The sequence below is a fragment of the Jaculus jaculus genome, chromosome 9 (genome assembly GCF_020740685.1).
Source record: "Jaculus jaculus isolate mJacJac1 chromosome 9, mJacJac1.mat.Y.cur, whole genome shotgun sequence".
NCBI classification, from domain to species: domain Eukaryota; kingdom Metazoa; phylum Chordata; class Mammalia; order Rodentia; family Dipodidae; genus Jaculus; species Jaculus jaculus.
The window spans coordinates 133,074,780-133,651,495 of NC_059110.1; the positions used below are offsets into that span (position 1 = coordinate 133,074,780).

Below are 576,716 nucleotides of genomic sequence, written 5' to 3' on the forward strand. Positions count from 1 at the left end.
AGGCTGACCTAGAATTCACTATGTAGAAATAAAAAATAAACTAAGATCAAAAAGAACAAGCTAAAAAAAAAAAAAAAAAAGAACAAGCTAGGGTTGGAGAGATGGCTTAGTGGTTAAGGTACTTGCCTGCCAAGCCTAAGGACCCCCCTAATTTTAAAGCTAGAGGGGGACCACTGGTGTGCTGAGAGACACAACAGGGTTCCATCATGTTCAAGTTCTTTTGGAGGGACTGAAAACATCAGGAGTTAGGAGTTATGAAGTGACCCGCTTAATTTCAGCTTCCAAAAAGAATATTTTTACAACCCACGTCTCCGAGGGAGCAGACTGAAACAAAAAAAGAAAGAAAGAAAGAAAAACTAAACTAGAGAAAGCACAAAACATCTACGGCCATACCACCCTGAAGGCACCCTATCTCATCGGATCTCAGAATCTAAACAGGGTTTGGCCTGCTTAGTACCTGCATGGGAGAAAGCACCCTGCGTTGAAAGTTTGTAGTCACGAGTCCCTGGCCAAAGGAGTATAAAAAGAGGAAAACAGGGGCTGGAGAGATGGCTTAGTGGTTAACGCATTTGTCTTCCAAGCCAAAGGATCCAGGTTCGATTCCCCAGGACCCATGTAAGTTAAATGCACAAGGTGGCACATGCATCTGGAGTTTGTTTACAGTGGCTGAAGGCCCTGGCGTGCCCATTCTCTCTCTCTCCTCTCTCTCTGAAATAAATAAAATAAAATTTTTTTAATTCAATTTTTAAAAAAGAGAGAGAACAGCCTGGGCATGGTGGTGCATGCCTTTAATCCCAGCACTTGGTAGGCAGAGGTAGGAGGATCCACAAATTCAAGGCCACCCTGAGACTACGTACTGAGTTCCAGACCAGCCTGGCTAGAGTGAAACCCTACCTCAAAAAAAAAAAAAAAAAAAGGCTGGAGAGATGGCTTAGCGGTTAAGTGCTTGCCTGTGAAGCCAAAGGACCCCGGTTCGAGGCTCAATTCCCCAGGACCCACGTTACCCAGATGCACCAGGGGGCGCACGCGTCTGGAGTTTGTTTGCAGTGGCTGGAAGCCCTGGGGTGTCCATTCTCTCTCTCTCTCTCTGCCTCTTTCTCTCTCTGTCTGTCACTCTCAAATAAATAAATAAAATAAACAAAAAAAATTAAAAAAAAAAAAGCCGGGCATGGTGGCGCACGCCTTTAATCCCAGCACTCAAGAGGCAGAGGTAGGAGGATTGCCATGAGTTCGAGGCCACCCTGAGACTCCATAGTGAATTCCAGGTCAGCCTGGGCTGGAGTAAGACCCTATCTGGAAAAACCAAAAAAAATAAATAAATAAAGAAAGAAAGAAAGAAAGAAAGAAAGAAAAGAAAAGACCAGTGGCACTGTAGAATAGATTCCTAAATATTCCTAAATTGAGTGTGATGTGGTTTGAGGGCAACAGCAAGGCAAATGTGCTTACTTGGAGAGAAGCTGGGCCTGGGGGCGGGAGGTGGAATTTGTCGGTAGAGCACTTGTCTAGGTTGGATCCCTAACACAGAAAAAAATTAATAATAAAAATAAAACAGGGCTGGAGAGATGGCTTAGCGGTTAAGCGCTTGCCTGTGAAGCCTAAGGACCCCGGTTTGAGGCTCGGTTCCCCAGGTCCCACGTTAGCCAGATGCACAAGGGGGCGCACGCGTCTGGAGTTCGTTTGCAGAGGCTGGAAGCCCTGGCGTGCCCATTCTCTCTCTCTCCCTCTATCTGTCTTTCTCTCTGTGTCTGTCGCTCTCAAATAAATAAATTTTAAAAATAAATAAATAAATAAATAAAACAGCCAGGCACAATGGTGCACACTTTTAGTCCCAGCACTCAGGAGGCTGAGATAGGATTGTAGCAAGTTTGAGGCTAGCCTGGGACTACAGAGTGAGTTCAAGGTAAGCCTAGACTACAGTGAGACTCTGCCTCTAAAATAAATAAATAATAAATGAATACATAGAACCACATTGGTTGTGTAGATGCAAGCTGACAGTATGTTAGAATTTGACATTATCGTTTTTGCAACTCAATTCAGTTTTTTTGTTTGTTTTTTTTTTTTTGAGGTAGGGTCTCACTCTAACCCAGGCTAACCTAGTCTCAGGGTGGTCTCGAACTTATGGCAATCCTACCTCTGCCTCCCAAGTGCTGGGATTAAAGGCGTGTGCCACCATGCCCGGTTTAACTCAGTTTTGTAAATAGACTGATCACAAGCGTAAACTCATGTAAAATAGATTATTTATTAATCTGACATGATTCAGGCATAAGTGTTCACTGCAAAGTTGTCTGGCAGACACTGAAGCAAAATGTAGCTAAAGAAAATGTGCTGATCTCGCCTTCCTGAGGTGCATAGAAATGAATTGTCGGTTTCCTTCAAAAGAAAAGCCCTTTTGGTCACTGCAAGCTTTGTGTCCCCCCAGAATCAGAGTCTTCCAACTCAGGACACAACCAGATAAACACTAATAACTTAATGTCCTTGAGGCCCAGATTATAGATGTCAGCAGATCCCATTCTCACACATGCTTTTTCAAGCCAAGTGGAATAAAATGAATTAGGTTTAGGCTTTCTCAGTTAAAACCACATCTTCAACATACCTTCTTGAGATTACATCCGAGTCACCCAGATCCAGTGTGAGGTGTTCCCGAAACTCTTCTGTGGCAGGAATGTTGTGAATGGCTTGAAACCTACACCCTGAAATGTAGAGGCAATGGGTAGAACTGGGTGGCTTCCAGCGTCTCCCGGAGCCAGAGTCTAACGACAGCTCTTGAGCAGCACCTTGTTTGTAGATTCAGAAACTGTACTAGGGCCAAAGCACGTACTCAGTGGTAGAGTGCCACTAAAACACACACACACACACACACACACACACACACACACACACACACAATTCTGGCTAGGCACAATGGCACATCCTTGTAATCCCAGCACTTGAGAGGCAGAGGCAGGAGGATCAACACACATTTGAGACCACACTGGTCTATATAGTGAGTTTCAGGCCAGTCAGGGATGGAGAGTACCTGTCTCAAAATAAAAAGTTGGGGGGGGGTGACAGGTTGGTGGCACATGCCATTCATCCCAGCACTTGGGAGACAGAGGTAGGAGGAGGATCACTGTGAGTTCAAGACCAGCCTGGAACTACACAGTGAGTTCCAGGTCAGCCTGAGCAAGAGTGAGATCTTACCTCAAAAAAACAAAACAAAATTTAAAAACCCGGGGGAGGGGCCAGACTGAGGATGTAGCTCAACTATAGAGAGCTTGCTTGGCACACATGAAGCCCTGCTAATGATAGAAGGCAGAATTCAGAGATTAATCTCCTGAGTATGTATGCCAACTTTTTATTTTATTTATTTATTCATTTCTTTAATCACATGCATATGAGTGCACGTGTATGTATGGGCACACCAGGGTCCCCTGCTGCTACAAAAGAACACCAAGCACATGCGCCCCTTTTGCATCTGCCCTTATGTGGGTGCTGGGGAATCAAACCCAGATCAGCAGACATTGCAAGCAAGTGCCTTTAACTGCTGAGCCATCTCCCCAATCCCCGACTTTGACTTGAATTCTCTTTCTATAAGAAAACTGTGTGGGTGCCACGCATGTAATCCCAGCACTCATAAAGTTGAGGCATCCAGGCGTGGTGACGCACGCCTTTAATCCCAGCATTCAAGAGGCAAAGGTAGGAGGATCGCCTTGAGTCCAAAGCCACCCTGAGACTACATAATGAATTCCAGGTCAGCCTGGGCTAGAGCGAGACCCTCCCTCGAAAAACTAAAACAACAAACAAACAAACAAACCCAACACCAGAAAGTGAGAGAGCAATAGATGAAGACCCTGGCCTTCGCCCCTGGCCGCAGCACATGTGCTCATTAGGCGTGTAGCTCCACATACACACGTGCATATAACACGCACACAAAGAAAAAAAGCCACATGGGGAAACAAATTACCAGCCAGGTTCTTGATAATAGAATCCAAAGCACAGGGGTTTCTGCTGCAATTGGAATACTTTACAGAATTGGCTTCTCCTAGCCTCGTCCATTTACCTGCGTAATAGCCATGTGTTCCAGTCACCCGAACAATGGATGGTATCTGGGTGTATCTTTCTGCTTAGCAAATATTTACTAAGCATGTTATTATGTGTCGGAATTTCCCAAGGGATAGAAATGTCTGTGTTCTTCATGAACATGAATCACACCTGATCCTGTGCTAATGAGGTGATTCTCCAGGGTCCCCTGATGGCTTCAGAATGAAGATGTGTCATCAGAAGACCATGATGTGACCTGAGAACTCGGTCTGGGTCCAGTCCCACAATCTTTAAGGAGAAGGAAGCTGGAGATTGAGTTCAGTCATATGCTGAGAAGTCATCAGTCACTCCTTTTTGATTTATTTAATTTTGGTTTTTTGAGGTAGGGTCTCACTCTAGCCCAGGCTGACCTAGAATTCACTATGTAGTCTCAGGCTGGTCTTGGACTCACAATAACCCTCCTACCCTGGTTTCTTTAGTGCTGGGATTAAAGGCATATGCCACCATGCTCCTGTTTTTATTTTTGAGAAACAGGGTCTTATGTACCCCAAACTGGCCTAGAACTCATTATGTAAACAAGGATGGGGCTGGAGAGATGGTTTAGTGGTTAAGGTTCTTACCTGCAAAGCCAAAGGACCCAGGTTCGAATCCCAAAGACCCGTGTAAGCCAGATGGACAGGTGCCCTATGCATCTCTCTCTCTCTCTCAAAATAAGTAAATAAATAAATAAATAAATAAATAAATAAATAAATAAATAAAAACCAAGGGGCTGGAGAGATGGCTTAAGGGTTAAGGTGCTGGCCTATGAAGCCTAAGGACCGTTTGACTCACCACATGCACAAAGGTGACACAAGCGCAAGGTCGCACATGCCCACTAGGTGGCGCAATTGTCTGGCATTCGATTGCAATGGCTGAGGCCCGGGAGCTCCAATTCGCTCGCTCTCTTTCTGGCTGTCACTCTTGCTCACTGTCTAAAAATAAGAAAAATAGCTGGGCGTGGTGGCGCACGCCTTTAATCACAGCACTGGAGAGACAGAGGTAGGAGGATCGCCGTGAGTTCGAGGCCACCCTGAGACTCCATCGTGAATTCCAGGTCAGTCTGGGCTACAGTGAGACCCTACCTTAAAAAAAAAAACATCATATATGTGTGTGTGTGTGTGTGTGTGTGTGTGTGTGTGTGTGTGTGTATGAAGAAAAGTAAAATAAAGAATGATTTTTAACTTTTCTTTCCTGAGTGCTAGGATTAAAGGCACATGCCACCACGCCCGGCCCTCTTTTTTTTTTTTTTTTTTTTGCTTCTATATGTGCATGCATATGTGTACATGTGTTCATATGTGTGTGGGCACATGTGCTACCCACATTGCGCTATTAATTGGAGAGACCTATGAGGGCCCCAAAACAAAACAGGCTTCTGTCACTTGATTACCCACCTGAGGTAAAAGGTAAGACCCTATGGCTGAAGACACCATAGGCTGCCAACACAGAGCATGGAGAGACCTGGCTGGGACCAGAAGAGAGCCAGTCCCCAGCAGCCCGTCTAGTGCTGGAAAGCGCTACTTGAGCTACTGGGGAAAGTGGCCAACGAAGGGGGGAGCGAGCAGGGGTCTAAGCGCCTCAGAAGCAGCCAGCCTGCAAGAAGAGCCCACCAGCGCAGTGGTGGCCCTCAGCCTTGGCCGTAACCAATGGCCAAGAGACCCGCTCAGTGGAAAGGAACCCCGATCTAGAACTGGGAACCAGGTCAGAATCCTATGGAGACAAAGATGATGCTCTCCAATGTCAAGCTTCCACTAGTCTTTGGCTAAAAGAAGGGCTATGTCCATCAAACTCTCCCTAAATTAATAACACGTATTGAATTTAACCTACGCAGATTTCACTCCCCATTGGAGAATCTGCTTTTCTTTTTCAGACAGTAGCGAGACTGAGGAGATAAATCACCCCTCACACTTCGGCCAAGGCCCAGGCGAAACCACAGAGGAACTGGGGAGAAGAGCGTGAGCTTATTAAGCCTGACAGCCAGCACCAGGGTGAAGGAGACAGACACTGAGGAGACTCAACACTTCCCAAAGCAGAGATCCAGAGGCTCCTAAGAGCTCACCACTGAAGTCGATTTAAAACACACCCACCACGGCTCAGGGAATTATGCCCAGGAGGGGCAGAAAGATTGTAGGAGTCACAGGTTGGGTTGTCATGCCCAGAGGCACTGCCTCCCCCCAATGACTGTCTGCTGCTCCCACAATGCATAACCCACAACCCCATGGGAATAACAGCAACCCTACTGAGGAGGGTCCCCAGAGGAATGGGGGCAGGGAGGAAGGAAAAGATGGTACACCAACATATGATTATTCATACTAAGTATGTCCCTTAAAAAAAAAAAAAAGCCAGGCATGGTGGTGCACACCTTTAATCTCAGCACTTGGGAGGCAGAAGTAGAAGGATCACTATAAGTTCGAGGCCACCCTGAGACTACAGAGTGAATTCCAGTTCAACCTGGGATAGAGAAAGACCCTACCTCAAAAAAAGAAAAAAATTTAAAAATTTCTAGTTTCAGGCTGGAGAGATGGTTTAGCCATTAAGGCACTTGCCTGTGAAGACTAAAGACTCAGGTTCAATTCCTCAGTACCCAGGTAAGCCAGATGGGCAAGGTGACACATGTGTCTGGAGTTCCTTTGCAGTGGCTGGAGGCCTTGGCATGCCCATTTTCTCTCTCTATTTGCCTCTTTCTCTTTTTCTCTCTCCAATAAATAAATAAATAAAGCCTCCTACCTCTGCCTCCCGAGTGCTGGGATTAAATGCATGTGCCACTATGCCTGGCAATAAAATAATATATATATATTTTAAATCTCTAGTCTTGCTGGGCATGGTGGTTCACACCTTTAGTCCCAGCACTCGGGAGTCAGAGGTAGGTGATCGCTGTGAGTTTGAGGCCAGCCTGGGACTACAGAGTGAGTGCCAGGTCAGCCTGGGCTAGAATGAGATCCTAACCTCAAAAAAAAAAAACCAAAAAAAACAAAAACAAAACAAAAAAACAACCTCTAGTCTCTTAAGCTCAAGGAAGCTTTCCCATGGGTGACCAAATTGGATAGCCGGTACTTAGAGAAAGCTTTTGCATTAACCTTTCACTGGTCCCCATCAGGAAGTTAAAAGTACCTGGCATCTCTGGCTAGTGATTTGCTCAGTTGGCAGAATGCTTGCTTAGAGTGCACAAAACTCTAGCCCCACAAAACCAGGCATGGTAGCACACACTATAGTGCCAATATTTGGCAGGTAGAAGGGAGGATCAGAAGTTCAAGGCTAGTCCCAGCTATATGAAATCCTCATTCAAAAAAAAAAAAAGAAAAAGAAAAAGAAAGAAAAAAGAAGAAAGTAAGGAAGGGAGAAAGAAAGAAAGAGAGAAAGAAAAAGAAAGAAGCCAAGCATGGTGGCACACACCTTTAATCCCAGCACTCGGGAGGCAGAGGTAGGAGGATCACTGTGAGTTCAAGGCCACCCTGAGACTACATAGTGAATTCCAGGTCAGCCTGGGCTAGAGTGAGACCTTACCTCGAAAAAAAAAAAAACAAAAACCAAACAGGGCTGGAGAGATGGCTTAGTGATTTTAGGCACTTACTTACAAAGCCTCATGGCCTGGGTTTTGATTCCCTAGTACTCGGGTAAAGCCAGATACACAAAGTGGTGTATGCATCTGGAGTTCATGTGCAGTAGCAGAGCCCCTACATTACCTCTCTCCTTGCAAATAATAAATAAAAGAAGTTAAAAAACAACATGAGGCCGGGCATGATGGTGCACATCTTTAATCCCAGCACTCAGGAGGCAGAGGTAGGAGGACTGCTGTGAGTTCGAGGCCACCCTGAGTCTACATAATGATTTCCAGGTCAGCCTGGGCTAGAGTGAGACCTTACCTCAAAAAACAAACAAAAACAAACAAAGAAACAAAAACCCCAAGAAATCTAACTATGAGTCAGTGGCCTTTTTTGTTTGTTTTTCGAGGTAGGGTGTCACTCTCGCCCAGGCCGACCTGGAACTCAGAACAGTACTTTTTACAAGCTCTGCACATAGGTGTGTTCATCACTCAAGGAAGGTCTCCTAATTCTGTGATAACTCACCTCTCTTCTCCCTTCAAGGCCCAAGGCACAGAGTCACTGAGGCATTTTACTGTTAGCTTTTACAACGTCCTGTTCTGGGCCACCCTCGCCCCCAGAGGCACCTGAAGGTCCCTAGTGATGGTGCTAAACCTGCAGTCACCAAAGCCTCAAAGACAGACGGCTGCATGATGCTGCACCCTAAGCGCAGCAGTGCTCTCCAGCCTTCAATCCCGGCACTCGGGAGACAGAGGTAGGAGGACTGAGGAGAGTTCGAGGCCACCCTGAGACTACATAGTGAATTCCAGGTCAGCCTGGGCTACAGCAACACCCTACCACAAAAAAACAAACAAACAAAAAACAACAAAGAAATTTTCTTCAAATAACCTTTGCTGAACCAGAATGTAGATAACAAGCAACCAGAGAAGATTTTGAAAAAAAAATTATTTTTTTGAGAGAGAGAGAGAGAGGCAGATAGAGTGAGAATGGGCAATCCAGAGCCTCTAGCCACTGCAAATGAATTCCTGAAGCATGTGCCACCTTGTACATCTGGCTTTACGTGGGTACTGGGGAATCAAACCTAGGTCTTTTGGCTTTTCATGCAAACACCTTAACTGCTAAGCCATCTTTTCAGTGCACATTTTTTTTAAGTTTGGATTTATCAGGGAGAGAGAGAATGAGCGCACCAGGGCCTCTAGCCACTGCAAATAAACTCCAGACACATGCACCACCACCATGTGCATCTGCCTTACGTGAGTACTGAAGAATCAAACCTGGATCCTTTGGCTTTGCAGGCAAGCGCCTTAACCACTAAGCCGTCTCTCCAGCCCAAGAGGACAGTTTTTGCTTAGCTATGCATCCCTCTTGGCCCCAGTCTCAGTTTTTCTGTAAACCTGAAGCTCTGGCTGGAGAGATGGCTCAGTAGTCAAAAACAGGTGATTACAAAGCCTGATGCCCCAGGCTTTGATTTCCCTGGTACCCATGTAAAGCCAGATGTGCAAAGTGTTGCACGTATCTGGAGTTCATTTGCAGCAAGAAGAGGCCCTGGGGAACATCCATTGTCCCCACACTCTCCTCTCTAAGGTCCAGGCTGGCCTCAGATTTGCTATGTAGCCAAGGCTGGTCTTGAACTCCTGATCCTCCTGCCCCTACCTCCTGAATGCTGGTATTACAAGCACACAATACCAAGACCATTGATCCCCCCCCCCCCCGATACTAGGTAGGGGCTGAACTCAGTGTGTTGAGTGCAGTAGAGGCAAACATTCTATGGCTGACCCCTAGATTTTAAAGGTTGGTTGAATTTACGGGTGTGGAACATGCGCTCCAATATGATCCTGCTGTTGGTGGATGGCTGATTATGTATGTAACATCTCCCAGCATCCTTTAGCTGGCCTCTACTTGGTCTCCACTTGTTTCTATCTAGCAGGTATAATTTATTGATGTTGCACTTAAGATAATGTAGTGAGGCTCTGGGGAAATGGCTCAGGGGTTAAAAGCATTTCCTTCCAAAGCCTGCCTGCCCAAGTTCAATTCCCCAGCCACCCACATAAAGCCAGACAGACAGTTGTTTATAGTGGCAAGAAACCCTGCCATGCATGAGCCTTGAAAACCACCCCTAAAATATTACCTGTAACTCATATGTACATTTTTGTATTGCCATTCATTATTCCCTAAACAATAGAGAGCACAGGATTTACATTATAGGCATTATAGTTGGTATCTCAAGTAATCTGGAAATTATTTCAAGTACATGATAAAATTTGTGTAGATCACATACAAATAATTTACCACTTCAGCCACTTGAGTAGTTACACATTGGGTATCTGAGGGTGTCCTGGAACTAACACCCTGTGGTGCTTTAAATCAGATGTCCTTCATAAACCCATGGGCTTTGAATGCTTTGTCTCCAGCTGATGGCAACTTGGGAGGTGGAACCTTGCTGAGATGAGTGTTGTTGGGGGTGAGCTTTGGGGTGGTACAGCCAGCTGCCCCTTGCCAGACCTGAGCTCACTCTCTTGCTGCTGGTTTCCGCCTGCTGTGGCAGAGGTGATGCCCAGCCTCTGCCCATGCCAAGCTTTCCCTGCCCCCATGAAGCCCGCTATAGAGGCTGTGAGCCAGAATAAGTCCTTTCCTCCCTTCAGCTGTTTTTTTGTTTTATTTTGTTGTTGTTGTTTTTCGAGGTAGGGTCTGGCTGTAGCCCAGGCTGACCTGGAATTCACTATGCAGTCTCAGGATGGCCTTGAATTCATGGCAATCCTCCTACCTCTGCCTCCCAAGTGCTGGAATTAAAGGTGTGCGCCACCACGCCCGGCTTTAAAATAAATTTTAAAAAATAAATTTAAAAGAAACCTCACTCTATAGCCAAGGATGACAAACTTCTGATCAACCTGTATTCACAGCCCAAGTGCTAGAATTACAGGAATGTAACTCTATACCTGGTAAATTTTAACGTTATAAAAAATTTTTTTTGAACTAGGCATGGTGGCACACGCCTTTAATCCCAGCATTCAGGAGGCAGCGGTAGGAGATCACTGTGAGTTCAAGGCCACCCTGAGACTACAAAGTGAATTCCAGGTCAGCCTGGGCTACAGTGAGACCCTACCTCAGGAAAAAAAAAAAAAAGAGGTGGGCAGAGGGCAGAGGGCAGGCTGAGGAGATGATTCAGCAGTTGGCCCTAGGTTCATTTATTCAGACACCTACATAAAGCCATACCCCAAAATTGGCATGACCATTCTCTCTCTCTCTTTCTGCCTCTTTCTCTCTTAAATAAATAAATAAAATACTTTTAAAAAGGAATATAGGGTCTGGGGAGATGGGTTAGTGGTTAAGCACTTGCCTGTGAAGCCTAAGGACCCAGGTTCAATTCTTCAGGTCCCATGTAAGCCAGATGCACAAAGTAGTACATGTGTCTGGAGTTCATTTGCAGTGGCTAGAGGCCCAGGCACGTACTGGTGCACCCATTTTCTCTCTCTCTCTCTCACTTTCTCTCTGTCTCAAATAAAAATATGTTAAAAATTTAAAAATAATAAAAATTAAACTATAAAGAGCAGGTGTGGTGGCGCACACCTTTAATTCCAGCACTCAGGAGGCAGAGGTAGAAGGATCACTGTGAGTTCGAGTTCACCCTGAGACTGCGTAGTGAATTACAGGTCAGTCTGAGCTAATGTGAGACCCTATTTCAAAAAAAAAACCAAACAAACAAAAATAAATAAATATTATTTTTATAATAAATAATAATATAATTAAAAAGATCACAATATGACTTAGTGGTAGGATTGCTTCCCTAGAATGCACAAAGCCCTTGGGGTTCATCCTCAGAACCAGAACCGTGAAAGCAAACAAACAGCAATAAAGATGATTAAAACCGAAACCTGTGTTTATCAAAATTTAAAGATTAGTAACTGAAGGGATTACAGATATGTATCACCACATCTGGCTTGTCTCTTTTTAGTAATCCTTTTATTTTTTTTTCTTCTTTGGGTTTTCAAGGCAGGATCTCACTCTAGCTCAGGCTGACCTGGATTCACTATGTAGTCTCAGACTGGCCTAGAATTCAGAGTGACCCTCCTACCTCTGCCTCCCGAGTACTGGGATTAAAGGTGTACACTACCATGCCTGGCTTCTAGTAATCCTTTTTGAGATCTTTATCCTTACCTAAAGTTAACCACCTTCTACTACATCACCCTGAGGGGTAGATCTTCAGCATTAATTTGGGAGGTAAATTCAGTGTTCGCTTTTTTTGTTATTAATTTTGCAGTATGGGCAGTCCTGGATGACCTGGTGGGCAGCTTCAGCTCCCAGCCTCACCGTCATGACAAAGGTTCCTGGCTTCAATATTTGTCTCTTGGTCACCAGGACCTCAGGACCCAGTGGGTTCCCGGTTTCCACCAAGGAATGCAAAGTTTTCTTCTAGTGGTTTACTTCTTAGTTATTAGAGACTTGCCACTGAGGTCTATTACTGCATACAAGCAGCTGACATAATAAATGTTCTCCTGCGGGTCATGGTGGTGCACACCTTTAATCCCAGCATTTGGAAGGCCGGGGTAAGAGGATCCTCATGAGTTCGAGGCCACCCTGAGACTACATTCCAGGTCAGCCTGGGCTAGAGCGAGACGCTACTTCGAAAAGAAAAATAATGATGATGATAATGATAATATATGTTCTCTATTTCGCGCTTTTCTGCAGGACCAGTCATCTAGGAGCGGTTGAGGAGGGGCCACGCCCACCTCTATCTTCTGTGTTCCTGGGTCGGGACATTTTGGATGGTCTTAGACCAGCTTTTAGCAGAAGCCCTTCAGGCAAGGGAGGCAAATTCAGACTGGAAGCATTAGGTGTGTCTCTGCAGAGACGGGCTCTGCTCACACACGGCAGTTTTGTCATTATAAATAAGAGGGCGACCCTCGCCTTGGGGAGGCGCCCTCTGCTGGCATTCCCGAGACACGCGCCTCTCCTGCGTGGATTCCTCACTGGGCAGCTCTTTTTGCCTTTGGTTTGAAGAGTTTCATTGAAGGTGAAATTTGTGATTTGATTCTCACTCCTTTTGGGGGGAGGGACCCCAAAAAAGACGTAGGGTCTCACTCTAGCCCAGGCTGGCCTTGAATTCACAGCTATTCTTCTTTGGCCTCTCCTATGCTGGGATTCCAGCTAAACCATATATATTTTTTCTTTCTTCTTTCTTCCTTCTTTCTTTCTTTCTTTCTTTCTTTCTTTCTTTCTTTCTTTCTTTCTTTCTTTCTTTCTTTCTTTCTTTCTTTCTTTCTCTTTCTTTCTTTCTTTCTTTCTTTCTTTTTCTTTCTTTCTTTCTTTCTTTCTTTCTTTCTTTCTTTCTTTCTTTCTTTCCTTCTTCCTTCCTTCCTTCCTTCCTTCCTTCCTTCCTTCCTTCCTTCCTTCCTTCCTTCCTTCCTTCCTTCCTTCCTTCCTTCCTTCCTTCCTTCCTTCCTTCCTTCCTTCCTTCCTTTCTCTCTCTCTCTCTCTCTCTGTCTCTTTCTTTCCTTTCTTTCTTTTGAGGTAGGGTTTCACTCTAGCTCAGGTTGACCTAGAATTCACTGCCTACCCCTGCCTCCTGAGTGCTGGAATTAAAGGCCTGCACCACCACACCCAGCTAAAGTATTATTTACAATTTTTACTTATTTATTTGAGAGAGGTAGGAGAAAGAGAGAGAGAGGAAGAGACAGAGAAAATGGGCACACTAGGGCCCCCCCAGCCACTGCCAACGAACTCCAGACACTTGCACCACCTTGTGCATCTGGCTTATGTGGGTACTGGGGAATCAAATTTGGGTCCTTAGGCTTCACAGGCAAGTGCCTTAACCACTAAGCCATCTCTCCAGCCCCTAAAGTATTATTTTAAATGCTAATATTTTAGCCGGGTGTATTGGTGCATGCCTGTAATCATAGCATTTGAGAACTGCAGGCAGGAAAGTCAGGAATTTGAGGTCATTTTCAGGAAAAAAAAAAGCCTAACAAAAGCAACTTAAGGAAGAAACAGTTTATTCTGACTCACAGTTTGGTGTATTTTCTTACATTCTTAACTAAATTTTGAAAAGCTGGACTAATAAAATACAAATCCATTCATATGTGTCAAAGCCAGGTGTGGTGGCTCATTCCTGTAACTCCAGCACTTGGGCGGTAGGAGAAGGAGGATCACCATGAGTTCAAGGTCACCCTGAGGCTAAATAGTGAGTTCCAGGTCAGCTTGGGCTACAGTGAAACCCTACCTCAACCCCCCACCAAAGAAAAAAAAACATAGGGCTGGAGAGATGGCTTAGTATTTAAGGTGCTTGCCTGCAAAGCCTAAGGACCCATGTTCAACTCTCCACGTCCCACAATAAAAGCCAGACGCACAGGTTGACACATGTGTGCAAGATGGCATATGTGTCTGTAGCCCGATTTCAGTGGCTGGAGGCCCCGGCGTGCCAATTCTCTCTCTCTCTCTTGCTTTCTCTCTCATTAAAAAAATACAAAAACAAGCCAGGTGTGGTGGCACAAGCCTTTAATCCCAGCACTCAGGAGGCAGAGATAGGAGAATCACTGTGAGTTCGAGGCCACCCTGAGACTACATAGTGAATTCCAGGTCAACCTGACTAGAGGGAGGCCCTACTTCAAAAAACAAAACAAAAAAAGGGGGGGCTGGAGAGATGGCTTAGTAGTTAAGGCACTTGCCTGCAAAGCAAAAGGAGCCAGGTTCAATTCCCCAGGACTCACATAAGACAGATGCAGAAGGTGGCACATGCATCTGTAGCTTGTTTGCAGTGGCTGGATGCCTTGGTGTGCCCACTCTTTCTCTCTCTCCCTCCCTCTTTCTCTCTCAAATAAATAAGTAAAAATAAAATATTAAAAAACTACAAAAACAAACAGAAAAAAAATTTAATTCCAAAATGAGCAGTGCAAACTGACTGATACTATTAGCAGTGAGGTGGTTGCAGGACCAGGGCTGTAGCTCCACCGCTGAGCAGATAGTTAGCATGCCAGAGGCCCTGGGTACAATTCCTAGCACCAGCCAAAAAGAAAAAAAATAAAAAAGAGAGAGAGAGACACATATTACATTGAAGCCAGGCTTGGTGGCATATGCATTTAATCCCCGTACTCAGAAAGCGAAGGTAGTGGTGATGCCAGCCAGGGCTACATGAGACTCTGTTTCAAACAACAACAGGAAAATGTGAAGTCACTGGTCACCTACAAGAGAGGAGGTGCTGGTGCCAACTGGAGAGAGAGAAGAAGAGGGTCTTCTGCAGTGATTGACAGCCTTCTGTCTCCCTCCCTCCCTCCGTTCCTCTTTTCCTCCCTTCCTTCCTTCCATTCTTTCTTTCTTTCTTTTTTTTTTTTTTTTGAGGTAGGATCTTGCGCTAGCCCAGGTTGACCTGGAATTCACTATGTAGTCTCAGGGTGGCCTCGAATGCCGCCATGCCTGGTCCCTTCCTTTCTTTTAAAGGTTTTATTTTTATTTATTTATTTAATCTTTTTTTCCAGGTAGGGTCTTGCTCTAGTTTAGGCTGACCTGGAATTCACTCTGTAGTCTCAGGGTGGCCTTGAACTCACGGTGATCCTCCTACCTCTGCTGGGGGAGTGCTGGGATTAAAGGCTTGCACCACCACGCCCAGCTATATTTTTAAATTATTTATTTACAAGGAGAAAGAGAGAATGGGAATGTTCCAGGCCCTTTTGCCTCTGTAAACAAACTCCAGATGCATGTGCCACTTTGTGCATCTGGCTTAATGTGGGTACTGGCGAATTGAATCCAGGCTGGTAGGCTTTGCAAGCAAGCAGCTTTACCCACTGAGCAATTTCTCCAGCAGAGGTAAGAGAATTGCCAAGAGTTTGAGGCCACCCTGAGACTACAGAGTAAATTCCAGGTCAGCCTGGACTAGAGTAAGACCTTACCTCAAAAAAAAAAAAAAAAAAGCAAAATTTATCTATAGCCTATACCAGCCTATAGTTAAAAATGAATCATGGGCTACAGGGATGGCTTAGCGGTTAAGGCATTTGCCTGCAAAACTGAAGGACCCAGGTTCAATTCTCCAGGACCCACGTTAGCACAAGGGGGCACATGTGTCTGGAATTTGTTTGCAGTGGCTGAAAGCCCTGGTGCACCCATTCTCTCCCCCTCTCTCTCTCTCTTTTTTTTTTTTCTCTCTCTCTCTCCCCTTCTTTCTCTGTCAAATAAATAAATAAATAAAATTGAAAAAAAAAAAAAAAAGAATCATGGAGCCAGGCACGGTTCAACTCTCTAGGACCCACGTTAGCCAGATGCACAAGGGGGCGCATGCATCTGGAGTTCATTTGCAGTGGCTGGAGGCCCTGGTGTGCCCATTCTCTGTCTCTTTCTTTCCTTCTGCCTCTTTTGCTCTCTCAAATAAATAAATAAAATATATTTTTTTTATTTTTTTAAACTTTTTTTTTTTGTTCAGTTTTTATTTATTTGAGAGCGACAGATATAGAGAGAAAGACAGATGGAGTGAGAGAGAGAGAATGAGCGCGCCAGGGCTTCCAGCCTCTGCAAACGAACTCCAGACGCGTGCGCCCCCTTGTGCATCTGGCTAACATGGGACCTGGGGAACTGAGCCTCGAACCGGGGTCCTTAGGCTTCACAGGCAAGCGCTTAACCGCTAAGCCATCTCTCCAGCCCAATAAAATATATTTTAAAAAATAAAATATTGCAAAAATAATAAAAATGAATCATAAGGACAGGTAAAGCGGCACATGTCTTTAATCCCAACAGTCGGGAAGCAGAGGTAGGTGGATTGCCAAGGGTTCAAGGCCACCTTGAGACTACATAGTGAATTCCAGGCCAGCCTAGGCTAGAGTGAGACCCTACCTTGAAAAACCAAAATAAATAAATAAATAAAGGCCAGCTGAGGAGCTGATAAGGGAGAATACAAATGCGACCCGCTGGGCAGCTCTGGTAGGCTCTGGCACCCAGCACACCTCCCATCCCCCAACCGTCAGGGCTGGGCATGTCCAGAGAGCTCCGAGGTGGGCACTCAGCATGGGTGAGCCTGGAAGCCATCCCAAAAGCTATCAGGACCTCCTTATACAAAGCCAGATACGAAGGCCTGCCCTGGAAGCTCTGATCTCTCTCCGCGTCAGGAAAGGTTATGCATTACATTAGAATGCTACAGTCTTGGCTGGTTTTGCCTTTCTCAGATATGCTGCATTTTGGTGTTGACTATCTTTTTTGCCTTTGATGTTTCCTGATTTTTAGGGCCTTTGTCTTTTTCTTCTGTCACGATTGGGGGCAGGGACTGACTGAGACTAGAAATCTCAGCCTCCCAGTTGACAGGATTAGGGGTGCGGGGCTACCCACGCCCTCGGGACTTTGGCTTTACTAGATCATCTGTTTAGTTTAATCCCCGTGCTTGTGTAAAGACTCTGTGCTGGTTTTGATTGAATGTCTGTATTGCTCAGTTGAATTTTAGAATTTGCCAGTTTCACCCAGTTTACTGCAATACTTTAATAGCAGGCAAATTCGACATCTAGGGTCACTTCTGCTGCTTCTCTTGGAGTTTAAGGAATACCTGGCACCTTAAACTCCTACACTGAAGATATATAGAGTCAATTTACAACACTAAGAACACTGCAGATAATTAGAAAATCCAAGCCCTAAATTAACTCAAGATGCAAAAATCTTTACATTATAATACAAGAAACACAAAAAATCAAGACAATACAATACCACCAAAAATTATAAATCCATCAGAAATGACCTCCAGTGAGACTGCTTTAGAGGAAATGCCTGACAAAGATTTTTTATAAAAAGATTATTTTTATGTTCAAAGAAATCAAAGGAATCAAAGAAGAAAACCAACTCCTGAAGGAATCCCAAGAAAACACAGGAAACCAACTCAATGAAATAAATAGATCAATACAAAACATGAGTAAGGAAACAGAAATAATGAAAAAATACCAATCAGAAATACTAGAAATGAAAACCAGTTCATCAAATAGAAAACTCTGTAGAGCCAGGCATGGTGACACACCTTTACACTCCGTACTAGGGAGGCAGCGGTAGGAGAATCACCATGAATTTGAGGCCACCCTGAGAGTACAGAGTGAATTCCAGGTCAGCCTGAACTCTATGAGGTGGTGGTGGTGGGGGGAACAAAACACAAAAGAAAACTCTGTAGAAAGTCTCAAGGCAGATCTAATACAGGCCAGCAAAGAGAAATACAAACTAATAGGAAGGCATGAATGGGAATTTCAAGACATTCGGGGCTCTATGAAGAGATCAAACGTAAGAACTCAGGGCTAACTGGTAAGCCATCCAGCTGGCCCCATATCAGGTATTCTCAACAAAATCATAGAAGAAAACTTTCCCCAAATAGAGAAAGTGATGCCGGTACAGATACAGGAAACCTATAGAACGCCAAACAGACAAAGTCAGGAAAGAACTTCTCACTGTCATATTATAATTACATCACAACACATACAACCAGCCAGGCACGGTAGCGCACGCCTTTAATCCCAGCACTCGGGAGGCAGAGAGGTAGGAGGATTGCCGTGAGTTCAAGGCCACCCTGAGACTACATAATGAGTTCCAGGTCAGCCTGGGCTAGAGTGAAACCCTACCTCAGGGGAAAAAAAAAAAAAAAAAAGACTTGCCTTAAGCCACTCCTGTCAGATTGGCCACCATCATGAAAACAAATGACCATAAATGCTGGCGAGGATGAGGAAAAAGAGGATCCCTTCTACACTGTTGGTGGGAATGCAATCTGGTCGAGCCATTGTGGAAATCAGTGTGGAGATTCTTGAGACAGCTAAAAATAGATTTACCATATCACCCAGCTATAGCACTCCTAGGCATATATCCTAAGAGCTTGTCTCAGTACCTTAGAGATAGTTACTCAACCATGTTTATTGCCATTCTATTCACAATAGCTGGGAAATGGAACCAGGCTAGATGTCCCTCAACTGATGAGTGGATAATGAAGATGTGGCACATTTACACAATGGAGTTCTACTCAGTGGTAAAGAAAAATGAATTATGAAATTTGCAGGAAAATGGATCTGGATAGGATTATACTTAGTGAGGTAACCCAGGCCCAGAAAGCCAAACATCACATGTTCTCTCATATGTGGATCCTAGCTACAAATAATTGGACTTCTATGTAAGTAGGAATAAAACTCAGTAGCAGAGACCAGTAAGCTAGAAAGGGGATATAAAGGGAATAGAAAGGGAGAGAGGGGGGATTTAATAAAATGGCATTGTATATATGTAAGTAGAAGAACAGATTAATGGTGATGAAAAGGCCTAAGTGAGGTCAGTGGAAGAGATTGAGTAAAGGAAAGGTGGAGGGAAGGCTAATCAAAATCTAAGAGGATATAAATAAGTCATATGAAAACCTACTTTTTTGGACAATGGAACACACAGAAGCCATAGATTATTACTAGAAAATTTTCAATGCCAGGAGTGGGATGCCTTCCAGTGAGTTGTTGACCAGGGAGGTCCCTGATGCCCCCAAAACGTTATAGGCCATTGCCGAGGCTCTTGGTTTCCTACCAGGAATAGATGGTAAGACCCTATTCCTGAAGACTCCACATACTTGGGCTGCAAGGCCACTGAGAAATCCTGCTCGAATTGAGCTGTAACCTTCTCCATGTAGACCAGCTGACAGAAATCTGGAAGAAGCCATTCTGCATGCAGTTCAATGGGAGAGAGAGAAATCACCAGCAAAGATACTCCACAGTGGACACTGCAAGCCTTATATTTTGCCAGCCAGGCCAAATGAGCCAACAGGTGCAATAGTGGCACATCTGTTATGGGGGAAGCCAAACACCCTCTAATTTGAGTGGAGGCTCACTCCATGGGAAGGAATACATTGTTGATACTGAAAACTTAAAACGGGTAGTCATGAGCCCTAGGGTGTAACATCTGCTGGTGTCTGGCTAAATGTATATACTATGCTCATCAAACTGCCTGTAAGCACGTCTCTTAATGTTCATACCTATGTAAATAATGCTACTCTTTCTCTTTTTAGATGGCAATGACCTTGGGCTGACTCAGAAGGCACCATGGTGCCGAGAAGAAGTGACAGAGGAGTGCTCCGTACTGCAATATCTCTATCACACCTTCCAAGGCCCAGGGTCCATTGCAGAAGTGGTGGTGGAAAGAATGTAAGAGCCAAAGGAAGGGTAGGACTCCTTACAACATACTCTCGCAGACACAAAATGCCTTGGACATTCATGACCTTGCTGTGCCTGAGACCACCTATGCAAGACCATCATAATAGGTGGAAAAGATGATGATGTTAAAATAAGCCAGGCATGGTGACACACGCCTTTGATCCCAGCACTCGGGAGGCAAAGGGAGGAGGATCGCCTTGAGTTAGAGGCCACCTTGAGACTACATAGTGAATTCCAGGTCAGCCTGGACTAGAGTGAAACCCTACCTCTAAAAAAAAAAAAAGATGATGACATTAAAATAAAAGAGAGACTGATTGAGGGGGGAAGGAATGTGATGGAGAGCGGAGTTTCAAAGGGGCAAGTGGGGGGAGGGAGGGAATTATCATGGGTTATTGTCTACAATCATGAAAGTTATCAATAAAAAATAAATTAATTAAAAAAGCCGGGCGTGGCGGCACACACCTTCAATCCCAGCCCTTGGGAGGCAGAGGTAGGAGGATTACCATGAGTTCAAGGCCACCCTGAGACTACATAATGAATTCCAGGTCAGCCTGGGCTAGAGTGAGACCCTACCTCAAAAAAAAAAAAAAAAAGAAGGTGATGAGCTTTCCAGGAATGAGGACGTGTAGAATGTTTTGAGCCTGGGCAAGATGGCTTAGCTGTTAAGGCATTTGCCTGCAAAGCATAAGGACCCAGGTTCGATTCCCCAGCACCCCTGTGCTACCACATAAGCCAGACGTACGTGGTGGCACAGGCATGTGCAGTTTGTTTGCAGTGGCTGAATGCCCTGGCATGCCCATTCTGTCTCTCTCTCAACAGGTCCCCCATGCCCATTCCAGGAAGGATCTCTATGCACCAGCCAGAGGCCACAGGGAATGGATCCAGAGTGAAGGCCTGGAAATGGAGCAGGGGGAGGAATGGTGTGGACGGCGGAGGAGGAGATGAGCATGCACTTGGCATTGAATAATCTCAAGCTGGGGTATTCGGCAGGCACTCAATCAAAGTTGCCGAGTGAGCCATGGTGTAGGAACTGAGAAACATCTGCCCCCGAGGAACTGAGGGAGCAGGGAGGGTGCGGAGCGGCAGGGAGCGCTGCGGCGGTCAAGGGACGAGCCCTGCTCTTCCGCAGAGGAATAGTGGACGCAGGTGGCCAGGGAGACAGCTTCCTCACACGCTGTCTGCCAGCGAGTGACCAGCTGGAAAGAGACATCGTAGCTCCATTTTAATTTTTCCCCGAGGTAGGAATTCACTGTAGTCTCAGGATGGCCTTGAATTCACAGCAATCCTCCTACCTCTGCCTCCAGAGAGCTGGAACTAAAGGCGCACGCAACCACCCCAGGCTTCATTTTATTTATTCTTTTAACAATCTACTGCAAACAAAGACCTATGTGGTCAGCAGCTCCCATGTCTGAGATTTCAGGAACCTATGTGGAAATTATCTTCTTCTTCTCCTGCTCCTGCTCCTGCTCCTCCTCCTCCTCCTCCTCCTCCTCCTCCTTCTTTTTATTTAGTGTGTGTGTGTGAGAGAGAGTGTGTGTTTCAAGACAGGGTCTCGTGTAGCCCAGATTGGTTTTGAACTCATTACACAATCTTTTTGTAATGCTTATTATCTTTATTAACATGTTTCATGTGGATACTTCATGGGTTGGTACCCTCTTTTTCACTATATAACCTTGAACTTCCAATCTTTCTGCTTCTACCTGCTCTTTGGTCTTTTTTTTTTTTTTTTTTTGAGGTAGGGTTTCACTCTATCTCAGGCTGACCTGGAATTCACTATGTAGTCTCAGGTTGACCTTGACATCATGGCGATCCTCCTACCTCTGCCTCCTGAGTGCTGGGATCAAAGGCGTGTACCACCATGCCAGGCTTTCTTTGGACTTTTTATTTGCTAAAACTTTCTGGTTTAAAGTCAGCAGTACATGACATACATGTATGAAAATGTCATGATGAAACCTATTATCATGTAATTAACATATGCTAATAAAAAAGAAAACAAAAAGATTTGTTTAGACTTAAGAATAGCACACCCTGTATGATTCCAGCACTCAGGAAGCTAAGGTATAACAATAGTGAGTTCAAGGTCAGCCTGGTCTACAGGTGAGGTCCAGTTTAGCCTGGGCTAGACTGAGACCTTGCCTCAAAAAAATAAATAAAATTGGGCTGGAAAGATGGCTTAGTCATTAAGACATTTGCCTGCAAAGCCAAAAGACCCAGGTATGATTCCCCAGGACCCATGGAGAGGCTGTGGCATGCCCATTTTCCCTCTCTTTCTCAAATAAATAAATAAATAATAAAATTTTTAAATTCAGTAGTACATCTTTTTTTTTTTTTTTTTTTTGAGGTAGGGTCTAAGCTCAGACTGACCTGGAATTCGCTACGTTGTAGTCTCAGGGTAGCCTTGAGCTCAAGGTGATTCTCCTACCTCTGCCTCCTGAGTGCTGGGATTAAAGATGTGTACCACCATGCCCAGCCTTAATGCCCTTCCCCCTTTATTAAATGTTTTATTTATTTATTTGAGAGAGGAGAGAATGGGCACACCAGGGCCTCCAGCCACTGCAAATGAACTCCAGACGCATGTGCCACCTTGTGCATCTGATTTATGTGGGTACTGGGGAATTGAAACTTGGTCCTTAGGCATTGCAGGCAAGTGCCTTAACCACTAAGCCCAGTCCTTAATGCCTATTTATTTATTTATTTATTTATTTGAGAGCGATAGACACAGAGAGAAAGACAGATAGAGGAAGAGAGAGAGAATGGGCGCGCCAGGGCTTCCAGCCACTGCAATCGAACTCCAGACTCGTGCGCCCCCTTGTGCATCTGGCTAACGTGGGACCTGGGGAACCGAGCCTCGAACCGGGGTCCTTAGGCTTCACAGGCAAGCGCTTAACCGCTCCAACCCCTTAATGCCTGTGGTGGTTTGATTCAGGTGTTCCCCATAAACTTAGGTGTTCTGAATGCTAGCTCCCCAGCTGATGGATATTTGGGAATTAACGCCTCCTGGAGGGAGTGTATTGTTGGGGGCGGGCTTATGGGCTTTATAGCCAGTTTCCCCATGCCAGTGTTTGGCACACCCTCCTGTTGCTGTAGTCCACCTTATGTTGGCCAGGGGGTGATGTCCACCCTCTGCTCATGCCATTGTTTTTCCCTGCCATCATGGAGCTTCCCCTCAAGCCTATAAGCCAAAATAAATCTCTTTTTCCCAGAAGTTGCTCTTGGTTAGGTGATTTCTAACAGCAATGCGAACCAGACTGTAACAATGCCTCTTTTAAAATATTTCATATTTATTTATTTATTTGACAGAGAAAGGGGGGGGAGAGAGAGAGAGAGAGAGAGGGAGAGAGAAAGAGAGAATGGGCACACCAGGCCCTCCAGCCACTGCAAATGAACTCCAGACATGTGCGCCCCCTTGTGCAGCTGGCTTACGTGGGTCCTGGAGAATCGAACCGGGATCCTTTGGCTTTGCAGGCAAATGCCTCAACTGCTAAGCCATCCCTCCATCCCTTTTTAAAGGTTATTTTTTAAAGAAAATTCTTTGGTTTTTCAAGGTAGGGGCTCACTCTGGCCCAGGCTGACCTGGAATTCACTATGTAGTCTCAGGGTGGCCTCAAACTCACGGAGATCCTCCTACATCTGCCTACTGAATGCTGGGATTAAAGGTGTGTACCACCACACCGGCTCTAAGGTAAAATATTTTATATACATACACACACACATATGGGAAGAGAGAGAGAGAGAATGGGTATGTCAGAGCTCCCTGCCACTGCAAAGAAACTGCAGACTCATGCACCACTTTGTGCACCTGGCTCTATTTCAGTACTGTGGAATGGAATCCAGGCCATCACACAACAAAATGCTTTTAATTTAGTGCCAAGCTATCTCCCCAGCCCCTTGCCCAATTTTACTTTTAGAATAATTTCAAACTTATACAAAAGTTGCAAAATCAGTGCACAAAACTCCCGTACATCCTAGCCCAGTTTCCCTAGCTTTACCATCACACCTTCTGTGGTCTTTAGTCAAGATTAAGGAGCCCTTCTCATACTTCACTAGTCACTAACTTTCACTCTCTGTTCACACTCCAGGAGCTTTCCCTTCGATGATTCTTATGTTTCAGAGTCAACTCCAAAGCCAGGAGTGGTGGCACACACCTGCAATCCTAACACATGAGACATAGAGGCTCAGGATCAGATATGACAGGCCAGCCTGAGCTACAGGAGAACATGTCTCAAAAAATAAATAACATAAAATAAAATAAAACAATGAGGATGGTTCAGTGGTTAAAGGCACATGCTAGCAAAGTCTGATGGCCCAGGTTCAGTTCTCCAGTGCCCACATAAAGCCAACACGCATCTGGAGTTCATTTGCAGTTGCAAGAGGCCCTGGTGTACCAGGTCTCTCTCTTCTTGCAAATAAATGAAAACATTAAATAAAATATAACAACATCAAGCCGGGCATGGTGGCGCACAACTTTAGTCCCAGCACTTGGGAGGCAGAGGTAGGAGGATTGCCATGAGTTTGAGGCCACCCTGAGAAAACAGTGAATTCCAGGTCAACCTGGGCTAAAAACATAACATCAAAACTGAAACCAGACTGAATCCAGGTTGACACATTGTCTTTAATGTTCAACAGGCACTAACTTGCTGACCCTCCTGTTGTACAAGTTTGCAACAGTAGTTTAAAATTTCAGGGCAGCCCTTCGAGCTGGTCTTAAAAAGTGGTAGTGGTGGTGGTGTTTTGTTTAGAGGTGGATCTCACTCTAGCCCAACCTGACCTGGAATTCACCTTATAGTCCTGCCTGTCTTGACCTCCAGGCAACCCACCTACCTCAGCTTCCGGAGTGCTGGGATTAAAGGTGTTAGCCACCATGCCCAGTTTAAAAACTGGAACTCTATTTCACTAATTTGTAGATCACACACACGAGGATGTGCTGTTATTCATAATACCCTGAGGATGGAACCCTTAGTTTGTTTATTATGTTTGTATTTGTATTTTATTTATTTATTTTTCTTCCAGTTAGGGTCTTGCTCTAGCCTAGGCTGACTTGGAATTCACTATGTAGTCTCAGGGTGGCCTCGAACTCTCGGCCATCCTCCTACCTCTGCCTTCTGGGCAGTGCTGGGATTAAAGGTGTGCCCTACCACTCCGAGCTTTTTTTTTTGGGGGGGGGGTTGTTTTTAGTTGAAGTTCTTTGAAAAAGAGCTGACCAACGTTTGGGGTAAACCTAACCTTTATCTGCAAACCCTTGGTATTTTTAAAACTTTCCGATAAGACTCTTTATTTGTAACAGAACTGGTCGTGGGGTCGCTGCAAAGAAAGGAAATAGCTTTACAAGGTCCATCGTCACTTTTTTCCCCACCAAAATTAACCGCGGTACGACCCAGATGGGACTCGAACCCACAATCCCCAGCTCCGGAGGCTGATGCCTTATCCATTAGGCCACTGGGTCACCACAGGAGCCGGCTTCTCACTCGGTCTTCTTACGTGATGCAATCGCCGCAGACCCGCCCCTCGCGCCGCGGCGCCCAATGGGGCGGCGCGTCAGTCCCAGTAGCCCGGCGTGCGCTTGCGCACTCCTCCCCCGCCGGCTCCGGCTGCCGCTCGAGCCTCCAGGGCGCCTGCGCCGTAGTCGCGGTTCCGCCGGCTCTGCGGCCCTGGAGAGGTGCCTGCGGGGACGCGTGTGCTGCGGGGGGTGTCTAGCTCCTTCCGAAGGTCCTCAAGTTTGGGGGGTCGCTGGGCTCCGCGGGGGAGCTGGAAGCAAAATGCCAGTGCCTGCGGATCTCTTTCCCCGTTTTCGTTCACCTCCCCGGGCGCTTCCACGGAGGATGGGACCCTCCCCGCGCGCCCGCAAGCTCCCCGGGCCTCTAGGCTTCGCCCTCCGGTCTTCCGCGCTTTGACCCGACAGCCAGTCACTCCTCTTTGCTGGGGGTTATTGGAAGATTCGAGGGTGAACAGACTTTTCCAGCCCCTCGAAGCTTGGCAACATGCACTTCCCTAGGGAGCTAAGACTGCGGGGTCTCTCATAAATAATGGAAGAGCAGCTTTACTTTCCATCCTAAAGCTGGGTCTTGGATAAGAATTGGGGGATCTGAGGGAGTTTCGCTAGTGTGTGTAAAGAGGTTGCCATGGTAGAGTATAAAAATACACAACTTCGGGTTTTTGCATGGGCATGGGGTTCCTGGTATGTAGGTATGTATGTATGTGTAGTTTTCGATTTTGTTTGGCATATATATGCGCCAAACAAAATCAAAAGTGATGATAATTCTACCTGTGGAGTCAACCAAATTTTAGTGTATGCCTTTCCCATCTGGAGTGTAGAATGCGTCATTCCTACTACCTGGAGCCTGGGAGCCTGGAGGCATCTGGAAAATGCTTTACTTTGAAAACCAAGTTATCCTGTGGCTGATAGTGACAGAAGCAGTATCAGTGAAATTTAAATTTACTGATATTATCAGAAGTGGATAAAACTAACCCTTGGCAAGCTGAGGCAGTAGTCGGCTTGCAGCCCTTAGGCTTCACCTCCACGCAGCGGAAACAGCTAGCTTCGCTTAACACCTTTGCATTGCTGGGTGTGGCGGTACCAACACACCTGTAATCCAGCACTTGTGAGGCAGAAGTAGGGGATCGCTGTGAGTCTAAGGCCAGCCTGAGACTACAAAGTAAGTTCCAGGTCAGCCTATGCGTGTGTGTGTGTGTGTGTGTGTGTGTTTAATGATTTAAGGAGTAAGGACTACAGGGCCGAGCTGGGGCTATGTCAGTGGATAGAGCGCTTCTCTGGAATGTATGAAATCCTGGCTTCAGTCCCCGGCATTGTACAGAACCTGGTGTGGCACACACCTGCAATTCTAGCACTGAGAAGGTAGAGGGAGGAGTGTCAGAAGGTCAAAGCCTGAAATACATGAGACTTTGTCTAAAAAATTTTAGTAAACCAACAAATACAAATAAGTAGATTTAAACTGAGCGTGGTGGTTCACACCTGTAATATCAGCAGTCAGAGCTGAGGCAGGAGGAGTGCTATCAGAGGTGGAAGCTAACGTGGGCTTGGCTACAGAGTGATATCCTCTTCCAATAATCATTTGAATTATCAATAATAATTTTCAAAAAAGGTTTAAAAGAGACATCAGGGTCTGATTCTCTCTGTCTTCCTCTCTCCGTTTTTTTTTTGTTTTGTTTTGTTTTTTTTGTGTGTGTGTGTGTGTGTGTGTGTATCTTGTTTCTTGAGTCAAGGTCTTTTTTTTTCGAATTTTTATTAACAACTTCCATGATCATAAAAAATATCCCATGGTAATACCCTCCCTCCCACCACTTTCCCCTTTGAAACTCCATTCTCCATCATATCCCCTCCCCATCTCAATCAGGCTCTCTTTTATTTTGATGTCATCATTTTTTCCTCTTCTTTTTTTATTTTATTTTATTTTTTATTTATTCGAAAGTGACAGAGAGATAAAGGGAGAGAGAGAGAATGAATGAATGAATGAATGAATATGGGCACACCAGGGCTTCCAGCTACTGCAAAGGAACTCCAGACACGTGCGCCCCCTTGTAAATCTGGCTAAAGTGGGTCCTGGGGAATTGAGGCTTGAACCGGGGTCCTTAGGCTTCACAGGCAAGCGCTTAACCACTAAGACATCTCTCCAGCCTTTTCTTCTTATGATGGTCTTGTGTAGGTAGTGTCAGGCACTGTGCGGTCATGGATGTCCAGGCCATTTTGTGTCTGGGGGGAGCACGTTGTAAGGAGTCCTACCCTTCCTTTGCCTCTTTTACATTCTTTCCACCACGTCTTCCACAATGGGCCCTGAGCCTTGGAAGCTGTGATAGAGATATTACAGTACTGAGCACTCCTGTCACTTCTTTCCAGCACCAGGATGCCTTCTGAATCATCCCAAGGTCATTGCCATCTGAAAAGAGAAGATTCTCTGCCCAAAGTGAGAGTAGCATTAATATAAGGGTATGAACATTAAGAGAAGTGCTTACTGGGCAGTTTGATAAGCACACTATATACATTTAGTCAACCATCAGCAGATGTTACACCCCTAGGGCTCATGACTACCCCTGTTTTAAGTTTTCATTATCAGGGATGTATTCTGTAGCAGAAAGATTCAGGTTCGCTGAGATAAACTTCCAGATGAAGTTTACAGATCCAGGGGAAGTTCCATAATAGCAGAAGAAGCTGGCCTGCCTTCACAGGACCAAGCAGAGAGAGAGAAGTACAAGCCAAAAGCCAAAAGCTACAGCACACTTCAGGCGCTCCAGCTAGGCACACTTTGTGTATCTTTAGATTGAAATCTGAAACCTACCACCACACCTAAAGATCCACACAGTGATACTGCCTCCAGCCAGGTGGCTGCTGATGCAAACTACAAACAAACAACTGAATCTATGAGGGGCCATCAATTCTATTCAAACCACCACATATTCCCCCCCCATGGAGCGGGCCACAAGTCCAATTAGAGGGCAGTTGGTTTCCACCATGACAGATGTGCCACTATTGCACCCATTGGCTCATTTGGCCTGGCTCCAGATATAAGGCTTGCAGTGTCCACTGTTGAGTATCTTCACTTGTGATTTCTCTTTCTCCCATTGAACTACATGTAGAATGGCTTCTTCCAGCTTTCTGTCAGCTGGTCTACATGGAGGAGGTTATCAGCTCAGTTCCAGCAGGACTTCTCAGTGGCCTTGCAGCCCAAGTATGTGGAGTCTTCAGCAGTAGGGTCTTACTATCTATTCCTGGTGAGAAACCAAGGGTCTTGGCAATGGCCTATAATGTTTTGGGGGCATCAGGGATCTTCCTGGCCAACAACTCACTGGAAGGTATCCCATCCCTGGCACTGAGAATTTTCTAGCAACAATCTATGGCTCCTGTGTGTTCCATTGTCCAAAAAAGTAGGTTTCCATATGATTTATTTATATCCTGTTAGACTTTGATTCGCCCTCCCTCCACCTTTCTTTTATTGAGTCAAGATCTTATACCATGCTGGCTTCAAACTTGCTATGTGGCACATGGACGATCTTGAAGTCCTGATTCTGTTGCTTCTACCTCATGGAGCGCTCAGATTATTATTTCTTTTTTGAACATTTTAAATTTATTTGTGTGTATCTGTGTGTGGGCCTTTGTGGAGGTCAGAGCACAACGTCCAGAGGTCCCTGTGCTCCACCTGCTTTAAGACAGGGTCTTTTGCCACTGGAAATAAACTTTCATATTGCAAACAAACATTGGACTAGCTGACTCATGAGTCCATTGGGGGGTCACAGATGCTTGGGCCACTTTGCATCTGGCTTTACATAGGTGTAGGGAATTAAACCCAGGCCAGGAGCCATCAGGCTTTGTGAGCAAGTATGTTTAACCACTGAGCCATGACCTCTGCCCCAGTCCCAGGATTATAATTTCTCTCTTGGTTATGTTTGTTGAGTTGCTGCTCCATTCTCTGGCTCTTTCCTCACAGGGGCATGTTTACAACAGCTCTGGGCTTTGCATTCCAAGTAATCAGAATTCCAAGTGTAGCATAAATGTCTCTCTCTCTCCTACTAGTCTAAGAATTCCTTAGCCACCTTCTTATTAACGTCTGCTGAGTCATGGGCTCGGGGTGAACCAGTCACGGTGACCTGGGGAGGATTATCCTGCTTGGTTTAGTTTGCTTAGAATCCTCTGATGACGAGGGGCAGGGCCAATCTCACCCAGTCACGTGGCAGGTTTCCCCTAGCACTGGTTCCCACAGGAGACTTTAAGAGCAAGCGACTGCAGAGCCGCACAGCAGTGTAAACAATGTCCATTACGCCACTCACCCAGACAAGCTTGTTTTCCATGTTTGGAAATCACTATAGGTTCACGTCAAGTGATCTGCCCTTTCAGAAAAACGGTGTATCAGAGGGCTGGGGATGTAGTTTTATTATAGAGTTATCTGCCTGGCACGTATGAATCCTGCGGTTCAATTTCAGCATCACATAAAACCAGACCTGTAAGGCCGGGCGTGGTGGCTCATGCCTTTAATCCCAGTACTTGGGAGGCAGAGGTAAGAGGATTGCCGTGAGTTCAAGGCCAGCCACTCTGAGACTACGTAGTGAATTTCAGGTCAGCCTGGGCTAGAGCGAGACCCTACCTCGGAAAACCAAAGGAAAAACAGGCCTGTGGCTCACATATGTCTCTCCAGTGGGTGGGTGATAATTAGGTCACTACCTAATTGCATTCCGTGGACTGCTACCTCCTGTATTAGAATTTGGGTGAAGTCACCCCACCTTTCACTCCAGCTCTGCCTTTGACCTAAACATTTGTTGTGGAGGCAGAAGTAGGAGGATTGCTATGATTTCAAGGCCACCCTGATACTACATAGGGAATTCCAGGTCAGCCTGGGCAAGAGGGAGACCCTATCTCGATAAACAAAGCAAAGTAAAACAAAACAAAAAAAGCCAGATATGGAAAGCGAAGTATGTATCTATAACTCATTTGCAGCATCAAGAGGCCCTGGCACACCCATATTCTCATTACCTTCCTCCCTTCCTCTCTCCCTTCTTCCCTTCCTCCTCTTTCCTCTCTCAAATAAATAAAAATATTTGAAAAAATTTCAGACAGAATCTGAATTGATGCTGTGGAATGAGCGTTTATGTCCTCCTTAATTCCTGGGGAGATGACACAGTGGTTAAAGATGCTTGCTTGCAAAGTTGGCTGACTCAGTGTTCCATGTAAAGCCAGAAGCAAAAGTGACATGGGCTGGAGAGATGGTGTAGCAGCTAAGGCACTTGCCTGTGAAGCCAAAGGACCCAGGTTCAATTCTCCAGGACCCACATAAGCCATATGCACAAAGTGGTTCATGCATCTGGAGTTTGTTTACAGTGGCTGAAAGCCTTGGCACACCCATTTGTTCTCTCTGTGTCTCTCTCTTGCTTCCTCTTTCCATCTCTCTCAGTAAACTAAAATAAAAACATTAGAATTTTAAAAAGGAAAAAAAGGTGACACTTGCCTCTGGCTTAGTTTGGAGCAGCAGTTAGAGACCCTGGCATGTATGTGTGTGTGCACATACACATAACATTGAAAAATAATAAGATAAGTTTCTGTACTACCAGTCTGTGGTACTTTGTTATGGCAAGCCAAGCCAATTAATGATGATGGACTAATATATTCACACTTTTGGTCACAAATAGCAGGATCATTATTTTAGTCCGAACCTTGGAAAGTAGGCATGGTGGCTCATGCTGGAATCCCAGCACTCAGAGGCTGAGGCTAGAGAACTGCCACAAGGCCAGTCAGGGAGACAGAGTGAGACTTGATCTCTAAAAACAAAAGTGGGGACTGGGGAGATGGTTAAGCAGATAAAAGGCACTTGTTTGCAAAGCCTAAAAGGCCTGGTTCAAATTCCCAGTAACCACATAAAGCCAAACACACAAAGTAGTGCATGTGTCTGAAGCTTGTTTGCAGTGGCAGGAAGCCCTGGCATGCCCACTCATTCTCATTCTCTCTCTCTTTCTTAAACGAACAAATTTGTTTTTGGTTTTTCGAGGTAGGGTCTTATTTTAGCCTAGACTGACCTGGTATTCACTCTGTAGTCTTAGGGTGGCCTCAAATGGTGGTCCTTCTACTTCTCCCTCCCAAGTGCTGTGGCTAAAGGCATGTGCCACCATGCGTAGTACCAGCCTTTTGTTTTGCTTATTTTTACTTATTTATTTGAGAGTGACAGACAGAGAAAGAGGCAGAGAGACACACACACACACACACACACACACACAGAGAGAGAGAGAGAGAGAGAGAGAGAGAGAGAGAGAGAGAGAGAGAGAGAATGGGCGCACCAGAGCCTCCAGCCGTTGCAAATGAACTCCAGACGCGTGTGTCCCCTTGTGCATCTGGCTAACGTGGGTCCTGAGGAATTGAGCCTTGAACCGGGTCCTTAGGCTTCTCAGGCAAGCGCTTAACCACTAAACCATCTCTCCAGCCTCAATTTATTTATTTATTTATTTTTTTAAAGATAGGTTCTCACTCTAGCCCAGGCTGACCTGAAATTCACTATGTAGTCTTAGGCTGGCAAGGGCTGAGGATATAGCTCAGTTGGGATAGTGCTTGCCTCACATGCACAGAACCCTAGGTTTGATCCCCAGCTTCCCATAAATCAGGCATGGTGCAAGGCTATAATTCCAGTACTCAAAAGCAGGAGGGTCAGAAGTTCAAGGTAATCCTTGGCTTCATACTGAATTCTAGGTCAGTTTGAGGTAATGCGACCCTATCACAAAAGACTCCCCAAAACCCAAATAAGAAACAACAACAAAAAAGAGATAATTCTATTTAAAGAGTCCAAGCTGAGCATGGTGGATGATGTGTTTAAAGATTTTATTTTTGTTTATTTATTTGAAACAGAGAGGGAGAGAGAGAGAGACAGAAAGCGAGTGAGAATAGGCATACCAGGGCCTCTAGCCACTGCAAACAAACTCTAGATGCCTGCGCCACCATGTGCATCTGGCTTACGTGGGAAGACCTGAAGAACTAAACCTGTGTCCTTGGGTTTCACAGGCATGTGCCTTAACCACTAAGCCACCTCTCCAGCCCAGATGTTTGTTTAATATCAGTAACTAGTTGGGCGTTGTGTCACATGCTTTAATCCCAGCACTTGGAAGGCAGAGGCAGGAAGATTGCCGTGAGTTCAAGGCCACCCTGAGACTACATAGTGAATTACAGGTTAGCCTGGAGCAGAGTGAGACCCTACCTAGAAAACCACTTCTTCGACCCCCAAAATATCAGCAAATGGGGAGGCTGAGATAGTAGCATGGCCATAAATATGAGGACAGCCTGTGCTAAAGATTGAGTGCCAAGTCAGCCTGGGCTAGAGTGAGATTCTACCTGGCCAGGCTCAGTGGGTTAGGTGTTTGCTTGCGAAGCCTAACAGCCTGGGTTCGATTCCCTCGTACCCATGTGCTTTTGAGCTCTGATGATGGTCTGACTGGCTACCTCACAAGATGGCAGAAGTGCAGGGTTTTGTTGTTGTTGTTGTTTTAAGGTAGTGTTTCACTTGAGCCCAGGCTGACCTGGAATTCACTATGTAATCTCAGCGTGGCCTTGAACTCATGGCTATCCTCCCTACCTCTGCCTCCCAAGTGCTGGGATTAAAGGCATGTGCCACCACGCCTGGCTCAGAAGCGCATTTGATAGGGGGTGGCCACATGGGAAGACCACAAGCAATAGACAGCCAGGGCCAGGTTTGCTCTAATACATCACTGTCTCAGAAACTAGCCAGGGTCCCATGTGAATTAGATTACCCCTTCTGAGCACAGGCCTCTTGGGGCTTCATTACCTGCCATTAGGTCTACCTCTTTAAGATTCAACCACCCGTGGACATTGCCACATTGAGGGCTAAGCTTCTAGCCCCTAACCTCTGGGTAGCACATTCAAATCATAGCAACCACAGAACGGACCTTTGTGTCCGGCAAATAGAATGCACTGATTGGGTTAGGACAGAAAATGCCCTTCCTGCATTCCTATCTAAACAGGAGCAGGACAGCCTCAGCTACAAAGTGAATTTGAGGCCAGCCTGGGCTACATGAGACCTTGTCTCAAACAAAACCAAAAAACAAACAAGCAAACAAACAAACATACTACCAAGGCTGAGTGGTGGAAGTATAGTTAGTTGCTCCAGACGGCACCGAGTCTTTCTCGGAAACCTTTCACGTACACTTCAGCTCGTTTTCAGGCACAAGCACAGAATACTAGAACGGAATTTCCCGCCCGGGTCTGAATCCTGTCTCCACCATTTGTTGTCTCTGTTAGCCTGGGATAACTTACTTAAGCACTCATGACTCCATCTAAATCTGGGACACAGAGCCACCTCACAGTGACAATTAAATGTATTAATATACGTATAACAATTAGAACACTTTGGGGAACACAGCACTCACTGTTTATAAGAACAACAACAACAACAAAAATTGAATTTAACAAGGCAAATAAAATGCATTGAATCCACTAAGTGCAACTTTCAGAGATACAACTGCAACTTTGACAGAGTGGGTAGAGCTCTCCAGATTTTTCTACAAATTCCTTCCAATTTCTGGGACTCATATCTCTGCTCCGAAGCCTGGGCTACGATTTCCAACCAGTAAACAAAAAAGCATGGGCTTTCCAGCAGGATGGATTTAGGTCATGCGGCTGCTCCCGGAACATTCACAGGAGCCAAGAAAATGCCAGGCAGTGATTGGTTTAGCAATGAATTCCTTCCACATTCTTTCACCCAGGGGGGTGGGGTCCTGTGGCCTGGGAGAGTAACCTCCTGGGAACACCTTTGGCTCCAATACAGCGAGCCTGCGTGAAAGCCTGCAAGAATGGACAAAGTTCGCTGCCTGAATTGACTTGGAGTACAAAATAAACCAACACACCTTTGCCAACTCGCTCTTTTGTGGGACACACACACACACACACACACACACACGCACATAAATGATGAAAGAATGGCTCAGTACTGTGATGCTTATAACCGTCTAGGATGTTTTTAAAATATTTTGTTTGAGAGAGACAGTCAGACAGATGGAGAGAGAGAGAGAGAGAGAGAGAGAGAGAGAGAGAGAATGGGCGCACCAGGGCCTCCAGCCATTGTAAACGAACTCCAGATGCGTGCACCATCTTGTGCATCTGGCTAACGTGGGTCCTGGGGAATCAAATCTAGGTCCTTTGGCTTTGCAGGCAAGTGCCTTAACCACTAAGACATCTCTCCAGCCCTAGGATGTTTTAAAATAAAAACTACACAACAAAACATGAAGATGGACTATGCATGAAAGTTTAGTGATTTTTTTTCTTAATTTGATGATTTGTTGTGTGTTATATAAGAGGATGCATTATTTATTTTATTTTATTTTTTAATTTTTCGAGGTAGGGTCTCACTCTAGCCCAGGCTGACCTGGAATTCACTATGTAGTCTCAGAGGGGCCTTGAACTCATGGCTGTCCTCCTACCTCTGCCTCATGGAGTACTGGGATTAAAGGTGTGTGCCACCAGGCCCTGCTCTAAATTTTTTTTTTTTTTCTGCCTTGAAAAACCAAAAAAAAAGGAAGAAATAGGCATAAAAGCACCCCCCTTTAAACCATATTTGTAAGTTCTATGAATCCTTTCATGTTGCAGAAAACATGAAACAAGACAAAGGACCAAACAATGCCTAAAAATCTGGCACACAACCTGGAGGCAGGGTAGCAGCAGGTTCAAAACCAATCTGAGTTCTAGGATAGCTGGGCTACAGTGTGAGACTGTTAAAAACAAAAAGAAGGAGGAGGAGGAGGAGGAGGAGGAGGAGAAGCAGCAGCAGTAGTAGTAAAGGGAATGAGGGAGGGAGAGGGAGATGGGTCTGGGCAGTTGGCTCAGTGGAAAAAGCAATTTCTGTGAAAGCATGAGGACCTATGTTTGAATCCCCAGCACCCATGTAAAAGCTGTGCCTTGACACTTATTGGTTAGCTAGATTGTTGAGGTCCAGATTCACTGAGAGACAGTCTCAAAAAATAAGAATCTAGGGCTGGAGAGATGGCTTAGCGATTAAGCACTTGCCTATGAAGCCAAAGGACCCCAGTTCGAGGCTCGATTCCCCAGGACCCATGTAAACCAGATGCACAAGGGGGTGCATGCATCTGGAGCTCCTTTGCAGTGGCTGGAGGCACTGGCCCGCACATTCTCTATCTATCTGCGTCTTTCTCTCTCTGTCTGCTGCTCTCAAATAAGTCAATAAAAAATAAAATAAAATAAAATAAAATAAAAAAGAACCTAGGTAAAGAGCAGTCTTGCAAAGAGGAGCAGAGACCAGGGAATTTCATGGGGCTGGAAAAACCAACAATAAGCTCTAGTATCAGTAAGAGACTCCCGCTCAAATAAGAACAGGGAGAAGAGTTAGGGTTAGGTGTGTATATACCACACACAACATAGACACACACACTCCTATATTACAGACACACAAGCAAAAAAGAAAAAAAAATAAGGCGGAGAGAGAGCAATATAGGAAGATGGCCACTGTCTATCTCTGGCCTCCTTATGCATGTGCCCACATATGTACGTACAGACATACATGCAAAAAAAAAAAAAAAAAGCTCAGTAAAAACAAATCTCTCGCTTTTTCTCTCTCTGTTTGCAAATAAAATTTTGAAATATATTTTATTTATTTATTTGAGAGAGACAGCAAAAGAAGTAGAGAGAGCGAGCGAATGGGCCCGCCAGGGTCTCCAGCCACTGCAGACAAACTCCAGATGCATGCGCCTCTTTGTGCAACTGGCTGACGGTCCTGGGGAATTGAATGGGGGTCCTTTGGCTTTGCAAGCAACACCTTAACCACTAAGCAATCTTCTCCAGCGCCCCCATATGTATATATATATACATATGTATATATGTATATATACATATATATATATGCATATATATATATATGATTACTCAGTAACGTGTGTGCCTTGGAAGTGTAAGGATTTGATCTGAGTTTCAACCAAGAACACATGTTAAAATTCCTGGGGTGGTGACCCAAATGCTGGTGGGGTGGAGACAGGAGGATTCCTGGAGCTCGCTGGCATGCAGTTTAGGTTACTAATCAATTAATAAATTGGTGACCCTCAGGCCAAGGAAACTCTCTAAAGGTGAACGGTGCTCCTGAGGGTGACAGAAGTCACCCCGATCTTCCTTACCCCTCCCTCCTACAGTGACTGTTCCGTCCCTGCTAAGTCGTTTGTGGAATCTATCACGAAAGAATGCCTGCCAACATACTTGAGCGACTTTAAAAAGAAAACGAAGACGATTTAGGAACCATCTTGTGGTACCCCAGCGGAGACCCCTCCCGCCCCCCCTTTTGGAGACGCCCAGCCGTCCACTCTGCGCTGGCCAGGCGGATCCGGGACGCGCCCCTTCGCGCTGCATGCCGGGATCTGGAGTCGCCCTACTGCGGCCCGCAAAGCGCCCTGAAATCCTCCGGCCGCTCCCTCATCTCGCGATGTTACACCCCCCCTTTTTTTTTCTTTAAGAGGCTCTGCGACCCCCCCCCATCCCCGCCTAACGTGTTTTTCAAACCGACCAATGGGCACGCAGCTTGGGCTCGAACCAGCCAATGGGAATGCGGCGTCACCGGGAAATTTAAATCGCGCCGGCCGGCTGCACGAGGCAGTGTCCTGTGGGCCGAGCGAGGTTCGCTGGACGCTTCGAGGGCAGCCGATCCGCAAGCCTGCGAGCCCCGCGCCGCCGCCTGGGCCCGTCGTGTAGGTAAACGAACTCAGGCCTCGAACCGAGCGGGGGAGCGCCGCGCCGCGCCGCGGAGGACCGGAGGCAGGCCCCGGGGACACGCCTTGGGCCTGGCCATGGACTCGCCTAGACCGAGCGGCCTTGGGTTGGCGGGGCGGGCGGCGGCGGGGGGTGCGTGTGGGGGGAACGGTCGTTGACCAAAGCCGCTTAGTTTCGCAATGCGGGGGTCAGGGCTCCGGGGCGCCCGGGCGCTGGCACTGGCCGCGAGGGGAGCGGCGGCGCCGCGGCCTAGAGAGACACCCAGGGAGGGCGAGTGTCCACTGAGAGCCCCGGTGACCCTGGGGGCCTCTTCCCCGTCCTCCCGCCCACGGGGGTCCCCGCCGCTGGACAGGGCAAGGACGGGGGACTTTGGCTGGAGGTTGAAGGTGACATTTAAAAGAGACCGGTTCTCCAACGCTCAGGCCCCGAGCTGGCTGTGGTCAGTGTCGTGGACGAACGTAACGGCACTAAGGAGAGCAGATAGTGCGCGGGTGGGGGGGGGGGGTTGGCCATTTGTCACCGACCGGACACCGACGCTTAACATGCACGGAAGCCAAGCGAGCACAGTTGTTGTCATCCCAATGAACTGGCTGGACGCGAAAACGATGTGTGATTCTGCAAGTGCAGCCACACTGACAGGGATTGTTCCCGAAGGCTTCCCATCATCTCATGGACCAACATTTTTATGTCATGGGCAGATGTGGAGAATGTACTTATTTGGACCATTTAACAAGAGAAAAGTAGGGAGAGCTTCCAGAGGATCTGAATGTATAGACCCAAGGCCAGGACATAGATTTTTTTTTTTTTTAATCTGCAAAGTAGCTTGGGTTCTCCTATTTGCTGTTCCATTAACTATAAATGGACTCTAGAACACTGAGGCCGGTCTAATAAGGTGGTGGCTAGAGGTTTATGGTTATGGAGCACTTAAAAAGTGCCTGGTTTGAGATATCTTGTATTCATAAAGTATGCATAGGATTTTGAAGGTGTATGAGGAAAGTGTGAAATAACATTTTTTTTATATTCATAACATGTTGAAATCATAACATATTAGGTGTGTTGGGTTAAAGTGTAAGTTAAAATTAATTTCATCAGGCATGATAGTACACACCTTTAATCCAAGCACTAAGGAGGCAGAGGTAGGAGGGTCATTGTGAGTTCAAGGCTACCCTGACACTACATAATGAATTCCAGGTCAGCCTAGACTAGGATGAGACCCTATTTTGAAAAAAAAAAATTAATTTCACTTGGGGTTTTTTTTTGCCTTTTTTAGAATATGCTTACTGGAAAATTTTAAATTATATAGTTTTAATGTTTCCAGTGGACAGTTCTTTTCCAAGAAGTCCTGGCCATTTAGAGGGACGGAACAGTTATCTCTTGTCTAAAACTATATCCATAGTGCTGAAAATTTGAAGTTTCTTCTTTCGGATGGCGATAGATTCAATATAGAGTTGATAATTCTATTCTCTTTTTATTAAAAGTGACATTTTTGCCTCTCTCCTTGTCTTCTAGCTTTCTCCCTTTGTCTTGTAACCATGTCCACCAACGAGAATGCTAATTCACCAGCTGCCAGGCTTAACAGATTCAAGAACAAGGGAAAAGACAGCACAGTAAGTACCCTCTGTTGCTTTCCAGTGGCATTTTTAAATGAGAAAGGGTGACAACTTGGAGAGATTTATAGGGTGTGTGTGTGTGTGTGTGTGTGTGTGTGTGTGTGTACTGAAGACTGAACCCTGGGCCGCACTTGTATTAGGCAGGTACTTCTGTCACTGAGCTATATGTTCTGGTCAAGGAATAAAAAAAAAAAAAAAAAGAGCTGGGTGTGGGGAATCTCTGTAAGTTCAAGGCCAGCCTGAGACTACATAGTGAATTCCAGGTCAGCCTGGGCTAGAGTGAGACCCTACCTCTCAAAGTCCCCCTGTTCCCCCCCCAGAAAAACAAGATTTACTTGGCAGCAAAAATTGATGTGATAATTGACATGTGGCCTTTTATCTAGGAAATGAGGCGGCGCAGAATCGAAGTTAATGTTGAACTGAGGAAAGCTAAGAAAGATGACCAGATGCTAAAAAGGAGAAATGTAAGCTCGTTTCCTGATGATGCTACTTCTCCACTACAGGAAAACCGTAACAATCAGGTAAATATATTTTAGTTTATAAATTAACATAAACCTCAAAAATAGGGATATTTCTTAGAAATTTAATGCCATGTACCTTCATGTGTGTCTGGCTTATGTGGGTTCCTAGTCATGGTTTTGTCTATAAATTCTGCAAAGATCTTTTTTCCTGTTTAGTCAAAAAAATTTAAAAATTGTGTGTGTGTGTGTGTGTTTGTGTGTGTGTGTGCGTGCGCACGTGCAAGCCAGGGTTCTTGCCACTGCAAACAAATGCATGCGCCAGTTTTTGCATTGGCTTTACGTGGGTGCTGGGGCTTTGCATGCAGCAGGCTTCAACCATTGAGCCATTTCCCACAGTCAGAATTTTTTTTAAAAACTTAAAAAAAATTTTCTTAAGTTATATTAAATTTATTTATTTCAGAGAGAGTGAAATATAGGGAGACAGAGAGAGAATGGGTGTACCAGGGCCTCCAGCCACTGCATATGAACTCCAGATGCATGCGTCCCCTTGTGCATCTGGCTTAGGTAGGTTCTGGGGAATTGAACCTGGGTCTTTTGGCTTTGCAGGCAAGTGCCTTAACCACTAAGCCATTTCTCCAGCCTCAACTTTTTTTTTAATTTAATTTTATTTGAGAGAGCAAGAGGGGGGAAAAGGCAGACACACAGAGAGAATGGGCACATCAGGGCCTCTAGCCACTGCAAACGAACATTAGAAGCATGTGCCACCTTGTGCATCTGGCTTAGGTGAGTCCTGGAGAATCGAACTGAAGTCCTTTGGCTTTGCAGGCAAATGCCTTAACCTTAACCACTAAGCCATCTCTCCAGTCTCCTGAAATTTTGATTTGTTTTCTTCCCTATCAACCCACTATCATCTACTGAAGCCCATTCCAAGTCCTTTTACTTATTTCTTTGAGAGAGAGAAGCATGTAGAAAGAATGGGCACCCCAGGGCATCTAGCCACTGCAAATGAACTACAGACTCATGCACCACCTTGTGCATCTGGCTTAAATGGGTCCTGGGGAATTAAGCATGGGTCCTTATGCTTTGAAGCTGTAAGGCTTTATGGCAAGCACCTTATCTTTTTTTTCTTTTCAAGGTGGGGTCTCACCCTAGCCCAGGCTATCCTGGAATTCTCTCTGTAGTCTCCGTGGCCTCAAACCCATGGTGATCTTCCTACCTCTGCCTCCTATGTGCTGGGATTAAAGGTGTGCATCATCATGCCCGGCTTGTTTTTTTTCCAAGATAATATTTTACTCTAGACCATGCTGACCTGGGACTCACTCTGTAGTCCCAGACTGGCCTTGAACTCACAGCAGTTCTCCCTCCTCTGCCTTCTTAGTGCTGGGATTAAACTCCAGGCCCATGCACCACCTTGGGCACCTCTCCAGCCCTTTTTTTTTTGGGGGGGGTTGTTTTTTCTTGAGGGTAGCCTTGAAATCATGGTGATCTTCCTACCTCTGCCTCCTGGGTGCTATGTTTAAAGGCATGCATCACCATGCACAGCTTCTTTTTTTCTTATTAAAAAAAATGTTTTAGGGCTGGATAGATGGCTTAGTGGTTAAGGTGCTTGTCTGCAAAGCCAAAGTACCCAGTTACAATTTTCCAGTACCCATGTAAGCCAAATGCACAAAGAGGCACATATGCCTGGAGTTCGTTTAGCGTCTGGAGGCCCTGGTATGCCCTTTCATTTTCTCTTCTTTGTCTCTCTCAAATAAATAAAAATAAAAATATTTTTAAAAAAGATATTGAAGAAATATTTTATTCCTTTCTTTTAGAGAGAGAGAAAGAGAGGGAGGTAGGCAGGTAAAGAGAGAGAAAGGGAGAGAGAGAGAATGGGCACACCAGGGCCTCCAGCTACTGCAAATGAACCCCACAAGCATGTGCCACCTTGTGCATCTGGCTTACATATGTATATGTATTGGAGAATTGAACCTTGGTCTTTAGGCCTTGCAGGCAAGCACCTTAACTGCTAAGCTATCTCTCCAGCCTCCTGCCACTTTTTTTCTTTATTGACCTTTTTGGTTTGTTTGTTTGTTTTGTTTTTTGAGGTAGGGTCTCACCTAGGCTGACCTAGAATTCACTGTGTAGTCTGAGGCTGACCTCAAACTCATAGTGATCCTCCTACCTCTGCCTTCAGAATGCTGGGATTAAAAATGTGTGCCACATTTATTTATTTGAGAGAGGGAGAATAGGGCACGCTGGGGCCTCTAGCCACTGCAAACAAACTGCATATGCATGCACCACCTCTTGTTCAATATGGGCAATGGGGAATTGGACCCAGGTCTTTAGGCTTTGCAAGCAAATGCCTTAACTCTGAGCTATCTCTCCAGCCCACATATTTGATCATAATCCCCTCCTATTTATTTCTTTCTTCCTTCCCCTTCCCTCGTCCTCCTTTCATTGAATCTCTTCTTCCCAAGTAGTAATACTATTAGTACTTTAATGCTTTTTGTTTTTTGAGGTAGGGTCTCACTCTAGCCCAGGCTGACCTGAAATTCACTATGTAGTCTCAGGTTAGCCTCGAACTCATGGTGATCCTCCTACCTCTGCCTCCCGAATGCTGGGATTAAAGGCATGTGCCCAGCTTTGAAACTTTAAAATATAAATATAAATATATATATATATATATATATATATAATTTATTTACTTATTTAGAGAGAGAGACAAGGTCATCCAGCCACTGCAAATGAACCTCTAGATGCATGCACCCCCTTGTGCATCTGGCTTTTGTGGGTCCTGGGGAATCGAACCTGGGTCCTTTGGCTTTGCAGGCAAATGCCTTAACCGGTAAGCCATCTCTCCAGCCCTTTGATGCTTTCTGCCTCCCTCTTCTATCATCTGTCACAATGTTGATGGGAACAACATTGTGCTGGTAACAACAGCTGCTGTTAGGTCATGAATGTAGTGTTCCAGAATATTCCTCCCCATTTTATTGCTCATAAATTTGCTGCACATCTTTCACAGTATTCCCTAAGCCTTGGAGGATGTGATAGAGATGTTTCATGTAGTGCATTTTTTATTTTGAGATAGTGTCTTGCTAAGTTGCCCAGGCTGGCCTTGAAATCTCTCTATAGCTGACACTGGTCTTGAAGTTGAAATCCTCTTGTTTCAGCCTCCAGGTATCTGTGATTCTGCTATCTCCCCACCACTTTGGTTTCTTTTATTATTAATATTATTTTTGTACCACCATACCCAGTCTTCTATATGCTATTTTCCTAATATTTTTTCAAAAGTACAATTGTGTCCTGTATAGCAATGTTTCTATCAGCTACAGACTGAAAATTGAGTATATCTCAATATTATAGTAGATATGGAATATATGGCTACAGAAGAGGCAGGAGGGAAGGAGGAACCCATAACAAAATCCACAGTAAAAAGGGTTCAACAAATGCTTTATTGACTTAAGCTCCTTAAGAGCCAGGCATGGTGGCACATGCATGCCTCTAATCCCAGCACTCATGAGGCAGAGATAGGAGGATCTCTTTGAGTTCGAGGCTACACTGAGACTATGTAATAAATTCCAGGTCAGCCTGGGCTATAGTGAGACCCTACCTCAAAAAACCAAAACCAAACAAACAAAAAAAAGCTAAGTGTGGTGGCACATGCCTCTAATCACAGCACTTGGAAGGCAGAGGTAGGAGGATCTCCTTGAGTTCAAGGCTACCCTGAGACTACATAGTGAATTCCAGGTCAGTCTGGACCAGAATGAAATCCTACCTCGGAAAACCAAAAAGAAAAAAAAAGAAGATTAAGAGTACAAGTGAGTGATTAATGGGGGAATAACCTTAAATCTGCCCTAAATCATTCTTTCTTGGGCTGGGTATCATTGCTCAGTGGTTCAAGGTTTTTGCTTGCAAAACCTGACTGGCAGGGTTTAATTCTCTATCTACATCTGATGTTTATTCACAATGGCAAGACACTGACACAAGTTATTTATTTATTTATTTTGGTTTTTCAAGGTAGGGTTTCACTCTAGTCCAGACTGACCTGGAATTTACTATGTAGTCTCAGGGTAGCCTCGAACTCACAGTGATCCTCCTACTTCTGCCTCCTGAGTACTGGGATTAAAGGTGTGCGCCACCACGCCTTTCCCTACGTATCTTTCTTGATTTCTTTCTCCCTTCTTTCCTTCCCTTCCTCTTCCTCTCTCCCTCCCCACCTCTTAGAACTCACTCTGTAGGCCATATTGACCTTGAACTCACTACATGTCCTCCTACCTTAACCTTTTAAGTGTTGAGATTATATGCATGGACCATCATGTCTAGCTAAGTCATTCTTGAAATTGTTTATTTTTATTGGCAAAATGCTTAGGTACTACATAACTTGAGAATCTAGTGAATCACGATACAAAGTTTGAGAACAAACAGAATTAAATGTAACACTGGTCTCTTAATAACAAACAAGAAGCCTGAAAAATGTTTTGACAATGGCAATAATGAATTGTGTTATTTGTATTTAGTCTTTAAGAAATGATAATTTGTAAAATACTACTTTTCTTTTAGGGAACTGTGAATTGGACTGTTGATGACATTGTTAAAGGCATAAATTGTAGCAATTTGGAAAGCCAGCTTCAAGCTACTCAAGCTGCTCGGTAAGTCTTGTGGGTTTGAGCCAGATACCCAGGCAGCTGGTCCTTTTAGATTTTTTTTTATTTATTTGCAAGCACAGGGCCGGGGGGATGGGCATTGCAAATGAGCTTCAGATGCATGTGCCACTGTATATCTGGTTTTATGTGCATACTAGGGACTCAAACCCAGGTTGTTAGGCTTTGCAGGCAAGTGCTTTAACTGCTGAGCCATCTCTCTATCCTTTTAGGTTGATTTTTTTTTTTTTCTCTAAGGCAGGGTCTTGCTCTAGCCTAGGCTGACCTGGAGTTGATTATGTAGTCTCAGGTTGGCCTCAAACTCACAGCCATCCACCTCTGTCCTGAGATTAAAGGCATGTGCTACCATGCCTGGCTCATAATTGTCTATTTTTAAATATTTTTATCTAAAAAGAGAGAATGGGCTGTGCCAGGACCTCTAGCCACTGCAGATGAAATCCAGTGCCTGCGCACCTCGTTGTGCTCCTGGCTTTACATGGGGGCTGGGGACTGCTCCTGGGCTGCCAGGCTTTGCAAGCAAGTGCTTTTAACCACTGAGCCACCTCCCCAGCCCTATAACTGTCAAAATATGCACTGATGGTGTCAACAACTGTTAACCTTTTATTTTCTTTTTTTGAGTTAGGGTCTCACTCTAGCTCAGACTGACCTGGATGTCACTCTGTAGTCCTAGGCTGGCCTTGAATTTATAGTGATCCTCCTACCTCTGCCTCTCAAGTATTGGGATTAAAGGTTTGCACCAGTGCATCTGGCCTTGTTAATCTTTTAAAAAGTTGCATGTGTGTGTGTGTATGGGCACATCAGAGCTTCTTTCCACTTTAAAGGAACTCTAGACGCACCACTTTTAAAAAAAATATTTTCTTTTTATTTATTTATTTGGCAGTGAAAGGAGAGAGAGAGAGAGAGAGCCTGGCGTGGTGTGCATGCCTTTAATCCCAGCACTTGGCAGGCAGAGGTAGAAGGATTGCTGTGAGTTTGAGGTCACCTTCAGAATATAGGATGAATTCAAGATCAGCCTGGGCTAGAGTGAGACCCTACCTCAAAAAACCAAAAAAAAAAAAGAAAAAGAAAAAAGAAAAGAAAGACACAGAGAGAATGGGCATGCCACTGCAGACAAACTCCAGATACATGTGCTCCTTGGGCAGCTGGCTAACACGTATCCTGGGGAATTGAACCTGGGTCCTTGGGCTTTGCAGGCAAACACCTTAACCACTGAGCCATTCCTCTAGCCCCACATTTTTTTTTTTTATTTGCTTCCAGCGTAAGTAAGTGGGTTGGGAATTGAACCTTGGGCCTATAGGTTTTGCAAACAAGTATCTTTAACTGCTGAGCCATCTTTTAAGCCCCTTTTTGATATACTTAAAATAACACAAAGTTTTTCTTGTTAAAATGGCATTTCAAGTCACTGTCAAGGAAGGAAGACATGTTAATGAGATACGTCTATTTGGAATGGCATATCCATTTATAAAGCAAGTGTGTTTTTGGCCTTCTTTTTTTGTTTTGGTTTTTCAAGGTAGAGTCTCATTCTAGCTCAGACTGACATGGAATTCACTATGCAGTCTCAGGGTAACCTTGAACTCTCAGTGATCCTCCTATGTCTGCCTCCCAAGTGCTGGGATTAAAGGCGTGCGCCACCATGCCCGGGCTATATATTTTTTGAGGGTGGGGGTCAGAGAGAGAGAGAGAGAATAGGCATACCAGGGCCTTTAGCCCCTGCAAGCAATTCTAGATGCATGCACCACCTTGTGCATCTGGCTTTCATGGGTCCTTGGGAAGTGAACCTGGATCCTTCAGCTTTGCAGGCAAATGCCTTAGCTACTAGCCATCTGTCTAGCCCATGTAGTAAGTTTTTGTAGGATTCAGAGTGGAGTGCAATTTATATCACAGGGAAGAAGCATCATTAACTGTACCATGTAGTATTTATGTTCCAGAGTACCTTAGCATTTGGTGCTTTACTAAAAAAGCTCAACATGACGGCATACATATGTAATTCCAAGTACCTGTAAGACCGGAGGCTGGGGGATTCTGCAATTAATACCAGTTATACAGTGAGGCCTTGTTTAAGAAAATTTCAACTGGGGCTGGAGAGATTGCCCAGAGATTAAGATGCTAGCCTATAAGACCTAATGACTCTGGTTCCATTCTCTAGTACCAGTGTAAAGCCAGGTACACAAAGTGGCACATGCATCTAGAGTTTGTCTGCAGCAACTTAAGGCCCTGGCACACCCATCCTCTGTGTCTGTCTGTCTTCTGTCTGTCTCTCTCCTTGCAAATAAATTAAAAGAAATATTTTTAAAAATTTGGGACGGGTGTGGTGGCACACACCTTTAATCCCAGCACTTGGGGGGCACAGGTAGGAGGATTGCCATGAGTTCAATTCCCCAGGACCCAGATGCACAAGGAGGCGCATGTGTCTGGAGTTGGTTTACAGTGGCTGGAGGCCCTGGTGCACCCATTCTCTTTATCTCTCTCTTTCTGCCTCTTTCTGTCTAGCTCTCTCAAAAAAATATAAATAACTAAACAAAAATAAGTAAAAATTATTTAAAGCCCTTTAAAAAATTTTTTGGGCTGGAGAGATTAATTAGTGGTTAAGGGTGCTTGCCTGAAAAGCCATAGGACCTTGGTTTGATTCCCCAGGACCCATGTAAGCCAGATGCACAAGGTGGCACATGCGTCTGGAGTTCATTTGCAGAGAGAGAATGGCACGCCCATTCTCTCTCTCTCTTTCTGTCCATCTCTCTGCCTCTTTCTCTCAAATAAATAAATAATTAAAATTAATTATTATTACTGTTTTTTTTACTGACATGTAGCACAGTGGTAGAGTGTTCGTTTTGTTAGTGTGAGGCCCTGGGTTTGACGTCCATTACCAAAGGAAAAAAAAGTCAAAAAAATTGTCTGAAGTTCTAAACTGTTGGCTATGTAATCCAACTACTTTTGAGGCTGAGGCAGGAGGATTGCTGGCAGTTTGAGGGCAGCCTGGGCTATAGAGTGAAACTGTCAAAAATAAACTAGATGCTAAGGAGCTTGCTTGCAAAGCCTGCCAGCCCAGGTTCAGGTCCCTAGCACCCACATGATGCACAGATTGACACATCTGTGTATGGTTTGTTTGCAGGAGCAAGAGGCCTGTGTCCTCAAATAAATTAATAAAAGAAATCAACCAAAATAAAATAAGGTTCTACTTCTGAATTCTATTTCAAATGAATTTTCATAGAAATTCTCTCTTTTTTTTAAAAATAGTTTTATTTATTTATTTGAGAGAGAGATAGAGAGAGAATGGGCATGTGCCGGGTCTCCAGCCACTGCAAATCAACTCCAGACAAATGATGTGCCACATTGTGCATCTGGCTTACATGGGTCCTGGGGAATCGAACCTAGGTCCTTTGGCTTTGCAGCCAAGTGCCGTAGCCACTAAGCCACCTCCCCAGCCCATAGAAATGTCTTGTAATCAACTTATGTTTTTCTTTTTGTTTTCCCTTAGGAAACTGCTTTCTAGAGAAAAACAACCCCCTATAGACAACATCATCCGGGCTGGTTTGATTCCAAAATTTGTGTCCTTCTTGGGCAGAACTGATTGTAGTCCCATTCAGTTTGAATCTGCTTGGGCACTCACTAACATTGCATCTGGAACATCAGAACAGACCAAGGCTGTGGTGGATGGCGGTGCTATCTCAGCATTCATTTCTCTGTTGGCATCCCCCCATGCTCACATCAGTGAGCAAGCTGTATGGGCTTTAGGAAACATTGCAGGTACTTGTACCTAATGTTCTCCCCTCCCCCCCCCCCAAGTGCTGAGGACTGAACCCAGGGCCTTGTGCTTGCTTGGCAAGTGCTCTTCCACTGAGCTAAATCTCCAGCCCCCCAGTATTCTTTTGACTGAATGTATCTAATGATGAGATTGGAGCAGGGCCTCTTTGAGAGCAGTAGTAACTTTTGTGGCAAGGTTTGAGCTTGATTTATGCCCTTACTAAGGGATGAAAGAGGATCTAGCCAGGAATGGTGCCACACACATTTAATTCCAGCACCACAGGATGCTAAGGTATGAGAATGCCATGAGTTGGAGGCCACCCTGAGACTTACATAGTGAATTCCAGGTCACCCTGGTCCAGAATGAGACCCTACCTTGAAAAGCCAATCTAAGTTAGAGAATTTTTTTTAAGCAGTCCTACAGAGGTAGGACAGAGTCCCCCTGCTGAGTACTGAGATTAAAGGTATGTGCCACCACGCCAGGCTAGAGAATTTTTTTTAATTTTATCTAATTGAAATAGAGAGATTGGCAGATAGAACAGAGAGAGAGAAAGGAAAGAATGGGCACAACAGGGCCTTCAGCAAACAAACTCCAAATGCATGTGCCACCTTATGCATCTGGCTTACGTGGGTCCTGGAGAATCAAACCTGGGTCCTTTGGCTTTTCAGGCAAGCACCTTAACTGCTAAGCCATCTCTCCAGCCCTATTTAGAGGACTTCTAGTGGTGCATTCACTGAACATTGATACTGGATAAATGGATGTGATTAATCTTGCTTTTTGTTTCAGGTGATGGCTCAGCTTTCCGAGACTTAGTTATCAAATATGGTGCAGTTGACCCACTGTTGGCTCTTCTTGCGGTTCCTGATCTGTCATCCTTAGCAGTAAGTAAAGTTAGTCAGTGTTTGGCTCTAATTTCCCCCATCTCCTCAAACACAGGCCTTCTAATTTATTCTTTCTTTCCCCAGTGTGGTTACTTACGTAATCTTACCTGGACACTTTCCAACCTCTGTCGCAATAAGAATCCCGCTCCGCCCTTAGACGCTGTTGGGCAGATTCTTCCCGCTCTAGTTCGGCTGCTCCACCATGACGATCCCGAAGTCTTAGCTGATTCCTGCTGGGCTATTTCCTACCTGACCGATGGTCCAAATGAGCGCATTGAGATGGTTGTGAAGACAGGAGTTGTGCCCCAACTTGTGAAGCTTCTAGGAGCTTCTGAATTGACAATAGTGGTAAGTTGTTAAGCCTTATTTTATTAGTGAGTGTAAGAGTACAAGGAGCATTGTCAGTTGATGATGTTTGTTTGTTTGTTTGGTTTGGTTTTTCGAGGTAGGGTCTCACTATAGCTCAGGCTGACCTGGAATTCACTGTGGAGTCTCAGGGTGGCCTTGAACTCACAGCAATCCTCCTACCTCTGCCTCCCGAGTGCTGGGATTAAGGGCATGCGCCACCATGCCCCGCTGATAATGTTGAAATCTGCCGATTTCAAGTCATTTCAAAGGTTCCCACGCCCCTCCTCTGCAGTTCCATTGTCTCAAGTTTTTGAGTAATACTGGAAAAAATAAAATAAAACATAACCATTACTGTTTTTTTCCTTTTAGACTCCTGCACTGAGAGCCATAGGGAATATTGTCACTGGAACAGATGAACAGACTCAGATTGTGATAGATGCAGGAGCACTTGCCATCTTTCCTAGCCTGTTGACCAACCCCAAAACTAACATTCAGAAAGAAGCTACATGGACAATGTCAAACATCACAGCCGGCCGGCAGGACCAGATTCAGCAAGTTGTGAATCATGGATTAGTTCCCTTTCTTGTCAGTGTTCTCTCTAAGGTAATGACATTCTAGGATTCAAAATGGGACTTGTTTGAAATGTTGGTTTTTTTCCTAACTTAATTTAATTCGATTTTTTAAAAAAATATATATATATATTTATTTATTTGAGAGAGAATGGGCATGCCAGAGCCTCCAGTCACTGCAAACAAACTCCAGATGTGTGTGCCTCTTGTGCATCTGGCTTATGTGGGTCCTGGAGAGTCAAACCAGGATCTTTTGGCTTTGCAGGCAAACGTCTTAACTGCTAAGCCATCTCTCCAGCCCTGATTTTGATTTATTTATTTGAGAGAAAGTGCAGATAGAGTGAATGGGTACACCAGGACTGCTTCAAACAAACTCCAGATGAATGTGTCACCTTGTGCATTGGCTTATGTGGGTCCTGGGGAATTGAACCTAGGTCCTTTAGCTTTACAGGGCAGCACCTTAACTGCTAAGCTATCTCTCTAGCACAAATGTTGATTTTCTTTTTTTTTTTTCTGGTTTTATGAGATAGGGTCCCCCTAGCCCAGGCTGACTAGAATTCACTATTCACTATGTAATCTCAGCCTTGAATGATCCTCCTACCTCTGCCTTCCAAGTGCTGGGATTAAAAGCCTGTGCCAAGCTGGGCATGGTGGTGCACGCCTTTAATCCCAGCACTCGGGAGGCAGAGGTTGGAGGATTGCCATAAGTTCGAGGCCACCCTGAGACTCCATAGTGAATTCCAGGTCAGCCTGGGCTAGAGTGAGACCCTACCTCAAAAAACCAAAAAAAAAAAAAGCCTGTGCCACCCTGCCTGGTGATTTAAAAATTTTTTTTTTTAATTTATTAGAGAAAGAGAATGGATATGCCAGGGCCTGTAGCCACTTCAAATGAACTCTAGGTGTATGTTACATGGGTACTGGGAAATGAGACCTGTGTCCTTAGGCTTCCCAGGGAAGTGCTAAGCCATCTCTCCAGCTGAAATCTTAGGATTAAACTATTTATGGACAAGCTTTGCTTTATAAGATACTTACAAAACGTTTTATTTGGGCTGGAGAGATGGCTTAGTGGTTAAGCACTTACCTGTGAAGCCTAAGGACCCCAGTTTGAGGCTCAATTCCCCAGGACCCACGTTAGCCAGATGCACAAGGGGGCGCACGCGTCTGGAGTTCATATGCAGTGGCTGGAAGCCCTGGCACACCCATTCTCTCTCTCTCTGCCTCTTTCTCTCTCTGTCTGTTGCGCTCAAATAAATAAATAAAATAAACAAAAATAAATTTAAAAAATGTTTTATTTTTATTTATTTGAAAAAGAAAGAGGCAGAGAGAGGGAGAGAAAGAAAAAGGGCATCAGGGCCTCCAGCCACTTCAAATGAACTCCAGATGCGTGCCCCACCTTGGGCATCTGGCTTATGTAGGTCCTGGGGAATTGAGCCTTTGTCCTTTGGTTTTTGCAGGCAAGCACCTTAACCTCTAAGCCATCTTTCCATCCCATAAAATTCTTAAGAACTGCATTGTTGTATACTACTTAGACTCCTTTGCTAAATATTACGGTTGCTTACATAATTTCCCTGGATACTTGGAAACTTGTCCCAGTAAGAATCCTGCTCCCCACTTAGATGCTAGAAACTAGGCTTAAGGTTAGTCTTTTTTTTTTTTTTTTTTTTTTTTTTTGTCACTGTTTTTGTGAAATAGTACCTTTGGGATCTTTTATGACTTATGAAGTAAAACCCTTTTCTTAATGTTTATCAGGCAGACTTTAAGACTCAAAAAGAAGCTGTATGGGCGGTAACCAACTACACAAGTGGAGGGTCAGTTGAACAGATAGTGTACCTAGTTCACTGTGGCATCATAGAACCGCTGATGAGCCTCTTAAGTGCAAAAGATACCAAAATTGTTCTGGTTATTTTGGATGCTATTTCAAATATCTTTCAGGTAAGTCCTAACAAAGTTGTGTCTATTTGACTTTGATGATCACCAGCTGTTTAGTCTGGGGAGAGGACAGGTAGATATAGGTACTAATGGCCTGTGTGGGGTTATACTGACTTTGTTTTAAAAGAGATAGTTCTATGTTGTACAGGCTGGTCTCAAACTTCTTGGTTCAAATGATCCTCCTTCCTCAGCCCCTTGACTAGCTGGGACTATAGGTAACACTTCACCCAGCTGCACTCCACACGAGGAAAGATTATGGGATTATGGTAGACCTAAAAGATAAGTGGTAGGAGCTGAGTTTGGTGGCTCATGCTTTTAATCTGAGCCCTCTGCAGGCAGAGGCAGGAGGATCATGGTGAGTTCAAGGTCAGCCTGGGCTAGAGTGAGACCCTACCTTGAAAAAAAAGTGGGTGATGTTTCCTGAATTGAAGTCAAGTCCTTAAGTGGAGATTATGTCTGTTAACCTTTTCTTAAAAATCGTTTTTATTATTTATTTACTTATTTCAGAGAGAGAGAAAGAGGCAGAGAGAAAGGGAGAATTGGCAGACCAGGACCTCTAGCCATTGCAAATGAACTCCAAATGCACGTGCCACCTTGTGCATTTGGCTTACATGGGTTCTTTGGCTTTGCAGGCAGGAGCCTTACTCACTAAACATCTCTCCAGCCCAGTTACCTTTGATTTCCCAATTTAATACTGAAATTTGGGGAAATTAATTTCAAATGACTTAGTTGCCTAATTGTTCTCTCCGTTTTATCTTTAAATGATGCAAGTGCAAGTGCTGCATCTGTATCTGGCACTTTGTCATGTGGCGGCAGGAGACCCTTTCATGAAGTTCTAGACTTTTTGTTTCTCAAGGTAGGGGATTGCTCTAGCCCAAGCTAAATGGGAATTCATTCTCTTGTCCCAGGTTGGCCTTAAACTCACAGCCATCCTGAATGCTGGGATTAAATGCATGTGCCACTACAACCAGTATTGTAGACTTTTGATTTTGGAGTGTTTTTGCATTTAAAGTTGAGTCTAAGCTGTGTGTGATATATACTAACCCGTACTATGATGCAGACCAGCCTGCGCTGGAGACTGATAGACTGACTCTCTCAAAGGCTGAATTGAGTCCAGACTAAGGAACTCGTGCTTTTAGCCCTGTATGTAAATAACTTGTCAGCGCGTGGCCAGGTTTCCTGTTCACCTTTACCTAAGCTGCCCAAGTTGTTAAACACAAATCCAGAGGCTGGGTGTGGTGGCACATGCCTTTAATTCCAGCTCTCAGGAGACAATGGTAGGAGGATCTCAGTGTGTTCAAGGCCACCCTGAGACTGCATAGTAAATTCCAGGTCAGCCTGGGCTAGAGTGAGACACTACCTTGAAAACAAATCCAAAATATAACAAAATTGAACCTGAAAAGAATATGCCTTAGGAGACTGAGGCAAATAGGATCATTGCAATTTGAAGGTGGACTGCAATAGTGAGTTTCCAGATTAGTTGTAGCTGTACAGTGAGACCCTGTATAAAAGTAACACAAAGTAAAGGTTCTTTAAATAAAATAAAACAATAGCAAAGCAACTTGTAGGAACCGGTGTTTATGTCTTATACCTAATAACAACCATTGGTATTATTTTCTTTATTAAAACAGAACAGAGTATAGGGCAGTAAACTTGAATTGTTTTTTAGGCTGCTGAGAAACTAGGTGAAACAGAGAAACTTAGTATAATGATTGAAGAATGTGGAGGTTTGGACAAAATTGAAGCTCTGCAGAACCATGAAAATGAATCTGTATACAAAGCCTCATTAAGCTTGATTGAGAAGTACTTCTCAGTAGAGGTAAGTAATGGGTGGTAATATTAGCATCTTGGCACATAAAGTCAAACCTCTATGGCTCTTAATATATACATCTTTGAAAATTATCCCATACTCTTTTAAGTGTTTATTTATTATTTATTTATTTTAAAAATATTTTTATTTTTATTCATTTATTTGACAGAAAAAGAGGGTGGGGAGAGAGAATGAGCACGACAGGGCCCCCTTGTGCATCTGGCTAACGTGGGTCCTGGAGAATTGAACCAAGGTCCTTTGGCTTTGCAGGCAAATGCCTTAACCACTAAGCCATCCCTCCAGCCTATTAACTATTTATTTATTTATTTGCAAATAGAAGGAGAGAGACAGAGAGAGAATAGGCACACTAGGGCCTCTTGCTGCTGCAAATGAATTCCAGATACATGCACTACTTTGTGCATCTGGCTTCATGTGTGTACTGGCCAATCAAACTTGGGCTGTCAGGCTTTGCAAGCAAGTGCCTTAACTGCTGAGTCATCTCTCTAGCCCAGCCCTACCCATATACTTTTTTTCAAATTTTTATTAACAACTTCCATGATTATAAAAAAATATCCCATGGTAATGCCCTCCTTCCCCCCCACATTCCCTTTTGAAACAAACAAAAAAACCATTTTACTTTTTTTTTGAGGTAGAGTTTCACTCTGGTCCAGACTGATCTGGAATTCACTATAGAGTCTCAGGTTGATCCTCCTACCTCTTACTCCCTAATGCTGGAATTAAAGGTGTGCGCCACCATGCCCAGCTTTACTTTGTTTTTATAAAACACTTTTTTCTTTATGGGGGGCGCCGAGAGTAAGTATGGGTTTTCTAGGGAGGGCTACATGGGCTACTTTGTGCAAGCATCTTTAACTGCTGAGCCATCTCCCCATTTTTCACTGGTTTACTTTTTTTTTTTTTTTTTGGTTTTTCATGGTAGGGTTTCACTTTAGCCCAGGCTGACCTGGATTCACTCTGTAGTCTCAGGGTGGCCTCGAACTCATGGTGATCCTCCTACCTCTGCCTCCCAAGTGCTGGGATTAAAGGAGTGTGCCACCAAGTCCAGCTCCGTCTTGGCTATAGAAGACCAGGCTCAACTTTACTTTCAGTTCAGTGGTAGCATGCCTTAACCCGGTCACAGTTGGCCAAGTTTCTGTAGGCCTGTCTTTTTTCCTGTCCTATGTTAAGCACTAAGATAAAGATGGAATAATAAAGGCCTTAAGAATAAATGTAGGTTTTTATTTTTATTTTATTTCTCCATTTAGGGGGAGGGTAGATAGGGAATGGGCACATCAGGGCCTCCAGCCACTGCAGATGAATTCCAGATGCATGTGCCACCTTGTGCATCTGGCTTACATGGATACTGAAGACTCAAACCTTGGTCCGTAGGCTTTGCAGGCAAGTGCCTTAACTGCTAAGCCATCTCTCCAGCCCCTTAATGCAGATTTTTATACAGGATTCTGTTAGAAATGTGTTGTGTTGTTGGTCATAAATATGTTTATGTATTTCTCAATATTTTCAGGAAGAGGAAGATCAAAATGTTGTGCCAGAAACTACCTCTGAAGGCTACACCTTCCAGGTTCAGGATGGAGTGCCTGGGACCTTTAACTTCTAGGTGTACAGTTGAGGTGTTGTGGTGTACTATGTTCAGTGTCAATGTCTTACTGTTTCTCTACTAAGAACTCTTTTTAAATGTGGTTTGTTATTGTAGCACTTTTTACAACAAAACTATACTTGAACAGTTCTAAACTGTACATACTGTATGAAGCCTGTTCCCTGAGTTTCCTATTTCTATGTGGAGTTTCCTATCTTGCAGTGTCCTGTAAATAAAGATTAAGTTCCACTCTTTTCTTACTTCACCATGCCTGTGCTGCTTTCTGACTTGGGGCTGTGAATGCTGTGAATGAAGGGTGGGTGGCTAAGCAGACTGAAAAGAAGAACCCGAGGTGGTCCTGGTGGCAGACATTCTAGAAAATGAATTCATTCCTCCAAAACTTGATGTACAACCCAGCTGTATCACATGGGAAGTTTCTTGTGGAAGTTGCTGTTGAAAGTTCCCAGGAGCGCCTGTGCGGATGAGTTCTCACCTAGTTCTCAGAAATACACAGCAGTGTGTGTGGGAAAATGAGCTGACTCACGGTGACATCTCCATGGGGAATCTGGTGGCTTTGCCTTCCTCTTTCCTTAGCAGCTGTGGTGATGCAAATGGAACCTGACTAAAAGTGTGTGCGTGACCTTTAAGGCGTTTGTACTCAGTAAAGTGACACTTTTTGAAGTCATTGTCATGCAGGAGTTACAAATCCCTTCTCTTAGTACAAGTGTGGGATATCATAACCCCTGTTCATCAATGTGCACATTAATATAGTTTGCCTTTGGGAGAGGTTCCTTCCGTGGAATATGCTTATGTGTGTGGTACGGAGCTGAAGAACACGGGCTAGTACCTGTTCAAAGCACTTCCCACAGGCAAGTTCCTTAATGGGGCATCAACCTGTGACATGTGGTCTGCCTAAGAGCATTTGGAGTCCTGAGTCACTTGGAGCTTTTGCTGTGCAAAGGCTTCCATGAAGGGGAGGGAGAAGTGATTAAAAAAAAACAACAAAAACAGCTGTGCACACTGTTCTCTTCCCACCTACTTCTCAGCTCCTCTTTCTTGTTTCAACTTGAATCCCTTCTTAGGTGCTGGGTCCTTAAGTCTTCAACTGGAGAAAATACTGTAGATTAAGTAAACCTTGATAATACTAGCTTTCACTGTAAGATACAGGGAGCTTAATGGCTTCAGAGGGACCAATGTAGCAGACATGTTGATAAGGTGTAAGGTCTGGATTTGTTACAGGCGTGTCTCCATGATGAGGTAATAGACAGAGATAGCGAATATCTAAAAATACATTTCATATTTAAGATAAAATTCTCACCCTGCTATTTTCCTCAATTAGAAATCCACAGAGGCATTTGGATGTTTTCACTTAATTTGTGGGCCAAATTTTATATTTCAGAGAAAGATTTTTCATAGTAACTTGATTTTATAGAGACATTAACTAAAGTTAATCTGGTTTACAGATTAAGTTAATGTCTCAATTGCTAATTTTTTTTTCCTAGCCCCAGGTTAGCCTCAAATTCACAGCAATTCTTCTACCTCTGCCTCCCAAGTACTGGGATTAAAGGCGCTCTAGCCCAGGCTGACCTGGAATTCACTATGTAGTGTCAAGGTGGCCTTGAACTCATGGCTATCCTCCTACTTCTGCCTCCCGAGTTCTGGGGTTAAAGGTGTACACCACCACACCTAGCCCTAAATTCTATTTTTAAAACCATTTTTATTTTTATTTATTTGAAAGCAAGAGAGAGAGGCACTTAAACAGAATGAGTGGGCACGCCAGGGCCTCCAGTCACTGCAAAGGAACTCCTTGCACCTCCCGTGCACCTGGCTTATGTGGGTACAGGGGAATCGAACCTGGCAAATGCCTTAACTACTAAGCCATCTCTTCAGCCAGAATTCTAATATTTAAAAGAAATTTTCCAGACTGAGGAACCAGCAGCTCAGTTGGTATATTGCTTGTCTAGCATGCATGAAGCCCTGGGTTCTGATGCCCAGCACCACATAAAACTGGCATGGTGGCTGGGCGTGGTAATGTACCCTTTAGTACCAGCACTTGAGAGACAGAGGTAGGAGGATCACTGTGAATTTGAGACCACATAGTGAATTTCAGGTCAGCCTTGAAAATCATAAAAAAAAAAAAGGCATGTTAGTCTATGCCTATAATCCCAGACTCAAAAAATGGAGGCAGGGGCTGGAGAGATGGCTTAGCAGTTAAGCGCTTGCCTGTGAAGCCTAAGGACCCCGGTTCAAGGCTCGGTTCCCCAGGTCCCACGTTAGCCAGATGCACAAGGGGGCGCACACGTCTGGAGTTTGTTTGCAGTGGCTGGAAGCCCTGGCACGTCCATTCTCTCTCCCTCTATCTGTCTTTCTCTCTGTGTCTGTCGCTCTCAAATAAATTTTAAAAAAATGGAGGCAGGAGTATCATAAATTCAATTTCTTGGGAGGCAGAAGGAGAAGGATCATCATGAGTTTGAAGCCACCCTGACACTACATAGTGAATTCAAGGTCAGCCTGGGTTGGAGTGGCACCCTACCTCAAAAAACAAAAACAAAAACAAGTAAATTCCAAAGCCATGTTCTCCAGAGTAGTATGCTCCTCTCCAGACCACCAATAGCTATAAGATAAACTCTAGTTCTTGGGTTTTGTTTGTATGGGTAATTGAAAACATTGTGAACTGGAGGACTCAAGTTCATAGGCCATTAAGGGGAGTGTAGCTGGCTGGCTACTCACCTCCCTCCGCCCTCTCTGGTGCTTGCCAAAACCCGGCTGACTGATTTTGGAAAGCCCTTGGAACATGTCATTAGTGGTGCTTTCTTTTTAAATTAGGCTGTTGACCTAATTTGTGATGAACAAAACCTGTCCAAATCATGCAGTACACTCCTTTCCTATCCTCCCAAGGGAAAGTGGTAGTGAAAAGTGTTCTAGCAACATTGCTGATTTAACACGTTTTATAACCTCAACTCATAAAGATGATAAAAAACACCCAAGCTATCAAGTAGGGTGTTTTTTTTTTTTGAGGGCAGGAGTGCAATTTAATTTTGAGTATTTGTATGCTAAAGGCATGCTGTTGGCATATCTTAAAAGCATAATTCTGGTGTGTCCAAATGCCTGGCTCCTCCTAAATATTTGGGACAGTTTCATAATACTGTGTAGGACTTACATGCATTTGTTAAAATATATTTTTAATTTTTTTCCAAAGTCTCTACAAAAGTATATATATATATGTGTGTATATATATATATATATATATATATATATATATATATATATATACACATATATAAATTATTTTAAGAGAGGAAGAAAGGAGCTGGGAATGGGGGTACACGCCTTTCTTTAATCCCAGCATTTAGGAGGCAGAGTAAGTGGATTACTATGAGTCTGAGGCCACCCTGAGACTACATAGTGAGTTCCAGGTCAGCCTGGGCTCAAATCACTAAGCCATCTCTCCAGCCCCAAAGTCTATTTAAGTTGATTATGCATTTCTTCCTTCAAGCATTCATGGTCCTAGACGTCTTCCCCCATACTAGACTTGGGAGGTGCTGTGGTGCCATGGGGCGGCCCAGTGTTTAGGAGTCAGCTCTGCCTGTGTTCAAGTTATGGCCCTTCCATAGGGCAGCTAAAGTCATACCGTTCTGGAATGGAGGCCCTTTGTAAGTTATCTACCTTGGGCATTTTGTCATAGTGACAGTTGGCATTCATTCTAATAGCATGCTTAGACACTGAAACTCTGTCCTGCCTGTGGACCCAGAAAGGTAACAGGAATTGGTCTCCTTTCCCTGCTGGCCTTGGGTACGGGGGTAGTGAAAAGGGTGTCTGACTCCTCACCCTTGCACTGACAGCCCCAGTCCCTTAGAGGCAGCTGTACCCTGCCTGAGAGTTATTCAGGCTGCACTCTTGGCAGAAGGAACCATTCTTACTCAGGTAGGGGCGTGGGGAGCCAGCCTGGCTTTGCAGGCAAAGCAAGTCTGTCATTCTCTTCAGGAATTGCCTCCTTTGCTGAGCTGCATGCTGCTGTGGTAATCACACGTGCTCTTCCCCAGAAAGTTTGCTAGTCAAAGCCAGGTGGCTCTGTCTGTGACCTCCGCTGACACAGATTTTTGTTGGGGGATTGACACTTGGCTTGCTAGGTCATGATGCTTGCTGACCCTCCACTAGGGGATTTATAGGCAGGCCATGGAGAACTTATCTCTGAAGTGGGATAAGGCCAAGCAGTTTCCTTTTGTTGTGTTCTAGAATTTTGTCTAAAACATGAGCATGACTAGATAAGTAGCAAGCTATAATTGACATTACTAAATAATCCAGTAAAGAAACTTCTGAACTGGAGAGATGGCTCAGCGGTTAAGGCACTTGCCTGCAAAGCCTAAGGACCAGGGTTCTGTCCTCCAGTACCCATGAAAAGCCAGATGCACAGGGTGGCGTATGTATATGGAGTTCATTTACAGTGACGAGGTCCTAGTGTGCACATTCTCTTTCTCTCACATCAATAAGTTAAAAAAAGTTCTTAATCCTCTCTCTTTCTGTTTCTCCCTATGTTTATATATTTGTGTATCTGTAAAATAAGTACATAAAAATATTTTAAAATATATATATATATACACATAATTTTGTTTCTAAAAAATATTTTATTTATTATTTGAGAGAGAGAAAGAAGCAGAGAGAGAGGGAGAGAGAGAGTGGGTGTACTAGGGCCTCCAGCCACTGCAAATGCACTCCGGATGCATGTGTCCCCTTGTGCATCTGGCTTACGTGGGTCCTAGAAAATCGAACTAGGATCCTCTGGCTTGGAAAGCAAATGCCTTAACTGCTAAACAATCCCCAGCCCATACATTTTTTTCCTTTTAAATATATTTTATTTATTTATTTATTAGATAGAAAGAGGTAGAGAGAGAGAGAGAGAGAGGGAGGGAGAAAATGGGCATGCCAGGGCCTCCAGCCACTGCAAATGAACTCCAGATGCATGTGCCCCCTTGTGCATCTGGCTTACATGGGTCCTGGAGCATCAAACCGGGTTCCTTTGGCTTTGCAGGCAAACACCTTAACCACTAAGCTGTCTCTCCAGATCCCATACTTTTTTTTAATTAATATTTTGTTTATTTATTTATTTATTTATTTGAGAGAGAGAGGAAGAGGCAGATAGAAATGGGCATGCCAAACTGCAAACAAGCTCCAGACAATGTGCCACCTTGTGCATCTGGCTTATGTGAGTCCTGGGGAATTGAACCTATGTTCTTAGGCTTCATGGGCAAGCACCTTGACCACTTAGCCATCTCTCCAGCCCTTTCTTTTTTTTTTTTTTTTTGAGGTAGGGTCTCACTTTAGCCCAGGCTGACCTGGAATTCACTATGTAGTTTCAGGGTGGCCTCAAACTCATGATTCTCCTACCTCTGGCTCCAGAGTACTAGGATTAAAGGTGTGTGCCACCATGCCCAGCAAATTTTTTTTTTTTAAGGTATGGTTTCACTCTAGCCCAGGCTGACCTGGAATTCACTATGTAATCTCAGAGTGGCCTCGAACTCACAGTGGTCCTTCTACCTCTGCCTCCCAAGTGCTAGGATTAAAGGCATAGACTTCCATGAACAGCTCTGGTGACATATATGTATGTGTGTGTGTATATATATATATATATATATATATACACGTTTTTTTTTTTTTTTTTTTTTTTGGTTTTTCGAGGTAGGGTCTCACTCTAGCTCAGGCTGAACTGGAATTCACTATGGAGTCTTAGGGTGGCCTCGAACTCATGGCGATCCTCCTACCTCTGCCTCTCAAGTGCTGGGATTAAAGGCATGCGCCACCATGTCTGGCTTATATATTCTTTTTATTTTAATTTATTTATTTGCAAGGAGAGAGAGAGAGAAGAGAGACAGAGAGAGAGAGAATGGGTACACCATGGCTTCTAGCCTCTGCAAATGAACTCTGGATGCATTGTACCCATTGTGCATCTGGCTTATGTGGGTCCTGGGGAATCGAACTGGTGTCCTTTGGCTTCACAGGCAAACGCCTTAACTGCTAAGCCAGTTCTCCAGCCCTTATATATTCTTTATATGAGTATATAAAGATAATTCTTCCATACATACACACACACACACACACACACACACACACACACACGAATTCCAGACATGTTCTCTAGGACTGAGCCTGATAACCACGTGACCCGTGATGGCTCCCCACCTCCCACGTGACAGCGCCTGTCCCTTTCAGGTAGATTCTGTAGTAGAGTTCATAGTTCTTGTTGCAGAGGGATTCTTTGGGGCCCATTTCCTGGAGATACTGTGGAGAATGCTAGCAGGTTTCTAACATACTTCAGCTGTTCAGGAAATACTTGAAATAATTTCCTGCTCTAGAGAATAGGAGGAGGGCCGGCAAGTTGGAAAGCATTTCTCTTTCTGTACGGTCTGAAAGGCAGCTCACAAGGGCCCTTCGCTGTTCACCCAGGCACTCCTGCGGCCCTTTGCTGGCCCGAGCGGCCCTTTCATGTGGGAGTGTTTCTTTTTTAAGAATGTGGCGAGAATCCTAGTAACTCGGACTTCCCATCACATCCTGGCCTGGGCTTCCTGAGGAACCTTACAAATCGGAGCTAATTAAGCCTGGAAAGTCCCACGAGACTCCTCCCGGCTGCTATTGAAATGCAGCCAGCTCGGAGGTGGACTGGCCGCCCTGCGCAGCCACAGTTCACACAGGGAGAGGAAGGGAAGCGGGGGCCTAATGCCACTGAAACCGCAAGGGACAGAAGCAAGTTAGACAGCCCGTAATTAATAGCCTCCTCCGTCTGCTTTAGTCTACTGCAGGGGCTCAGATATGCGGAGTTTTAACCAAGTCAACTTAGACCTTTGGACAATAAATAAGTGAATAATAATAGACCAGTGTAAGATTTCAGTTTTCCCTAAAGTGGTGGTTCTTAAGGTGGATTTTGATGACCCTCCTCCACTTCCAGGGGGTGCATTTCATAGTACCGAGACGTTTTTGGTTGTCACAACCCTGGAAGCACCATGTAACTACAACTAAATATTCTAATGTCTCTCACTCTGTAGCCCTTGATGGCCTGGAACTCATGGCGATTCTCCGGTCGCATCCTCCTGAGTGCTGCAATTAGAGGCACGAAGTCTCAGGCTAGCTCGGTGTGAGCTCATGCCACCCTGTGCTACATAGTGAGACCTTGTCTCAAACAACAACAAAAAGCACCTAAAAAAAAAAAGGTCCAAAGGTGTCCAGTGTTGTCTTGTGTCCCCTCTCTTCACCCCAAACCTTTTTCTTTTAAATTCATTTGCATGTGGGTGGAGGTGGAGGGTATATCATGGTCTCTTGTACCTGCAAACCAATGAGATGTTTGTGCCACATTTTACATCTGGGCCTCCATGTGTACTGAGGGCTTGAACTATAGGCTGCAGGTTTTGCAAGCAAGTGACCTTTAACCACTGAGCAATCTTCACTGCCCCCATCTTTTTTTTGGGGGGGGGTTCTAGGTAGAGTCTCGCTGTAGCCCAGGCTGACCTGGAATTCACTATGTAGTCTCAGGCTGGCCTCGAATTCTCTGCAATCTTCCTACCTCTGCCTCCAGAGTGCTGGGATTAGAGGCATGCGCCACCACGCCGGGCTTGTTACTGCTTTTAATTTATTTGCAAGCAGAGAAAAGACACACATACACACACACACAAAACACAGAACTCTAGATGCACACATCACTTTATGCATCTGGCTTACATGCATACCAGCTATCAGGTTTTGTCAGCAAGCACCTTTAACCACTGAACCATTTCTCCAGCCTTAGGTTGGGGATTTTTATGTGAGGTCTGTGTATGGGCAAGCTGGTTTAGCCAGTCTATTTTATTTATTTTTATTTTTTATTTTCGAGGTAAAGTCTCACTCTAGCCCAGGCTGACCTGGAATTCACTATGGAGTCTCAGGGTTAGCCAGTCTATTTCCTTGATGTCAGGTGTCTGGAGTCAGGGTTTCTGGAAAAGGGCAATCTTCTCAGAAATCTTTTTTTTTTTTTTTAATATTTTATCTTGGGCTTGGAAGATGGCTTATTGGGTAAAGCGCTTGCCTACAAAGCTAAAGAACCCAGGTTCAACTCCCTAGGACCCATGTAAGCCAGATGCACAAGGGGGCACACACATCTGGAGTTCATTTGCAATAGCTGGAGGCCTTGGCATGACCATTCTCTCTCTGTCTCTACCTGCCTACTTCTGTATCTCTCTCTCTCAAATAAATAAATAAAATATTTTAATAATATTTAATAAAAATATTTTAATTAATTTATTTATTAGAGAGGAAGAGAGAACAGGCATACCACGGCCTCTGCCATTACAAACCAACTCCAGACACATGTACCACCTTGTGCATCTTGCTTACGTGGGTTCTGGGGAATAGAAACTGGGTCCTTAGGCTTCATAGGCAAGTGCCTTAACTACTAAGCCATCTCTCCAGCCCTTCTCAGTAATCTTAATTTGCTAGGAGGGCCTTTCTCAGAAAGGAGTGGAAGGACTCCTTAAGGGGACAGACAGAAGGAAAAGCCAGACCCTTCTGACATTCCTGACCTGTAGTAAAGTGTAATGACCTAGATTTTCTCCTACAGGTCCAAGAACAATTCACACATTTAGTCAAAAGAGAAGGCTAGGGCTGGAGAGATGGCTTAGTGGTTAAGGCATTTGCCTGCACAGCCAAAGGACCACAGTTCGATTCCTCAGGACCCACGAAAGCCAGCGGCACAAAGGGGCGCATGCTTCTGGAGCTCGTCTGCAGCACTTGCAGTGGAGGGGAGGCCCTGGCAAGTCCTTCTCTCTTTACCTCTTTCTCAAGTAAGTAAGTAAATAAATAAAAAATTTAAAAAAGAAGACTTTAAAAATAAGAGAAGGGGCTGGAGAGAAGGCTTAGCGGTTAAGCGCTTGCCTGTGAAGCCTAAGGACCCCGGTTCGAGGCTCGGTTCCCCAGGTCCCACGTTAGCCAGATGCACAAGGGGGCGCACGCGTCTGGAGTTCGTTTGCAGAGGCTGGAAGCCCTGGCGCGCCCATTCTCTCTCTCTCCCTCTACCTGTCTTTCTCTCTGTGTCTGTCGCTCTCAAATAAATAAATAAAAAATTAACAAAAATTAAAAATAAGAGAAGGCTAGTCACTTGGGGTACTGTCACCCCTAAACTAAATTTCAATCTCCTATGCTACAACATCTAGTGAACCTTAAGTTCAATCCCCAATCTCCATCTTAAAAGGGGAAATTCCCAACATTGATACGGGGCAGGGTTATAGTGTGTGGGTATGGTCTGTAGGGGCGTCATTGTGGGGCTCCGTCTTGACCACTTCTTTGCTGGTAAGTTACTTAAACTCTTTGTACCTCAGTTACCTCAGCTGTAAATGTGGAAAACACTCCTCACCTCTCGAGGTGCTTGTGAGTGCTTGGTGCTTCCTCCGAGTACAGGATCAGTGCAGCCCGGCACACCAGAAGTGCTCAGTTAGCTGTCTGGCTGTTGAGGTGGGCTTTGCCTTCCTGGATTTCTCAGCAACCTGCATACTTGACTTCAGTCTTAACTCAGAGGGGAGTATGTTTAGAAAAGTAAAAAGAAACACAGTCTCTTTGTCCATTAAAAATTTTTTTGTTTTTGAGGTAGGGTCTCACTCTAGCTCAGGCTGACCTGGAATTCACTATGTAGTCTCAGACTGGCCTCAAATTTACAGCGATCCTCCTACCTCTGCCTCCCGAGTGCTGGGATGAAAGGCATGCACCATCACACCCGTCTTTGGAAAACTTACTTTCTTATTTATTTATGAGAGTATGAGGGTATCAGGGCCTCCTGCCACTACTGGAAACACGGACTCTAGATACACGCACCACTTTGTGCATCTGGCTTTACGTAGTTGCTGGGAAACCAAATTCCAGTGGTCAGGCTGTGAGAGCAAACACCTTTAACTGCTCAGCCATCTCTCCAGTTCAAGACTGAAAACTTTTGCCTTAAACTTTTAGTAGGGCAAGCATATTCATCCGACTCCCATTTGAAACATTTATGAAGAACAGTAATTTTGGGCTGGAGGGATGGCTTAGCGGTTAAGGCATTTGCCTGCAAAGCCAAAGGACCCAGGTTCAACTCTCCACGTAAGCCAGATGCACAAGGGGGCACATGCATCTGAAGTTCATTTGCAGTGGCTGGAGGCCCTGGTGTGCCCATTCTGTCTCTTTCTCTCTGTCTCCCTGCCTGTTTCTGTATCTCTCTCTTTCTCTCAAATAAATAAAAATAAAATATTAAAAAAAGAACCATAATTTTTCTAAAACTTAAGATGTACCCTACACCTATATTCCAAGTATCAAAAGGAACCCCCACCCCCACACTGGACCATATATGGACCGATTCCACTCCTAACTCAACCCTGTTCTACCCAGTGGCTTCCGTGGTACATGATGGTATACAGGGAAGGGATTATTTCCATTTGACATAGGGAGGAGAGAAAAAAATTTTCCCTATTGTAATGGTCTCAAGACAGAGAAAGTGGAAATTACTGGTAAAAGAAAGCATAACCACCCCACAAAGTCTGACTGCTGTCCTCACAACTCATAACCCACGACTCCTTGGTGAATACCAGCATTTCCACTAAGGGGGGGGGGCAGTGGAATGGGGGCAGGGAGAAGGGGAATGATGGTACCAACATTGGATGTATCCATACAAAGTTTCAACTTAAAAAAAAAAAAAAACAAGATGGGCTGGAGAGATGGCTTAGCGGTTAAGTGCTTGCCTGTGAAGCATAAGGACCCCGGTTCGAGGCTCGGTTCCCCAGGTCCCACGTTAGCCAGAGGCACAAGGGGGCGCACGCGTCTGGAGTTCGTTTGCAGAGGCTGGAAGCCCTGGCGCGCCCATTCTCTCTCTCTCCCTCTATCTGTCTTTCTCTCTGTGTCTGTTGCTCTCAAATAAATAAATAAATAAATAAACAAAAAAACAAGAAAGCAAAATTAACAGGTTTTTTTCCCCCTTTATGTTGGGCCAGTGTTTTACAGAGCCCGGGGTTTGCTATGAAAGCAAGCAATGCTGGAGGGTGGGGATGCTGAGCAGATGTTCCAGGTTAGGAAGGAGTTTGTGGAAACAGCAGCTCAGTGGAAACCAGGAAATCCGCCACAGGGAGGCGGCAGAGCTCAGGGCTTCAGAGCCCCGCTGGCATCAGATTGGAGTTTCAATCCAGGCTGAGACACCTAAAACTGTGTGACCTCCAGCAAGCTTCTTAACTGCTCTGCGCTTAACTTTCCAACCTGCAATTTAAAATTTTTCCTAATGAGGTTCTAAGTGTGAGATACTCAGCTCCACAAGTAAGCTCCCAACTAGTGTTACTTTAAAAATAACTTTAAGAAAATGAAGACGGGCATGGTGGTGCATGCCTTTAATCCCAGCACTCTGGAGGCAGAGGTAGGTAGATTGCCAAGAATTCGAGGCCACCCTGAGACTACAAAGTTAATTCCAGGTTGGTCTGGGCCAGAGTGAGACCCTACATTTAAAAAAAAAAAAAAATGAGGCTGGAGAGATGGCTTATTGGTTAAGGCACCTAGGCACCTGTCTGCAAAGCGTAAGAATCCAGGTTTGATTCCCCAGTACCCATCTAAAATGGTGCATGCATCTGGAGAACATTTGCAGTGGCTGGAGACCCTGGTGTGCTCATTTTCTCTCTATCTGCCTCTTTCTCTAACTCTCAAATAAGTAAATATTAAAAAATAAATTTAAAAAGCTCTTTAAGCTGGGCGTGGTGGTGCACACCTTTAATCTAGCACTCGGGAGCAGAGGTAAGAGGATCACCGTGAGTTCAAGGCCGCCCTGAGACTCCATAGTGAATTCCAGGTCAGCCTGGGCTAGAGTGAGACCCTGCCTTGAAAAACAAAAACAAAACAAAACAAAACAAAAACTCTTTAAAAGAAAATGAGTTCAAAGGGGCAACTGTGTCAATATGAGAGGACAGCAAGAGAGAGAGAGAGAGAGACAGAGAACACATAGCAATTACAGAATATATAAATGTAGATTTTGTTTTGTTTTGTTTTTTGGCATAGGGTTTCACTATAGCCCAGGTTGACCTGGAATTCACTATGGAGTCTCAGGGTCACCTCAAAATCTCAACAATCCTCCTCCCTTTGCCTCCCAAGTACTGGGATTAAAGGCCTGGCCCACCACACCTGGCTTATTTTTTTTGTTCTGAGGTAGGGTCTCACTCTAGCCCAGGCTGACATGGAGCTCACTCTGTAGCCCAGGTTAGCCTTGAACTCACAGTGATCTTCCTACCTCAGCTTCTGAGTAATGGGATTAAAATTATGAGCCACCACACCAAACATTAAATGTAGATTTAAAAACATTATGTAGTTTTTATTCATTTGCATGTGTGTGTGTGGGGGTGGGGAGGCTAGCATCGCTTGCTGCTGCAAATGAATGCCCACCTGCCTTTACATGGATGGTTGTTTTACTTGGGATGGTTGGGGAATTGAGCCTGGGACAGTAGGCTTTGCAAGCAAGTTTCTTTATCCTCTGAGCCATCTTCCAGCTCCTAAATGTAGATTTTTGAAAATTTTCATTTTTGCTGACAACTCCCATAGTTGTAGACAATAACCCATAGTAATTCCCTCCATTCCCCCCACGTCCCCCTTTGTAATGCCACTCTCCATCATACCCCTCCCCCTCTCAATCAGTCTCTTTTAGTTTGATGTCATCATCTTTTCCTGCTATTATGATGGTCTTGTGTATGTAGTGTTAGGCACTGTGAGGTCATGGATATCCAGGCCATTTTGTGTCTGGAGGAGCACGTTGTAAGGAGTCCTAACCTTCCTTTGGCTCTTACATTCTTTCTGCCACCTCTCCCGCATTAGACCCTGAGCCTTGGAAGGTGTGATAGAGATATTGTAGTGATGAGCACTCCTTTGTCACTTCTCAGCACCATGGTGCTTTCTGAGTCAACCCAAGGTCACTGCCATCTGAAAAGAGAAGCTTGAGTATCTCCACTGGTGATTTCTCTCTCCCATTGAACTGCATGCAGCGTAGCCTTTTCCAGCTTCCTGTCAGCTGGTCTACACGGAGAAGTTTCACTCAGCTCCAGCAGAATTCTTTTTTTTTTCTTTTTTTTTTTTGAGGTAGGGTCTCACTCTAGCCCAGGCTGACCTGGAATTCACTATGGAGTCTCAGGGTGGCCTCGAACTCATGGCAATCCTCCTACCTCTGCCTCCCGAGTGCTGGGATTAAAGGCGCGCGCCACCACGCCCGGCTCCAGCAGGATTCTTCAGTGCCCGGGCAGCGCAAGTAAGTCTTCAGCAATAGGGTCTTACCCTCTATTCCTGGTGGGAAACCAAGAATCTTGGCAATACCAGTGATCTCCCTAGTCAACAACTCACTGGACAGTATCCCATCCCTGGCACTGAAAATTTTCTAATAATGTATGGCTTTTGGGTGCTTCATTGTCCACAAACATAGTTTTCCATATGACTTATTTATACCCTCTTAGATTTTGATTAGCCCTCCCTCCACCTTTCTTTACTCAGTCTCTTCCCCTGACCTCACTTAGGCCTTTTTAGCCACATAAATCTGTCTCCTACTTACATATATACAATACCATCCTATTAAGTCCCCCTCCTTCCCTTTCTATTCCCTTCATATCTCCTTTCTAGTGTACTGGCTTCTGCTACTGAGTTTTATTCCTACTCACACACAAGTCCAATCACTAAATGTAGATTTAATTTAAGAGTATAGTATTTTTCAGGCTGTGAAAACTGATTTAACATCCCCTGTATCCCAAACCTCTAACAGCCTTTCCCTAACCTTGCCTCTAGTTACATCCCATTCTGACCATAAAGCAGATTTCACAGCTGCTATGGAGAGCTAGCTCCAAGCCCTCCACAATTTGTCTTGTAGCCTTTCTTTCTTTCCTTCTTCTTCCTTTCCTTCCTTCCAAGTTTTCTTTTTAATTAAATTAAATTAATTAATTAGTTAATTAATTTGAGAGACAGAAGGGGAGAGAGAGAGAGAGACAGACAGACAGACAGACAGACAGACAGACAGACTATATGGGCACTCCAGGGCCTCTAACCACTGCAAACAAACTCCAGATGCATACGCCACCTTGTGCATCTGGCTTATGTGGGTACTGGGGATTTGAACCTGAGTCCTTGGGCTTCTCAGGCAAGTGCCTTAACCACTAAGCAGTTTCTCCAGCCCTCCTTTTAAAAAATATTTTATTTGAAAGAGAGAATGGGTGTGCCAGGGCCTTTAGCCATTGCATAGGAACTCCAGATGCATGCACCACTATGTGCATCTGGTTTACATGGGATCTGGAGAATGGAATCCGGATCCTTAGGCTTCACAGGCAAGCACCTTAACTGCTAAGCCATCTCTCCAGTCCACTGTAGCTCTTTCTTGACATGCAAAGAGTGAATGACTTGTTCCATTCTACTGAGTGTGGCAAGCTGTCCCAGCCTGTGTGTGATGGCGGCAGGTGGATGGCTAGCAGTGGGGATGTGGAAAGTTATGATGCCAACTGTCCATTGTGCCTTGAATGCAAAATGCGGGCTGGAGAGATGGCTTAGCGGTTAAGTGCTTGCCTGTGAAGCCTAAGGACCCAGGTTCGAGGCTTGACTCCTCAGGACCCACGTTAGCCAGATGCACAAGGGGCACACGCATCTGGAATTCATTTGCAGTGACTGAAGGCCCTGACATGCCCATTCTCTCTCCCTCTCTCTATCTGCCTCTTTGTCTGTAGCTCTCAAACAAATAAATAAAAATATTAAAAAAATAAAATGAATGCAAAATGCCCTCCACAGACTCATGTGTTTGAACACTTGATGTCCAGCGGGGTGTGGAACCCTTAGGAGGTGGGGCCTTGTTGCCCCAAGGCCGTGAGGCACTGGGGCCTGGCTGTGGGGTTGGAAAGCTCTGCTCACTTTCCTGTGTCTTCCCTGCTTCCTGCTGGGATGGGGTGAGACCAGCTGACCTCCTGCTGCTGTGCCATCCCCACCACGACGGAAGGAACGCCCTCAAAATGGAAGCCGAAGCGAGCCCTTCCTTAAGCCGGTTCTCATCAGGCATTTTGTTCCAGCCGCCAGCAAAGCAGCTCACACATCAGTGCTCAGTCACTGAGCCGGGTATGGTGGCCCATACCTGCGATTCCAGCACTCGAAAGGTGGAGGCAAAGGATCAGAAATTCAAGGTCTTCTTTGTCTACATGATGAGTTCAAGGCCAGTCTGGGTTACACGAGACCCTGGCACAAACAGACATCAGTATATGATGGAATAGTGCTATTTCATCGTTATATATTCATTTTATTTTATTGAAATAGTGTTTTGCTATGTAGTCCACTCTGGCCTCAAACTCTCAATCCTCCTGCTTTGGACTCCCCAGTGCTGAGATTGCAAGTGTGTACTCTCAGGCTCTGCAAACCTGGAACTCGTCTCAGGCTGGCCTCGAACTCATGGCAATCCTCCTACCTCGCCTCCTGAGCGCTGGAATTAAAGGCTTGCGCCACCACACCCAGCTCAATCTTTTATCTTTTTTTATTTTTAAAATTATTTATTTATATTTTGAAAGAGAGAAAGAGAGAGAGAAAGAGTGGGCACAGTAGCAGGACCTCTAGCCACTGCAAATGAATTGCAGACGCATGTGCCACCTTGTGCATCTGGCTTATGTAGGTCCTGGGGAATTGAACCTGAGTCCTTTGGCTTTATAGACAAGCACCTTAACCACTAAGCCATCCCTTGAGCCCCTTTTATTCTTTTTTTTTTTTTTTTTTTAAATTCAAGGTTTCAAAGAGCATAAAGTGTATACTTTCAGTTTTGTGTGTTGGTTACACAGGTTTCCAGATTTGAGGAGCTAGTTAGCACCTTGTTGTTGGTTAAATGGGTGTCTGCAGATGATGAGGGCTCGATATCATTTTTTTAAAAATAGCTACCTATTTTTTTTTGTTTTTATTTTTATTTATGTGAGAGCAACAGAGAGAGAGAGAGAAAGAGGCAGACAGAAAGAGAGAGAATGGGTGCACCAGGGCCTCCAGAAACTGCAAACGAACTCCAGACGCATGCGCCCCCTTGTGCATCTGGCTAACGTGGGTCCTGGAGAATCGAGCCTCGAACCGGGGTCCTTAGGCTTCACAGGCAAGCACTTAACCGCTAAGCCATCTCTCCAGCCCCATTTTCCTTTTTAAGTTTAATTTTTTTTTATTTTAGAGAGAAAGAGAGAGCCAGAGAGCCAAAGAGAGAATTCGGGCTCCAGGGTCTCAGCCACTGCAATCAAACTCTAGATGCTTGCGCCACCTAGTGGACACGTGCGATCTTGTGCTTGCCTCACCTTTGTGCATCTGGCTTATGTGAGATCTGGAGAGTTGAACATGGGTCCTTAGTCTTCACTGGCATGTGCCTTAACCACTAAACTATCTCTCCAGCCCTAATTTTCTTTTTTATTGAGGCAGTGTCTCACTCTAGTCTAAGCTGGCTTGAAACTCATGGAGATCCTTCTACCTCAGCCTCCCAAGTGTGGGCATTAAAGACATGAGCCCCACCAAGCCTGAGTTTTGTATTGTTTCTGAGACAGTGTTACCATGAAGCCCAAGTTAGCTTTGCATTTAAGATCATCCTGCTTCAGCCTCCCAAGTGCTAGGGTAGTAGATGCAGCCCACCCTCTTGCTCATATTTCTACTTTGTGAGAGGAGGTGGGAAAGCCAACGAGAGGCCTCATCCTCTGTAGTCCTAGGAAGTTAGAGGACCTGGGGGCCTAGCAATATGAGAGCTTGAGGTAAGGAGGATCGCCATGAGTTCAAGGCCACTCTGGGACTATGGAGGGAGTTCCAGGTCAGCCTGGGCTAGAATAAGACCCTGCCTTAAAAAATTCTTTGTTTTAATTTTCTTAAAAAAAAAAAATAGGGCTGGAGAGATGGCTTAGCGGTTAAGCGCTTGCCTGTGAAGCCTAAGGACCCCGGTTTGAGGCTCAGTTCCCCAGGTCCCACATTAGCCAGATGCACAAGGGGGTGCACGCATCTGGAGTTCATTTGCAGTGGCTGGAAGCCCTGGCGCACCCATTCTCTCTCTCTCCCTCTATCTGTCTTTCTCTCTGTGTCTGTCGCTGTCAAATAAATAAATAAAGAATGAACAACAAAAAAACTTAAAAAAAAAAATAGCCGGGCGTGGTGGCGCATGCCTTTAATCCCAGCACTTGGAAGGCAGAGGTAGGAGGATCGTCATGAGTTCAAGGCCACCCTGAGACTACAGAGTTAATTTCAGGTCAGCCTGGACCAGAGTGATATATATATATATATATATATATATATATATATTTTTTTTTTTTTAAGGTAGGGTTTCACTCTAGTAGGCTGACCTGGAATTCACATGCAGTCTCAGGTTGGTGGCCATCCTCCTACCTCATGCGTGTGCCACTTTGTATATCTGTCTTTAAGTGGGTACTGAGGAAATGAACCCAGGCCATCAGATTTTGTAAGCAAGTGCCATTAATCACTCAGCCATCTCTCCAGTTCCTACGTTTCTAAAACTTTTTCTGTTTGTCTTATGTTTTTATTCTTGTGTAACATTTGTAGAGAAAGCAAGAGAGAGAGAGAGAGAGAGAGAGAGAGACTAACAGACAGAGAATTGGAGGGCCAAGGCCTCAGGCATGACAATCACACTCCAGATGCTTGCGCCACCTAGTGGACATGTGCTACCTTGTACTTGCCTCACTTTTGTGCATCTGGCTTATGTGGGATCTGGAGAGTTGAATCTAGGTCCTTAGCCTTCGCAGGCAAGCACCTTAACTGCTAAGCCATTTTTCCAGCCCTATTTTTCTAAAACTTTTAGCTTTTTTTTTGTTTTGTTTATTTTTATTTATTTATTTGAGAGTGACAGACAGAGAAAGAGGCAGAGAGAGAGAGAATGGGTGCACCAGGGCTTCCAGCTGCTGCAGACGAATTCCAGATGCGTGCGCCCTTGTGTGCATCTGGCTAACGTGGGTCCTGGGGAATCAAGCCTCGAACTGGGGTCCTTCACAGGCAAGTGCTTAACCGCTAAGCCATCTCTCCAGCCCAGCTTTTTTTTTTTTTTTTTTGAGACAGAGTCTCTGTAGTCCAGGCTGTCCTAACCTCACTCTGTAGACTAGGATGGCCTTGAACTCATAATGAATGGCTTGTCTCAGTGTGCCATGTGCTGGGATTATAGGAGTGAGCCACCATGCCCAGGTCTTTCCTAAAACCTTGACTAGCCAGTAGAACAGATAGGACTGCTACCCAAATCTCCAGCTGGAGCAGCAGACATGACCAAGAACTCTCTGATGTCATAGCCATGGCTTGGGTTCAGTCACCCATGGGTCTTTGAAGAAGGAATTGTTGTTTTCCCTTTACCACTGGGGAAATGGGCTCAGAGACATTGAGATAAATGCCTAAGATTCCATAGCAAGCGGCCACCCTGAGGGACCCAGGGAGGCACACTGGGCGGACACGGCGGCACTGGGCGTGTGCTCAACCCCGGCCCTCTGCAGGCCTGAAGTGAGTCATCGGCAAGTCGAAGAACTGGCCTCTCTGGACGCCACTCAGGAAGCTGTTTTGTACATTAGGCAGAGCTGGGCCCAGATAATGTGGTTCTAAGCAAAGAAGGCGGCCTCCTTCCAACTGCGTCCCCTTTGCAAGCCGTTGGGAACCGGCCAGGCCTGGTGACCCATGGAAGAGGTGACGCCGTGCCCTGGTGTCCGAGCTGCATGGCTTGGCCAAGTCTATGGGGCTTTTTCCAGCTGAGAAACCCATTTGTTTTTACCCTTCAATGTGAACCAGATGTGGGGCACCTCGCTCTGCAGGAGGCCTGGCCCTCAGTGCCTGGCTAGGGGCTCATGGCAAGCAGTCGTGGGCGGGCTAGCCTCTTGCCCCGTCTCTCAGCCTGCCTCACCCCTACATTCAGTCCTTACTGGCACCCCTGCATCTTCCTCCCCATCCCCCCATGCTTGATGGGAAGCAGGAAATGACACTGGACAAATCTCTAAAGTCCATATGTCCTGGAGTCTGTCTAGGAATTTTGTAGGCCTCTAGCTTGTTCTGTGTGTCATGTCCTTCCTTTGAAAAAATTTTTAAAAAAGGAATGGCTCCAAAGCAGAACAAGGGTGATCCTTCACCTCCAACGATCCCCACCCCGTGATCACAGGCAAGTAACTTATGTATGGCCGCACAGCCCTGTGGATGCATGGGCTGTAAACCCATTGCTTTCACTGTGTACTTTCGTGCTTAAATTATTCCCGATTTGGCCAATGGGATCCTGTTCAAGCTAGTCACTGAGCCTTTTTGCCATGACCCCTCACCATTCCTGGAGCTTTTAAGTACAAGCTGTTCCCGCCTCATCTGTCCTTTTCCTGTCCCTGCCTGGACTCAGCTAGTTCTCTTAGGACCACTGGTTGTTTTTGGTGAAAAATGGTATTTGGAAGTCATGATCTAGTTGCTAAGTGTGCTCAGCGCTGCAGGGGTGAGTCTGTTCTCTCCATTCTTAGTGCACAGAGCTGGAGCATGGAGGTGTGGACACACTTATATGCACACCATCATCCACACCTGTGTTCCTTTAACACACACACACAAACACACACACACATATTGTATATATTGTTTTTCGAGGTAGGGTCTTGTTCTAGGTCAGGCTGACCTGGAATTCACTATGTAGTCTCAGGCTGGCCTGGAACTCACAGCAATCCTTCTACCTCAGCTTCCCGAGTGTTGGGATTAAAGGTATGTGTCTCCATGCCTGGCTCAAATAATGTTTTTATTTATTATTTATTTATTTGCAAGGAGAGAGAGAGAGAGAAAGAGACAATGGCATGCTAGGGCCTCCTGTCATTACAATGAAACTCCAGATGTATGTGCCACCATGTGCACCCAGCTTTATGTGGGTATTGGGGAACTGAACCCCAGCAATTAGGCTTTTCAAGCAAGACTCTTAACTATTGAGCCATCTCTTCAGCCCATTATGCATATTTTTATTTTAACTATATATATTTTATTTATTTATTTGAGAGAGAGAAAGAGGCAGAGAGAGAGAGAGAGAAAGAGAAAGAGAGAGAGGGAGAGAGAGAATGGGCATGCCAGGGCCTCCAGCCAGTGCAAATGAACTCCAGATGCATGTGCCCTCTGTGCATCTGGCTTACTTGGGTCCTAGAGAGTCGAACCAGGATCCTTTGGCTTTGCAGGAAAATGCCTTAACTGCTAAGCCATCTCTCCAGCCCCTATTTTAACTATTTATATTTGTGTGTGTGTATGTGATGGGAGCATCAGGGTCTCTTGCTGTTGCAAATGAATGCTGTCTGGCTTTATATGGATGCTAGAGAATTGAACCTGGGCTGTAGGCTTTGCAAGCATGCATCTTTAATTGCTAAGTCATCTCCCCAACTCCCCCATCTTCATTGTATTTTAAACTGGGGGAGGGCGATCTGGGTGTTGCTATCATGCTAGCAATTCTCAGAAGGCTGAGGAAGAAAGCTTACTGTGAGTTTGACACCAGCCTGGTCTACATAACAAATTCCAAGTCAGTCAGGGCTATATGGTATGACCCTGTCTAAGAAAAAAAAGCAGAGGAGGGAGGGCAGAGGGAAGAAGGAAGGACTGTAGGAGCTGTGTGCAGTGGTGCAGGCCTCTAATCCTGATCCCTCAGGAGCCTAAAGCAAGAAGACTGTAAATTCAAGGCCAGCCTGGGCAATTTAGCAAGACCCCATCTGGAAAAAAATTTGTGGAGGAGCATGGGCTAAACCATGAGTGGCAGCTCAGCGCTAAAGTACAGAATTGGAATTTACAAGGTCTTGAGCTCAAGTCCTTGTATGAAAAATGTAAGGTAAAAATTTAGCATCATAATCATTTTTATTATTATTATTATTTTTAGCAAGAGTGAGATCGAGAGAGAGAAAGAGAATTGGCACACCAGAGCCTCAGCCACTGTAATCAAAGTTCAAACGTCAGATGCTTGCGCCACCTAGTGGCATGTGTGACCTTGTGCTTGCCTCACCTTTGTGCATCCGGCTTACATGGGACCTGGAGAGTTGAACATGGGGCCTTAGGTTTCGTAGGCAAGCACCTTAAATGCTAAGCCATCTCCCCAGATCTATTTTATTTAATTAATTAATTAATTAATTTTTTTTTTGAGGTAGGGTCTTGCTCTAGCCCAGGCTGACCTGAAATTTACTACAAAATCTCAGGGTGGCCTCGAACTCGTGGCGATCCTCCTATCTCTGCCTTCCGAGTGTTGGGATTAAAGGCATGCACCACCACGTCCGGATATTTTATTTTAAAAAAATATTTATTTAGGGGCTGGAGAGATGGCTTAGCAGTTAAGCACTTGCCTATGAAGCCTAAGTACCCCAGTTTGAGGCTTGATTTCACAAGTACCCACGTTAGCCAGATGCACAAGGTGGCGCACGCATCTGGAGTGTTTTTTGCAGTGGCTGGAGGCCCTGGTGCACTAGTTCTCCCTTTCTCTCTCTCTGCCTCTTTCTCTCTCTGTCAGTTGTTCTCAATAAATAAATAAAAATAAACAAAAAAAAATATTTATTTAAAGCCAGGCCTGGTGGCGCACGCCTTTAATCCCAGCACTCGGGAGGCAGAGGTAGGAGGATTGCCGTGGGTTCAAGGCCACCCTGAGACACATAGTGAATTCCAGGTCAGCCTGAGCTAGACTGGTGAGCCATCTCTACAACCCCTTATTATTTTTATTTATTTATTTATTTGGTTTTGGTTTTTCGAGGTAGGGTTTCACTCTAGTCCAGACTGAGCTAGAATTCAATATATAGTCTCAGGGTAACCTCAAACTCATGGCAATCTCCTGCTTCTGTCTCCAGAGTACTGGGATTAAAGGCATGTGCCACCATGACTGGTTTATTTTTATTTTTTAATTTAAATTAAAAAATTTTATTGACAACTTCCATAATTATAGACAATAAACCAGAGTAATTCCTTCCCCCTACACTTTCTCCTTCCCAACTCCACTCTCCATCATATCCCCTCCCCACTCAATCTTTCTTTTATTATGTCAATTTTTCAAAAAGATTTATTTATTTATTAATTTCGGTTTTTGGTCTCACTGTAGCCCAGGATGACCTGGAATTCACTATTTAGTCTCAGGGTGGCCTCAAACTCAGAGTAATCCTCCTACCTCTGCCTCCTGAATGCTGGGACTAAAGCGTGCACCGCTATGCCTGACTTAGTTTTAATTAACATTTTTATTTATTTATTTATTTGCAAGGGGGAGAGAGAGAGAGAATGGGTGTGCCAGGGCCTATGGCCACTGCAAACGAACTCTAGATGCACGCACCATTTTGTGTGCCACCATACCTGGCTTGGTATTGTTATTATTTTTTTGCCCTCCTCCATCATCCCTGACAACATGATGCTGCCCCAGGAATGTGCAGTCCAGATGCAGGTAACCACAACCGCCGTGACGTCATGAGTGCACCAAGCACCTCATGTCCTAGAGATAGTGCTCCAAAGCACTCTCCCCATTTAAATTTTTTTTTAAAATATACTTATTTGACAGAGAAAGAGAGAGAATGGGCCACCAAGGCCTCCAGCCACTGCAAACAAACTCCAGACGCATGTGCCACCTTGTGCATCTGGCTTATGTGGGTCCTGGGGAATCGAACCTGAGTCTGTAGGTTTTGCAGGCAAGCGCCTTAACTGCTAAGCCATCCCTTCAGCTCTCTCCAAATCTTTTGGTGCTTACGTCCTTTTGGACACTTCTGCAGTGTTTCTGAAGGGCGTGGTCTTACGTGCTGAGCATTCAACTGTCGTTTCAGTCATTTCCTTGTTTTTGTTTTTTTTGGTCATTTCCTTTTGATTTGAGGTAGGGTCTCAGTCTAGCCCACACTGATTGGAATTCACTATGTAGTCTCAGAGTAGCCTTGAACTCACGGCAATACCGTCTACCTCCTACCTCCCGAGTGCTGGGATTAAAGGTGTACACCACCACTCCAGGCTCTGCTATCATTTCTTAGCATATTGATGAATTTTGACTCTCCTCAATAATCCCTATCACTGAGAATAGTGGTGAATGCCTTTAATCCCAGCACTTGGGAAGCAGAAGTAGCATGATCGCTGTGAGTTCAAGGCCTCCCTGAGACTACAGAGTGAATTCTAAATCAGCCTGGCTAGAGCGAGGAGCAAGACCCAACCTTAAAAAACAAAACAACAACAAAAAATTCACTGTCATCTGCCAAAAGAAGCTTCACTGAATGTTGCAGTCAGGTTCGCATTGCTGGCAGAAATCACCCAACCAAGAACAGCTTGTGGGAAAAAGGGGTTAATTTGGCTTACAGGCTCAAACGAGAAGCTCCATGATGGCAGGAGAAAACGATGGCATGAGCAGAGGGTGGACATCACCCCCTGGCCAACATCAGGTGGACAATAGCAACAGTCTCCAACAGTGTGCCAAACACTAGCAAGGGGAAACTGGCTATAACACCCATAAGCCTGCCCCTGACAACACACTCCCTCCAGGAGGCTTTAATTCCCAAATCTCCATCAGCTGGGAACCCACCATTCAGAACCCTGAGTTTATGAGGGACACCTGAATTGAACTCCTGCCCTGACTAAAGGTGAAAGCAGAGCTAATGTAATGTCTGGGCATAAACATCAATATTTAGAGGGCAATTTGATGGACACAACATATCCATTTACCCAAACAACACTAGTAGCTTCCCCCCTAGACTATGACCTTGCCAGCTATACTCTTTTGGTCAGGTTTTCAGTATCAGGCATAAATTCCCTCCCATAGAGTAGGCCTCAAATCTAAGCAGAGAACAGCTGGTTACTCCATAATAGACAAGCCACTTTTGTACGAGTGGGCTCATCTTGCCTGGCTGGTTGGTTGTGTGGATTGTACTCTGCCACTGAGCTACCCCTGTCTCTCCTTCCTTTCTTCCCTCCTTTCTTCCCATCCTTGTTCCCTCCCTCCCTTCCTTCTGTCTTTATCATCTGTCTATCCGTCTGTCCGTCTGTCTATCCATCTAGCATCTATCTATCTGTATCTACCTATCATCTACCCACCTACGAGTTCATACTGAGAGACCCAAGTCCTACACCACACTACAAGGTTCAGGGTAAGCTTATCTCCTTACCTGTGACTCTCTTTGACAATAATGCCTTCATCTTGCTCTTGGGCTCAGGCAAGCCACATTCTATGCATTCTTTTTTTTTTTTTTTTTAAGTTGTTTTGAGGTAGGCCCAATAAACTGGCTTTTTTTTTTTTTTTTTAAATGGGAGAGAGAGAGAGAGAGAGAATGAGAATTGTTTCCTACCTCCGGCCACTGCAATCGAACTCCAGACATGTGCGCCCTCTTGTGTGCATGTGTGACATTGCATGCTTGTGTCACTGTGTGTCTGGCTCACGTGAGACCTGGAGAGTTGAACATGAGTCCTTAGGCTTTGTAGGCAAGCGCCTTAACTGCTACGCCATCTCTTCAGCTCAATTTTTCTTTTCAAGGTAGAGTCTCACTCTTGATCAGGCAGGCCTGGAACTCACTTTGTAGCCCCAGACTTACCTCCTGTCCTTATACTATTGGAAGGGTGTGTAATATCAATGTTTTAGCTCACATTTAATGAAAGAGAATGTGGATTCCAGAACTTCTGTCTGCCTGAGGCCACACAGCCAGCAAGTGGTAGAGGGAGGGTTTGAACATGGGCTGTTCTGAGCACTGAGCACGTTTGTTCAGCTGGAGACAGACAACTAGCTAGCAAAGGAGATGACGAAAGGCTGTGGTGTGGAAATCAAGGATGGAAGGTGGGGGGGCCTTTGCTCCAGATGAGGTGCTTTAACCATGGATGCTGCACCAGCCCTGGCCTCTTCCCCAGGGCCTGCCAGCCTCATTTTAAACTCCCATGGTTCCCTTTACATACTTCTGGTAAAACCATCTTTTATCCATTAGATGGGATTGTCTCATTTTGGTACCTCTAGCTCCTGCATGACATAATCTGATCATTTAAGAAGCAATGCAATAGCCGGGCATGGTGGCGCACGCCTTTAATCCCAGCATTTGGGAGACAGAGGTAGGAGGATCGCTGTGAGTTCAAGGCCACCCTGAGACTACACAGTGAAGTTCAGGTCAGCCTGGGTTTGGGTGAGACCCTACCTCAAAAAAACAAAAACAAAAAAAATAAATTAATTAAAGAAGGTAATGCAGAGGGCTGTTGAGATAGCTGGCTTACTGGTTAAGGCGCTTGTCTGTGGAGCCCAAGAACCCAGGTTCCGTTCCCCAGAACCCGATGCACATGGTAGTGCATGCTTCTGGAGTTTTTTTTTTTTTTAATTATATATATATATTTTGGTCTTTTGATGTAGTGTCTTACTCTAACTCATACTGACCTGGAATTCACTATGTAGTCTCAGGGTGGCCTTAACTCACAGCGATCCTTCTGCCTCTGCCTCCCGAGTGCTGGGATTAAAGGTGTGTGCCACCACGTCTGGCACCCTTTCTTTTTCTATCTGCCTCTCTCTTTCTAATAAATAAAAATTTAAGAAGGGATGCATTTTTCATAAGCTATAATAAGAACCCTATAAGTTATAACCAAACCAGTCAATTTCCATAAGGCCAACCCTGCCCCCCTTGTCCCCAGCCTTCAGAGCTCCTGCCTACTCTGGGCCTTGCCCAGTGCCATGCCCCTGAGGGGACCCTCCAACGGACATTGGCTAACAGATGCCGCAGACCCTGTTGTCTCTTGTTTGCCGTGGACCTCTTGCCTAGCAGTTGACAGCATTTGCAGCTCTAGGGCATCCTGAACTTTCAAAGTCTCAGTTCCAAGCATGTCTTCTGGGCAGTGTTCAACCAGCATGTGTGTTTAATTTGACCTTCACTTAATTAAAAAAAAAACTGTAAAATTAGTTTACAACATGAAAAAGTTAGGAGCTCCTCGTAAATGTCTGGGTCTTGGCTTCTCTTGAAATATCAGATGTGGCAGTAGGTAGCCTGCCTTCCCGGGGGACGGGGGGCACGTGGCTCGAGCTGACTGGCGGCTGGCCCCTTAGCTGCAACACCCTGTGCTCATTTCAGTCCTTGTTATTGTCTGGCTTCTTTAGTCGTCTGAGTCCACGGTTCTTTCATTAGGTTCTTTTGTTTTGCTTTGTTTCTGTTTTATTCTTTGTTTTTCAAGGTAAGGTCCCACTCTAGCCCAGGCTGACCTGGAATTCACTTTGTAGTCTCAGGCCTTCGAACTCACAGCAATCCTCCTACCTCTGCCTCTATGCCTCCAGAGTGCTGGGATTAAAGGTGTGCGCCACCACACCTGGCTTCATTAGGTTCTTGAAGTATATTTATTTACTTAGCAAACGTTGGCTGAGCCACTTTCCAGGCCAAGTTCTACTCCAGGGTTTCAGAACAGCCACACATATGTAGGTGAACCTCGAAGATGCTTGGCTGGCTAAAAAAGTTTTATTTTTCTTTATTTATTTGAGAGAGAGAGAGAGAGAGAGAGAGAGAGAGAGACATAGGCAGGGAGACAAAGAGAGAGAGAATGGGTGCACCAGGGCCTCCAGCTGCTGCAAACTCCAGATGGATGTGCCCCTTGTGCATCTGACTTACGTGGGTCCTGGGGAATTGAACCTGGGTCCTTTGGCTTTGCAGACAAGTGCCTTAACCACTAAGCTATTTCTCCAGCCCCTAAAATTTGTTATGAATGTACATTTTCATTTCAGTGGCATAAGTACCTAGGAGTGCTGTTATGGAATCTTATGGTGATTGTATGTGAACTCTACAAGAAACTGTCAAAAGGTTTTCTAGGACAGCTGTCCTACCGGTGGCACATGCCTGTAACTCGAGGGCCTGGCTGGTTGAGACAGGAGGCTCAGAAGTTCAAGGTCAGCCAGGCATGGTGGTGAGTGAGTACTTTTAGTCCCAGCACCCAGGAGGCAGAGGTAGGAGGACCGCTGTGAGTTCGAGGCCAGTCTGAGACTACATATAGTAAATTCCAGGTCAGCTTGGACTACAGCAAGACCCTACCCTGAAAAATCAAAAACAAAAAGAACAAAGTTCAAGGTCATCCTCAGCTATATAATGAATTGGAGGCCAGCCTGAGCTACATGAGATCCTAGACCCTGTTGCAAAAGCAAAAGACAAAGAAACAAAAAAGGGCTGGTGAGATGGCTTAGTGGTTAGGGCACATGCCTGTGAAGCCCAAGGACCCAGGTTTGAGTCTCCAGGTCCTACGTACGCCAGATGCACATGGTGGTGCATGCGTCTAGAGTTTGTTTGCGTTGGCTAGAGGCCCTAGTGTGCCCAGTCTCACTCTCTCTCTCTCTGTCTCTAATAAATAAATAAAAATAAATCTTTAAAAAAAAAACAGGAAAGAAAAGAAAGAGAACAGCTGTACCATTTTGCATTCTTGCCATTTTTATTATTTGACTATACCAGTGAAGTCAGTTGACTTTGCAATGAGTTGCTATTTCAAACACTGACCTTACAGGGACTCCCCACCTCCCCCTGCCCTGGCCACCCCACCTGGGTTTTATACACTGTTGTCTTGACATTCCCACGCAGAACCCGAGCACGGTGCTTCAGGTTGAGAGATCGGAAATAACAAACCTAGCTACCCCCAGTTTTCAGGTTGGCATCAGGTCTTGCCAGGCCTTTGAATCAGCTGAGTGCAGGGAAGCGTCACCAGGAGGCTCAGGCTGCCCGGCCCGGCAGGAAGCGTGGGATGACGCTCACCCCGGCTCTGGCTCCTGCAGCCAGCTGGGGCCTGAGGCTTCCAGACCGGCCCCAAGTGCACCGTCAGGAAATTGCCAGAGCTCTTTAAACCGCTCCACCCCTGAAAAGAAATTCCTAAATGAGATAGCTCCGAGCTCCTTTTGAGAACCAGCATCTGATCACCAGGAGGAACGTCAGACGGCTGTGCGCGTCCTTCAGGTGTCGTACACTCGTGTGCCAGTGGCTGTGATGGGGTGTCTTTCTAGAGACCACTGTGGGGTGGTTGACTGATGATGGGGACCTCCTTTCTACTTTCCCTGCACCCCTCCTCCACAAGCTCATATGTTGTTGGATAGCCGATTCCTCCCACTTGCAATATTCCCTCCTGAAGGGAGGAGGGAGACTCAGGAGGTCTAGTCTGGGAGAGCTGAGTCTTAAAAGGTCACATGACCACTCCCCAAGGCAGTCAATAACTGCGGTGAGGCAGACTCTGACCAGTGTCCTGTGAGCTGTCCTCCCAGAAAAACAACTGTTGCCATCCAGAAGCAGCTGATACCACTCACGAGAGACTCCTGAAATTGGGCCTGTTGGGCATGCACAAGGTCCTGGGCATGGGGAAAGTTGGCAGACCCTCACCTGGGAGCTCAGCCCCCTGTGCCAGCTGTGTGCAGGAAGGCATGAGCGAGAAGTGTCTAGAAGGCAGAGGACGAGAGCCAGCGCGCTCCATCTAAGCAACAACGGCACATCATCATCTGCGCTGGAGAGAGACTTTTCAATGTTACTCCGTAGCCCAGAGCTCACAGCCATCCACCTGCCTCAGCCTCCTGAGTGCTGAGATTCTAGGTGTGAGCTACCACGACTGGCTTGGGTTTTGGTAGTTCTGGAATTGAACCCAGGGCTTCACATGCTGCACAAGCATTCTACACTAAGCTACAATTCCAACCTACAAAAACTACTTTTTTCACCTTGTCTTTGGTTAGCCTCGAACTCCTGATCCTCCTGCCTCTGCCTGTTCAGCAATTTCCTACTAGCACACACCACCACAACTTGTAAACCTGTGCTTATTACTATTATTATTATTATTTAGTAAATGGCCCAGGCTGGCCCCAAACTTGCCATCTCAAACTTGCTGCCTTTGCCTCTGAGTCTTGGCATTATAGGGGTGCACCCTCACACCTCTTCAATTATTATTAGCTAATACTACAGTTTGTTTCCCTCTGAGACATGGTGTTTGAACTATGTTATTAAGGATGATGAACTTCTGATCCTCCTACCTTCACTTCCCGAGTGCTGAAATTATGGGTGTGAATCACTGTCTTTATTTATTTATTTATTTTTTTTAAAAAAATGTTATTAACAACTTCCATGGTTATAAAAAATATCCCATGGTAATACCCTCCCTCCTCCGACTTTCCCCTTTGAAACTGCATTCTCCATCATATCCCCTCCCCTTCTCAATCAGTCTCTCTTTTGTTTTGATGTCATGATCTTTTCCTCCTCTTATGATGGTCTTGTGTAGGGAGTGTCAGGCACTGTGAGGTCATGGATATCCAGGCCATTTGGTTTCTGGGGGGAGCGCGTTGTAAGGAGTCCTACCCTTCCTTTGGTTCTTACATCCTTTCCACCACCTCTTCCTCATTAGACCCTGAGCCTTGGAAGGTGTGATAGAGATATTGCAGTGCTGAGCACTCCTGTCACTTCTTTCCAACACCATGATGCCTTCTGAGTCATCTCAAGGTCACTGTCATCTGAAAAGAGAAGATTGTCTACCAAAAGTGAGAGTAGCGTTAATATATGGGTATGAACATTAAGAAAAGTGCTTACTGGGCAGTTTGATAAACATAGTATATACATTTAGCCAGACAGCAGCAGACATTAGACCCCTAGGACTCATGACTACCCTTGTTTTAAGTTTTTAGTATCAGGGATGTATTCCCTCCCATGGAGTGGGCCTCCAGTCCAATTAGAGGGCAGTTGGTTTCTGACATGATGGACATGCCAGTATTGCACCCATTGGCTCATTTGGCCTGGCTGGCCAGATATAAGGCTTGCAATGTCCACTGTTGAGTATCTTCACTGGTGTTTTCTCTTTCTCCCATTGAACTGCATTCAGAATGGCTTCTTCCAGCTTCCTGTCAGCTGGTGTACATGGTTATAAGCTCAGTTCCAGCAGGATTTCCCAGTGGCCTTTCAGCCCAAGTATGTGAGTCTTCAGCAATATGTCTTTTTTAACTTTATTTTTATTTGAGAGAGAGAGAATGGGTGTGACAGGGCCTTCAGCCACTGCAAACCAACTCCATATGCATGTGCCCCCTTGTGCATCTGGCTTACGTGGGTCCTGGAGAGTCAAACCAGGACCCTTTGGCTTTGCAGGCAAACGCCTCAACCGCTAAGCCATCTTTCCAGCCCACTATGTTTTATTTATGTGGTGCTAGGAATGGAACCCAGGACCTTGTACATGCTAAGCAAGCACTCTACCAAGTGAGCTACATCCCCAGCCCTAACATAATTTTTAAAAATTAAGTTTATTTTGTTTTTATTTTTTTGTTTTTCAAGGTAGGGGTTCACTCTAACCCAGGCTGACCTGGAATTTACTATGTAGTCTCAGGGTGGCCTTGAACTCACAGCAACCTTCCAACCTCTGCCTACTGAGTGCTGGGATTAAAGGCATGAACCGCCATGCCAGGCAAAAAATTTATTTATTATTATTTGCAAGCAGGGGGGAAAAAGAGAGATTGAGAATGTGAGAATGGGCATTCCAGGGCCTCTTGCCACTGCAAACAAACTTCAGATGCATGTGCCCTTTTGTACATCTGGCTTTATGTGAGTACTGGGGATTTGACCCTGGGTCATCAGGCTTGCAAGCAAGCACCTTAACCACTAAGCAATCTCTTCAACCCAAATTACTTATTTATTTTTGTCTTTTGGGTTTTTGAGGTAGGGTTTTGTTCTAGCCCACGCTGACCTGGAATTCACTATGTAGTCTCAGGCTGGCCTTGAACTTCCAGCAATCCTCCTACCTCTGCCTCCGGAATGCTGGGATTAACGGCATGTGCCACCACGTCCAGTTCTAGCCCGCCCCAATATTTAAAAAAACATATTGCATTCTGATGTTGGATAAATACATTAGACAGCACAGTGGTATAAATCTTTATTGTATTATATAATCTCACATGGGTCCCCAATATGCCCTATTGCATAAACAAATTAACTTCTTATATTAGGATTTCCCAAGAGTAGGAGCTATAAAGTCACAGCTATCACATCACTTTCTGATATGGTTTGGATGTCAGATGTTCCCCATGGACTCACGGATTAAGGGCCTGGGCTGGTGCCACAGTGTTCATTCAGACCGGGGCCTACAGAGGAGATCGGAACACGAGGTCTCTGACCCCATCAGCGGATCAGCACACCGCTGAGCTCATGGCTTCCTGACATATTCACAGGTGGAGCCCCACTGGACGAAGGAGGTCACTGTGCCTTTAAAGGCCTCTTGCTCTCTCCTCTTCCTAGCTGTCAGAAGGTGAGCGAGCAACTTTCTTCTTTCAGTCCTTTCTGCACACAGCAGCCCCAGAAATAACAGAACCAGTGACCGTGGATTGATCTCTCTGAAACTATAAGCCAAAATAAACCTTTCTTCCTTTAAGATGATTTTTTTCAGTTGTTTTGTCATAGTGGCAGAAAGCTGACTGAGTTTTCACAGGTCCCCAAGTCGTTAATCTAGGACTGGAAGCCAAGTGATCTAGGGGCCGGTTCCGTACCTTGCCTCTCATTCTAACCTAAAGTTGTCTGTGTGGGAGCCACCAAGCCATATGCAGCTATGAGCACTATGAGAGGTGGATGGTCCAAGTTGAAATGTGCGTAAGTGCAAATTTCACTTTGGATTTTGATGACTTGGTACAAAAAGAATAATGAATATAGGCTATTTCATTAATGATTATAACATTTATGTGGCTGGGTATGGTAGCTCACACCTAGAATCCCAACACTCCGGAGGCTGAGGCAGGCATATTGCCATGAGTTCAAGGCCAGCTTGGTTTACATAGTGAATTCAAGACAGCTTGGGCTACAGAGTGAGACCCTGTCTCAGAAAAGAATAAAAGGGCTGGGTGTGGTGGCACATGCCTTTAATCCCAGCACTTGGGAGGCAGAGGTAGGAGGATCGCTGTGTGTTCAAGGCCACCCTGAGACTACATAGTGAATTCCAGGTCAGCCTGGGCTAGAATGAGACCCTACCTCGAAAAACCAAAATCAACCAACCAACCAACCAACCAACCAAACAAACAAACAAAAAACCCAAAGAGCATTCACATGACAAAATAACATTTTAGATTTTTTGGGTTAAGTAAACTATTGTATTAAAAAATAAATCTTGGAGACAGGCGTGGTGGTGCACACCTTTAATCCCAGCGCTTGGAAGGCAGAGGTAGGAGGATCGCCATGAGTTCAAGGCCACTCTGAGACTACATAGTGAATTCCAGGTCAGCCTGGGCTAGAGTGAAACCTTACCTCAAAAAAAAAAAAAAAAAATCTTGGGCTGGAGAGATGACTTAGAGGTTAAGACATTTGCCTACAAAGCCTAAGGACCCAGGTTTGATTCCCCAGCACCCATGTAAACCAGATGCACAAGGGGATGCATGCATCTGGAGCTCATCTGCAGTGGCTGGAGGCCCTGGTGCATCCATTTTCTCCCTATCTCCCTGACTCTTTCTCTCTCTCTCAAATAAATAAATAAAATATGAAATAAGTAAATAAATCTCATCTGCACCGTTTAAAAGTGTGAACACCAGACCTGAGGAGATAGCTCAGTCAGTAAAGTACTTGCCTTGTAAGCATGAGAACTTGATTTTGATCCCCAGAACCTCAGATAAAAAAAGGAGGAGGCTGGGCATGGTGGTGCACACCTTTAATCCTAGCACTCGGGAGGCAGAGGTAGGAGGATCACTGTGAGTTCAAGGCCACCCTAAGACTAGAGTGAATTCTAGGCCAGCCTGGAATAGAGTGAGACCTTACCTCAAAAAAAAAAAAAAAAAAAAAGAAAAAGAAAAAGAAAAAGAAAAAAGAAAAAAAAAAGGAGGGCCTGGAGAGATGTCTCAGTGGCTAAAATTATTTACTTGCAAAGTCTGACAACTCAGGTTCATTTCCCCAGTACCCATGTAAAACCAAAGGCACAAAATGGCACATGTGTTAGCGTTCATTCTGGCATGTCCATTGGACCCCCCACCTCCTCAAAATAAATTGAAAAACAAAAGGATAAAAGGTTGGGCATGATCGTTCATGCTCGTAATCTCAGGGCTGGAGAGGTGGAGACAGGCGGGTCCCTGAGACTCATTGACCAGCGAGTCTAATGTAACTGACAAGCTCTAGGCCAATGACAATGAGAGACCCTATCTAAAAAAGGTGGACAGTACCCAAGGAATGACATTTGCGGTTGCCTTCTGACCTCAGCACACATATGCAAATATACGTATAGACAATGGCACACACATGTGAACCAGCACCTGCACACACAAAAACACAGGACTACAAAAAACATAAAGTTACAATGTGTCTCACATGGCATTTCTGTTGGACTGTTCTAGACCATACTGTAGGCTTTTTATTTATATTTATTTATTTACTTTGAGTTAGAGTCTCTAGCTCAGGCTGACTTGGAATTCACTCTGCAGTCTCAGGGTGGCCTCGAACTCATGGTGATCCTCTTACCTCTGCCTCCCGAGTGCTGGGATTAAAGGCATGTGCCACCATGCCCTACTCACTATTAACAATGCTGTGAAAGGCATTCCCCCTCCCCCCCCCACCGCCCCGCCGGTATCTTCTTTAGAGAAGGCATCCATTTGGATCCCTCCCCATCACCTATTTTTTGTTGTTTTCTTTCAAGGTAGGGTCTCGCTCTAGCCCAGGCTGACCTGGAATTCACTATGTAGCCTCAGGCTGGCCTTGAACTCACAGTGGTCCTCTTACCTCTGCCTCCTTAGTGCTGGGATTAAAGGCTTATGCCACCACATCTGGCCCTTTTCTCCATTTATTTATTTATTTATTTATTTATTTTTAATTTTTTTTTTTTTTTTTTTGGTTTTTCGAGGTAGGGTCTCACTCTGGCTCAGGCTGACCTTCCATTTATTTATTTTATTTTTATTTTTTATATTTTTATGACACACAGAGAGAGATAATTGGTGTGCCAGGGCCCCTAGCCATTGCAATTGAACTCCCGATGTGTGTGAAACCTTGTGTGCACATGTTACCTTGTGTGTCTGCCTTATGTGGGTTCTGGGGAGTCAAACCTGGGTCTTTAGATTTTGTAGGCAAGTTCCCTAACTGCTAAGCCATCTCTCCAGCCCCTTTTTATTTTACTTTTTTTTTTTTTTTTTTTTCTGAGGTAGGGCCTCACTCTAGCCCAGGCTGACCAGATACTTACTCTGTAGCCTCATGCTGGCCTCCAACTCAACCTTTTTTTTTTTTTTGAGGTAGGGTCTTACTCTAATCCAGGCTGACCTAGAATTCACTATGTAGTCTCAGGGTAGTCTCAAACTTGGGTGATCATTCTACCTCTGCCTCCCAAGTGCTTGGACTAAAGGCATGCACCACCATGCCCAGCTTTGACAGTTTTATTATTATTATTTATTTGAGAGAAAGAAAAAAAGAAAGAGAGAGAGAGAGAGAGAATGGGCACACAGGGCACATGTGTGACATTTCGCACTTGCATCACTGTGTGTCTGGCTTATGTGGGACTGAGTGGAACATGAGCTCTTAGGCTTTGCAAGCAAGTGCCTTAACCACTTCCCGATTCCATTGTTTTTTTTTTTTTTTTTTTTTTTTTTGGTTTTTTTGAGGTAGAGTCTCACTCTTGCCCAAGCTGACCTGGAATTCTGGAATTCACTGTGTAGTCTCAGGCTGGCCTTGAGTTCCTAGCAACCTTCCTTCTTCTGCCTCCAAGTACTGTGATGAAAGTTGTTCACCACCACGCCCGGCTTAATGATTTCATCTTTTGACTGTTAATCACAGTGCTGCGATGAGGAAGGGTGTTCAAATACCTGTTTACGTCCCTTCCTTCAATCATTCTGGGCTTGTCTAAGTGTGACATTGCTGGAACACATGGTAATTCTGTGCCTTACTTTTTGGGAACCACAGACTATTTTCCACAGTGCCAGCACAACTTACGTGCCTACCGGCATCGCACATGTTTCAAATGAGCAGTTATCTTGTGAAACATCTTTATTCTAAGTTCCAAGCGAATGCACACCCATTACAACAAACCCAGGCTGCGCAGAAGAAACAAGCACTTAAAAATTAGTTTGTGGTAACTCCACTGAGTGTTGGCTGGCTTTTCATCTGGTCTTTTTTTCAAATTTATTTATTTGAGAGAAAGAGGTAGATAGAGAGAATAGCTGCACCTGGGCTTCTAGCTGCTGTAAACAAACTCCAGACACATGCACAACCTTGTGCATCTGGCTTATGCCAGTCCTGGGGAATTGAACCTGGGTCCTTTGGCTTTGCGGACAAGCACCTTAACTGTTAAGTCACCTCTGCAGCTCTCTATCAGAGCCTTTTCTGTTCTTGTATCTGGACGGTTAGGTCTCCCTGTCTCCATCCTGCTCTCTTCTTCTGCTCCATCCTCTGCAGAGTCACACTGGGTCTCCTAATACAAAGCAGAACGTATCACCTCTCGTGCTTAGAGCATTCCACGGACCTGCCATTTTTCCTTGTATTAATGCCAAGTCTAGAAAGTAGGCTTGGCTGGCTCCCGGCCTCTTTCCTGGCTATATCTTCTCCCTCCCTTTCAGTTGGTAGAATGGTTGCCTATAACACATGAAGCCCTGAGTTCCATCCCCACCACTTCTTAAACAAGCAATGTGGCACACGTCTGTAATCCTACCATTTGGAAGGTAGAAGGAGGATCTGGAGTTCAAGGTCATCATTAGCTGCCAGCCTGGGCTACATGAATGAGGTAGTTTGAATGTATGGCCCCACAGACTCAGGTGTTGTGTTAAAAATTGAGTTTGCAGCTTCAGCCCCTAGCAGGTGGTCTCCTGCGACAGGAGGATGTGTCACTGGGGGTGGATCTGAATTCCAGCCCAAAGGTATTCACAGACATCTGAGCTCTGGCGGGGCTCCTACTGCTGCTTTTGGCATTTGCTGGCTGCTCGCACACATGGAAGCAGCTTCTTCCACCATTGATGGAACCTCGCCTGGATCTGTAAGCTCGAAGGAAACCTTCTTCCCCTGCACTGTGTCTGGTTTGGATGTTCATCCCAGCAACTTGAAGCTGTCGATGACAATGAGACTGCCTTAAAACAAAGGAACATAACAGTAGGGGCTGAGGAGATGGCTCAGCAGCTAAAGACCTTTGCTTGCAAGCCTGCTGACCTGAATCCGATTCTTCTCAGTGTCCACATATAGCCAGACACAAAGTGGCACATATGTTTGTAATCCCAATGCATCTATGTCAATGGCAGGCTGAGCCAGGAGAATCTAGAAGCTCACAAGCAGCAGGGCCAAAACACCAAGAGATCCTGTCTCTACAGAGTGTGGAAAGGGAAGAGAGTTTTTCTCTGATGTCTGCATATATGATGTGGCATGTATACCTCTGCATCCCAAGTGCTGGGATTAAAGGCGTGTACCCCCACACCTGGCCTCCTATGCATGTTTTTATATACAATTTATTTTTTGGGGGCTGGAGAGATGGCTTTGTGATTAAGGTGCTTCCCTATGAAGCCTAAGGTCCCAGGTTCAGTGCCTTTGTACCCACATTAGCCAGATGCACAAGAGGGCACATGTGTCTGGAGTTCATATGAAGTGGCTGGAGGCCCTGGCGCACCAGTGTTTTCTTTCTCTATCTGACTCTCTCTCTCTCAAATGAACAAATAAATAAAATATTTAAAATATTTTATTTTTAAAATTTATTTGTGTGTGTGTGTGTGTGTGTGTGTGTGTGTGTGTGTGCATGCGCGCGCGTGCCTTTGCTGGCATACCAGGGCCTCTTGCAGCTGCAAACACCAGATACTTGTATCACTACTTTTGGCATCTGGCTTATGTGGGTGGCTTGGGTATTGAACCCAGGCCAGGAAACTTTGCAAGCTAACACCTTCAACTACCAAGCCATCTTCCCAGCCCCCTACAAACATTTTAGACATTTGAAATATGACCATTCAGGTTTGCTTGTTACATGAACATAAACGACTATTCCTGGAGGAAACAACACATTTTGCAACATAAGGCTGTCGGTCTTATAAGTACCTTTAAGGTTATGATGAAGGTGTAGAAAATGATTGGGACAACACTTTAAACCACCAAGCTTACTCCAGAGTTCATGTGTGTCCTTGTTTGCCTGGTTAAAGGATGAAGGGGTCAAGCCTTGATGACTACACTGCAGCCCATAAAACAGTTTCTGACGCGAGACTCCTGCTCATTTGTCCAAGGTCTCCGTGGGAGGCCCGGCGGCTGCGCTGCTTTCTCTCTTCTTCCCGCGAGGGGTGATGGGGGGGGGGGGAGGGCAGGCTGGGGATGAACAGGGCAGGCTACAAACACCAATGTAGGACCTGCTCTTTTGTAAATTAAGATATAATCCATGCACCATAATACCCCTTTTAAAGCAGTGTACGTACAATTCAGCACTTTTAGTAAATTTAGTTATGCAGTTACCACCATTATCTCATTTCTATTTCATCACTGCAAAAGGAAGTCTGTATGCATTAGCAGTCACTCCCCACTTAGCCTCTCCTCCAGCCATAGGCAACTTTCTCTAACTGGAGATTTGACTTTTCTGGACATTTCATATATCTATATGGAATTATGCAACACATGATCCTGTGTCTGCTTTATTTCACTTAATGTGATTTAAACATATTCACTCGTGTGCGTATGTGATCGTGTGAGAGCCCGTCCACCTCACTTGAGGCAGTGTCTCTCACTTTGGAGTCTCTGCACTGCTGTTCTTGGCTGCACTGGCCACACGATTCTGAGCTTCCAGGAGATTCTTACCTCTGCCTCCCTTCACCAGTGCTGGGATTACAGAAATCTGCCAAAACTTCTGGCTTTTTATGTGAGGATCTGGGTCTTGAATTCAGGTACTCCAGTTTGAGTGGTGAGTCCTTTATTCACTGAGCCACCTCTCCAGCCCCTGATTTTTTCACACCCGTCCCGAGGTAGGGTTTCACTCCAGTCCAGGCTGACCTGATCTGTAGTACCTGGCTGGCCTCCAACTCACAGTGACTCTTCTATCTCTGAGTCCCAAGTGCTGGGATTAAGGGTGTACACCACCACAGACCATTATTATTATTATTTTCGTTTTGTTTTTTCAAGGTAGGATCTTGCTCTAGCCCAGGCTGACCTGGAATTCACTATGTAGTCTCAGGCTGGCCTCAAACTCTTGGGCGATTCTCCTTCCTCTGCCTCCCGAGTGCTGGCATTAAATGTATGTGCCACCACGCCCAGCAAGTTTTTTTTTTTTTTTAAACAAAACATATTTATTTCTGTATGTGTGTGTGTTGATGTATGAGTGCAGGCATGTACATGACACAGCACATGTGAAGGTCAGAGGACAACTTTTGGGTGTTGGTCCTTCTCTTTCACCTTGTATGAGGCAGAGCATCTTATTCTTTTTTTAAAATTATTTGAAGCCTGGAGAGATGGCTCAGCAGTTAAGGTGCTTGACTGCAAAGCTAAGGACCTGGGTTTGACTCCCTAGCACCCATATAAAAACCAGATGCACATGGTGGCACATGCATCGGGAGTTTGTTTACAGTGACTAGAGACCCTGGTGCATACATTCTCTCTGCCTCTTTCTCTCTCATTAAATATAAATAAATATAAAAACATTTAAAAATATTTATTTGATAGAGAGAGTGGGAGGTAGAGATGGAAAAAGACAGAAAGAGAGAGAGAGAGATCGAGAGAGAGAGAGAGAGAGAAAGAGAGAGAGAGTTTGGGCACACCAGGGACTCTAGTTGCTGCAAATAAATTCTCAATGCATGTGTGCCACTTTGTGTTATATGGGTACAAGCAGAGAGAGAGAAACTACCACCAGCCAGCAAACACCAAAAAGCAGCCAGCACGAGCCAGGCATGAACCAGGCATAAGCAGGGAGGGCCCACAGAGCTCAAACCTCTCTGTATATCTTTAGTCTAGAATCCAGATCCGCCCCCAAACATACCTTACTAGGTCCACCTCCAGAGACACCTCCCTCCGCCAGGCCACTGGAGATCCAAATTACAGGCTTTAATAAATCACTTGACTCTATGAGGGATACACATTCAAACGACCATACCATCATACCTTTAGACTGGAAGGAGGAGAGGGGCTCTCCCTGGGATCTAGGCAGAAGGCTCTTGGAGAGGGTCCCTTGGCAGGACAGATGGTTAAGGAAAAGGAAATTAGTCTTCTTCTTTTTTTTGCATGTGTATGTGTGTGCTGTGTATGCATATGTGTTCATATGCACGTGTGTGGGCTTATGTGCTGTGTAGATGTACATACATGTGTGTGTATATGTGTAGAGGCCAGAGATCAATGTTGGGTATCTTCCTCAGCCAGTCTCTACCCAGTTATTATTGGCATGTGTATATATGTGTGGTGTGCATAAGTGTGTGTATACATGTTTGTGTATGTGGGACACATATGTATGTGTGGTTGCATGTGTATGTAGAGGGTGTGTAGAGGCCAGAGGTTGATGTCAGATGTCTTTCTTTCTTTAATATTTTATTGATTTATTAGAGAGTGAGAGAAGAGGGAGGGAGAGTGGTAAAGAATGGACACACCAGGACCTCTAATCGCTGCAAATAAACTCCAGACACATGCACCACCTTGTGTATCTGGCTTTTTTTGGGTACTGGAAAACTGAACCTCAGTCGTTAAGCTTTGCAGGCAAGCGTTGTACCAGGCAGGTGTGGTGCAAAGGGTCTACTACTAATGACACCTTTAATCCCAGCATATGGGAGGCACAGGTAGAAGAATCACCATAAGTTTGAGGCCACCCTGAGACTACATAGTGAATTCTAGGTCAGCCTGACTACAGTGAGACCCTACCTCAAAAATAATAATAATAATAATAATGTGTCCACTACTACCCCTGGCAAGAATGACCTCTTCTATCTCTACCTTCTACTTCCTACTTTAATTTTTTTTTTCTAGTTCCATGCTTTCTAGTTTTTTTTTTTTTTGAGACATGTAGCCCAGGCTGGGTTTGAACTCATAACCTTCCTGCCTCAGTCTCCCAGGTGCTAGGAATCCAGTGTGTGCAATTATAGTTGCTTTCTAATTTTCAAGGAGACAACCACAGATATTGGCAGCTATTTATTATTTTAGTTTTTGGTAGGGTCCTGTTCTGGCCCAGGCTGTCAATGAACTCATTCAGTAGTTTAGGCTGTGTCCTCAAACTCATGGCAATCCTTTAATCTCAGCCTCCTAGGTGCTGGGATTAAAGGGATGAATCACCACACTTTTTTTTTTGGATAGGGTCTCATGTAGCCCAGACTGGCTTTGAACTTACTATGTAGCTAAAGATGACCTTGAATTTCTGATATTCCTGCATTCACCATTTACTGAGGGCTGGGATTACAGGCATGAGGTGCCATGATTGGTTTATGCAGCTGCTGGTGACTGAACCCAGGGTTGTCCATGCAGGGCAGCCACTTCACCAACTTAGTCATCTCCCCAGCTGCTACGGGCAGCCTTTTAAAGACATGAGGTTGGTTGGGTAGACAGCTCAGCTGTTAAGGCATGTGCCCATGAAGCCTAAGGACCCAGGTTCAATTCCCCAGGAACCACATAAGCCAGATGCACAAAGTGGCACATGCGTCTGGAGTTTGCAGTAGCTGGAGGCCCTAGCATGCCCATTCTCTCTCAAATAAATAAAAATAAATTTTAGCTGGGCGTGATGGCGTTCGTCTTTAATCCCAGCCCTTGGGAGGCAGAGGTAGGAGGACTGCCATGAGTTCAAGGCCACCCTGAGACTACATAGTGAATTCTAGGTCAAGTTGGGCTACAGTGAGACCCTACTTCGAAAAATGAACCTCTCACAAAAAATAAATTTTAAAAAGAGATAAATTAAAAAAAAATCTTAACTCTTATTTATTATTTATTTTTTGAGGATGGAATTCACTTTGGAGGCCCCAGATGGCCATCAACTCACAAGGATCCTCCTACCTGTGCCTCAGTAGTGTTGGGATTGGAGGCGTGTGCCACCACACCTGACTAGTTTATGATTTTTTAATTTTCATTTTTAAAAATTTATTTACAAGGAGGTGGGGTGTGGGGAAGAGAGCAAGCAAGAATGGGAATGCCAGGCCTCCAGCCACTGCAAATGAACTCCAAATGCATGCACCACTTTGTGCATTTGTCTTTATGTGGGCACTGGGGAATTGTACCGGGGTCGTTAGGCTTTGTAAGCAAGTGTGTTTAACTGCTTTATAAGCATATTTCACCACTGAGCCATCTCTTCAGCACCAACATAGAGTTACACAGTTTATTTTTATTTTTATTTTTTTATTATTATTTATTTATTTGAGAGTGACAGACACAGAGAGAAAGACAGATAGAGGGAGAGAGAGAGAATGGGCGCGCCAGGGCTTCCAGCCTCTGCAAACGAACTCCAGACGCGTGCGCCCCCTTGTGCATCTGGCTAACGTGGGACCTGGGGAATCGAGCCTCGAACTGGGGTCCTTAGGCTTCACAGGTAAGCGCTTAACCGCTAAGCCATCTCTCCAGCCCTTATTTTTATTTTTAATAGAAGTCTGGGATACAAAATTCTGGCTTCCAAAAAGACAGACAAATGCCCTGCCTTATGCTCACCCCAAACCAGACTCACACAGAGTAACCAATCCGTCGTCTAACTCATCATCCTATCAGATGCCTCCACAAACACTCAAAAGTAACCAATCCAATCCACCTCGATTTGATACTTAATTTACATCCTCAAGGGCATAAACCCTCCCCTGGCCAACTGACTGGCACACTACCCCTTTTGGACTTCGTCATGGAGGCGCTTTTCTGCCAAACTTGCTCTTCTGCCGTGTCTGCCCATGCCAGTCTTCCGGGGTCTTAGAAACTCAAGACCCACTGGCTTGGAGGGTTGGGGAGGTCTTTGTGAGTGAGCGTCTACAGGTGCAGCCCTCAAGCGGAACTCCTCCAGGACCGAGACAGGCTGCACCGCCAGGAGGCCGAAGGACAGCGGAGGAGCGCGCAGAGATACCTGTGGGCCGGACCGCGAAGGTTGTCTTGCAACGTGCGGAAGTGCCTGGAGCTTCGCCACCAAAAGCAGCGCTTCAGAGATGGAAGCTTCTGCTCCGTCCGTGGCCGGCGAACACCTAGTGCAACCCTCAAGGGCGGCCATGCCTGAAAAGCAGCGCTCCGACCTCCAGGGCAGCGGCAGCCCCGGGCCTGGCAGCCAGCGTGAGGAGGCGCAGCCTCGTCCCGGCCCACGCCTGCCCAGAGGGCGCCGAGGGCACGCGGCCGCGCCCGGCCCGCGCCGCGCCCCGCGGCCTCCAGGGGGCGCCACGCCTCCGCGCGCGCCGCAGCCGCCATGTTGCCCCGGGGCTGGGCCGCGCCGCAGACGCCGCGGGCTTTCTGCGCGCCGTCCTGCGTCCTCCGGGCCTGCCCTCCGCCCAGGCCCCGGCATGCCCGGCCCTGGTCTTCGCAGCAGCGCGCCCGCATGCCGACCTCGTGCCCGCGCCCCTCCTCCTCGCCGACGCCGGCCCACGCTTCCGGGCCGAGACCTTCGCGGCCGCGCGGCCGGGCCTTGCCTGCGTCTGGGCCGCCGAGCAGGCCGTGGCGGCCGCGGAGGCCGAAGGAGCTCCTCCGCGCGGTCAGGCCTCCGCAGCAGCACGTCCAGGTCCAGCCTGCATCGTGGCGGCCGACGGGGCCGCGGAGGCCGGAGCAGAAGAGCCAGTTCTTCACGGTCAGGTCTCCGCGGCAGGACGTCCAGGTCCAGCCAGCATCTTGGTGGCCGACGGGGCCGCGGTGGCCGAAGAGCCAGTTCTTCCCGGTCGGGTCACGGTCACGGCAGCAGAACGCCCAGGTTCGGCCAGCATGTCGGTGTCCGCGGGGCCGCCTCTCCCGGGCCTAGTCTTCGAGGCCGCCGCGCGCCAGGGCGCGGGCCTGTTCCGCGGAGCACGGCCGCCTCCGCAGCAGGCAGAGGTCGCCGCCGGGCGGGCAGAAGAGCCGGCGCTTCAGTTCCTGATCGTCTCAGCAATGCATGGGGGTCAGGCCTGCGCCTCGCAAGCAGAGGAGCCGCCCGTGGGGGTCGGGGTCGCCGAGGTGGCCGACGAGCCACGTCTTCAGAACCTGGTCTTCACGGCGGAGGATGCGGCCTTGACCTCGGTGGCCGAGCGGGACGTGGTCGCGGAGGACGTGGCCGGGCAGGCCGTGGTCGTGGCGGTGGCCGAGCAGGCCGTGGAGGTGGCAGAAGAGCCACTTCTTTAGGGCGTGGACTTAGCAGCAGCACATCTGGGTCCAGCCTCGACCTCTGTGGTCCAGTGGACCCTGGTCGTCATGAAGGTCGCTTGGGCCGTGGTCGTGGAGGCCGGCGAGCCACTTTAGGGCCTGGACTTCGCAGCAGCGCCTCTGAGTCCAGCCTCGACCTCTGTGGTCCAGTGGACCCTGGTCGCCGTGAAGGTCGCTTGGGCCGTGGCCGTGGAGGCCGGCGAGCCACTTTAGGGCCTGGACTTCGCAGCAGCGCCTCTGAGTCCAGCCTGGACCTCTGTGGTCCAGTGGACCCTGGTCGTCATGAAGGTCGCTTGGGCCGTGGTCGTGGAGGCCGGCGAGCCACTTTAGGGCCTGGACTTCGCAGCAGCGCCTCTGAGTCCAGCCTGGACCTCTGTGGTCCAGTGGACCCTGGTCGCCGTGAAGGTCGCTTGGGCCGTGGTCGTGGAGGCCGGCGAGCCACTTTAGGGCCTGGACTTCGCAGCAGCGCATCTGAGTCCAGCCTGGACCTCTGTGGTCCAGTGGACCCTGGTCGTCGTGAAGGACGCGCGGGCCGTGGCCGTGGAGGCCGGCGAGCCACTTCCTTAGGGCCTGGCCGTGGTCCAGCAGGCCGCGGGCCCCGTGCTGGTCGAGCGGGCCGTGGTCGCGAAGGCCGACGTGCCACTTCTTTAGGCCCTCGTCTTCGTCGTGGCGGCAGCACGTCCGCGTCCAGCCTTGATCTTAGTGGTCCAGTGGGCCGTGGTCGTCGCGGCGGTCGGGCAGGCCATGGTTTTCTCCGCGGTGGTCGAGCAGGCCGTGGTCGTCTCCGAGGAGGCCGGCGGCGGCGGGTCACTTTTTCAGGACCTCATCTTCGTGGCAGTGCCTCCGGGCCTAGCTCTGATCCCCGGCGCCGCCCTACGCCAGCCGACCGTTATCCCCGCAGATGGGCCAGTCGCCGGGGTTCGGATCGCCAGGGCGCATGCTCCGATGTCAGCCCCTCTGCATCCGGGTCCGGCCCTGCCACAGGCGGCAGGAGCCGCTCTACGCTGCCAAGATCCGACCTCTTCGGGGGCCACCACCCGCCTGGGTCAACGGGAGACAATCCATCTGACCCCACGGCTGCCTTTCGAAAGCGTGTCTTTCGGAGGAGAAGCTCCAGCTCTCCTGAGCCTGATGTCAGAAGCCTGCCTTCCCAGCCTGTGTGGCATGCGGTCAGGATGCGCGCCTCCTCTCCCTCACCTCCTGGGGTAGACTCTTCCCCTTAGCTAGGCAGGGAGGTGAAAACTCTTACTCTTCACCCTCTGCTGCTTCCTCATCCCCCCCCCCCATCCCATAATGTCTTAAACTCCTGTTTCTCTAATGAAGTTAGTTAGTCTCCACTCCCAGCTCGTTTCTGAGGGCTCCCTCCAGGACAGCAGGAGGAAACAGGGATGCCCTTACATCCTTTTTGTGTGAGCATCCACCTAGGCTCCCAAAAGGAGACAGCATCAACCCACTATTTTAATGGTGTTCCCAGTACTCAGTATCCTGAACAGTTTTGTTGAAGCCCATTGCCCCCCTTCCTGGCCCCACTGCCAAGCACTTTCTGCTGCTGGCCTTTGATCCCAAACATTCTCCTTTTGCCCCCCGCCCCCCGAGTTGAGAGTTCTGTTTTTGCAAGTTGTTTTTATGTAATTAAACGTTTTAATAAAACTCATTTTGTCTAAAAAAAAGAAGTGGTTTTGGCTGGAGCTAATGCTGTGTGAACTATTCAGTGATGGGTCAGCTACTTGCTTAATTCTTTTGTAGGAGGCATTGTTTATTTGAGGGCCTCATGTAGCTCAGGCTGGCCTCTAATTTGCAATGTAGGAGAGAGTAACATTGAACTCCTGATCCTCCTACCTATATTTTTCAAGTGCTAGGATTACAGGTATGTACTGCAAAACTGGGATACTATTTATCATACATATTTTAATTTTTATTGGCTTTGATAAGCATAGGAAATAAACCATATCTATGTTTTAACATTTATTTGCAGTCAGAGACAGAGAGAAGAGAAACAGACACAGAATGGGTGTGCCAGGGCCTCCAGCCACTGCAAATGAACTCCAGAAACATGCACCACCATGTGTATCTGGTTTACATGGGTTTTGGGGAACTGAACCTTTGTCCTTAGGCTTTGCAGGCAAGTGCCTTAAATTATCTCTCCAGCCCTATTTTTTTCAGATAGGATCTTATTTTGTAGCCCAGGCTGTCCTGGAACTCCCTATGTCACCCAGGCTTGCCTTTTGCTCATGTAATCCTCTTGCCTCAGCCTCCCAAGTGCTAGGATTACAAATGAGAGCCACTACAATTGGCTTCTCCCCCTATTCTTTCCTTCTTCCTTTCTCATTTTCTTTATTTGACACAGAAAGAGGTAGAGAGAGAGAGGAAAAAAAAATAGGCACAGCCAGGGCCTCCAGCCACTGCAAACTCCAGATACGTTGGTGGGTCCTGGAGAATCAAACCAAGGTCCCTTGGTTTTGTAGGCAAATTCTGTAGGGAGGGAGAGAATGGGCACACCAGGGCCTTCAGCTGCTGGAAATGGATTCCAGATGCATGTAGCACTCTGTGCATCTGGCTTTACGTGGGTACTGGGGAATCAAACCCGGCTCATTAGGCTTTGCAGGCAAGCACCTTAACTGACGAGCCTTCTCTCCAGCCCAGTGCTGACTTCTTTTTTAGGGCCTTAGTGGTGTCTTTACTTAGATCCACACAGGGAAGGAGGCAAGATCCATGTGAGCTGGTCCATGCCTAGATTCTGTCCCAGCTGTGAGGGCCACTTAGTGTTCTGGGCCTATTGAGGAAACACTGGGTTGCCTGGCTACCACATTATTGAAAGCCTCTTTGCCATGAATGTTCTTGGTTGGACATATTTGTGGGACACGAATGCCTTCACACTGTGGGCCCATTCCAAAGGATCCATCCACGTATCACTGGCAGAATCTCCTTGTTACTGATTGTCTAATCTTGTTCTTTTCAAACTCCTGATGGGTCAGACAATCTATTTGCCACATAACTGTGGATCATTGATCTATATTCCAAGCCATCTTTTTTTAAAAATATATTTTTTTAAACTTTTTATTTATTTATTTGAGAGAGAGAGGCAGACTGAGAGAGAGAGTGAGAAAAAGAGAATGGGTGCTCCAGGGCTTCCAGCCACTGCAAATGAACTCCAGATGCAGGTGCCACCTCGTGCATCTTCCTTCTGTGGGTACTGGCAAGTGTGCTTACTTGCTGTACAAGTGTGAGGCCCGATCCTCAGAACACGGATGAAAAAACCAAGCATGGCTGTGCTCACCTGTAACGCCAGCACTAAGTGGGACACAGGCAGGATTGCTGGGGTTCCCTGGTCAGCCAGTCTAACTGAAAACGGAGAGCTCTAGGTTCAGCAAGACAGAGATGCTATCTCAGGGAAATAAGGCAGAAGAGCAGTAGAGGAGGGTACTTGGCATCTTCCTCTGGCCTCTGCCTGTGTGTGCGTGGACACACACACACACACACACACACACTTAAAAAGAAGAAAGATGGCTTGGCCTCTCGCCAGGCTGTCATTCTGCTAGGGCATGTCAGTGCTTCATGGGGCCACTCTGTAGGCCTGAGACACCCCTGGCTGCACTGGTGTGTTGTGTTGTGAGGCCTGGTGTATCGTAAATTTCTCAGGTTTGAAATATTCCCTTCTGGAGGGAGGCTCAGGAGACTCAGGAGGTCAGGAAGTCCGCGGACCTCATGCTTAGAAGACCAAAGCTCCACTCCCCAAGTTCACAGGAGCGGTAAACAGCTGAGGAGGGCGGACTCTGACCAGCGCTGTGGAGTAAATTTCTCCGAATTGAAACATTTCTTCCTGGGGGTTTGGGGAGAGGCTCAGGAGACTCAGGAAGTGGACAATTCTGGGAAAGCTGAAATTTAAAAGTTATAAGACCCGCTCCCTGAGGTTGTACAAGGGTAAACAACTGTTCAGGGGATGTCTTAGGCCAAACTGTCCGTAGTATGATGCAGAGAGAGACAGCTTCTGTGAGTCGCCATCTAGGTTGGGATGGGCTTTTTTTTAAATATTAAAATTTTTTTTATTCCTTTTTTGTCTATTTTTATTTATTTGAGAGCAAGAGAGAGAGAGAGAGAATGGATGCGCCAGGGCCTTGAGCCACTGCAAACGAACTCCAGACGTGTGCGCCCCCTCGTGCATCTGGCTAACATGGGTCCCCGGGGAATAGAGCCTTGACCGGGGTCCTGAGGCTTCACAGGCAAGCGCTTAACCGCTAAGCCATCTCTCCAGACCCCCCTTTTTTTTGAGGTAGGGTCTCACTCTGGCCCAGGCTGACCTGGAATTCACTCTGTAGTCTCAGGGTGGCCTTGAACTCACAGCAACACTCCTACCTCTGCCACCCGAGTGCTGGGATTAAAGGCGTGCACCACCACGCCCAGCTTCCTCACCCTCCTCTATAAGTAACCCCAATGAATTCACTGGCTCACCAAAACTGGTTTTGGTGCAATTGTGTTTTGGCCTATCATCTGTGCCCTATCTGGGGTGAGTAGATGTGTGCTTCTGTCTCCCTGGGGAAAATATTTTACGTGACAGGCCCAATGGCAGGGCTCCCTGCCTAGCAGTCTGAACTATGACAAATTTTTCCCGAACTCTGCTCCTCAGCAGCTCCCTGAGTAGCACGCCCATACATGACATGGTTAGCTTCAGAACTCAGGGATTTACAGGGTTGTACACTTTTCTTTTGGGTGGGCAGTGCTAGGTTTTTTTTTTTTTGTCTCATTTTAATTTAATTTGTTAGAGAAAGAGAGAGAGAAAGAGACAGAAAGAATGGGTGCATCAGGGCCTCCAGCCACTGCAAACAAACTCCAGATGCATGCGCTACCTTGTGCATCTGACTTACATGGGTACTGGGGAATTGAACCTGGGTCCTTAGGCTTCGCAGGCAAATTCCTTAACCACTGTCTCTCCAGCCCCTGATTTGTCGCATTTTAGAAGGTATGTTCTCAGGTACCCTAGACTGATAAGACTCTGAAATGTCAAAACATGGCAGGGTTTGGACATCTGCTTACCTTCTAGAACATGAGGCATCTAAGGTGCTTATTACTTACAGCCCATCAGTGTAATAGCCAGGCCTGGTGTTCTGTGGGTTCCTCAGAGGATCAGAGTCTGAACTAGATGGTGACGGGGAAGGGGTCATTGGCAGATTCCTAAGACAAAACTGCAGATAGTGTGCGCATTGCCTGCTTGTTCTGATTTTCTTTACTGACAGGCATGAGGCAGCAAGTGCAAGCCGGGTATGGTGGCGCATGCCATTAATCCCAGCACTTGGGAGGCAGAGGTAGGATCGCTGTGAGTTCAAGGCCACCCTGAGACTACATAGTGAATTTCAGGTCAGCCTGGGCTAGAGTGAGAACCTACCTCATCAAAAAAAAAAAAAAAAAAAAGTGGTTTTCTGATGTGTAGGTATATGTTAGTTTTGCAGAAATTCTCTGGGAAGATCTCTCCAATGCCAGTATGAGTGAAAGTAGAGTTTATTTACCCAGGGGCCAAAGAGCTTGACATAGCTGTCCAAAGAAGCTGTAGTCCTGAGCTGAGAGGTTTTATTTTCATAGCTGAGGGGAGGGGTAAGTGAACAAACAAGACGCGGCAATTTGCATATCAGTCATTTCTGTAGTCAGGCCACACTAACAATGAACTCCAGTTTACTTTGTTTTAGCCTGAACTGTCTTTCCTTCTTCTTGTCCCACTGGGCCCTTTCTGGACAGTTACTTTTTGGGGATTTTTCCATCTGCTGACAAAGGTAAGTTGAGCTCCTCAGCAATTAACTCTTAGAGTAACTCAGTGAATCAGTTCAACTTTTAGCTTCTTTTCTACCACATTAGTGCCACAATTGCAGCTAAGGTTGGCATAGCCATTACCTGACTGAGTCTGTAGCACTCAGCTGACACTGTCTATAGCCATCCTGGCTTTCTGTCTTTCATACAGGCAAACCTTATAGTCGGAGGTGGCATGCCTGTCCCTGCATCTTTCAGGCTTGATGGTAGAACTTACTAGTTTCCCTGTGTGAGTTTGGTGCTGTTTTGGTTTGTTTCATTTTTTTTTTTTTAAGGCAGAATCTCACACTATAGTCCAGGCTAGACTTGAGCTTGTAATTTTCCTGCTATAACCACCATACCCAGCTGGTTTGCTATCGTGCTGGACAATGAAGTGGGGGGATATTCTATAGGTCTGCTCAGCCATTTTATCTTATTTTAATTAATTTATTTTTTTTATCGACAATTTCCCTGATTGTAAACAATATCCCATGGTAATTCCCTCCCTCCCCCCACTTTCCCCTTGAAACTCCCCTCTCAGCATTTTTTTTCCTTTGGTTTTTCTTTTCTTTTCTTTCTTTCTTTTTTTTTTTGGTTTTTCGAGGTAGGGTCTCACTTTAGCTCAGGCTGACCTAGAGTTCTCTATGTAGTCTCAGGATGACCCCGAACTCACGGTGATCCTCCTACCTCTGCCTCCCAAGTGCTGGGATTAAAGGCATGCAGCCACCATGCCCAGCTGTTTTTTGTTTTTTTCGAGGTAGGGTCTAACTCTAACCCAGGCTGACCTGGAATTCACTATGTAGTCTCAGGATGGCCTTGAACTCAACGGTGATCCTCCTACCTCTGCCTCCTGAGTTCTGGGATTAAAGGCATGCACCACCATGCCTGGCTTTCCTTTGGTTTTTCAAGGTAGGGTCTCACTGTAGCTTATGCTGACCTGGCATTTGCTCTGCATTCTGAGTGGCCTCAAAATCATGGCTATCCTCCTACCTCTGCCTCCTGAGTGCTGGGATTAAAGGCATGTGCCACCACGCCTGGCTCAATCATTTTTTTTTTAATGTTTTATTTATTTATTTATTTGAGAGAGAGAAAGAGGGAGAGAATGGGCACGCCAAGGTCTCTAGCCACTGCAAAAGAACTCCAGAAGCATGTGCCACCTTGTGCGGCTGGGTTTACATGAATGCTGGGGAATTGAACCTGGGCCCTGTGGCTTTGCAGGCAAGTACCTTAGCCACTAGGTCATCTTTCCAATCCTATCAACTATTCTTTATTTTATTTATTTATTTATTGGTTTTTCAAGGTAGGGTCTCACTCTAGCTCAGGCTGACCTGGAATTCACTATGTAGTCTCAGGGAGGCCTTGAACTCACGGTGATCCTCCTACATCTGCCTCCTAAGTGCTGGGATAAAGGCATGCGCCACCACATCCAGCTCTATCAGCTATTCTTGACATTATCCTCTTTGCATGATCAGAACACCATGGGGGGATTCTGTTCCTTGATAAGGTTTAATGTTCTATGGCTGCAGTCATAAATTGCCTCAAACTTACTGGCATCAAGTAACACATTTATACTGGGCATTGAGGTACATTCCTGTAATCCTAGCACTCCAGAGGCAGAAGCAGGAGGATTACTGCAAGTTTGAGGCCAGCCTGGTAAACACAGTGAGTTCTACACTAGCCAGGGATACATGGAGAAACCCTGTTTTGTTTTTTTTTAAAGGGAGCCTGGAGAGATGGCTTGGCATTTAAGGCCCTTGTCTTCAAAGCCTGCCAGTACAGGTTCAATTCCCCAGTAGCCACGTAAAGCCAGATGCACAAGGTGACACATGTATCTGGAGTTTGTAGTGGTTGGAGGCCCTGGTACTCCATATTCAATCAACCCCCCCCCCTCTCACACACACACTGTCCCTCTCAAATAATCAAATAAAACTATTTTTTAAAAATTTTTATTAGCATTTTCCATGATTATAAAAAAATATCCCATGGAAATAAAGCTATTTTTAAAATGAGGTGGAGAGAGCTGGAGAAATGGCTTTGCAGTTAAGGCACTTGCCTGCAAAGTCGAAGGACCCAGGTTTGATTCCCTAGTATCCATATAAAGCCAGATGTGCAAGGTGGTCCATGCATCTGTACAGTGGCTAAAGGCCCTGGTATACCCATTCTCTCTCTTTCTCTGCTTCTTTATTTCTCTCTCTCACTCAAATAAATAAATAAATAAAATAAAAGTTTTTAAAAGTTTATTTTTATTTTTTTAAATTTTTATTAGCATTTTCCATGATTATAAAAAAATATCCCATGGTAATTCCCTCCCTACCTCCCCATATTTTCCCTTTGAAATTCCATTCTCCATCATATTAGTTTTTTTTTTAAGTTGGCTAGGGAGGGCTGGAGAGATGGCTTAGCGGTTAAGGCTCATGCCTGTGAAGTCTAAGGACCCTCGTTCAATTCTCCAGGTCCCATGGAAGCCAGATGCACATGGTGGCAAGTGAGTCTGGAGTTCGTTTGAGCGGCTAGAGGCCCTGGTATGCCCATTCTCTCTGTAGATGGTTTAGCGGTTAAAAGCACTTGCTTACAAAGCCTGTTGGCCCAGGGTTCAAACTCCCTAGAACCCACGTCATGGCCATATACAAAGTGTTGCATGCATATGTTACCCCAGTGCCTACAGCAGTGGATGGCGGAACCCAGAGAACCTGAAGCTCGCTTCAAGGTGCAGCCAGTCAGACGTGCTTCTGTAGTCTGACAGTCCGTTTATAGCAACAAGAGATCCTGTATCAAAGCAAATGGAGCACAGTCACCTCAAACACCTCAGAGTTGTCTGACCTCACATGCACTCAGTGGTTCATGTGACACACACACACACACACACACATTAAAGGTGGCTTACACCTTTAATCCAAGTGTTCAGGAGACTGAGGTAGAGACCACCATGAGTTTGAGACCAGCCTGGGCTACCAACTGAGTTTTAGGTCAGCTCAGACTAACATGAGACTGCCTCATAAAACAAATAATAAAATAATAATAATAATAATAATAATAAAACCATGTCAGGCATGCTAATGCACACACCTTTAATTCCAGCACTCAGGAGGCAGAGGTCAGAAGATCACCGTGAGTTTGAAGCAAAACAAAAACAACAACCAAAAAAAACTAAAAAATAACACACACACACTTATCTTACAGCTAATGAGGTCAGGAATTAAAGTTGATTTCACTGGGCTATCAAAGCATCACAGCACAGACTCTAGGAGAGAGCATTTTTGTTTTTCTTTATTTTATTTTTTATCAGAGCGAGAGAAAGAGAGAGTATTAGTGCTTCAGGGCCCTGAAATTGACTGTGTACGCCATCTTGAGCTTGCGCGCTTGCATTACCTTGTGCATCTGGCTTATGTGGGACCTGGACAGCCGAACATGAGTCCTTAGGCTTTGCAGGAAAGCACCTTAACCACTAAGCCATCTCTCCAGCCATGAGAGCATTTTCTTCTCCAACTAGGGTCTGCTCATGTTTCTTGACCCATTGCCCCTTCTGCTCAAAGCCGGACATGGCTACTTGGCGGACACTGCTCTTGCCCATTGCAGGACACAGGCGAGCATATTGGACTAGTGACCCAGCGTTCTTTCTCTATTTTAAGGTAATCTGATTAGCAAATTTAATGCAATCTGAAACCTTAATTCCTCTTTTCCACGTGACCTAGTCACAGGTTCTGGAGATTAGGGATACGGGCGTCCTGTGGGGGTGCGTAAGAGGTCGAGACCATTCTACCCACCACACTGAGTGTGTGTCTTCCCCACGAGCATTCAGGGACCAGGGAAATGACCACAGGAGATTTGAATTGTCCAAGATTGCATTTGCAGGCTGGAAAGACGCCCTAGTGGTTAAGGTTCTTGCCTACAAAACCTAAGGACCCGGGTTTGATTTCCCAGTACCCACATAAAGCCAAATGCAGTGGCATATGCATTGGTGTTCATTCATAGCAGCTGGAGGCCTTGGCAGGCCCATTTTCTATCTCTGCTTGCAAAACAATTAATACATATTTTTTTTTAAAAAAAGATTCCATTTGCACGTGCTCTTCATAAACTCAATCTCTGATGAGCTGCTACAGTGATGGTTTGAGTGTCAGGAAACATCACTTCAGAGGGTATCTAAGACCCGCCAACAAGGTCTGGGGATTTAGTTTCTCTGGGCATAGCTACTGAGGTCTGAGTCCCTCCCTGGAGGGTTGGGGGAAAGATTTTGAGTGTAGACCTATGACTATACTGCAAATCCCTCCTGGGAGGGCCTCAGCACCCTATCAAGTCCACGGAACTTGGGCTTCACAGTGGTTAGGCCTGGGAGCTGCAGAGAATACACAAGTCCCTGTTTTGGTAACCCAAGTTAGATTTCTGTCCAGCAGAGTTGGAATTTTCCACCTTAAATATTAAGCCTCATTAGACTCTTAGACTGCTCATTGACTCCTTTCCTAGGTTTCTGTGAATGAGAAAACCTGATGAGGCTGGACAGATGGCTTAGCGATTAAGACGCTTGCCTGCAAAGCCTAAGGACCCAGGTTCAACTCTCTAGTAGCCATGTAAGTGGCGCAGGCATCTGGAGTTTGTTTGCAGTGGCTAGAGGCCCTGGCACACCCATTCTCCCTCTTTTGTCTTCTCCTCTCTCTCTCTACTTCTGTCATATAAATAAATAAAAATACATTTTTTTAAAAAACAAAAAAAAGGGCTGGAGAGATGGCTTAGCGGTTAAGCGCTTGCCTGTGAAGCCTAAGGACCCCGGTTCGAGGCTCGGTGCCCCAGGTCCCACGTTAGCCAGATGCACAAGGGGGCGCACGCGTCTGGAGTTCGTTTGCAGAGGCTGGAAGCCCTGGCGCGCCCATTCTTTCTCTCTCCCTCTATCTGTCTTTCTCTCTGTGTCTGTCGCTCTCAAATAAAAAAAAAAAAAAAGAAAAAAAAAAAAGGGCCAGGTGTGGTGGTTCACACCTTTAATCCCAGCACTCGGGAGGCAGAGGTAGGAGGATCAACAAGAGTTCACAGCCACCCTGAGATTATATAGTGAATTCCACATCAGCCTGGTCTAGAGTGAGACTCTACCTTGAAAAACCAAAGGGGGAAAAATAAATAAAGAAAACTTGATGATCACGCTTCCATTCCCCCCATCCCAAGTACTAGGGATGGAACCCAGGGCCCTGTGTATGTTAGGCAAGCATTTTACCACTGTGCCCACACCACATATCCAGCCTCCTATCGTTTATTAATTGTGCCATTGTTGTCTGACAGGCACTTACCTGGCCTCCTCCCTTTTGGGATTTGAATATTCTCATTGAAACTGATGACCTTGGGCTGGAGAGATGGCTTAAGGATTAAGGTATTTGCCTGCAAAGCTAAGGGACCCAGGTTCATTCCCCCAGGACCCACGAAAGCCAGATGCACAAGGGGCACATGCATCTGGAATTCATTTGCAGTGGCTAGAGGCCCTGGCGTGCCAACTTTTTGTCTTTCTTCTCTCTCCCTCTCTCTCTGCTTGCAAATAAATAAATTTAAAAGTATTAAAAAAAAAAACTAGCCAGGCATGGTGGTACACATCTTTAATCCCTGCACTAGGGAGGCAGGGGTAGGAGGATAGCCACGAGTTCGAGGCCACCCCGAGACTACATAGTGAATTCCAGGTCAGCCTAAGCCAGAGTAAAACGCTACCTTGAAAAAACAAACAACCAAAAAAAAAAAAAAAAAAAAAAAAAAAAACACCACATTATGATGATTTAGCTACATCTGTGTTTATATAAAATGACTGTCATCTCACATAATTTCCTGAAATTAAAAAATTTCTGTTGAAGATGATAGAAATCTTTTTCTCTTTGGATACTTGGAACTGGATCTTTGTAAATTAGTCATAATTTGTCAACTCCAGATGCATGTGTCTCCTTGTGCATCTGGCTAACATGGATCCTGGGGAACTGAGCCTGGGTCTTTTGGCTTTGCAGGCAAATGTCTTAACTGCTAAGCCATCCCTCAGACCTCACTTTGTTTTTTAATTATTTATTTGAGAGAGAGAGAGAGAGGGAGAGAGAATGGGCACACCAGGGCCTCCAGACACTGAAAATGAATGCCAGATGCATGTGCCACTTTGTGCATCTGGCTTATGTGGCTCCTCGGAAATTGAACCTGGGTACAGGGGAAACAAACCTGGGTCCTTAGGCTTCACAGGTAAGCACCTTAATCTCTAGGCATCTCTCCAGCCTGTTTTTTTTTTTTTCTTTCATTTCTTTGTTTGTTTTTATTTTTGAGAATGGGCACACCAGGACTTCTTGTCATTGCAAACGAAACTCCAGACACTTGTGCCACTTTGTGCATTTGGCTTTATGTGGGTACTGGGGACTCAAATCCAGGTTGTCAGGCTTTGCAAGCAAGCATCTTAACTGCTGAGCTATCTCTCCAGCCCCTGTTTTTTTTATGAGGGGGGGGGGGATTGGCAGGACCTCCAGCCACTGCAATCAAACTCCAGATGCGTGCGCCCCCTTGTGTGCATGTGCGACACTGTGCTTGTGTCACTGCATTTGACTTAATGTGGGATCTGGAGAGTCGAATATAAGCCCTTAGGCTTTGCAGGCAAGCGCCTTAACTGCTAAGCCGTCTCTCCAGCCCCTGTTTTTCACTTTCTGATTTGCTTCTGCCTTAAGTGGGAACTCATGTGACCGTGATGTGTTGAATGCACAGCTGCCTTCAGGAGACCATCAGGCTTCATGGTCAACATATTATCCACCTTTTATCCCTCTTCCCAGCCCTGTAGGACATCCTTTCCCATTCTCTCCTCTGGGGTCGGTGGCTTCAGGGACATTCTTCCCACAGGCTATTGTGACTAAATCAAACTTCTGCTACCTGTCAGGTCAGCTCCCTCATTCTCTACCTTCCCTCTTGCCCCCAGAAGGTGCAAGATGAGGATCTGGCACCCTGAGCCACTGAGTCAGTCAGGACTGTCCCAGACCTTCCATAGGTCAGATCATGGAGGAAGGCCATCCACTCCTTTCCGTGTTTCTCTGGGATCTTGCCCCTACGATTTGCAGTACATGTTATAATATTTCTTTGGGGAATGTGTGGAAAAAAGAAAGAAAGAAAGAAAAAAACAGGAGTTCAGATGCCACTTATCCCATGAGAGAGCTGAGGCTCCAACTCGAAGCCCCTCTTTGGGCAGCGAGGAGCCAGGCTTCCTGTGCCGGGGTACCCGAGGCTGGCTTCTCAAGCCGTGTTCCTCAGGCTTGGGCTCCACTCTGGCTGTGAAAACCCCAGACCACCTCGCCCCACCCTGAGAACTCGACCTCTTGCATAGCCACATAAAGGTAACCAGCGTCTGGTGGCTTATGGGACAGACTTGTCAGGGACTTCCTGTCTTTGATGCATGCCATTCCTGTGAGCTGGGCTGGGCCTCTGAAGATGAGAGGACCCTTTAGACTTCCTGAATGTCTCAACATTTAGACGCTTGGGGTTTGTGGTTAGAGGCACTGGTATGAACATTGTGTTCTATAAAGTGTGCCCTCCGGGTCCCAAAAAGCTAACAGGCAGAGCCAAAGTGACCAAGAGAGTCTGAAAGGCTCTTGACCCTCTTGAGCTTAACAGAGAGTGAAAGAAGGGCCAATGGACATGGGAGTGGGAGAAGAACTGCCTGAGTGGGGCACAGTGGCCTCAGGTCTCTTCTTGCCCTCCAAGTACCCTGGAGCACCCCTCAGATGTCATCAGAGACTTCTCCAGCACTCACTGTTGCTGAGGGCCAAACAGATGCATTGTTTTCTAGTGCCCTTCTCATTCACAGATGAACCTAAGGCTCAGTGAGGTTTAAATGACTGCCCCTAAAGCACATAGAGGGAGGATTAGAACTCAGAGCTGGGCATGGTGATGCGCACCTTTAATGCTAGCACTCAGCAGGCAGAGGTAGGAGGTTTGCTCGAGTTCCAGGCCAGGCTGGGATTACAGAGTGGTCAGCCTGGGTGAGAATGAGACCCTACGTTGAAAGGAAAAACAAAACAAAACAAAACTCAGTGCTGGTTAGCTACAGAGCCAAATCCTTTCTGCTTCATCAGCCTGCCTCCCCACTTTACTGCAAAGACCAGAGACAGGGGACAAACTCACTCACTTTCGAAAAAATCTTTAACTTTTTAGTGTTGAGACAGGGCGTCACATGGCTCAAGTTGGCTTCAAACTCCATATGTAGCCAAGTCAGGCCTTGAACTCTTTAAAAAAAAAAAAATTAGCCAGGCTTGGTGGCACACACCTTTAATCCCAGCACTCAGGAGGCAGAAGTAGGATTGCTGTGAGTTTGAGGCCTCCCTGAGACTACGTAGTGAATTCTAGGTCAGCCTGAACTAGAGTGAGACCCTACCTCGAAAACCCAAAAATAATAAATTATAATAATAATAAACATTTTATATATATTTATTTATTTGAGAGAGAGAGACAGATAGAGACAGAGACAGGCACACCACGGCCTCCAGCCATTGCAAATGTACTCTAGGTGTATGCGTCACCTTGTGCACCTGGCTCATGCGAGTACTGGGGAATCAAACCTGGGTCCTTTGGCTTTGCAGGCAAATGCCTTAACCACTAAGCCATCTCTCCAGCCCAAAGGCCTTGAACACTTGATCCTCATGACTCCACCTCCCAAGTGGTCAGAGTACAGGCATGCACCACCATACCTGGTTAGACCTATTGGTTAAAGTTTAAAAATAGGGCTGGAGAGATGGCTCAGTGGTTACAGGTGCTGACTGGAAAAGCTTGGAGGTCCCAGGTTCAATTCCCCAGTACCACATAAAACCACAAAATGCACAGAGTTGCACATGCATCTGGAGTTTGCAGTGGCATGAGGCCCTGACGTGCTTTCTTTCTTTCTCTCAAGTAAGTACTTTTTTTTTTGAGGTAGGATCTTGCTCTAGCCCAGGCTGACCTGGAATTCACTATGTAGTCTCAAGATGGCCTCAAACTCATGGTGATCCTTGTACCTCTGCCTCCCGAGTGCTGGGATTAATGGTGTGTGCCACCAGGCCCGGCTTAAATATTTTTAACTTAGTGTGTGTGTGTGGGGGGGTGTATATGTATGTGCATGTGTGTACACAATCACACAGCAGGGTCTCTTGCCACTGCAAATGAAATGCCAGATGCTTGAGCTGTTTTTTAGGTGCAGCTTTTATGTGAGCATCAGGGAATTGAACCTGGGCTAGCAGGCTTTGCAAGCAAGCACTTTTGACCGCTGAACAATCTCCTCAGCCCCCTCTCCTACTTTACCTTTCTGGCTGTCACACAGACGTGGGGCTCTGGGACATAAGATGAACCAGCTTGTGCTAGCTATGAGAAAGGAGCTCAAGTGGCGAGCTGGTTGGTTGTCCTGGGTCTGCTCAGCAGAGCCCAGAGAAGAGTGGATACCTATGTCAGGGACCAGGGGTTTCAATGGCCATGCCTACCTCTAAGCCACTTCCATTACAGAAGACCTCTGAGGTTTTTAAAGATTTATTTATTTGAGAGAAAGAGGGGCAGATAGAGAGAGAGGGCACGCCAGGGCCTCTAGTCACTGCAAATGAACTCCAGACATATGTGCCACCTTGTGCATCTGGCTTATGTGAGTACTGGGGAATCGAACCTGAGTATTTAGGCTTTGCAGGCAAGCACCTTAACTGCTAAGCCATCTATTTCTCCAGACCCCCCTTAGTTTCTTGTTTTTTGAGGTAGGGTCTCACTTTAGCCCAGGCTGACCTGGAATTCACTGTGTATTCTCACGGTGGCCTCGAACTCATGGCGATCCTCCTACCTTTGCCTCCTGATTGCTGGGATTAAAGGCATGCATCATCATGCCCAGTTCCCCTTTAGTTTCTTAATTTACAGGAAGATCACAGAATGTGTAGAGAGAGGTAAAATGATACACTGAAAAGATACCCCCATTCAATTGTTTATGAAAACAAAAAAGCAGCTGTGGGATAGTTTGTAGTTATTAATGTACAAGTCCTGTTCCATAAATAAAGAAGTTTGAGCTGTAGGCAGGAGTGACACCTCCTGCTATCTTTAAACTCTTATCAAAGAACAAGTTAGATGCTTGTGTTGGTTTCCAGAGAGGAATTAAAAATCACTGCTGCTTTTATTAGTATAATTTGAAGCCTCGTAATAACACTCTAAGCTTTGAGCTACCCACTGAGTTTCGTCATAAGCAGAAAACCCAGAGCTTGTCTGTAGATCACTGCGGTTTTGAAGAGTGGTTTTTCTGCTCTTCTGGAAATGAATTGATGTCTCTGCCTGTTTCCACCTGAGTGCTGCTTCTGGCCCTTTCCTTATACAACAAAGTTGTTTTTCATCACAGGTTTCCTGGTTCATATTTTATGAACTTATTGTTCTTTGGACAACAAGCTGAGCTCAAATTTTAGAACTCAACAAGTAGAACTACTTTCTTTCTCTTTGAGCTGCAAAAATAAGACTTCAGGCCACAGGCTCTGTGGTCTTGGGGTTGGACCACTTCAATAAGGCTGGAAGAATTCCTGTGCCAGGACACCTGAGGGTGAGATCCTAGGGTCATTTAATGGAACCAAACTTGCTTTTTTCCTATTTTCCTTGGTTTTGTTTTGTTTTGTGGCATGGTCTCACAATAGTCCACATTGACCTGGAACTTACTATTTAGTCCAGGATGGTCTTGAACTCATAGTGATCCTCCTACCTCAGCCACTTCAGTGCTAGGGTTAAAGATGTGAGCCACTCCACCTGGCTTCTATGCCCACTTACAAAACTATTTTATTGTTATTTATTTATTTGAAAGAGAGAGAGAGAGAGCACTCTAGGGCCTCCATTTACTCCAAACAAACCCCACATGCATGGGCCACCTTGTGCATCTGGCTTATGTGAGTCCTGGGGAATTGAACTTAGGTCCTTAGGCTTCACAGGCAAGTGCCTTAACCACTGGGCCATCTCTCCAGCTCTCTTTGCCACTTTTGGGAAGATTCAGAAAACAGGTCTCCAGCTGAGCATGGCGGCAGGTGCCTGTCATGCCAGCCCTCAGGACGCTGAAGCCGGAGGATGTGAAGTTTGAGCCTAGGCCACATAGTAAAACCCCACGGCAGAAAGCAAAACCAACAGAAACAGGTTTCCTAAGAGACCTTCAGGCAATGGCTTTCTAGGCTGTCTATTTCTGACCTTAAATGAAGGAAGACAAGGTTGCTGAGGTGACTTGCCTCAAAGTCACTCCCTCGGACAGCACCCACAGATCTTAATGTCAGGTGTCTTCTTGTGTGTGTGTTGGGGGGGCTCTCATTTCTTGGAGCTGTGGGACACAGCACCAATGCCAGCTGCCTTGCCACAGATCCACGCCCCACCCTGAAAGATGCCAGCACAGCGGCGGGTCAGTGGTACCACCCACCTCCCCCTTCAGCATCCAGTCATCCCAGTGGGAACACTCCCCCTCCCAGGAGGGAGCACCTGCTCCCCCCCTCCCACTTAAGGCTGCAGATTCTGGGCCGCCCGGAATGAGTCACGGCTGCCCATGGAACGGATTTTACTCATCCCTCAGGAATGGACTCCTGGAAGGCTCCAGAGTGACTGGCTTCAAGTGTTCTGTCTCTGGCACGGGGCGTTTTATCCCCGCTCCATGTCTGCAGTCACTTCCTCTCTGGACACTCACTTCCCGTTTCTGGGAGCACAGCCTGGGAACAGACGGGCGGAGACGTCCTTCCTCTCATTTCTCGTGCCTCATCCCATCTTCCTCCCCAGCCAGAGATACCCATCAGCCATCTCCGCTTTTCCCAGCTCCCTGCACGCTAGCAAGGGAGAGCGGAAGGAACCTACTTCCACGGGCAAGCCTGCATGTCACAGGTGCTCAGAAGACACCATGGCCGGATTACCTCCAGCTTTCCCACCTGCAGGGAAGCGGAAGATCGAGGGCCATCATCCACTCATGCACTTGGTTAATAAATATTTATTGAGCACCTACTGTGTGCCAGTGTTTTAGATGCTGGCCTGTGGCGGTAAACAAAAAACATAGACATCGATGTCCTCATAGCTGCTGTGTTCCAATGGGAGGGACAGCTGATGAAAAGATAGCCCTATAAAACAGCACAGCACACAAGACAGCGAGAGAACAAAGCTGGGAAAGCAAATGTGAGCCTTACATCTGAGGGAAGTGTGAATTATTAAACAAGCCGGCTGGGGAAGTCCTTGCTGGGAAAGGGAATTGTGAACAAACATTTGGAGGAGGCAAAGGAGGGCGCTGTCAGTTAGCTGGGGGTTGGAGATGTCAGGGTGAAGGGAAGAGTAAGTGCCACGTTCCTGGGGTTGGGACGGGCATGTGTAAGGCAGGTTGATGAACAGGAGAAAGGGCGGTGTGGCTGGAACAGTGTGGGCGGGGTGGGGAAACACAGGAGTCAAAGTCACAAAAGTTCAAAGGAGCGGTGTCTTCCATGGACTTTGATTTTTCACTCTGCACGATACAGGAAGCCACCGGGTTTTAATAAAGAAGGATATGTTTATATCTGGACAGGATGTCTTGGAAAGCTGTTGTGAGAGTCGTCTGAAGAGGGTGAGGGTAGGACGTGGAGGCAGGGAGACCATCCTCTGGTAGGGGACCGTAGAAGTCTAGACGACAGATAATGGTGGCTTGCGTAGGTGCTTTCAGCTGGGAGTGATGGGCAGTGGATTGGAGGGGGGGTCACAAGATCTTCCGAGAGTCTGTGTTTGGTGTGTGAATATACAAGGAGACAAAGATAGCACCAATATTTTGACAGACGTGGCGGAACATGTTTATAATCCCAGCACGTGGGAGGCTGAGGAAGGAGGATTACAAATTTGAGGCCATCCTGACCTAATAGTGAGCTCAAGGGGCTAACTTGGGCTACATAGTAGGAATCCTGTCTCAAAAAAAAAAAAAAAAATCAAATACAAGTTTTAAAAAGAGAGTTGGAAGACAGGCATGGTGGCACATGCCTTTAATCCCAGCACTTGGGAGGCAAAGGTAGGATGATCACCACGAGTTCAAAGCCACCCTGAGACTATGTAGTGCATTCCAGGTCAGCCTGGACTAGAGTGAGGTCCTAGCTCGAAAAACAACGAAACAGAACAAAACAAAACAAAAAGAAAAAGAAAGAAAGCCCTGTGGATTGTATAGCTCGATGGTAGAGCATTTACCTAGCATGTGTGAGGCCCTAGGTTTAACTGCCAATACTACCAAAAGTAAACAACAACAAAAACATTACAAACCAGCAGCCAGTGTTCTGTGACTATACCAAATATCTGAGGTTGGAGACTTAGGAAGAAAAGAGGTTTGTTTAGTTCACTGTTTTTATAGGTTGAAAATCCAAGATTATGTAACCTTATTAGTTGAGGGTCTGGTAAGGGCCTGGCACTGGGTCTGGTGTGAGGAGATAACGCTTGGCAAGAGGGTAGGGCCACTAGCAACCTCCTTAGACTAGTTTCCATCTCTCTTTCTTTTTTGTTCCTTCTTCCTTCTTTCCTTTCTAAAATTTTTATTGATTGATGTGTGTGTGTGTGTTTATGTAAACCCGAGTGCCGGCCATGTTTATGTGCATGGCTGGGGCTGCAGGCGCTGCACCTTTAATGTCTGTGCCTCTCCCCAGACTTCCTTTTTCTTTCATCTTCCACTGCTAGGAATCGAACTCAGAGTCTTGAGCATGCTAAGGCAAGTGCTCTATCACCAAAGTACACCCCTAGCCCCCACTTCCACCTCTTTAAAAACTTTGTTTTCAAGGTAGGGTCTCACTCTAGACCAGGCTGACCTGTAATTCACTCTGTAGTCTCAGGGTGGCCTTGAACTCATGGCGATCCTCCTACCTCTGCCTCCTGAGTGCTGGGATTAAAGGCATACGCCACCATGCCTGGCAAAAACATTTTTATTTATTTATTTAAGACAGAGAGAACAAGGCAGACAGAGAGAGAAAGTCCGCATGGGCACACCAGGACCTCCTGCCACTGTAAACGAACTCCATATGTATTTACCACTTTGTGCACCTGGCTTTACGTGGATACTGGGAATCAAACCAGGGGAATCGGGTGTAGCAAGCAAGTGCCTTTAATTGCTGAGACATCTCTCCAGCTCAATGTTTAAAAATTTTTTTTTCTTAGTTTTTATGTATATATTTGGCAGAGAGAAAGAGGGCGGAGAGAGAGAGAAAGCGAGAGAGGGAGAATGGGCGTGCCAGCGCCTCCAGCCACTGCAAACGAACTCCAGACACATGCATCACCTTGTGCATCTGGCTAACGTGGGTCCTGGGGAATCGAACCTGGGTCCTTTGGCTTTGTAGGCAAATGCCTTAACTGCTAAACCATCCCTCCAGCCTGCAACTTCCACCTTTTAAAGCTCCTACAACCTCTAACATTGCTATACTGGGGATGAAGCTTCTAACATGTAAACCTTGGGGCACACACTCATGCTGTATAGAAACCATAACACACTGCTCAGCCAAGATCATGGTGCCGCTAATTCAGTATTTGTTTGTGGAAGGCTGCTCTCTGCTTCACAGACGGTGCATCCTCACTGCATTCTCATGTGCTGTAAGGACCGTAATTATTATTATTTTGTTTTATCGAGGTAAGGTCTCACTTTAGCTCAGGCTGACCTGGAATTCACTGCATAGTCTCAGGGTGGCCTTGGACACACGGCGATCTTCCTACCTCTGCCTCCTGAGTGCTGGGGTTAAAGGCGTGCGCCACCACACCCCGCTCAGGACCTTTATTTTTTCCCAAGTACTTATCATCATGTTACATATTATAGTTTATCTGTTCATCTCTCTCTCTCTCTCTCTGTATGTAGATGTAATAGCATGTGTGCTGTGGTGTATGCATGTGTGTGCTGAGGTGGGCTCTCTCTCTATCCACGTGTGTGTGGAGGCAAGAGGAGAATGTTGGGTATCCTCCTCTATTCCTGCATCGGGGTGTTCTCTCTGAACCCAGAGCTGCTGTGTTCACAAGCTCCAAGGATTTTCTGGTCTCTGGTCTCTGTTCTCTACAGGGCTGGGGTTACAGGAATGTGTGGCCATGCCCAGCTGTTTATGTCAGTGCTGGGGAATTGAACTCAGGGTAAGCTAGGCCGTCTATAGCCCTCGTGCTTATGTGGCCTTCTTACCTGCTAATCCATCTCGCCAGCCACCCTGCTCAGCTCTTTATTATCTATCTTGCCTACTGGAATCTAAACTCCATTAGAACAGTGATTTTGTTTTTCCTCACAATTGAAACCCAGTGCCTGATTCGGAGCCTGCCACATGGTAGGCGCTCAGTAAATAGTTCCTGGATGAATGAATTAAAGGTATAGTAGCAAGTAAGGCAGATGTGGTTCCTGTTGTCATGGGAAAAAGAATACTTGAGTCTTTCTTTTTTTCAAGGTAGGGTCTCACTCTAGTCCGGGCTGTTCTGGAATTCCCTAAGTAGTCTCAGGGTGACCTCGAACTTTCGGTGACCCTCCTACCTCTGCCTCCTGAGCGCTGGGATTAAAGGCGTGCGTCACAATGGCCTGGTGCAGCTGTCTTTTCTTGTCTTGGGGTACGATTTGGTTGTTCTCGGTTCTCGGTGCCTTCTGATTGCAACCCTGGAGCTCTGTCGTGGTTACCACTTTGCCATCTTGCCCAGAAGTCTCTGTTTTTCTTTTGGCATGTGTGGGTAATATGTGTGGCCCTGTGTGTGTGTGTGTGTGTGTGTGTGTGTTGCGTGTGCACACACATGTGCACAGGCCAGAGGCACACGTCCAGTGTCCTCCTCCTGTCCCTCTTTCACGTTCTTTCTTTGAAACAGAGTCTCTCAGCCGGGCGCGGCGGCGCATGCCCTTAATCCCAGCCCTCGGGAGGCAGAGGTAGGAGGATCGCCATGAGTTCGAGGCCACCCTGAGACTACAGAGTGAACTCCAGGTCAGCCTGGGCTAGAGTGAGACCCTACCTCGAAAAACAAAACACAGAAGAAAAAGAAAAAAGAAATGGAGTCTCACTGAACTTGGAGCTGCTGTTTTTGGTTAGACTAGCTGACCAGAGCGGCCAGAGGTTCTGTAGTCCCCTCCAACCCCTCGTCCCATCCCCCTACCCGCCCCTCCCCGCCCGGGACTGGGGTTAGAGGTAAGCATGGCTGCGCCTGACTTTCCCCCCATGATTGCTAAGGATCAAACTCAGGCCTTTTCAGGCCCTGTCAGGCCCCTCAAGCTTGGGAGTGGTCTTACCTGCTAAAATATCTCCCCAGATCCCTAGATGTTATTTATTTACTTATTTTGTGTCTCATAGGGTCCTAGACAGGGACTGACCTATGTAGAATGAATTTCCGTGAATAATTATTGTGGTCTTCAAAGCTACATTTCTGGACTTAGGAATTCATTTTCTCAAAGAAGAATGAACACAAATGATCAAATGGATATTTTTAGCCCCATCTGATTTCCTAGCCTTAAAAAAAAAAAAAAAGACTTTTAGTTAAGCCCACCACCAAATCCTTAAATACCAGGCGATGGCCAATAGTCAAAGAATGTATTACAAAGCAAAGAAGAATACTAAAATATTTTGGAAGTCAAAAATACTTAAATCACATGTATCATGGCACACTGTCAAATATGTTGAGTTTATATATGCAAAAACAGAGCTGAAGCAGGGTATGGTGGTACATGGCCTTTAATCCCAGCACTTGGGAGGCACAGGTAGGAGGACTGCCGAGAGTTTGAGGCCACCCTGAGACTACATAGTGAATTTCAGGTCAGCCTGGGCTAGAGTGAGACCCTACTTCGAAAACCAACCAAACAAACAGAAACAGAGCTGAGGAATTAGCTCAGTGGTTAAAGGTACTTGCTTGCAAAGCTTACTTACCCAAGTTCAATTCCCGGCCTACCCATGTAAAGCTGGATGAGCACTGGCTTGCAGCAGCAAGGGACCCTAGTGCATGTGCTTACACATGCATAAATAAACAGAAATAAAAATATACAAGATTGAACAAGCTAGGGATGGTGGTACAGGCATGTAATACCAGTATTTCAGAGGTGGAGACAGGAGGATCAGGAGTTCAAACTCAACTACCTAGTCAGTTTGAAACCAACTTGTGCTACATGAGCCCCTAACTCAAAAGAGAGAGAGAGAGAGAGAGAGAGAGAGCAAGAAAGAAAGGGCCGAGAGATGGCTTATGGCTAAGATGCTTGCCGGTGAAACCTAAGGACCCAGGTTTGATTCTCCAGAACCCACACAAGCCAGGTGCGCAAGGTGGCACATGCATCTAGAGTTCATTTGCAGTGGCTGGAAGCCCTGACATGCACATTCTCTCTCTCTCTCTGTCATAAATATATAAAAATAAAAATTATTAAAGAAAGAAGCAAAGGTTGGGGACTGGGAAGATTGCTCAGTAGTTAAGGCGCTTGCTTACACAGTCTGCCACTCAGGGCCCAACCTCCAAGCCACCCGTGTACGCTGGACACGGGAAGTGGTGCGGATGTCTGATGTTCATTTGCAGTGGAGGAGGCCCTGGCACACCCCCACACACATGTGCACACGTGCACTTGCGCATAAACATGCAAAAGAAAAGTCAAGCAAACCTCCAATGAGAACATCGTGTGTGTGTGTCCATTCCTCCTACGTCATTGTTCTTGCCAACACTACCAGTTTATTGCAAATCATCAAATTAACCACATTTCTCCATCTTGGCAAGCCCTTTGTATTCAAGCAGAAGCTGTGAGGTATCTGAGCTTCTTTGTGAAAGAAAGGCTGGACTCGCCTTTTTTCTTGTTTTTGTTTTTTTTTTTTTTTCTTTCTTCCTGAGATAGGGTTTCACTGTAGCCCAGGCTGACCTGGAATTCACTATGTAGTCTCAGGGTGGCCTGGAACTCTCAGCAATCCTCCTACCTCTGCCTCCCAAGTGCTGAGATTAAAGGCGTGCGCCACCACGCCCTGCTCCTCGACTTGTCTTTGTAGGTAGGAGCAAGATAGGGTGAGGAGGGACTCTACATGAGCACTTGAGACAGGGGAGACAAGCTTCCTGAGATGGGGACCCAAGAGGGCACGTCACTAGCTCTAGGGGAAATAGCTTCCCACAGGTGCCAGGCTGAGAGGCTCAAGCCCACTTGTGTGATTAGAGTTGGTCATCCCTGCTGTGTGTGGGGGTGTGTGTGTGTGTGTGTGGGTGCGCACACCAGGCTCTCTTGCCACTGCAAATGAATGCCAGACACTAGTTCCACTCTTTTTGTCCAACTTATGTGGCTGGATGGGGAATTGAACCAGGGCTGGCAGACTTTGCAAGCCAACTCCTTTAACTGCTAAGCTTCCCAGCCTCTGTTTTGTTGTGTGTGCTCCTGGAGTTGAGCTTAGGGACTCTTGCAGGCTAGGCAAGCGCCCTAACACTGAGCTACACCCCAGCTCTCTATTCCACTGTGACAGGAACGGGAGCATTTGATCCAAGCCTGTCCGACGCTGCACCTGCAGCGGCCCAGCTGGCACCCGGGTGCCTGACAAGATCTCGGGACTGAAGAGCTTCTTGGTAACCCTCCTCCTCTGGCCCACTGGGTCTTTTATTCCACCAGCTAGCATACCTTTCCAAACAGTAATTACCTCTCCCGCAGCTCCAAGCTGGAGATATTCAACACAGTGTCCCTTGTTCAATTGAAAGAAAAGAAGCAAGGATGGTTCTGGGTGTCTCTGCCTGAGGACACACACAGTGAGTCAGTCATGACTTACAGAAGAAGAAGAGTCTGCAGTCCTGTCCACGAGTGACAGCCCTCGCTTTAATCACCACTCCACCCAGGCTTTCTGGTCTTTTCCTTCTCAGTCCTGTGGTGTCTATTACCATTCCTCCATCAGCTCACTCTCTCCCAAAAAAACATACTGGAATTTTCCAACCATGAGATCCTTTTCTTCCTTTTTTTTTTTTTTCTTTTTTTGGTATTTGTGGGTTTACAATATTTTTATTTCTTTACTATCATTTTTATGAATTCTCTGGAGGTAAAAGAGAAACACACACAGGGACACAATGCCTTGATTAAAAAGTGAAAGTTTGACAATTATGCTGATGTCATCACTTCACAGAAGAGTTAGGGGGAAAAAAGGTGGGAGGAATAACTCATCCCACATTCCAGCAAAATCACTCTCATCCTTCTCGGGTATTGCTCATGGGATTCTTTTCTGTGCATGTTTGCAGAATGTGATCATAACCTTGGTTTGCATGAAGTTCATATCCCTCCTATTTCACTTGGCAATTACACTGAGAGCATTTCCCCCATGTTTTGACATTCTCTCTCTCTCTCTCTTTGAGGTAGGGTCTTGCTTCATCCCAGGCTGACCTGGAATTCACCATGTAGTCTCAGGCTGACCTCCTCCTACTTCTGCCTCCTGAGTGCTGGCATTAAAGGTGTGCTCCACCATGCCTGGCCATATTCTCTTCTTTGAAATATTCCTGTGTTTTTTTTTGTTTTGTTTTTTTTGGTTTTTTTTTTTGATGTAAGTTTTCACTCTAGTCCAGGCTGACCTGGAATTCAATATGTAGTCTCAGGGTGGCCTCGAACTCATGGCTATTCTCCTACCTCTGCCTCCCAAGTGCTGGGATTAACGGCATGCACCACCATGCCCAGCTTTTTTTTTTTTTTTTTTTTTACTTGAAAAGGTTTTTTTTTTTGTTCATTTTTATTTATTTATTTGAGAGTGAGAGAGAGAAAAAGAGAGAGAATGGGCGCGCCAGGGCTTCCAGCCACTGCAAACGAACTCCAGACATGTGTGCCCCCTTTGTACATCTGGCTAATGTGGGTCCTGGGGAATCGAGCCTTGAACCGGGGTCCTTAGGCTTCACAGACAAGTGCTTAACCACTACGCCATCTCTCCAGCCCCCCCTTTTTTTGAGGTACGATCCAAGCTGACCTAGATCTCTCTGTACTCACAGGCTTGTCTTCCTATTGCTGCCCCCCAAGTACACTACCACGTCTAGCAACATATTCTTTACGATCACGCCTTTAAGGGTCGTATACTATTGTATCAAGGGAAATGAAAAGAATATCTTGAGCCAGAGTCCTATGGTTGGTCTCTCATTAAAGATCCAAGGTGTTCCTGGCATATATTCAAGGTATGGTTCCCAGTGAATGCAGGAGAAAAAGGGATGGAAAAGGATAGTATAGATTAGTGGAAGATATGCATAATTTTAAAACATAGTGCGGGGGGGGGGACTGATAAGATGGCCCAGTGGGTGAGCGCTTGCCATGCAAGCATGAGAGCCTGGTTTGCCCTGGGTTTGACTGCCCAGCGCCTACATAACGAGCTGGGCGAGCTCCTGCACCAGCATAACCCCAGTCCTGTGGGGAGTGGAGACTGGAGAATCTCTGGGGCTCACTGGTCAGCCAGTCTGACTGAAAATGGAAGCTCCAGGGTCATTGAGAGACTCTGTCTCCCGGAAACACGTGAGTAAGCAGATGAGGACCCCCAGCATTCTCCTCTGCCCTCCACACATGCGTGCGCTAGATGTGCACATCTGCACAGACACATACACATGCCACACACACACACACACACACTATACATGCTATCAGCACACACCCCCATGCCCATTCAAAAAATAGTTTGGGGAAACAAACATAACAATCTGGGGAAAAAACTTGGATCCATATCTTTTGGATAAATTCCAAATATACCAACTATTAGATGTCAAAAAAAATTTTTTAAGCTATAAAAATCCTTGAAACATTCAATGGAGAACATTTTATTATTTAAAAAATGGAAATTTCATCCAAGTATGTAACTAAGTCCAGAATCCATAAAATAAAAATGGATAAATATGGTTATATGAAAATATTATTTCCTCATCATTGAAACCACTATAAGTGTAGTCAAAAGTCAAACTGGGAAATATATTTTCAATCATGAATACAGAAAGGACTCATTTCCCTAATAAGAATTTCTACAAATTGGTAAGGAACCAAGCCAATAACTTAATGGAAAAACAGGCAGACTACATACAGACCTTTCCCAGAAAAGGAAACACAAACCATTGTTAAACAGCTGAAATATACTCACCCTCTTTCATAATAAGGGAAATTCAAATGAAAACTCCTGGCCAGTATTAGTCATTATAGTTCAGATTGGCAAAGATCAAAAAGGCAATTTAAGCTCAGGTATGGTGGCACTTGCCTGTAACCCCAGCACTCAAGAGGCAGAAATAAGGAGGGTTGCCACATGTTTGAGGTCAGACTGATTTACATATGAGTTCCAGGCCAATCAAGACTGCATAGTGAGACTCTGTCTCAAAAAACAAAGACCATTAAGCTCCATGGTTAAGAGTCTGGATTGGTGGCCAGTGGACCTATCTAGGTTTGAATACAAGACCCATTCCCTATGACTTAAGTGAATCGCTGTGTGATATCTAACCAAACTTAAACATGTGCACATTTAACTCAGTTTTTGCCTGTTATGGATATATATTGCATTCTTTTTTTTTTTTTAATTTTTTGGTTCATTTTTTATTTATTTATTTGAGAGCGACAGACATAGAGAGAAAGACACATAGAGGGAGAGAGAGAGAATGGGCGCGCCAGGGCTTCCAGCCACTGCAAACGAACTCCAGACGCGTGTGCCCCCTTGTGCATCTGGCTAACGTGGGACCTGGGGAACCGAGCCTCGAACCAGGGTCCTTAGGCTTCACAGGCAAGCGCTTAACCGCTAAGCCATCTCTCCAGCCCTATATATTGCATTCTTGATGAATTGGCAAAGGATTGTTAAAAAAAAACCCTGTGAGAGGGCTCTAGGGATGGCTTAGCGATTAAGGCATTTGCCTGTGAAGCTTAAGGACCCTGGTTCAATTCCCTAGGACCCACTTAAGCCACATGCACAAGGGGCACACGCGTTCTAGAGTTTGTTTACAGTGGCCCATTCTCTCTTTCTCTCTGTCTGCCTCCTCTTCTCTCTCTCTCAAATAAATAAATAAATAATTTTATGTATTGCTGGGCATACTGAGTGGTCTATGCATTTAATCCCAGCATTTGGAAGGCAAGGTAGGAGGATCACCGTGAGTTCAAGGCTGGCCTGAGACTACATAGTGAATTCCAGGTCAGCCTGGGCTAGGGCAAGACCCTACCTCAAAACAAAACAAAACAAACAAACAAAAAAAAAAAAACAATGGGCTGGAGGGATGGCTTAGCAGTTAAGGCATTTGCCTGCAAAGCCAAAGGATCCAGGTTTGATTCCCCAGGACCCACGTTAGCCAGATGCACAAGGGTGCACGCATCTGGAGTTCTTTTGCAGTGGCTGGAGGCCCTGGTGCACCCATTCTCTCTCTCTCTCCCTTTCTTTGTCAAATAAATAAATAAATAAAATAAAATAAAACAAAAACGAACAACAAAAAGATTATATATTATCAGCTTCCTTATAGTAATACTGGCCAGTCCTTAACAAGGGGCTGGGGCAGAACTGGGAAGTTGCCTTTTCTCTGTACATCCCTTTCAGTTTTAATCTTTTTTTTTTTTTGTGGTAGGGTCTCACTCTCATCCCAGGCTGACATGGAATTCATCATGTAGTCTCAGGGTAGCCTTGAACTCACAGTGATCCTCCTATCTCTGCCTCCCAAATGCTGGAGTTAAAGGTACATGCCACCAGGTCCAGCTCACATTTTAAAGTTTTTGAGTGAAATTTATTGCCTATCCATAGGAAAGTATATGTTTTACATATTATGTCTGAGACAGAGTCTCATGTACTTTCAGAGTGGCCTCAAACTCAACACGTAAATATGGAGCCAAGAATGCCCTGGATTCTGATCATCTAGACTTCATCTCCCAAATGCTGGGGTTACAGCTGCTCACCACCACACCTGGCTTCATGTGGCGCAGGGTATTTGTGGTATAGGGTTTTGTGCGTGTTAGGCAAGCACTCCACCAACTGAGCTACATTCCTAGACTTCAGCGATATACATTTAAAAAAATTAAAAGTATGGGCTGGAGAGATGGCTTAGTGGTCAAGGTGCTTGCATATAAGGCATAAGGACCCAAGTTCAATTCCCCAGTGCCCATGTAAGCCAGATGCACAAGATGGTGCATGCATCTGGAATTTGTTTGCAGTGACTAGAGGCCCTGGAATGCCCATTCTCTCTCAAAAAAAATAAATATTTTACGGGCTGGAGAGATAGCTTAGCGGTTAAGCGCTTGCCTGTGAAGCCTAAGGACCCCGGTTCGAGGCTCGGTTCCCCAGGTCCCACGTTAGCCAGATGCACAAGGGGGCGCACGCGTCTGGAGTTTGTTTGCAGAGGCTGGAAGCCCTGGCGCGCCCATTCTCTCTCTCTCCCTCTATCTGTCTTTCTCTCTGTGTCTGTCACTCTCAAATAAATAAATTAAAAAAAAAAATATTTTAGAAAAATATTTTTATTTATTTGACAGAGAGAAAGGGAGAAAGAGAGAGAGAGAGAGAGAGAGAGCAAGTGAGTGAGAATGGGTGCACCAGGGCCTCCAGCCACTGCAAACTAACTCCAGATGCATGCGCCACCTGTGCATCTGGCCAACGTGGGTCCTGGGGAATTGAACCTGGGTTCTTTGGCTTTGCAGGCAAACGCCTTAACTGCTAAGCCATCCCTCCAGCCTAAATAAATAAAATATTAAAAAGTAAAATGAGCCCAATTTGGGTCTCTAGGTGGGCTTTACCCTGCTTCTGCCTTCTAATGGGCAGGAGCTCTCTGTATTCTCCCTTCCTTCTCTTAAATTCTAACTATAATGTAATAAAACCTGTACACTTTAAAAATTTAAAATTAGAAGCTTCTAGCTCCTTTCTTTTTCTTTTTCTTTTTAAATATTTTATGGGCTGGAGAGATGCTTTAGAGGTGAAGGTGTTTGCCTGAAAAGTCAAAGGACCCAGGTTCAATTCTCCAGGACCCACATAAGCCAGATCCACAAGGTGGCACATGTGTCTGGAGTTCGTTTGCAATGGCATGCCGGGTGTGGTGGTGCACGCCTTTAATCCCAGCACTTGGGAGGCAGAGGTAGGAGTATTGCCATGAGTTCAAGGCTACCCTGAGACTGCATAGTAAATTCCAGGTCAGCCCGAGCTAGAGTGAAACCCTACCTCGAAAAACAAAAAACAAAACATAACAAAAAAAGCAATGGCTAGAGACCCTGGTATGTCCATTCTCTCTCTACCTGCCTCTTCCTCTCTCTGTCTCTCAAATCAGTAAATAAAATTTAAAAATATTTTATTTATTTAGTTTGCAAGGGAGAGAGAGAGAGAATCAGGGCCTCTAACCACTGCACACAAACTCCAGGTGCATGTACCACTTTGTGCATCTGGCTTTACATAGGTACTAGGGAACTCAACCTGGGACATTAGGCTTTGTAGGCAAGCACCTTAACTGCTGAGGCATCTCTCCAGCCCACCCTGCCACCTCCCTTTTTGAGGTTTTTTTTTTTTTTTTTTTTTTGGTTTTTCGAGGTAGGGTCTCTCTCTAGCCCAGGCTGACCTGGAATTCACTATGTAGTTTCAGGCTGGCCTTGAAATCTCGGCAACCCACCTACCTCTGCCTCCCAAGTGCTGGGATTAATGGCATGTGCCACCACGTCTGGCGCCCCTTTTTAAAAAATATTTTATTTATTTGTGAGAGGGGAGAGAGAGAAAGAACCAGATAGCGAGAGAATGGATGCACGAGGGCCTCTAGCCACTGCAAAGGAACTCCAGACGCATGTGCCACCTTGTGCTTCTGGTTTACGTGGGTCCTGGGGAATCGAACCTGGGTCCTTTGGCTTTGTGGCAGGTGCCTTAAACACTAAGCCATCTCTCCAGCTCAGCCCTTTCTTTATCTTGACAGGATCTCATTCTGTAGCCCAGGCTGGTTTCAGATTTGCAGCCATCTTCCTCCCTTAGCCTCCCATGTACCATGGGGCTGGACTGATCTTCAGAAAGCCCAAGTCTGGGGCTACGTTAGGAGTAGGTGGGCATGGCTAGAAAAGCCGCTCTGTGAGGTTTTGTGCGGCAGCGGCTCAGTGGCCGGCTCGTTACTGAGAGTAGCTGAGGGCTGGGGTATCAGGGAGGACGAGCCTTAGAATTCTTTAGACCTGCCCTCCTGGTACAATGAGCAGGGATGGCCAGCCTGAGCCCAGGTGCCTAACAGCCTCCTTCCAACATGACCTCGTGGGAGAATCACCCAGCAACTGTCGCCCAGATGGGTCCCATTGGAGACTGCCTGCTTCTCCCTTTGGAAAAAGCTCTTGGGAGAAAAGAAAGACAGTGAGGCATCCTCCAGAGTCATTTAAATAGTCTGGAAGCTGGCACTTGCTTTCATGCCTTTTACTGGAGAAGCAGGAGAATTCGGTTATGCTTAGATAAGGCGCTTTCTGCTTAATGATTTCATACATTGTATGTTATTTATTTATTTGAGTCGGATTCTGAGAAATGGAATGAGGGAGGTTTAAACAATGTATGGGAGTTGGCTAGCAGGGAAGCCATTACTATTGTTTGAGTAAACGCTCATCAGATTGCCCTCAGAATATTTTTTTAACTTATTTGTAATGAGAGAGAGAGAGAGAGAGAGAGAGAGAGAGAGAGAGAGCATGAGAGCGAGTGTGGGCACGGGACCTCTTGCCACTGCAAACAAACTCCAGATGCATGTGCCAGTCTGTGCATCTGGCTTTATGCATGTTCTGGGAGGTGGAACCAGGCCTGTAGGTTTTGCAAGTGAGAACCTTTAACCACTGGCCATCTCCCCAGCCCCCCTCTAAATATTTACATTTTGTTTATACCCAGAGATTCAGTACTGCTCTCACCTTTGGTCAAAGAAGTTCCTTTTTGCAGATGGTGGTGACTGCTGGGGAGACTCAAAACTCCTCAAAGTGCTGAGGACAGTTTTGTGACTGTTGAATGCTCAGTGCTAAACGAGACATCTCTGAACGGGCAGAAGGAATGTAAGGAGCAGAGGATGGGGAAGAGCACCTTGGAACATTATCTTGGCACATGAAGTAACTGTTACCTCCAGGCCTCGTGGGGGCTGCCGTTACCTCCAGAGCTGCGTATATGGGAGCTCATGAGCATTTTGACATCGACAGTGGAGAAGGGCCTAGTTGGAAAGAAGAAAGGTAGGAGGATCACCATGAGTTCAAGGCCACCCTGAGACTACATAGTGAATTCCAGGTTAGCTTGGGCTACAGTGAAATCCTACCTTGAACACCCTCCCCCCCAAAAAAGAAAGTGTTCAGTGGAAAAGGGGTGGTGAAGGGGACGAACGAGGATAATGGGAAGAGATTATGATCAAATTATATTATGTTCATGTATGAAAATTGTCAACAAAAAGTTTAAAAAGGGCTGGAGAGATGGCTTAGCGGTTAAGCGCTTGCCTGTGAAGCCTAAGGACCCAGTTCGAGACTGGATTCCCCAGGATCCATGTAAGCCAGATGCACAAGGTGGTGCATGCATCTGGAGTTTGTTTGCAGTGGCTGGAGGCCCTGGTGCACCCATTCTCTCTCTCCCTCTCTCTCTCTCCCCCTCTTTATCTCTTTATCACTCTCAAATAAATAAATAAAAATAAACAAAATTTTTTTTTTTTTAAGTTTAAAAAGTAGCTGGGCATGGTGGCACACGTCATGGGAGGCAGAGGTAGAAAGATCGCTTGTGAGTTCAAGGCCACCCTGAGACCACATAGTGAATTCCAGCTCAGCCTGGTCTAGAGTGAGACCCTACCTCAAAAAACTCAAAAAAATAAATAAATAAATTTATGTATTTTCCTTTGTAATTAATTTTCTTGTCTTATTAGGGCTTTCTTTTTTTAAAAAAAAATTATTTATTTATTTGACAGAGAGAAAGAGAGAGAATGGTGCACCAGGTCCTCCAGCCATTGCAAATGAACTCCAGACATGTGCCACCTTGTGCATCTGGCTTTTGTGGGTCCTGGACAATCGGATCTGGATCCTTTGGCTTTTTAGGCAAGTGCCTTAACTGCTAAGCCATCCCTCCAGCCCCCTTATTAAGGTTTTCTGAATGAAATCATAGAGACAAAATCAATATAGTGTCAGCAATGAGTTTGAATTGGTAAATAACTGGGGCTGATTCTTTTTGTTTGTTTCTTGAAATAGGGCCTCGCTTTAGCACAGGCTGACCTGGAATTTACTATGTAGTTTCAGGCTGGTCTCAAACTCATATTGATCTTCCTACCTCTGTCTCCTGAGTGCTGGGAATTAAGGCATGCACCACCATACCAGGCTAGAGCTGATCCTTTAAAATACTAACATAATTTCATGATATAATTAAGGAAAAACTCTACATATCATAAGAAGAGGAAAATAATATCAGAGAGAGACCTGATTAAACCAAGCTCAGTCACATGTACTTGTGGTCTCAGCTACTGGCAAGGATTAGGAAGGAGGATTCTTGAGCCCAGGCATTTAAGGTCAACCTAGGCAACATAGTGAGACCCTCATAATTCAATTATTTATTTTTATTTTTAAATTATGTATTTATTTATCTATTTTTGTTTGTTTGAGGTAAGGTCTCACTCTAGCTCAGGCTTGCTTACCTGGAATTCACTATGTAGTATAAGGGTAGCTTTAAACTGATGGCGATCCTCCTACCTCTGCCTCCTGAGTGCTGGGATTAAAGGCGTGCACCAGCACGCTGGGCTTCAATTATTTATTTTTAAATGTTATTTATTTATTTTCATGTCTGTGGGTGTGTGAAAGGATATGTTTTGAGTCTCCTCTTTCATTTGCATATGCGTGTGTTGGGGGTTGGGCAGCGGCAGCATGCCAGGTTCTCTCCCTTTGCAAATGAATGCCTGTCCAGTTTTACACGGGCAGCTGGAGAATTGAACCCAGGCCAGCAAGCTTCGTAATTAAGTGCCATTAATTTCTGAGCCATCTTCCCAGCTTCTCAAAAGTAAGTAAGTGGGCTGGAGAGATGGCTTAGCGGTTAAGCGCTTGCCTGTGAAGCCTAAGGACCCCGGTTTGAGGCTCGGTTCCCTAGGACCCACGTTAGCCAGATGCACAGGGGGTGCACACGTCTGGAGTTCGTTTGCAGTGGCTGGAGGCCCTGGCATGCCCATTCTCTCTCTCTTCCTCTATCTGTCTTTCTCCCTGTGTCTGTCACTCTCAAATAAATAAATAAAAAATGAACAAAAAATATTTTTTAAAAAAGTAAGTAAGTAAATAAATAAACAGCATGTAAAGTAAATTCTATTCTAGTAAATTGCAGGTAAACTATAGAAGTGGAAAATCCCTGGAGAAGTGGAAAATTTGCTTGGAAAAATCTAAATAACCAAAGTTGATTCATGAAAAAATAGCAGATCAGAATAAGCAAACACATGTGGACAAAACTGAATATGTCATTCAAAAAAATCTCTGTCCAGAGAAATTTTCAGTCTGTACCATGAGTTTTCAGACACAAAAAGGCTGGTAGTGAGCTGGAGAGATGGCTTAGTGGTTAGGGCACTTGCCCAAGGAGCCTAAACACCCAGGTTCGACTCCCCAGAACCCAGGTAAGTCAGACACACAAGGTGAGGCATGCACACACATCTGAAGCTCGACTGCAGTGACTAGAGGCCCTGGCACATCAATGCTCTCCCTCTCTCTCTGTCATAGAACATAAAAATAAAAGAAAAAAAATTTAAAGGCTGTTAGCTATACAGTGAGACCCTAAAGGCTCTTTAATTATAGCCGGGCGTGGTGGCACATGCCTTTAATCCCAGCACTTGGGAGGCAGAAGTAGGAGGATTGCTATGAGTTTGAGGCCAGCCTGAGACTACATAGTGAATTCCAAGTTAGCTTGGGCTAGAGTGAGACCCTACATAAAAAAACAAACAAACAAACACAAATTATAGATGTATATTAGTGAAAAACTAGAAACAAATGTAAATCAATTTCAGGATGGATAAAAATCATGTATATTTACAGAATAAAACACAATGTAGCTACTAGTTCATGGTCATATACTACTAATATAAAACAGTCTCTTAATAAGTGAACAATCTGGCAAATAGACAGAGGCTCACCAATAGGCACACCGAGCCCTCTGGCTACTGTAAAAAAACTCCAGATGCATGCGACACCCAGTACCCAGCTTTACATGGATACTGGGGACTTGAACCCTGGTCACTAGGCCTTGCAGGTAAGTGCCTTAACTATTGAGCAATCTCTTCAGCCCCTAATTAAAAAAAAAATGATTTACCCTAATTTGTTTTTGAGGTAAGATCTCACTCTAGCCCATCTCTAGCCCAAACTGACCTGGAACTCATTCTGTAGCCCTAGGCTGGCCTCGAACTCATGGCAATAGTCCTACCTAAACCTCCCTAGTGCTAGGAGTAAAAGCGTCTGTCACCACCCCAGCTCTGATTTTTAGAATTTTCTAAATTGTACATGTTTTACTTTATAACCCCCAAAATTACTTAAAATACATAAATGTACATAACATATGGAAACAAGGAAATATATCAAAATAACAAGAATGATAATTATTGGGTGGTAGAAAATAATTTCTAAAATACTTTCTGTGACAGCATTTTTTTCATATTTTATAATTAGTGATTATTACTTTATAATAAACATTTTAAAAACATGACCACAGGCCGCTGTGGTGGCTTATGCCTTTAATCCCAGCACTCGGGAGGCAGAGGTAAGAGGATCTTTGTGAGTTTGAGGCCAGTCTGCCTGAGCTAGAGTGAGACCCTGCCTTGAAAAAAAACAAAAACAAAAACAAAAGATGATCAGTCTCTATGGGCTAGATAACACTTGATATTTTTCACTATTATTTTAAAGTGAATATTAAGTACAAAAGCTAACTCCCACATTGTACACATTATTTCATAATTGTTTCCCTTTAAAATATTATCAAAGGGGGTTGAAGAGATGACTCATCAGTTAAAGGCAATTGTTTGCAAAGCCTGCTGGGCTGGGTTCAATTCCCCAGCCACCCACATAAGCTGGGCAGAAAAAAATTGCACATCTGATGTTCGTTTGCAGCAGCAAGAGGTCATAGTGCACACTACACTTATACACATGTAAGTAAAAAAATAAAAATTAGGCTGGGCTTGGTGGTACATGACTTTAATCCCAGAACACAGGATGCTGCGGTAGGGGTATTGCTGTGATTTTGAGGTCACCCTGAGACTACATAGTGAATTCCAGGTCAGCCTGAGCTAGAGTGAGACCCAATTTCAAAAAACCAATACATACGTACATATATATATATATGTATGTATGTATGTATGTATGTATGTATGTATGTAATCTATGAAAGAGACAGACAGAGAGAGTGAGTATGGGCATGCTAGGGCCTCCCAACATTGCAAACAAACTGTAGACATATGCGCCACTTTGTGCATCTGGTTTTATGTGGGTACTAGGGAATTGATTCTGGGCTATCAAGCTTTGCAAGCAATAGCCTTTAGCCACTGAGCCATCTCTTCAGTTTCTTTCTTTCTTTCTTTCTTTCTTTCTTTCTTTCTTTCTTTCTTTCTTTCTTTCTTTCTTTCTTTCTCTCTCTCTCTATCTCTCTCTCTCTCTGTCTCTTTCTGTCTTCTTCCCTCCCTCTTTCTTTCTCTCTCTCTCCTTCCTTCTTTCTTTCTTTCTCTCTCTAATTTCTTTCTTTCTTTCTTTCTTTCTTTCTTTCTTTCTTTCTTTCTTTCTTTCTTTCTTTCTCTCTCTTTCTCTCTCTTTCCTTCTTTCTTTCTCTCTCTCTCTCTCCTTTCTTCTTTCTTTCTTTCTCTCTCTCCTTTCTTTCTTTCTGACAGGGCTTCATGTAGCCCAGGCTGGCCTTGAACTCTCTGTGTGTAGCTAAAGAGGACCTTCAAGCCTGAGTTCCCAATCTCCTGGCCGCCACCAGGACACGCCACCACTCTGGGCTGTTTCCAAGTTTTCATTCTCAGCTTCTCCAAACACTCCTCATGGCGCATGGCTTGAAGTTTCTCAGCATTTTGATTCTTCTCCCATTGTCCCTTTTACATGATAGCACCCAGAACTGAAAGTGTTGTGTGTAGCCTGTGCTGATGGCTGGCTTGCAAGCAGAGGGGACTCTCGCGTCCCCTTTCTCCATGGAATTCCACTGTGACTCCAGCAAGGAGCCCATGCCACTGGGATGACTCAGACTTCAGCCCATTGTCAACTGAAAGCCTGAAGTCATTTCCACAGCGCTACCGACCATGTTGACTCATGTGTCCTTCAGCTTCTACTGGAGCCGTTGACTCTTCCAGCCAAGTAACCCGAGGGCCCGCTGCTAAGCTTGCTTTCTCACTTGATTTGCCAGGAGGCTTTCCTCGGCTTACAAAGAGGGGCTGTGACCACAGGGAAGAGAGGATTTTGAGTTAGGGAATTCTTCACTACTGGGTCCTGGAGGAAGGTGTCAGTGGCATTTACAAGTTATATATTTAAATATTTTGTTTTTATTTATTTATTAGAGAGAGAGAGAGGGAGAGAGAGAGAATGAGCACACCAGGGCCTCCAGCCACTGCAAACTCCAGATGCATGTGCCACCATGTGCATCTGGTGGCTGACCTGGAATTCACTATGTTGTTTCAGGATGGCCTTGAAATCAAGATGATCCTCCTTCCTCTACCTCCCGAGTACTGCGATTAAAGGTATGGGCCACCATGCCTGGCACAAATTATATTTTTTATCTGCTTCATTTAGGAATCCTGCCATTGACAATCAGGCATTTCTCTTCTTTTTTTATTTTTGTTTATAAGGAAAGAGGGGGGCCCCTATCCCAGATATCTAACCTAGAGCCTTGTGCACATTAGGCAAGTGCTCCCCAGTGAGCTACCCTGCAGCCCCAGTGTATGTTCTTGACTTCCTCGTATTACCAGATGATGATGATGATGATGGTGATGATGATGATGATGATGTGTGTATGTGTGGTCTGAGTGCATGTATGAATGTTCCTGTGTGTGTGGACGCATTTTTGTGTGTGGGTGCACAAGGGTAGGCCATTGGGTGACATACTTAATTGCTTTCATTTCTTTTAAAAAATATGCTAGATGTGGTGGCATAAACCTTTAATCCCAGCACTCAGGGGGCAGAGGTAAGGAGGATCATTGTGAGTTCAAGGCCACTCTGAGACAACATAGTGAATTCCAGTTCAGTCTGGGCTAGAGTAAGACCCTATCTTGAAAAACCAAATATATATATTAGAGAAGAACTGGGCATGGTGGCGCACGCCTTTAATCCCAGCACTCGGGAGGCAGACATAGGAGGATCACTGAGAGTTTGAGGCCACCCTGAGACTACAGAGTGAATTCCAGGTCAGCCTGAGCTAGAGTGAGACCACTTGTCATCCGGCTTTACATGAGTGCTGGGGAATTGAGCCTTAGCCAACAGGTTTTGCAAGCAAGTGCTTTTGACCACTGATCCATCTCCTCAACAGACTATGGTGGACTTTTCTATACTCATGCCTCTCTCCCAAAAGAAGCTAAGATAATTGGAGAAATGCCTCACTTCAGGGTATTCTGCCCTTGGAGTAGGCAGAGTCACTTTGGTTTACCCAGAAGCATGGGGCGCCTGCACAACTCTGCAGGAGAGGAATTCCCTCTACATTCCTGACTGACTGCATAGCTTTGCATGGCTTTGGTCCTATGGAAAATGATGTTAGAGAACACTGGGTGAACTAACTCTGTATGTTTTCACATTGTGAAGGTTTACTCTGTAAGAATATTATTTCACCTGTATTTAGAGAAAGTTACTTGTTTTGGCAACCTTTTTTGTTATGAGAATTCATGTGTGCCAGATTCCAAGTTCAGCAATGCTGTGGGACGAGGTGTCACACTGTGTGAGTTCATACCTCTGCTCTGTACACTTCTGAATGGCTTACAAGATGAAAGGCAACTTACTTGTGCTCATTCCCTTTCCTTGGTCATCAGCTCCAGGCAGTACTAAATAGTGAAATACAGTCAAAGATTTTAAACTGTGAATGGTAGAAGTGATGGAGTTTAGATGAGGTGAGGAAAAAAAAAAAGATCTTCCAGTCTCCCAATCTCAGAAGCCTTGGACTACTGTATAAATATATATATATATTGGTTTTTCAAGGTAAGGATTCACTGTAGCTCAGGCTAACCTGGAATTCACTCTGTAGTCTCAGGATTGCCTCAAACTCAGGGTGATCCTCCTACCTCTGCCCCCCACGTGCTGGGATTAAAGGCGTGCACCACCACACCCAGCTCACAACATTTTACAATTTCTGTATATTGGGCTGCATATAAAGCCAGATGCACAAAGTAGAGCATGCATCTGGAGTTCCTTTGCAGTGGCTAAAGGTCCTGGCACACCCGTTCTCTCCCTCTCTCTCTCACACACACATAAATATCTCTCCCTGCTTGCAAATATATAAATTTCAAAAAATTCTATTTATTTTATGTATTCACTCATGCACACACATGCATGCACATGCACATGTGTAGGTGTGTGTGTATGTATGGACATGCTAGGGCCTTTTGCCCCTGCAGACACCCATTAGACACTTGTACCACTTTTTGTATCTGGCTTGGGCAGCTTGGGCATTGAATCAGAACTAGCAGGCATTGAAAGCAAGTGCCTTTAACCACCAAGCCATCTTCCCAGCCCCCACGATGTTTTAATAATTTTATAAGAATTTTTATGTTAAAGGGAAACTCTCTTAGTCCCTGTAAAGATGTCACAAGTCATTCTGAAGGATATTATAAAAGACACAAGCTTGATGATAATCAAGAAGGAATTCCATTCACCTGAAGTTTATGGGGTTTGGCACAATGAATCTTTGTTGAGTGAATGTATACCTAAGATTTATTTGGCACAGTATGGCTCTGGTTGATTGCCGTATGGAGTATGTTTTGAGGCAGGACACAAATAGAATGGGTGGAACTCTGTCTTTGGGTTTAAATATTTGTTTTTCAGATACTCTCCTCTGGTGACCAGCCTCAATCTGTTGACCATGGTGCTGTTTTTGTAACTCTCTGTGCTGAACCCATGGCCTACTTCTTGGCCTCATCTGTCAGCTTTGGCTACGAGTCCTTGTCCTCAAGAAGCCTAGGTGATGTCAACCATATAATAGGCCAACCGACTGTGTGTAGCCTCTTGAACTGCAAATATATGGGAACGGGGAGTTTCATGTGACACTGATGTGTTAGAGCATCAGTCTCTCTGGAGGGAGAAGAGAATATCCCGCTCCAACTCAGTCCTACTTACTTATTTATTTACAAGGAGAGAGAGAGAGGAGAGAATGAGCACACTAGGTCTTCATGCCACTGCAGATGAACTCCAGATGCATGTGCCACCTTGTTGCATCTGGCTGTATGTAGGTACTGAGGAATTGAACTCCAGTCATTTGGCTTTGCAGGCAAGTGCCTTAACACTGAGCCATCTCTCCAACTTTCAGTCCTATTTTATTTTATTTTTAAAAATTGGTTCCTAGAAGCTGGGCGTGGTGGCGCACGCCTTTAATCCCAGCACTCGGGAGGCAGAGGTAGGAGGATCACCGTGAGTTCGAGGCCACCCTGAGACTCCATAGAGAATTCCAGGTCAGCCTGAGCTAAAGTGAGACCCTACCTCGAAAAACAAAACCAAGCAAAAATTGGTTCCCAGAGTGGCCTCTGTGTGGCCCTTGCATGGAAGCCCCAGTGGGCGCCCTGGTGGCCCCCAGGTTTGATTACTGAAGGGTTGGAAGTTGTGACGTTACATAGAAAGAGGCACAGTGGGTAAGTGGAGGAAAGATGTCTCTTCTATAATTGAGAACCTGGCCAAAGGACAAGAGATACTAGTCGGATCTAGCCTTGGTGGATGGCTTATGCTTCATGCCGCAGCTGTACAGCCAGAAAAGGCCATGGCTCATGTGGACGTATCTACAGCTGCAGATGCATAGGGACAAAGTTTCATCGGCTGCCTCTTGAGGTACAAAAGGAAATAGAGATGAAAGGAGTGTGGCCCGTGCCCTCAAAATATAATGAAGAGGGATATTATAACATTGAGAACAGTTTCATTAAGGAAGCAGAGCATCACTGCTTATTACACAGCCCCATTCCTGTGACCTGCCCTTTAAGGTTGCTCCATGGCTTGAAGGATGACGTCGTCCCTTGGCACACCTCCCTACAGGTTGCTGACCGAGTAATCAGCACAGATGTAGATGTTATCCTCTGGAAAGATAGTGAGCACCGAATGAAGGAAAAAGCAGACATACAACTTCTCATTTATACTACTGATGACTTCATTGATAAACCTCCAACTCTAGTTGACTAGAATACATTTTCGATTGGTATATGTGTTAATGTATGCAGAAGATTGACAGAGGGATAGCACATCAAAGACCCTGTGACTTCAGGTTTTTCTCCTCTCCCACTTGTATTTTGTAAATATAAGATAAGTATTTAATGATGTGTTTGCACAAATAATACAAATTATGACAAAAGTAAAAAAAAATTAGTTGGAGAGAGAAAGAGAGAAAAAAAGGCAGAGAGAGAGAGAGAGAGAGAGAGAGAGAGAGAGAGAGAGGGAGCGCATAGGTGTGCCAGGGCCTTCAGTTGCTGCAAAATCCAGATGTGTGCGCCCCCTTGTGCACATGTGCAACATTGCACACTTGCATCACTGTGCGTCTGGCTATGCTGGACCTGGAGATTCAAACATGAGCTCTTAGGCTGTGCAGGGAAGTGCCTTAACTGCTAAGCCATCTCTCCAGCTCTATTTTTTGTTTTGTGAGGTAGCATCTCACTCTGGCCCAGGCTGACCTGGAATTCCCTATGTGGTCTCAGGCTGGCCTTGAACTCATGGTGATCCTCCTACCTCTGCCTCCCAAGTGCTGGGATCAAAGGTGTGTTCCACCACACCTGACCTCAGTCCTATTTCATTTTATTTTTTATTTATTTGAGAGAGAAAGAGAAAGAGAGAGAGAGAGAGAGAGAGAATGGATGTGACATGGCCTGTAGCCACTGCAAAGGAACTCTAGACACATGCACCACCTGTGCATCTGGATTTACGTAGGTACTAGAGAATTGAGCCTGGGTCGTTAGGCTTTGCAGACAAGTGCCTAACCCCTGGGTCATCTCTCCAGCCCCTCAGTCCCATTTTAAAAGGATATTCTTGGGGTTAAGAGATGGCTCAGTGGTTAACAGCACTTTCAGTGCAAGCAAGCAGACCTGAGGAGGCCTGAGAGACCACTTGAGTTCCATCTCCAGGACCCATATAGATATGGTGATGGGAATCTGTCATCCTAATCCCAGAGGGGAGCAGAGACCTGAGAATCAATTGAGTTCATGAAAAAAGAGGGCAAGTTCTGGGATCAGTAAGAGACTCCAGCTCAGATAACCAGTAGAAGAGTGGAGCAGGCCACTCAACGTTTTCTCTGGCTGCCATAGGTAAGGGCACCTTGCCACAGTCAAGTGCATGGGGTGCTGCATAGAATACACACATGCATATAACACACTACACACACACACACACACACACACACACAAGCAAAAAAAAAAAAAAAAAAAAAAAAGATAAAAGTCTTACTTGGGCCTGGAGAGATAAGTCAGTCAGTAAAGTGCTTGCCTTGCAAGCGTGAAAACCTGCGTTCCAGCCCCCAGAACCCATGTAAAACAAAAACCAAACAAAACAAAACCAAAAACCCAACAGGTGGGCATTGTGGTGTACACTTGTGATTCCAGCTCTGGGGAAGTGAAGATAGGCAGATGCCTGGACCAGCCACTTCAGCCCACTTGGCAAGTTCGAGGCCAGTGGTGGATTCTGTCTCAAAATGGCAGATGGAGGGTGGGAGCTTGCTGTGAGCTTCCTGACCAGCAGGATAAGAACGACCAGCAAACAAAGATCCTTCTCGATCACACTTTATTGGAGAGCCTCTTGGTTAACAGAAAAGTTGATGGCGAGGGGCCGGGGCGCAGGAGTGTAGCTGCTTTTATAGGGTGTAATACTACTAGGCACCTACGGATTGGCCGCCACCTGCTCCCCCATCACCCAGGGCCACGGGATAGGCCCAGGATGCATTACATCATGTGCACGCGCAGCATCAAGCAAGACTGTCGCCAGGATATGACCAAGTAGGGGGTTGTTCGTCACCACTCTCAGCAGGAAGTCAGCACCATCTTGTAATGGCGTCTGTAGCCGCTCCCTGCAGGGGCTGGGAGATGGTCAGTGGCTAAAGGCACGTGCTTGCAAAAGCCTGCTGGTGCAGGTAAGGGCCCGAGCTCAAGTACCCAGGACCCACACAAAGCCCCATGCACAAAGTACTGCATGTGTCTGGATTGTGTTTGCATCTGCAAGAGGCCCCTGTTCCCCCACTACATTCTCTCTCTCCCCTGGAATATAAATAAACATTTAAGAAAAAATGGTAGACAGTACCTAAGCAGCACTCAAGGTTGTCCCCTGGCCTCTGCAAACATGTGCACACGTATTGGCGTGCGTGTGCGTGTGCGTGCACGCGCACACACACATACACACACACACTAGTGTTCCTAGATTCTAGGCATGTGTCAAGAGGTCACCTGCACTTTTACTATCCTCTCCATACTTTGCTCAGCCTCCATGTGAATAAGCCTGGGCTGGCCTGTTGGAGAATTAAGGGCCTTGTGAAACCAAAGACAAGCTTTCCCAGTTGAGGCCCATATGCATTAACTGTTCTCATCGCTGTCACCAAATATCTGACAAGAAATAAGTTAAGGGAAGTAGGGTTTATTTTGGTTCACAGTTTGCGGGGATACATCCATCATGGAAGGGAAGACGTAGTGCCAGGAAAAAGAGGCAGCTGCATTGCATCCACAGTCAGCTAGGAGAGAGAGAGAGAGAGAGAGAGAGAGAGAGAGAGAGAGAGAGAGAGAGAGATGAATTCTGGTGCTCAGCATTCTCTCTCCTTTCTATTCAGTCCGAGATCCCAGCCAGTGAATGGTGCCACCCCCAAGATAGGTTTTCCCACTCAGAAAGCCTAGTCTAGAAAATCCCTCACAGGCATGCCCAGAGATTTCTCTTCTAGGGGATTCTAAATCCTGTCAAGTTGACCATCACAAGGTCCTCGTAGGCCAGGCAGTCCCCATTTGAACTTCCAGCTGACCAGAGACAGGAGTGAGTCTAGCTGAGATTGCAAACCCAGCCCAAGTCACTGACCTATCTAATTGTGAGCTCAATAAATGGCTGTGGCTTTACTCACAGAATTACGAGGATGTTTGCCATACAGCAAAGCTAAGGGGTGCACCTGCCAGAGAGACCTGGTCATATTTGATTGGCTCAGGTTTACTTGATGCCACCCGTGCTTCCCTGACCACCTTCGCTTCTCTGTGAGACATAGTATGTCAGTGTAACGTCGGAGGCCATGGGCACTGCAGGCGCAGAACTGACCCTGGATCCGATCTCTTCCACTTACTACTTTTGCGACTTTAGGCTAGTCACCTTCCACTCTGAACTTAATCTTCTCACCCATAAAATAAAAAATAAAAAAAAATACTAATGTCACCTCATAATAGCACTTGAAAGAACCTGTTCCATATCTGCTCCACATGTGCCCCATACTTCCTTCTTAACAGATCCCCAATTTCACTCAGGTGTTCACACATCTATAGGGTCTAGTTCAGGAAATGGTTTCTCAGCGGCACTAGCCTGCAAAGCCTAACGACCAGGTTCGATTCCCCAGCATCCATAAAGAACCAGATGCACAAAGTGGTGCTTGCATCTAGAGTTCATTTGCAGTGGCGAGAGGCCCTAACACACCCATTCTCTCTTTCATTCTCTCTCTCTCTCTCTGTCTTTCTCTGCTTGCAAGTAATTATTTTTTATATAAAAAGGAGAAATTCCATTCTTTATTCTGATACTTACAGGTGAGCACATCCAATTTATGCTGGCATGGAGTTAGTCGCTTTGGATAAAGATTTCTTCATTTCTTAGAAGGCAGGAGCTGGGAAGATAGTTCTGTCAGTCAAGGGCTTGCCACATGGGGTGAGAACTTCAGTTTGCATCTCCAGCACCCACGTAAAAAGCTGGGTATGGCAACATGCACTTGTGATCCCAGCATAGGGGTGGCAGGGGTGGGCAGAAACAAGAGGATCCTTGGGGCTGGGTATATAGCTTGTCGAGCCAAACGGGTGAGCTCCAGGTTCAGAAAAATGATATTGAGGGTGATTGAGGAAAATCCTCAGTTTTGCTCTGGTCTCCACATACACACACACACACACACACACACACACACACACACACACAGAGCGAGAGAGAGGGGGGGGGAGAAAGAGAGAAAGAAAGAAAGAAAGAAAGAAAGAAAGAAAGAAAGAAAGAAAGAAAGAAAGAAAGAAAGAAGGAGGAGGAGAAAGAAGAAGAAGATGTCAGCAGAGAAGTGCTTCTTCTGAAGATAATTCAGTGTGGATGTGGGGCTTGAAACCTGTGGTCTTGGAAGGAGTTATTTGAGGGCAAAACTAAACCCCCGAGGGAGGCAGAGGCACGAGGGAGGAAGGACCTGGACCCTTGAACACATCACTAAGCCATGGAACTGACCCTGTCTTCAATTTGTTTGTTGCCTGAGATGAGTTGCTAACCTCAGTTATGTCTTCTTTTCCTTGTCTATGCAGATATCTTAAACAGCCTGCCCCTTAACACAGCACCCGGCACACAGGAAGTGCTCAGTAAATGAGCTCTTCCTATAATTAGATTGAATTCTTTCCCTTAACTATGACAATCATTTCACAGGTCTTGGAAAAAAATGATCTACAAAAAAAGATTTAGGGCTGGAGAGAGGGCTTAGCGGTTAAGCGCTTGCCTGTGAAGCCTAAGGACCCCGGTTTGAGGCTCGGTTCCCCAGGTCCCACGTTAGCCAGATACACAAGGGGGCACACGCGTCTGGAGTTCGTTTGCAGAGGCTGGAAGCCCTGGCGCGCCCATTCTCTCTCTCTCCCTCTATCTGTCTTTCTCTCTGTGTCTGTCGCTCTCAAATAAATAAATAAATAAAATTAAAAAAAAAAGATTTACTAAATCTTACTGATTGCCTCAGGTTTGGTATTTTTCTTTTTCTTTTTCTTCTCAAGGTAGGGTCTTGCTGTAGCCCCGGCTGACCTGGAATTCACTATGTAGTCTTCTCAGAGTGGCCTCAAACTCACAGTGATACTCTTACCTCTGTCTCCCTAGTGCTAGGATTAAAGGCATGTGCCACCACACCTAGCCTGGTATTTTTCCTTCTTTTAAAAAAAATTTTTGTTTCTTTTTATTTATTTGAGAGCCATAGACAGAGAAAGAAAGAGGCAGATAGACAGAGAGAGAATGGGCATGCCAGGGCTTCCAGCCACTGCAAACAAACTCCAGATGCATGCGCCCCTTTGTGCATCTGGGGACTTGGGTCCTGGGGAATTGAGCCTTCATGGGTTCTGGGGAATCGAGCCTTGAACCAGGTCTAACTTAGGCTTCACAGGCAAGCACTTAACAGCTAAACCATCTCTCCAGCCCCTAATATTTTTCTATTTTACTTATAGCTGTAGTCCTGGTGCAAGATTTGGCAAGATGCCCAGCGAGTCAAATTTCGTCCACAGCTTGCTTTTGTAAATAAAGTTTTATTAGCATACAGCCCCACATATTTGTATGGCTGCTTTTGCATTAAGACACGAAAGCTGAGTAGTTATAATGATGATGCTCATGGCTCCAACTGTCGCGACCACCTCGACCAGCAAGAATGACGCGACCTGAGAGCTCTTCTTTAAGCAGTTTATTCAGGAACCTTGAACAATCTTCTGACCCCGGGGAGAGCCGACCCACAAGCTAAGTAGTCCTGCGCTAGCCAACCCTAGTGAGCCACGTGGCCCATGCAGATAGGTCCACGATGAAGGAAGCAGAATTAGTTAAGCAGCCTCAGCCAAATAAGGACTTGTTTATCCCAGAGAGCGCTCGCTGTCGGGCTAGCGGAAGGCGGAAGCCGATGCCATCTTTAGGGCGCGGCACATCGCAGCTCTCCACATCCAACAACTTACTTATTACTTGTAATTCATTTATTATCTGGTCTTTTACAGGAAAAATTTGTCAACCAGTTCTGGAGCCTTTGCAGTGATGAATCCCCTGAGACCTAGTTAACAATTCATATGTCAATTTCCACCATGTAGAGATGGTTTCACTGGATGTAGCAATGAGGACTCTTGTGGGAAAGTGACTAAAAACTTACCCAAACCAAGGAGTGGTTTAAGAATGACCAGATGGTTTCCCACCAGGAATAGATGGTAAGACCCTATTGCTGAAGATTCCATATACTTGGGCTGCAAGGCCACTGAGAAATCCTGCTGGATCTGAGTTGATAACCTCCTCCATGTAGACCAGCTGACAGGAAGCTGGAAGAAGCCATTCTGCATGCAGTTCAATGGGAGAAAGAGAAATCACCGGTGAAGATAATCAACAGTGGACATTACAAGACTTATATTTGGCCATCCAGGCCAAATGAGCCAATGGGTGCAATAGTGGCAGGTCTGTCATGGTGGAAACCATCTGCCCTCCAATTGGACTGGAGGCCCACTCCATGGGAGGGACTACATCCCTGATACTGAAAACTTAAGACAGGGGTAGTCATGAGCCCTAGGGGTGTAACGTCTGCTGTTGTCTGGCTAAATATATATACTATGTTTATCAAACTGCCCAGTAAGCACTTCTCTTAATGTTCACACAGTTATGTTAATGCAATTCTCACTTTTGGTAGAGAATTTTCTCGTTTCAGATGGCAGTGACCTTGGGACAACTCAGAAGGTATCATGGTGATGGAAAGAAATGACTGCAGTGCTCAGCACTGCAATATCTCTATCACACCTTCCAAGGCTTAGGGTCTAATGTGGAACAGGTAGCAGAAAGAATTTAAGAGACAAAGGAAGGGCAGGACTCCATACAACATGCTCCCTCCAGACACAAAATGGCCTGGATATCCATGGCCTCACAGTGCCTGATACTACCTGTATAAGACATCATAAGAGGAGGAAAAGATCAAGACATCAAAAGTAAAAGAGAGACTGATTGAGATGGGGAGGGGGTATGATGGAGAATGGAGTTTCAAAGGGAAAGTGGGGGAGGGAGGGTATTACCATGGGGTATTTTTTATAATCATGGAAGTTGTTAATAAATTTTTTTTAATTTAAAAAATAAACAAATAAAAAGAATGATCAGATGGGGCTGGAAAGATAGATGGCTTAGTTGTTAAAGTGCTTGCCTGCAAAGCTTGACTCAGGTTCGATTCCCCAGATCCCATGTAAGTCAGGTGAATATAGCGACTGACACATGCATTTGGAGTTTGTTTGCAGTGACTAGAGGCCCTGATGTGCTCCTTCTCTCTTTCATAAAGAAAGAAATAAATATAAAAAAATAAAATAATAAATTTTAAAAAGAATGACCAGATATAAGACTCAATACCAGGTTTCACCCTCTCCATTTCCTAAACCCTCTTCCTTCATGTTGACTCCCATCTCACTTGGCGTCTGTCATGGAGGACCACAATATGGCCCAACAATGTCTGTCCTGCCAGTTTGTATCTGATAGGGAAGAGATAAATCTTTGTTTCAATTGGAGAAACACTTTGATTGACTTTAGCATCACTCTGGGGGCTAGAGAGATGGCTCAGTGGTTAAAGGTGCTTGCTTGCAAAGCCTGATGGCCCAGATTCAAATCCTTAGTATCCCCAAAAGCCAGATGCATAGAGTGGTGCACGTGTCTGGAACTTCTTTGCAGTGGCAGGAGATCCTGGCATGTCTATACTCAAACTCTCTCTGTGTCTGCCTGTTTCTCTCTTAAATAAATCAATAAATAAAATAGAAAAAAAATTTAAAAGTCACTCTAGAAAGCAATAAATAATTCTGTTTTTGATCTTTCAAGGTAGGGTCTCACTCTAACCCTGGCTGACCTGGAATTCACTATGTAGTCTCAGGGTGGCCTCGAACTCACAGCAATCCTACCTCTGCCTCTCTAGTGCTGGGATGAAAGGCATGTACCACCACACCTGGCTTTCTTTTTGTCTTTTGTCCTTTGCATGTTACGTTTTCTTTTCTTATTTTTTTTGAGATAGGATCTTGCTCTAACCCAGGCTGACCTGGAATTCACTATGTAATCTCAAGCTGGCCTTGAACTCATGGCTATCCTCCTACCTCTGCCTCCTGAGTGCTGGGATGAAAGGTGTGTGCCACCATGTCCTGCTATTTGCTTTGTTTTTGAGGCAAGGTCTCATTAGCCCAGGCTGGCCTCCAATTTACTGAGTAGCCAAGGATGGCCTTAAACTCTTGATCCTCTTGCCTTTACCTCCCCAGCACTAGAATTATAGTAGTGTGCTAACAAACTCAGCCCTTGTATAGTACATAGAAAAGATAGAACAAATGCACCTTTCATCGACTGTCCTCGTCATTTATCTGTTCTCCTCCACTAAACTACTGACTCTAACGACAGTGCTGAGCATTTGATAATCTTAGCAAATGCCATTTGGAATTCATGAATGTGGAAGTATATTTATGTAATGATAGGAATTGGGTTTGTTCCTCACACACATTTTTGTTTTCTTTTTAAAATCTTATATATTTGTATTACAAATGCATTCCTTTTTGTCACTAAATAAATTAAACATGAAAACCTGTAGAGAAAGTATGTATGCCAAATTCATGATGGTTTTTCCTCCAGGGAAAGAAGGAGGGAGGAGAATTTTCATGTTTTTTTAAATATAAAAACATCTGAAGAAAAAAAAATAAAGTCTTTGGGAACATGATTTTCTGTGGTTGCATAATAGTTTATCATGCGACTATACCAATTATTTTTAAACCAATCTCCTTTTGTACATCTAAATTGCTTTCAATTTGTTGTTCTTGTAAATAGTATTGGAATGAATAGCCTTGCATATGTCTCTGCATACCTCTGATTATTTCCTTTGACTTCGATTTTAGGAATTGAATTACAGGGTATAACATGTGTTTTGATACCTATTTGTACATTCCTTTTTGGTAACGTTAAAACCAATTCAGTGGGTAGGATTTTAAACCCACAATAACAAGTTACAAAAAAAGAAAAGTGAAATAAAATTAAAAAAAAAGAATGGCTAGTGAGACCTTAAAAGACAATTACTGAAAAATTCTAGTCAGGCGTGGTGGTGCATGCAGTGCTCAAGAGACTAAGGAGGGAGGATCACTGTGAGTTCAAAACCAGCCTGGGCTATAGTGACACCCTGCTGGGAAAAAAAAAAAAAAAAAAAGGGAAAAAGGAAAAAGAAAGAAAAGAAAAAAATCTAAATTGGACATGTAATCCCAGCACTTAGGAGGCTGAGGCAAAAGGATGACCTCAAGTTCAAGGCTAGCCTGGACTACATTGTGAGAGCTTGTCTCAAAAAGATAGAATAAAGAAGAGAAGAGAAAAGAAAGAAAAAGAAGGGCTGGGAAGCCCAGGTGGTAGTTCATGCCTTTAATCCCAGTACTGGGGAGGAAGAGGTAGGAGGATCGCTATGAGTTGGAAGCCAGTACATAGTGAATTCCAGGTCAGCTTTGGATAGACCAAGACTCCACCTCAACAATCTGAAAGAAGAGGGGAGAGGAGGAGGAGAAGAGGAAGGAGAAAAAAGAAAGGCTGGACAGATGGCTTAGCGGTTAAAGCACTTACTTGTAAAGCCTGATGACCTGAGTTCCCCAGTACCTGTGTAAAGTTCGATGCATGAAACGGTGCATGGACCTGGAATTTGTTTGTGGCAGAATGAGTGTGCCAGGGCCTCTTGCCACTGCTCACAAACTTCATTTGTGTGTATGTTTTCTTTTTTTTTGTTTTTCACGGTAAGGGCTCACTCTCATACAAGATGACCTGAAATTCACTATGTAGTCTGAAGCTGGCCTTGAAGTCATGGCGATCCTCCTACCTCTGCCTCCCGATTTCTGGGATTAAAGGCGTGCACCACCATGCCTGGCTCTAATCTAGCATTTTAAAGGTGTTACCTTAAAGACCTAATAGCAAAGTGATGCATTCCAATCATTGCCTTTACTGCTGTGATCAGAAATATTGACATTATGGAGCTGGAGAGATGGCTTAGTGGTTAAGGCACTTTCCTGGAAAGCCTAAGACCCAGGTTTGACTTTTCAGATCCCATGTAAGCCAGCTGCACAAGGTGATGCAAGTGCACCAGGTCGCACATGCTCACAAGGTGGCACACGTGTTGTCTGGAGTTCGATGATAGTGACTGGAGGCCCTGGTGTGCCAATTTTATCTCTCTCTCCTCTCTTAAATAAAAAAAGGTTAGTCTGTTGGGCTTGCCTCAAAAAAAAAAAAAAACATCATAGCTTAGTGGTTAAAATGCTTGCCTGCAAAGCCAAAGGACCATGGTTTGATTCTCCTTACCCACGTAAGCCAGATGCACAAGGTGGCACATGTGTCTGGAGTTGGTTTGCAGTGGTTGGAGGCCCTGGTACACCCATTCTCTCTCTCTCTCTCTCTCTGCCTCTTTCTCTCTCTCTCTCTCAAATAAATAAACATAAAATCTTTTAGAAATATAGACATTATATGAAGCATATAACTGAGGTTTTTTTTGTATTGTATTGTTTTGTTTTTTGAGACCAAGTCTCACAGTGTAGCACAGGCTGGCCTGGAACTCACCATCCTCCTGTCTCAGCCTACCAAGTATTGGTATTATATATATGTGTCATGACACTTGACTATCATTGTTATTTTAATTTTTAAAAAAATTTTATTTATTTGAAAGTGACAGACAGAAAGGGATATATACATATATATTATATATATGCCTCTTTCTCTCAAATAAATAAATTAATTAAAAAAATTAAAAAGTAGGGCTGGAGAGATGGCTTAGCGGTTAAGCGCTTGCCTGTGAAGCCTAAGGACCCCGGTTCGAGGCTCGGTTCCCCAGGTCCCACGTTAGCCAGATGCACAAGGGGGTGCACGCATCTGGAGTTCGTTTGCAGAGGCTGGAAGCCCTGGCGCGCCCATTCTCTCTCTCCCTCTATCTGTCTTTCTCTCTGTGTCTGTCGCTCTCAAATAAATAAATTAAAAATTAAAAAAAAAAAAAAAGTAAGCCAGGCATGGTGGCACATGCCTTTAATCCCAGCACTTGGGAGGCAGAGGTAGGAGGATTGCCATGAGTTCAAGGGCACCGTGCTACTACATGGTGAATTCCATCCCGGTCAGCCTGGGTCAGAGTGAGACCCTACCTGGATAAACAAAACAAAAAAAACCCAAAAATAAATAAATAAATAATAAATAAAAAGGTAACTAGAGCTGGGCATGGTGGCACATGCCTTTAATCCCAGCACTCGGGAAAACAAAAAACAAAAGAGAGAGAGAGAAAGCGAGAAATACTTTATTTGAGTTTGTGTATGGGGGGAGGGCATAAAATGGGCATTTTTGCCTTTTGCCACTGTAAACAAACTCCAGGCACATGCGCCATTTTGTGGATCTAGCACTACATGGGTATTGGGGAATTGAACTTGGGCTGGCAAGCTTTTCAAGCAAGTGCCTTCAGCCACCCAGCCATCTCCCCAGCTCTCTCATGTTATTAAGTACGTTCACCATGTTGGGTTGGGCCAAATTCAATTGCACGTGGCCTGTGGGCCCCAGGTTGGATGTGCCTCAAAGGGAGGTGAAAGTAAATGCGCTCTAGTGCTTATCCCATTCAATCACCTACAATTAACCAAAATGAAAACTCTAAGAAATACATGAACGGGCGCATTCACATGAAAACATCATTTCTCCATCTATCAAATACCCAACTCCATTAAATAAAGAGACTCACATTAGACAAGACAGACAGACTGGGAGGCAGGTGTCTGAAGGTCAGCCGAGAAACTGACCAGGACTAGACGATGGGAATCTGAAAGACGAGAGGCCGTAGGTAGAGCAGAGAAGGAGGAAATGGAGCAGAAGAGGCAGGCAAGGGCGAGGTCATGCCAGGAATGCCACTTCAAGCTGTTTGGACCTGATCCAAAAGGCAAGAGCAGCCATTGAGGGATTTTAGGCAATATTTTCACACTGACCCATGGGCTTACGAGTCATGTTGATCTCATTCTGGCCCGTATCCTCTACATTACCCATAAAGACCGCATCGTACAAATATTTCCACATCTCCTCCCATCCCGCCCTTGGAGAGTCCTGTTGTAGCTACTACACTTTGTGCTTTGAAGATGATTGGAAGTGACTTGCTCTTGAGCCTGCTTAAGTTGCTCAGTTGTCCAAATTAGTCGCCGTGAAGCGACGCCTCGCTCTCTTTCCCCGGGGGCTGAGGCTGCTACCTCATTCCGAAAAGATGTGGTGCTTCGCGGTATCAGCTTACAGCAAAACATGCACAGATAACTTTTCAAACATTTCATTGTAATACTTCCATGCTTAAATCACCAAATTGGCTTTGGAAAATATGCAATCTCTTCAAATTACATTCTTTTAACTCAGAATTTGCAGGATAACAGGCTCGTTTGTATACTTTAGGCGTTTGAAAATGGGTACATAAGATGGCATGAGTGACATGATTTTCCATTTTGTAAAAAAAAAAAAAAGAGCACAGGGTTGTTATTGCAATGAATAATGACAGTCAGCTGTGCAAATGTGCCTTGTCACCTGTATTGTATTTGACAAGGTATAGGAGGGACTTAGAGCTTGGGGTTGCTTCCCAGGGCTTCTATGACAAACTATCCCAAATCATATGGCTTAGAACAACAGAAATTTATTTTCCTCCCACAGTTCTCTGTTTTGTTTCCTCGGTACTTGGGATTGAACCCAGGGCCTTGGGTGTGCTAGAAAACTCTGCAATTCTGAATTGTGCTGTAAATGCAAAACCCAGGTGCTCCATCTGAGGCTCTGGGTAGAATCTTTCTTTGTTCATTCTTAGCTTCTGGTGATGGCCAGGGAATTCTTGGTGTTCCTTCCTTCCTGCTGTGGCACTCCGACCTGTGTCTCTGTCACCAGATGCCATTTTCCCTGGAGTTTCTGTCTTTACATGGGATTTTCCACTCAAAGCAACAACAAAATAACCCCCCCCCCCACTTCACACACATACACCATATTGAATTAGGACCCATTTTAATGGCTTCACCTTAACTTGATGTCATCTGCAAAGAGCTTGGGGCTGGAGAGATGGCTCAGCAGTTAAACACATTTGCTTGTAAAACCTGCAGGTCAGAGTTCATCTCTCCCACCAACTGACATATGGATCTAGAGTTCATTTGCAGCATCAAGAGACCCTGGTGTGCCCATACATTTGTACACATGTGCACATAAATAAATTAAAATCTTAAGGTTGTATGCACAGGCACCAAGGATTTCAACATGTCTTTTTTTTTTTTTTTTTTTTTGACACAGGGTCTCACTCTAGTCCAGGCTGACCTGGCACTCACTCTATAGCTCAGGTTGGCTTCCTACCTTAGCCTCCTGAGTGCTGGGATTAAAGGCATGAGCCACCACACCCGGGTAACATATTATTTTGAGGAGCACAATTCTACCCACAGCAGAGGTCTAGCTCACCTCTCTTGGACACATGATGTTGCAGTAGAAGATCTGTCACGTTTTAAGACTCAGGCCAAAGGCAGGAGAGTTAGGTTAAGGCAAAACCAGGAAGCTGTGAGGTTGGTAGAGGATCCTGGCATCGTATTTGTATGCTCTGAGGTGAGATGGTTACTGCTAACTGACTTGGCTATAGAAACTGGCTGGAAAGCTAGGTGAGTAAGACAAGGTCTTCTAAAGTAAGAATGATAGAGGCTAAGTCAAAAGCTGGGCAGAATCTATCTTGGACAGATGTTTATTCTGGAGGAATAGGGTCAGTACTCCTACGTCACCACTCTTAATAGACACATTATGCAAGCCACACTTGTCATTTCAAAGTTTCTGTTGAAAGAAAGAAATGGATGAGGTTAACTTGAATCTTATCTCACCATATCCAAACTATTATTATTTCAACATGTCCTAATATAAAAATATTTAATAAGGGATGGAGGGATGACTTAGCAGTTAAAGCACTTGTCTGCGAAGCTGAAGGACCCTGGTTTTTTGTTTTTTTTTTTATTAATTAATTAATTAATTAATTAATTTGAGAGCGACAGACACAGAGAGAAAGACAGATAGAGGGGGAGAGAGAGAGAATGGGCGCGCCAGGGCTTCCAGCCTCTGCAAACGAACTCCAGACGCGTGCGCCCCCTTGTGCATCTGGCTAACGTGGGACCTGGGGAACCAAGCCTCGAACCGGGGTCCTTAGGCTTCACAGGCAAGCGCTTAACCGCTAAGCCATCTCTCTAGCCCAGGACCCTGGTTTGATTCCCCAGTACCCTTGTAAGCCAGATACACAAGGTGGAACCTGCATCTCATTCTCTCTCTCTTGAATAAATAAATGCATAAAATATTTAAAAAATTAATAAGATATCTTGCTTTACTTCCTATACTAAGTCCTCAAAATCCAATGTATATTTTACACTTGCAGTAGCATATCACAAGCCAAATAGAGACTGGGGAGGTAGCTCAGTTGGTAGAGCGCTTGCTTTGCGTGTCTGAGGCCATGAATTCAATCCCACAATACTACAACAACGAAGTATCAGATAAAAATAACAGAAAGGCTGAAGTGCACAATAGCCCTGAGTATTAGACTGCTGGAGATTCTGGAAGTGCTGCCTTGGGTGGGAGGAGCTAAGCCACAGGCTGGGTTTTATCTGAGGCTCCAGATCTGGGGAAGGACACGGGCGGGATGTGAAGACAGTTAAAGGTCTTCAGTGCTGGGCCTGGTTGCATACACCTGTAATCCCCATAGTGAGGAGGCAGAGATCGGAGGATCCCCGGAGCAGACCAGCCAGTGTGGTGAAATGAGTGAGCTGCATGGTAATGAGAGAGCCTGTCTCAAAAAAGAGGTGGACAGTGGACCTGAGGACAGCGTCTCAATGTTGTTCTCTGACCTCCACAGGACCATATCCATGTTCACATATACCTGCACACCCATGTGCCCATACAAGTGTGCATATACACAAACCACATATTCACAAACATGTACACACACACACACCATACAGACCCAGACACATGCAAACAAAACAAAATAAAATCAAGGTCTTTGGGATTTCAGATGCTGATGCTGGAGCATTGTAAGTTCAAAGGCCACTGTGGGCTACATAGTAAGATCCTTTCTCAAAATAAAATAAAATAAAATAAAATAAAATAAAATAAAATAAAATAAAATAAAATAAAATAAAATAAAATAAAATAAAGCCAGGTATGGTAGCTTACGTCTTTAATTTCAACACTGGAGTGGCTGAGGTAGGAGGATTGCCATGAGTTTGAGGCCAGCTTGGGCTATAGAGTGAGTTCTAGATCAGCTTTGGCTAGAGTGAGACCCTGCTCCCAAAAAAACAAAACAAAAATAATAATAAAATAGGGGCTGGAGAGATGGCTCATAAGGAAAAGGCACTTGCTTGCAAATCCTTATGAGCCAGGATTGATTCCTCAATTCCCAGGTAAAGCCAGATGCATAAAGTGGCATCTGCATCCGGAGTTCTTTAAAGTGGCAGGAAGCCCTGATGCACCCATCTTCCTTCCCTCCTTTCCTCCCTTCCTCTCTCTCTCTCTCTCTCTCTCTCTCTCTCATTCTCTGTCTGCTTGCAAATAAATAAATGAAAATATATAAATAATAATAACAATAAAAGAAAATAGTCTTCAGGAAGAGCACAGGACAGGTTTGAAGAGGTTCCAAGCACAGAGAAAGCGAATGCAAAGACCAGAGAGCTGCCCCTAAGCTTGCTGAAGCATGGAGCAGTCGCCCCACCGTGGGGTCCCTTGGAGAGAAAATGTAAGATGAACACCTGGTCTGGATGCTGGGGGGCATGTGGGCTTCACTCTCTTTTCTCCTTCTTGAATTTGCAATCCTGTCTTCTCAGCTTGTCTCTGTGTGCTGTGCAGCCACTTTCTACAGTCTTCTTTCCTCTTTTGTCTCTCTGATAGACCTATGGTCTTAAAATGGCTTCCCCGGCTGGCAACCCTGTGATCCCTCAACTCAATTTGCGCAGTCTCTCAATCTCGCATTCCAGGAAGAGAAAAATCTCGATCGGATTAGTTAGCCATTCAACTTTGGCTCAATTACCCCAAGGGCACACTCACCTACTATGAACATGGCCGGCCAGGTTCTCTCTGCTCTGGGGCAAGCCACTGGTTCGCAAGGTGTGTTCTCTGCACTAGCAGGATTAGAAATGAGAATTCATGGCTTCAATCCAGTGGACTAAATTCATAACTCTAGGTGGAGCCTGGGATATTGCGCTAGAGCTATAAACTGGAGCAGATTTGCTCAGAATGTGATGTGTGGAGGGGCTGGCTGCCAATTAGCATACCAAGATAGGGGGTAAGAGGTATAGGAAGGAGATGTGACTTCAGCTGCCATCTTGGGGACCATATCTTTCTGTAGTGTGTGTGTGTGTTTGTTAGAAGTGGCCAAAGAAAACATCACAGAATGTGCTGACCCTAAACTCTGGCAGAACAGAGACAGATGTCCATGAGGGCTCCTATGAACCCAACTTTGAGAAGTGGGGACAGGCAGAACAAAGGAGGGAAGGAGGTAGAAAAGGAGGTCAGGCTGACAACAGCAACCACCTGCCTACAAGCTGTTTTATCAGTTATCAGTTGATTTAGAGGGAACTAGACAATTTTTTTTTTCAAGGTAGGGTCTCACTCTAGCCCAGGCTGATCTCGAATTTACTATGTAGTCTCAGGGCGGCCTTAAACTCACAATGATCCATCTACTTCTGTCTCCCGAGAGCTGGGATTACAGCGTGCACTAGCATGCCTGGCTTCATAGACCTAATTTAAAAATATATATATATTTGGGCTGGAGAGATGGCTTAGTGGTTAAGTGCTTGCCTGTGAAGCCTAAGGACCTAGTTCGAGGCTCGATTCCCCAGGACCCACGTTAGCCAGATGCACAAGGGGGTGCACGTGTCTGGAGTTCATTTGCAGTGGCTGGAAGCCCTGGCGCGCCCATTCTCTCTCTGTCTCTCTCTCTGCCTCTCTCTCTCTCTCCCTCTGTCACTCTCAAATAAATAAATAAATAAATGAACCAAAAAAATTAAAAAAAAATTATTTGAGAGGAAGAGAGAGAGAGAGAGAGAGAGAGAGAGAGAGAGAGAGAGAGAGAGAGAGAATGGGTGCACCAGGGCATCTAACCATTGCAAATGAACTCCACACACATGTACTACCATAGTAAGCATCTGGTTCACGTGAGTACTAGGGAGTTGAACCTGGGTCCTTCGGCTTCACAGGCAAGCACCTTAACCACTAAGCCATCTCTGTAGGACCCTTCCTCCTTTTTTTTTTTTTTGTTTGTTTTTCAAGGTAGAGTCTTACTATGTAGTCTCAGGATAGCCTACAACTCATGGTGATCCTCCTACCCCTGCCTCCCAAGTGCTGGGATTAAAGGCGTGCACCACTACGCCCACGTAAACCTGGCTTTTCTGGTACTCACTGTGTAGCCCAGGCTGTCCTTGAACTTGAGGCAATACTCTTAAGAGATTTAGCCTTTCTAGTGGTGGGGTGCACACCACCATGCCCAGTGATGACTTAGTTACATTAAGTTAAATTCACAAAATTTAAAAAATGAAAATAGTTAACCTTTAAATGGTGGTATAAACTGAGTGCCTGAGGTTTGCCTCTTCCATAACATATAAACTGTATTACATTTGAAACTTACACTGTAAAAATAGCTTTGCAGAAGTACCAATATTAACATAACCTTACTTCAGACATATATTTTTATTACTGGAGACAACACTTCCATGTAAAATATATTAATGGCCAGAGCAGAAGAAATATCAACTACAGATGGTAAACATTTTCTTGCAAAGTCAGATCAGTTTCAATATTAGCCTCAGAAAACAGAATCGTGTTTTAAATATTCCTATAACAGTGTGGAGATTTTCACCAATGGTCTAGGATAGTATCCTAAAGACTATCACTTTAGCCCAGTGTGGTGCTACACACCTTTAATCCCAGCACTTGGGAGGCAGAGGTAGGAGGATTACTATGAGTTCAAGGCCAGCCTGGGACTATAGAATGTACCACTTTAAGTGATTAGTAAAATATGTCAATTAGAAAGTGTAAATCCTTTGGATAAAAATGCTACCTAGGGTGCATCTCTCCAGTGGTTAAAAGAAAAATGTTATCTAGGGGCTGGGGAGATGGCTCAGCATTTAAAGGCATTTCCTTGCAAAGCCTGCCGGCTTGAGTTTGATTCACCAGCACCCAGTCAAATGAAAAAAGGGACACAAGCATCTGGTGTTTGCAGTTAAAAAAAAATTTTTTTTTTAAAGGTAGGTTTTCACTCTAGCTCAGGCTGATCTGGAATTCACTATATAGTCTCAAGGTGGCCCTGAACTCATGGCTATCCTATCACTGCCTCCCAAGTGCTGGGATTAAAGGCATGTACCACCATGCCCAGCAAAAATTTTTAAAAATATTTTTATTTTTATTTATTTATTTGAGAGGGAGAAGAGAGAGAGAGAGAGAGAGAGAGAGGGAGAGAGAGAGAGAGAATGGGCACACCAGGGTCTGTAGCCACTGCAAATGAATTCCAAATGTGTCATCTAGTGCATCTGGTTTATGTGGGTACTGGGGAATAGAACCTGAACCTGGATCTTTAGGCTTCATAGGCAAGTGTCTTAACAGCTAAGCCATCTTTCCAGCCCTTTTTTAAATTAAAAAATATTTCATTTATTCATTTGAGAGAGAGAGAATGATCACACCAGGGTCTGTAGCCATTGCAAACAAATTCCAGATGCATGTGCCACCTTGTACATCTGGATTATGTGGGTACTGGAAAATCAAACCTGGGTCCTTAGGCTTGCAGGCAAGTGCCTTAACTGCTAAGCCATCTCTCCAGCCCTGTTTGCAGTTTTAAGGGATGCTGGCATGTGCACAGATATGTATAAATAAGTAAATAAATAAATAAATATTTTTTTAAATGCATTGCTGTTGCAGCAGGTTTTTTTTTTTTTTTTTGAGGCAGTTCTTACTCTGAACTCACTTTGTAGCCCAAGCTGGCTTTGACTTCACAGATATCCTTTTCCGTCAGCTCCCTGAGTGCTGAGGTTATATGTGTGAGCCACCACATCTGGCTGTAAAAGCATTGTTCTCTGGAAGGTTCTATTAGGTGATATTTAATGGCAAAAGACTGGCTTTTTTGCTAGGAAATAGGTGGTGTTAGTAAACTTGAGACAAATGCCTGAAACAATGATTGCATAAAAGGTGCACAATACAATTCTCCAGAGAGCAAATTAGAAGTCATAAGGGAATAAAATGGCTTTGAAAAAGCTGTCTGCAATTCCCAGACCCACCAGAGGTATGTACAGGAGCAATCATGTTCAAAGTGGGTTTTCACTTCAGGAAGAAAGCAAAGGACGCTTTCCTAAGAATTGTTATTCTTCCTTCCAGCCCCCTTAAAAATATGTCTAAACTTGTTGCCACGATGAAGCAACATGGCACATCTAATGCTGAAATTTAAGACAATGAAAGCTGAGCTTCTCTTCGGAGAGCAACTTAAGAGCAGTGCAGCTGCGCTCAAAGTGTGGCGTCGTGCTGAATAGAAATTGCATCACCTGAGACGCTGTTAGAAAAGCAGGTGCCAGCTGGGCATGACAGCTCATGTCTGCAATCTAGCACTCAGGAGGCTGAGGCAGGAGGATTGCCAGCCTGGGATACTAGTGAGTTCCAGGACAGCAAGTGCACGCGCACACACACAGAGAACAAACAAAAAATAACGCCAATCAACGAACCAAACAAGCAAAACCAATGAGGTCTGGGGATACACAGCTCAAAGGTTAGACTGCCTGCCTAGCAAATAAGGGCCCGAGTTCCATCTCCACCACCACCACCACCACCACCACAGAAAAAAAGAAGGAAACCAAATCCCAGGGTACCACCCTAGACAGATCCAACCAGCCCCTCTGAAGTTGGACATAGCGCTCCAGGAGATTCTAATGCAAACTGAAGAATCAGCACCAGTGGGCTAGTAATTTTCTACAAACACTGCAGGAAACTTTGATTCATTAGGTCTAGGATAGAGTTAAGAACTGGTATTTTCAATGCCAGATGACTTATGGAAACATTGGTTAAAAAGCCCCACTAAGCTGGGCGTGGTGGCGCACGCCTTTAATCCCAGCACTCCGGAGGCAGAGGTAGGAGGATCACAATGAGTTTGAGGCCACCCTGAGACTATGTAGTGAATTCCAGGTCAGCCTGGACCAGAGTGAGACCCTCCCTCAAACAAACAAACAAACAAACAAAAAAGCTCCACTAATTAAATTCAATTTAAGTTAATGAATCTTCCCTTCTTACTCTTCCTTCCTTCTAAAAAGTTGCTTCTACTAACTACACTGATCTTTATTACTTCTCAATCTCAATAATAACCTGTTATTGGGCTTGGTACTCATGCACATTGAAGAAACTTAAAAAAAAAACCTCAAAAACTAAAAACAAAAATGAGGGGCAGCTGGGTGTGGTGGTGCACACCTTTAATTCCAGCACTTGGGAGACAGAGGTAGGAGGATTGCTGTGAGTTTGAGGCTATCCAGAGACTACATAGTGAATTCCAGGTCAGCCTGGGTCAGAGTGAAACCCTACATTTAAAAAAAAATGGGGAGATGGAGAGATTGCTCAGTAGTTAAGGCACTTACCTGCAAAGCCTAATGACCAGGGTTCAATTCCCCAGTACCCACATAAAGTCAGATGCACAGTGGTGCATCTATCTGGAGTTTGTTTGCAGTGGCTGGAGGCCCTGGCATGTCCGTTCTCTCCGTCTGTCTCTTCTCTCTCTGCTTGCAAATTTTATATATATATATATATATATATATATATATATATATATATATATTTTTTTTTTGAGGCAGGGGTCTTGCTCTAGCCCAAGCTTGCTAGAATTAGAATTCACAATGTAGTCTCAGGTTGGCCTTGAACTCATGGTGATCCTTCTACCTCTGCCTCTTGAGTGCTGGGGTTAAAGGTGTGCATCAACATGCTCCTCAAAAATAAAAAGAATTTTTATATTTTATTTTCATTTGTTTGAGAGAGACAGAGAGATAGAGATACATACATAGATAGAGAGAACGGGCACACACAGTGGCCTCCAGCCACTGCAAATGAACTCCAGATGCATGTATCACCTTGTGCATCTGGCTTATGTGGGTCCTGGGGAATCAAACCTGGGTCCTTTGGTTTTGCAGGCAAGCATCCTTAACCTCTACGCTATTTCTGCAGCTCAACAATTTTTTTTAAATATGGGACTGGAGAGATGGCTCAGCAGTTAAGGCATTTGTAGTTAAGGGCACTTGCTTGCAAAACCTGCTGGCTTGCAGGCTGGAGAGATGGCTCAGCAGTTAAGGCATTTGCCTGCAAAGCCAAAGGATGCCGGTTCAATTCTCCAGAACCCACGTAAGCCAGATACACAAGGGGGTGCATGCATCTGGAGTTCCTTTGCAGTGGCTGGAGGCCCTGGCACACCCATTCTCTCTCTCTCTCTACCTCTTTATCTCTCTCAAATAAATAATAAAATAAATAAAATGTATTTTAAAAAACAACCTGTTGGCTTGGTTCAATTCTCCAGTACCCATCTCTAGTCTGAACTGATTACCTGATAACCTGTTGACAGTGGCGAAGGAAGAGCTGCGTCCAAAATAACTTTCCTACTAGTACTATTCCTTTTTATTTGGTCAGCTTTTTTTTTTTTTTTTTTGAGGTAGGGTCTCACTCTAGCCCAGGCTGACCTGGAATTCACTATGTAGTCTCAGGTGGCCTTGAACTCACAGCGATCTTCCTACCTCTGCTTCCCCAGTGCTGGGATTAAAGGCGTGTGCCACCACACCTGGCTTTTTAAAAATATACATATATAATTTTTGTTTATTTCTTTGCAAGCAGAGATAGAGAGATACAGAGACAGACAGAAAGAGAATGGGCATGCCAGGGCCTCCAGCCACTGCAAACGAACTCCAGATGCATGTGCCCCTTGTGCATCTGGCTTACATGAGTCCTGGGTAATTAAACCTGGGTCTTTTGGCTTCTCAGGTAAATTCCTTAACCGTTAAGCCATCTCTCCAGTCCCTGGCCATCTTACTTAAAAGGTCTCTCACTAGAGACCTTTTAAAAGGAATAAAGTTAATATCAAATAATATTTAACATTTGTAAGGAAAAACCAACAACAGAGAATCTGTGTACCTAGCTTTTAGTTTTAAATTTATTTTATTTATTTATTTGCAATGAGAGAGAGAGAGAATGTGTGCACCAGGGCCTCATACCACTACAAACAAACTCCAGATACATGTGCTGCTTTATGCATCTGGCTTTATGTGGGTACCAGAGAACTGAACCTAGGCCAGCACGCTTTGCACAGAGAGAGAGGGAAAACAGCAGACACAGAGAAAGTATGGGTGTGGCAGGACCTCCAGCAACTATCAACAAACTCCAGATGCATGCACCACTTAGTGCATCTAGCTTTTCGTGGGTACTGGGGAACTGAACTCCAGTGGTTAGACTTTGTAGGCAAGTGCCTTAACTGCCAAACCATCAATCCAGGTCCTCCGCCAGTTTAAAAAATTATTCTAGCCCAGGTTGACCTGGAATTCATAATGTAGATCAGGCTGACCTTGAGCTCATAGAGATCCTCCTACCTCTGCCTCCCAGGTGCTGGGATTAAAGGTGTGGGCCACCACCCGGTCCCCCAAAGGATTTTTATTAGGACCGGTGAATGTAGTTCAGTGGTAGCATGCTTATCTACCATGTGCCAGGCCCTGGTTTTGAGCCTCATCATTATTCCGTTTGTTATTTACCAACTTGGAAAAAAAAATATGCAATACTTATTTGTCAAGTATAAGGCTGGGATGGAGAAGTGGCCAAGCCGTTAAGGCACTTGCCCACAAAGTCTACAGACTCAAGTTCCATTCCCTAGCACTCACGTAAAGCCCCGTGTACTAAGTGGCTTTATGAATTTAGAGTCCATTTGTAGTCACTTGACGCCCTGGCATGCTCATTCTGTCCCTCTTCTATCTCCCTCTGCTTAGAAATAAATAAAAATATTTAAAAAGAGGACTGGAGAGATTGCTTAGCAGCTAAAGCACTTTCCTGCAAAGTCAAAGGACCTCCGTTCGATTCCCCAGGACCCATGTAAGCCAGATGCACAAGGTAGCGCAGGTGTCTGGAGTTCGTTTGCAGCGGCTGGAGGCCTGGTGCGCCCATTCTCCCTCTCTCTCTCTCTCAAATAAGTAAAAATAAAAAATTTTTAAAAATCCAAAGGCTAAATCCTACTTGTTTTATTTCCTTTTCTATTTTTTTCCCTCCTGAGATAAGGAAACACAGTATTGCATGAAAAGCTTCTTACACAGTGCCCACCAAGGTTTATCTTGTTCACAAATCTTTGGCGGTCTTTGTATCATCTCCCTATCCGCGCACTACGGCCCGGATCAAGAACCCGAGCAGCAGGTAACCCGATACACCAGGTGAGTCCCGGGTGGAGGTAGCGACTCCCATACCAGCAGCTAAGCACTCCCGGGGATTTGTCATACACTGGGCATGACAATACTCTGTCTCTTCCCTAGACCTTTACGGTTCCCGGGTCTAACTTGGCTCTCCCCAGCCTCTCAGAGCCCACCCCTTGCACGCAGCGGGCTTCTCTCTGGATCAACGCAGACCGCTGGGCACAGGGACTCTCTCGGTGGGCTCGGAGATCACTAAGACCCTCTAGGCGCCAACCGAGGCGCCGCCGCCGCTGCGTGACTTTGCCGGCTCGCTCCTGCAGTTCAACCGAGGCCCTGGGCGCCCATACCCAGCCGGGCCATTGCCCTCTCCCCCAGTGCAGCGGCCCGGGCACGCGGCGCGCGCTCGCCGGTCTCACCCAGGCCCCGCCCCCAGCGCCCGGGCCCCGCCCCCAGCGCTCAGGCCCCGCCCCTCCGCTGGCCCCGCCCCCGCCTCCTCCCCGCCCCTCCCCCGAAGCCGACGAGTGGCGGTGGCGGCGGCGGCCTCAAGACCCGAGTCCCTCAGACTAGAGGGCGGGTGGAAGAGGAAGCGGCCCAGCCTCGAGTCCTGCTCCGGACGCGCCGGGTGCCCCCCCCCAGCCCCCGCCTCAGCCGTCTGAGCGCCGTCGGTTCCTGGGGTCCGCGTCCTCCCGGCTTCCAGAGCAGCGAGAGGAAGAAGCAGCCGAGGCGGCCGCGAGGAGGAGGCGGCGGCGGCGGCCGAGGCGGTGGGCGCGGGCGGAGGCGGCGCGGCCGGCCGCGGCTGCCGCTTTGTTGTACGGCCGGGGCCGGAGACGAAGAAGAAGGAGAAGTGGGAGGAGGAGGAGGTGGAGGAGGGGGGAGCTCAGCGTCCCGTTCCCTTGTACGGCTCATGGCGACGACGCTCGGCACATCCGGGACCCTCCGGCCTTGGCGGCGGCCGCAGCGCCGGCTGCTCGGGCCTCAACCCCGGCCGCTGTGGTGACTCGGCCGCGCCTCGCCGTCGTCGTCCCCGCCCTGCCCGCCCGCCGGCCCGGAGCCCCGCCGCAGCCGCCGCCGCCGCCGTCGCCGCCTCCGCCTCCTCCGCCTCCTCCTCCCCAGCCGCCGGGGACATGTCTAACCCCGGAGGCCGGAGGAACGGGCCCGTCAAGCTGCGCCTGACAGGTGAGGGGGGCACGGACGGGTGGCCTGCGGCCCTGGGGACGGGCGCGGGGGTCTCGATCCGTGGGTGCGTGGCGGGGGGTCGAGGCGTGGGAAGGCCTAGTCCAGGAGTCCCTGGAGAAACCGCTCACACAGGGTTGGGAAGTCAAGTCATGGGTGGCCTGTGCGGGTCATCTCTGCAGGGCAGGGGCACCCCGGTAGGCACGGGTGGGTGGATGTGAGTTGGGGTGTGTGTGTGGGGGGGGAGCTGCTGCCCAGGTGGGGTCGTGAATCCGGTTGCGGACTGCGCGCAGTAAACACTCCTTAAAGATGGAGTGCTTAACGGGAGAGAGAGTGTGTGTGTGTTTTCCTGGATTGTTAACTTGGATACCCACTTATGCCCCGTGTCACACCTTTCTTCTCTGCCACCGGCCCCTGTGCCACACACCTTCACGACGAACGTGTGCGGGAGGGATGGAGACAACTGTGGTTGGCTTTTCCGGTGTGTCTGCCTGTCTGATCCCACGACTCGGGCTTATTGTACACCCTTGTGTTTGGGAAGTGTTTGATTGTAGGGTGGCATGTTTTTTGGGTTGTTTCTTGTAGGCCGCAGGACTCAGTTGGCTCACGTCTTAAGCCTGGCTTTTTAAGAGACTTTTTTTTTTTCTTTCCTTTTTTGCGTACATTTCTAAGTATGTGCTCATGCGGAACTTTCAAGCAAACTTTTTCTCTCATTCTCTCTACCCTTCTCCCTTCCCATTTCTTTAGTGGAAAAAGAATGTCCCAAAGGGGTTTGCTAGACAGAAGAGTACTCTTACAAAGTGTTTGTGTCCAGGTGCATGAAATCTTTAACATGACAGGTACTATTTGCTTAGGGTGCCTTTTTTGCTGTTCTTAATGGACATGTCACCTTCATTTTAAGGAAAGATTGTATGTCGTTTGAAAAGCATAATTGAAATCTGTCATTATAGCATTTTTTTCATTTACCATTAATAAATTGTCCACATTTATATTCAGATACATGGTAAGACGACTTTCCTTAGAGGATGTGTGTGTGTGTGTGTGTGTGTGTGTGTGTGTGTGTGTATGTTTGTAGCAGTGAAAGAATAAACTGTAATTATGTTTGCCCACACTAGACTGAAATTTATGTGGACTAATTTTGTACTTGAATACTTGTGTGCTAAATCCCAGTCTACTGACTGTATTTTCTAGATAAAAACTTGCAGTGACTTTGGAATTTGAGTCTTTAACTTGAATGTATGTTGGCTACAGTTTAAAAAATACATTATGCTTCCATAACAGTTTTGCTTTCCCTAGTTTCCCTAGGGAAAGGACTTACTAGCTGAGTTTTTGTTGATAGAAAACCTAAATTGCTTATCATTTCTCTCTTTCTGCCTTTCAGTGTCCTTGTTTTAGGGGAGTCGATGGAAGAATTTTTGAGGGATCTTTGTTGCTCTAGTTTGTTTTTTGCTGTTCTTCTCTGCAGGTGGTTCTGTGTTGTTGATTATGGAAAGAACCTATGATTGTAGGTGTGCAAAAACCATTAGACATAGGCTGATGCCATTTATTTCCATCTAGGATATAAACGTAGAGGAAAGGATAGAGAAAACAGATTTTGATTTTCTGCAGATGAAATGTTCTGAGGTTTTGAATGTGATTCAGTATATCTCAGAGTATCTGTCTGGTTTCTTTACTGCATCAGAAGCATTATAAAAATTCACTAGTGAAGCTTATTTGGCGGAAAGATTGTACTTTTTGGGAGAGCATAGTGGGAATATTGGGTTAAATTTATAAATATTTGTATACTTAGTATTTTCTGAAAAAAATTTAAATTCCTGAATCCTCTTAATTTTGAAAACAGTTTGAAATATTCCATTTCTTAAAACCATTGGGAATTTGCCTCTAAATAGTTTCTCAGAATTTGACAAATACTAAAAACATCGTCCTCTCCCTTTGGTCACATATGGCAGAATCTCTTCTGTTTTTCCAGAAAAGTTAACTTACATTTTAAATTTTTGCTCATTTACAAATTAGATGGTATAGATTTTAACAAATAGATCTTAAGAGCTGGATTCAATTAGCAGCTTTTTAGGACATAAACATTAAAGGGTTAGATGGAAAAGATTGTTTTGACTGACTGGATAAATGACAGGGCTGTGTTTGATGTGTGTCCAGGAATTGGTCTGGAGCTGGTGCCCAACTTCTTACTCCATCTTGAGAAGCCAAATAAAATATTTAACCTAGGCCTCGTTTTGTTTTTTAAAAAAGTTGGTTCTTTGTTAAGACCTTAAGAAATGTTTGGCATACCTTTAGACTAAGTGTTTAACAGTTCATGTAGATCTGAGTTCCCTAATAGAGGAACAAAGACACTTAAAAAAGGCACATCCTACAGTGAACTTTTGCTTGATTTATAGTATGCTTGGGCTGTAAGATGTTTTAAAATTATTTTTCTTTGCTTAAAGTTATTACGATACTAGTATTTTAAATTCATAGAGTGCCAGGAAGCAGAGGTAGGAGGGTCACTTTGAGTTTGAGGCCACCCTCAGACTACATAGTGAATTCCAGGTCAGTCTGGGCTAGAGTAAGACCCTACCTCAAAAAAGAAAACAACAACAACAACAAAAAATGTATTGAGTGCCTTTAATTCCAATGTACCTTATGATCTGTTATTACCCAGTTATATCCTCAATGTGAAATTGTCCATTTGCTGAACAGTATTAACAGTTTTTGCGTAGTCAGTCTCATTCTGTCTCCAGTCTGTCTTTCTCCTTCTCCCATGAGTTCTCAGCACACAATCGGTATTAGAGTTTTCCACATACTCCTAAAATTACAATCAGTCAGTGAACTGTGGTACTGTTGATATAAGATGGTAGGACCAGCTTAATCCCTACCTTGAGATTCCTTGGACCATTTGTTAAAATCTGGTATGTTTTATCAAGCATATTTTATTCCTTGTGACACATTAATATTTGATCATTAAAATGGGCTACTATATAGTAATTATATCAATTTCAACCAATATATCTAGGGTAGATTGGTTATAAGATAACTTAAATGTTATCGATCTAATAGAGGCTTCTTAGGACAGTAGGAAAAAAGTTTAGACTGAAAGTACTTTTTTTTTTTTTTTAAAGGTTTTTTTTTTGTATTTATTTATTTATTTATTTATTTGAGAGCGACAGACACAGAGAGAAAGACAGATAGAGGGAGAGAGAGAATGGGCGTGCCAGGGCTTCCAGCCTCTGCAAACGAACTCCAGACGCGTACGCCCCCCTTGTGCATCTGGCTAACGTGGGACCTGGAGAACCAAGCCTCGAACCGGGGTCCCATCTCTCCAGCCCTGAAAGTACTTTTTATTTAACTTTTTTTTTTTTTTTTTGGTCTGTAGAGGTAGGGTGAAGCCCAGGCTGACCTGGAATTCACTATGTAGTCTCAGGGTGGCTTTGAACTCAAGGTGATCCTCCTACCTTTGCCTTTTGAGTGCTGGGATTAAAGTCTACCATGCCTGGTTATTATTATTATTTAAGGCAGAGTCTCACTGTAGGTCATACTGATGTGGAACTCTGTAGCGCAGTTTGGCCTCAAACTCGTGGAAATCCTCTTACCTCAGTCTCCTGTAGAATCACTGTTTTAGGCCACCCTGAGACTACATAGTGAATTCCAGGTTAACATGGGCTACAGTGAAACCCTACCTCGAAAAGCCAAAAACAAACAAGCAAACAAAAAAAGGTTTTTGGGGCCTGGAGAGTTGGCTTAGTGATTAAGGTATGTGCCTGTGAAGTCTTAAGTACCCCGGTTCGATTCCCCAGTACCCATGTAAGCCATATGAATCTACAGTGCATTTGCAGTGGTTAAAGGCTCTGGGACACTCATTCTTTATCTGCTTCTCTCTCAAATAAATAAATAAAATATTATTGAATGGCTTTTCAGGGTTGGACAGATTGCTTAGTGGTTAAGGTGCTTGCCTGCAAAGCCTAGCGACCTGAGTTTGATTCCTCAGTTCCCACATAAAAGCCAGATGCACAGGGTAGCATATGTCTCTGGAGTTTGAGTCAGTTGCCTGGAAGCCCTGGTGAGCCCATTCTTTCTGTCTCTCTCTTTGCAAATAAATAAATACTTAAGAAAACTTTTTTTTTTTTTTTTGGTGGAGGGTAGGGAGATAGGTTGGCACTTGCTTGCAAAGCCTGATGGCCCAGGTTCGAATCCCCAGTGCTCACATAAAGCCACACACACGCATCTAAAGTGACACATGCATCTAAAGTTCATTTGCAGGGACAGGAGGCCCTGGTGTGCTCATATTCTCTTTCAACTACTAAGCCATCTGTCTAGCCCACATACTCTCTCTAATAAATAAATCAGTATTTATATTTATTTGTTTTTTAAATCCTTATTTGTTTATTCATTCATTTATTTATTTGAGAGTGACAGACAGAGAGAAAGAGGCAGAGAGAGAGAGAGAATGGGTGCGCCAGGGCCTCCGCCACTGCAGATGAACTCTAATAGATGCATGCACCTCTTTGTGCATCTGGTTAACGTGGGTCCTGGAAAATTGAGCCTCGAACCAGGGTTCTTAGGCTTCACAGGCAAGTGCTTAACCACCAAGCCATCTCTCTAGCCCACTATTTATTTAATATTTTTTAAAGTATATTTAATTTTTAGCCAGGCGTCGTGGCACAGACCTTTAATCCCACCACTTGGGAGGCAGAGGTGGGAGGATCACTGTGAGTTTGAGGCCACCCTGAGACTACATAGTGAATTCCATTCCAGGTCAGCCTGGACTAGAGTGAAATCCTCCTTCAAAAAATGAAAAAAACATAAAGGGAAGAGAAAGGAATGGAGGAGGATATTTAATAGGTTGATATTGTATATATGTAAGTACAATGATTGTAATGGGGAGGTAATATGATGGAGAATGTAATTTCAAAGGGGAAAGTGTGGGGGTGGGGAGGGAGGGAATTACCATGGGATATATATATATATATTTTTATAATCATGGAAAAGGTTAATAAAAATTTAAAAATTAAAAAAAATTAAAAAAATAAGGTGTGTGTGCACCCATGTGTATATGTATATTATTTATTTATTTGACAGAAAGAGAGAATGGGCACACCAGGGCCTCTAGCCACTGCAAACAAACTCCAACTCATGCGCCACCTTATGTATCTGGCTTACGTGGGTTTTGGGAAATCAAACTGGGTCCTTTGGCTTTGCAGGCAAGCGCCTGAACTGCTAAGCCATCCCATATATATATATATATATATATATATATATATATATATATATTTCTTTTTTTTTTTTTTTAGGTAGAGTCTCACAAAAATGTTTTTTTAGAGCCAGGTGTGGTGGGCCACACCTTTAATCCCAGCACTCTTGAGGCAGAGGTAGGAGGCTCTCCTGCCTGGAACCAGAGTGCCAGGTCAGCCTGGGCTAGAGTGAAATTCTGTCTTGAAAAAAAAAAAATTGACTTATCTGTGTATTTATTTATTTATTTTTTGTTTTTTCGTGGTAGGGTCTCACTCTGGTCCAGGCTGACCTGGAATTAACTCTGTAGTCTCAGGGTGGCCTTGAACTCACTGCGATTCTCCTACCTTTGCCTCCCGAGTGCTGGGATTAAAGGCGTGCGCCACCATGCCCGGCCTGTGTATTTATTTTAAAATATCCTTATTGTTTTTGAAAATCAAAGGCTGGTGAAAGTAGTTTAGTGTAATTTTAAATTTTAAATTTTAAATTCTTAAGTAAGGAGAAATAATGAACTACTTATGCAAAAGTTTTTTTTTTTTGGTAAATTTAGTGGCTTTGTATGTAGTTTCTCATTAATATTTAAAATCCTTAACCTAGTCTATAATGTAAAGAAAATTAATTTTGTAATCTCACTTTAAATAGACTGGTATCTTTTTTCCTTATTTTTTTCCTTAGAGGCAGGATCTTTCTTATGTATACCAGGCTGGCCTTGAATTCACTGTGTAGTTGAGGGTTACCTGGAACTTTTGATCCTCCTGCCTCTGTCTTTTCTGTGCTGGGATTACATGTTTGAGCTACCACACTTAGTTTATGCATTGATGGAGATTGAGCCTAGGGTTTTGTGCACTGTTCCAGCTGACCTACATCCCGAAGTTTATGCTGGAATCTTAATATTGTTTCGCTGCATGTTTTATTGATTCAGAGCTTTAAAAATGACAACTTAATTGCATCGTGTAGGTTTCCAAGCATGAATGTTCCTGTATACCATAATGACTTCTTTAGGGTATTGCTGATTTGAATGTAACTGACCGTTTTCTTTTCTTGGTTTCTGAGGAGAAAAACCAACATGGCTTAGTTCCTTCCTTTTCTCTTAAGCTCTTTCCTCTACTCGAGCCCTCTTCAGAAAGGCAGTAGAAATTAGAAAGTTCCTAGGTTTTTCATGTAGCTTGGTTTTCTTTTTCCTTGGGTTTTTCGAGGTAGGGTCTCACTCTAACCCAGGCTGACCTGGAACTCACCACGTAGTCTTGGGCTGGCCTCGAACTCACAGAAATCCTCTTATCTCTGCCTCCCGAGTGCTGGGATTAAAGGCATATACCACCATTCCTGGCTAGTTTATTTTCTTGGTGAGTAAAGTATGTGTTTAAAAAAAATATTTATTTGTATTTTTATTTATTTGAAGAGACAGAGATGAGGCAGGTAGAGAGAATGGGTGTTAGGGCCTCCAGCCACTGTAAACAAACTCCAGACACATGTGCTACCTTCTGCATTTGGCTTATGTGGGTACTAGGGAATTGAACATGAGTCTTTTGGCTTTGCAGGCAAGTGCCTTAACCGCTAAGCCTTCTCTCCAGCTTAAGTATGTATGTTTTAATCATGGCTTCTATTTTTTCCTGTTGAACTATATTACAACATACTAATATTTCATTTAGCATGCATTTTAGCATATTTATCATATAAGTCAATTTGCTTATCTTCTTTTGAGATGGTCTCATGTAGTTGAGCTAACCTTGTCCTTGCTATGCAGCTGCTGATGAACGTGTACAACTATCCCATGCATAACTCAATTTTCAAGGTAAAGAAAGGTCATACTTAAGATCCATAAATTTTTATTTTAACTGTTTTTAACGAGAGTCTCTTATTTTTACTTATTTATTTGAGAGGGAGAGAGAGAAAGAGAGTGAGAATGGACATTCCAGGGCCTCTAGCCACTGCAAACGAACTCTAGACACATGTGCCATTTAAGTATTTTATTTTATTTATTTACTTGAAAGAGGAAGAGAGAGAGAAACAGAGGAAGAGGCAGATAGGAGGAGAGAATGGGCACACCAGGGCTTTCAGCCACTGCAGTGATCAACGTTTTTTTTGGTGAGATAGTCTCCTTCTATAGGGCAGGCTGTAGCAGCCTTCCTGCCTTTATCTCCCAAGTGCTGGCATTACGTGTGTGCCACCATTCCTGGCTGTTTTACGTGTTTCTGTGACTGACAGGCATTACCTATGACAATGTCTAGTTCACATCTATTATCATTCTTTATTCTCATAGTAACTATAAAGTAGGAGGTTAAGTACATGTCAGATTTAAGTTACCTGTCTAGAAAGTCCTTTACAAACTTAGAATTTGTGTGGAAAAATCAAATATAATGCATTCATTTGGAATTGTTTTTACCCCTTGCAATCCTAGCTCACTTTTTGTTTTGTGGTAGGATTTTGTTTATTTTTATTTATTATTTGAAAGCAACAGACACAGAGAGAAAGAAGCATATAGATAGAGAATGGCCATGCTAGGGCCTTCAGCCACTGCAAACAAAGTCCAGATGCATGAGCCCCCTTGTGCATCTGGCTTACATGGGACCTGGGAAATTGAGCCTTGAACTGGGGTCCTTAGGCTTCACAGGCAAGCACTTAACTGCTAAGGCATCTCTTCAGCCCTGAGGTAGGATTTTGCTGTAGTCCAGGCTGACCTGGAATTCACTATGTAGTCACAGGTTGGACTCAAACTCACAGCGATCCTCCACCAGACTCTTGACTCCCGAGTGCTGGGATTAAAAGTGTGGGCCACCACGCCTGGCTCCTAGCTCATTTATTTTTATTTTTTATTAGCATTTTCCATGATTATAAAAAAAATCCCATGGTAATTCCCTCTCTACCCCCTCATTTCTTAAATATATATATTTTTAATTTATTTATTTGCAAGCAGAGAGCAAGAGAAAGAAGAGTGACAGAAAGAGAATGGGCATGCCAGGGCCTCTGGCCACTGCAAACGAACTCCAGATGCATGTGCCCCTTGTACATCTGGCTTATATGGGTCCTGGGGAGTCAAACCTGGGTCCTTTGGCTTCACAGGCAAACACCTTAACTGCCATCTCTCCAGCCCTCCTAGCTCACTTTTTCAAAAATTATTTTGTTTTGTGTGTGTCTGTGTATACATGTGGAGGCCAGAGGTTGATGTTTGGTGTTTTCTTTGATTTTCTCCTTTTTTTTTTTTTTTTTTTTACTGAGGCAGGCAGGATCTCTCACTGATCTGGCTAGTCTAGCTAGCCGGCTTGATCCATTGCCATCTCCTAAACACTGGATTACAGGAAGGCTGCCATGCCAGCCCAGCATTTAAATGGGTGCTGGGGATCTGAAACTCAGGTCCTCACACTTGGATAGCAAGCATTTTATCCACTGAACCATCTCCCCTCCCCTAGCTCACATTTAAAGTTCAAAGATGGCCATTGTCCCTGGCCTGAATTGATCTTTCCTCTGACTTATTTAAGATTCCCTTTCTCTAGAATCAGCCATGACATTGAAGGGCACTTACTAGTTCCTATGCTGTACTTACCATGAGGACAGGATGTATATGTCAGCATAGATGGGAAGCTTTTTGGCATTTTATTAAATGAATGGTGGGCAGCTCTAGGTAGTTCTTTATTATTCTATTTATGTTGGTTATGGCTACTTCATTGGGCACGAGTGGCAAGAGATGGGGACCAAACCACTTGCTATAGTTTGCCCAGAAGTTTGATTCTTTCTTTCTTTCTTTCTTTAACAGCGAAGGGAACTGTTGAAGTTCTTGAAGTTCAGTCACATTTGCTATTTAAGATAGTCTAGGGACAGTATGGAGGATTGACAAAAATTGGAACTGTAAAGACTGGGTTTAGGATAACAAAATTTAATAGCTTCTAGTTTTAGGTTTCTTTTTATTATTTATTTATTTGAGAGAGAGAAACAGAGAGAAGGGAGAGAGAGACTGAGAATGGGTGTGCCAGGGCCTCTAGCAAATGAATTTCAGACGCATATGCCTCCTTGTGCATCTGGCTTACATGGGTTCTGGGGAATCAAACTTGGGTCCTTTGGCTTTGCAGGCAAGTGCCTTAACTGCTAAGCCATCTTTCCATCTCTCTTTTTGTTATACTAATGTTTATTTCCAAATTTTGTTATAAATAATAGCTTCTTTACGTGGATAACTTTTATTTTGGAAACAATCTTAAATAGCCCAGGCTGGCCTTGAACTCATTATGTAGTCAAGGATGCCCTTGAACCTCTATCCTCCTGCCTCCATCTCCTAAGTGCTAGGATCACAGGTGTGTACCATTGTATCCAGTTTTTATGCAATTCTAGGAATTGAGTTTAGGGCTTTGTGCATGCTAATCAAGTACATTACCAACTGAGCTGCATCCTCACTTCATAATTTTTATTTTTTAAAAAATTACTGTTTTCCTAGAATATTTCTGTAGAAATTGTAGAAGTACTGAGTGTGGCATAGTCATACATGCCTGTAATCCCAGACTTGGGAGGCTAAGTCAGGAGGAACTTAAGTTTGAGGCCAGTTAGACTATAGGAAGATACTCTGTCCCCCACACCAAAAAAGTATCCATGCTTCTGTGATTCTTTTAAAAAATATTTTATTTATTTATTTATTTATTTTGAGAGACAGAGAGAGAGGGGGAGAGAGAAAGAAAAAGAAAAAGGCAAAGGGAGAGAGAGAATGGGCATGCTAGGGCCTCACCACTGCAGATTAGCTCCAGACACATGTGCCATTTTGTGCATCTGGCTTTTCTATGTGGATACTGGGGAATCGAACCTGGGTCATTAGGCTTTACAGGGAGCACCTTAACTGCTGAGCCATCTCTCCAGTACTGTTTGTTTTTTTTTTTTCCCCTGAGGTACGATCTTGCTCTTGTCCAGGCCAACCTTGAATTCACTATGTTGTCTCAGAGTGGCCTCAAATTCACAGCGATCTTCCTCTGTCTCCCAAGTTCTGGGATTAAAAGCATGTGCCACCATGCCTGGCTTGTTGCGTTTTACCTTTTTATCTAATTTTTTCAGTAGTACCATTTTGCATATCCACCACCAGTGGATGGTTGCAGTTGTTCCTTGTCCTAATTAATATTTGATATTGTCAGTCTTGGATGTTTGACGTTTTGTAAGTTGGTTTGTACACATATTTTATTGTACTTTTTGTGTTTGTGATGTGACGCCCCGTATGCTTGCCTGCCGCGTTGGAGTGAGGGAGAGTTGTGACTTGCACCCATCTTGTTTTGAGCAGGAGTTTCTTTGCTTGCAGGGCTCCCACAATTCTCAGGTCGCTGCTACTCTGTGTAATTGCAGTTGTAGGTGTGTGTGGCCATGCCCAGTTATTACATGGGAACTGGAGATTCCAACTCTGTAAGGCTCCTCAGGCCCTCATGCTTGTGCAGAAAGTGCGCTTGACCATTGAGCTATCTCCAGCCTGTCATTGTACTTTAATTTTAACTACTTTAATGTCCTATAGCATGCATGCATACATACATACATACGTATTAAGTAGATAGAATGAGAATGGGTGTGCCAGGGCATCCAGCCACCGCATACAAAGTCCAGATGCATGTGCCACCTTGTGCATCGGGCTTTATGTGGGTACTGGGGAATTGAACTTGGGTCCTTTGGTTTTGCCAGCAAGTGCCTTAACTAAGCCATTTCTCCACCCTTTTTAAAAGTTTTTTAAAACCATAAATATTAATTATACACAAGTTTCATTATGACATTTTCATATATGTATATAATATACTTTGATCTTATTCACTTTTTTTTACCCTCTCTTGTCTCTCTCTCCTGCTGACCTCCTTTTACTGAGTAGTCCCTCTTCTAGTGGTTTTTCTTATTTTGGTGAACAAATGAGTTTGATTAGTGTTACCTACAAGAGCTTGGGCAACTTACTGTTGGCTATGCCACTGAAGAAAATGTCTTTCTCCCCCAGCAACCATTATGTGCCTATAAATCTTCAGGGAGGGGCGGGGCCTTGTGAACCTCCCTTCTTCATACAGAATGTTCATTGGGCCCACTCTTGTGCAGGCAATCACAGCTGCTGAGAGTTCAAGAGTGCAATGGTCATGCCATGCCCAGACAACATCATTCAACAACACTCCACCATTTCCTCCTGCTGTCTCCTTGCTGTGTCTGTCTGTCTCTGTCTTTGTCTTCCTGCTTTACTTGCCTACCAACTAGAGACTGACTAACCTAGGGCCCTGTGCATGCTAGGCAAGTGCTCTACCACTGGAGCTATAATCCTAGCCCTTGGTCTTTCTTTGTTACAGGGTCTCAGTATTTTTTTTCTTTTACCATAGAAAACACATGTCATTTATTATTACATGGGCTTAAAAATCAATACAAATCAATTTTATTCACTTCTTGAATACACACTATGAGAAATTTCTACCAAAGAACAGCATATCTAGCAGGCAATACCATAAGGACTTACACTTTTACATTTTCATTTTTAGAATACACAGGGGGTGACTGAAAAGAAACATTGCATAATTGCAGGGTCTCAGTATTTAACTTGAGCTCTCCTTAAATTCACTGTGTAGCTTAGGCTGGACCTGAATTTATGAACTCATCCCTGCTTTTCTCTTCAATGTCCTTCTTTGAGTTGTAAGTTTTAGAGTTTTTAATATATATTTTGCTGGGCTTGGTGGCATACGCCTTTTATCCCAACACTCGGGAAGCAGAGGTAGGAGGATCACTGTGAGTTCAAGGCCACCCTGAGACTACATAGTGAATTCCAGGTTAGCCTGGACTCAAGTGAGACCCTACCTTGAAAAACAAAACAAAACAAATAAACAAATATATATTTTTTTTTCAATTTTTTTTTTTTTTTGGTTTTTTTTGAGGTAGGGTCTCACTCTAGCCCAGGATGATCTGGAATTCACTATGTAGTCTCAGGGTGGCCTCGAACTCACGGTGATCCTCCTACCTCTGCCTCCCAAGTGCTGGGATTAAAGGCGTGCGCCACCACGCCCAGCTTCAAATTTTTATTAACAACTTCCATGAGTATAAAAATATACCATGGTAATACCCTCCCTCTCCCCACTTTCCCCTTTAAACTCCATTCTCCATCATATTCCCTCCCCATCTCAATCAGTCTCTCTTTTATTTTGATGTCATGATCTTTTCCTCCTCTTATGATGGTCTTGTGTAGGTAGTGTCAGGCACTGTGAAGTCATGGATATCCAGGCCATTTTGTGTCTGGGGGGAGCACATTTAAAAGGAGTCCTTTTCCTTCCTTTGGCTCTTACATTCTTTCTGCCACCTCTTCTGCATTATACCCTGAGCCTTGGAAGGTGTGATAGATATATTACAGTACTGAACACTCCTGTCACTTCTTTCCAGCACCATGATACCTTCTGAGTCATTCCAAATTCACTGCCATCTGTCTGTCTGTCTATCTATCTATCTATCTATCTATCTCCAAGGAGAGAGATGAGAGAGAGAAAAAATGGGTATGCCAGGGCTTCCAGCCACTGCAAATGAATTCCAGATGCATGCACCACTTTGTGCATCTGGCTTTATGTGAATTGAATTGAAACTGGGTTGTTAGGCTTTGCAGGCAAGGGCCTTAACTGCTGAGCCATCTCTCCAGCTCTAAGTTAATGAGTTTTGAGAATTTTTTTCTCCTAGTCTGTGTGTTTCCTCCATGAGGTCTCAAAAGAAATTGTGAATGCTTATCAGTTTTCATTTATGTTGATGCTTTTTATGCTCTAGGAAATCTTTTTATAACTCATAGTTCTAAATATTTCCATTGTTGTTTTTTTCTGTTATTTTAAGCATTACATTTAGATCTATGATTGGTTTCAAGTTTATTTTTAAAACGTAATGTGAGAAATAAGTGTTGAGTTTTTTAAGAAAATAAGGATACCCAATTTTCCCAAGTACTGTCTGTTGAAAATACTGTTTTAACACCTTGTTTGAAAAAAATTTATATATGCAGTCTGGTTCTGGACTGCATTCTGTTTTCTTTATAATTTTGTTAGTTATAATACCACATTACCAGCCAGGGATGCTAATGCATGCCTGTTAATCTCAGTACTTGGGAAGTGGAGGAAGGAGGATCAGGGGTTCAAGGTCCATTCTCCACTACATAGCAATTTTGAGGTTAGACTCAGCAAAACAACACATTGTCATATGAGACCATGCCTCAAAAGTAGTAATAATAATATTACATTGTCTCGATTACAGTAGCTTTAAAAAATAAATCTTCTGGTTTTACCCATTAACAAAAAGCTTGAGGGTTTGGGTATATAGCTCAGTGGTAGAATACTTGTCCCATATGAGTAATGGCCTATGTTCAAATCTCCAGCACTGCTTCATTAAATAACAAAATATGATAGGAACAGTTTTTTAAAAATATTTTTTATTTATTTATGAGGAGAAGGAGAGAGTATGAATGTGCTCACCAGGGCCTCTTGCCAATGCATATGAATTCCATATTCATGCACTATTTTATGTATCGATCCTATGTGGGCAATTGAATTCCAACCAGCAGGCTTTGCAAGCAAGTGCCTTTAACCACTGAGCAGCCTTCCTAGCCTCAATAGGAACAGTTTAACAAATACACCAGTGCCTTTGATTTAGCATCTTATAGTTAGCTAACACATATTTACTGTTTTGATCTATGCCAGGATTGATAATTTCTACTATGTAGTATCATGATTGGAGATATTTAAAAAACAAAAATAGGGGTTAAGAGATGACTCAGCAATTAAAGATGGTTGCAAAGCCTGATGGTCGGGGTTCATTTCCCCCGTACCCACATAAAGCCAGATGTACAAAGTGGTACATTTGTCTGGAAGTTGTGTGGAGTGGTGAGAGGCCCTGGCATGCCCATACTCTGTCTCACCCTCCTCTCAAGTAAGTAAAATTAAAAAAAAAATCAAGGGCTGGAGAGATGGCTTAGCAGTTGAGGCACTTGCCTGTAATTGCCAGAATCAATTCTCCAGAATCCATGTAAGCCACATGCACAAGGTGGCACATGTATCTGGAGTTCATTTATAGCGGCTGGAGGCCTTGGTGTGCCTGTTCTGTCTCTGTCTACCTCTTTCTCTCTTTCAAAACTAAATAAAAATAAAATATTTTTTGGTTTTTTTTTTTTTAATTTTTTGAGGTAGGGTCTCACTCTAGCCTAGGCTGACCTGAAATTCACTATTTAGTCTCAGGGTGGCCTCGAACTCATGGCAGTCCTCCTACCTCTGCCTTCCGAGTGCTGGGATTAAAGGCGTGCGCCACCACACCCTGCAAAAAATAAAATATTTTTTTAAAAAATCAAGATAACCCTAGATTGCACCCATAATTTTTCTTTTCAATATGCTTATTGTAGGCCTTTTTTTTTTTTCAAGGTAGGGTCTCATATTAGCCCAGGCTGACCTGGCACTCACTCTGTAGTCCCTGGCTAGCCTTGAATTCATAGCGATTCTCTTACTTCTGCTTCCCAAGTGCTGGAGTTAAAGCCATTCTTGGCTGCTTATCTCTTTATATAAGAGAAAAGAAAGGAAGAAAATTATATAACAATCTCAATTATATTAAAATCTAGGCTGTATGTGTTTGGTGTGTGTCCATGCTCGTGTAGGTACATGTATGTGCATATGCATGTGGAGGCCAGAGGACAAACTCGGTGTTATCCTCAGGAATGTTGCCTATTTCTTTTGACATAGGGTCTCTCATTGCTGGCCAGCCAGCAATCCCCAAGGATCCTTGTCTCTCTGCCTTCTCAGTGCTGGGATTATAGGCATGCCCACCACACCCAGCAGTTTTTCATGGGTTCTAGGATTAAATTTAGGCCTTCATGCTTTTAAGACTGACTGAGCTATTTCCCTAACCCCTAAACAAGACTATCACTGTGTGAATGCATGTTTGTATATGTGTGTGTGTGGGTGCGTAGGTGGATGTGCTTATGTATGCATATGCATGCATATGCATATGAAGGGGAGAGATCAACATATGATGTCTACCTTAATTGCCCTACACCGTACTATTTTTTTTTTTGAGGCAAGCCTAATAGACTTCCTTTTTTTAATGCGAGAATAAGAGAGTGAGAGAGAGAGAATTGGCACGCCAGGACCTCCAGCCACTGAAATCTAACTGCAGATGCATGCACCCAATTGTGTGTATGTGCAACATTCCATGCTTGTGTTCCTGTGTCTCTTGCTTATGTGGGGCCTGGAGAGTCGAACATGAATGCTTTGGCTTTGCAGGCAAGCGCCGTAACTGCTAAGTTATCTCTCCAGCCCCACCATATTTTTTGAGTCATAGTCTTTCACTGAATCTGGAACTCACTGATTCGGCTGGATTAGCTAGACAGCAAGCTTCAGAGATTCTCATCTCCACCTTTCCAGCACTGAAATTACGTGTGTGTGCTTCCATGACCAGCTTTTATGTGAGTGCTTGGGATCCCAACTCCTGTTCTCATCCTTGGGTGACAAGCATTTTACCTACTGAGCCATGTCTGTAGTCCTAAGCTGGTTATTTAGACTACATTGTTGGCAGATGTCTTAGCAGAAATCTAGTCTGTAGATTGTATTTTTTTTATGATACAGTGTGTATGAACTTGTGTGTACAGATGAGTGTGCCTAGTGCACAGGCATGGAGAAACCACAGTAGAACATCAGATACCCTCCTCTGTCACACTTTCACTTTGTTTCCTTGAAAGAGTCTGTGAACCTGGAGCTGCTGTTTTCAGTCAGGCCAGCTGACCAGGGAGTCCTAGCCATTCTCCTGAGTCTACCTCTCTCACAATCAGCGTTACAGGTGTGTGTGGCCATGCCCAGCTTTTCACATAGGTCCTGAGGATAGAACTCAGGTTCTCATGCTTTCATAGCAAGTGCTTTTGCCCACTGAGCTATCTCCCCTACCCCTTAATATAAATATATTAAACACCTTGAAATATGAGTGCATCATAAAGTGCTCATGTAATGAGTAAAGTGTGACTAGCTACTTTGTTAAAATTATAAAATTATCTAAAAGTAATGCAGCAAACATATAAACAATCAGCTATACTTCTCTGTTTCTTCCCTTTCAAAATTTTGGCAAGAAGAAGAACTTTGGAAAATAGTTTAGATGGCTCATGATTTGGGGATGGAGGCTGCAGCTGTGGAACATGTTTGGATCAGGACTTTATGACTTGGTAAATTTCTCTGTAGCATGTGGTCACTCTCAAACACTCTTGTCAGTAGATGGAGCTATTTCTGCTGAGGTAGGTAGATGTCAAACATAGGCCTATAAAACTGAAACTTAAAGTCAAAATAAGTATATTTGGAATAAATGGAACTGAAGGATTAGAAAGGAGACTTCAGCTTAGTTTAAGTCTTGTCATCAATTCTTTTTTTAATATTATTTTTTGTTCATTATTTATTTATTTATTTGAGAGCGACAGACACAGAGAGAAAGACAGAGGGAGAGAGAGAATGGGTGCGCCAGGGCTTCCAGCCACTGCAGATGAACTCCAGACACGTGCGCCCCCTTGTGCATCTGGCTAACGTGGGACCTGGGGAACCGAGCCTCGAACCAGGGTTCTTAGGCTTCACAGGCGAGCACTTAACCGCTAAGCCATCTCTCCAGCCCTTGTCATCAATTCTTTTAAATGCTACATGTTGTAGGAATGGAGATAAAAATTCTTTCATCATATTAGAATTGCAAGCAGTTAGTTAACTAGTTCTATTTTTGTTTCTGTGTGATATTATTAGATTGTCCTTTAAATGTAATTTTCTTATAGTGAAGGAGAAAATATTGATTGAATTGGGAATTTGGTAAAGGAAGAATGGAAAAATCTTTTTAAGTATAAGAAACAATATGGCATTTGATACAGTCAGGCTAATGTCTCTAATACCTGATACGTAGTATATGAGCAATAAATATTTGTGAATTAAAGATGGATGAGATTGAAAAAGGCTTTCATACTTTTTGGGACTTCAACTGAAACCAACAGTAGGATCTGTCTGTGGTGATGTCATTTATTGATTTAGCTAACATATCAGTAATTTTGACAGCATTAAGCTATAAAGATATAAAACTATTTTGGCTTGATTGCTAGAACTCTTACCATGCTCTGCAAGTTTTGCTCCTTAACAAAATACAAATCTAGCTGATATTCTCTGGAAACACATCTGTGTAGTGTTCACCTAAGAAAATTCACTTCATAAGTTGTCTGTCAAAGATGGGAAGATAATAATAGTCTGTATTTTAGAGCTCTGTGGTTTTAAAGTAGTCTCATTATTTCATTTAATTATTGTTCACATCTTGTTTTATAGGTAATCTGAACCAGTAAAAGTGGACATTCTCTGCTATGTAGTAGTGAAAAAAAAATGTTAAATCTTATGAAGGGAATACTAATAGATATAAAAAATTGAACTTGACTTATTTTGCACAGGGTGTGGGGGGGGGGGCACACATGTGCCATAGCAGGCGTGTAGATGCCAGAGGACAACCTTGAGGTTATCTGTGCTGCACCTTGTGAAACAGGGACTCTTGCTGTAGCAACCAAAGTTTTGGATTACATCTGGCTTTATGTGGGTTCTGGGGAATTAAGCCCAGGTCAGCAAGGTCTTTAACCACTGAGCCATCTCCCCAAGCCCCATGTTTTTATTTTTATTTACTTTTGAGAGAGGGAGAGAGAGAGAAAGAGAGCGAGAAAGAGAGAAAATAATTGGTATACCAGGGCCTCAGCCACTCTAATTGAACTCCAGATGCTTGTGCCACCTAGTGGGCATGTGCAGCCTTGTGTATGCCTCACCTTTGTGTGTATCTGGAGAGTCGAACATGGGTCCTTAGTCTTCGCATTTGGACTTATGCTATGAAGAAAAACTAGACAATTTTTTAAAAAATTGCATGTACTCTATAAAGATTTGTAGCATTGCTATATGAAAAGTTACTCAAATTTGGATCTCCTCTTCCAATAATTTTGTTATCTCATGGCTTTTGTGGGTCAGAAGTTTGGGAAGAGGATCATTTGAGCTATCTTGGTTCATTATCAATTAATTTACTCTGATTAAGACTTGGAACTGGAATAGTTAAGGGCTGGCCAGGTATTTCTGTCTTGTTAGATTATGTCCAAGTTTCCATATGGTCTTCACAGACTCAGTTACATTGTCAGGCATTCAGGGCAGTTGCACTGGCAACAAGGCTATGCAGAGGCACCAGCAGGAAGTGTACAGGGAACAAGATGAAAGTTGCATTTTCTTTCCTGACTTAGCCTAGAAAGTTCTTGTTTCATTCTATTGGTCATAAGCTAGTTAAAAAACTTTTAAGAGTTCAAGGGGAGCAAATGTTGACTCCTATCTTTGCACTTTTTCTGCACATGGACTCTGCATCAATAAAACATTTATTTTTAAAAAATATTCTATTTATTTATCTATTTATTTTTGAAAGAGAGAGAGAAAGAGGCAATAGAGAAAGAAAAAATGGGTACACCAGGGCCTCTAGCCACTGCAAACTAACTCAACGTGCATGTACCATCTTGTGCATCTGGCTTATGTAGGTACTGGGGAGCTGAACCTGAGTCTTTGGGCTTTGCAGGCAAGTGCCTTAATTGCTAAGCTAGGTAGGGTCTCACTCTAGCCCAGGCTGACCTGGAATTCACTTTGTAGTCTTAGGGTGGCTTGAACTCTTGGCAATACTCCTACCTGCGCCTTCCGAGTGCTGGGATTAAAGGTGTGTGCCGCCATACCCAGCCTAAAATAAATATAAATGTAAAAATATATATATATATATATATATTATACATATGCATTAAGGTGCTTGCCTTTAATGGCTTGTTTGACTCTTCAGATCCCGCATAAGTCAGATGCACAAGTTGACCCAAGTGCACAAGGTTGCACATGCATACAAGGTGGCACACATGTCTGGAGTTTGATTACGGTGGCTGGAGGTTCTGGTGTGTTAGTTTTCTCTCTCTCTCTCTCTCCTGCCTCCGTCCCTTCCTCCCTTTTGCTTTCACATTTTTTTAAAAAAAGGCCAATCTGTTGGCTTGGTGCCCCCCCCAAAGGAAATAATTGCCTTAAGATTGCTGAGAGTTAAGAGGCTAACCAGGGTACAGAGTGAGACCTTGCCTCAAAAAACAAACACACACAAAATTGGGAGGCAGAGGTAGGAGGATTGCTGTGAGTTCGAGGCCATCCTGAGACTACAGAGTGAATTACAAGTCAGCCTGGGCTATAGCAAGACCCTACCAGAAAAAATGGGGGGGGGGGCTGGAGAGATAGTTCAGCAGTTAAGGCACTTATTTGCAAAACCTAACAACCCTACTTCCATTCCCCAGTACCCACATAAGCCAGAAGCACAAGGTGGTGCATTCATCTGGAGTTTATTTGCAGTGGCTAGAGGCCCTGGCACGCCCATTCTCTATCTTCTTTCTCTCTCAAATAGATAAAATATTTAAAATATATTTATTTAAGAGAGAGAGGCAGACAGAGACAGAAAGAGGTTAGAGAGTGTAACTATGGGCACATCAGCACAACAGGACCTCTTACCACTGCAGATGAACTCCAGACACATGCACTATTTTGTGTATGTGGCTTTATGGGTACTGGGGAATCAAACCTGGGCCATCAGACTTTGCAAGTAGCCCTCCTTTTTTTAGATGGGGGTCTTGCTGCTAGATAGGCCAGTTTAGCTGGTCTACAAGCTTCCAAATTCTCCTGGCTCCACCTGCCATTGCTCTAGGCTGGTTAGGATTACAGACACCTGTAGCAAAGTGCACTTAGCTACACGTGGGTGCTGGGGAATCAAATTTGGGCCAGGAGGCATGCAAACACCTCTAACCACTGAACAATCTCCCTAACTTTCAGATCTTGGATTTTACAACTTGTCCTTGAATGCATTTTGTAGTCATAGTCTTATTAGTGTAGACTGGGTATATATTACAAATTCACAAACTTTAATTTTGGACACTAAATTTAAGGTTTACTTTTTTTTTTTTTGAGGTAGGGTCTCACTGTGGCCCGGGCTGACCTGGAATTCACTATGGAATCTCAGGGTGGCCTCGAACTCACAGCGATCCTTCTACCTCTGCCTCCCAGTGCTGGGATTAAAGGTGTGCACCACCACGCCTGGCTCTACTATGTTTTTTTTTTTTTAATGACATATTCCTGAGTAACTATTATGTTTAAATGTTATGTTTTGTCTCTTAGGCTGAAACCTACTTGGGAACAGGGACTTATTTTTCTAACGTTTTATCAAGTAATTTGTATCAATAATATTAAGAGGGATTCAGGGCTTATTTATTACATGATGAAACCTGAATTTAAGAGCTTGGTGGTGATGGTGGCACCTGTTGGTAATTCTAGTACTTCTGAGATAGAGCACTTTCAGGAGTTCAAGATTATTCTCAGGCCAGGCGTGGTGGTGCACGCCTTTAATCCCAGCACTTGGGAGGCAGAGGTAGGAGGATCGCTGTGAGTTCGAGGCCACCCTGAGACTCCATAGTGAATTCCAGGTCAGCCTGGGCTAGAGTGAGACCCTACTTCGATAAAAACAAACAAAAGATTATTCTCTGATATATTAGTGAGCTCAAGGCCAGTCTTGGCTGTGTGAGACATGTCAAAAAACCATAACAAACCAGCAAATTAAAACCACCCCAAAACTCCAATTTTGATTCCATTTGGATGGATATGTGTTGGTGATTGGTCCCAGGACCTTAATACCAAAATGCAGATACTAAATACATGGATGCACAGAGCCTCATATAAAATGGTGTAGCAGTTACCTATAATCTACACATATCTTTCCATATGTTGTAGATCATCATTTTACTACATAATACAATGTAAATGCTATGTAAAAGGTTGCTATTGAATTGTTTGGAGAATACTGATGAGAACAACAACAATAACAACAAAAAACTGCTTGGTTGAGTCCATGGTTATAGGACTTGCCAAGATGGAAGGCTGATTGTATTTAAAGGCTAAAATTATTTTTAAAAATATGCATTTCAGAAAATTTGAAAATTACTTCGGGTTGGGGAGATTGCTCAGTGGTCTTAAAATGCACTTGCTTGCAAAGCCAGCTGACCCAAGTTCAATTCTCCAGCACCCACTTAAGGCCAGTTGCAAAGTAGTCCATGTATTTTTGATCAGAAATGGAAGATGTGGATCCAGGAGAATCTGAAGCTCACAGGCCAATTAGACTGGCCTATCCAGTGGCAAAACAAGAGAGACCCTGTATCTAAAAGAAAGAGAGGGGCTTGGGGAGATGGCTCAACAGTAAAGGTACTTGCTTATAAAGCCTGATGGCCCAGGTTTAATTCCTCAAACCCATGAAAAGCCAGATGCATGCACAAAGGGTGGCATTTATTTGTGGCAGCAAGAGGCCCTGTTGTGCCTGTACTCTCTCTGTGTCTCTTAAGTTTAAAAAAAAAAAATATGTGTGTGTGTGTGTGTGTGTGTGTGTGTGTGTGTGTGTGTATATATATATATATATATATATATATATATTTGGTTTGTCAAGGTAGGGACATCTTGAGGTAGCACAGGCTAGCCTGGAATTCAATCTAGTCTCAGGCTGGTCTCCAACTCACAGCTATCCTTTTGCCTTTGCCTCCCAAGTGCTGGGATTAAAGGCATGTACCACCATGCCTGGCTAAACATAATTATTAAAAAAAAAAAAAGCTGGGCATGGTGGTACATGCTTTTAATCCCAGCACTCGGGAGACAGAGGTAGGAGGATCGTCGTGAGTTCGAGGCCACCCTGAGAATTCCAGATTAGCCTGGGCTACAGTGAAACCCTACCTTAAAAAAATTACTGTTAAGTACTAAAAATATTATTAACTAGAGAATGTCTTACATTTTGGAATATATTGATTTTTTAAAAAAATAGTCCATGGCCCAGAAATATGCTTTAATAAGGAAATTACTCCGTGTTAAAAATACATTATATTGATCTGTAGTCATGGAACATTTCTTTTTTGCCTTTTTATCTACTTGAAACTTTTTAACTTTGTTATACAATAGGAGTGGAGAGTTCCGGGTTGTCCTGGGCTAGTGTGTTGTTTGTTGTAAACTATGAAGAAAAAGATTTACTTGTCCTGTTAGTGATTAATTTGAAATGATTAAAAAACAAGTTCTCACCTAGTTTTTATGTCTTTTATATGTAATTTTAAAAGCTTTTGAACAATTGGATAAGTTAAATGTAGGATCACAGCTCATTTAGCCTGTAGAAAAAACTATATAGTGAAAGGTTAATTTCTGCCATTTCCCTACTTAGTATGGCCTCCACAAATATACAATTTCTTCTCCTACATTGTACATTGCTGGCTGCTTAAGTAGAGGATGCTTCTGGAGTTTGTCTGCCTATCCATTCCTTCTGCTGCTGCTCGCTAGCTTTCACCCTACTTTTTCCTTTTGGGAGCCTCTCGTGTTCTGTTCTTAGCCTAAGCAATGCTAGTGAGCCTGCTGTTACTTCTAGATTCAAAAGTGTTTAATTCACAAGTGAGAGAGAAGAGGCATGAGCAAAATGAAAAGATATAAGATGTAAAATTATGTGTGGTGGAGAGAAGGAAAGGGACCCCTGAGGTCAGATTGTATAGTGACTTTTTTTTTTTTTTTTTTTTTGGTTTTTCGGGGTAGGGTCTCACTCTGGTCCAGGCTGACCTGGAATTCACTATGTAGTCTCAGAGTGGCCTCGAACTCTCGGCGATCCTCCTACCTCTGCCTCCCAAGTGCTGGGATTAAAGGTGTGCGCCACCACACCCGGCTTTGTATAGTGACTTTTAAATGATAGGCTGAGAGGTGTCTGGACTTTACCCACTAGGTAGTCAGGAGTTTATAGAATATTTTACTCAAGGGCAGAACCTTGAATTTATAATTGAGTTTCCATTCTTCCCAGCCTAATTAGTTGTCAAGGTCTACTATTTCATTTTTTCCTTTTTAAAAAAATTAATTTATTTATTTGAGAGAAGGCACACCAGGGCCTCTAGCCACTGCAAATGAACTCTAGACACATGTGAAACCTTGTATATCTGGTTTACATGGGTACTGGGGAATCAAACTTGGGTCCCTAGGCTTCCCAAGCAAGTGCCTTAAGTGCTAAGCCATCTCTCCAGTCCATTTCCTCTTTTTTCTTTTTTTTTAAATATTTATTTGCAAGCAGAGAAAGATAGAAGAGAGACAGAGAATTGGTGTGCCAGGGCCTCCAGACGTTGTAAACAAACTCCAGATGCATGTGCTACCTTGTGCATTTGGCTTTACGTTGGTGCTGGGGAATCAAACCGGGGTCGTTAGGCTTTGTAGGTGAGTGCCTTAACCACTAAGCCATCTCTCAAGCTCAAGGCCTATTATTTCTTGTTTGAAATTTTTCTTGACACATTTTTTCCTTTGCAGTCTTGCTCATTCAACTACCATAACTCAGTCTTTTGTCAGGTTGTTGTAATTAAGAAGCACATAGTTTTTTCTTCTTGGAGTCTTTTCTCATGCAGCTCATTCTGAACATCACTGCAAAGCTATTTTACCTAGAGCATTACTTTGATCATTCCCTTTCCCTGTTTAGAGACTGTTAGTAGTCTTCTGTTGTGGACATGATCAGATCCAGGCTCCTTAGTTTGTCATTCACTGCATTCCAAAAATTAACCCCAGTTTGCTTCGTAAACTGTACTGTCTTTTCTTTATTTAATCTAGGTTCTAGCAACTTTAGAGTGTTCCTTTTCGCCATCTCATAGATTTTGTCTTTTCCATCTTTTTTTTTTTTTTTTTTTTTTTTTGTGGTAGGGTCTTACTCTAGCCCAGGCAGACCTGGAATTCACTATGTAGTTGTAGTAAGGTGGTGTTGAATTTACCATGATCCTTCTACCTTTGCCTCCCAAATGCTGGGATTAGAGCCATGTGACACCACGCCTGGCCTTTCTATCTTTTTGTTTGTTTGTTTTGTTTTCCGAGGTAGGGTCTTAGTGTAGCTCAGGCTGACTTGTCATTCATTCTATGTAGTCTCAGGGTAGCCTCAAACTCACGGTGATCCTCCTACCTCTCCCTCCCTAGTGCTGGGATTAAAGGTGTGTGCCAACACACCCAGCTTTTCCGTCTTTTCTTAAAAAATGTTTGTTTATTTGAGGGGCAGGGGAAAAAAAGGGAGAAAGAGGGAGGGGGGGAGGGAGGGGGGAGAGAATGGCCACATCAGGGCTTCCTGCCACTGCCAATGAATTCAAGATGCATGTGCCACCTTGTGCATCTGGCTTACATGGGTACTAAGGAATTGAACCTCAGGCTTTGCAGGCAAATGCCTTAACTGCTAAGCCATCTCTCCAGCCCCCTTTCCCTCTTTTAATACTCTTTTTTTTTTTAAATGTATTTATTGGAGAGAGAGAGGGGCAGGCAGATAGAGAATGGTCATGCCGGGGCCTTCAGTCTCCGCAGACAAACTGAAGGCAATTGTGTCACCTTGTGCATCTGGCTTATGTGGGTCCTGAGGAATTGAACCTGGGTCCTTGGGCTTTGCAGGCAAGTGTTTTAACTGCTAAGCCATCTCTCCAGTCCCTTTTCCATCTTTTAATATTCTTTCTGTTCTTCCTTCTGGGTTGTTGTTTTTCTAACTTTATCTCTACTGGTTGAACTATCATTAGCATTCAGTTAAAATTCTAACTGCCCTGTACAGTTTCTTCAGATCATTTAGAAGTGAATTTAAGCTCTTTCCTTTGAAAGCTGAGAAAAAAAAATCTTTGTACTTAAGTCACTTGTCACATAATGCTTCTTATTGTGTTCCAGTGCCTTGGTAGATGACATAGCTTAGTGTTTTATTTACACACTGACGTCGTATCTTTATGTCCTTGGTAAATACTTGTTTTATCAATTGAGCATTCTTGTTTTGAACCTTTTGTGCTGATTAGTAGTGTTTTGGTAAATCAATTTATTATTAATTATTTCTTAGTCATAGATTTCTAGACAAACTATAAAATCCTCAAGAATAGGAAATATGACAAATACATTCACACACACAGAGTTCTAAAACCACTCCAGAATGTATATATAATGCTTAGTTTTTAATTTTAAAAATTTTTTTGCATGTGTGTGGTTTGTATACATGGATGCATAGGTATTTGTATATGTGTGGGTATACATGTACATGTATTTGCATGAGGAGGCCCGTGGTTGATGTTAGGTATCTCCCTCAGTGGCTTTCCCACCTTATTTTGACAATGTTTCTCATTAAACCCAGGGCTCACCAATTTGGCTAGCCAAGCCAGTTTGTCCTATCTCTGCCTTCCAAGTGTCAAGACTACAGATATGTACTACCATACCCTGTATTCAGATGGTTGCTGGGGATCTGAACTCAGGTCCTGTTCAGCAAGTGCTTTTGTTGATTGAGTTCTTTCCCAGCCCCGTGTTGTTGTTTATAGTGTTAAGATGCTCCTGTCTAACATTAAATATTTTGACTTAGAACTTTTTTTTGAGGCTGAGTCTCAGTCTAGCCTAATTAGGTTGACCCAACTCACTATATCTCAGGCTGGCCTTAAGTTTATCCCTTATTTATTATTATTGTTATTATTATTAATATTTTGGTTCATAAGGTCCCACTGTAGTCAGGCTGACCTAGAATTCACTCTGTATTCTCAGGGTGGCTTTGAACTTACGGTGATCCTACTGTCTCTGCCTCCCAAGTGCTGGGAGTAAAGGTGTGTGTCATCATACCAGTGGTTTCTTTAAGAGGGTGAAAAAAAATTTACAAGCTATTTCTTAGAGTTCTCAAAATATACACACACACATATTTTTGCCTTGATCCCCTAACCCTGCAGGGTCTCATATATCCCAGATTAACCTTCAACTTCCTTTGTAGCTGGGGATGGCTTTTTGATTCATCTGCTTCCCTCTCCTGAGTGTGCTGAAATTCTTGTGAGTGCTAGGGTTTACAGGCATGTACACCACATCTGGCTTATGGGTGCTGGGACTCCAGCCTGGGGCTTCATGTGTGGTGGGCAAGCACTATACCAACTGACTTGTTTCTCCAGCCCCAAAGACACGTATTTGTATGAAAAAGGAGTAAAAATAGGCCATTTCTAGAGCTTTAGGTTATATTATAATGAAACATTCAAGTAGGTTTTTTGTGTTTGTTTTGGTACAAACATACAGTATATTATCCCCTCCTACCTTTATGGTACTGGGGATTGGTTTTGGGATCTTGAACATGTTAAGTAATTACCCTAACTCTGAGATATAGCTCCAGCATTTTTTTGTTTTATGTTTATTTATTTATTTGAAAGTGACAGAGAAAGAGGCAGGTGGGGGGAGGGAGAGAATGAGCATGCCAGGGCCTCCAGCCACTGCAAACGAACTCCAGACGCATGCACCCCTTTGTGCATCTGGCTAATGTGGGTCCTGGAAAATCGAGCCTCGAACCGGGGTCCTTAGGCTTCACAGGCAAGCACTTAACCGCTAAGCCATCTTTCCAGCCCTGTATCTTTTTTCTTTTTAATTGTGAGACAGTGCCTTGAACTTGTGATGCTTCTGCCTCAGCCTTCCCTGTAGCTGAGATTGTAGGCCTCTAACATCCTTTCTTTCTTTCTTTCTTTTTTTTTTTAATCAATTTGTGTTTATATTTTGTGAGGAGAGAGAAAATATATGTGCCAGTGTGTCTTGCCAATGCATGTGCCACCTGTGCATCTGGCTTTACATGGGTTCTGGAGAATCAAATCCAGGCTGGTAGTCTTTACAAGCAAGGACCTTTAACAGCTAAGCCATCTCCCTACCCAATTCTTTTAAAATTTTTTAGGTTTTAATATGTTGCCCAGGCTGGACCTGTCTAAGCTGCTGGGCTCAAACAGTCTTGTCTCAGCCTCCTCAGTAGTCCAGCTTAATATGAGGACTTTGTATTGTTTAAAACTCGATCTTTTTTGTTGTTGTTGTTGTTCATTGACTGTGTTCTTAAGATAACACTGAATAAAGTAAGTAATTTAGTTTTGAGATTTGTTTGTTGTTTTAGGCCTATGACTGAGGCATCAGAATTGCTGGGCCAGTTTTTTTTTTTTTTTTTTTTTAAGTAGGGTCTCATTCTATCCCAGGCTGACCTGAAATTTACTATGTAGTCTTAGAGTAGCCTTGAACTCACACAATCCTCCTACCTCTGCCTCTCAAGTGCTGGGATAAAAGGTGTGTGCCACCACACCTGGCACGGACCAGAATTTTGCTGGTATATACTGCCTCTAATTGAAGTTGTGAGATCGCCCATGTTACGCGAAATAACCCAAAGAAGGGAGTAATCTGAATTTGAGCTTGTACCAAAGCAAATGTGATACATTTAATGGGTTTTCTTATATGGTAAATATTTGCTAAATATTGCTATTATTTTTGTCCAGGTAAAATTTTACCTGGAATTTTGAAAAATTTAGGAGTAGGTCTGAAGAAGCTATTGAGTTGTTTTTTTTTTTTTCTGCTTGCTTTTTATACTTTACAAAAGCTGAGGTGGTTGTTTCTGCTGTCATTCCCTCTTTCCTTTTTTGACCTAGGGTCTAATGTACCCCAGAAGGCTTAAACTGTCTAATAGAAGATGGCCTTGAACTCCTGATCCTCCTGCCTCTGCCTCCAGAGTACTGAGATTATAGGTACCACTATACTGGGCTTTCCTGTTTGTTTTTAAGGGATCTTGATCAGTTCCTAGTACTTGAGTATAGAGGAATTTGTCACTAGATTTTCCAATTATTATTCTGATAATAAATACTGTGTATTAATGTGTAAATACCACAGATTGATGGATCTGTCTATCTATCTTTATAAATCTTTGTGTTTTCTCTCTTCCCTCCTTTTCCTCCTTTCTTCCTTGTGCTAGAAGTTGAACCCAATGTTTCTTCAAGTGTTGTGTCTATTACTTTCCATATGTTAAGAAATTCTTTACCGAAACTATCTCATTTAACCTTCAAAACAAAATTTTGAGGGCTGGAGAGATAGATAGCTTCATAGTTAAGACGCTTGATTGCAAAGCCTAAGGACCCAGATTCAATTCCCCAGTACCCATGTAAGCCAGATGCACATAGTGGCATATGTGTCTAGAGTTAGTTTGCTAGACGCTTTGCTGTACCCATTCTCTCCTTCCCTCCCTCTCTCTAATACATAAGTAAAAATATAAAAAAAATTTAGAAACTGGGCATGGTGGTGCACACCTTTAGTCCTAGCACTCGGGAAGCATAAGTAGGAGGATCACCTTGAGTTCGAGGGCACCCAGAGACTCCATAGTGAATTCCAGGTCAGCCTGAGGTAGAGTGAGACCCTACCTCGAAAAACAAAATAAAGTTTAGAAGTACGTGAGTACAAATATTATCTTCTAGCATCAGAAAACATCTCAAAAGAAAATGAAACCATATCAGAGAGGTTGAGTAATTTGGCCAAAGGTCTCAAAGCTAGCTAAGTGTTATAGGAGTTGGAATTTGAACCCAAACTTATTTTTACTCCTGTCTGTAAGCCTTATATTAGACTGTCTTCCTAAATTGTTTATAAGGTCTCTTTATTTACAAGGTCTCTTGATACACAGGTCTGGAGACCTTGAATGGTGGTTTTTCTTCTTTGTTATTTTCTGGAGGTAGGGTCTCACTCTAGTTCAGGCTGATCTGGAATTTACTATGTAGTCTCAGGCTAGCCTTGAACTCACAGTGATACCCCTACCTCTGCCTCCTGAGTGCTGGGATTAAAGACTTGCACCACCACACAAAGCCTTGGCTTTTCTTTTTCAAAATAAAACTTTTTTAAAATTTATTTTTGTTTTTTCAAGAGGGTCTCTAGCTCAGGCTGATCCAGAATTCACTATACAGTCTCAGGGTGGCCTTGAACTCACGGTGATCCTTCTCCTACCTTTGCCTCCTGAGTGCTGGGATTAAAGGCATGCACTACCATGCCTGACTTACTTGCTTGCTTATTTATTTATTTATTTATTTATTTATTTATTTATTTATTTGAGAGAGAGAGGGAAAGAGGCAGATAGAGATTTGGCACCAGCCAGTGCAAACAAACTCCATACATATGCATCTCCTTGTGCATTTGGGTTGTGTGAGCACTGAGGAATTGAACCTGGATCCTTAGGCTTTGCAGGCAAGCACCTTAACCACTATGCCATCTCTCCAGCCCTTTTTTCCTCTTCTAAGTAGTTTAAGTAGTTACCTTTTGGCTTACTTTTCCTTTCAGCTTAAAAGTTAGATAACGTGTTTGTAACTTCGTTTAGGAGCAAGTTTTAGGTTAAGTAGACTGTGTGTATTTTGAGGTCCCCCCCCCCAATGTGTCTTTTCTCACAGCTGCATGAGTATGAGTTCATTGATGGTCATTTAATTTACTTGCCACACATTCCCTGGGAGAGTTAAAGTTAGGACTAGGGTGGGACATAGTCAATTATTAACCATGTGGTATAGGTTACACAAGACAATTTGGCCAATCTAGTTTCAGATAGTTTAGCTTCAGACATCTGAGCTAATGGAGACATTTGTAATGAATGTATCAACAATTGAAACTTATGTAGATTAAAAACTTTCTCTCTCCTTCCTTCCCCTCTCCCTCCGTCCCTCCTCCTTTCTTTTTTTTTTTTAATATTTTTATTTATTTATTTGAGAATGACAGAAAGAGAATAGAATGAGGCAGATAGAGAGAGAGAATGGGCGTGCCAGGGCCTCCAGCCACTGCAAACGAACTCCATATGCATGCGCCCCCTTGTGCGTCTGGCTAATGTGGGTCTTGGGGAATTGGGCCGTGAACCAGGGTCCTTTGGCTTCACAGGTAAGTGCTCAACCTGAGCCATCTCTCCGGCCCCCTTCCTTTCTTTCTTCCTTCCTTCCTTCTGTCCGTCCGTCTTTCTTTCCTTCCTTACGTCCGTCTGTCCTCCTTCCTGCTCAGAATAACCTTGGAGTGATGGAGTAGCTAATAATGAGATGCAACATGTGTAGGTGAGGTGCTAATCCTTTCTAACCATGAATTTCCTTCTGTAGAGTAGTAATAATAATACTGGGGCTTTAATGATCTGATCTGTATACAGTGCTTAGCACAGTGCTTGAGAAGTTATTCAAGCCAGGCGTGGTGGTGCACACCTTTAATCCCAGCATAGGCAGAGGTAGGATTGCCTTGGGTTTGAGGCCACCCCCAGACTACATAGTAAATTCCAGGTCAGCCTGGGCTAGAGCAAGACACTATCTTAAAAACAAGACAAAACAAAAAGAGAGAGAGAGAAGTTGTTTAATCAATGAAAGTTATTATGTGGACATATACTCATTGTGTCCAATACAGTATGAGCATAAGGGCAGAAGTAGAATACTATTTGGAAAGGAGATGGTTAAGTCAATTTTTTGTTCTGAACGTAGATTATAGAAGCTGGTTTGGTTTTCAAAGGTCAGTTAAAGTATGCTCCTCATAGTCAAGATTAGTTAGTTCCCTTATCTGGAACTTTGTCCTATCAAGTACTCTTTTCTGCTTTCATAAACGTGTCTCTCAGTTTCAGAGTCCTGCTGTAGCTCCTTTCATTTGATTCTTGCATTTCTTCTTGCAAAAAGTAATTTGCTTTCATGTTTGTCTGTTTTTACTTTTCATTTATCTACCAGCTCAGGCTGTCTCTTCTGAAACTGCTCTTGGTGTGAGGACTTTGATTCTCTAAGTGATAAAACTACCAGAAGCTTTCCAGGTTTATGTCTTTACCTCACATTTCCTTTGGCTAGCAGGTGCTTTTCAGAGACCATGAGGAACTAGTTGAGTCAGGCGTGGTGGTGTATTGCTTTATTCCTAGCACTTGGGAGGCAGAGGTAGGAGGATGTTGCAGTCAGGTTTGCATTGCTGGTAGAAATCACCCAACCAACAGCAGCTTGTGGGAAAAAGAGGTTTATTTTGGCCTACAGATTCAAGAGGAAGCTTATGATGGCAGGAGAAAATGATGGCATGAGCAGAGGGTGGACATCATCCCCTGGCCACCATAAGGTGGACAATAGCAACAGGAGAGTGTGCCAAACACTGGCAAGGGGAAACTGGCTATAACACCCATAAGCCTGTCCCCAACAATACACTCCCTCCAGGAAGCATTAATTCCCCAATCTCTAGATGGGAACCTAGCATTCAGAACACCTAAGTTTATGGGGGATACCTGAATCAAACCACCACATTCCGCCCCTGGCCCCTATAAGCTGATTACTATCCATGATGTAAAATGCAATGCATTCAGTCCAACTTTAAAAGTCCCCATTTTTTTTAATCAATCCCAATGATTTTCATATATCCCCATAGTCCAAGATCTTTTAACTTAGCCATAATACCAAATAAAAAAAATTCTCCCAAAGCCCATAATGGCACAGAATAAACATTCTCACTGCAAAAGATGGCACTGGGCATAGCAAAGAAATATTCAAGCAATACATGATTTAAACAGGGCACACACCAAACTCTGTAGCTCCAAGTCCAACAACTCTAGCCACTAATTCTAACCAGCAACAGGTCTCTGGAATTCCAATTCTGCCCCTCCAGCTAGGCTACTCACCTCACAGTCCTGGAAAACTTCATTGGGGCTGGCAGCTTTCCTTAGCAGCCATCTTCTGGTCCCGGCATCTCCACTGGGTCTCCACTGCAATTCATCCTCATGGCCACATTGGGTCTCCATGCAGGAATCCAGCAAACCTGATTCACACTGTCCATGGCCATTTCCAAAACACAAGACCGTGTTGCAAATTCAATGACCCTCTCTTTCCTGCATTTCTTATCCTCCACCATACCAAGTAGAGTGCCAGTTTATTAATGCAGGGGGGAATAAAGCAGACTTTGAAGAACAGGACACTCCTTGAGCACTCAGGCCCCTTCAAAAGAGTCTGCATTCTTCCTGTTGCAGGTGAGCTGGCCCAGTCTCAAAGTTTGTAATCTCTCAAACAATTTGCAGGTGAATGGGCAGCAGTTTAGGCCCAAAGATTGCACTTTTTCTGTGCCATATCCCTCTGCTCACACCAGTTCATTTCTATGCAAAGCAACCCTGCACAACTTCTCAGGACACGGGCATAACAACAAGCTTCCCATACAAACTGCTAGCCCAGTCCAAGCAAAGCTCTTTCTCACCCTTCTAAGCCAAACCTCACAGTCCATAGTTCTTACTGCATTCAGGTCTTGTAGCTCTGACCAGAATAGTCAAATCAAGCTGTACTTACAGCACTGCAAGGCATCTTAGGTCAAGGTTTCAAAACCTTCCACATTCCTCTTGAAAATCAGCTCCAGAAGGCCAGAGCCACAGAGTCAGATATCTAGCTGCAATCTCACTCCTCGGTACCACTTTACTGTTGCAGTGCGGTTCGCATTGCTAATAGAAATCACCCAATCAACAGCAGCTTGTGGGAAAAAGAGGTGTATTTTGGCTTACAGGCTTGAGGGGAAGCTCAGGATGGCAGGGGGAAATGATGGCATGAGCAGAGGGTAGACATCACCCCCTGACCACCATAAGGTGGACAATAGCAACAGGAGAGTGTGCCACACACTGGCATGGGGAAACTGACTGTAACTCCCATAAGCCCGCCCCCAACAATACACTCCCTCCAGGAGGCCTTAATTCCCAATCTCCATCAGCTGGGAACCTAGCATTCAGAACACCTAAATTTATGGGGGACACCTGAATCAAACCACCACAGAGGATAGCCTTGAAGTCAAGGCTGGCCTGAGACTACATAGTGAATTCCAGGTCAGCATGGGGGAGAGCGAGCCCCTACCTGGAAAAACCAACTGAAAAAAAAAAAACAAAAAAACTAGTTAAGTAAGCTACACCTTCAAGGAGCTTGTAAGAACAACTTGCTCTTAGCAGTTCAGCTGATGAGAGGAAAACTCTAAGGAGTTCTTAGAATATCCTTTTTTTTTTCTTTTGGCTTTAGAGGTAGGGTCTCACTGTAGCTCATTACTCTGAGAACAGTGTCCCACCTCTCCCCTGCTGCCTGCCCCCTCCCATGCTAGAAATTGGATAAGAACAGTTTAAGAAAATCTTTTTGTGTTAGATTTGTTCAACTCTGAATGGACTGTCGTTTGTATCTTGCCCCCTACCATAGTTTTCTCAGAGGCTTTAAATATAAATTTGTTACTGTTTTTGGAGGTAGAGTCTCACTCTAGTCTAGGTTGACCTCGAACTCAGCAGTCCTCCTACCTCAGCCTGAGATTAAAGATGTGCACTACCATGCCTAGCTTAAATATAAATTTCTAGGTGAAAATACAGTTTTCTCCCTTGACTGCTCATATCCAACCTGTTGCACCAGTTTGGGTGTGGTGGCAGGAACTAATTTGTGTTTTGGCAGATAAGCTCTGCACACCGAAAAGGTGTTTAGTTTAAGCAGGGTCATATATTTTTAGATATTCCCAATTGGTTAATAATCTCTCAGAGAAAATTATTTTCTACTTGATGCAGACATGAGGACTTTGGAAGCCTGTTATTTAAAAACAAAGCAAAATGACTTCTAGGATTTTTGCTGACCACTTCATCTGCATTAGCTTTATAGCTAACTTTTTAGAGGGGAAACAGATTGTTTCTTCTGTTCATTTCAGTATCTAGTTTGTCATTCATTGTCTTCTTGTAAAACCACTTTGTTCACTGAGGTCAAATTTACAGCTAATCTTCACAGGCTTCATAGGAAAGGAACATTTCTGGGTTTAAACTATAAGTATAATACGAGCAGTTTCAGGTTTCTTAGTTTACTGTTTAAAATATGAAATAGCTCCTTCTAAGTACTTAAAAAAATGTTTTTTTTTTTTTTTTTTTTGAGGCAGGGTTTTACGCTAGCCCAGTTTGACTATGTAGCCCAAGCTGGCCTGAAACTCATGGTGATCTTCCTTTCTCAGCCTCCCCAGAACTGGGATTAAAGGGATGCACCTCCACACTTGGCCCAGATAATGAAACAAAGGTTTCTTGTTATAAAGGGAACCTTGTTATAAGTGGCTGCAATTTGGTTCTGCATGTATTCCATATTTATCTGGATCTACCTAATGTATAACATTTAATCTGGCAATAGTTTTTACAGATCATGTTCCAACTTAGTATATTAGAAATTAGTTAGAGCAGAGTCACACTGTAGGTTTTTTTTTTGTTGTTGTTGGTTTTTTGAGGTAGGATTTCACTGTAGCTCAGGCTGACCTGGAATTAACTATGTAGTGTCAGGGTGGCCTCAAACTCATGGCGATACTCCTACCTCTGCCTCCCAAGTGCTGGGATTAAAGGTGTGTGTCACCACACCCGGCTTAATTTTTCCTTTCTTTGAGATATGGTCTCATTGTAGCCCAGGCTGACCTGGAACTTACTCTGTACTGGAGTTCCAGGCTGGCCTCAACTCTCAGTGATCTCATCTCTGCCTTCCAATTACTGGGATTAAAGGCCTGCTCAACCACTCCCAGCTCCAGGATTTTATTTAAATCTAACTTTGAGAATACATTTACTCAAGGAAAAGACATCTGTTCTCTGTGTTTCTCCACAAGAAAACTGTATGGCTCTGAACCAGAATAAAAAGAAACGTATTTATGAAACCAGACAGACACTAATAAAATCAGCAGAATCACCACTAGAAGGCATCAAAAACTTGGCAAATGCCTGTGAAGCCTGAGGACCCCAGTTCAAGGCTCGATTCCCCAGGACCCACATTAGCCAGATGCATAAGGGGGCGCACGCGTCTGGAGTTCGTTTGCAGTGGCTGGAGGCCCTGGCGCGCCCATTCTCTCTCTCTCTGTCTATTTGCCTCTCTCTCTCTCTCTCTCTTTCTGTCAATCTCAAATAAATAAATAAAAATGAACAAAAGAAAATTAAAAAAAAAAAAAAAAAACTTGGCAAAACCAAAACTCAGTGTTCAGTGGTCCATGGTCTTCACTGGGTTGTTTATGATTTCTCGGAGATCTTTAGAAATGTTAAAGTGGAAAAGTGGTTAGAGGCCAATTTGTGCACTAAGAGAAAAAGCTTTATTATCAAGCACAGATATTTCAGCATAGATTCTAAGCAGGTGCTCAGGGATGGAGAAACAAAGTTATGTCCTTTACAGCCAAAAGATCATGAGATTTATTTTATAATAGATAAGCCAAATCTTTGAGTGTTTTTGATTGGCTGGTGACACCTGGATTTATGATTTATTGTTGGTAAGAACAGTCCTGGCTGTAGATGATGTGCAAGCGTGCATGTGATATGAAATATGACATTTAGCTATCTCTGTTTTTATGTGGTAAGTAAGTATGAGTTAGGACTAGGTCACCTAGTCAGATCTGCACTGTGTCAGCAGCTAGCTGGCCAATCTATGTTTATCAGAGTATGTACTAGTTGTTTAGCTATGAGGATGTGTTTGTTGAAGAGGCCTGGGTATAATTCTGTAGCTCTAGAGGTACACTCCTCCACCCCCTTCCTTCAGAAGGAAATAAGACACATGCTAATGTTTGTAAACCATGAATTTAAGGTGATAAAGTAAATATAATCTAGTAAATATGAGGTCTCTATATATAGGCATATATATGTATCTATGTAGGTATATATATAGCCTAGGCATATGTATAATCTACACAAAGGTTAATTTGTTAATGTCATTATATAAAATAGATATCACTATTGAATGCAAAATCTGTATTTAAAAGCAATTTCTTTCTTTTTTTTTTGAGGGTCTCATGTATCTCAGGCTGGTTTCAAACTTGTTATGTAGTCAAGGATGACCTTGAACTTCTGGTCCTCCATCTCTTGAGCTCTAGGATTTATAAGAGTGTACTACCACACCATTTTTTTTTGGCAATTTTTTTTATGAGAGAGAGAGAATATGAATGAATTGGAATGCGGGTCTCTAGCCACTGCAGTTGAATTCCAGTTGTGTGTGTTACCATGTGCACATATGTGACCTTGCACGCTTGTGTCACCTTGTATGTCTCATGTGGGACCTGGGTCCTTAGGCCTTATAGGCAAGTACCTTAACTGCCAAGCCATCTCTCTGGCCCCACCACACCAATTTTATATGGTGCTGGGGATGGAACTCAAGATTTGTGTATGCTAGGCAAGCACTCTACCAGCTGAGTCACACCCCAACCCCTGAAGTAACATTCTTAGGTGTGAAACTTTGTATGGTGCTTCTATTTTGAGCAATAATAATTAAAACACATATATACAAAAGTTACGTCCAGGTTTTCCATAGACTTGAATTTATTTATTTTGAGGCAAGTCCACTAGGCTGCCTTTATTTAAAATTTTTTTGGTTCATTTTTTATTTATTTATTTGAAAGTGACAGATACAGAGATAAAGGCAGATAGGAGAGAGAGAGAGAGAGAGAGAGAGAATGGGCATGCCAGGGCCTCCAGCCACTGCAAATGAACTCCAGACATGTGTGTCCCCTTGTGCATCTGGTTAATGTGGGTCTTAAGGAATTGAGCCTCAAACTGAGGCCCTTAGGCTCCACAGGCAAGCACTTAACCGCTAAGCCATCTCTCCAGCCCTAGGCTGCCTTTGTTTCTGAGAGAGAGAGAGAGAATTGGTGTGCCAGGGCCTCCAGCCACTGCAGTCAAACTCCAGACATGTGTGCTCCCCCTTGTGTGCACATGGGATCTTGCATGCTTGCATCACTGTGGGGCTGGCTTATGTGGGACCTGAAGAATCGAACATGAGTCCTTAAGTTTCACAAGCAAATGCCTTAGCAGCTAAGCCATTTCTCCACCCTAGACTTAAATTTTTAAAAAATTATTATAATATTTTTTTTTGAGGTAGGGTCTCGCTCTAGCTCAGGCTGACCTGGGATCCATTATGCAGTTTCAGGGTGGCCTTGAACTCATGGTGATCCTCCTATCTCTCTCTCCTGAGTGCTGGGATGAAAGCATGTGCCACCAAGCCCGGTCTAAAAAATTATTTTAAAGACAGACAGAGATAGAGACAGAAAGATAGAATGGACATGCCAGGGCCTCTAACTGCTGCAAATGAACTCCAGATGCATGTGCCACTTTGTGCATGGGCACCGGGGAGTTGATCTTGAGTCGTTTGGCTTTGCAGGCAAGGGCCTTAACTGCTAAGTCATCTCTTCAGCCCCATAGACTTAAATTTTATCTTCACTTCGTATTGGGAGTTGAAGGGAAAGGTTGGTTTTTGAAATAGAAAGGTCTGAGCTTCTGTTGTGTTCTAATGATCAGGAATGGTGCACATGAGTAGACTTTTTAAAAACACTGGGCCATCTTTGCTGGAATTCATCTAGAAATGTAATACTTCAATATTGTTTTACACCAGCATATAAGTTCAAAGAACATGCAGAGGAGTTTATTTTGTTAAAAACAAGTCTTTGTAACCTTTGAGGTACAGAAACAGTATTATAAAATCTTTTCTTTTAATGAAGCAAGAGAAAAAGAAATGTCTGATTCTTTTTTTCTTCCCCTCTCTTACTCTTCCCCTCTCTTACTCTTTTCCCCCTCCCTTATTCTTTTTCCCCTCCCTTGTTTTCAAGCAGTCTCATTTCAGTCAACAGTGTAGTTGGAATGCAACTCCAATCTGGAGGAGGAAGATTTTTGGCAAGGAAATACTGAGCAATTGGGAACTTTATTCAGATTAAGCATAGACAACCATTCATTATGAGTACAACTCCATAATAACAACAGAGCATTCTGCTGCTGTAGCTGGACATTATTCTGGCATGGTGTGTTGTTGCATATATGTAACTCCTCTCCAATTAGGAAGTGAAATGCTTAGTCAGGTGTGGTGGCACACGCCTTTAATCTCAGCACATGGGAGGTAGAGGTAGGAGGATTGCCAAGAGTTCAAGGCCACCCTGAGATTACATAGTGAATTCCAGGTCAGCTTGGGCTAGAGTGAGACCCTACTTCAGAAAACAAAGCAAAACAAAACAAAAGAAATGCTTGATTTAACAGAAAGTATTGATATTTATTTCCATCTATTTTTGTGTGAATGTTTCTCTCCAGTTAGTGCCTCAAATGAAATACACTAAATGGCTTTCTTTTTTGCAAAATTTAAAAACTTTTTTTTTTTTTTTCTTCCAAGGTAGGGTTTCACTCTAGCTCAGGCTGACCTGGAATTCACTATGTAGTCTCAGAGTGGCCTTGAACTCATGGCAGTCCTCTTACCTCTGCCTCCCTAGTGCTGAGATTAAAGGTATGCTTAACCACATCCAGCATTTTTTTTTTCTTTGTTTTTCGAGGTAAGGTCTCACTCTAGCCCTGGCTGACTTGGAATTCACTATGAGTCTCAGGGTGGCCTCGAACTCATAGTAGTCCTCCTACCTCTGCCTCCCGAGTGCTAGGATCAAAGGTGTGTGTTACCATGCCTAGCTAAAAACATTTCTTGAAAAAAACAACAAAAAGTATTTGTGGTTAACTGTGGTAGCATACATCTATAATCCCAGCACTCAGGAGTTTAAGGCAGGAATTTAAGGGCATCATGGACTATAAAGACTGCCCCTCTGGAAGATGTTTATGACATTACATTTGAATTATACCTGACTTGTGAACTCTGAGGGCAAAGGGCCTTGTCTTATCTTTATATCTGCAGAACTCACCATAGCACTTGATACAAAGTGGGTACTCAGGAAATGCAGGATGAATGAGATATGAATTGCTCCATTCTCATTAAGAATCTTGAGATTACTATACAGATGTTCCTATAAAGAGTCATTATCAGTATGTTAATTATATTAGCTAATTTTCTCATGTCACAAGAATGCCTAACAATTTAAATAGAGGAAGAATTCAGCCAGGTGTGGTGGAACACACCTTTAATCCCAGCACTTGGGAGGCATAGGTAGGAGGATTACTGTGACTGTGACTACAGAGTGAGTTCCAGGTCAGCCTGGGCTACAATGAGACCCTACCTTAAAAGAGACAGAGAGAGAAAGTAGGAGGAAGGGAGCAAGCAAGGTTAAAGGTTTTAATTTGGATTTGTATGTGTTATATGTATGCTGATGGAATCAAGTTTATATTTCAGCTGTGGCCTGAGGTTTCATTTCATTTACTATCTTAAGTAGAAAATTATTTCATCCTTCAAATAGATAAGACAACCTGAATTAATGTATCTTCCCCTTACCTTCCCAATGGGAGATGGGAATTGGGGCCTGATTAAAATATCAGATTTATAGACTCTTCTTGCATACAGCTGATACTAGGGGTCCTTGTTGAAAGGTCAGTCATTGATCCTCAGCTGTCTTGTTTCCTCAAGTGCATTGAGAGTTTATGATGATATTTAATACCTTATCTAATTAGGGTTTAATTATCCATTACTGTTTTTTTGGTGTTTTAAAATGAAGCAACACAGTGTTACTATTTTATTTTAATGCTTCCTATGTTTTTGTTTCCTTTACAGTACTCTGTGCAAAAAACTTGGTGAAAAAGGATTTTTTCCGTAAGTATATTGATTTTAATATAAATCTTGTATATCCTGTGTATTATTTTTAGATGACATTTTCAGAATTGTCTGGTTTAGGGACTCAGAAATATACTATGTTATTTTACAAATGCTTTGTTTCAGAGCCATTTGGCCTCTTTTTTTTTTTTTTTTTTTTAGGAGATTTTATGCCTTTTAGCTTTAGCCCCTTCCTCTTTATCCACTCCTCCAACCTACTTAAGTGAGTGCTTGTTTCTGTAGGTGCATAAATGCAGATGTCTAGATTTCTAGAAAAGGTTTAAGAAAAATATCTCATCTTTTTTTTTTCCTTTTTGAAAATTTTATGGGAAAAATTATCCATGTGTTCAGGATTCATTGGAAGGTAGAAAAGTCATTAGTCTTCTTGGAATTTCCAGAGTTGTAGGAAAGAAACTTCTTCCAAACTCCAAAGCAAATGCTTGGTTACCATATCTGCAGTCTGCCAATTGGATGTGATTTTTATTATTATTTTTCCTTCAGGAAAGGTCTTGCTGTGTTGCTTAAGTTGGCCTCAAACTTTGTAGCCCATGTTGGCCTGGAACTTGAAATTTCCCTGCCATTGCCTTCTGGATAATGGGATTATAGGCATGAACCGCCATTGCCCAGCAGTTGTGGAATTCTTTTAATAAACATTTATTTATTTGAGAAAGCAAGAGAAAGAGGTAGGCTGAAAGAGAGAATGGACAAGCCAGGGCTTCTAGCCACTGCAAACAAACTCCAGACATATGTGCCACCTTGTGCATCTGACTTATGTGGATACTGGGGAATCAAACCTGGGTCCTTAGGTTTTGCAGGCAAGCGCCTTAACTGCTTGCTCCGGAATTTTTTATGACATTATTTTGGATTATGTTCTGTAAGGGGATTGGAGAATAATTTTCTTATGTGTTAAAAATCTTAACCTGGAAACTCTACTTCAAAAACAAAACAAAAAAATCTTAACCTGGGACTGGAGAGCTGGATTAACAGTTAAAGTGCTTGCCTGTGAAGCCTTAAGTTTGACTCCCCAGAACCTACATAAGCCAAGATGCACATGGTGGTGCATGCATCTGGAGTTCATCTGCAGTGGCTAGAGGCTCTGTCACACCCATTCTTTGTCTTTAGTAACTAACTAACTAAATTCTTTCTTTCTTTTTTTTTTTTTTTGGTTTTTCGAGGTGGGGGTCTCACTCTAGCCCAGGCTGACCTGGAATTCACTATGTAGTCTCAGGGTGGCCTTGAACTCATGTGATCCTCCTAACTCCTCCCGAGTGCCAGGATTAAAGGTGTGCACCAGCATGCCAGCTTAAATAAATAAATTCTTTAACCTGGAGATGAGGAAATGGCCCAGGTAGTAAAGTGCTGTCATGCAAGTATGAAGAACTGAATTTGGATCCTCAGCACTCACATAAGAGCCAGGTGTGGTGGCATGTGTTCCCAATTCCACTTCTGGGGAGGTCCACAAATGCACCTGTACACACGTGCACATGTGCCCACTTGTATACTCCTATGCATGCACACCACACATATGTACATGTACAGAAAAATCATTTCAACCTTGTAGTCTCTGTGCCCTTCTCCCCCTCTTTCACTGTATTCATTTTTTGTTGCTTTGAGACAGTCTCATGTAGCCTAAGGTGGACTCAAACTCATTATGTAGCCCAGGCTGACCATGAACTCTTGTTCCTCTTGCCACCCCTTCCCAAGTGCTGGGATTACTGTATGCACCACTGTGCCTAGATCACCTTGTAGTTTCATTGTTTACACTAACTTAAAATTATAATTTCTAATAAAAACTCAGAGACCAAAATAAAAAGATTCATTAGATTTTAATATTGATTAAGTTCTGCCACCCATCAAAAACATGCTGTGGGGCTGGAGAGATGACTTAGCGGTTATGGCGCTACTCTCCAGATCCCATGTTAGCCAGATGGACAAAGGTGAGGCAAGTGCAAGGTTGCACATGCCCACTAGGTGGCGCAAGCATCTGGAGTTGATTGCTGTGTCTGAGGCACTAGTGGGCCAATTGTTTCTGTCTCTCTAAAAAAAAAAAATAAAGATTAAAAAAATGCTATATTCACTGTATAATGTAACATTGGTTGATTTTCAGGGAATTAATTAAAATGTATAATAAGCCCTTGATGTATTTTAAAATCATGCTTAATTAATTCTGTTAACTTGCCATCATTTTAATGTAGAGTCTAAGATTTAAGAGTAACATCATTTATAAAAAACTACATAGTTATAAGTTAGTGTGATATTTTTGTGTCTGTATGGAAAAATTTTAAATAAGAGATAATTGGAATAGAGGAAGAAAGTTGGAAGAAGTCTTCAGTTTGTACCACGTACCTTCACACTAGGGGCAAGCCTTATGGCCATAGAACTTCTCAGTTTTCCACGAGGATGCCAATTTATAGTCCGTTTTAGGCATTGCTCAACTACTTGCCATTTTCTTGTTGCTAGTGACCTAAAGGCTAAGTCATACACATCTTAAAAAAAAACATTTTTATTGACAAGTTGCATCAATATAGACAATATCCATGATCATAATCCTCTCCCACCATTCTACTTTTCTCCCTTTCAAAATTCCCCCTCCATTAAACCCTTTTTTTTTGGGGGGGGGTTTCCAAGGTAGGTTCTCACCTGGATTTCTATGTAGTCTCAGGGTGGCCTTTAACTCCAGGCAGTCCTTCTGTTTCTGCCTCACCAGTGTTGGGATTAAAGACTTGTGTCACTGTGCTTGAATTTCTTTTTTTTTTTTTTTTTTTTTGTCCCCCAACTAGACTGTCTTTTATTTTAATCTTACCATTTCTTTTTCCTCCTATTACGCAGGTCTTGTATAGCTAGCACCAATCACTATGAGGTCATGAATACCAAGGCCACTAGGTATCTGGAAGACAGTATTGTAAGCAGTATTCCATGTCTTTTGGCTCTTACATTCTTTCTGCCACCTTCTCTGCAATGGTCCCTGCCCTGGTTCTTGGAAGGTGTGGTAGAAATGTCTCAGAGCTGAACATTACTGATTAAGACTGTTGACTGCTTCTCATTTCCTTGTATATGTGTGTGTGGTGTGCATGTGTTGTATGTATGTTCATATGTGTGTGGGTGTATGTATGCATGGATATACAGGTTGACTTTAGGTGTTCTACCTGATTGCTGTCCACCCTTTTTTTTTTTTTTTTTTTTTGAGACAGTGACTCTAACTGAACCTAGAGGTCGCCAATTGGGCTAGACAAGCTAGCCATCAAGCCCCAAGGATCTTTTTCTGTCTATCTCCCCAGCACTGGGAACACAAGTATACCTGTTATGTTTGGCATTTTACATGGGTGCTGGGAAACTGATCATACGCCCTCAGGGTTGTGCTGTAAGGGCTTTACTCACTGACTCCTCTTCATAATCTCTTCTCCCTTTTAAAAATCCTTTTAAAAATCAAGGTTGATCTAATACAGGTTTTATCTTAATGGATCTGCAAAGTGGCAGACACTTTGTGGTGGAGACAAGGAAAGCAAGAAGCACTTAGAAGAAGATAATATTCAGTTTTCTTTCCCAACCTTCTTTTTTTTTGGTGGGGGGGTATATGTGGTAGGTGATGTGGTGTGTATGTGGCATATCACATATGTGTACAAATGAGTGTATATGGAGACCAGAGGAGAATATTGGGTGTCCTTCCCTTATTGCTCATCTGTTCATTTCCTTAAAACTGGGGTCTTGTAGCTGGGCATGGCAGCACACATCTTAAATCCCAGCACTTGGGAGGCAGAGGTAGGAGGATCACCATGAGTTCAAGGCCAGCCTGAGATTACATAGTGAATTCCAGGTCAGCCTGAGCTATAGTGAGACCCTGCTTTGAAAAAATAAAAATAAAATAACTGGGGTCTCATGCTGAGGAGAAATAATAGTGTGTTCGGCACTGAAATATCTCTATCACACCTTCCAAAGCTCAGGGTCCATTGCGGAAGAGGGGATGGGAAGAATGCAAGAGCCAAAAGAAGGGTAGAACTGCTTACAATGCAGTCTTCCAGACACAGAATGGCCTTGTTATCCATAATCTCACTATGCCTGGAACTGCCTACACAGGACCTTCACAATAGGAAGAAAAGATGATGACATCAGAATAAAAGGGAGACTAAATTAAGAGGGGAAGGGATATGATGGAGAGTGGATTTATGAAGGAGAAAGTGAGAGAGGAGAGAGAATTATCATTGTTGTCTATAATTATGGAAATTGTCAATAAAGTTTTTTTTTTTTAAAGAAACTGGGATCTTGGTGCTAAAGGGATGGCTTAGTGGTTAAGGCACTTGCCTGAGAAGCCTAAGAACCCAAGTTCAACTCCCTAGAACCCATGTAAGCCAGATGTACAAAGTGATACATGTGCACAAATTGTGTCTGGAGTTGGATTGCAGTGGCTAGAGGCCCTGGCATGCCAATTCTTTCTCTCTCATAAAACAAAGCAAAATAAACAATAAACAATAACAACAACAACAACAAGAATAACATGGGTCTTGTTCAACCCAGAGGTGCTGTTGGTCAGTGAGCTCCAGCAAGTCTGTCTTGGCCCCTTCCCCAGGCTGGGGATACAGTTGTGTGTTGTCATGCCTAGCTTTTTATGTGGGTTCTGGGGAGTCAAACTCAGCGATCTCCAAGCCCAAGAGGTCCATATGATTGGCAGTTGTCTTACTTGCTGAACCATCTGTCCTGGTCCCAGTTTTTTAAGCTTAATTTGTATCTGTTTTCAAGTTTGTTGACCTTTAAAAACTAGTTATTTCCCCCTTTCCTTAAGATTTCAGGGGCTGGAGAGATGGCTTTGCAGTTAAGGCATTTGCCTGAAAAGCCAAAAGATCGCAGTTCCATTCTCTGGGACCCACGTAAGCCAGCTGCACAAGGGGCACATGTATCTGGAGTTCATTTGCAGTGGCTGGAGGCCCTAGTGCACCCATTCTCTCTCTTTGCTTCTTTCTCTCTCTCAAATAAATAAATAAATAAAAATTTCTATAGGAGGGCTGGAGGCATGGCTTAGTGATTAAGGTGCTTGCCTGGTTAAGTTCCCTAGGACCCATGTAAGCCAGATGCACAAAGTGGCACATGTGTCTGGAGTTCATTTGCAGTGGCTGGAGGCCCTGGTGCACCCATTCTCTCTCTCTGCTTCTTTCTCTCTCTCAAATAAATAAATAAATAAAAATTTCTATAGGAGGGCTGGAGACATGGCTTAGTGATCAAGGTGCTTGCCTGGTTCAGTTCACCAGGACCCATGTAAGCCAGATGGCACAAAGTGGCACATGTGTCTGGAGTTCATTTGCAGTGGCTAGAGGCCCTGGCATGCCCATTCTCTTATCTGCCTGTCTTTCTCTCTCTCTCATAAATAAATAAATACAAATTTCAGCAGGAAAAATTTCAATCATGAAACAAAAAGAATTGTAAGGTGAACACCAACCATGTAGATTGTATACTTAGTTTTATCAACCTACCTAACCATTTATTCATTGTTTGTGTTTTCTTTACATTGGGATCCTTCCTTTCTGGTTTTTTTTTTTTTTTTTTTCTTCAAGGTAGGGTCTCACTCTAGCCCAGGCTGACCTGGAATTCACTATGCATTCTGGGGATGGCCTCAAACTCTCAACGATCCTCCTACCTCTGCTTCCTGAGTGCTGGGATTAAAAGTGTTTAGCCAGGCATGGTAGTGCATGCCTTTAATCCCAGCACTGGGGAAGCAGAGGTAGGAGGATAGTTGAGAGTTTGAGGCCATCTCCAGAATGCATAGTGAATTCCAGGTCAGTGTGGGCTAGAGTGAGATCCTACCTCAAAAATAAATAAATAAATAATAAAAGAGTGTACACCACCATACCTGGCATATTTTCTCTTTATTTTCCAATTTTTTTTATTAACAACTTCCATGATTATAAACAATATCCCATGGTAGTGCCCTCCCTCCCTCACTTTCCCCTTTGAAACTCCATTTTCCATCATATCCCCTTCCCCTCTCAATCAGTCTCTCTTTTATTTTGATGTCATGGTCTTTTCCTCCCATTATGATGGTCTTGTACAGGTAGTGTCAGGCACTGTGAGGTCATGGATATCCAGCCATTTTGTGTCTGGAGGGAGCATGTTGTAAGGAGTCTACCCTTCCTTTGACTCTTACATTCTTTCTGCCACCTCTTCCATAATAGACCCTGAGCCTTGGAAGGTGTGGTAGAGATATTGCAGTGCTGAGCACTCCTGTCACTTCTTTCCAGCACCATGATGCTTTCTGAGTCATTCCACGGTCACTGTCATCTGAAAAGAGAAGATTCTCTGCCCAAAGTGAGAGTAGCATTAATATAAGGGTGTGGACATTAAAAGAAGTGCTTACTGGGCAGGTGTGATAAGCATAATATATACATTTAGCCAGACAGCAGCAGATGTTAATACCCCTAGGGCTCATGACTACCCCTGTTTTAAGTTTTCAGTATCAGGGATGTATTCCCTCCCATGGAGCGGGCCTCTAGTCCAATTAGAGGGCACTTGGTTTCCACCATGACAGACATACCACTATTGCACCCATTGGCTCATTTGGCCTGGTTGTCCAAATATAGGGCTTGCAGTGTCCACTGTTGAATTTTTTCACTGGTGTTTTCTCTCTCTCCCATTAACTGCATGCAGAATGGCTTCTCCCAGCTTTCTGTCAGCTGGTCTACATGGAGGAGGTTATCAGCTCAGTTCCAGCAGGATTTCTCAGTGACCTTGCAGCCCAAATGTATGGAGTCTTCAGCAGTAGGGTCTTACCATCTATTCTTGGTGGGAAACCAAGGGCCTTGGCAATGACCTATAATGTTTTTGAGGGCATCAGAGATCTCCCTCGCCAACAACTCACTAGAAGGTATCCCATCCCTGGCACTCAAAATTTTCTAGCAACAATCTACAGCTCCTGAGTGTTCAATTGTCCAAAAAAGTAGGTTTCCATATGATTTATATATATCCTCTTAGATTTTGATTAGCCCTCCCTCCATCTTTACTTTACTCAATCTCTTCCCCTGACCTCACTTGGGCCTTTTCACCCCCATTAATCTATTTTTCTGCTTATATGTATACAATACTGTCCTATTAAGTACCCCCTTCCCTTACTTTCTCTTCCCTTTATATCTCTTTCCTAGCTTACTGTCCTTTGCTACTGAATTTTCTTCCTACTCACAAAAAAGTCCAGTCATCTGTAGCTGGGATCCACATATGAGAGAGAACACTTACGGAGCCAGGCATTGTGGCTCCCAGCACTCGAGAGGCAGAGGTAGTAGGATCACCATGAGTTTGAGGCCACCCTGAGACTACATAGTCAATTCCAGGTCAGCCTAGGCTGGAGTGAGACCCTATCTTGAACCTCCCCCCCTCCAAAAAAAAAAAAAAAAAAGAGTGTGCGCCACCACGTCTGGCATATTTTTCTTTCTTTAATGCTACCTTTTCTTTTTTTCCAGGCAGGGTATTGCTTTAGCCCTGGCTGACTTATAATTCACTGTGTAGTCTCAGGCTGGCCTCAAGCTTATAGCAATCCTCCTGCCTCTGCCTCCTGAGTGCTGGGATTAAGGGCATGCACCACCACACTGGGCAATGCTATCTTTATTTATTTATTTATTTGATTATGTCATTTGGGTGTAGGTGGCTGTTGTAGTTATATTACTTTCATGTTGCTGGGACAAAACAGTTGATCAAAAGGACTGGGGCTGGAGAGATGGCCTAGCAGTTAAGGCACTTGCCTGCAAAGTCAAAGAACCCAGTTTCAATTTCCCAGTACCCATGTAAGCCAAATGCACAAGGTGGTACATGTGTCTGAACTTCATTTGCAGTGGCTGATGGCCCTGGCATGCCCAATCTGTCTCTCTGCCTTTCTTTCTCTTTCTCCAAAACACACACACACACACACACACACACACACCATTCTGTCTCTCTGCCTTTCTATTTCTCCAAAACACACATACACACACACACACACACACACCCCACACCCCACCCCTGATAGGAGGAAAGGGATTATTTTGGCTTGCATTCTTAAGAGGAAGCTTCAGGATGGCTGGAAAAGATGGTAGGGCATAGGCTGGACATCACATCTTGCCACAGCAGGTGGAAAACAGTAGCAAGAAAGTAAACTGAACTCTTGCAAGGGAAAGGTGGGCTATGACATCATCAAAGCCCACCTCAAGCAAAATATTTCCTCCAGCAAGGCTCTACCTCCTAAATTGCCACCAGTTGGGAGCCAGTTATTCAGAATACATGAGTTTAAGCCCAGTGTGATGGTGCACACCTTTAATTCTAGCTCTCTGGAGGCAGAGGTAGGAGGATCCCTGTGAGTTCCAGGCCAGCCTGGGACTACAGAGTGAGTTCTAGGTCAGCGTGGCCTAGTGAGAGAGCCTACTTCAAATACCAAAACAAAAATTAAATAAATAAAAAAAAAAAACAAAATCTGTGAGTTTTTGGGTGGACATATGATTCAACCACTACTGTGGCTCATATCTATAATCCCAGCATTTGGGAGGCAGAGACATGAAGCCAGTTTGGGGCACAGAGTGAGTGCTAGACCAGCTTGAGCTATAGGGTAAGACCCTGTCTCCTACCCCCGCCCCCAGAAGTGGTGGGAGGCAGAGGAAAGACTTGGTGCTCGGTTGCAAAGTCTGTTACCCTGGATTTGGTTTCCATGCCACCCTCAGAAAGCTGGACAGGCTTTTTTTTTTTCCAACAGCAAGAGACCCTGGAGCACCCATACACACAGGCAAATAAATAAAATTAAAACAATTATAGGGCTGGAAAGATGGTTTAGTTGTTAAGTACTTGCCTGTGAAACCTGAGGGCCCAGATTCGATTCCAGTACCCACGTAAGCCAGATGCATAAGGTAGTACATGTGTATGGAGTTCATTTGCAGTGGTTGAAAGCTTAGGTGTGTCCATTCTCTCTCTCAAGTATATAAAAAATTATGTGTAAGTTAATGTATTCAGTATTTTGTTTGCATCAGAGAGAGAGCATGGATGAAAAGGAGAATATATAAATATGAGCGAGAGAATACACCAGGACCTCTTGCCGCTGCAAACGAACTCCAGATGCACCTGTTTTGTGCACCTGTATTAATTAATTAATTAATTAATTTATTTATTTATTTATTTATGTTTTCAAGGTAGGATCTTGCTCTAGCCAGGCTGACCTGGAATTCATGTGTAGTGTCAGGGTGGCCTTGAACTCATGTAGGCAATCCTCCTATCTCTGCCTCCCAAGTACTGGGATTAAAGGTGTGCACCACCATACCTGGCTTCTGTTTATTTTATTTTATTTATTTGAGAGAGAGAGATGTCAGGGCCTTCAGCAGCTGCAGACCAACTCTACAGATGCATGCACCATTTTGTGCGTCTGGCTTACCATAGGTCCTGGGGAATTGGACCTGGGTCCTTTGGCCTTGCAGGCAAGTGCCCTAACTGCTAAGCCATCTCTCCAGCCCCTATGTACCTGGCTTTATGTCAGTGGTGGGGAATTGAAACTGGGTGGTCAGAATTTGCAAGCAAGTGCCTTTCACTGCTGAGCCATCTTTCTAGCTCATAGTATTTTTTTTCCCCTAAGGGATGCTTTCACTGTAGCCCAGGCTGACTTGAAACTCACTTTGTAGTCCTAGGCTGGCCTCAAACTCAGAATGCTCCTCCTATCTCTGCCTCTCAAGTGTTGGATTAAAGGCATGTACCCCTATGCCCAACAAGCCCCTATATATATTTTTTTGATTTTTCGAGGTAGGGTCTCACTCTAGCCTAGGCTGACCTGGAATTCACTATGGAGTCTCAGGGTGGCCTCGAACTCACGGTGATCCTCCTACCTCTACCTCCCACGTGCAGGGATTAAAGGCACGCACCACCATGCCTGCTTAAGCCGCAGTTTTTTTTATTTAAAGTATTATATAGTTCAAATTGGTGACTGAGAACCAAGATGTGTTTGTTGGATATTAACTCCATTCAGTCAAAAATAAAGCTTTGGAAAGGAACTCAGTTGGATGTGGGAAGATGGCTCAGTCATTAAGGATGCTTGCTTGCAAAGCCTGCCAGCCAGGTTCAGTTCCCCTGCCAGCATGTAAGCCAGATACAGAAAATGGAAAGTAACTCAGTTTTAAGTTTTCATCTCATTTTGCAGCTCACCAAGTATGCTTGTTTGGCCAGAGGTTCTTGTGTGTTGGCTGTACTGTGTGACTCAGACATGATGGAGAGAAATGAGAATTTTTGCACATCTGGATACACAGTAGCTACTTTCTATTTACCACTAGAGGTCTCACTGGCTTCAGAAAACTTGGCTTCTTTTGACCACATTAGATTAATTTGGCCCTCAAGTTAATTTTTTGTAGATTAATAGCACAATCAGGTTAAGTTGAAACATAGATATTTTTATGTGTTAAGATATAAATTTTATGATTTGTTTTGTTGTATTGCTTAACAGATAAAAAAGGAGACTGAGACTCAGACTTTCCTACTTATTTTTAGAAACTGTATTTAGAAGTTTGCATGGAACATTTTATTTATGTATTTCTTTATATATTTTTTTGAGGTAGGGTCTCATTCTAGCCCAGGCTGACCAGAAATTCACTATGTAGTCTCAGGGTGGCCTCGAACTCATGGCTATCCTCCTACCTCTGCCTCCCATGTGCTGGGATTAAAGGTGTGTGCCACCATGCCCAGTTTATTTTTTTTAATCCTTAATTTTTTAGTTAATACCAAAAGGGAAAGCTAAAGCTATTAGTTTGTTGATTTTGCATTTATACATTTGTTTATTTACAGAGTATGATCAGGAAAACAAGTTAGCATGTATTCTTTCTAGGATAAATATAGTTATTATTACTGAAGGAAGAAGTAAAAATATCCTCTATTGCAACATATTTACAAATATTCAAAAATAATATTATTTGATAGATTAGATATCCCAAACCAAGGTTTGTTTTGTGTGTGTGAATGTGGGGTTGTTTGAATTTCTAAGTAGGGTTTCAGTCTAGTTCAGGCTGACCTGGAATGTAGTCTTAGGGTGGCCTTGAACTCACAGTGATCCTTCTACCTCTACCTCTGAATGTTGGAATTAAAGGCATGTGCCACCACACTTGGTTTAGATGCAGAGTTTTAAAAAAATATATTTTTAATTTTATTTATTTGAGAGAAAGGAAGGGAAAGAATGGGTATGCCAGGGCCTCCAGTTATTGCTGACGAATTCTATACATATATGCCACCTTGTGTATTTGGCTTATGTGGGTACTGGGGAATTAAACCTGAGTCCTTAGGCTTCACAGGCAAGCACTTCAACTGCTAAGCCATCTCTCCAGTCCCAGATGCATTTTTTTAAGAGATAGAGAGAGGGAGGGGGGAGAGAGAATTGGCATGCCAGGGCCTCAGCTACTGAAGTTGAACTCCAGACACTTGCACCACCTAGTGGGCATGTGCAACCTTGCACTTGTCCAACCTTTGTGCATCCGGCCAATGTGGGATCTGGAGAGTAGAACATGGGTTCCTAGGCTTCACAGGCAGGCGTCTTAACTGCTAAGTTATCTCTGTAGCCCATGGATGCAAAATTTTTATATTCATCTGTTCATACCAGAATTTTGTTCTGGTACTAAAAATTATTATTTTTTCTCAATTAAAAAAAATTTTTTGTTCATTTTTATTTATTTATTTGAGAGTGACCAGAGAGGGAAAGAGGGAGGGGGGTTGGGGGAAGGAGAGAGAGAATGGGCATGCCAGGGCTTCCAGCCACTGCAAACAAACTCCAAACGCGTACTTCCCCTTGTGCATCTGGCTAATGTGGGTCCTGGGGAATCAAGCCTCGAACTGGGGTCCTTAGGCTTCGTAGGCAAGCGCTTAGCTGCTAAGCCATCTCTCCAGCCCTTTTTCTCAATTTTTATTAGCATTTTCCATGATTATAAAAAGTATCCCATGGTAATACCCTTCCCCCCTACTTTCCCCTTTGAAATTCCATTCTTCATCATATCCCCTCCCCATCTCAATCAATTTCTCTTTTATTTTGATGTCATGGTCTTTTCCTCCTGATGATCTTGTGTAGGTAGTGTCAAGCACTGTGAGGTCATGGATATCGAGGTCATTTTATGTCTGGAGGGAGCACGTTGTATGGAGTCCTACCCTTACTTTGGCTCTTACATTCTTTCTGCCACCTCTTCCGCATTAGACCCTGAGCCTTGAAAGGTGTGATCGAGATGTTACTCAGTACTCCAGTCACTTCTTTCCAGCACTATGATACCTTCTGAGTCATCCCAAGGTCACTGCCATCTGAAAAGAGAAGATTCTCTACCCAAAGTGAGAGTAGCATTAATATAAGGGTATAAATATTAAGAGAAGTGCTTACTGGGCAGTTTGATAAGCATAGTATATACACTTATCCAGACATCAGCAGATATTACACCCCTGGGGCTCATGACTATCCCTGTTTTAAGTTTTCAGTATCAGGGATGTGTTTCCCCCCGATGGAGCAGGCCTCCAGTCCAATTGGAGGGCAGTTGGTTTCCACCATGACAGACGTGCTGCTATTGTACCCGTTGGCTCATTTGGGCTAGCTGGCCAATTATAAGGCTTGCAGTGTCCACTGCTGAGTATCTTCACTAGTGGTATCTCTTTCTCCTGCTGAACTGTATGCAAAATGGCTTCTTCCAGTTTTCTCTCAGCTGGTCCACATGGAGGAGGTTATCAGCTCAGTTCCAGCAGGATTTCTCAGTGGCCTTGCTGCCCAAGTATGTGGAGTTTTCAGCAATAGGGTCTTCATCTGTTCTTGGTGGCAAACCAAGGGCCTCGGCAATGGCCTATAATGTTTTAGGGGCATCAGAGACCTCCCTGGCCAAAAACTCACTGGAGGTATCCCATCCCTGGCAATGAAAATTTTCTAACAATGATCTATGGCTCCTGAGTGTTCCATTGTCCAAAACCAGAGGATTTCATATGATTTATTTGCATCCTCTTAGATTTTGATTAGCTCTCCCTCCACCTTTCCTTTACTCGATCTCTTCTCCTGACCTCACCTTGGGCCTTTTCACCCCCATTAATCTATTCTTTTACTTACATATATACAATTATTAAATTATTAAAAATTATTTATTTGAGGGCTGGAGGATCCAGCCAAGGGATCCCAGTTCGAATCTTCAGGACCCACATAAGCCCGATGTACAAGAGGGCTCATGCATCTGGAATTAGTATGCAGGGGCTGGAGACCCTGGTGTGCCCATTCTCATTCTCTCTCTCTCTCTCTGCCTCTTTCTCTCTCTTAAATAAATAAAATATATTTAAATTTTTTTTCATTTGAGAAAGAAAGAACAAGAAAGAGCAAATAAGCGCATGGACCTGGCAAGGCCTCTTGCCAATGCGAATGAACTCCAGATGCATACCCATCACTTTGTGCATCTGGCTTTATGTGGGTCTTGGGGAATCAAACCCAATCCTGCAGGCTTTGCAAGTAAGTGCCTTTAACTGATGAGCCATCTCCTGAGCCCCCTATTTATTTACTTTTTTTTTTTGTGGTAGGGTCTTGTTCTAGCCCAGGCTGACCTGGAATTCACTATGTAGTCTCAGGCTGGTCTCAAACTCACAGTGATCCTTCTTACTCAGCCTCCTGAGTTATGAGATTAAAGGTGTGTACCACCATGCCTAGCTCCTTATTTTTAATTTATGTGTTTGAGAGAAAGAGTGCGACAGAGACAGACACTGTGTGTGCGCGGGGGCGGGGGGGTTTCAGTGTATGGGAGCACCAGGGCCTCAAATATTGGGGGTCAAACCCTAGACACATGAGCCTTTGGGGAACATTCTAGATCCAAACTGTAACATGCAGCCTAGTGGTTGAGAGCCAGCCTGTGCATGCATGGGGTTCAAAAACTAAATTTGAGACTTTGGCCTGCTATTTATCATTGTGTGCCATTTGTGCCTCAATTTGTTTTATTAGTAAAATAAGGATAGTAGCAGTATTCTATCTCATAGGGTAAATTGTGAAGATTTGGGATAAAGCATTTAGACTAGCCATTGGTTTGTGTTTGCTGTTTTCATCATGCAGCCAAACATGTATGCTATTTAAAAAACTATATATTTTTTTGAGAGGGAGAAGGGGGGTGTTGCACCCGGGCCTTTAGCTAGTTGCTGCAAATGAACTCTATGCACCCCCCCTTGTGCATCTGGCTTGCGTGGGTCCTGGGGAATTGAACCTGCGTTCTTTGGCTTTGCAGGCAGGCGCCTTAACCGCTAAGCAATCTCTCCAGCCCATGTATGCTATTTTTATCTCTCCCTATTAAGTTGTTTTGTAAGAGAATTGCATTTTTTAAATGAATCTTACTGTTTGTAGTAGTTTTTTAGTAAAATTTGTTAGTTAATTTGAGTTCTCTGTAGCTCACATTCCTGTATGAAAACCAATATTTAATGAGCTCTTTAAATGAGCTATTGAGTCATTTGGATAGAGAGGCATGAGTGTTTTAAGCATGCACCTTCCCAGAGTTAAGGAGCTGGATAGAATCATTAAAAACTTCTACATAATGAGGTAATCTTTAAACTTTGGTTGTTTAAACTGAGAATGCTTTGGACCAGGCCCAAGAAAAAAGATAGTTTTGGTATTTTTATATGGAAGTGACTTTTAATATTTGATTTAAAGTTGGTCTTTTTTTGTTTTTTTGAGGTAGGGTTTCACTGTATTCTAAGGTTGGCCTTCTAACTCACTGTGATCCTCCTACCTTTGCCTCCGAGTGCTGGGATTAAAGGTGTGTGCCACCATACCTGGCTTTGGCCATTTTTTATTAATGCTGAATGTTAAACTTTTCAAAAAAAAGAGTAGGGAAAATTTGTAGTAAAATGGTAATCTTTTTAGGTAATTATCGTGCATTTTACATGTCGACACATTTTTTAATTTAAAAACTTCACCTTTTTTTCACAGGACTTCCTGATCCATTTGCTAAGGTGGTGGTTGATGGATCTGGGCAATGCCATTCTACAGATACTGTGAAGAATACACTAGATCCAAAGTGGAATCAGCATTATGACCTGTAGGTTTAAATGATTGATTTGAATGAAGCACAAAATTGTTATTTGATACAATCTCTGAAAAGAATCATGAAAAATGGTCTGAGTTTTGTATGTCGTATATTTGGTCTCTCTTTTTTTCTCTCTTTCTCTTCTCATCTCTCATTTTTCCCTCCTTCCCTTTCTTCCCCTCCTTCCTTCTTTCCTTCTTTTCTCACAGTACTGGGGATTGATCCTAGGACCTCAATTATGCTAGGTAAGTGCTCTACCACTGAGTGATATCCCCAGTTTTATTTTTAACTATAGTTATTTTGTTGAAAGAGGGTCTCACTGAGTTGCCCAGGCTGGCCTTGAACTTTTGTTGCCCAGGCAGGCCTTGAACTTGTGATCCTTCTGCCTCAGCCTTTTAAATAACAGGAATTACAGGCCTACACTACCAGGCTCAGATTTATAATTTAATTTGATATTTATGGAAGGGGAACAAATCCCAGTGGAAAGGTACTTTGGATGGTTGATACTTGGTTTTGAAAGATTTTTTTTTTTTTTTTTTGAGTTTTTTCAAGATAGGGTGTTGCTGTAGCTCAGGCTGTCCTGGAATTCACTATGAAACCTCAGGGTGACCTCAAACTCACAGTGATCCTCCTATCTCTGCCTCCAAGTACTGGGATTAAAGGCATGTGCCACCACGCTTGAGGGGGAAAGAGAGAGAGAGAAAGGAGAGAGAGAATTGGCACACCAGGGTCCCAGCCACTGCAGTCAAACTCCCGACGCTTGCACCACCTAGTGGGCATGTGTGACCTTGCGCTTGTCTCACCTTTGTGTGTCTGGCTTATATGGGATCTGGAGAGTTGAATATGGGTCTTTAGGCTTTGCAGACAAGCACCTTAATTGCTAAGCCATCTCTCTAACCTGAATGATAGATATTCTTAAAAGGTTTTTTCAGATAAAAATGAAACTGTCACTGTATAGAGCACCCTCCCCTTTCAATAAAATAAAGTTATTCCACTTGGGAGGTAGAGGTAAAGGGTCACCACAAGTGCAAGGCCACCTTGAGACTACATAGTGAAATCTAGGCCAACCTAGGACCCCACTTTGAAAAGCCAAAAAACAAAAAGAAAGGAAAAAAAGAAAAAATAATAGTAATAATAAAAGAAGAAAGATACTCAGTTTAGGCCAATTATAACTCTAGGAATCACAATTGCTTCTATATATAGAGAGATAGCTTCATACTTTAAATTATATTGATTGATGTCCTGGGACATTGTTCTACCACTGAGGTAATATCCCAGACTGTTTTTTTTTTTAATTTTTTTCCAAGGTAGGGTCTCACTCTAGGCTTACCTGAAACTCTGTAGCCTCTCAAGTGCTAAGATTTTTCAATATTTTGAGTCAAGGTCTCACCAAGTTGTCTAGGCCAGTTTTGAACTTGTGATCTTCCAACCTCAGCTTCTACAATAGCTGGGATTATAGACATGCACTATCAAGCCCTGCTTTAAATTATGTTTTTTCCTTTTATTTTTTTTAAAAATTTACTTGAGAGAGAGAGAGACAGACACACAGAGGGAGAGAGGCAGAGAGAATGGGTGCTCCAAGGCCTTCAGCCACTGCAAACAAACTAAATGCAGGCACCAACTTATGCATCTGGCTTATGTGGGTCCTGGGGACTTGAACCTGGGTCCTTTGTCTTTGCAGGCAAGCACTTTAACCACTTAGCCATCTCTTCAGACCTTAAATTATATTTTAGTCAGTAGTTTATGAACCTTTTTAAAAAGGTAAATAGTGCCTTAAGGTTAAGGAACCCTGCCTCATTCTTATTCTTGATTCCTATTCTCAAGGTACTGCATTAATAAATTTACCTATTTAATTGGTATTTTCTTCTGTTTCTAGGTATTTCATAGCATCTCATTTTTTTGTTTGTAATTTTATGTACGTAAGAATAGTCTACCTTAAAGAAACAGGGTATCCCTGGGGAAGCTAGTCAGCTAGACTAGTTGAATCAGTGAGCTCTGGGCTCAATGGATAGATCCTATTTATAGTATTTTTAAAGTGCTCAGCACTGCAATATCTCTATCACATCTTCCAGGGCTCAGGGTCTAATGCGGAAGAGGTGACAGAAAGAATGTAAGAGCCAAAGGAAGGGTAGGACTCCTTACAATGTGCTCCTCCAGACACAAAATGGCCTGGATATCCATGACCTCACAGTGCCTGATACTGCCTATACAAGACTATCATATTAGGAGGAAAAGATGATGACATCAAAATGAAAGAGAGACTGACTGAGAGGAGGAGCAGATATGATGGAGAGTGGAGTTTCAAAGGGGAAAGTGGGGGGAGGGAGGGAATTACCATGGGATATTGGGTATAATCATGGAAGTTGTCAATAAAAAAATGAAACAAAAAATAAAAGGTGGAGAGCAAAAAAAAGAAAAAAAAGAATAGTCTACCTTAAGATGGATGTGGTTTTGCACACCTCTAATTCCAGCCCTTGGCTGGCAGAGATAGGAAGGATCACCATGAGTTCAAGGCCTCCCAGAGACTACACAGAGTGAGTTCCAGGTCAACCTAGGCTAGAGTGCGAGCCTACCTTTCAAAACAAAACAAAAATCCGCCTCAGAAGTAATTGATCTTTGAAAGCTTGTATCTCTCATCCCCACTGCCAGAATACTTGATGTCCATTCCTTCCTCCTAGCCCTCTAATATAGTTACATGAAAACTCTTGGTTATTATTCTATGTTTGTGAAAACGTTTGTCTTTGAAGTTTATAACGATCTTTGCTAGTTTTTTTTTCAGTTTATTTCTTTAATTACTTCCTAAGCTTTTCCATGGAACTAAATGTCCAATCATGTCAAGTATCCCACTTTTAAAAAATATACTTATTTGTAGCCGGGCGTGGTGGCGCACGCCTTTAATCCCAGCACTTGGGAGGCAGAGGTAGGAGGATCGCCATGAGTTCAAGGCCACCCTGAGACTACAGAGTTAATTCCAGGTCAGCCTGGACCAGAGTGAGACCTTACCTCAAAAAACCAAAAAAAAAAAAAAAAAAAAAAACTTATTTGCTAGGCGTGGTGGCACACACCTTTAATCCCAGCAGTTGGGAGGCAGAGGTAGGAGATTGCCATGAGTTCAAGGCCATCATGAGACTACATAGTGAATTCCAAGTCAGCCTGGACTAGAGCCAAACCCTACCTTGAAAAAACCACCTTGAAGCTGGGCATGGTGGCGCATGTCTTTAATCCCAGCACTCGGGAGGCAGAGGTAGGAGGATTATGGTGAGTTCAAGGCCACCCTGAGACTACGTAGTGAATTCCAGGTCAGCCTGGGCTCGAATGAAACCCTACCTTGGAAAACCAAAAAAAAAGGAAAAAACACCTTGTGCATCTGGCTTACGTGGGTCCTGGAGAATTGAACCTGGGTCCTTAGGCTTCTTAAGCAAGTGCCTTCAACTGCTGAGGCATCTCTACAGCCCTTCCTTTTTTTTTCTAAGTCCAGTGACTTTTCCTCTTCTTATTAATCATGTTTTCATGATGTCTGTCTGTCTTCATCATTTTGAAAAGTAGTATAAAGGTGGAAAACAAAATAGCCAGGCATGGTGGTGCATGCCTTTAATCCTAGCACTAGGGAGGCAGAGGTTGGAGGATTGCCGTGAGTTCAGGGCCACCCTAAGACTACATAGTGAATTCCAGGTCAGCCTGGGCTAGAGGGAGACACTACCTTGAAAAACCAAAAAAAGAAAAAAAAGATGGGAAAATTTTTTTTTGAAGTGAAGTGTGGCAGTCCATGCCTATAATGCATGTACTCAAGAGGCTGAGGAGGATCACTGCAAGTTCACATCCAGCCTTGGCTACACTGTGAAACATCATTTAAAAACAAAAACAGTGCTGGAGAGATGGCCTTAGTGGTTAGGGTGCTTGCTGGCAAAGGACCCAGGTTTGATTTCCCAGGACCCACCTAAGCCAGATGCACAAGGTGGTACATGCATCTGGAGTTTTGCAGAGGCTGAAGGCCCTGGTACACCCATTCTTTCTCTCTCTCTTTGCCTGCATCTCTCTCAAATAAATAAAAATAAAAACAAAAACAGAGCTGGAGAGTTGCTTAGTGTTTAAGGTGCTCATCTGTAAAGCCAAAGGACCCAAGTTCAATTCCTCAGAACCCATGTAAGCTAAATGCAGAAGGTAGTGCATGCATCTGTGTTTGCAGTGGCTAGAGGCCTTGGTATGCTCATTCTCTCCTCCCCCCAATCAAATAAATAAAAGTAAAATATATTAAAAAACAAAAACAGGGCTGGAGAGATGGCTTAGCGGTTAAGTGCTTGCCTGTGAAGCCTAAGGACCCCGGTTCAAGGCTCGATTCCCCAGGTCCCACGTTAGCCAGATGCACGAGGGGGCGCACACGTCTGGAGTTCGTTTGCAGTGGCTAGAAGCCCTGGCGCACCCATTCTCTCTCTCTCCCTCTATCTGTCTTTCTCTCTGTGTCTGTTGCTCTCAAATAAATAAATAAAAAATTTTAAAAAAACCAACTTTTTGAGATTTTATTTAAAGTATATCTTGTCTTATTTGAGAGTTTAAGTATAGACTTTCTCCTGAAATTTTGAATACTTCACTATCTTTCATGTCTAGATGAACATCAGTTAAAAAATAAAATGTGCAGCCACAAATAAGAGCTCACCAATAACTTAAACTTTTCTAGCACCTGCATTTAAAAAAAATAAAAAGGAGGGCTGGAGAGATGGCTCAGCACTTAAGAGCACTTCCTTTGTAAGTATGAGGGCCCAAGTAGGTCTAAGAGACTCCTCAGGATCTACATAAACAGCTGGTGTGACCATGTGTGTCTATAACCCCCAGTCCTATAGGGGAGCAGAGACCTGAGAATCATTGGGGCTTGTGAAAATATGGCAAGCTCCTGGATCAGTAAGAGCTCTGGCTCAAATAGGAATAGGTGGGCCAGCTGCAGTGGTACATGCCTCTAATCCCAGCAGTTAGGAGGGCTATGGTGGGAGGATCACTGTGAGTTCAAGACCAGCCTGGACTAGAGTGGGTTCCAGGTCAGTGTGAGCTAGAGTGAGACCCTACCTTGAAAAACCAAACCCAACCAAACAGCCAGCCAACCAACCAAACAAACAAAAAGGTGGAAGAGTGATGGAAGTGTCCCACTTACATTCTGCTCCAGCTACAGCAGGCAAGTGCAGTGGCATGCGTCATGAATACATACGTGTGTGTGTCCACACACTACATTACACACACACAAAACAAAAAGTTAAAAGTATTCCATAAAATTATGTGTATTTTATTTAATCTAGTATATTAAAATATTTCAGTATATTAATATAAATTTTTTAAAAAATATGGAACACTTCATGAAGTTGCACATCATTCTTACACAGGGGCCATGCTAATCTTCTCTGTATCATTCCAGTCTTAGTGTACGTGCTGCCCAAGCAAGCACCAGTGTAACACTTATCTGTTTTGAAATATGCTAGTTTTTTGTTTGTTTGTTTGTTTCATTTTTATTTATTCGAGAGAGACAGAGAGAGAGAGAGAGAGAGAGAGAATGGGCACACCAGGGCTTCCAGCCACTGCAAACGAACTCCAGATGCGTGCGCCCCCTTGTGCATCTGGCTAATGTGGGTCCTGGGGAGTTGAGCCTCGAACTGGGGTCCTTAGGCTTCACAGGCAAGCGCTTAACTGCTAAGCCATCTCTCCAGCCCGCTAATTTTTTTTTTTTTTTGAGATCGTGTTTCTGTAGCACAAACTGGCCTCAAACTTGAGATTCCCCTTCTTTAGCCTCTGAGTACTGGGATTATAGGTATGAGCTATCAGTGTTTGCAGTTAAATGTTGATTTTGTACTTGCCTAGGACTGGTCACATTGGAAATAACTCAATAATCCCATGTGGCTGGTGGCTGCCATTTTGTACAATATAAGTATAGAGTATTGATGACATCCTAATTTTGGTACTTCATGATTTTTATTTTCCACAAAGCAGATTTCATTGCATTTTCTCTTCCTGTCTTGCTAGTATTTGTTATTCTTGCACATGTATTTGTGTACATGAGTACAGGTGTGCATGTGGAGGTCAGGAAACCTTTGGGTATTGGTCATTCATTTCCACCCTGAGACAGGTGTCTTTGTTGTTCTGTACTTGCTAGTTCTGGGGATTCTCCTGTCTGTTTCTTATCTCATTGTAGGAGTGCCGAGATTATAGACATGCTAGTATGTCCAGCTTTGCATGAGTTCTGGGAATCATCACTTAGGTCAGCCCTTTACCCACAGAGCCATCTCCCCAGCCCTGCCACTTTATTTTTTTCTTTTTTTGGTTTTTCGAGGTAGGGTTTCACTCTAGCCCAGGCTGACCAGTAATGCACTATGGAGTCTCAGGGTGGCCTCGAACTCACGGCAATCCTACCTCTGCCTCCGAGTGCTGGGATTAAAGGCATGCGCCACCATGCCTGGCTAGTTTTTTCTTTTTAAACTATAGACATCCGGTGAGTGTGAATTGGCATGTCATTGTGGTTTTGATTTACATTTCCCTAAGACTCATGATGTGCTTAATTCATAGTGAATATTAGCTGGCTAACTAGAGAATTTTCTTTTGCTTGATTCTAAGGGACTGAATTTGAGGGAAAAGGTCAGGGAAGCACTTTGAATCATTCGCAAAAGCTTTGCATTTAATTTGGTTAGATCTGTGAAGTCTATCAATTATATTTTAGCCAGAAATCTTGATTGTATATCTAATATTTTTGTCTAATGATAATATATTCTTCTATAGGGGTATCCCTCATCTGAACTAACATGGTTTATATATAACCCATATATTTATTAGTGAAGTTGAGTTTTTTTTCTTTATTTATTAGAGGCAGATGCGGGGGTCGGTGAGAGAGGGAGAGAATGGGCACGCCAGGGCCTCTAGTCACTACAAACGAACTCCAGGCACATGTGCCACCATGTGCATATGGCTTATGTAGGACCTGAAGAATTGGACCTGGATTTTTAGGCTTCCCAGGCAAGTGCCTTAACTGCTAAACCATCTCTCCAGTCGGGTATGTGTGTGTGGGGGTGTGTTTGTTTGTTTGTTTTAAGGCAGGGTCTCACTAGCCCAGGATGACCTGCAATTAGCTATGTAGTCTCAGGGTGGTGGTGAACTCTCAGCAGTCTTCTTGCCTCTGCCTCCCAAGTACTAGGGTTAAAGGTATGCACCACCACACCCAGCTTGAGGGTTAAACAGAACCAAGTAGCTCCTTCTATTTAGCTTGCAAACTTGGTGTGAGTAGTATGTTCCTGTGCTGCCATGGCTAAAGCAAGACAATTGCACATTCTTAGCCAGACTGGAAAACAGTGAGACTCTTAAAAAGAGTGTATTTGGGCTGGAGAGATGGCTTAGCGGTTAAGCACTTGTCTGTGAAGCCTAAGGACCCTGGTTCGAGGCTCGGTTCCCCAGGTCCCACATTAGCCAGATGCACAAGGGGGCGCACACGTCTGGAGTTCATTTGCAGAGGCTGGAAGCCCTGGTGCGCCCATTTTCTCTCTCTCCCTCTATCTGTCTTTCTCTCTGTGTCTGTCGCTCTCAAATAAATAAATAAAAAATTTTTTTAAAAAGAGTGTATTTAATTCAGGATTTAAAAAATCAGGCTAAAAATACTAGGGCTGAAGAGAAGATCAATAGTTAAGGTGCTTGCCTTTAATGTCTAAGGAAGGACCCAAGTTTGGTTCCCCAGTACTCACTTAAAGCCAGATGCACAAGGTGGCACATTCGTTTGCAGTGGCTGGAGGTCCTAGTGCATCCATTCTCTCCCTCTCCCTCCCCTCCCTCTTTCTCTCTCTCTCTTGGTTTCCAAGGTAGGGTCTCACTCTAGCTCAGGCTGACCTGGAATTCACTATGTGGTCTCAGGATGTTCTCAAACTCACTGCAATTCTCCTACTTCTGCCTCCTGAGTGCTGGTATTAAAGATAATATGTCACCATGCCTGGCTCCATTCTCTCTCTTTATCTGCCTCTTTCTCTCTCACAAATAAATACCTTAAAATAGTCATTTTTTCCTTCTTATATATGGCTATGTGTGTTACATTCATAAAGTTTCCTTAAAATGATAACAGATGCCTATCTTAGTGTCAGAAATGGTAAAATTTCTGATTAGTTTCTGGTCCAGAATGTTTATTGTATGTACACTTAAGTAATTAAAATTAATATTTTTACAGTAATTCATAAATTATTTCCAAGAGTTCTTATAGTTAGCAAATACTTATTATAATTTAGAGTTTTCCAATCTTTTCATATCATACTGTATATAAAAGATATGGTATACATTGAACAGATAGAAGTCCTTAAGCCAGTGTTTGGTGCTCTGAGGTCTTAGAGTTGGTATTTTAGAATATCTACAAGCCAGGCCTACTAGTTGGGAAGCTGATTTAAATTATTTATTTATTTAGTTATATGCGAGAGGGAGAGAGAAAGAATGTAAATGAACTCCAGACACATGTGCCACTTTGTGCATTTGACTTATGTGGGTTCTTGGGAATTGAATCTGGGTACTTATGCTTCACAGGGGAGTGCCTTAACTGCTAAGCCATCTCTCCAGCCCTGATTTTTTTTTTAAAGTTTGCCTTGTGCTGTTTTAGCTGTTTTGATACTTGATTCTGGTTCTGGAATTTTGACATAGCACACAGTAGTTACAGATCAAGATAAATCCAGTATATCTATTTGAAAATTGGTTCACATATACTGAATAATAGTTTAGACAATCTCATTTGTAAACAACAAGCCAAATACAAGTTAGTTTAATTTTTGATGGCTTACACCTGTAATCCAAGTACTTGGGAAACAGAAACAGGAGGTCTTATGTTTAAGGCCAGCCTCATCTACATAGTGAGACTTTGTCTCAAAAAATAAATAAAAACAGGACTTGGAATGAAGTAGCTCAGTTGGTATAATGCTTGCCTAGCATGCATGAAGCTCTGGGTTCTATTCCCAGCACTGCATAAGCCCAGTCATGGTTACTATATGCCCAAATTTCCAACATTTTGGAGGTGGAGGTAGGAGGATCAGAAGTTCAGGGTCATTTCTGGCAACATAGTGAGTTTCAAGCCAGCCTGTGCTACATAATACCCTGTTTAGAAAGCATCAATTGGGCTGGAGAGATGTGCTTGCCTGCAAAGCCTAATGACCTAGGTTCAATTCCCCAGTACCTATGTAAAGCAGATGTACAAAATGAGGTGTGGATCTGGAGTTCTTTTGCAGCAGCTTGAGGCCCAGATGAGCCCATTATCTCTCTCTGCTTGCATATACATAAATAAATAATAAATAAATTTATTTTTTAAAAAGCATCAGTCAATTAAAACATGCAAAATAGCAAAAATGGAAAAACTACCTTATTTTTAAAAGGTGAGTGTATTAATTGCATAATGGAGAACTCAGAGGTGAGCATTCTTTTGACATAGCTGGATCTAGGGGCTTAAATGTAATGAGTCTTCCATTTTTTTTTTTTTTAAGTTTTAGCCTTCATTTCAGTGTGTTAGGCTTTCCCCTCCCTCGCCTTTCTAATTTTTTTTCTTATACTAAGTGCCTTTCTAATTTTTTTCTTATACTAAGTGACTTTCCCTAATGTTTCTGTTTTATTGAATGATAGTTTAAGATCAAGGTTGCCAGACCAAAAATCTGACCTCTTAGAAACTTGGAAACCAAGTTAGATTTTACTGATAGGATTTGTTATGAATATGTTTTTGCATGAGTTGATGCCATGTTAATAATTGGCTGTGGTGGAGCTTTTACATACTTGCAGGCATATGCACAGAAAGTACAGTAACGCTTTTCCCTGCTCTGCTTGTCTGCAGGCAGTGAAGTGAAACCTACAAGAGTCCTGCTCGCTCAAGGCCTGCATATAGGAAAGAAGCAAGGGAAAAGCGTTACAAACAGCTTTTGTTCTGCAGCATTTAAAAATAAAACAGGTAGGTCAGATTTTTGGTCTGTCAGCCTTGACAATTCCCCTTGAAAATGAACTAAGTCTTCTCTGAGGTTATCATTGAAATATGTTTAAAATATGACTGATAAAAGTTCTTTTAGGATATTTATTCTTATAAGCGTCCATTATAAAATGCCTTGGTGTTATTAGATAGTAGTTACTAAAATTGTAGTAGGTTTTCTTTGTTGTGCTAGGGGTCAAACTCTGGGACTTGTACATGCTAGGTAAGTGCTCTGCCACTGAGTTACATCTCAAAGCTCCTAAAATAGCTTTTTTTTTTTTTTTTAAACTATTAAAAGTGCCCTGCCTGAGAATGGCAGGAATGATATAATAAACTTTATTTTATATGTATTTTAAGACTTAAAAAAATTCAGTTCAGTACTTTGGGTTGATTATATTCAAAACATATTTTGTCTGTTCCAGCCAAACTCTGAAATATAGTGGTGACTTTAGAATATTAAAAAGAATAGAAGAAAAGTTCATATTATTTATAACTACCAATTAGTCATATAGCCATTTTATTTTTAAGGTACATTGGAAAGTCTGATTCGGTTACGATCAGTGTATGGAATCATAAGAAGATCCATAAAAAACAAGGTGCTGGATTTCTTGGTTGTGTTCGTCTTCTTTCCAATGCCATCAATCGCCTCAAAGACACTGGTTGTGAGTAGATACTTGCTTTTTAAATTTAAAAGAAAAGGAATATATTTACACACACACATACACATGTATATGAAAAATGAAACATTTTAAGTATGTGATCATAGAGCTAAATCAGAGCTTATGCTTAGTTTCCAGTGGATTTTTAAGTATTAACAAGTGGTTGATATCCAGTAGGGTAGGAAGAAGGTATCAAAGTATATGCCTTAAACTTCTCAGAAGTCGTCTCTGGTTTTGGTGGAATTCTGTGGTGGAAGTGAACTTTTATTGAGGTGATTGGAGTGATTAAGGTAACAGTTAAAGGAGAATTATTAGTAGATGAGAATGGCAATGTATAAAATGATTAGGACAAAACTAGAAGTTGAGGAAAAAATAAAACATGATTTGGAGTATAAGATAGTAGTATTACCTACTTAACTACAGTTCAATTTATCACCAATCTGCATATTTAGAAAATAGACTAAAATCAAGACTAGACGTGATTTCTATAATGGGCTGGTGAATTTACTTAACATATATATAGCTTATGTAAAGTAATGGAGTCCTTTGAGGCAGGGGATTCCCTTTCCATTGAACATTAACAGAAACATCTTTTTCAGCAGATTTGTTGCTACAGAATTCGTTTTATATAAGATAAAAAATGTCATTAGTCATGAGATTTTAGCCCAAATGCCTATGCTAATAAAGAAGCTTGCATAGATTTTATCTAAGGAAATTAATTTTATTTTTTTTTAATTTTGAATTTTCGAGGTAGGGCCTTGCTCTAGCCCAGGCTAACCTGGAATTCATTATGTAATCTCAGGGTGACCTCAAACTCAGGGCAATCCTCTTACCTCTGCCTCCCGAGTGCTGAGATTAAAGGCGTGCACCACCATGCCTGGCTGGAAATTAATTTTAAAAACCATGATAAGGTGGTGTATACCTTTAATCCCAGCACTTGGGAGGCAGAAGTAGGAGGATCTCATGAATTCTAGGCTAGTTTGAGACTACAAAGTAAATTCCAGGTCAGCCTGGTCTAGAGTGAGACCCTATCTTAAAAAACAAATAAATTAAAAAATCATGATAAATTTGGCTTTGAATGGTGGGTATGTATGTATGTATGGTTCCCCCTTCCCCCCCAAGGTAGTATCTTACTCTAGCCAAGGCTGGCCCAAAATTGACTATGTAGTGTCAGGGTGGCCTTGAACTTATGTTGATCTCCTATGTCTACCTTCCTAGTGCTGGGTTTAAAGGCATGTGCCCCTATGCATAAATGTAGACATACTAAGAAAAGGGGGCTGGGAATGGTGGTGCATACCTTTAATCCCACGGCACTTGGGAAGCTGAGGTAGTAGGATTGCTGTGAGTTCAAGGCTAGCCTGAGGCTACATGGTGAATTTCAGGTCAGCCTGGGCTAGAGATCCTACCCCTCTCCCCCCCGCAAAAATAAAAAGAGGGATTGGGGATTTGAGTTAGAAGTTCTGAGGCAGAATCTGGGAGAGACTCAGATTCTGAATTAACATGGTAAGGAATAGTTGGAGCAAAATGTTAGATTGGAGAAGGTCCAACAGGCAGACTTCAGATTTACAGTTCAAATGTTTGCCATTATCCCGAGTTTACCCAACATACTTTCACTTGGCAATGTGAAGGTGAAAAAGGTATAGATCCTTGTCCTCTGAGGAAGCAAGACCAGCAGCCTCTTGTTATAGGGAGCATGTCACATTGGAATAGGATTGAACTGGAGTGGGAAGAGAATGCTTTGCAGAAGTTAACTCTGTAGTCATCTCAATAGTATCCATTTATTTTGCAAAGGGAAAAATATTTGTAATTTTGGCAGGTAAGCTAGGGGCTATAGTTTAGGGACATAATTTTTTCTGTCTGTTGTTTTTGAGTATTTTATTAACTTATTTGAACTTTTTGATAAGTAGTAATATTAGTCAAATAGTTATTGAGCAGCTGATAACAGTGTTCTACCCGCTGATATAGAGACTACAAAGACCAAGATATGGTCTCCTTTTATCAGTTCATGATCATTTAAGGTAGCATACAGCTATAAAAGAATTCAGTTATCTATGTGCTACAGTCAATATAAATCCAACATGCTAGACATTATGTAACCTAGAGGGCCAGCCCACTATTATGTTTATTTTATAGATGAAGTACATAAGAGAATAAGTAAGTTGACCCTAAATAATTAGTTCAAGCCCAGAGCTTTAGTGGTTTGGTTGTTTTTTGAGGTAGGGTCTCACTCTAGCCCAGGTTGGCCTCAAACTCACTGTAATTCTCTTACCTCTGCCTTCCAAGTGCTGGGATTAAAGTTGTACACCACTGTACCCAACTCAGCTTTTAGTTGGTTTTTTGGGGGGGGGGTTCCTTCCCCCCCTTCGGTTTTTCAAGGTAGTGTCTTGCTCTATCCAGACTGACTTGGATTTCACCCATGGTGATCCTCCGTTCTGCCTCTTGAGTGCTCGGATTAAGACTTATTTGTATGGGCCCTTTGGAATGATTAGGTTAAAAAGAAATGACAGCTATTGTTTATTGAAGACTTCTGTGCCATGCATTACGCTCAGAATTTTTTTTTAAGTTTTGTTTAATTTATTATTATTTTTTAATATAAAAAGGTGGCACACATAGACTCTCTTTCTTTTGCCCCAATCTGCTGAGGGTCTTTGGTGGGGTTACTCATTATGCTCAGAGTTTTATGAAATTAATTTGATTTAATATTGGGCTGGGTAATGGCTCAGTAGTTAAAAGTACTTGCTTATAAAGCCTGCTGGCCTGGGTTCAATTCCCCAGTACCATGTAAAGCCAGACACACAAAGTGGCACATACGTCTGGAGTTCATTTGCAGTGGCAATAGTTACTGGTGTGCCCATGTTCTCTCCCTTTCTCCCTCTCTTCTAGCAAATCAAAACAAAACAAAACAAAAAATATATATAGGGGGGAAGGGAGAGAGAATTGGCATGCCAGGGCCTCAGCCACTGAAATTAAACTCCAGAATGCTTGTGCCACCTAGTGGACATGTGCCACCTTGTGCTTGCCTCACCTTTGTGCATCTAACGTGGGATCTGGATAGTAGAACATGGATCCTTAGGCTTCACAAGCAAGTGCCTAAATCACTAAGCCATCTCTCCAGCCCTAAAAGAGAAATGGCTCAGTGGCCTGCAAAGCCTAGTGATCTGGGTTCTATTCCCTAGTACTCCATAAAGCCAGATGTACAAAGTGGCTTATGCATCTGGAGTTCATTCACAGCAGCTAGAGGCCCTGGTGTAGCCATTCTGTCTCTGCTTATAATAAACAAACAAATAAATAGCTAGCTAGGTATGGTGGCCCACGCCTTTAATCCCAGCACTCAGGAGGCAGAAGGTAGAAGGATTGCCGTGAGGTCAAGGCCACCCTGAGATTACATAGTGAATTCCAGGTCAGCCTGAGCTAGAGTGAGACCCTACCTCAGAAAACCAAAAAATAAAAAATAAAATAAAATTATAAAAAAATAAATATTTTAAAAATATTTTTAAGCATTTGCTTTAATCCTTGTAAAGGTTCTGTTATGTGTGAAAAAACCAGATCTCAGATATAAATTTCTTAAGACTAGCCACTTTTGTGAGGTAAGCCAGGACTCAGCTGAAAGCTTTGGAGAGAAAAACTGCCTATTGGCAATGGAATACAGCATGCCTAATGATTTTTTTTTAATTTTTAAATTTTTATTAACATTTTCCATGATTATAAAAAAAATCCCATGGTAATTCCCTCCCTCCCCACCCCCACACTTTCCCCTTTGAAATTCTGTTCTCCATCATATTCCTAATAATTTTTTAATTCAAACTTAGTAAAACTTAAATATTTATGTTAACTGTATGCTTAGCTAGAAGATTTTCAACATTTTTTTATAATCAAAATGATTACTTTGGCCAAGAAACAAAGAAAAAAGAAGAAAACAAAAAAATGATTACTTTGGGGGCTGGAGGGATAAGCTCAGTGGTTAAAGGCACTTGTTTGCAAAGCCCGATGGCCTGGGTTCAGTTTTCATGGGTTCAGTTTCCCAGGATCTATCTAAAGCCAGATGCAGAAAGTGGAGCATGCATCTGAAATTTGTTTGCCCCATAGGAGGCCCTGGCAAACCCATACTTACTCTCTTTCTCTTGTCTCTCTCTCAATTTTTTTTTTTTTTTTTTTTTTGAGGTAGGGTCTTGCTCTCTAGCTCAGGCTGACCTGGAATTCACTATGTAGTCTCAGGCTGGCCTTTAACTCAGAATGATCCTCCTATTTCTGCCTCATGAGTGCTGGGATTAAAGATGTGCACCACCACGTCTGGCTGAAAATATTAAAAAAAAAAAAAAAAAAAAAAAGAAAAGATTACTCTTTTAGCTGGGTGTAGTGGCACACACCTTTAATCCCAGGACTGGGGAGGCAGAGGTAGGAGGATCACCATGAGTTTGAGGCCAACCTGGGCTAGATTCAAACCCTACCTCAAAAAACAAAACAAGGGCTAGAGAGGTGGCTTAGTGGTTAGGTGCTTGCTTGTGAAGCCTAAGGACCCCAGTTCAAGGCCCAATTCCCCAGTACCCATATAAGCCAGATACAAAAGGTGGCACATGTATCTGCAGTTCGTTTTCAGTGGCTGGAGGCCCTGGTGCACCCATCCTTTCTCTCTTCCTCTATCTGTTGTTCTCAAATAAATAAATAAAATAAATTTTAAAAAACAAAACATAAAAAATTGATTACTTAAAAAAATAAGTTAGGAAACTGTTGTTATCTATAGATACTAGAATTTATGATGCCAGCTAATTTTTAAATTTTATTTTTATGTGATATAGATCAGAGGTTGGATCTGTGTAAACTGGGGCCAAATGACAATGATACAGTTCGAGGACAGATAGTAGGTAAGTGTAGAATTGAAAATTATTTGAATCTTGGCTTTATTCAGATTGCCTTAAGGTCTAAATATCTTTTATATCAGAATTGTATTGACATGAATTACATGGGAATCATGTAAAATGCTACAATGAGTCCAGACTAACTTAATTTAAAAATTCTTTTTATGTAAAAAGCAAAAAAAAAGGTAGCCTGTAGTATTGTAAAAGCTGTTGGTCCTTCAGGAAGGAATTGTTTCAAAGTATTCAGATGTAGTAGAGCACTGAGATAGACCTTGCAAATGATATTAAAGTTTTGTGAAAGCAGTTCTTAAACTAGTTTTCAAACTCAGTGATTTGGGCTGGGGGTGTAATTCAGTTGGTAGAATGTTTATCTAGCATGCACAAGCCCTGGGTCTGATCCCTGGCACCATATAAATTGGTTATGGTGGTGCTCACTTGTGATCTTAGTGCATGAGAGGAGAATCACAAGTTCACACTCCTCCTTGGCTATATGAGTTCAAGGCCAGCCTGTAATACATGACACTCTGACTCCAAAAAAAAAAGCTTAATGTTTTGTTTAATGTTTAATGCTTTACAATTTTAAAAGTATCTGTGCCAATTGAAAACAAAATGGAATAAGTAGTGATAGGGTAATATTACTTGAAAAAAAAAAAGGAGAGATTAATACTCCTAAGGCACTCAGTGGAAATGGCCCAATAGGTTATCTTGAATTGACCTAGAAGGAAGAGCTTGGTAATTAATTTGCTGAGACTTTTAAAGAACTGATGGACTGAAATTTGATCAAGATACACAGTATGGAAAGACTCTAAGTTAGCTCCGTGTGTGCGTGTGTGTGTGTGTGTGTGTGTGTGTGTGTGTGTGTGTGTGTATGTTTTGTTGGGTGATAGGTATACACCTTATTATGCATGTGTGTGCAGAGACCAAAAAAGAACCATCAGGTGCCCTCTTCTATCATTCACCTGTGTTTCTTGAGACTTAGTCTCTCTCTGAACCCAGAGCTGCTATTTTAGTCAGACTGAATGACCAGTGAGCCCTAGTGATTCACCTATTTCCATTCCTCACAGGTCTGGAGCCATAGGTGGTCGTAGCCACCCCCAGCTGTTTACATGGGATGATCTGGTGATCAAATTCAGGAAGAATTAGACCCACTTAGGCTCTTATGCTTATGTAACAAGTGCTCTTACCTGTGGAGCCATTGTTCCCAGCCTAAGGGGGCAGTTACTTAAAAGAGAGAAATGAAGTTAGAATCTTACTCCTTTGTAGTTGAACAGAGTTTATAACTAAAATGATTTGATTATAACTCATATCAGAGAAGTTTTAGTTCCCAAAGATTCTTGAAGGGCTTTTTTTATAAGGCAGTGAAATGGATCCATAGTCGGGAAAGTGCCAGAATAATCACATAATACCCTGTGGCAGCTCTCCCAGGGAAGTGACTACAAAACAAGATTACTGAGCATTCCAGTTCTTGGATTGAGAAATGGGATTGTTATAAATCATGGCATAAAAACCTTTTTCATGTAATTTTTACTTTATTTGATTTGGTATGTTATGTAATGCTAGCCAGTTAATGTTTAGGAGTAACAAAATAGTTTTAGTAGCTGTATATTTGCATTTATAATTGCAAGCCCAGTTCACTCACTTTGCTGTTCCAGCACTCAGAAGCATAAGGCCAGACTAGATATGAGATCCTGTCTTAATCTTGCCCCTGCCCCCAGTAGCAGATTTTCCTTTGAGAGACATTAGAAATATACTTATTGGAATATACTACATATAAAACAATGTTTTACTTTAATTTTGTGTGCATATACATTTAATTTAAAGCTTTTATGTGAATCTGGTATTAGTAATAGGACCATTAACAAGAAAGAGGTAGGCTGGCTTCCAAACATCCTGCAGTCCTGTCATTCTGAAATAGTAAGTCTAGTTCATGGAGAATTAGACCACTACAAATAGTCACACATGCAAATATATATTAATAGTTTTATTGTTTGCTTATTTTTATGACAGGGTCTCATGTAGCTTGGATTGGCTTTGCATTGCTATGTAGCTGAAAATAACTTGAACTTTTCATCCTATTTCCTCTGCCTCCCAAGTGCTGGGATTATAAGTGTATACCATCACTACTGATTTATGGGGTGCTGGGGATCAAACCTAGGGCATTGTGCATGCTAGGCAAGTATTCTACCAACTGAGCTATATCTCTAGCCTTGTTTTTTTTTTTTAAATTTTATATTTTTGGTTTTTTGAGGTAGGGTCTCACTCTAGCCCAGGCTGACCTGGAATTCACTATGGAGTCTCAGGGTGGCCTTGAACTCACGGTGATCCTCCTATCTCTGCCTCCCGAGTGCTGGGATTAAAGGTGTGCGCCACCACGCCCAGCGTGCTTTTGCTTTTTTAAGTTATTTATTTATGAGAGAGAGAGAAAGAGGAATGGGGGTTAGAGAGAGAGAGTGAATGAATGAGAAAGGGTGCACCAGGGTCTCTAGCCACTGCAAACTAACTCAAGATGCATGTGCCACCTTGTGTATCTGGTTTTATGTGAGTACTGGAAAATCAAACCTGGGTTCTTAGGTTTTTCAGGCAAGCACCTTAACCATTGAACCATCTCTTCAGCCCCCTAGTCCTGGTGTGTTTGTGTGTGTGTTTATTTTTTATTGACAACTTTCATAATTGTAAACAATATCCCATGGTAATTCCCTCCCTCCCCCTACTTTCCCCTTTGAAACTCCACTGTCCATCCTATCACCTCCCCCACTCAATCATTCTCTCTTATTTTGATGTCATGATCTTTTCTTCCTATTATGATGGCCTTGTGTAAGTAGTGTCAGGTATTGTAAGATCATACAATGTCTGGAGGAGCACGTTGTAAGGATTTCTATCTTTCCTTTGGCTCTTACATTCTTTCTCCCACCTCTTCCACAATGGACCTTGAACCTTGGAAGATGTAATAGAGATATTTCAATTCTGAGCACTCCTCTGTCACTTCTTCTCAGCACCATGGTGCCTTCTGAGTCATCCCAAGGTCACTGCCATCTGGAAAGAGAAGCTTCTCTAACCAAAAGTGAGAGTAGCACTAATATATGGGTATGAACATTAAGAGAAGTGTTTACTGGGCAGTTTGATGAGCATATTATATCCATTTAGCCAGACAGCAGCAGATATCACACCCCTAGGGCTCATGACTACCTCTTTTGTAGGTTTTCAGTATCAGGGATGTATTCCCTCCCATGGAGCAGGCCTCCAGTCCAATTAGAGAGCAGTTGGGGTCCCTCAAAATAGACATGCCACTATTGCACTCGTTGGCTCTTTTGGCCTGGCTGGCCAAATTTAAGGCTTGTGGTGTCCACTGTTAAGTGTCTCTACTGGTGATTTTTCTCTCTCCCATTGAACTGCATGCATAGTGGCTTTTTCCAGCTTTCTGTCAGCTGATCTACATAAAGGAGGTTTTCAGCTCAGCTCCAGCAGGATTTCTCAGTGACTTTGCAGGCCAAGTATGTGGAGTCTTTAGCAATAGGGTCTTGCCATCTAATCCTGCTGGTAAACCAAGGGTCTTGTCAATGGCCTGTGATGTTTTGGGGGTATCAGGAATCTCCCTGGCCAATAACTCACAGAAAGGTATCCCAGCCCTGGCTCTGAAAACTTTCTAGTAACAATCTATGGCTCCTGAGTGTTCCATTGTCCAAAAAAGTAAGTTTCCACATGACTTATTAATATCCTCTTAGATTTTGATTAGCTCTCCCTCCATCTTTCCTTTACTCAATCTCTTTCCCTGACCTCACTTAGGTCTTTTCATTCCCATTAGTCTGTTCTACTTGCATATATACAATACCATCCTATTAAGTCCCCCCACTTCCTTCCTATTCCCTTTATGTCTCCTTTCTAGCTTACTGGCCTCTGCTACTGAGTTTTATTCCTACTCACATAGGAGTCCAATCATTTGTAGCTAGGATCCACATATGAAAGAGAATATGATGTTTGGCTTTCTGGGCCTGGGTTTCCTCACTTAGTATAAATATTTCCAGATCCATCCATTTTCCTGTTTAAAAAAATTTTTTTTTGGTGTTTTGAGACAGAGTCTTACTCTGTATCTTAGGTCAGTCTGGAACTCAATATGTAGCCCAGGCTAGCCTTGAATTCAAGGCAATCCTGCTGCCTTAGCCTCTTGAGCACTGAGAATACAGTTGTGAACTACTGTGCCTGGCTAATGATATCTTTTGAAAATCGAGACAATATGCTAGAAAGCTCACTTGAAAAATAAGTTTTTAGAGCTGGGCATGGTGATGCACATCTCTAATCCCAGCATGTAGGAGGCTGAGGTAGGAGTGATATACTCCTGTGATTATAGTGTTGAGGAGGAAGAGGGAGGAACATCTTAAGTACAGTTTCCAACAAACAAAAAGATTGGCATGGTGGTCCATGGCTATAATCCCAGCATTTGGGAGGTAAAAGCAAAAGGATCAGGATTTCAAGACCAGCCTAGGCTTTATAGTTTGAGGCCAGCCTGCAATATATTAAACCCTTTCTTAGAAACAGCAAAATTTTTAGGTGTTCTTTTATACCACATTCTGGATATATAAGTAAATTGAATCTACCTCAGTGTTGTTATAATTAAAAGTATTGAAAAATGATCATGTTTCTGCTGTTTTAAGCATTTTAGGTATTTTTTTCTTCTGTTTTAAAACTAGTAGTTTTCCTAAAACATTTTTTACATAAACTGAGGTGGTCTATCATAGTAGTCCTTCCTTTAAATGAAACCATATAAAGAATAACTGCTGAAATTTTTAATTTTTGAAAATGATAGCTGAGTGTGGTTGCTTATGTCTATTATTCCAGCACTGGACAGGCAAAGACAGGGTTGCCATGAGTTCTAGGCCAATATGGGCAAATAGTTCAAAGCCAGCCTGGATATATGATGAGTTCCTTTCTCAAAAATACCTAAATCAAGCCGGCACTCGGGAGGCAGAAGTAGGAGGATCACCATGAGTTTGAGGCCACCCTGAGACACATAGTGAATTCCAGGTCAGCCTGGGCTAGAGTGAGACCCTACCTCGAAAAACAAAAAACAACAACAAAAAACCTAAATCACCACAAACTCAAAAAAAATTAAAATATTAATTTTTATTTATTTGTGTGTGTGAGGAGAGAATGGGTGCGCCAGGACCTTCAGCCGCTGCAAACGAACTCTATACACATATGCCACGTTGTGCATGTGACTTAATTGGATCCTGGGGAATCAGACCTGCATCTTTTGGCTTTGCAGGAAAATGTCTTAACTGTTAAGCCATATTTCCAGCCCTCAAAAATTTAAAAAGCAGAAATTTGACATCTTTTTGAGTTGAAGTCTGAGGTACCATATTTTGTGTAATGACATTAGTTTGAAAGAAGTTATTGTACCATCATGTTTGTCTGTACCTATTCTGTTTTTGGAGAAAGTTGCCAAAAACAGAATTAAGGATTACTAGAACAAAGAAGGATTTAGGGATATCATGTAACTTCTTCATAGTCAGTTTGGGATTATTTTAAAAACATTAAGTGTGTTAGGTGTTATAGTGCTAAGATAGTTGCTGGAGCCTTTTGTAGAGTCCTGTTTCCAACTGCTTAGTGAAAGCTTTATGCTACACTAGATGGTGACATGCTATTAAAACTCAAGGTTTGCCCTGTTGCCAGAACATGCTGTGTTTTCTTTCTTCCTTTTTTTTTTTCTTGCTTATTTTATTTATTTATTTGAGAGTGACAGAGAGAGAAAGAGGCAGAGAAAGAATTGATGCATCAGGGCCTCCAGCCACTGCACATGAACTCCAGATGCATGTACCCCCTTGTGCATCTGGCTTACATGGGTCCTGAGGAATTGATTCTCAAACCAGGGTCCTCAGGCTTCATAGGCAAACACTTAACCACTAAGCCATCTCTTTAGCCCTCTTTATTTCTTTTTTGTTTTTTCATTTTTTTTTAAATTTATTTGAGAGCAACAGACAGAGAAAGAGGCAGAGAGAGAGAGAGAGAATGGGTGCTTCAGGGCCTCCAGCCACTGCAAATGAACTCCAGACGCGTGTGTCGCCTTGTGCATCTGGCTATCGTAGGTCCTGGGGAATGGAGCCTGGAACCGGTGTCCTTAGGCTTCACAGGCAGGCACTTAATCACTAAGCCATCTCTCCAGCTTCCTTCTTTCTTTTTATTAAAGATGGTCAGATTATCAAAAATTAAGTGCAAATTAATGTTTCAAACTCCTTTTTACATGAACGTATGATTAATGTGCTATGCTTCTTTGTGTGTGTTATACATATGTTCATGTTTGTACGTGTTGTTGGTGTGTGTGCATGTGTGTGTGTGTGCGCGCATGCGTGTGTGCATGTATGTATGAAGACCAGAAGTTAATATCAGGCATCTTTATCTATTGATCTTCACTGTATTTATTGAGACAGGGTCTCTTACTTAAAACCTGGAGGTCGCTAATTTGGCTAGTCTAGCTAGCTAGCGTGACTTGGGGATCTCCTTTCTCCACCTCCTAGTGCTGAGATTACAGGCTGGCCCATGTGCTGGGAACTCAACTAGGGTTATCACACTTTGCAAAGCAAATACTTTGCCAATTGTACCATCTCTCCAGCCCCCTGTTATGTCTCTTGAACCCAATAATGAGTGACCTCACACTGTCCCATTATGATGGTAAAAAAGGAATTAGACTCTCATCCATGAATATGACAAAATATAGAAAACTTTGATTCTAATATTGCTTCTAGAAAAAAAAAATTCTATGGTGAAAGAAATTACAGATTTTAGTAGAAACCAAAGAATTTGTTCTAAACTCTTTGTTTGTGTTGACATGCTGGGGATTGAACCTAGAGCCTCATATATGTTAAGCTTTAGCACTGAGCAACATCTTTAGTCCAATCATTCTAAAGTATTAAAATAATCTAAGCCAGATGTTGTCTAAAGCTGGATGTTTTTTTTCATTATTACCTTGATTTTTATGAGACAAGTTCTCAATATGTATAGGCTGACCTTAAACTCCCTATATAGAGTAGGCTGACTTCAAACTTAGAGTAATCTTCTTGCCTCAGCCTCCTGAGTGCTGGGATTATAGGCATGCCACCACTCTTAATTTAAGATGGATATTTTAGTTTGACATAACTAGAAAGCCCTGTTACAGTCTTAATAATGTTTTTGTTGTTTAATAGTAAGTCTTCAGTCCAGAGACCGAATAGGCACAGGAGGACAAGTTGTGGACTGCAGTCGTTTGTTTGATAATGATTTACCAGATGGGTAAGCTAACATTCTCATGGCTAAAACCATCAGAGAAATGTCGATAAAATATTCTTTAGATGGTAAGAAATAAGTTGGTATTTATTATGAATGTTAGAAATTTGCCAAGATCAATTGCAAACTGTAGTTTTTCCTTTTGTTTGGAAAATTAGAAGGATCTTGTTTTAACAATAAATTTATAAAATGAATCTGTTAAATTTTAACTATTTTAACATTTGACAAGGAAGCAAATGCAATTTCTTTCCAAATGTAACTGTGCTGTAAAAGTTGAAGAAGAATATATATGAAGATAAAGATTTTTTGCTTAATTTAATTATCTAAAACAGGGTGTACAAGTACTGAATTTGAAACATTTCTCTGTTTTTAGAGGTAAGGGAAAGAAATTTAGGGTCAAAGTAATGATAACACTGAGTATGTATGTATCAAAAGCTGTTACTATCACTTTATGTACCTTATAACATTTAATTCTTACAACATCTCAGAAAACAGTATATAATATAGGACCCTGTGTTTTTTTTTTTCAGTTGGATAAGTTATGAAATTTATTTTACCTTTTAATAGCCAGAACATAACAATTTTCACTTTTTGGAAAAACATCTTACCAGAAAGACAAGAGTGCACTAATAAACAGAAATACATTTCTTGGTCCTACTGTGCTCTTCCTGCAAAGCCCAAAGACCCAGGTTCTATTCCCTAATACCTACATAGAACCAGATACACAAAGTGGCATGTGCATCTGAAGTTTGTTTGTGGTGGCTAAAGGCCCTGGTATGCCCATTTATATAACTTCTCTATCTCTCTCATTTTGCTTGTGACTAAATAATTTTTTTTTGTTTTTGTTTTTGTTTTTGTTTTTGTTTTTGTTTTTTGAGGTAGGGTCTCACTCTAGCACAGGCTGAGCTGGAATTCACTATGGAATCTCAGGGTGACCTCGAACTCACAGTGATCCTCCTACCTCTGCCTCCCGAGTGCTGGGATTAAAGGCATGCACCACCATGCCCAGCTTCTTAAATAAAAATTTTAACAAGTATTTATATTTTTTCTAGTAAAATTATGGGAGACTTTATTTTTAGGGTATTTGGATTCTGATTGTTTTTCTTCTACTTATTTGCTTGAAAACCTTGAGTAATTTTATGGCTAATGTATTTTTAAAAATATTTTATTTTTATTAATTTATTAGAGAGGGAGAGGTAGAGAATGGGCATGCCAGGGCCTCTAGCCACTGCAAAGGAGCTCCATACATGTGTACCACCATGTGCATCTGTTTTACATGGGCTCGGGGAAATTGAACCTGGGTCCTTAGGTTTCATAGGCAAGCACCTGAACCACTAAGCAATCTCTCCAGCTCATTAATGTATTTTTAATAGACATTTCCCACAAAATTATAAAGAAATCAAAATAAATTTGAATGTTATTAAAATTTAGAGTTTGAGCCTGGTATAGTGATGCACGCCTTTAATCCCAGCACTTGGGGGAAATAGAGGCAGGATCACCATGAGTTCTAGTCCAGCCTTGGACTACATTGTTGAGTTCCAGGTCAGTCTGGGCTACAGTGAGACTATACCTCAAAATGAACAAACAAAGAAATTCTAGAGCTTGGCTAATGGAAAATATTTATCATACCTCAGGATAAATATTTTAATTTTTTGTTTATTTTTATTTAAATATTTGAGAGTGACAGAAAGAGGCAGATAGAGAGAGAGAGAATGGGCGTGCCAGGGCCTCCAGCCACTGCAAAGAACTCCAGACACATGCGCCACCTTGTGCATCTGGTTTATTGGTCCTGGGAAATCGAGCCTTAAGCCAGGGTCCTTAGGCTTCACAGGCAAGCACTTAATCACTAAGCCATCTCTCCAGTCTTCAGGATAAATATTTTAGAATCTCAGAATTCCATATAATACATGGCGAAAGTCTAAAGTTAGTTGACAAAACAAACCTTATTTGTGACCTTGATCTTTCAGTTTAGCCTTTCAGATCGAAGCCAGAATAAATATTTCTGGTGTAGTGATTGCATTGAAATCATTCCAGGTCTCAGCTTCCTTCTTATGCCCATTAATACCTTATTTCTCAATCTTTTTATTCAAGCTGGGAAGAAAGGCGAACTGCCTCTGGAAGAATCCAGTATCTAAACCACATAACAAGAACGACTCAGTGGGAACGCCCAACACGGTAAAAACACACATCTTTCCTATAGTCTCTTTATGTTTCAGCATTACTGAATTTTTGCCATCTGTCTGTACTGCTATAAACCATTGGGTTTTGGAGCAGAATGTGTTATTTTTTAAATAATTGAATTTTAATTAGATTTTATTACAAGATAATATTTAAATATTCTTTAAAAAGTAGTCATTTATGGGCTGGGGAGATGGCTCAGTGTTAAGGCATTTGCCTGCAAAGCCAAAGCATCCTGGCTCAACGCTCTAGGACCCGCATAAACCAGATGCACAAGGGGACACATGCATCTGGAGTTCCTTTGCAGTGGCTGGAGGCCCTGGTGTGCCCATTCTGTCTCTGTCTCTCTCTCTCTCCCCCTCTCCCTCTGCCTCTTTCTCTCTCTCAAACAAACAAATAAATTTAAAAATAAATTCACAAAGACTGTTTTCACTGTTACTATAGCTTTTCTTTCCATTCAAAAAAAATTTTTTTTTATGTATTTTTATTTATTTGAGAGTAACAGAGAGACAAAAAGAGGCAGTTAGAGAGAGAGAGAGAATGGGCATGCCAGGGCATCCAGCTTCTGCAAACGAACTCCAGATGCATGCGCCCCTTTGAGCATCTGGCTAATGTGGGTCCTGGGGAATCAAGCCTTGAACCGGGGTCCTTAGGCTTCACAGGCAAGCGCTTAACCACTAAGCCATCTCTCTAGCCCTTTCTTTCCATTTTTTAAAATGCTGAATTTGAAATTAAATTTCTAGCATTACTAAACTACCAAGCAATTTACTTAACTTCTATCTTAGCATAAATGAATGTCACTTGTATAAGTGTTTAAATGAAACATATTACTTGTATAAGGGTTTAAATGAAGCCTATTTCACTCTAATTCATTAGTTGACAAAATTTAATTTCCACGTATGTATTACTATAGATGTTAAATTGAAGATGAGTCCTTGGGCCCACATGGTGGATCACATATATAATCTCATCGCTCAGGGCTTCGGAAGGAGAATTGATTGTTAGAGGAGTTTGATAGTGAATTCCAAGCCAGCCTGGACAATAGTGTGAGACCCTGTTTGAAAAAGTGAGAAGCAAATGAACTCTGGGACTGGAGATGTAACTCTTACCTAGCTTACGTGATATCCTGGGTTCATTCCCTGTTACTACCAAAAAAGAAAAAAAGAACATGAACTCTTTCTCCTCCTCAGCCTTTTTCTTTGTGGTGGTGGTGGGTATGGGTGTGTGTGGCGTGAGGTGTATGCACATGTCCTGACACCCCATGTGCACGCATACTGGTGCCTGAGTGGATGTCAGGTGTCCTCTTCTGTTGCTGCTGTGCTCTGTTTCCTTAAGGGAGTTTTCACCAAACTGGAGCTGCCAGTTTTGATCAGACTGGGGGACGAGTGAGCCCCAGTGATTCCCCTGTCACTGCTCTCTTCAGAGCTGGGGTTACAGGCATGTGTGGTTACACCTGGCTTTTCATATGTGTGCTGGGGATTGAACTCAAGTCCTCATGCATTGCATGGCAAGGCTTTTACCCACTGAGCCATCTCCTCAGCCTGAAAATGAATTCTTTTTTTTTTTTTTTAATTTGAGAGTGACAGACACAGAGAGAAAGACAGATAGAGGGAGAGAGAGAGAATGGGCGCGCCAGGGCTTCCAGCCTCTGCAAATGAACTCCAGACATGTGCGCCCCCTTGTGCATCTGGCTAACGTGGGACCTGGTGAACCGAGCCTCGAACCGGGGTCCTTAGGCTTCATAGGCAAGCGCTCAACTGCAAAGCCATCTCTCCAGCCCTGAAAATGAATTCTTGATTAATCTTGTGTTTTGGAAGACCTTTCATAGGCTAGAAACTCCTGGAAGAGACAAAATACACTCTTTATTTGTTCAACAAACATGTATCTAGCTACTTTCACATATATGTTAAGTACTTGGTGGTGGGAATATTTGTGTTAGGCAGTAGGCTAGGTAGACTTTTTCCATTTCTCTTTCTCTCTGGAATATTACTAACATAGTAATATTCAAGTGGAGGACTATGGACAAAAACATGGGTGCAAATAAATAAGAAAAATGGTCAGAGATAATCTCTGTGCTAAAGACTAATGATAATGCTGAAGATAATTGCTGTGCTAAGGCTGTGCAGGTGCTTCTTAACGACTGGTTATTTCCAAAAAAAGCACTATAAGTTGAAAATATTCTAAGTCAAAATATTTAATATGCTTAGTCTAAATACAGCTTAGCAATAGTGTATACTGTAAAGTAGCTGTCGCTTACTCATGATCATGAGGCTGACTGGGAGCTATAGGTTGCTGCCCAGCATTTCAAGAATCACTTGCTAGCCCAGGAAAAGACAATAATTTGAAATGGAGTTTCTGCTGATCTACAATGCCTAGCACTGCAGTAATATAATCTGCATAATTATAAAGGCAAGAAATTGTAAGTTCCACAGATCATGGAGGCTCACACCTGTAATCTCAGGACTTGGAAGGGAGGCAGAAGGATTGTCTCAAGTTTGAGGTTAGCCTGGGCTACTTAGTGATACCTGGTCCTAGAAACAAAAACAAAAAAAAGTTGGGGAGCATCTCTGTTGTCAAAATGATGGGATAACTTCTTTACATTAGAAGAAGGGTCTTTTATGTGGTAGTGTTCATAAATAAACAATAATGTTTTGAAAGACAATAACAACAACAAAAAACGAGCCTAGGGAGAGTGGGAAACATCAGTATTCCAGGTGGTAGGAGGTGAGATGATTTCAAAGAGCAGGAGGATTTCAGTGTGGCAGAACGTGGTGGGAGGGAGAATGTAGAAAACCAGGTCCACGAGGTAGGCAGTATCAAGGTCAAATTACGCTTTGTAAGCAGCCTGGGCAGCAGTGTCAGACCCTGTCCCAATAAATGAAAAGAAAAAAGAAAGAAATGAAATGAACCCTTGGACTTTGTGTTGATTTTATATCAAATACAATTTAAATTAATATAAATTTAAAGGCATAATTGACATGCTTATTACTTGAGTTTCTTTGGTCTATAGAGATTTCAGGCTTGCTTTTTACATAGTTCTTTTTTTTTTTATTTATTTTATTTTATTTTTTTTATTTTTCGAGGTAGGGTCTCTCTCTAGCCCAGGCTGACCTAGAATTCACTATGGAGTCTCAGGGTGGCCTAGAACTCACGGCAGTCCTCCTACCTCTGCCTCCCGAGTGCTAGGATTAAAGGCATGTGCCACCATGCCCGGCTTTTTTTTTTTTTTTTTTTTTTAAGAGGTAGGGTCTCACTCTAGCCCAGGCTGATCTGGACTTCACTATGTAGCTTCAGGGTGGCCTCGAACTCATGGTGTTCCTCCTACCTCTGCCTCCCAAGTATTGGGATTAAAGACGTGCGCCACCATGCCCGGCTGTACATAGTTCTTGAAGTCATGTTTTAGTCATTCTGTTTTTCTTATATGTAATTGTTACTTTAGTATATGTATGTATATGTGTGTGTGTATGTATGTATGTATATATATATACACACACACATACATGTATATATATTGTCTAGAAAATTCTACTTTTGATAACTTCTTTCCTTGTTATTTTCAATAGACCAGCTTCTGAATATTCAAGTCCTGGCAGACCTCTTAGCTGCTTTGTTGATGAGAACACCCCAATTTGTGGAACAAATGGTGCAACATGTGGACAGTCTTCAGATCCCAGACTAGCAGAAAGAAGAGTCAGGTCACAACGACATAGAAATTACATGAGCAGGACCCATTTACATACTCCTCCAGACCTGCCAGAAGGCTATGGTATGACAACTACCAGACCCCACTCTCCCCCAAAAAGACCAAAAACAAAAAATCCCTGTTGTTTATATATTTCAGCTTGCTTTTAAGATTGCTAGAACGTCAACATTTATTTTGGTTATTTTGTGTGTGTGTGTGTGTGTGTGTGTGTGTGTTTTGAGATGGTCTTAGGTAACCCAGGCAGGTCTTGAACTCCTGATCCTCCTGCTGTTCTCTCCAAGTGTTAGGATTTACAGGTATGTGCTTTAGAAAATTAGTGATTAGGGTGGGTTTAGGGATTTAGTTAGTGGTGAATGCTTGCTCAGCATGCTCAAGTCCCTAACACTGCATCAAAAAAAGCAACAAGTTATTAATCCAAGTTTAAGGATTCTGCATGAAAATAAAAATAAAAAATAAAAGCAAATGTAAATTCTCCCCAACTTTGCAAAGTCTTTGAAGTAGTTAGGAGACTACTTATTTCACCAATAGTTTTGAACTTGGGCTATTCTTTATAAGACCTCAGCGCTTGTCTTCATAATGAAATGTGTTACTCGTCACAGATACTGTGAGAAGCACATGGAATAAGACTGTTTTACTACTAGATATTATTAGCAAGGTTTAAGCTAGACCTTCAAAGTGATTTGAAAGGTTTATCATGGTATTTATTATATGTGCATTGTATATAATTATTTTAGTGATCAGATTATGATTTAGCCAGGCGTGGTGGTGCACGCCTTTAATCCCAGCACTCAAGGGAGAGGTAGGAGGATCACTATGAGTTCGAGGCCACCCTGAGACTACATAGTGAATTCCAGGTCAGCCTGGACTAGAGTGAAACCCTACCTTGAAAAAACCAACCAAACAAACAAACCAGGTTATGATAATTTAGCTATATCTGTTTGTATAAAGTGAATATCATCTCACATAATTTCCTAAAATTAAAGAATTTCTGTTGAAGATGATAGAAATCTTTTTCTACTTGGATACTTGGAACTGGAACTTTGTGAATTAATCATAGTTTGTGAATTCTTGCATATTATGAACTTGAGTGTCCACTCCACTTGCTTAAAGCCGACCAAGTTTCTTGCCCTTTTAGCACTAAAGATAAGATACTTTGGGTTGATGGTGACTTCTAATGAGCAACATTGAGAATTGCCTTTTCTAAGTTTGTGTATTTTCAGGGTAGGGTCTCAGTCTAGCCCAGGCTGACCTGGAATTCACTATGTAGTCTCAGGATTACCTTAAACTCAGCGATCCTCCTACCTCTGTCTCCTGTGTGCTGGGATTAAAGGCATATGCTACCAGAGGGCTACTACCCCTGGTCTGTATTTTATTTTTGCTTTAGAATATTTTTTAAATTATTCTATAAAATTGCATGATCTAATTCTGTTTTTAATATTTTAATTATATTTTAGAAAAAAATCTAGTAATTGCCTCATAAATTGGCTTACCAAGCATAGTGACTATAATGTGGGAAACAGAGTTGGCTTTGTCAGGTTATTCCAAATTTGCTGTTTATTTAGGCTCTGAATCTCTATTTTATGTTTTGTAAAATGAGGGGAATAATTATAACAACTATGTAGGTTTATTGTAAGAAATAAATGATACAATCTCCTGCGAGCTATATGGTAGAGTGACTGGCATAGGAATCAAGATTAGTGAAATTAGGGCTGCTGTTATTAGTGCTTACACTTTAGAACAAAAATATTTCTTACCATTTCTGTTGGAGATGATAAGGCAAGCCCTTTGGAGTAAGGGTGGATATACTTTTACAGTATTTGTGTGATGTAGACCATTTTTGTAAAACTAGGACATAAGAATAAAATAGATCCCGCGACTGAAATTATAATTGTTAGCAACAATGATTTTGTTGTTATTTGTTTTCCCCCTAGTGATGGGATTGAATTCAGGGCCTGTTATATGTTAGATAAGTGCTTTGTCAGTGAGCTGCATCCCTAGCCCCTACAGCTGTCCCCTAAAACTAATTTTAAACATTTTTATACTGATAGTTTTTTTAAGTTTAAAGTTTTGTCTGTTGACTTTGATTTATAAATAAACTCAGTTTATACTAATTTTAGATATAGTATTGAAATTTCTCGTTACATTTTGTTAAAACTGGTTTTGATGCTTAAGAAAACTCAACCTAAAAAGTAATACTGAAGAACCCTTTCACAGATTTTTCTCTTCACTCTGGTTTCTCTAGTTTCTTCACAAAGACTCATTTCACTTTTGCCATATTTCTCATTAGTGTGCACTGTTCCTTCCAATGTGAATGGTTTTTCATTCTTACCTGTTTATGATTATATAGTGTGCTTTAAAAAATTTTTTTTGTTTTCTTTTTAGAGTCTCATCTATATAGCCTATATTGGGTTGGAATTTGACATATATCCCAGGCTAACCTTGAACTTGAGACCCTACTGTTTTTGCTTCCTGAGTACTGGGACAACAGGTGTGCATCAACATGCCTGGAGCCCAAGTATACTTGAGAATGACCTCTGTCAGGAAAAGAGGAAATAAGTTTTGATATAAAATAAGCAAAAAGATTGGGGAGATGGCTCAGTGGTTAAAGGCACTTACTTAAAATTGGTATAATAGGGGTGGAGAGATGGCTCAGCAATTAAGGCACTTGCCTGCAATGTCTAATGACGTGAGTTCAATTCTCCAGTGCTTTGTAAACATGTAAAGCCAGATGCACAAGATGGTGCATATATCTGGAGTTTCTTTGCAGTGGCTAGAAGGCCTGTTATGTCTATTCATTCTCTCTCTCTCCCTCCTTGCAAATAAATAAATAAAATATGTATTTTTAAATTGACATATAGGACTGGAGAGATGGCTTAGCAGTTAAGGCGCTTGCTTGCATGTGAAGCCTAAAGACCCAGGTTTGATTCCCTGGTACTCACGTAAGCCAGATGCACAAGGTGATGCATGTGTCTGGAGTTTCTTTGCAGTGGCTAGAGACCCTAGTATGCCCATATTCTCTCTGTCTGTCTCTCTCTCTCAAAATACATTTTAAAAATAGACATATAACATGGTATATTTTTTATAATCATGGAAAATGCTAATAAAATTTTTTTAAAAAAATAGACATATAAAATTCATTAGCATTGGGTATGGTGGCTGGTACATGCCTTCAATCCCACCACTTGGGAGGCTGAGGTAGGATCAAGTTCAAGACCAGTCTGGGCTACAGAGTGAATTCCAGGTCAGCCTGGGCTAGAGTGAGACTCTTCTTCAAAAAATAAAATCATTAGCCTTCAAGCTCTTCAAATGTTTTCAAAAGCCTACATGGAATGTCCCCAAGGTGGCCAGCTTCTTCCTTTGAGTCTTCCGTTAGACTGGCCTATAATCCTCATCACCATTTATAAATTGATTCTAGGAGTCTGAACAAATCTGTGAGGTTTCCAAAGGAAGGGTAGGACTCCTTACAATATGCTCCTTCAGACACAAAATGGCCTGGATATCCATGACCTCACAGCACCTGACACTACCTATCATAATAGGAAAAGATGATGACATCAAAATAAAAAAGAGACTGGCCGGGCGTGGTGGTGCACACCTTTAATCCCAGCACTCGGGAAGCAGAGGTAGGAGGATTGCCATGAGTTCAAGGCCACCCTGAGATGACAGAGTTAATTCCAGGTCATCCTGGACCAGAGTGAGACCCTACCTCGAAAAAAAAAAAAGAGAGAGAGACTGGTTGAGAGGGGACAGAGGTATAATGGAAAGTGGAGTTGTAAAGGGGAAAGTGGCAAAGGGAGGGAATTACCATGGGTTACTGTCTACAATTATGAAAGTTGTCAATTAAAAAAGTTAAATTTAAAAAATCTATGAGGTTATTCTTGTAATAAAATGGACTAGCATTTGGGAGGTGTCCTCTGTTAGCGTATATCCTCGTGTAATTCTATTTGAGCATAAAAAACTGAATATGGCTGGGTGTGGTGGCACACGCCTTTAATCCCAGCACTTGGGAGGCAGAGGTAGGAGCATCGCTGCTTGATGCCACCCTGAGGCTACATAATTAATTCCAGGTCAGTCTGGACCAGAGTGAGACCTTACCTTGAAAACAAAAAACAAACAAAAAAAAAAGAAACAACAAAAAAAAAATCCAACCAACCAAACAAACAAACAGAAAAACCCTGAATATGTTTTTACTAGTTTTCTTTATTTTACAGAACAGAGGACAACACAACAGGGTCAAGTGTATTTCTTACATACACAGACTGGTGTGAGCACATGGCATGATCCAAGAGTGCCTAGGTAAGACATTTAAGTACTCTTCATACCACTAATATCCATTTTACCTGGGTTTTCTTTGATTTTTAAAATTAGGGGCTGGAGAGATGGCTTAGCAGTTAAGGTGTTTGACTGCAAAGCCTAAGGACCCAGGTTTGATTCCCCAAGACCCATGTAAGCCAGATGCACAAGGTGGCATATGTGTCTGGAGTTCATTTGCAGTGGCTGAAAGCTCTGGTGCGCCCATTCTCTCTCTCTCTTTCTCAAATAAATTAATTAATTAATTAAAAAAAATTAACTTCCAAAAATAGCTCACAAAGAAATTTGGCTCTTTTCTGATGATCTTTTCAGTTTGTATTTAGTAGAACATTCCAGATACTTCACTGTAGTCATATCCTAGTTCTCTGCCACTCTCCAGCTTCTTCTTTGTTTTTTCACCTCCCCTTAAAAAAGTGTGAGGCAGGGCTGGGGTCAGTGTTTAAAGGCACTTGCTTGCCAAACCTGCCTGCCTGGGTTGAGTTCCCCAATACCAGTGAAAAGCCAGACACAAAAAGTAGCATATATATCTGGCATTTGTTTGTACTGGCAAGAGGTCCTGGTATGCTGATACACAAATAAATAATTGTTTTTAATATGGAGCAAAGTATGAGTCTCTAGGAGTTTGAAAAGTAACCTTAGAAAAAACTTACAAAGCATACCTTTCAGGGCTGGAGAGATGGCTCAGCTGTTACAGGCACTTATTTACAAAGACAGATGGTCTAGGTTCAATTCCCCAGTACCCACAAAAAGTCAGATACACAAACTGGTTTGTGTACCTGGATTCATTTGCAGTGGTAGGGAGTCCTGCATGCCCATAATCATTTTCTCTTTGGCTGTCTCTTTCTCTGCCTGTCTCCCTTACTCAAATAAAAATACTTTAAAAAACATACTCTTTAGCCAGGTGTGGTAATGCACGCCTTTAATCCCAGCACTTGAGAGGCAGAGGTAGGAGGATCACTGTGAGTTTGAGGCCAGCCTAAGAATACATAGTGAATTCCAAGTCAGCCTGGGCTAGAGCAAGACCTTACCTTGGAAAACCAAAAATATAAAAATAAAAATAAAAAGAAACCTTTACATAAAGATAATAGAGTAGTAGTAGAGGGGCTGGATAGATGGCTCAGTGGTTAAAGTGCTTGCCTGCAAAGCCTGAGGACCCTGGTTCAATTTCCCAATACCCATGTAAAGCACAAGGTGGCACATGCATCTGGAGTTTGATTGCAGTGGCTAGAGGCCCTGGATGGCCCATTTTGTCACTCTGCCTATTTCTTTCTCTCTCAGAAATATAAATTAGGGGCAGGAGAGATGGCTTAGTGGTCAAGCACCTGCCTGTGAAGCCTAAGGACCCTGGTTCAAGGCTCGATTACCCAGGACCTACGTAAGCCAGATGCACACTGTGACACGTGCATCTGGAGTTCGTTTGCAGTGGCTGGAGGCCCTGGCATGCTCATTCTCTCTCTCTCTTTCTTTCTGCCTCTTTGTCTGTTTGTTGCTCTCAAATAAATAAATAAAAATAAACAAAAAAATTTTAATATATAAATTAAGCCTGGCGTGGTGGTGCATGCCTTTAATCCCAGCACTCGGAAGGCAGAGGTAGGAGGATTGCTGTGAGTTCAAGGCCACCTGAGAGTACAGAGCAAATTCAAGGTCAGCCTGGGCTAGAGTGAGACCCTACCTCAAAAAAACAAACAAAGAAAAAGTAGTAGAAAGCTGGGCATGGTGGTGTACACTTATAATCCCAGTACTTAGGAGGCTGAGGTAAGAGGATTGCTATGAGTTCATGGTTAGTCTGATGCTACAGAGTAAATTCCAAGTCAGCCTTAGCTAGAGTGAAACTCTACCTCAAAACACACACACACACGATGGGGAAAACAAAAATAAAAAAGGATAGGGGCTGGAGAGATGGCTTAGTGGTTAAGGTGCCTGCCTGTGAGGCCTAAGGACCCAGTTTGATTCCCTAGTACCCACATAAGCCAGATACACAAGGGGGGGGGGTTGCCTGTGTCTGGTGTTCATTTGTAGTGGCTGGAGGCCCTAGTGCAGCCATTCTGCCTGCCTGCCTCCCTCCCTCCCTCCCTCTCTCTCTTAAATAAATAAAATGCATATATATATATTTAAAAGGACAGTAAAAGACAGGCATTTTTGCACACAAGCTGTAATCTCAGCACTTGGGAAACTAAGATATAGGACTGGACATTTGAAGCCAGCCTGGGTAACATAGTGAAACCTCTCAGAAAGCCATCCCACAAAAAACAAGTGGAATGATACACAAATCAATTTAGCAATTATCTTTTGCTTTTTTGACCTGGGGTCCTGCTGATTTGCTTTTAAAAAATTTTTAATTTAACTTTTAATTTTTTTTTAGAGAATTGGCATGCTAGGGCCTCAGCCACTGCAGTTGAACTCTAGATGCTTGTACCACCTCTTGGGGCCTGTGTGACCTTACCTTTGCCTCACCTTCATGCATCTGGCTTATGTGGGATCTGGAGAGTCAAACATGGGTCCTTGGACTTTGTAGGCAAGCACCTTTACTGCTAAGCCATCCCTCTAGCCCTGTTTTGCTTTTGCTTAGGCTAGTTCTAAGTTATTTGCTTCAAGTGATTCTCCTACCTCAGCGTTAAGAATACCAACTCCATATAGCAATTTAACATAACTTTTGATAATTTAAGTATCAAATATTGAGCCTTTCAAACATTACTTATTTTGAATTAGTTTCTAATGAAAAGACACATAGTGCCAATTAGTCTAGCTGGGGCTTGAATTCCAAATAACTCTGTGCTGTATATACACATTTGTAGGATGATAATGTTTTTTTAAATTTTGTTTGTTTATTTTTTTATTTGAGAGCAACAGAGAGAAGGAGGCGGGGGGGGGGGGGGAGAGCGCGCCAGAGCCTCCATCCTCTGTAAACAAACTCCAGATGCGTGAGCCCTCTTGTGCATCTGGCTAATGTGGGTCCTGGGAAATCGAGACTTGAACCGGGGTCCTTAGGCATGCACAGGCAAGCGCCTAACCGCTAAGCTCTTCAGCCCTAGCATGAGAATGTTTATATGTGAAACACCACTTTGCCTCAAAACAAGCAGACCACTTGTTTTGGGTAAAGAGATCTTCCTAAAGCTTAGACTCAGACCTCTATGATGTAACTGAATCATACACATATGTGAAGGAGCTGGGGAAGTGACTCAGTTGGTAATGTGCTTGCAATGCAAGCATGAGGACCGGAGATCAGATTCTCAGCACTCATACAAAAGCTTAGTACGTCAGCACATTCTTGTAATCCCAGCAGTGGAAAATGGAGACAGGTAGAATCCAAGGGCCTCATTGGCTAGCTAGTGTAGTTGAGTTGGTAAGCTTTAGGTGCATTGACAGCCTGTCTCAGAGAAAAAAAAAAAGGGATTGGGGGCTGAGGTGCTTGCTTGGGAAGCCTGATGGCCTGGGTTTTTTTCCCAGAACCCCACGTAAAGCCAGATGCACAAATTGGTGCATATGCCTGGAGTCCATGTGTGGTGGCAAAGGGCTCTGTTGAGCTCGCTTGTGTTCTCTCTCCCTCACTTACTCATACACAGACACACAGCCCCCCAACTCTCTAATAAATAAAAATATTTATAAAATATAATGACTGAGGAAGATCCCTGACATCAACCTCTGGTCTACACACACACACACATCCACCCACCACATAAAAACATGCAAAAAAAAAGCCTCACCCAGGGCTGGAGAGATGGCTTAGCAGTTAAGCGCTTGCCTGTGAAGCCTAAGGACCCTGGTTTGAGGCTTGTTTCTCCAGGACCCACATTAGCCAGATGCGCAAGGGGGCGCATGCGTCTGGAGTTAGTTTGCAGTGGCTGGAAGCCCTGGCGTGCCCATTCTCAATCTCACTCTCTCTATCTGCCTCTCTCTTTCTCTCTCACTCTCAAATAAATAAATAAAAATTAAAAAAAAACCTCACCGAAATATGACTTACCTGATCTTGTGATGCTTTGATACTATATTTATTTATAAAAAGAAAAAAAAACTATTCCAATAAAAACATTTTACTTTTAGAAAAAAAAAAAAAAAAAAGAAAGAAAAAAAAAAAAAAAAACATTTTACTTTTAAATGTGCTAACATTAAGTACTGTATCAGTGTTGACAGTTCTGTGGTTGACAATGTGTTTAAGAAGTAGTGGAGGTGGAGAGATGACTTGGAGGTTAAGGTGCTTGCCTGCAAAGCCAGAGGACCCAGGTTCAATTCCCCAGGACCCACATAAGCTTGATGTACATGGTGGCACATGAATCTGGAATTCATTTGCAGTGGCTAGAGGCCTTGATGTACCCATTCCCTCCCCCCTCCCTCTGCCTCATTTCCTCAAATAAATAAATGAATAAAAATTTTTTTATTTTTAAAGTAGTAGTGGAGGGCTGGAGAGATGGCTTAGTGGAAAGGCACTTGCCTGCAAAGCCAAAGGACCTGGGTTCTACTTCCCAGGACCCACATAAGACCAGTTGCACAAGGTGGCGATGGATCTGGAGTTTGTTTGTAGTGGCTAGAGGCCCTGGTATACCCATATTTTTTCCCTCTTACTATCTCTCTTAAAAAACAAATTAATAAAATATTAACCAGACATCTAAAAACAAACAAACAAATAAAACAAAACCCAAAAAACAAAAAACATAAAACCCTTTAGAGCCAGGAGTGGTGATGCACGCCTTTAATTCTAGCACTCAGGAGGCAGAGGTAGGATTGCTGTGAGTTTGAGGCCTCCCTGAGAATTTATAATGAATTCCAAGTCAGCCTGGGCTAGAATGAGACCCTACCTAAAAAAACCAAAACAATACCACCAAAACCCCCTTTTGAAGATACCCAGTCTATCTACTGGATAGCTTTAAAGATGTCAAGTTCAAAGAAGTACACTGGATTTCTTTAAAGATCTTGTATATCTAGTATATCCAGCTCAGCTTTTCAATATCTAATATACTCAGATATCCATTAAACCATTTCATAATGGTTTGCATTTTTATTCAGTTGTTACTTATTGTATATTTATTATAGTCCTGAAATACAAAAATTTGTATTACTTTTTTTTTTGAGGTAGGGTCAGGCTGACCTGGAATTTACTGTGTCGTCTCAGGGTGGCCTCAAACTCACAGCAGTCTTCCTATCTGCCTCCTGAGTGCTGGGATTAAAGGCATGCACCACCACTCCTGGCTTTGTATTACTTTTTTTGTGGTGCTGGTCATAGAACCCATTCATGGCATTTCACATACTAAGCAAGCACTGTATCACTGAACTATATTCATAACTTTTATTTTTATTTTTAAATTTATTTATTTGAGAAGGAGGAGTGAGAGAGAGAGTATGGGTACACTAAGACCTCTTACCATTGCAAATGAACTCCAGACACATGTATCACTTTGTGCATCTGGCCTTACTTTGGTACTGTGGAATTGAACCCAGGTTGTCAGACTTTGCAAGCAGTGCCTTTAATCACGGAGGAGCCATCTCCCCAACCTTCAGGTTGGTATTTCTTTCTTTCTTTTTTCCTGTCCTTTCTTTCTTTTTGAGGTAGAGAGGCAGAGTCTTCCTCTAGCCCAGGCTGACCTTAAACTCACAGTGATCCTACCTCAGCCCCCAAATGCTGGGACTAAAGGTATGCACCACCATGCCCAGCGCTCAGGTCCCTTCCTTCCTTCCTTCCTTCCTTCCTTCCTTCCTTCCTTCCTTCCTTCCTTCCTTTCTTTCCCCCCCCCCTCTCTTTCTTTCTTTCTTTCTTTCTTTCTTTCTTTCTTTCTTTCTTTCTTTCTTTCTTTCTTTCTTTCTTTCTTTCTTTCTTTCTTTCTTTCTTTTTTTGTTTTTCGAGGTAGGGTCTCACTCTGGTCCAGGCTGACCTGGAATTCACTATGTAGCCTCAGGGTGGCCTTGAATTCACGGCAATCCTCCTACCTCTGCCTCCTGAGTGCTGGGATTAAAGGCGTGCGCCACCACGCCAGGCTCAGGTCTTTTTAAATTTGAGAGTTCCTAGAGCTTTTTCTTTTCTTCTTTTGTGGCTAAATGGATTTTTACATAGTATATGGGCTGTTTTTTTAAGTTCTAGTTGTTATGTAGCACAAGTCTTTGGGAACACCTATAAGCAGAAGTGAAAGTCACTATTTCAGTAAGTCTGTGAGAGCTAGAAATGACCTGAGCATATGGCACATCTCTGCATGCAGCCTCAATGTGGTCACTGAAGGCAGTGACCTTACTGTCCTGTTGGATGGCAATAGCACCTTGGACACTTTGGAATCTTCACCATAGAATATTTTATTATAACAGTGTAAAAGATAAAATTTGTATTACTGTTGCTTTTATGAGCAAACAGCCTCTATATCGTTTCCTGTCCCCACCTTTGTGACATGTAGCATGCATCTTAAATTACATGGCTAAGTATGAGGAAGGATTCGTTGAGAGGCCTGGACGTCCCCAACGATCAGGAAAGCCAGCCCCTATTAGGCTAAAAAGGGAGCAATGCATAGGACAAAATATTGGGGGAGGGCCAAGAAACTTCCATGCCCCCTCTGAGGTATATAACTCTCCTTCCCCAGTCAGCCACAGCTTAAGACTTTATGTCATTATATCATTAAAACAGCTTAAAACTTTATGTCATTATATCATTCCTTAAAAAGTCCTGTAAATCTTTGTCTGCATAATACTGTAAAAGTATTATAAGTGTGTGTCATATAATAGTGGTTTTTGGTCCATTAAAAATACTTCATTTTTATTGCTAGGTGTGGTGGTACACACCTGTAATTGCAGTACTCAGGAGACAGAGTTAGGAGGATCACTATGAATTCAAGGCCAGCTAACCTTGTACTACAGAGTGAGTTCTAGGTCAGAGCCTGGGCTAGAGTGAGATCCTACCTCAAAAAACTTTTAGTTTTTTATTTTATTGCCACTGTAAGGCTTATGTCCTAAGGATTCTTATTCATCTCACTCAACTTCTTCACTTACTAACTTTACAAAGTTCAAATCATGGTAGTTCTTTGAAAAATATGCTGTGATTATTTTCAGGGCCATACTTTCAATGTTTTCAGGTTTGCTTTGTTGGAATGCCTAAAATTGTTCATGAAGTGCATGTTTATTTACACAGACTTTCCAATGTAGTAAAGAAAGAAAAAAATTGAAGAGAAATTTTAGAAACATTTAATTCCTTCTGTCACTGGCACTTGTAAAACAATATTTTCTGTCAAACAAATATTGAAGTATAGTTTATGTTGGCAAATGTTGTGATTGCTTTTATATTAATCCAAAATCTGTATCACATTAAAGCCCAGAACAGTAAATTATGTAGACTATGTGATAAGTTCTTCTTAGCCATTTATGGATTGGGTTTTGAATGTGCGAGTTTGCTAAACCATTGGGAATAAAAGACTCCAGCTGAACATCTCAAGTTTCTGAAACAATACATTTTCTCAGACTTCATGGAATTGTTCTATGTCATTTACACTTGCTTGGCTCAGCAGGCCCAGCAATGAGGTATTTTTTATTTTATTATTTGTTTTTGCAGGGATCTTAGCAACATCAATTGTGAAGAGCTTGGTCCTTTGCCTCCTGGATGGGAGATCCGTAATACCGCAACAGGCAGAGTTTATTTCGTTGACCATAACAACAGAACAACACAATTCACAGATCCTCGGCTCTCTGCTAACTTGCATTTAGTTTTAAAGTAAGTTTTGGAAACAGTATTTGTTATAATGTCAGTCTAATCAGGTGGAAACTGATAGGTGCTTTTTATAATAAATGTGAAGAAATAACTGCTTTCTTCAATTTATGTTTCTTTTGAATTGGAAGGCTCAGTATGTATCTCAGGCTGACTTCAACCTCTCTATGTAGCCTAGGCTGGCCTCAAATTCATGATCCTCCTGCCTCTACCTCTTGAGTTTTTTTTTGTTGTTGTTGTTTTGTTTTGGTTTTTAGAGGTAGGGTCTCGCTCTAGCTCAGGCTGACCTGGAATTCACTTTGTAGTCTCAGGGTGGCCTTGAACTCGCAGCAATTCTCCTACCTCTGCCTCCTGAGTACTGGGATTAAAGGTGTGTGCAACCACACCCGGCTCTACCTCTTGACTTTTGAGATGACACATGTTAGCTACCATGCCTGGTTATAATTTTATTTTTGTTTTTGACAAAGCCTCAGGTCTCACTCTGCAGCCCAAGCTTTCTTAAACTCACTATATAGACCAAGCTGGCCTTGAACTTGCAGCTTTCCTGCTGCCTCAGCTTCCCAAGTACTGTATAGTATAGGCATGGGCCACCATGTCCAGCTATAATTCACCTTTATTGAACACATTTTATGTAAATGTATGACATTTTCCTGTGACATAGGACTATCATTATGCTTAAGTAGGAATCAGTCCTAAAATGATAGGAAAAGGGTATACACTAAAGAACACCAAACATGAGGGCTATTTGCAGAGGCCCTAGAGTAATTCAGAAGTTGAAGATGAATAGGCTAATTTTGTGTTATTTCATCACATCCAATATTGGTGGCTAGTATGTCATTAACACTTTTGTGCAAGGTGTTGTTTGAACCGTGTAGGTATTAGCAGTTTTGTCCTAAGGAAAAATACTCTGTGAAATAGTTACACTATTATTTATTTTATTTTTTGGGGGAGGGAGGTAGTTAAACTATTTTTACAGGTGAAGAGACAAAAGCACAGAGGCTGGAGGAAACTGAAGCAGAGGTTGACTTTCTGTAGGATTCCTGGCATGGATTCATGCCTGCACACCCTGGCTCTAGTCTGCCTGAATCACTACATCAAGCATTGTTTTTAAATTACTTGTATCCTCCCTTTCCCTCTTCTTTCCTCCCCTCTTCTGTCCTCTCTTCTCCCCTTCCTTCCCTTTCTCTCTTCTCTTCTCCCTTTCCTTCTTCCCCTTTTCCCTTTCTCTTCCTGTTGTATTTGTAATCTGTTTGCCTCTATCTCCCTGGTAGTAATAGGATTGTAGTCACATGCCACTATGCTGGCCTCTTCACCTGCAATATTACAGACATTCCCAGTAGAAAGTTTTTGTTTGGAAATAAAGTATTATTTTGCTTCTCTTAAATATCCTTGACTTGTAAGTTACTGTGTTACGAAAACTCAACCAGAGCTTGGTGTGGTGCATACCTGTAATGCCAGTGATTGGGAGGCTGTGATAGAAAGATCTAGAAAGCATGGACTACATACATACTGAGACACTGTGTCAAAATAAGAAAAAAATTAAGCATTTGTGTATCTGTTGTTACTAGGACAAAGTTTTGGAAATCTGTCAGTGTTAGTAAAGTCTTTAACCTGGCATATCTTCCCTGAAGATTGTTACATGATGAAACAAAATATATGAAGTGATAGTTGTTTTTTCTAATATGTGTGTGTGTGTGTATACACATGCATACATACATACATACATACATACATACATATATATATACACACACACACACACACACACACACACACACACACCATGAAATCTAACTCATATGAAAGTAAAGTCAGCACATTGAAGTATAAGAAACAAATATTAGGGTCTGGAGACATGGCTTAGCTGTTAAGGTGCTTGCCTGCAAAGCCTAATGACCTGAGTTCAGTTCCTCAGTACCCACGTAAAGCCAGATGCACAAAGTAGCACATGTGTTTGGAGTTGATTTGCAGTGGTTGGAGGCCCTTGCATGTCCATTTATATTCATTTATTCATCCATCCATTCTCTTCCTCTCCTTGAAAATAAATGAATAAAAATATAAAAAGCTTTTAAAAAGAAACAAATATTAATCATTTACATATTTATGATATGTTAAATAGAAGTCTTCTTTTCAGCTAGTGCTTTAATTTTCAAGATTTTAAACTTAGGGATATGTGGATTTTTTGTTTTTATTTATTTATTTATTTGAAAGCGATGGACAGAGAGAGAGAGGGAGAGAGAATAGGTGCGTCAGGGCCTCCAGCCACTGCAAACGAACTCCAGACACGTGCACCCCCTTGTGCATCTGGCTAATGTGGGTCCTGGAGAATCAAGCCTCGAACTGGGGTCCTTAAGCTTCACAGGCAAGCACTTAACCACTAAGCCATCTCTCCAGCCCTAGGGATACGTTTTAAATTGTTTTTATTACATGTATGCCTCTGAGTGGTCAAATATAAGCTCAGTGTCTCTCACATGATAGGCATGTAATCACTGTGCTATATTCCCAACTCTTTCTGTAGCAGAGGATAACCTTGAACTGGTCTTCCTGCCTTCACTTCAATGCTGAGGAACACACAACCATATTTAGTCCCAGGTCTTTTTTGTATGTGCTTATTTTGAGATAGGATCTCACTAACTTGCCCAGGCGTGGTTGTACTTTGGATTCTCCTGCCTCAGATTCCTGAATATCTGGCCTGCATAACCAGGCCTAACCAAATGCAAATACCTTATTTAGTAGATCTCCTATGGTGTCTGTCTATATGACTCTTTGTTTTGGGATAGGATCACATGTAGTGCTCAGGCTAGCCTGGAACTCAGTATGTAGCTGAGGAGGACAACCTTGAACTCTTGATCCTCTTTTCTTCACCTCCCAAGTGCCAGGATTACATTTGTTTGCCTCTGTACTTGGCTTGTAACACAGTTTTTATTCCTCTGTGGAATAAAAAAAAGTTGTGGGGAAGACAAAAAAATATTATTGGAGTAAAGACTTTTGTTATCAGACTGATTATAAATCAGTGAAATAAGTTTCACCATTAGTGTGAATTTTAGGAAACACGATATATGGATTACATTATCATATAGCCTTCACAAACATTTCTAGTGTAATTTGATTCCCCTTCCCTCCACCCATTTAAGCATTTAGGAAATGAGAAAACTGCAATTATGATTGCAATTTAAATCTTAAAGAGACTGATTCTTTTGAGCCAGAAAAAAAATGATGGGCAAGTTATGTTTTAGAGAAGAGTCTTATATACAAACTAAAATTTGGGAATTATGTTTTTGAGAGGAAACAACAATAGAAGTTGCCCCTAGAAGTACATAGAAGACCTATTATATTTAATATGTACATGTACACGAAGGCATCTTGTTTGTTATAAATCCTTACGGTAAAGATGTTTTAATCTCCCTCTGTTCCTAACCTCTTAAATCCTTCCTTCAATACTGTTGTTCTAAAAGTATGTTTTCAGTGTTCTGAAGGAAATTGTATAGTTCCTGTGAGGCCTCAACATATACTCTGAAAATTTTTGGGATATGTTATTAAACCATTGTGAAATGTCATTAGGGTTCAATAAATAACTTGGCCAAGTAAACATGTCCTAAGAAATGACTTTTAGTCAGTTTTTTTTTTCATTTCCCTTGATTGAAAAACATATTTTATAATCTTCTTAACTTATTGACAACATTATTAGTTATTAAAATAACTGACCTGGGCTAAGCCTAAGGACCCAGGTTTGATTCCCCAGTATCTACATAAACCAGGAGCACATGTTGGTGCATACATCTGGAGTTCGTGTGCAGTGACTAGAGGACCTGGCACACCCATTCTCTCTTTTTCTCCAGTAAATAAAAATAAATGTAAAAAAAAAAACTGACCTTAACTGTGATTATTGTGCCCTGAGTACTGGCTAAAAACTATCACCTGCCATCTGCACTTAAGTCCTATGCTGTCTGCTCTCCGTCAGTCAAAAAAAAAAGAGTGGCAATTCCTTCAAGGCCACCCTGAGACTACATAGTGAAATCTAATTTCAGCCTGGGTTAGAGTGAAGCCGTACTTTGAGCCCCCCCCCCCAAAAGTGATAGTTCCATAATGTAGTGGTTATCATGTCTGCTTTGCACACAGAAGGTCCTGGGTTTCAGCCCCAGTGGAACCATGTGTGGGAAAATATTCCTAAAGCCAGGCATGGTAGCATATGCTTTTAATCCTGGCACTTGGGAGGTAGAGGTAGGAGGATCGCTGTGAGTTCCAGGCCAGCTTGAGACTACTCAGTGAATTCCAGGTCAGCCTGGGCTAGAATGAGACCCTACTTCCAAAAAAGAGAGAAAAGAAAAGAGAAAAAAAGTGCCTCAGTTACATAATTTGCCCAGTGATACATAATAAATCCTCGGGCCAGGGCAGAGGGTCTCTCCCCTTCCTATTTTCATCCTTTTAAACACTAATTGTGTCCCTTTCTTTGCATGGCATTGCAGAAATTCTATCTTACACCCTAAAGTAGGCTTAAAAAGAAAAAGATGGCTATGGGTAAGAGTTTTGCAATTTGTCTTTTCTCCACTTGTCAGGTTCACTTATTTTAAGGAAATGATTTGATTGCTTAATAAGGTCTCTGGACATTGTCAGAGACCTTAAACGGATAGCAGATTGGCACTCCCTCTGTTTCCTGGCCAGCGCTGACATCACCCCTTATATAACTCTCCCTTAAACCCTAGCATAGCTTAAAAGACATGCTGTTTTGCTGGGTAGTGAATTTTTCCCCCCAGAAGTTATAATTTCAAGATAGTTGATGGCTAAATCCATACCAGGTTTTTCACTATTTCAGGTTTTTTTTTGTACTGTTGGGCTCCACCCCTCCCCTCGGGGGTGTGGGGTGTGGTTAGGGTCTTACACATAGCTTAGGCTGGCTTCAAACTTGCTTTGTAGTCGAGGATAATATTGAACTTTGGATCCTCCTGTCTCTAACCTCCCTTAATGTGCCACCACACATCTGGCTATGCAATGTTGGGTATCAAAGTGTTTCAGCTTTCTCCTTTATCTTTAAACCTTCTTGTCCATTTTCAGGTCTTAAGCGGTCTTTCACACAAGGCTTTGTGAATGAGCTTGATGTCTCCTAGATTAAAAAATACATAGCTTTATTTAAATACATTTTACCTACAATAAGCTAAATGTTCAGGGTTTTGTATTATGTGTGGTATATGTGCATACATGTGTGCCTGTGCACACATGGAAACCCAAGAAGAATACTGGGTATCCTTCCTTTATCATTCATTTACTTACCTCCTTGAGACCAAGTCTCTTGCTTTCTGAATGCAGCGCTGTGGTTTCCCCAAGCCCCAGCGCCTCTCTCAGATCTCTTTACCCTACGGGTACAGTGTTAGATTCATGCATGACCACACCCAGCTGTTTATATGGATGCTGGGGAATCAGTCTCAGGCAATCTCAGGCCTCCTCAGGCTCTCATGCTTGCTGCAAGTGTTCTTATCTGCTAAGCCATCTTCCAAGCCCTCTGTTTAAGTTTCTGTTTTTTTTTTTTTTTTTCTTTCCTAAGGTAGGGTTTCACTCTAGCTCAGGCTGACCTAGAACTTACTATGTAGTCTCATACTCAAACTTGTGGTGATTCTCCTACCTCTGCCTCTTGAGCAGTGGGCATGTGCCATCACTCCCAGCTTCTGTTTAAGTTTTGACATAGACACATCACTACAATGATGAAAGTGTATATCTATTTCATGTAATATCTGTACTGTGCCAAAGTATCTTCATGCCCTTTGTAAATTTCCCCTTTTTCCTCTTCTGTAACTTTCATCCTGTATTGGTTTGGTTGGTTGGTTTTAAGGCTGTTGCAAAATATTACTAAGGTGGTCAGCCACAAATACTGATTCTCGTGCTTCTGTCTTTTTTTTTTTTTTTTTTTTTTTGGTTTGGTTTTTCGAGGTAGGGTCTCACTCTGGCTCAGTCTGACCTAGAATTTACTACATAGTCTCAGGGTGGCCTCAAACTCACTGCGATTCTCCTACCTCTGCCTCCTGAGGGCTGGGATTAAAGGCATGTGCCGCCACGCCCACCTGATTATCATGTTTCTGGAAGCTAGAAATCCAGAGTGAGTGTGTCAGCTGTATTCGTTATTGCTGGAAGCTCTGAGGGAACATCTGTTCCTTGACCCACTGGTAGCTTCTAATAGTTTCTGGAAACCATGCTATTCCTTGGCTTGCAGACATGTCACTCCAGTTTTTGTGGTTTTTTTTCTTTTTTTCTTTTTGTTTTTTCACTCTAGTCCAGGCTGACCTGGAATTCACTATGGAGTCTCAGGGTGGCCAAGAATTCCCAGCGATCCTCCTACCTCTGCCTCCCAAATGCTGGGATTAAAGATGTGAACCACCATGCTCAGCTTCACTCTAATCTTTATCTTCTGTCATCTCAACCTTCTTTCATTTGTCTGTGTCCAAATTTCCTCCTCTTTTCAGGATTTAGAGCTATATACCATGACGTCCTCTTACCTTGCTAGGCAAGCACTCTTCTGTTAATCTATAGCTCCCTGAATATGTTTCTTCAGAAATAATTCTATGTAGTTATTTATGGAATATGTTTATTTACGTGATTTTTTGTTTTGATTATGTGTGCATAAAACACTTTCATTATAATGTTTGGAAGAATAGTTAATACTGACTGTACATTTTCAGCAGTATTGTATTTTGTCTGTGTGGTCATGTGTTTTAAGCATAAAATTGGCCTGAAACCTAATAATCAGTACATGTGAAGTAGATTTGAATGATCTGTGAGAACAAAGTCCTCCTTTCTCCTTTCCCTGCTTCTCTCCTCCCCACTCTTGGTCTCCTTTGGAGACAAGTCTTGTAGGGCTGCAGAGATGGTTCAGAGGTTAAGGCACTTGCCTGCAAAGCCTAATGACATGGGTTCATTTCCCCAGTACCTACATAAAGCCAGATGCACAAAGTAGTGCATGCATCTGGAGTTTGTTTGCAGTGGCTAGAGGCCCTGGCGTGCCCATTCTCATTTTCTTGGTCTATCTTCTCTCAATCTCTCTGCTTACAAATAAATAAAGAAAAAAAATATATTTGGTTTTTTGAGGTAGGGTTTCACTCTAGCTCAGGCTGACCTGGAATTCACTATGTAGTCTCAGGGTGGCTTTGAACTCATGGCGATCCTCCTACCTCAGCCTCCCCAGTGCTGGGATTAAAGGCATGCACCACCACGCCCGGCCAGAAAAAATATTAAAAAAAAAAAAGAATCCTGTTATATAACTCAAACTGTCTTTAAACCTGTGGTAATTCTCCTGCCTCAGGCTTCTAAGTGCTAGGATTTAAAGTATGGGCCACCATGTCAAGTTCTGGAAGCAATTTTCATGTATTTTTATCATGTGTTTTACTATTGTCCTTTACCTTTTGGTTAAGGATATTGTCTGTTTTGTGTAAAATTAATTTTAAATTAGCTGTCTTGCTCAATAACTGCATAGACACCAGTAACAAATTTTTTGTATGTTTTGTATTATTTAATGTTGAAAGAAAGAAAGAAAAAGAGTATGTGTGCAGCAGGGCATCTTGCACGGCAAATGAACTCCAAACATATGTGCCACTATGTGTCTGGCATTAAGTGGGCTCCAGAGAATTGAACCCAGGCCGGCAGACTTTACAAGCAAGTTGCCTTTAACTATTTAGCTGTCTTCCCAACCCTATCTATCTTTTAATTAGAATTATTTATTTGATTATATCATAAGGGTCTTTATAAAGTTTAGCTAAAATATAGTGTTTTATTCCAGAAGAATAATAAATTTTAATATATTAAATACATTCAGTAGAAGATTGTAGTGAACCATATATATGTGGGTAGAAGTCACTTTGGCACTATAGTGTGAATGTGCTCAGTCCACTAAAATGTCCATGTAAAATAGTTAAAGTGGTAAATTGTACTTTTACTACTCACAAAAATAATCATTTTATAAAGCACTTACACTTGCTGGTGAAGTGCTTATTTTTTTGTGTCAGTAACTTACATGTGATCTCCCACATTCTTCGGTGATACAGGTGTAGGAGGGAAGGGTTTCTGCTAAGCTGCCAGTTTGCAATTTTGTTTTGTTCTTCCAGAAAGATGGACACTAAATAACAAGGAATGTTGGGCATCTGCAAAATGTTAAAGTAGATGATGGAATGATGTACAAGAAATGGAAATGATATAGAACAATTGTTGGGCTGGAGGGATGGCTTAGTGGTTAAGGTACTTGCCTGCAAAGCCAAAGGACCCAGGTTCGATTCCCCAGAACCCATGTAAGCCAGATGCTCAAAGGGATTCATGCATCTGGAATTTGTTTGTAGTAGCTGGAGGCCCTAGCACATCCATTTTTTCTCTCTCTCCTTATTTTTCTCTCTCAAGTAAGTAAAGAAAAATAAAACATTAACAAAATTGTTCTTAGCAGCCAGGTGTGGTGACAAATGCGTTTAATCTCAGCATTTGAGAGGCAGAGAGAGATAGAAGGATCACCGTGAGTTCGAGGCCACCCTGGGACTACATAATGAATTCCAGGTTAGCCTGGGCTAGAGTGAAACCCTACCTTGGAAATCAAAAATACAAAAACGAACAAAAAAATTTGTTCTTAGCATTTGTATAAACTAAAGTTGTATTTATATCATTCTATCAGGCTAAAAGTTTGCCCTAATAAGCCTTGGAAGATTATAGGTTTGTTTTATAGTCTGATGTTGTTTTAAATGTGAAATTGGCATGTTTTTGTGTAAAATGCTTTTATAATACTTCTGTTTACTTCAAAGTTTCATATAACTTTTCTGTTAACTTTCAGTCGGCAGAACCAATTGAAAGACCAGCAACAACAGCAAGTGGTGGCATTGTGCCCTGACGACACAGAGTGTCTGACAGTGCCAAGGTACAAGCGAGACCTGGTTCAGAAACTAAAAATCTTGAGGCAAGAGCTTTCCCAACAACAGCCTCAGGCAGGCCACTGTCGCATTGAGGTTTCTAGAGAAGAAATTTTTGAGGTAAATATACAAGTCTTACTTTAAAATAGGAGAAATTGTTTTACCTTCTTTTATAAGAATACTTTGCAACCCAATATGGGGTTTTTATATAAGAAAAGTAAAATGGATTAAGCCAGTTTTTTTTTTTTTTTTAAGACATATTCCTAGGTGTGGGGGTGAATGCCTGTAATCCCAGTACTCTGGAGGTAGATCAAGATTTCAACACCAGCTTCAACAACTATATAGCAAGTTCAAGGCCATCTTGGGTTGCATGAACCCTGTCTCACCCCCAAACGATATAAAGTTACCTATATAATCAACATCACATTAATGATTTTACTTACATTCTTACAGACTTTGCTTTCTTTTTTCTTTTTGTTTTTTTGAGGTAGGGTCTCACTCTAGCCCAGGCTGACCTAGAATTCACTATGTGTCTCAGGGTGGCCTCAAACTCACTGCGCTCCTCTTTTCTCTGCCTCCCAAGCACTGGGATTAAAGGCAGTCTCAGGCTGGCCTTGCTTGTAATGATTCTCCTACCTCTGCCTCCCTAGTGCTGGGATTAAAGGTGGGTGCCACCATGCCTGGCTTCACATTTACTTTCTACTGGTGCTGTGGCCTAAAATTAGGTCAACCAACTTATAAAAATTAACTACTTACAAGTTTTGATTTTAATGTTAGTGGAACCATTAGTATAGTTTATAGAAATAAAATACAAAGTTTTCACCTAGTATGTTTTTCATATTTATTAAATGCATTACTTTCAATAGAAGTAAGCCTGATTTATTTCAATTTTAAAAGTTACATGAAGTTTAAAACTTAGAGAATTTATCCATTGATTTGATATACATATTTCACCTTAACTTAATTTTGTGATTATGAGAGGGAAAATTTAAATAATAGGCTAAAAGTGCCTGATAATAAAGGTATATTAATATTAATTTTTCAGGAATCATATCGACAGGTCATGAAAATGAGACCAAAAGATCTCTGGAAGCGATTAATGATAAAATTTCGTGGAGAAGAAGGCCTTGACTATGGAGGGGTTGCCAGGTAAAGACTTGTCAATGGATCTTTATTTAAAAGATACTTCCGGGCTGGAGAGATGGCTTAGCGGTTAAGCGCTTGCCTGTGAAGCCTAAGGACCCCGGTTCGAGGCTCGGTTTCCCAGGTCCCACGTTAGCCAGATGCACAAGGGGGCACACGCGTCTGGAGTTCGTTTTCAGAGGCTGGAAGCCTTGGCACGCCCATTCTCTCTCTCTCCCTCTATCTGTCTTTCTCTCTGTGTCTGTCTCTCTCAAATAAATAAATAAAAAATTTAAAAGATACTTCCTATGATAACTTTCTCATGAACATTTATTTTCTAGTATAAAATTCTCTAATATTTGTAATACAGAGGAAATCCTGATGGATATATTCATGATTAGATTAGGATAGGACTTCTACCAAGAAAGTATTTAATGGATCATCTAAGTCCAGTGAGCCTTTCTTTGAAAACTAGACAACACAGCCCTTCATGGACTATTGGTACGGCTTGCCAGACTCGTAGTTTTACTTCTGTTTGGCACTTGTTATTTCTTTTTTATGTTGTCAGGAATAAACTTGAGATTTTATTGATATATTGTCTTAAAATGAATAGTTTCCTTTGCCATTTTTTATAGATTATTTGTGTCTTTTTATCTATCTATCTATCTATCTATCTATCTATCTATCTATCTATCTATCTATCTATCTGAGAGAGAGAGGATGGGTGTGCCAGGGCCTCTAGCCACTGTAAATGAACTACAGACACATGTGCCACCTTGTTCATCTGGCTTTATGTGGGTACTGGAGAACTGAATCTTGGTCTTTAGTCTTCACAGCATCTTGACTGCTAAGCCATCTCTCCAGCCCTCATGGATTTTTTTTTGGGGGGGTAGGCCAAGTTTGGTCTGGAACTCACTCTGTAGTCCCATGTTGGCCTTGAACTCAACAGTGATTCTCCTGTCTCTGCCTCCCGAATGCTGGGATTACAGATGTGTGTCAGCATGCCTGGCTTGTCATGTTTTTTAACTTTACTAAACAGGCATGTTTTGCATGTTCATATGTGTATACATGTATGTCTCATGACGGTCCTTAGACTGCTTCAATACAGAAGGTATACTGCTCTGCCATATGTGTGTGTGTGTGTGTGTGTGTGTGTGTGTGTGTGTGTATGTGTATGTATATAATTAGTTCTGATAATATATACTATCTGATTTTTCAGGTGTGAAAATTTACTTTTATATAAATGTAGGAGAAACATAACTCTGAATTGAAATATTCTGAAGAGTGTACAAGAGTTCTGCTTCCCCTATTTTAATTCCAATTTAAATTAAACTAGGTTTTCATTAAGTTTCATAATTGTTAGCATTACTGTATTTGCCTGCAGACTTTCTATTAATCTTTTACCTAAACATGGACAGGTTTAGATTTTTTAACTTAATTAAGAGAGAGAGAATATGAATATGAACAAGAATATGAGAGCTCTACATGGATACACCACCTTGTGTGTCTGGCTTTACTTGGGTGCTGACTGGGGAATTGAATCTGAACTAACAGACTTTGTTAGCAAGTGCCTTTAACCACTGAGTCATCTCACTAGCCCTAGATTTTTTTTTTTTTTCCCCTGGGGCACGGTTTCACTGTAGGCTAGGCTAATCTGGAGCTCACTCTGTAACTCGAGGCTAGCCTTGAACTCATGGCTGTCCTTCTGCCTCAGCCTCCTGAGTTAGTTAATCCATAATGTCAAAGCATATCATTTAAATAATTTTTCATAGTTGATATTTGAAAAGTGAGATGAGAACTATAGCTCTTAAGTCTTAGATTAGTGATTTTATTTTCATTTTTTTCTAAACTGAATAACAAGTTAGCTTTTTTTTTCTTTTAGTTTTTTTTTAAATTATTTATTTATTTATTTGAGAGCGACAGACACAGAAAGACAGATAGAGGGAGAGAGAGAGAATGGGCGCGCCAGGGCTTCCAGCCTCTGCAAACGAACTCCAGACGTGTGAGCCCCCTTTGTGCATCTGGCTAACGTGGGACCTGGGGAACCGAGCCTCGAACCGGGGTTCTTAGGCTTCACAGGCAAGTGCTTAACCGCTAAGCCATCTCTCCAGCCCCATCTTTTAGTTTTTTTGAGGTAGGTTCTCACTCTAGCCCAGGCTGACCTGGATCTAGTTCCAGGCTGGCCTTGAACCTCATAGCAATCTTCCTACCTCTGCTTCCATCTGCCACCATGCCCAGCCACAAGTTAGCTTTTGTTTTTTGTTTTTTGTTTTTGTTTTTCAAGGTAGGGTCTCACACTAGGTCAGGCTGACCTGAAATTCACTATGTAGTCTCAGGCTAGCCTTGAACTCATGGCAATCCTCCTACCTCTGCCACCCAAGTGCTGGGATTAAAGGCATATGCCACCATGCCTGGCTCCACAAGTTAGTTTTTTTTTAAATATATATATATATACTTATTTATTATTTGAAAGCAGAGATTGAGTGAGAGAGGGAGAGAAAGAGAGAAAATGGGTGCAATGGGGCTTCTTGTCAACGTAAATGAGCTTCAGATGCATGTACCATGTTGTGCATCTGGCTTTACCTGGTTTCTGGAGAAATGAATTTAGGCCCTCAGGCTTTGCAAGCACATGCCTTTAACTGCTGAGCCATGCCATCTCTGTAGCCCCTAGTTAGCTTTTATACTATGAAAATATAAGGAATTTAGTAAGTTGGTAATGGTAGCGCTATTTATTGTGAAGTTTTAAAAAAATTGATATGCCTTTGAAACCAAGAAGCAGCGAAGGCCCTAGCATGCCCATTCTATCAGCCTCTTCCTTTCTCTTTTTTACTCTCTCTCTCAAACAAATAGAAAACTTAAGAAAAGGCGCTGGAGAGATGGCTTAGTGGTTAAGCATTTGCCTGTAAAGCCTAAGGACCCCTGTTCAAAGCTTGATTTTCCAGGACCCACGTTAGCTAGATGCACAAGGGGGTGCATGCGTCTGGAGTTTGTTTGCAGTGGCTGGAGGCCCCGGGGCACCCATTCTCTCTCTTTCTGCCTCTTTCTTTCTCTGTCTGTCACCCTCAAATAAATAAATAAAAATAAAAATAAAGTAAAAAAAAAAAAGGCAGGGGGAATATGGAGCTGGGCCTGGTGGCATAGGTTACTAGGGTGGCTAAGGCAGAAGGAATAAAGGTCAGGGCTTGCCTGAGCTACAGAGTGAGTTTAAGGCTAGCCTTGTCAATTTAGCAAGACCCTGTCTCCCCCAAAATAAAAAGTATAAAGAGAGCTGAGGGCTGGGCGTAGTGGCACACGCCTTTAATCCCAGCACTCAGGAGGCAGAGGTAGGAGGATTGCTGTGAGTTTGAGGTCACCCTGAGACTGCATAGTGACTTCCAGGTCAGCCTGAGCTAGAGTGAGACCCTACCTTGGAAAAAAAAAGAGAGAGAGCTGAGGATATAGCTCAGTAGTAGAGTACTTGCCTAGCATGAAGCCCTAAAGAATTTGGGTTCAGTCCCTAGTATCACCAAAAAAAAAAAAAAAAAAAAAAGCAAAACCTGGGCCTGGTATAGTGGCACATGACTTTATTAAACCCAGTACTTGGGAGGCTAAGGTAGGAGGATCACTGTGAGTTCAAGGCCAATCTGAGATTACATATGAATTTCATGTTGGCCTGGGCTACAGCGAGACCGTATCTCAAAAAAACAAAAGAAAAGAAAAAAATTCCTTTGAAACATATCAGCATAATTCAGGCTGGCCTTTGTGTCCATATTTATACCAAATGCCATGGGATCTCAGACTGTGTGTCATGATACAGGCTTTATACAGTAAAAAATGATGAAATGGGTAATGAAACTACTAAAATAATACAGCAACAAAACATTTCACCATCCAGAAGAGGAAATGAATGCTGATTTATGTATATATGTGCTAATATAAATCTGTATCATGTATTAAAATGTATTTGGCATTTAAAATAACATCTCATGACTGGCTGAACTGTTAGATAATACTTTTATAATCTGATTGTAAAGGGTAATAAAATTTATTTGAACATGGTAGGGTTTTTTTTAACCAATGTGACTGTCTGTCTGTCTGTCTGTCTATCTATCTATCTATCTATCTATCTATCTATCTATCTATCTCTACAGTTTAGTGCTGTATTTTCCTTTAACTTTTAAAAATTCTTTGCTGTAGAGCCTGTCATACCTTAATAGAAATGCATTGACTAACAAAAAATTCCTTATCATATCTTATTTTCTAGGGAATGGTTGTACCTTTTGTCACATGAAATGTTGAATCCATACTATGGCCTTTTCCAGTATTCAAGAGATGACATCTACACGTTGCAGATCAATCCTGATTCTGCAGTTAATCCGGTATGCGTTGTAGTGATGATATGAATTAAAGTGGGACCTGTAATGCTTTTTATCTTTATTATTTTTTACTTTTGGGTTTTTGAGATAGGATCTCACTCTAGCCCAGTCTGGCCTTGAACTCAAGATGATCCTCCTACCTTTGCCTTTTGTTTTGTTTTTGCTTTTTGAGGTAGGGTTCCGCTCGCTCTAGCCCAGACTGACTTGGAATTCACTATGTAGTCTCAGGGTAGCCTTAAACTCATGACAATCCTCCTACCTCTGCCTCCCAAATTCTAGGATTAAAGGTCTGTGTCACCACACTCAGCTACCTCTGCCTTTTTAGTTTTAAATGCCAATTCAGTTTATTACAAAGGAATTAATTAACCCAGTCTTCTTTTCTTCCTACCCTTTGACTCAGCAATTCTGCTTACAGAAAATTCTCTCAAGCAGATAAACATGGATATATGCAATAATTAGGTGCCAGAATGTTTATTATGTATGATAGTCTAAGTTGGAAGCAACATAGTTGTTCACAAAAGCGGGAGTATGACATGACACAGAACAACATAAATAAATGGTAGTTATTCTCAAGCTAGGTATAATGGTTCATGTGTATGATCCCACCACTTAGGAGGCAGGATGATTGAGAATTCCAGGCAAGCCTCAGTTTCATAGTGAGACAAAGAAAAAAGCATAGATTCTGAAAGTAGAAAGACATGGAATTGGTCTGGAGAGATGGCTCAGTGGTTAAAGACACTTGCTTATAAAGCCTGACAGTCTGCATTCAATTTCCTAGTACCCATATAAAGCCAGATGCACAAATTATGCATTCGTCTGGCGCTCATTTACAGTTGGAAAAGGCCCTAGTGTGCCCATTCTCATTTCTTCCTTCCCTCCTCTCTCCCCTTCCCTTTCTCCTTGTAAGTACATTTTTAAAAAGATTTTTTTTAAAGACATAGGGACTGGAGAGATTTCTTAGCAGTTAAGGTGCTTGCCTGCAAAGCCAAAAGATCCAGGTTCGATTCCCCAGGATCCACGTAAACCAGATGCACAAGAGTTTGTTGGCAGAAGCTGGAGGCCCTGACATGCCTATTCTCTCTGTCTCTCAGAAAATAAATGAATAAATAAATAAATAAGTAAAAATATTTTTTAAAAAGGCATGGCATTGCCAGACTTAGTGGCTCATGCCTGAATCCTCAGCACTTGTGAGGTTAAAGCAGAAGGATTACCACAGGTTTGAGGCCAATGTGGTTTACATAGTGAGTTTTAGAGCAGCCCTATCTCAAAAATGAGGGGATGGTAAAGGTGGGGAGATGGCTTAGTGAGTAAGAGTACTTGTTGTGCACACATGAGGACATGAGTTCATTTCACAGCACCCATGTAATTAAGAGCTGGGTGTGATCATGCATGCATCACACCAGTGTTGAGGGGCATGGAGTCTGGCTAATCTCTGGAGCTCATTGGTCAGCTATTCTGACTGAAAAATGGCAGCTACAGTTCAGTGAGACTGTCTCTCAAGGAAATAAGGCAGAAGAGTAGTAGAGAAAGATAGCCAATTTTCATTCTTCTCTGGCCTCCATACATGCGTGCACATGGCATGTGCATACATACATACACACAAAGGACATGGAATCATATCTTTACATCACTTATCTTCAAGCTTATTGACTTAAGCCTCAGTTATTTTATTGCTAATGAAGAAAGAGTTTCCACCATATTACCCAAGTTTAAAGACAACCTACAGGTAGAAAACCTAGAGTTAGTGAAAACATCCACATGGTAGATCTGGGGTATAAGGAAAATAAGCATGTGGTAGATTCAGAAACCAGAGAAAAATCATGCATATACTCAAAGTGATAAGTTCCCCCAAACTATAAAAGCAGAGGCAAGCAGAATAGTTCCTGCAGACCAAGAAATAGTTTTATGCTCCCCCAGCCAGGCTGGATGAGGGGGAAGTCAGGCTCATATGTTTCTCTGGCCAAGTGAAGAGGCAGACCTGAGCTGCAGAGCCAGAAAAACAGAGGTTGGAGTCTGTGACGGGAAGAAGACAGCAGCCTTTATAGGCAAAGGGTTGGTTTGTAGAGAAGGAGGCAGATCCTAGAGCCAGCTCGTTTGGGCTTCTGTCCAAGTAGTGCTCTAGACTGTGGATAGCAGGATGCACAGTAGATCAGTCTCAGTCAGAAATGAGTTCCATTTTTGCCAAGAGTTCCGTTCCTGTGCCAGGGCGAGCTGTCATGTAGGATGGCATCTCCTGGTTCTCTCTTTGGGCCTCAATCTCTAATAAACTACCTAAAAGAAGCCATTGTTCTCCTGTCTTCCTTCATATACATAAATAAATGTGATAATACTCATGAAAAGAAAGAAAATTTTAATGTTGCTTTAATATCTGTTTTTTTTTTATTTTAAAGCTTTCTAAGTAGTTTCTAACTTATTTATATATATATTTTTTCAATTTCAGGAACATTTGTCCTATTTCCACTTTGTTGGACGAATAATGGGAATGGCTGTATTTCATGGACATTATATTGATGGTGGCTTCACCTTGCCTTTTTATAAACAGTTGCTTGGAAAGTCAATTACTTTGGATGACATGGAGTTAGTAGATCCAGACCTTCATAACAGCTTGGTGTGGATACTGTACGTATTAAATCTTGTATCTATTTATTATTATAGTTAGAATCTGAACCTTTCTAAAACATACAGACTGGCAGTGGTGACACATGCCTGGCATCCCTGCACATGAGGCTGAGGCAAAAGGATTGTGAGGTCAAGGCCAGCTTTCCCTGTCTCACAAACAAACAAAACAACAATAGAAAAATAACTATGGATCCAGGTGTGGTGGCGCACGCCTTTAATCCCAGCACTTGGGAGGCAGAGGTAGGAGAACTGCTGTGAGTTATAGTGAGTTATAGGTTAGCCTGGGCTAGGGTGAGACCCTATTTAAAACAGATGTACTTTAAAAAAAATTAAATATACACAATAAAATCTTAAGTGTGCTTTTGTGATAGGACTGTTTAAGTTAGCAAGTGTTGTCATTATTTTTGGTGCTGGGGATTGACATTAGGGCTTCACACATACTAGACCAAGAGCTCTACCACTGAGTTATGTCCATACTCCCACAATAGTACTTTGTTTTGTGGGTTTTTTCTTTTTTGTTGTTGTTGTTTTGTTTTTTTGTTTTTCGAGGTAGGGTCTCACTGTAGCTCAGGCTGACCTGGAACTCACTATGTAGTCTCAGTGTGGCCTCGAACTCTCAGTGATCCACCTACCTCTGAATCCTGAGTGCTGGGATTAAAGGTGTGTGCCACTATGCCTGGCTTTTTTGTGATTTTTTGAGGTAGGGTCTGTCTCTAGACAAGGCTAACCTGGAATTCATTATGTAGTCTCAGGGTGGCCTTGAACTCTCAGTGATCCTCCTACCTCTGCCTCCCAGGTGCTGGGACTAAAGGGCATGTGCCACCATATCTGGTTCAATATTACTTCTAAGAGGAAAAAAAATCTAGTACAGATTGAGTATCTCTTATCTGTAATCCTTGAGATTTTGACTTTTTTAGATTTTGGAATATTTGCATGCATTTGGTACTTCGGTGATAGAGACCCAATTCTAAACACGAAATTCATTTCTATATACACACGACCTGAAGGGAGTTCAGTGCAGTGGTTTTGGGGCACCTTTGTTTTGATCTATGACATGAGGTCAGGTGTGGCATTGCCTCTGTGTGGTGTCATTCCAGCATTGAAAAGGTTTTGGATTTTGGAGCATTTTGGATTTCAGATATTCAGATTAAGAGTGTTTAACCTGCCAATCATGGTGACTCATCACGCCTTTAATCCCAGCACTTGGGAGGCAGAGGTAGGAGGATTGCAGTGAGTTCAAGACCACCCTGAAACTAGAGTGAATTCCAGGTCAGCCTGGGCTACAGTGAGACCCTGCCATAAGAAAAACAAAAAATAAAATAAAAGAATGTTTAACCTGTATATTCTGTTTTAATTTAAAAGTATGATATGTAAAAAAGTACAATATGTAAAAAGTATGAGTAATGTTTTCAGTATGATAACAAATTCTCTTTTAGTTCATATTTGTCAGAATAACAAATTCCTGTTGACATTGCTTATGAATGAGGCAGTGATTATGAGAAACACATTTTAGAAAGTAAGAATAACTCATCTGTATAGAATGGCAATACCTAGTTATACATCACTTTCTCACTGGGGAGATCAGGTGCTTAGTCACTTTGAGGATGCTCAGATTCAGTAGGGCCTTGTATCTGAATGCCAAATATAACTGAAATTTTCCTGTTTTGTGGTTCTAGCAAAGTCCATCTTTATTCTTATTATTCAGGAAGTGAAATGTTACCTGTGTTTATGAGGAGGATTTGACTGTGTATTTGTTGTGTCATAAAACTACCATAGCTAGTTTGCTGAGCATGGTGGCACACCTTTAATCCCAGCACTTGGAAAGCAGAGGTAGGAGGATCACTGTGAGCTCATTGCCAGCCTGACACTACAGAGTGAGTTCAAGTCAGCCTGGGCTAGAGTGAGAACCTACCTAAGGAAGAAAAATAAATAATAACCAAACCTACTGTAGCTATATCTGCTTAACAAATCTACCTGTACTGCATGTGATTTGGATTTCCCAGTTATGTTTGTTTTTCTGTTTCTCGTCTAGTGAGAATGATATTACAGGTGTTTTGGACCATACCTTTTGTGTTGAGCATAATGCATATGGAGAAATTATTCAGCATGAACTTAAACCAAATGGCAAAAGTATTCCTGTTACTGAAGAAAATAAGAAAGAGTATGTCAGGTAAACACATCTACATTTTCAGAGTTGAGAATTTTAAAAAGTGTTCTAGAATACTGGTATAGAAAAACATTGAAGTGTGTAGGCTTTCATAGAATTTAGTTTATCATTGCTGGGCGTGGTGGCACATGCCTTTAATCCCAGTACTCGGGAGGATCGCCATGAGTTTGAGGCCACCCTGAGACTCCATAGTGAATTCCAGGTCAGCCTGGGCTAGAGTGAGACCCTATCTCGAAAAACCAAAAACTAAAACAAAAAAAACTATCATTGTTTGATTATCTTTCATAATTTTAGAGACCAGTTATTTGGACAGAGAATAATGCATATGTGACCTCAGCTAGGATGCCTCAGGTGACTGAGAGCTGGCTAGAATGGTGCTCATCTGAGCTCATTGGGGCTTCATTCTCTCTGGGCTTCTTGGTTCTTCCTATGTGTGTCAAAAATGTCTCCCTCTCCATTGCCTGTCTCTCCCAGCAAGGTAGTTAGACTTCTTATGGAGTGGCTGTCTTCCCAGTGCACAAATGAGCATGATGCTAGGGTGTTTTTTTTTTTTTTTTTTTGGGTAAGGCAGTGTCATGTAGTCCAGGTTGGCCTTGAACTCACTATATAGAAAAGGATAGTCTTGAATTCCCTGTCTCCCAAGTGCTGGGATTATAGGTGTGTGCCACCATGCCTAGCTTGTGCCATGTCTTTTAAGGTCTAGGCTTGGTTCTGAACAAAATGGAATTTGCCCACTTTCAGCAGTGTGTGACTTCCCAGCATCCATTGTGGCCTCATCAGTTCCTGTATACTTTACCAGTGTAGTAATAGCCCCTGACTATTTGTACATGAGGTAAACAGTGATAGCAGCTGTACAGTTGGGCTGCCCCTTCCAACTAGCAAACAACAGTGAGGTCTCGGAAGGGATATGTTAAGTAACTTATTTTTATTTATTTTTTTTATTTATTTTTGATTTTTCAAGGTAGGGTCTCACTGTGGTCCAGGCTGACCTGGAATTAACTATGTAGTCTCAGGGTGGCCTCTAACTCATGGCGATCCCCCTGCCCCTGCCTCCTGAGTGCTGGGATTAAAGGTGTGCAACACCATGCCCAGCAGTAACTTATTTTAGAGAGCTATTTCTCCAAGGTTGGAAAAGGAAATATTGATAACAAATTTGACATATAAGTATTTGAGAAAGGTTTTCCTGGTGAGATCTAAATTCCAGTCAAAGCAGAAGTAAAAAGCTGGGGGTGGGGAATTGCATGTGGTAATCCCAGCTCTCAGGAGACTGAGGCAGGAGCATCTCAAATTCAAGGCCAGCCTGGACTTTATAGTGAGACCTTGTCTCAAAACAAAACCCTACACGTTATACAAAATACGTAGTTTGACATATTCTCATTAGTAAATTAAATGTCTTCTAAGCCTCCAAGGCACAATGGATATTTACATAAATAGTGCTTACTATTGGCTTTTACTATTTATTCTCATTTTAGACATGAAGATGCTCTTGTCCCCTCCTCCCCCTTTAGTTCTGATCCTGTCCCCATGTTTAAACAAAACACTCAGCACATTCTGATGATACCTTGAAATAAAGCCCCTAAAATGCTTCTTTTTGAGAAAAAATGCTTCTGAGCTAACATCCCCAGCCCTCTTTTTTTTAATGTACAATTTTATTTCTGACAACGTTTGTCCTTACAGACAATAAACTGATAATTCCCTCCCCCACTTTCCCTTCACAACTCCACTCTCCATTATATCCTCTCCTTCTCTGTGTTAGTCTCTCTTTATTTTGATGCCATTGTCTTTTTCTCCTACTATGAGGGTCTTGTGAAGGTGTTAACAGGCATTGTGAGATTGTGAATATTAAGACCAATTTCTGTCTGGAGAGGTGCATTGTAAGGAGTTGTACCCATCCTTTGGCTCTTACATTCTTTCCTTCACCTCTTCACAGTGGACCCTGAGCCTTGGAGGGTGTGATAGAAATGTTTCAGTGCTGGACACTTCTCCATCACTTCTCAGCACTTTTACCTTTTGGGTCATCCCAGTGGTCATTGCCATCTGAAAAGAGAAGCTTCTCTAACCAAAAGTGAGAGTAGCATTAATATATGAACATGAACATTAAATGTAGTGCTTATTGGGCAGTTTGGTGAGCATAATATATGCATTTAACCAGACAGGAGCAGGCTTTATACCCCTAAGGCTCATGACTTCTCCTGCCATAGGCTTTTGATTAGGTTTTCAGTACCAGGCATGTATTCCCTCCTATAGAGCAGGCCTCCAGTCCAATTAGAGAGTTGGTTTCGCCCAGAGCAGACATGCCACTATTGCACGCACTCGGTCATTTGACCTGGCTTGGCCAACTTGAGCCTTCCAGTGTCCACTGTTTTCACCACTGATGACTTCTTGTCTCTTAGGGCTGCATGCAGTACAGCCTTTTCCAGCTTTCAGTCAGCTGGTCTACAGAGAGGAGGTTTTCAGCCCAGCCCCACCTTGATTTCCCTAGCCCTCTACTTAAAATGTTTTATTTATTTATTTATGTGGGGGGAGGATAGCAGACTAACCAGGGCCTGTACCCACTGCAAATGAACTAGACGTGTGTGCCACCATATGTATCTGGCTTACATGGGTTCTAAAGAATTGAACCTGGGTCCTTAGGCTTCAGAAGCAAGTGCCTTAACCACTAAGCAATCTCTCCAGCCCCTCTTCCCCCAGCCCTCTTTTTACTACTTTAAACATTGAAACACAGGATTTTTCTTACCAAGTTGCTCAGGCAGCCCTTGAACCTGTGATTTTCCTATGTTGGCCTCCCTAGTAATTTGGAATCTAGGCTTGTACTACCAGGCCTGGTTTGAGAGTTTTTCATTGATAACTGCTAGTAGAAGGTTACTGCTTTAAAAATATATATTTCATTCATTTATTTATTTGAGAGATAGAGAAAGAGGCAGATTGAGAAGAGAGAAGAGGTGCACCAAAGCCTCTCGCCACTGCAAACAAACTCCAGATATGTGTGCATCTGGCATTATGTGGGTACTAGGGAATCGAACTTGGGTCCTTAGGGTTTGCAAGCAAGTGCCTTAACCACTAAGTAATCTCTCCAGTCCCAAGGTTACCACTTTTTATGTACATTATATTGTCTTTGAGTTTTTGATCCCTTTCCCCATTAATGAGTTTTAAACTTTTTTCTAACATTAGACTAAATTTGTTTTCTTTGTTTCGCTCTGTGCCTTCTCCCTTCTCTCTACTCTCTTGGGAAACAGAGATTTTATCCAGAGCCTTAGGTATGCTGGGCTCTACAGCTGGGCTATTAGACTAAATTTTTGATGATAGATGCTTGTAAAGTACAATATTGCTAAAGTACAGACTTATATAAATTACCAAATCTGAATATATATGATTGTATGAAGCTCCTGCCCAATGTTACAGACTTTATGTGAACTGGAGATTTCTACGAGGCATTGAAGCTCAATTCCTGGCTCTGCAGAAAGGATTTAACGAAGTAATTCCACAACATCTGCTGAAGACCTTTGATGAGAAGGAACTAGAGGTCAGTGTATTGTTACATTATCTCTAGTGCAACAAGGAAAGACTGGGTATTATTTTGAGGAAAGTTGCATTTCTAATGCTTCTGAAGCTTTATGGTTCCATGCCAAGAGAATTCTTATAGGATAAAACTTGTGTTTTGGAATTTTGTTAGTAAGCTATCTTATATTGTGACACTGTTTTAAACAAAATATATTTAAGCCAGGAATGGTGGCACATGCCTTTAATCCCAGAAATTGGGAGGGAGAGGTAGGAGCACTGCCATGAGTTTGAGGCCATTCTGAGATGTCAAAGTGAATTCCAGGTCAGTCTGGGCTAGAGTGAGACCCTACCTTGAAAAAACAAAATGCAAAAAAAAAATTGTTTTTAAATTTAGTTGAGTGAGAGGGTATATCAGGGCCTCTTGCCATTGCAAATAAACTCCAGACCATGTGCCCTGTTGCAGTCAGATTCACATTGCTGGTAGAAATCACCCAACCAAGAGAAGCTTGTGGGGAAAAGAGGTGTATTTTGGCTTATAGGCTTGAGAGGAAGCTTCATGATGGCAGGGAAAATGATGGCATGACCTGAGAGGGTGGACATCATCCCCTGACCCACATAAGGGGGGCAACAGGAACAAGAGAGTGTGCCAAATACTGGCAAGGGGACACTCATAAGGCCGCCCCCACCAATACATTCCCTTCAGGAGGCATTAATTCCCAAATCTCCATCATCTGGGGACACAGCATTCAGAACACCTAAGTTTATGTGGCACACCTAAATCAAATCACTACATTCTGCCCCTGGCCCCCATAAACTGATAACTATACATGATGCAAAATGCAATGCATTCATCCAACTTTAGAAGTCCCCATAATTTTTTTTTTTTTTTATCAATTCCAGTGATGTTCATACATCTCCATAGTCCAAGGTCTTTTAACTAAGCCATAGTACCAGAATAATCCCCCCCAAAAACCCATAATGGCACAGAATAAACATTTACACTGCAAAAGATGGCATTGGGCATGGCAAAGAAACATTCAGTCAATACAAGATTTACAACAACCAGGGCAAACATCAAACTCTGTAGCTTTAAGTCCAACAACTCTAACCAGTGACAAATCTCCAAGTCCAATAGTTCTAACCAGTAACAAGTCTCTGTAGTTCCAATTCTGCCCCTCTAGCTAGGGTACTCACAGTCCTGGAAAACTTCATCAGGACCAGCAGCTTTCCTTAGCAGCTGTCTCATAGTCCTAGCATCTCCACTGGGTCTCCACTGCAATACATGGTTTATTCTCATGGTCCCATGGGGTCTCCATGCAGGCAACCAGCAAATCTGCTTCACAGTGCCTGCCCATGGCCATTTCCAAAACACAAGACCATGTTGCAGACTCAGTGACCCTCTCTTTCTGCATTTCTTATCCTCCACAATACCAGGTAGGGTGCCAATTTGTTAATCCAGGGGGGAATAAAGCAGACTTTGAAGAACAGGACACTCCTTGAGCACTCAGGCCCCTTCAAAAGATTGTACATTCATCCTGTTGCCCCAACACAGGTCAGCTGGCCCAATCTCAAAGGTTGTAATATCTCACAATTGCAGTTGAACAGGCAGCAGTCCACCCAAAGATTTTTTTCTTCTGTGCCATATCCCTCTGTTCATACTAGTTTATTTCTATGCAAAGCAACCCTGCACAACTTCTAAGGACACAGACATAACAGCAAGTTTCTCACACAAACTACCAGCCCAGTCCAGGCAAAAGTTCTTTCTCACCCTCATAAGCCAAACCTCACAGTCCATAGTTCTTACTGCATTCAGGTCGTGCAGCTCTGACCAGAATAGTCAATCAGTAAAAAGATTATTAGCACTGCAAGGCATCTCTTAAGCCAAATTTTCAAAACCTTCCACATTCCTCTTGAAAATCAGCTCCAAAAGGCCAAAGCCACACAGTCAGGTATCTAGCAGCAATCCCACTCCTGGTACCACTTTACTGTTGCAGTCAGGTTCACTGGTAGAAATCACCCAACCAAGAACAGCTTGTGGGGAAAAAAGAGGTTTAGTTTTGCTTACAGGCTTGAGGGGAAGCTCCATGATGACAGGGAAAACGATGGCATGATCAGAGGGTGGACATCACCCCCTGACCCACATAAAGTGGACAACAGGAACAGAAGAGTGTGCCGGACACTGGCTATAACACTCATAAGCCCACCCCACCAATATATTCCCTCCAGGAGGTGTTAATTCCCAAATCTCCATCAGCTGGGAACCTAGCATTCAGAACACCTAAGTTTATGGGGGACACCTGACTCAAACCACCACATGCCCCTTTATGCATATGTACTGGTATGGGTATTGGGGAGTCAAACGCAGGCAGACTTTGCAGGCAAGCATCTTTAACCACTTAACCATCTCTCCAACCTCTGCCTACCTTCTTATCCATTGTGATTTTTAAATTTTATTTATTTATTTGTTTATTTTTTGATGTAAGGTTTCACTCAAGCCCAGACTGACCTGGAATTCACTGTGTAGTCTCAGAGTGGCCTTGAACTCACTGTGATCCTCCTACCTCAACCTCCTGAGTGCTGGGATTAAAGGCATGTACCACCATGCTTGGCTCCATTGTGACATTCTTCCTTTATATGTCCTTTTCTGTCCTTTCAACAGATTTCATGTCATGTGTACATTCTGCCAATTTTTTTCTGTCCCTGATTTAGTGATTATTGTTTCAGTATTCAATAAGACCTCATTAATTTATCTCTACCATATTGACATTCATTTGGATAAAAAGATTAGTCTCAGTTGGATTTGCACTAAGTTTTTTAGAAAACATTTGGTAGACAAAAATCATAGAAGCAGTTAAATACTTAGGATAAAATATACAATATTTCACCATCTTGGACCTTTGGAAACATCCACATCATAATAATAAGCAGCTGTATTCAGCAGTCAACATTTTTGTTTCTGTTTAAAGCTGGTCTTTGGGGCTGAAGAGCTGGCTTAGTGGTTAAGGCATTTGCTTGCAAAGCCAAAGGACCCAGGTTTTATTCCCCAGGACCCACTTAAGCCAGATACACAAGGTGGCACATGCATCTGGACTTGGTGTGCAGTGGCTGAAGGTCCTGGTGCGCCAGTTCTCTCTCAAATATATAAAATAAAATTTTAAAGCTGATTCTTAATACACTCCAGGTTTGTTTTTCTAATTAGCACCTTTAGCAAATGCATCTGATTTTCTGTTAAACTACTTTGAAAAATGTAGTGGTTTGTTGAGTGTGGTAGTACATACCTGCAGTCTAGCACTCAGGAGGCTGAGGCACAAGGATCACAAATTCAGGCCAACTACAACTACTAGGCCATATAGGAAACCATTCTACCAAAGGTACTAAATGTATCTGGTGGCTAGGAAATAGCACAAGTATTTGAACTCTACAAATAATTTTAAAACATATTCATTGATATATGTCCTTTTTTTTTTCTCGAGGTACGGTTTCACTCTAGCCCAGGCTTTACTTAGAGTAGTCTCAGGGTGGCCTCGAACTCATGGCAATCCCCTCACCTCTGCTTCCCATGTGCTGGGATCAGAGGTGTGTGTTGCAGCACCTGGCATCCTTTTCTTACTAATCTTGCAATCAACCTTTTAGCAGTCAAATCTAAAAAGATTTATTTGACTCAGTACTATCTACATTTTTTTTGCCATTGAATTATTCATAATGAGATGGCCAGGAGAGCTGGGTGTGGTGGTGTATCCCTTTAATCCCAGCATTCCGGAGGCAGATATAGGAGTAGTAGTGAGACTATAGAGTGAGTTCCAGATCAGCTAGAGTGAGACCCTGCCTCTTGAGAGCCCAGTGTGGTAGCACGCCTTTAATTCCAGCACTTGGGAGGCATAGGGAGGAGGACTGCGGTGAGTTTGCAGCCAGCCTGAAACTACAGAAAGAGTTCCAGGACAGCCTGAGCTAGAGTAAGATCCAACCTTGAAAAAAAGACAAAAATAAATGAATAAATAAAATTTCTTGATTGTAGGACCTGTTGTATAAATTTTGAAAGGTTTTCCAGATGAGAACTCACTGTAAATCTACTTCTGTGTTTCTGAGGATCTAGCTCAGTGGTTGAGTGCTTGCCTAACTGGTGAGGCCCTAAGGTTCTGTCAGGGATGCCAGGGAAACAAAGAAGAGTAATGTCAAGCTTTGTGTTGAGAAATTGGAGGCATGGTTATAGTTTCCACTGGCTTACCACTTATGCAATATTTTAACAGCTCATTATTTGTGGACTTGGCAAGATAGATGTCGGTGACTGGAAGGTAAATACCCGGTTAAAACACTGTACACCAGACAGCAATGTGGTCAAGTGGTTCTGGAAAGCTGTGGAGTTTTTTGATGAAGAACGACGAGCACGATTACTTCAGTTTGTGACAGGATCATCTAGAGTGCCTCTCCAGGGCTTCAAGGCACTGCAAGGTAAAATACCTGGGGACATGTGTAGACATGGGGCGTCAGATCTTGCAGGGGTCAGGATAGGGTGACAGTGCTTAGTTAATATTGACATTTTACAAACCATGTGCTTCTAAACAGAATCTTTTCATTCTGTTTTTTGTTATCTATAACTCACACATGATACCTTCTCCTTCTTCTTTCTTGTCTCCTTCTTCCCAAGAGGCTTTTCTGAAGGGTTCTCTGTGATTGCAGTGAGTGCCGCATGTGAGACTGGATTCTAGTGGTGGCGGTTTGTCTTGCGTCCTGTTGCACATTACCGTAGGGGAAGCTGTCCACTTCATGCTCACACCTCAGCCTGGCATAACCTTTACCCACCTGGGATGCCTCTCCCCTGCACTTGTTTATTTCTTTTAATAGAACGAGGCAGCATGAGCTGTGGAAGCCATCTGTTTGTGAGAGCACTTTATCGCATGTTTTCAGACCATTGGTGTACAGCCATTTTCCATTTTTAAGAACTATTTTGTATGTAATCAGCTCTTTTGATTTTTGGATGAGTTGGTTGGTAATATTACTAATGATTGTGGGGCTTCACTGGTGGTAGTTCTTTTCCCTCATAAGCTCTTAATTTTCAAAGGTACTGCTGATGAGGGAGGATACACAAAGTAAGACTGGTACATAGTTCATTAGTCACCCACAGCATGCATGCAAGTCCATGGGCAAAGCCTAACTTAGAGTTGTGCTTCCCTTCCCTATTGGGAGAGCTTGAGGTTGTCTGTCTCTTCCATGCATTTTGTATGGGTTCTGTGTCGGTTGAAATGCATCTTACAAACTGCTAATCTTTGCTCAGTTCAGTTTGAGTTGTGGAATCTCAATTTGTATTAGGTAATCCTCTTTTTAATTAACATTCAAAATGTAAGTTTTAGGTATAGTGTACAAATATAATTCCAGGTTTTGAGAGGCAGAGGCAGGAGGATCATGAGTAAAGGTCAGCCCATGCTACGCAGCAAAACCCTGTCTGCAAAATAAAAAGAACAAAGCAAAACAAATGTGTATTTTATTTTGCATTTGCCCAGTTATTTTTCTTCTCACTCTTTTTTTAGGATATTTATCTTTTATAAAAGACAAATTGGAGCTGGGTGTAGTGGCGCACGCCTTTAATCCCAGCTCTTGGGAGGCAGAGGTAGGAGGATTGCCGTGAGTTCCAGGCCACCCTGAGACTACATAGTGAATTCCAGGTCAGCCTGGGCTAGAGTGAGACCCTACCTCCAGAAAAAAAGAAAAAAAAGGTGAAAGGACTTCAATTATGACCTTATTCTCAAATTGTAATGCTAACATATTAGGGCGCTAGTCCAAGATCAATTCCAACTTTCCAGACTTAGATTCTTTTCCTCTGCTCTGAGATAGCATGTGTGGATCTACAGTGTTTTTCTACTCCTAGATCCTGTGGTTTATGTAGCAGTTTTATTCTGAGGTTTTGGAGATGGCCCGTGTACCTATGGTGATTTGACCCACATTTCCTTTTGTGGCAGGTGCTGCAGGCCCACGGCTCTTCACCATACACCAGATTGATGCCTGCACCAACAACTTGCCAAAGGCCCACACTTGGTGAGTTATTTGTAGCTTTTCCTCTGTTGGTATAGGCAAATGTTAGCTGTAAACAGACTTGACTTTGTGTTTGTTGTTCCTGCAGTAAATAGACCTTTAAAAGAAATTACAAATAAATCTTAAGTGATTTAGAAGTTAGCATAATTGAAAAATTAGTAAAAACTACTCCCAAGGGGTAAATGCTACTTTAGAGAAATACCACCTTTTACTTTTGTGTGTGATACAAAGAGTGATGTGGCTGTATAAATATATACTAGGTCAGTTTACTTGTGTTAAACAACTCTAAAGTCTGGTTTGCTTATTCACAGCTTCAACCGAATTGACATTCCGCCCTATGAAAGCTATGAAAAGCTCTATGAAAAGCTGCTAACAGCCATTGAAGAAACATGTGGATTTGCTGTGGAATGATGAACTTCAGAGAACTTACCTAGAACTCTATTTATACCCCTGACGGACAGACAGCCTCCTTTCAGCAGCTGCAAAGAATGCTGAAATGAGGACCCCTCCCCCTTTTAGGACACTGAGGGGAAAAGACAATTTTGAAATTCCTTTTCAAGGAAAAAAAAGGTCTTTATGCTTTGCCATGAGGACACATTCAGCTGCTATTTAAAAATTAATATCTTGAACCTAAAGAATGCTGACTTTTCCTGCATTTCCAGAGTAGGCAGTATTCTACACTTAAAGACTACTATTTTTATATAAGGTAATCTATTCAAATTGCTTCAGATTCAAGTCTCTTGTTTATCAAGACAGCTCCAGCAGGCGGTACAAGTCACATTTCATTTTAATTGAATACATGATTTTGAACATCTCCTGTACTTAACTCTTTGTAAAATGTAAATAAAGTTATTTTGAATTATCCCACCTTTGTAAACAATTGGCTTTATAAAAGAATCATTCTGTCTGAGAAATTAAGCAATTTGCATGTGTAGTTGTTTTCTACAACAGAGCATTATATATTTTGCATTATGTGTTTCAACCTAGCTTAAGTGGGTTGTTTTTTATATTTTTGAAACACAAATTTCCTGGAAATACAGCTATATAACTTTGGTTATCAAATTCCTAATGCAGCCATTTAAATTCATTTGCTATATGAAGATGTGTTCAGGGGCTCCTGTTTCTCAGAAGACTTTTTTTTTTTAAAAAAAAAAAACCTAATGTTTTTATCTTGAATCAATACAATCAGGTATTTTGGATTTACTTTTCATTTTAAATTGAAATACTGCATTTTTATAGCTTCTCAGAGCATGTGATGTGATGTGACTTTTATTCTTTATTGGGTCAATTTGTTCTTTAATATATGTACTATTTCTATAAACCAAAGTCTCTAGTAAGTGCACCTAATTTATGTTTTAACGGCAGTGTAAAGTCTATATCAAGAAAACCATCCTGAAGCTTTGTTTAGCTGGTTATAACTTTTAACTTAGCTAAAATTATGAAAAAGGAGAAATTTTTCCTTAACGTTTATTTAGGAAATGTGGGATGGAGAGATGGCTCAGAGTTAAGGCACTTGCCTGCAAAGTCTATAGACCCAGGTTCAATTCCCCAGTATCCATGTAAGCCAGATGCACAAGGTGCCACATGCATCTGGAGTTCTTTGCAGTGGCTAGAGGCCGTGGCATGCCCATTCTCTCTCTCCTCATATAAATAAATAAAAACAAAATATTTTTTAAAAGATGATTTAGCAAATGTAACAAACCCTGCTTTTACCTTACAAGATGAACTGGAGGTAGTACTGGGAATGGTGGGTAGGGAATATAACTTTTTTTTCTTTTTGGTTTTCAAGGTAGGGTCTTCCTTTAGCCCAGGCTGACCTGCAATTCACCATGCAGTCTCAGGGTAGTCTTGAACTCTCAGCAATCCTCCTACCTCTGCCTCCTGAGTGCTGGGATTAAAGGCGTGCACCACCATGCTGGCTTTGGGAATGTGATTATTGATAAAAAGTCAGGTGTGGTGATGCATACCTATAATGCCAGCACATGGGAGGCTGAGGAGCACAATTCAAGGTTGCGCTGGGTAACATTTCCCCCCTCCCCCAAAAAGAGTCTTAAGATAACTAGAAGGAAGAGTGACTCTAGTATACACATCACCTTAAGACTGGAGTGGTACTTTTGGAAGTAAAGGGATCCCTGTTGCCTCAATGCACCTGATTCCTAAATGTTCAGACTGAGCTTTCAAAGTGTATGCAAGTCTCGTAATCTGAAGATGAGAGTACGAATATCAAAAATCATGGGTGGAATTTAAAACATACATGAGTGTGAAATAAGACAAGCACATTTTGATGGGATTAGCACATAGGCCCTTTGTGTTCTGTTTCATGTGATGGAATGGGTTTCTCTCTGTTCTTAAAGCCAAAGGGCTCCCTTTGAGATGTGTGAGGAGTAGTGGTCTGAGGAGAGGTGGACAGAAAGGGAGAGAAGGCCTAGTTGTTATTTGAGCAGGCATCTCTAACGCCTGTTCCTCTGCCTCAAAGCATGCACGCATGTATGCACGCACGTGTGTGTGTGTGTGTGTGCGCTCGCGCACGTGTTTTTCTAAGTGAGCATTCATGGGGTGGAGTTGAGTAAGGTCATGAGTAGGATACAAGTGGAAACTTCGCTGCTTAAAAAAAAGTTTAGAACTACTTTAGTAGTTTCTGAGTATTATTTGACAACAATTGAGCTAGTCACAGTTCTAACTATACAGCGGTGATGTGCTTATGGGACCTTTTTCTTCCCAAACATTTTGTGTTTTTCTTACTTCATTCTTAGTACCAAACATTTTGAAATGTGCAGAAATAGTTCTGTACTCTTTGATTATCAGCAATCTTCAGCTTTCAGGAATTCATCTTGTGTTGAGGGTCAGTCTCTTCTACTAAAGCACTAGTGCAGTTGGTAATTGTGTCTACTCATGAAATCTTTCAGGAAAGTAAGTACATGATGAACTCTCTATAGAAACTAATTAAGCCAGGCATGGGGGGCACACCCCTGTGATCCCAGCCTTTGAGAGTCAGGCAGGAAGATCAAGCCTGGGCTACATATGACCCTGTCTCAAGAAAAATAAAAAGAAATTGTAACTGACAGAGATGTAGTGATAATGAAATGGCTACTGTCGGTTGTAATGAACAGTGTAAAACAGGCAGACAGCATCACTTTTTGAGTGCCTTTTAACTTTATAATGACTTCATAGAGCTTTAAAATAAATTTCCCTACCTAACAGTCTATGGTATCACCAGCATGACGTGAAAGCATGATGGAGATTTTACTTTTAAAATTATTACCTGATTACTTCTAATTGGGCTAAGCAAACCCCACAGTGTCAGGACATGAACTTGGACTAGCACCTCGACTTGAATGTGAATATTTATATTTATTATCACATGTTCCTTCTGACTAGGTTTTTTTTTTTTTATCCTTACTCTAGTTGTGTTAGTTCAGATACGGGGTGCCACCTTTCCGTACTATTCCCTTTCCATCATGAATGCTTCATCATGACCTGGGGTCACTTTGCAAGCTCATATGCAGTGCATAGGTGAGTTCTGACTCAGAAGGCCTGATTTCTTGATGTTAAGTTTTAAATAGTGCTGTGCATAGTGTGTGTACATGTTGTTTTGCACATAGTTTGTTGCCCTGCAGGGGTTTGTTTTTACCAAGTTTTTTTTTTCCCCTTACATTTACAGTCCAGAGCACACAATTCTCTCCTCCTAAGTAACAATGTAACTTGCTTTCTTTTGTAACACTAAATCTGCTTTGAGCTTCCGGTGCACTGGACTGACCGCGCTGGTGGGAGTGAGAGATGCTTGCAGCCACCTTTGCAGTTTGGTTGAGCAGCTCCTGCCCTTCAGCCGCAGCTCACTGTCAGCGGTGCAGCGGCGGTGTTTACCATGCTCCATGCTAGGGTGGTGACCGCACCGAATGCTGAGTTGTCTTATCTCTAGATGTAACTAGTTCACTTTATGTAATATTCTTCCTGCTATCAAACTGACTTTTAAAAAGTTTTATCATTGTCATTGTATTTGTATTTATTGCAGAATGTTTTAGCTTTGATATTCTTTGTATTTTCTCTCATTTGTTACATGAGCTTTACCCATAATGTCTGTATAAATGGTTTTGAAAATTCACTCTGTATGGATGTGCCCGTGCCGATGGAGAGCAATAAATGAATGCTGTTTGCACTGTCACAGCATTAAAGTGTTAGAGAATATTCAGTTATTTTTTTTGGGGGGGGGGAGTGGATGGGAGACATGTTTGGCTTTAAAAAATTTTTTTTTAATGTTTGTTTACTTGAGAAGGAGGGAAGGAAAGAGAGAGAGAATGGGTGTGCCAGGGTTCCAGCCGCTGCACAAACTCCAGACGCATGTGCCACCTTGTGCATCTGGCTTATGTGGGTCCTGGGGAATCGAACCTGGGTCCTTTGGCTTTGCAGGAAAGCGCCTTAGCTGTTAAGTCATCTCTCCAGCCCACGTTTGGCTTTTTAAAGGGTGATAGCACAAGCCCTAAAATGAGAATACATGCCTTCCTTACAGAGCTTCCGGAGAGCTCAGCACCCATCTGTCTCCAGGTAGAGCAGGAAGGTGAGCACTTCTCCTGTCGTGGCAGCTGAGCTCCCAGTGGATGCTGGGTCTGAAGCGGCAGGATTTCTGAGGCTGGTCCGTGGTGAGTGGGGGCAGTGTGATGTGCTCTGAAGCCAGTCTGTAGCCAGATTTGTTCCACCTGGAGGCAGACCTGTGGTAAGGGGCCTTACTTTGCTAGCCTGCCTTGATATTGAGCAATAAAGTCCTCAAAATGAGAAGAAACCATCTATATTTTTCCTAGAAGCCATGGGAAATTTCCTCTTCTGTAAATGGATGAAAGCACAGCTAAATGCATAGATGGAGAAGAGATTGCATGTGGTTCATTTTTGCACACAGAATGTGGTCTGAGTCTACACAGCACATCTGGAAATGCAGTGTGTAAATACCAGAGGTGTGTTACATCCAGTTCAAAGATAGTGTGTAGCTATTTCCGCCCAATCCCTCCTAGAGGGAAGAGGGAGACTCACACACATTCAGGGCTCATGGGGCCCTATTTAAGTAAACAATTACTGGTGGAGAGAAGACTCCTTTGGAACTGCCTGCAAGCTTTCATGAGTTTGAAATTAGCATGCTGGAGTGGGCTTTTGGGTAAAGCAGCTGCCCTTGAGTCACCTGTGCTCCTGTAAGCAGCCCTAGCAAACACTGCTTCACCAAAACTAGACTTGGAATTGCTTCTTTGTTGGTGATACCCTGTGTGGGGTGAAGAAATGTTTGTTCATGTCTCCTCAGGAGAAGTGATGCAACAGGTATGTATGCTGTATTTGCTAGTGTTCTTTGTCTCCCATTGCTGTGTTTTTATGGTTTTATTTAAAACATGTAACATTTTAGTACTTTAGTTTTGGGGCTGGAGAGATGGCTTAGCAGTTAAAAGGACTTGCTTGCAAAACTTGATGGCCCTGGTTCAAATCCCCAATATCCACATAAAGGCAGATGCACAAAGTGGCACATGCATCTGGAATTAATTTGCAGTGGCAGGAGGCCCTGGCGTGCCTATACTCTCTTTCTACCTCTTTCTCTGTCTCTTTCAATAACTAAAATACATTTTTGAAGGAGGCTGGTTATGGTGGTGACATGCCTTTAATCCCAGCACTTGGGAGGCAGAGGTAGGATTGCAAGAGATGGTAATGGGGAAAGATAAAAATATTGGGGCTGCAGTGATGGCTTAGCAGTTGAGGTGCTTGTCTGCAGAGACAAAGGACCCGGTTCGATTCTCCAGCACCCATGTAAAGCCAGATGCACAAGGTGGCGTGTGTGTCTGGAGTTTGTTTTCAGTGGCTGTTGGAGGCCCTGGCATTCCCATTCTTCCCCCCCCCCCCCCGCCCCTCTCTCTCTCTCTCTCTCTCTCTCTCTCTCTCTCTCTCTCAAATAATTTATTTATTTATTTTTTTGATTTTTGAGGTAGGGTCTCACTCTAGCCCAGGCTGACCTGGAATTAACTATGTAGTTTCAGGGTGGCCTTGAACTCACTGTGATCCTCCTACCTCTGCCTCCCTAGTGCTGGGATTAAAGGCGTGCGCCACCATGCCCGGCTCTCAAATAATTTTTTAAAAAGTTTTGATAGTACAGTAGCCTATAAATCAAACAAAAACTTGATTTATTTGGAAGTTTGCCTGCTGTCAGGTAACCTGAAGTTTGTCCCTGTGTTATTTATAATGAAGGGTCACCATGTTACATTTATTTGTGCTCCCCCCCGCCCATTTTTCGAGGTAGGGTCTCACTCTAGCCCATGCTGACCTGGAATTCACTAGTCTCAGGGTGGATTTGAACTCATAGCTATCTTCCTACCTCTGCCTCCCGAGTGCTGGGATTAAAGGCGTGTGCCACCATGCCCGGCTAATTTTTGTTGTTCTATCCCAGATACAGAATAACAGGTCAAGAGCCTAGTGGAAGCAATTACACAGAAGAAAGGTTGTCTTTTTATGCTAACACAGCAAACTAGACAAACTAGAGTTTAATTAAGATTTATTTAAAAGGTATTTGCCCTGCCAGGCATGGTGGTACAAACCTGTAATTCCAACACGTGGGAGCCTAAGGCCGGAGGATTGAGTTTGAGGCCTATATAGCAAGAAAGTCCTGTTAATCCTCTCTGTTCATTGAGTATTTACTAGAATCTTTCTTCACTGACTCTGACTAGCTTTTAGGCAACAGCTTCAGGGGACTATTAGCTTTTCTTTTTTCTCTCAGGCTCTTGCTATATAGCCCTGACTATCCCAGAATTTGCTGTGGACACCTGGCTGACCTAGAACTTGGAATGATTCCCATCTCTATTCTAAATGCTAGGATGACAGACATGCACCACCATGCCTAGCTTCTGATGGCCACTGGGAAGCTGAATTTACAAGCTGTGTAACAGTAACACACTATTATTGTAGCATAGAGGAGGTGGAGGCAAGAGAATTGTGTGTTCCAGGCCAGCTTAGCTACATACCAAGATCCTGTCTCAAAACAAGGCGTGGTGGCACCTTTAATCCCAGCACTTGAGAGGTAGAGGCCACCATGAAACTACATACCATTGTGAATTTGAGGTCTCCCTGGGCTAGAGTAAGAACCTACCTCAAAACAAAACAGAACAAACAAAAACCTCAAAAACAAAAAGAAAATGGAACTTTCCAACTAATGCTAGCCTATGACTCAGTAAAGGCCAAATTCAAACTATAGATAGGGTTGGAGAGATGTTTTGTGATTAAGGCATTGGCCAGTGAAGCCAAAGGATCCAGGTTTGATTCCCCAGGACCCATATAAACCAGATGGGGGCTGGAGAGATGGCTTAGCGGTTAAACGCTTGCCTGTGAAGCCTAAGGACCTCGGTTCGAGGCTCGGTTCCCCAGGTCCCACGTTAGCCAGATGCACAAGGGGGCGCACGCCTCTGGAGTTCGTTTGCAGAGGCTGGAAGCCCTGGCGCGCCCATTCTCTCTCCCTCTATCTGTCTTTCTCTCTGTGTCTGTCGCTCTCAAATAAATAAATTTTTTAAAAAAAAGTATTTTTTTTTTTTTTTAAACCAGATGGACAAGGTGGCGCATGTGTCAGGAGTTCATTTACGGTGGCTGAAGGCCCTGGTGCACTCATTGTCTCTCCCTCCCCCTCTCAAAATAAAATACACCTGGGCCAGAGTGAGACTACCTCAGAAAAAAAATTTTTTTAAAGATTAAAAACAAAACTATAGACATTCCAGATTGGATTGGCGTATTGCAAAGAAGGCAGATATGGTGGGAGCATGATTTAAACACCTTAGCCTGGCAGGCTGGCACACGCCTTTAATTCCAGCACTTGGGAGGCAGAGGTAATTGGATAACTGTGAGTTGGAGGTCAGCCTGGACTAGAGTGAGACTCTACCTTGAAAATACAAAAACAAAACCAAAAACACCTTAAAAGGTCTCCAAATCCCACGTGGCTGATAAAAAATGGTTTTGCTCCAAGAACCAGGCAATCCTTGCCTGATGTCCCAACTGCCAGCTGCCATTCCAAGAAAGCAGCCCTTGAGACCAGCACAGTTGATAGTTACCGCCTGTTCTGTAAGACAGAGTCTGCCTCTTCTTGCTTCCCGGGGCTCTCATCACTCCTAAGCTCCTTCTGGTACCACTCAATGCATACCCTCACAGGAGCTGCTCTTTTCTCCCACCTGTGCCCTATGCCCCTCCCTGGCTTTGATCAGAAAGAAAAGTCCTCTTTCAAAGGGGAAAGTACAGGGGGGGGTGGGAGGATATTACCATGGGATATTTTTTACAATCATGGAAAATGTTAATAAATATTGTGAAAAGAAAAAAAAAAAAAAAAGAAAAGTCCTCGAACCCTCAACCTCTCTGAAGCTTTCCTCCAGCTCTTGGCCTTCCCTGAAATGTCTTCAGTGTAATGCTATCCTCTATGCCAGAGACGAAACTCGGCATACTCTTATTTTAATAAAACCCATGATGCCTCCTTCCTGTCATCACTAGTGTTGCTGTGACATGTACACCCTATGGTTTCACACCCTTTGTCTCTCTTTGCTGCTGTCTACCACACCATGGAAACCATAAATGTCTCTTCTTCGTCTTCTAACCACGTAGAGGGAGACATGCACACATATTGATTGCGTAACCAAAGCCTATCTCTGCCCACATTTCTGAATTAGAGATTTCCTCTTTCTTTTTTTTTTTTTGTTGTTGTTGTTTTCCAAGGTAGGGTCTCAGTCTAGCTCAGGCTGACCTGGAATTCATTATGTCACTATAGAGTCTCAGGGTGGCCTCGAACTCATGGCAGTCCTTCTAATCTCTGCCTCCCAAGTGCTGGGATTAAAGGAGTGCGCCACTACGCCTGGCTTCTTTTTCTTTCTTTCTTTCTTTTTTTTTTTTAAATATTTTTGTTCATTTATTATTTATTTATTTGAGAGTGACAGACACAGAGAGAAAGACAGATAGAGGGAGAGAGAGAATGGGCGCGCCAGGGCTTCCAGCCACACTGCAAACGAACTCCAGACGCGTGTGCCCCCTTGTGCATATGGCTAACATGGGACCTGGGGAACCGAGCCTTGAACCGGGGTCCTTAGGCTTCACAGGCAAAGCGCTTAACTCTGCTAAGCCATCTCTCCAGCCCTCTTTTTTTTTTTTTGACCTTGAGTAATTTTTTTTTAATTGTCCTTGTAATAGGGATCAAATCCAGTCCCTCATATGCACTAGGTAAGCAGTGTATCATGGGCTGAAGTCCACACTCTTTTGCAGGGAACCCATGGCCTCCTTTGCTAGTCATGCCCTCTTTCCCTTTGCTTCTTCCTGTGCAATGCATCAGGCAAAGTGAACCTTGTGCACTTTCCTCAGTGACTAAATTGCCCTTTCATTTCTAAGCTTCTCTATCTGTGGCGCTTCCTCTTTTGTCAACCCTGGAGTTTTTCTTTTTTTTAAAAAAAAATTTTTGCTTATTTGCAAGCAGAGACTATCGGCATGCCAGGGCCTCTTGCCACTGCAAATGAACTCCAGACACTTGTGCAACTTTACATGGGTACTGGGGAATTGAACCCACGCCAGCAGGCTTTTAAAGCAGGTGCCTTAACAGCTGAGCCATCTCTCCAGCCCACCCTAAACCTTTCTAAGGAACCAGTATCTGCACATCTAGGCACCAGAGAGCCAAAATTGTCCATATGAACTCAGTCATCCATGGTGTGGTGACTGCACCTCCTCTGGACAGAAAGAGGGTGATGCTGGGGAGTAAGGATGAGAAGAAATGGAAGTCAGCTCTCGTTGTGGCATACAAGGCCTCCAGGTACACTGCTCTTGAAAACCCAAAGCAAGAGCCATTGGCTTTATTTATCCACAGTGGGCAGGACTTAGCTGGATGTTGTCCCCTGGCCCTAGATGTTTTCTTTAATACATCCTTTTGATGTTGACTTCCTCAATGGGCTTCAGGAGCTGGCTGGTCAATCAAGACTTGTTACTTGACCCAGGAATATCTCTATTGCTTTATGAAGGTTAAAGGTAATGTTTTTTTTTTTTTTTTTTGGTTTTTCGGGGTAGGGTCTCACACTGGCCCAAGCTGACACTATGTAGTCTCAGAGTGGCCTCAAACTCAGTAATCCTCCTACCTCTGCCTCCCGAGTGCTGGGATTACCACGCCTAGCTGAGAAATATTTTATAGATTTCTAATTAAAATAAACTCCTGCTTCCTTAAGAAATATTACCCTCTGCCAGGTGTGGAGGCATGCACCTTTAATCCCAGCACTCAGGCAGAGGTAGGAGGCTTGACATGAATTCAAGGTCACCCTGAGACTACATAGACCTAGAGTGAGACCCTACCGTGAAAAACCAAAAAAAAAAATAAAGTTTCTCAGGGCTAGAGAGATGGGTTAGCAGTTAAGCCGCTTGCCTGCAAAGCCTAAGGACCCAGGTTCTGCTCCCCAGAACCCACATTAGCCAGATGCACAAGGTCACACGTGCTCAAGATGGTGCACACATCTGGAATTCAGTTGCAGTGGCTAGAGGTCCTGGCATGCCAATATGCCAGTTCTCTTTCTCCCTCCATTTCTTTTTTTGTTTTGTTTTGTTTTATTTATTTATTTGAGAGTGACAGACAGAGAGAGAGGGAGGGAGGGAGGGAGAGAATGGGTGTGCCAGGGCTTCCAGCCACAGCAAACGAGCTCTAGATGCATGTGCCCCCTTGTGCATCTGGCTAACGTGGGTCCTGGGGAACCGAGCCTCGAACCAGGGTCCTTAGGCTTCACAGGCAAGCGCTTAACTGCTAAGCCATCTCTCCAGCCCTCTCCCTCCATTTCTTATTTAAAAAAAAAAAAGTTTCCTTGCCTGGCTTGGTGATGCATATCTTTAATCCCAGCACAAATAAATGTAACATGGTGACCCTTCATTATAAATAACACAGGGACAAACTTCAGGTTACCTGACAGCAGGCAAACTTCCAAATAAATCAAGTTTTTGTTTGATTTATAGGCTACTGTACTATCAAAACTTTTTAAAAAATTATTTGAGAGCCGGGCATGGTGGCGCACGCCTTTAATCCCAGCACTAGGGAGGCAGAGGTAGGAGGATCGCAGTGAGTTCAAGGCCACCCTGAGACTACATAGTTAATTCCAGGTCAGCCTGGGCTAGAGCTAACTAAAAAAAAAAAAAAAAAAAGTTGTTTGTTTTTTTTTTAAATCAACATAAGCAAAAAAACAGTCCATGTTAAAACTCTTCTGTGATCCTTATCTAAAGCTGCTGCTCTGTGGCTTTTGGACCATCAGCTTCCCAGACAGAGGCGGGCGCTGGGAGCAGAGCAGAGACCAAGGGTCCTGGTGTCCTAGGCTGTCAGAGCAGGCAGAGCACGTGTTCTCTGGGCTGAGGGCTGGTGTGCATGTGTGCGTGCGTGCACAGCATATGAAAGAGCAGCTGTCCAGGTCTTGACAAAGAACTAGCTGACAGAGATCTATATAGTGTTAAGAAAGGGGAAGGGCTCAGCCAGGGCCCATCACTGTTCCCTTACCTCCCAGCCCTGCCATAGAGTGTTAGCTAGAAGTGAGCCTCCTATTGAGAGAGGGAAGCCCTGTGCTAGGAGTTCCCATAAAAATATTTTAAAAAGATTCACTCCAGTAAACTCTGGCCCTCCTTTAAGTCTTATTTTGTATTGCGTGTTCATTTTGTGTCCTCAGCCACCACAAGACAGTGGCAGCAGGGTTTGATTCCCCGGTACCCACATAAAACCAGATGCACAAAGTGGCACATGATCTTGAGTACATTTGCAGTGGCAAGAGGCCCTGGCATGCCCATTCTCTCTCTCCCTCTCTCTGCTTGTAAATAAATAAATAAAGCATTAGGCCAGGTGTGGTGGCACATGCCTTTAATCCCAGTACTTGGGAGGCTGAGGTAGGAGGATCGCTGTGAGTTTGAGGCCAGCCTGAGACTCCATAGTGACTCCCAGGTCAGTCTGGGCTACAGCAAGACTCTACATCAATCCCCACCACCACCAAAAAAAAATACATATATAATGACTTGCTAATTGCTTGGGCTTTACCACCTCTTCTGGCTTTCTCATGAACAGAATCTTTTTTTTTTTCAAATAAAACATTTTAAAGCTCTTTCACTTTTATTACAAATGTTAGCAATGAAAAGTGTCATTGAGTCTATTTGCTGTACGATAGCTATTTCCGAGCGGGCGGCATACATTTGCTGTGAGACAGTCATCATTTTAGCGTGCGGGGTAATGGGAGCTCACGGAAGAAGGCGAGCTGGCGGGGCAGATGCTGGTGCAGCCCAACGCACAGGAGTGCGGCCGGGGCTCCTGGGGGAAAGGTGGGACAGTCACCTGGCCAGACTCAAGGGAAGGACCAAGGAGCACTCAGCTAGGAAGGGCACCTCGTGCCTAGAGAAGAGCACGTGGAGAGCCGTGCCCAGACACGTAAGCAAACACAATCTGCCCTTCAGAAGGAACGCTGGGAAAAAGCAACTCACAAACGTTTTCGCTGAAATCCTGAAAAGCTTTTCCAGGACCAGAGTCACAAATGGGAGAGAGGTCGTTTCTGATGCGTCCAGGGCTCCCGCTACCCTGCTAGTGCTCTTCGACATCAGACACAAACCAAATAGAAACACACTGGCAAACGGATTTTCCCAGCAATCCTTTCAGCGCTACCACAGTTGGCTACTGGTGGCATTCGGATGCAAGGGCTTCACTCGTGCCAACCAAGACAAGCCCAGACTGAGGCTGTGACTCAGGGACCTGGCAGCCACTCCCGGCAGTGAGCCGCCGCTTCCCGATGGGGCTGGAGGGACCCATTTAGATCTTCGAGCAGGACCTCTTCATACTATCTCTTTCCTTCTCTTAGACGAATAAAGTCTCTCTAAACTTTTGGTTAATTATGGAGAGATGGCTTAGTGGTTAAGACATTCACCTGCAAAGCCTAAGGACCCAGGATCGATTCCTTAGGACCCATGCAAGCCAGATGTACAAGGCACATGCATCTGTCATGTGCAGTGGCTGGAGGCTCTGGCCTGCCTATTTTCTCTATCTACCTCTTTCTCTCTCCAACAAGTATTTTGTTTTCTTTTTTTTTGGTTTGATTTTTCCAGGTAGGGTCTCACTCTAGCCCAAGCTGACCTGGAATTCACTATGTAGTCTCAAGGTAGCCTGAACTCACAGCAATCCTCCTACCTCTACCTTCTGAGTGTTAGGATTAAAGGCATGCACCACCACACCCAGCTAAATAAAATATCTTCGAAAAAGGAAAGGCTTGTTAATTACTTTGGCACAAGTTGTGCTTTTACTCCCTTTTCCCAGGTTTAGGTCATAAAAAGCAGTCAGCTTTAAGAAAAGTTTTTATTTAAAAAATTAAAAGTTTTAGAATGAATACATAGATAAGGCATTTTAAAAACATTATTCTGGTTTAGACTGTTTACTGGCTCAGTTCTAGCTCTGTCCTTTTAAAGGCCTCTAGAAATGTCCCCTATGAAGTCTGACCTCTTGGATTTTTACTGTACTGAAAGGAAGCCAGCTGCAGCCGAGCTTTGAAGCGCTCGGCTTCCAGTTCCCGGAAGAACGCATCGTCGTCATTCTGTGTTATCAGGCGCTGCAGGTGCTGAATCTCCTCCTCCATCTTTGATCTCAGCTCCCGCTTCACCCTATGCAGTGTCTAAAAGAGAAGTCATGTGTCCTGTGATTCACAGCATTTTCCAGATCCCCATCTACTTTTACCTCCTTCCACCAGTGAGCTTATCTGGCTTCTCCAATGGGTTTTAAATTATTTATTATTTATTTATTTCATAGAGAGAATGGGCACTCCAGGGCCTTTAGCCACTACAAACGAATTCCAGATGCATGTGCCAACTTGTGCATCTGGTGTACGTACGTGGGTATTGGGGAATCGAACCTTGGTCCTTAGGCTTTGCAGGCAAGTGTCTTAACCACTAAGCCATCTCTCCGGCCTCTCTACTGGTTTTAATAATATAGCAGCAGTTCTTACTTAATGAGACCTGCCTGAACAGGTAAAGTTCAACTCATAAGATATCTTGGATCATAGATAGATTTTCTTAGCATCTTCTCCCTGCTGTTATACAGTTGTTTTCTATTTCCTGAAAATGTAAATAATTCTACTCTGTTAATTATTACCTGGGCCTGGGATTTCTCTCTGGCTTTAAGTTCCTGACGTTCCTGGGATATAGCTTCAGCCAGCAATGAAAACTGTTTATAGGGAAGAATAAAACAAATCTTATATATCAAATGCTTCTTGTCAAAATGCAATAATTCTTACACTTACTGTTCATAGTTTTAATTTTCTACATTAATGACAATAGGGGAATACACAATGTACACTATGGCCAAGCACCAGCTTATTTCATCTTAAGTTTCAGTTTTAGAAATGGGGTCACCATAACTGGTATCATCAAAGTTTTGAGCTAATGTACAGATTCACTGGCAATGAACTGAGCCAACTCATGCGCTAAGTGATCAGGATCAAGCCCTGAAAAGTGACAAGTGACAGCAGACCCACCTGGTCTTTATAATAGTTCTCCATCGAGTCAAGTTCATTCTGGTGCTGTTTTTTTTCTTCATCTCGCTTTTCTTTGGCATAGTTTCTTAGCTCTCGTAATCTCTGTTTCTGAATTTGTAAACCTTCTTCAAACAGTTTCTTAAATATCTGTCAGTTATTAAATCATAAAGAGAAATTTATGCTGTACTTGTTAGTGAGGAATTAAACATTCTGCTTTAACTAGAGTTGTATACTGATTTACTTCACAAGATTTAAAATAACAGCTTTACTCTGCTACTACAGAAAATTAACTTTGCAACTGGGCATGGTGGTGCACGCCTTTAATCCCAGCACTCGGGAAGAGGAGGATTGCCATGAGTTCGAGGCTACCCTGAGACTACATAGTGAATTCCAGGTCAGCCTGAGCTAGAGTGAAACCCTACCTTGAAAAACAAAAAAGAAAGAAACAAACAAATTAACCTTACAATGTTACGCATCAGTAGGTTTTAGTATATTCAGAATCATATTACCATTATTACTACTTGTAGAATATCTCCATCACCCACCAAAAGACACCCCTTCAATCCATAGTTATTCACCTTCTCCTCAACATTTAGCCCCTGGAACCACTAATCTACTTCCTTTTTCTGTGGAATTGCCTATTTTGTACCTTTTAACTTAGCTTTGAAGTTTAAGCTGCATTACAGTAGTATTAGTATGTCATTCCTTCTTATTGCCAAATAATATACTATATCCATTCACTAGCATATATATGTATATGGGCCATTCCCCCTCCTTTTTTTTTTTTCTTTTTGAAGTAGGGCCTCACTCTAGCCCAGGCTGACCTGGAATTCACTATGGAGTCTCAGGGTGGCCTCAAACTCACAGCAATCCTCTTACCTCTGCCTCCCAAGTGCTGGGATTAAAGGCATGTGCCACCATGCTCATGAAATAATTTTTTAAAAGGGGGAAAATGAACCTACCTCGAAAAACAAAAACAAAAACAATTATTTCATAGGCTGGAGAGATGGCTTAGCAGTTAAGCGCTTGCCTGTAAAGCCTAAGGACCCAGGTTCAAGGCTTAATTCCCCAGGACCCACGTAAACCAGATGCATAAGGGGGCACATGCATCTGGAGTTTGTTTGCAGTGGCTAGAGGCCCTGGTGTGCCCATTCTCTCTATATATATCTGCCTCTTTCTCTGTCACTCTCAAATAAATAAAAATAAACAAAAAAAATATTTTAATTATTTATTTATTTATTTATTTATTTATTAGAGAAAGAGGCAGATAGAGAATGGGTTCTCTAGGGCCTCCAGCCACTACAGAAGTTCCAGATGCATGCACTACCTTTTGCATCTGGCTTATGTGTTCTGGGGAACTGAACCTGGGTCCGTAGGCCTTGCAGGCAAGTGAATTAACCGCTAAGCCATCCCTCCAGTCCCTCTCCCCTGCTGGCCATTAGTTTGCTATAGAACCTTTGTGTATGGGTTATTAGAGGGATCTACACGAGTGAAATTATTGGCATTTTGGTAACCATTTGAGGAAATACTAGACTGTTTTCCAAAACAATTACAATTTACAACCCCACCAACCCTATATGACGGTTCCAATTTCACTTCTTTGCCAGCCTTTTGTTTTGTTTTGTTTTTTGATACAGTAGGGTCTCACTGTAGCCCAGGCTGACCTAGAATTCACTATGTAGTCACAGGGTGTTTGCCAACTCTATTTTAGCTATCTTTGTAGGTGCAAGTGGTAAGTTTGTATTTCCTTACTAATATTGTACAGCATCCTCTTGTGAACCACAAAGATTCTTTCTGCTTTCAGGAAAGTTACCAACTGTCCTCCCTTCATAAGAACAATTTTTTAAAAAACATATTTGAGGGAGAAGAGAGGCAGATGGAGAGGGAGAGAGAATGGATGTGTCAGGGCCTTCAGCTGCTGCGAACAAACTCCAGATGCATGTGCCATCTTGTGCATCTGGCTTATGAGGGTCTTGGGGAATCAAACCTGGGTCCCTTAGGCTTTGCAGGCAAGTGCCTTAACCGCTAAGCCATCTCTCCAGCCCAAGAAAGAATTCTTGATAAGCTATTGCTGACAGCCATTCATTGCCTATATTACCTTGGGCAAAGTTCCTTAACCTCCCAAAGCCTTAGCAGTATTTACTCCAATTAACTATAATACACCATTACCACAGAACTGAAACTATGCATAGTTCGGGATCTCCAAAAACTGATTAGCATGAGCTAGCCAATCTATGAAAACCGCTCACTGCACGGCTGTGCTATACAGTTTTTCCTTTATGTGGATGATTTTCTTTCTTTTTTTTTTTTTTAATTTTTCAAGGAAGGGTCTCACTCTAGCCCAGGCTGACCTGAAACTCACAGCAATTCTCCTGCTTCTGTCTCCCAATTGGTGGGATTGAAGGCATGCACCACCATGCCCATCATTTATGTGGACTCTTGCAGCATATGATCATACTTTTTTTTTTTGAGAGAAGGAAAGAGGGAGGGAAAGAGAGAATGGGTGCGCCAGGGCTTCTAGCCACTGCAAATGAACTCCAGATGCATGTGTCACCTAATGGATCTGGCTTATGTGGGTACTGGGGAATTGAACCAAGGTCCTTTGGCTTTGCAAGCAAGTGCCTTAACCGCTAAGCCATATCTCCAGCCCCATGTGATCATACTTTAATTCTTGTCATGTACAGTGTGCTCCCAAACCCCTGTGGCTTTTAGAGGGGTTGTGTATGTGCAGGAAGTCAGGAAATGAAGACAAAGGCTGTGAAGACTTAGGGAAGCTGAGTAATAAAATGAAGCTTCCGTATAGATTCTCATGGTCTGCATGTAGGATGTGCATTTGGATTCCAGATCCAAACTGCAGTAAGCCAGATAAAGTGGTCTTGAAATTTAACAGACAAAATTCACTTTAACAGAGAGCAAGATAGAAAGACCATACATACCATTTCTTCCCGGGTTCTCATTCTCATCATTTTTGCATGCAACTGAACTCTGTAATCATCATAATATTTTCGGGCACGAACAGTTTGGTGATGATTTTCTTTTATCTTTGATTGGGTTAACCGCTGTCTATGAATGCGTTCCTTGAAGTCTTGCTAGGAAAGATGAAGGGAAAGAGGGGGGCAAAGCTTGTTCATTTCCAGCTCCTCAATTCCATCATGATGTCTTTAAGCAGTCAGCAACCATGAAGGGTTAGTGACCTACTGCCTGGACATACTGGGAAAGACTGTCAGTGCCAGAGGCCCCTCAGCCTTTGCTACCTCACTGTCTCAATCTGAAGAGCACTGACAGACCCCCACCATAGAGAACAGATAGGACCCTGAGAACTCCAGACCCAAGGGTCTCCTCTCCCCTTCCTTTAGGGGTCACTAACTTATACCTGATGTCAGCATAAGAGGAGTGGAAGATGACACTAAGAATTTCAAGCAGTGCTTGAGCTATCAAGAGTATTTAACTGGGATGGAGAGTTGGCTTAGTGATTAAGGTGCTTTCTGGCAAAGCCAAAGGTCCCAGGTTCAATTCCCCAATACCCACAAAAGCCAGATACACAAGGTGGCACATATGTCTGGAGTTGGCCTGTAGCAGCTAAAGGCCATGGCATGCCCATTTTCTCTCTCAAATAAAATCTATTTATTTGATAAATAAATAACATATATTTTTTAAAAAAGAGTACTAGCCAGGTGTGGTGGCACACACCTTTAATCCCAGCACTTGGGAGGCAGAGGTAAGAGGATCCCTGTGAGTTTGAAGCCACCATGAGACTACATAGTGAATTCCAGATCAGCCTGGGCTAGAGCGAGATCCTACCTTGAAAAACCAAACCAAGCAAAAACCTTAATTAGACCAAAACTAAGGAAAACCAGTATCTGCTGAAACTAAAGAAAGGAGGTCGTGTACATACTGTGGCTCACGCCTATACTCCTAACAGTAGGAAAGCTGAGGTAGGAGATCACTGCAAATTCAAGGCCAGGCTCCCACAAAGCCTCCAGCTCAGGGTGGTTTTCTTTTTTCTCTCCATAGTAAAGTACCACATGCAAGGTCTGGAGATGGCTTTTGGTATTGTTCAGAATTACAGTTTTCATGGTTTATCTACTCCATACCCAACCATGGTTTTTTATTTATTTATTTGTTTGTTTTTTAGTTTTTTGAGGTAGGGTTTCGCTCTAGTGCAGGCTGACCTGGAAGTCACTATGTACTCTCAGGGTGGCATTGAACTCATGTGATCCTCCTACTTCTGCCTCCCAAGTGCTGCGATAAATGTTTGTTTTGGTTTCTGAGACAGAGGCTCATGTATCCCAGGCTGGATCAGGATCATGTGTAGCCAGTGATGGGCTTAAACTTTTGGTAAGCTTCTGCCAATCCACCGCTCCCTTAAGTCAAGACTGAACTTTTGTCTTTTCTCTTCACTACACAGTAGGGACAATGTTGTGTTGATTGTCAATCCATATCATAACGGAAGCTGGCATACTACTTCAGCTCTGCTTGGGACCTGTGAGAACGGGAATAGGCAAAAAGCACAACTACCTGGTAGCTAGAAAGGACTGTGGGGGTAGAGAGAGAAATGGGTTAAAAATCTCAACTGTGGGGCTGGAGAGATGGCTTAGCGGTTAAGCGCTTGCCCGTGAAGCCTAAGGACCCCGGCTCAAGGCTCGGTTCCCCAGGTCCCACGTTAGCCAGATGCACAAGGGGGCGCACGCGTCTGGAGTTCGTTTGCAGAGGCTGGAAGCCCTGGCGCGCCCATTCTCTCTCTCCCTCTATCTGTCTTTCTCTCTGTGTCTGTCGCTCTCAAATAAATAAATAAAAATTAAAAAAAAAATCTCAACTGTGGGCTGGGGAAATGGCTTTGTAGTTAAGGCGCTTGTGTACAAAGCCAAAGGACCTAGGTTTGATTCCCTAGGACCCATGTAAGCCAGGTACACATGGTGGCACATGCATCTGGGGTTTGTTTGCAGCAGGTGGAGGCTGGCGTGCCTATTCACTGTCTCTCTCTTGCAAATAAGTAAATAAATTTTTTAAAAGTCCAGACTGTGGGGGCTGGAGATGGCTTAGTGGCTAAGGCTCTTGCCTGTGAAGCCTAAGGATCCAGGTTCAATTCCCCAGTACCCACATGAACCATATACACAAGGTGGTACATGCGTTCTGGAGCACCCATTGTCTCTTCCTCTCCCCCTCTGTCCTCCCTCTCTCAAATAAATAAAATATTTTAAAAAAAAAATTCTCGTCAGGCGAGGTGGCACACGTCTTTAATCCCAGCACTCAGGAGGCAGAGGTAGGAGGATTGCTGTGAATTCAAGGCCACCCTGAGACTACATAGTGGATTCCAGGTCAGCCTGGGCTAGGGTGAGACCCTACCTCAAAAAAACAAAACAACAACAACTACAAAATCTCAACTGTGCCCTTGGCTTATGAGAGCCAAAGCAAGTTACTTAATACTGAAAGCCTCTGGTTTTTCATTTCATAGAAATATCTCTAAGTTCAGTAAAGATAAACTGAAGCTGGGCAGAGTACATGGGACTTTGCCACCATCAATTTTGGTTAGTGCTAGGAGCTTCTATAGGCAAATAAAGTTAACGTGCCTAGCTGGTAGATAGAGGCTATGAAGCGAACTTCTAAGTTCAAATTGCAGTGCCGGTGGTCTTGACATACCAGTCTCTTGTTATGTTCGTATTCTTTCTTGACAAGGGCAGTAAGGAGGTCATGCCTTCTCAGAGCTTCCTCTATCTTGAAAAGGGACACAAGGAAAGTAGGTTACTAATGCTGCGCAGGGGTCATGCTCTCCCCACTTCTGGCTTATATTCTTGGGCTTCAAAGTGACAGTAACTTACTTCATCCTGGAGTTTTTTCTTGGATCGGTTTTCTCTAGATGCATCTTTTTTGAGCTGTTCAATCTGGGCAATTTGCTGTTTCCACATTTTGGTTAGCGTTGGTCCAGAAACATAGAGAAATGGAAACTGCTCCAGCATAAGGGGCAGGAGACTGTGTTCATTAACTTCCACTGCAAGGAAACACAAGATGTTTTATTCTAACCAGTCTGCTACTAAGAACCCTCCCCCCACCTGCCTGGCGGCCCAGCATGTCTGAGTGCTGCGGTGCTGGTGCTGAAAGGAAGCTTTCCAACTACAGTTGTTATTTTTGATTCCTTCCTTGATCACAGCAAGCCAAGCTCCTGGTGAAGAGAAGCAGGTGACTTCTGACTGGATGGTCCTAGGAAGTACAACCTAATGACTTAGCTGCCTCAGTACCTGTGGGTAGATGCCTCATGTGTAAGCAGAACATGCCTCAGCCCTCTCAGCAGGCATGTGCTTAGAAGAAAAAGACCTTTACTGGGCTATAGCTGGAAGCCTGGCATTTCATATGATGTTGTTTCCTGGCAACAAGGTCCTAACGCTTATGAGCACCATCAGTATGCACAGGTCATCTGCTGGCCTTGGTGCCTCATTTCTTTCTAACTTCCCAGAAATACACAAGCAAGACGACCAGCCAGTGAACACGGAGCAGCTCAAGCTGGAGCAGCAGGGCCTGCTTTGGTGTCCACACATGGTCTCTCTAGGGTACTTTGTCATTTAAGAGTTTGGCTTTCTTTTCAGAAAACCAGCCATCTGGCAGTGATAGAAGGAGCTTCCTGCAGCTAATGGCGGATGTCAGGTTCTCAGTGTCGTGTCTTGGGATGCAGCACACATTTTCAAAGGCCGCCAGGATTCCATAAATTGCAATCTTGTGGTTCTTACTTGGAGCTGCTCTACTTGACTTTGGGAAGCCACCTTTTGGACCTTGAGTTGTCATTTTTCTGGAGTAAATCTTCCATGGCTGACTATGTTTTGGAGCTCTTTTAGGAACAGCTTCTTTTTGTATTTTTTCCTTAGAAGCAGATACGAAACAGGACAGAAATAAGGCAGAAGTCTAACAATTTTTTTATACAATCATCTCAAACATTACATACTGACAAAAATAGCTAGCTGATCCTTAGCCAAAGCACCTTACTTACAATTTCTACAATATGGTTAAAGTTCACTTCAGTTAAGGTATCATCTAGCCTCTGGCATCCCCTGGACTTTGGAAAAGCACTGGCTCTTTTTCAAGTTTTAGTAAGCACAGTCCCACCCTAAATAAAACCAGTTATTATTATTATTTTTGGGTGGGGGGTTGAAGGTAGGGTCTTGCTGTAGTCCAGACTGACCTGGAATTCACTATGTAGTCTCAGGGTAGCCTTGAACTCATGGTGGTCCTCCTACCTTTGCCTCCCAAGTGCTGGGATTAAAGGTGTGAGCCACTACAACCAGCTTCACTGTTATGTTTTGATGTACCTGAAAGATTTTTCCATGCAGATTAAAAAAATGATCAGTTATGCAGTACGTTTGCCAGGCAATTGCATGGTGTACGTAGTTGTGACCATACTGCACTTGGTAACTGTTTTGTGAATTAGTATTTCAGCATAAGCATTTCTCCCATGCTTTCATTTGTTTGGGTAACCATCCTTGGAAAAGGCACTCAAATCTTATGCTTTTGGGTTTCTCACAGTTAGGTATAAAACACCTGAGACTCTTTGTTAACCTAAATTATATTTTGTCCCCTTGTGAACTGCTAAGCAAAAGACCCTTGAGGAGCCTGGAGGGATGGCTTAGCAATTAAGGTAGCTTGCCTACAAAGTCAAAGGACCCAGGTTCAATTCTCCAGGACCCATGTAAGTCAGATGCACAAGGTGACATAGGCATTTGGAGTTCATTTGCAGTGGCTGGAGGCCCTGGGGTGCCCATTCTCTCTCTCAAATTAAAAAAAAAAACAACTGCTGGGCCTGTTAGTTCACGCCTTTAGTCCCAGCACTTGGGAGGCAAAGGTAGGAGGATTACCGTGAGTTCAAGGCCACCTTGAGACTACATAGTGAATTCCAGGTCAGCCTGAGCTAGAATGAGATCCTACCTGGAAAAACAAAAACAAAGCAACACAACAAAAATTTCTTGAAGGCTAATGAACACTTTTAGGCAGAAAGAAAAACACTAATTTTCTTTGGTACCATCTCTTGCTGAGCAACTTGACTATGTTAAGAATAAGCAAAAATCCTATCTCATGAAAAGAAGTCCTGCCTTTTCCTTAACAGCTCTTTTCTTCTTTTGAAAAGACACCACTGCATTTTCCACTATCTGATCAAATGGCATTTATTACAGTAGAGACTTTTACCCACTATTTCCTCCTCCTCATCATGTATCTCCTGAAGTCCAATATTCTCTTGAACTTTATTTTTTCTTAGTTCTCTTTCAAATGCTTCAGTTAATGTCTAGAAGGAGAAAGGTCATATGTTACAATTGTCAAAAGCATAGCAGGGCTGGAGAGATGGCTCAGCAGTTAAGATGTCTACTTGTGAAGCCAAATGACCCAAGTTCAATTCCCCAGGACTCATGAAAGCCAGAAACACAAGATGGCACATGTGTCTGGAGTTCGTTTGCAGTGGCTCAAGACCCTGGAGTGCCCATTCTCTCTCTCAAATAAATAAAATAAATTTTTTAAAAAGGCATATGCAAATATGAGCGAAGAGGAAAAAAGTCACCTGGAACCCTATCATTCCTAAAATGGCAAGTTTATTCACTTTTAAGTTTTTTTTAAGTTCCTTCGAACTTCAGTTTTCACCGTTATAAAAACCACCATAGGCTGTGTGTGGTGCTGCATGCCTTTAATCTCAGCACTTGAGAGGCAGAGGTAGGAGATCACTATAAGTTTGAGGCCACCCTGATACTACATAGCAAATTCCAGGTCACCCTGGGCTAGAGTGAGAGCCTACCTTGAAACACCCATATATATAAAACCTACTATAGAAAATAACTAAGTTCTAAATTCACGCCTTTCCATGTCAGAAAGTCTACCTTGACGACCAGGCCAGTCCTTCTGTTGGACCCCAACCACCACCTCTACCGAGCACGCTCTCCTCTCCCATAGCTCCAGTGGCCCTTTCATCCCTTCAATCCACCTTTATTCCCTTATCTCTGAAAGTCTGTTTGAAAGTTCTAACCCACACTGACCTCCTCTGTCTAAATCCACTAAATACTGGCTAAACTGTTTTCTTGATAATTTCATTACTATATCTTTATATTCCCTAATGGAGTCATAAGGTATATCATATAACTCTCAACTATTCATTGAACTGAGGCCTATTAAATGCTCTGTAGACCATGATCAATGACATGCATTCTCTCTGTAGCATCTGACTGAGGGAAGTGGTATCACCTGCTGCCCAACAGTAATAAAGAGATGAGAAACTACCTCTGCTTGAAACTTGCGGGTATCTGCTCCTTTTGCTTTGTGCTGCCTCTTTTTTTCTAACTGTTTGTGTTTGTTTCCTCGAGATGGAGACAGTGAATGGGACCTGTAAGGTGACTTTCTGTACATGGAAAGTCCTGTAACACAGAAAAAACATTTACTGTTAGCTCCTAATAGTCAGAAACCAGATAGTCGGTTCTTACTAAACCAAAGAAAATAGAATGACTCTTTTTTTTTTAAATTTTTTTATTTATTTATTTGAGAGCGACAGACACAGAGAAAGACAGATAGAGGGAGAGAGAGAGAATGGGCGCGCCAGGGCTTCCAGCCTCTGCAAACGAACTCCAGACGCGTGCGCCCCCTTGCGCATCTGGCTAACGTGGGATCTGGGGAACTGAGCCTCGAACCGGGGTCCTTAGGCTTCACAGGCAAGCACTTAACCGCTAAGCCATCTCTCCAGCCCTAGAATGACTCTTAATGTGCATTCTACATGTACTCTCTCCTGTAACATGTATGTTTATGTGTAGTCATACCAAGTAAATCAACAAATGCACACAAATGTGCACTAGTAAAGCAAGTACTTAGGGTTGAGAATAGGTGACTGTTGAGTGTTCAGCAATAAATGAGACATCTTTAACCTCCATGCCTCAGGGAACATTGCATAACAAGGAACAAAAAGAATGTAAGAGGGCTGAAGAGATGGCTTAATGGTTAAGCGCTTGCCTGTGAAGCCTGAAGACCCCGGTTCGAGGCTTGATTCCCCAGGACCCTTGTTAGCCAGATGCACAAAGGGGGTGCACGCATCTGGAGTTTGTTTGCAGTGGCTGGAGGCCCTGGCATGCCCATCCTCTCTCTCTCTCTCTGCCTGTCTCTTTCTCTCTGTTGCTCTCAAATAAATAAAAACTTTCTGCCATTACCTGCAAAAGATCTGCCCAATACTTGGTCCATCAACATTCTACATAGAAGATAAAAGAAGGGGTTCAGTGCAAGGAGGATGGGAAGGGGGAGCATAAGACAATAAGAGGGGATTATCAATATCCATTACGTACATGGATGAAAGTTGTTAATTAAAAGGGTTTATTTAGGGATGGAAAGATGGCTTAGCAATCAAGGCACTTGTCTGCAAAGCCTAAGAACCTATGTTGGACTCCCCAGATCCCACGTAAGCCAGACACAGGGCAAGGTTATGCATACTCGCAAGGTGGCACACACGGCTGGAGTTCCACTGCAGTGGCTGGAGGGCCTGACACACCAATTCTCTCTCTCTCTCATAAAAATAAAGGGTTTTATTTATTTATTTTATTTTTTGGTTTTTCATGGTAGGATCTTGCTCTAGTCCTGGCTGACCTAGAATTCCTTATGTATGTAGCCTCAAACTCATGGTGATCCTCCTACCTCTGTCTCCCCAGTGCTGGGATTAAAGGTGTGGAACACCACTCTTGGCAAGTTTTGTTTTGTTTAACAAAACAGACAAAAACAAATATTTAAGTTGTATATTCAACTTTGGATTGAATTCAACATATACAATGCATGTGGTCCATAAGGTTCTATGGAAAGCACCCTAGGTAACAGGAGAATACAGAGAAGGAGAAAAATAAATATCTAGGTCCTCAGGAAGGGAAGTAAGTATATCCACACAGCTTATAAATACTTAGACAGCAACATGCTTATAAGCAAGAAATAATGTGGCAGGCTGGAGAGATGACTAGCAGTTAAGGGACTTGCTTGTGAAGCCTAAGAACTTATGTTCAAATCTCCAGGTCCCACATAGCTAGATGCAGTGACACAAGTGTGCAATGCTGCACATGCACACAAGGGGGCACAAGGTTCTATAGTTTGTTGTCTGCAGACTGAAGGTCCTGGCACACCCATTCTCTCTCTCCCTCTGCCTCTTTCTTGATTGCTCAAAATAAAAATAATAAGCCACGGGCTGGAGAGATGGCTTAGTGGTTAAGCGCTTGCCTGTGAAGCCTAAGGACCCCGGTTCGAGGCTCGGTTCCCCAGGTCCCACGTTAGCCAGATGCACAAGGGGGCGCACACATCTGGAGTTCGTTTGCAGAGACTGGAAGCCCTGGTGTGCCCATTCTCTCTCTCTCCCTCTGTCTGTCTTTCTCTCTGTGTCTGTCGCTCTCAAATAAATAAATAAATAAATTTTCAAATAATAATAATAATAATAATATTAATAATAGTAATAATAATAATAAGCCAGGCATAGTGGCACACGCCTTTAATCCCAGCACTAGGGAGGCAGCAGTAGGAGGATTGCCGTGAGGTCAAGGCCACCCTAAGACTACACAGTGAATTCCAGGTCAGCCTGGGCTAAAGTAAGAGACTACCTCAAAACTCAAAAATAATAATAATAATGATAACATTTTCTTTAAAAAAAGTAGTAATGTGGCTAAACATTGCCTACGTAGCCCTAATTCTTAATGGGTAGTAATATATATTTTCATATTAATAGAGCATACTGTTTAAATTTAGTTACACAGCAGCTATAAAATAAATGATTTTGATCAACAAAAACAGATTTCCAAAGTTATATTAACAGAATAAGGCAAGTTGCAGAATATATATATTTATGTGTTATATTTAAACATAGAGAACTAACTACGTAGTTTCATGGAGGCCTCTCTGGGGAAGTACCTGGTCGTAGCTTCTTGGGCCCGTAGTCCATGATGCTGTCACTATGCTGAGACAGTGCCTCCTCCTTTCCACTGGCCATGTCTTCATTTCCAGTACCATCATCTTTATGGAGAGTCCTATCTTGTATTCGATCACCCAGGGCGCATTTTAACATCTATTGAAAAAAATTTTTTCAACATTTTTCATTGATTTCAAAAGAACATATATTGGTAAAAAAGCAAACCTTTTAAAGTTTTGGGGTTTTTTTGGCAGTCACTAATAAGTGTTTTTAGCTACTTATACATGTTTAGCTTTCAATTACTTAATTTTTTTTTGAGATGAGATCTCACTGTGTAGACCAGGCTGACCTGCCTCAGCCTCCTGAGTACTTAGATTACAGACAGATACCCATCCTTTTGCTTAACAGTTAAAGAGTGGGTCTCAAGAGCCAGGCATGCATGGCGGCACACACACATATGATCCCAGAACTCAGGAGGCAGAGAGGAGGACTGCAGCAAGTTCAAGGCTAACCGCGTTTACATAGCAAGTTCCAGGCCATTCAGAGCTACAGGCCTGCGGTCTCAAAAGAACAAAAACAACACAAACAGTTGCTGGAGCGATGGCTAAGTGGTTAAGGCATTTTCCTGCAAAGCCTACAGACCCAGTTTCACTTCCCCAGTAACCAAATAAAGCCAGATGCACAAGGTGGTGCACATGGCTAGTTTGTCTGCAGTGGCTAGAGGCAGGAAGATCGCCTTGAGTTTGAAGCCAGCCTGACACTAGATAGTGAATTTCAGGTTAGCCTGGGCTAGGGTGAGACCCTACCTCAAAAAAATGAAAAACAAAATAGCTATGTTAAATGATTCAGCCTCCATTAGAATTTATTAAAATTTAGATAAATCTCAGCCATATTTGGTTATATCATAAAAGAATAAGACTTCTGGAACATTTTCACAGGAACCAGGACACTAAGTCTCCAATCCCTAAGCTTAGCTTTCATCTTCCACTGGGAGATCTCTTACTTCCATCCACTAAAGCACCCACCAAGCATAGCAATCTCAACAGAGGTTAAAAACAAGACTTGCCCAGTCTAGTTCAGAGAGCCGCTGAGAGAGTTTCTCTGACACTGCATGCAGTTCTTCTTCTGTTAACCCCTTTCTTGCCTTCTGGGGAAAAGATGAATCCCATGAGGCAGCTGCAGCTCTGTTTTCATTTCTGTAATAAAAGAGGCCATGTGACATGGAAGTATCCAGGTCTGAATTACTTATTTTAAAATGACATAGCCCACACTTCAATGAATATTTCATACTAGTTTCTAAATTTGCAAAGCATACTCTTTACTTTTCAAATCCCTTTGCAGGTAACTATAAATACTGAAGCCTATGGCAACATTACCTCTTTCCTTTGGGAAGCTTTCTTGCCCTAGGGCTTTGAGCCTGAGCTGGACAGGTTTCCTCTTCACCATCTTCAGACCACTTGGAAGTTACGGTAACTGTATTATCTGGTTCCTATTAACAAGAGGGGGAAGAAAAGTTGAAGGGACCTGAACAGATGGCTCAGGGGTTAAGTAAGGCCCTTGCCTGCAAAGCCAAACCACCTGGGTTTGATCCCCCAAGTAGCCACATAAAGTCAGATGCACAAAGTGGCACATGCATCTGGAGCTCATTTGCAGTGGCTGGAGGCCCTGGCATGCCCATTCTCCCTCTCTCTCTACTTGCAAAAATATGTTTTTTAAAAGAAGCTGATTTGAAAAAGCCACAACAGGCTGGGGAAATGACTCAGCAATTAAACGTGCTTGCTTGCAAATCCTGCCAATCTGAGTTCAGTTCCTCAGTACCTACATAAATCCAGGTGCACAAAGAAGCAGATGTATCTGGGGCTCACTTTCAAGGGCAAGAAGCCCTTTTATGCCCATATTCTCTCCTTGAAAATAGTAAAATAAAATTTTCAACATAATGAAAAGCCACAAAGACAATATACAGAACCCCTGTAGGGTAGGAGCAGGAGAACCTGGGGACACAGGCCCTTCAACCTCCATGGTGCTTGTTCATTTGAGATCAGGTCTTACACTCGCACCAAGGCTGCTCTTGAACTGCAAGCTCAAGCAATCCTTCCACCCCAGCCTCTCAAGCATTGAGACCACAAGCTTGTGCCACCATGCCTAAATCCATATTTGTTTTTAAGTGCATTTATCAAAATATCAAATGAACACCTAATATCAAAGGATGAAAGGAATGTCTACTGCCCTGTACTCAAGAGAAAAAGGGTGGCTCAGTGTGCAATGCTAATATAAAGGTAGGTTAGAGGTCTTAACCTTGAAATTCAGGAGCTATGATTACATAAGCATTATTATTTTTTTTTAATTTTTATTTATTTATTTGAGAGTGACAGACACAGAGAGAAAGACAGATAGAGGGAGAGAGAGAATGGGCACGCCAGGGCTTCCAGCCACTACAAACGAACTCCAGACGCATGCGCCCCTTGTGCATCTGGCTAACGTGGGACCTGGGGAACCGAGCCTCAAACCGGGGTCCTTAGGCTTCACAGGCAAGTGCTTAACCACCAAGCCATCTCTCCAGCCCTACATAAGCATTATTTTATATGGTCAATAAAATGATTAGATTCCAAGTGGAAAGTATTCATGTTGTTGTCTCTCATATTAAGAATCCTACAGGAGGGCTGGAGAGATGGCTTAGCGGTTAAGCGCTCGCCTATGAAGCCTATGGACCCCGGTTCGAGGCTCAGTTCCCCAGGTCCCACGTTAGCCAGATGCACAAGGGGGCGCACGCGTCTGGAGTTCGTTTGTAGTGGCTGGAAGCCCTGGCGCGCCCATTCTCTCTCTCCCTCTATCTGTCTTTCTCTCTGCGTCTGTTGCTCTCAAATAAATAAATAAAAAATGAACAAAAAAATATTAAAAAAAAATCCTACAGGAAAGGTAGAGGGAGGGCTAATCAAAATCTAAGAGGATATAAATAAATCATATGGAATCCTGTTTTCAGACAATGGAATACTCAGGAGTCAAAGATTGTTGTTAGAAAATTTTCAGTGCCAGGGATGGGATACCTCCAGTGAGTTCTTGGCTAGGGAGGACCCTGATGGCCCCAAAACATTATAGGCCGTTGCCGAGGCCCTTGGATTCCGACCAGAAATCGATGGTAAGACCCTATTGCTGAAAATTCCACATACTTGGGCTGCAAGGCCACTGAAAAATCCTGCTGGAAATGAGCCGATAACCTCCTCCATGTAGAGCAGCTGACAGAAAGCTGGAAGAAGCCATTCTATATTCTACATGTAGTTCAATGGGAGAAAGAGATACCACCAGTGGATACTACAAGCCTTATAATTGGCCAGCCAGCCCAAATGAGCCAACAGGTGCAATAGTGGCATGTCTGTCATGGTGGAAACCAACTACCCTCCAATTGGACTGGAGGCCTGCTCCATGGGGGGAATACATTCCTAATCCTGAAAACTTAAAACAAGGGTAGTCATGAGCCCTAGGGGTATAACACCTGCTGATGTCTGAAAAAATGTATATACTATGCATATCAAATTGCCCAGTAAGCACTTCTCTTAATATTTATACCCTCATATTAATGCTACTCTCACTTTGGGTAAAGAATCTTGTCTTTTCAGATGGCAGTGACCTTGGGATGACTCAGAAGGTATCATAGTACTGGAAAGAAATGACTGGAGTACTGAGTAACACCTCGATCACACCTTCCAAGGCTAAGGGTCTAATGCAGAGGAGGTGGTGGAAAGAATGTAAGAGCCAAAGGAAGGGTAGGACTCCTTACAACATGCTCCTCCAGACACAAAATGGCCTAGATATCCATAACCTCACCTATGCTAGACCATCATAAGAGGAGGAAAAAATCATGACATCAAAATAAAATAAAATAAATAAAATAAAATAAATAAAATAAAATAAAAGAGACTGATTGAGATGGGGAGGGGATATGATGGAGAATGGAATTTCAAAGGGGAAAGTGTGTGGGGGGAGGGTATTACCATGGAATATTTTTAATAATCATGGAAAATGGTAATAAAAATTGAGAAAAATTAAAAAAGAATCCTACAGGGCCAAGCTTGGTGGCACACACCTTTTATCTTAGCACTCGGGAGGCAGACATAGGAGGATCACCATGAGTTCAAGACCACCCCGAAATTACACAGTGAATTGCAGGTCAGCCTGAGCTAGGAGATCTCAAAAAGCCAAAAGAATCCTGTAGGGGGCCTGGTATGGTGGTGGCGGCACATGTCTTTAATCCCAGTACTCAAGAGGCTGAGGTGGGAGGATCACTCTGAGTTCAAGGCCATTCTGAGTATATATACTGAATTCCAGGTCAGCCTGGGCTAGAGCAAGACACTACCTCCAAAAACCAAAAATGAATCTTACAGGGGACTGAGTATGAGAGCTCAGATAAAGCATTTACCCACAAGCATGGGGACTGAGTGTGATATATAGCTAGGTATTGTGGCACGTGACTAGTGGCAGGGAGGCAGAAACAGGCAGAGCCCTGGGGCTCAGTGGCCAGTTAATCTGGCCTAATTAATGAGCTCCTGACCAATGAGAAATCCTACCTCAAAAAGAGGTGAACAGCAGACCTGAGGAATCACACTTGAGGTATCCTTTGGCCTCCACACATGCATGTGCACATACACAAACATGCATGGACACATTTTTAAAAAGAAGCCAACAGGAAGTATCCAAATTGAAACACTTAAGCCAAGACCTCCCAAAATATAAACTCTTAGCATTTAATAATAACTAATTTCTTAAACTTGGAGGAAACCTTTAGAATAGTTCTTTCTTTCTTTCTTTCTTTTTTTTAGAGGAAGGGTCCCACAGTCCAGGCTGGCCTGGAACTCACTATGTAGCCTAGGTTGGCTTGGAACTCACAATCCTCCATTCTAAACCTCTCAAGTGCACCACCTCACCAGGCTAGAAAATATTTCTTGTGGTAAAGCAACATCCATTTGGCATTTAATGATATTTTCCATTTCAATTCGGTATCTTTTTCTTCTATTACATTTGAGACTTTAAAAAAAAACATTTTATTATTTATTTATTTGACAGAGAAAGAGGAACAGTTTAACTTTTTTAAAAAGTTTTATTTATTTGACAGAGAAAGAGGGAGAGAGAGAGAGAGAGAATGGGCACACCAAGGCCTCTAGCCACTGCAAACAAACTCCAGACATGTGTGCCCCCTTGTGCATGTGGCTAATGTGGGTAATGGGGAATCGAACTTGGGTCCTTTGGCTTTGCAGGCAAACGCCTTAACCCTTAAGGCATCCCTCCAGCCCACATTTGATCCTTTTTAATAAATAATAAACATGATTGCATTAAAAAAAACTTGTTTTAAAATGTATCCAGCTCAATGAATTATTTCAAAATGAATAGCTCTACTCACCACCACCACCCAGGTGTAGAGACAATATAATTACCACAACTCAGAATCCCTCAACAACATCCCCATAAGACTCTGCCAAAGGATTCTCTCTCTTCTTCCTTCCTTCCTTTCTCCTTTTTTCTTTTTCTTGTGAGGCAGGGCGTCACTCTAACCTAGGATGACCTCAAACTCACAGCCATCCACCTTCATACCCCCACCTCCAAGGTGGGCCCTGCTCTATCCCAGGCTGACCTGAAATTCACTATGTAGTCTCAAGCTAGCCTCAAACTCACAGCAATCCTCTGCCTCCCAAGTGCAGGGAGGCATTAAAGGCCTGGCCATTGTGGCTTTTTTAAAGCTTAATCTATTATGTATTCTCCTTCATTAATTTTTAAAAAATACTTTATTTTTGTGTATTTATGGGTGCACCAGGGCCTCTAGTCACTGCAAATGAACTCCAGACACATGTGCCACCTTGTGCATCTGGCTTACGTGGGTCCTGGAAAATCGAACCAAAGTCCTTTGGTTTTGCAGGCAAATACCTAAACCACTAAGACATCTTTCCAGCTCACCTTCACTAATTTTTTTTAGTGCTTCTATGAATTTGGGTTTTCTATGAGTCTCATATTCTGAGCTTCAACACCTTTCCCCAGCTGACTGATTTTTAGACAGGCTCTCATGGAATCCAAGGCTGGCCTCAAGTGTCGTGTAGCTGAGAATGATCTTTCACTTCTGATTCTATTGTCTCTGCTTCCTGAGGCTGGGATTACAGGTAAATCCAGATAAGCTTTGCCACTTACCACAGAAAGCGTTGTGTGCTCTCTAGTAGAATTCAGAGCAGAAGAGTAGTGGCTTGAACGTAGGTATTCTTTTCCTATGGGGTAAGGTGCTCGAGGCGCTGAAGGTTGGTAGGGTGGATGTAAAGGAATAGCTGCTCGGATAGGCTCACCTAGTTTTCTAGCACTTGTAACCAGACTCACAGAAGGGGTTTCTGCTGGGTGAGAAATTAAAGTGGATTTTATGAGAAAAACCTAAAAAACAAATCACTTTATATATACCTACGCAAACATTCACATATACTAAATTGAACTCTTTTAAATATTTTATTATTTATTTATTAGAGAGAGAGAGAGAGAGAGGAATGGGTGTGCCAGGGTCTCTAGCCACTGCAAACAAACTCCAGATGCATGTGCCACCATCTCTAGCCCAGAGTTTTTGTTTTTGTTTTTTAAATTTAAAAATTTTTAAACTTTTTTGGCAAAGTTGGGGATTGAACCCAGGGCTTTTTTGGAGCAAGGCAAGGTCTATTCCAGTGAACTATAGTCCAAGAACGAATATACATACATATGCACGTATATATAATTTGTGTTTGATTTGTTTTTTTGAGCCAGAGACTCACTTTATTGAGCCCACTTTGTCCTAGAACTCACTATGTAACTCAGGGTAGTCTCAAACCCACAACAATCCTGCCTCAGCTTCCCAAGTGCTGTAATTACAACTGTGAGCCACCAGTTCCTGGTTTAGTATTATTGTTGTTGTTGTTGTTCAAGGTAGGGTCACACTCTGGCTCAGGTTGACCTAGAATTAACTATGTAGTCTCAGGGTGGCCTCAAACTCATGGTGGTCCTCTTATCTCTGTCTCCCAAGTGTTGGGATTAAAGACGTGTGCCACCATGCCCAGGTTGGTTTAGATTATTTTTAAAAATATTTTATTCTTATTTATTTGAGAGAGAAAGAGGAGGAGAGAGAATGGGCACACCAGGGCCTCTGGCTGCTGCAAACAAACTCAAGATGCATGCACTACCTTGTGTATCTGGCTTATATGGGTCCTGGGGAATCAAACCTGTGTCCTTTGGCTTTGCAGGCAAGTGCCTTAACCAATAAGACATCTCTCTCGCCTGGAATATTTTTTTTAACTTGATTCAAACAAAGCATATGAAAAATAAGTGAGCTGAGATGTAGTTCACTTGGTAGAGTGGTTACCTAATAAGCACACTGTCTGGAATTCAATCTTCAACACCATATAAGCTAGGAATGATGGCACATACCTATAAATCCCAGCAGATGGGAGGTGGAGGCAGGAAGAGCACAAGTTCAAGGTCATCCTCAGACAGAGTTTAAGACTAGCCTAGGCTACATAGGATCTTGTCTCAAAAAAAAAAAAAAAATAATTAAGTCGGGCATGGTGGTGCACGCCTTTAATCCCAGCACTAGGGAGGCAGAGGTAGGAGGACTGCCATGAGATTGAAGCCACCCTGAGACTACATAGTGAATTCTAGGTCAGCCTGGGCCAGAATGAGATCCTACCTCGAAAAACAAAAACAAAACAAAAATTAAGGCCTGGAGAGATGGCTTGGTGACTAAGGCACTTGCCTGTGAAGCCTAAGGACCCAGCTTCAATTCCCTAGGACCCAAGTAAGACAGATGCACATGGTAGTGCATGTGTTGTCTGGAGTTCATTTGCAGTGGTTAGAGGCCCTGGCATGTCCATTCACATCAAAATAAACAAATCACCATGAGTTTGAGGCCACCATGAGACTATATAGTGAATTCCAGGTCAGACTGGATTAGAATGAAACCCTACCTTGAAAAACCATTAAAAAAAAAGACAATTTAGCCATTAACAGTGATTTTAAGTATATTCCTGTATGAAAATCCTGAGTTAATAAGGGATGAAAGCCAGGTATGGTGGGATTACTCTCTGTCTGTTGCTCTCAAATAAATAAATAAAAACTAAAAATTAAAAAAAGAAAACACAAGCTGGGCGTGGTAGCACACACCTTTAATCCCAGCACTTGGGAGGCAGAGGTAGGAGGATCACTGTGAGTTCAAGGCCACCCTGAGACTGCATAGTGAATTCCAAGTCAGCCTGGACTAGAGAGAAACCCTACCTCAAAAAACAAAAATCAGGGGCTGGGGAGATGGCTTAGCAGTTAAGGCGCTTGCCTGCAAAGCCAAAGGACCTAGGATCGACTCCCCAGAGGACCCACGTAAGCCAGATGCACAAAGTGGTACATGCATCGGAGTTCATTCACAGTGGCTGGAGGCCCTGGCATGTCTATTCTCTCTCTGTCTCAAATAAATCAATAAAAGCATTAAAAAAAAAAAAAAACAACCAAAAAGCAAACGAGCAAAACCCCACTAAAGATGACAATAAGAAATTAGAATACTTCAGCTGCCGCGCAATGCCGTCATTCACTAGTGAGCAGCTCCACAAACCCATCAGAGATCCTCATTACCCTTCACAGAAGGTCTTGGACGAGAGAGCACTGAAATCATACACGCACCCAGAATACATACAGCAACCAGAACAGACCTCCTAGCAGAACTCAATGCTCGGAATTAGGGGTGCAAATAAGAGCATGTAAAACCAAAAGGAATTTCATGAAGTGCAGAGAGAACAACAAAAGTGAAAAAGGGGCTGGAGAAGATGGCCTGAGAAGCCTAAAGACCCATGTTCGACTCTTCACATCCCACGTGAGCCAGGCGCACAAGCTGATGCAAGAGTGTAAGGTCACACATACACATAAGGTGGGCACATGTGTCTGGAGGTCCTGGTGCAACAATTCTCTCCCTCTCATTGAAAAAAAAAAGTGGGGGGCAGTCTGTTGGACTTGCCTCCAAAAAAAGTGAAAAGAGTAATAGTAATAGCACGTGTCCCAGGCACTAACCACCACCCTCAATCCAGCAGTAGACCCAAGAAATGATATCCCATGCAATCCACCTTCTTCCATCACTGCTGCCTTAGTCGGGGATAGGAAGCTAGATGAGAGCCGGTTCAACGCTTCCTCACATGGTTGAGTACTTGGAGGAGAGGTGGGGGCTTTTCTAGATTGCATGTCCACTGAACTTTGGGCACCTAGGAAAGAAAACATGAAAGGTAAAATTTTAAACTATGAAAATAGTTTGCTATATATTATATAAAAGCCAAGAGGAATAACAATGCTGAATGAATAATGTTGGCCCAACTGCTCATAATACATCATTTCCTTTTTTTTTTCTTTTGGTCTCACCCAACCCTGGGCTGACCTGGAATTCACTCTGTAGTCTCAGGGTGGCCTGGAACTCATGGTGATCCTCCAACCTCGGCCTCCCAAGTGCTGGGGTTAACGGCGTGCACCACCCCACCCAGCATCTTTTTAATTTTTTAACGGAGGGCTTCACTCTAGCCCACACTGACCTGGAACTCTTCCATTCAAAACTACTTACCTTGTAGTTTGCTAAGTTTTAAAGACTAAGACAAACAAAAACAACTTTACTATATACTTTACTCATTTTTCTTCTTTACCAGTAGCCTTCAAAAGTAGGTTATAAGCTCCATGAAGGTAGGGGTTTGTGTATTTTGTTTCTCACTCTATCACCACTGCCTGGAACAGGGAAGGTGCTGAATAAACATTCTCTGAATGAGTAAGACCTGGCTACTTTCCCAGAAACTCGGTTTACATAACAAACTGTAAGTTTCCATGCAATGTATGAATAGTGTTACAGAAATACAGAAAAGGCCACACCATGGGAACACAGGGCAGAAAAGCCTGGCACAGGTTGGGGAAGACTGGGCACTAAAAGGTGAGTCTGCCAGGAAAAGGAAGAAAGCAGGAGCACAACAGCCAGAGCAATGTGATGCCAGAGAGAGTGGCAACCAGAATGGACAGGGTGGTTGAATGAGGGTACAGTGAGGGACCCAAAACTGAGGCCTGAGAGGGAGATTTAAGCAACAGATTATTGGAAATGTGGACTGCAGGGCTGAAAGAAAAATTGCCACCAGGTTAACTAGTTGAAACCATGAAAAAAGTGAGGCTACCAGGACAGGAAATTATAAAGAAGTACTCTGAAGAGTGACTAGACTCACAGCTGTATCCAGAATGTTCTTCCTAGATCATCAGGTCCCAAATATCAGGACAACCTTACATGCAGTTATAATTGCCCAGGTGCCTGTGACTCACACATTATACAGTGTTAGGCAGTTCTTCTTACTTAGTGGGTAACATTGACATTCAGGAATTTCAATGCCGATGTCTAATTCGGCTCTCTTCATCCCAGTCTTAAAGAGCATAACCCACCCTTCACAGTTTTGTAGCTGTATAACGGACAGTGTGTCTACTCACCATTACTTCTTAGAGAAAAGGTGTGTGCTGTGTCTCCCAGCTTAATGACTTCTCCTGTGGATTCTGCTTCATCTTCATCCCAGGTGAGGCCCAAAGCATCAGATGAGAAAGAGCACCTGAAAAAGGTCTCTCACTCACTATGACCAGATGTGACTATAGAAAGCTATTTCAAAGAGCTGGCCCACAAGTATTCAGACTGCTCATTCCTAGGTGCAGAAAGACTGCCTGGGGTTGTAGTTCCACAGCAGACTACTTTGCCTAGCATGTTCAGGGCCCTGGATTCAATCCCCATGCCAAAATAAAAGACTCCATTTGGCTGCTTATCATGTCTTGCTGCTTGTCTGTTTGTGTTGACTGCTAATATGCAAGATGAAAGCAGCTGTGTATAAAATGTCCAGGGTTAAATGGATAGAAACAGACAACAGAAAATACTTGCAAAGCTAAGACTGTGAGGGGCAAGGTCTGGATAGAGCATTAATTTTGCATTAAATATTCTTAAATTGGCCAGGTGTGGCATGCCTTTAATCCTAGCACCTGGAAGGCAGAGGTAGAAGGATCGCTGTGAGTTTGAGGCCACCCTGAGACTACATAGTGAATTCCAGGTCAGCCTGAGCTAGAGTGAGACCCTACCTTGGGGGGGGGGAAGGCATTGCCTTTACTTTTCAAGCCATGGCATACTCCATTAAAACATTTAAGAGTTGCCGGGCGTGGTAGGTCATGTTTTAATCTCAGCACCCGGGAGGCAGAGGTAGGAGGATTGCTGTGAGTTCAGGGCCACCCTGAGACTACATAGTGAGTTCCAGGTCAGCCTGGGCTAGAGCGAGATCCTACCTTGGAAAACCAAAAAGAATTATATGTGTGGCTATGCATGGCTGGTTCACACCTTTAATCCTAGCACTTGGGAGGCCAAGGTAGGATGATCGCCACCCTGAGACTACACAGTGAAGTCCAGGTCAGTCTGGACTAAAGTGAGACCCTGCTTTGAAAAAAAAGAAAGACAGAATTATATGTGTGACAGCATCTAACTAGAACTCCAGCACTTGGAAAGCAAAGAGAGGAAGATAAAGTTCATGGCCAGTCTGAAATACACAGAGAGACCATGTCTCACAGTGCGGCAAATAGTTGCAAATCTATGATTATGAATAAGGGTAGTAAAAGAGATGACAGGAAACTCAAGGCTTCATGGGTACAATGCTTGGCTAACATGCATAAAGCCCTGGTTTGATCCCCAGTACCACCAAAAAAAAAAAAAAAAAAAAAATCCCAGAATGAGCTTTAGTACAGCCTGACAGTACATAGTGAATTCCAGGTTTGCCTGGGGCTAGAGTGAAACCCTACCTCAAAAAAATAAAATAAAATAAAGCAAAGGACTTGGGACTAGGGAGATGGCTCAGCAGCAAAAGGCACTTGCTTACAAAGCTTGACTGGGGTGGATTCCCAGTGCCCATGTAAACCAGATGTACAAATTGGTACATGCACTTGGAGTTTGTTTGCCAGCATCAAGAGGTCCTGGTGAGCCCATTCTTTCTCTCCCACCTTCTCTCTCATAAATAAATAAATGAATATTTTTTAAAAAGCAAAGGACTAAATGTACAAAAAGTTAACCGCTTTATTTAACTGAATGATTGACTTTTCGCTATTTATTTTTAAATTTATCTAGTACTTGGGAGGTAGAGGCAGAAGGATCAGAAGTTCAAGGTCCTCTTCAGCCTCACAGTGAGTCTGAGGGTTTTGTGAAATCTCATCTCCAAAACCAAAACAAGCAGCCTGGTGTGGTGGGCATATGCCTTTAATCCCAGCACTAGGGAGGTAGAGGTAAGAGGATTGCTGAGAGTTTAGACCTAGCCTGGGACTACATAATCAGTTCTAGGTCTGCCTAAGCTAGAGTAAGAACCCACCCTCAAAAACAAAAACAAAAACAAAAAAAAACCAACAACAAAACAAAACAACCCAAGCCTGCCAACAGGTGTAAATAGTGGCATGTCTGTCATGGTGGAAACCAACTGCCCTCTAATTTGACTGGAGGCCCGCTCCCTTCAAACTGCCCAGTAAGCACTTCTCTTAATGTTCATACCCTTATATTAATGCTACTCTCACTTTTGGTAGAGAACTTTCTCTTTTCAGATGGCAGTGACCTTGAGATGACTCAGAAGGTATCATGGTGCTGGAAAAAAGTGACAGACGTGCTCATCTCTGTCACATCTTCCAAGGCTCAGAGTCCACTGCGGAACAGGTGGTGGAAAAAATGTAAGAGCCAAAGGAAGGGTAGGACTCCTTACAACGTGCTCCCCCCCAGACACAAAATGGCCTGGATATCCATGACCTCACAGTACCTGACACTACCTACACAAGACCCTCATAATAAGAGGAAAAGAGCATTACATCAAAATAAAAGAGACTGAGAGGGGGAGGGGACATGATAGAGAATGGAGTTTCAAAGGGGAAGGGGGAGGGAGGGCATTACCATGGGATATTGTTTACAATCATGGAAGTTGCTAATAAAAAATAATAAATAAAAAATATGCATGCATACAAAAACAAAACAAAACAAAACAAACAAGCCTAGTGTGGTGGCACATGCCTTTAATCCCAGAACTTGGGAGGCAGAGGTAGGAGGTTAGCAATTTCAGGTCAGCCTGAACTAAAACAAGACCCTACCTCAAAAAACAACAACCAAGCCAGGCATGGTGGCATACACCCAGCACTCAGGAGGCAGAGGTAGGAGGATTGCTATGAGTCCAAGGCCTCCCTGAGACCAAAGATTGAATTCCAGGTCAACCTGTACAGTGAGACCCTACCTTGAAAAACAAAACAAAACAAAATCTATTAAAAATTTTGATGATCAAGGAAAATAAAAACTTAGAAAATAGTTAAGACTGAGAATTAGTACTAAGTGTAGCTCAAGGTTCTTAAAACTCCTTCAAAAAGGGCTAGAGAGAAGGCTTAGTGGTTAAGGTATTTGCCTGTGAAGCCTAAGGAGTCCCGGTTCGACTCTCCAGTATCCATGTAAGCCAGATGCACAAGGTGGTGAATGCGTCTGGAGTTTGTTTGCAGTGGCTAGAGGCCCTACCCTGCTCTCTCCCTCTCAAATAAATGAGTAAAATATTAAAAAAAAAGATACTTATTCAAGATGGTATAGAAGTTAGCAAAATGTTCACATTTGCTTTTGAGAGACCATTCAGGTATGCTGGGTTTAATTTTAATTCTTAGAATATGAAAAAACTCAGCTTGCTCTGATGAAATTCATAGAATTGCATGGTACCTCCCAAAAGAAACTCTTTTCCATGATGATTTGGACTCCTTAGTACTTTCTTGTTCTTCCAAAGGTCCTTCTCCATGGGATTCTTTAAAATAACATTCAGTTTCACCTGTTCAGAACAGATAAAAACAATACCAAGAACCCTAAGTCAATACCATGGGACTTTTGGCTTGAGTTGGTGAGGACAATGAGGCTCCACCGACCCGTGCAAGTGAACTGAGGAAGCCAGTCTTCATTTGTAGTGCTACCTGAGCAGCACAGACACCAGCTGCTGCTTTGAAAGCAAGCTCCACTGTCACACAGCAGTGTTTTCATTTGTTAAGCAAGGTGCTAGGTTCACTTACTCTTTATATCTCTCCATCCATAAGGGTGGTTTGAGGTAATTTAGGAAGACAGTAGAAAAACATGCTTGTGTCAACATACTCCAAGTTCTAAGCCAATCATACTTCAGGCTGAGAGACCACATCATGGCGTGGGTAAAATTTTCCTACCCCCTAAACAGGCAAGAAATACTCACTTCAACTAGTGACAGAAACTGATGAGGGCAATAACCTCAGGAGATTATTCAGACTTATTCATCCCACTTCTGGGCATTCCCCATTGAAACACTCACCTTCATTCATTCATTCTTTCTTCCTATTTATTTTTTATTTTTTATTTTTTGAGGTAGTGTCTTGCTCTAGCCAAGGCTGACCTGAAATTCATTATGTAGTCTCAGGGTGGCCTCAAATTCATGGTGATCCTCCTACCTCTGCCTCCTGAGTGTTAGGATTAAAGACTTGTGCCAGGCTGGAGAGAGAGCTTAGCAGTTAAGCGCTTGCCTGTGAAGCCTAAGGACCCCCAGTTCGAGACTTGATTCCCCAGGACCCACATTAGCCAGATGCACAAGGGGGCGTATGTGTTTGGAGTTCGTTTGCAGTAGCTAGAAGCCCTGGTGCACCCATTCTCTTTTTATCTGCCTCTTTCTCTCTCTGTGTGTCACTCTTAAATAAATAAATAAAAATGAACAAAAAGAAACAATAAATAAAAAAAATAAAGGCATGCGCTGCCATGCCTAGCTTTTTTTTTTTTTTTTTTTTTTGAGGTAGGGTGTCACTCTAGCTCAGGCTGACCTGGAATTCACTATGTAGTTTCAGGGTAGCCTGGAGCTCTCAGCAATCTTCCTACCTCTGCGGCCTGAGTGCTGGTATTAAAGGTGTGCACCACCATGCCAGGCTTATTTTTTGTTTTGAAGTAGGGTCCTACAGTAGCCCAGACAAACATGGAGCTTACTCTGTAGCCCAGATTGGCCTCCAACTCACAGTGATTCTCCCTCCCTCAGCTTCTGAGTAATAGTATTAAAATCACGAGAAAGAGAGAGAGAGAATGGGCACAGTAGGGCCTCCAACCACTGCAAAGGAACTCCAAATACATACACCACCTTGTGCATCTGGTTTGTGTGGGTTCTAGGGAATTAAACCTGGGTTCTTAGGCTTTGCAGGCAAGTGTCTTAACAAGTCATCTCTCCAGCCCTAATTTTTTGTTTGTTTTGTTTTGTTTTGTTTGTCGAGGTAGGGTTTCACTGTAGTTCAGGCTGTCCTGGAATTAACTATGTAGTCTCAGGGTGGCCTGGAACTCATGGAGATTCTCTTACCCCTGCCTTCCAAGTGCTGGTACTTAAGGTGTGAGCCACCACACCCAGCTTTTATTTTTTTTTTTTTTTTTAGGTAGGGTTTCACTGTAGCTCAGGCTGACCTGGAATATACTATGTAGTCTCAGGGTGGCCTAGAACTCACAGCAATCCTCCTACCTCTGCCTCCCAAGTGCTGGGATTAAAGACCTATGGCACCACACTCAGCTCCTGAAATCTTACAACATTAGAATAGGTGTACATTATTCCATCCATGACTAAAAACATTGTTTACTTAATAATAAATTGTTAAGATATAGCTTCTTGCCAAATGGCACAAGCCTGTGATTCCAGGACATCTGTGGTGAAGGTAGGAATTCAAGGTCATCCTCAACTACATAGTGAGCTTCAGGCCAGCCTGGGTTACTGCTTCCTTTTTCAAAACTATAAATAACAATGTAAGAGAGAATTATAAGCACCCAACTTCTTGTATCATTTCTTTTGGATAAATTCCTACATAGAAAATTTCTGGGGCTGGAGAGATAGCTTAGTGGTTAATGAACTTGCCTGCAAAGCCTAAGGACCCAGGGTTGCCTCCCTAGAACCTATGTAAGCCAGATGCATAAGGATAAGATGATGCATGCACAGAATGTGGCGCATGCATCTGGAGTTCGACTGCAGTGGCTAGAGGCCCTGGCATGCCAATTCTCTCATAAATAAAATAAAAAATTCTGTATCGAGCCAGGTGTTGTGGTGCATGGTTTTAATCTCAGCATTTGGGAGGCTGAGATAGGAGGATTACTGTGAGTTTGAGGCCAGACCGAGATTACAAAGTGAATTCCATGTCAGCTTGGGCTAAAGCAAGATCCTAGCTTAAAAAAAAAAAAAAAAAAAAAAAAAAATCCTGTAGATTAATGGGGGTGAAAAGGCCCAAAGTGAGGTCAGGGGAAGAAATTGAGTAAAGCAAAGGTGGAGGGAGGGCTAATCAAAATCTAAGAGGATATAAATAAATCATATGGAATTCTACTTTTTTGGACAATGGAACACTCAGGAGCCATAGATTGTTGCTAGAATATTTCCAGTGACAGGGATGGGATACCTTCCAGTGAGCTGTTGGCCAGGGAGATCCCTGATGCCCCAAAAGTATTATAGGCCATTGCCGAGGCCCTTGGTTTCCCACCAGGAATAGATGGTAAGACCCTATTGCTGAAGACTCCACATACTTGGGCTGCAAGGCCACTGAGAAATCCTGCTGGAACTGAGCTGATAACCTCCTTAATGTAGACCAGCTGACAGAAAGCTGAAAAAAGCCTCTACATTCAGTTCAATAGGAGAAAGAGAAATCACCAGTGAAAATACTCAACAGTGGACACTGCAAGCCTTATATTTGGCCAGCCAGGCCAAATGAGCCAATGGGTGCAATAAAGGCACATCTGTCATGGTGGAAACCAACTGCCCTCTAACTGGACTGGAGGCCTGCTCCATGGGAGGGAATACATCCTTGATCCTGAAAACTTAAAACAGGGGTAGTCATGAGCCCTAGGGGCATAACGTCTGCTGCTGTCTGGCTAAATGTATATACTATGCTTATCAAACTGCCCAATAAGCACTTCTCTTAATGTTCATACCCGTATATTAATGCTACTCTCACTTTTGGTAGAGAATCTTCTCTTTCCAGATGGCAGTGACCTTGGGATGACTCAGAAGGCATCATGGTGCTGGAAAGAAGTGACAGGAGTGCTCAGCACTGCAATATCTCTATCACATCTTCCAAGGCTCAGGGTCCATTGCGAAAGAGGTGCCGGAAAGAATATAAGAGCCAAAGAAAGGGTACGACTCCTTACAACGTGCTCCCCCCAGGCACAAAATAGCCTGGATATCCATGACCTCACAGTGCCTGACACTACCTACATAAGACCATCATAATAGGAGGAAAAGAGAATTACATCAAAATAAAAGAGAGACTGATTGAGACAGGGAGGGGATATGATGGAGAATGGAGTTTCAAAGGGGAAAGTGGGGTGGGGGGAGAGCTAGGGCATTACCATGGGATATTTTTTATAATCATGGAAGTTGTTAATAAACAAACAACTGGGGCTGGAGAGATGGCTTAGCGGTAAAGCGCTTGCCTGTGAAGCCTAAGGACCCCGGTTCGAGGCTCGATTCCCCAGGATCCACGTTAGCCAGATGCACAAGGGGGCGCACGCGTCTGGAGTTCGTTTGCAGTGGCTAGAAGCCCTGGCACGCCTATTCTCTCTCTCTCTCCCCCTCTTTCTCTCTCTGTCTGTTGTTCTCAAATAAAAAATAATAAATTATTTAAAAAAAAATAAATAAACAAACAACTGGAAAAAATTCTGTATCAAAGGTACTATCCATACAGTTTTAAATAACTGTAACCCTTTTGGATAAAGATATGGCAATAGGGCTGGGGAGATGGCTTAGCAGTTAAGGCACTTGCTTGAAAATTCAAAGGACCCAGGTTCGACTCCCCAGGACCCACATAAGCCAGATACACAAGGGGCACATGCATCTAGAGTTTGTTTGCAGTGGCTAGAGGCCCTGGTGGGCCCATTCTCTCCCTCTCTCCCCCCCATAAATAAAATAAAACAAATACTATTAAAAAATATATGGGGGCTGGAGAGATGGCTTAGCAGTTAAGCACTTGCCTGTGAAGCCTATGGACCTCGGTCGAGGCTCGATTCTCCAGGACCCACGTTAGCCAGATGCACAAGGGGGTGCATGCGTCTAGAGTTAGTTTGCAGTGGGTGGCTGGAGGCCCCGCCACGTCCATTCTCTCTGTCTGTCTATCTGCCTCTTTCTCTGTCTGTTGCTCTAAAAAAATACACACACACACACACACACACACACGGCACACTTCTGGTTAAGATGGCAGCATAGGAACCAAAGCAGCCTAGGGGAGAAAAAGCCCGAAAAATACCCAGCAAAGTATACTCTTCTACTAAAAAGTGAGGTGTATAAGAAATTACCAATGGCAGCAGAGAAGTAGGACAGATCCAGAGCCCACATAGGCAGGCAGAAGCAGCTCCAGCAGGCCACAGCTGCAAGGCTCAGTTTGAGCCACAGGAAAAGCCAGGTGAGGGGATTTTCCACTCACACCGGAGCTTTTCACAAACTCAAGAAACGTGAAGGGAGAACAGCAGCAAACAACGGAAGAGCAGATTATGCGGTAGAGGATCACGTGGACCAGCAGGAGAACTAGGGCCACCATCCACAGCCTCCCCTCCTCCACTGCCAGTGCAAGCGCCAGCAAACACCAGAGACAAGGGAAGGAAGTTCACAGCGCCCAGCATCATGACCAGAGCAGCAATCCCACAACCCAGCCAGCCTACATGAACCCACAGTGCATCAAAGAGGGACCCAAGCAGGAGCGCAGCATAACTGAGACCAAAATCATCCCAAAAAGCAACTGGGATTACACCAGGTCAGTACCCGCCAAATAAACCTGGTATATAGGCCTAAAAGGGAAGTGCTAATTGCACCTTCCATATTAGGATATATTATAGGTTAAATCTGATGGATGGTTGGATTTGCCATTCTTAAATAAGCCATATTTTGGGCTTGTTATTTGTTGCTTCTTGATTCATAGTGGCTTTGTTTCCTCTTCTGTTGTTCATTAGGGAAGGGTCTCACTTGGTCACAAATTGACTTGGAACTCTCAACAGACCAGAAATCTTAACCTCCTTGTTGACAGGATTAAGGGTGTGGAGCACCACATACCCTAAGGGACAATGGCTGGAAGCCCTGATGTCCCCATTTTCTCTCTCTCTCTGTCACTGTCAAATTGGAAAAAAAAAAAAAAAAAGAGTTGAAAATTTATCATGACGATGAGTCTGCTTCCGAAGAAAAGTAGGTAAATGGGACATGGCATCTCATGTCCTGGAATCTCAACACACAGGAGGCTGAGGCAGGATTGCTTTGAGTCTGAGGCTAGTTTAGAGTACAGTGTGAGACTGTCTCACCAAATACAACAAAAGAGCCAGGCGTGGTGGTACACGCCTTTAATCCCAGCACTTGGGAGGGAGGCAGAGGTAGGAGGATCGCTGGGAGTTCGAGGCCTGAGACTGCATAGTGAATTCCAGGTCAGCCTTACCTCGAAAAGCAAAAAACAATATATATTCATACACATACACACATACACACACACACACACACACACACACACACACACAAAGTGGTGGCACAGTGGTGGTTTGATTCATGTGTCCCCCATAAACTTAGGTGTTCTGAATGCTAGGCTCCCAGCTGATGGATATTTGGGAATTAATGCCTCCTGGAGGGAGTGTATTGTTGGGGGTGGGCTTATGGGCTTTAAAGCCAGTTTCCCCTTGCCAGTGTTTGGCACACCCTCCTGTTGCTGTGGTCTACCTTATGTTGGCCAGGGGGTGATGTCCACCCACTGCTCATGCCATCGTTTTCCCCTGCCATTGTGGAGTTCCCCTCAAGCCTATAAGCCAAAATAAATCTCTTTTTCCCAGAAGCTCCTCTTGGTTGGGTGATTTCTACCAGCAATGTGAACCGGGCTGCAACACACACACACACACAGAGAGAGAGAGAGAGAGAGAGAGAGAGAGAGAGACAGGGAGAGGGAGAGGGAGAGGGAGAGGGAGAGGGAGAGGGAGAGGGAGAGGGAGAGGGAGAGGGAGAGGGAGACGGGAGACGGGGAGAGGGAGAGAGAGGGCTCAGGGCTCAAACCCAAGGCCTCGTTCTTTACTACTGGACTACTCCCAGCCCTCCACCCTTATACTTACTTTTCTCATGAGAAGTTTCACTGATGTGTTCTGTAAGATACTCCAGCAACCCATCAAATATTTCCAGGAGATTCTTGATAGATTCTGTATCTCCTTTCACTATATTTTCTCCTAATAAGGAATAATAATACAAATACTTAAAATTTTAACCAAGAAATTGGAAAGCCTCACACATTTTGAAATGAATGTAAACAGTGTGAAAATGCTATTCTGCTGTTCAAGAATACAAGTATTACAGGGGCTAGAGATGGCTCCATAGTTAATAGACAGGTTCAGTTCCCCAGCAACCTGGTAAAGCTGGACAGCAAAAAGTGGTACAAATATCTGGTGTTCATTTTTAGGGGCAAGAGAACCTGGCACACCCATAACATACACACAAATAAATAAATAAATAAAAGACTTCAAGTATGGCCTTAAAAATTAAAAACAAAAAAGGCTAGAGAATGGCATAGCAGATAAGGCATTTGTCTACAAGGCCTAAGAACCCATGTTTGATTCCCCAGTACCCACGATATGCACAAGGGGGCATGTGCGTCTGGAGTTCGTTTGCAGTGGCTGGAGGCCTTGGTGCACCCATTCTCTTTATCTGCCTCTTTTCTCTCTCTCTCTCTCTCTCTCTCTCTCTCTCTCTCTCAAAACAAATTATTTCTTAAAAAAGGAAATAAAGAATACAGGCATTACAAGATAACAAGGAAAAGTAGTTCTATTATAAATATTAGAAACACCTGGGCTGAAGAGATGGCTTGGTTAAGGCACTTGCCTGCAAAGCCAAAGGACCTAGGTGAGCTAGATGCACAAGGTGACACCTGCATCAGGAGACATGCCCATTTTTTCTGTGCCCCTCTCCTTCTCCCTCTCTCTCTCTCTCTCTCTCTCTCTCTCTCTCTCTCTCTCAAAAAAAAAAAAAAGAGAAGAAGCCAGGCATAGTGGCATGTCTTTAATTCCAGTACTTGGGAAGCTGACGTAGGAGGTTCATCATGAGTTCGAGGCCACTCTGGGAACAGAGTAAATTCCAGGTCAGCCTGGGCTATACTGAAACCCTACCTCAAAAACAAACAAACAAAAAAAAAACCCCAACAACAAAAACACAAAAAACAGCTGTGGTGGCACACGTCTTTAATCCCAGCACTCATCGCTCAGGAGGCAGAGGTAGGAGGATCACCATGAGTTTGAGGCCAGCCTGAGACTACATTTGAATTTCAGGTCAGCCTGAGCTAGAGTGAGACCCTGCCTCGAAAAACCAAAACAACAACAACAAAAAGAACATCAATCTTCTGTGGCTTGATAATAGCTGAAGAAACCAAAGGCCTTGAATAATTCATGAGCAGATTTCTTCCCGTTCTCAAGACCCAAAGGAGCTGGACCTCAGAAAACATCCTCTTGTAAGAGTCATATCAAAACATAAAAGTGCCAGGCAAAACTGTCTATCTGGCTAATGAAAAAGAATGGCAGAAGACAAAACTTCAAGAAAGTGGGATCCTACTTTTAAAGGTTTAGTTAAAAAGGTAATAGTGCTGGGGGTGGTGCACACCTTTAATCCCAGCACTCAGGAGGCAGAGGTAGGAGGATCACCACAAGTTCGAGGCCAGCCTGAGACTACATAGTGAATTCCAGGTCAGTCTGGGCTAGAGTGAAACCCTACCTTGAAAAACAAAAAAACAAAAAAACAAAAAAATAAAAGGTAATAGTGATGCCAAAACAAACAATTTGGGGCTGGAGAGATTGCTCAGTGGTTAAGGTGCTCACCTGCAAAGCCTAATGAACTGAGTTCAATTCCCCAGTAAAGCCAGATGCACAAGGGTAAAAGGTCTGATGGCCTGCGTTTGATTCCCCAGTGCCGACATAAGGCCAGATGCACAAAGTAGTTGCATGTGTCTGGAGTTTGTTTGCAGTGTAGAAGGCCCTGGCATGCACATACTCAATCTCTCTCTCTCAAATGCACTTACCTGCAAAGCCAAAGGACTTTGGTTCAATTCCCCAGGACCCACATAAGCCAGATACACAAGATGGCACATGCATCTAGAGTTTGTTTGCAGTGGCTGGAAGCCCTGGCGTGCCCATTCTCTGTCTGTCTCTCTCTCTCTACCTCTCTCTCAAATAAATAAATAAAATTTTAAAAATTTAAGCCAGGTGTGGTGGCATATGCCTTTAATCCCAGCACTTGGGAGGCAGAGGTAGGAGGATTGCCATAATAAGAAAATATGTTTGGGGGCTGGAGAGATGGTTCAATGGTTAAGGCACTTGCCTGTAAAGCCTAAGAACCCAAATTTGATTCCTTAATAACCACATAGAGCCGAATGCACAGGTAGCACATGTATCGAGTTCGTTTGCAGTGGCTAAAGAACCTGGTGCACCCATTCTCACTCTCTCAAATAAATAAATAAAATATTTTTTAAAATCGGGGGCGGGGGGCTGGAGGGATGGCTTATCAGTTAAGGCATCTACCTGCAAAACCAAAGGACCCAGGTTCGATTCCCCAAGACCCATGTTAGCCAGATGCACAATGGGGCACATGCATTTGGAGTTCATTTGCAGTGGCTGGAGGCCCTGGCAGTTTCATTCTCTCTCTCCCTCTCCCTCTTTCTCTCTTAAATAAATAAAAATATTTTTAAAACAATTTTTTGTTTGTTTTTGTTTTCCAAGGTAGGGTCTCACTCTAGCCCAAGCTGAACTGAAATTCACGGTGTAATCTCAGGCTGAGGCCTAAAACTCAAGCGATCCTCCTACCTCTGCCTCCCAAGTGCTGTGATTAAAGGTGTACGTCACCACATCTGACAACAACATTGATGTTGTCCTTTGGGAAATCATGCCAGCATTCTTGAATGGGACTGCTAGATATGGTGACACACACCGTTAATCCCAGCAGCTGGGAAACTGAGGTAGGAAGATGGCCTATGAATTCAACGCTAGCCTGCCCAGCCTAACCTATAGAATGACTTCCAGGTCAGACTTAGCTATGGTAAGACCCTTCCTCAAAAACAGAAAACAAAAGAAAAATATGAGAAAGGCAGTTGAATTTTGGTACTTGAGAAATCTAGCCTCAATTTATACTGTGAAGAAAAACAAAACACAAATCTGATGTTTTCCTCTATTACTAGTAATAGAGGAATTTCAAAGGGAAAAGGGGGGGGGGAAGGGAGGGTATTACTATGGGAAATTTTTTATAATCATGGAAAATGATAATAAAAATTGAAAAAAAAGCTTGGATAAATATTTTCATGCTTAAAATCACAAGCCAGAAATCTTTTTGTTTTCGAGGTAGGTTCTAACTCTAGCCCAGGCTGACCTGGAATTCTCTCTGTAGCTCCAGGTTGGCCTTGAACTCACAGCAATCCTAACAGCTTCCTGAGTGCTAGAGTTGAAGGCATGAACCACCACACCCAACTAACAAACTAGAAATCTTGTTTTCAAGTGCTATGTTTTTTTGGCTTCAAACACATAAATACACCCCAAGGGCATACTCAAGACTTCTGTTTCCAGAACAGGGATCATACTTTGCCAACCCAGTAACCAGATTGCTAGCCAGAATGCAGCACTTCGAGGTAGGAAAAACTGCTTTCAATGCGACATCAGCTATAAAAAGCAGCTCTGCCTTCTGCTGGAGGAGGTTAGCAGTTTTGCAGATTTGTCAAGGGCAGCTCTTTACTAAAATTTTCTTTACAAGGGTGTGCTTATAACCTTGCTACCGCACATCTAAAAAGTAAAAACAGAGGGTATTACCATGGGATATTTTTTTATAATCATGGAAAATGTTTTAAAAAATTGAGAAAAAATAAAACTAAATTAATTTTTAAAAAAAGTAAAAACAGAGGCTAGAGATAGAACTTAGTGGTTAGAGGCACTTGTGTACAAAGCCTGAGGGCCAAGGTTCAAGTCCCCAGTACCCACATAAAGCCAGATGCACAAAGTAGCACCTATGTCTGGAGTGTGTTTGCAGTGACAATGGGCCCTGGCTCACCAATTTCTTTTCATTCTCTTTTTCTCTCTCTCCACCCCTCTCTCTGCTTACAAATAAATAAAATATTTAAAAGGTAAAAATACCAAAGTACAGCCAGGCATGTTAGCACACACCTTTAATCCCAGCACTAGAGACGCAGAAGTAGGAGGACCGCCATGAGTTTGAGGCTACCCTGAGACTACATAGTGAATTCCAGGTCAGCCTGAGCCAGAGTGAGACCCTGCCTCGAAAACAAAACAAACAAACAAAAAATAACCAAGGCACTGTGGTGTCTCATGCATAGTATCACTAGGGAGGCTGAAGTAGATTTTCAGGAGTTGTAGGACAACCTGGGCTACCTAGTAAATTGGAGGCCAGCCTGAGCTATTGTGTAAGATCTTGTCTTTAAACAAAATAAAACAAATACCAGAAATGGACCTTCGAAATTCCATTGAATTGGAAGAGCAGGGAAACTTCAACATTATTCCTCTAAATAATCTCCAAACTAATTCAAGCCATTTATTCAAATGGAACTGAAATGAAATATTATTCTTGTCAATATATTAAGAGATATAAATGGCCCATCTTGACTAACATTTAGTTCCTGAAAAAAAAAATCAAAGAAGAAATCAATAGTGTAAGCCTTCTATTTTTGTGATTAAAAATTACAAGTTCTGATATAACATTCATGATTTTTATGTGGAGACTGTCTACATATATAAAAGTTTCAAGTTCTGGGCTGGAGAGATGGCTAGCAATTAAGATGTTTGCCTGCAAAGCCTAAGAACCCAGGTTCAGTTCCCCAGTACCCACATAAACCAGATATACAAGGGGTGCATGTGTCTGGAGTTTGTTTGCAGTGGCCAGAGGCCTTGACATGCCTAATTCTTTCTCTCTCTGTACCACTTTCTCTCCCTCTAAAAATAAGTCAATTAAAAAATACTTTAAAAAAATTTCAAGTTCCCAAGATTCTCTTTGTTCACTAGCTTGAAATGATTTACTAGAGTTTTTATTCCTCACTATCTGCAATTATAAAGATTTGTACCAGGGCCAGAAAACCAAGCGCCACATGTTCTCTCTCATATGTGGATCCTAGCTACAGATGATTGGGTTTCTGTGTGAGAAGGAAAAAACTCAGTAGCAGAGGCCAGTAAGCTAAAAGGATATAAAGGGAAGAGAAAGGGAGGGAGGAGGGTACTTAATAGGATGGTATTGTATATATATAAGTAGAAGAATAGATTAATGGGGATGAAAAGGCCCAAAGTGAGGTCAGGGGAGGAGATTGAGTAAAGCAAAGGTGAAGGGAGGGCTAATCAAAATCTAAGAGTATGCAAATAAATCATATGGAATCCTCCGGTTTTGGACAATGGAACACTCAGGAGCCATAGATCGTTGTTAGAAAATTTTCAGTGCCAGGGATGGGATACCTTCCAGTGATTCGTTGGCCAGGAAGGTCCCTGATGCCCCCAAAACATTATAGGCCATTGCCGAGGCCCTTGGTTTCCCACCAGGAATTGATGGTAAGACCCTATTGCTGAAGACTCCACATACTTGGGCTGCAAGGCCACTGAGAAATCCTGCTGGAACTGAGCTCCTCCATGTAGACCAGCTGACAGAAAGCTGAAAGAAGCCATTCTACATGCAGTTCAATGGGAGAAAGAGATACCACCAGTGAAGATACTCAACAGTGGACACTGCAAGCATTATAATTGGCCAGCTAGGCCAAATGGGCCAATCGGTGCAAAAGTGGCACATCTATCATGGTGGAAACCAACTGCCCTCTAATTGGACTGGAGGCCTGCTGCATGGGAGGGAATACATCCCTGATACTGAAAACTTAAAAAAGAGGGTAGTCATGAGCCCTAGGGGTATAACATCTGCTGTCTGGATAAATGTATATACTATGCTTATCAAAATGCCCAGTAAGTACTTCTCTTAATACTCATACCCTGGGCTGGAGAGATGGCTTAGCGGTTAAGTGCTTGCCTGTGAAGCCTAAGGACCCCGGTTCGAGGCTCGATTTTCCAGGACCCACGTTAGCCAGATGCACAAGGGGGCACACGTGTCTGGAGTTTGTTTGCAGTGGCTAGAGGCCTTGGCGAACCCATTCTCATTCTCTCTCCCTCTCTCTCTGTCACTCTCAAATAAATAAAAATAGACAAAAAAATTTAAAAAAAAATATTCATACCCTTATATTATACTCTCACTTTGGGTAGAGAATCTTCTGTTTTCAGATGGCAGTGACCTTGGGACAACTCAGAAGGTATCATACTGCTGGAAAGAAGTGTCTGGAGTACTGAGTAACATCTAGATCACACCTTCCAAGGCTCAGGGTCTAATGCAGAAGAGGTGGCAGAAAGAATGTAAGAGCCAGAGGAAGGGTAGGACTCCTTACAACGTGCTCCCTCCAGACATAACATGGCCTGGATATCCTCACAGTGCCTGACACTACCTACACAAGACAATTGTAAGAGGAGGAAAAGATCATGATATCAAAATAAAAGAGACTTATTGAGATGGGGAGGGGATATGATGGAGAATGGAATTTCAAAGGGGAAAAGCGGGGGAGGAAGGGTATTACCATGGGACATTTTTTATAATCATGGAAAATGTTTTTAAAAATTGAGAAAAAGGGCTGGAGAGATGGCTTAGCGGTTAAGCGCTCGCCTGTGAAGCCTAAGGACCCCAGTTCGTGGCTCGGTTCCCCAGGTCCCACGTTAGCCAGATGCACAAGGGGGCGCACGCGTCTGGAGTTCCTTTGGAGTGGCTGGAGGCCCTGGCGTGCCCATTCTCCCTCTCTCTCTCTCTCTCTCTCTCTCCCTCTTTCTCTCTGTCACTCTCAAATAAATAAATAAATAGATAAAAATTAAAAAAAAAAAAAAGATTTAAAAAAAAGAGAGACTGAGATGGGTAGGGGATATGATGGAGAATGGAATTTCAAAGGGGAAAGTAGGGGGAGGGATGGTATTAACATGGATTTTTTTTTATAATCATGGAAGATGTTAATAAAAATTGAGAATAAAAAATAAAATTTTAAAAAAGATTTATAAATATGTCTTATTAGGCTGGACATTGTGGTGCATGTCTTTAATCCCAGCATCCTGGAGGCTGAAATGGCATTGCTGTGAGTTTGAGTGTGAGCCTGTAGTTACAGAGTGAGTGTTCTGGTATTGCTGGCTTGAGCTATAGTGAGACCCTGCCTCAAAAAATCCTGAAAGTGCCAGGCGTGGTGGCGCACGCCTTTAATCCCAGCACTTGGGAGGCAGAGGTAGGAGGATTGCCATGAGTTCAAGGCCACCCTGAGATGACAGAGTTAATTCCAGGTCAGCCTGGACCAGAGTGAGACCCTACCTCAAAAAACAAAAACAAAAACAAAAAAATCCTGAAAGTAAACCAAGACAAAGAACACCAAGTATATGTGATATATTTTGTTTTGAAATGCAACAATAGTATACTTTATCTTGGAAAAAGTTTCAAAAACAGTTTACAGGGCTGGAGATGGTTCAGTGGTTAAAGATCCTTGCTTTCAAAGTCTGATGGCCCAGGTTTGATTCCCTGCTACCCATGTAAAGCCATATGCACAAAGTAACACATGCATCTGGGATTCATTTGCAGTTGCAAGAAGCTCTGGTGTACCCACATTCTCTCTCTCTGCTTGCAAATAAAAAAAATTAAGACAAAACACAGTTTACATTAAATTTATGTGCATTAACATATGTGTGGTGCTGGAGATTAAACCCAGGGCAGATCACAACTTAGCTACATACCCAATCCCCTAGACTTTTTGAGTAGATATTGTGGTTCAAGGCTGAGGATGTAGCTCAGTTGGTAAAAGAGTAATTGCTTTGGGGATGGAGAGACTGCTCAGTGGCTAAGAGCACTTCGTGTATAATCATGAGGACCTGAGGAAGCCTGGGATTGGAAGTTGAATCCCTAGTACCCATGTAAGTTGCTAGGTGTGGCCACATGGGGTTACTGACCAGAGAACTGCTAGGACTCACAAAAACACTAAAGCTCTGGAATCTGTGAAGAGGTTCTGTCTCAAGGTAAACTGGGTGGATAGATGACCTGATGTTTTTGTCTGGCAGCCACAGGCATGCACTTGGAGCACAATGGCACATATGTGGATATATACCATACACATTAAGAAAAAAAAAATAGTTCTTGTCTAGCATGCACAAGGCCCTAAATTCCATTTATGGTCCCTAATAAATCAGGTGTGCTGGCACATGCTGGTAATCTCAACACTCCAGCACTTGGGAGGCAGAGGCAAAAGGATCAGAAATTCAAGGTCATCCTCAGCTATACAGCCAGTTCAACATTAGCCTGAGCTATATGAGCCCCTCTCAAAAAAACCTTACATATATATATATATATATATATATATATATATATATATGTATGATCTTTTTATACATATAACTCAAAATCCTGGTCCCTTTTCCAGCATCCCTGAAGTTCTTGTTTGAGGCAATCATTGTTACAAGTTTCCTACATACTCATCTACAAAGTCCTTCTAAAGGCAACCAATTACATACATGTATTCTCTCTACCCCTTTTCTAACAAAATGAAGCATACAAGATTGTATATAAAGAACATCCTCAATTGCTGATACCTACAGAGTATGGAGCTATCATAATTTATTTCATTAGGCTTAATTTAGTGAATATTGAGTTGGTTCCTTTAGGTACAAGAAACATACAACACTGCAATGCTTTAAAGTAATACAACAAAAACATTATCTCAAATACATTTCAGACCCAGGTCAATGCTCAACTTTCCAATGCATTCAAGTATGGTTGTCTGACTACATCAGTAGGTTGTCTAGGCTCGGTGTTATAGTTGTCCTTGTTTCACTTGTCCAAGATTCTAACATTTTTTTCAATTTTATTTGTTTATTAGAGAAAAAGTGGCAGACACAGAAAGAGTGGGTTATGGACATGCCAGGGCCTCCTGCCACTGCAAAAGAACTCTGGATGCATGAAACACTTAGTACATGGGTACAGGGGAATTGAACTCAGGTCCTTAGGCTTTGCAGGCAAGCACCTTAACTGCTGAGCCATCTCTCCAGCCCCTTTAACTTCTTTTGAGGCAGAATCTCATGTTGCTTAGGCTGAACTTGAACTGGTTCAGTAGCTGAGGATGACTCGAAACTTCTGATCTTCCTTCTTCCAAGGGCCAGGATCACAGGTGTGTGCCACCACACCCAGTTTATGTGGTTCTGGAGACAAACCATGACTGATGGTGGTTAAAGCATGTAACTAACCTGTTATGTGAGATAAGCTGACCTGAAGATAATCCAAGGCCAGGGAATCAATCACTGCTTGTACATTGTGGGCATCGTCCTCTGGGTTCCTGGGCATAGCTATCAGGTCTGCAGGGGTGGAAAGTCACATTATTTTGGATCTCTACTAGAGGTGAAGCTTTGATCAATTTGTCTCTGGCCAAACTTGTGAGTAAACTCAATTATACACAAGCAAGTTTTACTCAAACAGAAAAGATGTATAAAGTCCAGATAAAGTTTATAGAGCCTGAATTTTACACAGTAGCATCTTTATTGGTTGAATTTATTTTTCAATACTGCACATATTTACCAGTTGAATATTTACTACATTCAACATGTAATTGGAATATGTTCTATACAAGCAAGATGTAGAGGAAGATACAGAGGTCCCAATTTCAAGATGTTTCAGTGGTCTAGTAAGGAAGGCAAAGTTGGGCATCATGGCACATGCCTGTAATGCTAATTAATACCTGAGTAGCAGAGGCAGGAAGATCACAAGTTTGCAGCCAGTCTGGGTTACATAGCAAGTTCCTGTCTCAAAAAGCTGAAAAAGAATAAAGAAAGATAAAGCATGAGGCTTGATCCCTAACTATGGGCTGCTTTCCATGACAAGGAAAAGCCAAAACTTAAAATAAGCAAATAAAAATCCATAGGTGTTTAAGCAAAGGATTATTTGTTTGTTTATTCTGAGGTAGGATCTCACTCTAGCCCAAGCTAACCTGGAATTCATTATGCAGTCTCAGGATGACCTTGAACTCAAGGCGATCCTCTAACCTCTGCCTCCTGAAGGCTACGATTAATGGTGTCATCCCAGGCTGGCCTGGAAGTCACAGCAATCCTCCTACCTCGGCCTCCCACGTGCTGGGATTGAAGATGTTTGCCCCATGCCCAACCCTGGAAAGATTTTAATATAAAGTCAAATTTGGAGTTTCTTTAACTCTGGTATTGAAGATGAACCCTAGAGTTGAGAATGGCATCAAAGATACCAGTTAGAGACCATATTATTAGTCTAGAAAAATTTGAGGCCACTGATTCATGTTAACAATGGGAAGAGAGACTCCACTGATTTCATAGTACTGAATGTTTATAAACTAGGTATAAAGAGGCAGTGGCTGGGCATGGTGGCCCACGCCTTTAATCCCAGCATTTGGGATGCAAAGGTAGGAGGAGCTCTGTGAGTTCAAGGACACCCTGAGACTACATAGTGAATTCCAGGTCAGCCTGGGTTAGGGCAAGAACCTACATCAAAAAACAAAACAAAACAAAAGGCAGTCAAGAAATCTATGGATAAAAATCTCTGAGCTATATTCATGCCTAGGATACAGAAAAATGATGTGGCTAGTACTGCTGAAAATCAAATGAACAAGTCCAAATAAGACATGTGCCACCTTAGTAAATTAGGTTGAACAAGTATAAATACCTTTTTTGTTTTTTTTTTTTTTTTTTTTTTGGTTTTCCAAGGTAGGGTCTCATGCTAGCTCAGGCTGACCTGGAATTCACTATGGAGTCTCAGGGTGGCCTCGAACTCACGGTGATCCTCCTACCTCTGCCTCCCGAGTGCTGGGATTAAAGGCATGTGCCTCCATGCCTGGCTTAAACACCAATTTTTATCAGTAATAGTGGCTACATAAGACTCAGTAACTTTTCAAGATCCACTCAATTCTTGAACTCCAACATTGCATTTATACAAATGTTATGACCTTCACAGGCATGGTTAAGTAGAGACTACCAAGACTTGTCAAACTATTTCTTAAGAGATTAAGGAAATGGAATGCCTAATTGAATACAAATGATATTGAAAGAAAAACAGAATTTTATAAATACAAAGGATCTAACTAAAGGTACTAACAACTTCTAAGATAAAACACAATTATGCTGGGCGTGGTGGCACAAGCGTTTAATCCCAGCACTCGGGAGGCAGAGGTAGGAGGATCACCGTGAGTTCGAGGCCACCCTGAGACTCCATAGTGAATTCCAGGTCAGCCTGGGCCAGCGTGAGACCCTAACTTGGAAAACCAAAAACCAAAAACCAAAACAAAACAAAAAAACCCACAATTATTCTAGTACCCTTACCTGGGACCTTTTCTCCCAAAATGGATTGGTAAAGGGCAATAAAGACATTAGCATCACAATCTTCAAGTTCATGTATCCTCAGGTGTATGTGACATTTCAAAAGAAGGTTATTGGCAACTGTTACCCACTCTGTTGGGGAAGAAGGGAAAAGATCAGTCTTCAAAAGCAACAGGAAAAGTCGTTTTTAAAAAATGCTCCACAAAAGCATATATCAAACACTAGATAAGGAAGGCCCAACTAGGCAAGATTTTTCAAAAGATGATTTCACTTCTTGAGATGATTTCCAGAGTGTTAGTTTCTTCATAGTCAAAATTGTAGTGCAAATTCAATTTTTACTGTTGCAATATAAATATAAATATTTTTTTCTCTTTTCAACTTTTATTAACATTTTCCATGATCATAAAAATAATCCCATTTACCCATACTTTTTTTTTGTTGTTGTTGCTTTTTCGAGGTAGGGTCTCACTGTAGCCCAGGCTGATCTGGAATTCACTATGGAGTCTCAGGATGGCCTTGAACTCACAGCAATCCTACCTCTGCCTCCCGAGTGCTGGGATTAAAGGCGTGCGCCACCACGCCTGGCTCTACCCATACTTTTATAATACTTATGTTGACATTTTTAATTAAAATGAATTTATAAATAAATGGAGTATCTTGTCGTCAATAAGACAGTTTGTAAACGGTAATCTTAAGTTACTAGAAACTAATTAATGGAGATGACTTTAAATTCCCAATAGTATTAGTCATGTTTTAACCCAATTATCTTGTGCAAGTCAGGATCCATCTAGTATCCAAATGGGATGTTAAGAACTGGAACAATGACAACACCAACACTAATGCATTTGTTAGTTTTTTTCCTTTTTATTAATTTTATATATGAAAGAAAGCATGGGGGGCTTAAAAACATCCCTAAGCTCAGAAGTAGCCCATTAGAATACAGTTGAAATTTCCGGGTGTACTTACTGTAACACATCCTGCCCTCCCCTGAAAGTGCTGGATAGCCAAGGTTAAAGGTTTCCTAACTAAAGATAACTTAGGAACACGTCCATCATGAAGTGATGGGCGATTAAAGGGAAAAGCACTTTAGCATTGGCGACATCTCCAATGTGTAATGGACAGATACTTGGGAGACAATAGTTTGTATCGGCTGATTGCCATCATTCCCTGTCCTATTGGCCATCTCTCAGATGACCAAGTCATGGCAACCATTTTGTGGGCTTGTCCTGGAGAAAGGCTGGCGTCCTAGGCAACAAAATCATTTCATTTTTTTTTTTTTTCCCAAAGGCAGTGCTAACCAAAGCCGACTACTCTCCGGGACAACTTAAGGCAAAAGCACCACGATCCTACTTTCAGTAGGGGCATCCAGTGCCCTGAAGAATGCTAGTGCTCCCTCCCTAAATCGATACAAATGTAGGTTCGCCTCAGCCTCCACCATGCAAGAGCAAGGAGGGCACACTGTCCGTGGCTAACTGTCTCACAGAAACACAAGTCCGACAAGGAGCTTCGGGCGGTCAGCGGGCGGGAGTCCTAACCAGCCTCACAAGAGGGCCGCGCGCTCTCTCGAGGCGAAGACGTAGCGAGGCTGACACCCAATCCGAAGAACCTTTGACCGGGGCCTGACCAGTCCACAGGCTTCGTCAGCACCCCAGAAAGCCGGACAGCTGCGGTACACACCCATCAAGGCTCGCGGCCGAGACTCACCAGTCTCTGAGCCGGCCATACTGCGAAGAGAAGCTGCCGCCAGCTAAGGAAGCTGGAGCGCGGGCGACGGTGTCCTGGAAGGGCCGAACCGCGCAGACCCAGAGACGGCCGGAGGGTGGGTGACCCACCCAAGAGCCGGGAAGGCGGGGTGGAGGGAGGGAGGGACGTTAAAACGGCTTCTCGACGCTGATTGGTCACCAGAGAAGCACTTCCTATCGCAGCGCGAGCCCCGGCGACAGTTTGAGGGCTCTGGTTTCTCCGCGGGCCAGATTCCCCGCTCATGGATTCTCTAGGTGGGCGGCCTCGGGAGCCAGGTCATCCAAACTGCCCGGCCGATCTCCCACGGGCGCTTTAGAACCACGCTTCCGGTGAGTCTGTCATTCTGTATCCCTCCGCCGACGTCGAGTGAGGAAGTAGTGCGGAGAGGAGCGTCACGTGACTCCGCCCTCCCCGCCTCATTTGGTGATGGGCGTGGGGGGGGCTCTGTGGAGACGTAAACATCGCCGAGTTGGGGGGCGAGGGCCGGCTGTTTTACCGCCTGGCTGGCCGCGCCTAGAGTCGCTTTTCTGAAGGTCTAGTCAGGAGCGCGCAGGGTGAGACATACCTAGTGATACGGGGTGGCGGGGGGCCGGTCTAGACATAACGGGGTGACACACGCTCGGATTGCTGGAGGCGGCGGGGGGGGGGGGGTAGGAAGAGGAGGAGGGGCGAGAACATGGCGGATTCCCGAACGCCAGCAGCAGTTGACTCCGTGGGGGCGGGGGGTGGGCCGGAGCGATGAGGTCATAGCGCGGCTCCCAGCGTCCTTTGCGGCCAGGAGGCGGGCCAGGCTATAAAACCGGCTGCCGGGACGCGGCCGGCACCTCATTCATTTCCACCGGTCTCTGGTCGTGCAGCTCCGTCTCTCGTCATCGTCCGCTGACGCCCCCGCAAGGGCTTCGCCGTCGCCGAGGCCACCCTCTCCCCCCTTTAGCGATTCGTCGCACCCAGTTTCTCTACGCTTCTCTCCTCTCTCGTCAACCGCCACCATTGACGCCATGTCAGGTTATTCGAGTGACCGAGACCGTGGCCGGGACCGAGGGTGAGTGTGGTGGCGGGCGACGGACCTGTCAGGCCCGGCGGGTGGGGGATGGGAGGGTCGGGGAGGGGAATGGCGGGCGGGGTGGGGGAGGGCTCGGCTTTTCGGCCTAAGTTCTTGACGACTTTCGGGTTTGGTTTTTTTTTTTTTTAAATTCTTGGCATTTGGCAAAAAGCCCTTAATAAAAGACCCCCCCCCACATGTCCCTCTGCCGCACTTTTGGTGGGAGAGGGCCGGTAGCAGGCACCACGGCGACTCGAGCGGCTGTTGGGGGAGCGCGACCGTCGAAGAGGACGGGGGAGGTGTCGTTGGCGGCCACCTTCCGGGGAGACGTTTAAGGGGCGCCGGGGAGGAGCGGCGGCGAGGCGGGGGGGGACGCTTGCAAAGCCCGCGGGGCGGTGCGGTGGCGGGCGGCGGATTCGGCCATGTGGCTTGAAGCGCGGACACAAAATGCCGGCCTCGGACATGGCGGCGGCGCCTTTGTTACCCCGCCCGGCGGAGGAGCTCAAAATGGCAGCGTCGAGAAAATGTGGCGCAGAGAGAAATGCGAGACAAAGGGGGAAGCGCCGCCCCAGCGGGAACGCCGCCCGGCCGACTCCGCCCGGGCCGGGACTCCTCCCCCGGTAGTCGCCGGCTCCTCCTTCTCTTCGCTCGCGTTATATAATTTCGCTATCTTAACCCGAGAGAGATCGCTTCCGCGGGGATTTCCCCCGACTCCCGTACGGCTGGCCGCTGCGCGCCCGCGTACACCTCGGAACTGTCCCCGGGGAAAGCTCTCCTCTTTGCTGTTCCGTTAAGCCATTTACGCCGAGGCTCTTAGGATGGAAAGAGCGGTAAAAATAAGCCCGTTGTGAATCTCCTTTCCTGTCCCTGTCCTTAGACTCCTTAGAAGCTTACGGTGTCTCCAAGCTGCCTATCCTTGTAATCTGAACTTGAGGCAGTTGGGCAGTTTATGAGCTGATGGATCCCAAGCTGTTTACTTGGCCTCGGTTGTGTGTACTTGGGACTACAGTAAATGAAACATAGTGTGTTCTTTGTGGCTGTTGTGAGAATGACAGGAAGGACTGCTTCAGATTATTTCCAGAAATAACACTTTCGGTTCATTTCCAGGGATGTTCAATAAAATGTATAAGCCCGTATTACATGCGCGTTTTAAAATGGTACTTTTTTTGACTTAGGTTTGGTGCACCTCGATTTGGAGGGAGTAGGGCAGGACCCTTATCTGGAAAGAAGTTTGGAAATCCTGGCGAGAAACTAGTTAAAAAGAAGTGGAATCTAGATGAGCTGCCTAAATTTGAGAAGAACTTTTATCAAGAACACCCTGATTTGGCTAGGCGCACAGCAGTGAGTAATATCATTTGGCTTCATCAGGGTATAAATAATGGCTTGTAGAAAATGAAAATCTAGGAAGCCCTACAAATTTTGGGAGAGTTATTTCTGACTTTAGGAAGAGAAGTAACTTCTAGTTGGGTGTTTTTAAGTTTCTATGCATAGAAATTGAGTGTTTATAGAGAATAGGCAACTTTAATAAAACAACTTGTTATCCATGGAAGTTTGCTTATGCATAGTTAGCAGAGGTTGTTCTGAGACTAAGATTAATATTTGTTTTTTCAGCAAGACGTAGACACCTACAGAAGAAGCAAGGAAATTACTGTTAGAGGTCACAACTGTCCAAAGCCAGTTCTAAATTTCTATGAAGCAAACTTTCCTGGTAAGGGCTAATTTTCAGTTCTCTTCTTTTGCCACTTAAGTTTTTTGATTTTACTAAAAATGTTCTTACTATTGATTGCAGCAAATGTCATGGATGTGATTGCAAGGCAAAACTTCACTGAACCCACTGCTATTCAAGCTCAGGGATGGCCAGTTGCTCTAAGTGGATTGGATATGGTTGGAGTAGCACAGACTGGATCTGGGAAAACATTGTCTGTAAGTTTGGGTGGTAATTGACAAGAGATGATAAAGTAGAGATTGCAAAGAAACCACAGCATTTTAATAGTTTTTGTTTTTCCATTCTAATAGTATTTGCTGCCTGCCATTGTCCACATAAATCATCAGCCATTCCTCGAGAGAGGTGATGGGCCTATTGTAAGTATAGTTTTTAGTTTTTCATCCAGTATACTCGAAATTTATGGAATGCATGGCTAATAGGCACAATAATTTGCAGTACCTACAGAGCGATTAGTATTCTTGGGCAATTTTCTGGAGCTGTCATGGCTGTCTTAACCTACTTGCTGTTGAAGCAAGTATGCCATGGTGATTTCATACAGTTGAGTGGTTCTATAAGTATAAACTAGCAATTGCCCACCTATGCTGAACATGATGGCCCATACTTGGCAGAAGGACCAGGAGGAGTTGAAGGCTTATGTCACTTAAGTCTAATTCCTGATCTTCCCCCCTCCCCAGGTCTGTACTAAAACTATTTCTTCTTTCCCCAGTGCTTGGTGCTGGCACCAACCCGAGAACTGGCCCAGCAGGTGCAGCAAGTCGCTGCTGAATACTGTAGAGCTTGTCGCTTGAAGTCTACTTGTATCTATGGTGGTGCTCCCAAGGGACCACAGATACGGGATTTGGAGAGAGGTGTGTGTGGTTATAAAGGTTTGTCACTGGTAGTGACAGCAATTCTATATTTTATACTTAGCTATTTATGCATTTAATTGTAGGTGTGGAAATCTGTATTGCAACACCTGGAAGACTGATTGACTTCTTAGAGTGTGGAAAAACCAATCTGAGAAGAACAACCTACCTTGTCCTTGATGAAGCAGATAGAATGCTTGATATGGGCTTTGAACCCCAAATAAGGAAAATTGTGGATCAGATAAGAGTAAGTGCTCTTACATGCTATCTTTTTAATTCAACTCAAAATTCGCTTTGGGAAACTAATTTTTCCACCCAAATTCTTTATTTAGCCTGATAGGCAAACCCTGATGTGGAGTGCAACTTGGCCAAAAGAAGTGAGACAACTTGCTGAAGATTTCCTTAAAGACTATATTCATATAAACATTGGTGCGCTAGAACTGAGTGCAAATCACAACATTCTTCAGATTGTAGACGTATGCCATGATGTAGAAAAGGATGAAAAGTAAGTATAAAAAGTGTTGACTGTGAAGCAGGATCTCACTCTAGCCCAGATTGGCGTGGAACTCTGGGCTTAGAGGCACGTGCTACCATGCCTTGCTGTCCTGTACATTGTAATAACTTAAGCAACAATCATTTTCATAGTTTTTTTGTTGTTGTTGTTGTTTTTTAACAGGAGGTATAGATCTCAAATTTTATTTATTTGCAAGCAGGGATAGCTACAGAGAAAGAAAGGGCACACCAGGGCCTCTAGCCATTGCAAAGGAACTCAGATGCATGTGCAACTTTGTATCTGGCTTTGTGGGTACTGAGAATTTAAACTGGTTAGGCTTTGCAAGCCAGCACCTCAAGTACTAAGCCATCTCTCCAGCCCAAAATTTTCAACACAGCCATCTTCTCATACCCTGAAATTTTTTTTTTAATTGGTTTGCTGGGGATATAGGTCACTGATGGAGCACTTGTCTAGTGTGTTAGAGAAACCTAACATTTTAACACATAAAAGTATAGTCTACCAACCTTTATGAAAAACTGTCCTTCATGTAATAATTAAGCCTTTTGTGGGTGTGTTTCTTGTGTTGTGTCCATTTACATTAAATTAGATGTTCACTGTCCATACACCCTTTCACAAGATAACTTTTTGTTGGAGCATTTATTTGTGCAGATGGCTTTATGTGGGTCCTGGTGAATAAAATTTGGGTCCTTCAGCTTTGCTGACAAGTGTCTAAACTGCTAAGCCATCTTTCCAGCCCGAGTTTTGTTTCTTCTCTTCGTTTGAGGTAGGGTCTCACTCTAGCCCTGGCTAGCCCACAACTCACTGTAGTCTCTGGCTGGCCTCAAACTCAGCAGTCCTAATTGATCTTTCCTCCTCTAGACTTATTCGGCTAATGGAAGAAATCATGAGTGAGAAGGAAAATAAAACCATTGTTTTTGTTGAAACCAAAAGAAGATGTGATGAGCTTACCAGGAAAATGAGGAGAGATGGGTATGTGGCTTCCTCCATTGAAGCAAGTTAAGGAAAGGGCAAACACAGAAGCAAGTGAATTTTGGGGTCTTTGTTTTTGTCTTTTTGTTTTCTTTGAGGGAGAAGGAATTGCACGTAACAATATAGATTTCCAGTGAAATTATGGTACTCTGACAATTATTGGTAGAATCTATTTAGATTTTCAACGAAAATACTAACCACCTTTTAATTTAGGTGGCCTGCCATGGGCATCCATGGGGACAAGAGTCAACAAGAACGTGACTGGGTTCTAAATGGTATGTATTTCAAATAAAGTTAAATACATTTTTGTCGTCAACATAAGATATTTGCTGAGATTAATGGTTGTTTTATATGCCTTCCTTTGTAGAATTCAAACATGGAAAAGCTCCTATTCTGATTGCTACAGATGTGGCCTCCAGAGGGCTAGGTTAGTACAAACTCGCATTCATGGCTTGGTTTCTCAGAAGATCTCCATGTAGTTTTTTAAAGAAAGTTTATTGCTTTCTTTAACCTCTGCATTTTTTCCAAGTTTTTTTTCACATAAAGGTGCAGTCTTTGTGGCAAGGCCTAGGCATGACAATCGGAGGACTCGAGGGGGATGGAGGACTAGTGATCGGCTGGCTGCTTCCAGTCGATTAGAGAGGTGAAAAGCTGAAAGTGTGCCAGTAATCTTCAAAGGGCAGAACATACCACCTCTGCTCCATAAACTGTTCTCTCCGGGGGAAAAAAATGGAAGTTACCTCACAGTTCACTGCCGTGGTATTTCATCTGTCCCATGCTTTGCATGATTGCCATGGTACAGCATTGTTTCAAACTGTTTACTGTGATCTGTGGGTCTTTGAGTTTCAGTGAGTTTGCTGAAATGTCGAAGAAATATTTCCAAACTTCAATGTTCAATGAAATTTTTGTTCAAGTTTGAAATGGAGAGAGCAGCTTTAAAAGGTACTAAGCCTTTTACAAATTGGTGAGTACTGGCACATGAGACCTAGAACAGGAGCTCTCACTCACACATAGTCAGTGGAAAAAGAAAGTGCTTTGAAAGTTCCTCCCTCACCTACACAGTAGTCGTCATGTCGAGACCTGCCAGAGAGAGACACATTCTCAAGTGAATCCTGGCTTCTTGGAAGCGCTTGCCTAGACGAGACAGTGCATAAAAACAACTTTGGGGGGACAGGTATGTTTTTCTTGCAGCTGCAGTTGTAAGGTCTTGGCAAGACGAGCAGTGTGGCCAGAATTTTGAACTTCTGATGAGAAAGTAATGCAAAGGACCTTGTATGTTTTTGTTGAAAGGTCCTCAAAATGAGCACATGAAGAGGTTGCTGTGAAACTTTAAGTGGCCCTACTGCGCAGAAGCATTCAGATGTCACTTGATGATCTGTAAGGGGACTTGCTCATTTGGGAATGTGCTAGGAAGAATACACATTCCCCTTGACAGGCTCTCAATGGGCGGGTGATAACATGAATGTCTCCGGTGACATGTGCTTTTTTTTTTCCCCTCCCCTATTTTTTTCCCCCCAACCTCAATGGTATTCCTACAGGGAATGGATAACCATTTTAACTATTTTTTGCAGCCCGTACCTTCTTGGGAATGCAATTGTCTAACTTTTTATTTTTGGTCTGGCTGTTGTGGTGTGCAAAACTCCGTACATTGCTATTTTGCCACACTGCAACACCTTACAGATGTGGAAGATGTGAAATTTGTCATCAATTATGACTACCCTAACTCCTCAGAGGATTATATTCATCGAATTGGAAGAACTGCTCGCAGTACCAAAACAGGCACAGCATACACTTTCTTTACACCTAATAACATAAAGCAAGTGAGCGACCTTATCTCTGTGCTTCGTGAAGCTAATCAAGCAATTAATCCCAAGTTGCTTCAGTTGGTTGAAGACAGAGGTTCAGGTAAGAAACTTTCAGTAAAATATATTGGTAAGTTTGAGTCACATCCTTCTACTAATCCGTTTTAAGGGGATGAGTTTTTTTTGGACATAGTGTCTTTAACTCTAGTCTCAAGGCAAATTCTGTACTCATGACTATCCTCCTATCTGCCTACTGAGTGCTGGGATTATAGGCGTGTGCCACCAATTTACAAAGCCCCAAATTGAGAAAACAAAACACTTAAGCCTATCATGAAGCTGGGTGTGGTGGCGCACGTCTTTAATCCCAGCACTCAGGAGGCAGGTAGGATTGCCATGAGTTTGAGGCCACCCTGAGACTCCATAGTGAACTTCAGGTCAGCCTGGGCTAGAGTGAGACCCTACCTCAAAAAAACAAAACAAAACAAAAGCCTATCATGAAAAGAGCTATGTAATTCTGTGTTAGTGATCTGTGCCATTGATAAAATTGATCAATTTACAATTGTTTTCTTGACAGGTCGTTCCAGGGGTAGAGGAGGCATGAAGGATGACCGTCGGGACAGATACTCTGCAGGCAAAAGGGGTGGATTTAATACCTTTAGAGACAGGGAAAATTATGACAGAGGTTATTCTAGTCTGCTGAAGAGAGATTTTGGGGCAAAAACTCAGAATGGTGTTTACAGTGCTGCGAATTACACCAATGGGAGCTTTGGAAGTAATTTTGTGTCTGCTGGCATACAGACCAGTTTTAGGACTGGTAACCCAACAGGCACTTACCAGAATGGTTATGATAGCACTCAGCAATATGGAAGTAATGTTGCAAATATGCACAATGGTATGAACCAACAGGCATATGCATATCCTGCTACTGCAGCCGCGCCTATGATTGGCTATCCAATGCCAACAGGATATTCTCAATAAGACTTTAGAAGTATATGTAAATGTCTGTTTTTCATAATTGCTCTTTATATTGTGTGTTATCAGACAAGATAGTTATTTAAGAAACATGGGAAATGCAGAAATGACTGCAGTGCAGCAGTAATTATGGTGCACTTTTTCGCTATTTAAGTTGGATATTTCTCTACATTCCTGAAACAATTTTTAGGTTTTTTTTGTACTAGAAAATGCAGGCAGTGTTTTCACAAAAGTAACTGTACAGTGATTTGAAATACAATAAATGAAGGCAGTGCATGGCCTTCCAATAAAAGATATTTGAAGACTGAATTAAGTGGAAATTGTACTTTATTTTACATATATAATAATGTCATGTAAAACGTTGGTTAGGGAATGGTATGTTTTGGGTTCTTAAATCACAAACTAGAATGACTGCATTCTTTGATTTGGGATGGGGGATCAGAAGGCCCTTAATCTGCTCATAAAGAATTTAAATGGGATTGGGTTAGAGAAATTTATATAATTCTAGACTAAATGCATAAAAGCTTTGTCAGTAGCTTTTCAGCTTCAGGGGATTCATTTATAGCTCATTCTCTTTTATGTACAATGATTAAATGAAAGTAAGGATAGGAAATACTGGGCTGTATAGAGTGACAATGTGGACGACTGTTTCCTTTTACAAAACATAATTAAGTAGTTTGAAATAACTTGCTTTTTTGAAATTTTCTTCTTGCTCTTGGCCATAATGTGAACTGCCAAAATGAACAATGCTGAAAGACTGTTTTTAGCCCAAGAGCCAGGTTTGAGTCTAACAATTTGCACAATGTCCTTAGTGCAGGTTACTTGTAGATTCTAGTCTTCACAGACTTTCCAGGGCACTTAACTATTCACACTGGGAGTCATGAATGTCTTTACAATAATTCAGGGAATTCTAGAGGTCTTCAAACTAAGGTCTAGTTAAACTTGCAACACAAGGAAGAAATCCTCATCAAAAAATAAATAATGGTTAATCAGGCAACATAATCAAAAGCACAGTTAGTACAGGTCTTTTTGTTCGGTTCAACATGGGCCTACGCTAGAAAGATCCAGGGGGATATCTTTACGTTTAACTTGGGCTCACCAAACTTAGTAGTTTATTTCAGCAATGGTTAGATGTAGGTCTGTCTTCCTGGAGAGTTTGGTGTGCTTTGCCCAGGACAAAGGTGGTCTTAGGTAACATGAATTTGGACTTTTAATCTGAGGCTTTGATTGATGTCAATGCCTTATCTAAATTGTAAAATTAGTATATGCAGGGGGTGGGGCCAGGGATAGGGATCCAGGGCTGGCTGATAGTGGAAATTAGCCCATCTAATTCTTTGAGTGGTTTTCAATGACATGGTCAGATTCTTAATTTAACTTAGAAAAGGCTATTGGGATGGGTTGGAGCATATATTATTACATTACTGTTTAATGTCTTAATGTGGGGCATTTAATTTGTAAATATTTATGGAAATGATTTTGGGACTGTGGAAAATTGACCTAATTTACCTTTGAAGTTTTAAAAGACAGTCCACTTTTTAGCATGTGTGTTGTGTCCAGCCTGTGGTTGTCTTAACTAATAAATGTGATTTTTCTCCCCATACTCTCCTTCGTTTATTTGCGTAGAGGCCTCTTCGCTGGCGTTGCCTGGTATACACTTGGTACCGGCTTTGCAGTTTCTCATTCTCCTGCCCCCATTAACTTGCTTGTACTTTTTAGGAGTGATAATTTAACTTCTATGTTACACATTAACTGCTAAGTAATTGCTATTCATAAACTGCCCCTTCCTTGGAAGCTAGCGAGAAATATTTTACTGGTTTTCAGAATTTCCACAATCATTTAAGTTTGCTTTTTTGTTTTAAAATACATTTATTTGAGAGGGAGAGAATGGGTGCACCAGGGCCTTCAGCCACTGCAAAACATACTGCAGGCAAATGCCTTATTGGCTAAGCCATCTCTCCAGCCTTCCACAATTAATTATAGGGAAGCTGTTAAATCTGGGCTGTGAGCTGGTGGTGGCTTGTGCCTATAATCTCAGCATTTGGGAGGCTGAGGCAAAGGCCTATATGTGACTGCACTTTTTAAAAAATGCTTTATTAAAATGGGCGCTACCTCACTTTTGGGGTTGCATGTCCCATCACGCAAAGGAGTACTTAAAAGAGTGGGCCACTGGTGGCTGTTTTAAAATAGGAAGGGTTGTCTTTACTGTAAAGGATAATATTTTTATTTTTTCTTTTCGAGGTAGGGTCTTACTCTAGCTCAGGCTGACCTTGAACTCAAATCGTACCTCTGCCTCCCGAGTGCTGGGATTAAGGACGTGTGCCGCAACTCCCGTCCCCAAATTATTTTGGTACACGTCTAAAATCAAGTATTTGGGGAATACAACGTGGGACTCAACTTGAAACATACCAGCCAAGGATTCCACCATGGCTCTGTCTAGTCCAGAGAAATGCGCAGGGTCTAACCCAGGCTCGCTGCAGTGCTACCTCGGCCCTCCAAGTGCGCCACCACTCCTTTCTAGAGAACCTGGTATTCCAGGCTCACAGGGCCGCAGTAGGAAGCTGGCGGGGATAACCTTTGAGAAACGAGCGCGGGGCGGGAGTTTAGAAAGAAAGGCTGCCAGCCTCGAACGAACGCGGGTTTGTAAACACGGCGTCGAAGGCCTCGGGAAGACGGGATACGCCGAGGGGTCTGCCCGGAGCAGCAGCGCTTCCGGGGCGTGGCCGGCCGCGCAGGCTCACTTCCGGTGCGCCTGTGGCGCGGCTTCCCCGTATCCGCTCGGGCTGTGGCGGTTTAAAAGGAACCTCAGATTGCAGAGCGCTGAAGGCGATGCGCTCGGGTGCGGCCGCCAGGGCCTGCCGGAGCGCCTGTCGGTGTTGGTCGTCCGGGCGCGGGGGTCGAGTAGATGCGGGGCCGCTCGGGAGGCCCGACGCCGAGCCCCCGGGGGCCGCGGAGGGCGGCGAGGCGCTCTTAGAGATGTGTCAGAGGAGGCATTTCCTTAGCGGGACCGAGCCGCAGCTCAGCCGAGAGGCGCTCCTGGGCGGGTGCCACCCCGGCTTTGGGCCCCTGGGCGTGGGCTTGCGGAAGAACCTAGCCGCAGAGTGGTGGTCCTCGGTGGTGGTGTTCAGGGAGCAGGTCTTCGCGGTGGACGGCCCCCACCACGAAGCAGGCCCTTCGCAGCCCGGGGACCGTGCCTGCAGGTTAGTCTCCCCAGAAAGTATACGCGAGATCTTGCAAGACAAAGAGCTTAGTAAGGAACAGCTAGTGTCCTTTCTTGAGAACGTGCTAAAAGCTGGGAAGCTACGGGAGACTCTTCTTCACGGTACGGCTCTTCACGATTTCATGCTTCAAAACAACTGGGGTGGAAAGGAAACCTTGCGTTAGTTTGGGGATTGCAACTGGCCCTCTGATCTCTTGCAAATGAAGTTATTTGCTTCTGATCCTTTAAAAAAATTTTTTTTAATTTATTTGCAAGCAGAGAATGAGAACGGCATGCCACAGCCCTATTGCTACTGCAAACGAACTCCAGACACCTGCTCCACTTTGTGCAACTGCATTTACATAGGTACTGGGGAATCAGTCATGTGTTTGAAATATTTGTTCACAGATATCAAACACAGATCTTGAGTTTAATATACTTGCCTACAAGAGGTCATTTTTCTCATTAAAAAGACCCCACCCCCACCTTCTTAATGAAAACTGTTCTACAACCTTCTTTTAATTTTATTTGCTAGGTTATTTTTAGTTTCCCATCCAATAAGACTAATCACGTTTTGTAAGCGAATTTTGAGTGACCACACAATAATTTGTATCCTCGGTCAGAAGTCAAATACAACATAATCCAGAAATGGTGGGGGGGCACTTTTTGGTTTCTTCAAGGTAGGGTCTCCCTCTAGCCCAGGCTGGCCTCCAACTCACATCCATCCTCCTACCTCTGCCTCCCCAGTGCTGGGATTAAAGGTGTGTGCCACCACACCTGGCTCAAAAAAATACAAAGCGCACAGGCTACCTCTAACTCCTGATTCTCTTGCCTCTGCCTCTTCAGCACCACTGGCCCCACTGAAGCTCTTTTCAAGACAGACTTGCTGTCACAGGCTCCCTTTTTTTTTTTTTTTTTTTTTTTTAATTTAAGACAGAGAAAATGAATGGGCCCACCAGGGCCTCTATCCACTGGAAACAAACTCCAGACACATGTGCTACTGATCATCTGTCTTACATGGGACCTAGAGAATTAATTGAACCTAGGTCCTTAGGCTTCACAGGCAAGCGCCTTAACTGCTAAGGCTAAGCCATCTCTCTAGAACCACAGTCTCATCTTTAAGAAATGCTGTCTCTATGTCCGGCGTGTTGGCACACATCTTTTACTCCCAGCACTTGGGAGGCAGAGGTAGGAGGATTACCGTGGGTTTGAGGCCACCCTGCGGCTAATAAATAGTGAATTCCTGGTCAGCCTGGGCTAGAGTGAGATCCTACCACAAAAAAAAAAAAAAAAAAACAAAGGAGGAGGAAAGGAAGGAAGGAAGGAAGGAAAGAAAGAAAGAAAAGAAAGAAAAAGAAATGCTGCTTTGGAGCATGGTGGTGCACGCCTATAATCCCAGCACTAAGTAGGCAGAGGTAGGAGGACTGCTGTGAGTTTGAGGCCAGCCTGAGACTACATAGTGAGTTTCAGGTCAGTCTGGAGACCATACCTCAAAACACACACACAAAATACTATCCTAGACGGGTGTGGTGGTGCACGCATTTAATCCCAGCACTAGGGAGGCAGAGGTAGGAGGGTTGCCCTAAATTCAAGGCAACCCTGAGACTACATAGTGAATTCCAGGTCAACCTGGACTAGAGTGAGACCCTACGTCGAAAAACCAAAATAAAGATATCCATAATGAAGTAAAGCAAACTAAACAAAAATCTAGTGACTAATGTGATAATTTTTTTGATTTGTAGTATTTTATCCCATATAGCTTTACTTTGGGGTATTACTGTCTGTCCACTCATTCACCATGTCTCCAAACAAACCAGTCTTTCCTATTAAATAAACTCACTATCACAATTATAAAGACCTAGAAAATGAGTTGTAACCACTCACAGAGACCCACTCATTCAAGTTATTCATGTACTAGACCCAAATTCCATTTGGTTGTCTTTCTGTTTCTAATGTCCTTGGTTCTGTCCCCAAGCTAAAATATATATATTTTATAAAAATAAAGATTTGGCCGGGCGTGGTGGCACATGCCTTTAATCCCAGCACTCGGGAGGCAGAGGTAGGAGGATTGCTGTGAGTTGAAGGCCACCCTGAGACTACAGAGTTAATTCCAGGTCAGCCTGGACCAGAATGAGACCCTACCTCGAAAAACCAAAAAAAAATGTGATAAAATAAAAAAATAAAGATTTGAAGAGCTGGGTGTGGTGGCACACACCTTTAATCCCAGCACTCGGGAGGCAGAGTAGGAGGATTGCCATGAGTTCCAGGTCACACTGACTACATAGTGAATTCCAGGTCAGCTTGGGCTACCACAAGACCCTACCTTGGAAACAAATAAAATGAAGATTTGAACGGAGCAGGGTATCGTTGGGGGAGGTCTTACTTTAACAAAATAATCTAATATGAGGTATGGAGAGATGGCTGAGTGGTTAAACGCTTGCCTTTGAAGACTAAGGATCCTGGTTCTAGGCTCTATTCCCCAGTACCCATGTAAGCCAGATGTACAAGGTGGCACATGTGTCTGAGTTTGTTTGCAGTGGCTGGAAGCCCTGATGTGCCCATTCTCTCTCTGCCACTTTCTCTCTCTGTGTCTGTTGCTCTCAAATAAATAAAACACACACTCACACAAAATCATAGAGAAACAGCGAATCCCAAGTGAGATAGGAAGGCTATGGCAGGTGGATCCAGACTTTTGAGTCTAGCCTGGGCTATATCGTGAGCCCTTGTCTCAAAAACTGAGAAAGCATAATGAACAGGGAAGGAGTCAGAGAGATGTTCTTTTTTTTTTTTTTTTTGTTCAATTTATTTATTTATTTATTTATTTGAGAGCAACAGACACAGAGAGAAAGACAGAGGGAGAGAGAGAGAATGGGCGTGCCAGGGCTTCCAGCCACTGTAAACGAACTCCAGACGCGTGTGCCCCTTCGTGCATCTGGCTAACGTGGGACCTGGGGAACTGAGCCTCGAACTGGGGTCCATAGGCTTCACAGGCGAGCGCTTAACCACTAAGCCATCTCTCCAGCCCGAGATGTTCTTGATAGAATGAAAAGACCCACTGAAAATGCACTACCTGAATTCTAAGTAGGAAGAAAAGAGCAAAAACTAATGTTTTGGAGCAGGAACAGCCATATGTGAAATGGTTTTCATTATAGCACTTTTGTTAATTAATTGTGGGGTTTTTTTGTTTGTTGGTTTTTTGAGGTAGAGTCTCACTGTAGCCCAGGCTGACCTGGAATTCACTATGTAGTTTCAGGGTGGCTTCAAACTCACTGCGCTCCTCTTTCCTCTGCCTCCCAAGCACTGGGATTAAAGGTATGTGCCACCACACTTGGATAATTATAGTTTAATAATGGTCACTGAGAGTATTTTTAAGAGATGAATACTACAGTATTAGAAGTAAATGAGAAAGAACATGGCAAAATATTAATTTGTTTTTTGATTACTTGAGACAGGGTCTCCAGTAGCCCAGGTTGGCCTTAAACACTGTGTGTAGTTGATGACCTTGAACTCCAGATTCTCCTATCTTCACTTCCCAAGTGCTGGGATTACAGATGTGTGCCACCGTGCCTGACTCTTTAAAGGTGACATGTATCATTTCATTCTTGCTTCTTTTGCTTTTGGGAGACAGGGTTTCTTGTTCTAAATCCCAGATTGCCCTTAAATTCACTATGTAGCCCAGGCTGTGCAGCAATCCTTTTGCTTTAGCCTGCTGAAAGATCACACACATGTACCACCACACCTGATTTATACTGTTATTTCTATGTTTTTGTGGACATGAAAGGTTTCAAGTAAAAAGTTAGGGGCATCGCCTAAAACGAAATGGTAATTTAGCTACTTTGAATGCTGTGTGCAAATACTATTTTACTTGTGGTTTGTCTACACGTTGACAAAACAATTTGGGTGGGTGTGTGGGTGTAAGAAATTAATGCAGTGACTGTCTTGACAGGTGCCCTAAAGCACTATGTTACTTGCCTGGATCTGGTAAACAGAAGGCTGCCATATGGCCTTGCTCAGATTGGAGCATGTTTCCATCCTGTTTCAGGCCCTGAGCAGATGCCTGGTAGTATTCAAAGGTACGTGACCTGACGAATGACCTGGTTAAGAGCCAGTCATTCCCATTTTGGGGTAGATTATAGAATTTTCAAAAAAGCCAACTTGCCGACATTTTTGTTTTTGTTTCATAATATGCAAAGCATCGGTGAGAGGACTGAGGCTTCCTTGGTGTGGTTTACTTCTGCAAGAACTGCAAGCCAGTGGCTGGATTTCTGGTTGCGTCATCGGCTTCTGTGGTGGAGAAAGGTACTACAATTGTCATTTTAATCAAGAGGTGAATTGTCTTAATGTATCAGGGATAATACTTTTTTTTAATAGATTTATTTATTTATTTGAGAGTGACAGCCAGAGAGAAAGAGGCATAGAGAATGGGCACATCAGGGCCTCCAGCCACTGCATACGAGCTCCAGACGTATACTCCGTCTTGTGCATCTGGCTCACTTGGGTCCTGGGGAATTGAACTGGGGTACTTTGGCTTTGCAGGCAAACGCCTTAACTGCTTAGCCATCTCTCCAGCCCCAGGGATAATACTTTTGTGGCTTTTTTATTTTTGTTTGTTTGAGGCAGGGTCTCATGTAGCTCAGGCTGGCCTTGAACTTGCTGTATGATAACTGGGGGGTTGCAGTCATGTTCATGTTGCTGGCAGAAAGCACCTGACCAAGAAGGGAGGAAAGAGTTTATTTTGGCTTACAGACTTGAGGGGATGCTCCATGATGGCAGGAGAAAACAATGGCATGAGCAGAGGGTGGACTTCACCTCCTGGCCTACATAAGGTGGAAAACAGCAGCAGGAGAGTGTGCCAAAAATACTGGAAAGGGGAAGCTGGCTATAACACCTGTAGCTTGCCTCCAGAAATACATCACATCTAGGAGGCTTCAATTCCCAAATTGCCACCAGCTGAGGACCTAGCGTTCAGAACACATAAGTTAATGGGGGACACCTGAATCAAACCCCCACACTGAGGATAGCCTTAAACTCCTGATTCTCCTGCCTCTGCCTCCCAAGTGATGTCTCTTTCTGCTGCAAATAAATAAATAATTTTTTAAAATATTTGATTTTATTTATTTGCAAGCAGAGAGAGAGAGGGGACAGTCAGATAGAGAATGGGTATGCCAGGGCCTCTAGCCAACACTCTACCAATTGAGCTCCATCCCTAGCCTGCAACTTTAATTCATTTTTAAGAGATAACTATGAGTTTAGAGGTAAACTATATTTATTTTAATAAGTTAACAAAACAAACTTTCTTTTCCAGTTTGCTGTGAGTCCATCTAACTTCAGCAGCAGCGATTGTCAGGATGAAGAGGGACGAAAAGGAAACAAGCTTTACTACCATTTCCCCTGGGGAAAGGAGCCCATAGAAACCCTGTGGAATCTAGGAGATCAAGAACTCTTACACATGTATCCTGGAAAGGTGTCAGAGTTACATGTATGTTTTACCTTGATCTTCCATATGTTCCTTATCCACATTTTTCTGTCATCATTTCTGAATTATTTGAGATTATTCCCATGAATATTCCCATTTGGGGTGATACTCAACTACATAACCACACTGCAGGTGTCAAAGTCAGGAAATTAACAGAAATCCATTATTACTCTTCATCCCACAAAACACATGAGAGTTAATTGATTATCCCAATAACGTGATTTATTTTTATTTTTTGGTTTTTCAAGGTAGGATCTCTAGCCTGGCACCTGGATTCACTATGTAGTCTCAGAGTGGCCTTGAACTCACAGCAATCCTCCTACCTCAGCCTTCCAAGTGCTGGGATTAAAGGCATGGCCATCCACCTGGCTCCAGTAATGTGCTTTATAGGTCCAAGATCAACCCAGGGTCATGTGTTTAATGTGGTTGCCATGTCTCCAGTCTCCTTCAAATGGTGAACCTTGCTGTTTTTGTTTTTAGGATGGTTTCACTCTGTAGCCAGGCTGTTCTTGAACTCATGGCAGTTTGCCAGCCTCAGCCTCCAGAGTTCTGGGATTATAGGTTGAGCCACGGCACCTGGCTGATCGTGACGCTTGAAGAAAAGAAGGTAGATATTTTGTAGAATGTCCCTTGGTGTGTATTGTCAAGTTTCTTCATGATTTATGTAGCTCAGCCATGGATACCATGGAAGCAATGCTGCCTGCATCTCAGCATCAGATTAGAAGGCATCAGTGGGTATAAATATATTAATTTTTTAATAAAAGTACTTTATTTTTATTTACTTATTAGAAAGAGGCAGACAGAGAATGGGCATGCCAGGGCCTCCAGCCATTGCAAATGAACTCCGGATGCATGCACCACCTTGTGCATCTGGCTTACATGGGTCCTGGGGAATAAAACCTGTGTCCTATTAATTTAATTAATTTTTTTATCACTTAGCTAAAATAGTGTCTGCCAGGTTTCTCCAATGTAAATTCACTTTTACTTATATCTTGGGATAGAGCCCAGGTCTAAGGGAATACAGCTCTATGAACCAGGTATGGTGGCACATGCAATTTCAGCACTTGGAAGGTTGAGGCAGGAAGATTCATAGCTCAAAGCCAGCCTGGGCTACATAGTTAGACCCTACCTCTCTCAAAAAAGTTTAAAAAAAATTTTTTTTTGAGCCAGGTGTGGTAGCATACACCTTTAATCACAGCACTTGGGAGGCAGATGTAGGAGAATTGTCGTGAGTTCAAGGCCAGCTAAGACTACATGGTGAATTCTAGGTCAGCCTGGGCTAGAGTGAAACCATAATTCAAAAAACCTAAAAAAAAAAAATTATCTTTCCAAATATCAGATCTTAACAAAGGAACTACTAAAAGGAGCAAAGCCTGGATCCCACACAGATGAGTTAGTTCATCTTCAGGAACAGAGCTGAGGCCTGCTGGGTTTGACATTTACAACTGAGTGCCACAGTTGAAACCCTGGACTCCCTTGAGAGTAGAGACATGGTTTTACCTTGGGCCCAGGGCCTAACATAACCCTGGGGTGGAGAAGGTCCTTTGTGACATGCATCTTTGATTTTTGTATTCTGATTATGGATTATGATTTGCTAAGTGACCCTTTGTCTTGTTCTCCGTGAAGGGCCGAGATGGACGGAAAGCTGTGGTTCCTTGTGTTCTGTCTGTAAGTGGGGATCTGGACCGAGGCGTGCTGGCTTACCTCTATGATTCATTCCAGCTCACAGAGAACTCCTTCTCAAGGAAGAAAAACCTTCATAGAAAGGTGCTTTTGATATTTCAGATGAACTGGAAAACTTAAATTAACGTTTGGGTTTGTTTCTTTTCTGTGTTAACTGCGCTCCTCTTCCTCTTCATTCCCTCCATATGCCTTAGGTCCTGAAGCTTCACCCTTGTTTAGCTCCCATTAAGGTCGCTTTGGATGTGTCAAGAGGTCCAGCAGTGGAACTAAGACAGGTGGGTGGGTGTTTGTTTATTTCTCAAGGTAAGGTCTCACTCTAGCCCAGGCTGTCCTTGAACTCGTGGCAGTTTGCCTACCTCAGCCTCCTGAGTTCTGGGATTACAGGTTTAGCCACTACACTTGGCTGATAGTGACACTTGAAAGAAAACAAGCTCCAAGCTGGCCCTGAATTTACAGCGTCCTCCTACCTCAGTCACCTGAGTACAGGGGCTAAAGGAATGCACCACCACAACCAGCTTAAGAAGGGTGGGTTAAATGAGTTTTAAGAGCTATGATGTTATAACCATTAGTAAACTTGGTAGCTTGCTATTTAAAATCTTATTTTGATTTATTCATTATTAAAGAACTGTGGTTAACTATAGGTATATAGATAAATTGAAGGCATAATATGTTAAAGAATCAGAAAACAGTTCAGTGGGTTTCACTGTTGAAGTTATACCCACTCAAAATGAGAACCAACCCTGGTGGTGCATGCCTCTCATCCCAGCACTTGGGAAGCAGAGGTAGGATTGCCATGACTTCAAGGCTACCCTAAGACTACATAGTGAATTCTAGGTCATCCTGGGCTAGAGCAAAACTACCTTGAAAATAATAAATAAATGAGTTTATACAGTTTTATTTATTTTTTGTTGGCTTTTTTTAAATTATTAATTAATTTATTTATTTGAGAGCGACAGACACAGAGAGAAAGACAGATAGAGGGAGAGAGAGAGAATGGGCGCGCCAGGGCTTCCAGCCTCTGCAAACGAACTCCAGACGCGTGCGCCCCCTTGTGCATCTGGCTAACGTGGGACCTGGGGAACCGAGCCTCGAACCGGGGTCCTTAGGCTTCACAGGCAAGCGCTTAACCACTAAGCCATCTCTCCAGCCCTTGTTGGCTTTTTTGTTTGTTTGTTTGTTTTTGTTTTTCCAGGAAGGGTCTCACTGAACCCAGGCTATATAAACTCAAATTGACCTCAAACTCATGGTGATCCTCCTACCTCTCTCCCTCCCAAGTGCTGGGATTAAAGATGTATGCCACCATGCCCAGCTTATACAGTTTTAGTAAGTAAAATATTTATACAGTTATCTAGTAAATTCTTTTTTAAAATAAATATTTATTGAGAGAGAAAGATGGAGAGATAGGAGCAGTGGGAAAGAATGGGTATGCTGGGGCCGCCTGCCACTGCAAATGAACTCAAGATACATGCACCACTTTGTATCTTGGCTTTACATGGGTACTGGAGAATTGAACCTGGTTGTCAAGCGCCTTTAACTGCTGAGCCATCTCTCTTGCTCTAGTGAATTATTTCTATCCCCTTTCCCTTTTTTTTTTTTTTTTTTTTTTTTTTTGAGGTAGGGTCCCATTCTAGCACAAGCAGCCCTGGAATTAACTATGTAGTCTCATTGGCCTCCAACTCATAGCGATCCTCCTACATCTACCTCCCCAGTGCTGGGATGAAAGGTGTATGCCACCACACCCGGCCCTCCTTTCCCTTTTAACTTAACACTGGTACTTGTTGGTATGAGCAACAGTTCTAGATCAATCTTTTGATTTTTCAAGTTTGTTCTCATTAGTAAATACTCTTGAGCAAAGTGAAGAGGCCACTCTTCTCTGTCCTGAGACTCCCTCAGCAGTCGTCACATCTGCCTCAAGGGCTCAGACCCACCCTGGACCCGAGGTCAACGAGAAGGTTCAAAGATTTGGGATGTTCTTCATGTAATCCCTGGTTGCTATGGAGATGTCTGGGCAGGCGGCCCTAGTGAACCCACCAGAGAAGACAGTGGCTTATTTCCCTTCTTTCCTTACTTTGTGGTAGTTTCCCAACACCCTTGTAGTGAGAGAGTGCTCCAGCTCAGTCACACCCCTCCCTGACACCACCGTCTCCCCTTGGGGAGCAGGTATCTTTGGTAGCAAGTGGGGCAGTTTTGATTGTCACACTGTGTATATAATGGAGGTCAGGGATGTTGCACAAACATGTCCACTGTGCCTGAGGGTGAGGAGGCCTCCTTGAGTTAGTCCCAGATGGAAGGAGGCTTAAAGTTTTGTTCTCCTTTGCTTTGCCACTGCTTGCCAAGAAAACAAAAAAGGTTGTGGCTGGGGCAATGGCTTTGACATTTAACATAGAGTTTCATAGAAATATTTATTGGTTTATTCATTTGTTTTTTGGTGCTTGGGGTTCAACCCAGGACCTCAAGTATGCTAGATAAGCGCTCTACTGCTGAGCTGTATAACTGCACGCTGTGTTACTGCTCTGTATTTCCAGTCAGGGTCTCTTCTCCAGCATTCCACGAAAGCCAGTCCTCCGCCCGAAGCACCTTTTGTAGTTGGCTTTTAGAATGCCACACTGCTGGGTTTTCTCGTCCTCCTTCTTTCCTAGTCCGCCCTTCTCTTCCTGATATGGGAGTCAAACCCTAGGGTACACTTCTTGCCTGTCACAGGAGTTTGAGAGTTAACAGAGCTCTTTGGACCCAGTTTTGTTTTACTTTTTTTTTTTCCTCATAGGATCTGTTTTGGTTTGGTTTGTGTTTTGAATGAGCATGATGATAATTCCTGATTGGTGTAAAAATGCCCCTGCAAAGATTTATATTCAGTTGATCATCCCTCACCCAGAAATCTAAACTTGGGATTACTCTAACTTCTGAACTAGTTTCTTCATTTTCAAAGCACATTTTCTAAAATATCCAACAAAATCCAGGAGTGGTGTTACATACTTAATCCCAGCACTCGGGAGGCTGAAATAGAGGGATTGCCTTCAGCTGAAGGTCAGCGTAGGGTAGAAAAAAAAGTGAAGCCAGAGCCGAGCATGGTGGCACATGCCTTTAATCACAGCACTCGGAAGGCAGAGGTAGGAGGATCACCATGAGTTCAGGGCCACCCTGAGAATATGGAGTGAATTCCAGGTCAGCCTGGGCTAGAGTGAGACCCTACCTCGAAAAACCAAAAAAAAAAAAAAAGTGAAGCCAGACGTGGTGGTGCATGCCTTTAATCCAGCACTCAGGAGGCAGAGGTAGGAGGATCACTATGAGTTCGAGGCCACCCTGAGACTACATAGTGAATTCCAGGTCAGCCTGGGCTAAACTGTGACCATACCTCAAAAAAAAAGTCAAAATTTACAACATAATTTAGAGATATTAGTATCATATAACTTAAAGAATTCATATATATTTTAGAGATTGAAAAGGTGATTGTAATTTCACCAAACTAGGACACTCTTACAACTTGTATTTCTTACAAATTTGAAGTCTTTTTATGTGTCTCCAGGTTTGTCAAGGACTATTTAATGAATTACTAGAAAATGGGATTTCTGTGTGGCCTGGCTATTTGGAGACTATGCATTCCTCATTGGAACAGCTCTATTCCAAGTAAGTTACCTTCCTTGTTATTAAAAAAGTGTTTTATTCAGAGTGATTATATGTTTGTTAGTTTTTGCTAATAAAAATAAATCACATTTTATAAAAATAAAATGCTGTAACTTTACATTATTTATAACTTTACCTTTTATAGAATTATGGGCACTTAGTTAATTGCTGTAACAAAGAACAGCACTCGGTGGGTACATTTGTGGGTGCACCTCTGTTTGGCAGTTTCTCAGGGATGAAGTTATATATAATACATTGGTTCAATCAGGACTGAAAGAACATTTATTGAATGCCTTTCCTTGCTGATAGTGAGTTCATTTTTAACTACATGGAAGAGTATTCTGTACTGGAGTAGTTGGCACCTCTCACCTAAAACTGAAGCTGGCTACCAAAACCTAAAATCTGAAATGCTCTAACATCTGAAACTTTTTGAGTACTGATATTTTTGCAGCAGGTGGAAAATTCTACACCTGACCTTGTCACAGGTTTCAGTCAAAACACAGGTGCATAAAAATATTTTTAAATGTAGTTGTGGGTGTGTGGGGGCCACATTGCGCACGTGGAAGTCAACCTCAGAGGGTTGGCTTTTTCCTCCCACTTACTTGAGACAGGGTCTTTTGCCCTTGGGAAGGCCAGTCTAGCTGGCCCACAAGCCTTGGGGTTCTGGCTCTGCCTCCCATTGCCACAGGTGCATGGGCATTAGGGGCATGTGTACCACTTTACATGGGTGCTGGGTATCAAGAGTGGACAGGCTTGTATAGAAAGCACCTATAACTGCAGAGCCATTTTCCCAACCCCATTAAAATATTTTATAGGCTGGGGAGATAGCTCAATCAGGAAATTGCTTGCCTCACAGGTGTGAGAACCTGAGATCCATCGCTGCATAAAAATACCAGATGGATCCTGGTCAAGGTCAGCCTGGGCTATAACGAGACCCTACCTGGAAAAAAAAAAAAAAAAAAAAAAAGCCAAGTGAGGCTGAGTAATGGCTCAGCAGTTAAAATGCACTTCCTGCACAAGCATGAGGGCCTGAGACTTGAGTTCAAATACACAGATCCCAGGTGAAGCAGTTGGGCAAGGCCACAAATACCTGTAACCCCAGTCCATCAGGGAGCAGAGACCTGAGAGTCTTCAGTGCTCCCACCCCCATCAAGCTCTGAGATCAGTAAAACGAGGCTGGGGCTCAAAGCAAGACCGGGCGGAAAGAGCGATGGAGCAGGACACCTCCCTCCAGAAGTTGTATTCCAGCCACCACAGGCTAGCAACCCAACCACCAGCTAGCATACGGCACACCCCAGGGCACGTACACATGCACACGCTACACACAAAAGGAAAAAATGCCAGGGATGGTAGCCCATGTCTAATTCCAGTGCTAGGGAGAAAGAGACAGGCAGATCGATGGAGCTCACTGGTTAGCCAGTCTAGCCTAATTAGCTAGCCAAAACCCTGTTTCAAAAAGGGGTAGACAGGGCTGGAGGGATGGCTTAGTGATTAAGGTACTTGCCCGTAAAGCCTAATAACCTGGGCAAACCCAGTTCTGTTCCCCAGTACCCAAATAAAGCCAGATGCACAATGAAGCGGCACATGTATCAGGAGCTCATTTGTGATGGCTAGAGGCCCTGGCACACACCTTCATTTCTCTCTGACACCCCCTCCTTGCAATTAAATAAATAAAATTATTAAGGACCAGAGAGATGGCTTGGCAGTTAAGGTACTTGCCTGCAAAGTCAAAGGACCCAGGTTCATTTCTCCATTACCCACATAAAGCCAGATGCACAAGGTGGCACATGCATGCATTTGGGGTTTGTTTGCAACGGCTAGAGTCCCTGGCAGCCCATTCTCTCCCTTTCTCTCAATAAATAAATTAATTAAAATAAAGAGATGGGCAGCATTTCTGTGGATAACACCCAAGATTGTTCTCTGACCTCATACCTACACACATACAAACATTCATGTACACATAACACACACACACAGAAAATTTCTTTTAGACTATATGCATGAAGTATATGTGAAACATAAATTAATTTCATGTGCAGACTTGGGTCCTATTGCTAAGACATATCATTATACATATGAAAATGTTCCAGAATCTAAAAATAATTCAAAACAGTTCTGGTCCTAAGCATTTCAGATTAGGGTTAATCAGTGTAGGTCATCTTGCTTACTCCCCACATCTGGTCTACCACCAAATGGTGTCAGTCTGCTTGCTAAGTAGCTCTCTCTTGTTTTGTTATTGTTGTTTGGTTTGGGTATCTTTTTGAGACAGGGTCTCACCCTGCTTCCCAGGATGCTCTGGAACTCACTGTCTGACCTCAAACTCAGTCATCCTGCTGCCCTCGGCCTTCTGAGTGCTAGGGTTGCAGATGTGAACAATCATGCCCAGCTCCAAAATAGAGCTCAGCCTGACATCTCTCTGTCTTCACAACCATTACCCAAGCTAAGGATACTAAATATCCCATCTTGATTATTGAAATACTCTTGTCATTGAATAAGTTGTCTTTAGTCTTGCTAGTTCTGCTTTTTCATTAACCTTTTTTTTTTTTTTTTGAGGCAAGCCCAACAGACTGGCCTTTTAAAAAATATATATATATTATTTATTTATTTATTTGATACAGAGAAAGAGGCAGAGAGAGGGAGAGAATGGATGCACCAGGGCCTTCAGCCACTGCAAATGAATTCCAGATGCATGTGCCTCCTTGTGCATCTGGCTTATGTGGGTCCTGGGAAATTGAACTGGGATCCTTTGGCTTTGCATGCAAATGCCTTAACCACAAAGCCATCTCTCCAGCCTTTTTTTTTTAATGAGAGAGAGAGAATTGTGGCATGCCAGGGCCTCCAGCCACTGTAATTGAACTCCAGATGCGTGTACCACCTTGTGCGCATGTGCAGTCTTGTCAATGTGTCACCTTGTGTGTCTGGCTTACGTGGAATCTGGCAAGTTGAACATGGTCCTTAGGCTTCATAGGCAAGTGCCTTAACCACTAAGCTATCTCTCAAGTCCTCTTTTATTAACCTGTTTTTGTAAAGGGATTCATTCTTCCTTCTTAGGGGTTTATTTTTATTTTTAGCTTTTTTCCCCTAAGAGTTCTGAAGTTGTATGTTTTGCTCTTGCGCCCTCTAATTGTTAAGTTATATCTTCCAGCCAGGCATGGTAGTTCACGCTTGAAATGCCAGCACTCTAGGAGTTGAGGTAGGAGCATCATAAATTGAAGCCAGCCCGGGCCATAGTAAAACCCTCTGTCTATGTAAAAAAGAGAGAGAGACAAGAAAAGGGAAAAAAGACAAAAATTTTAATAAAATATATTTTACAGATGATGTCTGAAGCAAAGTGTGTTAAAAGTAGGAATAGAGGGCTGGAAAGGTGGCTTAGCAGTTAAGGCATTTGTTTCAGGTTAGGGTCTCTTGCTCTAGTCCGGGCGTCCTGGATGAAATTTACTATGTAGTCTCAGGCTGGCATTGAACTTACAGTGATTCTTTTACCTCAGCCTCCCCAATGCTGGCATTAAAGGTGTGTACCATTATGCCTGGCCAAAAAAAAATTAAGACAGGATCTCAGGTAACTGGCCTTGCTATGCAGCTGAGGATGATCTTGAATTGTGAACCTCCTGCCTCTACCTCCCTGAAAGCTGCAATTACAGGCATGTACCATCACCCCCCAATTTAAGAAAATAAACATTTAATGTGACTTGGTACGCACAAAGGCCAGCATGGATTGTGACCTAGAAACTATAGGCTCACGTGACAAGGTACAGATGAAGCATGAATTTGGCTTAGTTTGTCTGCTAGGTCTGTCGTACAGTATGCTTGATTATGAAACTGCAAGTGTGGTTCCGGCTTGTAGCCAAGCTCCTAAGGGCTGAGGTGGTTATGGCTCTCACCATATGTAACACCACCCCAGTGATGTGTTAAGGTGCCGGTGCTTAGTTCGTAGGTTTTAGTTTCTCTTGCAACTTTGTGGTTTCTCAAGTGAGTTCAAAACTTCACTTTGAGCTTGTTTCAGAAAAAAACAGTGGAGGTGCTTTGGATACAGCTCCCAAGGCCCAACTTTGTAAGGAGTTGAAAGTGATATGGACTCTAAACTCATTGAAGCCAGTAATCTAAGGAGTTGATGATTTATTTTAGTTCTCATTCATTTTGTTTAACTATGTTTGTCTTAGGTATGATGAAATGAGTATCCTGTTCACAGCTCTGATTACTGAAACCACTTTGGAGAATGGATTAATACACCTAAGAAGTAGAGACACCACAATGAAGGAAATGATGCACATATCCAAATTAAAAGACTTTTTAATCAAGTATATAGCATCAGCTAAAAATGTATAGGTTTTATTTTTATAATAAATATTCTGTTAATTTTGTTGTCTTAATTTAATCTTTTTGGTCCTTTTGCATTTATGTAGCAGGCATTTTTGGTGTTTTTTAATCATTCCAGGTGTGTGTGCCACTTTTGCATCCAGCTTTACATGGGAGCTGAGGACGGAAACCCCATTTGGCAGGCTTGCAAAGCAAGTTCCTCTAACCACCGAGCAACCTCCTAGCCTATTATTATTCTATTTTTTTTTTCAAGGTAGGGTCTTGCTGTAGCCCATGCTGACCTGAAATTCACTATGTAGTCTCAGGGTGGTCTCATACTCATGGCAGTACTCCTACCTCTGCCTCCTGAGTGCTGAATATTTATTTATTTGTGAGAGAGAGAATAAGCACACCAGACCTCTAGCCACTGCAAATGACCTCCAGATGCATGCACAATCATGTACATATAGCTTACGTGGGTCCTGAAGAATCAAATGTGGGTCCGGAGGCTTCATAGGCAAGTGCTTTAACTGCTAAGCCATCTCTCCAGCCCCATTATTATACTTTTGATGTATTCCATTGTATTAAGAATACATGCGGGGGGCTGGAGAGATGGCTTAGAAGCTAAGGCACTTGCCTGCGAAGCCTAGGGACTGGTTCAATTCCCCAGTACCCATGTTAGCCAGATGCAAAAGGTGGTGCATGCATCTGGAGTTCATTTGCAGTGGCTGGATGCCCTGGCATGTCCATTCTCCTCCCACACCCTTTCTCTCTGAAATATTTTTTTAAAAGAATACTATGGGGGACTGGAGAGATGGTTCAGTGGTTAAGGCTCTTGCCTGCAAAGCTGACAACCCAGGTTCATTTCCCAGTATCCACGTAGAGCTAGGTGCACAAAGTGGCACATGCATCTGGAGTTTGTTTGCAGTGGTTATAGGCCCTGGTGTGCTCAATATTTCTCTCTCTCTCTTTCTCATTCTCTGCAAATAAATTTTTAAAAATTAAATAGTTTAACTACCCATATAAAGCTGATGGATATTTGTTTGTAGCAACAAGAGATCCTGATGTTCTCATGCACACAACTTTATGTGTGTGTGTGTGTGTGTGTGTGTGTGTGTGTGTGTGTGTTGAGCTACAATAAACAAAAATCCTACTTGAACTGTAATATCTCTATCACATCTTCCAAGGCTCAGAGTCTAGTGTGGAAGAGGTGGCAGAAAGAATGTAAGAGCCAAAGGAAGGGTAGGACTCCTTACAACATGCTCCCTCCAGACACAAAATGGCCTGGATATCCATGACCTCACAGTGCCTGACACTACCTACACAAGACCATCATAATAGGAGGAAAAGATGATGACATCAAAATAAAAGACAGACTGATTGAGAAGGGGAGAGGATATGATGGAGCATGGAGTTTCAAAGGGGAAAGTGGGGAGGGAGGGTATTACCATAGGATATTTTTTATAATAATGGAAGTTGTTAATGAAAAAATTTGAAAAGAAAAAAGAAATCCTACTTGATCAAGCAAGGCCAGCCTAGGCTATATAGTCAGGTCCTGTCTCAAAAATAAATAAAAAGAAAAGGAAAGGAAAAAAATCCAAGGATCTAGAGTATCCAGAGCTATTATAATTGTTTATAGTTAGGAACTGAGGTGTTTTCTGTCTTTGTAATCTGTAATTTTTGTCTTTTTAAAAGAATATTTTTAATGTATTTCTTTGTGTATGCGGGTACACCAGAGTAGTGTTTATATATTGTATGTGTGGGTGCACCACGGTCTCTTTCTGCTGCAGACTAACTCCAGGCTCTTGTACCACTTTTTGTGTCAGGATTTACATGAATTCTGGAGAATTGAACCTGAACAGGCTTTGCAAATAAGTGTCTTTAGCCACTGAGCAATCTTCCCCAACTTCTATTCTGTACTGTGTTCTGTCCTTTTTTTTTTTTTTTGTTTTTTTTTTCAAGGTAGGGTTTCACTCTGGCCCAGAGTGACCTGGAATTCACTATGTAATCTCTGGGTGTCCTCATGGTGATCCTCCTACCTCTGCCTCCCGAGTGCTGGGATTAAAGCCGTGTGCCACCATACTGGCCCATGTTTTGTTTTTTCAAATAAATGGGGGCTGGAGAGATGGCTTAACTGTTAAAGCACTTGCCTGCAAAGCTAAAGGACCCAGGTTCAATTCCGCAGGACCCACGTAAGCCAGATGCACAGAGTAGCACAAGTGCCTGGAGTTTATTTGCAGTGGCTGAAGGCCCTGGTGCGCCCATTCTCCCTCTCTCTCTCCCTCTCTCTCTTTATCTCTTTCTCTTTCTCAAATAAAATTAAATGTGTGGTGGCATACACCTTTAATCCCAGCACTTGGGAGGCAGAGGTAGGAAGATCACCATGAATTCAAGGCCACACTGAGATTACATACTGAATTCCAGGTCAGCCTGAGCTGTAGTGAGACCCTACCTCAAAAAACAAAATAAGGGCCGGGCGTGGTGGCGCACGCCTTTAATCCCAGCACTCGGGAGGCAGAGGTAGGAGGATCGCCATGAGTTCAAGGCCACCCTGAGATGACAGAGTTAATTCCAGGTCAGCCTGAACCAGAGTGAGACCCTACCTCGAAAAACAAAAAAAACAAAACAAACAAAAAAAAAAAACAAAATAAGGGCTGGAGAGATGGCTTAGTGGTTAAGCGCTTGCCTGTGAAGCCTAAGGACCCCGGTTCGATACTCGATTCCCCAGGACCCATGTTAGCCAGATGCACAAGGGTGGCGCACACGTCTGGAGTTCGTCTGCAGTGGCTGGAGGCCCTGGCGTGCCCATTCTCTCTCTCTCTCTCTATCTGCCTCTTTCTCTCTCATTCTCAAATAAATAAATAAAAATGAACAAAATTTTTTAATTAAAAATTAAAATGGGCTGGAGAGCCAAGCGTGGTGGCGCACATCTTTAATCCCAGCACTTGGGAGGCAGAGGTAGGAGGATTGCCAAGGGTTCGAGGCCACCTTGAGACTACATAGTTAATTCCAGGTCAGCCTGGACCAGAATGAGACCCTACCTTGAAAAATCAAAAAAAAAAGGGGCTGGAGAGATGGCTTAGCTGTTAAGCGCTTGCCTGTGAAGCCTAAGGACCCCGGTTCGAGGCTCGGTTCCCCAGGTCCCACGTTAGCCAGAAGCACAAGGGGGCGCACGTGTCTGGAGTTCGTTTGCAGTGGCTGGAAGCCCTGGTGCGCCCATTCTCTCCCTCTCTCTCTATCTGCCTTTCTCTCTGTGTCTGTTGCTCTCAAATAAATAAATAAAAAATGAAAAAAATTAAAAATCAAAAAAAGAAAAATTAAAAAAGAAGGCTGGAGAGATGGCTTAGTGGTTAAGTGCTTGCCTGTGAAGCCTAAGGACCCCAGTTCGAGGCTTGATTCCCCAGGACCCACGTTAGCCAGATGCAGAAGGGGGGGACGCACACGTCTGGAGTTGCAATGGCTAGAAGCCCTGGTGCGCCCATTCTCTCTGTCTACCTGCCTATTTCTGTATCTCTCTCTCAAATAAATAAAAATAAAAATATCTTTAAAAATAAATAAAATAAAATTATATATATATATATATATAGAGAGAGAGAGAGAGAGAGAGAGAGAGAGAGAGAGAGAGAGAGATGGCTTGGCAGTTAAGGTGCTTGCCTATAAGGCCAAAGGGTCAAGAGACTCTGGTATGCCTATTCTCTCACTCCCTCTCTCTTTCTGCTTGAAAATAAATAAAAATATTTATTTTACACACGCCTTAATCCCAGCACTTAGGAGGCAGAAGTAGGAGGATCGCCTTGAGTTTGGGGCCACCTGAGACTACATAGTGAATTCCAGGTCAGCCTGGGCTAGAGTGAAACCCTCCCTCAAAAAAAAAAAAAAAACAAAAACCCAAAACAAAAACAAACAAATAAAAAATTTATTTTAAAAAAGGGAGAGAGGTACAGAGATGACTTGGTGGTTAAGATGCTTGCCTGCAAAGCCTAAGTCCCAGGTTTGACTTCCCAATACCCACATAAGGTGGATGCACATGGTGGCTCATGCATCTGGAGTTTGTTTAAAGAAAAAAAGGGGAAAAAACTTGAATGTACTATGCTATTGTGTTAGAAAATGGAAGTATTACGCCGGGCGTGGTGGCGCACGCCTTTAATCCCAGCACTCGGGAGGCAGAGGTAGGAGGATCGCCGTGAGTTCAAGGCTACCCTGAGACTACAGAGTTAATTCCAGGTCAGCCTGGACCAGAGTGAGACCCTACCTTGAAAAACCAAAAAAAAAAAAAAAAAAAAAAAAAAGAAAAAAGAAAATGGAAGTATTATGAACTGTGGGTTTTCAATACAGATACACATATAGAAAAATATCCATAAATGTAGCTACATACATAGGGTCCAAAGCTCTGAACATAGGTCTAGAAGCAGCAACATAGAATCGTAATAGCAGTGATCAGAGCAAGAGCCCAGACGTGGTCACTAAATACAGAAGGAACTGGAACTCCTTGGCAAAATGGCTCATTCCAGAGTGGGGTCAGGACAAGTACAAGATGAACCTGGAACATCATAGTGTTGTGCCAGAAAGGAAGAGCATGGCAAAGAATGATGGCAGCATGTCAGAGGAACAGAGCCAGGCAAGGTGGCTTCACACCTTTCATCCCAGCACTAGGAAGGCTGAGGGAGGAGGCTCACTGTGAGTTCAAGGCCGGCCTGTGCTACACAGTGAGTTCTAACTAACCTGTTCCACAGTGAGTCCTGCCTCCAAACGACAACAAGAAATAACAGGTTAGGGTGGAGAAGGTCCTGCTAGTCAGTCGAGGGCAACCTGAGCATCATAAATCATGGGTTTGTGTGTTAATATTACTGATTGAGATAGGAGTCCTTGGCTTTATAAATATGTAATAATAAATAGTAGATGGGGTGTTCATTCTCTCTGTGTGTCTCAAATGTATATATTTTTAGTGTAATGCAAAAAGAAAAAAGCCAGGCATGGTGGCGCACACCTTTAATCCTAGCACTTGGGAGGCAGAGGTAGGAGGATCGCTGAGAATTTGAGGCCACCCTGAGACTACATAGTGAATTCCAGGTCAGCCTGGGCTAGAGCAAGACGACCCTACCTCTCAAAAAACCAAAAATAATGGGCTGGAGAGATGGCTTAGCGGTTAAGCGCTTGCCTGTGAAGCCTAAGAACCCCAGTTCGAGGCTCGATTCCCCAGGACCCACGTTAGCCAGATGCACAAGGGGGCGCACGCGTCTGGAGTTCGTTTGCAGAGGCTGGAAGCCCTGGCGTGCCCATTCTCTCTCTCTCTCCCTCTATCTGTCTTTCTCTCTGTGTCTGTCACTCTCAAATAAATAAATAAATAAATAGACAAAAAAATTAAAAAAATATATATATGTAATGCTTCTTGCCACTGATGCTGGTTGGACAACTCTGAGATTTTTTTGCTTTAAAAATTTTGTTATTTGCACACATGTATGCTTGTGTGGGGATTGCTCTGGGGTTTCTTGCCACTGCAAACAAACACCAGACCCTTGTACCTCTTTTTTGTGTCTGGCTTATATGGGGGGAGGGGCTGAGGAACTGAACCTTGGGCTACCAGACTTTGCAAGCAAGCATCTTTATTTAACTACTGAGCCATGGCCCCCTTACTTCCCTTTTTTTTTTTTTTAGACAAGGTGGTATGGTGGTCTAAACTAGGTGACCCCTATAAACTCATGTGTTCTGATGCTGGGTCTCTAGCTGGTGGCAGTTTGGGAATTCCATCCTCCTGGAGGCAGCATATTATTGGGAGCGGGCTTATGGGCATTATAGCCAGCTTCCCCTTGCCAGTATTTGGCACGCTCTCCTGCTGCTATTGTCCAACTAATGTTGGCCAGGAGGTGATGCCCAGCCTCTGCTCATGCCATGTTTTCCCTGCCATCATGGAGCCTCCCCTCAAGTCTATAAGTCAAAATAAACCCATTTCTCTCATAAGCTGCTTTTGGTCAGGTATTTTCTGCCAGCAACAAGAAGCTAACTGCAGCGTGGGGCCTGCCTCTAGTTAGCTGCGGAGCTGAGAATGACGTTGAACAGACACTCCATCCTCTGTTGTCTAACTCCCAGGTTCTGGGATTACAGGCGTGCACCACCATACACAGAAGGTTCCAGTAGCATCAAGTCCCAGTTGTCACAGCATGGTGGCCGACACTACGGGGTCCTCTTTGCATTGGCTTTTCCTGCAGTCCCTTCATGCCTGCTCCCTGGGGCCGCCTCCAGACGCATTATCTGCACGAGAAGCCCTTATCTCACCCTCTGCTGTCAGATCCAGTTGAGGGTAAGACTAGAAAGCAGCCTTGGGGAATGAAATCACCTTCTGTGGAGAGATGGCAAGAAGGCCTCTACGGCCAGTGGCGGGTGTATGGTGAGAATCCCTGGCATGCCATGACTACACAATTACTAAGCCTTTCCCCACGGTGGAGAAGCAGGTGGGGAAAGTGAAGCCTGGGTTGGGAAATGCTTCCAGTGCTTGACGGGCCCGGGACGGTGGTAATTACATGGGTTGTAGAGTTGCTTGGCCTCCATTAGCTGCATTAGAAGCTTGAAGCTTTGCATGGAGAAAATGAGAGGTTATCGTTTCAGGGCGAGACAGGATACCCAGAGGGCCTCCTCAGCTCCATTTAAGGGTACCATCTCTCTAGCCAAAGGTCAGGCTGTGCTGAGAATCCAGGCCAGGATTTGATCACAGGGTAGAGCAGACACACAGACTTAAAGGGCAGTTCTCTGCACACCTCACAGGCAGGTGTGAGGAGGAGTGGGTCTTGATGAGCATATTTGCGACCTTAACACTCCCAAGTCCTTTGATCCCTCCGGTGGGACAGAAGCAGGTTTTCCACCCTTGCTAGGGGACAGTGCCCTTCTCCCCTTAAATCCCAGCATGCCACATGAGACAGGAGCATCATTTGCATTTGCGTAAGAAGGCTTTATCTCAGACCATGAGATCTAGCCCAGGGTAAGGAAGGAGCAGAAAGCTCTAGAAGGCAGCCTTGGGAAACAGAATTACTCTCTGTGGACAGGTAGCAACAAGGACTCCACAGCCAAATATATAAGTATATATAATTTTGTTTTCTTAAAATGTTTTCAAGCTGGGAGTGGTGGCTCACACCTTTAATCCCAGCACTCAGGAGGTAGAGGTAGGAGGACTGTTTTGAGTTCGAGGCCACCCTGAGACTGCATAGTGAATTCCAGGTCAGCCTGGGCTAGAGTGAGACCCTACATCGAAACCCCCCCAAAAAAAGTTTTCATTTATTTGGGAAAGGGGGGGAGGGAGAGAGAGTATGGGCACACCAGTGCCTCTGTAAATGAATTCTAGATGCATACTCCTCTTTCATCTGGATTTGTGTGGGTACTGGGTCAGGTCAGTCTGGGCTACAGCAAACCCTACCTCAAAAAAAACAAACAAATCTGAAAGGCAGGGCCTGTTGGGTTTCAGTCAGCTTCACGCTGCTAGCAGAAAACACCCGACCAAGAGCAGCTTGTGGGAGAAAAGGGTTTATGTTGGCTTAGTGACTTGAGGGAAAGCTCAGTGATGGCAGGAGAAAACGATGGCGTGAGCAGAAAGTGGACATCACTTCCTGGCCAACATCAGGTGGACAACAGCCAAACACTGGCAAAGGGAACCTGGCCATAACACCCATAAGCCTGCCTACAACAATAAATGACCACCAGGAGGTTCCCATTCCCAACTTGCCGCCATCTGGGGACCTAGCATTCAGAACACATGAGTTTATGGGGGACACCTTTAATTCCAGCGCTCAGGAGATAGAGAGAGGCAGATCACTGTGAGCCTGGAACTATCGAGTGAGACCTGGGCTCGAGTGAGACCCTACCTAGAAAACCTGACAAACAAATCAAATCAAAACAAAACAAAAAATCCTAAGACGGTCATGATGGCACATGCCTTTAATTCCAGCACTAGGGAGCCAGAGGTAAGAGGATTGCTGTGAGTTCAAGGCCACCCTGAGACTGCATAGTGAATTCCAGGTCAGCCTGGGCTAGAGTGAGACCCTACCTCAAACACACACACACACACACACACACACACACACACACACACACACACACACATATCCTAATTAGGTGTGGCAGCCATGAGTTCAAGGTCAGCCTGGGCTGTAGATTGAATTGCAGATCAGCCTGTACTAGAGTGAAACCCTGTCTCAAAAAAATCAAAACTCTATCATTCTTTCTGTTTTAGGTGTTGTATCAGTCACCATTCTCACTGTGACAACATAGCTGACGAAAGGAACAAAGGGAGATCGTGTGGCCGTGGCAGCGGCCGGTGGTGGAGTGGGAGGAGAGGGAAGCCCCTGCGGCCAGCAGCCTGGGTCATGAGGCGCCACCGAGACGGGTGGGCAGGGCAGGCACCGTGTCGCACTCAGCTTTGTACCCTCGGCCTCTAGCAGTGTTGGCATGTGGTAGACATTCAAGAATGTATGTTGAAGCCGGGCGTGGTGGCGCACGCCTTTCATCCCAGCACTCGGGAGGCAGAGGTAGGAGGATTGCCGTGAGTTCGAGGCCACCCTGAGACTACATAGTGAATTCTAGGTCAGCCTGAGCTAGAGTGAGACCCTACCTGGAAAAACAAAAACAAACAACAACAGGGTTGGGATGCAGCAGAGCCTGATGGAAGAAGTAATTGCTTATCATCTGAGAGCTGCAGTTCTCCAGAAGCCTTGACATAGAAGGGAGTGGGCGTAATGTTGGGATGGGGAGAGTGTAAAATATAAGGCTAGGGCAAGGTATATGGCTCAGCAGTTAAGGTACGTGCTTGCAAAACCTGCTTGGTCTGGGTTCAGTTCTTCAGTCACCAAGGTAAAGCTAGACAGGCATTTGTCTGCAGCGTCAGGAGACTCCTTTGATGGGCCCATACATACACACATGTGCAAATAAAAAGATTAAATAAAATAAGCCAGGTGTGGTGGCGCATTCCTTTAATCCCACACTTGGGAGGCAGAGGTTGGAAGATTGCCATGAGTTCAAGGGCACCCTGAGACTACATAGTTAATTCTAGGTCAGCCTGAGCCAGAGTAAGACCCTACCTCAAAAAAACAAAAAGAAAATTAATTAAATATGAAACTGGGTCAGAGGCTAAGGATGTAGCTCAGTTGGTAGCCCAGGCTGTCCTGAACTCCCTATATAGAACAGACCTTGAACTCATGGCAAGCCACGTGCTATGTCTCCTGAGTGCTGGGATTATAGGTGTGAGCCACAACACCTAGCTGATACTTTACTCTTCTTTTTTATTATTTGGATTTTCAAGGTAGGGTCTCACTCTAGCCCAGGCTAACCTGAAATTCACTCTGTGGTCTCAGGCTGGCTTCAAATTCATGGCAATCCTCTGACCTCTGACACTTTAATCTTAAATGCCCATTGTTGTAATAGGGTTGGGGTTGGGATTCGGTTTTGTAATATCTATTAACAGCCACAAAGTACTGGCTGAGGGTCCAGTTGTTGCCTAGCATGCGCAAGGCCCTGGGTTTAGTCCCCAGAGCTTCTTAAAACCAGGTGTGGCAGCACACTCCGTAACCCATCACTCAGGTTGCGAGGCAGGAGGATCGGAAGCTCAAGGTCCCCCCGAGCGCGGTACACGGAAGCTGGCTGATAGGCACCAGCTCAAGTCATCCCCATCTCGGGTTCACTAAACTGCGGAGCTACCTTCTGGTCATTTTCTTGATTCCTGCCAGAATTGCCCACTCCCAACCTCAGCCGTTGTGCAGACGGAGGCAGTGCCAACTCTGGGGAGAACTCTAGAGCCCAGTGCCACCAGAACGGCCTGTCAATTCACTAGATGGCCACTGGAGGCACTAGGTGGACCATGATAGGTGATGGGACTTGAGTCAACGCTACCCCTGGGCTGAGCTAATGTGCCAGAAAGATCAGCACAGTCTATCTCTCTTCTCTCCCTTCCTCCATCCTTCCTTCTCTTTCTCCTCTCCCCCACCCCCCAAAACCAAGCTGAGCTTATGAACTTCTGGGCTCAAGTGATCCTCCTGTCTCAGCCTTCTGAGGTCTGGGACCACAGGTCAATGTCACCATCCCTGACGCTGACCGATGAGGATTTTTGCTGCTGATATTTCAAGGTAGGGTCTCATTCTAGTCCAGGCTGACCTAGAGCTCATTCCATAGTCCCACGCTGGCCTTGAGCTCACAGAGATCCTCCTACTTTTTGCAGGCACTATTGTATTCAGACTATTTCCAAGGTCACCTATTTTATTTTATTATTATTTTATTAACAACTTCCATGATTGTAAACAATATCCCATGGTAATTCCCTCCCTCTCCCCACTTTCCCCTTTGAAACTCCACACTCCATCATATCCCCTCCCCTTTCAATCAGTCTCTCTTTTATTTTGATATCATCATCTTTTCCTCCTATTATGATGGTCTTATGTAGGTAGTGTCAGGCACTGTGAGGTCATGGATATCCAGGCTATTTTGTGTCTGGAGGAGCACGTTGTAAGGAGTCCTACCCTTCCTCTGGCTCTTACATTCTTTTCGCCACTTCCTCCGCAATGGAACCTGAGCCTTGGAAGGTGTGATAGAGATGTTTCAGTGCTTAGCACTCCTCTGTCACTTCTTCTCAGCACAATAGTGCCTTCTGCGTCATCACAAGGTCACTGCCATCTGAAAAGAGAAGATTCTCTACCAAAAGTGAGAGTAGCATTAATATAAGGGTATGAACATTAACAGAAGTGCTTACTGGGCAGTTTGGTGAGCATGATATATATACATTTAGCCAGACAGCAGCAGACATTACACCCCAAGGACTCATGACTATTCCTGTTGTAGGTTTTCAGTGTCAGGGATGTATTTCCTCCCATGGAGCAGGCCTCTAGTCAAATTAGAGAGCGGTTGGTTTCCCCATAACAGATGTGCAACTATTGCACCCATTGGCTCATTTGGTCTGGCTGGCCAAATTATAAGGCTTGCAGTGTCCACTGTTGAGTATCTCCACTGGTGATTTCTCTGTCTCCCATTGAACTGCATGCAGCATAGCTTTTACTTTTTCTATCAGCTGGTCTACATGGAGGAGGTTTTCAGCTCAGCTCCAGCAGGATTTCTCAGTGACCTTGTGGCCCAAGTATGTGGAGTCTTCAGCAATAGGGTCTTATCATTGATTCCTGGTGGGAAACCAAGGGCCTTAGCAATGGCCTATAATGTTTTGGGGCTATCAGGGACCTCCTTGGTCAATAACTCAATGGAAGGTATCCCATCCCTGGCACTGAAAATTTTCTAGTAACAATCTATGGCTCCTGTATGTTCAATTGTCCAAAAAAGTAGGTCTCCATATGACTTATTTATATTCTCTTAGATTTTGATTAGCCCTCCCTCCACCTTTACTTTACTCAATCTTTTCCTTTGACCTCATTTAGGCCTTTTCACCCCCATTAATCTGTTCTTCTACTTACATACATAAAATACCATCCTATTAAGTGCCCCCACTCCCTTTCTATTCCCTTTATATCTCCTTTCTAGCTTACTGGCCTCTGGTACTGAGTTTTCTTCCTATTCATACAGAAGTCCAACCAAGAACATGTGACGTTTGGCTTTCTGGGCCTGGGTTACCTCAGTTAGTATAATTCTTTTCTATTTTTATTTATTTTTATTTTTCAAAGTAAGGTCTCTCTCTAGCCCAGGCTGACCTGCAATTCATTATGTAGTCTCAGGGTGGCCTCGAACTCATGGTGATTCTCCTACCTCTGCCTCCCAAGTGCTGGGATTAAAGGTGTGTGCCACCACATCACACCCAGCTTTTTTTAAAATAAAATATGAGACTTCACTGTTTTAACTTTTGCATTAATTTGTGCATGTGCACAAGACAGAGAGACTTATGGGTGTGCCAGGGCACCTTGACGATGCAAACAAACTCCAGATGCATGAGAGACTTTGTGCATCTAGCTTTATGTGGGTACTGGGGAATTAAACCCCGGCTAGCAGGCTTTGTAAGCAAGTCCTTTTAACCTCTGAGCCATCTCCCCAGACCAAGGTCACCTATTTTCATTATTATTTATTTATTTAAATTAATTAATTTATTTGAGAGTGAGTGAGCGAGCGAGAGAAAGAGGCAGTGAGCAAGAGAGAGAATGGATATGCCAGGGCTTCCAGCCACTGCAGATGAACTCTAGAACCATACACCACTTTGTGCATCTTGCTTTATGTGGGTGCTGGAGAATCAAATCCAGTCCTCATGCTTTGCAGGCAAGTGCCTTAACTGCTGAGCCTTATCTCCAGCCCTCATTATTATTTATGTATGTGTGTTTGTGTGTGCACACATGTGCACATGTTTTCATGTGCATGTAGGCATGTGCTTGCCGTGGTGCACATGTAGAGGTCAGAGGACAACTTTCAGGCTGGTGCTCGCCCGTCCACCTCGCTTGCGGCAGGGTTTCTTGCTCTGGATTCCAGCTCTGCCATGCTCAGCTGCACTCTCCATGAGCATCCAGGACATTCCCCTGTCTCTGCCTTCCATCTCTCCATCAGCATCAGATTGCTGGGCTCATAGAAGCCTGCCACGGATTCGAGATTCTGTTTTTCTGAATTATTTATTTATTAGAGAGAGTGAGAATGGGTGCTCCAGGGCCTCCAGCCACTGCAAACAAACTCCAGATGCATGTGCCACCATGGACATCTGGCTTACATGGGACCTGGAGAGTCAAACCCGGGTCCTTAGGCGTCACAGGCAAGTGCCTTAACCACTAAGCCATCTCTCCAGCTTTTTTTTTTTGGTGGGGTTCTGAGGGTGGAGCTTGAACACTGCAGCTTGAGCAGCGACAGCAAGTGCCTTTCCCAGCCCCGCGTCACCTACTGTCATGCATGGACTCTGCTCTGTGCGTGCTTTTGCCTTCCAGCCCTGGCTGGGCAAGAGGAGACAGACACTTGAGTATGTGCGCTGCCCTGCCTCCAGGACAGACACAGGAACAGAGGACTGTGTGTGGCCGAAGATTAGCTTTTTTTTTTTTGGTTTTTCGAGGTAGGGTCTCACTGTAGCCCAGGCTGACCTGGAACTCACCATGTAGTCTCAGGGTGGCATCAAACTCACGGTGATCCTCCTACCTCAGGGTTTAAAGGTATGCGCCGCCATGCCTGGCCTAAAATTAGTTTTGAAATGATGTGGGAGAGAGCCAGGCATGGTGGCCCATGCCTTTAAAAATCCCAGCACTCGGGAGGCAGAGGTAGGAGGATCGATGTGAGTTTGAGGCCACCCTGAGACTACATGGTGAATTCCAGATTAGCCTGGGCTAGAGTGAAACTCTACCTTAAAAAAGAAAAACAGATGTGGGAGAGTTATGGAAGCTCATAAATGCCAAAGCCCTTTATATAACTATTATCAGGGGTATCCAACCTGGCCACACTGGTGTCTGCTGACCAGATTAGATGCCCAAATGAACCAAAGGAATAAATAATGTTTACATGTAAAAGATAAGAATTCATTTATGTGACAAGGTTATTATTATTATTTTTTTTGAGATAGGATCTCCCAGTCTAGCAGCCTCAAATTAATGATCTCCCACCTTGGCCAAAGTTAGACTTTGTCTTTCAAGGTAGAGTCTCACTTTAGCCTGGACTGATCTGGAATTCACTATATAGTTGCAGGGTGGCCTTGAACTCATGGCAATTCTCCTACCTCTGCCTCCCAAGTCTAGGATTAAAGGCATGTACCACCACACCCAGCTAAAGTTAGACATTTTAAAAATTGTTAATTTTTTGAAGATTTATTTTTATTGATTTACTTATTAGAGAGGGAGAGAGAGAGATAATGAGTGAGAATGGGCGTGCCAGGCCCTCTAGCCACTGCAAACAAACTCCCGATGCATGCACCCCCATGTGCATCTGGCTTACGTGGGGCCTAGAAATCGAACCTGGGTCCTCAGGCTTTGCAGACATGCGCCTTAACCACTAAGCCATCTCTCCAGCCCAAGTTAGACATTTTAAAAAATTTAATTTAATTTAATTTATTTATTTGAGAGTGACAGACAGAGAGAGAAAGAGGCAGATAGAGACAGAGAGAGAGAGAATGGGCGTGCCAGGGCCGCCAGCCACTGCAAACAAACTCCAGAGGCCTGCGCCCCCTTGTGCATCTGGCTAACATAGGTCCTGGGGAATCGAGCTTCAAACTGGGGTCCTTAGGCTTCACAGGCATCTCTCCAGCCCAAGTTAGACATTTTTAAGGGCCAAATAAGATTGCTGTTTCTTCGTGTACATCAGCTTCTCAGAAAGTATCTTATGCTGAGATGGAGTCAGGTTTTTTTTCATATTTAGTAGGTGAGTTCAGAATAGATAGAGCCAATTTTATTTTCATGATAGGCCTCTGAAATATAAAAAGGGAAATAACTCAGTAAACTTAGGCTATATATCCAGTGGAGCTCTAAAAAGAATTTCTGATACTGGGTTGGGCGTAGTGGCGCACACCTTAAATCTCAGCACTCAAGAGCGGATGTAGCAGGATCACTGTGAGTTCAAGGTCACCCCCTGAGACTACATAGTGAATTCCAGATCAGTCTGGGCTAGAGAGAGACCCAACCTCAAAAGACAAAACAATAAAAGAATTTCTATTTCTGGAAGGTAGATGGCCTGACAGAGTATTTATTAACTGGGTTTTTCCTGGACTGGAGTAAACAATTTACTCTTTTTTTGTTTGTTTGTTTATCAAATAGTTTCACTCTAGCCCAGACTGACCTGGAATTCACTATGTAGTATCAGGGTGGCCTTGAACTTACAGTGACCCTCCTACCTCTGCCTCCCAAGTGGCATATGCCACCACGTCCAGCTCTTTTTTCTTAGATTTTTTTGTATGTGTATGTGTGTGTGTGTGCGTGCATGCGTGTGTGTGCACACCACAGTGAACATGTGGAAGTTAGAGGGCAATTTCCAGGTGTCTGTGCTCCACCTCCTGGACCAGATGAATGTCAAACTGTGCCATGATCTTCAGATTCTCCTGGCTCTGGGATCACAGAAGCATGTGCCACTTTGCATCTGGCTTTATGTGGATGCTGGGGAATTGAACCTGTGCCCACAGGCTTTGCAAGCAAGCATCTTTAGCCATGAAGCCATCTCCCCAGGCCAACAATTGATTCTTGAGAATATTGTACTAGCAACCTGCATCCTCCTCTGGAGAGATTTTATTTATTATTTGCTTGTCATTCATATGCATGTGTGTATGGGTGCGTCAGGGTCTCTTGCCCCTGCAAACAATGCATCACTTTTGTATCTGGTTTTACATGGGCTGCTGAGGAATTGAATATGGATTTCAATAGATTTTGCAAACAAGCGTCTTCAACTGCTGAGCTATCTCCTCAGCCCCTATTGTTTTTTTTTTTTTTTTTTTTTTTTTGACTCAGGGTCTCATTCTAGCCCAGGCTGACCTGGAACTCATTCTGTAGCCTAGGCTGGCCTTGAACTCATGACGATCTTTCTACCTCAGCCTCCTGAGGGCTGGGTTCCTAGGCATGCACCACCATGGCTTTGGAGAGTTTTCAAAGGACAGTTCTCCCCGCTGTCCCCCACTTCTCCTGCCTCTCCATTTCCTGCAGAGACTTGTGGGAGCATGATTTGTGCTATTTTTTAAAATTTAATTTACGTATTTGGGAGAGAGAGAAAGAGGTAGAGGCACACCAAGGCCTCCAGCCACTGCAAATGAACTCCAGACGCATGCACCCTTCCCCCTGTGCATCTGGTTTACATGGGTCCTAGGGAATTGAACTGGGGTCCTTAAGCTTGGCAGACAAACACCTTAACGGCTAAGCCATTTCCCCGGTCCTGATTTGTGCTATTAATTGCTGTTGGCTTCTTGGGAATCTGAGACTCTGTTGTGCTCTATTCTTGGACCCCCAAGCCCCCACTCATGGTAATATCACAGGGACCCCTTGCTTCTCTTCAACAGTGTCTCCCATCCTGAGCCACACTCACCTAGTTCCTTGGATGCCACCTTCTGGAAGACTGGGGTCATATAATGTATCTCCTGGAGTTGAACTTCCCCTGGGCAAAAGAGAACGCATGGAAGTTATTGGACAATTCTCTGGACCCGAGACCATGAGAGGGCATGGCACGGAACCTGTGGACACGCAGTGCCTCCACTCCAGGCCTGGCACAGGCTCCTCCTTGGCAAATTGGAATGGCAGAACTCGGGAGGTGGTACGGGAGCACTGGGGCAGGTAAATGGCTTTGGTGCCATGTCCAGAGGGGGACTGGGCTCTGTCAGGGCTGGCTGGGATGGAAGCTTGGTAGCCAGGCCCTGGGCCTCTGCCATGAAGCAGCCAGTACACAGTGCTGAGACTACAGAGTGAATTCCAGGTCAGCCTGGGCTAGAGTGAGACCCTACTTTGAAAAACTAAAAAAAAAAAAAAAAAAAAAAAAAAAAGGGGGGGGGCTGCTGGAGAGACGGCTTAGCAGTTAAGGCACTTGGCTTGCAAAACCTAAGGACCCAGGTTTGATTCCCCAGAACGTACAAAAACCAGATGCACAAGGTGGCACATGCATCTGGTGTTCGTTTAATGGCTGGAGGCCCTGGTGCACCCATTCTCTCCCTCTCTCTCTTTCTCCCTCTCCCTCTCCTTTTCTATCTTTCTCTCTGTGTTTGCAAATAAATAACTAAATATCAAAAAAAAAAACCCAACAAATAGGTATGTAATCCCAGTATATGATCAGGAGGATTTCTGTGAATTTAAGAGCAGCCTAAGGCTACATAGCCAATGCCAGGCCAGTCTGGAATATATAATGAGTTTGAGGCCAGTTTAGGCTACATAAGAAAAAATAATGAACAAAAATCTCCCAAACCAACCAAGTAATACATGATAAATGTATACTGTTTCTCAAAGAATTTTATTCATTCATTCATTTATAGTTTTATGAGACAGGGTCTCACTGTAGCCCAGGCTAACCTTGAACTCATGGCAATCCTTCTACCTAAGCCTCCCCAGTGCTGGGATTAAAGGTGTGAGCCACTAGGCACAGTTGATAGTTTTATTTTTCCTGAGGTAGGGTCTTGCTCTAGCCTAGGCTGACCTGGAATTTACTACGTAGTCTCAGGCTAGTCTTGAACTCTCTGTGATCCTCCTACCTCTGCCTTCTGAGTGCTGGGATTAAAGGTGTATACCTCCATGCCCAGCTTCCAGTTTACACAGTTTTTTTTATTTAAAATAAATAATGTTTTTAGAAAGCGGGTTGTGTAGGACTCAGAATCAGTTTCTATGATGATATGACCACTGGTAAACTGTCCATGCGCTAGTAAATAACTCCCCACCCATGCTCATGCGAGCAGCCGTAATCAAACTCAGTAGGTCTCTCTTTCTCTTACACACACACACACACACACACACACACACACACACACACACACAGGTGAAATTAGAAGGGGACTAGTTGGAAAGACAAGGTTCAGTAGAAAAGGGCAGGGGATGAAATAGGATAATGAGGGTAAATATATGAAAATATATACATGTATAAAATAAAAAGTTTTAAGTATTTTAATATGCATATTTTTTTGTTTTCTGAGGTAGGGTCTCACTTTAGCCCAGGCTGACCTGGAACTCGTTATGTAATCTCCAGGTGGCCTTGAACTCATGGCGATCCCCCTACCTCTGCCTCCCAAGTGCTGGGATTAAAGATGTGAGTCTTCACACCTGGCAATATTTAAAAGTTAAAAAAATGTTTAGTTGAGACAGACACAGAGAGAGAAAGAGAGAGAGGTAGACAGAGTGAGAGAATGGGCGCGCCAGAGCCTTCAGCCGCTGTAAGTAAACTCCAGATGCATTTGCCACCTTGTGCATTTGGCTTACATGAGTCCTGGGGTATTGAACCTGGGTCCTCTGGTCTCTTAGGCAAATGCCTTAACCATTAAGCCATCTCTCCAGCCCTATTCGAATTTTTTTGAGTCGAGTTCTCACTCTGGCCTAGGTTTACCCAGAACTCACTCTGTAGCCCAGGCTATCCTTGGATTCATAGTAATCCTCTTACCCCAGCCTCCTGAATGCTAGGATTAAAGGTGTGAGCCACCATATCTGGCAGAAGAATCTCAAGATAGAGATCAACCTAGCCTACACTGAATCCTGCCTCAAAAACAAAAACAAATAAACAAACAAAATGTCAAGCAGGGTGGTGCATGCCTTTAATTTAATCCCAGCACTCTGGAGGCTGAGGTAGGAGGATAGCCATGTGTTTGAGGCCAGACTGGACTACAGAATAAATTCTAGGTCAGCTTGAACTAGTGTGAAACTCTACCTCAAAAAAAGTGGGGGGGGGGGGGATGGAGAGATAGCTTAGCAGTTAAGGCATTTGCCTGCAAAGCCAAAGGACCTCGGTTCAATTCCTCAGGACCCATGCAAGCCAGGTGCACAAGGTGGGGCATGCATCTGGAGTTCATTTGCAGTGGATTCTCTCTCCCTCTCTCTGCCTCTTTCTCTCAAAAAAAAAAAAAAATAAATAAATAAATAAAACAACCAACCAAACAAAAACACCACCACACCAACAAAATATCCAGGAATGTTTTCTTACCTGCTTGATTTTTATAGACGTCTTCATACAGCTGACTTTCCATGAGTTTATCTCCAGAGTCCTTGGAACCACTCTCCCTCAGAGCTTTTCCTATAGAAATTGACCCCAAATCATCATGCTGACAGCCACATTCCCCTGTGGCCTCTGCCAAGGGGCAGGCTCCCTTGTGGTTCTGAGTGACCTGCTCCAGGGGCCACAACTGTAATCAAAGAAGGGAAAACCATAGATTTGCCTAAAGCAGCCATGACTCCAAGCCGGGGGCCTCCTGACCGGGCACTGTGAAGAGCATTCTTAGCTTATCTGACTGGAAATGGCCAGACATATTTTCTTTCTTTTAAGGGAACGTCAGTAAGAAGACTTGAGATATCTTTAAGAGGTTGTAAATGAGCCAGGCGTGGTGGTACATGGCTTTAATCTCAGAACTCTGGAGACAAAGGAGGAGAGAACTCTGGAAGCAAAGGAGGAGGATTGATGTGAGTTCAAGTCCCAGCCTGGGATTACAAAGTGAGTTAGAGTGAGACGCTACCTTGAAAAAGAAAAGAAAGTCAGGTGTGGTGGAGCATGCCTTTAATCTCAGCAGAGGTAGGAGGATTGCCAAGAGTTCGAAGCTACCCTAAGACTACATAGTGCATTCCAGGATAGCCTGAGCTAAAGTGAGACCCTACCTCAAAAAAAAAAATCATAAATGAACCAGCTGGCCTGTGTTGCAGCAGTAATTGAAATTTATATCTCTGTGGCAAGTTGGTTAGCTGTGCACCTGTTAACTGAAAGGTGGGTGGTTCAAGCCCACCCAGGGACATGGAACCATGGTTTGACCACCTTTCTACCCCAATATGAAGGGTAGAGAGACAAACATGAAAAAATGACCTCCTCTGGGTTTGCTGGCCTCCTCACCTGCAATGCTGCTACTCAATTCTAAAAAAATTGACTCATGCCTATAATCCCAGCACTGGGGAGGCTGAGGTAGGAGGGTCTCCATGAGTTCAAAGCTAGCCTGGTCAGCCTGGGTTAGAGTGAGACTGTGGTATAAAAAAAACAAAAACAGTTAAACAACAAAAATACATTAACGCCATTCTTGTAAGGACTTGGGGTTATTTGTTTAGGAACTGGAGACATATTCTTAGTTGTACGAGATGAGTCAGGGGGCATCTATTTTTAAGAATGTTTTGAGGGCCAGTCATGATGGTGCATACCTTTAATCCCTGCACTTGGGAGGTCGAGGTAGGAGGAGTGACATGAGTTTGAGATCATCCTGAGACTACAGAGTGAATTCCTGGTCACCCTGGACTAGAGCAAGACTCTACCTTAAAAAACAAACAAAAAAGGGCCTGGTGTGGTAATGCATACTTTTTTAAACCCAGCACCCCATGAGGGAGGCAGAGATAGGAGGATCACTGTGAGTTTGAGGCCACTCTGAGACTACATAATGAATTCCAGGTCAGCCGGGACTACACTGAGACCCTACCTTGAAAAAAAAAAACAAAAAATGAATAAAGAATGTTTTGAGAGTGAGTGATCTTAGAGATGGTACCTGGGCCTTGGGTATGCTAAGTAGACACTGACTGTACCACTGAGCTATATCTCCAGCTGAATTTCAATTTCAAAAATATTTTATTTATTTGTTTGCAAGCAGAAAGAGATGGAGAGAAGAGAGACAGAGAGAATAGGCATTCCAGGGCCTTCAGCCACTGCAGATGAACTCCAGGTGCATCACCACTTTATACATCTGGCTTTACGTGGATCCTGGGGAATCGAATTTAGATGGTGTGGTAGTTTGAATAGATGTTTCCTAATATATTCAGTGTTTTATTAGTTTGTAGTTTGCATCTGCAGGCACCTGGCTGGAGGCAGTGTCACTGGGCAGATCTTAAGGTGTGGTGGTGGGTTTGAGATGCCAATCTAAAGATATACAAAGTATGCCTAGCTGGGGTTCCTGAAGTGTGCTGTGCTGTGTGGCTTTTGGCTTGTGCTTCTCTCTCTGTGTTTGGTTCTGTTAAGGCAGGCCAGCTTCTTCTACCATCATGGAACTTTCCTTGGATCTCTAAGCTTCAATAAATATCCCTTTCCTCCATCACTGTGCCTGGTCTGGAAGTTCATCTCAGCGAACTTGAAACTGTCTGCTATAGAATTTGGTACCAGGAGTGGGGTGAGATGAACCTGACCATGTGGATGTTGGTCTTTTGGAACTTTTTTTTTTTTCTTTTTCGAGGTAGGGTCTCACTCTAGCCCAGGCTGACCTGAAATTCACTATGGTGTCTCAGGGTGGCCTCGAACTCATGGCGATCCTCCTACCTCTGCCTCCCAAGTGCTGGGATTAAAGGCGTGCGCCACCACGCCCAGCTTTTGGAACTTTTGTTTTGGTAGAGTGGGCATGGACTTGGTACTTGCAACTGAAGATGCCATCTGGAATGGTAAGCCAAGTTTTATGGACTATTCTGATGAGAGTTTTAGAATCTTAAGTGCAAACAGTATTGAACTTCAAGGCTTGGTTTATGAACTTTCTAAGGGGAAGGGAAGACTACAGAGGACTGTGTTGGAACTGGGCTACTGGCATAAGGGCTGGCTGTGTTCTGCTGCCCAGGTCCAGAGAGTTTGATCAAGGTTAAATTTGTGATGGACTAATGTGCTTAGCTGAAAATATTGGACTGAGAGAATTAAGATTTTAAGTTGAAAAGCCTTTAGCAATATATACTATATATATACAACGAACACTGGGAGCCTTTAGTTATACAATCATGACACCATACACCCATAAGCATTGCAGCACTACGCACAGCTGAAAGACAGAAGCAGCCCAATAACCCGTGAAGGGGATGTGGGTAAGCAAAATGAAGTAGGTATACAGAACAGAATATACGGCTAGCTCTCCCCAAAACCTTCATCAGATGCTAGGGCTGTAAGACTGTGCCTTGTGAAGGAAGTCTGTTGTGCACCTCTCTCTCTCTCTTTCTCTTTGTTTGATTTTTGTTTTCTCAAAGTAGGGTTTCACTGTAGCCCAGGCTGACCTGGAATTCACCATGTAGTGTCAAGGTGGCTTTGAACTCACAGAGATCCTCTTACCTCTGCCTCCCGAGTGCTGGGAATAAAGGTATGTCCCACCATACCCAGCTCTCTCTCTCTTCCTTTTATTTTTAATATTTTTATTTATTTATTTTGGGAGGGAGAATGGGCATGCCACAGCCTCTAGCCACCATAAATGAACTCCAGATAAATGTGCCACCATGTGCTTCTGGTTTCTATGGGGCTTGGAGATTTGAACATACGTTATTAGGCTTCACAGGCAAGTGCCTTAACAGCTAAGTCATCTCTCCAGCCCCTTCCTTTTCTCTTTCTTTTGTCTTTTTTTTTTTTTTTCCCCCCAAGGTCCACAGGATCTCACTGACCTGGAATTCACTATGTGATCTCAGGCTGGCCTCGAACTCACGGTGATCCCTCTACCTCTGTCTTCCAAGTGCTGGGATTAAAGGTGCGTGCCACCATGCCCGGTTCTTCTTTTTTGTTTCTTGCATGTATATATGTATGCAGTGGGTATGTGCATGTTTGGTATGCATGTGTGCACGTGTATACAGTGTGTGGAGGTCAGAGGTTGACATTGGGGGGTATCACCTTCCACCTTATTTTGAGACAGGGTCTCTTTAACCCAGAGCTTGCAGAGTCAGTTAGACTATGTAGCTGGCTAGCTCGAGATTCTCCTATCTACTTCTCCAGTGCTGAGATTAGGGGTTCCTGCCACCATGCTTGGCATTTTGCAATGGTTCTGGGGTCCTCATGCTTACATGGCAAGCATTTTACCAACTGAGCCATCTTTCTAGCCCCTTCACCCTTCCCGTTCTCATCTCCTCCTCTTCCTCCTCTCATTTTCTCCCCCTTCAATTTTTTTTTTAATTTTTATTAACATTTTCCATGATTATAAAATATATCCCATGGTAATTCCCTCCCTCCCCACCCCCACACTTTCCCATTTGAAATTCCGTTCTCCATCATATTACCTCCCCATTACAATCATTGTAATTACATATATACAATATCAACCTATTAAGTATCCTCCTCCCTTCCTTTCTCCACCCTTTATGTCTCCTTTTCAACTTACTGGCCTCTGCTACTAAGTACTTTCATTCTCACGCAGAAGCCCAGTCATCTGTAGCTAGGATCCACATATGAGAGAGAACATGTGGCGCTTGGCTTTCTGGGCCTGGGTTACCTGACTTAGTATAATACTTTCCAGGTCCATCCATTTTTCTGCAAATTTCATAACTTCATTTTTCTTTACTGCTGAGTAGAACTCCATTGTATAAATGTGCCACATCTTCATTATCCACTCATCTGTTGAGGGACATCTAGGCTGGTTCCATTTCCCAGCTATTATAAATTGAGCAGCAACAAACATGGTTGAGCATGTACTTCTAAGGAAATGAGATGAGTCCTTTGGATATATGCCTAGGAGTGCTATAGCTGGGCAATTTTTTTTAATAAACCTTATTTATTTCTTCATTTGCAAGCAGAGAGAGAGAGATAGAGAGAGAAGAGACAGACAGAATGGTCATGCCAGGGCCTCTAGCCACTGCAAACAAACTCCAGTCATATGTGTCCCTTATGCATCTGGCTTATATGTGTCCTGGGGAGTTGAACCTGGATCCTTTGGCTTCGCAGGCAAATGCCTTAACCACTAAGCCATCTCTCTAGCCCTTCCCATTCGATTTCTGACCCCTTTCCTTTACTCTTCACCCTCTACCCTGCTGCTTGTATCTAAACCTCAATGGGAAAATACTAGTAAAGAACTTACTTGTTTTGTATTTTGGTCTGATCCAAAAAAACAGAATTAAGCTTATTAGCAGTAATCCCAGTAATAAACTCAGGAGCAGCAGAGGCAGCAGGTATGAGGGAAGACTGCCTTTTTCTGGAAGAAAACAGTGTTCACAGGTTACCACTTAGCTCTTTTCTGATGACGTGAACCTGGCAAGTGTTCTAGAAAGGACAATGGGTTCCCCCAACACACTGTGCACCAGACACCAGCAACTCATGAGGGTTCCTTTGGTAGTTCTTAAGGTCACGACCAGTCCACCTTGCACAGGCATGTGGAAGAAGGCAGAGAAAGCAGCCTGGATTTAAAGGATGGATTCCTCACAGCATTGCTTGTACTGTGTCAGACAGTCATGGAGGTGTTTATTGGGCAAAGTCCTTAGTCACACTTCCATGATTTGTGTCATTTAAACTTCCACGTATTGTTACATGATAGTCACTTTCCAAACATAGCCGGATACAATGTGACACATGCACCCGTGATGCCAATGCACCCACAGCCATGGGGGGTGGAGCCAGGAGCCTGGCGCTCCCAGACCAGCCAGTCTGACCTCCACTTGCAGTCAGGTGCTTCGTTTGTAGCTGCAAGAGACCCTGTCTCAAAGAAGACAGAGCGCAGACACCCTGACGTTGTCCTCTGACCTCCACACACATGGAGTAGCATGCATGCCTACACACACAACAAATATATTTTTAAACGTTTTTATTTTTATTTATTTGAGAGAGTGAGAGAGAGAGACAGAAAGAGAATGAGTGCTCAGGGCCGAACTCTAGATGCATGCACCCCGGATGCATATGCATCTGGCTTACATGGGTCCTGGGGAGTTGAACCTGGGTCCTTTGGCTTTGCAGGCAAATGTCTTATCTGCTAAGCCATTTCTCCAGGCCAGTATATATATATTTAGATAGGGTCTTGCTCTAGCCTAGGGTGACTTGGAATTCACTATGTAGTCTCAAGGTGGCCTCAAACTCATCAATTCTCCTACCTCTGCCTCACGAGTGCTAGGATTAAAGGCATGCACCACCACACCCGTCTTAATTTTTTTTAAAGATTTTATTTTTAATTATTTATTAGTGACAGAGAGAGGGAGAGAAAGAGAGAGAGAACAGGTATGCCAGGGACTCTAGCCACTGCAAACGAACTCCAGGTGCATCTACCACCTTGTATATCAAGCTTGCGTGGGACCTGGAGAATCAAACCTGGGTCCATAGGCTTTGCAGGTGAGTGCCTTAACCACTAAACCATCTCTCCAGCCCCCAGCTTAATTTAACTTATTTTCAAATAGAGAGATAGAGAGAGCGGTCATGCCAGGATATCTTGCCACTGCAAAAGTATTCCTGCTGCATGTGCCATTTTGTGCAGCTGGCTTTACGTGGGTTCTGGGGAATCAGACCTGAGCCATCAGTACTTTCAAGCAGGCATTGAGCTCTCTGCCAAGTCCCAAAATATTTTAATTAATTAAGTTATTTATGAGAGAGGAGAGGAAGAAGCAGTTAGAGAATATTGGCACACCAGGGCCTCTAGCCACTGCAAACAAACTCCAGACACATATGTCACCTTCTGCATCTGGCTTACATAGGTACTGGGGAACTGAACCTGGGTCCTTAGGCTTCATAGGCAAGCATCTTAATCACTAAGCCATCTCTCCAGCCCCCCCAAAATAATTTTTCAAAATGAAAGAAGTGCTGACAAAAAAATGATAGTGGAGTGCTCAATACTAAGTGAAACCATTGTGGAAAAGGTGGTGGAAAGAACGTAGGCAGTAGCCGGGCATGGTGGCACACACCTTTAAACCCAGCACTCGGGAGGCAGAGGAAGGAGGATCGCCGTGAGTTCGAGGCCACCCTGAGACTCCACAGTGAATTCCAGGCCAGCTTAGGCTAAACTGAGACCCTACCTTAAAACATAAAACAAACAAGCAAACAGACAGCATGTAGGCGCCAAAGGAAGAGGAGAACTTACAATGCTGTCATCCAGGCACAAAGCAACCTTGATATTCACAGCCTTATAGTGGCTGATGCTACCTACACAAAACCTTCATAATAGGAGGGAAAGCAATGATGACATCAAAATAGAAAAGAAACTTATAGGAAAAAAGAAGGCTTCAGTGGAGGGGGTTTGAGAAGTGGTGGAAGGGATTATAATCATGATACATTGTCTGTATTTATGGAAGTTGTCAATAAAATGTTTAACTTTTTTTTTGGTTTTGTTTTCTGAGGTATGGTCTCACTCTAATTCAGGCTGACCCGGAATTTACTATGTAGTCTCAGGGTGGCCTCTAATTCATGGCAATCCTCCTGCCTCTGTCTCCCAAGTGCTGGGATTAAAGGTGAATGCCCAGTGTTTAAGCTTTTTTTTTATTGACAACTTCCATTATTATAAACAAGAAACCATGATAATTGCCTCCCCTTCCCCACTTTTCCCTTCACAAATCCACTTTCTATCATAACTCCTCCTCTCTGTTAGTCTCTCTTTTATTTTGATATCATCTTCTGAAGGTAGTGCCAGGCACTGGCGAGGTCATAGATATCCAGGCCATTTTGTGTCTGGAAGAGTGCATCGTAAGGAGTCCTTCCCTTCCTTTGGCTCTTACATTCTTTCCACCACCTCTTCTGCAACGGACCCTGAGCCTTGAAAGGTGTGGTAGAGATATCCCAGTGCAGAACACTCCTCTGTCATTTCTTCTCAGCACTAATGCTTTTGGGTCATCCCAGTGGTCACTGCCGTCTGAAAAGAGAACCTTCTCTAACCAAAAGTGAGAGTAGCATTAATATATGGGTATGAATATAGAATTTAATTAAGGCTGCACATGGTGGCGCACGCCTTTCATCCCAGCACTCGGGAGACAGAGGTAGGAGGATCACCGTGAGTTCGAGGCCACCCTGAGACTACATAATGAATTCCAGGTCAGCCTGGGCTAGAGCAAGACCCTACCTCGAACCCCCCCCCCCCCGCACCGCTGCCAAAGAAAAAGTTAATAAAAAAAGAAGGAGGAAAGAAGGCAGGAGCATGCCTGTAATCTCAGCACTGTGGAAGCTGAGGAAGGAGGATTACGTGAGCTTGTGGCAAGCCTGGGCTGCACAGCAAGACCTTGTCCCAAAAAGCAAAGAAAGAAATGAAATACAATGAAAAAGAAAGCTTGAAGACTTAGCAGCTCCAGGAGAAATGAAAGTGAAAACTACATACATACATACATACATCATATTTGAGAGGCAGAGTCTCACCCTGTAGCTCAGGCTTGCCTGAAACTCCTCCCTATGTAGCCCAGGCTGGCCTCAAACTCACAGTATTCCTCCTGCTTCAGCTCGACAGGAGTTGGGATTATAGACGTGAGCCACCAGGCCTGGCTGCGAGAAATGCAAATTCTAATACAGCTGGTCAGAATGTGGCCGTGGAAGACGGGGCAGGGAGTTAGGGATCCTCACCATTAGACCTGCCCTGCCCCAGGCTCTAGGCTTTTTTATCCCTTGAAGGTAGAAAGAAAGCAAGTCCCTCCCAGTGTGTGTGACCCTGACACAGGGACACTGAACTTGGAAGCAGGTGGCCTAAGGGGGCAGTGGGTGGTCCAGTAGCATCCGTAGTTTCTGGAGGCAATGCAGAGCCTGTTGCAATAACTCGGGAAAAGAAAGTGTAATGGAAGGCTAGTGAGCCATGGCAGGAGCTGCTTTGTGGAGTTCTAGAACGATCTGATTGGCTGGGCGCAGCGCTCAGGTCTAGAGGGACAAAAGTGTGTGTTAAATGATTGTCAGGACCTAGTACTCACTGTCTTTATCCATTTTTCTGCTGCTGTAGCAAAATACTTGACACTGAGCAACATATAAAGAAAAGAGGTTTCTCCTGGTGGTTGGAACGTCTAAACACATGGCTGCATCACAACATGGAGGAAAAGCAAAAGGAAGATGGCCACATGCGATAATGGGTGGGTGCGTGTGTGAGCGGGAAGCAAGAGACAGGCAGGGATCTGTCTTGATATCTTTTACGATTTATTTTTATTTATCTATTTGATAGAGAGAGAAAGAGGCAGAGAGAGAGAGAGAGAGGAAGAGAATGGGCAGGCCAGGGCCTCCAGCCACTGCAAATGAACTCCAGATACATGTGCCACCTTGTGCATCTGACTTATGTGGGTCCTAGGGGATCGAACTTGGGTCCTTGGGCTTCACAGGCAAGTGCCTTAACTACTAAGCCATCTCTCCAACCCTGTTTTACTATCCTTTTATGAATGTTTGGATGTATTTTTGTATGAGTGTACGTGCACATGTACATGCCTGTCTCATTTTTTTTTCAGTCTAGCTCAGGCTGACCTGGAATTCACTATGTGGTCTCAGGCTGGTCTTGAACTCATGGTGATCCTCTTACCCCTGCCTCCTGACTGCTGGGATTAAAGGCATGCACTAACACACCTGGCTTGCTTATTCTTTTTTCTTTTTAACAAACTCTAGATGCATGCACCACCTCGAGCATCTGGCTTATTTGGATCCTGGGGAATCGAACTGGGGTCATTTGGTTTCACAGTCAAACACCTTAACTGCTAACCCATCTCTTTGCTTATTCTTTTAAAAAATATTTATTTATTAGAGAGAGAGAGAGAGAGAGAGACAGAAACAGAGAGGCAGAAAGAGAATGGGTATGCCACGGCCTCTAGCCATTACAAACTCCAAACCCAGCACCAACGTGTGCATCTGACTCACATGGGTCCTAGGGAATTGAACTGGGTTCTTTGGTTTTGCAGGCAAGCACCTTAACCACTAAACAATCTCTCCAGCCCTCTCTGCTTAGTCTTGATAATGACTACAATTTTGTCAACAACCCAGTTCCAAGTGTCCAGTTGAGATTTGCCTCTATTTTTTTTTTTTTTTTTTTGGTTTTTCGAGGTAGGGTCTCACTCTAGCTCAGGCTGACCTGGAAATCACTATATAGTCTTAGGGTGGCCTTGAACTCACGACAATCCTCCTACCTCTGCCTCCTGAGTACTGGGATTAAAGGCATGCGCCACCATGCCCGGCTAGAGATTTGCCTCTATTCTTGATCCTAAAATCACATTTAACTATCCTTTTTTTGGTAGAATTCAGCTGCACCGCTATCTTCTACTTCCTGTAAAAAGCAGAAGTAACCCTGCTAAAATGATTCAACTGAAACCTCCAACAGGAAGTACAGGGCGTCAGAATGCTCTATTAAGCCATACAGTACTTGTGGGAAAATCCAGCTATATGATTGGTAATATGAAGGTTCTGACTTTATATTACCAATCATATAGCTGGATTTTAAGCGCTTGTAGGAAAGGGAGGGTAGCCGTTGAGGTTCTACTGTGTGCAAGGCATGTTACCCACACGATCTTACGTGCCCTTCACAGCAGTCCTTCAAGGTCAATACCATCATGCCCATTCCAAAGATGGATCAACCGTGCCTTACACAATTAAAAATACATGCATTTAATCCCAGAATTTGGGAGGCAGAGGTAAGACGATTGCTGTGAGTTCCAGGTCAGTCTTGGCTAGAGCGAGACCCTACCTCAAAACAAACAAGCAACCCCCCAAAAACAGGGCTGGAGAGACGGCTTAGCGGTTAAAGTACTTTTCTGGGAAGCCTAAATACCCAGATTCAACTCCTCAGAACCCACGTAAGCCAGATGCACGAGGTGGTGTACACGTCTGTAGTTCATTTGTGGTGGCTAAGGCCCTGGCACACCAATTCTCGCTCTCATAAAAACAACAATGACAGCAAAAACAATATATGCATTTATTTGCATATGTGTGTGTGTTTAGAGGTGCCAGGGCCTCTGGCCTCTGCAAACAAAATCCAGATGTATGTACCCCCTTCCATCCAGCTTTGTGTCAGTGCTGGAGAATCAAACCTGAGCCAGCAGGCTTTGCAAGCAAGTACTGAGCCATTTCCCCAGGTCAAGAGAGCTAGAGAGAGAAAGCATGGGTGCACTAGGGCTTTCTGGCACTGCAAACCAACTCCAGACCTATGTCCCTTTGTGCATCTGGCTTTACTTGGGACTGGGGAATTGAACCCGGGCCATCAGACTTTGCAAGCAAGTGCCTTTAACTTCTGAGCCATCTCTATAGACCCCCCCAACAATTTTTCTAAAAAAAATTTTACTTATTTATTTGAGAGAGAGAGAGAAAGGGAAAGAGGCAGATGGAGAGAGAGAGAATGGGCGTGACATAGGCCGCTGGCTTCCACAAACTCCAGATGCATGTGCCACGGGGAATCAAACCTGGATCCTTTAGCTTTGCAAGCAAGTGCCTTAACCTCTAAGCCACCTCTCCAGCCCGCCCCCCCCCCCCACAAACAATTTTTTAAACATTTATTTATTTGTAAGCCAAGAAGGAGGGAGAGAATTGACATGCCAGGGACTCTTGTCACTGCAAATTAGCTCCAGATGCATGCGTCACTTTGTGCATCCTGCTTTAGATGGGTACTGGTGAAGTGAACCTGGGTCCTTTGGCTTTGCTGGCAAATATCATCCACAGTGAGTTTGAAGCCAGTAAATTTGAGGATGACCTTACATTCCTGATCCTCCTGGCTCCACCTTGCATGTGCTGGGGTTTCAGGTGTGTTCTACCACCCTGGTTTGTGCTGTGCTTGGGATTGAACCCAGGGCTCTGCTAGGCAGGAACCCCGCCAGCTAGGCTACATCCCCATCTCTTACTAGAACAATTTGACAGGGGTGGTCACTTGAACAATTTCAGGGTAGTCATTATAGAAATGTGAAATGTGAAAATGTGTATGCTTCTGGATTTGCTACCCATAACTAGAGAATATGATCAGCTGAATTACAGTCCTTACACTATCTACCACACTCAAGTACCTTCTACATATCAATTTTGCAATTATGACTTCTACTTATTTTATGCCCAAGGAATTTTGCATGAGTCCTTAGCATCCTGTAAAATCTTCTGCAAAAACACATCTTGGGCTGGAGAGATGGCTTAATATTTAAGGCATTTGCTTGTAATAAGGTTACAGGCAACAACCTGGGTTCAATTCCCCAGGCCTCATGTCAAGCCAGATGCACGGAGTAGCACATGAGTCTGGATTTGTTTGTAGTGGCTAGAAGCCCTGGCAGGCCCGCTCTCTCTCTCTCTCTGCTTGCAAATAAATAACTAAATAAAAATATTTTAAAAATCATATATTTCCAGTCTTATGAGCATATCTCTAGGGAAAGTGCCCATTAATATATTAGACAACTGGCAAGACAGTTATAAACATAAGCTAAGAATCGTGGCCCTGGGCATTGCTATCTAAGAATTTTCTCTAGTAGTACAAATGTTCTATGTCTGTATTGCCCACCTGTGGATATGAACACCAGAATGTGACTAATGAGGGCTGGGAAAGTGGCTCAACTGGCAGTTTGGAGATGAAGACAAGGAAGGCCAAGAGCTTAAGGCCAGCCTCTATTACATAGTGAGTTTCAGGCCCCATGTCTTAGAAAAAAATAGACTAGAACAAAGCAAAACAAACATCTTAATGAGAGGCTGAGGAGATGGCTCAGTGGCTAACAATACTTGCAAAGTCTGCTGGCCTGGGTTCAGCTCCTCAGGATCCACATAAACCAGATGCACACAGTAGTGAAGGCACGTGGGGTCCATTTGCAGAGGAAAAGAGGCTGGTGCACCATGCTTGCTCTCTTCCCCCACCCCGCCAGAGATGGCAAATAAGGAAAAATATTAAGCCAGTTGTGGTGGCACATGCCCGTAGGATATTGCTGAAGAGGTGGAGGCAGGAGGATCAGGAGTTCGAGGCCAGCCTGGGCTACACAAATTTAGCTGGGCTTGGTGGCACATACCTTTAATCCCAACACTCAGGAGGCAGAGGTAGGAGGATCACTGTGAGTTCAAGGCCACCCTGAGACTACATGGTGAAATCCAAACCAAAGATATATATATATATATATATATAAATAAATTAAGCCAGGTGTGGTGGCACATGTCTTTAATCCCAGCACTCAAGAGTTAGAGGTAGGAGGATCACCGAGAGTTCGAGGCCACCCTGAGACTACATAGTGAATTCCAGGTCAGGCCTGGGCTAGAGTGAAACCCTACCTCAAAAAAACACAAAAAAAATACATACATACATACATGTATTGTATATGTGTGTGTGTGTATATATATATATGGAGAGAGAGAGAGAGAGAGAGAAATTAATAAAAACAATCTGGGCTGGAAAGATGGCTCAGTGGTTAAGGCGCTTGCCTGTAAAACCTAAGGACTCAGGCAGGTTTGATTTCCCAGGACCCATGTACAGTCAGATGTACAAGGTGGCGCATACATCTGGAGTTTGTTTTCAGTGGCTAAAGGCCATATTACTCCCATTCTCTCTCTCAAATAAATAAGTAAATATTAAAACAAAAAACAATCTCAGTGACATCTCTGTAGGCCCCTGGGGGGCCATGGAGAGCCCCTCATAGACAGGAATGCCTCCCAGCACCCCAGAGCCTCTGCGGATTGACAGATACACTCACCCTCAATCGTGAAGTTGAATGGCTGACTGTATTTTGAACAGTTGAAAACATAGGCTTTGCATTTGTAGGGCCCCACATCCTTGGCACTGGAGATCATTAGTTGAAAAGTCACAGATTTACCATTAGCTACTTCAGTTTTCAGATGATTATTGCCCAAAAATAATGAATAGGTGATTTCTAGTGACGTGTTCTTGCTGGAACAGGACAGAGATACATTTTGACCTATCGTGACCACATTCATAGTTGAGTTCAAATTCGGAGAAGGGAATTCTGGAAGACAAAAATGACACAACAGTCTTTGTTAAAAGCCCTTAATAGTGGGCTGGAGAGATGGCTTATTGGTTAAGGGATTTGCCTGCAAAGCCAAAGGACTCAGGACCCAGATACAAAGCCAGATACACAAGGTGGTGCCTGCAACTGGAGTTCTTTTATAGTGGCTAGGGGCCCTGGCATGCCCATTCTCTCTGTCTCTCTCTTCCTCTTTCTGCCTAATAAGTAAATAAAAATAAATTATTTAGAATCACCATGGAAACACACCTCTGGGCATATGTATGAGGGTGTTTCCAGAAAGATTTGAGGAAGGAAGACCCACCCTGAATATGGGTGGCTTTATCCTGTGGGCTGGGGTCCCAGACTGAATAAAAGGGAGAAAGCAGAGCTGGGGAGATAGCTCAGCAGTTAAAGGGGCTTACTTGCAAAGGCTGCTCACCTGGGTTCAATTCTCTGGTACCCATGTAAAGCCAGATGCACAATGTGACACATTCACCTGGAGTTTGTCTGCAGTGGCAAGAGGCCCTGGTGTGCCCATTCTCATTCATTCTCTCTCTCAAAGATAATGTTTTTTCTTTTGGTTTTTAGAAGTAGGGTCTCACTCTGCAGGCTGACCTGCAATTCACTATGTAGTCTCAGAATGGCCTCGAACTCACAGTGATCCTCCTACTTCTGCCTCCTGAGTGCTGGGATTAAAGGTGTGCGCCACCGTGCCTGGCACCATTTTTTTTTTTTTTTTAATGGAAGGCAGGCTAGAGAAATGGCTCAGAGGTTAAGGCCCTTTCCTGCAAAGCCTAAGGACCCAGGTTCAATTTCCCAGTACCCATGTAAAACCAGATGCACAAGGTGGCACATGCATCTGGAGTCCATTTGCAGTGGCTGGAGGTCCTGTCATGTCCAATCTCTCTCTCTAGCTGCCTCTTTTTCTCTCTCTCCTAAATAAATAAGTTAAAAAAAAAAAAAAAGCTGGGTGTGGTGGTGCACGCCTTTAATCCCAGTACTCAGGAGGCAGGGATAGGAGCATTGCTCTGAGTTTGAGGCCACCCTAAGACTACGTAGTGAATTCCTACCTCGAAAAATAAAAAAATAAAAAGTAATTGTTTTAAAGGAGGGCTGGAAAGATTGCTTAGTGGTTAAGGCACTTGCCTGTGAAACTTAAGGACCCAGATTTGAGGTAGGGTTTCACTCTAGGACAGGCTGACCTGGAATTCACTATGAAGTCTCAGGTTGGCCTTGAACTCATAGCAATCCTCCTACCTCTGCCTCCTGAGTGCTGGGATTAAAGTCATGCACCCCCACACCTGGCTCTAAATACTTTATTTGTTTATTTATTTGAGAAAGGGAGAGAGCAAGAAAGGCAGAAGCAGACAGAGAGAATGGGCATGCCAGGACCTCTAGCCACTGCAAATGAACTCTAGATGCACGCACTACCTCGTGGATCTGGCTTTACTTGGATACTGGAGAATTGAACCTGGGTCTTTTGGCTTTGCTGGCAAGCACCTTAATGGCTAAGCCCTCTCTCCAGCAGGACAATTTTTATACGTGTATATGATGTAGTTTTATTGTAAATACTTTCTCTTTCCCCTTCCTCTTCTCAGTCTCTCTTCTTGTATGTGTGTCTTGTGTGAGTGTTTGGGTGGGGAGGTATGGCCTGAGTTTAATTAGAGTTGCCTGCATGACATGGGTGGCTATATCTCTTAGGAGAATGTCTCCCTCATTCCTGACCTTGAACTTCTGATCCTTTCCCCTCCACTTTCCAAGTGCTGTGATTATAGTTGCGAACCTCCATGTCCAGTTTATGCAGTCTGGGGCTTGAACCCAGGGCTTCCTGTAAGCTAGGCAAGTGCTGTATCAACTTAGCTAGACCCTCAAACCATATCTGTATATTTCTGTTTGACTTGGAGAATAGCTTTAAGTTCCTGTTTATTTAGATAAGAAATGCTACATTTCTCAATCATAGAATCACACTTCCTGTAAAAGTACAATCGGAAATGAACATGTGGCTGAGAACCACGAAATCATCTGACACAGTCCAAATCCTACAAGAAAGAACTTCTTCATTCCCTGGCTGGGGGACCCCCCCCCAGATCCCCACAATACAAATCTTTTCTCACAACAAGCCGACCTTGAGCCAGGCCTGACGGCACACAATCATAACCCCAGCATTTGGGAGGTGGAGGCATGAGATAAAAAAAATTCAAGACCAACCTCTGCTATGTACTGAGATCCAGGCCAGCCATGGCTACATAGCAAAACTGTGTCTCTAAACCAAAACCAAACAAAATCTGTCGGATCTGAGGGCAAAGTTCAATAGTAGAGCCCTTGTCTTACACACATGGAGCCCTAGGTCCCACCCCCAGTATCACAAAAAAGTGCAGTGTATGCGTTGTGGGGGACACAGGAGAGCTATCGTGGTGACACATGCCTATAATCTCATCACTTTTGGGGCTGAGGCATAAGAATCACCACAAGTTCAAGGCTAGCCTGAGCTACATGGTCAGTATCAGGTTGGCTACATAGCAAAGACCTCATCTCAAAGAAACCAAACACACACACATACACACACACACACACACAGCACACACCAGAACAGATGAACAAAAATCCCCCTGCTGTGCTGGAGAGATGGCTTAGTGGTTAAGGAGCTTGCTTATAAAGCCAAAGGAACCAGGTTTGATTTCCCCAGGACCCACGTAAGCCAGATGCACAAGGTGGCACATGTGTCTGGAGTTTGTTTGCAGTGGTTGGAGGCCCTGGCATTCCCATTCCCTCTCACTCTGTCCCTTTCTCTCTCTCAAATAAATAAATAAAAATAAAAATAAAATAAAATCTTCAGGAAGTGGAGAGGGAGAGAGAATGGAAGACAGCTAGCAAGCATTAATGCCAGGCATTGTGCCAAGGAGCAAGGGCGGTGCCATTACCACCGCACAGAAGAAGGAAATTAAACTGAAAGAAGTTATTTCTCAGGTCCAGGCTGCCGGCTGCTGAGTCGTAGAACAAGGCTTAGCATGCAGTGTTCTAACGCTGCCGGAAACTGTCTTCCCTATGCAGCGCTACTGTTGCTTGGATTATTTTACAAAGCTTTAGGGCTGAGCATGGCGACATGTGCTTGTAATTCCTGCATGTGAGAGGTGGTGGCAGAAAGATCAGAAGTTCAAGGTTGGCCTTGGCTACATAGTGAATTCAAAGCTGTGATACCCTGCTTTAAAAAAAAAAAAAATGGGCTGGAGAGATGGCTTAGTGGTTAAGTGCTTGCCCGTGAAGCCTAAGGACCCCGGTTCGAGGCTCGGTTCCCCAGGTCCCACGTTAGCCAGATGTACAAGGGGGCGCACGCGTCTGGAGTTCGTTTGCACTGGCCAGAGGCCCTGGCGTGCCCATTCTCTCTCTCTCTCTCTCTCTCTCTCTCTCTCTCTCTCTCTCTCTATCTGCCTCTTTCTCTCCCTCTCTGTCTGTCACTTTCAAATAATTAAATAAAAATAAACAAAAATTTTTTAAAATACATTAAAAAATGGTAGTCGGGGAGGGACCTGGGGAGATGGCTCTGCAGTTAAAGGTGCTTCCCTGCAAAGCCTACCAAGCTTGCCGTCCCAGGTTCAATTCCTCATCCATCCACGTAAAGCCAGACCCAAAAAGTGGTGCAATCATTTGGTGGTCTGTTTGCAGTGGCAAGAGGCTCTGGTGTGCACGCACATATATATACATATGCTTAAATAGATGATATTTATTTTACAATAATTGTGATGCATTCTAGCTGAAAAACATTAATTTGAAAAAGTTTGAAATTTTTCATAATTAAACAAAATTTCACTGGGGCTGGAGAGGTGGTTCAGTGCTTAAAAGATGTGCTTGCAAAGCTTTGGTGGCTTGGGGTTCAATTCCCCAGTACTCACGTAAAGCCAGATGCACAAGGTGGCATGTGCATCTAGAGTTCGTTTACTGTGTCAGGAGGCCCTGGCATGCCCATACTTACTCTCTATCTGACTTTTCCTCTCTCTCTTTCTCTCTCCCTCTCAAATAAATAAATAAATATTAAAAAACAACAACTTCATTGTCACTGATTTTCAGGGGAAAAAAATGCAACAACACCCTTCCTAAAAGCAGTTTATGCTGGTCGTGGTGGTGCACGCCTTTAATCCCAGCACTCAGGAGGCAGAGATAGGCAAATTGCCATGAGTTCAAGGCCACCCTAAGACTACATAATGAATTCCAGTTCAGCCTGAGCTAGTGTGAGACTGTACCTTGGAAATAAAAACACACACCTAAAAAACAGTTTATGTTCAATAGTTAAGGCTTTGCCGAGCGTGGTGGCGCACGCCTTTAATCCCAGCACCCAGGAGGCAGAGGTAGGAGGATCACAGTGAGTTCCAGGCCACCCTGAGACTACATAGTGAATTCCAGGTCACTCTGAGCCAGAATGAGACCCTACCTCGCGAAACACCAAAAAAAAAAAAAAATTTAAGGCTTTGCTATTTGATTATTCATCTAAACGCACAGAAAAACTTATAAAGGAATGCTCATATTCAAAGCAGACCATGCTACCATTTTTGTTAGTTATTTATTTTTTTTATGGTTTTTCAAGGTAGGGTTTCATTCTAGCCCAGGCTGACCTGGAATTCACTGTGTCATCTCAGGGTGGCCTCAAACTCATGGTAGTCCTCCTACCTCTGCCTCCCAAGTGTGGGGATTAATGGTGGGTGCCACCAGGCCCAGCTCATGCCACCATTTTGATGAACATGGTTTTAGTAAGAGAGAAGTAAATGAGACTTACCTCTTGTTCTTATTTCACTCTGGATACTCCACACAGTCTTTTGAACTGAAAGGGGGAAAAAAAAGAGGAAGGTGAGAAAGTTCATTTTCCCACATGAACAGTCAAGTGTGGAAATAAGAAGCAGGCTTACTTGTGACACAGTGAAAAATGGTCCAGAAAAACAGTTTGTTCCAATAACTCCTCATTCTCTTGCATGAAGCCAGGGAGGGAGTGTGGAAGAGCGGCCATGAGACCACAAGGGTGCCACTGCGGAGTGGTGAGTCATTTTCAGAAGTTCCTCTTTTTTTCTCCCCTCAATTTAACTTAAAATAATATTTTTATTAGTTACGTGTACAGTGTGAATACAGCCATGTTGGTACCATCGTTCGCCTCCTCCCTGTCCTCCCCACTCTGCAGGGACCCTCCTCGTTGGGGAATGTGGGTTGTGCATTGTGGGGGTAGTCATCAGTTATGGGGGAGAGGCAATGTCTCTGTGCATAATGTCCCAATATGTGGCTCCAACGATCTTTCTGCCCCTCTTCTGTGAATTTCCCTGAGCCATGTGGGTTCATTTTAGATCCACTTCAGTGATGAGGTCTAGGGAGCCTCTGTGTCTCTGGATCTCTGGTTTGGTAGGAGCTGAGTGTTCTCTGTGTCGATCTCCTTCACCCTTGTGCCGGTACCAGGTTCACCAAGAAAGCAGCGCTCTTGCTCATTTCCCCAATCACTCTTGGTTTCAGTTGGGGCCCTGGGGAGGCGCAATGGGCTGATTCTCTCCTAAGAATCTGTGTCGATCTGAAAAAGAGAAGCAAATTCTTCAATGGAGAGTGAAACCAGCACCAGATAAATGGGATAACCATTATTATTTTAGAGAGAATTTAATAGGTATAGTCCCTCTTGCAGCCCACAATTGGTGGGAGCTTGATAATGGAAAGCGGGCTCGTTTTTTGGATGTGGTTCTGACTTATTTCCAAGCTCCAGCTGTAATTCTTCATTTTTTTTTTTTTTTTGACTTAACTAAGGAAATCAAAGGACCTTCACAAGCTTTGTGCAATATGTGTAGTTGGTTTTGTTGTTGGGGTGAGGGTCTCAGCTTGTGCCTTGGTAACCTTAACTAATCAGGCTTGACCACCAGTCTTCCATAGTCAACTAAAAAAATTAATTGGGTAGAAAGACAAAAAGATTTTTATTATTATTATTATTATTATTATTTTGATTTTTCAAGGTAGGGTCTTTCTCTAGTCCAGGGTGACCTGGAGTTCACTTTAGTCTCAGGGTGGAATTCACTTTATAGTCTCAGGGAGGCCTCCAAATTACAGCGATCCTCCTACCTCTGCCTCCCGAGTGCTGGGATTAAAGGCATACACTACCACATCTGGCCAGCATTGAGCTCTTCATAGCCTCTTTTTTTTTTCCTTTTCAAAAAAAATTTTATTAACAACTCCATGATTATAAAAAATATCCCATGGTAATATCCCACTTTCCCCTTTGAAATTCCATTCTCCTCATCTCAATCAGTCTCTCTTTTATTTTGATGTCACAATCTTTTCCTCCTGCTATGATGGTCTTGTGTTGGTAGTGTCAGGCACTGTGAGGTCATGGACATCCAGGCCATTTTGTGTCTGGGGGGAGCACGTTGTAAGGAGTCCTACCCTTCCTTTGGCTCTTACATTCTTTCTGCCACCTCTTCCACAATAGACCCTGAGCCTTGGAAGGTGTGATAGAGATATTGCAGTGCTGAGCACTCCTCTCACTTCTTTCCAGCACCATGATGCCTTCTGAGTCCTCCCAAGGTCACTGCCATCTGAAAGGAGAAGGTTCTCTACCAAAAGTGAGAGTAGCATTAATATAAGGGTGTGAACATTAAGAGAAGTGCTTACTGGGCAGTTTGATAAGCATAGTATATACATTAGCCAGACAGCAGCAGATGTTACACCCCTAGGGCTCATGACTACCCCTGTTTTAAGTTTTCAGTATCAGGAAGGTATTCCCTCACATAGAGTGGGCCTCCTGTCTAATTAGAGGGCAGTTAGTTTCCACCATGACAGACGTGCCACTATTGTACCAGTTGGCTCATTTGGCCTGGCTGACCAAATATAAGGCTTGCAGTGTCCACTGTTGAGTCTCTTCACTGGTGGTATCTCTTTTTCCTATTGAACTACATGCAGAATGGCTTCTTCCAGCTTTCTGTCAGCTTGTCTACATGGAGGGGGTTATCAGCTCAGCTCCAGCAGGATTTCTCAGTGGCCTTGCAGCCCCAGTATGTGGAGTCTTCAGCAATGAATAGGGTCTTACCATCTATTCCTGGTGGGAAACTGTTGCGCCCCTCCCGCCAGCAGGAAGAACGACAACAACAGGATTCTTCTCAAGCACACTTTATTGGGAGCTCCAAACTGAAAGAGAGAAGGACCCTGACCCTACGGAGCGCCAAGCTTATATACTTATGGTCATGTGATTGTATAGCGTCGTCTGATTGGCTTAAGTCTCATCAGATGATTTTGCATCACCCAATTGGGATGGGTGAGCAACCATATTAGAATAACATCATGTGCTCATGCGCAGACAATTAGGATACAAAAGCAGTAAACAAGCTGACATGGCAAAGCCTGATGAAGCCAGCATGGCTTCCCACAGTTCCCCCTTTAAAAAATTGTTTTGAACCTCAGGATACCCGATCAAGGACCAACCCTCATGATGGCCATTCCGATCGAGGGTAGAGCCTAAGACCAAAAACTTGCTTAAGCACCTTCCCGAGTGCAATGAGAAAAATCCCTTCGGGGTGCAAAGGCTGCTCATGCAGGGATGTAAGCCTTCCAAGGTGCAATGACAACAAGGTCACTTGGTGTACAAAGGCCTTACATAAGACAGGGTGAAACTAACCATTACGCAGGCTAGCCAGCTATACTTGTGGAGATGCTCCTTGATCCAAAGCCATAAGTGCCTGAACAATCTTTATGTTATCCTGCTGACGTTGTCGTCTGATTCGACAGATAAGCCAGAGACAGAACACCATACCACACAGAAGGGCTGCTCCGAACATAGCCACCCCCACCCATTCCTTAAAGAAAGAAAATGCAGAAGATAGCCAAGAAGTAAAATCTCCCAAGGAGATTGGCTCCAGATGAGTTCCATTCAGCTGTACAATCTGGAACAATAACTTTCGAGATAGCTGCTCTCCTTCAAGTGTCTAGTTTCCTGCCAAAAATTCAGCTAGCTTGCGACTTTGATTAAAAGAAGCAGTAAAATTAAATTGCAAAGGAGTAATACACAAATGTTGATACTGGGAAACACAGCCAAGTTGTAGAGACTCCAAACCAATCTGCTGGGGTCAAAGCTCTATTAGTAAGTCGTTCTAACAACGCCATAGTAAAAGAAGCATTTATCCCATAAGTTCTAGCGGCTTCTGCAAGATCCTTGAGCTCCTTATACCCTATAGGTTCATGGTATCTAACATGTGTATCATGAGTCTCAAAAACTGGATAAGCACTAGCCAGCTTTCTACAAGTCTCTGGTTTTATCAAACTACATCCAGACGAAGGACACGCCCCAAACGGAAGTTGGCCATTTTGTTGTTTACATTTTTTACTTGTAGAGGCATAAGCTGGAGGAGGAGTAAAGACGCCATCTTGTCTGGGTCTAGAACATTCCCGAACATACTTGGTCTCTACTTCCTCAAAATCCTGTTCTTCCTCTGGAGTTAATTCTTCTCCCTCAGATTCACTAGAACTTTCTATATATAAACTTGCAAGTTCCGTTAAATCTGGATATAGCTTTGGACCTGAATGTGGCCCTTCCTTTTGTGATTTACTTTTATTCTGTGCACATTTATTCTGTTCTATCTGAAACCTAGATTCACTTTTCATTTTAACCTTTTTTTGTTGTCCCCTTTTACTTTCTTCAGACTCTGACATGCTATCTTGATGATGTGCTAATATGCGTTGGCTTTCCCTGATCACTTCTTCACAACGTTTGTCCTCCAAACATGATCGCACCAAGCGCCATAAGGGCTGTGTACCTGCGCGCAACTTTCGCGTTTCTGACTCACGGTCGATGTCTCTGCCTAACTTATCCCAGCAGGTCAAATTTAAACCCCCAGTCAGCTCAAACCAAGGCGCTATCATATCCACTTCTTCCAAAAACCCTTTAAGAGTTTTATCTGAAATCTTAAGTTTACGTTGTTTTAATACTTCCTGAAGTGGCTCCAAAAAGGTAGAGTGGTGTTGTCCCATTTTGCAACCTTATATACGTTACTTATAGATCAGTTACAGGCAAAAACTTATCATATAGCACCAGGGGACTTACCGGTACCGCCGCTCCGTGTGTTGAGTTCTGAATCCTCCCTCGGAAGTATCCTCAGGGGTCCTCTCAACTGGCCGTTTGCTGACAAATTCCCGGGTTTCGGCACCACTTGTTGCGCCCCTCCCGCCAGCAGGAAGAACGACAACAACAGGATTCTTCTCAAGCACACTTTATTGGGAGCTCCAAACTGAAAGAGAGAAGGACCCTGACCCTACGGAGCGCCAAGCTTATATACTTATGGTCATGTGATTGTATAGCGTCGTCTGATTGGCTTAAGTCTCATCAGATGATTTTGCATCACCCAATCGGGATGGGTGAGCAACCATATTAGAATAACATCATGTGCTCATGCGCAGACAATTAGGATACAAAAGCAGTAAACAAGCTGACATGGCAAAGCCTGACGAAGCCAGCATGGCTTCCCACAGGAAACCAATGGCCTCGGCAATGGCCTATAATGTTTTGGGGGGCATCAGGGTCCTCCCTGGCCAGCAACTCACTAGAAGTTATCCCAGCCCTGGCACTGAAAGTTTTCTAGCAACAATCTATGGCTCCTGAGTGTTCCATTGTCCAAAAAAGTTGGTTTCTATATGAGTTACTTATATCCTCTTAGATTTTGATTAGCCCTCCCTCCAACTTTCCTTTATCTCTTTCCTTGACCTCACTTGGGCCTTTTCACCCCTATTAATCTATTTTTCTACTTACATATATATAATACCATCCTATTAAGTACCCCCTCCCTTCCTTCCTCTTCCCTTTATATCTCTTTTCTAGCTTACTGGCCTTTGCTACTGAGTTTTCTTCCTATTCACACAGAAGTTCAATCATCTTGACAGCCTCTTTTTTAAAAATTATTTTTTAAATATTTTGTTTTTATTTATTAGTGAGAAAAAGAGGGAGAGAGAGAGAGAATAGGTGTGCCAGGGAATCTAGCCACTGCAAACAAACTCCAGACGCATGCACCACCTTGTACATCCAACTTTATGTGGGTACAAGGGAATTGAACCTGGGTCCTTAGGCTTCACAGGCAAGTATCTTAACTGCGTAGCCACCTCTCCAGACCTTATAGCCTCTTATTATCTGCTTTGATGAGTTTGGAGTCTCCTCAGTGTCTGCTGCTGTCTCTAGCACAAGTTTTTTTTAAAAAAATATTTTATTGGTTAATTTGATAGGAAGAGATAGTGAATATGGGTGTACCAGGGTCCCTTGCCACTGTGAATGAACTCCAGATACATGTACCACTTTGTGTATCTGACTTTATGTGGGTACTGGGAAATCAAATCTGGATTATCAGGCTTTGCAAGCAAGTGCCTTTAATCACTGAGCCATTTCTCCAGCCCATCTGACACCAGTTTTTAAAAACATTATTTATTTATTTTTTGGGGGGGGCGGGGAGAGAAAGAGAGAGAGGTAAAAAAAGAGAGACAGAGAGAAATGGGCACGCCAGGGTCTCTAGGCACTGCAAACGAACTCCAGATGCATGTGCAACCTTGTGCCTCTGGCTTACGTGGGACCTGGACAATTGAACCTGGGTTCTTAGGCATCGCAGACAAGCGCCTAAACTGCTAAGCCATCTCTCCAGCTCCAACACCAGTTTTTAAACTATGTAAGTATATAATTTCTATCCATAGAGAAATATTGTTTGGAGAGATATTTTCTCAAAATGGTAATAATAGCCACATCTTGGTGTTAGAATTATGAGAGCATTTTCCTTAGTTTTGCTTTGAATTTTTTTTTTTTTTTCCCGAGGTAGAGTTTCACTCTAGCTCATGCTGACCTGGAATTCACTATGTAATCTCAGGGCAGCCTCGAGCTCACAGTGGTTCTCCTACCTTTTCCTCCCAAGAGCTGAGATTACAGCCGTGCACCCATGCCTGGCGCTTTGATTTTTTTTTTCTGCATGAAATTTCTCCTTATTATAGAGAAGGGGAAGAAGACGGAATGATTCCAAACTTTGTTACTGTTGCTTGATCCTCAGGAGAAAGCAAAATCTCTGCTCAACACAGTAGAACATATGACCAAGCATGGGCAGAAAGTTGGAGGCAGCACCCACAAACCAGGCCCCAAAGCCACACAGTTACTTTACTGATAAAGTAAAGTGAGTCTTTTTGTTTGTTTGCTTTTGTGAGGTAGGGTATATCCCCACCTGACCTCTATTCACTATGTAGTCTCAGGGTGGGACTACATAGTGAATTCTGGGTCACCCTAGGTGCGAATGAGACCCTACCTTGAAAAACCAAATCAATCAATCAATCAATCATAATAGCCCTTCCTGGAAAGACGCATTTGTGACTTTTACCTGTCTCACAGGGAAATTCACAGGCTGGGAGACTACAAGAGCAGCAATAACACACACAATAGAATATCCAGTAGGGTAGAGTTTAATTGATTTCCAGTTACTCTCTTTACTCTCAGGAATGTTTTTCAGTCCCCTACCTGGCAGCCTCCATGAAATTCCTTGCAGTGGACAACATGTATCCTTAGGGACCATTTGTCATTGACTGGTTTATAACAGCAGCTGTTGTTTATGGCCAGCTGTGGTTCTAAATGCTTTTCCTACGTGCTGGTCTTGAATCCCCCCCGGAAGAGTATCACCTCATTTTACCTCATCTAGCAGTCAGTGTGGCTGGGATTCACACCTGGATCTGTCTGGGTCAAAGCACCTTCTTCACTGCTTCTGTCTGCTGCACAGTTGGGACCAGAAGCTCCTGACTTCAGCTCTCAGGATCTCTAAATGGCAAACCACAGTGGCCTGTGGGCCACATCAATGTGATCCCGAAATCCTCTGGCTCTGGGTTGTGGTCAAGAAGAAAAGTCAGGTGCCTGGGGAGATTGCTCAGTGGTTAGAGGCACTTGCTTTCAAAACCTGCTGACCCAGCTTTGATACCCAAGTACCCATGTACAAACTGGACACATAAAGTGGCCCATGCCACTGGAGTTTGTGTGCAGTGGCAAGAGGCCCTGGCACACCCATATAGTCTCTTTCTCTTACTACATTTTCACAAATAAGTAAATTTATTTTATTTTATTTTTTTTTTTGTTTTTCAAGGTAGGGTCTCACTCTAGCCCAGGTTGACCTGGAATTCATTCTGTATTCTTAGGGTGGCCTTGAACTCATGGTGATCAAAATCAAAATCTAAGAGGATATAAATAAATCATATGGTAGCCTACTTTTTTAGATAATGGGACACTCAAGTCATAGATTGTTGCTAGAAAATTTACTGTACCAGGGATGGGATACCTTCCAGTGAGTTATTGGCCAGGGAGGACCCTGATGCCCCCAAAACATTATAGGCCATTGCCGAGGCCCTTGGTTTCCTACCAAGATCTGCCTGGAGTGGCAACACACATCAAGTCAGGTGACCCTACCAGATCACGGCTCTATCTGAGGGCACCCTCCCTGCTCCCCGCTTTCAGACTGGTGAAACGCAGCATGAGTTCACTTTTGAGACAGGGTCTCATGTAGACCGGGTTGGCCTTGAATTTGTTATGTAGCTAAAGATAACTCTAAGCTCCTGATCTTCCCGCCTTCACCTCCCAAGTGCTGGGATCACAAGCATGTGCCCCCCCCCCGCCTGCGCTATGCGCACTTCAGATGCAGCCCAGGACATCACGTGTACTCAACAGCACTCAACCATCTGAGCTGCATGCACAGTCCTCACTGTATTTCCTTTATCTTGTTTGTTTGTTTTGTTTTTGCTTTTTTTTCAATGTAGGGTCTCACTGTGGTCCAGGCTGACCTGGAATTCACTATGTAGTCTCAGGGTGGCCTTGAACTCAAGGCGATCCTCCTACCTCTGCTTGGCTTTTATTTCCTTTATTTTTTCAAAAAAATTTTATTAACAACTTCCATAATTATAAAAAATATCCTATGGTAATACACTCCCTCCTCCCACTCTCCCCTTTGAAACTCTAATCTCCACCATATCTCTCCCCATCTCAATTAGTCTCTCTTTTATTTTGATATCATCACCTTTTCCTCCTGCTATGATGGTCTTGTGTAGGTAGTGTCAGGCACTGTGAGGTCATGGACATCCAGGCCATTTTGTCTGGAGGGAGCACGTTGTAAGGAGTCTACCCTTCCTTTGGCTCTTACATTCTTTCTGCCACCTCTTCCACAATAGACTCTGAGCCTTGGAAGGTGTGATAGAGATATTGCAGTACTGAGCACTCCTATCACTTCTTTCTTTTTTTTTTTAAATTTTTTTTGTTTGTTTATTTTTACTTATTTGGTAGTGACAGAGAGAGAAAGAGGCAGACAGGGAGAGAAGAGAGAGAGAATGGGCGCGCCAGGGCTTCCAGCCACTGCAAACGAACTCCAGACGCTTGCGCCCTCGTGTGCATCTGGATAATGTGGGACCTGGGGAATCGAGCCTCGAACCGGGATCCTTAGGCTTCATAGGCAAGCGCTTAACCGCTAAGCCATCTCTCCAGCCCCTGTCACTTCTTTCTAGCACCAGGATGCCTTCTGAGTCATCCCAAGGTCACTGCCATCTGAAAAGAGAAGATTCTCTACCAAAAGTGAGAGTAGCATTAATATAAGGGTGTGAACATTAAGAGAAGTGCTTACTGGGCAGTTTGATAAGCACAGTATATACATTAGCCAGACAGCAACAGATATTACACCCCGAGGGCTCATGACTACCCCTGTTTTAAGTTTTCAGTATCAGGGATGTATTCCCTCCCATGGAGTGGGCCTCCTGTCCAATTAGAAGGCAGTTAGTTTCCACCGTGACAGACATGCCACTATTGCACCAGTTGGCTCATTTGGCTTGGCTGGCCAAATACAAGGCTTGCAGTGTCCACTGTTGAGTTTTTTCACTGGTGGACTACCCATTGAACTACATGTAGAATGGCTTCTTCCAGCTTTCTGTCAGCTGGTCTACATGGAGGAGGTTATCAGCTCAGTTCCAACAGGATTTCTCAGTGGCCTTGCAGCCCAAGTATGTGGAGTCTTCAGCAATAGGGTCTTACCATCTATTCCTGGTGGGAAACCAAGGGCCTCGGCAATGGCCTATAATGCTTTTTTTTTTTGAAAAAATAAAGGAAATAAAAGCCAAGCAGAGGTAGGAGGATCGCCTTGAGTTCAAGGCCACCCTGAGACTACATAGTGAATTCCAGGTCAGCCTGGACCACAGTGAGACCCTACATTGAAAAAAAAGCAAAAACAAAACAAACAAACAAGATAAAGGAAATACAGTGAGGACTGTGCATGCAGCTCAGATGGTTGAGTGCTGTTGAGTACACGTGATGTCCTGGGCTGCATCTGAAGTGCGCATAGCGCAGGCGGGGGGGGGGGGGGGGGGGGCACATGCTTGTGATCCCAGCACTTGGGAGGTGAAGGCGGGAAGATCAGGAGCTTAGAGTTATCTTTAGCTACATAACAAATTCAAGGCCAACCCGGTCTACATGAGACCCTGTCTCAAAAGTGAACTCATGCTGCGTTTCACCAGTCTGAAAGCGGGGAGCAGGGAGGGTGCCCTCAGATAGAGCCGTGATCTGGTAGGGTCACCTGACTTGATGTGTGTTGCCACTCCAGGCAGATCCTGTAGGTCCCACACACCTGTAGAGCCCTGTCTGTGGAGAAGCACCTGGCTTGGGCTCCCAGGACCCAGCCAATGGTGGTCGGTCATTCTAGCACTTTCAGACCACCTACCTCCAGAGCAGGGCCAGCTGACATCACGCCTCTTCCTCTGGGCCGACCCCCAGGGTGTGGAAGGAGGCAACTTCCCGTAGCTCACCAAAGCTCTGCATTTCCAGTGACTTCGCAGGTACCTACTCTCTGACAAAGATGGACAGTCACTAAACTGTGTGCTTGTGTGTGTGTGTGTGTGTGTGTGTGTGTGTTTGTGTGTGTCTGTTTGTCTGTCTGTCTGTCCTGAGCTCATTATGTATACAAGGCTGGCCTTGATTTTTTTTTAGGCAGTGTCTCATTCTAGTCCAGGCTGATCTGGAATTGCCTCTGTAGCTCCAGGCCGGCTATGAACTCACAGTGATCCTCCTACCTCAGCCTCCCAAGTGTTGGATTTAAAGGCCTTTGCCAGCACTCTCAGCTACAAGCTGCCCTTGAACTCATGGGAATCTGCCTTAGCCTCAATCTCCTGAGTGTTGGGATTATAGGATTGAGCCACCATGCCCAGAACATAGTATTTTTAATACATAGTGAGTATTTCTCATCCAAAGTGCTCAGGACCATGGGCTGGAGAGGTGACTCTGTGGGTAAAGGTGCTTGCTTGTAAAGCCTGCTAGCCTAGGTTCAATTCCCCAGCACAGCTGGGTGTGACCACACACATCTGTGCCTCCAGCCCCGTGGGGAGGGGAAACTGGGGACTGTGGAACATCAAGCTCCAGCATCAGCGAGAGACTCGGTCTCAAGGAAGCATGTCTGTGAGTGACAGCAGAGGCCCCTGGCTTTTTCCTCTGGTACCCGAGGCATAGGCACATGCCCATAAAACACACAAACACCAGACCTCACAGACTGCATATGCAGAGAGAAAGAGCGTGTGCATGAGAGAGAAATCACAGAAAAAAACACCGCTGCTGGGCCTGGAGAGGCCCCTACATGGGGCTTAGGGGAACTTCCCCAGCCTGGCCAAAGTTTGGGGAACTGCCCCCGCCCAGCTATGACTCAGCAGGGGCCCAATGGCCTCTGGTCTGCCACTTCCACACAGGAAGTTAGAGTTAGAACCAATCATCTCAGGGGTCGGTATGCTATTGGCCCTTACCCTCACCCCATCCTAAAATGCCCGTCTTCCTTCTCAACATTATATAAACACCCGCAGGTAACAATAAAGTGAGTTCCTGCTTTGACTAGACTCCTGGCTTGGTGGTTTTGTTCCTGGCGGTGGACACCCACCCTCCTCCTCAACCCCTTGGGAGGAACCAGCGGGCCTGGTCTTTCCCCAGCACTATCTGCCAGCGGGAGGGGGGGGAAGCCCGGCACACCCCCACCCTTTGTTTTCCTTGTTTTCAAGGTAAGGGTCTCCCTCTAGCCCAGGATGACCTGGAATTCACTATGTAGTCTCAGGGTGCCCTTGAACTCACAGCGATCCTCCTACCTCTGCCTCCCGAGTGCTGGGATTAAAGGCGTACACTACCATGCCTGGCTCCTCTCCTTTCTTCTCTCCTCCCTCCCTCCCTCCCTCCCTTCCTTCCTTTTTGTCGTCCTCCTCCTACTTCTTCTTCAGTATTTTGTCTTATAGAGAGTATGAGAATGAATGCACCACAGTCTCCAGCCACTGCAACAAACTCCAGATGTATGTGCCACCTAGTGCATCTGGCTTACATGGGTTCTGGGGTCCTTAGGCTTCATAGGCAAGTGTCTTAACTGGTAAGCCATCTCTCCAGCTCGCTGTTTCTCTCTTTAGAGAGGGCATGCTAGGGCCATTCAGCCACTGTGAATGAACTCCAGTTGCATGCTCCCCATTGTGCACATGCGTGACATTACACACTTGCATCACTGCGTCTGGGACCTGGAGATTTGAACATGCGTTATTTGCAGGCAAGTGCCATAACCGCTAAGCCATTTCTCCAGCCACCCCCCCCCCACACTTTTTCAGTTTTTCAAGGCAAAGTCTCCCTCTAGCCCAGTCTGACCTGGAGTTCACTATGTAATCCAGAGTGACCTTGAACTCAGGGTAATCCTTTTACCTCTGCCTTCTGAATATTGGTATTAAAGGCTTGAGCCACCATGCCTGGCTTCCCCCCATTTTCTTCTGTTTTTTTTTTTTCTGCTTCGAGGTGTGATCTCACTCTATCCCAAGCTGACCTGGGATTCACTTTGCAGTCTCAGGGTAGCCTTGAACTCACGGAAATCCTCCTATCTCTGCCTCCCAAGTACTAGGATTAAAGGCATGTGCCACCTTGCCCAACTTTTTTCTTTTTTCAAGGAGGATGTAGAAAGAGCCTCAGAAATTTCCTTTCTGGTGGGATGATCCTGGGTGCTAGAATTTCTGCAAAAGGGAAGTGGAGGTTTTTCAGGCACTTGGTTCCTGGCTGCTTGACCTCCATCCTTGTCTGGGCAGAGAACGGAGCTGGGTCGTCATGCCTGGGAAACATCCCGTGTAGAAAGACGGAGGCTCCTTCTGGAAAGGTGACATATCTGGAGCAGTTCTGAGTGAAACCTAGCAGGAAGCACGTTGACCGCAGATGACATACAACGACAGCAGATGAGGCCAGGGGAAACAGGTCCTGAGCTAGACAAATGTTGCTAAGAGTGCTTTAGCCAGGCCCTGGAAAAGGACAGTCATTTGACAAGGGTGACACGATAAAAGGAAAAGTTCATCCTTGCAACTTGATTGGATTGAGAGGCACCTAGGAGATTAGTAAACCACAGCTGTGTGTGTGTGTGTGTGTGTGTGTGTGTGTGTCCAGTGCACATGTGTGTGTGTGTGTGTCCAGTGCACATGTAGAGCCAGGTGCACACAGTAGTGCATGTGGCTAGAGTTCATTTACAGCAGCAAAATAAATATTTTTAAAACATATTTCAGGGCTGGAGAGATGGTTTAGCGATTGTTTGCCTGCAAAGCCAAAGGACCGTGGTTCAATTCCCCAGAACCCAGATGCACAAGGTGGCGCATGCATGTGGAGTTCGTTTTCAGTGGCTGCAGGCCCTGGTGTGCCCATTCTCCCTCTCCGTGTCTCTGCCTCTTTTTCTCTCGCTCTCTCAAATAAATAAATAAATAAATAAATTTAAAAATTAAAAATAATTCAGCCTGGCATGGTTGTGCATGCCTTTAATCCTAGCACTTAGAAGGCAGAGGTGGGTGGATCGCTGTGACTTCAAGGCCACCCTGAGACTCATAGTGAATTCCAGGTTATCCTGGGCGACAGTGAGATCTTACCTTGAAAAACCAACCAAACAAACAAAAATTCAGGCATTTCTTGTCCCATAATAGATCTACAAAACTATTCCTCTTTTTGGTTTCTTCCCTTCCTTCCTTCATCTTTCCCTCTCTCCCTCCCTTCCTTTCTTCCTGTCCTCTCCTCTTTCCCTCCTTCTCTCGCTCTCTTTCATTCAATGTGTGTGTAGTATGGTATGTGTGCAGTGTAGTGTTTGCACATGTATGTGCAGATGTGCACATCTCTATCAGAAAGAACAAATGTGGGGTGGCACATGCTTGTAATTCTGACACTTGAGAGGTGGAGGCAGGCGGATCAGGAATTGGAGGGCAGTCTGAACTACATGAAATCTGTCTCAACAAGGCAAAATTCAAAAAGAAAGAAAAAAATAAACAACAAAAAACTCCAATGAATGTCTAAAGCTGATAAAGACGTATTTAGGATAAGCCATAGCTCTGTGTGTGTGTGTGTTACTGGGGATTGAACCTAGGACCTCAACATTCTAGGCTAGTGCTCTACCACAGACTACATCTCCAGGCCCCTTTTCATGTTTTTTTTTGAGAAGAGTCGCCATAAATTGTCATGGATGGCCTAGAACTTGCTGTGTAGCTCAGGCAACCCTTGAGTTTCTATTCCTCTGCCTCAGTCTCCCAAGTAGCTGGGATTACAAATCTGTGTCATTATATCCTGCTAAACCAGTATATAAATTCGAGAGAAAAAAAAAAAGTTGATTTTTTAGTTCCAATTTTATAGTTATCCATTAGATGGCATCATTGTCAAATTCTTATAAATTCAGAGGAAGGAACCACCCCAAGTCTGTCCTGTTTGGTTTTGCGTGTTTTTCTTCTGAGACGCTTGAATTTAAAAACAACAACAAAACAAAACAAAACTTGAGGTAAAACTCTGTATATAAATACTGTAATATTTCCAGCCAGCAGAGGTAAAAGAAATGAAGTGCTTTAGCCGGGCATGGTGGCTCAGCATGTGAGTTCAAGGCCACTGTGAGACTACATAGTGAATTCCAGGTCAGCCTGAGCTAGAGTAAGACCCTACCCACCTAAAAAAAAAAAAAAAAAAAAATCAAAAAAAGGAAGTGCTTATTAAAGAAGTTAGTCTTCAGGTGAAAAGTACTCTCCAGTGCATCCAAAGACTGGTGCTTGGTGACAAAACTAGTTTCTTATATTCCTGTATAAGTTGACTACTGGTGTCCTTATTATCTCAGATGAAAATTCTGCCAGTTATTTGGAATAATCCACAATTTGGAGCAAGCAGAAGTTCTTACTCTTTTCTTTCTTTCCTTCTTTTATTATTTTTTCTTTGAGATAGGGTCTTATGTAGCCCAGGCCGGCTTCAAACTTCCTCTGAATCTAAAGATGACCTTGAACTCTTGATCTTCCTGTCTCCATCTCCCAAGTGCAGATTACGGGCATGCAGGAGCACACCTGGCTTACCCCGTGCTGGGAATAGACCCCAGGGCCTTGTGCATGCTAGGCAAGCATTATGCCCATTTGGAGCCACAACTTTAGCCCCCAGGTTACCTTTACATAAATCTCACTACTGGGAAAGTTTATTTTATTTACTTGAGAGAGAGAGGTAGACAGAGAGAGGGAGAGAATGGGTGCGACAGGGCTTTTAGCCACTGCAAATGAACTGCAGATGCATGCGCCACCTTGTGTATCTGGCCAATGTGGGTCATGGGGAATTGAACCTGGTTCCTTTATCTTTGCAGGCAAGTGCCTTAAGTGCTAAGCCATCCCTCCAGCCCCTGGGAAGATTTTTATTTGAAATGACATGCTGCACATAGTGGCACATGTGTGTTCTCAGTATTTAAGAGGATGAGGCAGGAGGATCTAGAGTTCAAGGCCCTGTCTCAAAAAAGAAAACAAACAAACAAAACCCCCTGGGCTCAGGGAGATGACACAGTGGTAAGGGTGCTTGCTTACAAAATCTGCAGCCCTGAGTTCAGTTCTCCAGAGGCTTTTCATTTGCAGCACTGAAGAGACCCTGGTGTACACACACATATGCAAATAGATAAAGAGATGAATAAAGAAATAAAAAGTTTAAAAAACACATTTAGTGAGTAGTTAAGAATTTAAAGTATTTTATTTATTTATTTTTTTAACAGGCTTAATCCGCTTTTATTTATTTTTCTGTATAAAATCCCTATGTGGTAGCCACAGCTGGAGCCTGGGCCCTCTGCACTGAGACACTGGTGTGGGTTTTCACAAGATGGTCCGTGAACTCCTGGTAGGGAGACTTGGTGAACACAGTCTCTTTCCAGAGGTCGGGGGTCAGGTAGCTGTAGGTCTTAGAGATGGTGTCAAAAGTGGCCTTAGGGGGGCTTAGCGGTTAAGTGCTTGCCTGTGAAGCCTAAGGACCCCGGTTCGAGGCTCGGTTCCCCAGGTCCCACATTAGCCAGATGCACAAGGGGTGCGCACGCGTCTGGAGTTCGTTTGCAGAGGCTGGAAGCCCTGGCGCGCCCATTCTCTCTCTCTCCCTCTATCTGTCTTTCTCCCTGTGTCTGTCGCTCTCAAATAAATAAATAAAAAATGAACAAAAATATTAAAACAAAAAAAAGTGGCCTTAGCAGAGTTGCCCAGGGTGGCAGTGCAGCCCCTGGCTGAAGTGCAGCAGTCGTCAATGCCAGCCATCAGCAGCGGCTTCTTGGGCACGGGGGCAGAGACAATGCCAGTGGCCCTGGGGCAGGGACAAGGCGCACCAGCACAGAGCCACAGCTGCCTGTCACTTTACAGGGGACTGTGTGGGGCTTGCCGGTCTTGTTTCCCCTGTAGCCTCTCCGGACAGGCACAATGGAGAGCTTGGCCAAGATGATGGCCCCTCGGATGGCAGTGGCTACCTCCTTAGAGCACTTGACACCCAGACCGATAAGACCGTGAAGTCCCCAATGGCGACAAAAGCCTTGAACCTGGTCCGCTGACCAGCGCGAGTCTGCTTTTGCACTGGCCATGATCTTCAAAACCTCATCCTTAAGGGACGCGCCCAAGAAGAAGTCAGTAATCTAAGACTCCTTGATGGGCAGGGAGAACGGATCGATCTCCTCCAGGCACTTGATCTTCATGTCCTGGACCAGGCATCCCAGCTTGGTGACGGGGATCTGATCCATTCCTCCGCGAGCCCTGTGGCCTCGACCATGGCCATGCCCACGACCAACCGCTGTCCCAGGCTGTGACCCCGGGACCCTCCCGCTGCACCTGCGTCATCCGCCACTTGGTGTTTTCCCCGAGGAAGAAGCTATTTATTTATTTTAGAGCGAGTGAGAGAGTTTGAGAGGGAGAGAATGCGTGCACCAAGGTCTCTAGCTACTGCAAACGAATTCCAGACTCATGTACCACCTTATGCATCTGGCTTTGTGTGGGTACTGGGGAAATCAAACCCCGGGCCATCAGGCTTTGCTCACAAGTGAACTTTAACTGCTGAGCCATCTCTCGACCCTAGTTAATGATTCTATATTGTATTTACATGTATATTTGACTAAAGGCTGGGGGTGGGTGTTGCTCAGTGGGGGTGTGTGTGCTTAGCAAATATAGTGCTCTTAGGGATCAGTCTCTGAACAACAACAACAAAAGTTTAAGAGTTGATTAATTAAAGCTCCCAATAGACAAGGTACAATCTTGTTATTGATTTCACTCCATGTCTGACAGTTGTAAGGACTTGGGCTGAGTGATAACAAGGCCCTGGGGTTGAAAATCAGTTCTGTGGGAATTACTGTCACAGTACCGACTGCCCAGGGCTCAGCCGGCACATGGAAAACACTCGTGATACTACAGTGGATGCCAGTTCTGGCCACTGGCCATTTTCACCTGACGCATGCTACCTCCTCCACGGGAGCCTAGAGTCTCTTTCCTCGGCCTTCCTCACTGACCAGACGGCTCACAGGTCAGACCCTGGGAGACTGGGTTTCTTAGGGCTGACAATGAACAAAGAATTAGGGTGCTTCAATGATAAAAGGTCATTAAAGCATCCATGTTTGAGCAGCTTTTATGACTGGAGGGCAGCCAGCCCCCGGTTTAGAATCACACCTTTGCTCAGCACCCAATGAGGGCCAAAGTGTATTGATCTAGGGACACGCATGAAAGTTAGCTCTTATTTTTTTGTTTTGTTTCAAATACTGATTTATTCGCATGTGTTGTGTGTGTGTGTGTGTGTGTGTGTGTGTGTGCATGTGCGTGTGCGCCAAGCAAGGTCTCTATTGCCAGATGCCTGGACCACTTTTTTGAATTGGGCTTTTATGTGGGTGCTGGGGAATTGAACCCCAGGCCAGCAGGCTTTGCAAGCAAGCACCTTTAACCACTGAGCCAATTTCTAGCCCCCTTTTGGTTTGAGTTTTAAGGGAGTCTTACTGTGGCCCCGGTTGGCCTAGAACTCATTATGTAGCCCAAGCTAGTCTTGAACTTGCAGCAATCCTCCTTGAGGCTTTCTTGAGCTAGTGGTAATTACTCACATGCACTAAGCACTTTCCAGCTGACCCCTACTTTTAAAAAGTTGCAAAAGTTGCCGGGCATGGTGGCGCATGCCTTTAATCCCAGCATTTGGGAGGCAGAGGTAGGAGGATCGCTGTGAGTTAGAGGCCACCCTGAGACTACATAGTGAATTCCAGGTCAGCCTGTGCTAGAGTGAGAACCTACCTCAAAAAACAAAAAACAAAAAACAAAACAAAAAAAAAAGTTACAAAAGTTGGCTGAATGCTTAAGGTACTTGTCTACAAAGCCTAATGACCTGGGTTCAGTTCCCTAGTGACTATATAAAGCCAGATGCACAAACTGGAGCATGCACGTGGAGTTCGTTTGCAGTGGCAGGAGGCCCTGGCGCACCTAGTCTCTCTCTCTCTCTGTCTTTTTCTCTCTGCTTGCAAATAAATAAAATATTGCAAAAAAAATTTTTTAATTATTGCAAAAGTTAGTTCTTGGGGCTGGGGAGATGGATCCGAGGTAAGGGCAAAAGCATGAACAAGCTGGGTGTGGCCACACGTGCCTACGACCCCCGTGTGCGGCCGGCCGCAGAATCACTGGGGCTCTTTGATCAGACGAACTGAAACGGCAGCTCCCGGTTCAGAGAGACTCAGTCTTAAATGAACAACGGGGAAGGGGGTAGAGGAGGGCACCTGACATTCTCCTCTGGTCTCCACATGTGTGAGAACTGGTAATGCCCGCACCTGCACATACACGGGCATACACATGCCACACGTACTCCACACACACATTCTTTTTAAAGTTGTTAAAATTTTTATTTATTTGAGAGAGAAAGAGGGAGGGAGGAGAGAAAGAGAGCATGGGCACGCCAGGGCCTCTAGCCTCTGCAAACAAACTCCAGACGTATGCGCCACCTTGTGCATCTGCCTTACATGGGTATTGGGGAATTGAACCTGGGTCCTTAGGCTTTGTAGGCAAGTGCCTTAACCTCTAAGCCATCGCTCCAGTCCCCCACACAACATTTTTATTTGTTTATTTGAGAGACCGAACGGGCATACTAGGCCTCCTTCCGCTGCAAATTCCAGATGCGTATGACACATTGTGCATCTGGCTTTATGTGGGTACTGGGGAATCGAACCTAGGCCATTAGGCTTTGCATGCAAGTGCCTTTAACTGATAAGCCATCTCTCCAGCCCCCCCAAGTTAGTTCTTGCTGGGCATGGCAGTGCGTGCCTATGATGCCAACGTTAGGGAGGCTTAATTAGGAGGACTGCAGAGTCTGAGGCCAGGTTAGAATGAGTTCCAGCTTAGCCTGGATAGAGTGAGACCCTACTGCAGAAAAAAAGCTAGTGCTTCAATGTGTTTTTATTTATTTATTTACATTTATTGGAGAGAAAGAGGCAGATAGAGAGAGAATGGGCATGCCAGAGCCTCTAGCCACTGCAAAGGAACACTAGACACATGCACCACCTCATGCATTGAGTTTACTTGGGTTCTGGGGAATTGAGCCTGGGTCCTTAGGCTTTACAGGCAAGCACATTAACCACTAACCCATTTCACCAGCCTGACTTTTTTTTTAACAGCTCTCTCAGTTTATTGTCAGGGAAATGGGTTTATAAGCATCCGAGGGCAGGGGGAAGGGTTCTAAGGGGATTGGATGTACCAGGTCCATTTCTGATGCCTAATTAGCATATAGAAGCGTTTATTCCAGCACAGAGGCAGTGGCAGGGGCTCAGGTGGCCTGGGCTGTGCGAAGGGGCTGGCTGATAAGGAGTTTCCTAGGCAACTGGCCAAAAGTTACAGGGCAATGGGCAGAGCCTAAGTTCAGGTGTGCTGGGCTTGGAGAGGGAGTGGTCTTCTGCAGCCTGGGGGTTCTTAGCTGTGCCTGGCAGCTCAGGCCCCTCTCCTGAAGGCTCAAGCCTGTGCCTGGCAGTGCCCAACAACACCCCTCCTTTGTTTTTATAATGGAGCAGTATCATCCTGAATGAGTTTTTTTATTATTATTATTATTTGCCATAGGTCCAGATAGAGTTAGGTGGTGTACGAACACCTGATTGATAGCAACCTTAGCAATATTAGTTACTTGTTATCTGAGAAACTTGATGAGACAGGGGGCTACAAGCAATAGGGTTCCTATAGTAAGGAGGGGGCTCAGGAGAAGCCAAGTAACTAAAGGTGGTGGGGTCCGCAGGCTTGTAGCAGTTAAGCAGCTTAACAACATTTGATTCATTAACAAAGAAAACAACATTCTTGTCCCAAGACCATACTCCCTCCGCCATGTCCAGCAGTAATGAAGTTCATGGTTAGACGGTTTTGAAGTGCCACACCCGCAAGAAAGTTCAACTGTCTCTGGAGAGATTTGAGGCTGTTGGTCACCGGAGGCACCCAGAGACAGGTCATGTGGAGGCCCACCAGCAGAAGGGTGAAGAGCTCTCTCAGTTGGCACTGGCGGTTGGTACACGAGGAGTTTGTAGATTTTTTCTCGTAGAGATACACCTGTGAAGCAATCAAGACTGGGGAACAATAAGTGGGAGAGGGAATATTTATGCATGGGGTGGTGACTCCTTTTGTGCCAAAGGAGAGCGTGGGTCTTGACACAGCTGGTCCTGATTATGGAAATATTAAGCAGGCATTCAGCCCTGGTCAGCTAACTTTTTTTAAAAGAGAAACTGAGGCTTTTATTTATTTATTTGAGAGAGAAAGAGGCAGATAGCAAGAGAGAACAGGCATGTCAGGGCCTCTAGGCATTGCAAACGAACTCCAGATGCATGCACCACCTTGTGTATCTGGCTTACGTGGATACTGGCGAATTGAGCCTGGGTCCTTAGGATTTTCAGGCAAGCACCTTAACCACTAAGCCATCTCTCCAGCCCTTTGGTGACTTTCGTTGAGCACTAACAACGTGCTGGCATTCTCTGCATATCCACATCCACTCCTCACAGCACGCTATGAAGCATAGACTACCACCTTCTACATCTTGCCTACAAGGAATGGGAGGCTCAGAGAGATGACGCACCCCCTCCACGCCAAGACACACAGCTAGTCTGGCCCTAGAAGAGTCTTTGTTCTCTTCCCACTACTGTGTCGTCTCTGGACAACGCTGTGATGAGTTCTGTGGGAGCCCAGCAAGCGAGACTTAGGGGTAGAGTTAGTTCCCAGAGGAAGCAGAACATACGAGAACCAGGAACTTCATGGGGCGACTTGGCTGGGCATTTCAAAAGAACCCCACTGTCTTCTGTGGGAGCCAGTCTGATTGTGGCAAAGAGAGAGTACGTTGCCTTGAAGAGGGCATGCTGCCCTGGCACGAATATGCCTCATCAAGCCTGTTTTTTGCTGTTGTAAAGGGTTCCATGCTGTGGGCTCCTTTGGTGGAACGTAGTAGCTGCAGCCAGCACCTGTATTATTCCCTTCTTTCTTTTCTTGTCTCCCTTCCTTCCTTCTTTTTCTTTTTTTTAAAATATTTATTTTTTTGAGAGAGAGGAGAGAGAGGAAGAGAGGAGAGAGAGAGACTACCAGGGCCTCTTGCCTGTGTAAACACATTCCAGATGCATCGCCATATTGTGTACCTGGCTTTAGGTGGATACTGTGTGATAAAACCCTGGCTGCCAGGTTTTGCAGGCAATCATCTTTTATTGTTGAGCCATCTCCTCAGCCCTTCTTTTCTATTTTTCTCAAAGAAAGTTTTACTTATATTTATTGATTTATTAGAGAGAGGCAGAGAAGAAAGAGAAGAGAGAATGGGCATGTCAGGGCCTCTAGCCACTACAAATGAACTCCAGATGCATGAGTCACTTTGTGCATCTGGCTTTACATGGGTATTGGGGAATAGAATTCGGGTCGTTAGGCTTTGCAGAAAAGCACCTTAACTGCTGAGCCATCTCTCTGACCCTCTTTCTTTCTTTTTTTTTTTTTTTTTTGAGGTGGGGTCTCACTGTAACCCAGGCTGACCTGGAATTCACTATGTAGTCTCAGGGTGGCCTTGAACTCATGGCAATCCTCTTATCTGTTCCTCCCAGGTGCTGGAATTAAAGGCATTCACCAATATGCTTGGCAATTTTTTAAAAATATTTTTTCATTTATTATTTATTTATTTGAGAGTGACAGAGAGAGAAAGAGGGAGGGAGAGAGAGAGACAGACGGAGAGAGAATGGGTACACCAGGGCCTCCAGCCACTGCAAAAGAACTCAGCGTCTCATTGTAGCCCAGGCTGACCTGGAACTCACTATGTAGTCTCAGGATGGCCTCAAACTCCTGGTGATCCTCCTACCTCAGCCTCCTTGGTGTTGGGTTGGTAGGATCGAGCCACCACAACCAGCCCCCTTTCCTCTCCTTCCTCTCTTTGCTCTCTTCTCCTCTTCTGGCTTTTTTTTTTCTTCCTCTCTTGCCCTCCCCTCCCATTCCTATTCTTTCTTTCTGAGTCTGAGTTCGCTCCCCAGCACGCATGCAAAGCTGGATGCAAAGTGGCATATGTGTCTATGATCTCAATGCTCCTGTGGCAATGGGAGGTGGGCCCCGAGAATCCCGAAGCTCTAGGGCCAGCTAGGTTGGCCTTTCTAGCAGCAAAACAAGAGAGCCTCTGTCTCAAAGGAGGTGGAAGGAAGAGATAGGGTCTAGCTCTGTAGCCCTGGCTGGCCTGGAACTCATTATGTAGTCCATGCTGGCCTTGAACTCATGCCTAGGCCTCATGGGCGCAAAGGTTGCAAATCTGCCTCTGGCTGGACCTCCTGGGGCGTCCTTCCTTGAGCCGTGGCCAGCTCCCGCTGCAGGCTCCGAGCGACCCGGGGCCTCCAACGCCCTCCCCCGTCCCCCCCCCCACCCCCGGGCGTGGGGAATGGGCTCGCGGGGAGGCCGGGGAAGGGAAAAATCCTGCAGCTCGCTCGCTCCCTTCCCGGTGATTTATCACTATAGAAACTGAGCATTCTTCCGCTGCCGCTGTGGCCGCTGGCGGGAGGGGGCCGCATTGTTGATGCCCCAGCCGCTCTGGTCACAGTTCCTTCCTCTTTCCTGCTGCTGGAATGCGCAGTAACCTACGTGGCCCGAGCTCGGTGGCTCACACCTGAAGCCCCCGGGCTTGGGAAAACAATCGCGCAGCTCTCCCCAGGGCCTGCGGAACAATGCCCCCGGCAGAACAATGCGGCCCCGCGCTCCCCTTCCTTCAGGAGGGAGGCCTTCTGGGTTAGGGGGTTAAAAATGGATCGGCTGGCCACGCAGGTAGCAGCATTGTGTTAAGTGGCAGAAAACTGAACTGCAAGGCCCCTTTGTGGCTCGGGCTGGGCTCCTTAGTCTGTCTCTTAGGCCAGAGTTCCTGGAGCCTAGGATCCCCCGCATAACTTGTCCTGGGACAAGAGGACACGAGCCAAGCCCTCGGAGGAGGATCTCAGAGGCCCTGAAGGAAGTGCCCTGGCTAGGGTGTTCCAAGGCACTGCTAGGCCCGCGGGTCTCCTTGCTGGTCACATCTGCAAGTGACCAAACCTCAAAGGCCTTAAGGTCCTTCTCCCCAGGATGACCTAAAGGAGCCTTGGAAATGCCGGCTTTGGGGGAAGCAGGTGGCCGGTGAAAGGTTTCAAACACAGCTCAGCCCGCTTCTTTCTCTTGGCACAGAGGCCTGGCTTACAGGACCCGAGGAAGCAGGAGACTTCCTGGCAGTGCCCCACAGACTGAAGGCTCTCACTGCCCCGAGACCTCAGGAGACCTGCAAAGTTGAAGTCAGTGTGCGCGTGTGTCTGGTTCCCAGGTGCCGCGATGCCCCGACGGCTTTTACATCAGCGCTAGCATCTTTCAGGGAGGAAAAACTGCCCCCACTCCTTCAGTTTATTATTATTATTATTATTATTATTATTATTATTATTATTATTATTATTTTACTTAGGGGCCGGGGAGGTGGCCCCGTGGTTAAAGTCACTTGTTGCACACACCTGGGGATCTGAGTCTGAGTTCGCTCCCCAGCACCCACGCAAAGCTGGATGCAAAGTGGCATATGTGTCTATGATCTCAATGCTCCTGTGGCAATGGGAGGTGGGCCCTGAGAATCCCGGAGCTCTAGGGCCAGCTAGATTGGCCTTTCTAGCAGCAAAACAAGAGAGCCTCTGTCTCAAACGAGGTGGAAGGAAGAGAACCCCGAGCTTGTTGTCTGACCTCCACATGCGCTCTGGCCTAGCCCCCAGCCAATCATGCAGACGCACACACATGCAGATGTACATGCGCAGATAATTTTTTTAATTTAAAATATTTTATTTATTTACAAGGAGAGAGAGAGAGAATAGGTGTAGCAGGGACTCCAGCCATTGCACACAAACCTGACTCATGCGCCACCTTGTGCAGCTGGTTTGTGTGGGCACTGGGGAATCAAACCTGGGTCCTTAGGGTTCACAGGCAAATGCCTTAACTGCTAAGCCATCTCTCCAGCCCTAGATAAAAAACTAAATTAATTAATTTGTGTGTGTGAGAATGTCTGTATGTGGGCGAGTGCATGCCGGAGTGCACGTGTGGAGACCAGACAGCAATTTTCGGGTCGTCCTCAGCTACCCAACTCGTTTGAGGCTGAGTTTCCCGCTCTGGGTTCTCTGTTGTTCTTTCCTTCGCTCACTTCCTGGCTCGTGGGGAAATTCTCTTGTCTCCACTTCCCATCACTTCATCAGTAGCAGTGTGTTGGGATGACAGAAGCCTGCCACAGTTTCTGACTTAAAAAAAAATGTTTTTGTTTATTTATTTGAGAGTAACAGACAGAGAGAGAGGGAGAGGCAGAGAATGGGCTTGCCAGGGCCTCCAGCCACTGCAAACCAACTCCAGACGTATGTGTTCCCTTGTGCATCTGGCTAACGTGGGTCCTGGGGAATCGAGCCTCCAACCAGGGTCCTTATTCTTCACAGGCAGGTGCTTAACCGCTAAGCCATCTCTCCAGCCCCAGTTTCTAACTTTCTATGTGTAGTTTGACGATAGAATTCAGGTACTACAAGTTGAGCGGCAAGCACTTTAACCACTAAACCCAAAATAGTACTTTTAACTGAGACAATAGTAGGTTCACATGTATTTGTGGTGACGGTACACAGGGGCGTACACTTTGCCCAAGGTCCCCGGTGATCGTTGTCAGAACCTACAGCTGAAATTTCTGAGCAGATGTACGGCTGGCATTTCAGTTATGTTTTGCAAAACCAAGTACAGTATTTCAACAGACACATTGATGTTGAATCAATGCACAGATCTTACTGAATCTCTCCAGTGCTGGCTGTGTGCACTGGGTGATGTTCTACATAGTATTATCCCCTTTTATGTTCATGTACACAAGACTAGGCAAGCCGCGAACAGGGGCTGGAGAGATGGTTCAGAAGTTAGAGGTGCTTTCCTGCAAAGGAAGCCTGTGGGGTTTTGGAGTGTCATCATGATGTTACAGTGGAAATTTCCATGCCATGAAATTGTGTTTCAATTTCAAATTTTTGGATTAGGATTTTCCTAATCTGTCCTCTTTGTAAAATTTTTTGTTATTTAAAAATATTTAGAGCCGGCCATGGTGGCGCACACCCTTAATCCAAGCACTTGGGAGGCAGAGGTAGGAAGATCGCCTTGAGTTTGAGGCCACCCTGAAACTACATAGTTAATTCCAGGTCAGCCTGGACCAGAGTGAGACCCTACCTCGAAAAAAACAAAAACAAAAGCAAAAAAATAATAGAGAGGATCTGTATTTTGAGAGATTCACTTTTTCATTCTGTATAATTTTTTGGAGATTATCCCAAGTTTATGTATCCCTTTTTTTTAAAGAAATTACTTATTTATTTACATGTGTTTATATGGGCATACCAGGACCTTTTGCTACTGCAAATGAACACAGGTGTTTGCACCATTTTCTTTTTTGTTTGGTTTTTGAGGTAGGGTCTCACTCTAGCCTAGGCTGAGCTGAAATTCACTATATAGTCTCAGGGTGGTCTCAAACTCAGGACAATCCTCCTACCTCTGCCTGCTCAGTGCTGGGATTAAAGGCATGTGCCACCACGCCAAGCTGCATCATTTGTTGCTTCGCTCTTACATGGGAATTGAACCCAGACCAGCAGGCTTTGCAAGCAAGTGCCTTTAAACACTGAGCAATTCTCCCAGCCCTAGTCTGTCCCTTTTTATTACTAAGATTTCATGATATGGATGTGATGCCATTTACTTAATGATTCAACTACCTAAGAAAAATCTAAGTTTTCAAGAAAAAAATTTCACTTTTTCACAAAATCTGAAAGTACAAATCTAGGTGCTATGGCCATTCACATACAAGGTGTTTGTGTGCATACAAATGTGCACAGTCATTCGTGAGTTCTCTGTGTAGCTGGTACACTTAAAAAGTATTTTTATTTATTATTTGCAACCAGAAAGAGATAGAAGAGGGACGATCACAGAGAATGGGCACACCAGGACCTCCAGCCACTGCAGACTCCAGATGCATGTCCCACTTTGTACATCTGGCTTTATGTGAGAACTGAGGAATCGAACTTGGGACATTAAGCTTTGCAGACAAGTGTCTTAACCAGCTGAGCCACTGAACTATCTCTCCAGTCCCAGCTGGTTCATTTTTAATTTTTTTTTCTTATGGTTAAACCTAATCGGTCCATGTTTTAAAGAGCTCTATTTAAAGCAGGCCCTTGACATTTGGGAGGGTCTATCTTGAGACCCAGATGTGCTTTCCCTTCCCTAGAATTAGCAGTGTTTGTATAGGCTACTGGCTTGGTCCTAAATCACACCAATTTCATTGATATCCCCAAGCACTGTTTCCTATGTGTATTCTCAGTCCAAATTGGCTACATTTTTTTTTGTATCTGTTTGTTTTAATTCTGTTAATCAGGTAACAAAGCTGCAAAGAAACAGGAAGCGCTGAGACAGTTGTACAGAAGAGTGAAGGATTACATCCGACAGTTACCTTGGTGATTAAGTAGTCCGTATTTGACGTGTTTTTGACATTTTCGGACCGTGGCCCTTCCATTTTTGTCCTAGGCCAGTGTTGTTTCTATTGTGGGATGTTTTTAAATGCCCCAGATGTTTTTCTTTTCCAGGCACTGACATATGGCATTAGGGCTCAAGGCTGAAATCAGCCAAGTTCCAGTGAGTCCATGGAAGCAGCTGTGGGAGCTCAGGCAAGCTCCCTGACCTATCTGAGTGCTGAGCTGGCCGCAGTGGCTCACGCCTTTACTTGTAGGCTGAGGAAGGAGGATTCCCAGGAGTGTGAAGCCAGCCTGAGCTATAGACTGAGTTCCAGGTCAGCCTGGGTGAGAGAGAGTGAGAGTGAGAGAGTGAGAGAGAGAGAGAGAGAGAAAGAGAGAGAGAGAGAAAGAGAGACCCTGCCTCAAATAAGCAATGACGTGAAGCTATCTCCTCTTTCTATTTGTAGCCCCATGTTATTGCTAGAAAGGCCAGGAATTCCTTCTGCTGTGTGCATACAGGCTCCAGGCCCTTCCCTCCTTAGAACATCTGCGTTAGTGCTCCAAACACCCTTGGCATGGATTCATGCTCACAAGCTACCAAATCATGCAGCAAAACCACTGGGCAGAAAATGAAGGGCATGGGGAGGGGGTTCCATTGTGAATAGGGATTTCCAACCTGTCCACTGGATTTCTTGGCCTTCTCTCTCGCCTCTCCCACCCCAAGCCCCCTCTTGTGTTCCTGTGAGAATAAAAGTGCAAACCTGTGCCCTGGGTTGGGTACTCTGAGCAGTGACAAAGTCTGGGAGGGGCACAGTTTGAGGAGCCCCAGGAAGCTAGGCTTCCTTTCTTTCTTTTTTTCCTTTTTTTTTTAAAAAAATATTTTATTTATTTATTTGAGAGAAAGAAAGAGGGGGAGAGATACAGGGTGTGCCAGGGCCTCCAGCAACTGCAAATGAACTCCAGATGCATGTGCCCCTTGTGCGTCTGGCTTATGTGGGTCCTGGGGAATCAAACCTAGGTCCTTTGGCTTTGCAGGCAAATGCCTTAACTGCTGAGCTATCCCTCCAGCCCTAACTTGCTTTATTGTTTTTATTATTATATTTATTTACTTATTTACCAGCAGAGAGAGAGAATGGGTGCACCTGGGCCTCTAGCCTCTGCACATGAACTCCAGATGCATGCCCCACTTTGTGCATCTGGCTTTACACGGGTACTGAGGCATTGAACTGGGGTCCTTAGGCTTTGCAGGCAAGCGCCTTAACCACTGAGTAATCTCTCCAGTCCCCTTGCTGCTTTCTTACCAGATAGTCTCAGCAGCATGCCACAGTCACATCTCCCCAGATCCCATATCCTAAAGCTGTGTGGCCCTTGGATGAAGGTCATTTGAAGGAGGATCAGGAAGGATTGTATCACACTTCTTAGGGAAAAACTTTTAGAAAGCCTTCTTATCTTTGTTATTATTATTATTATTAGTGCTAGAGATCAAACTGGGGCCTTGAACATGCTAGTTAGGTTCTCTACCACTAATCCTCATCCCCAGCCCATGGCAGATCCTCTGAAAACTAGGTATGTTGGTGTATGCCTGGAATCCCAGCATTCAGAAGGCTGAGGCAGAAGAATGGCTGTGGGAGTTTGATGCTAGCCTGGGCTACATAGTGCACTCAAGGACAATCGAGGCTACATAGTAAGGCCCTGTCTCAACAAAAATACCAAGGAACAAACAACCAGAAGTCTTCTGAATTCATGCTTCTCTCTCAAAATCATAATGGGGGGCTGGAGGGATGGCTCAGTGAATAAGGTGCCTGCCTGCAAAACCTAACAACCTGGGTTTCATTCCCAGTACCCACATACAGACAGATGCACAAAGTGGCGCATGCATCTGGAGTTTGTTTGCAGCAGCTGGAGGCCTCAGTGTGCACATTCTGTCTGTTTCTTTCTCTTCTCATCTCTCTCTGCTTACAAATAAAAATATTTTCAAAAAATCATAATGGGCCAGGTGTGGTGGCCAACGCCTTTAATCCCAGCACTCAGGACGCACAGGTAGGAAGGATTGCCATGAGTTCAAGGCCACCCTGAGACTACATAGTGAATTCCAGGTCAGCATGGGCTACAGTGAGACCCTACCTCAAAAAACTTTAAAAAAAAATCATAATGGGGGCTGGAGAGATGGCTTAGTGGTTAAGTGCTTGCCTGTGAAGCCTAAGGACTCCGGTTCGAGGCTCGATTTTCCAGGACCCACATTAGCCAGATGCACAAGGGGGTGCATGCATCTGGAGTTCATTTGCAGCAGCTAGAGGCCCTGGTGCACCCATTCTCTCTCTCTCAATCTCTCTGCGCCTTTCTTTCTCTGTCTGTTGCTCTCAAACAAATAAATAAAAATAAACAAAATTTAAAAAATCATAATGGGCTGGAGAGATGTCTGACGGGTTTAGGTGCTTACCTAAGGACCCAGGTTCGCTACCCCAGTACCCATGTAAGCCAGATGCACATAGTGGTGCATGCGTCTGGAGTTCATTTGCAGTGGCTACAGGTCCTGGTGCACCCCATTTTTTCTCTTTCTCTTTCTCAAATAAAATAAAATAAAAATTTTAAAAAGAAGCTTCTGAGGCAGCAGCCATCATTTTTTCTAAAGCAGGAGAGAGGGGGCGACTGAAGGTCAAAAAGAGAAGTCTCCTGTTCCCCGCCCCCCAGCAGTCTCCATTCTCTGCTGCATCTGAAGGAGACCCTCCCTGCAGGGTCATTTTCAAACCCTGGTGGCACTTGATCTTGGTAAGAAATGGAGCCTGGGCTGGGTGTGGTGGCACATACCTTTAATCCTAGCACTCAGAAGGCCGAGGTAGGAGAGTAGCTGTAAGTTCGAGGCCACCCTGAGAGTAATGCCTGGTTAGCCTGGGCTACAGCAGACCCTACTTCAAAAAACAAACAAACAAACAAACAAACAAAAAGTACAAACAATAAAGGGCTGGGGAAATGGTCTAGTGGTTAAGGCATTTGCTTCTGAAGCCTAAGGACCCCGGTTTGACTCCCCAGGACCAGGGTAAGCCAGATGCACAGGGGGTGCATACATCCGGAGTTCGTATGCAGTGGCTAGAGGTCCTGGTATGCCCATACTCTCTTTCTATCTTGTATTTTATTTCTCAAATGAATAAAATATTTTTTTAAACCCAATAAAATAAATAAGAAATGAACACTCAAGTCCATTGGCCCCTAGAAAGACAGCCAGGCAGGGCAGGAGCCGCACACACTCTAGCCCCAAAACATGCTGATCCATAATCTTTTAAAGTTTGTGAAAAGGCTTTCAAAGCGGGGGTATATATGTGCATGTGTGTTTGTGTGTGCATGTGGAGGCTAGAGATAAGTGCTGGGTGTCTTCCTCAGCTGCTCTCTGCTTTTTTTTTTTTTTTTTTTTTTTTTTTTTAACTGAGGAAAGGTCCTTCACTTGAGCCCAGAGCTCACTGATTCAACTAGTCCAGCTAGCCAGCTTGCCCTGGGGTCCCCTGCCTCCACCTCCCCAGTGCTGTGATTACAGATGGCCTGCTGCACCCACCTGGCATTCGTGTGGGTACTGGAGACCCAGACTGTGGTCCTTGCGCTTGCATAGCAAATCCTTCACTCATTGAGCCATCTCCTCGGCCCCCGGTTTATTTATTCATTTAATTATTTAATTTTTGAGGTACTGTCTCACTCTAGCCCAGGCTGACCTGGAATTCACTATGTAGTCTCAGGCTGACCTTGAACTCATGGCGATCCTCCTACCTCTGCCTCCTGAGTGCTGGGAGTAAAGGCATGCGCCACCACACCTGGCTGGTGTGTTTTGATTTTTTGAGACAAGTTGTCTCTAAGCATCTCAGGATGTTTTGACTTGTTTTGAATGCTGCAATGTATTTTTCTATCGTAAATTCCCAGAGCTGATGTGAAGAAGGAGATAAACCATACAGCATGAAGCCAGCCACGAGCCATCTCTCAAATTCTGTTTTCTACTAGAGCCCAGCAGCCTAGGTTTTAGAAAGAGCTGCCCCTTCCCCTGGCCCATCAGCTAGGCGCTGGCATTCGCAGAGGTGAAGGGTCCACAGGGATAACTATGTAGCCAAGGGTGACCCTGAACTCCTGAGCTTCCTGCCTGAGTCTTCTGAAAGTAGTGGGCTTAAAAGTAATACTTGCTATATTTTATAATCATGAAAAATGTTAATAAAAATTAAAAAAAAAATCTAACAGGATATAAATAAGTCATATGGAAACCTAGTTTTTTGGACAATAGAACATTCAGAAGCCATAGATTGTTCCTAGAAAATTTTCAGTGCCAGGGATGGGATACCTTCCAGTCAGTTCTTGGCCACGAGGTCCCTGATACCCCAAAACATTTCAATCCATTGCCAAGTCCCTTGGTTTCCTACCAGGAACAGATGGTAAGACATTATTGCTGAAGATACCACATACTTGGACTGCAAGTTCACTGATAAATCCTGCTGGAGTTGAGCTGAAAACCTCCTCCATGTAGACCAGCTGACAGAAATCTGGAAATGGCCATGCTGCATGCAGTTCAATGGAGAGAGAGAAATCACCAGTGAAGATATTCAACAGTGGACACTATGAGCATTATATTTGGCCAGCCAGGCCAAATGGCCTAACAGGTGCAATAGTGACATGTCTGTTATGGGGGAAACCAACCACCCTCTGTTTCGACTGGAGGTCTGCTCTATGGGAGCGAATACATCCCTGATACTGAAAACCTACAACAGGGGTACTCATGAGCCCTAGGGGTGTAACATCTGCTTCTGTCTGGCTAAATATATATGCTATGCTCACCAAACTGCCCAGTAAGCACATCTCTTAATGTTCATACCATATATTAATGCTAGTCTCACTTTTGGTTATGGAAGCTTCTCTTTCAGTGACCTTGGGATGACTCAGAAGGCATCATGGTGCTGAGAAGTGACAGAGGAGTGCTCAGCACTGAAACATCTCGATCACACCTTCCAAGGCTCAGGGTCCATTGAGGATGAGGTGGCTGAAAGAATGTAAGAGCCAAAGGAAGGGTAGGACTCCTTACAATGTGGTCTTTCAGACAGAAAATGGCCTGCATATCCATGACCTCACAGTACCTGACACTACCTACACAAGGAGGAAAAGATCATGACATCAAAATACAAGAAAGACTGATACAAAATACAAGAGAGACTGATTGCGATGGGGAGGGGATATGATGGAGAGTGGAGTTTCAAAGGGGAAAGTGGAGGAAGGAAGGGAATTATCATGGGTTATTATTTGCAATTATGGAAATTGTCAATATAAAATAAAAATAAATTAAAAAAGAAAAAAAAAGTAATACTTGTGCATGGAAAATGTTAATAAAATTTTTTTAAAAAGTGATAAAAAAAAAGTAATACTTGTGCACAAGCAGCTGCTGGATCCTATGTGCCCAGGAAGCTGCCCAAGCTCCCTTTGGCCTGTTTCCATGAGGTTAAAGGGCTTCAAAGCGGGAAATTTGAAGAGACTTGGGGCTCAGGCTAACCATTCTCTCTTTTACTCTTTTTTGTTTTTTGAGGTAGGATCTCACTCTAGCTCAGAGCTGAGTTGGAATTTACTATGTAATCTCAGGGTGGCCTCGAACTCACAGCGATCCTCCGATCCTCCTATCTCTGCCTCCCGAGTGCTGGGATTAAAGACGTGCGCCACCACGCCCGGCTCTTTCATTCTTTTCTTCTCTCCCTCCTTCCCTCTTTTCTCTTCTCCCTTCTCCTCTCCTCTGTCCTCCCCTCCCTCCCTTCTCACTTCTTCCCCTCCCCTCTCCTGACTTTTTTATTTGGCAGCTTTAGGGATGGCACTCTGTGTCTTGCTCTGCCTCTGAGCTGCACCCCAGTCCCTGATGGTTCTATTCTACTTCATCATGGACAAATGACTCGAGCGAGAGGGCCTAATCGGTGTTTGCCAGCTTGCTTTCCAGTAGATTTAGCATTTGCTCAACAGCCAACTTCAACTTCGGCATCAAAACCCGATGATAAGCTGGAAACTGCCTGTCCTTTCAAAGTCACTGTTTGTACCTAAAGTTCACTTTGCTGATCGCCAGATAACAACAGCCATGTTTTCCCTGAAGAGTTGTTGCTGGCAGGGCAAACTATTCCCCGAACTTATGATAAACCAATCAAAGCTTCCTCTTGTTTTAGTGAAGTTTCTTTTGTCTTGGGTGGAAGTGAGATACAAGGGACAAGAAGTGCCTCCGTGTTGGTTTTATTGTTCATACCGTCGCTGCCGCTTTGGATGTAGCAGGCCATCATATAATGCAATAACATTATCAAGCTATATATTAATGTTAGTAGCATTAATAATGTCAAGTTTTATGGTGTATCCTCACGAGGAATCTTAGTGTCCTCCTAGAGGAGTGTGAGGAAAATGAAAGTATGGTCAGGGCATGTGAGGCTAGTTGAACTTTGTTTCCAAAGACTTCTGACTAAGCTCAGCCTGGAACCAGCCTCTAATAGAACGCCACAGAGCTCCCTATTCTCTGTTGAAATTTTTTTTAAATTTTTGTTTGTTTATTTATTTGAGAGCGATAGAGAGAAGGAGGCAGAGAGAGAGAGAAAGAGAGAGAGAGAGAATGGGCGCACCAGGGCTTCCAGCCTCTGTAAACAAAATCCAGATATGTGCGCCCCCTTGTGCATCTGGCTAATGTGGGTCCTGGGGAATTGAGCCTTGAACCGGGGTCCTTAGGCTCTCAGGCAAGCGCTTAACCGCTAAGCTATCTCTCCAGCCCTCTGTTGAATATTTTTGAGGACTCTGGTGACTTTCAGATTCAAGCTGAGGATGACACATAGCTGGAAGGATGGAACCAATTGTCAAAGATATCAACAGGAGCTGGGCATGGTGGCCTGTCTGGACCACGGTCCTTGGAAGATGGAAGCAGGAGAATCAGGAGTTCAAGGCCAGTGTTGGCTACATAGCAAGTTAGAGGCCAGCCTGGGCTACATGAGACCCTGCTTCAAAAAAAAAACAACACACACATATCTATTAGAGCTGATAAATATATATATGTGTATATATGTGTATATATATGTGTGTATATATACATATACACATATATATACATATATGTATATATATATATATATATATGTGTGTGTGTGTGTATATATACATATATACATATCTATTAGAGCTGATAAATATAAGAGAGGGAGAGCAGTGGGCATGCAGCCTGGCTTGATGACAGGCACTGAGGTGAATTTCCATTTTAGAATGACAGCTTTATTAGGAGAGCTGTAGCACCAAACCTAGGTGGCATCGTGGGGACCTGAAGCCAGGGGGGCGGGGGTAAGAGAGACTGACTGGAAATAAAGCACAAAGGAAGCTGCTTCTTCTTCTTCTTCTTCTTCTTTTTAAAGTAGGTTTTCAGGGGAGGGGGGAAATTCGGCTTCTCATGACTCATCCCATGTTCTAGGAGCTATAAGGGCACTAGATAGGACCCAAGGTCACAACTTAGGTGGACTTGGGTTTTTCTGGCTGGTCTTGTTTCCCCATTTGGCCTTGGTCTTGGGCAGCAGGGAGGATTAAAGTGACATCTTCGTTCTAACAGCAACAACCAACAAGGGTTGGGGAGATAGCTCAGCAGTTAAAGATGCTTCCTTGCAGGGCCTACTGGCCGGGGGTTCTGTTCCCCAGTACTGACATAAAGCCAAATGCACAAAACGGCCCATGTATCTGGAGGTATTTTGCAGTAGCAAGAGGTCCTGGCACACAAATACTCACTCTCTTAACTAAATATAAAAATTTTAGGGCTGAAGAGATGGCTTAGTGGTTAAGGCGTTTGCATGGGAAGCCAAAGGACCCATGTTTGGCTCTCCAGATCCCACATAAGCCAGACACACCAAGGTGAGGCAAGTGCAAGGTCACACATGCCCACTAGGTGGTGAAAGTATCTGGAGTTTGCAGTGGCTGAGGCCCTGACATGCCAATTCTCTATTCCTCCCTCCCCCCCTCTCTCCCTAAAAATAAATAGATAAATAAAAAATTTTTATATTAAGGAAAAAAGGCACTTGCCAGGCATGGTGGCACACGAATTTAATCCCAACCCTCGGGAGGCAGTGGTAGGAAGATTGCCATGAGTTCAAGGCCAGCCTAAGACTACATGGTGAATTCCAGGTTAGCTTAGGCTAGAGCAAGATCCTACCTTGAAAAACAGCAACAAAAGGATTAGTAAAAGCATTTGCTGGGTATGGTGGCGCACGCCTTTGATCCCAGCACTCGGGAGGCAGAGGTAGGAGGAGCGCCATGAGTTTGAGGCCACCTTGAGACTACAGAGTGAATTCCAGCTCAGCCTGAACCAGAGTAAGACCCTACCTAGAAAAACAAAAAACAAAAACAAACCAACCAACAAACAAAAAACGGATTAGTATAAGTACTGAGAGGGCAAGAGAAGGCCACCTCTCACGTGATCACCGGGGGCTTTGCTGCTTTGGGTTTCCCGGCAGAAGTTCCAGCAGCGCCCAGTGACTCTGGAGCAATCTGGCGAGTTGACCCGCACACGGCCCCCAGAGGGCAGGGCTGGACATTCATTTTCTTTCCCCAGGACCAGCACAGAGCCTACAGGAACGAGAGATGCCCAAGTATATGCCAGCTGCTTCTTCCCTGGATCTCCTTCTGGGCTGCTGTCCCGGAAACCAACATTTCAGCCTCTCCAGTCATCTCCAGCCTCAGCCCCCATTTTCCCTGGTTCTCCCTCAGTCACCTGACTTGGGAAACAATTGCTTCAGCCCTGGGAGGGTCAGTATTTCTGTGCAAGGTGACTCAGTAGCAGGCTGCTTCCCAGTGGGGTCCAGAATGAGGCTTGCCAGACAAACGCAGGATGCCTAGTTACCTTTGAATTTCAGATACACATGTCAGTTTTTATAAGATGGGATTCTGAGACACTCATTGGTGCTTCAGTTACTGGCCCTTAGTTTCCTCATCTGTAACATGGATCATGACGCTCCTGGTGGGAGGCTGAGGAGCAGCCTCCAGAGTCTGATCCTAATCCCGGGTCCTGTGGTTGTTACCCTATATGTGAGTCAGCCCATCAGCCTGTTCAACAGTACCGCAGCCGGGCGTAGTGGTGCACGCTGTTAATCCCAGCACTTGGGAGGCAGAGGTAGAATTGCTGTGAGTTTGAAGCCACCCTGTGAATACATAGTGAATTCCAGGTCAGCCTGGACTAGAATGAGACCCTACCTTTGAAAAACCATATATATAGGGCTGAAGAGATGGCCTAGTGGTTAAGCGCTTGCCTGTGAAGCCTAAGGACCCTGGTTCAAGGCTTGATTCCCCAGGACCCACGTTAGCCAGATGCACAAGTGGGCGCACGCGTCTGGAGTTCGTCTGCAGTGGCTGGAGGCCCTGGTGCACCCATTCTCTCTCTCTGTCTCTCCCCCTCTTTCTCTTTCTGTCCTTTGCTCTCAAATAAACACCTAAAAATAAAAATAAATACTTTAAAAAAAAAAGAAAGAAGAACCATATATATAGATATAGATAGATATAGATGGATTTTCAAAGACAGAAAGAGAGAAAATATGTATTGCCAGGGCCTCTGGCCGCTACAAACTCCAGACAAATGTATCACTTTGTGAATCTGGCTTTATGTGGGTGCTGAAGAATTGAACCTGAGCCTTCAAGCTTTTTTTTTTTTTTTAAATTTTTTTTTTATTCTTTTTTATTTATTTATTTGAGAGCGACAGACACAGAAAGACAGATAGAGGGAGAGAGAGAATGGGCACGCCAGGGCTTCCAGCCACTGCAAACGAACTCCAGACGCGTGCGCCCCCTTGTGCATCTGGCTAACATGGGACCTGGGGAACCGAGCCTCGAACCGGGGTCCTTAGGCTTCACAGGCGAGCGCTTAACCGCTAAGCCAATTCTCCAGCCCAGCCTTCAAGCTTTACAAGTAAGCATCTTATTATTTATTTATTTACAAGCAGAAGGAGATAGAGAGAATGGACACAGGACCTCCTGGGTGCGGCAAATGGACTCCAGATGTATGTGCCACTTTGTGCATGTGGCTTTACGTGGGTACTGGGGAGTAAGACTAGAGTAGCTAGGCTTTGCATGCAAAGCACCTTAACTGCTGAGCTGTCTCTCCAGGCTCTGGCTTGCCTTGTTAACAACAGAAGCACTGAGTATGGTGGCACACACCTATGATTCAGTAGGTGGAGGAGGCTGGAAGATCAGCACTTCAAAGTCATCTTCAGCTGCACAGTGAGTTCAAGACCAGCTTGGGCTACATGAAACTCTGTCTTAAAAAACAACCACATACACACAAAATCAAACAAACAAACAAAAAAATAGGACAGAAATGTACTTTTGTTTTTGTCTTTCCACATGGGGGTCGTATTTATGCTGATCCTCGCGTGTTAGCCTTGCGTGTACTAGGGTTACGGGCTCGAGCCACCATACCCAGAGATGTGCTTTTCAGTTTTGGATGCAGCAAAATTCAAGCTCCAAGCACCAGCAAATGACATAAAGAACAGGGAAAGGTGGGCGTGGTAGCATATGCCTTTAATCTCAGCATTTGGGAGGCAGAGGTAGGAGGCTCACTGTGAGTTCGAGGCTACAGTGAGACTACAGAATGAATTCTAGGTCAGTCTGGGCTAGAGCAAGACCCTACTTCGAAAAAACAAACAAAAAAAAAAAAGGGGAAAGGAGCGTGCTTGCTTAGTTAGCACGCACCACAAGGTCCTGGGTTCCATTCCCAGCGCCACATAAAACTGGGCGTAGCAGCACCTGCTTGTAATCTTAGCCCCTGGGAGGAGGGGCAGGATGATCAGAAATTCAATGTCACTCTCAGGTAGGAGTTCAAGGCCAGCCTGAGCTCCACAAGACTGTCTCAAAAAAAAAAAAAAAAAAAAATCCCGGACGATTCAGCGTTTGTTGAAGGCCCACCTCTCGGGTTCATAGACGTTGTCTCTTTATTGTATACTCACAGGCCAACAGGGATGAGGGAGCTCTTTGGTGTCCCTTTTGTTACTTTTATCTTTTGTGTCTGCGTTTTCATGTGTGAGTGCAGGTGTGCATGTGAATGTGGCGGTCAGAGGATACCTTTCAGATCGAGCCTTACCTGTCCACTTCCTTTCAGGCAGAAGTTCTTGCTCTGCTGTTCTTTGCTGCACTCTCGCACAGGCTTCTGGGAACTTCTCCTGGGCGGCCACCTGTCTTCCTGACAGCTTCCATGCTCTGGGATTCCAGAAGCCGGCCATGCTTTTTTCTTTCCAAGGTAGGATGGTGATTCATACCTGTGAGCCCAGAGCAGGGTCAGTGGGGCAGGAAGTTCAGTCTTTTGCTTTATAGAAGTTCAAGGACAGTGTGGACTACAGACGATCTTATCTCAAAAAAAAAAAAAAGAAAGAAAGAAAGAAAAAGAAAGGGCTGGAAAGAAAGATGGCTTAGGGGTTACTGTGTTTGCCTGTGAAGACAAAGGACCCAAGTTCAATTCCTCAGGACCCACATAAGCCAGATGCACAATATGGCACATGTATCTGGAGTTTGCAGTGGCTGAAGGCCATGGCACACCCATCCTCTCTCTCTCTTTCTCTCTCAGCGTCTTTCTATCTCTCCCTCAAATAAATAAAATAAAATAAATTTTTTAAAAAAGCAAGAAAGAAAGAAGGAAGGAAGGAAAGAAAGAGAGAAAAAGAAAATCAAACAAAATGAAAGTGGTTTTGGAAACCCATTTTATTAATTAATAAGCATGTCTATGTGTAGTGGCCAGAACTCAATGTCTGGTGTCTTCCTTAATAGTTTGCCACCTTGGATTTGAGACAGGATCTCTTTTTTTTTTTTCAAAAAAATTTTTTCTATTAACAACTTTCATGATTGTAAACAATATCCCATGGTAATGCCCTCTTTTCCCCCACTCCATTCTCCAACATATCCCCTCTCCCTCTCAATCAGTCTCTCTTTTGTTTTTTTTTTTTTTGGTTTTTTTCGAGGTAGGGTCTCACTGTGGTCCAGGCTGACCTGGAATTAACTCTGTAGTCTCAGGGTGGCCTTGAACTCACGGCGATCCTCCTACCTCTGCCTCCCGAGTGCTGGGATTAAAGGCGTGCGCCACCACGCCCGGCTTGCTCTCTTTTGTTTTGATGTCATCATCTTTTCCTCCTCTTATGATGGTCTTGTGTAGGTAGTGACGGGCACTGTGAGGTCATGGATATCCAGGCCATTTTATGTCTGGAGGGAGCACATTGTAAGGAGTCCTATCCTTCCTTTGGCTCTTATATTCTTTCCGCCACCTCTTCCACATTAGACCGTGAGCCTTGGAAGGTGTGATAGAGATATTGCAGTACTGAGCACTTGAGACAGGATCTCTTACTGAACCTGAAGTCTACCAATTCAGCCAGACTAACTAGCCAACCAGCCACTGGGATCCTCCTGTCTCCACCTCCCCAAATCCTTGGGTTATAGGTACACACCACCACATGCAGGTTTTGTGTGGGATACAAACTTAGGTTCTCAGGCTTGTGTGACAAGCATTTTATCCACTGAGCCCTGGAAATGCATTTCATTATTTTTTTTTTTAGGTTCTCTCTCTAATCCAGGCTGACCTGGAATTCACTATGTAGAATCAGGCTGGCCTCGAACTCACAGCGATTCTTCTACATCTGTCTTCCAAGTGCTGAGATTAAAGGCATGCACCACCACACCCAGATTGTTTTTATTTTTAATTTATTTTTATTTATTTGCATGTGTGTGTGTATGGGCATGTCAGGTGCTCTTGCCAGTGCAAACTGACTCCAGACATATGCCTTGCTTTTGTGTGGCTTCCCTTTGCATAGGTACTGGGGAATTGAACCCAGGCCAGTAGGTTTTACAAGTGCATACCTTTAACTACTGAGTCATCTCCCTAGCTCATATTTGTGGTTTTGAGAACATTTACTTATGGTTTCATTGCAGTGTCTGGGACATAATGGACCTTTTCTCTCCCCAGGCCAGGGCCTGAGAGCTTGGAGTAGAAGAGAGCCAATTCCTTTGATCCCTCAGGCTGTTGTGTGGCTGATCTGTCCAGGCCAACTTCTCCAGGAGGCCCACCACCAGGGCCCACAGAAAAGGAAAATAAATAAAAGAGGACCTGGACAGATGGCTCAGTGGTTCAGGTGCTTGCTTACAAAGCCTGACAGCCTAGATTTGGTTCCTCAGTACCCACATAAAGCCAGATGCGCAAAGTGTCACATGCATCTGGAGTTTACAATGGCAAGAAGTCTTGTCTTTCTCTTTCTCCCTTCCTTCTTCCCCTTCTCTTTTTCTCTCTCTCTCTTTGCAAATAAATAAATATTAGACAAAAATAAATAAAAGAACCAGGAGAATAAATTACAACTTTCAGATAAAGGACTCTTTTAAATTTAAATTGACTCTTCTTATGTAAACCAGTGCAATTGTAAAATATAATTTTAAAATTTTCTTTATGGCAGAAAGAATTTGCAAAGAAAAATACTTGTGACCCTAAGTCATTTCAACCCTGTGCCTTGTCCCTGGGGTGGGGCCTCCAGCAGATGGAAATGCAGGACCCTTCCACTACATCTTACTCGCCTCATTTGGCTCAGATAGCATCTAGGTAAGGGGTCAGACTGGGGCTGGGCGGACCACAGAGGTGACAGTGAGTAGTGATTTTGAGCCCCTCCCCTCAAGCTCATTAAGACAGTGAGTTACCATGGGGTCGGCAGTTCAGATGGGGCATGCTGAGGCCCAAACCAGACCCGGATTGACTATTATTATTGTGCAGTTTACAGTTCTGGGGACCAAACCCAGAGCTTTGCCCACACTCCAAAAATGTACTATCACTGAGCGATAGCCCCGATCTTGGCCTTCTTTTATTTATTTTAATTTTTTCATTTTTTGGTTTTTCGAGGTAGGGTCTCACTCAGGTCCAGGCTGACCTGGAATTAACTCTGTCATCTCAGGGTGGCCTTGAACTCACGGCAACCATCCTACCTCTGCCTCCTGAGTGCTGGGATTAAAGGCGTGCGCCACCACACCCAGCTAACTTATTTATTTTTTGAGGTAGGGTCTCACTCTAGTCCAGGCTGATCTTGAATTAACTATGTAGTCTCAGGGTGGCCTCAAACTCACGGTGATCCTCCTAGCTCTGCCTCCTGAGTGCTGGGATTAAAGGCATGTGCCACCACGCCCGGCCTTTTAAAAATATTTTATTTATTTATTTGAGAGAGAGAGAGAAAGGCAGAGAGAGAGAGAGTGAGAGACAGAGAGAGACAGAGACAGTGATGCTTTTAACACCAGAACTTGGGAGGCTGAGGTAGGAGGATCACCATGAGTTCAAGGCCAGCCTGAGCTAGAGTGAGACCTTGCCTCGGAAAAGGAAAACAAAGAAAAGCTTCTCCAGTGAAGCAGGAGGCCATCAGGAAGTGGAACTTTTACAGCATGTGGGAACTTGGCTTACCTTTCCCCTGTGACCGCAGGCATTTAGAACTTATAATTACGCAGTGTTCAAGGCCTCAAGATGCGGAGCCAGCGGTCAGCAGATGTTTGCTTTCTGCACTTTTTTTGACCAAGTAGAGGCATTCTTGACCTTATCTTCCATGAGTCACACAGGCCCTGTCACATAGCACCTGCTCCTTCTCAGTTTCAACAGTTTCCTACCAAGATGTGTTTTCCATTCTCTGCTCCTCACCCATTCAAGCTCCCACTTTCCCTTCTTGCTCCGGGGCACTGCATGAGGGTCTTATATACTTGTGCCTGCTGAATTGCAATTCCTGGAATCCCAAATAAAATCTTTTCTCACTTTTTGAATTTGAATTGACTGATACTGTCTTTTTCTGGTTAACTAGGCTTCCAAATGCCAGCTCTGGTTTGAACTTCCTAACAAACCTATGCAGTGGGTAGATAGGCATATTATCCCCATTATAAGTAATGAATGAAAGCTATAAAACATTTAAGCTCTTAAAACTTGGAAAAGAGAGACTGGAAAGATGGCTCAGCAGTTAAAGGTACTTGCTTGTGAAGCCTGCAGCCTGAATTCAACTCGCCAGTGCCCTTGCAGTGAAGTGGCTCATGCAGCTGGAGTTCATTTGCAATGCCAACAGAACCTGGCATACCCATTTCTCTCTCTCTCTCCTTCAAACAAATACTAAATTAAATAATAAAAATCTCAGAAAAGGGCTGGAGGTGGCTTAGCAGCTAAGGCACTTGCCTGTGAAGCTTACAGACCCAGGTTCGATTACTCAGGACCCGTATAAGCCCGGTACAAAAGATGGTGCATGCACCTAGAGTTCGTTTTCAGTGGCTGAAGGCCCTGGAGTGCCAATTCTCTCTCTGTCTGTCTTTCTCTCTCTCTGTCTTTCTCTCTCTCAAACATAAAATGTAACAAACAAACAAACAAAACCCAGGCGTGGTAGCCCACGTCTTTAATCCCAGCACTCAGAAGGCAAAGGTAGGAGGATTGCCATGAGTTCAAGGCCATCCTGAGAGTCTATAGTGAATTCCAGGTCAGCCTGGGCTAGGGTAAGACCCTACCTCGAAAAAACAAAATTCAGAGAATAGACTGAAACCTTTAGGTTTGCACACTTCTTCTGTTTGGCACGTGTAGTACATGTGGTGTGGCGCTGGCATGTGTACATGTAGGTACACTTGCGGGAAGGCAAAGCCCCCTTCAATGCAAGCTCCTCCACACATTTCCTTGAGGTGGAGTCTCTCTCAGAACATGGAGCCCGAGCCGCAGCGCTTCTCTGCTCCCCGCTCCCCGAGGACTGGGGTTACGGGCGTGCCTGGGCCTGCCCAGCTGCTTGCATGGTGGTGGGAAGTCACACTCAGGCCGGCTTAGGCGCTCATGTTTGCAACTAGTGTTCTCTCCTGCTGGGCCATCCCAGGATTTGCACACTTATACAGGTGTATTCCCTGGCTGCGGCGTGTCTTCCTAAAGCCAGCAGCTAGGAGATTAGTCCTTTTTATCCACTCTCCAAGGTTAATCAGATCTTTGGCCATGGGCTGGAGGAAATGGCTGTACATCGTATTTCTGGTCACCATCGAAAATGACGGCGGCCCACCCTGGCTGGTGTCTGTGCCTCTTTGACCCTCTGATGTCTGCCTGCCTGCCTCAGCTCTCCTCCCCTCTCCTCAACCTGCCCCAGCTGCTCAGAAAAGCCAGTCCAGAGATTTACACGGGAAGGCAGGTTTTTTCTGTACGCCGAGGCTGGGCACAGGAAAGGGACAGGGCTCTGTTCTTCATTGCTGTTGGGGGAGGAGGAGGAGGGGGCAACACTGTGAGGATGAGGGTCCCGGGGGGGTCTCAACAAGTATGTCGTGCACACTGGGGGCTCCCACATTCGACAACATAGGGCTCAGAGAGACAGAGGGAGAGAAAGGGAGGGAAAGGTGGGCACACCAGGGCTGCAGTCAAATCCCAGACACACGTGCCACTCCGTATGTCTGGCTTTTTGTGTTTGCTGGGAATTGAACCTGGGCGGGCAGGCTTTGCAAGCAACCTTTAACCACCGAGCCATCTTCCCAGCCCTTAGGGAGGGGTGGAGGTGTCAGACTCTTGAGCAGTTACCAGGGAAGACAGGGTGTAAGAGTCTGTGGAGATGGCTCAGTTGGTAAGTACTTGTTTTGCAAGCAAGAGGACCTGAGCTCAGATCCCCAAAACCACATGAACTGGGCATGGTAGTGCACACTTGTAGTCCCAGTACTGGGGAGGCAGAGCTGGGAGGAATCCCAGGGCCTGCTGGCTAGCTGCTCTAGCTGCATCGGTGACTTCCGGGTTCAGCGAGATCCTGTCTCAAAAAATAAGGTGGAGAAAACATGTGGCCTTCACACGTATGTGCACCCACACACATATGAACACACGCACATGCCACATACACATGCAAAAAATAAAAGATATAACAAGGGCACACACAAATAAAGAGCCATTCAACTTATTATTATTATTATTGTTTTTTGTTTTTTCGAGGTAGGATATCACTCTAGCACAGGCTGACCTGGAATTCACTATGTAGTCTCAGGGTGGCCTCAAACTCACGGCCATCTTCCTGGGACTACATAGTGAATTCCAGGTCAGCCTGGACCAGCTGGAGAGATGGTTTAGCGGTTAAGCACTTGCCTGTGAAGCCTAAGGATCCTGGTTCAAGGCTTGACTCCCCAGGACCCCGTAAGCCAGATGCACAAGGGGCCGCACGCGTCTGAAGTTTGTTTGCAGTGGCTGGAGGCCCTGGTGTGCCCATTCTCTCTCCCTCTCTCTATCTGCCTCTTTCTGTCCCTCTCAAATAAATAAACAAAAATTAAAACAAAATTAAAAAGAAAAAACAAAAAAAGAAAAAAATCAGTTTTTCAATTATATATATATATATATATATATATATATATATATATATATTTTTTTTTTTTTTTTTTTGAGGTAGGGTCTCACTCTAGCCCAGGCTGACTTGGAATTCACTATGTAGTCTCAAACTGGTCTTGAACTCACTGCAATCCTCCTAACTCTGCCTCCCGAGTGCTGGGATTAAAGGCGTGTGCCAGGCTGGAAAGATGGCTTAGCAGTTAAGGCACTTGCTTATGAAGCCAAAGGACACAGGTTTGATTCCCCAGGACCCACATAAGCCAGATGCACAAGGTGGCACATGTGTCAGCAGTGACTAGAGGCCCTGCTGTGCTGACTCTCTATCTATCTCTCAAATAAAGGCGTGTGCTACCACTCCTGGCTCAATTAAAAAAAGTTTCTTTTGAGACATGGTCTCAATCCTCCAGGATGGTTTTGAACTTGAGATCCTCTTGCCTCAGACTTCCAAGTGCTGGGAGTTCAAGTGTGAGCCACTAGCCCAGCTGCTTTTATAGATCTGTATGTGAAAGCACAGAGAAAGTCTTTGTGACCTTGGGTTAGATGTGACACCAACAGGATGAGCCCAAAAGAAAAATAAAATAAAAAAATAGAATTTGAGTTATGAAAATAAAACAACATAACAGGGCATGGTGGCTCACACTTTTAATCCCAGCACTGGGGAGGATCACTGTTCAGTTCAAGGCCAGCCTGGGCTAGAGTGAGTTCTAGGTCTGCCTGGTCTAGAGTCTTCAAAAAATAAAATAAAACAATATAAAAGCTTACCAAGAGTCATTGGTAAGAAGACAGCAAGACACCCTGTAACTGGAAAAAAAAAAAACTTGCAAAACACGTCATTAATAAAGGACTTCTATCTAGAATATAAGACAACACTGAAAACATGAAACTAAGAAAACAAATTGCCTGGAGCTGGTGGATGGCTCAGCAATGATGAGCCTGCTGTGTAAGCACAAGGGGCTGAGGCAGCCTGAAGCTGCCCAAGTTCAGTTACCCAGCACCTGCATGAGCAGCTGGACATGGCCATGCACGTCTCTAATCCCAGTCCTGCGGGGCTGGAAAGACCCTGGGGTTTGTTGACCAGAACAAACCGCGAAAACAGCAGCTCTGGCTGGAGTGTGCAACAATGGTCTCAAGGAAACCAGCGGACAGTAAAAAGAGATCACCCAGAGTTCTCTGATCTCCGTAGAGAGATGGTGCTCAAATTCCTAGAGCTGCCCATTTCCAAAAAGGATAAAAAGATCCCTCTTTAAAAAAAATTTTGTTTTATGTTTATTTATTTATTTGAAAGTGACAGAGAAAGAGGCAGAGAGAGAGAGAGAATGGGCGCGCCAGGGCCTCCAGCCACTGCAAAGGAACTCCAGATGCGTGCGCCCCCTTGTGCATCTGGCTAACGTGGGTCCTGGGGAATCCAGCCTTGAACCGGGGTTCTTAGGCTTCACAGGCAAGCGCTTAACCGCTAAGCCATCTCTCCAGCCCGGTTCTTTGGCTTTGTAGGCAAATATGTTAACCACTAAGCCATCCCTCCAGCCTTATTTTTTCTTTTTTGTTGATATTACGGGCTGGCTGCGTAAGGAGATACTATGTCCAAAAAAAAGGGTATTTGAATCATGCAGTAATACAATTATTATGTTTTAGAAGTTGTCTTTGGGAGCCAGAGGCATGAAGTCTGGACATTTATGGTGACTGCAGAAGTTTCTTGATGGACTTGAACTGGATGTGCCCCCAACACTGGACTGGAACTCTAGATCTTCCTGCCTTTGTCTCCCACGTGCTGGGATTACAGGCCTGGAGCTCCACACATGGTTTTATGTAGTCCTGGGCTTTAAGCCCAGAGAATCATGTGTGCTCAGCAAGCACTCTCTACCAACTGAGCGACAGTATCTCCAGCCTTCCCTAACCTTTACTTCCTTACCCATGTTTCTCTTTTTGTGTCCCAAATCTGCACCTGGTTACATGGGTGAGGCTACTTCTTAAGATGTTGGCAGAGAAGATATTTTGTAGTGGGAAATGGGGAGCACAAAACCATAGCAACAAAATATAAACAACTGGGCTGGAGAGATGGCTTAGCAGTTAAGGCACTTGCCTATGAAGCCTAAGAACCCAGGTTCAATTCCTCAGTACACACATAAGCCAAATACACAAGGTGGTTTGTGCATCTGGAGTTTGCAGTGGCTGGAGGCCCTGGCGTACCCATTCCTTCTATATATTTGCTGCTTTCTTTTTCTCTCTCTTATAAATAAATGAAATAAAGAACAAAATAAGCTAAGCTGAAAAGAAAGTGGAGAAGAAGAAACAATAGAGGGAGGGAAAGAAAGAAGAAAGGAAGGGAGAAAAGGGAGGAGGAAGGAGACAGGGAAGAAAGGAAGGGGTTAAGTATGCATTGCTCTTCAAAAACTCTTATCAAACATCGGGTCAGAGCAAGAGATCATTTTGTAGCTGGAAGCCATTGCTTCTTGGTTCTTCCCTGGAGGCAGAGAAGCCTGGTTCCTACAGTCTCCAGTTGAAATGCGTCTTCTTTGACCCTCCTGAAAGGCCTAGGGCGTGGCACTTCGGAAGCCATGTGGCAAGTCTGACTTGTTGGTACTCGCTCATAATCCCAGCATGCAGGAGGAGGAGGCAGGAGAATCAGGAGCTTAGTACATAGCAAGATCAAAACCGGGGCTATATAAGGCCCTGTCTCTAAAAAAAAAAAACAAAAACAGGGACAAAAAGAAGAAAAGAAAGAAAGAAATTACATGGCGCCCTCATTACAGAGATAATCAAATTCTGACAAAACGGTAACTCCATCATTTACTTAGACAATTAATTGTCCATCTAACTAATGTTTGTTTTTTATTCTGTGTGTTTTTTTTTAATTTTTAAATTTTTATTAACATTTTCCATGATTATAAAAAAATATCCCATGGTAATTCCCTCCCTCCCCTCTCTGTGTGTGTTTTTTAACCTCTGTGTGTGTGTGTGTGTGTGTGAACGTGCGTGCGTGCACGCACACCATAGTGCACATGGGAGGTCAGCGGACAACGCGGGGTGTTAGTCCTCGCTTGGTTGGGACGAGGTCTCTCTTGTTGGTCACTGCGTGGTCAGGCTCGCTGGCTCAAGAGCGCCAGGTCTTCTCCCACCTCCCTGCAGGAGCACTGGGGTGGCTACAGATAGACCTGCTGCGGCTGCCCTCACGTGCATCCTGGGGATCTGAGCTTAGGGCCTCATGTTTGGGCCGCAGACATTTTACCTACTGAGCCAGCTCCCCAGCCCTGCTGAAAGTTCCTCCCTGGTCTTCTAGCTACCAGGCTTGGCCCCTGCCATCTAGGAGGCAGCAGAGCATTAGGGTCTGAGAGAGGCCATTGCTGAGCCCCGTAGAAAGGATCTGACAGGAAGGGTTCAGGAGAAGGGGCTCAAAGAAGGCAGTTCAGTATGGGGAACCTGAAGGAAACTCTGTGAGAACTTGATGAGTTAGGAAGGATGCGTAGCTATGAGCCAACCAAGGAGGTTGAACGCACTGCACTGGACAAGGCTTGGGGACTGTCCATTTTAGCAACCACCGTGGAGGAGCAAGGAGGTGGTGAATGCCGACCAGGAAGGTAAACCAGGGCTGGGTTACGGAGGGTGACTGATGAGCTCTTTTTCTGGAGGGCCGTAGGGAGCCCTTACAAGGTTTCAAACAGCAAAGTGAAAGGAATGATATAGATCTTAGATAACTTCTGAGCAGGTGAGGTGGTGCACACCTGTAATTCCTGCTACTCAAAAGTCTGGCAGGAGGATAGAGAGTTCAAGGCAAGCCTGGGCAACTTCGCAAGCTCCCTGTCTCAGAATACAGGTGAAAAAGAAAAGAAAGCCGGCATGGTTGCGCACGCCTTTAATCCCAGCACTCGGGAGGCAGAGGCAAGGAGGATCGCTGTGAGTTTGAGGCCACCCTGAGACTATGTAGTGATTTCCAGGTCAGCCTGGGCTACAGCGAGACTCTACCTCAAAAAACCAAAAAAAGAAAAGAAAAAAGAAAGAAAGAAAGGAAAGGAGCCAAGTATGGTGGCTCACACCTATAATCTCAGCACTTGGAAGGAGGCTGAGGTAGGAGGATCAAGGCCCATTTGAGCTACAGAGTGAGCTCCAGGTTGGTCTGGGCTATAGTGAGGGCCCCCCTCCCTTCAGAAAGAAAGAAAAGAAGGAAAGACAGAAAGAAGGGAAGGGAATGGAAGAAAGGAAAAGGACAGGGAAGGAAAGGAAAGGAAAGGGAAAAGACAGGGGTGAGATGACTGCCCAATGGTAGAGCATTTGTTTAGCATGCATGACTCCCTGGGTTCAATCCCAAGTATTACCAAAAAATAGAAGACTCTCTCTCTGGCCCCGTAGGAATAGGGTATGATATCTATGTGTATATATATACATGTTAAGGGGAACAGGCTGGATGGGGGCTTTCTTTCTAGGGTGCCTCAGTTATCGCACCCACCGGATCCCAGGCTCAGATGCCGCTGGTCGGAGCACTCTTGACAAACAAAACCTACAGTTTTTCTGAAAAGCCAGGTTGTGGGGACAAGAGGCCCAGATTTACACTGTGCAGACAGAGTCCCTTGAGGAGGCTGCGGGAAAGACAGACAGGCCATCAGGGGTGTCCAGTGAGGGAAACACTTTGGGTGAAGGCTGGAAGGAGAGAAAAACCCCTCACCTTGTCCGGAGAAGGGGCCCCAAACCCAGGTGAGGCAGGAGGCTCAAGAACCCCGAGGCAAAATCATTTATGCCTTATTTCCCCCCCTCCCTTTAAACAAAGCGGCTGGATTTCTGTGTTCCCTCAGGAAGGCCAGTCATTTCCTGAGGAGATATCAGGCCAGCCCAGACCGCATTGTTCTGGGCTACCAGCAATGGCCGCCATTACCTGACCACCACCACCAGAGCTGGTCTCTCGGAGGGCGCCCGGAGAACTGACTGGAGTTTTCTGCTTTTCCCAGGGCCTCTGCCCCTCTGAGGCATGACCAGAAGACAGGGCTAAGTGTGGCCTGCAGGTTTGGAGAAGCCTTCACGCAGGACGCAGCTGGCGGGGGCCGCGGCGGGCACGATGCTGGGGTTTGAGCTCCTGCTCACGCTGCTGCTCTGTGAGTGTGCCGCTCTCTTCCCACTTCACCTCCGTTTCGCGAGACTCGGAGTTAGTGAAATCACCAGATTTCTCCTGTCTCTTTCAGGGTCAAGCGCCAAGGCTCAGGAAAACAGTAAGTCAACCATGTTTTTACCTAGCATGGTTCACAGTGTCTTCTCTGCGATTCTTAGAGCTCATGTCGAGTTGCTTGGGGTGGGTATTTATAACAACTGAGGAAGATATTCGAATGGAAAAGAAGCTATTGTTTATTCCATGTTTTGGTTTTCTTTTTAAAGAATTAGAACAAAACACTTGTTTTAAGCCAAGGTTTAGCTAGTATTCTAAAACAGGATTTTAGAAGTAACATATTTAGGGCCTGGTGGATTGCTGTTTGTTGGAACTGAGGGAGATACGTTTTTGCAAATTGAGTTTGCTGGTGGTTGTTCTACCATAAATTAATTGTCCTTGTATCCGATTCCATCTCTAATTGTTTATTTTTTATCTTTTTTTTAACTTTTAAAATGTCTTCCCAGTTGTTTTAATGCACAAATGAGATACAGTTGACCTGTCAGACTCAGGAAGGAGACATAGGTAGCGTAAACTTACGTCACAGCTCTTTTTCTCCTAATTTTTACAAAAAGAGAACAGGCCTCCCTTCCCACCTCAGAGGCTCGAGCTGGTTTCTGTTGGTGCGGGACAGAGGGTGGTGGGGGGGGGGGGGTAGGGGCGGTGGGGGGTGGAGGGGTGGGGTACTGGCCATCTTGGCTGTCTGGTTGGCTGTCTTTTCGAGGGCTGATTTTGGACCTCCATCTTGAGATGGGGCTTTGCTCTCTGCTTCATCTGGGAGTCAGTGAAGGGAGGAGTTCAGCCTGTTGCAGGGGCTGTGGATGCCCCAGGGCCTGTGTGGGTGCGGGGAGGGACCACAGCAATCAGTTCAGGAGACAAAGAATGGGGGCGGGTGGCTCTGGGTTGCGGGTTCTTGGGAGCTGAAGTGCATGGGGCAAGGCTGGGTTGATCCAGGCCTGGAGTGATGCCCTCCCCGGGGGCGGGTGTGGGGACGGGCATGGACACCAGAAGAGCTGGTCTGTGGGAATCTCCGCTCTGCTGCCCATGGGCTCCCTTAGGCATCCAACCCCCGCGGCACTGCATGGAGGCAGGATATCCTTTATCTTATCTTCAAATTGTCCCCCTTCACTGATGGCATTCAAGCCTCAGAGAGTAGTGACTTGTCCATGCAAGGCACTGGCGCTAGGACGTCCACCACCCAAAGCCTAAACACCCGTCTGGAACTTTTGCTCACGTGCTCGGTTTGGAGGCGAGGCCTCACACTGCAGCCCAGGTTGTTCTGAAGCACACTGTGTAGCCCAGGCAGGCTTGAAATGTCCAAGTCTCGGCCTCCCAGTGGCAGGGTTGTAAGTGTGGCCGCTGCTTCCTGTGTCACGTCGTCTCTTCTTTAATTTTTTTTTTTTTTTTTGAGGTAGCTCTAGCTCAGGCTAACCTGTAATTCACTATGTAGTCTCAGGGTGGCCTTGAATTTACAGTGATCCTCCTACCTCTGCCTCCCCAGTGCTGGGATTAAAGGCATGCACCACCACGCCTGGCTAAAAATACTTTTATTTATTTTAGAGAGAAAGAAAGAGAGAGAGAGTACGGGCACGCCAGAGCCTTCTGCTACTGCAAATGAACTCCAGACACATGTCCAACTTTGTGCATCTGGCTTTACATGGGTTCTGGGGAATCAAAGCTTGGCCGGTGGGCTTTGCAAGCAAGTGCCTTTAACCACCGAGCCAGCTCTCCAGCACTGACCCCTGCTTTCTTTCACAGTAGGGAACCGAGACCCAGTCATGCAGGGTCAACACTAGGGGTGAACTGTGTGGGGCTGACACCAGTCTCCATTCCTCAGTCCACTCAAGACTGATGACACATGGTTTCGAGCTGGCTGTATGTTACCACTCTGGGGGAGACAGGCCCCTGGGCTCTCGACCTCTCATCCCCTGCAGCCTGTCTCAGCTCCTCTCAGGAGATGACTTCAGCTCCATTTCACCTAGAAAACAGTGTGCTTGGAGGGCACTCCCTCAACTTCCCGCCTTGCCCTGGCCGCTAGCTTATCTGCCTTCCCACCCATCCTCCTGGTTTCCCTCCTGGTTTCAAGGCACATGTCCACCCCTCCCCCCTCACTGACCAGAGCCAGCAGAGCCACCTGGGTCCTGAGTCCATTCCTCCTTCACCCCAGAGCATCACTTATTATTCATGCCTCTTTCCAACTCCCTACTTTGAGAATCTCTGCTGTTGTTTCCTGTCCTTTTCTTTTTTTAAAAAAAAATTTATTTATTTATTTGAGAGAGAAAGAGGAAGAGGGAGAAAATGGGCATGCCAGGGGCTCCAGCCACTGCAAACAAACTCCAGACACATGTGCCACCTTGTGCATCTGGCTTATATGGATACTGGGGAATCAAACCTAGGTCCTTAGGCTTCACAGGCAAGCGCCTTACTCACTAAGCCATCTCTCCAGGCTCCTCCTATCCTTTTCTTTCAATCTATAAACCCAATTGGCAACTCATTTTTATTTTATTTTTAGTTTTTCAAGGTAGGGTCTTACTCTAACCCAAGCTGACCTGAAATTCACTATGTGGTCTCGGGGTGGTCTCAAACTCATGGCAATCCACCTACCTCTGCTTCTCAGATGCTGGGACTAAAGGCGTGCACCACTACACTCGGCTAACTCTTATTTTTTCTCTTGGGGAGAAGAAAGAAAAGTCAAAAAGCCTGGCATGGTGGCATAAACCTTTAATCCCAGCATTTGGGAGGCTGAGGTAGAAGTATCCTTGTGAGTTTCAGCCTGGGGCTACAGAATAAATTCCAGGTCAGCCAATGCTAGAGTGAGATCCTGCCTCTAAAATAAAATAAAAGGGCTAGAGAGATGGCTCAGTGGTCAAGTCACTTGCCTGCAAAGCCATTCTCTGGGACCCACGTAAGCCAGATGCACAAGGCAGCACATGTATCTAGAATTTGTTTGTAGCTGCAGGAGGCCATGGCATGCCCACCTTCCCCCCTTTATCTGCCTCTTTCTCTCTCTATCTCTCTCAAATAAATAAGTAAAAAAATTAAAAACTAGAAAGAAAGAAAGAGAGAGGGAGAGAAAGAATCATACACTAGGCTGGGCATGGCGGCACATGCCTTTAATCCTAGCACTCAGGAGCCCAAGGTAGGAGGATTGCCATGAGTTCGAGACCAGCCTGAGATACACAGTGAATTCTGGGTCAGCTTGGGCTAGAGTGAGACCCTACCTTGAAACACCAAAAACCAAAATAAAACACCCCCCCAGAAAAAACCCCAAGAATCACATACAAACCATCCACTCCTCCCTTTCTCTCAGGCTCCCCATCTAGCTGCTTCCTTTTCCAGTTGAACTCTGAGGCTGGTTTAGAACAGCTGTCTCTGCCTTCTTCCATTTAAAAGCCGCCTGGCCTCAGCAGCACACCTCCTTGCCTGGACTCTCCTCTCACCAAGGGGTCTCCAAGGACCGCCGCATACCGATACAATGGAAACTTCCAGCCTTTCACTGAATGAACTTTTTGTTACCTGTGACTGTTGAACATACTCTGAAGCCTTGTTCTCTCATCTTCTAGATCTTTTTCTTTAGCCCTAGGGGAGACTTGGACTCTTGCCTGGGTCTGAATCTACCGCTGGTCCCTGGAGTCAGGAATCTAATTCCCTCTTCTCCACATGCCCCAGGGTCATCCCCAGCCCGGGCCTGTCCCCGGCCCTCAGGCTAACCCGAGGCCATAGCTGTGACTCCTCTTCAATCTCCACGTTCCTTGCCACCTGCCACTTCATCTTTCTCATGCACCTTTGTCTGGTATTCTCTTATTTTATTTAAAAAATATTATTTATTTATTTATTTATTCGTTTATTTATTCATTTATTAGAGAGAGAGATATTGAGAGACAGAGAGAGACAAAGTATGGGTGCACAGGGCCTCCTGCCGCTACAAACTCCAGATGCCCGCACCACTTTGAACATGTGGCTTTCATGAGTACTGGAAATCAAACCCAGGTTGTCAGGATTTGCAAGCAAGTACCTTTAACCACTGAGTCCTCTCTTCAGCCTGTGTTCTCTAATCTTACCTGGTGTTACCCATGCCCTCTTGGGAACCTAATCCAGGAACCTATCTTCTACCTTTCAGCCACCCTCATCCAATCAAACAAGTGGCTAGAAAATTGTGATAAAGGGCTAGAGAGATGGCTTAGTGGCTAAGGCACTTGCCTGCAAAGCCAAAAGACCCAGGCTCGATTCCCTAGGACCCATGTAAGCCAGATGCACAAGGCGGCGCGTGCGTCTGGAGTTCATTTGCAGCCTCTGGAGGCCCTGGAGTGCCCATTCTCTCTGTCACTGTCTTTCTATTTTTCAAATAAGTAAATAAAATTATTTTTTAAAAGAAAATTGTGATAAAATACAAATAACATGAAATTTATTAGTAGCATCATTTGCTGCATTCACAGCATTGGTAACTATCAGTATTAGGTCTTTGAGAACATTTCCATCATTCAAAGACTAAGTCCTTTAGCGTCCTCAAGAGAGTCTCTCAATACCCTTTCACTCAGTCACCCGTGCCTGACTTGGTCTCCACGGCTTTCACCCAAACCACCTCAGGCTGTTTACTGGTCTAGGCTCTGGACCACAGTGATCTTTCTAAACTCAGATCCATTCTGGCATCACCCACCTGACCAATCTAACCCCTCTTCCCCACACTCTGCTTCCTGTAGCAGTCATGCCTGGAACACACCCGGTTTCTCACACTCGGTGCCCTGGTACATGGTGTTTTCCTGGAGTGCCCACAGCCTGTCTCTGGCAGGGCAGGCTCAGTCCAGGGGCACTTCCTTTACCCTGTCCATGGCCTCTTCTGAGAAGCCCTTCCTCTCTGTGTCACTGGATGGGTCATGGCGAACTGGCTCTCTTGCATAGCAGGGATTCTTCGTTTCTTGTTAACCCAGAAGCCCAGCACCCGGCACTGGTATGGGACAACTGTTACGTGACTTTTGGGAACTTGAGCTGAGCTTGGAGATGCTTGACATTCAGGTTGGAAGACGGATTGACATGTTTTCTGATGAGCGGAGACGTTTATCAGGGACTCAATGCTTTGAGGTGCCCTGTAATTTTCCTGACAAAAGTCGAGGGTGGAGTGGGGGTGGGCTCCTTCTCCCTCCCTGCCCTCTGAGTCATTTCCAGGTTGAGAGCCAGGTGGCTGTCTGACTCACAATGCCTTATCTTGCCAAGGAGCTCCAGCATCCGATGACCGGTGGCCTTGAGGTTCAGGGAAGGAGCAACCATCATTTTAGCTTTTGACGCTGTCTTATCTGTGTGGTGAAGATGAATCTTTGGGTCTTTCTCCATCAACCTTCATCTCTCCAGGTTTAAATATATATATATATATATACATCTGCCTTTGTTTTAGGCTGTTCTGCAATCCTGTCCTCCATCACAACAACTCAGTTTTGAAGAGTTTGGGGCTCAGTGAGGAGAGCTACAGCCAGTCCCTCTATCCAGACAAAAACCCATTTGCAGCTAATAAATCTGTAAGCCACCTCCAAACCCTTATCTGGGCTCCTCCCAAGAGCCCAGGAACCCCAGGCTGTCAGCAATCGCTTTTTTTTCCCGAAAAAAATTATTTATTTATTTGAGAGAGAATGGGCACAACCAGGGCCTCCAGCTGCTGCAAACAAACTCCAGATGCATGTCCCACTTTGTGCATCTGGCTTTATGTAGGTACTTGGGAATCGAACCCGGGTCCTTTGGCTTTGTGGCAAGTGTCTTGACCACTACGCCATCTCTCCAGCCCTAAATATTTTTAAGAAATATTTTATTTTTATTTATTTATGAGAGAGAAAGAGGCAGATAGATGGGTAGAAAGAAAGAGAGAGAGAGGGAGGGGGAGAATAGGTACAAGAGGGCCTTTAACCTCTGCAAACGAACTCCAGATGCATGCGCCACCTGTGTAGCTACCTTATGTGGGTCCTGGGGAATTGAACCAGGGTCCTTTGGCTTTGCAGACAAGTGTCTTAACTGCTAATTCATATCTCCAGCCCTTAAATATTTTATTTATTTCTTTGAGAGAGAGAGAGAGGCAGATAGACACCGAGAGAGAACAGGTGCACCAGGCCTCCAGCCATTGCAAAGGAACTCCAGACGCATGTGCCACTTTGTGTATCTGGCTTACATAGGTACTAGACAATCGAACCTGGGTCTTAGGCTTCACAGGCAAGCACCTTAACCACTAAGCCATCACTCCAGCCAGCAATCACTCTTTTGTGCAATAGTGAGATGAATGCATAACAATTCAATTTGTCTGCACTTGACAGTTTCCTCACAAAAAGGATATTGATTTTTGTATTACTGAAATATAATCAGAGAATTTACATGATTGCTTGGGTGGATTAAGTTTTTTTGTTGTTGTTGTTTATTCTTATTTATTTTTTATTTGAAAGTGACAGAGAGAGAAAGAGGCAGAGAGAGAGAGAGAGAGAGAGAGAGAGAGAGAAAGAGAGAGAGAGAGAGGGAGAGGGAGAGGGAGAGAGAGAGAGAGAGAGAGACGGAGAGAATGGGCATGCCAGGTCCTCCAGCCACTGCAAACAAACTCCAGATACGTGTGCCCCCTTGTACATCAGGCTAACGTTAGTCCTGGGAAATCGAGCCTTGAACTAGGGTCCTTAGGCTTCATAGGCAAGTGCTTAACCACTAAGCCATCTATCCAGCCCAAATTTTTTTTTTCTAATTTGAAAAAATTGTTTATTTATTTGCCGTGTGTGTGTGTAGGGGGCACATAGCAGGCCCTTTGCCACTGCAGCGGATAGCAGATGCTTGTGCCACTTTTTGCATCTGGCTTATGTAGTTGGCTTGGGAATTGAATGAACTTGAGGCAGCAAGCTGTAGAAGCAAGTGCCTTTAATCACAGGGCCATCTCCCCAACCCCCTACCACTGCCTTTTATTTGTTTTGGGTGTTTTCTTTTGAGACTGGGTCTCATGAGACTCAGGCTGGTTTCAAATTTGCTCTATAGCCAAGGATAACTTTGGACCTCCTGATCTTCATGCCTCCACCTCCCAAGTGCTAAGATTACAGGTATGAACCAACTCACCTCGCTTTGGGTGACTTATTTATTATCTATTGCTGCTTTAAAAATCACCCTGAGGAGGGCTAGAAAGATAGCTTAGTGGTTAAGGCACTTGCCTGCAAAGCCTAAGGACCCTGGTTTGATTCTCCAGGACCCATGTAAGCCAGATACACAGGTGGGGCATGTATCTGGAGGCCCTGGTCCACTCATTCTCTCTCTCTCTCTCTCTCTCTCTCCTTCTTTCTCTCTCTCAAATAAATAAATAAAAATAAAATATTTAAAAAAATTATCCTGAGGAGCTGGGGAGATAGCTCAGTCAGGAAAGTGCTGGCCTCGTCTGCACAAGGACCTTGAGGGTGTGTAAAATGTCAGGCCTGGCGGCTTGTGCTTGTGACACACTGGGGAGGGTACAGAAAGGAGGGTCCCTGGGGACTCTGGCCAGCCAGGCCAGCCCAACTGACAAGTTCCAGACAGTGAGCGACCCTGTGTCAAGAAAAGGTGGAGGGTGTTCCTAGGTATGACATCAAGGGTTGTCCTCTGACCTCCACCCATGGACACACACACACATGCACACACACACACGCATGCACACACACATGCACACACATTTTACCCAAAGGGCTGGACCTGGGGCTATCAGCACGTTGTCCTAGTTACTCAAGAGGCTGAGACGGGAGGGTTGCAGTTCAAGGTCTGCCTGGGCTACAGCATATGTTCAAGGGCTGGGAGCTGCGTGTGGCGGCTCACACTTGTAATCCCAGCACTCAGAAGGCTAAAGCAAGAAGATTGTGGAGAGTGCAAGGCCATCCTCAGCCACATAGCAAGACTGTTCCAAATTAATTTAATAAGGGGGCTGGAGAAATGGCTTAGCAGTTAAGGCCCTTGCCTACCAAGCCTAAGGACCCAGGTTCAATCCCCCAGTACCCACATAAGCCAGACGCACAAAATGGGGCACGTATCTGGAGTTCATTTTTTTTTTTTTTTTTTTGAGGTAGGGTCTCACTCTGGCTCAGGCTGACCTGGAATTCACTATGTAGTCTCAGGATGGCCTTGAACTCTTGGCGATCCTCCTACCTCTGCCTCCCGAGTGCTGGGATTAAAGGCGTGCGCCACCACACCCGGCTTGGAGTTTATTTTTAATGGCTACAGAACCTGGCTGGCATGCCAATTCTTTCTCTGCCTCTTTTTCTCTCTCCTTCTCTCTTTCCCCCTCCCTCCCTCTCAAATAAATAAACGCAATTTTAAAAAATAGGGAGAGATGGCTTAACAGTTAAGGCGCTTACCTGAGAAACCCAAGGACCCAGGTTTGATTTCCCAGTACTCACGTAAGCTCATGCACAAGGTGGCACATGTGTCTGGAGTTTGTTTGCAGTGGCTAGAGGCCCTGGCATACTCATTCTCTCCACCTGCCTCTTTGTCACTCTCTCAAATAAATAAATAAAAATAAATACTTTTTAACAATAATTATTTTTAAAAATTGAAATGACCCCAAGACTTAACTGGCTGAAGATAGCACATGTTTACTATGTCACACGGTTTCAGAGGGTCAAGAATGCAGCAGTGGGTGGCTCTGGCTCAGGGTCTCATGAGATGGTAGACATTGCTGGTCAGGGTTACGGCTAGCCCAGGAAGGCTTGACTGAGCCTGAACACATGCTGCCGAGCTCCCTCAAGGGGCTGTGGGCAGAGGGCCTCGGCCTGTGGTCTTCTTCAGGGCTGCTCTTGACGGATGTGGCAGGTGACTCACAGCCAAGTGATCCCAGGGGAGAAAAGGTGACAGGAGGCCAGAGGCCCACCCCTGTAGCTGATCTCGGAAGGGACGCCCAGCCCAGCCCTGGTGTACTGCGGGAGGGCAGCCCCACAGACGCGACAAGCCGGAGGCCAGGCTCATCTTGAAGGCAAGCCGGAGCCGACGGTGGGTGTCCCGAGAGTGAAAACTGGGACACGGCGCTTGTGCTGATGCCGTGTGCTAAGGTGAAGAGCTGGGCTCATCGTGATAAACGTACTCTCTTTCCTTCTCCTCTTTCTTTTATTGCTTTCTTCTTGTTATTTGTTTATTGTGCAATACAGCTACAGCCAGCTTTAAATAAAGAAACAATATAGGGAGCTGGGGAGAGGCTCAGAGAGAGGTTACAGGCACTTGCTTGCAAAGCCTGCCTGCCTAGGTTCAATTCCCTGCCACCTACATAAAGCCAGATTGGCATTTGTTCGCAGCACCAAGAGACCTTGCCATGCATACACACACACACACACACACACACACACACACACACACACACATAAACAAATAAATAAATTTGAAGCTGGGCATGGTGGCACACTTCTTTAATCCCGGCACTCAGGAGACAGAGGTAGGAGGATTGCTGTGAGTTCAAAACCAGCCTGGGGCTTCAGAGTAATTTCCAGGCCAGTTAAACCCTACCTTGAAAAACAATGAAAGAGAGAGAGAGAGAGATTACAGGGTGCATTGAAAGGGAAGGGAGCAGAGGGCTGTTGAGAGAGAGTGGCCAAATTTGTGTCAGCCCTCTTGCCAGGGCCTCCCAAACGCAGGGATGGGAGCATACACCGCCACAGCCAGCTCCACAAATTCTCTAACATCTTCTTCCCTCTTCCTTCCTGTGATATGCCAGCTGTCACGGCAACGTGAAGCCCCTTGCAGCTGTCAGATGACTTCGTTTATTCAAGCAATGTGTGTCAGAGTTACTTAGAAAATAAGGCAAGGGAAGCGCCCCAGGCAAGGACACTGTCCCTGGTAAAGATGTCATTCCTCAGAGTTCTAGCTCAGCTTGCTTTGAACTCTGCAAGAGGTTGGGGGTGGGGGTGGGGGTCTCTGGGCAAAGGAAACGGAAGGAGGCTGGTCTGCAGGAGGCCCAGCAGGATGGTGCTGAGACTGGACAGCCCAGAACAGGAAAGGGCTGTGGATACAGCTGAACCTCCTGCTGCCGAATGTAGGTCCCGTCCTCCTCTGAACCACTCAGGACTGAGACAGGGCCCAGCGCTGAGGAGCCCCGTGACATGTTTGCTGTGGGGGGTGTGAAGGAGAAAGGGACGCTCGCCAGGACCAGAGACCCCTTTGGTTCCCTTAGCTACCTTGGCTCAGTTGTTCCTGATGGAAATAGAGGGCTGAGGGGGCAGCGTGGTGGCGCACACCTTTAATCCCGGCACTCAGGAGGCAGAGGTAGAAAAATCGCTGTGAATTCGAGGCCAGCCTGGGACTGTAATGTGAGTTCTAGGTCAGTCTTGGCTAGAGTGAGACCTTGCTTCCGAAGAGGCAAAAAGGAATAGAAAGTACGGGGCTGGGAGTGTGTGGCTCAGTGGTAGCAGGCTTGGATAGCATGGGCGAGGCACTGGCTTTGGTCCCCAGCAGGGAAAAAAAATCCCATTCCCATTTTTTTTAATTTATTTTTATTTTTTTTAGTTTTTCAAGGTAGGGTCTCTCTCCAGTCGAGGCTGATCTGGAATTCACTACGTAGTCTCAGAGCAGCCTTGAACTCACAGTGATCCTCCTAACTCTGCCTCCCGAGTGCTAGGATTAAAGGCATGCACCCCCACGCCTGGCAGCATTCCTATTTTTTAAGTATTTTATTTGAGAGAGAGAGAGAGAGTCAGGGCCTCCAGCCACTGCAAATGAACCCCAGATGCATGAACCACCCTGCTTGCATCTGGCTTTATGTAGGTCCTGGGGAATCGAGCCTGGGTCCTTAGGCTTCTCAGGCAAGCACCTTAACTTTTTTTTTCTTTTCAAAATTTTTTAACAACTTCCGTAATTATAAAAAAAAATCCGCCGGGCGTGGTGGCATACGCCTTTAATCCCAGCACTCGGGAGGCAGAGGTAGGAGGATCGCCGTGAGTTCAAGGCCACCCTGAGACTCTGTAGTGAATTCCAGGTCAGCCTGGGCTAGAGTGAGACCCTACCTCAAAAAACTAAAAAAAAAAAAAAAAAATCCCATGGTAATACCCTCCCTCCCCCCACTTTCCCCTTTGAAACTCCATTCTCCATCATATCTCCACCCCCTCTCAATCAGTCTCTCTTTTATTTTGATGTCATGATCTTTTTCTCCTCTTATGATGGTCTTGTGTATGTAGTGTCAGGCACTTTGAGGTCATGGATATCCAGGCCATTTTATGTCTGGGGGGAGCATGTTGTAAGCAGTCCTACCCTTCCTTTGGCTCTTCCATTCTTTCCGCCATCTTTTCCGCAACAGACCCTGAGCCTTGGAAGGTGTGATAGAGATATTGCAGTACTGAGCACTCGGGCCACTTCTTTCCAGCACCATGATACCTTCTGAGTCATCCCAAGGTCACTGCCATCTGAAAAGAGAAGATTCTCTACCCAAAGTGAGAGTAGCATTAATATAAGGGTGTGAACATTAAGAGAAGTGCTTACTGGGCAGTTTGATAAGCATAGTATATATATTTAGCCATACATCAGCAGATGTTACACCCCTAGGGCTCATGACTACCCTGTTTTAAGTTTTCAGTATCAGGGATGTGTTTCCCCCTGTGGAGCGGGCCTCTAGTCCAATTAGAGGGCAGTTGGTTTCCACCATGACAGACGTGCCACTATTGCACCCATTGGCTCATTTGGCCTGGCTGGCCAAATATAAGGCTTGCAGTGTCCACTGTTGATTATCTTCACTTGTGTTTTCTCTTTCTCCCATTGAGCTGCATGCAGAATGGCTTCTTCCAGCTTTCTGTCAGCTGGTCTACATGGAGGAGGTTATTAGCTCAGTTCTGATAGGATTTCTCAGTGGCCTTGCAGCTCAAGTATGAAGCACCTTAACTTTCAATCCATCTCTCTAGCCTTCTTTTAAAAATATTTTTTTATTTTTATTTATTTATTTGAGAGAGAGAGAGAAAGAAAGAAAGAGGCAAAGAGAAGGAAAGAGAATGGGTGCTCCAGGGCCTCTAGCTACTGAAAGCAAACTCCAGATGCATGTGCCCCCTTGTAGATCTGGCTTACGTGGATCCTGGAGAATCAAACCTGGGTCCTTTGGTTTTGCAGGCAAGGGCCTTAATCACTAAGCCATCTTTCTAGTCCCCCATTTCTTTTTTGTTTGTTTGTTTTTATTTATTTATTTGAGAGCGACAGACAGAGAAAGAGGTAGAGAAAGAAAGAGAGAGAGAGAATGGGTGCATCAGGGCCTCCAGCCACTGAAAATGAACTCCAGGCACATGTACCTCCTTATGCATGTGGCTTACATGGGGCCTGGGCAATTGAGCTTTGAACCGGGATCCTTAAGCTTCACAGGCAAGCACTTAACCACTAAGCCATCTCTCCAGTGCCCAAGTGCTGGGGTTAAAGACGTGCACCAGGGCCTCTGGCCTCTGAAAATGAACTCCAGGTGCATGTGCCACTGTGCATCTAGCTTTATGTGGGTATTGGGGAATAGAACCTGGGTCAGTAGGCTTTGTAAGCAAGTGGTTTTAACTGCCGATCCATCTTCCCAGCCCAACATTCCTATTTCATCAAAGCAAAAGCAGTGCCTGCAGGAGTTAAATAACTCCCCAAATCACCTAGCTTAAGGAGGTGGGGTTACCTTTGTCTGTACCTGGTGTCCTCCCCCAGTCAGGGGCCTCTGTAGCTTGTTCAGGAAAATAATGGTAAAGTAGCCCGTGACTCACCCTGTCAGTGAGAGGATCAAAAATGTAAGTCTGGAGAATTTGCTGTCAACTAAGCTAGGAAGTTAAAATTTCATTAATTTATTTTTGGCAATCCTGGGAATTGAACCTAGCTTCTTGCACATGTTAGACAAGTGCTTTATCAATGAGCTATATACCCAGCCTAGAAGTTAAGAAAACAATCTCTATGTTTGTGTATGTGTGTGTGGGTGTATGCATGTATTCATGTTCATATGTATGTGAGTGCATGAGCGTGTGTGAGCAGGTGTGTGTGTGTGTGTGTGTGTGTGTGTGTGTGTGTGTAGACCAGAGAGAGACTGATGCCAGGTATCTTCCTCAATCACTCTACATCTTATTTATTTAGTTAATATTTTTGTATTTTGAGGTAGGGTCTCACTATAGCCCAGGCTGATCTGGAATTCTTTATGTAGTCTCATGGTGGCTTCGAACTCACTGTGATCCTCCTACCTCTGCCTCCCGAGTGCTGGGATTAAAGGCGTGCACCACCATGCCCAGCTCTTCTTATTTTTTTAAATTATTTTTATTTATTTATTTATTTGACAGAGAAAGAGGGAGAGAGAAAGAGAGAGAATGGGTGTGCAGGGCCTCCAGCCACTGCAAACGAACTTCAGACCTGTGCACCCCCTTGTGCATCTGGCTAATGTAGGTCCTGGGGAATCTAATGTAGGTCCTTTGGCTTGGCAGGCAAACGCCTTAACTACTGAGCCCATCCCACCAGGCCTCTTCCTCCTCCTCTTCTTTTTTTTTTTTTTTTGAGACAGAATTTCTCACTGAACCCAGGACTCACCATTTTGGCTAGACTAGCTAGCCAAGAAATCCTTGGGGGAATCTTCTTGTCTTCACATAGATTACAGGTGTGCACCACCACAGCTGGCTTTTATGTGGGTGCTGGGATCTGAACTCAGGTCCTCATGCTTGCACAGCAAGCAGTTTACCCAGTGAGCCATTTCCCTAGCCCTGGGTTTTAAAATTTTTTAATTAATTATTTACTTACTTAAGAATGACAGAGAAGGAGAGAGAGAGAGAGAGAGAGAGAGAGAGAGAGAGACAGAGAATGGGTGTGCCAAGGCCTCCAGCCACTGCAAACAAACTCCACATGCATGCACTACCCTGTGCATCTGGCTTATGTGGGTCCTGGGGAAGCGAGCCTCGAACCGGGGACCTTAGGCTTCACAGGCAAGCGCCTAACCGCTAAGCCATCTCCCCAGCCCTGGGACTTAAAATTTTTATGGTTTTATATGAAACAGTTCTCTAGAAACATGGAGAAGAGAAAAAGCTTAAAATCTCCCAAGAGTTGACTTCATTTCTGTGACTGACAGAATCCAGGTAACACTTCTCAAGAACTTTCCAGGTGCCAAGAACAGTGTCTCACTGTAGCATGTCCACTACATGGATAAGCAGACCAAGGCTCAACGAAGTGTAACAGTTTGCCAAAGGTCATACAGTAGGTTAACACCAGAGGAAGGATTTGTTTGGTCCAGGTCATCTGGCTTCATGCTTGGCTTCATGCTTGACTTCCGTTCTCTATTCTGGCTCGGTAAAATCAATGGACAAAATAATCAGGAGGCTGAGGCAGGAGAATTAAAGTTCAAGGTGTGCTACTGCTACAGAGTGAGTTCAAAGCCAGCCTAGACAACTTAAGTGAGACCTTGTCTCTAAATAAAGAGTGAAAAATAAGGCAGATGTGGTAACACGTGCCTGTAATCCCAGCACTTGGGAGATGGAGACAGGAGGCTCAGGAGTTCAAGACCATCCTTGGGCTACATAGTGAGTTTGAGGCAGCCTGGGCTACAGGAGACCTTGTCTGTAAATAAATAGCTCAGTGGTAGTAGCTTGCCCAGAATGTCCAAGGCCTAGGTTCAAGCTCCAGTACAGTGAGCAAGGGGGGGGGGCGGGAGAATGGACACATCAGGACCTCTAGCCACTGCAAACAGTCTCCAGATACATGTGCCATTTTGTGCAACTGGCTTTACCTGGGTGCTGGGGAATCAAACCCTGGTTGTTAGGATTTGCAGGCAAGCACCATAACCACTGAGGCATCTGTCTAGCCTGACATGGCTTTTAACACTCAAAAAAACTGTATGACAAAGATTACAAGAAGCAGAGCTAGAACATTCATTGCCTTTTACCTTGTTAGCAGCTGAAGCCTAAAAAGAAAAAACAAAGATCTATTAGAGAGTTTTTGTTTGTTTGTTTGCTTGTTTTTTCAAGGTAGGGTCTCACTGTAGCCCAGGCTGGCCTAGACTTCACTATGTAGTCTCGAATGCGGCCTCGAATTCATGGCGATCCTATTACCTCTCCTCCCGAGTGCTGGGATTAAAGGCGTGCGCCACCACACCCGGCTCTTCTTTTTTATTTTATTTTATTTTTTGGAGACAGAATCTTGTTACCTAGCCTAGACTGAGCTTGAACTCCAGTTCCTCTTTCTCTACCTCCCAAGGACAGGGATTCCAGGCATCCGCCACCACACCCAGTTCATCAGAAAATTCTTGGAATCCGCAAAGGAAATAGAGTCCTTTGGGAGAACCTCAGAAGCCACCAGACAGAAATGAATGTGTTCTTGGGCATCCACAGCTTTGCCTGCTGATGCTGGAACACTGCAGTCAGACCATGTGACATGTAGCTCTGAGGTTTCATGGGGCTCCCCTGCCCCCGGCACTGGGAACTGAACCCACGCCCTCACACTTGGCAGGCAAACACTCCGCCACGGAGCTATACCCAAACCCCTCCAGAAGATTTCATTGTTTGTTTAATTTTTTAAATTTTATCTTTTATTTTATTTTAAATATTTATGAGAGAGAGACAAAAGCAGATAGAGAATGGGTGCTCAGGACCTCCAGCTACTGCAAATGAACTCCAAATGCATGTGCTCCCTTATGCATCTGGCTTATGTGGGTCCTGGGGAGTTGAACCTGGGTCCTTTGGCTTTGCAGGCAAATGCCTTAAAGGCTAAGCCACCTCTCCAGCCCTGTTTGCTTAATTTTTAAAATTTTTTTTTATTTTGTTTATTTATTATAGAGAGATAGAGGGAGGGAGACAGAGACAGAGAAAATGGATGTACCAGGGCCGCTAGCCACTGCAAACGAACATGGGCCATCTTGTGCAGCTGGTTTACATGGGTACTGGACAATCAAACCTGGGTCCCTAGGCTTTGCAGGCAAATGTCTTAACCATTAAGCTATCTCTCCAGCCCTTGTTTAGTTTTTTTTTTTTTTTTTTTTGGTTTTTCGAGGTAAGGTTTCACTCTAGCCCAGGCTGACCTGGAATTCACTATGGAGTCTCAGGGTGGCCTCGAACACACAGCGATCCTCCTACCTCTGCCTCCCAAGTTCTGGGATTAAAGGCGTGTGCCACCACGCCTTGTTTAGTTTTTTAAAACATAGTTTTATTTATTTGCAAGCAGAGGAATAGAGACACAGAGAGAGGGAGAAAATAGGCACAACAGAGCCTCTTGCCTCTGCCTGGCTCCTGCAGATGAACTCCAGAAGCATGTGCCACTTTGTGCATCTGGCTTTATGTGGGTACTGGACAATTGAACCTGGGCTGGTAGGCTTTGCTAGCAAGCATTAACTACTGAGCCATTTCCCAGCCCCACGTGGCCTTTTCTATACGTACATATCCCTGGGGTCTGTGTTTGGACAATAAGAACATGTGTCGGATTGCATTATAGCCCATACTATTGGCCTTGTTTGAGTTTAGTCACCTTATTATAGATTTGATCTCCAAGAAGAGTCACATGCTGTGGGGCCAGGAATAAGGATTGCAACATGCACTTGGGAACAAAATCCAGCCCATAATGCTCTCCTCAGTGGGTTTAGCTTGTTTTTCCATGAGGAAATAGTGATGTAGGCGAAGGACACTATTTTGTTTTGTTTTCTTGAGGTAGGGTCTCACTCTGGTTCAGACTGACCTGGAATTCACTATGGAGTCTCAGGGTGGCTTCAAACTCATGGTGATCCTCCTACCTCTGCCTCCCGAGTGCTGGGATTAAAGGTGTGCGCCACCACGCCCGGCACCCAGGACACTATTTTATTTTATTTTATTTTATTTTATTTTATTTTATTTTATTTTATTTTATTTTATTTTATTTTATTTTATTTGAGAGAGAGAGGAGATAGAGGGAGAGAATGGGTGTGTCCGGGCCTCCAGCCAATGCAAATGAATTCCAGAAGCATGTGCCACCTTGTGTATCTGGCTTATGTGGGTCCTGGGGAATCAAATGTGGGTCCTTTGGCTTTGTAGGTAAAAGCCTTACCTGCTGAACCATCTCTCCAGCCCAAGGACACAGATTTCTGGAGACCTTCCCTGGTCCAAAGAAGGGAAGACTTAGAATATCACATGATGCAAATTATTCATGACTTACAGATATTTTTCTCTTATCAGAGAATCTGTAAGAAGTGATGTTTAGGAGGTTTATCCAAGCTACAGGACCCTGTTTTGCTTGGATAACAGCTTGGTAACACTATCATCTCCGGTCTCTAAATTTCTCTTCATATATGTGAGAGAGGCAGAGAGAAAGAGAGAGAATGGCCATGCCAGGGCCTCTAGCTGCTGCAAATAAACTCCAGACACAGCACCACCTTATGCATCTGGTTTTATGTGGGTCCTGGGGAATCAAACGTAGGTCCTTTGGCTTTGCAGGCAAGCACCTTAACTGGTAAGCCATCTCTCTAGCTTTGAATTTCTCTTATTAACCACATACATTTTGGGTTTACCATGCTCAACAATTGGGTATAAAGGAGTCAAGCTGTGTTATGAAGTGTTCTCTCATATGTCAAAGGGATAGAGCAATAATAAAGACTTTATGATCAGATTGTCTTGAACTCACAGTGATCCTTCTGCCTCACACTTCTGATTACTGAGATTATAGGTCTGAGCCACCAGACTCAGCTTCAAATTATGATTTCAAATAGTTTGCCTCTAGCTGGTCATGGTGGTGCATGCCTTTAGTCCCAGCACTTGGGAGACAGAGGTAGGAGGACCTCTGTGAACAAGTACATGTGTTGGATTGGACTAGAGCTCATACTATTGGCTTTGTTTGAGTTCACTGAGTTCGAGGCCACTCTGAGACTACATTGTAAATTCCAGATCAGCTTGGACTAGAGTGAGACCTTGCCTCAAAAAAAAAAAAAAAAATATATATATATATATATATATACACATACCCCCCCAAGAAAACAAACAAACAAACAAACAAGAGATCCAAATAGTTTGTCTCTAGATTCTATAAGGCTGTTTTTCTTTTCTTTCTTTTTTTTTTTCAAGGTAGGATCTCACTCTAGCCCAGGCTGACCTGGAATTCACTATGTAGTCTCAGGTTGGCCTCAAACTCATGGTAATCCTCCTATCACTGCCTCCTGAGTGCTGGGATTAAAGGTGTGTGCCATCATTCCTGGCTGTTATTTTGTTTTATTGTTTTTTTTTCTTCTTTTTTTTTGGTTTTTCGAGGTAAGGTCTCACTCTAGTCCAGGCTGACCTGGAATTAACTCTATAGTCTCAGGGTGGCCTTGAACTCACGGGATCCTCCTACCTCTGCCTCCCGAGTGCTGGGATTAAAGGTGTGCGCCACCACGCCCGGCTCTATTGTTTGTTATTTTTGAGACAGGGTCTCATGTAGCCTAGACTGGCTTCAAACTCCCCATGTAGCTGAGAAATTCTAGTCCTCCTGCCTCCATCTGCCTTGGGAAAAAAAAAAAAACCCTAAACAATATATTTATTTATTTATTTATTTGAGATTTAAATATTATTTATTTATTTATTTATTTATTTGACAGAGAGAGAGAGAATGGGTACACTAGGGCCTCCAGCCACTGTAAACGAACTCCAGATGCATGTGCCCCCTTGTGCATCTGGCTGACGTGGGTCCTGGGGAATTGAACCTGGATCCTTTGGCTTTGCAGGCAAATGCCTTAACGGCTAAGCCATCCCTCCAGCCCAATAATATATTTAAAATCTATTGCTTTATTCATACTCCATGTAAGCAGATAAGACAGGAGCTCATAAAGTATTCTTATGTCCCAGGTAAAGATGCTGGATTGATGGCATCCTTAAGAATGAACAAGTTATGGGCTGGAGAGATGGCTTAGTGGTTAAGACACTTGCAGGCAAAGCCAAAGGACCCAGGTTCTATTCCACAGAACCCATGTAAAGCCAAATGCACAAATGCCACTTTCTCTTTCAAATAAATTAATTAAATTTTAAAAAGAATGAATAAATAAGAAGTATTTTAGAAAAGACTTACAAGAATTTGAGGGTTTCAAGAAGAGCCCTTGATTTTAAGGATTGTTAACCAATAAGTGTGGTCTAAACCTTTTGACCTAGAAAAGTTTCAGACCACTGACCCACCACCAACCAACGACCTAAGATAATTACTAAGATGGCAATCAGTCCACAAGTATAAATTCTTCACATGTGACCTCTAGGTACATGGATGCTGTTGCTAGCCCATGGGTGCTGGACATAAGCCAATTCAGAGTTGGAGGACATTGGCAGGAAATGACACGTGTGGCTGGGTGACTCGGAGCCTGACTTGTATTCTTAGCTTCTTCATGGCCGGAGGGGCCAGAGGTGCAGATGACCATCATCACAAATGATGTCAAAACTTGGTGTGGTGGTTGGGCTGGAGAAATGGTTTAGCGGTTAAGCTCTTGCCTGTGAAGCCTAAGGACCCTGGTTCGAGGCTCAATTCCCCAGGACCCATGTTAGCCAGATGCACAAGGGGGTGCTTGCATCTGGAGTTGGTTCACAGTGGTTGGAGGCCCTGGCACGCCCATTCTCTCTCTATCTGCCTCTTTTTCTCTCTGTCTGTAGCTCTCAAATAAATAAATAAAAATAAAACAACAAAATTTTTTTTAATTAAAAAAAACTTGGTATGGTGGTATATCCTGTCACCCCAGCTCTTGGGAGGTAGAGGCAAGATGATTATGAGTTCAAGACCAGCTTCAGTTAGATAAGGAGTTCAAAGAGCCTGGGCTACGTGAGACCCTGTCTCAAAACAACAACAGCAACAAATGTGATTTCAAGTCTCCACCATCTTGTGCTACCTTTGAGCTCACTAGGCAGAAAACAACAGCTGGCTGCCTGGGAAGTATTATCACTTGTATCCAAAAATCTATTTAGGATAATGACAATGTTTAAATCTTTATTGTATTTTATTTTTTATGTTTTTGTTTTTTTGAGGTAGGGTCTCACTCTAGCTCAGGCTGACCTGGAATTTACTCTGTAGTCTCGGGTGGCCTTGAACTCATGGCAGTCCTCCTATCTCTGCCTCCCAAGTGCGCCACCACACCCGGCTCAATTTTTTTAATGTGATTTTTGAAGCCAGCACTTTTAAACACACTGTCACTGAGGTACAATTGCAGCCACAATATAGGCATGCACTCTACCACGGAGACACACCAGCCCTTCCTCAATACATTTATTTACTATTCGCTTTTAAAACATTACTTATTAATTTATGTGTGTATGGGTGCACATATGCCATGCACGCACCGCTTTTAGCATACAGCTTTATGGGGAATCAAACCCAGGCTCACAGACTTTGCAAGAAAACACCAGGGTCTTTTGCCTCTGCAAACAAATTCCAGAGGCATTCGCCATCTTGCGTCTGACCTTACATCGGCCTTGGGCAATTGAACCCTGGCCCATAGGCTTTGTAAGCTAGTGTCTTTAATAGCTGAGCCATCTCCCCAGCTTATTTTTGAGACAAAATCTTTGTTTTGAGTTTATGTTTTTGGTGGCTTTTGAGTTAAGCTTGTTTATTTATTTATTCATTATTTTTGAGGTAGGGTCTCATTCTATCCCAGGCTGACCTGGAACTTGCTATGTAGTCTCAGGGTGGCCTTGAAATGACAGTCCTCCTACCTCTGCCTCCTGAGTGCGGGATTAAAAGTGTGAGCCACCGTGCCCAACTTTTATTTTATTTTTGAGACAGAATCTCTTGTTAGCCAAGGCTGGCTCAGAACTCATTCTGTAGCCCAGCCTGGCCTTGAACTCATGATGATTCTCCTAAAAATTATAGGTATGAGTCACAACTCTTGGCTTGAACATCTTTTTAAAAAATATTTATTTATTTTTTATTAACATTTTCCATGGTTATAAAAAATATCCCATGGTAATACCCTTCCTCTCCCCCCACACTTTCCCCTTTGAAATTCCATTCTCCATCATATTACCTCCCCATCTCAATCTTTGTACTTACATATATACAATAACAACCTATTAAGTACCCTCCTCCCTTCCTTTCTCTTCCCTTTATATCTCCTTTTTTAACTTACTTGCCTCTGCTACTAAGTATTTTGCTTCTCATGCAGAAGCCCAATCATCTGTAGCTAGGATCCACATATGAGGGAGAACATGTGGCGCTTGGCTTTCTGGGCCTGGGTTACTTAACTTAGTATAATCCTTTTCAGATCCATCCATTTTTTCTGCAAATTTCATAACTTCATTTTTCTTTACTGCTGAGTAGAACTCCATTGTATAAATGTGTCACATTTTCATTATCCACTCATCAGTTGAGGGACATTGAGGCTGGTTCCATTTCCCAGCTATTATAAACTGAGCAGCAATAAACATGGTTGAGCATGCACTTCTAAGGAAATGAGATGATTCCTTTGGATATATGCCTAGGAGTGCTATAGCTGGGTCATATGGTAGATCAATCTTTAGCTGTTTTAGGAGCCTCCACACTGATTTCCACAATGGCTGGACCAGATTGCATTCCCACCAGCAGTGTAGAAGGGTTCCTCTTTTTCCACATCCCGGCCATTGAACATCTTTTGATTACATTGTTTTTCCTTTTTGAGATAAAGTCTCACTCTGTACCTCAGGCTGGTTGGCCTGAAACTCACTGTGTAATCCCAGCTGGCCTTGAACTTGTTACACTCTTCCTGCCTCAGAGCCCCCTTGAGTGCTGAAATTACAGCTTCAACCACCATGCTCTGTTTTTTTTTTTTTTTTAAGGTAGGGTTTTGCTCTCACTCAGGCTGACCTGGATTTCACTATGTAGTCTCAAGGTGGCCTTGAACTAAAGGCGATCTTCCTACCTCAGCCTCCCAAGTGCTGGGAATAAAGGCGTACTCCACTACGCCCAGCTTGATTTTTTTTTTTTTTTTTGAGAGGAAAATGGTCTAACTCTGTGAAACTTAAGCTGGCCTTGAACGCATAGCAAGCCTCCTGCCTCAGCTTCCCAAATGCTGGAATTACAAGCATAAGCCTCCACACCTGGTTTATTCTACTTTGAAATGTAGTTTTTTTTTCCAAGAATGTTGAAACCAGTTATTAGAGCAAGCACTTAAATTTTTTTTTTGTTATTTTTATTTATTTATTTGAGAGCGACAGAGAGGGGAAGAGGCAGATAGAGAGAGGGAGAGAGAATGGGCACGCCAGGGTCTCCAACCATTGCAAACAAACTCCAGACATGTGCACTCCCTTGTCATCTGGCTAATGTGGGTCCTGGGGAATGGAGCCTCGAACCAGGGTCCTTAGGCTTCACGGGTAAGTGCTTAACCACGAAGCCATCTCTCCAGCCCTTCTTTTTAATTGTTTTTGTTGTTTTTATTTATTTATTTGAGAGTGACAGAGAGAGAAAGAGGCAGATAGAGAGAGAGAGAGAGAATGGGCGCACCAGGGCCTCCAGCCACTGCAAACGAATTCCAGATGCGTGCGCCCCCTTGTGCATCTGGCTAACATGGGTCCTGGGGAGTACAGCCTTGAACCGGGGTTCTTAAGCTTCATAGGCCAGCACTTAACCACTAAGCCATCTCTTCAGCCCCAGCCCTTTTTTTTAATTTGAGAGGAAAGAAGGGGAGGAGGGAGAGAGGGATGGGACAGCTGGGACCATGCTGATTGGATCAGGCCTGAGAGGGGATGACTGGCTTCCGGATAGAGGGAGTGGCTGTTTCCTATGCATCTAGAGTACACCAATGCTGTAAGGTGCTCTTCCTAGCCACTCTCAAGAGCATCGGTCACAACCTAAGGAGCTGTGATTACACTGCCTCCCAGATAAGGAACAGCTCAGAGAGTTTAACTGCCTAGGGTCACACAGCAAGTCATAAGCCAGGACTGGAACCTGTGCCTGCTTGAATCCTCTGCTCTCTCCAGGGGTCACTACAAGGCAGCCCAAAGGCTGTCTGCAACTTACGTTCTGCATGTCACGCTTTGCCTCCTTGACGGGACGAGAATAGGAGCAACTTAGTGTATTTGAATACTATCCACCGTGGTCAACCTGTTTGGCCTTTATAGTTATGTCTTTGGGACGCTTGGCCATCCCACTGCAATAATGGCCTATTTGATGTGATGAAGGTCCATGGGACGCTGTGGTTTCTAATATAACCAGCATGTCTGGCCCCCTTCCACTTGCATCTAGCTTTCACCATCAACAGCATCAAGATGAACAGCCCGTCAGGCTGGGAGGTGCCCAACGGGTTCAACCTGACCCTGCAGTGCATCGTGGACATCAGCACCACCTCGCAGCACAAGCCTCAGCACCTGATGCTGTTCTACAAGGACGACGTGCTGGTCTACAACGTCTCCTCCATGGAGAACACGGAGAACTTTACCATTCACCAAGTTCGAGTCTTCCACTCAGGGAGGTACAAGTGTACTGTGATTCTGAACAGCAAGGAGAAAACCACTCAGGAGTACCCAGTGCTGGTGAAAGGTGGGTCCGTGGGGTTCGAACCTAGCTCACGGAATAAGTTCGATTTGGTTGAGTCTGTGAGTGGCGCTTGATAAATTGCAACGATAATAGTATGTGCTAGTCAACTTCTCCATGCTGGGATTGGATGGGAGGAAAGGTTATTTCAGCCGACAGACAGTTCGCGGTCACAGTCCACTGCGGCGGGAAAGGCACAATGGCCGGAGCCTGAGACGGCTGGTCACACGCAGCATGGTGAGGAAGCACCAGCGGTTAGGCTCAGCCAGCTCGCTCCTTTTTTTTTTTTTTTTAAATTTTTATTTATTTATTTATTTGAGAGAGACAGACACAGAGAGAAAGACAGATAGAGGGAGAGAGAGAGAATGGGCACGCCAGGGCTTCCAGCCTCTGCAAACGAACTCCAGATGCGTGCGCCCCCTTGTGCATCTGGCTAACGTGGGACGTGGGGAACCGAGCCTCGAACCGGGGTCCTTAGGCTTCACAGGCAAGCGCTTAACCACTAAGCCATCTCTCCAACCCCAGCTCGCTCCTTTTATGCCCTCCGGGACCCCCACCCATGGAATGATGTCACCCAGTTAGGGTGTGTCTACCCACCTCACTTAGCCTAGTCAAGATAATCACAGATGAATCTAGGTCCTATCAAGTTGGCAACCAATATAAACCATCACATAGTAATATTAATAGGTACTATCTTTTTTTCTTTTTAGATATTTGTCATTTCTTTATCTGCATGTGTGTGTTAGCACGCACACCTGGGACTCTTGCAGCTGCCAGTGAATGCCAGATGCGCGTGTCGCTGCTTCCTGGCTTTCTGTGGGAACTGGGGAATTGTACCCAGGCCAGCCGGCTTCTTTGGTTTTGTTTTGTTCTAAGTAGTGTCTCATTCTAGCCCAGGCTGACTTGGCATACACTGTGGTCCCAGACTGGCCTCTAACTCACATTGATCCTCCTTAGTGCTGGATGCAAAGGCGTGCACCACCATGCCCGGCTGTCAGCTGGCTTTGCAAGCAAGTGCCTTTAACCATGCAGCCGTCTCCCCAACCTTTTTCTCTCTCTCACTGTCTTTAACCTCTGTCAGTTAGAAATGTGATTGCACCACAGTCCCAAAGAGATTATAAATATCAATGGGATTGAAGTCACATTTGAGCATACTTCATATAATACCTGGGGTAGTCATGTTCAGTATTTAGCTGGGAGGTAGCTCTGGGTGTTCAGGGAAGCAAAGAACCCCTGGATGGTCCAAGTGCAGTGGCAGCAGATGGAGGCTGTTCCATAAACTCATACTGCTACTAACGGCACCTTCTCATTTTCCAAAGGCGTTCCCAATCCCATAGTGACCCTGGACAAGAAGGAGGTGATAGAAGGTGAAATCGTGAAAGTCACCTGTTCGGTACCAGAAGAAAAGCCACCAATATATTTCACAATTGAAAAACTCGAACTTGATTCAACTATCAAGCAAAAGAGAGAGAAATCTTCCAACCAGAATTCTGTGACATTGGATTTCACAATCGAGGAACAAGACAGTGTTTTAGTCTTCCGCTGTCACGCTGGGATCATGTCTGGGACCCTAATGCAGACCTCAGAATTCACGAGGAGTGAAGTTGTTACTGTTAGGGGTGAGAATCCTGCTCTCCTGATGGGTCTTTGTGTTTTCAGTGTGGCTGTGGGTGGAGTGAACACGAGCCTGGGTTTCAGAAGGAGCTGAGCCTTCTGGGTGGGCAGCTGTTCCCAGGGCTTCAAATTCTCATTCTCAATCCCTCTTTCTTCCTTCCCTTTCTTTAAGCAAGGGTCTGGCTATGTGGCTCTATCTGGCTTAGAACTCACTATGTAGAGCAGGCTTGGCTTAAACTTGTGGCAATGCTCCTGCCTCTCTCCCCTGAACTGTGATTACAGGCCTCTGCCACCACACCCAGGCTTCCTTCCCCTCTTTCTTCCTCCCTCCCTCCCTTCCTCCCTCCCTCCCTTCCTTCCTACCTGCCTTCCTCCCTTTCTTTCCCCCTCCCTCTCTCGCTCCTTCCCTTTCTTCTTTTCTTCCCTCTTTCCCTCCATCCCTCCCCTTCCCTCTCTTCCCCTTTCCTCCCCTCCCCTTCCCTTCCCTTCCTGTTGAGTTTTGGGGATCCACTTAAGGCTTTAGCAATGCTAGGCAAGCACTTAACCAGTAAGCTATATCCCTAGACAATTTGCATTTCTTTGGTTTTTAGTAATGTTGATGTTGTAGACGTTCTTTCTGCGCGGGAGGGCATGGTTTGAATAGTGTGTGCACGTGGGTTTGGCCAGTGCGCCCATGTGCAGAGCTGAAGGAGGGCGTCTGGCATCCTCATCTATCTTCCACCTTACTTTCCGAGACCTCTCTTACTGAGCCTCCAGCTCACCTCTTGGTTCCATGGTTAGTCTAGCTGATCAGGGAGTCACAGTGATCCTCCTGTTTCTGGCACTCTCAGTGCCAGGATTATAGGCATGCACAGTGTTTCTTTTTTCTTTTTTAAAATACATTTTATTTATTTATTTATTTATTTGAGAGTGAGAGAGAGAGAGAAAGAGAATGGGCATGCCAGGACCTCCAGCCACTGCAAATGAACTCCAGATGCATATGGCCCCCTTGTGCATCTGGCTTACCTGGGTCCTGGAGGATCAAACTGGGACTCTCTGACTTTGCAGGCAAACACTGTAACTGCTAAGCCATCTCTCCAGCCCTCTTTTTTCTTTTTAATGTGGGTGCTGGGATTAAATGAATATAGCAAAAAACCCACAAGGCATATGCATATTATTTTTGGGCTTTTTTTTTCCCCGAGGTAGGGTCTCACTCTAGCCCAGGCTGACTTGGAATTCACTATGCAGTCTCAGGGTTGCTTTGAACTCATGGTGATTCTCCTATCTCTGTGTCCCGAGTGCTGGGATTAAAGATATGTGCTACCATACCTGGCTAGGGCTGCCATATTTTTTCTTTTCCATTTTTTTTTTAATTAACAATTTCCATGATTATAAAAAAAAATCCCATGGTAATACCCTCCCTCCCCCAACTTTCCCCTTTGAAACTCCATTCTCCCTGTCTCAATCAGTCTCTCTTTTATTTTGATGTCATGATCTTTTCCTCCTGTTATGATGGTCTTGTGTAGGTAATGTCAGGCACTGTGAGGTCATGGATATCCAGGCCATTTTGTGTCTGGGGGGAGCACGTTGTAAGGAGTCCTACCCTTCCTTTGGCTCTTACATTCTTTCTGCCACCTCTTCTGCATTAGACCCTGAGCCTTGGAAGGTGTGATAGAGATAATGCAGTACTGAGCACTCTGGTCACTTCTTTCCAGTACCATGATGCTTTCTGAGTCATCCCAAGGTCGATGTAGGGCTGCCATTTTTTTTGAAAGCTATAAAATATTCATGCTGAAATGCCAAGATCCCTCAAATGGTATGAAAACAACCTATAAAATCCATGGGAAGGAAAGGCTGGACTCCATTCCTCCTGTGTGCTTATCTCTGAGGACTGCAGTGAGATCTAGAGAAAGGGTTTGGCCTCTGGGAGGCCCAAGAAAGTGAAAGCATTATAACTAAGAAAGCAGAAGAATGAGCCAGAGGAAAAGAGCATCCGAGAGGCCCAAGTGCTAGAGATGAGAGCAAAGGCTGGTGTGCGTGTGTGTGGGTGCACGTGCATGTATGTGTATGTGCACACATGTGTGTTTGGTGGTGGGTGCACATGTGGAGGTCAGAGGACATCTTCCAAGTATCCATGCTGTACCCGTTTTGGAGACAGGGTCTCGTAATAAACTGCCACGCTGCAGAGGAACGTCAGGCTGGCTGTGGCCTTCCAAATGCAGGAGGCTCGAGCTCCCGTGTTGCGGGTACAGTGGTATCACAGATGCACGCATCACTTTGCATTTGGCTTTATGTGGGTGCTGAGAAGTTTAACCTGGGCCTTTGCAAGCAAGTGCCTTTAACTGCTGAGCTTTCTCCCAGCCCAAGTCTTCTTTAAAAAAAAAAATCAGAAGAAAGCTAGGCATGGTGGTATGTACCCATAACCCTAGCACTCAGTGCTGGGTAAAGGCAGGAGGGTCAGGAGTTCAAGGCCAGCCTGGGTGACATTGGACAGTTTAAGAACAGTCTGGGCTACATCAGCACCTGTGCCAAAGAAACTGACCAAAAGAAACAAAACAAAATTAGATAAATAAATAAAATTAGAAGAACAGGTTGGAACAAAAGGGGACCAGCAGCTGTGTGAGTCTATAATCCCTACTGCTCAGAGGCTGATGCAGACGGGTTGAAAGTTCAAAGCCTGCGTCAGAGGCAGAGTGAGTTCAAGGCCAGCCTGGGCAAGTTAGTGAGACCCTTTCTCAAAAAGTGAACAAGAGGGGCTGGAGAGATGGCTTAGCAATTAAGGCATTTGCCTGCAAAGCCAAAGGATCCCAGTTCAATTCTCCAGGACCCACATAAGCCAGATGCACAAGGGGGCCATATGCATCTGGAGTTCATTTGCAGTGGCTGGAGGTCCCTGGCATGCCCATTCCCTCTCTCTCTCCCTCCCTCTTCCTCTCTCAAATAAATAAATAAAATATAATTTTTAAAAAAATGAACAAGAGCTGGAGAGATGTAACCCAGGTGCTAGGAGTGCTTATCTGGCAAGCAGGGGTCCTAAATTCAGTCTTCAGTACAAATGGAAGGAAGGAAGGAAGGAAGGAAGGGAAGGAGGGAAGGAAGGAGGGAGGGAGTGAGTTGGGGAGAGAGTAAGAAAATAGAGGCGCGAGAGGTAGCCAGGTTTGAACCAGTGTCCTTCACCCTGTCTTCCTTTCTCGTAGAATCCTTCTCTACTCCCAAATTCGACATTAGTCCTCTTGGCATGATCACAGAAGGAGATCAGCTTCGCATTAAGTGCACAGTGCATCTGACCCACCTGGACAGAGAGTTTCCGGAAATCATAATACAAAAGGACAAGGTGATTATGGCCACCACCAAACAAAGCAACGAGGCCAGCTACTCGGTCATGGCCATGACGGAACACAGCGGCGTCTACACGTGCAAAGTGGAATCCAACCGCATATCCAAGGTCAGCAGCATCGTGGTCAACATCACAGGTAGGCCTGCTGCGGGAGCACGCCGGCAAGTGGCGGGCCCGAGGGTTAGCGGAGGCTGGGCTGGGTGGCACGTGTCTGTAATCCGAGCATTTGGGAGGTTGTAGAAGGAGGGTCACGAGTTCAAGGGTAGCCTGGGCTACCTAGTGAGGAATTATATTGTCATTTAAGATGGCCAGTGGGAGCTGATGCTTTTTCTGCTGGTCTGAATGATGTGCTCAGGCTGGGCTCCCGGGGCGTGTGGGGAAAAGTCAGTGCACAGCCAACAAGCGGTCTGTGGTGGGGCAGCCGCTGCTCAGCCAGCCTGCCGCTTGTTACTTCCGTGACCCGGGTGAGTGAACCATTCTGAGAGATGGGGACATGGCGGTGTGCACCGTATGGGACTGTTACAGCCTTGAAATGAGGTCACTGTGACATAAAGCATCAGCACAGCGCCTCATGTAGGCTCAGCGCTCAGTGTTAGCTAATGTCTCTAGGATTGTATTTCACTCATCTTTCCTGTGTGTCTGAGGTGAAGCCAGGCATGGTGGCGCACGCCTTTAATCCCAGCCCTCGGGAGGCAGAGGTAGGAGGATCACCATGAGTTTGAGGCCATCCTGAGACTACATAGAGAATTCGGGGTCAGCCTGGGCTAGAGTGAGACCCTACCTTGAAAAAAAGCAAACGAACAAAGAGATGATGTTAGAAGTCAGCCACAGATCCTATGACAGTGTTAGGAATGACAGTGCCTTGGCAAACTCTCCCTCTTCCTCCTTTTATTTTATTTTTCTGTTTATTTATTTATGAGAGACAGAGGAAGAGAATGGGTGCAACAGAGCCTTCAGCCACTCCAAACGAACTCCAGATGCATGCGCCCCCTTGTGCATCTAGTTTATGTGGGTCCTGGAGAATCAGACCTGAGTTCTTTGGCTTTGCAGGCAAGTGCCTTAACCTCTAAGCCATCTCTCCAGTTTCCCTCCTTTTTAAGACAGGGTATCATGTACCCTAAGTTGGTCTCAGACTCAATATGTAGCAGAGGCTGACTTTGAACTCTGATTTTTCTGCTCCCACCTTTCAGGTACTGAGATTACAGGCATGTGCAATCATGCCCAGCGGCAGTAGTAAATACAGAAATAAGTAGCATTAGATTTATATATATTTTACTCTCATGTGCATAACAGTTCTAGGAAGTAGGTATAATAAGACCTGTTTTATGGATAGGAAACTGAAACTGAGGTATAAGTAATTCATTTAATGACTACACGGTCACCCAAGTGGCAAAACCAGAGTTATCCCCAGGCCTGTTTGATTTAAGCTCAATACACTTCAAAGCCCCCTCTGACTTCTAACACCCTTACCCAGTCTCTAAAATACTTATACCAAATATATATCTGTCTTGCTTGTTTACTGCATGCATTCAGTCACTATAATGTAAGTTGCCAAGGGCAGAAACATTCACTCTTTTGGTCATTGTCATCTCTGTGCCTTCCAGAATGGCACCTGGCCTAGCAGGAATGTAATACAGTTGTGGGATGGAGGACTGAGCGTTGATCGTGCGGTAGTGTTTCCTAGGGCAGAGTCAGCTCTTCTCAGCTCTGCAGAGAGAGTGTTCACTCATGCACGCTTACTAAAATCCCTCCGGGTGTCAAGCCCTGAGCATACAATTGCCGCCACAATGCCCAGCCTCATAGGTAGGTAGGCTGCCAATTGAGCAACTGGTATAATATAGCACCAGTGTGTGCTACCAACTTAGTAGCTCGCTGATCATGGCCAATATTTTGAATGCCCATAATGAGACATGCATCCGCTGGTTAAAGAAATCTCTCCACTCAGCATATACCGGGTGCTCCCTACAGGCTGAGCAACTTGTTGGGAGTAGAGAGCTACCAGGCTTAGCCTTTGAGGATGTCACAGTCACAAGTAACGAGTGCATGGCAGTTTGTCATAGCCACAATAGACCAACAAGTGCTGCTTAGGGCACTTTCCCTAACTAAGATAACGTCTTCCCCAAAGACAGTTCCCTCCATTCCTCATGGTGAGGTTCAGTTTCCCTCCTGTGAACTCTGCCACAAACATGACGCCTGAACTTCATTCACTGTGGTCTCTCCAGTGCCTAGCAAGGAGTGTGGAAGCCAGGCTTGGTGGTACATGCCTGTAATCCCAGCATTTAGCTGTGGTGGTGGGGGGGGGGAGGGATGGAGACAGAAGGATCAGGAGTTCAAGGTCATGTCTACATAGCTAGTTCAGAGTCAGCCTAAGTTACCAGGGACTCTGTCTAAATGCATAAATCCTTAAGGAATGAAATGTTTGAGTAAACAAAGAAATAAACAAATGCACAACTCATTAACTGCTATAAATTGTGAGACTTTTCTTATCCACGTCTATGCAATAAATGACCAAGCCAGGAGAACCTGTGGGTGGAATCCCAGGTAACCAGAACTAGTCCTGGCTCTTGAAGGATTAGCTTATCAGAAATAAAGGAAGTTAGGCTGGAGAGAAGGCTTAGTGGTTAAGGTGCTTGCCTGTGAAGCCTAAGGACTTGGGTTTGATTTTCCAGGTCCCACATAAGCCGGATGCACATGATGGCACATGTGTCTGGAGTTTGTTTGCAGTGGTTATAGACACTGGCGTGCCCATCCTCATTCTCTCTCTTTTTCTCCCTCTCTCTAATAAATGAATAAAATAAATATTTAAGAAAAAAAGAAAAAAATAAAGGTGGTTGTTGGGCTGGAGAGGTGGCTTAGCAGTTAAGGCACTTGTCCGCAAAGCCTAAGGACCCATGTTCAACTCTCCAGATCCCACATAAGCCAGACGCAAACATGCAAGCTTGCAAGTGCCCAAGAGGTGGTGCACACATCTGGTGCAGTGGCTAGAGACCCTGGAATGCCAATTCTCTCTCTCTCATTAAAAAATTAAAATTAAAATTAAAAAAGTAAAGGAAGCCAGGTGTGGTGGCGCACGCCTTTAATCCCAGCACTTGGGAGGCAGAGCTAGGAGGATCGCCATAGTTCAAGGCCGCCCTGAGACTGCAGAGTGAATTCCAGGTCAGTCTGGGCTAGAGTGAGACCCTACCTTGGAAAACCCAAAAATAAAATAAATAAAAATAAAAATAAAGGAAGTCTTTTTGCAGGAAGGTAGGAGTTGATTCTGCTAAAAATAGCTGAGGGCTGGAGAAATGGCTCAACAATTAAAAGACTTTACTTACAAAACCTGAATGCCTAAGGACCCAGGCTCAATCCCCAGTACCCACATAAAGCCAGATGTACAAAGTGGCACATGCATCTGAAGTTTGTTTGTGGCGACAGGAAGCCCTGGCACACACATCCTCACTCTTTCTGCCTGCTGCTTTTTTTTTTTCCTTCTCTCTCTCAAATAAATAAATAAAAATTTTAAAACCATTTAAAAAAAAAAAATAAAAGTAGCTGGGCCACAGACCTCTCCAGCCAGAGGCTCGGAGTGGCACCCGGACATGCCTCGACCCTTCGGGCCTGCTGTCTTTTCAGAACTGTTTCCCAAGCCGAAGCTGGAATATTCCTCCAACCAGCTAGACCAGGGCGAAAAGTTGGACCTGCTGTGCTCGGTGGTAGGTGCACCGTCAGCCAACTACACGATCCAGCAGGAAGGCGTGATCGTGTCACTGGACCAGAATCTCAGCAAGATCGCCATGGAGCGGGACAGCGGCACGTACACCTGCACCGCGAGCGTCGGCAGGGTGGCCAAGAGAAGTGACGGGGTGGAGGTCAAGGTGTGCGGTGAGTGTGTCCCCGGCCACGCGCCACCCAGACAGCATGCAGAGCTGGGCGGCGGGGACTGCCCTCTGTCACCCTCCCCCAGTCTCAAAGACAGACCAGACTGACTCCAGGGAGAAAGGGGGATGGGGAATCCAGAGTCCAGACAGCGCAAGTTAAGTGTTCCTGCTTGGAACATAGAAGAGAGGCCGTGGGAGAATAGCGTGTTTGGCCAAGATCAAGGGCTGGGCTTTTTCACTACGGTGATGCGGCCTTTGGATTGGGACAATCCTGGCTGCAGAAGCAGGTGAGAGAATGCATTGACATGTTAGGAAGATCTGTTTGCGTTGTATCCGACTGTTCTTTGGGGGGGGGGGTGTCATTGGACATTTTATTTCATAAGGTTTATTTATTTATTTATTTATTTATTTTTGTTTTTTGAGGTAGGGTCTCACTCTAGCCCAGGCTGACCTGGAATTCCCTGTGGAGTCTCTCAGGGTGGCCTTGAACTCACGGCAATCCTCCTACCTCTGCCTCCCGAGTGCTGGGATTAAAGGCGTGCGCCACCACGCCGGCTTTTTTTTTTTTTTTTTTTTTTTTTTTTTTTAAGAGGTAGGGTTTCACTCTAGCCCAGATTAAAAGACGTACCACCAAGTCTGGCCGTTTACATCATTCTTAAAGTCTTTTAGTTTAGTCTGTTTGTTTGTTTTGAAGCAGGTTCATACTGTAGCCCAGGCTGATCTGGAACTCACTGTATAGCCCTAAACTGGCCTGGAATTCACAGTGATCCTCTTACCTCAATCTGTTACATAATTTTTTGTTTTGTCTACAGTACTTTTAAAAAGCTTTTTTTTATTGACTGCTACATAAAAAACTATGGTAATTCCCTCTCCAGCTCCCCATCTCTTTCACAAATCCACCCTCCATCATATCCCCTCTCCCTCCCAATTAGTCTCTCTTTTATTTTGAATGTCATCCTCTATTCCTCCTATTATGAAGATCCTGTGTAGGTAGTACCAGGCACTGCGAGGTCATGGATATCCAGGCCATTTTGTGTCTGGAAGAGTGCATTGTAAGGAGTCCTAGCCTTCCTTTGGCTCTTATATTCTTTCTCCCACCTCTTCCGCAATGGACTCTGAGCCTTGGAAGGTGTGATAGAGATATTTCAGTGTTGAGCACTCCTCTGTCACTTCTCAGAACTATGGTGACTTCTGAGTCATCCCACTGGTCACCACCATCTGAAAAGAGAAGCTTCTCTAACCAAAAGTGACGATAGCATCTATGTACGGGTATGAACATTAAGAAAAGTGCTTACAGGGCATCTTGGTGAGCACGGTATATGCATCTAGCCAGACAGACAACAGAAGCTGTTACACCTCCAGGTCTCATAACTCCCCTAATATAGGCCTTTGGTTTTTTTGTTTTTTTTTTTTTTTTTTTTGAGGTAGAGTCTTACTCTCTAGTCCAGGCTGACCTGGAATTCACTATGTAGTCTCAGGGTGGCCTCGAACTCACAGCGATCCTCCCACCTCTGCCTCCCGAGTGCTGGGATTAAAGGCGTGCGCCACCACGTCCGGCTGCTATAGGCTTTTGACTAGGTTTTCAGAGCCAGGCATGTATTCCCTCCCATGGAGCCGGCCTCCAGTCTGATTAGAGAGTGGTTGTTTTCCCCCCAAACAGACATGCCATTATTTCACCAGTTGGCACATTTGGCCTGGCTGGCCAGTCTTCAGGCTTGTAACGTCCACCGTTGATGATTCCTCTCTCCCATAGGGCTGCATGCAGTGCAGCTTTCTTCAGCTTTCTGTCAGCTGGTCAACAGGGAGGAGCTTCTCAGCTCAACTCTAGCTTGATTTCTCAGTGTCCTGCAGCCCAAGCATGTGGAATCTTCAGCAATAGGGTCTTAATACCATCTAGTTCTGTGGGAAACCAAGAGCCTCGGCAATGGCCTGTAATGTTCTGGGGCAGCAGGACCTCCTTGCCAACAACCCATGGGAAGGTATCCCGTCCCTGGCACTGAATTTTTTCTAGTAACAATCTATGGCTTCTGAGCGCACCATTATCCAAACAAGTAGGTTTCCATAATGCTTATTCATAATATCTTAAAGTTTGATTAACCCTACTCCCACACTTCCTTTACTCAACCCCTTCCCCTGACCTCACGTAGGGGGTCAATAATCTGTTCATCTATTTACATGTATACAATGCCTTCCCTTAAGCACTCCTCTTTCCTCTCTCCCTCACAGCCCCTTTCTAGCTTGCTGGCTTCTGATATGGACTTTCACTCCAACTCATCACAGCACTTTTTTAAAATTTAAATTTTATTTTTATTTATTTATTTGAGAGTGAAAGAGAAAGAGGCAGATAGAGAGGAAGAGAGAGAGAATGGGTGCCCCAGGCCTCCAGCCACTGCAAACGAACTCCCTTGTGCATCTGGCTAACGTGGGTCCTGGGGAAACGAGCCTCGAATTCACAGGCAAGTGCTTAACCGCTAAGCCAACTCTCCAGCCCCCGTTTTTTTAATAGTGCTATGGATTGAATCCAGGGCCTCTCATGTGCTAGCACCACTGGGTTACATATAGAACACTTCTCTTCCTCCCTTGTTCCCAAGAGTATGACAGTCAGGAAAAGCCAAGCCCAGAGTTTGGAGAAGGAAGATTATGGGCTGCATGTATCATTTTAGTGCCATTTAGGTAATCTCTCTCTCTCTCTCTGTCTCTCATTCTAGAAATGCTCTCCAAGCCCAGCATTTTTCATAATGCCAAGTCTGAGATCATAAAAGGACAGCCCATAAGTATCAGCTGCCAGTCGATAGGTGGGTCCCCACCTATTGCTTATCACCTTTTAAAAGGGAAGAACGCTTTTCAGAGTTACACGAAGCCCTCCAATGACCCTGCAGTCTTCATCGACAAGCCGACCAAAGACACAGAGTACCAGTGCATGGCAGACAACTGTCATTCCCACCCCGAGATGCTCAGTGAGGTTCTGAGAGTCAGGGTGATAGGTAAGTGGCCTTGCTATGTGAACAAAGGTTGGAATTTTAATTAATATTCTTTTGCATGTGTGTTTATATATACGTAGGTGCTTGTGTGGAGGCCAGAGGTTGATGTAAGGTGTCTTCCTCAGCCACTCGCGACCTACTTGCTTAGGCAGGGCCTCTCACTTGAACCCAGAGCTCCCAGTTCAGCCTGTCTACTTAGCCAGCCTGCCCTGGCGATCCTTTCAGTCAGCACCGGGGTTCCCGGCAGGCTGTCACACCCGCCCAGCACTTCCATGGATGCTGGAGATCCGAACTCAGGCCCTCACTCTTTCACAGCAAGCACTTTACCAACTGAGCCATCTCTTCAACCCTTAACTGATATTTTGGAAGGCTTAGGAGTCACCCAGGAACTCTGGGGACAAAAAAAAAAAAAAGCGAATGGGGTCTGGGGAGATGACTCAGCAGTCCAAGGCACCTGCTTGTAAAACCTACTGGCTTAAGCTCATTCCTCTAGCAGCTCCATAAAGCCAGGTGCCAAAACTGGCTCATGTGGCTAGGAAAATGGCTCATCTATTAAAGGCACTTTAGAGATGTTTTGTTTTTAGTTATTTATTTGAGAGAGGGAAAGAGGCAGACAGAGAGAGAGAGAAAGAGGGAATGGGGGCGCCAGGGCTTCCAGCCACTGCAAGCGAACTCCAGATGCACGCGCCTCCTTGTGTATTTGGCTTATGTGGGTCCTGGGGAATCGAACCGAGGTCCTTTGGCTTTACAGGCAAAAGTCTTAACTGCTAAGCCATCTCTCCAGCCCTAAAGGTGCTTTAAAGTGCTTCCTTGCAAGGCTTAGTTCTCAAGCCACCTATACAAGCTGGATGCAAAAAGGTGGCATAAGCCTCTGGTATTTGATTACAGAGGTAAGAGACTGTGGTATGCACACACACACGCACACACACGTATGCACACATGAAAATAAATAAACAAGTTCTTTTAAAAATGGCACATGCATCTGATGTTCATTTGCAGCCAAAAGTCATGCGTGTGTCTGACATTTGTGTAAATAAATGTTTGGAAATATTTTTTTTTCAATTTTTCTTTAACTTTCTTTTTATTTTTTTTTCTTTTCACAATTTTTATTAACATTTTTCATGATTATAAAAAATATCCCATGGTAATACCCTCCCCACACACTTTCCCCTTTGAAATTCCATTCTCAATCATATTGAAAATATTTTTATTCACTTATTTGTGAGGAGAGAGAGGGGGAGAAGAGGGAGAGTGAGAGAAAGTGTGTGTATGGGCACACCAGAGCCTCTTGCCACTGCAAATAAACTCCATCTGCACAGGCCACATTGTGCATCTGGCTTTACATGGGCACTGGGGAATTGAACCCATGTAGTGAGGCTTTATAAGCAAGCACCTTTAACTGTTGAGCTATCTCCCTAGCCCCTCCCCAAAATAAATTTTTTGTTTTTTTTGTTTTTTTTCAAGGTAGGATCTTACTGTAGCCCAGGCTGACCTGGAACTCACTCTGGAGTCCCAGGTTGGCTTCAAACTCATGGCAATCCTCCTACCTCTGCCTCCTGAGTGCTGGATTAAAGGTGTGTGCCACCATGCCTGGCTTCCAATGAAATAAATTAAAAAAATAAATAAATGAGTCTGATTTGTGTAAGGTCTACACACCAGGTATGCATCAAAGCCAGACCAGGGCCCAGTAAATGGGTCTGGAAAATATCTGGGGGCTTTGGATGTGGCAACTGTCATCTCTCTCTCTTGTGAAAATTAAAAAAAAAGATTTTATTTTTCTTTACTTATTTGAGAGAGAGAGAAATAAGCAGGTAGGGAGAGAAAGAGAGAGAATGGGCGTGCCATGTGCCCCTTGTACATCTAGTTTACATGGGTCCTGGGGAATCAAACCTGGGTCCTTTGGCTTTACGGGCAAGTGCTTTAACCACTAAGCCATCTCTCCAGCCCTCTCTCTCTTTTAAAAAACTTTTCGTTGACAGCTTCCATAAGTGTAGACAATAAACCAAGATTGGTACATAAAAAGACAAAACAAACCATGATAATTCCCACCCCACCCCCAATCTCTCCCTCTCAATCCGCCTTCCATTGAATCCCTTCTTTCTTCTATTTTAATGTCATCATTTTTTTCTCCTGTTATGGCGGTCTTGTGTAGGTAGTATCAGGCATTGTAGGTCATGAATATCCAGGCCATTTTGTGTCTGGAAGAGTGCATTGTAAGGAGTCGTGCCCTTCCTTTAGCTCTTACGTTCTTTCAGCCACCTTTTCTGCAGTGGATCCTGAGCCTTGGAGAGTGTAGTAGAGATGTCTCGGTGCTGAGCGCTCCACTGTCACGTCTTCTTGGCACTATGGTGCCTTTTGAGTCACCCCAGCCACTGTCCTCTCCTTTTACCTTTCAAGTGAATTGCAAAGCAGCAAAGAAGGAAAGCGTCCTGGCTTCAGGAAACACTGAAGTTGTGTGTTTGGACTTCCATAGTTTGTGTGCCTTCTTTTGTTTGTTTGGTTTATTCAGGGTAGGGTCTGGATCTAGCCCAGGCTGACCTGGAGTTCACTAAGTAGTCTCAGGGTGGCATCAAGCTCACGCTGATCCTCCTGCCTCAGCCTCCCGAGTGCTGCAGTTAAACGTGTGCACCACCGCACCCAGCTGTTTGTGTGCCTTTTCACGTGAACTAGAGCCTTCCCTGAGAATTTCAGGGTAGAGCACTTTACTGCTGCCCTTGGGAGAGCATTTCTGACGCACATTGAACATGCAGCAGACAAAGCTACGGGCGATGGGCTCATGAGAAGGGCTCACATTTGCTCGAGATTCTCACATTTGAGGAGAATATACCATTGTTCCACGGATATTTTTTCTTTCAGCTTCTTTTTTTTAAAATATTTTTTGTTCATTTTTTATTTATTTAATTGAGAGCAACAAACACAGAGAGAAAGACAGATAGAGGGGGAGAGAGAGAGAATGGGCACGCCAGGGCTTCCAGCCAATGCAAACGAACTCCAGACACATGCGCCCCCTTGTGCATCTGGCTAACGTGGGACCTGGGGAACCGAGCCTCGAACCGGGGTCCTTAGGCTTCACAGGCGAGCACTTAACCACTAAGCCATCTCTCCAGCCCTCTTTCAGCTTCTTATCCTGTGACTCTTGGAAGGCCTTAGGCATGCCTCACTTATTGCATCCCATTGTAAGAAACTTAATAAGGCTAGGCATGGTGGTGCACACCTTTAATCCCAGCACGCAGGAAGCTGAGGTAGGAGGATCACCATGAGTTCGAGGCCAGCCTGTGCTATAGTGAAATTCTGCTTCAAAAAAAAAAGCTTAATAAGGCTTCTTCCTCTTTGTCCTTGGTCGCCTTTATTTAATAACCACATATTATCATTAACATGCTGTTTACTAACTACAGATATGTATATATTAGCTGCACAATATCTACATGTGCTGCTACAGATGTGAGTTGTCCACACAAGAGGGAGACAGAAGAACTCTGCTTCTATTCACACATCAGAAACTAAGCACTGGGCTGGAGATGCTTGGTTGGTGAAAGCACTTGTCTCACAAGCATGGAGACCTGAATTGGCTCCCCAGAATCTATGTGAAAATGCCAGGCATGGTGGCGTGAATTTATAATCCCAGCTCTGGGGAGGTTGAGACAGGAGGCTGCTGGTTAGCCAGTCTAGCCTAACTGGTGATCAGTGCCAAGCACTTGTTACTATGCTCTGGCCTTCACATACGGGAGAACATGCACATACACATTCATTAACAACAACAACAAAAGGAAATTAGGCACCCAGTGGTGATGTACACTCATAATCCCAGCACTTGGGAGGCTGAGGCAGGAGGTGCAGGAGTTCAAGGCCATCCTCAGCTACATGGCAAATCTGAGACCCATCTCCAGAGATGGAGAGAGAAAGAGGGAAGAAATTAAACATCTAGCACCGTAGGACATATTAACAATGGAAGACATGTTCTGGCTTTCAATGTGTCACAAAAAACACAGGGTCTCCCTGTGAGTGATGAGGAGCTATTTGAGCAGTCATACAAACACACAAAGAAAAATATTAGAAGCAATAAACATAAAATATTAGGAGCAGTAAAAATATAAACAAGCAAAAAAACTAACTGTCACATGAAGTATATCCTCACGGTGGCAACAATCCAGGGTGCAGGAGGCATTATGTAGTGGAGTGGGAAGATTCATGGAAGAGCTGGTTTGGGAAACAGGGCTTGGTAATAAGGAGAAAGGGGGAGGTGGGTGGCGCTAAAGATGGCCTACTTTGTGAATCAAACGATTTCTACCGACCACATGACTCAAAGTGTCAGTTCAAAAGACAAACGAGGGCCAGGCGTGGTGGCACATGCCTTTAATCCCAGCACTCGGGAGGCAGAGGTAGGAGGATCGCTGTGAGTTTGAGGCCACCCTGAGACTTCATAGTGAATTCCAGGTCAGCCTGGGCTAGAGTGAGACCTACCTCGAAAACAACAACAACAACAAAAAGACAAATGAGAAGAGTGAAGGTCGGGAAGCATTAGCTCTAAGCTGCGAAGTGACAGGAGTGGCTTTGTCCTCTATGCAGTGAAGAGCCAGAAGAGGGAGGAAGAGCGTGCTAAGAATGGCTTCTTAGAGGATTACGAAGATGGCTCAGTGGAGAGAGCTCTCACTGCACCAGCCTGAGGACCCGAGTTTGAGCCCCAGCACCCATGTAGAAAGCCCTGCACCCCTGTATTCCCAGTGCTGAAGGGAGTGCAGTTAGGATAGGTGGAACTCACTGGTCAGTCAGTTTAGCCTAAATAAATAAATAAATAAATAATAAAAAGGCAAGCTTTGGGTTAAGTGAGAGATTTAGTTTCAGAGAAATAGGTGGAGAAACCATACAGGAGGACATCCGACATCCTCCTCTGACCTCCACACGCGGGCACACAAGGCAGACACTTCAGCACGTGCACACACACACACACACACACACACACACACACACACAAGTTCTTGGGAAGGTGAGCCCGGTGGCTTTGTCACAGAGGAGGAATGGAGACATTAGATCTCAGGGTTGTTAAGAGGCGAATGCAGAAGCCCATGGGAAGCTGCGGGTTTAGGTTGGGTCATTGTCATTGTCAGTGGTTAACACTTTCTGAGAGGCTTCTCCATCTGCGCAGCCCTGTGTACAGTACTATAGTCAACTAGGCCAAGTAGTTCTCACAGGGGCCTTGAGACTCACAGTAGTGTTTGCCTCGTGTAACATGGGGCTTCTAAGGCTTAGAGTGAATAGCTGGCGGTGACAGGGTTGGGATTTGTGTCTGGGCAGTCGGCTTCCCGAGACCAGTTTCCCAGCAACCCCCAGGCTATCGGCTTAAGCTGCCTGCCTCTCAGGGGGCCCCACCGCTATCCTAGGCTTGGCTTTTCCAGCCAGTGGACCTATGGTCTCGCCACCCTCTGGGTTCACATTGGGGGCTGACTCCGCAGTGAGAATGCCCCTCTGCTGCCTGATCCCCTCTCACTGGTAGGAAAGGTGACTTGGGGTGGCAACCAGCATCAGAAATAGAAGCTGACGGTTGGAGAGATGGCTTAGTGGTTGAGGCAATTGCCTGCAAAGCCTAAGGATCCAGATTCGATTCCTCAGTGCCATGTAAGCCAGACGCACAAGGCGGCACATGCGTCTGGAGTTCATTTTGTAGTGGCTAGAGGCCCTGGTATACCTATTCTCTCTCTCTCTACCTCTTTCTCTTAAATAAATAAATAAAAATATTCAAAGAAATAGAAGCTGAGTACGTAGGTGAAATCCTCAGAGTGGAGACAGAAGACAGAGGACTCACTTCGCGGAGAGCGCATTTCACAGACAACAAGACTAGTGAGCAGGGAGGGGCTGCCCGAAATGGAGGCGGGGATCGGCCTGGGACAGCGGGAAAGGCAAGTTCAACGGGAGGGTCTCGGTGACAATCCAGTTGCAGGAAGGCCAAGGGTTTCTTTTGCAGAAACAAGAGACCCCGGTGCTCCCATGCACACGCACGTGACTCACGCACGCACGCGCGCACACACACGTGCACACACACCACAAGTTAGTCTGCTGGTTGAGCTGAGTGGTCAGTACTGCTCAAAGTGGTAAGGGAGATTTCCCTAGCATCTTGCTCTTTCGTTTTATTTTGTTTTGAGACAGAGTTTCATGTGTCCTGGGCTGGCCTTGAACTTGCTAAATAGCCAAGGATGACCTTAAAGCAGTCATCCTCCTGCCTCCACCTCCAGTGCACTAAGATTATAGGTGAGTGCCACCACAACTGGTTTTTGTGCAGGGCTGGGGGCTGGGCAAATAGTCTCTCAATTCAGCTTCATGCTCATCCTAGCATCTTGTGTTTTCTTTTTAAATGTTTTATTTATTTATTTGACAGAGAAAGGGGGAGAGAGAGAATGGGTGCATCAGGGCCTGCAGCCACTGCAAACGAATTCCAGATGCATGTGCCTCCCTTGTGCACCTGGCTAATGTGGGTCCTGGGGAATCAAACCTGGGTCCTTTGGCTTTGCAGGCAAACGCCTTAACCACTAAGCCATCCCTCCAGCCTGCATCTAGTGTTTTTAACAATGAAGATAGGAAATGCCCATTACTGTCCTTCTGGGATAATCAGGGAAGGGACTGGAAGGATGGTGGAAGAAGAGGAGCGAGTTAAGTGAAGGGTAGAGGCCAGAGACAGGCTCCAGGCTCAGAGGAAGGCTGGCTGGGAGTGGAAGCCATTTTATGTTCCTTCTCTGTATCTGTCTGTCCTGGTTTCTCTTTCTGTGTGTTTCTTCCTCTCTGTCTCTGCCTCTCTCTTTCTCTCTCCCATTCTTTAAGATAGGATCACTTTATATCTCTACATTGCTCAGATTCTCCTGTAACTAACGATCCTTCTGTATCCACAATGCCCAATGCTGGGATTCCAGGCATGGCCCCCATGCCCAGCTCTGTCCTCCCCCTTTGCCCAGCGCTAACCTTTGCCTACTTTCCAGCCCCGGTGAATGAGGTCAGCATTTCTGTCCTGGAGAGTAAGGAGGTGGAGTCTGGGAAGTCGCTGGTGCTTTACTGCTCCGTGAAAGAAGGAACGGGTCCTATCACGTTTAAGTTTTACAAAGAAAATGAAGACAAGCCCTTCTACCAAACCACCTCAAATGAGACCCGGGTGCCTTGGCACAAGGAGAAGGTTAGCAAGGAGCAAGAGGGGCAGTACTACTGCACGGCCTCCAACAGCGTCAGCCTCCCCAAACTTATCTCCCGAAGCAAGACTCTGACCGTCACAGGTGAGTCGGGGTCTCTCGCCAGCAAGGGGCAGTGTGGGGGTTTCCAGGGGAGGGTGGCCAACACAGTCCCTGGTAAAAGGGAGGGAGTGGGAGGCTAGCTCGTGTGACTAAGGATTAGGAGACCAATGTCTGCTTGGTTGTAAGTGACAGAAACCTACCCAAATTAACCAGTGAGAAAGGCGAGATTTTTAAAAAGATTTTATTATTTATTTATTACAGTCAGAGGGAGGGAGGCAGAGAGAGAGTGAGACTCCAGGGCTTCTAGCCACTACAAACAAATTCCAGACGCATGCGCCACTGTGTGCATCTGGCTTGCATGGGACCTGGAGAATCGAACCTGGATCCTTCGCAGACATGCGCCTTAACTGCTAAGTCATCTCTCCAGCCCAAATAGTGATTATTTTAAGCGACTGGAAGTATTTCATATAGTTCCAAACCTACATTCGTGGCAGAGAGATGCTAGTTGACTTACCTTGGGGGTCAAACATCCACACTTGGACTATCAGTGTCCCAGGGGATCCAGTCACAGACATGGCAGGCGAGGAGCCTAGCTAAATCTGAGTGGAGGAGGGGCTTGCCAAGGAGAGCTGAAAAGACTCCCCAGGCGGAACCTGCTCTGTCAAAACTGCTTTAGTCGCCCCTGGAAGGTCACAACTGACCTTGGTTTCTAGCAGAAAAACCACATCTTCACCAGCTAAGTGCAGAGACCCTCATGGGTTGACGCTAGGGTAAGATGCTAGTTATGAGGGCTGGGAAAAATCCATCTTCTTCCTGCTTAAATCTGATACCCTTTCTTGCTAGTAGGGAAAGAACCTGTGCATTTCCTTTGCTTGTCTATTTCTAGTCTATTTCGCTGCGTGGAAGAAGGGACTTATTGCGGTGGTGGTTATTGGAGTGATAATAGCCACCTTGATCGTTGGGGCCAAATGTTACTTTCTGAGAAAAGCCAGAGGTAAGCAGAGTTCCTACCTGTGGGAGGGTTTAGCCAGGAAACTGGCCATGGCCCTGCCCTGCCCCAAAGACAGCTGAGAAGACATCACCCTTTTCCTCTTTAGAGTGTCACCTTGGTAGTTAAAGGCTTTGGTGAGCATGGGACATTACTGCCCTGTATTAAAATGAACAAAATTGAGAGTGGGCACTCTTCCACTTGGGCAAGCCAAGTAAGGAAAGTTGGGTGAAGTTACATTTTCATTTTATGAAGTGAGCGTGGTGGGTCATTGTCTGGTCTCCATCACATCCCAGAAACAAAAACTGCTCTGGACTAAAAAAAAAAAAATGTTACATGTTCTGGGAAAGTGATGTGAAATCACCAAGAGAAGGATGGGGGATGTGGCTCAGTGGGAGAGCACTTGCCCAGCATGCCTGAGGCCCTAGGGCTGATTCCCACACCACAAAAACTAACGCAAACTACCAAGAAAGTGTTTCTTTTCTCCCTTGTCTTATTTTTTTCCCACCTCTCCAGCTTGTGGAGTTCATCGTGTGTGTGTGTTTTGTTGTTGTTGTTTATTTTTATTTATTTTAGAGTGACAGAGAGAAAGAGGCAGAGAGAGAGAGAGAGAGGGAGGGAGGGAGGGAGAGAACGGGCGTGCCAGGGCCTCCAGCCACTGCCAAGGAACTCCAGATGCGTGCGCCCCCTTGTGCATCTGGCTAACGTGGGTCCTGGGGAATCGAGCCTCAAACCAGGGTCCTTAGGCTTCACAGGCAAGTGCTCAACCGCTAAGCCATCTCTCCAGCCCTCCCTTGTCTTTTTTTTTTTTAATTAATTTTTTTTTTTTTTTTTTTTTTACTTAGCGTCAGTATTATCTGGTTTTCTTGGCAATCCTCCTACCTCTGCCTCTCAAGTGCTGGGATTAAAGGCATGCGCCACTACGCCCAGCTCTCTTTTTGCTTTTCTATGGGTATCTTTAGGTAAGTTAAGGACAGATAAAAAGACTTACTATCTGATGTTCTTATGCTGACCCTAATTTTTCTCTTTCCTTTTTAAAGCCAAGCAGCAGCCCGTTGAGATGTCCAGGTCAGTGTGTGTGTAAGAGGGGAGGCTGCTCTGCAGGTGGGGCTTGATTTGTCTGCAAGGACAGGCTGCTCTTTAGGAAGTTGGCGGAGGTTCTTGGCAAACTCAAAAAAGTGAAGGCCTTGTGTGTAGTGAGCGTGTCTTGGTGGAAGATTGCCAACGGGAGGCAGTGACTCTTATTCTGAGACCTTGTCCATCCTAGACTATTATTTGTGAAATTATCTTTTCTTCACAAAATTATAATGCTAGTAGAGACAAGTTTATTTATTTATTTTATTTAAAAAATATTTTATTTTTATTTATTTATTTGAGAGAGAGAGAGAGAGAGAGAGATACAGAAATAGGCAGGTAGATAGAGAGAATGGGCACGCCAGGGCTTCCAGCCCCTGCAAGCAAACTCCGGGCGCATGTGCCCCTTGTGCATCTGGCTAAGGTGGGTCCTGGGGAATCGAGCCTTGAACTGGTGTCCTTAGGCTCCACAGGCAAGTGCTTTACCGCTAAGCCATCTCTCCAGCCCTGAGTTTATTTATTTAGTTTTACTTACTTGAAAAGATAGAGTTGTTGCCAGGTGTGGTGGCGCACGCCTTTAATCTCAGCACTCAGGAGGCAGAGGTAGGAGGATCACCGTGAGTTCGAGGCCATCCTGCGACTACATAGTAAATTTGGGTCAGCCTGGGCTAGAGTGAGACCCTACCTTGAAAAGCCAAAGCAAACAAACAAAAAAAAATTGTCATTGCCAGACACGGTAGTACATGCCTTTAATCCCAGCACTGAGGTAGAAGTATGGCCATGAGTTTGAGGCCAGCCTGGGCTACATAGTGAGTTCTAGGGCAGTCTGTGTTAGAGTAAGACCCTACTTTTAAAAAGAACCTGAAAAAATAGAGTTGTTCTTTAATTAAAAAAATATTTTTACTCCCTTTACTATTCTCTCTCTCTCTCTGTCTCTGTCTCTGTCTCTTTCTCTTTGGGATAAGGTCTTATGTAGACTAGGCTGGCCTTGAATTCCTGGTCCAGGTACCTTCCTTCTCCACTTACCAACTTCCAAAGTGCTGGGATTACAAACAAGCACCACCACACTTGGCTTTTTTTGAGGGGGAGGGGTTAAATCTAAGACTCATGGAAATCCCCATATCCCAGCCTGTCAAGCATGTACCCAATCCCAATCTTCTCCTTTCTTTCTCATGATCATCTTTACTGGTTTTGCTGGTTTGGGGTACACTGAAAATAAATGTCTTCCTCCCCACCCCCCTTTGAAGGCCAGCAGCACCACTTCTGAACTCCAACAATGAGAAGAAGTCGGAGTCCAACATCGAAGCCAACAGGCATTACGGTACAGCCAAGGCCTCCTTGCGTAGCCGAGAGGTTACTGACTATAAGTGGATGGGTTAAGGCAGAAGGGAAACCCTGGCTTCAAGCCAAGATTCTTATCTACTTGGCCATTGGAGGGTAAACTAACAAAGCAAAACAAAACAAAATGGACTGAAAAGGAAAGGCAGGACATTTTATTCTAATTTTGCTTTTATAAATTTTCAGTCCTTTGGGATGAAAACGTGATAATCTTAATGGCTTGGGCTCCTTTAAAGGCTTTGAATGGTGCCCAAGTGTAGTCACTGTGCATTTGCAAGGCCTCAGAGACCAGGCGTCACAGCCAATCACTGGCAGAACATCTTATCAGATGGAATGATCACATGCTTTGCTTTGCTCTAAAGAAGAGCCAACAGAATGAATTTGCTCCTTGTAGAGGCATTTTAAAAAATATTTTATTTTATTTATTTGACAGAGAAAGGGAGAGAGAGAGAGAAAGAGAAAGAGAGAGAGAGAATGGGTGCACCAGGGCCTCCAGCCACTGCAAACGAACTCCAGACGCATGCGCCTCCTTGTGCATCTGGCTAACGTGGGTCCTGGGGAATTGAACCTGGGTCTTTTGGCTTCACAGGCAAACACCTTAACCCCTAAGCTATCCCTCCAGCCCTGCAGAGGTATTTTTGGAAAGTATTCTAATGAAGGCATACTTCCTCCAAGCTCTCATGTCCACTCAGATCAGTCCCAGTAGGGAATATTATTATTATTATTATTATTATTATTATTATTATTATTATAGTTGTTGTTTGAGGCAGGGTATCACTGTAGCTCAAACTGACCTGGAACTGACTCTGTAGTTCAGGCTGGTCTTGAACTTACAATAATCCTCCAATGATCCTACCTCAGCCTCCTGAGTGGTGGGAATATAGGCATGAGCCATCATGCCCAGCTTTGCAGTATAATTTTTAGTGAATTTGGTCATATTGAATGATTTTGAACTCCACAAACAAAAAGTGTCCTTGCCCTAGCCATACATTCTACCCACACAAAGGTAAGAGTCCTGCTCAGAGTTAGGAAATGACCACGCATAGGTCAGGTGGGGCCCACAGAGAGACCAAGGAGGGGCCCAGAGGAGGCACTGCTATTGGTCATCTGTACTAAATAAATCATACTCCTTAGTGGCATTGACATTTTCCCAAAGTTATAGAAAATTAGAATTTCTATTGTCACTCATCCTAATAATTAATTGTCATTTCTCAACCAGGTTATAATGACGATGTTGGAAACCATGCAAAGACACCACTAAATGAAAAGAAAGGTAATTATCTATTTAAGTGTTCTATTAGAAACTTTTACATTAAAAAACAAGGTTTAGGGCTGGAGAGATGGCTTGGCGGTTAAGCGCTTGCCTGTGAAGCCTAAGGACCCCGGTTCGAGGCTCGGTTCCCCAGGTCCCACGTTAGCCAGATGCACAAGGGGGCGCACGCGTCTGGAGTTCGTTTGCAGAGGCTGGGAGCCCTGGCGCGCCCATTCTCTCTCTGTCTCTTTCTCTCTCCCTCTATCTGTCTTTCTCTCTGTGTCTGTCACTCTCAAATAAATAAATAAAAATAAAAAATTAAAAAAAAAAAAACAAGGTTTATAGGAAAGCTGGGCCTGGTGGTACACACCTTTAATCCCAGCATTCTGGAGGCAGAGGTAGGAAGATCGCCGTGAGTTCGAGGCCACCCTGAGACTACATAGTGAATTCCAGGTAAGCCTGGGCTAGAGTGAGACCCTACCTCAAAAACAAAGCAAAACAAACAAAACAAAAGGTTCATAGGAAAAGAAAACTAGAACTCTAAGGTGGGAGTGGGAGAGATGGCTCAGTGGTTAAAAGCACTTGCTTGCAAAGCCTGGTGGCCCAGGTTCAGTTCTCTAGTACCCACATAAGGTCAGAAGCACAAAGTGTTGCATGTGTCTGTAATTCATTTACAATGGCAAGAGGTCCAGGAACACCCATTTTTTCTCCCCATCTCTGCTTGCAAATAAAAATAACATCAAATAAAACAAAAACTCTAAGATAGCTGGATAATTTCCCACCTCTCTTAGTGGCCTTATAACTGGCTGATTATAAAATGTAGATGACTGGGCACAGTCTCCAAAGACACTATTCAGCATCTGGAATGAGAATGTAACCTAAGACCAAGTAGAAAATGGCCAGGGAGACCTAAAAAAGCAACTTCCTGATTGAGAGTGCTACTGAGTGATGTGGGAGGATGCTTCTCTTGGATAATTAAGGTGGGGGATTTTAAAGACAATTAACAGGGCTGGGGAGATTGCTCAGTGGGTAAAGGTGCTTGCTGGCAAAGCCTGATTGCCTGGGTTCAATTCTCCAGTACCCATGTAAATCCAGTCACAGAAAATGGAGTTAATTTGCAATAGCAAGAGGGCCTGACATGCCCCCCCCCACACTCTCATAAATAAATAAAGCAATTGACAATAGACAGCTTGCTTCAGCCCAGATCTCTGAGGGATTAGTTTAAATCATTTTGCAGAATTCCCTTCTATTCCAAGGCTGCCATTGGGGAAGGCAACACTCCCAACAATATGAAAGTGTTCTGGAAAAGCCTGTCTGTAAAGTCTGTTTACTGTACAGTCTGTTTTTGTCACTTGTAAGGACCTCTGAGGGACCAGGGATATGGCCCAGTGGATAAAGCACTTACTGGCCACACAAGCATCAACACCCACGTGCAACGTCAGGCTTCAGGCTTAATCACAGCACGGGGGGGGGGGGGCGGGGGGGGCAGGAGGAGGATCCCGGGCTTGCCGACTAGAAAGTCCTGCCATGCAGGTGAGTGCCAGCGTCAGTGAGAGGCCTTGTCTCAAAAATAAATAAATAACTAAGATGGAGAGTGACGGGTGAAGACTCTTGATGCTGACCTCTGGCCTCCACATACAGGTGCATGTTCACCTGCACACACGTGCACACACATAGATCCGCTCACATAGAAGAGCCCGTGGGGCTGGAGGGATTGCTCAGCGGTCAAGGTGCTTGCCTGCAAAGTCTAACAACCTGGGTTTGGTGCCCCAGTACTCACATAAAGCCAGATGCAAAAAAAATAAAAAATAAATAAAAAATGGCACATACATCTGGAGTTTGTTTACAGTGGCTGGAGGCTCTGGCCTGCCCACACACTCACTCTCTCCTTGCAAATAAAGAAATAAATATTTTTAAAAAGAACCCCTGATTGTTTAGGGCTTTACAAACAAAATAATGGGGCTGGGGAAATAGCTTAGCAGTTATGGCGTTTGTCTGCAAAACCTAAGGACCCTGGTTCGAGTCCCCAGGACCCACGTAAGCCAGATGTACAAGTGGGCTCATGTATCTGGAGTTCCTTTGCAGTGGCTGGAGTCCCTGGCATACCCATTCTCTCTTTCTCTCTGCCTCTTCCTCTCTCTCTCTCTCAAATAAACAAAATATTTTTTTTTATAAAGAAAAACAAAACAAAATAATGCTGGGTGTGATGGCACACACCTGAAATCCTAGCATTTGGAGGTGAAGGTAGAAGGATCAGGAGTTCAAGACCAGCCTGGTCTACATAAGACCCTGTCTTAAGAAACAAAATGTAATAATAATGCATCATCAGCATCATCTGCATTGAAGATTAGCTTAATTTTTTTTTTCTTTTTTTTTTTTTTTTTTTTGCTCTTTGAGGTAGGGTTTCACTCTAGCCCAGGCTGACCTGGAATTCACTATGGAGTCTCAGGGTGACCTCAAACTCACGTAGATCCTCCTGCCCTTGCTTCCCAACTGCTGGGATTCAAGATGTGGCATGCCCAGCAAAGACAAACTGAAGTTCCTAGATTTCTCCTTAGTACTCTGAGTGATTTCATTTCCTTTTATGCCACATCCTCTGAGAGTACGTTGAGGCTGGTGACCCCCATTCCACACTTCCTGAAATTCTTTTCCCATGTCCTTGAGACTGAGCAGAAGTTAACTGTTGGGGTCGATGCTGGCCTGTTTTCTGCCTCAATTGACTGGTTTCAAGTCCTTTTCCTGTAAAAACTAGAGTGTGTGCAAGAGGGTCCATCCATAGCTGAGGAACAAGAGAGTCAGAGAGGTAGCCAGGCTCTCTGTCACCCAGGTCAGTGTAGGGCTAATTGGAATAAAATCTTTTTTTAAAAAAAGTACTTATCTTTTTTAAAGTTTCATTTATTTGAGAGAGTCATAGAGAGACAGACAGAGAGACAGAGAAAGAGAATGGACATGCCAGGGCCTCTAGCCACTGTAAACGAACTCCACACTCATGCGCCACCTTGTGCATCTGGCTTTCATGAGTCCTGGGGAATCGAACCTGGGTCCTTTGGCTTTGCAGGCAAATGCCTTAACCACTAAGCCATCCCTCCAGCCCCCTCAAAATTTTATTTATTTGAGAGAGAGAGAATGGGCGTGCCAGGGCCTCCAGCCACTACAAACGAACTCCAGACTCATGCGCCACCTTGTGCATCTGGCTTACGTGGGTCCTGGAAAATTGAACCTGGGTCCTTTGACTTTGTAGACAAGTGCCTTAACCGCTAAGCCATCTCTCAATGTGGCCTGACATGCCCAGAGGACATGTGATCTAAACCTGGGATACTGTGGTTCCTTTGAACAGACCCTCTCAGTGTGGATGTGGAGTACACAGAAGTAGAAGTATCTTTAGTGGAGCCCCACCAAGGTAAGCACCCCATCCAGTGAGTCACCCCCATGCTATGTTCTAAGGGGTTAGATGTCCAGTGGTGGTGGTAATGCCTTGTGTGAATGGTCTCTTGGATGGAAGGTGGTGAGTAAGACCTACTGGACAGGCCTAAAGCCAGAGCTGTAAAATGTCACCAGTCGCTAGTCATGATTGTGCTGATAATGTTAATGTACGCTGAGTGTTCAGTAGGTGCCAAGCATTGACTAAGAGCGGAGCAGTTTGTTTCTCTGGAAGAGACTCTGGGAACAGCCTCGCCCCTGGGTGTTTGGCTGTCCCAGAAGGCACCTGCCCAGATACCGTGTAGTCCTAGAACAGTTGTTTGAGCAGACAGGGCAGGTACCAAGGGGATGCACGTTAAGGATAAGGAGGGCTTCGCTCTTTAGACGTGGGGGGGGGAGACGTGAAAGCAGAGGCCCTCTCAGTGTGAGCAATGGCGTCGGCTCTATGTCTTGCCTTTTGGGTTTGGGGGTGTGGTTCCCTCAAGGGCAAGCTGCCTGTAAGTTCTTGTCTCTGGCCCCACGCTGGGAGACCGAGGCAGAGGGAGCATGTTTCGGCAGACACCCAAACATGGATCGCAGAAGCGTTTGGCACCAGGAAACAGCCGTCCTCCATCTTAGCTCACTGCAGGCTCCAGCATCCGCACAGGACACTGCCACCCCAAGCCCTCGGGCCTGCTGGGAGCGCCTTGGGATGCGTGTCCCTCTCCCTTCCCACTCTGGCTAAGGCTGCCTGGGAGGTGTTCCAGGGTGGGCCTGCTGCGTCCTTAGCTCGAGTTTGTGGTAACGGGGTCCTGCAGCCACCTCTCCCTGCATGATTGGGGTTCCCTGGAGTCCTTCCTTCTTCTCTTGCTAAGCATGGTTGCTTGTGCGTGCCACGTTAGCAGGTGGGTGCACACAACTCTCGTGACCAGACGACATGTCCAGTACAGCTCCGTGGCTATGTGCCATACCACTGGCCCCTTGCCCATGGTCTCTGATCTGAAGAACCCCGCGGGGGTATGCGCCGGAGGCACCTGATGGGTATAGCTACACGTTACATTCTGCTTCAAGTCCCGACTGAACCTGAGGTGGCGGCGGGGGGGGGGGGGGGATATGCAGGCTTGAAGTTCTCTTCCTCTACTTTTTGAGAAGAGGATTGGCTCATTGGGATTAAAAAAAAAAACAAAAAAAAAACTGATGAAGGCACAAGAGGACCTAGCAGCTGCCCAAGAAGCAGGGGCACAGATGGCTCCCTCCCTCACGGAAGGACAGCCTGAAGCCAAAAGTAGCATCAGGTGATTGTAAGTTCTGGGAAGGAGCAGAAGGGGGTACAGTGAGGCATGAAAGGAGATACCTTCTTTAGTCTTTTCTGGGCAGTCCAAAGCCTCTGACGACTGTTTTTAATCTGAAGGGTACAAAGAAGGGAGCAACTCCAAAAGGGGGGGCTATGAGACCCCAGGAAGAGGACGAGCAGTGCGAATGGGCTCAGAGCTCAGCTCTTCAGCAGTCCGGAAGGAAATCTGCAGGGAAATAGCCAGTGCCAAGTTCCTTCTGGAGAAAAGGTTGTCTGGGGCTGGGGAGATGGCGCAGTTGGCACAGGCGCTTGCTGTGCCAGTGCAACAGCCTGAGTTTGGATCCCGGAAGCCACGTAAAGCGCCGTCTGTGACCCCAGCACACTCGTGGCAGAGAACCCCAAAGCCCCCAGGCCAGCTAGTCTGATGTACACAGCAAAGGACCAGAGGCTGTGTCCCAAACAAGGTGGAAGGTGAGGACTGGTACCTCACGTTGGCCTCTGACCGTAGCATTTGCACCCAGGCACACGCATGCCTCACTCACGTACGTGACTGGACACATACACAAATTAAGAACAAGCAACCCAGCATAAGCTCCTCAAGGCCAGCATGGAAATGTTTCGAGCCGGGGTGAGGTTGGGGTAAGAGTGGCAGCCGAGACCAGTAAGTTATCACCAGGCAAGAAGAGGTGAGAACTTTGGAGCAGAGCTATAGTACCTGGCATCTATTTAATAGTCAGCACGGCGGGGGGCGGGGGGACGACGACAGAATTCTTATGTATTTCTTTTTTGAGGCAAACCCAACAGACTTCCTTTTTTAAAAATGTGTGTGAGAGGGAGAGCGAGAAAGAATTGGTGTGGGAGGGCTACAGCCATTGCAATGGGACTGCAGATGCATGAGCCCCCTTGTGTGCACGTGCGACCTTGCGTGCTTATGTCACTGTGCGTCTGGCTTATGTGGGACCTGGAGAGTTGAACATGAGTCCTTAGGCTTTGCAGGCAAGCGCCTTAACTGCTGAGCTGTCTCTCCAGCCCCCTGTGTATTTCTTGCTGGATGTGTTTCTATGGATGGGTGGGAGGAACACGGGCATGGTGAGATCCTCTTTGCCTAGGCTGGATTTGATCGAGATGCTTGTGAGACCCTCAGAGGGTGCAGATTCTGGTGGTTGGTGGTAAGCTTGGGTGGGCTACGATGGATGAGATGACTACAGAGGTGCCCTGCTAGCTTTTCCTGGTCCAGCCTGGGCTTGGCACACCCCTCCATCACTATGTATGGGCCCACAGGTAATAACTTTCTTTTTCCTAAGAGGGTGTCAGGTTAGAGAAAAGGGGAAAAAAATAGCATGAGAGCAGAATAATAAGTTGGAGGCTGGAGAGATGACACAGCAATTAAGGTACTTGCCTGTAAAGCCCAACAACCCAAGTTCAATTCCCTGGTATGTGTGTAAAGCCAGCTGTCCAAAGTGGCACATGCATCTGGAATCCTTTGCAGTGGCCAGAGGCCCTGGTATGCCCATTCTCTCTTACTCACTCTGTTGGACACAGTGGTGCATGCCTTTAATCCCAGAATTTGAGAGGCCAAGATAAGGAGGATTGCCATGAGTTCGAAGCCACCCTGGGACTACGTAGTGAATTCCAGGTTAGCCTGGGCTGGAGTGAGAACCTACTTTGAAAAGAAAAGTTGGGGTGGAGGCTGGGGACATGGCTTAGTCAGTAAAGTGCTTGCCACTCAAGCATGAGGACCTGAGTTCAGATCCCCAGTACCCACATAAAGGCTGGGTGTGGTGGGACATATCTGGAATCCCAGGACTGTGGAGGCACAGATGGGAGAATCCATAGGGCTGGCCGGCCAGCTAGTATAGCTAAATTGGTGAGCTCTAAGCCCCGTCAGACACCCTGTCTCAAAAAGAGTAAGGTGGAGCAATTGAGGAAGATGCTCAACATGAACTTTCAGCCTCCACAGGGACATGCACACATGTGCCGCTCATGGATTTTGCATGAAACTGGAAAATCCTATCCTCTCTGTTCTTCACCTGCCACGTTCCACTGAGTACCCCTGAAGACATCACAACCCGATGCCAGCAAACACGGGGGACTGAATTACTGTCTTCTGTCTGGACATTCCCTGTCATCCCAGGCTCTGGCTTCAGGCTTCCAATCCACGCTGCCTGTGCTGGGATGTGGTTTGTAGAACCCTAAGAGCTAGGCCTGGTGCCTGGGAGTCTGAACGGGGAAGAAGGAAAGAGTCCATTTTGCTTCCCTTTGGGGCTGTCTCCATGTTAGCAGCAGCTGGTGTTCTTTTGCTTGTGTGAAGGTGAGGCGGGACTGAAGGGAAGAGGTGGCATGGGGACTCAGAATGGGGTGGGGCGAGCAGGTTTTCCTTGCCGAGTTCTGTACCCATACAGAACTTGTATATACGGGGCAACCAAACCAGTTGGTCACATTTTCCAACTTGCATAAAGGTGGACTGAGAGTCACTTGGGTGGCAATGGGGAACTTCTAGAAGACTCAAGTGGAGTATTCTTACATGAGCCTCCTTTTTGCTAAGGGACAGAGGGAAGTCAGGCCTGAGCCTCTGATGTTGGCCCCTTGCCCTCTCCCAGGCATGGTTCAAGGCCAATGATGAATAAACTTGACTTGGAATTGGCCAGCTCAGTCCCCATTCTCAAGGCTTCTCTTTCTCTACTGTTGGAAGAGGCAATAGGGACTATGTCCAGCTCTAACCCTAGCTGGCAGCTGACCAAGTGGTCATGGGGGGGTGTGTGGAGAAGGACTAGGAAGGAACTCATTAAATGCTGGTTTACTATATGTTTGCTCCAAGGCTAATTTCTGGGAAATCCCCATGACGTTGAAGCCATCTCTTTCTCTGTTAGCACAGAGAAAAACAGAAGCCAAAAAATAGAGCCCCGTCCGGAAACACCTCTGACAGCAGAGACAAACAGCCTGCTGGCCTGGCTTAGTCATCAGCAGGCAGCTGCTGCTATGGAGACAGAGGGGAAGAGGAGACAGTGACCCATCGCCACCCTCCAGCCCTACTGTGTTGGGCACAGCCAGGGGCAGCAGCAGAAAGCAACTCAGCCTAGAACTAGAAACCACCCCTTGCTGGCAGTAGGACTCATGAGATGACACAGAGTCAAGTTTGGTTGTTTAGGTCCAGAATGTTCCAGTGTCCCCAAAGAGAACAGGGAAGTCTCCTGGCCACCCCTATGTGCCTAGGAAAAGTGGCGTTCATAAGAGGTCCATAAGCAGGGTGTGGTGGTACATGCCTTCAATCCCAGCACTTGGGAGGCTGTGAGTTCAAGACCAGCCTGGAACTACAGTGAGTTCCAGGTCAGCCTGGGCTAAGGTGAAACCCTACCTCAAAGAAAACCCCAACCCTGCCCCCACAACAAGGTGTCCAGGTCCTCCTCCCCCCAGCTTGACTGACCGGCCTTCCTCTCGCTCTGTGGTGAGAGCAGGGCAGAGAGAGAGCGGGAAGTCATCCTGTGGTACTTATCACAGCATCATCCTTAGCACCTTGTTTGTTTGGGCTGGGCGTGGAACCCAGAGCCTGGGACATGCTAAGAGAACGCTTTACCACTGAGCCACATCCCCAGCTCATCAACACTCTTAGTATGCCCATTACACCAAACCATGGCACATGCCCTTGGGAGGCAGAGCAGAGACCGAGAATAAGGGGTGCCAAGGCCCGCCAGGGGAGACAGTTGTGGAAACAAAAAAAGGTCAATGCATCGTGGGCAAATGCCTCCAAAGTGCTATGGGAGAACAGGAGCCCACGTAACTTGCCCAGGGCACAGATCAGGGTGGGTAACGGGTGTGCGAGGTGTGTGCACGCGAGTGCAGGTGTGAAGCTGGTTAGGGTCCTGGAGCTGCGGGGCAGAAGGACGGTGGCGGCAGTGGAGCTGTCAGGGAGGGCAGAGGAGGAGGAATAGCCCTGGGGTGCAGTGAGCAGAGGGTGTCTTGGTAGAGTTAGTGTCCATGCCGTGCCCATGCCATCTACCATGAGGGTGCCCATGTGGTACTGATGGGGGTGGCCGGAGCCTCTCAGCCTGTGGGTCTCCTTCTCCACGTGTTAGAAGAGGGCGCTGGCTCCCGACTCCCTCATCAGGCTCCTTCCCATGAGGACACTAGTTGGTCTTTCTGCAGGCAGGCGGCGCCTGAGGCATGTCCAAGTTCCACCCTGCTTCTCGGGGGTTGTGCGCATGTGTGGGTGTGCCCTTGCTTGCATGAGTGTGGATGCTGTGCACAGTGTGTGTTTACGTGGATGCATGTCTGGATGTACAGTGTGTGCACGCAGTGTGTGTCTGTGTGTGTAGACATCTTGGGTGGGCACGTCAAGGTGCAATGAACAGGTCATGGTCACCCAAGCCCACACCAGTCAACTCTAGGTATAAGTCCACACCCTGGGTCTGTCCTCTTGTCTGCTGTTCTGACAGGGTCTAGCTCAGAGAGTCATGACCATGGCTCCGCATTACAGTCCCTCAAGGAGCTCTTAAAAAATACCAATGTGAGCCGGGCGTGGTGGCGCACGCCTTTAATCCCAGCACTCGGGAGGCAGAGGTAGAAGGATTGCTGTGAGCTCGAGGCCACCCTGAGACTCTATAGCAAATTCCAGGTCAGCCTGGGCTACAGTGAGACCCTACCTCAAAAACAAAAACAAAAAAAACAAATTGAAAAGGTAGTATCAATATAACTGGGTACTGTGGTGCATGCCTGTATTCCCACACTGGGGAGGCAGAGGCGGGAGGATCAGGAGTTCAGGGTCATTCTTGACTACACGGTCATTGAGCCCAAGTGTTGGCAGTGAGCACAGCTGCCCAGCCAGCTCCAGCTGCAGGTGGTCCTTGTGCCACCAGGTCCTCATGGCCACCGCTCCTGTTGTGCTCCAACTCAAGACTCTGAGAGCCGATTCCAAATCCTGGGCCCGAAGCTCTCGAGTGTTGGGAAGCTGTGACCAGCCCTTCTGGGAAGAGCCTGGCTGACAGCTGGCACAGGGTGCCGGTGGCGGGGGGGAAATAAAGAAAATAGGGCTACCAAGCTGGGGACCTGAGACCTCTGCGGAGCGCCCTGCCTTGGCTCTTCTGGGCTGGAGCTGTGTGCGGGTAGCCCTGCTTGCCCAGTGGTCTGCTGACCTCCTGCGTCCAGTCCGGGAGGGCTGCTGCTTAGACCCGATCTTCTGAGGTTGGGAAGCGACATGGCTTCGGGGTGTGGGTGGGCGCTGCTGGCGTGGGGTGGGTGCGGCAATGGGCTGGCCTGGGGTCTACAGTCAGCTACTGACCTGTGCCTGGTCCCTTTTCCAGCTCTGGGAAAGAAGGGCACAGAGACGGTGTACAGTGAGATCCGGAAAGTCGGCCCTAGTGAGTGAGGGGCCCCTGAATTCCCACGGGGGAGGGTGGAAGGTGCCCCCTATAATCACTGATGGGGACACTTGGTATGGTGGGCAGGGAACGGAGGAGCAAAAACAAAACAAACAAAAAAACACCCTTGAGTACTACTTCTTACATATTTCTGACTTTCCTTATAACACTTAGGAATACTGAGGCACAAACAGGTTAAGACACTTGCTCAAGCTCACACAGTGTCCAGCCCCTAAGAACCAGCTCCTTCAGAAGCCAGGCTGCATATTCCTGACCACCGAGACACACTACCATTGGTTTGAGGAAGGGAGCTGATGGACTATGGAGGCCGTTGAGCTTCTGCGGCAGGAAGCCAGCTCATAGCCATTTCACCTGAGCCTGCCACCACTAAGGGGCGCTTTCACAGTTGTCTAGGCTCCCCTAGTGTGGCTCCCAAAGATGTGTAGGAAGTGAGAAAGATTTTGTATTTGTCTGTCTTCCTACCTGAGGCCTTGCAAGTTAGATCAAGACAGGCCAACAAGGGATATAAGTCCATTGGATTTATTAACACACGTAGGCTATATTGCACAAGAAAAACCTCAGTGATGAGCAACTCTCAAGGGTGGTTAGACCTTGGAGCCTACAACATCTCAACAAAGAACTATGAATTTGGAAAGAAGTAATAAGCTGCCAGGTATGGTGGCACATGCTTGTAATTCCAGCACTCGGGAGGAGGAGGGTGAGGACCAGGAGTTCCCATACTCACTCTCTTTCTGTCTATCTCTCTCAAATAAATAAATGAAATATTAATTTTTTTAAAAAGCCCCAAAATTTATATGAGCTATGATTCCCTTTGGGGCCTGCAGCACTTCACCTCACCCAGGGGCTTCATCCTCAGAAGCCAAGGGGTTTCCCTTTCTGCTGCTCAGGGGGAGAAGCCTGCAGCCCCTTCTCTTCCTTCTTGCCAATTTAGTATGGGCAGACATCCATCCATCTTCAGAACTTCACTCTCCAGCTCCCCAGGACTTCCCTAACAAAAGCCATCTATGTACTCCTCCTCCACTTCTCACTCCAAATCAGGGCTCCTCGCTCTCTGCCCGGGGTGGGTGGTGGGGAGCCACAGCTCTCAGCCCCTGATCACGTACCCGCTCTGGCTTCTTTTTCCTTCAACCTTCATATCCCTCTAAGCGTTCCCCAGAGCTCACACATCCTCATAAGTCATCTCCTCGTTCATAATTCTCCATTCTTTAGCAGCTCCGTTGCTCCGGTCTGGGATTATCCCATTTCTTTTTTTTTTTATTACTATCCTTACTATTATCTTAGTTTTTCTTTTATTTTTTTGAGCAATTTTTAATGGAGAAAATAATACCCATAGTAGATAGAAAACAGACATAACTTTCTACAAAGAAAAGCCAGCCAGGTACATATTATTCACTAGTGAATGCTACCAAATATTTTACAGAAATACTTTAGGACACATTAAAGGAAGATACACAGTACCATTGTTTATACATGGCTAGTAATATAAAAATAATTATAATAGAACATTGAAGGAAAAAGGAGGCTCAGATAAAAATCCCCCATGACAGCAAATTTAGTGAATGGAGTTCAGGAACATATAAAAGAGACTATAAACATTATTATCCCATTTCTACAGATATGTTCCCTCTCTCTATATATATCTTTCCCTCTCTCTCTCTCACACACACACACAGAGTTTCTCTGTGTCTCTCTGTCTCTTACTGTCTGTGTCTGTCTCTCACTGTTTGTCTCTCCCCTCCCTCTCTCCTATCTCAGAGTGTGTAACCTAGGTCTCACATTTGCTGTATAGCCAAGAATGACCTTGAACTCCTGATCCCCATGTCCCTAGTGCCAGAATTACAGATAAGTAATGCCACACCCAGCTAGACTGCCTATCTCTTTTGTTTCATATTATTTTTTTTATGTAATTTAATTCCCTTTGGATTTGGAGGGTCCCTTCCTCCTCTCTCCCAGTGATAGCTCACATTATTGGCAATGTGTGCATGAGACCTCAGATCTCACTTAATCTTCAAGCTCATCATAGGATCAATGCTGGCACAGTTATTATTTCTACTATACAGGCAGGGAGTGAGCCCAGGGGTTAAGCACCATGTCCTGGTCCCACAGTGACGGAACCCAGAGACACTGCAGGCCAGTGCTGCTCTTCAGAGCCTTCCTTTTTTTTTTCCTCCCTGTGTGGCCACACCAGTTGGTTGCATGTGCCTCCACTGATTGTGTTCCTTCGTGTGAGTTCCAGACACCACCAGCTCCACTGGAGCACCCAGCTCTGTCTACCTTAGAAGTAACATCCTTGTGTGACCTGGGTGGCCCCAAAAAAGCCACAGAGCAGGACATTTCCTACATCTGCCTGGGGGACATCAGCTTTCCAGGATCCTCTCACCTCTGTGAAGTGAGGGGATGAGCTGGAATCTAGGGTTATGGTTCTCAGCATTTGTTAAGACCCAGATTGTGTGGGGCAGGGGCGTGCTGGAGAGATGGCTTAGTGGTTAAGACACTTGGCTGCAAAGTCACAGGATCCAGGTTCAACTCCCCAGGACTCACATAAGCCAGATGCACAAGGTGGTGCCTGTTTCCTGAGTTCTTTTGTAGCAGCTAGAGGCCCTGTTGTGCCCATTCTCATTCTCTCTCTCTCTGTCTTTCTCCATCTTTCTCTCTCTCATAAATAAAAATTTAATATATATTATTAAAAACCCAGATTGTGAGATCTGGGGAAATGGCTCAGTAGGTACAGCACTTATCACACAAGCAAGAGAACCTGAGTTTGAATCCCCAGAACCCATATGGGGGGAAAAAATAAAAAGCTAGATGCAATAGCGAGTGTCTGTAATCCCAACCTTCCTATGGCACCATGGGAGGTAGAGTCAGGAGAATCCAGGACGTTCACAGGCCAGCTAGCCTGGCGTTAGTGGTGGTGAGCAACAAGACGGTCTGCCTCAAAATGAAGTGGGAGACTGGGACCATCGCTTGGGCGTCTTCCACACATGCATACACACCCAGATAGTACAGACTGTAATAAAAACAAAGATCAGATTACTTAGTGTACCCGGCCCTGAATTTCGGATTCGGTAGGTTGAAGGATCTGTACCCTTACTAACTTCCCAGTGCGGTCAGCTGATAGTCCTTTCTCTCGTCCATCGCTGTCTTCCATGGTGGCACTCCAGCGCTGGCTATTCTGGGACACGGCTCACAGGGCATTGTTCTGGCTCTTAAACCTCCTTTCCCCTGTGTGACACAAAGGAAAGCCACTCCTCTAGATAATAAAAGGGCACGGGCAGGCCTGCTTCCAAAGAGCAGCCCCAGGGCCGGGCCCTGGAGAGACTTTGAGCCGCGCCAAGGAGACAAGAGTTCCCCGTGGGGCAGCTCACAGGCCAGGGGAGGCTCCTGGTCTTTGCATTTTTGTTTATTTTTCATTTTGTTTTATTTATTTATTTGGTTTTCCGAGGTAGGGTCTCACTCTAGCTCAGGCTGATCTGGAAGTCACTATGGAGTCTCAGGGTGGCCTTGAACTCTCAGCCATCCTCCTACCTCTGCCTCCCGAGCACTGGGATTAAAGGCCATGTGCACCGGGTCTTTCCAGTCTTGGCTTTGGACTCTTTGCTTAGCTCCTTTTCGTTCATTGTTGTAAAATACACACAGGGCAGCATTTTAAGTATGTTCAAGTGTGCAGTTAGTTCATGAAGTCGCACTGTGGGGCAGCCATCCCCCTCCCCACCCAGCTCCACAGCCTCATCTTTCCAAACCGCTATCCAGTAACTATGCCCTCCCCGCCCTCCTAGCTCCTGGCGCTGCCGTGCTCTTCTGTCTGTGAATTTGGACCAGCTCAGCTGGGCACTTTTCACACATACCTCTGACCTGGAGGAGAAACCAAGGTCCTGGCCGTCAGTCAGATGGGCACCCTCACTCACCCCTCACTCTACTTTCTCCCTGCCTGGAATTCAAACTTTCAGTCTTTCCTTCCCTCCTTTCCCCTCCTCTCCCTTTTCCCTTCCCCTCCCTTCTCTTTCTGTTTTAGGCTGCCCTTAAACTCACTATCCTCCTGCCTCAGAGACCTGAGGGCTGGGATTGCAAGTATATTTCACCATGCCCAGCCCAGGATGTTTCTTCAGGGGGCAGGAACCCCTAGTCCTCACCGTAGCCCCTGCCTCCTTGGACACCAAAGGCGACCGCACTGCGATACCTGTGACAGAAACGGTCTTCAAGAAAGATCCCAAACAAGGCACTGTGTGGCTCACACCTGAGTCACCTAGTAAGACTTTATCTCTAAATAAATAAATAAATAAATAAAATCAAATAATCTGAAGCCCAAGAGGCCCCTTCGGCAAGAAAGTGCTATGTGTAATGCAAGGGTGGGTCCTCCCTAGTCAGCCCACTTTGCTAGTGCCTTCATCTAGAGCTATGAGCAATAAATTGGTCATTTCTATGTTAAAGATCAAAAATATAAAAAAAGAAAAGGAGGCCCCTAGGCCAAGTCCTTGCTAGAGAAAAAGAGGAGCACTTAAGACTGGGCTCCCACCCATCCTGCATGGCCCCGAGCCAGCCGGCGCTGCCAACCTGCTCCCTAGGGTGGTGTTTCCTCCCTCAGCATGCAAGATGGTAGGGAAAAAAAATTATCTTGTGTAAAAAAAAAAAAGTGTATGTTACCGCTGAACTATATTTTTGTGGCAGTTGTTCCAACACCAGAGAGGAAAGAAAATCTCTAAGCTGCCGGGCGTGATGGCGCATGCCTTTAATCCCAGCACTCGGGAGAGGTAGGAGGATCACTGTGAGTTCAAGGCCACCCTGAGACCGAGACTTCATAGTGAGTTCCAGGTCAGCCTGAGCTAGAGTGAGACTCAACCTTGGAAAGCCCCCCCCCCCGCCACCCCAAAAAGGAAATCTCTAAGCTGACAAGGACTCTGTTTCCACCAGGGTTGTCAGCAGGGTGGATACTTTGCTTTAGGAAACATCCTCGAGGCTTGTGTCTGGCTACACTGTGGGGGGCTGTGGGGGAGGGGGTGGTGAGAGCATCAGATCTTTGGGGCTGGAGGTGTTGCCCGTGACCTGCCTCCCTCAGGGTGTGGAGGCTGACACCCAGACTCCAGTGACTTTGCCCAAGGCCATGTAATTCTGGCCCAGCCAGGACAGAAGAGGGTTCCTGTAGGGACTGGCAGCTTGTTCCCTCTAGAGGGGGCACAAGAGAAGGTCAGAAGGGGAGAAGGGCTTGAGGGACAGAATTTTTTTGTTTGTTCACTATGTAGTCGCAGGGTGACCTCGAGCTCACAGTGATACTCCTACCTCTGCCTCCCGAGTGCTGGCATTGTTTTTTTAAATTTTTATTTATTTATTTATTTGAGAGAGGAAAAGAGGTAGGCACGCGCGCGCACACACACACACACACACACACACACACACACACACACACACACAGAAAGAAAGAGAATGGGTGCGCCAGGACCTTTGGCTTTGCAGGCAGACGGCTTAACCGCTAAGCCATCTCCCCAGCCTCGTTGTTGGTTTTTTTGAGGCAAAGTCACATGATGTTTCTCAGGCTAACCTAGAACTCTGGTCAGTTCTCCACAAGCCACCGCACCTGAGTTAGGGGGATATTTTCAGATTAGAGAAACAGAAGGATTGTGGCTCTTGTAGCAGATGGGCCTTGATGTTAGCCAAGGTCCAGAAAGGACTGGATTTGAGCTTAAGGTTGGGTGTGAACTAAAGAGTGCTCTAGGAAGAGTGCCTCCCTCAGTGAGGTAGGCCTGGGGGAGGGGCCTTGGCCCCCTCACCATAAACTTCACCACTTAAAAATATTTTTTTAATTCTTTTTTTAAAATTTATTTTTGGTTTTGCTTCTTTGAGGTAGTGTCTTGCTCTAGCCCAGGCTGACCTGGGATTCATTCACTGCGTAGTCTCAGGCTGGCCTTGAACTTACAGTGAACCTCCTACGCCTGCCTCCCAAGTGCTGGGATTAAAGGCATGTGCCACCATGCCTGGGTAAAATATTTTATTTACTTATTTATTTGAGAGAGAGAGAAAGGGACAGGTAGAGAGAATGGGCGCACCAGGGCCTTCAGCCACTGCAAACTCCAGATGCATGCACTACCTTGTACATCTAGCTTACATGGGAGTGGAGGGAAACCTATGTCCTTAGCCTTCTCAGGCAAGCACCTTAACTGCTAAACCATCTTTCTAGCCCCACTTTTTTTTTTTTTTTTTTTTGAGGCAGGGTCTCACTCTAGTTCTGGTTGACCTGAAACTCACTCTGTAGTCCAGGCTGTCCTTGAACTCATGGCAATACTCCTACCTCGGCCTCCCCATTGCTGGGATTAAAGGTGTGGGCTACCATACTTTACAGAGACTCCACCATTTTTAGTAGCAGCAGGCTATCCCCAATACCAAATGGGGCCTTTCTCAGAAATGGGTGAATCCATCCCAACCTAGGGGCCACTCACCTTTTAGATTCTCTGGGCTGGGTGAAGGTCTGGCCCTGTGTAAAGCAGCAAACCGTTCTCTACGCTGTTGTCCTGGCAGGAGCAACCAGGAACAGCTCACATTCTGGCAAGAAGGATAGGGAAGTGTGGTGGCCCCTAGCCCTTCGGGTGGCTTGGCCATCTATTCCAAGGAATCTTGGCCATGTCTATACATCCTGTTCAGCTGACTCTGCACTTGGGAATGGACAGATAAACAGAAACGATTATGGACGTTATTCCCGCCATGGCTACTGGCAGCATTATTTAAAACAGCAAAATCCTGGAAAGAACCAAACACTTAAAAAATATTTTATTAATATTTATTTATTTGTGTGAGAGAGAGATAGAGAGAAAGACAGATAGAGTAAGAGAGAATGGGCACACCAGGGCCTCCAACCGCTGCAAACGAACTCCAGATGCATGTGCCACCTTGGGCATCTAGCTTATGTGGGTCCTTAGGAATAGAACCTGGGTCCTCAGGCTTTGCAGGCAGCATCTTAACAGCTAAGCCATCTCTCCAGCCCCCAAACTTCTTTTAATAACCCTTTTCCCACGCCCCACTCTTTTCCATCCTCTACCCCTGACTCCACTTAGATCTTGCCACCCTAGTAATCTGCTCCTGTTTACATAGTTACTACCCCCTCCCCTCCTCATAAGCTCTTCCTAGCTCTACTACGGCTTTTATTTACTCTAACTCGTACACAAATCTAAACATTCAAAGCCAGGATTGTAATATAGGAGGGAACATGTGTTTGACTTTCTAAGCCTGGGTTACCTCACTTAGTATCATCTTTTCCAGATCCATCCATTTTAGAACCATTTTTTTAATTTGAAGGATAAAGAATAGGTACACCAGGGTCTCTTTCTACTGCAAACCAACTCCAGACATGTGGACCAGCAGGTTTTGCAAGCAAGTGCTTTTAATTGCTGAGACATCTCCCCAGCTCCCTAGAACCCAACTTTAATTTTTTAAAAATATATTTTATTTATTTATTTGAGAGAGAGAGAGAGAGAGAGAATGGCCGCACCAGGGCCTCCAGCCACTGCAAATGAACTCCAGGTGCATGTCCCCTTGTGCATCTGGCTTACATGGGTCCTGGAGAGTCGAACCGGGATCACTTGGCTTTGCAGGCAAACGTCTTAACCCCTAAGCCATGTCTCCAACCCCAAACTTTTAAATTTTTAAAAAATTTATTTATTTACTTATTTATTTTGTTGTTGCTTTTTAAAGGCAGGGTCTCACTCTAGCCCAGAGTGACTTGGAACTCACTGTGTAGTCTCAGGCTGGCCTCAAACCCATAGTGATCCTCCTATCTCTGCCCTCCCTAGTGCTGGTATTAAAGGTGTATGCCACCATGCCCAGCCTCCAAACTTTTTAAAGTAAGGAATTGGCCAGGTGTGGTGGTGCAGCCTTTAATCCCATCACTTGGGAAGCAGAGGTAGGAGGATCGTTATGAGCTCGAGGCCAGTGTGAGACCACAGAGTACATTTCAGGTCAGCCTGGGCTATAGCAAGACAGTACATGAAAAAAAAAAAAAAAGTTGGGGGCTGGAGAGATGGCTTAGCGGTTAAGCGCTTGCCAATGAAGCCTAAGGACCCCGGTTTGAGGCTCGGTTCCCCAGGTCCCACGTTAGCCAGATGCACAAGGGGGTGCACGTGTCTGGAGTTCGTTTGCAGTGGCTGGAAGCCCTGGCGTGCCCATTCTCTCTCTCTCCCCCTCTATCTGTCTTTCTCTCTGTGTCTGTCGCTCTCAAATAAATAAATTAAAAAAAAAAAAGTTGGGCTGGAGAGATGGCTTAGCGGTTAAGCGCTTGCCTGTGAAGCCTAAGGACCCCGGTTTGAGGCTCGGTTCCCCAGGTCCCACGTTAGCCAGATGCACAAGGGGGCGCATGCGTCTGGAGTTCGTTTGCAGTGGCTGGAAGCCCTGGCGCGTCCATTTTCTCTCTCTCCCTCTATCTGTCTTTCTCTCTGTGTCTGTCGCTTTCAAATAAATAAATTTTTAAAAAATGAACAAAAAATATTAAAAAAAAAGTTGCCAGGTGTGGTGGCGCACACCTTTAATCCCAGCACTCGGGGGGCAGAGGTAGGAGAATCGCCATGAGTTTGAGGCTACCCTGAGACTACATAGTTTAATTCCAGGTCAGCCTGGACTAGAGTGACACTGTACCTCAAACAACAACAACAAAAGTTTATAAGCATAGTCCAGCTAACATTTTGAGCTGGAGAGATGGCTTTAACAGTAAAGGTGTTTGCCTGCAGAGCCAAAGGACCCCAGTTTGATTCCCCAGGACCCACATAAACCAGATGCCCAAAGTGGCTCAGGCATCTGGAGTTCATTTGCAGTGGCTGGAGGTCTGCTGTGCCAATTCTATTCCTCCCTCCCTCCCTCTCTCTCTCTCTCTCTCTCTCTCTCTCTCTCTCTCTCTCTCTCTCTCTTTCTCTCTCTCGCAAATAAATAAATAAATAAATGGTAAACAGTTGCATACCCATTATCATTTTGGTATAGCCACTTGATCAGCTATGCTCAAGAATGCACCAGAAAGTACTTACAAAGTCATGTCACATGAAAAGGACAGGATATAAAATGTCACTTGCCATATCATGACAACTTTCCCCTGGCCCTCCCAAAAGGCCTTCTCAGAAAATGGCTGAAAGAGGGAGGGCCACACTGTGTTTGGAGGGTGAGATCAGGGGTCATGTTCACTTGCTACGTTCTGCTTTCCAATTGTTTTCATTTTTTTTTTCTTTAAAACATGTGCTACTAATTAAAAAAACAACCCTGTTATAAATGTCAGATGACGAGGATGTCGCTCAGTTGGTAGGCTGCCTACTGCTATGTACATGAGGCCCTAGGTGCAATCCACACCACATAAAGCAGGCATAATGGCACAGTGCTATAAATAATCCTGGCACTTGGGAGGTGCAAGCAGGAGGACCAGGAGCCCAAGGGCATTGTCAAGTATTTATCAAGTCCGAGGCCAGCCTGGGCTATGTGGGGCACCCCCCCCCGGCCCCCACACACAATCAAGTGAAATTCCGGGGACTTTATATGCCTATTACATGAGACTAGCAGGTCCCTAAGAGCTTCTCTGGGGGCAAAGGCGGGGTGAACCTGAGCGTGCAGACAGCGGGTAGCCTGGGATCCCTTCTATGCCAGTGCCCCTCCGTCTTTCCTTGACGCTCTCTAGCCCCAGAGATCAGGTGACCTTGCTGTCTTTTCTTTTGCAGATGTCATGGAAAACAGTTTCTCTGTAAGTACGCATTTCATGTCCATCATTGTTGAAAAGGTGTTCCGCGATGGTTCGTGCCTGTGTCCCTCGCACTTGGGAGGCGGAGGCAGGAGAATTGCCAGCCTGGGCTACAGAATGAGGCACTGTTTCCGTCCATCAGTCAGTCAGTCAGTGTTCCACAGAGCAATGAGCTATCTCCCAGTACCCGCAGGGTTCGCTCGCCCACCTCCGGTCTGGCCCAGGTCAGCTCTGAGTTTGCTTCTGTCCCACCGTGGGCATCAGCCTGCGTAGGAAGCGGGACCCTGGGAATCCTCCCACAGGATTGGGAATCTAGAGATCTTGTTCTTCTTCCAGTAAGAGAGACGAAGCCCAGGAGCATGGGAGTGCATGCTTGAAGTCCCAGCCCCCAGGAGGCTGAAGCAGGAGGGTCTTGAGTTCAAGGCCAGCCTGGGGAAGAGGCCTGGGGAGACGGCTCAGTGATGAAAGGCACTTGCTTGCAAAGCCTGCCAGCCCAGGCTTCAACTCCCCAGCACACACACGAAGCAGCAGAATACAAAGGGGTACATTCATCTTGACCCCACTGGCCTGTCTCAAAGGCAGGAGAATACAGACGCCTCGAGGTTGTTTTCTGACCTCCACATGTGTGCGTGTGCGCACACAGACACGCGCACACAGACACACACACACACACACACACACACGTGTCCCATCCAGGCAGACTTGTTTCCAGCTCCTTTCCCACTTGCAGCCTTTCTTTGCACTGCCCAGTAGCGCAGGAGTTAACAGGGCAGCGTGATGTGATCTTCAGAAATAAGGAACTCACCTCCTGAACTACTTTTCAGGTCTGGGAGGAACTTTCAGAGACTTCTGCTGGCCCCTCCACTGGGCCTCTGGCTTCCTTTGTTTTTCCCAACTCTGAATTCTTGTAAAACAGAGCTCATTATGTCTTTGACAGACAGGAAGGCGCTGACATTCCCTTATGGAGGAAAGCTCTCAACTTAAGGAAAAGAGGAATGAAATAAGTGTGGCCCCCCAGTCTATGGCCGCCTGTGCGCGTGCAATCACCGCTGCACTGGGAAGGCAGGGAGCCCCATTTAAAGATGAGGAAACTGAGTCGTAACTGGATGAACAGCTAACCCAAGGTCACCCAGAGCCAGGAATAGGGCCCAGGTCTCGACGCCCCCTGACTAGTACTGCGTCCTTACTACAAGAAGTGACGATACTGTCTCTGCAATATTGCGAACTCTGTCCCGTGGACAGTGCGGGACCCTGACAAAGCCGGTTTCAGTTGTCCAGCCTCCACGTCGCAGTGGTGACTGTGGCTCTGCCGCTGGGGGAGATAAGCCATCCGCAGGACAGACTGACTGACTTCTTCCATCCAAAGGGTGGCTTTGGACAAAGGTTCTGAGCTCTGGGCCAAGGAGACTTTCCCTTTCCCCAGAAGCTGCCCTGCGGACCTAAGCACTGCTCCCAGGATGCTCCAAGAACTCACTTGGGTTGGTCCTGAACCCTAAAATAATAAAACCATTTGGCCAGAGCCCAGGGGTTCCCAGCCGTTGGGAAATGAATTTTGAATCTTTGAGCAAATGGATTTTGTTTATAAAAGAAGCTAATAACCAGCCACTATAGGTCAGGAGAAAATTCACTGAGTTGCCCAGCAGGGAAATGGGAGGGAATTTCCTTCCTGAAATCAAACCTGGCGATCATTCCCCCTTGTTTAATGGCCGTTGCTTCTGAAAACATATTGGAGGAAATATCTGAACAATGAGACAGCCACTTAGCCAACTGCTAATTTGGTATTGTTTGACTCGCTTCAATGGCACATTCTGACTTCATTTTTCCTCTGCCATTTTTGCCATGTTTATAAATGGTGTTTGTGACCCATGCAGACAGATAACGTGAAAGAGAACAGCCTGTACTTAATTAAATGAAAGGAGATGAATTTGGACATGTGAGGGTCTCCGGATTTTGGAGAGAATCCTGACTTCTTACAGGAAAAAAATTTTTAACAAAAAGGCCATTTATGGCTCCTTCCCTTCTTCTTGGGACCAGAAGCAAGATGGGCTCTGATGGAGTGGTCCCAGGAGTGGGATTTAGGTGTCTGGAGAATGAGTTCCACCCTTTTGGGGGTTCCCCTGTCTTCCTCAAGCCTAAGTATCCCCATCTGTAAAGGGGAGGTAGTGATGATGTTGGTGGTTATGGTGATAGTAGTGATGATGATGAAAGCAACAATAATATATATTAAAGATTTTCTTAAGGATTAAGTAAGAAAAAGCTGCGTGTGGTGGTGCAGACCTGTAATCCCAGCACTTGGAAGGCAGAGGTAGGAGGATCAGTGTGAGTTTGAGGCCAGCCTGAGAATACACAGTGAATTCCAGGTCAGGCTAGGCTAGAGTGAGACAACAACAAAATAAAAAAAAAAATTAAAACAAAAAGGATTAAGTAAGAAATTTTGCAAACCCCAAACCACCATACCATATAAAAGTGAGTTGGTTATCTCTGGACCATCTCTGATCATCTCTGTATCAAGCTCTCTGGCAATGTGGATGTGGTTGGAGGATTTACTTTAACTCTTAAATTCCTCTGCTACAGGTAGGGAACATGCACACCCTAGGTGATGGATTCAGCCAAAGTCAGATTTTGACTTAGGTATCAGAGACCCACCTTCAAACTTGGGTTACCCCCAACTAGCCATTACAACTTGGGGTGAACTGCTTATTCGATTTTACTTTTAGCTTGTGTGTATGTGTGTGTGTACTCTGACGTGTGTGATGTGTGTGCGCGCAGTATGGCGCGTGTGGGGGGTGGTATATGTACGTACATGTGCCCTTGCAGACCGCACGAGCCCACCCGCTGCAGGGGCCTGGTCTGCGGTGGCCGGGGCAGAACGCCAGGTGCCCCGCTCCATCACTCCTCTGCCTAGCCTGATTTGAGCCCGAGTCTCGTGCTGGTCCTGGAGTTTGCTGTTTTATTTTTTTCCTTTTTTTTTTCATGAGTGATCCTCAAGTTTCTGCTCCCCTATAGAACCGGGGTCCCAGAAACACATGGCCACACCCAGCTATCTGTGTGGGTCCTGGAGACGGTCCTCCTCAGGCTCTCGTGCCTGCACCGGAAGTGCTTTCTAACACCGAGCCATCTCTCCAGCCTACAGTGGCTGTTCTAAAGGCCTCTTTCCTCGTCTGGAAACTGGGCTCCCCTCAAGCAGTTGTTGAAGGGATCGAATGAGCACCAGCATGGTCCTGATATACCGAACGTACTCACACTGCGTTCTCTCTAGAAATAGGAATTAGAGATGCGGGGGCTGTTGTGATCAAAAGGACATTTCCGAGTGGTAGGCACCAGGCTCTGACCAGAAGCAGGACGATTCTGCATCTCAGCTCAGAGGCTGACATCTGGCCTCTGACCTTGTTTTTTTGTTTTTTTGAGGTAGGGTCTCACTCTAGCCCAGGCTGACCTGGAATTCACTATGGAGTCTCAGGGTGGCCTCAAACTCATGGTGATCCTCCTACCTCTGCCTCCCGAGTGCTGGGATTAAAGGCGTGCGCCACCACGCCTGGCTGGCCTCTGACTTTTAAGCACAGCAAGCCCAGTCCTCTGATATGAGCATGTTAACCTTCACTTCCGAGTCCCTGGGGCCCTGTTGACAATGGTCTAACCCTTCCTGCAGGTGACATTGGTCATGCAGCAGTGCTCAGTGCACTGCTGGCCCCAGGAGAGGGAGAACAGAGGCATCTGGGAAGAGGCTTGATCCGGGCCTGTAGAAAAACTGGACACCAGGGTCACTGCTCCCTCCTCCGGGAGGCCTGGAGGAAATGGCCCGAAGCAGCTGCCAGCACTGGCAAGCTGCCAGCCCTTTGGGGCCACATAGCCTGCTTGATCTGTTTATCCGGGTCTCTCCTGGCATGGGAAGAGCCGGAGCCAGGCTTTAGTTAGGGCCCCTCTGCTCTGCATCTTATTTCAAAAGGTCCCGGCCCTGCAGGACCAGAACAATATGGAGACTATGTCATAGCTCACCCTCATTATGCCAGTGAGCCCAGCTGCGGGGTTCCTGAGACTCCTGGCAATCCCTAACTCTTCTCTTGTTCCTGCATCTGAATTGTGCCAGGACATCCTACGTCCATGGCAAGTCCAGGCCAGTGGACCCTGATCTGTGCTCTCCATTCCCATGTGGCTCTGTGCGACTTTGTCTCCCAGTCTGCTCAGCTCTTTTACCCTGCAAATTTCTTTCCAGTCACCAAAATCTGATCTTTTAAGTCACCTGCGATTCCTTCCCTGCCCAGCCTGGGGTCCTCTCACTACCTCTGAGCTAATTAATGTCTAATTAATTATCATTTATCAGCGGTTGATAGAATATGGGGCTGGAGAGAGGGCTCAGTGTTAAAGGCACTTGCTTTCAAAACCTACCAGCTTGCGTTCAATTCCCAAGCCTTTCATATAAGCCCGATGTAAAGAATGGTGCAAGCATCGGTTGTTCATTTGCAACAGCAAGAGGCTCTTGTGGGCACAAACACACATGCAAATAAATAATTAAAATTTAGGGGCTAGAGAGATGGCTTAGCGGTTAAGGTGCTTGCCTACAAAGCCTAAGGACTCAGGTTCAACTCTCCAGATCCCATATAAGCCAGACGCACAAAGCTGAGGCAAGCACAAGGCTGCACATGCCCACTAGATGGCACAAGCATCTAGCATTTGATTGCAGTGGCTGAGGCCCTGGCACACCAATTCTCTTTCTCCCTCTGTCTCTCTGACTCTCTCTAAAATAAAAAAATAATTTAAATAATAATTGATAGAATATGAAATTCTATTTTAATATTTAATTTATGTAGTTGAGAGAGAAAGAGGAATATATATATATATGCATGTATATATATATATATGCCTATATATATATGTATGCATGTATATAGATATATGTGTGTATGTATGTATGTATATATATATATGTATATATATATATATATATATATATATATATATATACACACATATATATATAGAGAGAGGGAATGGGCATGCTAGAGTCACTGTAAACAAACTCCAGACGCATGTGCCACCTTGTACATCTGGTTTACATGGATACTGGGGAATCAAACCTGGGTCCTTAGACTTCACAGGCAAGGGCCGTAACCGCTATGCCATCTCTCCAGCCCTGAAATTCTTTTTTTTTTTTTTTTTTTTTTTTTTGGTGGCATATACCTTTATTCCTAGCATTTAGGAGGCAGAGATAGGAGGATCACTGTGAGTTTGAGGCCAGCTGGGTCATACAGAGTGAATTCCAGGTCAGGCTAGACTACAGTGAGACCTTACCTGGGGGAGGAGGGCAGGGGTAACTAAAGAGAAAATCAGGACTCCTCCTAGTGCTGTCTATCAGGTCTACCAGGAAAAGCACCTAAAATCCAGGACTGCTGTCTCAAAATAATCTAAATCATGACATCCCTTAATTATACAGAAAATACCCTAGCCAAGTTAAAAGCAAAACTTTAGCCAGGCATAGAGGTGCTCGCCTTTAATTCCAGCACTTGGAGGTAGAGATAGGAGGATAGTGAGTTCAAGGCCATTCAGAGACTACATAGTGGATTCCAGGTCAACCTGGACTAGAGACCCTACCTTGAAATAAAATAAAAAAGTAAAACTTTAGATGTAGAAATGTATTTTCTCAGCCAGGCATGGTAGCTTACGCCTTTAGTCTTTGCACTCAGGAGGCAGAGGTAAGATTGCTATGATTCTCAGGCCAGGCTGGACTACACAGTTATAATGAGTTCCAGGTTAGCCTGGGCTAGAGGACATTTACAATGCTTTTTTTTTTTTTTTTTTGGTACTTTTTGAGGTAGGGTCTCACTCTAGCCCAGGCTGACCTGGAATTCACTATGTAGTCTCAGGGTAGCCTTGAACTCACAGTGATCCTCCTACCTCTGCCTCCAAAGTGCTGGGATTAAAGATGTGCACCACCATGCTCAGACCAAAAAAAGTGTATTTTTTTCAAGGTATTCTTTTCAAGACAGGGACTTGCTATATCTCAAGGTCAGCTGTGAACGCAGGATCCTGAGTGCTGGGATGACATAATCATATAGTACTACCACACCCAGCTTCTTACTCCACTTCAAATTGGATTCAGTCCCAACTGCTGCTTGTAGCAATGAGTAATTCCTTCTGAGACCAGGCTGGAGGGCTCCTGCTCCACGGAAGGGTGCATAGAAGGGAATTAACAAAGAAGGTACCAAATGGTTCCTCAAGAGTTGAAGAATACATTATCAGGCTGTATGCTGATTCTCTGTTTCTGAAAGTGAAACTGGAAGTTAAAATTTTCTTTTCTGTAAGTTTCCACTTGGCAAAAAAATACTCTAGAAATCAAATCATTATATCTTCTCAGAAGGAAGAAAAGCTATCAGCTCTTCATAGGAGTCTTTCCTTTTTTCTTTTTGTTATTTTTAAATGTCAATGATCACAAAGACTTCTGGCTTCTCTTTATTGTACACTTGCATTGCTGAGTATGTTATTGCTTTAACTTCTGTTCCCTGAGGGTGCTTAGACAGTGAAAATTCTTCTCCCCACCCAATTGACCGTACTTTGAAATTTCTTTGATCAATATTAAGTACTTTCACTTCCCGGGGTATGAAGTATTCATCGGCACTGAACTTATAAAGCCACTCATCCAAAAAGTGAAACAGAAGAGACTGTAAGTCATCTCCTTGAGTTTCTACTTCTATTGTGTGGAGTGGTTCCACAGTTCCAGTATCTGTCATGTAACCAAACACGGCCATTGCACACTGCTCAAATGCTTCCTCCAGTGTATCTCCCCATGCGTGTAACTGGGCATCAGCTGTATGGTCCAAATATTCGTACTTCCGATTGACCGGAGGGTACCTGGCCTTGGTCGCTTTCTGCTCCTCCGTCAAATTGTAATCTCTGACATCTTCCTCTTCTTGAGCCATGCTTGCAGAACCGAACACTCTACTCTGGAATATGAAATTCTTGAGGCAGAATTTTACATCCTTAGCACAGAGAACAGTGCTAGGTCGGATGAAGGTCGAGTCACTGGTAGGCGAGAAGATGACACAAGTTCCCATTTGAAACATTTCTGCTTGTTTAGATAGATTTCATGTACCCCAGAGGCCGACCTTGCTGTGCAGTTAAGAATGAGCTTAAATTCCTAATCCTCCTGCCTCCCACCTCCCCAGTTCTGGGGTTAACAGGAGTAGGCTACCATATCCAGTTTGGTTGTTTGTTTTTCGAGGTAGGGTCTCCCTCTAGCCCAGGCTGACCTGGAATTCACTGTGGAGTCTCAGGGTGGCCTTGAGCTCACGGCGATCCTCCTACCTCTGCCTCCCGAGTGCTGGGATTAAAGGTGTGCGCCACCACGCCCGGCTTTCCTATCCAGCTTTACACAATACGGGGGACTGAGGCTGGGCCCTCACTCACACTGGGCGAGCACCCTACCTGCTGACCTACACCCACCCCTGCCGTTCTTTCACGCACTGCCGGCTCCGTTCTGCGCATCTCTCCATCCTGAGTGGCTGACCTCAGCTTGTCTTGTCTCTTGTCCTTTCAGAGAACAGAAAGCTCCCTTGATGAAACCTAGGACAGCGAAGGCAGCTGGACGTCCCAGGAGGACATCAGCATCCCAAGAAGAGAAGATGATTCCCATGTTCCAAGAGCTCTATGTGCCTATATTTATGAACTGGCCGGCCCCCACCAAACATAGCAATTTCTCAGGCCAAGCCATCAGTCCTTAGGTCCATCCTGCCTTGTTAACATTTGGTATAACAAGACACACAGAGGCTGTTTAGCTGTCCCGTGGCCCTCCTTCCAAGTTGGAGCATCCTTGTCATTTGGAAGAGTGGGAGGAGGTTGGGAGGAGGTTCAAGGTAAAACCTCTGGAATATTTTGAAACTTGAACATTGTGTCTTAGACAGATTAAGAGGTTTTCCATGGGTCTTCCTACATAGAAACCAGTTTTTGTTTTGTAGTAAAGAAAGGCCTAGACTGGGGGCTATTTTTTTTTTTTTTTGGTTTGTTTGTTTGTTTTGTTTTGTTTCCTTTTCTTCTGGTCTTTCAAAGACCTGCACCCCTGGACGAGCCTTGTTCTTTGGAAGTGTACAGCGCTGACCAGCTTCACCTCATTCCCTCTGCGACCTTTACCCTCCACAGACGGGGCAACGGAGCCAACTGGGAGTAACTCCTCTGAAATGCCAATCTGAAGACAAGATTGACTGGGGCAATGCTGAAAATAGAGAATGTGGAGCAAACACGGAGATTCCTCACCTGTTTTCTTTATGTTTTTTTTTTTTTCTCCCTCTTCTGTGCTGAAGCCAACAGATTGAGAAATGGTTGTCTACAGCAAATATTATTTTAAATAGAAAAATGAAATTTGCATTTTTCTCACTAATTTTTCTTTATTTATTCTTGCTAAAGAAATAGTCTCTCCTGAGGTCTTAGGATGTTTCCATGGGTATTCTGAGTAGATGGAAAGAGGGTTGTTCCATTTTGCCATGGAGTAAACATACCTAACCCAGACTGCCTTCCCTGTTCCCCTCAGCCACATAACCACAGGACCCCTGAGGGGTGATGTATTAAATAAATTTGATCTTTACTCTTCACAGATGTGACATGTCATCTTCTGAGATAGGCCATATGCAAACAGATTCCCAGTAACCCTCAAGGACTCCCCAAGCTTTCTGACTCACAGAGAACCAAGCTGCTCTTATGAGTTAGCAAAGACTCACGTAGACCAAGGGCCAGTTGGTAGTTTGATTATCAGACACTTGCATCATTAAAGGCCATTCATTGGCAGGTGATTGCTCACAGACTCTCATTGCTGAGTCTGCCTGCTTTTCTGAGTTCTAACTCAAGCATGTACCTTTTCCTCATTTTTTACCCTTTCCATCTTTGTATGTCACCTAAAATGCCAAGCACGTTTGCCCTGACAATTTGGGGCTTTTTACCTTTATATTCCCAGCCTCAAGCCCCTGACCTAGCAACCCCCTTTCTCTTTTGGAGACCCCTCCCACTCTCTCAGGAGTCTGTTTCTATATTTTCCTTAATAAAATCTACTTTTTATTTTATTTATGTTCATTTTTTTGAAAGAGGGAGAGATTGAGAGAATGGGCATGCCGGGGCCTCCAGTCACTGAAAACTCCAGATGCATGTACCACCTTGTACAGCTGGTTTACATGGGTACTGGGGAATCGAACTTGGGCCGTGAGGCTTCACAGGCAAATGACTTAATCACTAAGCCATCTCTCCATCCCTAAAATCTGCTTTTGTCCTTCTCAAAAAAAAAAAAAAAGCTATTGTCTGATGCCTTAGTCCAATGATGATTCCTTGGCCATCCCTGGAAAATAGGTCAGTCCAAGTCAGTACAAGAATTGACTAAATAAAATAAAATTAATATATGAATTAAGCTGGGTGTGGTGGCACACACCTTTAATCCCATCATTTGGGAGGCAGAGGTAAGAGGATTGCAATGAGTTCAAAGCCACCCTGAGAATACTGAGTGAATTCCAGGTCAGCCTGGGCTAGAATGAGACCCTACCTCAAAAACCAAATAAAAATAAAAATAAATATGAATTAATCCAAGATGCCTAGTTCAGTTTGAATTTCAGATAAACAACAAAGATTTTTCTCAGTTATATGGCTCATTTAATCATTTAGGATATACTAGTAACAAAACCTGAAGAGATCGCTCAGGACCCAGATTCAATTCCCTGGTACCCACATAAACCAGATACACCAGGTGGCGCATGCATCTGGAGTTTGTTTACAGTGGCTGGAGGCCCTGGCATGCCCCTTGTCTCTATCTGCCCCTCTCTCAAATAAATAAAATGCAGGATGGCCTGTTACATTCGAAATTCACATAAATACCACTGGACATGTGGCTCACTGTGATTGCTGGCCCTTTCCCCACCCCAGTCCTCAAGACCCATTCATTCTAGTGGCTTCTCACCCCACTCCCCTCAGAGCCAGTGCTCCATCAGAATGCTCAGCCTGGGCTGCAGAGATCACTCAGGACCCAGGTTCCACTCTCCAGTACCCATGTAAGCCAGAGGCACAACATGGCGCATGCATCTGGAGTCTGTGTGCAGTGGCTGGAGGCCCTGACGTGCCCATTCTCTCTATCTGCCTCTCTTTCTCGGCTGGAGATATGGTTCATTAGCTAAAGACACTTCCTTGCAAAGCCTGACAACCTGGGGTTCCATTCCTGAGAACCAACATAGAGCCACATGCAGAAAGTGGCATATACATCTTGATTTCATTTGCAGCAGCTGAAGACCATGGTGCGCCCGTACTCACTTACTCTCTGTCTCTGTCTCATTCTCTCTCCCTCCATATATATATTTCAATTCTCTAAAGCCAGAACCCTGGCTCCAGCCTTCCTAACTAGCTGTTAAAACCAAAAGTAAGTCCTAGAGCATCCACGCCTCCTTGTGTCTTCACAGTGTAACCTGTCATTAAAGGTCAGTCTTAGAGCCAGGCGTGGTGGGGCACGCCTTTAATCCCAGCACTCGGGAGGCGGAGGTAGGAGGAATGCCATGAGTTTGGGGCCACCCTGAGACTCCATAGTGAATCCCAGGTCAGCCTGGACCAGAGTGAGACCCTACTTCGAAAAACAAAGAAAAAAAGAAAGAAAAAGAAAGAAAGAAAGAAAGAAAGAAAGAAAGAAAGAAAGAAAGAAAGAAAGAAAGAAAGAAAGGTCAGTCTTACGCAAACGTGGTCTATTTATCCATTTCCGGGGAGCCCCAAAAAGTCAGCCACCCCCGTCATGAGTAGATACTGATGGCTCTGTTTATCACTCACTGGCTAGCTGAACTCATTCTCCAACCTAGACTTGAAGGTCATGAATGAAAGCCACAGTGAAACCTAGCATGGTAATTCTAACACCTGGGAAAAGGAGGCCGGAGTTCAAAGCCATCTTGTTTACATAGTGAGTTTGAAGCCAGCCTAGACTACATGAAACCATGACACAGAAAGAAAGGACGGGGGTTGGAGAAGATAGCTTAGTGGTTAAGCCATTTGCCTGCAAAGCCAAAGGACCCTGGTTCAATTCCCCAGGACCATGTAAGCCAGATGCACAAGGAGGTGCACGTATCTGGAATTCATTTGCAGTGGCTAGAGACCCTGGTGCACCAGTTCTCTCTCTTTCTCTCACCTTCTCTCTACCTCTTTCTCTCTCAAATAAATAAATAAAAAGTATTTTTAAAAAAAGGAAAGAAAGGAGGACAGGCTGGAGAGATGGTGTTGCAGTCAGGTTCACATTGCTGGCAGAAAACATGGCCAAAAGCAGCTTTTAGGGGGGAAAAAAGGTTTATTTTGGTTTGCAAACTTGAGGGGAAGCTCCACGGTGTCAGGGGAAAACAATGGCATGAGCAGAGGATAGACATTATCTCCTGGCCAACATCAGATGGACAACAGGAACAGAAGAGTGTGTCAAACACTGGCAAGAGGAAGCTGGCTATAATACCCATAAGCCCGCCCCAACAATGCATTGCCTCCAGGAGGCTTTAATCTCCAAATTGCTATCAGCTGGGGACCTAGCATTCAGCACACCTAAGTTTATAGGAGAGAAATGAATCAAACCACCATGGCCGGCTATGTGGTTAAAGGTGCTTGCCTGCAAAGCTTAAGGACCCAGGTTCAGTTTCCCGGTACTCACATGAAGCCAGATGCACAAGACAGCACGTGTGTCTGGAGCTTGTTTGCAGTGGCTAGAGGCCTTGGTGTGCCCGTTCTCTCTCTTTCTTTCTATCTGTCTCTTTCTCTCCCTCTCTCTCATATACATATACATATATATATATATATTTAAATTATATCAATTATATCAATATATATATAATTGATATAATTTAAATATATATATTGATTTTTCAAGGTAGGGTCTTACCCTGTCACAGGCTGACCTGGAATTCACTATGTAGTCTCAGGGTGGCCTCAAACTCTCGGTGATCCTCCTACCTCTGCCTCCGGAGTGCTGGGATTAAAGACGTGCGCCACCAGGCCTGACTAAATTTTTTTTGTTTGCTTTTTTTTTTTTTTTTTTGAGGTAGGGTCTCACTCCAGCCCAGGCTGACCTGGAATTCACTATGAAGTATCAGGGTGGCCTTGAACTCTTGGCGATCCTAGCTAAATATTTTAAAAGAAGGAAAGGAAGGAAGGAGGGAGCAAGGGAAGGAAGCATGGAAGAAAGTAAGGAAGGAAAAAGGAAAGAGTGAGAAAAGAGGAGAGAATAAAAGGGATGGTTCTCAAGCCAGGCATGGTGGTGCACTCAAGAGGAGAGGTAGGAGGATTGCTGTGAGTTCAAGGTCACCCTGAGACTACATAGCGAGTTCCAGGTCAGCCTGGGCTACAGCAAGATCCTACCTCGAAAAACAAACAAACAAAAGAGAAGGATGGTTCTTAGCCAGAGTGAATTTTGTCTGGATAGTCTGTGGAGACACATTGGATTTCACTGCCGGGGTATGTGCTGCTGGCACGTGGTAGATAGAAGCCAGAGATGCTTCCTAGTATCCTGTGTGCACAGGCCAGTCTCTCACAACAAAGAACCAACAAATTCAAAGTAACAACTGTGACAAGGCTGAGCACCCCGTCGCTGAAGCATCCTGTTGTCCATTTACATGTTCAACAAGCTGTTAACCCTTACGCTCTGTGTGTGTTGAGCAGGGAAACCAAATGGCCTCTACCCCCCCCACCCCGGTTTATAGATTCCAGCACACGGACACATACAAAACTCATTACAGTATGACAAAGAATTACAGTAGAAAATAAAGAGCAGAAATGGGGGCATGCAGAAGGAACTCATAACAGACTTTAAGGGGTTTGGGAAAGTTTAGGGGGCAGTGGGGTCTAATCAACTACCAGAACCTAGGTTGAGGGTCTCCAATGAGAAAGGTAGGTAGTAAAATAAAGTAGACACAGACAGATGTGGCTGCATCCGGCTGGTCTCGGCCGTTGGGGGTGGAGGCAGGAGGGTCAGCTCAAGGTCATCCTGGGCTACATAGCAAGTGTGCGAACAGTGCATGAAACCTTGTCTAAAAAGCAAAGAGAGAAAAGAAAGTTAGCATATAATGTGGGAAAGCTTAAGAAAGGGGCAAGAGAGAAATGCCCTCAGAAACAGCATGGGAGGGGAGTGGGCTAGAAGGATGGCTCAACAGTTAAAGGTGCTTGCTTGTGAAGCTTGATGGTTCAACTTCTCAGCACCCATACAAGCCAGTTGCAAGAAGTGGCACAAGTGTCTGATGTTCACTTGCAGCAGCGAGAGGCCCTGGCATGCCCATACACACACATGCATATACATGGGTATGTGTAAGAAAAATGAATAAAACTTTAAAATAGAAAAGAAATTGCAAGCCGGGTGTGGTGGCACATGCCCTTAATCCCAGCACGCAGAAGGCCTCAGAGGTAGGTGGATCAGCGTGAGTTCAAGGACCCCCTGAGACTACATAGTGAGTTCTAGGTCAGCCTAGGCTAAAGAGCAGGACCCTGCCTTGAAACACATCCCCAGGGGGCGGGGGGGGGGTGGAGAAATTGCAGAGGAGAGGCTGAGAGATGGCTCCGTGGATCAAGTGCTCGTGATGAAAACATGAGGACCGTCATCCACATCAAGGCCAGGTGGGCGTGGCGGCCATCTGGATCCCAGCTCTTGGGAGGCAGAGACAGAGGGCTCCTGGGGCAAGCTAGTTAGCTAGATTAAATGAGTCACTGAGCTCTGGGCTCAAGTGAGGAGCCCTGTCTTGGTAAATAAAGACGACAGTCAGCAACGCAGCCACCCGACCTCAGCTTCTGGCTTGCACAGGCACACACACGCATGAGCACTCACACCCACTGATACGTTCCGCCTTGTAAGGTTCCTCATCCTCCTCAGAAAGCTGCCCTTGTGCCCTAGGATTCTCTGCCAGACTCCCAGGGCGTGCCAAACACTGTGGACTATAAGTGGAAAGGTGAACTGAATGGAACTGTCTTCCAGGAGCCCTTTTAAAAAATTTTTTTAAAAATAAATAAGTTTATTTATTCAAGAGAGAAAGAGAGAGCACACCAGGGCCTCTAGCCACTGCAAATGAACTCCAGACACATGTGCCACCATATACATCTGGCTTACATGGGTCCTCGAGAATCAAACCTAGGTCCTTAGGCTTTGCAGGCAAGTGCCTTAACCTCGAAGCCATCTCTCCAGCTCTCTTAAAATATTTAAAAAGATTAATTCATCCAGGAGCCTTTTTGAAAACACTCCTCCTAGCTGAGGCCCTCAGCCCTAGGTTCACAGAATGGGGCAGCGCTGGACCCAGTGTGTGGGATTCTCCTGTGAGAAGGCTGGGGCCGGCAGAGTGCTCAGCTGGCATTTTCAAAGCCCTGGGTTCAATCCTCAGCACCGAATAAACTGGGTGTGGTGGTGCACACCTGTAATTCTGGTGACTGGGAATTGGAAGCTGGAGGATTAGAAATTCAAGGTCATTGATTATATAGTGAGTTTGAGGCTACATAAGAGCCTGTCTTGCCCCCTTCCCACCGCAAATACTATAAGCTGTTGCCAAGGCTCTTAGTTGCCCACCAGATCTAGATGGTAAGACCCTATTGCTGAAGACTCAATATGTTTGGGCTGCAGGCCACTGAGAAATCAAGCTGGAGCTGAGCTGGAAGCCTCCTCCCTGTTGACTAGCTGCCAGGATGCTGAAAAGAGCTATGCAGCCCACTGGGGAAGAAGTCATTAACATTCAGAACCAGCAGTAGACCCTGCAAGTCCTATAGCTGACCAGCCAGGCCAAATGTACCAGCTGTGCCATGGTGACTTGTCTGTTATGGGGGAAAACAACTGCTCTCTGGTTGGTTATAGAATAAACTCTGGGGACCCCACCGCTAGAGAGGTGGACCCATTGGATGGGCTCACCTTCCTGGGCCAACAGTCCAACAGTGCGGTGCATAATGTTTCCTCAGAGAAAATATAGAGGGAGACAGGCAAATCAGGATTGAACCTCTTTAAGGTTGCAGTATTTATAGGCTGTTGTATCTTATGAAAAATTTGTTGATGACAAGGGGATAAAATTACCTGAGAGGAGAAGTTAAGATCCTTTAGGAGGTCAAATAAAGGGGACAGCTCTTTAGTAGTTATGAGTGTCCAAGGCCTCATCCAATTAATTTCTCCCAAGAGCTTTTGGAGTTGAGGCAAGGTGTAAGAATCCTGAATATGAAGTTGTGGTTTAACAGGTGAAACTGTGTCTAGGGTAAGGGTTGAGCCCAAGATCTTAAGGGAGGCACAGCTTGAACTTTTTCAGGAGCTACTTTATTATTTTTTTTTTGTGTGTGTGTGTGTGTATTTTTATTTATTTATTTGAGAGTGACAGAGAGAGAGAAAAAGAGGCAGTTAGAAAGAGAGAGAGAGAGAATGGGCGTGCCAGGGCATCCAGCCTCTGCAAATGAACTCCAGATGCATGTGCCCCCTTGAGCATCTGGCTAATGTGGGTCCTGGGGAATCGAGCCTTGAACCAGGGTCCTTAGGTTTCACAGGCAAGCGCTTAACCACTAAGCCATCTCTCCAGCCCTCAGGAGCTACTTTAAAGCTGTGAGTATGAAGGACAGTTAGACATTGGTGGGTAAGGTCCTGGAGTGTGGAGGAATCTAGGCACCTAAAAATAATATCATCCATGTAAATATAAAACAGGGTATTGGGGAGATTGATAAGAGAAGAGAAAATAGATGACAGGTAATATTGACAAATGGGTGGGCTATTAGCCATGCCCTGAGGTAAGTCAGTCCATTTAAATCTCCTATCTGGGCCACGAAAATTAACAGTGGATACAGAGAATGTAATTTTTTTTATGTCTCCTGGATGGAGAGGGATAGAGAAGAAATAATCTTTAATGTCAATGATAGTAATATGGTATATATTGGGAATAGCTGGGATCCATGGGAGTCCCCTCTGGAGGGTTCCGAGGGGATCATGTGTCTTTCTTAAATCATGTAAAAATCTCCAGGACCCATTGGGCTTTTTTTATGACAAAGACAGGACAGTTCCAGGGACTAGTGGAGGGACGGATATGTCTGGCCTCCAACTGTTGATCAATAAGTATGTGGAGCTGGTGTAACTTAGAAGAAGGGAGAGGCCACTGCTCAACCCATATAGGGTCCCCTGGTCTCCACTGGATTTTAAATAGGGGGGGCTGGGCAGTGGCCCTTAGAATTGGGGGTGTTCATTGGAGTAATTGGGATGACATTCCCTCCCTTCCTCAAACTGTTGTTGATATTATTTTTTATTTAACAAATCATTATAAAAGGCCTTATGTTCAGTAGTGATGAAAGCCTCAGCATCTCCAAGGATGTCTTGCCCCAGTAAGTTAGAAGTGAGCCCAGTCACCACAAGAGGGCGGACTTTTCCCTTGTCCCCACCTGGGTCAGTCCAAGGGAGCCACGGGGCAGTCTCCCAGGAGGTGGATTGCCAGCCAACTCCCAGTAGGGGAGGGCCGGGCACAAGCTGCCAGGAGGGGGGCACTTCCTCCTTTCTCAGGACCTTTCGGTCCGCTCCAGTATCGATGAGAAGTTTGAATTTTTTATTGCCAATATTTAAAATAATTTTGGGTCTAAGGCCAGAGACCAGGGGGACAGTCCAGTGGGCTTTGATAGTCTCTTTCCCCTTATTTAACGGGGCTCGGAGGGGCCCCAGAAGAAGTTTAAAGGCTTTCCCTGTATGTTAAACTTTGACTGACAGTTCCTAGCCCAATGAAACCCCTTACTGCATTTAGGGCAACGGGTGCGAGGGGCGTTGGTTGTCCCCCCAGAGGGTGGGGGAGGCTTTGTCTTGTTGGAGCACTCCTTTTTTAAGTGGCCCATGTTCCCGCACCAGAAACATGTTGAGTTTTTAGGATTTAACTGTAATGCGCAGGTCTTATCAGCCAAATCTCTGTTTATTTTCCTGAAGGGCAGCAGCCATGGCCCTAGCCTGATGGGAGACAGTGCCAACGTCCTTGGTGGCTACAATCCATCTACTCGTGGAGTTGTCCTTGAGACCTGCACAGGCAAGGCAGTGATCAGGCGTCATCCCTTCCCAGACCAACAGTTTAGTAAACTGATCTCGTAATGCCCCTGGGGGAAATTTTCTTTAGAGACTTTTTTCCACCCTATCCATAAACATAGCCAAGTCCTCAGATGGTTTTTTTTTTAAATTAATTTATTAATTTATTTGAGAGCGACAGACACAGAGAGAAAGACAGATAGAGGGAGAGAGAGAGAATGGGCATGCCAGGGCTTCCAGCCTCTGCAAATGAACTCCAGATGTGTGCGCCCCCTTGTGCATCTGGATAAAGTGGGACCTGGGGAACCGAGCCTTGAACTGGGGTCCTTAGGCTTCACAGGCAAGCGCTTAACTGCTAAGCCATCTCTCCAGCCCCTCAGATGGCTTTTGAGTAATACTCTCATAAGGGGGTTTCAGAGGGTACCTCATCAAGCTTTTTCCATGCCGCCAAGCCCAGTGCCCTGACCTGGTCCCTATACAGGTCAGGTATAGCCGCCTGTTGAGTGCCTGTAGTGTATTGATCAGAGATACTAGAGAGTTTCCCAAAAGTTATTGGCACAGAGGGCTGTTGATTTTGGTTTCATTCTGCCTGTGCACGGCACTCATCTTTAAAAAAGGCACACCACTTAATGTATAGGGGACCCAACAAGACAGCCCTGGCTAGAGTTTTCCAATCTTGGGTTGTACAAGGAGAGTTGGGTCCATCCTCCAAGACCGCCTTTTTAAGCTCCTTAAGGTCCTGAGCTTCCCATGGATACCAGGCAGCAGGGCGATTGCCCCAGGATTTAGATTGATGGGAAATAAAAAAGTAGCTTTATTTTCTGGTGGCTTGGTGGCCGAATATGAAGGAGGGACGGAGGGGGTCCAGAAAGGGTTAGTCGATGGAGGAGGTGGGGGAAGTCCCCCAGAAGGCCAGGGAGCACTCTCAAAGGGATCGAGTGAGGAGTATAAAGATGTATTCTCTTTCAGGGTTTTTATAGCTGTATCTCCAGGAGGAGTAGCTGGATCAGGCTGTATATTATCTTTTCCTTCTGGCTTTTGTCTATGTTTGGTTGGCCTTGGAGAGAAGCAGTCCTTGAGGGCCAAGGTCATAAGGAGGACCTTTGAAGGGGGTATTTGACCCTTCTCCACATGTGGCCAACAAACAAGGGTCTCTACCCTATTCCACGTGTCCCAATCAAAGAGATTTCTTTCTGGCAGCCATGGCGCCAGCTTGAGAAGGCAATCCCAGGTCTGTCGAGCCTGATTATCAGTCAAATTAAGCCCTCTACTCTTTAGGAGTGCCCTGAGAGATTCTAAGGCAGGGTTGGATTTAGAGGTAGATTGTCCCTTATTATAAAGTTGAGAGAGAGATGTCCATAAAACTAGGGCAATAGCAACCCACATACACAGGAGTATAACACAACCACAAGGATCCAAAAGATAGGTAAACATGTTGTACAAAAGCCGCAGTGCATCTGCGAAATGAAAGTGAAAGGAAAGAGAAAGAGAACAAAGAGATGTTGACAAGTAAGTACAGGTTATAGAAGCAAAGTTTAGTGCATTAAATATGAAGACTGCCTCATAACTCAAGAGGGTATGCTCACCTGCACATGTACACCGATTACCTCCTCAATGACTGCCTTTCACGGGGGCACTAGTCTGCCGGACTCCGAGGGCCCCACGTTGGGCGCCAGATGCCAGGCTCCAAGGGTGGGGCCAGGTAGTGCCAAGGGAAGGACCAGGCCTGTTGGTTTCTCCCTAGGGGTTGAGGGGATGATGAGCATCGGACAACCTAGAAACCTCTCCTGGCCACCAGAGAAAAACCACACTGAGTCGGGAGTCTTTTCCAAGCAGGAACTCACTTTATTGTTACAGGCGGGTGTTTATATAATGTTGAGAACGAAGGCGGAGACTTTAGGGTGGGGTGAGATGTAAGGGCCAATAGCATACCGACCCCTGAGATGATTGGTTCTAAGCGTGCATGAGCGGGGACTCTAACTTCCTGTGCGGATGTAGCAGGCCAGAGGCCATTTGGCCCCCTGCTGAGTCATAGCTGGGTGGAGGCAGTTCGCCAAACTTTAGCCAGGCTCGGGAAGTTCCACTAGACCTCACGTCCGGGCCTCTCAAGGCCCAGCAGTATGTCCCACAAAATGGTTGATGAGCTCAGTACCATGGAGCTCTTGCAGGAGGTAATGACAGCTGCGGTGACGTCATAAGGTGACAGACGTGAAGCCAGTGTCCCAGAGCATACCCTGCCCTCTGGCCCTTGTGTTCTGTCCACCCCCTCTTCTGCAATATCCCCTGAGCTTTGGAGGGCACAATAAAAATGTCTCGGTTAGCTCTGAGCACGCAACCATCACCTATCTTCAGCACTTTAATGAGTCCAGAGTCTCCATGGTCTACCAGAAGAAGCTCCTCTGAACAAAGGCGAGAGCAGCAGTAGTCCATGGAAATAAACAAAATATAAATAGGGTCGCTCAGTGGTTAAGGTGCTTGTACCCATGGAATGCCAGATGCACAAGGAAGCACATGCATCTGGTGCTCAGTTGCAGTGGCAGGAGGCCCTGGCATGCCTATACTCACTCTCTCTGTGTCTGCCTCTGTCTCTCTTAAATAAATAAATATAATATAAATATTAGAGGATAATTTGATAAATACAACCATATCCTTTCAATTAACCAACAGTAGTATATGACATTCCCACCCATGTGTTTGTTTTCATTTTGCTTATTTTTATTTATTTATTTGAGAGAGACAGACAGAGAGGGAAAGAGGCAGAGAGAGAGAGAGAAAGAATGGGTATGCCAGGGCCTCCAGCCACTGCAAATGCACTCCAGACATGTATGCCCCTTGTGCATTTGGCTAATGTGGGTCCTGGGGAATTGAGCCTTGAACTGGGGTTCTTAGGCTTCACAGGTAAGTGCTTAACTGCTAAGCCATCTCTCCAGCCCCCACCCATATGTTTTAGACTAAGTTTTCAATACCAAGGATGAATTCTCTCCTATGCAATGGGTCTTAGATCCAATCAGAGAGCAGTTGGTTACCCCCACAACAAGCATGCCACTGTTGCACTTGTGGGCACCTCTTACCCGGCTAGTCAGTTGTGCAGCTCACAATATGGATCCAAGGTGTTTGGGGAAGAACTAAGTTTTCAAAAAGTGGCAGCAAAGGGCTGGAGAGATGGCTTAGCGGTAAAGCGCTTGCCTGTGAAGCCTGACAACCCCGGTTCGAGGCTTGATTCTCCAGGTCCCACGTTAGCCAGATGCACAAGGGGCGCATGCATCTGGATTTCGTTTGCAGTGGCTGGAGGCCCTGGCGCGCCCATTCTCTATCTCTATCTGCCTCTTTCTCTCTCTATCACTCTCAAATAAATAAATAAAAAGTGAACAAAAAAAAATTTAAAAAAAAAAGTGGCAGCAAAAACAAACAAACAAGAAAACCAAAAAATAACCCCTGGGATTCTTCCTGTTCATCTGCGGAGGACAAGTAGTGGTCAGAAAAGGTGAATGTCGGGCTGGGGAGAAGGCCAGGTGGTGAAAGACACTTGTTTGCAAATCCTGCCAGCCTGGGTTGGCAGGATCAATTCCTTAGTACCATGTAAAGCCAGATGCACAAATTGGTGCATGCATCTACAGTCTGTTTGCAGAGGCAAGAGGCCCTGGCACACCCATACTCACTCACTCTCTCTCCCTCAATTAAGCATATATATTTGCATAATAAGCGTGTGTGTGTGTGTGTGTGTGTGTGTGTGTGTGTGTGTGTTTTGTTTTTTGAGGTAGGGTATCACTCTAGCCCAGGCTGACCTGGAATTCACTATGTAGTCTCAGGGTGGCCTCAAACTCACAGTGATCCTCCTACCTCTGCCTCCCAAGTGCTGGGATTAAAGGAGTGCGCCACCACACCCAGCTATATATGTCACTTTTAAAGGAAATGATTTTATTTATTTGAGAGAGAGAGGGAGGAAGGGGCAGAGAGAGAAAGGAAGAGAGGGAGAGAAATAATGGGAGCACCAGGGCCTTCAGCCATTATAAACAAACTCGAGACACATGCACCACCTTGTACATTTGGCTTATGTGGGTCCTGGGGAATCAAACCTGGGTCCTTTGGGTTTTCAGGCAAATGCCTTAACCACTAAGCAATATCTCCAGCCCTAAATATATATATATTGTTAATTATTTATTTTATTTATTTGAGAGAGAGAGGCAGATAGAGAGAAAATGCATGTGCCAGGGTCTTCAGTTGCTGCAAATGAACTCCAGAAGAATGCACCCCCTTGTGCATCTGGCTTACATGGGTCCTGGGGGATCAAACCTGGGTTCTTTGGCTTTGTAGGCTAGCACCTTTACTGCTAAACCATCCTCCCAGCCCCCTAAATATATATATATATATATATATATATATATATATATATATATATATATATATATTTTAATTATTTATTTATTTATTTGAGAGCGACAGACACAGAGAGAAAGACAGATAGAGGAGAGAGAGAGAATGGGCACGCCAGGCCTTCCAGCCACTGAAAACGAACTCCAGACACGTGCGCCCCCTTGTGCATCTGGCTAACGTGGGACCTGGGGAACCGAGCCTCAAACCGGGGTTCTTAGGCTTCACAGGCAAGCGCTTAACCGCTAAGCCATCTCCCCAGCCCCCCTAAATATATATATATTTTTTAAAAAGAGATGAATATCAGACCTCTGGCACCCTGAAGATACCAAATTGTCTTTCCCATGGTCCTCAGGACTTCTCTCTTTCCTAGGGAGCCAGGCCCAGGCAGCAGCCTGTGGGGAAATGGGAAAAGGAAAGAAGAGAACATTTGCAGTGGAAACTAGTTAAGGATTTCTGGACATGTGAGAAATTTAGTCCAATAATTGCTGTGGCTAAGTATTTCTGCCATTTGAGACCTCAGATTTTTCTTTTAAAAGTCAGGTGTGGTGGCACACGCTTTTTTAAAATATTTTTTTAAAAATTTTTATTTATTTATTTGAGAGCGACAGACACAGAGAGAAAGACAGATAGAGGGAGAGAGAGGGAATGGGCACGCCAGGGCTTCCAGCCTCTGCAAACGAACTCCAGATGCATGCGCCCCCTTGTGCATCTGGATAACATGGGACCTGGGGAACCGAGCCTCGAACCGGGGTTCTTAGGCTTCACAGGCAAGCGCTTTAACCGCTAAGCCATCTCTCCAGTCCTCAGATTTTTCTTAATACTACTCTTGTGGGCAGAGGGCTAGGTGCTCATGGTTAAAGGTACTTGCTCCAAAAGCCAGCCAATCAGAGTTCAGATCCCCAGCACCCACAAACCACATAACATTGGCTACAAAAGTAGCACATTTAGGCTGGAGAGATGAGCCATGGCTCAGCAGTTAAAGGCTTGCAAAGCCTAACTACCTGGGTTTGATTCCCCAGTACCCATGTAAAGCCAGATGTACAAAGTGGTGCGGGTGTCTGGTTTGTTTGCAGTGACACTAGTCCTCAGCATGCCATTTCTCATTCTTTCTGTCTCTCTTGCAAATGTATAAATGAAAAACATTTTAAAGTGGTGCACATATATATAATCCCAACAAGTCTACAGTAATTAGAGGTGATATCAGGAGAATCTTAAAGCTCACAGCCAGCTAGTCTGGCCTTCCCAAACAAGAGTAAGAGATCCTGGGCTGGAGAGATGGCTTAGCGGATAAGGACTTGCCTGTGAAGCCTAACGACCCCAATTCGAGGCTCGATTCCCCAGGACCCACGTTAGCCAGATGCACAAGGGGGCACATGTGTCTGGAATTCGTTTGCAGTGGCTGGAGGCCCTGGCATATCCATTCTTGCCCGCTCTCTGCCTCTTTTTCTCTCTTTCTGTCACTCTCAAATAAATAAATAAAAATGAACAAAAAGTTGTTTTTTTAAAAAAAAAAAAAGAGTAAGAGATCCTGTCTCAAACAAGATGGAAAGAAAGAACCAAGACCTTAAGGTTGTCCTCTGATCTTCACACGTAAGCTGTGACACACCCACACCCACAAGATACTCCTAAACGTGTTTAAACTATTCTAGAGTCTCTTGTTTCCTTCTTCATTTTCAAATGGAACATCACAATATAATTCTCCTGACCCAAAAGAAAGAGTTATAATGTGATTAACATTACACTTTAACCTCTGCAGATAAAATGACTATATTCTTTATGATTTGGGGGGGCTCCTTTTAGTAAACTTTGTTCATTTTGGGGCCAAGTGGACATTACACAGGATTTTCCATTAATGAGTTCTTCCTGTGAGCTCCTGTTGAGCACTTGGGCTTCCTTGGGTCAGACAATGGACACTACGTCTTACCCTGTGTTTCCTGTTTAACCTCAGCTGCCAGCGGACACAGAGCCAAATTCTGCACCCCACTAGTATAATATGTGACTGTCAAGTGCCAGCTACAGTGACTCTGTCTTCCTTAGGTGGTGTCACTCCCATGTGGAGTCCATCTGGTCATCTGCTTCAGTGGCTTTGGGAGAAAGGCCTAACAACAATAATGAAAATTAAAATTGGAGCTTGAAAAAAATGAAGGGCTAGGTACTGAGGGTGTGACTCTGCTGGTAAAATGCTGGCCTAGCAATGTGTGAGGCTGTGGGTTCAATTCTCAATGCTCCATAAAAACCTGGCGTGGGCCGGGCGTGGTGGCACACCCCGTTAATCCCAGCACTCACTCAGGAGGCAGAGGTAGAAGGATCACTGTGAGTTCAAGGCCAGTCTGGGACTACAGACTGAGTGCCAGGTCAGCCTGGGCTACAATGAGACCCTTCCTTGAAAACAAACAACAAACAAACAAACAAATATCCCTGGTGTTGGGCTGGAGGGATGGCTTAGTGGTTAAGGCATTTGCCTGCAAAGCCAAAGGATCCCAGTTCATTTCCCCAGGACCCACGTAAGCCAGATGCACAAGGGGGCACATGCATCTGGAGTTCGTTTACAGTGGCTGGATGCTCTGGAGTGCCCATTCTCCCCCCCCCTCAAATAAATGAATAAAATATAATTTAAAAAACAATCCTGGTCTGGAGGCATACATCTACAATCCTAGCCCTTAGGAAGTACAGACAGAAGAATCAGAAGTTCAAGGAAATCCTTGACAAAACAGTGGGTTGGAGACCAGCCTGGGTTACAGAGAACCTGTCTTGACATAAGACAAAACAAAACAGTTCCCAATAACCAGTTATATTCATTTAGAATGGGAAATAGGTGTTACAATTCTAGGAGAGTTTTCATCTAGCCCAAGAACTACAGTCCATTTCTTCATCCACACAATGAAGAAATTGAGCTTTACTATATCTAATGTCCCACATTAAGCTTTTTCACGTAGCATGTTTCTTGTATGCCTACTATGTGCCAGAAACTGGGGGCTGGAATAACAGTTGTTAGCTATTTTGTTGTTGTTGCTATCAACACAGTACCTGTTGTAAACCATGTAGGCAAATGCTCTTACACTGAACTACATCCTCTGATCTGACATAGCTTAAAGAAGGCAGGCATGGTGGTTCGGGCCTACAATCCCCAGTTGCTACAGAGGCTGCGGCAAGAGGAACAAGTTCAAAGCCAGTCTAGGATACAGGCTAATTTTAGGCCAGCCTGTGCAACTTAGGCAAACTCTGTCTCAAAATAAAGAAGCAAAAAGAGGGCTGGAGAGATGCCTCAGTGCTTAAAGCACTTGCCTACAAAGCCTAACAACCTGGGTTCGATTCCCCAGTACCCACATAAAACTAGATGCACACAGTGTCTGAGGTCTGTTTGCAGTAGCTTGAGGCCCTGGCATGCCCATTCTCTATTGGCCCCTCCCCCACTCATGTGTGTGCTCTGTTTCTCTTTTTCTGCTTGCAAATAAAAATTTTTTTATTTTTTTTATTTTTCGAGGTAGGGTCTCACTCTAGCCCAGACTGACCTGGAATTCACTATGGAGTCTCAGGGTGGCCTCGAACTCATGGCAATCCTCCTACCTCTGCCTCCCGAGTGCTGGGATTAAAGGCGTGTGCCACCACGCCCGGCGATAAAAATAATTTTTTTAAAAAAAGGAAAAAAAGCCGGGCTTGGTGGCGTACGTCTTTAATCCCAGCACTTGGGAGGCAGAGTCTAAAGGATTAACGTGAGTTCGAGGCCACCCTGAGACTGCATAGTGAACTCCAGGTCAGCCTGAGCTAGAGTGAGTCCCTACCTTGGAAAACAAAACAAAACAAACAAACAAAAAAAGTTGAGGCTTAGTGGTAAAGTGCTTGCCCAATATGCATGAGGCTGTGGGCTCAAATCCTAATACGAGCCAGTTATGATGGCACAGGCCTGTTATCACAGTTCTTGGGAGGTAGAGGCAAGAGAATCAGAAGTTCAAGGTCATCCTCAGCCATAGTGAGTTTGAGGCCAACCTGGGATACATGAGACCCTGTTTCAAAAAAGCAAAATGGGCCGGGCATGATGGAACATGCCTTTAATCCCAGCACTCAGGAGGCAGAGGTAGAAGGATCACTGAGAGTTCGAGGCCACCCTGAGACTACATAGTTAATTCCAGGTCAGCCTAGACCAGAGTGAGACCCTACCTCCAAAAACCAAAGAAAAAAAAAAAGCAAAATGGGGGTGGTCTGGAGAGATGGCTCAGCAGTTTAGGCATTTGCTTGCAAAGCCAAAGGACCCAGGTTGGACCCCAGGACCCATGTAAGCCAGATGCACAAGGTGGTATATGCGTCTGGAGTTTGTTTGAAGTGGCTAGAGATCCTAGCTTGCCCATTCTCTCTCCCTCGTGCTCTTAATTAATAAAATGTTAATTTTAAAAAAGCAAAAGGAGGCCTGGAGAGACAGCTAAGTGGTAAGGTGCCTGCCTGCCAAGCCTGAGGACCCAGGTTCCACTCTCCAATTCCCACATGAGCCAGATGCACAAGGTGGTGTGTTCATCTAGAATTTGTTTGCAGTGACTGGAGACCCTGGTGCACCCATTCTCATTCTCTTTCTTTCCCTCCCCCCTTTTGAGAGAGAGAGAGAGAGAATGGGCAAGCCAGGGCCTTTCAGCCACTGTGAATGAACCCCAGATGCGCACGCTCCCTTGTGGACATGCGTGGCATTGCAAGCTTGCATCACTGTTGCCTCAGGCTATACTTGGGATTTGCAGGATTCAAACAGGAGTTTTTAGGTTTTGCAGACAAGCGCCTTAATCACTAAGCCATCTGTTCAGCCTAAATACCGTAGTTTTTAAAAAATGAAATAAAGATGCAAAGAGTTTGAGGCCACCCTGAGACTGCATCATAAATTTCAGGTCAGCTTGGGCTACAAGACCCTATCTTGAAAACCAAAAAAAAAAAAAAAGAGGAGGAAGAAAGAAAGAAAGAAAGAAAGAAAGATAGATAGATAGATAGATAGATAGATAGATAGATAGATAGATAGACAGACAGATAGATACCTGGGCAGGGGAGACGCTTTAGTGGGCAAAAGCACTTGGCACTTACGCACAATGGCCTCTCAGGCAGGATGCTGCCAAGTTGGACTCTCCAGAACCCACGTTCACCTGTAACCCCAGTCCCACAAGGGGGAGCATGCATGGCACACATGCATAAGGACCTGAGTTTAATTATCAGTGTCTATATAAAAGCTGGGCATGCTGGTTCAGGAAACTGAGTCACACAGAGATGGCACCAGAAAAAATTCTATTCAAAACTCAAAAAAGGGCCAGAGAGATGACTTAGAAGTTAAGGCGCTTGCCTGCGAAGGCTAAAGACCCAGGTTCAATTCTCCAGGACCCACATAAGCCAGATGCACAAGGTGCTGCATGTGTTTGGAGTTCATTTGCCATGGCTAGACACCAGAGAGAATGGTGTACCTATTCTCTCTCTTTCTCTCTCACTTCCCCTTTATCTTTCTTTCAAATAAATAAAGAGAGAAAGAAATATTTTAAAAAACTTAATCAAAAAGAGAGATGTCACCAGAGTTAGAGTGGAGAATCAGAAAATTAATTCATGGCCGCATGGACTTAGAGGAATAATTTCCAAAGCCAAAGGCTGAGCACTGAGCTCTGGTAGCTCAGGGGTTCTGTAGACATTACAGCCAGCAGTCTGACGTCATCTTTAATTCTTTATACTATTGGGGGGCTACAAGTTTCTAAGGTTACATGAGTTGGGGTACAAACAGAAAACTCCTTAGCAATCAGTAAGTGATAAGAAAGTACAAATGTAGAATGGAAAGCTGTTTGTTCAGGGCGTTTGTGGCTATGGCTGCACTAACCTGATAGATACAAGCAGGGGCAGCTGCAGAGATAGGGAGGAGGCTCCGGGTCAGGCTGTCCCGTGAGGCTGGTACAATAAAACCATGTTTTAGAATATCATCCGGGTCTGGTTTCTTTGTTAACCTTCTTCTACTACAATGGTGGTATGCATATGTAAGGCAAGTACTTTGGAGGTGGAAACCAGGGACTCTCCTTGCAAAAACGAAAACAAAACAAAAAACCCAGCAAGCTCTGGTATCAGTAAAAGACTTGGACTTAAAGCTGTTGGTTTCCCAGCACCCAGTGAAGCCAGATGCCCAAAGTGTCCCATGAATCTGGAGTTTGTTTGTAGCAGCAAGAGACCCTGATGTACCTATATTCTCTCTCCTTGAAAATAAAATATGTTTAAAAAAATGAAAATGGCACTCTGGAAGTAGATGTAGGAGGATTTCTCTGAGTCTGAGGCCAGCCTGGGACTACAGAGTGAATTCCAGTTCGGCATGGACTAGAGTGAAACCCTACTTGAAAACAAAACAAAACAACAAAAGCATCCAGGGCTGGAGTGATGGCTTAGTGGTTAAGGTGCTTGTCTGCAAAGTCTAGGATCCAGATTCAAATCCCCAGGGCCCACATAAGCCAGATACACAAGGCATTGCATGTGGCTGGAGTTTGTTTGCAGTGACTGGAGGCCCTGGCACACCTGTTCTCTCTCTTTCTCTCTCTGCCTCTTCTCTCTTCCTCTCTTTCAAATAAATAAATAAAATATTTTTAAAAATCAAAAACAAAAAGGTGAGACCTGAGGGGCCAATTAGATGGCTTCGTGGGTGAAGGGCTGTCCCAAAAGCATGATGACTGAGTCCAAACACCAGCACCAGGCAAAAGCCAGGCAGGGCAGCATGCACATGTAAGCCTGGCTCTGTGGAAGTGAAGAAGGAGGATCCCCAGGGCTTGCTGGCTAGCTGGTCTAGTGAATTGTTGAGTTCTAGTTCTGTTAAAGAACCTGTCTCAAAAAATAAGGTGAGGGGCTGGGAAGATGGCAGACACTTGCTTGCAAAGCCTGAAACCCTGGGTTCGATTCCCGACTACCCACATAAATCCAGATGCACAAAGTGGCACATGCATCTAGAGTTCACTGACAGTGGAAGGAGGCCCCGGTGTGCCCATACTCTCCTCTCCATGCAAATAAATAAAAAACATTTTCAAAGCTCAGGTGAGGGGGCTCGAGAAGGGGCTAGGTGATTAAAGAATTTGCCTGCAAAGCCTAAAAACCCAGGTTTGATTACCCAGTACCTATGTAAAGCCAGATACACAAAGTGGTGCACGCATCTGGAATTCCTTTGCAGTGGCTGGAGGCCCCGGTGTGCCTATGAACATGCTCTCTTTCTCTCTCCTTGCATATATATATATATATATAAAACACAAGCCAGGCATGGTGGCGCATGACTTTAATCCCAGCACTTGGGAGGCAGAGGTAGGATAGCTGTGAGTTCAAGGCCACCCTGAGACTACATAGTGAACTACAGGTCAGCTTGGGCTACAGTGAGACCCTACCTCAAAAAAAAATAATTAAAATAAATGTTAACTATTAAAAATTTAATTTAATTATTAAATTTAAATTAATTAATTAATTTTTAAAATTAATTATTAAATAAAAATAGGTACATAAGAACAGAATTTTTATTTATTTATTTTTTTTAAATTTTTATTAACATTTTCCATGATTATAAAATATATCCCATGGTAATTCCCTCCCTCCCCACCCCCACACTTTCCCATTTGAAATTCCATTCTCCATCATATTACCTCCCCATTACAATCATTGTAATTACATATATACAATATCAACCTATTAAGTATCCTCCTCCCTTCCTTTCTCCACCCTTTATGTCTCCTTTTCAACTTACTGGCCTCTGCTACTAAGTATTTTCATTCTCACGCAGAAGCCCAATCATCTGTAGCTAGGATCCACATATGAGAGAGAACATGTGGTGCTTGGCTTTCTGGGCCTGGGTTACCTGACTTAGTATAATACTTTCCAGGTCCATCCATTTTTCTGCAAATTTCATAACTTCATTTTTCTTTACCGCTGAGTAGAACTCCATTGTATAAATGTACCACATCTTCATTATCCACTCATCAAGAACAGAATTTTTAAAATATAATAAGATAGGGAGTGACTGAGGCAAACACCCAGTGTTGAGCTCTGATTTCCAACCTCCACATACACTTACACACCTGTGCCCTGCAGGCCAGCTGCCATTGAACAGCCCACAGGGAAGGACCCACTCTGTGTCCTGGCAGAATCCAGGGGCGAGTCTTGAAAACCCCTGGAGAAAGGATGCCCCGTGTCCTTAGAAATGCATATATGGGCACCTCCAACATCCCACGCTTAACCAACATGGAGCCTTGTTCGCTTGACACCCACGGGTTTGCTTGCCTTGTATTGATTGCTCTTCCCCAAGGGCTTTTTGAGGATGCCGAGAGCGCCACCTGGTGGCTGAATAAACAAATGTTCTCTTTCAGGGACAGAATTTGAGTCAAGTAACTAGATGATGCTCCTACTTCAGCCTCCAAAGCGCTGGGATTAAAGGTGTGAGCCGCTACACCTGACTCTCCACCTTATTGTTTCGAGGCAGGGTCTCACGACTTTACCTCGAGCTCACCAATTCGGCTAGAGTCGCTAGCAAGTGAGACTGGAGGGGGTCCTTCTGTCTTTGTCTACCAGAGCTGGGATTACAGGCTCACACCACCACCGCCAGAATTTTTTACACGGGTACTGGGGATCCAAACTAAGGCTCTCATGTTTGCACGGTAAGTGCTGTCCACACTGAGCCATCTTCCTAGCCCTGAAAGCTTCATTCCATTTTCTAGGTGAAGAAAATAGAGAGGTCAAGCAACCTCATGTTCACACAGCTGGATGAGAGAAGGAGTCGAAACCACTTCTCTCGCTACTATCCAACAACTTAGCACAGAGGTATGGGACTTTGGCTGCACTTGGGGACTTTAAAACCTAAGATGCAAGCCGGGGGTGGTGGGGCATGCCTTTAATCCCAGCACTTGGGAGGCAGAGGTAGGAGGATCACTGTGAGTTCGAGGCCACCTTGAGACTCCATAGTGAATTCCAGGTCAGCCTGGGCTAGAGTGAGACCCTACCTCGAAAAACATTAAAAAAAAAAAACAACCTTAAGATGCATGAGTCTCACTCCCAGGAGACCCTCATTTAATTGGTCTGGGAGTGAACCTGGATACTGGGTTTTTAAATTATTTTTGTTTGTGTGTGCACGTGTGTGCGCAGAGGTCAAAGGACAACTTTCATGTATATCCTTGCTTCCCACCTCGATTTGAGGCAGGCTCTCTTGCTCACGGCTCCCTTCGTGGGCTTCCAAGACATTCTCCTATCTCCGTCTCCCATTTCTCCATAGGCACACTGGGATGATAGAAGCTTGCTACAGCTTCTGGCTTTCATGTGAGATCTGGGGATCAAAACTCAGGTACTCAGAGTAGCACAGCAAGCGCTTTACCCACTGAGCATCTCCCCAGCCAGACACTGGGTTTTATTTTTTCATTTATTTGCAAGGAAATTTGTTTGCAATGGCTGGAGGTCCTGGCATGCCCATTCTCTCCTTCCCTCTCTCTCCCTCCCTCCTCCCTCTCTCTCTCCCTTTCCTTTGTTGTTTTTGAGGTAGGATCTCACTCTAGCTCTGCTGACCTGGAATTCACTATGTTGTTTCAGGGTGGCCTCGAACTCACGGTGATCCTCCTACCTCTGCCTCCTAAATGCTGGGATTAAAGACGTGCACCACCATGCCCAGCTGCACTTTAAAAAAAATTTATCTATTTAAGCTGGGTGCGGTGGCACACACCTTTAATCCCAGCACTCGGGAGGCAGAGGTAGGAGAATCACCTGGAGTTCGAGGCCACCCAGAGACTACATAGTGAATTCCAGGTCAGTCTGGGCTACCTCAAAAAACCAAAACAAAACAAACAAACAAAATATCAGTGGATGTCCAAACAAGCAGGAGATGGAAAACTCACTCTAAAGACAATGACGTCTGTGTTTATACTGGCCCTTTGTCCTTCTAGGGAAACCTCATGCTATCTAACTGAGATGGAAACATTGGTGCACTTAGCAAAGATAAATAAATAAAATCGCCTTCTCTCCCACCCACCGACCTGGGATGTGAACCACCCCAGAGCTGCTCATTGTGCTTCCCAGTGCTCTCGCAGGCCTAAGGACACTCCAGGCTCTTCCCATGAATGTGTGGTCAGCACAGGTAGCTTCCCAGCCCCGGACAGCAGCCTATAGCGCCAGCAATCCTGCTAGCACAGACCTGTGTCCTGCACTTCCTGATGTCCCGGGGCCATTGCACCTCCACCCGCAGGCAAGGAGGAACATTTGCATGTCTGCATTCTGTTCTCTTTTTGAGCCAGCTCTTCAGCTAGCACCCTCCCTGACTCTTCTACGTGTTAGATCCCGCCTGGCACATGTGGTCTGCTCTGTCGCGGGGCAGTGGCATCCACGCTCCAACGGCATTGGCATCTCCTGGGCATCAACAGCACGTGAGTGGTAGCAGATCCCCTCCCGCGTGTGGTCAGCAGGGTGTGCCGCAGCCATGTGGGCATCCGAGGCCACCTGCACAAGCCACCACCGTCCTTCCTGCGAGGTCACTACCACCTGGAGCGCTTGGAGGACCTGGCCCGGGATCCCCTGGCCCAGCCCGAGCCTCACGCCCCAAGCTCCAGACCTGGATCCACAAGATCACGCATAGGTCTTCCCAGCGCACGCCTGGAGGTCTTCAAGACCACATCCAGCGATGCCCTCCAAGTCTCCCAGGCCTGGCGCCACATGCTGCCCTTTGCCAAGAGTCACAACGTGCAAGAGCTGTGCGCAGGCGCCCTGCAGTGACTGGGCCAGGCGCGGCCTCACTGTGGACCTGCTGCTGCCCCGAGGAACCGGCAGCTTCAAATGGGCGCCGTCCTTGTCCACCACTGCACAGCCCCAGACAACCAGGGAGCAGCTACCCAGGGCTGGGGGTTTGGGGATCTTGGCCTGTACTAGGAAAGGGTTGAGTGCAAATCCACATTTCCTCAATATTTAAAAAATGTTTTTGTTTATTTTTATTTATTTATTTAAGAGCGACAGACAGAGAGAAAGAGGCAGAGAGAGAGAGAGAATGGGCGTGCCAGGGCCTCCAGCCACAGCAAACGAACTCCAGACAAGTGCACCCCTTTGCACACTTGGCTAACGTGGGTCCTGGGGAATCGAGCCTCGAACCAGGGTCCTTAGGCTTCACAGGCAAGCGCTTAACCGCTAAGCCATCTCTCTCCAGCTCTCCTCAATTTTTGACAGTTCTTACTGAAGCAATTCCATATATCTAATGCCTCTATCTTATATTAGTTTAGACGGAATATAATCAGTGTATCTATAAGAAATGTAAGTGTTTTTAGGACTAGTTCAGTGAAGCGATAGACGTTGCACTTCCCGCCTCTGAAACTGCAGCAGGGCAGATTCCTCTGCATGGTAGCTAACTAGAACTCTGTGACTCTGAGCCTGGCCCCTCTCGACAATATATATAACTACCTTACTTCAGGAGACAGCTGCCTGTACTTCATCTTATTTGCCAGATCCCTGCACTCATGAATATAAATCTCTGCCCTCTCTAAGTGTGGGAGAATTTAGACAAAGGATTGTAGAGGGTATATTAAGTACAGCACACTCTGAGTTCAGGGCCTCTGTCAGGTTTTTTGGCATTAGCCAGCCTAGGTCTACCTGTGAATAAAGTCTCTCTCCCTTTCTCTGAAGTGGATTTTGCCTGATTATTCTCATTGACTCATTAATTCCTGTAACATTCTGCGACTCCCCAATCCTGCCTGGCTATGGGGCAGGGGTCCCCGCAGAAGCCAGTTGACTTCTCTGCCAGGGTCAGGGAGGTCAGGCCCTGTCAGTGTGGGAAAAGGTTCCTGGGTAGAACTAGGTAGGAGACTGGTAATGGCTGTGTAACTAAGGCGCTGTCATAAATGAAGGGCGGGGCTGGAGGTTGCCAAGGCTCTCGGAGCTCTGGCTCTCTCCCATCCAGTTTGTCTCCTGCCAGCAAGAGCCAGCACTGAGCGTCGCATCGCTGTTCGCGCCATGTTCCTACTGCGCTACTGCAGCCCAGGGCTTCTCCTGAGCTGGCAGCTTTTGTGGCTGCTGGCCCAGGCCACTCCCGTTCAGGAGTGGGCTGGAAAGCCAGTTCTGTTGACCCCGAAGCCCTGGGGACTGACCAAGCTCTCGTCAGATCTCCCACCCAAATCCCTCCACGGAGCTGCCCTGTCATCAGACCCCAAGGATTTTGATTACCTGGGGTCCTCCACTCCCTTCCAGATGACCACCTTGCCACCTGAGACAGATCAGCTCCCTGTTCCTCATCAGGATCTTCGTGACAAGGTGACTCACTCTGGGAAGCTCCCGGAAACTGTTATGAGGCTAAATGACATTAAAAATCAGGGCCCCAACTTGCCTCTTCAGTTTAAAAATACTCATGTTCATGGTCCCCAAAATAATATCCAGACTTCTGGCCATGATCAGACAACAGATCACCAGGCATTTGAAACTCATGTTCCACCTCCACAGAGTCCTAGTTCAAAAGCATCACAGTTTGAATCCCCCCTGAACTTGAAGCAAGATCTAGCTCAGCCCGGGGGACTTGCCAAGGCTGTGTCTGGAACGCCAAACCAATCTGTAAACACTCAGCTGAAGACGCACGCATGGCAGGATGGGGGCGATCAGAGAGTGAGTTCGGACAGCCTGCCCCTGCGATCGCAGACCTCCGCTGGGCCTTCGGAGGCCCCTGAGCAAGTCCAGCCTTCTCCGGTCCAGCAGGAGACCTGGACTCCAACTCCACCAGCTCCCAAGGCAGTGCAGTCATTGTCACTTCAGCAAGAAGCCCCAGAGGCCCAAGGCCAGCACAGCCTTGCTTCTGAGGAGTTTGGGCCACCTGTGCTTCCTGAGGCCCAGCACCCCATCTCGGGCCCTGCCGCAGCGACGCCCGTGGACATCAAGATGACCCTCACCCCAGAGGCAGGTCAGGAGGCTTGGCCGCCTCCCAGCCAGCAGCAGGCCCCAGGCCCGGCCTCAGAGAGCCCTGAGGAGGCAGGGCCTCCGCCAAGCCAACAAGAGCCCCCGGAAGACCTGGAAAGTTCTGGCAGCCATCTGGAAGCTCCAGGTCCACCTGAGGAGCCCTCTCAGGAAGTCAAGCTTCCGCCAGAAGCAGCGGGTTCAGCTCCAGCTTCAGAGTCTTCTGTGGCGAACGCAGTGGAAACTCCACCAGCGGCGGCTCAGGCTCCCAGCCAGGGTCAGTATAATTGGCCCAACATTACAGCTAAGCCTGCCGCCGTGGACATTACCATGACTTCTGAGCCTACGAGGGAGACTGACTCTCCCCGGGTCCCGCAGGAGCCCCCTGCTCAGCCTTCGGGTCCTCCCCTGGAAGCTGAACCTTCTCTCACTGAGGGGCAGTGGTCTGCTCAGCCTTCTGAGTCAACCGGGGAGGTGGGATCTTCTGGAAGCCACTTGGAGTCCCCAGGTCAGCCTCCAAAGGATGCTGAAGATGTCAACCCAGATTCTGAAAGCCTGCGGGAAGCTGCAGCTCTGCCTGAAGGCCAGCCCCCAGTTGAACAGGAGACTCCAGTTCGGACTCCAGAGTCCCCTGTGGAGAGTCAAAATGACTCTCACCAATACAATGTGCCCAGTGCTACAGTGAGGCCTGCGGATGTGGCTCTTACCATAACATTAGAAACTACCGCTGAGGGTGAATCTCCTCCAGCCCAACAGGAGACCCCATTTCAGCCTCCAGACTCCCCTGCAGCTGAATCTTCTCCAGTCCAGCAAGAGCCCGCACCACCGACAAGTGAGCCCCCGCAAGAGGAGGATTCTTCGACTCAGCAGGAGATCCCAAGTCTGCCTCTAGATCCCACCATGGAGGTGCAGCCTTCCACAGCTCAGCAAATGACCCCATCTCGGCCTGTAGAACTCCCTGCGAACATGGAGCCATCTCCAGTGTCACAGCCCAGCCCAGCTCAGCCTTCAGAGCCACCCATGGAGGTGGAACCCGCTCCGACCCCGCAGGGAGTCCTGCCTGAGCGCCCAGCGCCGCCTCCAACACACTATGGCACGACGGTTCCAGCCCTGGGTCAGGAGGAGGCTCACTCTCCAACTTCACCCAGTGTCACACCTCAGCCTCTGGACATTGAACTCACCGTCACTTCAGAGCCTACTAACGAGGCTAAACATTCTAAGGCCCTGACAGATACAGTTTCTACTCCAATGAACAGTGAGGTAACACCTCCAGACCAGGTGCAGGATCAACATCCAAATCTGCCTGAAGTTAAACTTCGACCTTCTGATTTGAAACTTTCTGTAACTGAGGGATCCAATATGGGGGCTGAGCCTTCTGCAGCCCTACAGAAGACCTTCACTGAGCCTCCACAGACACATAAGCGTGTAGCACAGGCACTAGTGTTTAATGAGATTGCAGTTCCAGTGGCAGGTCAGGATCAAACTCAGCTTCCAGTATTCCCCAGAGTCCTAGTTCAACCTCTGGACCAGACATTTAGTGTCACTCCAATGTCCCTAATAGAGGCAGAACAGTCTGTAAACCTAATAACAGCTACAACTTCTCCTCCAAAGAAACTTGAGGCGACATCTCCAGGCCAGACTCATGCAAGCACAAATGATTTCACACTTCAGGTTTTACATATGGAACATTCTACAACTTCACAAACTGCTACACTGGTTCAACAGGCTTCATCTACAAAGAAGACCCTAGCTCAGCCTCCAGAGCCACCCAAAGAAACGGTATCTCCGTCGCCAGGTCCAGCAGCAGGTCAGGGTCAAGCTCGGAGCCCAGTGTCACCAACCCCAGAGGCTGCACGTTCTGAGGCCCCACATGCTACAGGTCCTCCTCCAAAGCCCTCCGAGGGGACGTCCGGAGACCAGGGTCAGACTCAAAGTCCAAACCCAGCTGAAATCACTGCTCTTTCTCTGGACGTGGGAACCATACCCGAGTATTCTGGAAGTTCCATAAATGACTCTGCTGTGTTAAAGGATCAAACTGTGACCACAGGCGGCAACATATGCAAGCTCTGCTGGTGCCAAAACGAGACACTGTCCTGCGTTGGTCTCAGCCCAGGGCAGGAGCTCCACCAAGTGCCCGTGCTCGAGCCCAGCAGCCACAATGGCACCTTCACCACCTTGTAAGAGCCGCCTTTCCTTCCTCGGCCCTCAGCCCACACTGACGGGCTCTCTGCTCTCCCCTGCGCTCTCAGCCTTTCCTCCTCTCCACTCTTCTCACCGCAGCGCCCCTGCCCAGTCCTCTGCGCGTGAGCCCCTGCCCTGCCCGCAGGGCCTTGCCAGGGCATCCTGTCGCAGCGCTGCGTAGCCTCATTTTCCTCTTTTTTTTTTTTTTTTTTTTTTTGGTTTTTCGAGATAGGGTCTTGCTCTAGCCCAGGCTTCATTTTCCTCATTTTAAAAATATTTATTCATATGCAAGCAGAGAGGTAGATAGGTAGATAGGTAGAGAGGCAGAATGGACACACTGGGGCCTCCAGACACTGCAAACTACAGACACATGTGCCACCTTTCCACGCCCGCTTTTCCACGCCCGCTTTTCCACACCTGCTCCTCCTCTAGTTTACATCTCCAGTGCTGACACCACAGTGGGTAAGAGTCCGTTCTGGAACCAGACTGCCCGGGCTTAGCACCAGGTCCTTCCTGAATTAACTCTGCAACTGGGGGCAGGTTATTTAGCTCTGTGACTCAGCTTCCTCACCTGTAACGTGGGGCTTTTGATAGCTACCATTTTATAAGCTTGTTGTGTGAGTGAATACACATGATACTCACTATCTAACATATATGTAGATATCTGTGGTGAGAGAGGCTGAGGTAGGAAGATCACTGTGAGTTCAAGGCCAGCCTGAGATTACATAGTGAATTCCAGGTCAGCCTGGGCTAAAGTGAGATCCTTCAAAACAAAAAAAAATCCAAAACTTTAATCCCAGCACTTGGGAGACACACTACACTATGAATTCTAGATCAGCCTGTGCTAGAATGAGACCCTACCTCAAAAAAAAAAAAATTATGCCTCAGTTTCTAAGATGTATGAATGATAAAAAATAAGAAAAAAATAAAATTGTTAATCCTTTTTTTTATATCCAGAACATAACTTTTTTTTTTTTGGTACCCACATCAGCCAGATACATGTGGTACATGTTTCTGGAGTTCATTTGTACTGGCTGGAGGTCCTGGTGCACCCATTTTCTCTCTCTCTTTCTCTCTTTCTCCCTCCCTATCTCTAATAAATAAATAAATAAAAATATAAAAAATATGCTGGGCGTGGTGGCACACGCCTTTAATCCTAGCACTCAGGAGGCAGAGGTAGGAGGATCGCTGTGAGTTCGAGGCCACCTGAGACTACATAGTGAATTCTGGGTCAGCTTGAGCTAGAGACCCTGCCTCAAGAAAAAAAAAAAAAAGAAAATGACTTTTAAAAATAGCACTAAAAGTAAAGATACAGTTATTCACAGAGGTGAAACAGAACAAACTTTTTTTGGGTGTGTTTGTTTTTCAAGGTAGTGTCTCACTCTAGCTCAGGCTGACCTACAATTCGCTATGCATCCCAGGCTGGCCTTGAACTCAGTGATCCTCCTACCTCTGTCTCCCAAGTGCTGGGATTAAAGGCGTGCACCACCATGCTTGCCTCAAATATTTCTTTTAAACGTGTCATTCATGGATATATTCCCATTGGTGGGGTAGGGGGGACTTAAGCCAGGGAAGTCAGGAATGGTAGAGATTTTGATTTTTAAAAAAACGTGCAATCTAAGTAGTTAAACAGGTATTCACTGTGAAAGAAATTGGGTAGGAGAAGTTCAACTGCTGAGGAAATGACTCTTGTTTGTGCCAATGGCCCTACATTGTTTCCTTACTAACTGCATAGCTCTGAAGGAAGATGGCTGCTGGGTTCTTTTTTAATTAACTCTGTATAGCTCTGAATTAGGATAGCTGCTATCTTTCTTTTTTTTTTCTTTATTTACTCTGCATAGCTCTGAAGTAGGATAGCTGCTGGGTTTTCTTCTTTCTTTTTAGAGAGAGAGAATTGGCACACCAGGGCCTCAACCACTGCAATCAAACTCCGACAATTGTACCACCTAGTGCACATGTGCAACCTTGCGCTTGTATCACCTTTGTGTGTCTGGTTTACATGGGGTCTGGAGAGAGATCGAATATGGGTTCTTAGGCTTTACAGGCAAGCACCTTAACTGCTCAGCCATTTCTGCAGCCCTGGGTTTTCTTTTTCATTTACTTTTCAGAGCTCTGAAGTTGGATAGCTGATTTTTTTTTTTCAAGGTAGGGTCTCACTCTAGCCCAGGCTGACCTGGAATTCACTATGCAGTTTCAGGGTGGCCTCAAACTCAGGGAGGTCCACCTACCTCTGCCTCCCAAGTGCTGGGGTTAAAGGCATGTGCCACCATGTCTGGCTATAGGTGATTTTTCCCCCTTTATTAACTCTGAATAGCTCTGGATTAGTCTAGCTGCTGGGTTTTCTTTTTCTTTATTTACTTGTCATAGCTCTGAAGTAGGATAGCTGCCGTTTTGTTTTGTTTTTCCTTTATTAACTGTGCATAGCTCGGGGTTAGGCTGGCCGCTGGCTTTTCTTTATTTTCTCTGTGTAGCTTGAAGCGGTGTGACTGATGGTGTTCTTCCCTTGAATACCTCCATGAGGTTGCAGCCACTTACCTAAGTGTGCCCTACTTATTTAAGCATTTGAACTGTGTTTCTTCCAGAAATTTACAAGGAAATAAAATTTCCTACATCAATAAGAATGTATGGAATGACTACCCTTGGATTGAGAAACTGTGAGTATTTGAACTCAAAATATGAATTCAAGAGGTAACATTGCAAGGTTACTTGTGGTTCGGAAATCTGAAGGTAATACTTCTTAGGAAAGATGCTTCCTCTTTGTGATCCAAATCAACCCATGTTGATTGAAATTTTATGATTATTTAAAAAAATAAATTTCATAGGGACTAAAGGTATAGTTCAGTAGTTGAGCACTTGTCTAGCATGCATGAAATCCTAAATTGGGAGCTCATCACTGCAAAAGTTTTAAATTAAATTTTGTGGGCTTTTATCAGATGTGGTGCATGCCTTTAATCCCAGCACTCGGGAGGCAGAAATAGGAAGATCATTATGAGCTCTAGACCAGCCTAAGACTTTATAGTGAATTCCAGGACCTCCTGGGTTACAGTAAGATCTGACCTTGAAAAACCAAAAAGATTTTTTGTTTTTTGTTTTTTTTTTTGAAGTAGGGTCTTACTATAGCTCAGACTAACCTGGAATTCACTATAGTCTCAGGGTGGCCTTGAATTCTCTGTGATCCTTCTACTGTTGCCTCCCAAGTGTTGGCATTAAAGGCGTGCACCACCACGCCCAGCCAAAAAGATTTTTTTCTTAAAAAAAGTGGACTTTTAGCCAGGCGTGGTGGCTCATGCCTTTAACCCCAGCACTCGGGAGGCAGAGGTAGGAGGATTGCCATGAGTTCGAGGCCACCCTGAGATTCCATAGTGATTTCCAGGTCACCCTGGGCTAGAGTGAGACCCTACCTCAAAAAACAAAAACAAAACAAAAAAAAAAGTGGACTTTCTTCAAAACAAAAAACAACTTAAATCACTTTTCAATGTAGAAATAACACACAATCACATTCATAGTGGAGATACATGAAATACAAGGTGAAAATCCTGCTTTTGTCCTTTTCACCACCCTTGATGTAGCCACTGCTCTGAGTGTGGTATCTATCTTTCCAGACATGGTTAAATATAGCAAAATGCAGTTTTAATATCTTCTTTTTGCATAAACGGTAATATCCTGCAACTTTCTAGTTTTGCCTTATCCTGTGTAGAGGGTTACCCATTCATTTCATGTCCTGTATAGTGATTTGTAATTTGTATAAATCGTGGTGAATGGAATCACACCCTACTGTTATTGAGTACAGGCCCAGGTTTCTTGTTACATGGCTGCAATGGACAGCAAATATTTTTTTCTCTTTTTCTTTTTTCTACAGCAAGTATTTTTAATGGACGAGATATCTAGAAATGGAGTTATTAGGGTAGAGACTATAGTAGATAAGAAATTTTCACTGCCCTGAAACCATGGCAATAGCTTACATCCAGGCAACAGAATATGACAGCATTCATTTGTCCTCCCCATTTCACCACATAGTCTTCATCTCTTTGATGAATTCTGTCCTGAAATAACCTTTTCATCCTCCAGAATTCTCAGTGACAATCAGCTGACTGAATTACACAAGGATACCTTTGAAGGTCTGCTATCCCTTCAGTATTTGTAAGTTAACCATATTTATTTGTGAGTTATGAGTTATGTATGAAATGAACAAGGGTTAAAATTAAATACTAAAAAAAAAAAAAATTAAATACTAAAACTCTACCAGTACAGACATTCTGCAGTTATTAGCTGGGTGTGGTGACACATGCCTGTAATCCCCCCCACACACACACACACACTCAGGAGAACTGCTATAATTCTGAGTCCTTCCTGGTCTGCGAAGTGAGTTCTAGGCCACCCAGTGGTGCTTACCAAAACCCTGTCTCAAAACAAAACAAAAGAAAACAAAAACAGCTCCAAGCACATAAGCCTGTGTCAGTTTAAGTTCATCTCTGATAAATTTTCAGTTTTTAAAATTATGTAAAGTATACTATTTTTTAAAAAAAATTAAAATTAGTCGACGAGTTAAATGAAAAACTCCACTTCTAAAAAATTTTAAAATATTTGATCCATTATTGAAACTCATATGTACTTTGTTCTATAAGCCACATGCTTTTATTTATATCTTTGAACTAACTCTGATCCAGTCTGTATTTTTTTTAATTTATTTATGAGAGAGGAACAAAATAAATAGATAAGTAAAGATAGATAGATAGATATAGGTAATTGGCATGCCAGGGCCTCCAGCCACTGCAAACAAACTCCAGATGTAAGGGCCATCTTGTGCATCTGGCTTATGTGGGTCCTGGGGAATTGAACCTGGGTCCTCAGGCTATGCAGGCAAGCGCCTTAACCGCTAAGCCATCTCTCCAGCCCAGCCCTGTGTTTTTTATGCTGTGTTTACGTCTCTGCATGTGGTGTGTGTGTTGTATTCCCGTGGGTGTGCCCTTGCAGCACTCACGCTCTTGCCTGTATCAGGAGGTCGTCGCCTGTGGTGGCTGGAGCAGAATGTCAGACATCCTGCTCTATCGCTGCTCTGTCCATTCCTGGAGACTCTTACTGAGGCGGGAGCTTGCTGTCTTTTGCAAGCCTGGGTGATTCTCTGGTCTCTGCTCTGCTTTGCAGGACCGGTGTTACTCTATTATAGACGTGTGCAGCAATGTCTAGCTGTTTATGTGAGGTACGGAGATTCAAACTCCCATGAACTCAGGCCCCACAGGCCTTCATGCTTGTACAGGGAGCTCACTTAACTGTTGAGCCATCTCTCCAGCCCTAGCTTCTTTTCTTTCATTCTTTTTTTATAAGCAAGCCCCTGCCAAAAGCCTACCCCCCCCTCCTTATATGGAGGGAGGGTTTCACTCTAGCCCAGGCTTTCCTGGAACTCACTATGGAGTCTCAGGTTGGCCTCAAACTCATAGCAATCCTCATACCTCTGCCTCCCAAGTGCTGGGATCAATGGCGTGCACCACCATACCCAACAACTGCCTTTCTTTTTATGAGAAAGAGAGAGAGGGCTGGAGAGATGCTTAGCCATTAAGCTCTTGCCTGTGAAGCTTAAGGACCCTGGTTTGAGGCTTGATTCCCCAGGACCCATGTTAGCCAGATGCATAAGAGGGCACACACATCTGGAGTTTGTTTGCAGTGGCTGGAGGCCCTGGCATGCCCATTCTCTCTGTCCCTCCCTCTTTCTTTCTCTGTCTGTTGCTCTCAAATAAATAAAAATAAACAAAAAGAGAGAGAGAAAGGTAATTGGCACACCAGAGCCTCCAGCCACTGAAATTGAACTCCAGACACATGTGCCACCTTGTGTTCATGTGTGACCGTGTATGCTTGCATCACTGTGAGTCTTATATGGGACATAGACAGTCAAACATGAGTCCTCAGGCTTCATAGGCAAGTGTCTTAACTGCTAAGCCATCTCTCCAGCCACATAGGTTCTTTTTATATAGCCTATGAGTAAAGAATGATAGTTAAATTTTAAAAAGTAGTTTTTATTCATTTGTCTCCGTGTATGTGTGTGTCTTAATGTCTCAGCATGTGTGGGGGTGGAACTTAGAAGACAATTTCAAGGTGTCGGGGCTCCACCTCCTTTGAGGCAGGGTTCTTGCTGCTACAAAAGAACTGCCAGGCTGCAAATAACTGTCAGATCAGTTGGCCTGCAAACTTTGGATTCCCCTGGCTCTGCCTCCCATAGGCATAATGGGATCACAGATGCATGGGCCACTTTGCACCCAGCTTTATTTGGGTTAACATATCAGTTGACCCTAACTCTTCACTGAATTATAAAACTCTCAACAGCTTTGTTACCAAGAAAGGAATGCTTGCATATTAATGTCTGTTTAGAGATTAAAGAAATTGCTAGAGCTGAGGATGGAGCATAGTGGGTAGAATTCTTGGCTAACGTGCACAGAGCTCTAGACTCAACGCCCAGCATGATATAAACCAGGCCTCTTGGTGCTGTAATCCCAGCACTCAGGAGGTGGAGGGAGGAGGACCAGAAGTGCATGGTCATTCTTGACTACATAGCAAGTTTAAGGCTAGCCTGGGAATCATGGGGCTCTGGCTCAACAAAGTAGAAAACATGGACACTAACAGGTATGGACTGTATGGAAAGCACAGAAGAGGAGAGGAGACTTCGAGTTGTGTCAGGGAAGATGTTTCTAGAGCAATGCTAGTGGAACAAGACCTTGAAGAACATCTTGGGGGGAACACATTAATCTTCTTAAAGCCACAGTGGAGATAAAGACAAAACACAGATAGATTGAGAAGCATCTTGAACACAAAGAGAGAGAGAATGGAGCCTGGAGCTGGAGCCTATGTGAGCATCATCACCTGAGGGCTTGTTAGAAGTGGATTCCTGGGCTAGAGAGATGGCTTAGTATTTAAGGCACTTTCCCACAAAGCCAAAGGACCCAGGTTCCATTCCCCAGGGCCCACATAAACCAGATGCACAAGGTGGTGCATGAGTCTGGAGTTCGTCTATAGCAGCTGGAAGCCCTCGTGCACCCATTCTCTCTCTCTCTATCTGCCTCTCTCTCATAAATAAATAAATATATTTAGAACTGGGTTCTGACACACTCTGATGTTGTGATTCAGTAAGTTTCAAGTAGGCTTGAGAATCTGCATCTTCAAAAGGTCTAAGAACCAGGTGTGTGTGTGTGTGTGTGTGTGTGTGTGTGTGCATGCCAGCCATCCCAGGACTCAGAACACCGATGCTGGAGGATTGGGAGTTTGAGAGCAGCTTGGGTTACACAGAAAAAGACCTTGCCTCAAAAAAAAATCTATTAATAATTTTCTACATCAAAAACTACCTCAAAAACCTATCAGTGGGGCTGGAGAGATGGCTTAGCAGTTAAGGCATTTGCTTGCAAAGCTAAAGGGTCTGGGTTTGACTCTCCAAGATCCACGTAAGCCAGATGCACAAGGGGGCACATGCTTCTGGAGTTCTTTTGCAGTGGCTGGAGGCCCTGGCATGCCCATTCTCTCTCTCTCTTTCTCTCTACCTCTTTCTCTCTCTCAAATAAGTAAATAAATAAATAAATAAATATTTTTTAAAAACCTATAAATATCTATAGTTATATGTTTATATAAGAAAAACATGAAGGTAAGACTTGTAGGAGAGGTCTAGATTGGGTACAGGCTTGAGAAAGTTCAAATTCAAGACCAAAGCTTTAGAATTTAGAAAAACCAATGCATTCAATATTACCAATTCTAAATTCTACTATTTATTCATATTAGAGACTATAGCTAATCAGAGCAATATTGCCCTTTCACTTTTGCTAGAGATTTACGCTGCAATAAAATACGCTACATTGAAAGAGGGACATTCGACTCATTACCTTTTCTGAAGTATATGTAAGTTATAAATGTAACTCATATTTGGAATTTTATAACCCATAAAATTTTGCTAGTTGGAAATTAGCCACTTTCTCTCATATGCAAAAACTATATATGTGATTTTCTTTTGCTTCTGGGGACCAAACTCAACAGTGACTTGCACATTTACATACATGCACACATACATGCACATGTCAAGAAAAGAACCTAGCATACAACTTTAATCCCAGCACCTGAGATACAGAGGTAGAAGGATTGCTGTGAGGACCACAGAGTGAGTGCTATGTCAGCCTGGGCTAGAGTAAGACCATACTTCAGAAAAAAAAAAAGAAAGAAAAGAAAAAGAAAAGAAATAACAAGGAATTTAGTGGGATGAGGAATAAAAGAGGGTAACGGGGAAAAGAAAGAGAAAATATCAAATTCTCTTTCATATTTAAAATCTAAATTTATATATTATAAATATATATAATATAAATATATATATGAATGCATATTTAAGTGAATGTATATATGAATTCAGAAGAGGGACTCTGTAGAGGTTAGGGGACAAGCAAAAGGAGGAAGATGATGGGCAAGGGAAGATTGCAGGTATAGCAAGAGCAGAGTAATATGATATACATATATGAAAATGTCACAATGAAGGCCATTATCTTGTTTACTAATTATTATTATTATTTTTTACTGAAAGTCATATCCATTCAGTGTCTAGAGGAGCTAAGTGTGAGAGTTCTTCTGAGTCAGAGTGGGTCATCACACAGCACTGTGACTTTGCACCCAGGCCGCATGTGGCATCTGTGGATGTGCTACTGTCCGCCCGTGGGCAGCCCAGGGATGCTGCTAAACATCCTATGGTGCACAGGAACCACATCCCCAACACAGAACAGTGCAGCCCAGCATGTCAGTGGAGCTGACACCGTGAAAGCCTGTTCTAGAGAAGGTCACTTCGTCGCCTTTACTGAGCATTCGCTGTCTGATGCACCGCACGGGCGGACATCCAAATAGAATGCTAAGCCCGTGTCATCCACAGTGAGATTTTCTTAGTGAGTGGAAAAACACTGAGGCTTTGTTTCATGATAAATTAATTAGAATCACTGGCAAATGGAATGTTCTGAAAGAACATTTCTTCTTCTTCTTTTGCTTTTTTTTTCTTTAAAAATTTTTATTTATTTATTTGAGAGCGACAGACACAGAGAGAAAGACAGATAAGAGGGAGAGAGAGAGAATGGGCGCGCCAGGGCTTCCAGCCTCTGCAAACGAACTCCAGACGCGTGAGCCCCCTTGTGCATCTGGCTAACGTGGGACCTGGGGAACCGAGCCTCGAACCGGGGTCCTTAGGCTTCACAGGCAAGCGCTTAACCGCTAAGACATCTCTCCAGCCCTTTTTTTTTTTTTTTTTTGACTTCTGTCTTCTGTTGTAGAAATCTCGCTTGTAATGTGATAACAGAACTAAGCTTTGGAACATTTCAGGCATGGCATGGAATGCAGCTCTTAAAAAAGATGTAAGTGAAATAGAAGACAAACGCGTGTGGACTTGATTTCTGTGTCAGACGCCTCATGTAGTAAGTGGTTAGCTGGGTGTAAGCCTTGTGTGCACTCTGACACTTATGTCTCCAGTGGATATTCATTCTTTTCCAGTGAGGAAACTAAGGCACAAGAGGCCAAGTGGCTTGGGTAACATCCACTCCATGCCCTGCTTTGTTAGTCCTGACCATTAGCATTTCCTACTTTCCTTTTTGTTTTTGTTCTTTAGCCAACCTGGGCAACATAATCAGGGCCTGTTTAAACACACAAGTAGAAAGAGACTTATTCATTTTAATGGTATGTAAATAATATATTTAAAAGCCAGTGAAGGCTCTATTTTTTCTTAATTATGTGAACTGACTATGACTTGTTATATTTATAAAATTGAATCAGCAACTTGAATTATAGAAGACTTACAAATTAGTGTTTCCAGCAGTGAAAAAACCTTTTACTACTGTAGTCCTTTCTAAAGTTGTGACCTAAAAATTTGTTGATATGTAGTTTTTCTTCTGATACATAATTTTTTAAAATTTGTGATCCACTTTTTTCTCTGTTCTTGGCTATTATATTCATTAACTTTTTGGATCATAAAGAAATAGAAATAATAGAGTTTTTTTCCTTAATTGTCTCATACCCCAAAAACAAGTCTAAACATTTCAAGTAGTAGTCTCATGCACACAGACAACACTAATAATTTTTCACGGCATTCTTCAGAATTCTCAACCGTAATCCCCTGAGAGTGGTTGAAGATCCTTACCTTTTCAAACTGCCAGCACTGAAATATCTGTAAGTACCGTGTTCATCTTAGAATTCCTGAGCTGATTGATTCTCTTCTTGCTTGCTTTCATCCGGGACATTTTGCCTTGAGTCACAATTTTAGTTTTAACTAGGTAACTGAGAACAATTATTGACAAATAAAAGGAGGGAGAAAGGCTGTATAGTGGGTAAGATGCCCAGCAGGGTACAGACCAGGGCTGAAGCACACAAAGACATGGAACACGCGAGCACATGAGGGAATGTCCTCCTCCCAGAAAGCCTGTTGCTCCGTAGGCATAGGTGTATATAGTTATTTAAAAGAAGGAAGAAAGGAAGAGAAAATGGTGGTAGGTATAGGGGTGCATGTAATATTAAAATGAGAACACAATGACACAAAAGGGTTCTATGCAAAGCCAGGTCACTAATATGCTACTGTAAACAGTGAGCTCAAGCGTCTTCAGTAAGAGCTCTCTGAAATCATCTTCTAGGACAGACAAGCTCGATCCAGGTTTCTTACAGAAAAGCCAAATTTTAAGTAAGTACATGGGCTAACAATATCTTTTTAAGTACAGACTTTTTCTGGGCTCATCATGAATGTCTGGGCTTTCTCCTTCAGAGATGTGGGGAAAACAAACGTGCAACTTAAGACAGTTGAGAAGATCCTCCTGATGAGTCTTGAGTTGGAAAAACTGTAAGTTTTTTTTTTTAGGGTAAATTTAGTTCAACTTTTTAAGGATTTTATTTCTTTTCTAGGTCATATTTATCGAGGTATGATTTTCACACAGTAGAATCCATGTGCAGAGGTCGCTGAGGTTGCATAGTTAAACGTCATTACCACCTTGCTGGTACAGGACATTTGCCATCCCTGCAAAGGCCTCTCATTTCCCTTTGCAGTCCACTCATCCCTCCCACCATCAGCCTCTTGGAAACCAGCCGTGAAGAATGTCATGGCCCGATCTTGTGCTGGCCTCGGTCAGGTGATGACAGCCTTGGTGAGGTCGTAAAAGTGTCTCATCTAGAAGACGGAGCTGCACGGCACTCTTCTCCTTCCTCTGCCTCTGACATTCTTCCCATCCTTCTTCCACAGTGTTCCCACAGCCCGGAAGGAAGGGATGCAGATGTCCCATTTAGCTCTGAGCACTCACCAGTCTCTTCTTTTTCACAGCACTTACTGAGTTTTGAGTCTTCCCAGCAGTGGCCCCCACCCTGCAAAAAGAAGTTTCTCTGATCAAAGCTGAAAGCATTTCACCATGGGCATGAACATGGGCATTCAGATGGCAATTCAAAGGAAAGAACATACCCATTTTGCCAAACAACAGTAGTAGCAGTGTCCATCCTAGGACCCATGACCTGTCCAGCTGTAGGCTTTCGACTAGGTTCCAGTACCTGGCATGAATTCCCTCCCATGGAGCAGGCCTTGAATCCAATCAGAAAACAGTTGTTTATCCCCCACACAGGGGTACCACTTTTGAACCAGTGGGTACATATTGTTTGGCCTGGCATTTTGATTTTTTTTTAAGACCTATGACTCTGGACATCAAGTAAGATATTTTTAGGACCAGAATAATTTCTAACATTTGCCACTCCCAATAGAAGCTGAAAAAGGGAATCCAGGCATTGGAGGCTGGCTCATGCCTGGCTTAGAAGTCTACTTTTTTCCTGTGCACACTTTTGGATTTTTGGTTTTTTGAGGTAGGGTCTCACTCTAGCTCAGGCTGAACTAGGATTCATGCTGTAGTCTCAGGGTGGCCTCGACCTCACAATGATCCTCCTACCTCTGCCTCCCAAGTGTTGGGATTAAAGGCATGTGCCACTACACCTGGATTTGCATAATTTTTATGTCCATTTTTAATATATAAAGAATTACTTGGACAAGAAAATTATACATACTTGAACTTGATATTTCTACATATTGCCCTTGGTGAAAGATTTGAAGTACTTGGTCCACTCTCCTGCCCACACTTCCAGGGTGGTTGGAGTAGACCCTGGCATCTCCCACCAGGTGCTCCCGCATCTGAATGGCATTGAGGTTGACTCCTGGTTGAGCTGAGCCAAGGCAATCTGTGTTAAAATGTCCAGAGTGAGTCTTCTGAGTTGAGAGGAGATGGTTCTGAATACAAAGATTAATCTCCCCAGTCCTGATCCCTACCACCTTTATTTCAGGTGTTCCCCACCATCACACTCACCCTTCTGTTGGAAACCTCTGTCCTCCTTCCTACTTCAATATTTTTAAAGCCATTTTTTAATTTTTCTTTTCTCAAGGTAGGTCCTTGCTCTATCCCAAGCTGACTTGGAATTCACTATGTAGTCTCAGGATAGTCTTTAACTCATGGTGATTCTCCTTATTAAAAAGTTGTGGTGGGGGGGAAGAATAGGCACTACAGGGCCTCTAGCCTCTGCAAATGAACTCCAGATGCATGTGCCACCTAGTGCATTTGGTTTTGTGGGTACTAGGGAATTGAACCTAGGTTCTTGGACTTCTCAGACAAGTGCCTTAACCACTAAGCATCTCTCCAGCCCCCTATTTTCAATATGTGACCAAAGCATTTTGCACTTGAGTTCCTACCCAACTTCCCATGACATGTGCCTCAAGAACTCCTTCCTGAACAACCCTGTGGTAGCCTCTTCTACCCCTCAGCAGCTCGTTTCCATTGACTCACTGCTCTGTGTTCCGTTCACAGGATCTTACCTAGCCATTTGTCCTGCTGCCTCTGCCAATTTAAGAGCAGCATCGAGGTCATGTGCAAGACTGTCAAGCTGCGTTGTGAGAGTGGATGTCTGACAAACACCACAAATTGTCGTGAGTCTCTTGCATGATAATAAATGAATGTTTTAATTATTTTAGTATTTTATTTATCTTTATTTATTCAGAGACAGAAAAAGAGGCAGAGAGATAAAAAGAAAGAGAGAGATAATGAGTACATCAAGGCCTCTCGCCACTGTAAATGAACTCCAGATGCATGTGCCACTTTTTTTTATCTGGCTCACTTGCTGTCTGGGAAGTTGAACCTGGATCCTTAGGTTTCCCAGACAAGCACCTTAATCACTAAGCCATCTCTCTAGTCCAACATTTTTCGCTTTTCATAAATTTTTATTTATTTATTTGTATGTGTGTGCGTGTGCACTCATGCATCCAGGGTCCCTTGCCACTGGTGGAGAATGCCTGTCCCATGTATGTGGGTGGCTGGGGTGCTGAGGAAGGACGGCCAACAGACTTTGCAAGCAAGCTCCTTTAACCACTTCGCCATCTTCCCAGCCCTGGAAATGTTAAAACGTTTAACTAATGATATAGTTGCTTTATTTTGCTCATGCATCTGTCCAGAGTAAAAGGCACTAAACTTCTGAACATCTACCATCTCCCTTGCTGAAAGTCAGGCTGTCAACTTTTCCTGCATGAATTGAACTGTACCTGTTCTATGCGCATAAGGACGGAGAGGAAGACACGGAAGAGGGAGGGGCTGATACTGGCCACAGGCGTGGACTGAGCTCTGCTTCCTGCTCTGCCTTCCAACGGCCACTGGTTCCTATAGCACAGTGCAGTTTGTCAGCTGGCTTTGCATGCGTTAGGTCTCGAGTGCCCTCTGTCTTACACAGAGGGGATGGATTGGTTTTGTTTTGGAATTTGTTAAGAGAATAAGCGATGCTATTTTACTTGGACTTAAGATTCTTCTAACTGGCAGCGCTGCCTGGATCTCCTACTGGAACGGAGGCTCGCGCAGGCCCGAGTGTCCAACTCTGGACTTGCTCCCCAGCGCAGCCTCTCTATCCACACAGCACTCAGGTGCTTTACAGGGTGTTTTTGTTTTTGTTGTTTTTTTTTTAAAGCTGAGTGTGGCAGATGATGCTTATAATTCCATCTGCTAGAGGCTGAGGCAAGAGGATCAAAGTTCAAGGCCATCCTGGGCACCTTAGTCAGGTCAAGTTTCAAAACTTAAAAAAATACACAGTGCTGTGGATGTAGCTCAGTGGTAGGACCTATACTTAGTGTACATGAGGCTCAGGTTCCATTCCCAGTACCTCAAACAAAGTGTCATATATATATATATGGTTTATTAGCACTAACCTCATTCCAAAATGTGACTATTTTGTACACAGGTAGCTTGAATACCAGAGATTTGGGACAAATAATAAATAATAGCACTTCTCTACCCTTGTAAACACAATAGTGCTATTTTTCAATCAAGTTTTTCTCAGTGGCATTATTCTCTTCACACCCAGAAGCGGTAAAGCAAGCATCTCTGTGACACATGAGGGAAAGGATGAGGACAAGGACATCTGCTTTTGGTGTTCTGTCCTTTTCTCCTCAGAGGACTGTCCATCCTGGTCACCGGTGGTCTTACTCACAGCAGGGCGGGGCTCCCTGAAGAGGTGAAGGGAGGGACCCCGCGCGCCGCCGCCTGACGTGGGCAGCGCGGGTGTGGGCGGAGGCGCTCTGCGCGTCAGCAGTGCGCAGGCGCGCGGGGCGCTGCTCCTCCAGCCCTGAGCGCGGGTGTGGGCGGAGGCGCTCTGCGCGTCAGCAGTGCGCAGGCGCACGGGGCGCTGCTCCTCCAGCTCTGAGCGCGGGGGTCGGTGGAGGCGCTCTGCGCGTCAGCAGTGCGCAGGCGCACGGGGCGCTGCTCTTCCAGCCCTGAGCGCGGGGGTCGGTGGAGGCGCTCTGCGCGTCAGCAGTGCGCAGGCCCGCGGGGCGCTGCTCCTCCAGCCCTGAGCGCGGGGGTCGGTGGAGGCTCTCTGCGCGTCAGCAGTGCGCAGGCGCGCGGGGTGCTGCTTTCCAGCCCTGAGCGCGGGGTCCCGCGGAGGCTCTCTGCGCGTCAGCAGTGCGCAGGCGCGCGGGGTGCTGCTTTCCAGCCCTGAGCGCGGGTCCGGCGGAGGCGCTCTGCGCGTCAGCAGTGCGCGGGCAGCTCGGGCGGGAGCCGCTGCGTCCGCGCGGGGAGGTGCTGCCCGTGAGAGGCTCCTTTGTCCACGACGCTCGCCGAGTTCGGGCGTGTGTTTCTCCCCTCTGGACGACTCTCCAGCGTGTGCTGACCCCTGATTTATGTGACAGGGCTGCATGGTTGAGGGCTGAGGAAGGGCTGCCAGGGATCGTTTCTAAAAGCAGTCTCTTCTTCTCGACAGTCGAAGGAGCGTCCATAGGCGACCCGGAAGGAGCGTTCATGAAGGCGCTGCAGGCCCGGAAGGAGAGCACCACCACCGAGCTAACCATTGAACCAGACTTGGGATATTCCGACACAAATGGTGGCAGCTTCTCGGATCTTAGTAATGAAAACCTATATTTGGAAGAGGAAGGTGATATTATTAACTCACTGAACTACATTTTGCAGTATTTCTCTGAGGGAAATATGGAAGATGTGGCATCCGTATTATTGCCATTCATCAAACTAGTGTTTTCAAATGTTGAAAATTTAAATAATACCCTAGATTCTGTAAAAGGGAGTATGAAAAGTTCCCTTAAGTCCAATTCTAAAAACTTTGCTTATGAAAATAACTTGAATAAGCTGTATTTGCTGGAGAAGTTGATAGATGCAGAAATACAGGAAAAAATTGATGAAGTTAAAAGCATGCACCAGACTCGGCTTTTAGGCCCCAAATTTAAAAGGCAAACCTTTGCTAGGGAATTGGCCGCCTCCCAGGAAGAAGCAAACAGCCTAGGAGAAATTGAGAACCAGGAGAAAGGAC

The 576,716-nt window shown here is 44.5% G+C and overlaps 8 protein-coding genes, 2 non-coding genes and 1 pseudogene across 19 annotated transcripts; 5 read left to right on the top strand and 6 right to left on the bottom strand.

Moving 5' to 3' along the window:
• Positions 1 to 25,087: 25,087 nt before the first annotated feature.
• Trnar-ccg lies at positions 25,088 to 25,160 on the bottom strand. The gene has a single exon. It is a non-coding gene; the product is annotated as a tRNA-Arg (tRNA).
• An 11,632-nt stretch (positions 25,161 to 36,792) lies between these two features.
• Kpna2 (karyopherin subunit alpha 2) lies at positions 36,793 to 54,769 on the top strand. 2 transcript variants are annotated; one of them, XM_004655120.2, is made up of 11 exons: positions 36,793 to 36,902; positions 38,430 to 38,527; positions 38,914 to 39,051; positions 43,534 to 43,622; positions 47,110 to 47,378; positions 48,163 to 48,257; positions 48,342 to 48,605; positions 48,975 to 49,208; positions 50,924 to 51,106; positions 52,773 to 52,922; positions 54,433 to 54,769. In XM_004655120.2, exons 2-11 carry the CDS (start codon positions 38,453 to 38,455, stop codon positions 54,523 to 54,525), a joined length of 1,590 nt encoding a protein of 529 aa, XP_004655177.1. In that variant the 5' UTR covers positions 36,793 to 36,902; positions 38,430 to 38,452; the 3' UTR covers positions 54,526 to 54,769. The 2 variants fall into 2 exon arrangements, with proteins under 2 accessions (XP_004655177.1, XP_045015668.1); XM_045159733.1 differs by having other exon boundaries at positions 36,796 to 36,898.
• A 107,883-nt stretch (positions 54,770 to 162,652) lies between these two features.
• Smurf2 (SMAD specific E3 ubiquitin protein ligase 2) lies at positions 162,653 to 287,273 on the top strand. Its single transcript, XM_004655119.3, has 19 exons — positions 162,653 to 162,734; positions 202,156 to 202,194; positions 217,079 to 217,187; positions 227,644 to 227,777; positions 232,571 to 232,636; positions 239,806 to 239,890; positions 241,976 to 242,059; positions 245,626 to 245,828; positions 249,977 to 250,061; positions 257,596 to 257,754; positions 266,543 to 266,738; positions 267,664 to 267,767; positions 271,984 to 272,098; positions 274,536 to 274,714; positions 276,747 to 276,884; positions 280,284 to 280,404; positions 284,630 to 284,831; positions 286,337 to 286,412; positions 286,721 to 287,273. The coding sequence occupies exons 1-19, from the start codon at positions 162,683 to 162,685 to the stop codon at positions 286,818 to 286,820; spliced, it is 2,247 nt and encodes a 748-aa protein (XP_004655176.1). The 5' UTR covers positions 162,653 to 162,682; the 3' UTR covers positions 286,821 to 287,273.
• Positions 222,500 to 222,606, bottom strand: LOC123463750. The gene has a single exon (XR_006639137.1). It is a non-coding gene; the product is annotated as a U6 spliceosomal RNA (small nuclear RNA).
• A 12,441-nt stretch (positions 287,274 to 299,714) lies between the features above and the next one.
• On the bottom strand, positions 299,715 to 346,560 carry Cep95 (centrosomal protein 95). Of its 4 annotated transcripts, none has more exons than XM_004655118.2 (20): positions 345,898 to 346,560; positions 344,197 to 344,325; positions 342,106 to 342,213; positions 332,902 to 333,012; positions 326,527 to 326,632; positions 323,265 to 323,380; positions 321,884 to 322,018; positions 318,960 to 319,153; positions 314,165 to 314,277; positions 313,855 to 313,984; positions 312,791 to 312,944; positions 310,151 to 310,284; positions 309,078 to 309,170; positions 307,627 to 307,756; positions 306,724 to 306,893; positions 306,545 to 306,619; positions 303,841 to 303,993; positions 300,905 to 301,051; positions 300,523 to 300,594; positions 299,715 to 300,046 (listed from the first exon to the last, which is right to left on the bottom strand). In XM_004655118.2, the coding sequence occupies exons 1-20, from the start codon at positions 345,914 to 345,916 to the stop codon at positions 299,861 to 299,863; spliced, it is 2,475 nt and encodes an 824-aa protein (XP_004655175.2). In that variant the 5' UTR covers positions 345,917 to 346,560; the 3' UTR covers positions 299,715 to 299,860. The 4 variants fall into 4 exon arrangements, with proteins under 4 accessions (XP_004655175.2, XP_045015386.1, XP_045015385.1 ...); XM_045159451.1 differs by having other exon boundaries at positions 318,960 to 319,150; positions 345,871 to 346,560; XM_045159450.1 differs by having other exon boundaries at positions 345,871 to 346,560.
• On the top strand, positions 346,124 to 354,115 carry Ddx5 (DEAD-box helicase 5). Of its 3 annotated transcripts, none has more exons than XM_045159453.1 (14): positions 346,124 to 346,265; positions 346,794 to 346,978; positions 348,154 to 348,319; positions 348,590 to 348,686; positions 348,768 to 348,901; positions 348,995 to 349,060; positions 349,411 to 349,552; positions 349,636 to 349,796; positions 349,882 to 350,054; positions 350,922 to 351,032; positions 351,246 to 351,307; positions 351,400 to 351,459; positions 352,713 to 352,937; positions 353,409 to 354,115. In XM_045159453.1, exons 2-14 carry the CDS (start codon positions 346,935 to 346,937, stop codon positions 353,810 to 353,812), a joined length of 1,845 nt encoding a protein of 614 aa, XP_045015388.1. In that variant the 5' UTR covers positions 346,124 to 346,265; positions 346,794 to 346,934; the 3' UTR covers positions 353,813 to 354,115. The 3 variants fall into 3 exon arrangements, with proteins under 3 accessions (XP_045015388.1, XP_045015389.1, XP_004655173.1); XM_045159454.1 differs by lacking the exon at positions 346,124 to 346,265 and adding an exon at positions 346,369 to 346,490; XM_004655116.2 differs by lacking the exon at positions 346,124 to 346,265 and having other exon boundaries at positions 346,746 to 346,978.
• A 2,499-nt stretch (positions 354,116 to 356,614) lies between these two features.
• On the top strand, positions 356,615 to 372,157 carry Polg2 (DNA polymerase gamma 2, accessory subunit). The gene is made up of 8 exons (XM_004655115.3): positions 356,615 to 357,125; positions 360,949 to 361,075; positions 361,196 to 361,301; positions 362,308 to 362,481; positions 364,105 to 364,245; positions 364,356 to 364,436; positions 367,685 to 367,785; positions 371,943 to 372,157. The coding sequence occupies exons 1-8, from the start codon at positions 356,633 to 356,635 to the stop codon at positions 372,106 to 372,108; spliced, it is 1,389 nt and encodes a 462-aa protein (XP_004655172.2). The 5' UTR covers positions 356,615 to 356,632; the 3' UTR covers positions 372,109 to 372,157.
• A 14,034-nt stretch (positions 372,158 to 386,191) lies between these two features.
• Positions 386,192 to 409,116, bottom strand: Milr1 (mast cell immunoglobulin like receptor 1). Of its 2 annotated transcripts, XM_045159473.1 has the most exons (7): positions 409,028 to 409,116; positions 408,898 to 408,942; positions 403,860 to 404,129; positions 395,375 to 395,488; positions 390,592 to 390,681; positions 388,009 to 388,077; positions 386,192 to 386,410 (listed from the first exon to the last, which is right to left on the bottom strand). In XM_045159473.1, exons 1-7 carry the CDS (start codon positions 409,080 to 409,082, stop codon positions 386,358 to 386,360), a joined length of 696 nt encoding a protein of 231 aa, XP_045015408.1. In that variant the 5' UTR covers positions 409,083 to 409,116; the 3' UTR covers positions 386,192 to 386,357. The 2 variants fall into 2 exon arrangements, with proteins under 2 accessions (XP_045015408.1, XP_045015410.1); XM_045159475.1 differs by lacking the exon at positions 395,375 to 395,488.
• A 15,063-nt stretch (positions 409,117 to 424,179) lies between these two features.
• LOC101617791 lies at positions 424,180 to 425,140 on the bottom strand (annotated as a pseudogene).
• Positions 425,141 to 457,460: 32,320 nt separating this feature from the next.
• Pecam1 (platelet and endothelial cell adhesion molecule 1) lies at positions 457,461 to 533,091 on the top strand. Of its 3 annotated transcripts, XM_045158476.1 has the most exons (16): positions 457,461 to 457,729; positions 457,817 to 457,843; positions 480,829 to 481,122; positions 482,436 to 482,735; positions 485,907 to 486,182; positions 489,662 to 489,910; positions 492,615 to 492,890; positions 499,853 to 500,140; positions 500,985 to 501,092; positions 502,127 to 502,154; positions 503,408 to 503,481; positions 504,718 to 504,771; positions 508,088 to 508,150; positions 514,741 to 514,797; positions 524,493 to 524,515; positions 532,044 to 533,091. In XM_045158476.1, exons 1-16 carry the CDS (start codon positions 457,693 to 457,695, stop codon positions 532,071 to 532,073), a joined length of 2,184 nt encoding a protein of 727 aa, XP_045014411.1. In that variant the 5' UTR covers positions 457,461 to 457,692; the 3' UTR covers positions 532,074 to 533,091. The 3 variants fall into 3 exon arrangements, with proteins under 3 accessions (XP_045014411.1, XP_045014412.1, XP_045014413.1); XM_045158477.1 differs by lacking the exon at positions 524,493 to 524,515; XM_045158478.1 differs by lacking the exons at positions 514,741 to 514,797; positions 524,493 to 524,515.
• LOC101595229 (protein archease-like) lies at positions 530,360 to 531,443 on the bottom strand. The gene has a single exon (XM_045158479.1). It carries the CDS (start codon positions 531,424 to 531,426, stop codon positions 530,923 to 530,925), a length of 504 nt encoding a protein of 167 aa, XP_045014414.1. The 5' UTR covers positions 531,427 to 531,443; the 3' UTR covers positions 530,360 to 530,922.
• Positions 533,092 to 576,716: the final 43,625 nt, after the last annotated feature.

What these genes read in the sequence shown, in the direction of transcription:
- Milr1 (XM_045159473.1), bottom strand. Translation starts at nt 409,082, where the DNA reads ATGAGGAGTTATTGGAACAAACTGTTTTTCTGGACCATTTTTCACTGT. An exon ending in CATTTTTCACTGTGTCACAA is followed by an intron (nt 408,943 to 409,027) that starts GTAAGCCTGCTT and finishes TCCCCCTTTCAG; the next exon opens with TTCAAAAGACTGTGTGGAGT. An exon ending in ATTCAACTTCACGATTGAGG is followed by an intron (nt 395,489 to 403,859) that starts GTGAGTGTATCT and finishes GTTTTCTTCCAG; the next exon opens with AAAAAGGCAGTCTTCCCTCA.
- Polg2 (XM_004655115.3), top strand. Translation starts at nt 356,633, where the DNA reads ATGCGCTCGGGTGCGGCCGCCAGGGCCTGCCGGAGCGCCTGTCGGTGT. An exon ending in ACGGGAGACTCTTCTTCACG is followed by an intron (nt 357,126 to 360,948) that starts GTACGGCTCTTC and finishes CTGTCTTGACAG; the next exon opens with GTGCCCTAAAGCACTATGTT. An exon ending in GAAAGGTGTCAGAGTTACAT is followed by an intron (nt 362,482 to 364,104) that starts GTATGTTTTACC and finishes TTCTCCGTGAAG; the next exon opens with GGCCGAGATGGACGGAAAGC.
- Pecam1 (XM_045158476.1), top strand. Translation starts at nt 457,693, where the DNA reads ATGCTGGGGTTTGAGCTCCTGCTCACGCTGCTGCTCT. An exon ending in TTTAGTGGAGCCCCACCAAG is followed by an intron (nt 508,151 to 514,740) that starts GTAAGCACCCCA and finishes TCCCTTTTCCAG; the next exon opens with CTCTGGGAAAGAAGGGCACA. An exon ending in TCATGGAAAACAGTTTCTCT is followed by an intron (nt 524,516 to 532,043) that starts GTAAGTACGCAT and finishes TTGTCCTTTCAG; the next exon opens with AGAACAGAAAGCTCCCTTGA.
- Kpna2 (XM_004655120.2), top strand. Translation starts at nt 38,453, where the DNA reads ATGTCCACCAACGAGAATGCTAATTCACCAGCTGCCAGGCTTAACAGA. An exon ending in AGGAAAACCGTAACAATCAG is followed by an intron (nt 39,052 to 43,533) that starts GTAAATATATTT and finishes CTTTTCTTTTAG; the next exon opens with GGAACTGTGAATTGGACTGT. An exon ending in CTTCTGAATTGACAATAGTG is followed by an intron (nt 48,606 to 48,974) that starts GTAAGTTGTTAA and finishes TTTTCCTTTTAG; the next exon opens with ACTCCTGCACTGAGAGCCAT.
- LOC101595229 (XM_045158479.1), bottom strand. Translation starts at nt 531,426, where the DNA reads ATGGCTCAAGAAGAGGAAGATGTCAGAGATTACAATTTGACGGAGGAG.
- Cep95 (XM_045159450.1), bottom strand. Translation starts at nt 345,916, where the DNA reads ATGGCCGGCTCAGAGACTGGTGAGTCTCGGCCGCGAGCCTTGATGG. An exon ending in AAGCTTCCCAAAGGAAAGAG is followed by an intron (nt 313,985 to 314,164) that starts GTAATGTTGCCA and finishes CTTTTATTACAG; the next exon opens with AAATGAAAACAGAGCTGCAG. An exon ending in CCCGCAAGTTTCAAGCAGAG is followed by an intron (nt 309,171 to 310,150) that starts GTAGTTTCTCAT and finishes TTCTCCTTCTAG; the next exon opens with ACATTAACTGAAGCATTTGA.
- Ddx5 (XM_045159453.1), top strand. Translation starts at nt 346,935, where the DNA reads ATGTCAGGTTATTCGAGTGACCGAGACCGTGGCCGGGACCGAGG. An exon ending in AGAGAGGTGATGGGCCTATT is followed by an intron (nt 349,061 to 349,410) that starts GTAAGTATAGTT and finishes TTCTTTCCCCAG; the next exon opens with TGCTTGGTGCTGGCACCAAC. An exon ending in GATACGGGATTTGGAGAGAG is followed by an intron (nt 349,553 to 349,635) that starts GTGTGTGTGGTT and finishes ATTTAATTGTAG; the next exon opens with GTGTGGAAATCTGTATTGCA.
- Smurf2 (XM_004655119.3), top strand. Translation starts at nt 162,683, where the DNA reads ATGTCTAACCCCGGAGGCCGGAGGAACGGGCCCGTCAAGCTGCGCCTG. An exon ending in TCGCCTCAAAGACACTGGTT is followed by an intron (nt 227,778 to 232,570) that starts GTGAGTAGATAC and finishes TATGTGATATAG; the next exon opens with ATCAGAGGTTGGATCTGTGT. An exon ending in CTGATTCTGCAGTTAATCCG is followed by an intron (nt 272,099 to 274,535) that starts GTATGCGTTGTA and finishes TTTCAATTTCAG; the next exon opens with GAACATTTGTCCTATTTCCA.